This window comes from Lissotriton helveticus, chromosome 2_1, assembly GCF_964261635.1.
Source record: "Lissotriton helveticus chromosome 2_1, aLisHel1.1, whole genome shotgun sequence".
NCBI classification, from domain to species: Eukaryota; Metazoa; Chordata; class Amphibia; order Caudata; family Salamandridae; genus Lissotriton; species Lissotriton helveticus.
Genome location: NC_136059.1, coordinates 1,193,645,962 through 1,194,222,677, shown reverse-complemented (window position 1 = coordinate 1,194,222,677; position 576,716 = coordinate 1,193,645,962). Strand labels below are relative to the sequence as shown.

At 44.6% G+C, this 576,716-nt stretch overlaps 2 protein-coding genes across 2 annotated transcripts in view; both read right to left on the bottom strand.

Moving 5' to 3' along the window:
- LOC144819673 (NACHT, LRR and PYD domains-containing protein 12-like) overlaps window positions 1-28,331 on the bottom strand; it is a 778,723-nt gene extending 750,392 nt beyond the window's left edge. The window contains exon 1 of the mRNA XM_078677475.1: window positions 28,066-28,331. Coding sequence (XP_078533601.1) covers window positions 28,066-28,139 — 74 coding nt within the window. The 5' untranslated portion in view covers window positions 28,140-28,331. The remainder of the gene's footprint in view (window positions 1-28,065) is intronic.
- A 235,732-nt stretch (window positions 28,332-264,063) lies between these two features.
- SLC39A8 (solute carrier family 39 member 8) lies at window positions 264,064-528,284 on the bottom strand. Its single transcript, XM_078677474.1, has 9 exons — window positions 528,164-528,284; window positions 526,446-526,885; window positions 452,060-452,225; window positions 423,365-423,534; window positions 421,580-421,702; window positions 418,401-418,565; window positions 321,315-321,522; window positions 319,398-319,582; window positions 264,064-264,863 (listed from the first exon to the last, which is right to left on the bottom strand). The coding sequence occupies exons 2-9, from the start codon at window positions 526,677-526,679 to the stop codon at window positions 264,714-264,716; spliced, it is 1,401 nt and encodes a 466-aa protein (XP_078533600.1). The 5' UTR covers window positions 526,680-526,885; window positions 528,164-528,284; the 3' UTR covers window positions 264,064-264,713.
- Window positions 528,285-576,716: the final 48,432 nt, after the last annotated feature.

Genomic DNA, 576,716 nt, shown 5'->3' with positions numbered 1-576,716 from the left:
CATTAGTTAAAATGTCAGAAGACAAACGAGTGAAACTTAAACTGTACATACAATACCTCCAGTGGTATGTTCTTCGTATACTTATTTATACTGATGTGCAAATAGACTTTCAAGGCAGCAAACAACAGAGAAAGATGTTGCTGGAGCCCAGCCCAGGTCCAGTGCCAGGGCACTGGTGGCACCCAGCAAAGGGCACCATGGGTGACGACCTGCCTTTTCCATGCCTAAAGACGGTCCCATCACAAACAACACTTAGAAACGGTTTGCTCCAACAATGCCCTGTTTAAATCAATTTACAGTTGTGCGCTTTGTGTATTGTGCAATTAATATGCTCCGCACAACAGAATGCACATCAAGTCATAGTAACTCAAGCTCGAGGAAAATGCATAGAGCACCGCGTAATGTGAAACCGGCTTAATGTAAATACTAGTTAACGATCCTACCGTGAAAATCCAACCTGAATACAATTGCGTTCTATCACTGGCCCTAGTCTGCCTTTCTGGGAAATCCATCGAAATCATTCCATTTCATTTGATTGTTTGTCTTTTCTCTCTTTCAATAAAGGAAATACAATGAAGTCGTTTTGCTATTGTGGGGTCTTAAAAGCTCTTTAAAGAAATCACTCGAGTAACAAAAACCGACATCATCCCCTTCACCCCAGTAAGCACATAACGTCAATCTAAAAATCGTGCCTCCCAGTTACTGCGAAGTCTATTCAGCACCTGGTGTTCACATGATTGCAGGGAGTGGGAACCCCCTTCTACCACTGACTTTTACTGCAGAAAGAGTGAACCGGTTGACTCGTTGCACCTTTACAAATATCATTGCATTCCACCTGGAAAATATTTTCTATTCTGATAGTGTCTAAGTCATTAACAATAAATAAAGCGATCCACACGCTAACACCCAGTGATAATATTATTCCAGTCAATACCCCACCAACGCGCATTGTTTATCGGTTGGTCTGGTAACACGATTGTTTGAAAACGGGCGTGCACTACAATCCGTACACCATTTTTTTTTTAAAACACGTGATGTAGCTTACAAAATGCTTAGGAGCAGATTTATGATGGGAATACGCCACGTTTGCGTCACGCAACTGAGGCGTAAACGTGGCGCATCCCTACGACCCATTTACAACGTGACGCATCTAGGCAGATGCGTCACGTTGTAAAGCCCTGCGCCACTTGTGGGCGTTCCGGCGCAGGGTGGGCGTTCCGGGGCAGGTGCGCCTCGCAAAAGTGGCTGAGTGAAATCTATAAGATTTCACTCAGTCACTTTCAGGCCAATGCTGCGTCAAAACCCTTCGCCTGCTTGAAGCAGGCGTAGGTCTTGACGCAGCATTGTATAGATGAGGCACCCCCGAGCCTTGCTGGAGCTGCGTCGCGCTTGCGACGCAACTCCAGCAATGCGCCACCTTTACGGCACAGATGCGTCACGCATCTGTGCCGTTTTTGCCCCATGGTGCGCCGCATTGTAAATGCGGCGCACCATGGGTGGCGGAGCAGCGGCGCAAGATAACTGGCGCATCCCTGGGGATGCGCCAGTTATCATAAATCTTACTCTTTACGCGACACACAAAACAAACAATAATGAGAGTAATAACTTATTTGAAATTAAGGTGCACCCTGCACAAGTCTTAAGAAAATGGCAATGATCAGAAGAAAATATATACCAAATGCACCGTAAAACAATACTTAGGTTGTAGAAATAGTGAAGAATCATATATTGTGTGTCTAATTGTCTGACAGTTCATTTTCGTATAATTCTAAACCACCCTTTGCAACTAAGTAATTAATACGAATTTATATGTGAAATGTATAGCTGTCATGCATTACTAAGCTTTATTTGCAAACTAAAATTATTCATCTGCAGAATCTAAAGGTGTTCTGGTCTCAAACATGTTTTCTATTATTCTCAGTGTGTAATGCATAACTGTGCAAAGAACACTTGGTGCAAAACTATCATATTAATAAGAAAGCTGAAACTTTGCTGACGTGATCTTTATATGTGAAAAAACTCAAATATTCTAAAATAACAATTGTATTTCAATGTATGCACATATGGTACACGTATGTTTTCAAATACAGTAATAGACTATAATCGATAATTTATGACATTGGCTGCCTTAACAAATGAATTTTTGAAATTATACATGCTTATGTTTAAATGTATGCATGTTTATTAATTATTCTAGATATCTTTAAAATGCATTTACCTTAACGTTATATTCAAGGCCTATGTATTCTCATGATGTCTGCAAAAAAGTATTTAATTACAGCTTTTGCTTATGTAGCATTCTTATGTGTTAACACGAGGACATGATGGGCAGAGCGCTGAAGCTTCTCAGACACTCACCCCAAGTCACATATCTGGCCTGAATCCATCATCGGTCTTTAGCTCACTTCGCCATCTCAGTTCAGACCCAGCTATATGCTAATCAGTCTTGACCCTGTGCCTCATGGGAAGAGTCCAGCCCGAACTGCCAAGCCAGGTTTCCCTGAACCGGAAACAAGCATCCTGGAACCGGTTTTGGGGTAACACGCCTCATCAGCCAGGCTAGCTTGAAACCTGTGGCAAAGCGAGCAAGGGACCCACGTCTGGGCATACCCAGCCAACATAGGGCGTACAAAGCAAACACAAGGAGATGATCGACGGAGTGCTGAAGCTTTTCAGATACTCACCCCCCAGTCACATATATGGGTTCATTCTTGAATGTTCCCATGAGAAGCTAGGAGAGTTGATACATATTATAATATTGATGCTTTCTTGAGAACTGGACTACAGCAACTATCACACAGGAAGCTTCAGCAATGAATAGGCTTTTGTGGACTAATCTGCGTGCCTTGTGACAATCATTCCCCATTCTTGGTGTGGAATAACTTCTAGTTGTTGCCATCTTGCACCTTGTGAGTGGAAAATCACCTCAGGGATGACAGATGATGATGTGACACAGTGGGTGTCACCTCCGGACTGATGACCTATAATACCAATTTTTCCTTGAAGCAGTGGTCAATACCCTTTCCTTGCCCTGGTCCTGGACATGGTCCTGGTCACCAGCATTGTTGTTGCTGTTCAAACGCTGACCCCATGCTTACGCTGAGAGAACTTTGCAGACCTTTTCCCTGCCTTGGTGATGACAGGAACCCCTTCTTAGTGAACTTTCCTTTGCCTACTTTGCTGAACCACAGCTTTCTAATGCCCTGCTAAACTTCTCCTTTGAGACCGTTCTTCCTAGGCTCTTTCATGAGCTGCCCTGTTATATGGACTTTGAGCACTCTTGCTCCTTAGACTCTGTTTAATGTGTAGTTTTATACCATACTTGTAATTGATTTAATTGAGACTCTTGACAGAACTTTATAAAATGCTTATTATTGCATGTTTCCTTGTCACTACTTATTATAAATCTAATTGAAACACTTTAATGTCTGAGTCTCTTAAATTTCAGGAGTGCTCTTTCCACAGGGACTGTGCTTGGCTTTCATAGATGGCTAATGTACAGCAGAGGTAGACATAAATTGTTCACCAAACATCAGGTTTTGGTGGTGCTTTTCTGTATTAAGGTAGCAGAGTTGTCAGTCTGTGCAATTTTAATCTGTTTGGATTTCATCAGGAGATTAGAACTTCCTATTGCACTTATATACCTTTACAGTATGATCCTGAGGGTCATATATCTAAATGGGATTACTAATCCGTAAACTGGCTGACAATTCCAGGTCCTCATTGGGTAGCCAATGACCAACCACCCTAAATCTCCTTTAACCCTCAATGTGATTAGCAAGATCCATCGGAGGACCAAGTATAGAAGAAACTGAGTACTGTATTGATAAGAAGTAGATAAAGTAAAAGAGAAAAAAAATTCAATTGTGGGCCCGGTAACCGCTGGATTAAATCTGGTAGCACGTTGGTTAGTTTTATCCATTGACGACAGGGATTTAGGGTGTCCTATCTAGAAATTTCTTTGGCCCAGTCAAGCCTAAATACATTATGGTTCGACCGAAGGATGGAAGTACCAGCTGAGCTGAAACGACTTGTAGCAGCAAAGAAGAGTGAGTATTAATAGGGATGTGCATTACAATTGCTTATGCTTAGCTTAGAATGTAGTGTTTTGAAATGACTGTGTGATGTCATGCGAAGTTAAAAACGTCTACGTCAATGTGTGAATGTGGCGCTTAATGCAGAAGAACTGAAGTGGTTATCGGGTTTGCCTGAAACAATATCTAGTGTGGCGGAATATCTCGACTATACACTGGGGATGTGTTTCTCATCATCCACAGGAAACAGAGAGAAGTATAAATTCAAGGATGCATACATATATATACAGAGTCACATCATAATATGAACACATAGCAATTCCTGTACATCATTATATTGATTTTCCAGACTGATATTTTCTGTTTTTTTCTTTTTTAACTCTGATTATTACTTCTCAACAAACAGTTGTCATCCAGTCTTGTTCCATTAGGCTGTGCCGACGGGCATTTCAGTAAAAGACCATAGGATATGGTCACACCTTGTTCAGGGCGCTTCAGGGAAGGTAAAAGGGGGCAGCAGAAAAGGGGACTATACATCCATAGGAGTAGCTAAAAATAACATAATGCGTCCATGAGTATTAATTTTAAAGGTTTTTATGCCACATTGCTAGATACAATTTAGTACTACTGTGGCGCAAGAGCAGTCCTCAAAGTTTTATTTTTTTTAGGGAGGGGAGGCGTGCAGAGTGTGGAACTTGAGAGAGTCTACAGTCACCTATAAACGATGTGAAAAAATGGAGAAAAATGATTCAAAGTGAATCAGAAAATAAAGAAAAGCTTTGTTCCTGGAGAGGCCCCAAGAGATACCGTGGGAGAACAACAGAAGCAAGATTATTATCTTTTGCCTGTTGTAAGCACGTAAAGCGAGTGTCCAAGTGTCAAACGAGGAGTACCTTCTAAAGCCCTTGATGTGGGTTAGATAGTAGGATATTCTTGAATAGAGAGAGGGTAGATACCTGGACATAAGAGTATGGTAGGCAGAAGACACATGAAGAAATCATAACAACGTGGCTTCAAGCTGCGTTGGCCCCAATGCAGATTCAAGAATCTAATAAGAATAAACATTTAAAAAATGCCTACTAAAGTGAAATGACAAAAAAATAAATCTATAATAATTTGGGGGGGATACGAAACATTAGTCAGATTCTGTAAATACCTAAAGTGAAGGAACTGGAGGGACAACTCCACCAGGACCTTAATACGAATAAAGCAGCCAGGTAGGTATCCAAGAAACATCTCAGAGGTACAGACTCCAAATGGGGATAAGATAAATCACACAGCGTAAGCAGGATTAATTCTATGGAGGGAAAAAGTGAGAGGACGGAGAATTAAAGGAAAGAATCAAACTGGTATTAATTCCTAGAGAGGGGCCACTGGAGATATGTATGGATATATGAAGAGAAATTCCCATTCTAAGTGTCTAGATAAATAAGTATTAGATATAGAGCTTGGATGTGGAGCCGGGGCATAGATCTGAAATAGAGAGAAGTCATGATTGAGATTCAGAGCAGATTAAAATACTGAATCCTTACCTGATGGTAGGAAGTCAAAAGTCCAGCGTCACAGGTCTTCATCCTGCCGTAAAACTGTCATCAGCATGGTGCGAGTGATTCACCATTAAGTCCCTCAGATGCGGAAGCAGGGTGAGATAACCTCAGTAACTGGAAGGGGAAGGGGTCTCAGGACTTCATGTGAAAGCCGAGTGGTGAATTCAAGGCTAAACTGGGGGCCATCTTGAAATGGAAGTCCTTGTTGGGCAAACACAGTTGAAAGGACCAAGGGGTTCCCCCAAAGGGTCCCCATGTGTCCAGGAGTAAAAAAAAGGGAAATAATCTGTTATATGACCAAATAGTAATCCAAAAAAAGGAATCATGGAGAGTCAAAGAGTAACTCCATCGAAAAGAGGACCAACTTTGTAGCCATCTTAAGGAGGGAAACGCACATTTTTCTGGCATAGTAACGAATAACACTCCGGGATGGAGGTAACTGTTTTAGAATGATAAAGTACAAACGCCTTCAGCCAAAAGGGAGGGTTGTCTGTATATCTTAATAGTGGGACATGAGAAAACTCATGGGTTTTCCGTGTCAAACCCCATGGAAGACGGGACTACAATGGGAGCCATCTTGAAATGGAGAACAAATTGTTAATCTGAACAAGTGGAAGGGAGACATCCAAGAGTGAAAAAAGTTGCAAGGCAAAAATGTGCATAAAGATTAAAAATGTAATGAAAGGAAACCAACTACTGGAACAATCCTATAGAAAGGTTCAGATGCCACAGAGTGCAGGCTAGTTTCAGTATTTCATAATGCATTTTCCAAGAGGGCGTATTCGTTCGAACCCTTTTTTGGGGTGTTGATAGAAAATATCTAGAACACTTCTCGTTTCTTGTGAATACCAACAGTGACCTTACCTGTCTGGGGAGAGATTTTTTCAATGATGGTCCATTACAGACTCTTTTCTGAGTGCCTCAACTCCATCCAATGTTGAACCGGGGGGCTGCACACTTTTCTGTACGGATGTTGGATTTGTGTTCCCCTATCCTGGTCCTGCATTCCTCTTTCGCCAAAATAACCCAATCCACATGGGCAGATGATAAAATAGATGATACTGGATGAATGGCAATTTGTAATGTCTTTGAAGTGGATAGTTCTGGTATTGATTTTGATAGTCTGCTACAGTCGCTTAGGCGCAGGCTTGACACATGCCACATTTGTGGTTGCCTCTGACATGATCCTCGCCAGTGATAGACTTTGACAGAAACAGTTTTTTTCCAGTTGTTTTGGCTCTGACCAATAGATTGCGCTAGTTGTTGTTTCTTCGAAAAGCAAATAGTGGTCGAACAGGCCTGTTTTTATCACTGTTGATGTTCATAAGGTGCCATTGGGTGTTGAAAGTAAAGTTGGTCTAAACTTTCCATCTAGATTAGAGTGGTTAGTAACACACACCAGTTTCTCTTCAGTCTGTTTATTCCTAAAGGTAAACATGCTCTCTCTATTATAGTATCGAGCCATCTTTAAAGAGTCTTTTATCAATTTTCTGGGTATCCCCTCGTAGGCAATTTTACTTTAAGAGGCTCTGCCTGCACTAAAAAGTTCTTTATGGTTGTACAAATTCTGCGCAAGCACAGGAATGGCTGAACGGTATGCCCTGTTTTCGGCACCAAGGGTGAAAGCTGCTGAAGTGGAGGAGAGCTTTTCTGGCAGAGGGTTTCATGTATAAAGACACTTGGAGTTGTTGATTCTGATGTTCTACCAACACATCCAGAAATTCCACTTTGCTTTTGCTTATATTGGCATTAAATTTCAGATTAACATCACACGCATTTATCCATTGTTCAAATTCCATGAGGTTTTCCTCAGTTCCTCTCCAGATAAAAAAGATGTTGTCTATGAAGCGTGATCAATAGAGGACATTTTCAAAGAAGGAAGGAACCTCGTTGTGTATGTGTTTTGTCTCGAAATTGCCCATGTATAGGCATGCTATACAAGGTGCACATGCGGCCCCCATACTAACACCCATGATTTGATAATACAAATCCCCGTCAAATTTGAAGAAATTTTCGTTGAGGATTATGTCCAGACATTCAAGGAGAAAATCGTTTGTCGCCATTGTCTTCCTTCTGTAGGACTTCACGGATCACTCTAAGAGCACCACCTTGAGGGATATTTGTATACAGGGCTTCCAGGTGCATATTTACCAGGAATTCACTTCTGTCATTAAAAGGAAGGTTTCTATTTTAGAAATGAAATGGCCAGTGTCCTCCACGTATGACTGGAGTTCGTGTACAATGGGTTTCAAGAACACATCAATGTATTTTGAGAGGGGTTCGGTAGCTGCCCCCATGGTAGATATTATTGGTCTTAGTGGGGGATTAAATACATATTTGTGTGTCTTAGGCACTTCGTATATGATGGGGATACGTGTGTGGACAGGGGTAAGGAACTCAGCCTCTTTGTCGCAAATGACTCTGATGGAGTTAGCCTGTTTAACTAATTTGTGTATCCTCATTTTTAGTTTGGTTTCTGGGTCTCCTCTTATCCTCTAGTAATGTGTTTGGGATCCCAACATTTCCCCAATTTTGTTTTTGTATAGTACCCCTCCCCTATCACAGGGTCTTATGGTGATATTGTCATTGGCTTTAAGTTGTTTTAGGGCCAAGTTCTCTTCCTTGAAATGTTGTACGGAGGTCTAGGGACAAATCCTGTGGCTTGTTGTATTTTGGAGATAACAGCCTTTTTAAATATCTCCACTTCCGGTCCGAGTTGGTCTAGTTTCGGTGTGAAGCTGGGCGGAGGTTTAAGAGCTGAGATGTTAAGATCCGGGTTGATTTCTCTAGTCATAAAGAATTTCTTTAATCATATTCTGCAAAAAATGCAAGCAAGTCCTTTATGAGTTCAAATCTACTAATGGTAGTGGAGGGAACAAGCGATAAGTCTTTAGTAAGGAGAGCTTGTGTGTTGGAATCAAAATCTTGTGTAGATAAGTTGAATACAGGAATGTTAATTAACTTTTCCAATATTGTTGACTCCTGGTTTGAACATATTCTTGTGGTTGATCAGGATCCTGGTAAAAACCTCTCTGTTGGTTCCGGAATCTCGGGTGTTAGACCTGGCACCCTTGGTGTAGGCATCCCCTGCATTTTTGCCTTTGCCTCCTGCATTTTACTGTGTAATGGTTTTCGTTTTTGCTGGTCTAGATGCTTGGGCACTTTGCCATTGCTGCCAGTGCCCCCTTTGTAAATTGTTTATATGGATTGGTGTTTCCATGATCGGTTTATTTGGTTTACTGTTAAGTCCCTAGTACAGTGCACTGTGGGTGCTCAGGGCCTGTAAACCAAATGCTGCTAGTGGGCTCGCACCAATGATTGTGCCACCCACACAAGCAGCTTTGCAACAAGGTCTTGGGCCTGCCATTGCAGTACCTGTGTGCAGTCTAGTACTGCCATTTCTACCTGGCGAGTGCACCCACTTGCCAGGCCCTAACCTTACCTTTTCTTACATGTGAGTCACCCCTAAGGTAGGCCCAAGGTACCCCTGCTTTGATATCTGTGCCCAGTTATCTGAGCTACTAAAAAACAATATGCTGCTAAAAGGTCTGATCCTAAATGTTAGACTTGGCATCTTTGGTGTGGTTTCCCCTGACTTTTTGCCTCTACTTCATGTGTTTTTGATGCTGTGCTGGATTTAGATTTTGCTGGCTTAGATGCTGTGGGCACTTTGCCACTGCTGATCAGTGTCAAAGTACAAGTGCTCCCTTTATAAATTGTTATTACAATTGGGTCTCCCTGATTGGCATATTTGATTAACTGGTGAGCCCCTAGTAAAGTGCACTGAGTGTGCCAGGGCCTGTAAATCAAATGCTACTAGTGGGCCTGCAGCACTGATTGTGCCACCCCATGAGTAGCTCTGAAAAGGTAACTCCGGCCTGCCACTGCAGTGCCTGTGCACAGTTGTTAACTGCCATGTCGAATTTGCAAGTGCACCCACTTGCCAGGCCCTAACCTTCCCTTTTTCTACATGTAAGCCACCCCTATAGTAGGTCCAAGGTACCCCACTGGGCAGGGTGCAGTGAATGTGAAAGGTAGGACATGCCCTGATGTGTGTGGCATGTCCTGATAGTGAAATACTGCCAATTTTGCTTTTCACTATTGTAAGGCTATCTGTTCCCATAGGATAGAATGGGGAGTTTGTCATAACATCTTCTAAATATAACTTCCCACTGGGATAAGATGGAGAAATAAAGTTTAGGCTCTCTGAACTCAGAATTTAATAACATATCTTTTAGTAAAGATGGTTTTTAAATTGTCAGTTTGAAAATGCACTTTTAGAAACTAGGCATGTTCTAGTTTAGCCATTCTGGGTGCCTCTTTTTGTTTCTGTATTGACTGTCTGTTTTTGGAGTGACAGGGGCTGGGGATGTACATTCACTGTAGACAGCCAGTGGGGGGATTGAGGTGTGCCTGGCCCTTCCTGGATGATTTAGACCCAGGTTGAATAGACCCTGGCTGAATTTAGAGTAGCGGGAGGAGATTTCCTTGTACCTGAATAGGGCCTGTCTCCCTTGCACAATGCTGTCTCCATCCCCTGCAGTCATACTACACCAGTGAGGACAGAACTGGTTTGGACTGGGCTCAGAGACCCTTGCACAAAGAGAACAAAGACATTTTGGGGTATAAGTATTATACCTGAAACCCCAGAACTTTAGACTACTTCTGGAATCAAGAGGAACCTTTACCAAGGAGAAGAGCTGGAGAAATTGAAGGAGAATTACTGCCCCTTTGTTGTGTGCCGTCTGGGGTTGGCCTGCAGTAGCTGTTTCTGCCATGGAAAGGAGAGGACTTTTCTGTGTGCTGTGTCCCCCTGCTTGAAGATTTTCAAGGGCTTGAGTAGAGCTTGCCTCCTGTTTTGAAATCTCAGGGACACAAGGCTCCAACCCGGGCAGCGCTGCTCGACGCCTCCACATCGATCGCCAACACATCGATCGCCAACACATCCTGGATTTCCACGCATCATACCTGTCCGGCACGTTTTTCTGATGCATCACCTGCAGATCGGAGTCGCCTCAGAATCGACGCACCGCTTTTCCCTTACAGACGGACCCAACGCACCTCCTGCATGCTGTAGAACAATCGCTTTGCACCCCCAAGGTCTCAGGAAATTACGCATCTCTTTGTTTTTTGATGCCTCCCATCGCTGTGGCTGTTAGGCCGTGTGAATTTTGTTGCAACTACAGGTACTTTGCAAGAAATCACGCATCTGTAGTATTCTATGGACCCAGTTGCCTAAAAGATTTTTAAAGTCATTTTATTAATACCTTTATGTTTGATTTTTGCCATTTTGGCCTTGTTGAGGTTACATAAAGATACTTACTTTTTCTAAACTGGTGTTGTGTTCATTTGTGGTGTTATCACTGAATTACTGTGTGTTTTGAGTACAAATGCTTTACACATTGCCTTTGGGATAGGCCTGTCTGCTTGTACCAAGCTGCCCAGGGGGTGAGCAGGGGCTATCTAAGGTGTGTATTCCCCTTACCCTGACTAGAAGCAAAGGTCCCTATTTAAACAAAGGTACCTACCTCTGCCAACTAGAGACCCGCCATTTCTAACACTAAGAACTCGTATGTGTAGGAGTGTTTGCTGTTGCTACAATAGTATGAGTTGTTTTGCTTATAATTCTGAATTTACCTCATGTTATATAATGTTATAAAGTTTTCTAAAGCACTCAGATTACTCCAGCTGGAGTTTCCCGACGCTAGGATTACTGTATGATAGGAACAAGGGGGTGCAGAGAGCAATGTAAACAGCCAAGTTTTCAAACTTTTTCTGAAGATGGCCTCCACTGGTTCTGATCTCAAATGCAAAGGAAGAGGGTTCCAGAGCCTGGAGACATGAGAGCTGACATAACAGCCATCTAACCAGGCTTTCCTAACCCTCAGGATCACTGCAAGAGCAGTGCCAGATGATCTGAGGTGACAGCCCATGACTAAGGTTTCACCAGGAGGAACAGATATCGAAGTCCTCTATTGTTGAAGATTTTATGACACATGCACATAGCCTTAAAAAAGATACACGTTTTCAAAGGGAGCCAGTAAAGCTGTGATAGAGCCGGGGCACATCTGCTCATCTTGAAGGCTTTATGAGAAGATGCGCAGCTGCATTTGTACTCTGTGCAGCTTCTGGATTCTCCTGTTAGTAACATTGATATACAGGCTGTTACAATAATCCAGCATTGAATTTACCAGAGCCTGCACAACTGCCTTCCTGGCAGTTGTACCTACATGAGAAGATCCTAAGCCTACACAAAATCCTAAAGCTTCCTCAACTACTAGTAAAAATCTTAGAGCACTAGAAGGCATGGATTGGCAGTTCGGGCTGGACTGTTCCCATGAGGCACAGGGTAAGACTGATTTGCATATGGCCATGTCTGAACTGGGGTGGCAGAGTGGGCTAAAGAACGGTGATGGATTAAACCCAGATCTTTTGACTGGGTGTGAGTGTTTGATTGGTTCAGATGCTCCGTCCATCACCACCCCCTTTTGTACCGCTTTGGCCGCCATAAGTGTGGCAGGGTATGCTCAGACGTGAGTCCCTTGCTCACTTTGCCATTGGATTCAAGCAAGCTGGGCAGAAGACGGCTGTAATGCCAGAAACCGGTCCTCGGAAGCTTGTTTCAGGTCCAGGGAAGGCATGGCTTGGCAGTTCGGGCTGGACTGTTCCCATGAGGCACAGGGTTAGACTGATTTGGATATGGCCATGTCTGTACTGGGGTGGCAGAGTGGGCTAAAGAACGGTGATGGATTAAACCCAGATCTTTTGACTGGGTGTGAGTGTTTGATTGTTTCAGATGCTCCGTCCATCACCACCCCCTTTCGTACCATAAAGTTTTCTAAAGCACTCAGATTACTCCAGCTGGAGTGTCCCGACGCTAGGATTGCTGTATGATAGGAACAAGGGGGTGCAGAGAGCAATGTAAACAGCCAAGTTTTCAAACTTTTTCTGAAGATGGCCTCCACTGGTTCTGATCTCAAATGCAAAGGAAGAGGGTTCCAGAGCCTGGAGACATGAGAGCTGACATAACAGCCATCTAACCAGGCTTTCCTAACCCTCAGGATCACTGCAAGAGCAGTGCCGGATAAACTGAGGTGACAGCCCATGACTAAGGTTTCACCAGGAAGAACAGATATCGAAGTCCTCTATTGTTGAAGATTTTATGACACATGCACATAGCCTTAAAAAAGATACACTTTTTCAAAGGGAGCCAGTGAAGTTGTGATAGAGCCGGGGCACATCTGCTCATCTTGAAGGCTTTATAGGAAGATGCGCAGCTGCATTTGTACTCTGTGCAGCTTCTGGATTCTCTTGTTAGTAACATTGATATACAGGCTGTTACAATAATCCAGCATTGAATTTACCAGAGCCTGCACAACTGCCTTCCTGGCAGTTGTACCTACATTAGAAGATCCTAAGCCTACACACCATCCTAAAGCTTCCTCAACTACTAGTAAAAATCTTAGAGCACTAGATGCTAAACATATACACTTAGATGCTCCAGAGGGAGATATTTGCTGAATCTATATACAAAGCTGTTGTATGAGTATGTTGACACTATGGATGTTAGGGATTGCTACGTGTGTATGCAATTACCTGCATGAGTTACAGGAGGAATTACGTACCATTATATTCCTTTGATGTACAGAATTTCTTGTAGTTTATTGACAAGTTCATTTTATGGAACAGATCACCTTCAATATTATTATTCGAATTATGATCTGGTCTTTTGAGAGATTCCTGTTTTGAAGCATTTAAATTGTCATTCTGAAGTCAAAACAGTTGATGTAATGGGACATTTCTTTACACCAACGCTGTCACTAGACATGGCTCATGTACACTGACACAGTCTAACCTGTACTTTGCAGAGAATACATTCTTAGATTCAGTATAAGATAGGCAGAGATATATTCTAACTAAAGCTGCAAATCATTCAAAAGTGTCACCTTAGGCACAACAACCAGAAGAACATAGAATAGTGGGAAACATGGCTGCCCCATCTTTAGATGTATTTACAACAAGGAGTGGTGATGGACAGAGTCTCTGAATTAAGCAGAGTACTCTCACCCAGTCAAGAGATCAGGGCTAGATCCAACACCGTTTTTTAGCTCATTGCACCATCCCAGTTTCAGAACCTGGCTGTATGCAAATTAGTCTGTCCCTGGCCCAGTGCATCATAGGAACAGGGCAGACCAGACTACAAAAGCCAATTCTTACACTGGGAAGGAAACAAGGTGTTGGATCTAGCCCTGATCTCTTGACTGGGTGAGAGTATTCTGCTTAATTCAGAGACTCTGTCCCTCACCACCCCTTGTTGTAAATAATTTTGTCCACCCTAAGCGTGGAAGGGTATAGTCAGACATGAGTCCCTTGCTCATTGCACCATCAGGATTCAAGCAAGCCGGGCGGAAGACGGCTGTAATGCCAGAAACCGGAAAAAATCCCGGAAGCTTGTTTCCTTCCCAGTGTAAGAATTGGCTTTTGTAGTTTGGTTTGCCCTGTTCCCATCATGCACTGGGACAGGAACAGACTAATTTGCATACAGCCAGGTTCTGAAACTGGGATGGTGCAATGAGCTAAAAAACGGTGTTGGATCTAGCCCTGATCTCTTGACTGGGTGAGAGTATTCTGCTTAATTCAGAGACTCTGTCCCTCACCACCCCTTGTTGTAAACCATCTTTAGATGGGCAACATAAAAGGAAACTATGCATATTCGTGAGAAGATCTAATATTGACACAAATTTTGTGGATACCAGTGAATGTGGCTATACTTTCGAAGTTCGAAGACATTGGGAACGGTATTTAGGAGGAGTGAATCCTGTCTTTCCTGGAGTATATTATTTGTGGGAAAAATGCCATTTATAGATTACCGAAACAATGTAATGGAATTTGTTAGATGGGAATAGTTTTTCCAAAACAAATTGATGAATCAACAAAAGAGCAGTGCCATTGCAAGAGAAAACGTAGGAGCCATTTTTGGTGCTTTAATACCATCTGTAGGAGTGATACTAAACTCTCACAAGCTTAGAAAGTTCCTACTGTATATGACAAACCAGCTACTAGTACAGCTGGAGGATTTGTAGCCAGGGATACTGAAATGGTTGCGATTCGTTACATGGTTTTTCAGAATAGACTTGCTCTAGATGTCCTTCTTGTGAAAGAGGACGGAGTCTGTTGGATCTTAAAGGTTCAACAATGTTGCACCGATATACTGGCACAAGAGTAAGGAATTAAAGGATTTCATTAAAAATATTACTGATCTAGTCAAAGACCTGAGATGTTTAAAAGCTGATGGTAATCTAGGGAGTGGAGTTATGGGAAAAATCACGAGAGTCCTTGTGGTAATTGCTTTGTGAATATTGCTGGTGTTTGTAACTATCACAATTTGCAGATGAGCACAAAGGTAAAGGGGAAAGAAAAGAAAGAGAGCAGATGTAGAATTGGAGGATAGGCAGAGTCAAAACTATGATGAAATGAAGCTCTGGATGTTTTCAGAAGTAAAATGATGAAGACAACTAAACTGTGGTCAGTGATATCTGATAAGAAATTGATGTCATGGTTTGATTTGCCATCAAAGGGCAGACTGACACAACTTAGAAAGTGCTCACTCTTTACATGACACATTAACCAATAATTAGAGTAATAACCCACATGAAATGAATTTGCACCTTGCACACATATTAAGAAAAGGACAATGATCATGAGAAAATATATACTCAATGCACCCGAAAAGAGAGCTTAGGTTCTCGATATAGTGAATAATCTTGTATTGTGTTCTAATTGTCTAAAATAGCATCTTCTTTTAGTTCTAAAGCATCCTTTACAATTAAGTAATCAATAGGATTTTATATGTGAAAGTTATTACTGTGATGTATTACTAAGCTTTATTTGCGAACTACAATTATTCAGAGACCATTTTCATTTACTCTCTGTGTAATGCATAATTAAGTAATGAAAACTTTGTGCAAAACTAAAAATTAATAGCACGAGAGCTGAAACTTTCCTGACATGATCTTTAACCTAAAACGATAAATTTATTTCAATCTATGCACATATGGTACACATTTATGTTTTCCAATGCAGTAATAGATTATACTTGTTACTGAACATTCTTATGAGACAAATTATGACACTGACTGCCTTAACAAATGTATAAATTAAATTATACATACTTATGGCTAAATGTATACATGTTTATTAATTATGCTATATAACTTTAAAATGCATTTTACCTAATGTTATATTCTAGGTCTGTGTTTTCTCATGATTTCTGCTAAAAAGTATTTAATTACACAGCGGGTGTTGGATTAATGTATGATAATTAAATATTACTTTACATTTTTTTTCACTGAAAAAAGCAAAGGTTAAAGTAACGTTATAGTTAGATGAAATGTTCAGTGATAATGTAAAGTTATAATTATCTCAGGTAACTATAACTCATGCCCTACGGTAACTATAACTCGTGCCCTCATCAAGCACTGCTAATTACTCTACATATTGCTTTACTCATGACATCTTTGACATCATTGATAATATCACTGTGCATGGAAGGGGCGTGAGTTATAGGGCCACATGTATCAACATTAGGAATAATAATTACCTAACTGAGATTTTCTGTGAATCGCAATTTGGTAATATCTATTCCTAATGTAGTTAGCGATTCCTAGGGGTCACAAATTGACCTACCTCATTAATATTAATGAGGTAGGCTAAAATTTGCAACCCCCTAAGAGTCGCTAAAATCACGGGGATGGTGGCCTGCTAGGGTCAGCAGACCACCATGTCTGTGATTGCTTTTAAATAAAACCAAGTGGCAGCTAAGCTGTGGATCATCAGGTGTGAAACAGGCCAACACAGCTTGTCTCCTGGTGTGAATACCTCTTTGGTTGAAGTGAGGTCCCAAAAAGTTGCTTTCGTTCTTTCAGGAGGTCTTTACATGTGCATAGTAGGTGCAGCATGTCCTCTGATGCTGTGCCACATAGACGGCAGATGGAGTCCGCTTGGACCTTCAGCCAATATGGAAAGTGCTTTGTGCAAGGTAGCAGGCCTACTCGGTATTTCAAAAATTGGGTTTTGATAGTTTTAGCATACCCCAAGGCTAAAAAAGTTTGAGCAGCAGGGGTGGAGTAGGTATTCAGGGTCATCCAGCTGTGAGTGTTTTTTATTAGGGAAGCTTTATTCTCGATCCATGATAGGAGTTTGACTGATTTCCATGCTAGCTTTTTAAATGTACAGTTGTTGGTAGGTGTTTCCCAGAACAGAGTTAACCCTGTGTTAATCAGACTAGTCTGAAGATAGTTTGCGGCAGGTGATGAAGCTTGCCGTTGTAGTTCTAACCGCAAGTGGCGATTAAGAGTTCCTGATGCAGATTTCTGGACTTTGTCCCAGAAAAATATATATGCTCCTTGCCTGACCAGAATCGGTTTTGTACGCTGGACTCCAGCCTGATCTGGGCTGGCAAGGTGTGTTTAGGCAGGCCAAAAATAATTTGGTACGTTGTTATGACTATGCTATCCAATAATTTGGAGTCCCTACACCTCTGTGGTTCGCTACCCTAGGCTACTGTTGGTAGGAGTTTTGCCCGTATGACTTGAGCTAAGGGGAGTAATGAAGGGTGACTCAGTTTTGATTTGAGATTCAGGGAGGTCCAACAAGCGGTGCCAAGAAAAAAGGTGTTGTCTCCATTCATTTTTCCATTAAAAAAATTTAACAGTCCTACCGCAAAAACTGCTAAACGGAATTACACCAAATTTGGCAGAAAGCTAGCCCTTGGTCCAGAAAGCATACTTTTCGTGATTTGGTTTCAATCCTGCCAATAGTGTTAGAGAAATTACGGTTCATAAATGTATATTTCATGTCACAGAGGATCCAAGGACCCAACCGATCTTAAGATAAGACCTGATTGGCTGTCACTACACCAACAAAGATGTGGCTGCAGTCAAAATGCTTTATTCGATTAGTTAAAATCATAAAAGACAAAAATTGTGGCTGCAGTCATTTAAGGACTCAGGGAGTCAGTCCCCTGTCATGTGTGTGAAGAAGTAAAAAAGAATATATAGGGGCAAGGTGGGAATACCCTGCACCCGTAGACCTGATGAGAGGGGGATACGATGCAGGAAGTGGGGAGTCAAATTCGTAGTACAAAAAAGCATAACACCAGAAGTATATTGTTAACCTCATTTCTTTATATTTTGGTTTCTCCAATATCATTATGATTAAGTTACAATAAATTCATCTGTATAATTAGATTACATTTCATCCAACATTCCGTTGAAAAGACAAGTATACAAAGTTGAATATTTAGAAATCCAACATAGTTACAAAAGTCATATCTCTGAAATGGGCAATACAAAATGAAAGCATTGAAGTTGCCAACGTGTGTATCGTGGAGTACTGTCTCCACTTCTTCAGGGCAAGAACTGCAACAATAATCTCAAGAAAAGCATATAGTGTACGATCCAGAAAATCCCCAAACCAGTTCTGTAGCTGCACAAAAAACTTTTTTGTTGCACAAGAACTCCCAATTCAACGTATTGTCTTCTCAGCCATGCGTGAAAAATAATCCACAAGAGTCAATGCAAGACAGCAAAAAATCTATAGTACAGAGACAGAAAACCATGCATGGCCATTGGCCATCCAACTAAGCTATGTGTTTCACATTTATCCAATTTCAGCAACCGCATTTCCTTCTCAAGTTAACATGCAGCAATACTACAGCACTTTGGACATAAACCTCCTTCAGACAAACCAATCTTTGGGACACCCCCCTGCTCTCTCCCAACCCTACCCCACCAGGACCATGATCTTTTTTTTCGGCTCTGTGGATCCACAGAGAATCCGCGGCGCAGGGAAAAAAAAACACTACAGATTTTTTAGTTTCTGTTCCCCAAGGTAGGCCAGGGGGAGAGGGGCATGAGGGACAATTTTGTTAATCAGGAGAGGGGCGTGTGGCACTCACTTTCTAAGAATTAGTGAGGGCAGGAGGACCCATCTCCTCGGTCCGTGTATAAAGTTTAGGGGAGGATGCATCCGGCCCCTCCCCTAGTTAGCCCATTAGAACCTCTTAGATGACCCCATCCCTCAGAGGCAAGAATTAGATTTTGGGCTGGAAGGTGCACAGCCTCCCACCCGGCCCACCTCCCACAGTCCGGTGGCCTCTATGGCTCCTCCAAAAATATTTTAGAAAAGGGATAAAAGAATAATAAATGAAGCCACTTATTGCAATGCGCTTGTCAATAGACTTCTTACATTACGTTAAAAAAACTGAAAACACACCAAAAAAATGAAGGTTAAAATAACTTTATAGTTTGGAATTCTAATATCTTACTTAAAATTTTTAAAAATGTAGAAATTCACTGAAAAAAACAAAGCTAAAGCGACGTTAAAGTTAGGCAAAAATGTAATTTAAAACATACCATTTTAAACTAGCAAAACCTCTTGCATTCACAAGTTATAATTCTCTCACGTAACTATAGCTTGTGCCCTAAAGTAACTATAACTTGTGTCCCCGTCATGCACTGCTAATTACCTTACATATCACATCACTCATGACATGTTCAATGACCTCTTTAGTAACATTACGGCAATATTTGAAATTACATAACAGAGCACAACAATGTGCATGGCAGTGAAGCAACAAGGGGATTGATAGCATGTATCTGCACCTTAACCATAATCCTCAGTGCAGAGCGACTCAGCCTGGAGTGGAGTGATCCACCTACAAAGCAAAGAGGAAACTAGGGAATGCGCAGTGTGTCGGCAAGACCATTCCCAGTCTCCTATCTTAAGAGGTGGTCATCTTGAAGAGATACAAAGATGGCACATAGGTCTCAGTGGTTGAGAAGTGTTGTGTATAAGCACCATTCCATAAAGACACTACTTCTCAATTAACCTTGTTTTCCAGCATTTTCATGTAACGTAGTCCCCATTACGGCTTATCATAAGAGTTCCCAATCGATAGTCCCACTCAGAACTTGTAAGCTGTTCCCGTAGTTCTTGTTGCGCATGGTGGTGTATTGTTTATTGCAGAACCACTTACTACTATACAAAGATTATCTTTCGACATTGGATGACTTTAAACCTTGAGGGATGTAACAAACCCTATGATTTTCTATTATAAGGGGTAAGCATATAATCAGGGTAAGAGAGAGGAATGGTTATGATTCATGGGCTGCAACCTGTTTCAACATTTGTCTACACACTCGGACTTATATTACAAGGAAAAGGGAAGCAGGTGTCTGTGAATGGCTGTGGGAAATTCTTAGTGTATAAAAAGAATAATGGAGACTCATATTTAAATGTGGTGAGATCATACGTTGATTTTGTTCCTTGTTTTCTCTCGTTAGTCCCAAGCTACTGCACTGATTAGCACCCCTCTCCAAGAATGTCTGAGGTATCTCTTTGTTTTTTTTCCCAGGAGGCTGCCTTTCCCTATTGGTAGGATTTATTTGGGAGTTCTTAGAGGTGAGAAGGAAACTGCTACATGTTTTTCTTTGGCGCCCCTGCAATGAATGTTCAGACACCCATAAGGCAAAACTGGATGATGATGGTATTTATATAGTGCTTTCGAGACGCCTTGGGAGGCCTACAGTAATTATTCTCACACTCACTGTGCCCCAGAACACTACTTGCACGTCACTGATGATGCACAAGGTTGAAACTGTTTCCTTTCAGAGGAAACTGGTCTTGCAGCTCCCACTTCACTGTTCCTATTGGAGCAGTATGATAGATGATATGCATATGGTTGGTCCATGTTTACAAGGGCACGGTGAGCAAAAGTACTACTGGAATATTACCCTCAGTTCAAGCATTTCGAACATCCCACTAATTATTACTCGTATTGTATCTCACACACAACTCTGCAAGTGCAACGCAGAAGGGATTAGATTATTTTGCATTTTAGTGTGGTGGACTGCTGTCCGCATCACGGCACTAAAATGCATTATTCACTTATTGCTAACTCCTAGCTGAGTGACGAGGCATAGTGGGGCCTCTGCGGGATAGTGTTACTCAAATTGCCACACATTTGGCTGGAGAATGTCACTCACACACAAACTGAAACCATAGAAATGTCAGACATAAGCATAAGCAATCTGAAAACTTAGCTGCTATACACATGTTGACTATTCTGCATGGTCAAGAGGGATTTGGGAGCAGACAACCACCGGGAGGTCAGCTGCCTGGGCAGATTGGGAGGGTGGTGCATCCCATGAGCTGTCATTTTGTGTTTGGGTTACTTTTGCAGCCCGGTATAGCCCAAAGTATAACTAGCAAAACATTGGGCTCCCTGTCACAATTTTAGGTTCAGGTGACCTGGTGGCTGGTGACAGGGAGCTATTAGGCATTTTTCTGTGTGGTAGTTTAGATCAGCTCTGCCGTTAGTAATTGATTCTACTCACTGCGGAAATAAAATGTCTGGCGTTGAGTAAAGTGGAACAAAGGATTTGGTTGTTGAAAGAAGCGGCCACCTCGAGGTCAGAGGCGAGGCAGCAATGTCGGTGGCCCACCCAGCACAGCAGGTGTTGACTTGTGTGGCCACAGTGGTGGTGGCTTGTTCTACGCCAAAAAAATGGAAGGCTGAGGCAGAGTCCATGGTGCAGGTAAGTTCGAGGGGACTCTCCGTGTTCAGACGAGCATCCCCTCGTGGGAAAGGGAGGAGTAGGGCTTGTGCGGTCGGTAGCGCAGCTGTGTACTGGGGCGTCATTACGCCCCAACCAAACGCACTGTGAAAGATGCCACAATGGCGATCAATAATTTCTCATAAACCACATTTTTCTGGTTTTATCCATTCTTTTACTCCTCTTTTTCTATCTTAAATTTTAGTCCTTACACAAAATCATGCACCATTTTCCAATTTGCCACAGCACAGCAGTCCTGTCTTTTTTTTTACAGGGTCAGTGCAACTTTCTGGACTTGGCAGAGCTGGGTGCTGCTCACATAAACCGCAAGAGATGGTTGGGCCCTGCACAGATCGCCTGATGTCATCACGGGATCTAAACAAGGTAGACGCAAGAAGGTCCGGTACGACCTCGTCTGCCCCTCTGGTGGGTAGGTCTTGAGCAGCTTTTGGTGATCGCTGCATGGTGGACAGGAGAGTAGCGCCGTCAGAGCAGCGGGGTGGGGCTCTTTCAGCCTGGGGTGTTGCACAGAACCCTACTACCCACAGGGCAATATCGATTTGGCAGCAGGATGTGGGTGAGGGCCCCAGTTGGGGCAATGTGGTGGCAAAACTCGGGGCCACAATGTTGGACTATGATGCTGAAAGCCTAGAGGAAGGCGAGCTGAAGGATGAGGAGTCCAGAAGCAGGCGGAAGGGATCCGCAAATGTTATGTCCAGTGTGTTTTAGACAAGAGCAGGAGAGTAGACAACTGGGACTTTGGAGGCGCAGAGACCTCTGGCAAGGCGACAAGCAGCAGTACGGGCACCGTCTTTGGAGCCAGGTAAGTGGCCATTACAGTGGGGGAAATATTGGTTTCCACAAGAGTGGATGCAGGGCAGGACAGGGGTGCGGCTGCGTAAGGGAGAATATGTCATTGATATGGGTGTGGGAACTGACAAAAAGCAGGAAGGTTTGCAGGGAACACAAGGGGGCGGAGGAGAAGGAAGCATTGAGTGGGGGGAGTCAGGATGTGTGGGGGTCACAGGAGAAGGGAGAAAAGAAAGAACCCCTGGATAGCAAAGGTATTAAGGTAAAGAGATGACCTTTTATGGGGGTTTCTAAGACGTTGAAAGTGCATTTAATGTTAACCATGAAGGAACAAATATGGAAAAGAGAGTATGTTGAAACGCTCAAATTGGTGCATAGGGAGCTGCGCTCCAAAGAAGGTTCGAAGGAGGTGGCATATGAGCTAGCCAAGTGCCCAAAAGTTCCCGACGATTGAAAATTGGACTGATGCATTCTTTAATCTACACCAGTGTCTACTGTGAAAAGTATCCAGATCACTACATGGTCATGTTTAAGTACATGGAAGTTATCTGGAAAGCACACATTACGGGGGAGGTTATGCTTGGGTCCAGGACAAGGAGGAATTTAGAGTGAGATTAGCGTGGGTCCCTGAGGAGTAGTGAGGGGAGTTGGACTCTGATTTGTGGCAGCACACCATGGGGCAAGTGGTTTGCCGATCATGTCCTGGCCCTTTGAAGGGTGTCCCACCCAGGGAGGTGTGGCTGCCACTGGCAAAACCCAGTCTGGGGCAAGGGATACCTGCAGGGACTTTAATAATGGGATGAGCGCTCAGGAATATTGTACATTTCACCAAGAGTGCGCCGGGTGCGCCAGTAGGTAACCCATCATAAACTGTTTCGGAGTGGAAGGGGTCCAGCAGGGACAGGAATCCGGCCAATGGCAGCACGGGTCACAACAGCAGCAGCATTTTGCAGGCAGCCGAGGGGAAGTGGGCCCCAGACATCTAGTCCAAGAGGCTCATACTCTGGTTAAGCTGGACAGGTTGGAGTACTTGTTGGGTTTCTACGGGCGAGAGGAGGAAGCAGAGATTCTGGGGAATGGGTTCAGATGAGGTTGTCGTTTGGGTTGTAAGGGTCCGAGGGTGTGCCTGTGGGCAGATAATTTGAGGTCAGCAAAAGAGCACAAGCTAGTGGTCCATGACAAATGGGAGAAAGAAATTTTGAAGGGTAGGATGGCAGGCCCCTTTTATGATTGGGCAATGGAGGATTTGATTATTTCTCTAATATGGTTAGTGCCCAAAAAGGAGCAGGGGCGGTTTCACCTCATCCAGCACTTGTCAAGGCCACAGGGGTCAAAAGTGAACGATTTTATTGTGGAAGTAGCAGCTGTGTCATATTTTTCCATAGATGTGGCCATGTCGCTGATTGTGACGGCGGGCCCTGGAGCACTAATGGCAAAATGTGACTTGAAGTTAGCTTTTAAGCTGTTTCCGGTGCATCCTGAGGACTTTCACCTCTTGGGGATACAATTTGAAGGATGCTGGTATGTGGATAAGGTGTTACCAATAGGTAGCTCCAGAAATTGTGCTCACTTTGTGAATATTCCAGCTCTTTCGTGCAGTGGTTGTTTACTTGGCAGACAGGACATTAGTTGGTAATCCACCACCTGGACGTTTTCTTTTTTGTGGGGGGGATCGGGTTTGGCAGACTGACAGCAATTGCTGGCAAGGCTCCAGGAGCTCCTGGATGTCTTGGAGGTGCCTTTAGCACCAGATAAAACTATGGGTTTACAAAGGGTGACATCCTCTCTCAGAATTTGAGATTGAATCAGGACACGGTTGCCACAGGAGGAAAAAGAGATGCTAAGCCTTTTGGAATGCATGCTCGCAAAAGAGAAGGAGAAAGTGCGAGAGGTACAAGTGGCCACCTGAATTTTGCTTATAGGGTGGTAAGGGCAGGTAGGACTTTTTGCAGAAGAGTAGGTCTTGCCCTGTCAGGTCTTTCAGTACCTCATCATCATGTAAGGCTCTCAGCAGGGGTAAAAGAGGATCTAAGGATGTGGTGTTTCATCTTGAACTCTTTCAATGGGATTCCACTAGCGAGACAGGATGACCATAATTTTGATGTACTGATATTCTCTGATGCAGCTGGGGGAGTTGGTTTTGGCCTTTTTTAGCAGGGAAGGTGGTGCATTGAGACATGGTGGTAGCAGTGGGTCAATGCGGGCAGAAGTATTGCCTTGTTGGCGCTTAGTGGTAGCGGTGACCTTGTGAGGTGCAGAGTTGGCACACAAGAAGGTCCTCTTCCAGTAGGGGTCGGTGGTGGGAGTAGCTGTCGGGCGGTGACGTGGGGGAGGGGAGTAGTAATCTATGGATTACGGAGGATTACATGTAAGTAAACAAATAAATAAATAAAAAGAATTTCGTTGCATGCACTGCATCGCATTTGTGGATGCAGTGCAAGCAACGAAATTAGTTTTATTTATTTATATGTTTACTTACCTGTAATCCTCCGTAATCCATAGATTACTACCTCCCACCCTGCCCCTCCCCTCCCCACGTCACCGCACTCCCACCACCGACCGCTACTGTCCTCTTCAGAGTGGATACTGTCTGTAGTCGAGGTGGTGAGCAGGCAGTCAGCCAGGGATGCGCAGGTTCCTAAATTGCTGCAGGTGTTTGTTTTGGGCTGTTTGCACCACAATATTTCTTTCAGAGCACAGCAAATGCCAGATGTGGACAATGACATTGTGAATGCTTTGTCTCGTTCACAGTGGGGGAGATTCCCTGGGTTGGCCAGGGATGCCAACAGAGACACGACACCCATGCCAGAGCAGTTATGATTGGTAGGCAAAACAGGACGTGGTCGTAGGGTCGCTCACAGAGCCCACAAGGTGAGCTTACGGACAGGCATGGGTGGAATTCTTCGCTTTGGGTGTGCAGTGTAAGGAGGAGGGTTAGTTGAGGGCAGAGGATGTGATTCAGTTTATACTGGATCTAATTGAAAAAGGTCTGACTTGAGTTACAATTACAGGAAAACTGGCAGGAGTGGCTTTCATGGGCAAACTATTGAAGGGTTACACTCCTTTAGCGGGGGAGTTGGGTTGCAGGATGCTGGAAGGCTGGGCTAGGGAAATGGAGAGTAGGGGGTGGACGAGAAGACTGATAACTTGGCAGTTATTGTGTACAGTACTGGGGCAGCTGCCACGGGTGTGCTACAAGGAATAAGAGTGTTGCTTAAATTCAGTAATTATGTTGTGGATGTTCTTAGGTGCATTTCAGGTGTCATAATTTTTGGGAGGAAGGGGCCAGGAAGGGGTGCTGCGGGAGGATATTACCCAAAGTAGGGATAGATGGGAGGTATGGCTTCATCGGTCCATGACAGACCAAAGGACACAGGCTAAGAAGGTAGTCAGGCAATGCCCAGTGAAGTGGGGGTTCTTTGAGCAGCATGCTGTGGGGACAGAGCAGGTTTGGTTTTCAGACACAGATCAGAGAAAAAGTCCTGATCTGTGTTGCCAAAAGCTCTTGTCATATTGGGGCTGCCTCCTGCTGATTTTGGAACCCATTTGTTCTGCATTAGCGCAGTGACAGAAGCAGGGGAATTGGGCTGGAAGTGTGACGAAATTATGCGCTTGGGGTGTTGGTCGTCAGATTGCTAATGGTGCTAAGTGAGGGTATTGGAGGAGGAAACAGGGACCAGGAGGCAAGTACTTTTGTAGCCTTACTGTTGTTTTTTCTCCTTCCAGGTTCCATGACAGGTCCAGTAGCAGACGATGTAGCCATATGGATGATGGGGCACGTTTTCATCAAGTGGGTGGAGGTGCAAGCCCATCAGAGAACTTTAGATGCATTTTTGGGTCTGAATAAACGTTTGTTTCCAATTAGATAGAAGAGTAAAGGGGAAATGCGTTGGAGGAAGCTGTTACAGTGCCTAAACGGCATGATCGAGGGAGGTAGGTGTCAAGATGTGTTGATCATATACACTCAGATGAAAATGACCTGGTGCGGAAAAAGAGTGTGGAGAGCAATGAAAAATGACTTGCTAGAAATTAAGGATTGGTCTGGTTGCTTTGTCTTATGGACATGGTTTATCATGATGAGGTTTCCGAATGGGCCGACAAAACCTGCCACAATTGACAGAGCACGCGGAAAAGTCAATCGGGAGATGGCCCGTTTAAGCAGGGAGGCTGGCCTGGGTAGAATTTGCAATTCTGACATCAAATTTGAGAATAATGAGTTTTTTCGAGGTGACGGGGTGTAGTAGTAACATGTATGTTCTTTATATTCATTCAGGGAGCGCCTGTCCATTGCTCCGTGTTCTATGATATTGTGTGTATTTACAAGTGGCCCTTTCCGCTCTTTGAGAGGTGAGTAAGAAATTCCAGGTCAGTTACTTTCTGAGCTGGAGTCCTGAGTAACCGGTCATAGCGTGCTGTGGGTAGTGTTGAAGGAATAAACTTCTTTCCTTAAGCACTGTTTGTCCACCTTTCACCCTTTTCTACATATTGGCGACGAGCGGAACACGTGCTATATTCAGTCATCGCCCACCACCTTTATGGGTTTTTGGACACCGGTTGCTGTGTTTCTGAGACCTGGCTGGCAGATCGCTGCGCTTTACAGACGCTTTTGTGCGCTTCTGAAGGCTTTCCAGGGGCATTTCGGGGCACAGTGCAAAGAGTGCTCCTGTGGACCCTGTGTTTTGGGGCAGTTGTGCAAGTCTTTGGGACAGCCGTGCAAGTCTTTGGGACAGCCGTGCAAGACTTTGAGACAGCTGCAGGAGTCTTTGGGTCAGAGGCGCAAGCCTTTCACCAGCGCGAGGCTTGTCCCAACTGGGTGCGCCCATATGTCAGTGCGCTGTTTCGTGCAGAGCAGGTCCTGACATCATCTGACGTCCAACTAGACGGCTATATTGGTGCACCATGGGTGGAACCGACATTGTACTTTGCAGGTGAGCGAATGCAGTCAGAGTTACCATCTACTTCAGGCTCGCTTTGGCATCTGCATCATCAAACAGAAGTCAGGTTGACGCCCGTGAGGGCAAAGTGCTTACCAAGTTTAAGGAATCAGTAATGTACTGATTTTTGCAAACACAATGATATTGTTTTCAATGTAACTTTATTCTTTCTTTTATTTGTTTATTTAAGGGAGAAGGTGATGTAGTAGTGTCATTTATGTTCTTTATATTCATTCAGAGCGTGCCTGTCGCATGCTCCCTGTTGTATGATAATGTGTGTAGTTACAAGTGGCTCTCGCAGCTCCTTGAGCGGTGAGTCAAAATTCCAGGTCATTTACTTTCAGAGCCGTAGCTCTGACCAGCCTGTCACAGCGCGTCATGGGCGTTGTTGAAGTAATTCATCTTTCCATAAGCACTGTTTCTCTTTTCACCCTTTTCTACTCAGGATGCACTTATCGCATGTAAGTATGGATTTATATTTGTTGGCATTGAGAGAGGCTTTGTCCAGGATTCTGAATGTTAGGGAATTAAGTTTCTATGCAAGGAGCCAATGAGAAGCATGAAGGGGGCAGAAAAAGTGACTGGTCTCCCTTCTTCTGGAAGATGGTATCTCAAAACTTTGCAGGACTTGTCAGAAGTTTAGTTGCCAGTTGGCATACCATGGCCAAAGGGAGAGTAGGCAGGTAGTTCAAGGTTCATTTTAGGACGTTTGGTTGCTTAGGGGTTCAGACATGCAGTCATAGGCTGTAGGAGAAATACACACTTTTAAATGTAGATATGCACTACAGTTTAAGGAGAAAGATGCTAGATGGGCTTGTGGGTGCCGTAGGGGTGAGGGACAACGGTTAGTTACATTTAATGTCTAGCAAGGTTTAGTTTTGTAAGGCGGTTGCCAGGCAAGTTTTTGACGTGCACATGTTGCAATAAAATTGCATATTTCACACAACAAAGTGGTCTGTGTTATGTGCTGCAACCCCATCTCCCAACATCATCTGGGCGTCTCATCCCAATATATTGTTCAATCCCACTTATAGTAGGCATGTTTTTCCTTGAAATTCAATGCGCATGTGGCCCACAACAAGCACGCCAGCCACACCCTCTTAGTGATTGTAGTCTCTCTTACCCGTCAGGTGGCTCCCACTGGAAAGCACCATCCTTCTCCGCGCTGCTGTCAACAGCTCCCCCGCTCGGCTCCATGTCATACCGACGGACGTCGACGCAGACAGGGTGGTCTTGAACACGAGTGGGCACAGTGCATACCGGCGTCTCCTTGGCGCGCAGTGGCCCACCTGTGTAAACAAAATCACTGCCCCTCACTCCCCCCGGGTCTCGCGCCTCGGGTCAAGGAGCGTTACCTCCTCTATCTGCCGTCCAAGCTCTGGATAAAATACGGAAGCCGGCGGAGGCGCGGGCGTGCTTTCACGTTGTGGTGATGATGTGACAGGAATAGCGTAGTCGCTCTTCGAAAACGAAAGCGGCGATACAGGAGAGAAGCTGCTTGCAAGGTAGCTCGGGTGGCGCTGGAGATGAGTTTATCGCTCTGCCCCAGGCACCTAGCGGTGCAGCCCAGTGTGTCCAGGACAGCAGACTCGCATGTCGGTGTTGCTCTGTGCCATTAATTACATTTACATATTTTATACAGATATTCTCGCCGTTTTCCGATGTTGTTGAAGTTCCTATTCATCTCTTCTTCAAAATGACGTCCCATGAATTCATTTTATTGTGGAGTTTTAAGCAGCACGTGCAACATCGGTTTGGTGTCGACAACAGCAGCATAGGGTTGCAGGCAAAAATATAAAAGCAGATTGGGGCAACATAAGCGTAGCATCAAATACAAATTAAAGTTTGGATGCAAATTATGGAGCCAAATAAATGCAAGTATCAATCAAGGAATCTTATGTTTGAGTGTCAGTGTGAGCTCCTTAACACTGTAAGACAAAGATCAGCTTTTCAAATGTTACCTTGGTTCTCCTTTCCACTCGCCTTCTGAATCTTGCCCTGTTGTCAGAGATATTAAAGTGACCGAAAGAGGATGCACACTTTTTTTTTATTTCAATTCCCCTTTATTGCGACTTTGAACTAAGAAGCCACCCCTAGGATAGTACAACAATATAAGAAAATATATTCAACTAATCATAAAAGCAATAAAGAGCCCCGTTCGGACATTAGTTCCCTACCAACAAAAGTAAGGTGAAATTGAACCGTATGTAACCGCGTGCAATAAAGCGAAACCAAGTAACTCGATGTAGCTTGTATGTAGCAATTTGCAGATGTAAGAAGAGACATTTGGCAATTGCAGTAAGTAATCAACCACAAATTGGCACAGTTGAAATAGAATCATCTTTGTATACTAATATAAAGTAGTCTCATAAAAAAGAAACAGCTGGGAAAAAGAAAACAAACATTAGAAGGAAAGAGTAAACAATAGAAGAAGGAAGTGGAAGACATGAAAGAGGAAACTGTCTAGCTAGATAGTGGTATATACATAATGTTATAAAGAGAACCTTATGGAGGCAGGGAAATTATAGGTGAGGAGTCTGTGCAATAAATCTGTCTCGTGGACCCCAAATATTTCTAGCTGAACCATTAGAGACCACCTTAGGACCATGCAAGCAATGTGCGCTACGGATGTAAGTGACCCATGCCCACCATGTGTGAAATGTAATATGATTGGCAGATTTCCAGTCCATTAAGATCTAATACAGGGTTTAAATGCCCACAAGTTTTTTTTCGAAGTAGCTAAGATGAGGAGGAGAAAAGAACAGAACAACTTGTTAGAAATGGGATTTCTGGTTGGCTAGTGTATGCACCTAAGCCAAGCAGAACCTACAACTCTAGTCAGGGTAAGGGAGTTACACACCCAAGATAATCCCTGCTCACACCCTTGGTAGCTTGGAAGAGCAGTCAGGCTTATCCCAGAGGCAATGTGTAAAGCGTTTATACAACACACACACACCAGAGACACACTTCACATACCATAAAAGAGACTCCACACCAGGTTATATAAAAATATCACGTATATTGAACATAAACACATAGACCACGATCACATAAATCACAATCACTTTGCCGACTAGGCAAGGGTCACCACCATTAGAGCATGACAGGAAATATTTTTAGGTTGCATATGTCACAAAACCCCTCCACTTCACATAGTAGGTAGATTCAGAAAAATTACACTTGTTTCTCTGTTTTCAGAAAGGGAATAAAGCAAACGTTATCACAATCATCCAGCAATATGATGCATTTGAGGAAAATACAGAGTTGTCAAATTCATATGCTCCCTCACCAGTGGACCTTGGGCACAGCGTTTCTGTGCTTCGATTGCCCTGTAGGTTATCGGGCTGCCTGCCCCTGTATGACACCGAGTGCGGCCGTTGAGGGAGGAAAAGGGCTGAGCGGGACCTCCTTCAAGGATTCCTTCCCAACTGGCTAAATGCAGCTAACAGAACAAGTACCCCCAATGAGACCACAATGCAGGGGGAAAAACAGAACTCATGAGCCACTTGTCTGGCCACGGCGGACAAACAACTGCCTCACAGTGCGCTTTTTCTTGTTTCCAGAGGTGTGAGGCGCCACTCTTTTGTTGATGTGTGGAGGCACGTTGGACCGGTGCGGCTGATACAGCAAAGGCGAGGTTGCATATGGCTGGGTTTGAACTGAGATGCCAGTAGGTAGTTATAGTAGGGACCTAGGGCCCGATGTAGGTAATTCTTATTTACCACTTCTTAAATACCGAATTTTACCGATTCGGTATTTAAGAAGTGGTAAATATGAAGGGGGGAGATGTAGGTATTTCCAGATGTGTAAATACCGAATCTGTAAGATTCGGTATTTACCGAATCTGGAAATACCGAATCGGTATTTCCTATTGATTCCTATGGGCTGTGAAGCCCATAGGAATCAATGGTCAATACCGATTCTGTAATTACAGAATCGGTAAATACCGATTTTAGCAAGGGTGCAGGGGGTGTCACTTTGACACACTCTGGCACCCCAAAAATAGGCATGTGCGCCATGTGGCACACAGACATGCCCTAAGGGCATGTCTGTCTGTCACATGGCTAGGTGTGCATGCACACATGTGCATGCACACCTGAAATCGGTATTTTAACACCCAATTGATTGGGTGTTAAAATACCGATTTTGTAGGGCCTTTGGGACTCTGAAGAGTCCCACCTACATCTGAGATTTACCGAATCGGTAAAAATACCGATTCGGTATTTTACAGAATCGGTAAATTTACTGATTCGGTAAATTTACTGATTCTGTAAAAATAAGTCCCTACATACCAATTCTTCAATACCGGTCTGTAACGGCCGAACATACCGATTTTCGGCCGTTACCGACCGACCTACATCTGGCCCCTAGTTTCCATAGGAAGAGCATTTGTTGTTTTGGTAATAACTTTGGAGCCCTTTGACGAATCTTCAGAAAACTTTCAAAACCAGTTTGCCGCTCACTTGAGCTGCTGTATGGAAAGTTTCGGGGTGATTTGTCAAATGGGGGCTGAGAAAACGGGTTGTCCCAAAACACGTTTTCCCCATGCACTTTACCATATGGATTTTGAACCCGACTACAACCCGAACCGCTGAACAGAATTACACCAAATTTGGCAAAAATCTAGATCTTTGTCCAGAAAGAGTGTTTTTATGTAATTTGATGTGAATCTGTTCAGCAGTGTTGGAGTTATTAAAGAAAAAATATTTAAGCATATTTTAATAGAGCCTCTGCGGATCCAACACGTCTCAGAATGAGATCTGATTGGCTGCCACCACTTCAACCAGGAAGTAGTGGTTGTCATTTGGGGTTCAGACTCACCGAGTCCCAAGAAAAAACATTAAAGAAAATACAAGGGAAAGGGTAGGAATACCCTGACCCCTCAGGCTTGAGGTTGGGATCCTACAGGGATCCAGCTGGGGGCTAAACGAGTATTTTTTTATTAAAAAAATCCCACAAATCCACAGAGGATCCGCAGATCTGTGAGAACATTTAAAAAACAAACAGTTGCTGTTTCCTGTGCTTGGTTTTACTAGTCCCCCAGAAGGGGCAGGTCACGGGGGAATTCATTATGAAATAATGGGAAGGAAGGCACACGCGGCCCCCTCCCAGGAAGATTTTGGCCCCCGAGATCCCATCACCTAGGGCCTGGCCGATGTATAAAATGGGGAGGGGGGCCTTAGCAAAAACGGGAAAGGGCTGTGTGCCCCCCCAAGGGGGCAGTGTTCGGCCCCGGGAATCCCACACCCCATGGTACGGCCTTGCTTTAAATAGTGAGGGGGGCATGCGGCCCTCCTCCTGGATCCATTAATGGCCCTTGGGGACCCGGACGGCTCCTGTAGTGTCTCGGGGGGGGGGCCACTGTGGGACATAGCGGTTTCCCTGCCCGTGCTGGCACTGGCAGGGAGACCTGTGTTTGATCTCGCTTGACAAGAGCAATTTTAATGCTCCCGCCAAGTGAGATCAAACATTAAGTTAACTCCCAGAGGGCAGGAGCATGAAAAATGCTCCAGGCTGCTGGCAGCGGGCTTTTCATCTGTTTCCTTGCCGGCACTGAAAAGGGCAAGGAAAAAGATGAAAATATTGCTCCTTCCTGCAGGGAGCAGCATTTCTAACTGCTCCCTGCAGGCAGGAGCAATGCCAGCTCCCGTTGTGTGCAGGGAGCCAGCTAGGGCCATGGAGGGCTTGGGTTACCCCTGCAGCACCCTACAAGGATGCACAGGGGGCCTTGGGCTGGCTCCAGGGCACACACCCTTTATTAGCTAAGCCCCAGGGCATGGGCTCCCGTGGCTGAAATAGGCCCGGGTGGAGTGGCTGCGTGCCCCTCTCTATAATATGGCCAGGCCACCAAAAATGGTGTCCCCGGGGCTGAGATTGACTCTGGTGAGGAGAGCTTCATGACCCCCTCCATAAATCCAGCAGTGGACCATGGGCTCCCCAGGACCAAAAGTGGCCCAGGGAGAAGGGTCCGTACCCCATCCCCACAAAAATGTATTGGGTCCAGAGGGGAGGGGCTACGTCCCACTCTCCCGAGTTGGCTGCCTTTGGGGAGTTGGACACAGGGCCTGGCTACAGGCTAGGCCCTGCGGCCAACCCCCCACGAGCATGGCCAAAGGCCATGAGTCACGTGGGGTAGGCTGCATGCGGTGGATGACTGCAGAGCCTGGTTGAAGGCCAACCCTCCAATGTGCACAGACAAAGGCTGTGAGCAGCGGCGGTTGGATTAACCTATGTTGATTAAATATTACTTCACAAAAGAATAAACCTAGAAATTCACTGAAAAAACAAAGGTTACTTGGACGTTATACTTAGTTGCCATGCACTGTTAATTATTCCACATAAGTCATGACATCTTCTGTGACATCATTGATAATATCACCGTAACATTTCCAATAAAATAATTGATATGAAAATTGTGCATGGTGGGGAGCAAGTTATAGTTACTTTAGGGGGCACGAATTTTAGTTTTTTCAGATAAGCATAACTATAACAGCTGAACTTCTATGGTTTTGTGTGTCTAAAATATGAACCTTTGTTTTTTTTAGTAAATTTCTACGGTTGATTTAATTCTATTTCCTAATTATAGCATCCCTGTAACCTTTGTTTTTCCAGTGAATATATATATAAATATCAAATCACCATAGGTTAGTTAGAAAAATTAAACTTCAAATATGTACCACACTCTTAACATTAATGGGAAGGATGATGCTATTTTGTGTTGCTACCACATCACATCAATGAGTTATAACCAGCAAAATGCAAAGTTGTGGTCTGTGTGGAGACGTTTCAGTAGGACAGCAAAGGGAAACAGAGGCTTTAAAAAGGATTAAAAATCTTTTTTTTTTTTTAATTACATAATGTGTGCCAGTTTGGACAAAAACACGTTGCCATGCTTTCAATATAATAATTTGCAGAAAAAAACTACCAGGCTCGTGGGAGGGCCAAACACTTTCCTTCAACATCGTATTTCACATAAAAACTAAATATGAGTCAGCGCTTGATTACTCAAAATGCTGTCACGCTATGATGTTCTGAGAATGGAAAGCATGTAATAAAAGAGAGAGGGAAAGGGTTCGACGGAAAACGAAAAATAAAAGGAAGAATCAAGAGGGATCATGTAAAAGACAGAAGGATATTAAAGAGAGAGGGGAAAAACAAGAAGTAATAAAGAGAGCGCCAGAGTGAAAACAGAGTGAGAGGGGCAGGGAAAGAGAGGGGGGACAGAAAAAGATAGTGAAAAAGTGTGGGAGAGAGAGAAAGATGAAGAGAGACCACTTACCAACTGTAATTGCATTAAAGGTATTTTCGTGCGGTGTATTCCTAGAGGAGGGAGCGCCTAATGCGGAGCAGGAAATATCAGTACTTTATGACATTGTAATAGTATTTACCCTATGGCTTCTAATTACATTAATAATAACAGGTATTACTTTAACATGAAAATATTAACTTGTCCAACTGCTGGATCACAAAAGGTTGTGACACCAGCCAGGCCTCAAATTTGTGCCCCTCCGGGTGCTGACATGTCTCTACTGCACTCTTCTAGTTCTCTCAGTTATCTTTACAGGTTGTACGACCTTCCCGTGGCTTTAGGAGTGTAGCCAAGTTTGAAAAGAGATCTTACAAATAAGATTGGATGTGTTTTCATGTAGCTGAAAATGCCATACAAAGTTTGTTAATAAAACTGCTTCATGCTCGTCTTGTAAAGAGAACGTTCTCTTAAACATCCTTCGGCAAATTGATTATATTTAACTGTAAGTGCTGGTCAGTGGCTATGTAGACAATTAAAATCATTGCAAGACGTGGCAATCTGAAAAAAATCTGCGCACCTGCCTGCCCCACACAGCCCGCAGAACTAAATCATCCAAATTCCAGCCCGGGGCAGAGCCTTCCTTACCTTAACCGCTCTCCGGACATAAATTAAGTTCACACAGACTACAGTAGCCTTTGCAAAATGAAATCACACTTCTACTATGCCTGTTTGGGACCCGACAACAGGACTTACCCATGGACTCCCTGACTTCTTGGTCTCAATCAAACCAAGGTCTAGCCTATTTGGCGCTTTTGCCTAGAATAAGATGCAGTTTGTAGAATCTGTAAATTTGGCTATTATTATGTGTAAGGCTGGCGCCCGCGGGCCACTACTAGGCCAGGGCAGGCACTACAGTAGGGCATAATGGAATCTTGTGGAGCCATCGCCGGAGCTATCACAACGGTGACCGAGGTCACACCACCAGGCTCAAAATCATAAAAACAGCGTTGGTATGGCAATGGAATGCAACTTACGGTTTACTCTTAGTAGTGTGTCGGGCACTGCCTTATTAACTTGATATGGCATAGCTGCGCAGGCCTGGTGGCTAGTGCCTCTGCTAATCAACGCCATCGGGATGACTATGACTCGCGGGTGGGGTGCGGCTGCGCGGGTCTGCGTGCCAAGGCGTCACGTGGCAATCTGTAAAAAATGTGTGCACGCTGCCTGCTGCACACAGCCCTGCAGAACCAAGTCCATCCAGATTCCAGCCTCATCAGTGTCCCTACTCCCGCCCACCACCAGCAACACTGAACCAAGGGCCGCGACCGCCATCGTATGATATGAATATTGGCTTAGGCAGCTCTCGCAGCCGCAACACTTCACAGTGACTCAGTCAAGAGACAATACCAACACTCTGCACAATAAAGCAGTCATGCTGAGACTTATCATCAATGCCAGTTGTGACGTGCAGATGCCATCATGTGTAGACCCGGCCCTTATAAGTAAGTGCCGGTGTTAAGCACTGGAAAGCACCGGCACAAATTAAGCACTGTCTGTATATGGACAGGCTCAACTCCTTTGATGAGTCCAATGTCCCTCCCTTCCGATCTCACTATATCTCTAAGATCCATGGGTAACTTTTCACTTGTCATCATAGGGAACAGCTCAACTGTTTGATTGGCCAATTTAAAAGCAACATCTTCTTCATGAGTTTGGAACTCCACACCCTCTGGGGTGCCATAAATGGTGCAATTCAACTTACACAACAGATCCCAACCCAACAAACTCACAGGACTCAAATCACATGACACAAATTGGCGATTCTCCTCAAAATACCCTATTTTTACATGTATATCCTCGGTTATGGGGTTTGTCACTTGTTTATTTGCAACTCCTACAACTGGGATTCTCTTTCCCCTGAAGGGTAGGCTTGGAACTTCCAGTGCAGAGGGTTGCTCCAGTATCAACTAGAAATGATATGTGGTGGACATTTACCTCACCATCCATAAACGGACTATTCTGGTCTACCTCAAAGACAGTGCAAAGCACACAATCTTCCTCTCAGGCACCACCAGGCAGACTGATCTGAGCTAAAATGATCAATCATATCAAATATGGTATAATGCTGGAAAGGATTGCTATTCTGGAAAGCATTCTGATTCATATTTGGAACTTACTTTGAAGTGAATCTAGGGCCATTGGCGGCTTGTTGTGGCATTGGGCGTGGTGGAACGTGCATCACTGGAGTTTGGTTTCTGCACATTTTGTGACTGCAAGGGGTAATTATTCTGAGGCTGTGCAAACCCTGTATTTTGATCCTGATTGGCATTAAGAGATCATTCTCACTTCCTATACCACACCTCCTTTTGAAATTGTGACAGGAGTTGGATTTCTTCAAAGTAACTGCATCAATCCCAGTACTCTGGTCAATTGGGACACCACAACCTCTACCTTGTGGCTGTAATCCACCTCTACCTTGCATCACAGGAGCTCCCTGCTGATACACGCTTTGCATAGGAACATTTCCAATAAAAGGCTAACTCTGACCTCCTCTCTGAGCAGCCTTCATTTGCTCCACCATCAATTTCTTCTTCAATTTCTTCTTCTGCATTTCAATTTCTTCATTACAGTACTTTGCATATCTCATAATCTCATCAACCGATTTTTTCTGCCAACAAATCAAATGCTCCTGAATCATCATGCTAACTTCAGGTCTCAGTCCCGTCACAAACCTGGACACAAAATGTCCCATATCCTCAGCCTCCTTCTTCTCCAGCTGACTGTACTGCTTAAATGCCTGCAGCAATCTTTCATAATATGCATGAGTCGACTCTTTAGGTTCTTGGGTCATCCTGTCAATCTTAACCCAGCCAAAATCTTGAGGCAATACCTTTGCTTTCAACCACGTCCTCACCTGGTTATACTTTCTCAATACTGTGGGTAACGGACTGTTTGTCAATGAATCTCTTACTGGCTTCTACTTGTGCCATTATGTGGCTATTTAACATCCTGTCCACAAATCACTTGGAACTACAATATCAAACAAGGTATTCAGATCAGTCCACAAAACTGCTTAACTTGTTTGTACTATTCTACAGCCATCTCTTTCAATCTTGGGAAGTCATTTGTGAATGACACATTATTACTCCTACTCCAAGGCACATGGACATAACCTCTGCTGGGTACTTCCCATAAGGGGAAACTTGTAGTATCCACGCCTTCTTCTACCAGAGGAGGCAGTTCTCCCATAGATCTTTTTCAACCGTTCCTTTCTGCCTATTTACCTTCAAACGCATCTTGCACACTCCAAATCCGAATGTTTTTAATCAATTCTCGAATCCGAAATTTTGTTCCTGATATTCTCATTCACTCTATGTCCTTATCACTAAAAACAGAGTTGGTGCTTTTCTGTTAGGCTTTACTCGGATCCAGATCTACCTCATATAACTGAGCTGATTCAGATAATTTATCAGAGACTTGCCTCATCCATCTGGTAACATCCTTATTCATAAACAAAAGTTAATTTTCTCAATGAGTATCTAATTGAGCCAATTCAAGACCTCCATTTCTCATTTAGTCTAAATCTTGTTTTAATTTACCTGCATCCACCAAGTTTACCCTCAATGAAGACTGAATCGTACCTTGATTCAATTTGAGCTCCCACTTTCATTCAGAGTGGCATTGAGAACCTTCAACCATTCATTATTTATTGAGCGCTAAGGATAGGCTGCACTCCAGAGGCTTTAGCTACTGCCCTTTCTATGGGTATGTTACTATATGCATTTAGGGGTGGCTCCCAGGTTAGCATACCCATCTCTAGCAATCCCGGGAATTACCTTATAGGTCCAAATCCTGTTTGGGTCATCGTTGAGTCTGCACTCACACCACAAGGCGTAGTCGCATTAACTGGAATTAAAGGAGCACATCCTCCCGCATTCGAACTTGTAGAGCATTCTCTGGGGCCTTTAGCTTGGCAAAGATAGCCAAATTGTGTGTTACATTTCTTGCAGAACTAGGGGGCTTATTGATGACAGGCTTGGGTTGCCGCAGCATCACTTATTTTGAAGCTCCGGTGGCGCAAGCCTCTCAATCATATCTGTGAGGTGAAGCAGAACCACCCTGCCTGGCTTTGCATAGCCTTATAGATATGAAGTGAAACAAAGGAGCTCAAGTCACTGCGTTGCCTTACTCTGCGTCAAGGAGGCGCCCCATAGCCTTGGCGGTGGGTGTTCACATGTAATACCCATGGATTTTGATACTGCCCCAGATTTACTTAACCACTTAAACCTGGGGCAGCACCAAAACCGTATGCCTTCGCACAGCAGGTGTAACAAAGAGAAATACGTTTATTTCTCCTTGTTTTTCCCCTTTCCATGTGTGCTGCATTCTGCACACACAGAAAGAGAAAAACACGTTTTAGGATTATTTTTGTGCAGGAAGGTGTCCCTTCCTGCACAAAAACAATACTGTTTGCAACAGAAGCACCCTTGCACCATGGTGCAAGGATGCCTACATTGACGCTAGGCATTGAATTGTGCACCAGCACAGAGGGAAAGGACAGGGCAACACTGTATTTCACAAATACGTTGCAGTCCTGCCCTTACACATTAATGTAGGGCAGTGCAGCAAGAGGACAGGCGGTGATGCCCTACGCCAATTCCTCATAAATGAGGTTTATATACAGGAACCACAGGACCAATGGTAACCAGGACAGTGAGAGCATCTGGAGCATTAAGAGCTGTGGAGGTACCAGGGGCACAAATCCCTCAACTCCCTCCCATCTGGGTTTGATTTATATTCACAGGAGGGGCCCTAGTCGCATTAGGGCTCACATTTATTGCTGTGGTAGCCACTCCAGAATTTCCATTGTCATTAGCGGCTCCACCTCCCATTAGTTGGGTTTCATTATACGAAGGTGGGCGTTCTGCCAACAACACATTTAGAAGACTATATCTAGAGTCACTGTTTTCACTTCTCTCATCTGGTTCCTTTGAATTGTCTGTTTTTCTTTCCTTTTTCTCTCCCTCCCTTTCCTAAAATCTTCACTTGTTAATATGAGGAATAATTTGGCACCCTCTATAATGTCAGTTCTCCACTTCCTCTGTTCTGTATCCCACCATTCCTCAGCATACTTACAGAATGTCTTTCTAGCTCTTCCCTGATACCTTTACGTCTCTCTGGCATGAGTTGCCTATTCCCAAGCATTTAGCACTTCAAACTGTGTAGGTCTAGGTTGTGGTTTTATCTGATATAATATCCTCCACAAATTTTCAATGGCTCTGTCATCAAACGCACCATAGCGTGGAAATGGCAGTGCATCTTCTTTATCTGTGATCTTGTGCTATTGTTTGGGCCAAATACATATGTGAAGCCCTACATTTTTTGCCATATAGTGTCCTGGAGTATCTTCGGGTGGTGCCTCTTCTCCCTCTCTAACCGGTATTGTTTCATCATCCCTCAACAAATCTCGTATAACTTTAAAAATTCCATTTTCCAGCAAAACATCAATAGTCACAAATAGCATTTTGTTTCAGAGTTGGAAATAATAGTTTACCCACAGTTCTCATTCAGAGCCAACGACCAACACCAGTGTGGCACTCTATGATGTAGACAACCAACAAAATCTGGTGACCAGTATATGATTTTCAGTCCTCTTGCCAATACATGAGTAAATCTAAATTAACTAAACTAAGCCTGAACTTAGTAGCATTAACTGGGGAAACCCTAATTAGTCCAATAAAGCGGGATGTATCAGCATAGCAAATTCAGGAGTACTGCATAGCATAAAAAGAAATATAACAGAGGTCTGTACTCCTCTGAGTCTAAAAGGAATCTGCCTAAAGCTAAAGCATGACCACTAATTAAAACTCCACAGACCATTTAAGAATCCCACATCATGTGTCCCAGTACTTTTCCACCTCCTCACAGTAGAACTTAGCAACCTTATTCAACATCCATGGTATGAACAGCAGGACATCCTTGGATTCCTCCCGTCTCTAGATATGACATGTATAGGTGTCCTCCCTTGGTTCGTTAGCACCTCTCATCCTTACCAAACATTATTCTCCCAAGCCTCACTATCTCTCACAAACAATGTCAAATTGTGAGATCAAATGAACACACCTGCAAACAGGAAGAAATCATTGCAACCCGAGCAAACTTTCACGTTGAAGGTTAAACATTAGAGTCCAAATGCTTAAGGCCTTTGGTCAAGCAAGCATAGCATACACTTCAATACACATTTAAATGCATGATTATGGATACATATACAGTTATAAATATATGCAGGATACTATTCAAATGAATACGTGAGTATATGTAGAGTTAACAAAATTACTCAAACTACACAAATGCAGATATATATAAAAACTGCAATTTGGTATCACTATAAGAAAAACATTAGTATTCACACTCACTCATGTAAATGTCTGATTATTACAGCAAATGCACCTTCAGTATTCCTGTCAAGTGCACTACTTTATGTTAATGATACTAAAGCACACAAATATATGGTATTACATGCACTTATATGTGGCATAGTCGAGATGTGAAAGGGTGGAGACAAAATTACGCTACTCCAAAACCAAGTACTCCGGTTTAGCACTTGACGGCCATCGATAATGAGGATGGCTGTCCAGGGCATACTCAAGCAGGTGGTGTGTGCTAAACACTCAGAACAAAGCAAAACAGCACAATATCGATTAATACATTAACTTTCAGTCAGTGCATTACTTTTAATTATAAAAAAGTGAAATACATTATTTTACAGTCAGTGCATTACGTTTACTTATAAGAAGTGAAATACATTATTACACATAAAGTTACTAACACACATAAAATATGGATTCACAAATAAAACCAGAACTTTCTAGTTCCTCTTTAGCCAGACATCAGAGTTCTAACATTATTATAACACCAACACAATCAACCATAGACTTTCCTGTAACATGTATTGCCACTGTCATTCAATGGAGGTTTCCCGATTGTTTCAGATTTGTGACCTTCCCACACAGTCTGTGGCCCTCGACAGACAAAAGTGCAAGACACAATCTCTGGGCCTGATTCACAAAGGTCAAATTACACTAATGTGTATGTTTACTACTTTTAGGTATTCAAATACTACATGTAGAGTTTTTCAACTCTGCAGTCCCTATACGAAGTCTCATCTATTTTTCACACTAGTACCCATTCATATCTTCACCTCATCTTTTCTGATCAATTTCGCACCATTTCCACAATGATATTCTTGTCTGGGCACTTTGCTATTTTGCTGCATGGTGTGTACGCCCACAGGACTCTGCAGAGTTTGAAGTAAAAGAAAGCCCCATACGCCTTTACATGCTGTACCGCTCTTTTTAGAGTCACCCTAAATTTCTCTGCCATTCCACTGGTGTAGGAGTGGAGAATTTGTATCCTACATAGGGTACCTGTTAGGAGTGCAATGTAATCGTCTGTAGAATGCACTCACATAAGATTCAATGTTGCAAGAGAATTAGATGTAGAAGAAGATGTAAATCGACTAACATGGTTTTGGGAAAGTAAATGTATTCCCTTGCAGGGCTTAGTACTTATCCCGTACAATGTGTACTTACCATTGTAATCAATGTAACTTGTTTTAGGTCCCATTAGTTAATGCATTTCAATGATGTGTTAATAACAACTGTTTTCTTAGGTTAATGGTTTTTATACAAAAATGTGTATTAAGTAGTTGGCTGATGTAGTTGCTAGCCTACATTGTATGGGGAATTTATTAACTTAGCTTGATTCATAGGCCTCAATTTGTACTACACTTGAAGTGTCTTCATTTCTGACAGTATTGTTAAAAATCATATGTGAAATTTGCAGAATGTTTCTGTCTCACATTTGCCTTGCAGGTGGACAAAGTACTAGAGGAAAGTAGGGGTATTGTTTCATTAGGCAAGGTTGAAGAATGAAGGAGTTACAGTTAGCTTGGTCCCAGGAGATAAGGTGGAGGGAGGTGTTTTCACATGGGAGACGGCGACACAACCAATAACGAGCTGTTACAGTAGGACGTGTGCGTGGAGCAGGTCGTGAAGGAAGCAGACATCATAGAAGAGTTCATGGCTGAGCCCATTGTACAGCTTGTGAGACGAAAAGCATTATGGGGCATTTGATGAATACAACTTTATGTATATGATGCCTTATAGAGAGGGACAGTCACCCCATTCCCGCCCGATCTCCTGACAGAGAGCATCTGCACGCAGATGTGCTTTCTTTCCTTTGCTTGTGGCTTCATGCCCCAGATCTATATAATGGCAAAGTGACTTCTTAGAAATGCTTTGCCCACTGACATTGTTCCTCTCTAATGTTCTTTGCTTGTGCCTTAATTTAGGGATGCCACTTTAGAGCTAGAGTAGGGATAGTTAGAATTAAATGTTGCACATAGAAGAAGTGCTTATGCAAGGAGATTTGAGCTTTTGTTTCCTCATCTCATGCATAATTGTAATTGAGCTTCTTGTTCTTTTCGTGCTCCATCGAGTGAACATTTTCAGGAGGTTTGGTGTTCTTTTATTTCTCTTGTATTTCTAAACTTTCATGCTAAGGTTTGTGTATGTCCAACTATTCTTGAATTTGAAATAAAACTGACTAACCTTCAATTGGTTGTTGATTTGGGTTCTTATGTAACCGTTTGTGTTACAGTTTACGTCCAGTGATTTATGAGCGTATCTTCCCTCTATGTTTTCATGCTGCTAAAAAGAACCATCGAGGATCTGACATTAGATTGAATTGAAAAGATGGGCCCAGACTCCTTCAAGGGCGTAGGAGTGGTGATCTTCCTGTATTTGAAAGCTGTGTATTTTCCAAACTTGAAGAATTTTGTTTTGACGGTGGCTGGGATGTCTAGGGTGGAAAAGATGTTTTGAAGTCTTCCAAGGCTGGAATCAATTTCTCTGCACCTGCCGATGTGATTTCTCACCGAGTTGGAAATCTTGAGTAATCATTCATCATCAGAAGAAACTTTCTAGATAGTAGCAGGCCAAAGCCGTCCAGGGCAGCTACTTACCATATTCCTCTCATCAGTTGTAACATTTATAGTGCGGCTTGCTATGACATCATGGAAGCGTTTGTTTCTTTGTGTCCAGCTGAGGAAAACATACTCTCTCTTGTAGTGCTTTTTTCATGGCCACTGCATCTCCGTTGCTTTCGTGGTTGACGTGAAACAGTTGCTACCATAGTTGAAAAGGTATTACAAGGTGAGTGTCCCTCATTATGTCTCCATTCACAGCTATAGTCAAAGTCACTGAATTAGTTAGCAGGAAAGGACCACATTATACAGGAGACTGACCAAATTTTGCGGAAAGAAAAGGCAAATTATGCAGTAACATGCAGAACATTTTGTGAAACTCTTAGTTCATTATTTTGACATTCTTACACATGATAACACTGTCTGGGCAAAAATTTCACCTCATTAGTACCAGTTTAACAATCAAATACAGAAATAAGCAACTGAAAAATGACCAGTCCCTTTTTGTGACAGGCCTTACACTTCACAGATACATATGTTGCAATGTTTTTAGCAGGGCACAAGTCCTAAAAAAATAAGTGGGGGGACGCTGACACCGGAAGTGACGTCACAACAGGAAGTGACGTCACGAAAGGTGGCTCGCACCATCGGGCTTATTGCCTCCCCTCGCTCACCCCGTAGATGCTGCTTGGCACACCATGGAAGTACATGAATATGTAAGGAGTGCCCTGGCAGAGCTTTTGAATACATTTAATTGAAAATGATGCTCTAAAATGTAGAATTTTATCCCATTTCATCAAAATGTTCGAGCCAGGGATGGATGGAGAGAACATCCCCTATCCCACACAGCCTCCTTAAAACCTCCTTAGAAGGCGTCAGACACCTTCCTTACTTCAATAGATTCGTGACAAGTATTTCACCTCACTGCTTTCAAAGATGACCAAGCCGATTACCCATACACTGCATCGCAGGTGAAGATGAAAGCTGACTCGCAGTGTAAACTTTGTTCCCACATTCCTTGAAAATGGAGGCGATCGAGCGAGGCAGTCGGTGGTTAGCTGTCACAGGCCAGGCTGGAGCTGCAGGTGCTCTGAGAAGGTGACAAAGCCTCATTCACAAGCAAATGGTCTTTTAAAGACCTGCGAAGTACTGGGGGGGGCTATGAACGAGCCCGGGAAATGTCTCACCCCTAGCTGACACATATGACGGGGGGAGGAAGGGGTGGCTGAAGCTCTTTGTGCTTGATGCCAATAGCAAATTATCCGTCTCGGCCTTCCAGTCATGGACACTGCAGAGGGCAGCCGCATACCTTTGATAGGTAGCGCATTCGCGCGCTACATAGGATTGACAGCCAGCCCTGTAGTGTGAAGCCTGCATGGCGCGTTTCTGTTAAAACTTACACTTTCTTCCAAAGACCCGGGGGTGAGGCGCCCACGGGGACTGGAGCGGCGATCCGAGGAGGGGGCGATGGCAACAGACTCCTTCACAAGGGGGTTGAGTGGATTCAGGCCCGGTAAAAACCCATCATATTTTTATCAGATATATATCGTAAACCAGGTGCAAATGCGCATTTTATATTGTGGCACTTTCTGAACCACGCAGCCTGCCGCACGTGCTGCACCCCCAACCAACACCTCTCTGTTCTCTCTCCCGCGGTATGGGCGCAGTCATCCCGGGTCCATTGTTGGCTACATTGAGGAGTCGCCACCTTTGCAAGATGTACGGGTAAGTATCATCGTAAGTTAGGGGCGGCCGTGCGGCCAAGTAACTCTCCATCTTACATGGTCCAGCTTTTGAGCAGGGGGGACGGCGTCCACCCTGTAAAATAAGTGGGGGGACGCCGTCCACCCCGTGGACCCCCGACTCGAGCCCTGGTTTTTAGCAACCTTTGATCCATTTGAGATAGAACCTTTTTTCTTAAGATCTGCAAATTATGCAGCAGATGATGAATTATGTGGCGAATGTGGCAACTTCATAACTATGCCGAAAACGCAGCAGCCGCCAAATTGCATAATTCCAGTGGCCCAAGCTATAGTTAATTGCTCATGGATCCAGGTTTTTGGCATCTGTCATATGCCTCCATCCCTGTGTCATAAACAGATGCTTGACAAACTAGGGGGTATATCAACAAGGGCATTATTGCTGCTTTAGCGGCACTTTTTTGCGGCTAAAGCGGCGATATTCATATTGCCCTATAAACAAGACGGTGCTAACATGCATTAGCCCATGTTAGCTGCCGATTTCCCAACGCCTGGGATCTCAGCGATAAACATCACTAATGAGATGCAAAGTAGGCGTGGCCGGGTAAGCATCATGGGAAATTATCGCTAAGGCAACTTCAGGATATCACCAAAGAGCCTTAGCGAAAATAATCATCGCGCTAACTATGGCTTAACTCAGCAATTTAACGTCTGTTAAATTCCTGACTAAGGCATACCTAACATGGGAGGTGAATTATGGTGATACGACCACAGGGTCTTATCACCAAGGCTATCTACATTTTGTGTGCAACATCGCTGGTTTTCCAGCGATGTTGCCCCATTTCCCGGAATATCACTGGAATATTATCACCCCGGAGTAACGCGTTGTTGATAACGAGCTAATCGGCCGATAAATTACAGCGATAGACGGTGAAAAATATAAAAGCACTAAGCGCGCTTTGCGATATTTATCGCCGTCTGTTGCTGATATGCCCTCACATTGTGTCATCAGTTTCAATTACTACTATGATGCAGCCCAACAACATAGCTCGGTGTGTACTCATCATATATGGACTAACATTGGTCCACTATCTCTTGTGGGCGGCAAGAGATGTAATCTGCAAGGCTATGGTTTTTCGCTGGTTTGCGAATGAGTAAACAAATTTTTGAAGTCGAAACCCATCTCTCGATTATCACAGGCATTTTTGCTTAGGAGTTTAAAAAGATCATGAGTGTGCTTGATGATTTGTGACAATTGTAAAGTATTTGTGGTTTAATTAGAAATGATTGCTCACAACCAGGCTTTTCTACTCTGGCTGAAATTAGGCCTCTGAACATCTGATTGACTCCTGTTGGCATATGAAATGAAATGTCTGCTAGTATTGCTCTTAGGCCCACTAGGCTGTCATCTAAGGTGAGCTCAGTGTCACAAGTGGGGTCAAAATAGGGCATATTTTCTGCACTGGAGACCTCTTGTTTTATTGCTTTGAAAGATATCTTGCAGTCTGACGATGATGGAGCGGGATAGAAAACAGAATTCTGTTTAAACTCGCAAAGTCACATTTTCCATAACATGAATAATAAAATTAATGATTTGTGATGTGTTGTGCTAATTCAATCTAGATTAAACTTTACACATGGGGGGACTAACATATGTGCTCATAAACGTGCATAAGTGTTGCATCTTTTGTTCGTGCAAAATAATAAAATAATTTGTTGTTTTTGTTTTTGTCATTACTAATTGCAGCAAACCTAAAAGAGGCATGTGCTTATTTTTGCTTTCCTTGTCTATGTGGTGTCATTTCTACTATTCTAGGTGCACATAAGGTTTCATGGATTTTATGAAGACTGGTAGATATAAAATGCTGCTTTAATTGTTTGCAATTGCTAGGTAACATTAGACTAATTGGGAGGGTTAATCATTTAGAGAATGAAGGGTGGTTACATAATCAACATTATTTCTTACATTAATACTTTTCTTGTGTTTGTTTTATACTAGAAAATTAAGTTGCCTGCTTTTGGGCCTAGTTTGCTCGAGTTTGCTAAAAGCTGAATTTTACTTCTACAAGAATCACGAGATGCCCATTTTGAAAAAGTGTTCACTAAAGCTGCATTCACTGAGCAAATCTGACGCGTTGTCATCATTTTGTCGGACGTGGCCAAGGTCAGAAACCGGTAGAAAAGAACAATTTGTCAGCTCTAACTTGGCATCCGCGGAAGTGTAATGGACGCAGCGAGAACAGTGATTTACAATTGTTGCAAATCAAGGAAGCTCCAGATCACGTTTGGAAAAGACAATGGTCCTAAAGAAATGTGACCTAATGGAAGTTTTGAAATGTGGGTGACATGTCACTTGTCACTCTTAGCCAATGGGACGTCGTAGTTTTTCAGAAAACTTTCCTTTACTTAGATTAGCTAGCATAGAAAAGTATAAAAAAGTCATGCCCTTAGGGATGGGCTGGCTGCTGCTTTCTGACTTTCCGATGAGGGTGAAGTGCTGCTGGACTTTGCGTGGAGCACGTAAGAATCCTCAAAGAACTTTACTATATTTTCCTTTTATTTAGCTTAGCTAGGGACTTAGGTTTTAGAAATGTTAAACTTTTAATTCTCACTCAAATTATGATTCTTTTGCTTAAAACTGTATTCTTCTCATGAATCTTTTCAAACATGCTTACTTTAATGCTAATAAAATTGCATTTATAAAACTATATTTTGAAATATCATAAATTAGTTAATAAAATCTTACTTTTGACAAACAAGCTGGTCTTGATTATTCAGAAGTGCAGGTTGCTATTAGCTAGATGCCATCGCCAAATGGTGGTCAATTAAATAATTAGAATTCATTCAAATGATATTTTTACTGTAGAATGTATATAGATATATATAATTTGTAAATAAAGTATATTTAGGTTTAAGCATGGGCGTAAAATCCGCTCCGCTCGCGGATTTTTCGGATTTTCGGCAAATCCGCAATCCGCGAACGCTCGCGAATTTGTCGAAAATCCGTGAATCCGCTCGCGGCGGATTTTTTGCTTGGTTGCGGCGCGCGGCGTGGTGCACGGCGTTCACTTTCCGTCATTTAGCGTTTGCCGAGTTGTTTTTCTTTGCGAGTGACGCGCCATTTTAGATCTTGCTGCGTGTTCCCGCGGGAGTTTGGCGCCCGCGAATACGTACTCGAGGCTTGCCACCTTGCACAGCACACCTCGCGAGAGTTCGCAATTGCGAACACGTAGTTGCGGCGGAAAGGAACAATCTCGCACTTGCGAAATAGAGATTTTGCAATTTCGCACAAGAAAATCACCAGCAAACAGGATAAACCTTCAGAAAATTATGATTTTTATCAGAATCACTCCTCAGGTTGACATTTGCATGGCCTTTTTTTTGCAAGGAGTCCATTTTGGGGGGGGGGAGGAAGGAAGTGCCCCACAGTCTCCAACTTCCTGTTCCTGTCCAGCAGGCTCCTCCCAGTGCTTTGTCCATCTCCTGGTCACTTTCATTTGGATCTGGAGCTGGAAGGATTACTTTTTGTGGGTGCTGCTGGATATTTGGATTTGAGGCCTTTTTGACTGTCTTTGGATCACTTTTGGATTAGAAATCAACTTTCACAAGTAAGTTTGTTTGGGGCATTACAGTTGCTGCAAGTAAAATTTTGGAACTTTTTCAGAACATTAAATAAATTATATTGTGGGTAGCCACAGTATCCAGTAGGACCAGGGTTGGTTAGGGGTGCATGATACAACTGTTTTGTTGAATTTAAACACCATTTAGGCCATGGATGGGCTGGGATTGTGCTGATTTTTGTCCTTTTTTTGGGCCTGCTGGTGGGGCCCTTTGCCCAGGGGTGGTGAGTGTTGCATGGGCCTAGTCTTTCTGTGGGGTGTCTTCTTAAATTTAAACATAATTGAGGCCATGGATGGGCTGGGATTATGCTTATTTTATTGTTTTTTGTCGTTTTTGGGGGGCTGCTGGTGTGGCCTTTTGCCCAGGGGTGGTGGTGCATGGACTGAGTGTGCCTGTGGTGTGGTCTCACTCTCTTTAATGTAAACATCATGGATGGCATTGGATTGTGGTGATTTCTGGCTGTTTTTCTGTTTTTTGGGGGTGTACTGTTGATGTGGACTGGCCATGTGGGTGGTGGTGGTGGCCATCTTGAGTGCTGGCTGGTACAGGCAACATGTGCCTGGGGTGTAAGGGGCCATTTTGAGGAGAGGCAGTGTCTGAGGCCTGCACTTATTTTGCCTACTTTTCATCCATTATGCCCAGGGGTAGTGAGTGTTGCATGGGCCTAGTGTTTCTGAGGGGTGTCTTCTTGAATTTAAACACCATTGAGGCCATGGATGGGCTGGGATTGTGCTGATTTTATTGTTTTTGTCGTTTTTTTGGGCCTGCTGGTGGGGCCCTTTGCCCAGGGGTGGTGAGTGTTGCATGGGCCTAGTCTTTCTGTGGGGTGTCTTCTTGAATTTAAACATAATAGAGGCCATGGATGGGCTGGGATTGTGCTTATTTTATTGTTTTTTGTCGTTTTTGGGGGGCTGCTGGTGTGGCCTTTTGCCCAGGGGTGGTGGTGCATGGACTGAGTGTGCCTGTGGTGTGGTCTCACTCTCTTTAATGTAAACATCATGGATGGCATTGGATTGTGGTGATTTCTGGCTGTTTTTCTGTTTTTTGGGGGTGTACTGTTGATGTGGACTGGTCATGTGGGTGGTGGTGGTGGCCATCTTGAGTGCTGGCTGCTACAGGCAACATGTGCTTGGGGTGTAAGGGGCCATTTTGAGGAGAGGCAGTGTCTGAGGCCTGCACTTATTTTGCCTACTTTTCATCCATTATGCCCAGGGGTAGTGAGTGTTGCATGGGCCTAGTGTGTTTCTGAGGGGTGTCTTCTTGAATTTAAACACCATTGAGGCCATGGATGGGCTGGGATTGTGCTGATTTTATTGTTTTTTGTCGTTTTTTTGGGCCTGCTGGTGGGGCCCTTTGCCCAGGGGTGGTGAGTGTTGCATGGGCCTAGTCTTTCTGTGGGGTGTCTTCTTGAATTTAAACATAATAGAGGCCATGGATGGGCTGGGATTGTGCTTATTTTATTGTTTTTTGTCGTTTTTGGGGGGCTGCTGGTGTGGCCTTTTGCCCAGGGGTGGTGGTGCATGGACTGAGTGTGCCTGTGGTGTGGTCTCACTCTCTTTAATGTAAACATCATGGATGGCATTGGATTGTGGTGATTTCTGGCTGTTTTTCTGTTTTTTGGGGGTGTACTGTTGATGTGGACTGGTCATGTGGGTGGTGGTGGTGGCCATCTTGAGTGCTGGCTGCTACAGGCAACATGTGCTTGGGGTGTAAGAAGGGGCCATTTTGAGGAGAGGCAGTGTCTGAGGCCTGCACTTATTTTGCCTACTTTTCATCCATTATGCCCAGGGGTAGTGAGTGTTGCATGGGCCTAGTGTTTCTGAGGGGTGTCTTCTTGAATTTAAACACCATTGAGGCCATGGATGGGCTGGGATTGTGCTGATTTTATTGTTTTTTGTCGTTTTTTTGGGCCTGCTGGTGGGGCCCTTTGCCCAGGGGTGGTGAGTGTTGCATGGGCCTAGTCTTTCTGTGGGGTGTCTTCTTGAATTTAAACATAATTGAGGCCATGGATGGGCTGGGATTGGGCTTATTTTATTGTTTTTGTCGTTTTTGGGGGGCTGCTGGTGTGGCCTTTTGCCCAGGGGTGGTGGGTGGTGCATGGACTGAGTGTGCCTGTGGTGTGGTCTCACTCTCTTTAATGTAAACATCATGGATGGTGTTGGATTGTTGTGATTTCTGGCAGTTTTTCTGTTTTTTGGGGGTGTACTGTTGATGTGGACTGGCCATGTGGGTGGTGGTGGTGGCCATCTTGAGTTCTGGCTGCTACAGGCAACATGTGCCTGGGGTGTAAGGGGCCATTTTGAGGAGAGGCAGTGTCTGAGGCCTGCACTTATTTTGCCTACTTTTCATCCATTATGCCCAGGGGTAGTGAGTGTTGCATGGGCCTAGTGTTTCTGAGGGGTGTCTTCTTGAATTTAAACACCATTGAGGCCATGGATGGGCTGGGATTGTGCTGATTTTATTGTTTTTTGTCGTTTTTTTGGGCCTGCTGGTGGGGCCCTTTGCCCAGGGGTGGTGAGTGTTGCATGGGCCTAGTCTTTCTGTGGGGTGTCTTCTTGAATTTAAACATAATTGAGGCCATGGATGGGCTGGGATTGGGCTTATTTTATTGTTTTTTGTCGTTTTTGGGGGGCTGCTGGTGTGGCCTTTTGCCCAGGGGTGGTGGGTGGTGCATGGACTGAGTGTGCCTGTGGTGTGGTCTCACTCTCTTTAATGTAAACATCATGGATGGCGTTGGATTGTGGTGATTTCTGGCTGTTTTTCTGTTTTTTGGGGGTGTACTGTTGATGTGGACTGGCCATGTGGGTGGTGGTGGTGGCCATCTTGAGTGCTGGCTGGTACAGGCAACATGTGCCTGGGGTGTAAGGGGCCATTTTGAGGAGAGGCAGTGTCTGAGGCCTGCACTTATTTTGCCTACTTTTCATCCATTATGCCCAGGGGTAGTGAGTGTTGCATACTTGCATGTCCGTAGTCTTTCTGTGGGGTGTCTTCAATGTAAACATCAAGGATGGCATGGGATTGTGCTCATTTTTCTGTGTTTTGTCGAATTTTTGGGGTGTATAACTGAACTGATGTTCCTCTGTCTTCCATTGCTTTTAGGTGCACAAGAAGACTCAAGAGAACCACCAGTGCCAGGAAGAAGTCCTGCAGCGGTGTGTGCAGCATAACGTCACGCGACGTCACGTCTGGACACAGAACCCTCTGCAACTCGTGCAACTGCTGCCTGCTGACCTGCTCTGAAGAGGATGGCCCCAAAAAAAGTAACCCGTAGCTCCTCTAGCAAGAAAGGTGCCAGTAAGGAGCAGAAGAAGCAAGTTACCAAGGAGACTGGTGTGCCGCCCGCCCCTTTTTTTGGGAGTAAAAAAAAAAGTATGCCTGCAGCAGCAGCAGCGGGATCTGCTGGGGACCAAGCTGGCAGCACCCCCCCGCTCCATTGGGCTCAGTGCCACCACCACCACCACGCCAACTTAAGTCCAAGCCCTTGAGTGCTGCAGAGGCAGCCAGTATAGTTCTTCAATCACCATCGACCAGTGATGTTGGCTCATCGCAAGAAAGCAGCAGCAATGTCCCTCAATCAACACAGGTTGTTGTAGCTCATCTGACGAGTGTTGAACAACCACAGCCGCAACAACAATCACATGTGCAAGTACAAGCCCAAGTACATGTGGAAGGAGAGGCAGCGCAAGGAGATGCGCAAGCAGAGGTGCATGGAGGGTCACAAGTGCCCACAATAGTTGTTCCTCCCGAAGTAGGGGCACATCAGGAAATCGACAATCAAGGCGAGGTATCATTTGAGGAAGCCACTCCTCCTGATGATCCTTCATTGTCTTCCACAACCCTAGCAAGGAAGAGATCAAGGGTGGTGTCTACATCCTCTTCAAGCACACCTCCTTCTGATGATACGGATCAAACTTGGGAACCAGCACCACAGCCTTCTGAGAGTGAGGCACACCATGATCCAACAAAGGTACTTAAGCGTAAAAGGAAGCTCGTCCAAAGTCTCAGAGTTATGGAGTGTGATGAGGCTCAACAAGAAGTGGCGGATACTGCTGCTGATGAAGACTCTGCCAACGACGACCCAGTCATCATAAAGGTCACTGCAGCCCCAGCGGGCATGCAGCAAACAGACATTTTGACCCTAGCCCGAAGAGCTGCTGCGCGTGATGATGATGATGATGTTGTCGATGAGGAGGCAGTGGAAACACCACAATCTTTGGAGTTAAGTAGTACACCAACTCGTCCCGCTTCCATATTTCTTTCTGGCAAGAAGAGACCTCCGTCAACCTCGACCTTAATTAGTGGCGGTGAAAGTGGAAAACGTACAAAAGTTGGGCAATCCAGATCCTCCACTTCATCTGGCATTAGCTTCATGACCACCACCACCAGTATCGCCGCCTCCTCCAGGTCCCACAGACACTTCAAGTCCCCAGTTTGGGACTTCTTTACTGTTTGTCCCAAAAATCCAAAGTTTGCCATTTGTACCCTTTGTAAGCTTGCAGTTAGTCGTGGTAAGTCAGGTACCAACTATGGTACCGGCGGCCAGAGTGGTCATCTTGAGAGAAAGCACGCTGTCAAATGGTTTGCGCACCTAGATGCGATCAAGAAAGGCCAAAATCAAGGAAACGTTGATGTTTCATCTGATGATGACGAGCAGGAAGAAGACGTGTCAAACACTTCCCTTACACCCAGTACCCCTGTCAGCAGCACACCCAATGTGAGGCACACTAAGAGTGTTGGAGCGAGTGAGACACCAACGCACAAAAGTTCACCAGCGAGCAAAATTGGGTCAACGAAGTCATTATCAGCCCGTAAATGCTTGGTCCAGGGCAACATTAGAACAATGCTTACTTCAGACGTGCCATATGAACGCAACCACCCACTGACGCGTCTGTATAACACTGAGCTGGCTAAAATGCTAGCTGTGGACCTTCTACCTTTTTCTTTTGTAGAAGCGGTAGGTTTTCTTGAATTAGTTGCAACGCTCTGCCCTAAATGGAAGGTTCCGAGCCGGTTCTATTTTGCCAGAGTTGCGGTTCCAGCACTACATGAAGATGTGCTGCAGGCGATTGGGGCAGCTTTGCAGAAGAGTGCTGTTCACACAATACATCTGACAACAGACATGTGGACCAGTGGCCCAGGCGATGATTACATGTGCATCACTGCACACTGGGTCTCTTTTTCAGGTGTTAAAGCAAAGCTAAACGCAGGTGTTGACCCGGACCAAGTTTTCAAAGCTGCTCGGAAACATGCAACACTAGCCATGTTTGGCTTGGAGAAAAGTCACACAGCAGAAAACCTTTTGGAAGAGTTTGACAAAAAGGACTTGACAATGCTATCCCCCCTAAAACGCAAGATTGGTTATGTTTCCACGGATAATGGCGCCAATGTAGTTAAGGCCATGTTCATTGGTGACCATGTTAGAGTGCCGTGTTTGGCGCACTGTATCAACCTGGTAGTTCAAAAATTCTTGAGTGATAAAGAGAGTCCAGCGTTCGAGATAATGGCCACCTGCCGCAAAATGTGCAACCATTTCAGCCATTCTTTTAAGGCCCGGAAGCATCTGCGGAGACTGCTACTTCAACGTAGAATGCCAGTGAAAGCACTCATCCAGGAGGTGGCAACACGTTGGAACTCAACCTTCTACATGCTTGAGCGTCTGTATGAGCAGTATACGGTACTCGATCACTATTTCTTGACAGAGGCTACATCTCAGAAGGAGGACCTGCGGATGAGTAAGGCGCAATGGGACATAGTTAAAAGCCTGACAGACATGCTTCGTCCTTTTGAGTTCTTCACGCGTGCAGTCAGCCAGGAGGACTGTAATTTGGGAAAAGCTATCCCATTGTTGTGCATACTGGAGCACCAACTGATGGCGGTTTCTTCTGAGTTTGAAAAAGATGAAAAAAAAAAACCCATTTCATTTTGTCTGAGAAATTATTACATCGCCTACGTGGTGATGAACGTCTTCAAAACATCAACTCAGATCAGCATTACATTTGTGCTACTATTCTGGATCCACGCTACAAAAAGGCGCTGGCAGACAACGCATTCTTTCCTTTCGCTGATGCAGATGTTCAAAAGTACAAACATTGGTTAGCCTGGTCAGCCAAGAGGTTTGAAAAAGAACGGCAGGTTATTGAAGGAGAAGCCAGTACATCAGCATCAGCATCAGCAGGCCATCCGCAGTCACAAGAATCCACTTCTGCACCTGTGGCTGGGGCACAAGTGACCTCTCAGCCGTTAAAGACACCGGCAACTGGATCATCTGCACCACACACAATGACAACACTAACAGTGGCTGGGGAGGAGGATTGGCTAAGTTTGATGGGGTATGGTTCTCGAAAAAATGTCACAGGCACAGCAAAAAGTAAGCAAAGTGGAGGAACAGTTGATGACCTTGAGTCGATGGTGCAGGACTATCTGAATGACTCAACAGAGGTCTTCCTTAATGATGAGCCATTGCAGTATTGGCATGGCAAAAAACAATTGTGGCCACAGCTCTTCAACCTGGCTATAAACTATTTGTCTTGCCCACTCGCAAGTGTGTCTTCTGAACGTGTTTTCAGTGCTGCTGGTGGCATTGTAACTCCCAAACGGAGCCGCCTCTCGCCCAAAAATGTGGAGCGGCTGACAATGATCAAGATGAATCAGCACCTCATACCACCAGATTACAAAGTACGAGAAAGCACGCCGCATGAAGACGAGGAGGACAGCAACGTAGATGAGGGGATTTTTTCTCTGTTCGGTGCCACTGACCTCATCCAGCCTGAATTCGCAGAGTATGATGACGAAATCTTGTTCTTATTCCCTGACACAGAGCCCTGAAAATGAGACAATCAATCAAGAACTTTCTTTTTCGTCCTTATTCACTTTTATTCCTGTGTGCTTTGTGTCTCTCTTTCTTTGTTTTGCACAGTTAATGTAATTCAAACTTTAATCACCTAATCCCAAAAACAAGACCATCATCAGAACTGTCTTCACTTGTTTGCTTATTGATTTGAAGGTGCCGCAGTCTACATTCCTCAGGTTCACAAGTTCTGAAGAACATGCTCCTCTATCCTCCTCCTCCAGACTGCGATTTCCCTCCAAGCAGAGTGCTGGATTACGCCCAATGAAGAAAGACTCAGCACTTGTGGGGGTGTTGTACTTCTTTGCGGGTGAGTTGACGGATTTGGGCCCATTGCTGTGAAGCTCTAATAATGGACAAAAGTGTTTTGGACCAAATATGAGGTGGAAATTTCTTGCCGTTTTTGCTGACTTGCTTGCCTTTGAGGTGCTCTTTGGCGGGGTTCCGGGGGTTTGTGTGTAATTTTTGGTGTCTGTCGAAGCACTGCTGCGACAGTCTAATCTTGATTGCATTTGCTTTTCAGGAAATCCGTGGTGGAAAACAGGAGTTATGATGATTGATGATGATGACCTAGCTGAACAGCACCGCATTTGGAACGAAGGCCGAGAGATATTGTAAGTATCAGATTTAGCTTTTTCGCTGTTTGGGGGTGTTGTCGGGTGGTTTTTTGCGGGTGGGTTGGCGGGTCTTGCCTGGGGCATTCCTGGGAAGGTCTAATACCGGATAGAAGTGTTTTGGACAAAATCCATAAGGAACAGCCTTTTTTTTGCTATTTCTTCTGACATCTTGCTCAATGTAGCGTTTTGGGGGGCTTCCTGCTGTTCGTGGGTGGGTTGCGTCCGGGGTCTCTGTCGAAGCACTGCTGCGACAGTCTAATCTTGATTGCATTTGCTTTTCAGGAAATCCGTGGTGGAAAACAGGAGTTATGATGATTGATGATGATGACCTAGCTGAACAGCGCCGCATTTGGAACGAAGGCCGAGGGATATTGTAAGTATGAGATTTAGCTTTTTCGCTGTTTGGGGGTGTTGTCGGGTGGTTTTTTGCGGGTGGGTTGGCGGGTCTTGCCTGGGGCATTCCTGGGAAGGTCTAATACCGGATAGAAGTGTTTTGGACAAAATCCATAAGGAACAGCCTTTTTTTTGCCATTTCTTCAGACATCTTGCTCAATGTAGCGTTTTGGGGGGCTTCCTGCTTTTCGTGGGTGGGTTGCGGCCGGGGTCTCTGTCGAAGCACTGCTGCGACAGTCTAATCTTGATTGCATTTGCTTTTCAGGAAATCCGTGGTGGAAAACAGGAGTTATGATGATTGATGATGATGACGACCTAGCTGCACAGCGCCGCGTTTGGACCGAAGGCCGAGAGACATTGTAAGTATGAGATTTAGCTTTTTCGCTGTTTGGGGGTGTTGTGTCGAGTGTTTTTTTGCGGGTGGGTTGGCGGGTCTTGCCTGGGGCATTCCTGGGAAGGTCTAATACCGGCTAGAAGTTTGTTGGACAAAATCCATAAGGAAACACCAGTTTTGGCACTTTTTGTAAGTTAGGGTTCGTTAGGGTTAGCCCTAGCAGCAGGATTGCATGTGTTTAGGGGGGTTCTATTGCAACGCGGTTCTGTTGTTGTAGAGCACTGTTGGAGCGATGCTGGCTATGGATACTTTTGCTTGCTTGCAAGTGGTTTGAATACAATCCACGGTCTGTATTTGGGCCTACTGTTACTTTCAAAGTACGTTTTGTAACCATTTTTCTGCTAGGCATCGTTTTTGGAGATATGATTGGGGTTCTTCTACATTTTTGCGACTGGCTTTAGTAAGGGTCTTGGTGGGAGCATTGCTGGGAAGGTCAAATTTTGTTCTAAAACACAGTAGTACACCCACCTTGAGGGGAAAGATCCGCTATAATATTTTGGCCATACTTATTGATCCTTAAAAAGGTGACTCAGACAGAGCACGCAATTTCAAAAATATTGTACTGTCTATTAGGGAAATCAAAGTGTCACTTTTTGAACCACACAGCGTACATACCTTTTATTTATTTATCAGTGGTATTGTAATAGCACTTCCTGTTTTCCGTTCAATAATTACAGGCCGGGTTTCAGTCAACATCCGCCAGGCAGGCAGTGGACATGGTGTCTCTTCTGTCAGTGGTCACCACATTGATGGACGAAGCGTCAGCTGGAATGGAGGAGTGCCGCCAATAAGAGGAATTGTTTGCTGCATGCAACTTACTTACCAATTTCAACAGGACAACTCCAACAACATACGCAATACAGATACAGTATCCATTGTTGTCTTTTATTCTATGAGTGTGACTGCATGTGCTTACCTTTAGTTTGTAACCAAAGATTGTCTGTATCTTCAATTATTGTTTGTCCATGCTCTGCTTTTTTTTTCTTCTCTCAACAAAACCTACCCAAAAAGAAACCCCCATTCCCATCCATTTTACAAACCCTAACCCTCTTCCCCCGGGCTGTGTTGTTTTGCTTGATGTCTGACTAAAATGACATCAATAATTCCACACACTTGCTGGGGAGGATAAGGTCATAGCAGCAACAGGCTGGTGAAGGAATACGAGGATATCTTCTAGACTTACTCAGCTTCAGTACTATATCTTCTAGTAGTAGTAGCCAATGTCAAATAAATTCAACGCAAGTACTAGTTATACTTGCAAGCAAATACTTTACCATTTGTTAGGCTACATTATGGCACTGTTCTAGTGTACTGTCACCTGCTATTTTCTCGATCGTACCGTAACCGTTGTAATGCTACAGTAAGGAGGACAAACAAGGTTTCGTTTTCTTTTTTTCCATAGGCATGCAACTGCCACTGTGTCACACCACTAGTACCACCGCAATGAGGAAATGTCACCCGCCCAGGATTGACAACGTTAATCCCCATTTCATCTGGAGCCAGCCCTGGGCCTAGCCCTAATTTCTAACACAAATTACAGGTAAGATAAGCGTTTGGTGGGAGGTAGTATAATGGAGTATTATTTCGGAGTAGACAAGAGATTGACGGTTGTACTACTAAAGTCCTACGACTGTTCAGGAAAACAAAGTTACTGTTACACCCCCGCCCCCCACCCACCAGACTGAAAAGCAGTAAAAAACAGGTATGGTCAGATAAAGTTGAAAAATATATTTATTTAGCCCTAACAAAATAATCTCCCTCACCCACCCTAACCCCAACGATTGTCTCTGAAACGTCCCAAAACGATCCCAACTCCCAAATCCCACCCCCCAAAAGTCTATAAAAAAAGGGCAAGGGACACTCCACTACTGGAGGGTGCTGGTGCTGGTGCATGATGCGGCATGGGCATCATACTCCTTGCGGAGGGTGGCAAGCTCGGAGCGGAGGCCCTTAACCAAGTTCTTATACCTCAGGACCTCCTGCTCCAGGTTGGACATGCGGACTCGTAGGCGGCGTTGGCGTTCCTTGCAGCTCCTGTGGGGGGCAGCTGGTATTTCGGTTGCTTGGCGGTGGCGGTCGTCTTTCTTAGCCCGGCTCGGTCCCGCTGGCTTAGTCACGGAGGAGGATGCAGTGGTCACAGTCGAGGATGTTGCCCCGCTCGACTGCGTGTCCTCCTCCTCCTCCAGGGCCACCAGCCGCCGATACTCGGCGACTGTGGCCTCCAGCCTCCGTTACCGGGCCAATCTAGCCTGCTCCCTCCTTGTTGTTGATTTGGAAGGAGCAACTATATGAAGAAAGAAAGACATAGTCTGTAACCAATGCTCCTTATTAATAACACAAAGTGATTGAGCCGAAAGTTGGGTCACAGAGTACAAGTAGCAAATTGAAAGCACAGTACATAACTATTGAGGACAGTATCTATGTAACCTCCCACTTCTGCATCCTTGCTCTAACAGTAGTGGTAGTTTAATGAACTAATTCTACGACCACTATGGACTTCCATTACAGTCGACTATGACAGTACACCAGTCTTATTCTTCTTCTTCTCTCTTGTTTAGGGAAATGGGTACGTTATCTTATGCAAGCCGGCAGAATGACATGGACACAGCACAGTGAAGTTGCACCCGAGAAAAAAAGTTGCACACCATGATGAGTGAGACAGACTTGCGTTACTGTACCGGTCCAGTACATGCAGGTGGTGAAGCTATTACTTTTCTATTACGGGTGGCACTGAGAATACTCTGTTACAAGGGCTACTGCTTAATTAATTTACCTTTCACCCTACAGTGCAAATGAGTACTAGAAAAGGAAACTGAAGAAGCTAACTAATTTGATTATCTATCACTTCACATGGGACGTATTTAATGACAGATGAGATGACTTTAGGTGCTTTGCTTAATATTGAGTGAACAGTGATACACCCACACATGAATGACGTACTACAAGTAAACTAAAGTTATTAAGAGAGGTACGGAGTGTCCACCGTAATAACCAGATATATGCTGTGAATGCAAACGCAATACAAAGTACTGCTACTATTCATGGTAGTATTGGACACATTTACAATTTCTTTTCCTTGCCTTCCCTGCACTGGGACGGACGTGCGGGTGCGGTGGTACATGCTCTTCAAGGTAACACTTACTTCACCTGGCGACCATCTACTCTCTCTAGATACACATGTGCTATCTAAGAGTCAGAGAATACCATGCTCCAGGCATCCATTCAGTCAAAGTATACGCACACATACAGTTTCTGTTTCACCCACCCAGGCTGCTGTCCTTCCACCCATCCTTGCTTCATCATTGACCCAGCCATGCACCATACCATATTCCTTCCTTCCCAGCCACCTCTGGGTCCAAGCAAACACATATCGTTCTTCTTTGCCAGCCATCATACAAGTTCGCGTCCCACTTACTTACACCCTTCTTTCGCTTTTCGTTCATCCCATCCATCACGTTCGTCTAAGAACTTATTGGGATTCTTCTCACCAAAAACTTCACAGCTAAGTCGAAGTACATTTCGAGGAGGCTACTACCTGGTTGATTTGTAATTGTAATACACCCGTGCAGAAAGCACACTATGCAGTCTTCAATCTCAATAAGTAAGGAATATATAGCTTACCTGTTTCCGCCACCACCGTTTGATCCCCCACAGGAACGGCCGCCAGCTCTTCTACCGCCGCCTCCTCCCCAGAGGCCTCCGAGTCCTGGTCCAACACAGCCACCTCCGCGCTGGCCCCGTCACCAGATGTTACACCTACAAAGTACATTTAAGAATGTTAGAATACACCACTCACTACTATATAATATTTGGTCTAGGAGAAATGTTAAAAAAACAGAATACAATGTAATAATTTGTGACTGTCTACTCCATAGTAAAAATGTCCCATTTTCCAGGGAAGGCTGTTGTCTTGCTGCACTTTTATGCACAACTGATGAATGCTTGCTTTTGATTTTTAACACGCACCACTTTTTCTCCTAACAGACAGAAGCTTGACTCCTGAGTCCTAAGAACACGACCAGGATCAAGTTCAAACTAGGTGAGAGTTCGGCTCGACCACAAGAAATGTGTCCAATTAATCGTCAGCACTAACCACTTTTCCGTTTACAGTTAAATAGTTTTATGACAAAGTAGATTTTAATAAATGTGTTTACTTTTAATAAAGCTTTTAAACTTAAATAGACTCTGTGGTTTTTGTTCCTCTAGACTAGAGTGGATGAGCTAAAGGTTTTGGAATTTTTGCAAGCATGAGTGCCTCTGACACTTCTTGACTGTGCTGTGACTCCGTACTACTCTCTTGTCCTGCGTACGATAATCTAGAGATCATTGGGGATCTATAATCGGTGACTTCGGGAGCTGAATGACTCTGCCACACTATCTAGTCAGTAAGGATACAGTGCATAGAGGTATTGCTGAATATAATGGGAGTCCAATGGAATTGCCAAATGTCCAATCTTAGTTAGCTACACAGACAGACTAATAAGAATAGTCTAGTAATACCACAGGGAGTCATATTCGAGGCAGGATAAGAATTTATATCCAGTCTACAAGAAGATCAAAGACGATTTAGAAAAAATCGAATGAGGAACGCTAGGAAAAAATAGGTACTGTTTATTAAAATGTAAACTTACTGGGGCCAGCAAAGGAGCCCTCGCCTGCCCGATCCTGGCCTGCATCCTCAGCACCCTCCTCCTGTGTCCTCTTGCCCTTGGGGGGAGCTGATGTACAACATGAAAGAAAGAAAAACCAGAAAACATGGATGAGATTTTTCAACCAAATCAAACATTTCAAAAGAACAATAACAACATATTTTGGAAAAATAGCAAATAGATAGACAACTATTCCACGGGATCTATCTCATGTGGTATACTACGTTATTCGTATTGCCTGATTTGCGGAACGTTGACTTAGAAAGTTCCTATGTAACTCAATAAACAGACTACTAAAGAGGTTTGCCTAGGCCTGGCACTGCAGGCAGCAGTGCGCAACACGTGACAGACAAAGTCCATCCTGCTTGCAGATCAGTGAATACTCAAACTATCAATCCACCCGCCACCACCGCCACTATTTCTTCTTATAGCCATGTGACTGTCTAAAGGAAGGACTGGACTTCAGTCTGTTGGGGCTGATTTAGAAGTCCCTTGCGGAAGTTGCGGCTGATTTTCCTCCATTGTTGCGTGCCTTTTCTGACGCAGCGGCAGAACAAAAGACTCGCCATGGTGTTGGTGCGGCGTATATATAAAAAAAAAAAACACATATGGGCATATGGGCGATGCATCACGTTGTAAAGCCCTGCGCCATCAGGGGGCGTTCCGGCGCAAGGGAGGGCGTACCTGCGCAGGAACGAATCCTAAAAGTGGCTGAGGGAAATCTACAAGATGTCAATCAGTCACTTTTAGGACAATGATGCATGACTCAAACCCTGCGCGCTTGAAGCCGACGTACGGCTTGATGCAGCATTGGGGAGATAGGGTACCCCAGAGCATTGCTGGAGCTGCGCCATCGTTGGCACGCAACTCCAGCAATGCGCTGCCTTTACGGCACAGATGCGTAAGGCTTCTGTGACGTTTTGGGCCAATGGGTGGTGGTGGCATGGCACACAATTACTGCCGCATCCCTGCTACTTTGCAGGGATGCGCCGGTAATTGAAAATATGACCCTTACTGTCTAGCATTACGCAGTTCTTTTCTTTACAGTACACTCATACATAATTTCTCAGGCCAATGAAATGCTTCTGAACACAACATACAAAACAAAGAAGCATAGTAGCAAGCAAGGCTACTGAGAAGGAGAGCAGTGCACCTGAAATGCATAGAAGATTTTGAAATATAATTTACCTCAATGTAATCGGCAGCATTATTGCTCTTGGTAAAGAACAAAGATTTGCAAATAACAGAGCAGGATAAAACAGAGTAGTAAATGTACTACTACTACTACTCACCAAGCCCGGGGACCTCTACGCCGAGCGCGTCCAGCAAGTCCCGCTCCCGGTCCATGACATCGGTCCAGCGGTGGGTGGCCTGGTTATATGTGCGCCGGACCCCAGAGATCTTGTACATGGCCCGGCACACCTTCTCCCACCGCTTGCGACGCTCCCGGATGCCATAGCCGGTCGCGATCTTGCCGCCTCCCAGGATCGTCTTGGGGAGGCGGCGCTGGACGTGGAAGATCAGTGCCGCCACTTCCTCCGCGCTGAAGATCTCCCTCGGGACCACTTGCTCCCCCCTTAAACGCCCGCACGGGAGCCGGGCACGGGGTGCGGGACCCTTCCCCTTCTCAGGGTGCTTCCCGGCTCCCTTTACCATGGTCTGGGCAGAAATAAACTTAAATGATAAAGAAGAAATAGAATAGTGAAGAAGAAAAGAAAAGAGTTTAAAAAAGTAGTTTAAAAGTAACTAAAAGCTGCAGAAAACACAAAAATATAGAGCTAGAAAAATAGAGGGATAGATAATAAGTAAAATTAGATCAAAAAAACTTCAAACAAGCAAAGGATGGCAGAGATTGAGAGAGGATAGAGAAAGCATGCCCAGAACCATAGCAATGAATGAGAAACAAGATGGCCGCGCCCGTTCACGACCGCGTGGGTAAGTTCGCGCGAGATTTTCCTTGCGAGTACGCGCGAAATTGTACTAGCGAGCAGCACACTTTGCGAGATTACACATAGCGGGCGGAAACGGAATTACGTCACGCCAACAAGATGGCCGCGCCCGTGTACGACCGATAGGGTAACTTGGCAAACGTATAGCTAGAAGCGCCTCGCGAACACGCGCAAGATCACGCGAACATACACGTCGCAACAAAAACAATTTTGTATTCGCACGTATTCGCGGCTTCCGAAATCGATCTCGCACGGATTCGCGCCCCAAAAAACGCGCGAAATTGCAGAAAAAACGATTTTAGCTAAACTGAAAGCAATGAGCAGGTGCAAAAGTTCAAACTTAACATTAGTAACATTCAAGGTAGTGCTTCCTGATGGGCCCCTCCAGAGTTTGCAACTATTCTATGACCCTGCTATGACCCAAACAGCAGGCTCATAGAATAGCACCATAAAGGTCCTGTGAAAAAAAAAATTCACTGCAACAAAAAGCAAATTACAGATAAGGAAGGAAGCAGGTGCCAGCCAGACTGGAACTTTCAAAATTACTGACACATTAATGAAACACAAATTAATTGATGGCAGTTGAAGAAGGGCAGGTGTGCTTGCTTTTTTCAACCACCATAATCTACAGTGATAAATAAAGCTAATAGGTGCCAGTGAGGATGTACTAGAGGGTGGCATGGGTGTCCCAGAGGGTGGCAGTGGTGAAACAGAGGGTGCTGTGAACCTGTGATGATAAACCAGACGTAGAAACAACATAGTCGCGGCCGTTGCGAGCCGAAAAGTAAGTTCGCAATTGCGAACTTGTCCCAAAATCGGCGCGAACACGCGCCAACACAAAAAACGGAAAAATCCGCAAATCCGCTAGAGTTCGCGGATCTTCGCGGATTGCGAATCCGTAAATACGCAAGTTCGCGGATTGCCAATCCGCAAAATCCGCCCATGCTTACACCTGATTCAGTAGGCCCAAATATGTCATGTTAGTAAATGGGTCCATGAGTTAGTGTAGAAATTTATTTTGTAGGTTATAGAGTTGGGTAGCGTTGCTTACGGCATATTTTCTATAGGCCGCTGGATCAATTCTCTGGTAGCAGAAATTGATGGTTGCTAAGGGTAACCAAAGTAATATGTTAGTTGCTAAGAGCTACTAAGGTGTTATGGTATGGAAATAGGATCGATGTTTTAACACATGTTGAGTTTGTTTTTCGTACTATCTGTAAGCTATACCGGTATAGATTGTGTGACGAGAAGTTAGTCACGCAAGTCATCTGTTCTGTTTGCAGTGATATTGCCGAGTATCACAAGTGGTATCGCCGTGTACCACAGGTGTTGTCGCCGTGCAACACAGTGTTAGGGCTAGGTGTGAATCTTGTATAGTGAGGATTGCCTAGGAAATTAGAACAGCATGAGAATAGGGACAAAGCGCCTTCCATAAAACTCACTGTGATAAGAGTATTAGGTATATTCGAGCTTGAGTGAAGGGTAGAGTAATGTCGGTACATGATTACCTATAAACAGGTTAGAGTCCTGTAAGGGTACATGTTTTATATCTATAAACAGGTTAGAGTCCTGTACGGATAACGTCGTTATTTTGCTAACGGTGCATGATTTCTATAAACAGGTGAGAGTCCTGTACGGATTTCATGTGTGTTTGAATTTAGGGAATTTTCCGTGTGAAAGTGCGAGTTTGATTTGTAATTTATGTTCAAGTGGAACTTTCGAACTGTCACTTCGCGGTGCGTTCAGAGGAAAACGAGTTCATAATTTTACGTGTTAGAAGGGTAGGGTAAGAGTTGCTCTACTGACAATTGAAAATTATCCTTAGTGAGAATAGTGCCGACTATTCCGAAGTGTGGATACTTGTATGTGTGAAAACTATCCTAAATAGTGAAACAAACAGATGAGTCCTTATTGTCATTGTTTAAAGAATTAATTTACACTGAAAAGCGTTCTTAAAATGGCGTTGTGAAAAGATTTTGTGAAGGAGGGGTAAACGCTAGGAGTGAGAAACGAGAAACCGCAGCTGCTGTGTACGTCACAGAGCCGCGCTGGGATTGGGTGACCTACGTCACAAGTTGTACTCTGATTGGTTCTTGAGTCTCTGACGACCAGTAAGCTGATTGGTCCTTCAGAAAAACTCCATTTTTATTAGTTGAGCAAAAAAGTGACGTAGCTCAACTGTCATTGGATTGTTGGTGTGTTTCGCGCACGGATTGGTTGCTTTTGCGGAACATTACGGAAATATTTTACGAACGAATTTGTGAATAATTTTTAACTCTTAAAAATGAGTTATCATTTTAAACATGTTGAGAAAAAGCCAACATTGTTTCAGAAACTTAAAAATTTAATTTCGCCTGACAAGAAAATAGAAACGCGAGGTGGTAAATTACTTCATAAGTACAAAACACCTGCAGCGTACATGGAAGGTGAATATGGATATCATACTGTTTTATGGTTTGATAGCTGGAAACGCTATACAAAGAATGATGGCGTTCTGACTTGGCCTGATGATGGTTCATTTAATGTAAAGGTTCTGAGAAATTTGCGAGAGAAAATGAATGCTCTTAGTCCAAAACCGAGACCAACTCAATTTGAAGCTTTAGTTGAGTGGGAGGATGAGATGTATCAGTTACAAAGGGAAGCTAGCGGAATTAAAAGACCTTCTAAAACTCCAGTTTGGAGAAGAGAAACTCATGAAGACAGGTTGCGAATGTGGAGACAGGGAAACATGAGCGAAGGATTGTATTTAATTCAAGAAATGGTTTTGGGTACTCCCAATGGGAAAGCTAATGAAAAAAGAAATAGTGCTCCTTTAGAAAGCGAATCTGAAGATGCAGTTATGGAAGAAATATACACTACAGCTAGAAAGAATCAGCCTTTGAGACCTCCTAGATCATGGTCTACTCCGGTGGTTTCTACAGAAACTTCCCCGAGTGCACCTCCAATTAACGAAACTCCAAAACTTTATCCAAATAATTGTGAAATTATTGAAACTCCAAGAAGACCAGAATTTGATAATATTCGGAATGAAGGTAGACATTTTTCAATGACTCCAAGGGCAAGGGAAGCTCCAAAAGAATATACAAGAGAAACCAGAAATGTTGAGGCTGTTGATTCATCTGAATATTTAAGATCTAAGGAAGAATTAATTCGACAAATAACAAAAGGCATGGAAGCTGTGACAGTTCCAGTAACAATTGGTCCTGTTAATCCTATTTTTGAGCAAAGAGAAACAAATAAGACAGGGTTAACTATTCCTTTAAATGCAGAAATTCAGAAAGTTGCTGAAAAATTTTATTCAGATATATCTGAAATAAACTCTTCAAGATCGAGAATGCCAGATTTAACTTTTAATGAGGATTTATCTCCTAAAACACCGATGGGTGCAGAATCTGATGTAGGGAGTCCTGAAGTCAGGGTGAACACACCGAAGCTTGATGTGGCTAAATTGAAAGCAAATATTGAGGAATTAATAATAGGAACCATTGGTCCTGATAGTTTAAATTACTATCGAGATGATGAACTACTGTTCATTTGTAAAAGTATTCAGTGGAAAACGAAGAATAAATATGATCAGTTAGAAGAACTAGCAGCTGAACTTGAAATTGATGTGAGTAAACAAAAGAATTTTGCAAAACATTACAGATTAGACTTTTCAGAAAATGACATTGAGAGTTTGAACTCAATGGGAAGAATACTGCACATAAAAGATTTGATCGTTTACATTAAAAAACTGGGAGAACTGAATAAGTGGAGAGTGAAATGGACGAAAAAGAAGGAAGAGGAGAAATTGGAAAAACTGTCAAAACAATTTCCAATGAGAGAGATTGCAGGGGGAGGATATGTTCATGTCCCATGGTCAAGACAAGACATACTACTGTTCACAAATGATTTTCCGAAATTAAGGGAGAAGCCAGTAGAATGGTATAGACAAGTAGATAGGTTTATCAAAGTCTCAAAAGTTTTATGGATTGATCTGGATGGATTTTTCGACATTGTCGTTCCATCAGATCTTTGGACAGAATGCAAAATATCAATAAGTTGGCCAAAAACAGAACCTGAACGAAACAAAGAAACAGGTGCTCCAAATCCTCTTGTAATGGATTTTTACGAAAAAGTAATTTACTGGTTGAAAAATAAAATTCCACCCAAAGAAGTTGATTGGGTTAAAATAGAAAGGACAAGTCAGGAAACAAAAGAATCAGTTCATTCTTTTTACGAGAGGTTACTGTTAATTTTTAAACAATACAGCGGCTATGAAAAGCTGGATGAAAAGGACATGAGTCATTTTGTCTATAGATTTGTTTATGGCCTGAAACCTGAAATTGCAGACATGATCAGAAATAGCATTGTTGGATGGCAAGCACTTTCTGTTGATGATATATTGAGAAAGGCTAAGTATTGTAGCGATGAGTTAGAAGTGAGACAAAAGAAGCTCAAAGAAAAAGCCATGTGGGCTCAGGTAAAAGTGGCTGAGCAACAAATTGCCAGCATAGGTAACAAGAACACAAATTTTGTTCAAACTGGGAATACGAACCAGATACAAGGAAAGTTTAAAGGTAATAATTTTGAATGAAAATTTAGTCCAAAAATTGAAGAGTTGAAACAAAGATTACCTTGTTTTAATTGTGGCGAAATTGGGCACTGGAGAGACGAGTGTCCTAAACCTCCTAAAAATTTAAAGAATCCATTATTAAATCCACAGATGCAGAATGATGTTGACCTGCAGCAACAGCTACAGATGCAACAGGGGTTAAACGAGTTAAACATTCAGCGACAGTTGCAGCAACAGGTGAATAACCGTCAGAATCAATTGCCACAGCCACCATTTCCGAATTGTGGGGGAGTTCAAAAATATAATTCTGGTGTGGGATTTCAAGGAAATGAACAGGTAATAAAACCACAAAAGCAGCAAAGGGTGCAAATGCAAAATGCTTCACAACAATTTTTGTTAACAGAAAGCCAAGATAGTGATTCTGATGATTATTGCTGACGGTGCCCGAGAGAGGAGGAAGAGTGTGTTGTTGGAGCCACTCTTGAGGTTGACCAGTCTGGTCCATTTGTAAATGGGAAAGTTAATGATGTAGACATCACTTTTCTAGTGGACACTGGTGCTACCCGTTCTACTGTTAGATCAGTGGAAATTGAAAACCTACCTCTCTCTGGGGATACTATCCAAGTTGTTGGAGTAAGCAATCAACAAATTAAAACTGATTTGACCGATCCAGTTCCAGTTGAAATTGGAAATTTCAAAGACAAACACAGGTTTGTGGTTTGTAACAGTAGTCCAGTGAATTTATTGGGCAGAGACATACTGTGTAAAATGAATTGTAGAATATATTGTTCTCCTGATGGGGTTGAGTTACAAACAATGGAAGAAGATGGTTTGTACAGAATGACAATGATGATGATAGAAACAGAAGAAACAAAATTGTTTCCTGCATTTGAAAAGAAAGATTTGCCTGAAGAGCTCAAGGAAACAGTGAAATCTGAAATATGGGATTTTACTGGGAATGAGATGGGTCTGATGAAAAATGTCGATCCAGTCAAAATTGCTTTGAAGCAGGGAATAGAATTTCCTAACATACCACAATACAAAATGAAAGCAGAAACAATCGAGGGTATTATACCTGTGATTGAAAAATTTATCAAACAAGGTGTTTTAAAGGAAATGGAGAGTAGTCCTTGTAATTCACCGATTATGGGAATTAAAAAGTCAAATGGAACATATAGGATTGTACAAGATTTGAGAAAGGTTAATCAGATTGTTGTTCCATGTTGCCCTGTGGTTCCAAATCCAGCAGTTATTTTGTATCAGATTCCACATGATGCGGAATGGTACACTGTCATTGATCTTTGCAATGCATTCTTTACTGTTCCCTTACATCCAGACAGTCATGAAATCTTCGCTTTCAGATTCCAAGGTAGGACTCTCGGATGGTGTAGAATCCCTCAGGGCTATACAGAAAGTCCTTCAATATTTAATGAGTTGTTAAAAAGATCTTTGGAAAACCTAGATTTACCTGGTAGGTCTACGTTGGTACAGTATATCGACGATTTGTTGATAGCTGCTAAGACAAGAGAAAATTGTGTGACAGACACAATAATACTGTTGAATCATCTTGCAGATGAGGGACATAAAGTATCTCCAGCAAAATTACAGTTTTGCAAACAAGAAGTGAAATATCTTGGTCACAGAATTGCAATGGGAAAAAGGCAAGTAACAGTTGAGAGAATTAAAATGATTCAGGCAATGCAACCTCCAAGAACACAGAGACAGGTCAGAATGTTCTTGGGAATGGTTGGTTACTGTCGACAATGGATACGTGGATTTTCAGTAATTGCGAAACCATTACAGAGATTGACAAAATCTGATGTAAAGGATCCAATTATTCTCAATGAAGCTGAGATGGAATCCTTTGAGGACTTGAAGAGGAGTTTATGTCAAGCTCCTGCTTTGGGTATGCCGAATTATGAGAACGATTTTGAGCTGTATTGCAGTGAGAGAGAAGGATGTGCATTGTCTGTGTTGATTCAGAGACATGGGAATCTAAAGAAACCTATTGCATACTTTTCTGCAGTTCTTGATCCTATTGCAAAGGCATTACCCGGTTGTTTGAAAGCAGTTGCAGCTACAAGTGTCAGTCTGGAACAAAGTGAGGGAATCATTATGGGATTTCCTGTGAAGGTTTTTGTACCTCATTCAGTTGAAATATTACTGACAAGAGGTAAAACTCAGCATTTGACAAGTAGCAGATTGACAAAATATGAGAAAATCATATTAGGAGCAGATAATGTTTCGATTTCAAGATGTTTAAATCTGAATCCTTCTACATTACTGCCTGATTCTGAAATTATCGATGATAATGAAATAGAACATGAGTGTTTGGATGTTATGGAATTTTGCACCAAACCAAGGCAGGACATTAAAGATGTACCTTTATCTGAATCAGATGTTGTCTACTTTGTGGATGGCTCCTGTCTGAGGACAGAGGGAGGTGTTTTAAAAGCATCATATTCTGTCTGTACAGTTGCAGATGTTGAAGAAGCATCATGTCTTGAAGGAATTCGTTCAGCACAGGTGGCTGAATTAATTGCTTTGATTCGTGCATGTGAAATATCAAAAGATATAAGAGTTACCATCATTACTGATAGTCAGTATGGGTATGGAGTTGTGCATGATTATGGCCAACTCTGGTCTCAGAGAGGCTATATGACATCAGCAGGGTCGCCAATTAAAAATGCAGTTTTCATTAAAAGATTAATTGAAGCAATACAGTTGCCGAAAGAAATCGCAATTGTAAAGTGTGCTGCGCACACTAAAGGAGTGGATTATATCTCAAAAGGCAATGCCTATGCAGATGAAACAGCAAAGTACTGCGCAAGAAAAGGTTGTGCATACAATCGGGAAAAGAGTAAAGAATCTGATTCAAATTCATTAATGCTAACAACAGTTGTAGAAACATGGCATGAGATTAGAGATTTACAAAATGAAGCAGATGATGAGGAAAAGGATCTGTGGTTAAGATCAGATTGTAGACCACGTGATGAAGATGGAGTATGGGTTTACAAAGATGGTAGAGTAGTCTTACCAAATTGCTTGATTGCTGACATGGCCAGATTATATCATGGTCCGGCTCATCTTGGAAGAGATTCTATGATCAGACTTTTCCGAGAGACTTGGTTCAATACTAAATTTAGAACAATTGCAGAATCTTTTTGTCAAAGGTGTTTATCATGCCAACAAATGAATCCAAACAGAAAATCAGTGGTGGGGACAGGAGTAATTGGTCGAGAAGGTGGTCCTTTTACCAGGTTACAAATGGATTTCATTGAAATGCCCTTACACAATTGCTTAAAATATGTTCTTGTGATTGTTTGTTTATTTTCAAGATGGGTAGAAGCATTTCCTACACGACATTGTGATTCAATTACAGTAGCAAAACTGCTGCTCAGAGAAATTATCCCAAGGTACGGCTTTCCAGTCACTATTGAGAGTGATGGAGGAAGTCATTTTGATAACAAATTGATGAAATTAATATGTGAAGCTTTGAGCATTGAGCAGAAGATACACTGTGCATACAGACCAGAGGCATCTGGGGTAGTAGAACAGATTAATGGAACAATTAAAAACAGAATTGGAAAAATGTGTCTTGAAACAGGTGTAAAGTGGACAGATGCTCTTCCACTTGTTCTAATGTCATTGAGAAGTACACCAGATAAAAAGACAGGTTTGAGTCCTCATGAAATTTTGATGGGAAGAGTTATGAGGCAAGCTTTTGTACCTGTAGGCAAACTGTTGAGCATAAATGACAGTGCTATTTTGGATTACTGTAAAAGGTTATCTGATATAGTGACTTCTGTATCTAATCAGGTGGGAACTGAAGCACAATCAAATGAAAAAGTTTTGACACATGATCTGAGGCCTGGTGATTGGGTCAGAACAAAAGTACATCGGAGAAGAAATTGTCTGGCTCCTAGATGGCAGAAGCCTAGGCAAATAATTCTGATCACTACTAATGCAGTGAAATGCAAGGGATTGAAACGTTGGATTCATCCTAGTCATACTATTCCAGTACCAACTCCTGAGAGTTCTGATGTTGAAAGTGATACTACAGATGATTCTGATTCTGAAGTAGAAGGTGAAACAAATCCAGATTCTGAAGATCGACAAGAAGGTCGACATCTGGAACCTGTGCCTGTGAATGGAAAACTGACAAGAAAAGACTTGGAAATTATTGAAATAGATTCTGAAGGTGAAGAGAATCTGCTAAAAGGAGAGATAACTGAGGATTCAGTTAGTTCTGTTGGAAACAGAGAAGCGGAACAGAAAGAAGTTTCAGACCAGGAGAGTATCGAAAAGCAGAAGTCAAACTCTGGAGTAAGGAACGGAAATCCAAAATCTGGGAAGTTGGAGGTAATTGAAGAAGAAGACGAAGACGAATTACCAAGTACCAGTATTGGAAAACAAAGAGGTGTTCCTGAAGGAGTGAAACTGCCGAATAGAGAAGTTCCTGAGTCGATTGAAATTTCAGACTACGAAACTGAAGAAAGTGACGTGGATGGTGAAAGTGAAAGCAAAAGGAAAAGGGCTTGGAAGTCAGAATCAAATGCTTCTGAACCAAGAAAGAAATTTGTGAGAAAAGCAGACTACTGGCCTGGTGGAAGATTGAGAGTCAGGTTGATCAAGAAACCAAAAGAGCAAGTTGAAGAAATCAGTAGTCAAAAAAGTCCTGGAAAAGAAGTTGGAGTTGGAAGGAAAATTGAAGTAGTGTCGAGAAAAGGAAAAAGGATAATAAGACCAAACCAGAAATACAAGTCTCCTGAGTGGACTTATTTAGTAATTCCACCTGTCATTAACATTTATGATAGTAGTCAAGAAGAAGATGAAATCGAGGAAATTAGTGACAATGATTAAAGTACATACTTGTTAATTTTGCAAAAGGCTGAAGAAATCTTGTTAGATGACATAAGGTCGAAGAAAAACTGTTTAGTTGAAGAAAACTTAATTGTGACATAAGGTCGAAGAAATCTGTTTAGGGTTTTAAAAAAAAAAAACAAAAAAAAAATTATTATTTTAAAAGGGGGGGTATAAATAATTAGTTTTTTTAAAAATAAATTTTTGTTTTTCTTTTGAGGCAAAACTAAACTAACCAAAAATGCCTTATATTAAGGAGAGCACTTCAAGGTGTTCTGTTTTCAAAAGATGCTGTAAGATGACTCTGGTGTGTCTGCTCATTTTAATTCTGCTCTGGTTAGTTTTAGCTGTGATTATCCCTTTAGAGATGAACAGAGAATTACACAAAGTTAACAAGACAAGTAAAGCTTCAGTTAGTCAAATTAAACATAGTGCATCTGCAAAAGTTATTAATCATCAACCTAGCATTCATCAAGATAAATCTATTAGTGATTTTTCCAGCAATACATTCACAAAGCTTTTGAGTGAATATGTCAAAGTAATGGACGCAAAGGATTGTTATGTGTGTGTAAAGTTACCTGCTTCTGTTTCTGAGGGAGTGACATACAATATGCTTCCTCTTACATATGGTGTTACATGTAGTGTGTTAACTAGCTTATTTTATCAAACTGGACGCTTAGAATATTATTATTCAGATTTTGACGAGATTTTTGCGAATATAAAAATTGAGGGTGCTTTAAATAAGCATAAGAAAGCTAAACAGATGAGGGAATTTTTCCTTGTTACTAATGAACTCACTTATGAGTATGCTTACAAGAATAATCTAACCTGCAAATTAAGTGCTGAGGGAAAGAAATTTTTGAACCTGGTTGAGGAAAGGAGAGCAATTTATAAAAGAAATGAAGTAGTCAAGCAGACTAAGTCCAGGTTCTGGCAGAAAGAAGATGAGAAGTTAAATGGCAAAATGCTTGAAAATGTTGCAATTCACATAGACAAACCAGTTAGTGGAAAGCTTTGCATTAGAAGAGATAATACACTTTTTGATAATTACTTTGTAGGTGCAAGTAACTGTGAAGATACTTACCAGATTTTGGGAGGTTGGGGATTCAAAGGTGGAAAAGATCCAATCTTTCCTGGGATTTATTTTGTTTGTGGTGACAAGGCCTACTACAACCTTCCAGACCATTGGTATGGAACTTGTTATGTGGGAATTGTTTTTCCTAAAGTGTTTCATGTTGACAGAGATTCAGAAGGATTGTTCAAAATTCATAATTATGAAAATAGAGTCAAAAGAGAAACTTTCACAGAAGTTTTGGGAGACTCTTTTCAAGCAGTGATACCTTTTGTTGGTATAACCCTAAATGCAGGGAGAATCAGAAAATTGTCCACAATTGTTGACAGATTATCAACAGACACAGCTGATGGATTCCAATTAGTGAATGTTGAGGTAATTGCAATCAGATCCATGGTGATTCAAGATCGCCTTGCTTTAGACATACTCCTAGCAAAAGAGGGAGGAGTCTGTGGAATTTTGCATGTGCAACATTGTTGCACATATATACCTGATGAAAGTAAGAACATTGAGATGTACATTAAGAACATTACACAAATGCATTCAGAGATAATTCCCTTAGAAGAAGATGATTTTACAGAAAAACTTTCAAAAAGATTTCAAGCAATTAAAAATTGGTTCCATGACATTGGAAGTTCAATTCTTGGCAAGATTTTGGCACCTTTGATTATAATAATATTCATTTTTATTTTGACAAAAATTGGTTGTTTGCTGCATAAAAGAAAGAAACAAATGAAAGAAAAAAGAAGGATTTATAAACTCAAAAAGGAAGAAGAAAGGGAGATTGAGTTACAGGAGTTGCACAGAGAACGCTATGCCAATTCCGAGGATTTTGCAGACACAGGTTTTTAGGATTTACTGACTCAAATGAATTTGAATCATTTTCTCGGAAGTTTAAATTACCAAAATTTGGGTGGTGGTGTGGTGATTTGTTAATCACCAGATGAGGGAGTTGATGGAGCGGGATAGAAAACAGAATTCTGTTTAAACTCGCAAAGTCACATTTTCCATAACATGAATAATAAAATTAATGATTTGTGATGTGTTGTGCTAATTCAATCTAGATTAAACTTTACACATGGGGGGACTAACATATGTGCTCATAAACGTGCATAAGTGTTGCATCTTTTGTTCGTGCAAAATAATAAAATAATTTGTTGTTTTTGTTTTTGTCATTACTAATTGCAGCAAACCTAAAAGAGGCATGTGCTTATTTTTGCTTTCCTTGTCTATGTGGTGTCATTTCTACTATTCTAGGTGCACATAAGGTTTCATGGATTTTATGAAGACTGGTAGATATAAAATGCTGCTTTAATTGTTTGCAATTGCTAGGTAACATTAGACTAATTGGGAGGGTTAATCATTTAGAGAATGAAGGGTGGTTACAGAATCAACATTATTTCTTACATTAATACTTTTCTTGTGTTTGTTTTATACTAGAAAATTAAGTTGCCTGCTTTTGGGCCTAGTTTGCTCGAGTTTGCTAAAAGCTGAATTTTACTTCTACAAGAATCACGAGATGCCCATTTTGAAAAAGTGTTCACTAAAGCTGCATTCACTGAGCAAATCTGACGCGTTGTCATCATTTTGTCGGACGTGGCCAAGGTCAGAAACCGGTAGAAAAGAACAATTTGTCAGCTCTAACTTGGCATCCGCGGAAGTGTAATGGACGCAGCGAGAACAGTGATTTACAATTGTTGCAAATCAAGGAAGCTCCAGATCACGTTTGGAAAAGACAATGGTCCTAAAGAAATGTGACCTAATGGAAGTTTTGAAATGTGGGTGACATGTCACTTGTCACTCTTAGCCAATGGGACGTCGTAGTTTTTCAGAAAACTTTCCTTTACTTAGATTAGCTAGCATAGAAAAGTATAAAAAAGTCATGCCCTTAGGGATGGGCTGGCTGCTGCTTTCTGACTTTCCGATGAGGGTGAAGTGCTGCTGGACTTTGCGTGGAGCACGTAAGAATCCTCAAAGAACTTTACTATATTTTCCTTTTATTTAGCTTAGCTAGGGACTTAGGTTTTAGAAATGTTAAACTTTTAATTCTCACTCAAATTATGATTCTTTTGCTTAAAACTGTATTCTTCTCATGAATCTTTTCAAACATGCTTACTTTAATGCTAATAAAATTGCATTTATAAAACTATATTTTGAAATATCATAAATTAGTTAATAAAATCTTACTTTTGACAAACAAGCTGGTCTTGATTATTCAGAAGTGCAGGTTGCTATTAGCTAGATGCCATCGCCAAATGGTGGTCAATTAAATAATTAGAATTCATTCAAATGATATTTTTACTGTAGAATGTATATAGATATATATAATTTGTAAATAAAGTATATTTAGGTTTAATCTGACCACCTGATTCAGTAGGCCCAAATATGTCATGTTAGTAAATGGGTCCATGAGTTAGTGTAGAAATTTATTTTGTAGGTTATAGAGTTGGGTAGCGTTGCTTATGGCATATTTTCTATAGGCCGCTGGATCAATTCTCTGGTAGCAGAAATTGATGGTTGCTAAGGGTAACCAAAGTAATATGTTAGTTGCTAAGAGCTACTAAGGTGTTATGGTATGGAAATAGGATCGATGTTTTAACACATGTTGAGTTTGTTTTTCGTACTATCTGTAAGCTATACCGGTATAGATTGTGTGACGAGAAGTTAGTCACGCAAGTCATCTGTTCTGTTTGCAGTGATATTGCCGAGTATCACAAGTGGTATCGCCGTGTACCACAGGTGTTGTCGCCGTGCAACACAGTGTTAGGGCTAGGTGTGAATCTTGTATAGTGAGGATTGCCTAGGAAATTAGAACAGCATGAGAATAGGGACAAAGCGCCTTCCATAAAACTCACTGTGATAAGAGTATTAGGTATATTCGAGCTTGAGTGAAGGGTAGAGTAATGTCGGTACATGATTACCTATAAACAGGTTAGAGTCCTGTAAGGGTACATGTTTTATATCTATAAACAGGTTAGAGTCCTGTACGGATAACGTCGTTATTTTGCTAACGGTGCATGATTTCTATAAACAGGTGAGAGTCCTGTACGGATTTCATGTGTGTTTGAATTTAGGGAATTTTCCGTGTGAAAGTGCGAGTTTGATTTGTAATTTATGTTCAAGTGGAACTTTCGAACTGTCACTTCGCGGTGCGTTCAGAGGAAAACGAGTTCATAATTTTACGTGTTAGAAGGGTAGGGTAAGAGTTGCTCTACTGACAATTGAAAATTATCCTTAGTGAGAATAGCGCCGACTATTCCGAAGTGTGGATACTTGTATGTGTGAAAACTATCCTAAATAGTGAAACAAACAGATGAGTCCTTATTGTCATTGTTTAAAGAATTAATTTACACTGAAAAGCGTTCTTAAAATGGCGTTGTGAAAAGATTTTGTGAAGGAGGGGTAAACGCTAGGAGTGAGAAACGAGAAACCGCAGCTGCTGTGTACGTCACAGAGCCGCGCTGGGATTGGGTGACCTACGTCACAAGTTGTACTCTGATTGGTTCTTGAGTCTCTGACGACCAGTAAGCTGATTGGTCCTTCAGAAAAACTCCATTTTTATTAGTTGAGCAAAAAAGTGACGTAGCTCAACTGTCATTGGATTGTTGGTGTGTTTCGCGCACGGATTGGTTGCTTTTGCGGAACATTACGGAAATATTTTACGAACAAATTTGTGAATAATTTTTAACTCTTAAAAATGAGTTATCATTTTAAACATGTTGAGAAAAAGCCAACATTGTTTCAGAAACTTAAAAATGTAATTTCGCCTGACAAGAAAATAGAAACGCGAGGTGGTAAATTACTTCATAAGTACAAAACACCTGCAGCGTACATGGAAGGTGAATATGGATATCATACTGTTTTATGGTTTGATAGCTGGAAACGCTATACAAAGAATGATGGCGTTCTGACTTGGCCTGATGATGGTTCATTTAATGTAAAGGTTCTGAGAAATTTGCGAGAGAAAATGAATGCTCTTAGTCCAAAACCGAGACCAACTCAATTTGAAGCTTTAGTTGAGTGGGAGGATGAGATGTATCAGTTACAAAGGGAAGCTAGCGGAATTAAAAGACCTTCTAAAACTCCAGTTTGGAGAAGAGAAACTCATGAAGACAGGTTGCGAATGTGGAGACAGGGAAACATGAGCGAAGGATTGTATTTAATTCAAGAAATGGTTTTGGGTACTCCCAATGGGAAAGCTAATGAAAAAAGAAATAGTGCTCCTTTAGAAAGCGAATCTGAAGATGCAGTTATGGAAGAAATATACACTACAGCTAGAAAGAATCAGCCTTTGAGACCTCCTAGATCATGGTCTACTCCGGTGGTTTCTACAGAAACTTCACCGAGTGCACCTCCAATTAACGAAACTCCAAAACTTTATCCAAATAATTGTGAAATTATTGAAACTCCAAGAAGACCAGAATTTGATAATATTCGGAATGAAGGTAGACATTTTTCAATGACTCCAAGGGCAAGGGAAGCTCCAAAAGAATATACAAGAGAAACCAGAAATGTTGAGGCTGTTGATTCATCTGAATATTTAAGATCTAAGGAAGAATTAATTCGACAAATAACAAAAGTCATGGAAGCTGTGACAGTTCCAGTAACAATTGGTCCTGTTCAGCCTATTTTTGAGCAAAGAGAAACAAATAAGACAGGGTTAACTATTCCTTTAAATGCAGAAATTCAGAAAGTTGCTGAAAAATTTTATTCAGATATATCTGAAATAAACTCTTCAAGATCGAGAATGCCAGATTTAACTTTTAATGAGGATTTATCTCCTAAAACACCGATGGGTGCAGAATCTGATGTAGGGAGTCCTGAAGTCAGGGTGAACACACCGAAGCTTGATGTGGGTAAATTAAAAGCAAATATTGAGGAATTAATAATAGGAACCATTGGTCCTGATAGTTTAAATTACTATCGAGATGATGAACTACTGTTCATTTGTAAAAGTATTCAGTGGAAAACGAAGAATAAATATGATCAGTTAGAAGAACTAGCAGCTGAACTTGAAATTGATGTGAGTAAACAAAAGAATTTTGCAAAACATTACAGATTAGACTTTTCAGAAAATGACATTGAGAGTTTGAACTCAATGGGAAGAATACTGCACATAAAAGATTTGATCGTTTACATTAAAAACTGGGAGAACTGAATAAGTAGAGAGTGAAATGGACGAAAAAGAAGGAAGAGGAGAAATTGGAAAAACTGTCAAAACAATTTCCAATGAGAGAGATTGCAGGGGGAGGATATGTTCATGTCCCATGGTCAAGACAAGACATACTACTGTTCACAAATGATTTTCCGAAATTAAGGGAGAAGCCAGTAGAATGGTATAGACAAGTAGATAGGTTTATCAAAGTCTCAAAAGTTTTATGGATTGATCTGGATGGATTTTTCGACATTGTCGTTCCATCAGATCTTTGGACAGAATGCAAAATATCAATAAGTTGGCCAAAAACAGAACCTGAACGAAACAAAGAAACAGGTGCTCCAAATCCTCTTGTAATGGATTTTTACGAAAAAGTAATTTACTGGTTGAAAAATAAAATTCCACCCAAAGAAGTTGATTGGGTTAAAATAGAAAGGACAAGTCAGGAAACAAAAGAATCAGTTCATTCTTTTTACGAGAGGTTACTGTTAATTTTTAAACAATACAGCGGCTATGAAAAGCTGGATGAAAAGGACATGAGTCATTTTGTCTATAGATTTGTTTATGGCCTGAAACCTGAAATTGCAGACATGATCAGAAATAGCATTGTTGGATGGCAAGCACTTTCTGTTGATGATATATTGAGAAAGGCTAAGTATTGTAGCGATGAGTTAGAAGTGAGACAAAAGAAGCTCAAAGAAAAAGCCATGTGGGCTCAGGTAAAAGTGGCTGAGCAACAAATTGCCAGCATAGGTAACAAGAACACAAATTTTGTTCAAACTGGGAATACGAACCAGATACAAGGAAAGTTTAAAGGTAATAATTTTGAATGAAAATTTAGTCCAAAAATTGAAGAGTTGAAACAAAGATTACCTTGTTTTAATTGTGGCGAAATTGGGCATTGGAGAGACGAGTGTCCTAAACCTCCTAAAAATTTAAAGAATCCATTATTAAATCCACAGATGCAGAATGATGTTGACCTGCAGCAACAGCTACAGATGCAACAGGGGTTAAACGAGTTAAACATTCAGCGACAGTTGCAGCAACAGGTGAATAACCATCAGAATCAATTGCCACAGCCACCATTTCCGAATTGTGGGGGAGTTCAAAAATATAATTCTGGTGTGGGATTTCAAGGAAATGAACAGGTAATAAAACCACAAAAGCAGCAAAGGGTGCAAATGCAAAATGCTTCACAACAATTTTTGTTAACAGAAAGCCAAGATAGTGATTCTGATGATTATTGCTGACGGTGCCCGAGAGAGGAGTAAGAGTGTGTTGTTGGAGCCACTCTTGAGGTTGACCAGTCTGGTCCATTTGTAAATGGGAAAGTTAATGATGTAGACATCACTTTTCTAGTGGACACTGGTGCTACCCGTTCTACTGTTAGATCAGTGGAAATTGAAAACCTACCTCTCTCTGGGGATACTATCCAAGTTGTTGGAGTAAGCAATCAACAAATTAAAACTGATTTGACCGATCCAGTTCCAGTTGAAATTGGAAATTTCAAAGACAAACACAGGTTTGTGGTTTGTAACAGTAGTCCAGTGAATTTATTGGGCAGAGACATACTGTGTAAAATGAATTGTAGAATATATTGTTCTCCTGATGGGGTTGAGTTACAAACAATGGAAGAAGATGGTTTGTACAGAATGACAATGATGATGATAGAAACAGAAGAAACAAAATTGTTTCCTGCATTTGAAAAGAAAGATTTGCCTGAAGAGCTCAAGGAAACAGTGAAATCTGAAATATGGGATTTTACTGGGAATGAGATGGGTCTGATGAAAAATGTCGATCCAGTCAAAATTGCTTTGAAGCAGGGAATAGAATTTCCTAACATACCACAATACAAAATGAAAGCAGAAACAATCGAGGGTATTATACCTGTGATTGAAAAATTTATCAAACAAGGTGTTTTAAAGGAAATGGAGAGTAGTCCTTGTAATTCACCGATTATGGGAATTAAAAAGTCAAATGGAACATATAGGATTATTATTTTTTTTTTCTTTAATCCTCATTTGCCGTCTTGCCGCCCCTTCTTCTCTCTAATCCACCTCTGGGCTATTATTATCTCTTGTGCTGGATTTAGAGTAATGGGGCATAGACACCACATATTCTGGGCCTGGCATTCCTCTAAGCTATCCTTCTTCCCAGCCTGACCCAAGATGTGTGTCCTCCACCAACTCTCTTTATCGTACTGGGGTGGTTTCAAGCTCCAGCGAGACAGGCACGGGCTTAATCATTGGACTTTAACATAAAATTAATTTTAACCAAACTTTTGCAGGAAGGGTAACCAAAATCCTCTGTTTCTTTTAGAGCGATCTAGCATATCAAGCTTTGCCATGTACCTCATGGCTAAAACCCAATCTAATAAAGTGGGACTAAGTGGTGAGACCCACAATTTACATATCTCTCGGCGTGCCAACAACATAGCGTAAAAAATAAGTCTGACATTATTATTCAAAAAACTATTTTGTAAATCAATTCTCCCAGTAATAATTAATTCAGGGCTTACCTCAATGGGTTGATTCAAAGTTTTGGAGAGGGAATTACTCACGTCTAACCAGAAATTCTTGATAATTGGGCAAGATACAAACATGTGTAGGTCGTCAACATTTGGAGCTTTGCATTTTGGACATCCAACAATCCCTCCATCTTTAAATTTAGAAAGCCTGTATGGAGACCAGTATGCCCTGTGGATAGTAAACAAGAGATTTCGCCTCAGATTTGCCGGTTTAACAATTTTATATAGCATGCACATAGTTACTTGCCATTGGTCTTCTGTGGCGATCCTTGGCAAGCTTTCCTTCCACAGGGTCTCTGGCAAATCAAATGTTCCATCCTCCAAGTCTAGTATTCGCCAATACCAAAAAGCTACTTCCTTCTCGAATGCCCCCATCTCCAACTTTGATTCAAACTCATTTTCCACTCCAATCTTTACTTCCAAGTGGCTTGCCCAACTTTGAATCTGTAAGTATTTATATTTAGAGAAGACTGAGCCCCACTTTTGTCGGCAACTACCCCAAGAAATTAAATTGCCATCTTGAAACAAGTCCTTCCACCTTTGCAAATCAGGTTCCTTTTTCAAACTTAAAGCAAGCAGATCTCGTGTCCAAGAGGGGGCTCCAGGAGAATCCCATATCGGAGCACTATGGCTAAAATACGAGAGATTAGATACTTTTCTGATCTTATACCATGTCTCCGCCAGGTCTCTCAACGTCTTGAGTTTCACCTTTTTAAAAAACTTAGGGTCTCCAAACTTATACAAAAAACCAAACTCATGATAACCTGATCTCTTCAGCATTATCGCAAAAAGGCCTCCAATCTGAGAGTTAACAGGGGTACCCAACAGCATCCTGCAATTTTTTAAACAGAAAGCCCATGCATATATTCGTACGTCTGAAGCCGCCAGTCCTCCTTTTTCGACTTTCCTCCTGATTTTCCTCCACGAAATTCGAGATGATTTTGATGCCCATATAAATGATGTTATCATACTTTGTAACTTCGCCAGCCATTCCTTTTTGAAGGCCAGCGGAATAGTCTCGAATAAAAAGGTAATCTTAGGTACAATCACCATCTTAACAAGATTAGATCTTCCATATATTGACAGGGGTAAATTCATCCAGCCTTTTAATGTCTCACCAACCTCTTTCCTCACCCTATCATAATTAGTTTTGGCCATATCTTCGATTTTCTGAGTAATCCTAACTCCCAAGTACCTCATCTCTTTTGTTGTTTTAACATCTTCAGTATCAAGATTCCAAGTCATTATTTCGGTTTTGTCTTGATTTAACTGATATCCAGAAATCCTACCGAACTCCTTTGTCGTATTCACTAAATTTTCCAAAGTTCCAACTAAATCAGTAGAATAAACAATAATGTCGTCCGCATAAAGTCCAAGTTTCTTGGACCAATCCATCACAACAAAGGGGGGTATCTCTACTGAAGCTCTAATTTTGCATGCAAGAGGCTCTATATATATGTTAAAAAGCAACGGTGACAAGGGGCATCCTTGTCGGGTGCCCCGCATTACTCTGATAGGAAGCGTAAGGGTTCCATTTACTAGTACTCTTGATGTGGGTGCACGATATAGAGAAAAAATAGATTGTGTGAACTTGTCCCCTAAATTAAGATGGTGCAAAAGGGATTTTAAATATACAAAATTAACTCGATCAAAAGCCTTGGCAGCATCTAACGCAATGACTGCCAAGGGATAATCATAATTAGAGGCTACATCAATCATACCTATCAGTGAAAAAGTAAGATCTTTTAAGTACCTCTTCTTGATAAAACCTCTTTGATCTTCATGAATCAATTTATGAATAATTTTGCCTAGCCTATCAGCTAAGATTTTGGAAAAAAATTTGTAGTCGCAATTTAAAAGTGAAATCGGCCTATACGCATCCATACTTTTTGGAGATTTCCCTGGTTTTAATATTAAAACAATAGTAGCTTCGTTCCATGAGCTTGGGATTGCCACTTCTCCTCTAAAGATTTTATTATACAAAAGACACAAAGTGGGAGCCACCGTATTTCCTAAAGCTTTATAAACTTCTGCAGGTAGACCGTCTGGTCCAGGTGCTTTCCCTCTTTTGCCTTCCTTGATAACTTTCATCAACTCTTCCTGAGTTATTTCCCTATTTAATTCCAACATATCCTCATTTGCAAGCGGTGGGATTAAGGGCAACCAGGAATCAATCTCAAGCTGATCTGGACAAAGATCCTCTGTATAAACATCTGCAAAGTATTGCTGAAACGCTTCTACAATCTGTTTACTTTCTGCAATAACTTGATCTGTCCTTGGTTTCTTGATCTCCTTAATTTGATTCCGTATAGCATCTTTCTTGGCTTTCCACGCTAGTAGCTTACCACACCCCTCTCCATATGAGAAGTGTGCCAACTGACTGGCCTCCCATCTCTCCTTAACTCTTTGTGTGAGTGTTGCAGTAAGTTGAATTCTTAAATCTAAAAGTTTTTTCTCGCATGACCCATCTAGGATGGTAACTCCCTGCGAGATTCGACTAAGTTCAGCCTCTCGGATCTCTTTTTCTAGATTAGAAACTTGACTATAATATACTCTACGTTTTTTTGCACCTAGAGCTCCCATTCTACCTCTCATAAAAGCTTTGCATGTTTCCCACACTATGTCTTCCCTAGCCGATCCCAGGTTAATCTCCAAAAAAGTTTGTATCTCTTCTTTAAGACTCTCTAAGATTTCAGAATCCGCTAAAATTGTGCGATCTAATCTCCAAACCGAGGTCGTATCTTCTGGTTTCAGGCTTAAATTTAGACCCACAGCAGAGTGATCTGATAAATGTGCCCCTATATGTTCTACACTGATAACTTGCTCTTTGATCCTAATATCTGTCAGGAAAAAATCAATCCTTGAATTATGATTATATTTCTTATTATAGAACGTGAATCCTGGCTGATTTGCTGCTTTAAGTCGCCAAATATCACACAGCCCTAACTGAGCCATAAGTGACTTCACTTTAGCAGTCATTTTACTGTTCACTATTGCCCTGGGATTACCAGTTCTATCCAGCTTAGCATCTAATACTGTGTTAAAATCTCCTGCCATAACAATTTTGCCTGAGAAGTCCAATAGTTCAACTTCTATTTTCTCTAAGGTTGTAGGATCGTCAGTATTTGGGCCATAGTAACCGACTACTACTAGCATTTCTCCCGGCAATCGTAGCTTACATATCACCCATCTCCCTCTGCTATCTACTAAACTGTTTTCAACTACTATATCAGAACCTCGTCTAATTAAAATAGCCACTCCCTTTGTAACCAAGTCTTGCGATGTGTAGATAGCCTTCCCAATCCATTTTTGAGTAGTGAATATATCCTTACATTCCTTTTGTGTTAAGTGTGTTTCCTGCAAAATAATGATCTGTGCTGGCGAATCTTCTAAGTATTTCAAAATTAGTAGTCTCCTTGATTTAACTCGGAGCCCGTTAACATTCCAAGTGAGGAACCTTAGCTCCTTTTTATTAGCCCTGCTCATGATATTTATCATATAGTAACAAAATTTCCCTACTGATTAGGACACAGCAAGATAGCTCATGAGGAATATTTTCTTTTTTTCTCCCTGACCCTGTTCCCTCCCCTCCCCTCCCCACACTCTCAGTTCCCTCCCCGGAAAACCCAACCATTACTCCCATGGCCCAGGCCAGTGGACGTCTCAGTGGTGATGTCACTTTTAAATATATATATTTTTTCTTTCTTTTTTTTGGTCAGGTTTCTGTTTCTAAGCTATTACTATGCTACTTGGGTAACATCCAAAAAAGCATCAACTTCCTCGACTGTACGAAATGTATACATTTTGTTGTGCCACATAACTTTTAGGAAGGCGGGAAATTTTAGCTGAGCTGTGGCTCCTACCTCCCTTAAGGGTGTCAGCCGTTTTCCCATCTCCCATTGCCTATTAGCTGTAGCTGGAGATAGATCCGACCTAATATCCACTGATACTCCATCTATCAAAATAGACTTTTTCTTTAAAGCAAGTTGCAAAATTTTTTCCTTCAATGAGTATGTTGCAAAGTTAATTAGAATTTTTCTTGGCTTAACCCGATCTGGATTTAGCCTGAAGGGATCGCGATGTACTCGCTGAATGTCTCGGGCCAACCACTCCTCAGTTTCATCTAATGACAACTCTTTCTTTAGCATTTGCACAACAAAAGTCTTTATGTCTGTTCCCTCTTTCCCTTCTGGAAGTTTAAGAATTTTAAGGTTGTTTCGCCTTTGCATGTTTTCCAATCTTTCTACCCTCTCATCTAGTTCTCTATCCTGAGAGTATAATGTCTCTATCTCCTTGCGGTTGTCCAACACTCTTCCGTGCACCGTTTTTAATTTGTTGATCTTGTCCTCTAACAAAGTGCATGTAGCGTTAATACGCTCTTGATTTTTTTTAGAGGCTTCAAAACCTAAATGAATGTCTTGCTCCAATTTCCTTAAAAGTTCTATTACGGACAGATCTGCTGAGGCATACTTCTCATGCTGTGTAGGACTAATTTCCTCTGGAGAACTTTTTTCCCCATTAACTGACGATTCATCTCCTTTTATAGGTATATCGATTCCTACATTCTCTTGCAATTCAGTAGGAACCACAGTTGGACTCCCCACTGCCGATTCTGGTGTATTAGTTTGAAGTATCTGTTTAGTAAGAGACTGTGCTGGGTCTATATCAAGGCTAACGGCCTTTTCTACCTCCATCTCTGTGTTTAGAACCTGAAAAGGATTAGGGGATAAGAGGGTTGACCAATCCTGATCAGCCGTCTCTACTACCTCTTCAACCCTAAGATGGGGCTGGAGCTGGGGGGAGGAACCCGGTTTCAAAACCAAAACCTTAGGGACAGGTTTAAAGTAAGAACTAAGTGAGGGGGTTATAGAGGGGGTTATAGAGGCCTTTAATCCAGCTTTTTCTTTTTTTTGTCTCTTTCTTCTCTCTTTCTTTGAGGGTGAAAACGTGGGGTTAAGCAATATCTCTGTTTTTGCCGCCTCGTTTTTATGACCCTTCTTGCACTCGACTGAAGAAGAGAATGGACCTCCTTGTAAATTATCAGAATTGTCAGAGTTGTTCCCTTCCAACAGACCACCCTGTCTCCCCGGTCTGTTACTCCTCAACTGGTATCTAGTTATTTTCTTTCCCACTTTCAGCCCCCTGCTTACTTACTCCACGCCAAAATCTGCTCCTTCGGTCCGATTGCTACCACACAGCTGCGGAGGGCTGGACGTGAGGGTCCCCACTCCTTGACCCCTGCCGCCACTGGACGGTGTTCCAATTTTTGCCAGCACTCTTCTCCCTCTGCTGACTCCAACCGCTGCTCTCTGCCAGCTCCCCACCGGTAGATGGCGTGACTCCGCCCCCTCACTCTCAGCGGACTGTAGAGCTGAGCTCTCCGCCATCCGTTGTGGATCCCCTGAATCGAGCCGACAGATGGCCTCCAAGATAGACCGGTAGCTCGCCGTAGTGCCCGCTATATATTGCTCTCCACTTCAGGTATGAGTTTCTTTCCCCCGCTATGCCGCCATTAACTGCAGCTTACGGCTTGCGGACCGAGATTGCCGCTCCGTTCCGCTCCGCTGCTCTCTATAGCGCAGCGGTGATCCCACAGCTCTTAGCTCTCAATGCCGCTGTGACCCCACAGGTCTCACTCTCCGCTCTGCCCAAGTCCATAGAAAGATTGTAGAAACCGCCAAACCACTCGGCAGCAGTATTACAGACAACCTGACATCACCACTCCTCGGACGTCCGCGACCCGCTTCCTAGCCGGCCGCCATGTTTTCCCCACCTTATAGGATTGTACAAGATTTGAGAAAGGTTAATCAGATTGTTGTTCCATGTTGCCCTGTGGTTCCAAATCCAGCAGTTATTTTGTATCAGATTCCACATGATGCGGAATGGTACACTGTCATTGATCTTTGCAATGCATTCTTTACTGTTCCCTTACATCCAGACAGTCATGAAATCTTCGCTTTCAGATTCCAAGGTAGGACTCTCGGATGGTGTAGAATCCCTCAGGGCTATACAGAAAGTCCTTCAATATTTAATGAGTTGTTAAAAAGATCTTTGGAAAACGTAGATTTACCTGGTAGGTCTACGTTGGTACAGTATATCGACGATTTGTTGATAGCTGCTAAGACAAGAGAAAATTGTGTGACAGACACAATAATACTGTTGAATCATCTTGCAGATGAGGGACATAAAGTATCTCCAGCAAAATTACAGTTTTGCAAACAAGAAGTGAAATATCTTGGTCACAGAATTGCAATGGGAAAAAGGCAAGTAACAGTTGAGAGAATTAAAATGATTCAGGCAATGCAACCTCCAAGAACACAGAGACAGGTCAGAATGTTCTTGGGAATGGTTGGTTACTGTCGACAATGGATAAGTGGATTTTCAGTAATTGCAAAACCATTACAGAGATTGACAAAATCTGATGTAAAGGATCCAATTATTCTCAATGAAGCTGAGATGGAATCCTTTGAGGACTTGAAGAGGAGTTTATGTCAAGCTCCTGCTTTGGGTATGCCGAATTATGAGAAAGATTTTGAGCTGTATTGCAGTGAGAGAGAAGGATGTGCATTGTCTGTGTTGATTCAGAGACATGGGAATCTAAAGAAACCTATTGCATACTTTTCTGCAGTTCTTGATCCTATTGCAAAGGCATTACCCGGTTGTTTGAAAGCAGTTGCAGCTACAAGTGTCAGTCTGGAACAAAGTGAGGGAATCATTATGGGATTTCCTGTGAAGGTTTTTGTACCTCATTCAGTTGAAATATTACTGACAAGAGGTAAAACTCAGCATTTGACAAGTAGCAGATTGACAAAATATGAGAAAATCATATTAGGAGCAGATAATGTTTCGATTTCAAGATGTTTAAATCTGAATCCTTCTACATTACTGCCTGATTCTGAAATTATCGATGATAATGAAATAGAACATGAGTGTTTGGATGTTATGGAATTTTGCACCAAACCAAGGCAGGACATTAAAGATGTACCTTTATCTGAATCAGATGTTGTCTACTTTATGGATGGCTCCTGTCTGAGGACAGAGGGAGGTGTTTTAAAAGCATCATATTCTGTCTGTACAGTTGCAGATGTTGAAGAAGCATCATGTCTTGAAGGAATTCGTTCAGCACAGGTGGCTGAATTAATTGCTTTGATTCGTGCATGTGAAATATCAAAAGATATAAGAGTTACCATCATTACTGATAGTCAGTATGGGTATGGAGTTGTGCATGATTATGGACAACTCTGGTCTCAGAGAGGCTATATGACATCAGCAGGGTCGCCAATTAAAAATGCAGTTTTCATTAAAAGATTAATTGAAGCAATACAGTTGCCGAAAGAAATCGCAATTGTAAAGTGTGCTGCGCACACTAAAGGAGTGGATTATATCTCAAAAGGCAATGCCTATGCAGATGAAACAGCAAAGTACTGCGCAAGAAAAGGTTGTGCATACAATCGGGAAAAGAGTAAAGAATCTGATTCAAATTCATTAATGCTAACAACAGTTGTAGAAACATGGCATGAGATTAGAGATTTACAAAATGAAGCAGATGATGAGGAAAAGGATCTGTGGTTAAGATCAGATTGTAGACCACGTGATGAAGATGGAGTATGGGTTTACAAAGATGGTAGAGTAGTCTTACCAAATTGCTTGATTGCTGACATGGCCAGATTATATCATGGTCCGGCTCATCTTGGAAGAGATTCTATGATCAGACTTTTCCGAGAGACTTGGTTCAATACTAAATTTAGAACAATTGCAGAATCTTTTTGTCAAAGGTGTTTATCATGCCAACAAATGAATCCAAACAGAAAATCAGTGGTGGGGACAGGAGTAATTGGTCGAGAAGGTGGTCCTTTTACCAGGTTACAAATGGATTTCATTGAAATGCCCTTACACAATTGCTTAAAATATGTTCTTGTGATTGTTTGTTTATTTTCAAGATGGGTAGAAGCATTTCCTACACGACATTGTGATTCAATTACAGTAGCAAAACTGCTGCTCAGAGAAATTATCCCAAGGTACGGCTTTCCAGTCACTATTGAGAGTGATGGAGGAAGTCATTTTGATAACAAATTGATGAAATTAATATGTGAAGCTTTGAGCATTGAGCAGAAGATACACTGTGCATACAGACCAGAGGCATCTGGGGTAGTAGAACAGATTAATGGAACAATTAAAAACAGAATTGGAAAAATGTGTCTTGAAACAGGTGTAAAGTGGACAGATGCTCTTCCACTTGTTCTAATGTCATTGAGAAGTACACCAGATAAAAAGACAGGTTTGAGTCCTCATGAAATTTTGATGGGAAGAGTTATGAGGCAAGCTTTTGTACCTGTAGGCAAACTGTTGAGCATAAATGACAGTGCTATTTTGGATTACTGTAAAAGGTTATCTGATATAGTGACTTCTGTATCTAATCAGGTGGGAACTGAAGCACAATCAAATGAAAAAGTTTTGACACATGATCTGAGGCCTGGTGATTGGGTCAGAACAAAAGTACATCGGAGAAGAAATTGTCTGGCTCCTAGATGGCAGAAGCCTAGGCAAATAATTCTGATCACTACTAATGCAGTGAAATGCAAGGGATTGAAACGTTGGATTCATCCTAGTCATACTATTCCAGTACCAACTCCTGAGAGTTCTGATGTTGAAAGTGATACTACAGATGATTCTGATTCTGAAGTAGAAGGTGAAACAAATCCAGATTCTGAAGATCGACAAGAAGGTCGACATCTGGAACCTGTGCCTGTGAATGGAAAACTGACAAGAAAAGACTTGGAAATTATTGAAATAGATTCTGAAGGTGAAGAGAATCTGCTAAAAGGAGAGATAACTGAGGATTCAGTTAGTTCTGTTGGAAACAGAGAAGCGGAACAGAAAGAAGTTTCAGACCAGGAGAGTATCGAAAAGCAGAAGTCAAACTCTGGAGTAAGGAACGGAAATCCAAAATCTGGGAAGTTGGAGGTAATTGAAGAAGAAGACGAAGACGAATTACCAAGTACCAGTATTGGAAAACAAAGAGGTGTTCCTGAAGGAGTGAAACTGCCGAATAGAGAAGTTCCTGAGTCGATTGAAATTTCAGACTACGAAACTGAAGAAAGTGACGTGGATGGTGAAAGTGAAAGCAAAAGGAAAAAGGCTTGGAAGTCAGAATCAAATGCTTCTGAACCAAGAAAGAAATTTGTGAGAAAAGCAGACTACTGGCCTGGTGGAAGATTGAGAGTCAGGTTGATCAAGAAACCAAAAGAGCAAGTTGAAGAAATCAGTAGTCAAAAAAGTCCTGGAAAAGAAGTTGGAGTTGGAAGGAAAATTGAAGTAGTGTCGAGAAAAGGAAAAAGGATAATAAGACCAAACCAGAAATACAAGTCTCCTGAGTGGACTTATTTAGTAATTCCACCTGTCATTAACATTTATGATAGTAGTCAAGAAGAAGATGAAATCGAGGAAATTAGTGACAATGATTAAAGTACATACTTGTTAATTTGGCAAAAGGCTGAAGAAATCTTGTTAGATGACATAAGGTCGAAGAAAAACTGTTTAGTTGAAGAAAACTTAATTGTGACATAAGGTCGAAGAAATCTTGTTTAGGGTTTAAAAAAAAAAAAAAAATATATTATTTTAAAAGGGGGGGTATAAATAATTAGTTTTTTTTAAAATAAATTTTTGTTTTTCTTTTGAGGCAAAACTAAACTAACCAAAAATGCCTTATATTAAGGAGAGCACTTCAAGGTGTTCTGTTTTCAAAAGATGCTGTAAGATGACTCTGGTGTGTCTGCTCATTTTAATTCTGCTCTGGTTAGTTTTAGCTGTGATTATCCCTTTAGAGATGAACAGAGAATTACACAAAGTTAACAAGACAAGTAAAGCTTCAGTTAGTCAAATTAAACATAGTGCATCTGCAAAAGTTATTAATCATCAACCTAGCATTCATCAAGATAAATCTATTAGTGATTTTTCCAGCAATACATTCACAAAGCTTTTGAGTGAATATGTCAAAGTAATGGCCGCAAAGGATTGTTATGTATGTGTAAAGTTACCTGCTTCTGTTTCTGAGGGAGTGACATACAATATGCTTCCTCTTACATATGGTGTTACATGTAGTGTGTTAACTAGCTTATTTTATCAAACTGGACGCTTAGAATATTATTATTCAGATTTTGACGAGATTTTTGCGAATATAAAAATTGAGGGTGCTTTAAATAAGCATAAGAAAGCTAAACAGATGAGGGAATTTTTCCTTGTTACTAATGAACTCACTTATGAGTATGCTTACAAGAATAATCTAACCTGCAAATTAAGTGCTGAGGGAAAGAAATTTTTGAACCTGGTTGAGGAAAGGAGAGCAATTTATAAAAGAAATGAAGTAGTCAAGCAGACTAAGTCCAGGTTCTGGCAGAAAGAAGATGAGAAGTTAAATGGCAAAATGCTTGAAAATGTTGCAATTCACATAGACAAACCAGTTAGTGGAAAGCTTTGCATTAGAAGAGATAATACACTTTTTGATATTTACTTTGTAGGTGCAAGTAACTGTGAAGATACTTACCAGATTTTGGGAGGTTGGGGATTCAAAGGTGGAAAAGATCCAATCTTTCCTGGGATTTATTTTGTTTGTGGTGACAAGGCCTACTACAACCTTCCAGACCATTGGTATGGAACTTGTTATGTGGGAATTGTTTTTCCTAAAGTGTTTCATGTTGACAGAGATTCAGAAGGATTGTTCAAAATTCATAATTATGAAAATAGAGTCAAAAGAGAAACTTTCACAGAAGTTTTGGGAGACTTTTTTCAAGCAGTGATACCTTTTGTTGGTATAACCCTAAATGCAGGGAGAATCAGAAAATTGTCCACAATTGTTGACAGATTATCAACAGACACAGCTGATGGATTCCAATTAGTGAATGTTGAGGTAATTGCAATCAGATCCATGGTGATTCAAGATCGCCTTGCTTTAGACATACTCCTAGCAAAAGAGGGAGGAGTCTGTGGCATTTTGCATGTGCAACATTGTTGCACATATATACCTGATGAAAGTAAGAACATTGAGATGTACATTAAGAACATTACACAAATGCATTCAGAGATAATTCCCTTAGAAGAAGATGATTTTACAGAAAAACTTTCAAAAAGATTTCAAGCAATTAAAAATTGGTTCCATGACATTGGAAGTTCAATTCTTGGCAAGATTTTGGCACCTTTGATTATAATAATATTCATTTTTATTTTGACAAAAATTGGTTGTTTGCTGCATAAAAGAAAGAAACAAATGAAAGAAAAAAGAAGGATTTATAAACTCAAAAAGGAAGAAGAAAGGGAGATTGAGTTACAGGAGTTGCACAGAGAACGCTATGCCAATTCCGAGGATTTTGCAGACACAGGTTTTTAGGATTTACTGACTCAAATGAATTTGAATCATTTTCTCGGAAGTTTAAATTACCAAAATTTGGGTGGTGGTGTGGTGATTTGTTAATCACCAGATGAGGGAGTTGATGGAGCGGGATAGAAAACAGAATTCTGTTTAAACTCGCAAAGTCACATTTTCCATAACATGAATAATAAAATTAATGATTTGTGATGTGTTGTGCTAATTCAATCTAGATTAAACTTTACACATGGGGGGACTAACATATGTGCTCATAAACGTGCATAAGTGTTGCATCTTTTGTTCGTGCAAAATAATAAAATAATTTGTTGTTTTTGTTTTTGTCATTACTAATTGCAGCAAACCTAAAAGAGGCATGTGCTTATTTTTGCTTTCCTTGTCTATGTGGTGTCATTTCTACTATTCTAGGTGCACATAAGGTTTCATGGATTTTATGAAGACTGGTAGATATAAAATGCTGCTTTAATTGTTTGCAATTGCTAGGTAACATTAGACTAATTGGGAGGGTTAATCATTTAGAGAATGAAGGGTGGTTACAGAATCAACATTATTTCTTACATTAATACTTTTCTTGTGTTTGTTTTATACTAGAAAATTAAGTTGCCTGCTTTTGGGCCTAGTTTGCTCGAGTTTGCTAAAAGCTGAATTTTACTTCTACAAGAATCACGAGATGCCCATTTTGAAAAAGTGTTCACTAAAGCTGCATTCACTGAGCAAATCTGACGTGTGTCATCATTTTGTCGGACGTGGCCAAGGTCAGAAACCGGTAGAAAAGAACAATTTGTCAGCTCTAACTTGGCATCCGCGGAAGTGTAATGGACGCAGCGAGAACAGTGATTTACAATTGTTGCAAATCAAGGAAGCTCCAGATCACGTTTGGAAAAGACAATGGTCCTAAAGAAATGTGACCTAATGGAAGTTTTGAAATGTAGGTGACATGTCACTTGTCACTCTTAGCCAATGGGACGTCGTAGTGTTTCAGAAAACTTTCCTTTACTTAGATTAGCTAGCATAGAAAAGTATAAAAAAGTCATGCCCTTAGGGATGGGCTGGCTGCTGCTTTCTGACTTTCCGATGAGGGTGAAGTGCTGCTGGACTTTGCGTGGAGCACGTAAGAATCCTCAAAGAACTTTACTATATTTTCCTTTTATTTAGCTTAGCTAGGGACTTAGGTTTTAGAAATGTTAAACTTTTAATTCTCACTCAAATTATGATTCTTTTGCTTAAAACTGTATTCTTCTCATGAATCTTTTCAAACATGCTTACTTTAATGCTAATAAAATTGCATTTATAAAACTATATTTTGAAATATCATAAATTAGTTAATAAAATCTTACTTTTGACAAACAAGCTGGTCTTGATTATTCAGAAGTGCAGGTTGCTATTAGCTAGATGCCATCGCCAAATGGTGGTCAATTAAATAATTAGAATTCATTCAAATGATATTTTTACTGTAGAATGTATATAGATATATATAATTTGTAAATAAAGTATATTTAGGTTTAATCTGACCACCTGATTCAGTAGGCCCAAATATGTCATGTTAGTAAATGGGTCCATGAGTTAGTGTAGAAATTTATTTTGTAGGTTATAGAGTTGGGTAGCGTTGCTTATGGCATATTTTCTATAGGCCGCTGGATCAATTCTCTGGTAGCAGAAATTGATGGTTGCTAAGGGTAACCAAAGTAATATGTTAGTTGCTAAGAGCTACTAAGGTGTTATGGTATGGAAATAGGATCGATGTTTTAACACATGTTGAGTTTGTTTTTCGTACTATCTGTAAGCTATACCGGTATAGATTGTGTGACGAGAAGTTAGTCACGCAAGTCATCTGTTCTGTTTGCAGTGATATTGCCGAGTATCACAAGTGGTATCGCCGTGTACCACAGGTGTTGTCGCCGTGCAACACAGTGTTAGGGCTAGGTGTGAATCTTGTATAGTGAGGATTGCCTAGGAAATTAGAACAGCATGAGAATAGGGACAAAGCGCCTTCCATAAAACTCACTGTGATAAGAGTATTAGGTATATTCGAGCTTGAGTGAAGGGTAGAGTAATGTCGGTACATGATTACCTATAAACAGGTTAGAGTCCTGTAAGGGTACATGTTTTATATCTATAAACAGGTTAGAGTCCTGTACGGATAACGTCGTTATTTTGCTAACGGTGCATGATTTCTATAAACAGGTGAGAGTCCTGTACGGATTTCATGTGTGTTTGAATTTAGGGAATTTTCCGTGTGAAAGTGCGAGTTTGATTTGTAATTTATGTTCAAGTGGAACTTTCGAACTGTCACTTCGCGGTGCGTTCAGAGGAAAACGAGTTCATAATTTTACGTGTTAGAAGGGTAGGGTAAGAGTTGCTCTACTGACAATTGAAAATTATCCTTAGTGAGAATAGCGCCGACTATTCCGAAGTGTGGATACTTGTATGTGTGAAAACTATCCTAAATAGTGAAACAAACAGATGAGTCCTTATTGTCATTGTTTAAAGAATTAATTTACACTGAAAAGCGTTCTTAAAATGGCGTTGTGAAAAGATTTTGTGAAGGAGGGGTAAACGCTAGGAGTGAGAAACGAGAAACCGCAGCTGCTGTGTACGTCACAGAGCCGCGCTGGGATTGGGTGACCTACGTCACAAGTTGTACTCTGATTGGTTCTTGAGTCTCTGACGACCAGTAAGCTGATTGGTCCTTCAGAAAAACTCCATTTTTATTAGTTGAGCAAAAAAGTGACGTAGCTCAACTGTCATTGGATTGTTGGTGTGTTTCGCGCACGGATTGGTTGCTTTTGCGGAACATTACGGAAATATTTTACGAACGAATTTGTGAATAATTTTTAACTCTTAAAAATTAGTTATCATTTTAAACATGTTGAGAAAAAGCCAACATTGTTTCAGAAACTTAAAATTTTTTTTTCGCCTGACAAGAAAATAGAAACGCGAGGTGGTAAATTACTTCATAAGTACAAAACACCTGCAGCGTACATGGAAGGTGAATATGGATATCATACTGTTTTATGGTTTGATAGCTGGAAACGCTATACAAAGAATGATGGCGTTCTGACTTGGCCTGATGATGGTTCATTTAATGTAAAGGTTCTGAGAAATTTGCGAGAGAAAATGAATGCTCTTAGTCCAAAACCGAGACCAACTCAATTTGAAGCTTTAGTTGAGTGGGAGGATGAGATGTATCAGTTACAAAGGGAAGCTAGCGGAATTAAAAGACCTTCTAAAACTCCAGTTTGGAGAAGAGAAACTCATGAAGACAGGTTGCGAATGTGGAGACAGGGAAACATGAGCGAAGGATTGTATTTAATTCAAGAAATGGTTTTGGGTACTCCCAATGGGAAAGCTAATGAAAAAAGAAATAGTGCTCCTTTAGAAAGCGAATCTGAAGATGCAGTTATGGAAGAAATATACACTACAGCTAGAAAGAATCAGCCTTTGAGACCTCCTAGATCATGGTCTACTCCGGTGGTTTCTACAGAAACTTCACCGAGTGCACCTCCAATTAACGAAACTCCAAAACTTTATCCAAATAATTGTGAAATTATTGAAACTCCAAGAAGACCAGAATTTGATAATATTCGGAATGAAGGTAGACATTTTTCAATGACTCCAAGGGCAAGGGAAGCTCCAAAAGAATATACAAGAGAAACCAGAAATGTTGAGGCTGTTGATTCATCTGAATATTTAAGATCTAAGGAAGAATTAATTCGACAAATAACAAAAGGCATGGAAGCTGTGACAGTTCCAGTAACAATTGGTCCTGTTCAGCCTATTTTTGAGCAAAGAGAAACAAATAAGACAGGGTTAACTATTCCTTTAAATGCAGAAATTCAGAAAGTTGCTGAAAATTTTTATTCAGATATATCTGAAATAAACTCTTCAAGATCGAGAATGCCAGATTTAACTTTTAATGAGGATTTATCTCCTAAAACACCGATGGGTGCAGAATCTGATGTAGGGAGTCCTGAAGTCAGGGTGAACACACCGAAGATTGATGTGGCTAAATTAAAAGCAAATATTGAGGAATTAATAATAGGAACCATTGGTCCTGATAGTTTAAATTACTATCGAGATGATGAACTACTGTTCATTTGTAAAAGTATTCAGTGGAAAACGAAGAATAAATATGATCAGTTAGAAGAACTAGCAGCTGAACTTGAAATTGATGTGAGTAAACAAAAGAATTTTGCAAAACATTACAGATTAGACTTTTCAGAAAATGACATTGAGAGTTTGAACTCAATGGGAAGAATACTGCACATAAAAGATTTGATCGTTTACATTAAAAAACTGGGAGAACTGAATAAGTGGAGAGTGAAATGGACGAAAAAGAAGGAAGAGGAGAAATTGGAAAAACTGTCAAAACAATTTCCAATGAGAGAGATTGCAGGGGGAGGATATGTTCATGTCCCATGGTCAAGACAAGACATACTACTGTTCACAAATGATTTTCCGAAATTAAGGGAGAAGCCAGTAGAATGGTATAGACAAGTAGATAGGTTTATCAAAGTCTCAAAAGTTTTATGGATTGATCTGGATGGATTTTTCGACATTGTCGTTCCATCAGATCTTTGGACAGAATGCAAAATATCAATAAGTTGGCCAAAAACAGAACCTGAACGAAACAAAGAAACAGGTGCTCCAAATCCTCTTGTAATGGATTTTTACGAAAAAGTAATTTACTGGTTGAAAAATAAAATTCCACCCAAAGAAGTTGATTGGGTTAAAATAGAAAGGACAAGTCAGGAAACAAAAGAATCAGTTCATTCTTTTTACGAGAGGTTACTGTTAATTTTTAAACAATACAGCGGCTATGAAAAGCTGGATGAAAAGGACATGAGTCATTTTGTCTATAGATTTGTTTATGGCCTGAAACCTGAAATTGCAGACATGATCAGAAATAGCATTGTTGGATGGCAAGCACTTTCTGTTGATGATATATTGAGAAAGGCTAAGTATTGTAGCGATGAGTTAGAAGTGAGACAAAAGAAGCTCAAAGAAAAAGCCATGTGGGCTCAGGTAAAAGTGGCTGAGCAACAAATTGCCAGCATAGGTAACAAGAACACAAATTTTGTTCAAACTGGGAATACGAACCAGATACAAGGAAAGTTTAAAGGTAATAATTTTGAATGAAAATTTAGTCCAAAAATTGAAGAGTTGAAACAAAGATTACCTTGTTTTAATTGTGGCGAAATTGGGCATTGGAGAGACGAGTGTCCTAAACCTCCTAAAAATCTAAAGAATCCATTATTAAATCCACAGATGCAGAATGATGTTGACCTGCAGCAACAGCTACAGATGCAACAGGGGTTAAACGAGTTAAACATTCAGCGACAGTTGCAGCAACAGGTGAATAACCGTCAGAATCAATTGCCACAGCCACCATTTCCGAATTGTGGGGGAGTTCAAAAATATAATTCTGGTGTGGGATTTCAAGGAAATGAACAGGTAATAAAACCACAAAAGCAGCAAAGGGTGCAAATGCAAAATGCTTCACAACAATTTTTGTTAACAGAAAGCCAAGATAGTGATTCTGATGATTATTGCTGACGGTGCCCGAGAGAGGAGGAAGAGTGTGTTGTTGGAGCCACTCTTGAGGTTGACCAGTCTGGTCCATTTGTAAATGGGAAAGTTAATGATGTAGACATCACTTTTCTAGTGGACACTGGTGCTACCCGTTCTACTGTTAGATCAGTGGAAATTGAAAACCTACCTCTCTCTGGGGATACTATCCAAGTTGTTGGAGTAAGCAATCAACAAATTAAAACTGATTTGACCGATCCAGTTCCAGTTGAAATTGGAAATTTCAAAGACAAACACAGGTTTGTGGTTTGTAACAGTAGTCCAGTGAATTTATTGGGCAGAGACATACTGTGTAAAATGAATTGTAGAATATATTGTTCTCCTGATGGGGTTGAGTTACAAACAATGGAAGAAGATGGTTTGTACAGAATGACAATGATGATGATAGAAACAGAAGAAACAAAATTGTTTCCTGCATTTGAAAAGAAAGATTTGCCTGAAGAGCTCAAGAAACAGTGAAATCTGAAATTTGGGATTTTACTGGGAATGAGATGGGTCTGATGAAAAATGTCGATCCCGTCAAAATTGCTTTGAAGCAGGGAATAGAATTTCCTAACATACCACAATACAAAATGAAAGCAGAAACAATCGAGGGTATTATACCTGTGATTGAAAAATTTATCAAACAAGGTGTTTTAAAGGAAATGGAGAGTAGTCCTTGTAATTCACCGATTATGGGAATTAAAAAGTCAAATGGAACATATAGGATTGTACAAGATTTGAGAAAGGTTAATCAGATTGTTGTTCCATGTTGCCCTGTGGTTCCAAATCCAGCAGTTATTTTGTATCAGATTCCACATGATGCGGAATGGTACACTGTCATTGATCTTTGCAATGCATTCTTTACTGTTCCCTTACATCCAGACAGTCATGAAATCTTCGCTTTCAGATTCCAAGGTAGGACTCTCGGATGGTGTAGAATCCCTCAGGGCTATACAGAAAGTCCTTCAATATTTAATGAGTTGTTAAAAAGATCTTTGAAAAACCTAGATTTACCTGGTAGGTCTACGTTGGTACAGTATATCGACGATTTGTTGATAGCTGCTAAGACAAGAGAAAATTGTGTGACAGACACAATAATACTGTTGAATCATCTTGCAGATGAGGGACATAAAGTATCTCCAGCAAAATTACAGTTTTGCAAACAAGAAGTGAAATATCTTGGTCACAGAATTGCAATGGGAAAAAGGCAAGTAACAGTTGAGAGAATTAAAATGATTCAGGCAATGCAACCTCCAAGAACACAGAGACAGGTCAGAATGTTCTTGGGAATGGTTGGGTCCTGTCGACAATGGATAAGTGGATTTTCAGTAATTGCGAAACCATTACAGAGATTGACAAAATCTGATGTAAAGGATCCAATTATTCTCAATGAAGCTGAGATGGAATCCTTTGAGGACTTGAAGAGGAGTTTATGTCAAGCTCCTGCTTTGGGTATGCCGAATTATGAGAAAGATTTTGAGCTGTATTGCAGTGAGAGAGAAGGATGTGCATTGTCTGTGTTGATTCAGAGACATGGGAATCTAAAGAAACCTATTGCATACTTTTCTGCAGTTCTTGATCCTATTGCAAAGGCATTACCCGGTTGTTTGAAAGCAGTTGCAGCTACAAGTGTCAGTCTGGAACAAAGTGAGGGAATCATTATGGGATTTCCTGTGAAGGTTTTTGTACCTCATTCAGTTGAAATATTACTGACAAGAGGTAAAACTCAGCATTTGACAAGTAGCAGATTGACAAAATATGAGAAAATCATATTAGGAGCAGATAATGTTTCGATTTCAAGATGTTTAAATCTGAATCCTTCTACATTACTGCCTGATTCTGAAATTATCGATGATAATGAAATAGAACATGAGTGTTTGGATGTTATGGAATTTTGCACCAAACCAAGGCAGGACATTAAAGATGTACCTTTATCTGAATCAGATGTTGTCTACTTTGTGGATGGCTCCTGTCTGAGGACAGAGGGAGGTGTTTTAAAAGCATCATATTCTGTCTGTACAGTTGCAGATGTTGAAGAAGCATCATGTCTTGAAGGAATTCGTTCAGCACAGGTGGCTGAATTAATTGCTTTGATTCGTGCATGTGAAATATCAAAAGATATAAGAGTTACCATCATTACTGATAGTCAGTATGGGTATGGAGTTGTGCATGATTATGGACAACTCTGGTCTCAGAGAGGCTATATGACATCAGCAGGGTCGCCAATTAAAAATGCAGTTTTCATTAAAAGATTAATTGAAGCAATACAGTTGCCGAAAGAAATCGCAATTGTAAAGTGTGCTGCGCACACTAAAGGAGTGGATTATATCTCAAAAGGCAATGCCTATGCAGATGAAACAGCAAAGTACTGCGCAAGAAAAGGTTGTGCATACAATCGGGAAAAGAGTAAAGAATCTGATTCAAATTCATTAATGCTAACAACAGTTGTAGAAACATGGCATGAGATTAGAGATTTACAAAATGAAGCAGATGATGAGGAAAAGGATCTGTGGTTAAGATCAGATTGTAGACCACGTGATGAAGATGGAGTATGGGTTTACAAAGATGGTAGAGTAGTCTTACCAAATTGCTTGATTGCTGACATGGCCAGATTATATCATGGTCCGGCTCATCTTGGAAGAGATTCTATGATCAGACTTTTCCGAGAGACTTGGTTCAATACTAAATTTAGAACAATTGCAGAATCTTTTTGTCAAAGGTGTTTATCATGCCAACAAATGAATCCAAACAGAAAATCAGTGGTGGGGACAGGAGTAATTGGTCGAGAAGGTGGTCCTTTTACCAGGTTACAAATGGATTTCATTGAAATGCCCTTACACAATTGCTTAAAATATGTTCTTGTGATTGTTTGTTTATTTTCAAGATGGGTAGAAGCATTTCCTACACGACATTGTGATTCAATTACAGTAGCAAAACTGCTGCTCAGAGAAATTATCCCAAGGTACGGCTTTCCAGTCACTATTGAGAGTGATGGAGGAAGTCATTTTGATAACAAATTGATGAAATTAATATGTGAAGCTTTGAGCATTGAGCAGAAGATACACTGTGCATACAGACCAGAGGCATCTGGGGTAGTAGAACAGATTAATGGAACAATTAAAAACAGAATTGGAAAAATGTGTCTTGAAACAGGTGTAAAGTGGACAGATGCTCTTCCACTTGTTCTAATGTCATTGAGAAGTACACCAGATAAAAAGACAGGTTTGAGTCCTCATGAAATTTTGATGGGAAGAGTTATGAGGCAAGCTTTTGTACCTGTAGGCAAACTGTTGAGCATAAATGACAGTGCTATTTTGGATTACTGTAAAAGGTTATCTGATATAGTGACTTCTGTATCTAATCAGGTGGGAACTGAAGCACAATCAAATGAAAAAGTTTTGACACATGATCTGAGGCCTGGTGATTGGGTCAGAACAAAAGTACATCGGAGAAGAAATTGTCTGGCTCCTAGATGGCAGAAGCCTAGGCAAATAATTCTGATCACTACTAATGCAGTGAAATGCAAGGGATTGAAACGTTGGATTCATCCTAGTCATACTATTCCAGTACCAACTCCTGAGAGTTCTGATGTTGAAAGTGATACTACAGATGATTCTGATTCTGAAGTAGAAGGTGAAACAAATCCAGATTCTGAAGATCGACAAGAAGGTCGACATCTGGAACCTGTGCCTGTGAATGGAAAACTGACAAGAAAAGACTTGGAAATTATTGAAATAGATTCTGAAGGTGAAGAGAATCTGCTAAAAGGAGAGATAACTGAGGATTCAGTTAGTTCTGTTGGAAACAGAGAAGCGGAACAGAAAGAAGTTTCAGACCAGGAGAGTATCGAAAAGCAGAAGTCAAACTCTGGAGTAAGGAACGGAAATCCAAAATCTGGGAAGTTGGAGGTAATTGAAGAAGAAGACGAAGACGAATTACCAAGTACCAGTATTGGAAAACAAAGAGGTGTTCCTGAAGGAGTGAAACTGCCGAATAGAGAAGTTCCTGAGTCGATTGAAATTTCAGACTACGAAACTGAAGAAAGTGACGTGGATGGTGAAAGTGAAAGCAAAAGGAAAAGGGCTTGGAAGTCAGAATCAAATGCTTCTGAACCAAGAAAGAAATTTGTGAGAAAAGCAGACTACTGGCCTGGTGGAAGATTGAGAGTCAGGTTGATCAAGAAACCAAAAGAGCAAGTTGAAGAAATCAGTAGTCAAAAAAGTCCTGGAAAAGAAGTTGGAGTTGGAAGGAAAATTGAAGTAGTGTCGAGAAAAGGAAAAAGGATAATAAGACCAAACCAGAAATACAAGTCTCCTGAGTGGACTTATTTAGTAATTCCACCTGTCATTAACATTTATGATAGTAGTCAAGAAGAAGATGAAATCGAGGAAATTAGTGACAATGATTAAAGTACATACTTGTTAATTTGGCAAAAGGCTGAAGAAATCTTGTTAGATGACATAAGGTCGAAGAAAAACTGTTTAGTTGAAGAAAACTTAATTGTGACATAAGGTCGAAGAAATCTTGTTTAGGGTTTAAAAAAAAAATAAAAAAAAATTATTATTTTAAAAGGGGGGGTATAAATAATTAGTTTTTTTTAAAATAAATTTTTGTTTTTCTTTTGAGGCAAAACTAAACTAACCAAAAATGCCTTATATTAAGGAGAGCACTTCAAGGTGTTCTGTTTTCAAAAGATGCTGTAAGATGACTCTGGTGTGTCTGCTCATTTTAATTCTGCTCTGGTTAGTTTTAGCTGTGATTATCCCTTTAGAGATGAACAGAGAATTACACAAAGTTAACAAGACAAGTAAAGCTTCAGTTAGTCAAATTAAACATAGTGCATCTGCAAAAGTTATTAATCATCAACCTAGCATTCATCAAGATAAATCTATTAGTGATTTTTCCAGCAATACATTCACAAAGCTTTTGAGTGAATATGTCAAAGTAATGGACGCAAAGGATTGTTATGTGTGTGTAAAGTTACCTGCTTCTGTTTCTGAGGGAGTGACATACAATATGCTTCCTCTTACATATGGTGTTACATGTAGTGTGTTAACTAGCTTATTTTATCAAACTGGACGCTTAGAATATTATTATTCAGATTTTGACGAGATTTTTGCGAATATAAAAATTGAGGGTGCTTTAAATAAGCATAAGAAAGCTAAACAGATGAGGGAATTTTTCCTTGTTACTAATGAACTCACTTATGAGTATGCTTACAAGAATAATCTAACCTGCAAATTACGTGCTGAGGGAAAGAAATTTTTGAACCTGGTTGAGGAAAGGAGAGCAATTTATAAAAGAAATGAAGTAGTCAAGCAGACTAAGTCCAGGTTCTGGCAGAAAGAAGATGAGAAGTTAAATGGCAAAATGCTTGAAAATGTTGCAATTCACATAGACAAACCAGTTAGTGGAAAGCTTTGCATTAGAAGAGATAATACACTTTTTGATAATTACTTTGTAGGTGCAAGTAACTGTGAAGATACTTACCAGATTTTGGGAGGTTGGGGATTCAAAGGTGGAAAAGATCCAATCTTTCCTGGGATTTATTTTGTTTGTGGTGACAAGGCCTACTACAACCTTCCAGACCATTGGTATGGAACTTGTTATGTGGGAATTGTTTTTCCTAAAGTGTTTCATGTTGACAGAGATTCAGAAGGATTGTTCAAAATTCATAATTATGAAAATAGAGTCAAAAGAGAAACTTTCACAGAAGTTTTGGGAGACTTTTTTCAAGCAGTGATACCTTTTGTTGGTATAACCCTAAATGCAGGGAGAATCAGAAAATTGTCCACAATTGTTGACAGATTATCAACAGACACAGCTGATGGATTCCAATTAGTGAATGTTGAGGTAATTGCAATCAGATCCATGGTGATTCAAGATCGCCTTGCTTTAGACATACTCCTAGCAAAAGAGGGAGGAGTCTGTGGCATTTTGCATGTGCAACATTGTTGCACATATATACCTGATGAAAGTAAGAACATTGAGATGTACATTAAGAACATTACACAAATGCATTCAGAGATAATTCCCTTAGAAGAAGATGATTTTACAGAAAAACTTTCAAAAAGATTTCAAGCAATTAAAAATTGGTTCCATGACATTGGAAGTTCAATTCTTGGCAAGATTTTGGCACCTTTGATTATAATAATATTCATTTTTATTTTGACAAAAATTGGTTGTTTGCTGCATAAAAGAAAGAAACAAATTAAAGAAAAAAGAAGGATTTATAAACTCAAAAAGGAAGAAGAAAGGGAGATTGAGTTACAGGAGTTGCACAGAGAACGCTATGCCAATTCCGAGGATTTTGCAGACACAGGTTTTTAGGATTTACTGACTCAAATGAATTTGAATCATTTTCTCGGAAGTTTAAATTACCAAAATTTGGGTGGTGGTGTGGTGATTTGTTAATCACCAGATGAGGGAGTTGATGGAGCGGGATAGAAAACAGAATTCTGTTTAAACTCGCAAAGTCACATTTTCCATAACATGAATAATAAAATTAATGATTTGTGATGTGTTGTGCTAATTCAATCTAGATTAAACTTTACACATGGGGGGACTAACATATGTGCTCATAAACGTGCATAAGTGTTGCATCTTTTGTTCGTGCAAAATAATAAAATAATTTGTTGTTTTTGTTTTTGTCATTACTAATTGCAGCAAACCTAAAAGAGGCATGTGCTTATTTTTGCTTTCCTTGTCTATGTGGTGTCATTTCTACTATTCTAGGTGCACATAAGGTTTCATGGATTTTATGAAGACTGGTAGATATAAAATGCTGCTTTAATTGTTTGCAATTGCTAGGTAACATTAGACTAATTGGGAGGGTTAATCATTTAGAGAATGAAGGGTGGTTACAGAATCAACATTATTTCTTACATTAATACTTTTCTTGTGTTTGTTTTATACTAGAAAATTAAGTTGCCTGCTTTTGGGCCTAGTTTGCTCGAGTTTGCTAAAAGCTGAATTTTACTTCTACAAGAATCACGAGATGCCCATTTTGAAAAAGTGTTCACTAAAGCTGCATTCACTGAGCAAATCTGACGCGTTGTCATCATTTTGTCGGACGTGGCCAAGGTCAGAAACCGGTAGAAAAGAACAATTTGTCAGCTCTAACTTGGCATCCGCGGAAGTGTAATGGACGCAGCGAGAACAGTGATTTACAATTGTTGCAAATCAAGGAAGCTCCAGATCACGTTTGGAAAAGACAATGGTCCTAAAGAAATGTGACCTAATGGAAGTTTTGAAATGTGGGTGACATGTCACTTGTCACTCTTAGCCAATGGGACGTCGTAGTTTTTCAGAAAACTTTCCTTTACTTAGATTAGCTAGCATAGAAAAGTATAAAAAAGTCATGCCCTTAGGGATGGGCTGGCTGCTGCTTTCTGACTTTCCGATGAGGGTGAAGTGCTGCTGGACTTTGCGTGGAGCACGTAAGAATCCTCAAAGAACTTTACTATATTTTCCTTTTATTTAGCTTAGCTAGGGACTTAGGTTTTAGAAATGTTAAACTTTTAATTCTCACTCAAATTATGATTCTTTTGCTTAAAACTGTATTCTTCTCATGAATCTTTTCAAACATGCTTACTTTAATGCTAATAAAATTGCATTTATAAAACTATATTTTGAAATATCATAAATTAGTTAATAAAATCTTACTTTTGACAAACAAGCTGGTCTTGATTATTCAGAAGTGCAGGTTGCTATTAGCTAGATGCCATCGCCAAATGGTGGTCAATTAAATAATTAGAATTCATTCAAATGATATTTTTACTGTAGAATGTATATAGATATATATAATTTGTAAATAAAGTATATTTAGGTTTAATCTGACCACCTGATGCAGTAGGCCCAAATATGTCATGTTAGTAAATGGGTCCATGAGTTAGTGTAGAAATTTATTTTGTAGGTTATAGAGTTGGGTAGCGTTGCTTATGGCATATTTTCTATAGGCCGCTGGATCAACGACAACACATAATCATGTCCTTGATTGGCTAGTTCACTTGGGGGTATATTTACAAGGGGATAGCGCCGCCAGAACGTCACTTTTAGGACGTCTGGTGGTGCTATGCTCTTCTCCAAATTTACAGAGCAGGGTTAAGTCACTTTTTGTGGCTTAACACCACTTTCTAAATATGGTCCCTTTACACGTATCACTTAGCATGGAAAGGGCGTGCAATGACTGTTGCTGTTGGTGCTTTTTGGCGCTGCCCCAAATTTACAAGAATGTGTAAATCTAAGGCAGGGCCAAAAACTAACACCATGCAAGAGCAGGCATTAGAATGGTGAAACGAGGAGAAATACTTTTATTTCTCCTTGTTTTTGCTTTTTCTATGCGTGCTGCATTCTGCAGCACACATAAAAGAGGAAAACGTCATTAACAATTGTTTATGTGCAGGGAGGTGTCCCTTCCTGCACATAAAAAATCATTAAATAATAACAAATTGCTACTTTTATACAAATCACCATTATGGATTTGTCATTCCCTGCAACGCAGGGACCCTGGCACTATGGTGAAAGGGTGCCTTTGTTGGTGCTAGGGAGCTAATTTTCGTGCCAGCACTAGGGAAAAAACAGGGGTGCGCCGTATTGTTGTAAATACGGTGCATACTTGAGTTTTAGAAATGTCAGAGCGCGGTGCTGCCAAATTTGGAGCAGCTCCGCGCTCCGACATTTTGTTGTAAATATGCCGCCTGATGTGCTCACTGTGGCATGCTCTAGGAGATACCTAGCAAGTAGATGGCCATGGCAAGTGAAATTGGAGTAAGCTCATGTTCTTCGTAGGCAGCATCTTTACCAGTGCTGCAACTTCAGTTAAGTCAGTCTGCGTGCTTTTAGTCTAAGACATGGTGGCTATAAAACACTGACATTGTCTAGTCAATCTTCAGCAATTAGAGTGAGACTTGTTTCTTGCAGTGCAGCACATACTCTGTGAAGTGACAGATGACGCTCTTCTTTGGTGGCCACAAGCACCAGAATGCCATGACTATAGTTAAACGAGTTTACTATTGACCAAATGAACTCGCGGTCAGTCGCTAGGAAATGTACAGGTTCAGAAGAGATATCAATGCTGAGTTCTTTGAGATAGAAGGCGCCTACATGGGTGGTGAAGGTGGTGATATACCTTGATGCTTCACCCAGCTCTAGCAGATGATAGCCTGGGTACAGATTCTGATTCGATAAGACATTTGTTCTATTTATATAAATTATCATATCATCAGTGTTTGGCCCGGGGTGCGATTCTATCAATATGCACTAACCTCACAATCCAGATCAAGACCTAGGGATATGAACTTCCACCAGTCTCAGCTACCACTGCAAACCTTACTATAACAATATGTAGGCTGGAAGGAGAGCCGGGGAGTGAGGATGGAAAAAACGAGATAAACTGCATATAGTCACAGTGTTTGTTTGACTAGTTGGGCTTTTTTTGTTTGACTAGTTGGGCTTGGTCTGCATCGTAGCAGCGTTGACTGCTAAAGAAAATAGAAGACTTAGGGTCTCATTTACATGAAGTGACACATCGCTGCACGGCATCAGTGATGTGTCAAAATGGGTTACTAATCGCTACGTCATTTTAAAACACCAAGGATGAGCCATGTTTACTGTGTGGCGCACCACGGAAAAAGATTTGGGCTACATGAAAAAAATGATGCTGCAGCAGACATTATGGCAAAAGTGGAGTATTGGCCGGAAAAGTGTTGTAATGTAGATTTGGGTCACATCACATGACCCAAACCACCTTAGTGTCACTTTTCAGTCCTTGAAATGTGAAAAGGTAGAAATACTGACTCATAATGTTTAACAAATGGCACACTTTACAGAAGGTAGCCATGGAGCGGGGAGAAGAGGGCAGTAGTCAGGACAACAACCCAAACACTAGCCAGGATGTCCAGACAGACTCCCAGGGGAAGAGAAAGTGCAACTTCAGGGAGAAGAATGAGATCCTGTTCACTGAGGCCGCGAACCACCAAATTGAAAAAACGCTGGCACACATCAATCGCTAGATGAAGGAGAAATTGGCCAATAACCTGAAGGCACCAAAGTTGCCTGGGGCAACAGGAGGAGCTGGATGTCTTTTAGGAGATGGTAAAGCAAAACTAAAGGGAATGATGGACAGAGTGTTGAACATTGCAAGCACTCACCCTCAGTCAACTGATCTGGGTTTAATCCATCATCATTCTTTAGCTCACTCCGCCACCCCAGTTCAGACATGGCCATATACAAATCAATCTGACCCTGTGCCTCATGGGAACAGTCCAGCCCGAACTGCCAAGCCATGTCTTCCCTGGACCGGAAACAAGCATCCTGGGACTGGTTTCTGGCTAATCAGTTGTCATCAGCCTGGTTAGCTTGAATTCAGTGGCAAAGTGAGCCAGGGCCCCACCTCTAAGCATACCCTGACAACTTAGGGTGAACAAAGCAAAACCAAAGGGGATGATGGACGCAGTGTTGAACATTGCAAGCACTCACCCCCAGTCAACTGATCTGGGTTTAATCCATCATCATTCTTTAGCTCACTCCGCCACCCCAGTTCAGACATGGCCATATGCAAATCAGTCTGACCATGTGCCTCATGGGAACAGTCCAGCCCGAACTGCCAAGCCAAGTCTTCCGTGGACCGGAAACAAGCATCCTGGGGCCGGTTTCTGGATAATCAGCCGTCATCAGCCTGGCTAGCTTGAATTCAGTGGCAAAGTGAGCCAGGGCCCCACGTCTGGGCATACCCTGCCAACTTAGGGCAAACAAGGCACAACCAAAGGGGATGATGGGCAGAGTGTTGAACATTGCAAGCACTCAACCCCATCAACTGATTTGGGTTTAATCCATCATCGTTCTTTAGCTCACTCCACCACCCCAGTTCAGACATGACCATATGCAAATCAGTATGACCCTGTGCCTCATGGGAACAGTCCAGCCCAAACGGCCAAACCATATCTTCCCTGGACCAGAAACAAGCATCCTGGGACGGGTTTCTGGCTAATCAGCCATCATCTGCCAGGCTAGCTTGAATCCAGTGGCAAAGTGAGCAAGGGATCCATGTCTGGGCATACCCTGCCAACTTAGGGCGAACAAAGCAAAACCAAAGGGGATGATGGACCGAGTGTTGAACATTGCAAGCACTCACCCCCAGTCAACTGATCTGAGTTTAATCCATCATAATTCTTTAGCTCACTCTGCCACCCCAGTTCAGATATGTCCATATGCAAATAGCATTGGGGGGGCAAAAAAGGGATGGATTTAGGCCCAGATCTCTGTACTGGGGTGAACGTATGACATTGTTCTGCATTCTGTCCATCAACTGTTGTTTTTGCATTTGTCACCCCGAGTGGGACGGGTATGCTCAGACGTGAGTCCCGTGCTCTCCTTGCCACTGGAATCAAGCTAGCCTGGCTGATGAGGCCTGAAAGCCCGAAACCGGTCCTAGGATGCTTGTTTCTAGTCCAGGGAGGACCTGGCTTGGCAGTTCGGGCTGGACTGTTTCCAGGGGGCACAGGGTCAAGACTGATTTGCAGATCACTAGGTTCAAACTGGAATGGCATGGTGAGCAAAAAACGATGGATTTAGACACAGATCTCAGTACTGGGGTGAATGTATGACATTGTTTTGCATTCTGTCCATCAACTGTTGTTTTTTGCATTTTAGGAGATGGTGGCAGCTGTAAACCCAGAGGAATTGGTGGCAGGAGTTCTGCGACAAGACAGTTCAGCTCATGAGGAACAACAAGGGCTACAGGGTAAGCCTCAACAAGGGGCAATGTGGGTAAAAAGGTAATGTTGTGCAGTACAGCTAGCTAAGTACCAATGCTTTACTGCGCTTTGTTCAGGGCAAAGGGCAGGTATGTGCATCACATAAATGTAAGTCCCACTGCCCAGTTACATGTTACACACTCACTCTAGCTCCGTCATGTTTCTCCCTTCCATGTCTGAAGTGCACCACCAATCCACGGTCACCTCTGTAAACTGGCACTTGTAGTCGAATGTACAACATGAGTCACCAGAACTACAAGTCCTACAATGCCAATCACAAAACATGGGGCCTCAGTTACAAGAGGCCTGTGCTGCCGGACCCTCACTTATAATGACACTCCGGTGGTGCAGGCCTGCCAATCATATCTATGAGGCGACACTAAGCCACTCTGCACGGCTTTGAATGACCTCATAGGCATGGATTAAGGCAAAGTAATGCAAAACAGTGCCTTGTCTTACTCTAAGTCAAAGTGGTTTTGCATGGCTTTTCAGACATGGGTCTACACTGCAAGCCTCCGTAACATCAAGAAAACTGACGTTCAGGGGTGCACTGGGCTTGTAAATAAGCACCTGGGTGTTGGGATGAATGTAAGTGATGCACACCAGAGGACCATGTGTGTTGAAACAAAAGATGGAGTGTGGCCCTGGTGGGCCTCTGGTAGTGCAGCGCATTGTAGGCACTGATTGAGCACATTCAAACGCCACTGTGTGTGGATGAGTATACATTGCATAGGAAAGAGGTGAGAAGGCATATGTGTGCAGTAAGTTAGCCTGACAAATACACATGCACTGCTGTGTCTGACAGTGTCACACTTGAGTCTTGCTGGGAAGGGATGACATAAAGGAGTCCATTGAAGCACTATATCCTTCATGTGATGTGGCCCTGGATGAAGATGTAGCACGTGGCAGGAAGGAGTCTGGAGACAACTTGTCTCACTTTGCCATTTAAATCAAAGTCAGAGGATGTGAAACAGGGATCAGTAAGGGAATAGGAAGAACTAGTTTGCCACCACAAAGCCCATGAGTCAGGGAGGATAGCAGGCTGAGGTGGATGTGCCCGGTTGTCTAGCTAACCTGGGTAGGTACATGTCATCAATTCCAGCTCTACTACCATATGGGGTTCAGGTTGGCCCAGATCCCTCAGACACAGGCTGGCATTTCAGTCTACTAAATATGGCACGAATATTGTTAGTGTTGTAGGCACATGAGAGTCAATGTAGGATCTGAGTTCCATCAGTATGAGGTAGTGAGTGTGTCCCTGGTAAAAAATAAGAATTGCTAGAATATACATGTGAGGGGGCTGAGTTAAACAATGTGTGATAATCTGAAGATAAACTACTCTTGCAATGATGAAATGAGTGAGCATCAGTGCTAGTAATCTACATAGTTTGACTGGGCCCATCCTCTCAGAGTTCCTACACTGTGCCCACTGTCCACTAATATGGAATCAACTGTGTGTGTAATGAACTCATATGGGTATACACACACTTGGAAAACCATAATAAGAGCATGCATTCACAAATTCCTGCAGTGTATCAAGGTTGGAAGCTGTGTAGAGGTGTGGAGGATATGTGTGAAATACAGAACCCCTGGCCACATGAGTGCACAATATGCATGCAAGACAGCACAATAAGGCAGAGTGTTGTGGTGTACTGTGCAAAAGGCAGACTGCAGGTTGTTAGCAAATTAGTCCCAAGCCACATCACTTTCACAGGAGCGAAGGTCTGAGTACTAATCATAGGGAATGCAGCCTCCCCGGGATTAGGTGCAATGTGCATAACAGTGGTGTCAATACATCCAAATACATGGGTGCATATTTACAAGCCCAGTGCACCGCTGGAACTTCACTTTTTATGATGTTGAGGTCACACACTGGGCTTACCCATATCTACAAGGACACATAAAGCCACCCTTCGTGGCTTTTTATGGCCTTGTAGGTATGTAGTGAGGCAACGCAGTGCAAGTCGCTGCGTTGCCTCACACTACGAAGGGGAGGCGTGCCATGGCTGTTACTGCGGGTGTTCCCACTTAACACCCAAGGCATTTGGCACATTCCCAGATTTACAACAATCTGAAAACCTGGGAATGCGTCAAAAGCTGACGCCTCCCCAGGGGAGGTGTAGGGGAGGTGCAATGAAGAGAAACAACATTATTTCTCCTTGTTTTTCCTCTTTCTATATGTGCTGCATTCAACAGCACACACAGAAAGAGTATATTGCCTCCATATATGTTTTTTGTGCAGGAAGCTCCTCCTGCAAAAAGCAATCATGCCTACAATGCAGACACACTTGCACTATGGTGCAAGGGTACCTGCGCTTGTGCATGGCAGAAATCTGTGTCCTAGCACTGTGGAAAAGGACAGGTATTCATGCCCTTTTCTTTTGACATAGGGCAGCGCGACAGAAGGCTTGCAGCACTGCCCTCCGCTAACAACTTGTAAATTAGGCCCAGAGTGTCAACTTTTTAACTTATGTGAACAACTGACATGAATCACCATCAACATAAATATTTTCAATTCCAGAGAATGTGCCACCAACTCATGGCCAGCTGTATGGCCAGGATGTGGATCCTACTGAGGATGACAGACTGCCAACTCTCGACCAAGACACCCTCCATCAAATCCTGAACTCTATTCAAACAGCATCTCCAGTCGCGGGAAGGGCCGGCAGCATTGGGGGGTCTCCAGATGATCTGCATATCACCCAACAAACACCACCTGCCAGCCTACCCTCAGCCCTGGACTCCGAGGACCCTCAAATAGTCCAGCGGGAGCTGGTAGATGATGGGTGCGGGTGGGGAGGGAGACTGTGCTGGGCATTCTAGAGGGAGTCCGCAGGTGCCTCAGTCTCAATAAGGACACCACAGAGGCTGCAAGAGGCACCATGTCTTGGAGCAGTCCCTGGCTGACATTGCTGGTGTCATGAGGCAGAGGCATGATCAAATGCCCTGACAAAGTGGCACCAGCAAGGTTACCAACCAGCTGGGGGCAATACACAACATCCGGGAGTCCATGGAGCATAGGCAGGGTCGTACATAACAACAATGGGTGCGTACCACTGTGAAGCCGCTGCTGTGCTGGCATACCAGCAGGTATTTCTTAGTGCTTAGTTGCCTTACATGTTGCCGCAGGGAAATGCTGCTGTGAAAAGGGGAGCTACATCTACAGCCTCTGATATGTATGTGCCTCCGTTGGGTCTAGGGTCCTCAACACCACCCCCTCACGGGTGGTATCACACACATCAGAGGACAAAAATGTGGACTGTAGCTGTTTGCAACAAAAATCTGCCTGGTACCATATCTCTGTACCACATGGCCAGTTTATCCAATGACCTGCGCTTATGTCTATGCCAGTGTACCTCTCAACAGGTACTGTCCTCCATTTGCTTTCCCATCTATTGATCTTATCTATGTGGACTTTCTTTCCCAATTGCAATCTCATCTTCCTTCTCACTGAAACACTCCTCTGTTCAACATGTCCCATGGCATGTATCCCCTATGGACTCTGTCTGAACATCCAATGGCTCACAAACTATGTTTGGGTTGTTGCCCCAAGGTTCTGCTACTTGCTCCTTGCTACTTGGTTCTCATGTGAATAAAACTACTTTCCAGATTCAGCATGTTGTATTTCTGGCCATGGTTGGAGTAAGTAGACCATGGTGGATGCTCTAACTCTTAAGACACCACCTAACACCTAAATGAAAATGTGTTTCTGTTACTAAGGGGTAAATATGCACAGTACATGGTAAATCGTTTATGTGATCCTTATCTGCTACTAAACTAGCCCAACGTTACCCAAGGTCACATGTTCGAGGTGCAACAATTGTCAGGCAGTCAATGGTAAGACTGAATGTTGTTTCTGCCCAGGTAAGGGATACTTCCATAACATCCATGCATACTAGCCAGCAAACAACAGTGATGCAACTACAAGATGGTGCTAGGGAGAGTGTGTAAGTGACATCCATCAGTGTGGCACCAAACACATCCTAGATCACTCACAATGGTTTGACTCTATCATCAATACAAAACAGGTATCATCACGTACACACACAGTGCTACGTTAGGGTAATACCTGTTTTGGGCTGTGTGTCCATTCACAGCAAGAGTGCCACTGGGAGTGACCAAATAAATTAGAAGATCCCTTCAGTGACTCCATTGTTAACTTGAAATGATTGACTCCTTAGGTGCTCCACCTAAGCACACGTATACAAACATTGGCAGGAACTCCTACAGCATATGCTTACCCTAACCTAAGCCAATGTCACAACTGGCAATCAGTAACTAAGTAAGCAGTTGTGAAAGTGTAAAATGGAATTTATTTAACACACTACAAATCTTAACATTTAAAAACTACAATCTATACTAATTATACCTATATAAACTATGCCTAAACTAACCTAATCTATCTTACCTACATTATCCTAACTTAACACCAACTTAACCTACCTAACCTTAACTTATCCTAGTCTACACATATATCACAGCAGGCAGGTTAAACATCAACCCCACAACCCATTTACAACACATTTGCACATGAGACTTAAACTACTGCTATACACAAACTACCTAAATATTAAAACCTAAACAAATATATATTTTTTGTATTTTTGCAATTTTTTGTTTTTTTATTACACACACTGACCGCACTTAACAACATACCTACCCATATCCTCACCTAAAAACAGATAAATAGTAAAATGTATAAAAACAACCCTAACCTACAACTATGCTAGCAACTATCCTAACCTATGCTAAAAGTCTACACTATAAAAACAATTAATAAGAACTGCGGAGGGCCTAAAGGTTAGAGAACAGGCTAACATTTTGTGTTCAATACGGTCCACAGTCTGCTGTAAAGTCTTGACCATTTGCATGAGGGTTGCCACTTGCAACTGAAGTCCTATCAATTTCAAATTATTGTCCTGCTAACCCTTCAGCAACTGCTACTCTATCTCTGTTGGTTGTTGTGAGGTGCTGACGATCAGTTATGATGTCACTGCTGGTGGGGCTTTTGAGGGTACTGGAACTGGTCCTGTATCCCCTCCATGGGAATACTCCACTTGACAGCTGCTGCTTGCCCTGTTGGTAGCTTCCTGTCCCTGAGATGGCACCTGCTGCCCTTGGTCTGTCAAACCTGTGCCCCATGTGCCTAAAGGCCTTGGCAATGTGGCATATGTGGCTCTATCTCTCAAGGTAGACCAATATGCCTTTTCCTGCTCTGGGGTCATGCTGTCTAGTTGGAGAGGAAGGACACATGAATCTGACCAAACTTATGTGTCACACATATCAATATTTACATGCATTAATTACTATTATCAGCACAAGTGGCATTGCCTGTCAACAACAATTACATCTAGGTAACATATCATGACCAACCATCATGAGAAGCATGTACTTTCCCTAAGAAAACAATGGCAAATAGCCCAGGTTTTAACTTTGTAGGGACAGGAAATGGAGGTGTCTGGGCTCTTTACCATATACCCATGTGCAAATGAAGACAGATTTGGATCTTCGATGTTGTGCACGCATGGAATGGTACACATAGTCCTTCTAGGTGCTACCTGGGAAACGTCACGCAACATGCAAGAGGGTTAAATCTATGACCACTCACCTATGTGAAATGAGTGATGTGTAGCAAGTACATGTATTGTGCCTCAGCAATGCTTCACTGTTATAGCAAATACACAAAGCCACACATAGCAGCATAGATTGACTCAGTGCCAGGTAGTTGAAACATAGACAGAATGTTTAGCTACCTCCCATATAATATAGAGCTTCTAATTAAAATCAGACAAGAGCATGTGCTCCTTGACATATCCAAAAGTCTGTCCCAATCTTCCTGTATGGATTGTTGCCTAGAAGCACATCAACAAAAATGTATTCTATGTGACGAATGTATACATGCATGTTGTAGAGTGCAGATTTTTTAGTATATTGAGTCGTATGTTTTAGGTAATTGGTCAAAAATTGTTCAATGGCAGGAAACTCCTGGGGACAAAGTATGGGTAACAACAGCATTTGGTGGAATGTGGAATTGCCTGTTTGCTGACAACACAGTGCATGCATGCCTGTGGTACTTTACACATTGCCTTTATGCCTCACCAAACACTACAAACTTCTATAAATGTGTCTATTACAGGCCATTGGAAATATGGCACAGGAGTCAGTCATGTAACAGCATTGCCTTGTATGGAATGGTGACATGCCCCATAATTCACTCATATCTATTCAGTTGCAGTGGTGTAGGATTCATCACAGCCTGTGTGGACCTGTCACACAAACGAGTACCATAAATGACCATGTGTACGCATACAGTAACAATGTGCAGCATACAAGCAGATAGTTCATCCCACGATTCCATTTTCAAATCGAGTTTAATCACAACTTCCTTTGTACCACCCAGTCGCGGCTGGTGCAGGTAAAAGCGGTGGGGTGGAGGCAGGGCGGGTGATGGAGCTGTAGTCAACAGATGACGACGAGTCAAAATTAAAGGGAAAAAAAGAAAAACACTTACCTTGCGCTCACTCCATCGCTGAGTTGGCGATTTGTCAAGCGCAAGGTAAGTGGTTTTCTATTTTTACATTTTTTATTTTCCCTCGTCATTGTCTGTCGACTTCCCCCTCTATCCCCAGCACCACCTTCACCCTGCCCCACTGCTCTTACCTGCACTGGCCGCATCTTGAACCACCATGACATTTTGCCAATCTCTCCTCTGGCACCCGATCTCATATGTAACCAATATGCAGTACTCTGAGGGATGCACTGGTAACCGTGATGCGGGATGACAGTTGCCACATATCATGATCGATGTGGGCTGTGGTATGAACCTAAGGAAGTCAATTGCATAGACAATGGACTTATGCACTCAATGCGATAATTGGGGATAAGTGACTTTCCCACTGGTTTTGTTATCTTGAATAATACATGTTAACTATGCCACCTCACAAATGCATATGCAGCATCTATTTTTATTGTTTAAATTTGTTTATTAGGTTTTTGTTTGCATTTTACAACTAACCTATCAGTGATTATACGGTACAGTAATACATGAACATAGGAACATTGTTCCAAAGAAAGCGCTCAGTGTTCTACCCCCTTCGGCGGTCTTGTGTCCATCAACCACACCTAACTGTGTGATCTATTAGCGTTTACCTCATGATCCCCTACAGGGTCGGTTGTTCACCCCTGAGCAAAGTGAAGACTGTCCGTGGCGAGTGGTCTGCTATTCTCGGCATGGTAGTGACCTCGTGGTGTAGCAACTGGTATGTGGTCGTCGCGGGGAGCGCCGACAGAGTCGGCGCGATCAACAGCTGTATGTGTTGTCGTGACATCGTCATCTATAGGTCTTCCCAATGTACCTGTGGGGGGGGGATACTTCCTCTACACTGAACTTTCTAACTCTTTAAAAAAACTTTAAGGGCAAACTTGGTGGTGTGAGGGGGGAAAGCTTGGGGGGGGAGCGGGGGCGAGTCGCTGCGCTGAAGCGTAGTGTCGGCGCTCCTGGGGTGCATGATATAATATCGTGCGTGGAGTGAGTGTCGTGCGTCAAGTCGCAAGGTTTGCGGGGAGCGGTGTCTGGGTGGTGTCCGTGGCTGTATCATTGAGGTGTGGAGGCTGGTGTGGCTATTCGTGTCTGGGTCTGCGAGGCCGTAGGTGACTCTGGGGGGCGTGATGCCTGTGTAAATTTGTACATTAACTGGATCCAGTCTAGGGATATGGGGTGTTTGCGGTGACCCCTCACTTCCTCCTCCCGGAGTATCTCCTCCTCTGCCTTGCCCCATTTGTGTACCGCGCCTATCCACGCGGCTTCTGGTGGTCCCGTGGGGGACCTCCAATGCATAGCTATTCCCCGTTTTGCCAAAAGAATGGCTAATGAGAGGAAACAATACTGTACTTTCTCGGTCTTCCGCCTGCGGAAAATCCTGAGCGCGCATGCTTCCCATGTGGACATGGTTGTGATGACAGTAACCTCTTCAAGGACTCGATGGACTGTGCTCCAGAATCGTTGGAGTGTCGGACAATCCCAGAATATATGTCTGAAGTCCGCTCCCGGGATGTGACATCGGGGGCACTCAAAGTGTGTATCTGGAAAGAAGCGCTGTAGTCGGTGTGGCGTGAGGTAGGCTCTATGGAGGACGTTGAATTGTATGTTACGGAATCTGGCGTTTCTGGATACTTTTTTTGGGTATTCCAGGGCGGTGCTCCATTCTTTGTCGTGGACCACCCTGCCGATGTCCGTCTCCCACCTCTGGCGTAAGGGTTGGAGGGACGGGAGGAGCAGTGTACGTATCGCCTTATAGAGCCAAGTTATCAGGTGTCGTCCCACTCCCATGTGTAAGATCGCGTGTATCACTGGGTGTGTCGCGGGCTCCCCTGTGTCTGGATTCCAGTGCCTACGACTGCTATCTATTAATTGCCTATGGAGTAAGAATTGTCCGGGGGGGAGATCATATTGCTCCATCATCTGTTCGAATATTTTGAGCTGTCCCTATTCAAACAATGCTTCCACCTCTGTGACTGACAATTCTGTCCAGACTCGAAGTGTTCCCTGTGTGTAATATGTGTCTCCTCGTGGGAAGCCTACCAGTGGGAGCAGGGGTGAGTATGGCGGTTGTGTTTTAGACATACGGTGGATGCACATCATGCAGGTGCGGGCAATGGACATCTGCAGGGGGCGAGTCCGTATAGGTTTAGTGCCCGGCAGCAGCATTCGATGGAGCGCTGGTTGTGACATAGGACCGTCGGTAGTGATGGTTTCTCCCATGTGACGCCCCGCCGTCCAGTAGGAAAGCCATTGGAGTTGGGCCGCCAGGAAGTACGCCTCGAAGGCTGGTGCTTCCAGTCCCCCCTCCGTCGTGGGTAGGTAAAGGGTAGACAATGCTACTCGCCGCCGTCCTCCGCCCCACACCAGCTCCGTGAGGAGGCTGTTCAGTTCTTTAAAGAACGATCGTGGTGGAACCACTGGGAGATTCGCGAAATGGTTTAGTAGTCTGGGGACCATAACCATTTTTGCTAGGGCCACTCGGCCGATAAGTGCCAGCTATAGCGTTTACCAAAAGTTCACTGCTGACCGTAGTCCGGCTAGGACTTTACGATGATTTCCCTCGTATAAGTCCTCAGGGGTGTGGTACAGTCGCACTCCCAAATAGCGGGGAGCCTCTGCATTCCATGCAAGTGACCGGGCACCTATCTGGCCTTCGAATGGGGCCATACGGGAGCTCAGCGGGTACAGTGAGGACTTCCCCCAGTTGACCCTAAGGCCAGAAATGTCCGCGAATTCCTGCAGAGTCGTCCAGATGCGGGTCAGGTCGCTTGTAGCATCCCTAACGTATATTAAGAGGTCGTCTGCGTATAGGGACACGCAGTGCCACATGTGCGCCAGGGAAATTCCCCAGTCTGCACCCTCCTGTCACAGGCGAACTGCTAGGGGTTCAACCGCAAGGGCGAACAGGAGAGGTGACAGCGGGCACCCCTGTCTGGTCCCTCTCTCTACCGCGAACTCCGAGGAAATGTAACTTCCCATCCGGACCCTAGACGTGAGTTGCGTATACAGGAGCCTGGTGTATGCTGTCAGGCACGGGCCAAAGTTGTTCTTCCTGAGGACCTCGAACAGGTATGGCCATAGGAGGGTGTCAAACGCCTTTTCGAGGTCTAATATGAGGCAGGCCGCATTAGGGAACCAATCGCGTGTCGTGTCCTGGACATGGAACAGTCTGCGAAGGTTGTGAGACGTGTTGCAGTTCGGCACAAACCCACTCTGGTCGGGATGGACCAGTTGGGGTGTGACCTGGGCATATCTGTCCACTAGCATTTTACCTAAGATTTTGCAGTCCGCGTTGAGTAGCGTGATCGGTCTGTAGGACGACGGGAGTTTGGGTCCCTGTGTGGTTTCAGAAATGTGACTATTACTGACTCCCTGAGGGATCTTGGCAAGATCCCCGTCTTGAGCGTGTCCTCTAACATAATGGCCAATCGTGGGGTTAGGTGAGTCGAGAATGTACGACAGTATTCGAGGGGGAAGCCATCCATTCCCGGGGCCTTGTTCCTGGCTAGTGTTCCTATCGCCGTTTTAATCTCGGCAGGTCTTATTTTGTGGCCCAGGTCCTTCTGAACATCTGGTGAGATCTGGGGGAGTGGCAGGGCGAGGAAGAAACTGTCTATCGGGTGGAGGTCTCCCTGCCTCGATGCTTGATATATGTGAGAGTAGTATGCGTGGAATACTTGCATGATTGCGAGTTGGGAGGTTTGGAGCCGACCAGACTGATCCTTGATTTCTATGATGGGTTTTAGGTCGGGGTGCTGCCGAGCTAACCATGCTAGAAGTGTTCCCCCCCTGTTGCCCCCCCGGTGTACCCTGGCTGCATAGGCCCGGAAGTAATATTTGCGTAAATCCCTCAATGTTTCCGCGTACTTTGTTTTGACCTCGGCCACTCGCTCCTGGGCCGCCTCGCCGCGGTCGTGCGCTTTTAGCAGAGTTGCTAACGCGCATTCTGCGTCTTGTAGCGTGCGCGCTAGGATCTTACGCACTCTCACCAGCTGTTGTATACAGTGGCCCCTTGCCGTCACTTTATGTGTGTCCCATTCTATGAGCCTGGAGGATGCCGTCCCTGCGTTTAGGGTGAAATGTTCCTGCAGGTGTGCCCCGTGATCGTGTGTGAGTGCCTGGTCCGTGAGGCATTCCAGAGGGAGTTTCAATGTTGGCACTGGGGGGTAGGGTGGTTTCCACCTAAGTGTCAGTACGTGGGCATTGTGGTCGGAAAGCACCCTTCCAAGATAGTCTGTGTGTTGTGCTTTAGTATGCAGAGTTGCCGAGCAAAGGAATCTATCCAGACGTACTCGGAGGTCATGTGGAATGGAATGGAATGAATACAGTTTCGTGGTAGGGCGTAGTGCTCTGCATGTGTCAGTCAATGCCCAGTGTTTCACCCAGGTATTAAAAAGTTCAGTTTGTTTGTAAAGCGGTGAGCGTGCCGGCGGGGGGCGGAAGCGATCGAGGGTCGTGTCCAGGACACAGTTGTAATCCACTCCTAATATCCAGGGGGCATGGGTGTGGTGTGCCAGTATTGTTGTGAGGCGATTCCAAAATACATTCTGTTCTGCATTGGGGGCTTAGATGCTGCCTATCAGAACTGATTGTCCGTCCAACAGCCCCTCCAGTAGCACATAGCTCCCCTCCTTATCCACCACCCTGGTCTGCTCTCTGAACGGGACGCCTGGCCTAACCCATATCGATGTCCCTCTAGAAAATGCAGAATACCCTGTGGCGCATACTATGCCCCTCCATTTTTTCTGTAGGCGTCCAACCTCCGTTGTCATCAAGTGGGTCTCTTGCAAGAGGGCTATATGTGCCTTCTGTCTTTTTAGGTAAGCATAGACAGCGTAGCGCTTACTCGCCGTGTGCAGACCTCTCACATTTAGCGTGATGAATGTGATGTCTGTATTGGGGATTTTTGTCATGTGCGGTAGCTAGTCGTGTAGGTCGGTGCTTCCCCACCTCGCAGTCTATGATCAGAGCCATTCCCGCCCGCACACTCCCTCCACGCAGTTGTATTCGGAGATTCGTTGACCGCTCCCGCTGAGGTATGAGGGGTGAATGGAAGGGGGGGTAAAGGAAGAACAATGTTCGGGAAACAGTCCCAACTAAGGGGACCTATTGCTTGGCACAATAAGTCCAAACCGTACATCTCGTACTGTCTCTAGTTCGTTTGGTTTGGGATGTGGGGCGTCGTCGCTGTCGTAGGCTCGGGGTCGGGCTGCCCGCAGCGTTATGTCTCTGTGAGTGTGCTCGCAGCTGCCATTACCTTCATTGGAGAGTCGCGATGTCCTCCATTGGCCATCCTGTTGGAGTGCCTTGGTCTTACCGCCTTCTGTGTTGATCGCCGTTCAGATGAGCGTGTCCTCCGTCTGCGGAGTCACCAGTGGCGGGGAAGCAGATCCCTCTCTGAAGGTGCGGATGTCGCTCTGATCCTCGTCGTCAGATGTGAAGATGTGGGGGCCACGGCCCTCCTCCAGATCGACGTCTGTCTGCCGGGCTTCCGTCGCCGCCTGTAGGGCCTTCCGTTGATCCGCTATAATCTGTTCCAAGTCTGGGGAGTATCTGGTAGTGGGAGTCCCTGGGCAGTTAAACTGCTTGAGGGTGACTTTCTTGGGACGCAGCCTTCGCCTGTTGGATGAGGAGTGCGATGGAGTAGCTCCCCGCTCTGGCAGGTCCCGGCCGTGGAGGTCTAGCCATTGTCTCGCCTCCGCTGGATCCGAAAAGAAGTGTGTTGAGCCTCCATGAATGATTTTGAGGCGGGCCGGGAATAGGAGGGCGTACTGTATATGGTGCTATCGCAGGGTTTGTTTCACCGCCTGGATGGTGGCGCGTTGGCGTTGCACTGCTTGGGAATAGTCCAGGAACACCATCACGTGTTTGTCTTCCACCCTGAGTGTCTTTGCTTGTCTGGCCGCCCGCAGGATTGTGTCTCTATCTTGGCAGTGTAACAGCTTTAGTAGAAACGGCCTGGGTGGGGAGCCCGCAGGTGGTCGTCGGGTCGGAACTCTATGCACTCTCTCCACTGAGAAGAACGGCGTGAGGTCTTGGGTTCGGGTGAACGTTTTTATCCAAGTTTCGATGTATTGGATGGGGTCTGTCCCCTCCACTCCTTCCGGTAAGGTGAGTAAGCGTATGTTGCTCCGGCGGGAGCGACCTTCCAAATCGTTGACCTTCATTCTAGGAAGTTGACTTTGTCCTGCAGTTCTTTAATGGCTTTCTGGTTTGAGTGGACCTGCGGTTTCAATTCCTGCAATGTTTGACCCTCTTGATGAACCCTATCTGCCAGTTTCCTGTTGTCTTCCCGTAGGAGGGTGATGTCCGAAGCGAGTTCCCCGAATTTGCTTTCCATGGACATCCGGGAGTGTTCAATGGCGGCCAACACTTTGTCCAGCTTGGTTGACATATCTATCTCCTGTAGTGGCCCTCCGGTGCTCGGCTTACCCGAGGGGCCCTGGGAGGGCGAACGCCTCCTGGCCGGGGCCGGCGTCATGGTCACTGTCCGCTGAGGTCTCCCCATTGGTGACGCGGGCAGCCTGGTGGCTCAGTGGGGTCTTCCAGAGACGTCGTGACCTGTCTTTTCTCCCCTCGTGGGTCGTGTCTGTCGTGGCAGTGTCGCCAGTGGAATCACCCGGCTCCGGACGCGTGTCTCCGTTCAGCGGAATCCTCCCCGTCGGACCCCCCCACAGGACTGGCTGGATGTCACCAATTCGGATGAGCCGGAGGTCTAGTCACTGCGCTCTTTCGTGGATCTGTGTCAGAGGAGCTCCAATGCTGGAGGTCGCGGGGGGGGCTCTTAAGGGCCCAGTACTGGGTCAAAGTTATCATCGCGTGGGATGCCTGGTGTTCTCCGGATGGGTCGGGAGGGGTCGTCTCCGTCCAATGTGCACCCCCTCAGTGACGCACCCTCTGCGGCTCCACGATTCTCCGGGGGGGGGGACACCGATGGTCCTCTGTCTACCCGATCTCCAATGGGGGCTGCCGAGGGCTCTAGTGTTGACTGCAGTGTGCGGGGCTGTTCAGATGGCTGCGGGCAGTCAGGGACCGCCCGTACTGAAGGCGTGGGTGAGTCCCCGCACCAGTGATTCTGCTTGTGGCTGTGGTGCTCTCGGGGTGTCTCCTGTGGTCACTGAGAACGTCTCCCCAGTGCCCCGGGCGTCAAATGCCTCATTTTCTGGCCTCCGACAGGGCAAGCTGGATGGCGCCATTTTGGGAGGTCTTGCGCGCCCGTTAGCGCACGACATCACGGGTCCCCATTTGCAGTTCCGCGACCTCGGGGGCGGCAGGGGCGCATTCAGGGATGCTCACGGGGGTGCATTCAGAAGCCCCACTCCTGGGGACCAGTCCTCCCGCCGCCGCCGGTGCCGCGAGTTCCTCAATTCCGTTTGCCCGCCCGGGCGGGCCAGGGGTAGGGAAGGCTCACCCTCGTCCGGATCTCGCCCCTCAAGGTCGCGCAGCCCCCGCCGCCGGGGCGGCAGCACTCACCGGGCTCTCGGGGCAGCTTTCGGAGCATTGCAGGAACCATGGGCAGCAACACCAGGAGGCAGGCATCGGGAGCACGGGTCCTCCGGCCTCAGGTGCTGGGCGCCGCCATTCTAGGTGGACCCCGGCGGCGGCCGCCGCTTGTCATCCTGGGCCCGCTCCAGGAGCGTGGTCATGTTCCGAGGCACCGGAGGTGTCCACGGGGGTCTCTCACCAGAACCGTATGTATTTCATGGCATTATTAGCGATGGTATATATTCGTGTTGTGGGCAGCCAACCGGAGCACTAGAGAGGTGCGTCCGCCATTTGGCTGGCTCGGCCACGCCCCTACATATGCAGTATCTTTACTAGTATAGAATCATGTTTTAGTATGAGGAGCCTGCTCACATGGTCACTCAAGTCCATTGGAGTCCGAACTTTGGCTAGACGCTGTACTACTGGTACATCTATGGAACATCAAACAGTATGCTGTTTGAGCGGCATGAATGTCTGACATGCCTTCAGTCATTTAACCGCATCACTGCGGCGGCTATTCCGCCGCAGCGCTAAGGGGGCGGGGCGGCCGCGCGGTGGCCACATGCTGGTGACGGAACCGCTCCGTCACCAGCTGCGGTTGGGCTGTGCTGATGACGGAGTGGTTCCGTCATGGCCCCGCCCGCTCAATAGAACGCCCAGCGCTGGCGCGGAATCCGCGCCGAGCAGGCGCGGCGGCCGGGCCATGACGGAACCGCTCCGTCATCAGCACAGCGCCACCGCAGCTGATGACGGAGCGGTTCCGTCATCAGCATAGAAAGGGTTAGACTGTACCAATGTTGGTAGGGTAAAGGACAGTAATCTGCAGGCTGTGCTTGGTATGATGTGAACACACAATATGAGGACACATATATTAGTAAAATGTCCATTGTGCACATGTCAACATTCAATGTGCTGTTGTCTATTGGAAGCTTGTTCTGGAATACACGTTACACTCCAACCATACCTATGTACTGCTGAAATTTGGACTTGGGCAAACATACTGTGTCAGGGAATTCACAGACTATACCATGCAACATTTGTGTCACATATTTTGGGTGAGATGTTGACAATTTTGATCCATAGTATGGGTGAGAGACATTACAACTAATTACCATCAGTAGGTTTCGGGGCAGGTGATGGTACATGTGCCACAAGTATCCACACCATAGCTGTTACAACAGTAGTGCAGCATATTAAGAGTCATCAATCATTTGGGTCTGCATACATTGCTAATGATTTCACATGGCAATTTGCTGTCATTTGCAGATGCAACTTTGTCCTACTTCTGTAGTAAATCCACATGTAAGGTGCTGCTTGTTTCCACAGAGTGATGATACCCCTGGCACATCTCACTGCAACCCATTTCAGCAAACACACACAATTCTTACAGATCACAGAAACAATGAGGTGACACTCACCGGTAGCAGTGGGATCTCAAAGTGTCGCCACCTCAAGAATGGTGCATGGGTTTGGTCCACCTACATGACAAAATACATGGTACATAGCTCTGTGAATGCTGAACCTGTACACTGTGTACATATGAAGCACAGTACATTGACTTAAAAAATGCCTGATATTGTCTGTACGTTGGACCTGTAGCATAAGGTACAGTGGGAATGCCCTCATGATGGACATATGTATGCCATGTTGCAGTGTATTCAGATGATAGCAGGCACATCACATATGAAGTACACAGAGTGCAGGCAAGTTATAAGACCAGACTAACTTGCAACATGGTGCAAAGCTTTGGTACCTATGTGAACAGTCTGGTTTGAATGACCACACTCTGCTTAGTATGACAATGCTGGGGCCTTCTCAAATTCATACGTGTACTTTACCATGCTACACCCATCAGACAGTACCCATGCTTGTTTGTCTCCTTCACTTAGCTCCTTACTTTTGACCAGTGCACAGTAAATGAACAATGACCAATCAAAGCCCATACAGGCTCATAAAGGCACAATGATTTTTTATGCAACAGAGACAAATGTGTGACCATTTGCGGGGGAAATAAACACCCTGTTCAACCTGTTGCCTGATGACGTGAGTGTGCTCCCCTGCAACATACATGGCGGGTGACTCACACGGTTCTGAGTCAGTATTGACCTAGCAGACCGGGTGACAATACTCCGTGCACAGTGATGGACGGGCCCCACCTATGGATCTCCCCTGCACTGCACGGTCTATTTTGGGTATTGTAATACCCCTGTGGACAGGTCCCTGTGGCATGATCAATGTATGTCAGGGAGTTAGCCCATATAAAGCCATAGTAACCTATATTCATACCTGGCCCTTCCAGAAACAAAACTGTTAACAGTATTTTGCTACAGCCACACAACTAAAAGCTCATGGTATATAGGAACTAACCGATAACTCTACCAACTTCTATCCCAAGGTGATCCAAGAGATCCTGCTCCCGGCTGACGATATCTGCCCACTGGTGCTTGCATTGGTGGACGGTCCGTTCGACACGAAAGACTCGGCTCATCTGATGATATACCTTCTTCCACCGGTGTCCTCTCTCACAGACTGGGTAGCCTTGGATAACCCTCCTCCACTTCCGATCATGTTTGGCAAGTACTTGACCAACAGCCCCAGCAGGCCCCCAAACTCCTCCTCCGTCAGGTTCTTGGCCCTGCCCCTGCCCAACATCTTCCTACCCTCACTATCCACCCTAAACCCAGCAACACCAGCAACACTGTCCTTCCCCACTACCCCTATAACTATTAACCCTTTTTGAGACAAACACTCCACATTACACTACATAAAACAACACAAAATACAATTACAGGACAAATGTGACAGTTGGGACATGACAGGGACAGCACAAACAACAACAAGAGCAATAAACTACACCAAACTCTCCTGCAAACAGGAAACACCTCCACCAGCCAGCACAGACAGAAAGACAGTAAGTGAAAGTCAAAGGAACTTCACACTTCCTGGTTTGCAGCATGGCTAAGCCATTGCATAATGAATGTGTCACATTTCCGATGAATGCGTCATGTTTCCTACTAAAGTGTTGTTTTTTCTGATGCTCTGCTAGAGAAATAGCCAAGTCGCAAGTTACACTATGCCCACTGCATTGTTTTTGACGGTTTGCCGTTGATGCGTTGCTTCCGTCCGATGTTCTTTCCACTGAAGCATCACGTTTAGTGGTAAAGGGTCACTTTTCCTTCAAAAGCGTCATGTATACTACTAAAAAGTAAACTTTCCAATAAAAGTGTCACCTATCCTACTTAAGTCTCACCTTTCCTACTCAAGAGTCAGGTTTAGCGGTAAAGCGTAAATTTTCCTACAAAAGATTCACATTTACCAATAAAAAGTCACCTTTCCTACTAGATTCTCACTTTTCCTACAAAAGCATCACACTTACTACTAAAAAGTCACCTTTCCTAGAAAAATTTCACCTTTTCTACTAGAGTCTCACCATTCCTAGTCAAGGATGTGTTTTTTACTGACACATTCCTATGGAAATGTGCAAGGCGCATGTGACACACCACATTACAATGCACAGTGCATGGTTTCTGATGCTATGATGTTGATGCCTGGCTTCAGACTTGATTGTAAACTTCTGAGGGCTACTTCTATTTGATTAGATGTGTGTAAGTAGATGTTTTCTGGGACTGTGACATAAACGCAAAGACAAGAAATGATTTCAAACATTTATTGTCATGATGAACCTTTATGACCCGTTGGTTACTGTTCCATTCCCGAACATGTGATCAAGTAAAGAAATGTTGCACATTGTGCGTGCATCTGTGATTGCCAGCAGCAGTGTTTTTGATGTCTCCACCATCGACATCCTCTTCCTCCTCCATCGGGTCCTGCTATTGTAGGTCCGTGTCCCAGAGAACATTAGTCCACACACAAATATAGCGCAGTATTGCACACATCAGTATTATTTTGCCCACAATTGGAGGGGAGTAGAGCAATCTACCCCTGAAATGTCTAGACAGCGGAACCTGGCCTTGAGCAGGCAGAAGGTTTGCTCAACAATATTTTGTGTCCTGCTGAGTGCCTGGTTGTAAGCCTTCTCCGTCTCAGTAAGGAGGCGTGCATATGGGGTCATGACCCATGACTGAATCTCATATCTCTGGTCTGCCGAAAGTGAAAATAAACTGCAAATGTCAATACATTGGCTAACTATTACTGATACATGGCAGGCCATGCTTGTTATGTGAAGTAACATTGTCATACAGCTTTCTAACATTGTTTTAACAATATATGTTAGTCATACGGTTGTTCATAGGTTGACAAATTTCTCTCCCATTACTCTTGCGTTATAGCAAATGTGCGCATGGGCTGATGCACTGTACACTTCTATCTTGACTAACATGTTTATCCTGTAGTTTTATGTGATGTCTATTTGTAGATGCTCCTGACCAGTCTACACTCCCACTACATGTGCGAATTGGCCAATTGTGGATCAAATATTTGGGTAGTTGGTCCTCCCTAGGTAGGTAATGACATAGAAGACATGCCTTTCACTGACATATGCATAGGTCCATGGTAAACCACAGATGGCGGTGGTGGAATACATGACATGCCATAGAGTGGCATGTAGACACCCCCACAACCCTCACGGAACCTCTCCCTTGCACACAGTGATTCTACACAGCATTTGGCCCAGCAATGCATTGCTCTGTACCCTTCCACCATTAAACGGCGGTTAGAACTGGGATTTCTGGTTGGCTAAGGCAAGGGAGTCACACGGCAAGATAACCCCTGCTCACCCCCTTGGTAGTTTGGCACGAGCAGACAGGCTTATCCCAGAGGCAATGTGTAAAGCATTTGCGCACGCACACAACAGCAACAACATCCTAGGCACACCACAAAAGGAACTCCACACAAGGTTATATAAAAATAACTTTTGTATTGTCAAAACACATCAGATAGTAATCACACATGTACATTGTGCCAACCGGCACGGGCAATATTCACAAGTGATTATGTACAAGACAGGGCCACCTGGACCACTGTCAGAATCAGCACTTAGCAGAAATACTGTTAGAAATAGCACTTTGTAGATCATAGAATAATAATCACTTTAGCACACCTGCACTAGAAAGAACAACCACCTAAATATCACCATACATTTAGGGGTATAGGCAAGAACACATTACACATGAATCATCACAACATTCAGAGGTGTAGGGAAGGAAAACACATGATGCATAAACATACATTCAGCGGTGACGGCCCTATAGGGGCGGAGCAGGCTCCCAATAATAGGGGGCCCCTTATCTTGGAGAGATTTATGGGCAATGCATAAGGACTTGAACTTGATCCTTTCCCGTATGGGCAGCCAGTGAAGGGCTTTGAGAGCGGGTTTGGCAGATGCTCTGAGGGGTGTGCCTGTAAGCAGCCTAGCCGCTGAATTCTGCACCCGTTGGAGGGTGTTGATGGTTGATTCTGGGGCGGCCAAAAAGAGGGCATTACTATAGTCTAACCTAGACAGGATTAGCACTTGAATAAGCAGCTTCCTGGACTGCACTGGAAGTAAAGGAAGGATCTTATGAGCTGACCGAAGTAAGCCCACGCAGGTACCCGCGATCTTTTTTGCTTGCATCCTGAAAGAGAGGTCTTGCTCGAGCCACACCCCCAGACTTTTGAGTTTGTTCTTGGGGATGGGGGGAACCCCCAGGCAAGGGGGCCAGATGGAGTTCGGAAGAGATGTTATCTGTCGGCCTAATAGCATGAGCTCTGTTTTTTCCCCATTCAATTTGAGACGAGAACTACTCATCCATGAATGGATTTCTGAGAGGCAGCCATAGAGGTTTTCTGAGCAGTCTTTCTCTTGGGAAAGCGAGACGACAAGTTGGGTGTCGTCTGCATAGGTGTCTATTTTAATCCCAAAGGGAGTGACCACATCCTCCAGTGGGGCCATATATACATTAAACAAAGTGGGGCTCAATGAGGAGCCCTGTGGGACACCACACTGGAGGGGGGTTGGCTTGGAGCGCACACTGCCCTCCCACACTTGGAAGGTTCTATTCTCCAAGAAGGACGTGAACCACCGCAGTGCTGTACCGGCTACCCCCAAATTGGACAGGCGCTGGATTAAGATCTTATGTTCCACCGTGTCAAAGGCTGCACTTAGATCCAGGAGGATCACCAACCCTGATCCTCCCGAATCCAAGATGCATCTTGCCTCTTCTGCCACAGCTTTCAAGGCCGACTCAGTGCCTTGCCCTGTGCGGAAACCTGTTTGAGAGTAACGAAGTAACCTATAGGTTTCCAAGAAGGACGAGAGCTGCTGATTAGCAATCTTCTCCGCAATCTTACTAAGACCTGGTAGCAACGAGATTGGTCGAAAGTTAGCCATCTCCAGAGGATCAAGTCCTGGTTTCTTTAACAGTGCTTTTACTACAGCCTGCTTCCAACCTGGAGGGATGGATCCCTGTGCAAAAGAGGCATTAATAAGGTCCGAGGCCAAGGGTGAGATGGAAGATGCCACACGTTTAAGCACATGCATAGGCGCAGGGTCATTAGGTGAACCGCTCTTCATGAAGGACAGAACTGCTTGGAAGTCTTCCAATGATACCCGGGTAAAGGAATCCAAAAGGGGACCAGGGGTATAAACAGTTGCTTCAACAAGGTCACCTATTTGACCACTTTGCGGCAGGGTATTTAGAATGTTTTGTATTTTATTTTCAAAGAAGATTGCAAATTGATTGCATCTAGCTTCCGACGCATCCTGCCTCATTGGGGGACACAGGACTTTGAGCAGGTCTTTCACAATTTTATAAGTCTCTCTAGATGAATTAGAGGACATTCTAATTTTCTCCTCAAAAAAAGCGGCTTGGGCCTTTTTTCTAGATAATTTGTAGGTCCTAATGGCAGCTTTGTACTCTACTTTACTATGAACAGCCCAGTCTTTCCTCCATATGCGTTCCAATTTTTTACACATTTTTCTTAGATCTCTAAGTTCTTGAGAATACCATGGTGATTTGTGACCCATGCTCCTCTTCTTTTCCACTCTTTTCCTGGGTAATACTGAGTCTAGGGAACTGTTCAGCCAGTTGGTAAAATTCTTATCCGCCTCCAAAGGGTCGGAATCAGAAGGGGGAGCAGTCTTTTCCAGTCTATCGGTCGAGCTATCGAAAGAGAGCTTGGACCATGCTCTCTCAAAAGTGCGTGGTGCCTGTATCCGGGTACAGACAGTATTGATTTGCCATGCGAACGGCACCAGAAAATGGTCAGACCAGGGTAGAGGACAGGGAGGACGTGATTCTAAATGTAAGATATTCGAGAAAATAGGAGCAAGAAGATGGCTCTTCATATGCGTTGCCTCATTATTTTTAAGATGCAGGTCGAGTGAATTTAATTCCAACTTAAGATCCATTGCCACCTTCTCAGATAAGTCGTCGAAGTGGAGGTTTAAGTCCCCAAGTAAGATGAAGTTAGAGAATGTAGCGGGAAGAGCAAATGTAGTTTCTAAGAGAGATCCTACAAATTGTCCTAGGCTACCCGGCGGGCGATATATAAGGAGACCCGATAGGGATTTATTTGGGGTGATCTGTAGACTAAAATTGATACTTTCGCAGTCTAAAATTCCACCTTCTATAATCCTGCAGGCGAACATGTCCCTATATATTATGGTCAGGCCGCCTCCTTTCCCATGAGATCGATTTTGATACTGTATAAGGAATCCCTGAGGCAGCGCATTAACTATATCAGACTCCGAATTAGGGGACAGCCAAGTTTCTGTAAGGAGCAGAATATCTATTTTGGCGTCCTGGATCAGTAAGTTGATTTCTAGGCAATGCTTAGGTACAGATCTACAGTTTAGCAGTGCCAGGCTAACATACTTCGTGGAGTGGTCGGTGATGCCCTCGTCCAAGGTCAAGATAGCCGATCAATTGCCTTTCGGGAGGGGGTCATCAGGGCTAAATATCAGGTGTTCTGAGGGAGGCCTTCTGGGTCTAAAACGCAACAGTTGTACCCGTGAGAACTTTACACGCTGCTCAAGAAAAACGGCCAAAGTTTCTGGCCCCTGGCCCGTACCGGTCCGGACGGGCCCAGACGGGCTTGCCTCTGGCGCGCCCGCTGCGCGGACGGGAGATGACGTGCATTCTATAGTGTCCGGCCCAAAATCGGCCTGAGCACTGCATCGCTGATCTAATCCTCCCTCAAGATGGCGCCCAAAGTCTGCGCCGGGAGATTAAGGCAGATCGTTAGCTTGAGCCCAAAATCGGCTCCCTAACCCCGTAAAGAATCCCTGGGGGTCAGTTACAGAGATGCGTGATGCACTGAAAGTGCACAATTAAAACAAATATAAAATACAAAAGGTATGTGTTTTAAAATTGTAGCGCGAGCAGTACAAAATCAGCAATTTTACAATGTGAATGCCCTGACTCCCGGCTTCCCGCCTCAGGAGTCCTAGTTCTAAGGTTCTTACACATACACAGAGAGCTCACGCACTTTACACTGTACCACAGTGAAAAAGTGCGCAGAGACCTAAAATCACCAACACCAGGTTACAGAAACAGGCTAGGCAAAAGCAAAAAGTTTCGGGGTGAACCTGCCAAAAAGGGCAAGGTCCAACAACGGCAATCATAGTGGCTTTGTGTGTCCTGACATAGGTGACTTGTCGGTTTGCATGACACATGTACCATGATGCATGGTGCATCTATGAACCACACCCATTTTACTTATGTTCATATCTGCGTCAACAGACACAGTGATGGGTATTATGTCATCCATTACTAACTATTAATGGGTGTGTTAGGTATTTGAGTTGTGCTTCCCTACAAGTAGGTCGTTCCCATATTGTCCATTCTGGAATTGCTCATTTATGATGGATTGCCTGAATATGTATGCATTATGCACACTACCAGGGTATTTGGCCAGCACATTAGTGAACAGCCCTGATGGGCCTTTATGGCCTGCACATTGATGGAGTGGGTATGTTTCCTGTACCGGAAGAGATGGGATGTTGCAGCCTGGGCAACTAGTTGCACATGTCGTCAGTCCATGGCACCCAGCATATGTGGGAACCCAGTGATGACATAAAATACTTGTTTTGTCTCCAGCTGTAGTTTGTCGGTGCTGGGGAAGAGGAGGTGGCAGGGTGTCAGACAGATGATGGAATCCAGGACAGATGGAAGGAATGAGAAGTAGACGGCTGGGAGATTCTGGCCACTCTGGTGACTGTTATCTGGAAGAACCCCAATGCCATCATGTGCAGTGGAGAGATTTTAGTAGACCTACAACTCACCAACATGACAGCAGTGGAGAAGGGCCCTGCTAGGTGCAGTGGCAATATCTGCCCTCTGATGAATGTGAGACTACGAAGGAGACAGCCCCCACACTGCCTGTAGCTTAACATGACTCGGGTTCAAGCCAATCCAAATGAGGGACTGGTAGGGTTTTTACAATTCCCTTTCTTTTGCATGGTTTGAGTGGATACCATAAATAGGGAGTCTTTATACCCTGAATAAGACCTTAGACCGTTTAAGCTTTTTTGTTATAGGTCAAAAACATGCCAGTAACTTATGGATTTAAGATGGCCAGGTCAATCATTGTATTTCATTATATGACCATTTTTTGTGTTTTTAAATAATACCAGGGATACTCACTGAAAAAGGAGATTTTTGGGTATACCCCTAGGTATTTTCAACTATATTTGCTTCAAATAGGACCTGAGCATTTGTCCTGAAACAACATTTCCAAGACCTCCCAGGGCATTTTTCCTCAACTGAGTCCACTGGAGCGGCATTGTTCCTACCCCATTGTAAGAGGTCGCTAGTGATGAAGCATGGCTTGGTACGTTAAGGGTGAGCCAACTTCTCAAATATCTGTTGATGACCTTATCTTCTTAAGTCCGAACTTCAATTCAACTGTAGTGACAAAATTACCAAGTTTTTTTTTAGTGGATCATGTAAGTAGACCTGTCAGAATGTTGGCTGGAGCCTAGGCACAATCAGGTGTAGCAGCTCTACAATGCATTCCATCGTCAGCCAGTAATAGGTGATTACCATTATCCTCCCTGAGTCCTATTAGAGTAGTCCGCTGGTGATAAACGTGCTTCCTTCTCCTGCATTGCCTTTGTGGTGTGAGGAGGTGTATGGGGGGGGGGGAGGATGGTGGTGGTCATCTCCTTGCGACTCCCAGCTGCAAAATGAGCAACTCCATGGTGTAGTTGTGGTTGCCAGACTGTCCTGTCCAGCTTCTCTTTATGTGGCAATTCATCATTACCTACATGTGGGTTTCTCAGGCGCAGGATTTTTGACGTTATCGGACCTCTGCACCAATCAAGCAGCTGCTGCGTCACTTTGGTAAAATCTCACAAATATCCATGCATTAGTTTTACGATGGAAATTATGATGGAACGCGGCTTGCCTTGAATATTTTAAAAAGATACGTGACAAATGCAGTTCCGACACAAGTGTTTTTTTGATGCAAGACTCTAAAAAGTGACACATCCTCTAAGATACGTCATATTTGTAAATATGAAGTACTGATAGCGACGCCAATGCGTCACAAATGTTGACGCATTGGCAGCGGTTCTGACACAAGTGTTTTTTTGATGCAGGACTCCAAAAAGTGACACATCCTCTAAGATACGTCATATTTGTAAATATGAAGTACTGATAGCGACGCCAATGCATCACAAATGTTGACTCATTGGCAGCACAAGCTCCTTGTAATGAGCCCCTTAGTATGGCTATAGTATCGGACCGTTTACAGCCTCATTTCCCATGAGCCGCACGCGGTCTATACTCACCAATTTGTGATGCGTCACACCTCATTTTTCAATCAGCCCCGGCTGATTGCTCCACGAGTACTGCCTGGCCTTAACCAACGCACCAGCCCCACTCTACCGGAGCATGTTAAGAACACTCTTGAACTCAGTCCTGTAGGGTCAAAACACATCAACGATTACATAAAGGAGATCCTAATACCCGTATTGACATTAAATGCACCCAGTACAGAATCGCTTGGTAGCTTGAACTTTGAGTTTTTTCTGGGCTTGGTTTGACCCTCTACTTAGACTGAGCAAGAATATTTACATGAAGTGCAAGGCCGACCTGAATTCAGAAAATTACTCTTTGTCTGGCCTCGAAACCAATAGTGAAAGAATTAGCTCCATATACATAGATACTTCTCAATAATTTTGTTTTCTTTTTGTCTCTGTTATTCAGCACTAATCTACATGTGTGACAACATTTATTCTGTGAAGGGCAACCTTAAATGCCTTACAATGTTTTAACCAAGGCATAATATACTGTAAATACTGATTATACTCTAGGCCATGACTAAGCTGTGTTTCCTGTGTTCACAAGTGATCTATAAATGTATCTATATTTAGTGAAGTGTCTTTCAATAACCTCATAACTGATTAAGGTCCGAATGCCTGATTGCCAGCCACCCAGACAATGCAGTCCGCCCCTTTTTAGGTCTCGTCCTGCGATTGCAGGCCAAAGGCCTGCTGTCGCAGAGCGAGACTATTGCAATCATTCTGCCTTTCAAGGACTGAAAGGGAGAGGACAAGAGACTGGCACGCGCACGCATGAAGCAGCCTGCCGGGATCAGGTCGCGCGCGTCAACACGCGCTCCGATTCCGGCAGGCTCTTCAGTCACCATGGATCACTCTCACGCACGCGCACACATGTAGACACACTCCCGACCCCCCCTCACCAACTCACCGTGCTCTACACACAGACACATGTACACAGACACATGTACACAGACACACGCACACACATCTCCCCACTCACCGGTCTCTTTCTCCGGGTTCCGTGTCTCTCTCTCCCGCACTGGTATCTGCTGGTCTTCACCCGGGCCCCCTCGTCTCTTTCTCCGGGTTCCGTGTCTCTCTCTCCCGCACTGGTATCTGCTGGTCTTCACCCGGGCCCCCTCGTCTCTTTCTCCGGGTTCCGTGTCTCTCTCTCCCGCACTGGTATCTGCTGGTCTTCACCCGGGCCCCCTCCTGGGACCCGGGACTTCAGCTGCCACTTCGTTTTCGCTCCGGGGCTCGCTCCTAAAAACGAAACTTTGGAATGACGCGCATGCGCAGGCAGCCCCCGCCCTCAGTTACAACCCAGTACTGAGCTGCTTTTACTTTCGTAGTCTTCCGTGTTCGCTGCGGTGGCTGCTGTTGTTTGTACTTGTTGGGACAGCGTTGGACTTTTAAATTTGCATTATATCTGAGTATCCTGCGAAGGGCTGTTAAGTTGAGTTCTGCGGCTTTTGAAACGTTTGGCAGCGTGGTTGGTAAGTTTATTTTTGGTAACTTTGGGCTTTTTAAAATGAAATGGTATGTTGTGGGGTTGATATGAAATTTTAGCGCTAAGGATTTACACATAGATTAGTTGGTATGTTTAGCGCATGATTAATTATTTTTAGTTATTGAAAATGTAATCCAACGTATATTTTTGAGCGGTTGCGAAAGTTTAAATGCGTGTAAAACCATTTTTCGAAGACTTAGGAACACGCTTTCAGCCGCTGCCGATTGTGTGCCTGCTGACGCTTCCCTCTTAAGATGGCAAAGATAGTGCCCCTGGGCCATGGGCTCGATGAGAGAGGCAGGCTCGTTCCGTTGTGCTCAGAGACAAGCTCGCCCCGTTGACCCCACAGACAGTCTTGCTGCACAGCACTCTGCTCAAGGGCAGACAATGAAAGAATCGAGGCTCATCAAATGTTCAACAGACAGTGATCCTGGTCACGTACCAAAGATGAAGGGTCCAGGGCCCCGAGAGGGCCGGGGTCTGTCTACAGGCAGCAGGCGCCTACAGGCCACTCAAAACCAAACCCGTGGACACTAGCAGGGTAACCCCAGAATGCACAAAGTGTCACATCTGCAAAAAGACACACAGCTCAGATGCTATGTGTGCGTCCTCTGCGCCATGCATCAGAGTCAAGGAAATAAACATCTCAAACCTGGCGGGCGGCTTCAAGGCACTGTGGCACTTTCTAGGTCGTGCACCAGCCTGTGATCTTGGGGCTATGTATGGAAAAGCAGGGCTATGGAGAGGAGTACTTGCGTGTTCCTGGCATTTAAACAGGGCCCCCTCCGCCCCCCACTTCACCTGGTAAAGCAGCGTGCAGGAGGGTGTAGCTCGCCGACAACGAACATTATATGTCTACAGAAGCTGCCAGAGTCGGAAGCTGAGATTCACAGCCTGCGCCCCGCGTCCTCAGAAGGACGTGCAAATACCCGTCCCCCTTCGCCTCTAGCGCCTCGAGGCTGGTCACTCGGTCATGCAATACACTAACTCTCTCATCTGATGCCAGCCTGCGCCCCTTAACCCAGGAAATAATGGAACCTTTCACCCCAATGTAGGTGTTTGACGTTCACTTCTCTGCACGTCCACCGTGTTGCCTCCTAGACTTGGATGATGCTTTGTAAAGCGCCTGGAAGTTCCTCCTGTCGATCTAGCTCGCGCTACGTCAAACAAGAGGACTAGCAGCGCTGTCACAGGTGAAAGCCTCTCACCAGGACCCCAAAGGAAATAGGACCAGTAATCAGCACAACGCCCAACCCCGGTCAAAGGCCAAGAAACCAGTAGCGATACTCATGGAACCAGGCAGCGCTGTGAGGCTTTATTCTGGCTTGATCTGTGGAGAGTTACTACTTCCAAAGCGTTGTTTGCCAAACCTAGCTAGGATTACTAGGCACTATCCATAGCGCCTACGCTCCTTTACCACTGGTGCCCAGGACAGGTATGGCCCGCCGTCAAGGCACCAGTGGAAATCCCAAAGTGGACCCGGTAAATGTTTAGGGTACCGCCTGGTACCTCAAAGTTATCACACTACAGAATCAGGCAAACATTACAGCCAGTACCTTTAGGAGGGTGAATCAGCACACCAGGAATACTGGGGTGGGGGGGAGGGGGGGTGCCCGCCTAGCGTCTAAAGCTCTGTTGTAGTGCTTGCTCACACTCTACTACTCACTCTACTACTCACTCTCTACTACTCACTCTCTACTACACACTCTCTACTACTCACTCTACTATTCTCTACTACTCACTACTACACACTCTACTACACACTCTGTACTACACAATCACTACTACACACTCCCTACTCTACTACACACTCACTACTATTCTACTACTTACTCTCTACTACTCACTACTACACTCTCTACTACACTCTACTACACTCTCTACTACACTCTACTACACACTCTACTACACACTCACAACTACACACTCACTACTCTACTATTCTCTACTACACACTCTACAACTCACTCTACTACACACTCTACTAAACTCTACTACTCACTACAACACACTCACTACAACACACTCACTACTCTCTACTACACACTCTAGTACACACTCTCTACTACTCACTAGTATTCTCTACTACTCACTCTATACTACACACTACCACACACTCACCACACTATACTAAACACTCTCTACTACACACTCTACTATTCTCACCTCTCTACTACACACTCTACTACACACTCTCTACTACACACTCTCTACTACACACTCTCTACTACACACTCTCTACTGCGCACTCTCTACTGCACACTCTCTACTGCACACTCTCTACTGCACACTCTCTACTGCACACTCTCTACTGCACACTCTCTACTGCACACTCTCTACTGCACACTCTCTACTGCACACTCTCTACTGCACACTCTCTACTGCACACTCTCTACTGCACACTCTCTACTGCACACTCTCTACTGCACACTCTCTACTGCACACTCTCTACTGCACTCTCTACTGCACACTCTCTACTGCACACTCTCTACTGCACACTCTCTACTGCACACTCTCTACTGCACACTCTCTACTGCACACTCTCTACTGCACACTCTCTACTACACACTCTCTACTACACACCCTCTACTACTCTATTTTCTACTACACACTACTAAACATGCACTACTCTACTACACAATCTCTACTACACTCTACTACTCCACTACTCTCTACTACTCTCTTCTACACACTCTGTCTACTACACACTCTGCTACACACTCTACTGCACACTCACTACTAGACACACTGCTCTCTAATACACACTCTCTACTACTCTACTACACACTCTCTACTACTCTACTACACACTCTCTACTACTCTACTACACACTCTCTACTACTCTACTACACACTCTACTGCACACTCTACTGCACACTCACTACTAGACACACTGCTCTCTACTACACACTCTCTACTACACACTCTCTACTACACACTCTCTACTACACACTCTCTACTACTCTACTACACACTCTCTACTACTCTACTACACACTCTACTACACACTCAATACTCTACTACACACCCTCTACTACTCTATTTTCTACTACACACTACTAAACATGCACTACTCTACTACACACTCTACTACTCAATCTCTACTACACTCTACTACTCCACTACTCTCTACTACTCTCTACTACTACTCTCTTCTACACACTCTACTACACACTCTGCTACACACTCTACTGCACACTCACTACTAGACACACTGCTCTCTAATACACACTCTCTACTACTCTAATACACACTCTCTACTACTCTACTACACACTCTCTACTACTCTACTACACACTCTACTACACACTCTACTACACACTCAATACTCTACTACACACCCTCTACTACTCTATTTTCTACTACACACTACTAAACATGCACTACTCTACTACACACTCTACTACTCAATCTCTACTACACTCTACTACTCCACTACTCTCTACTACTCTCTACTACTACTCTCTTCTACACACTCTACTACACACTCTGCTACACACTCTACTGCACACTCACTACTAGACACACTGCTCTCTAATACACACTCTCTACTACTCTAATACACACTCTCTACTACTCTACTACACACTCTCTACTACTCTACTACACACTCTACTACACACTCTACTACACACTCAATACTCTACTACACACCCTCTACTACTCTATTTTCTACTATACACTACTAAACATGCACTACTCTACTACACACTCTACTACTCAATCTCTACTACACTCTACTACTCTACTACTCTCTACTACTACTCTCTTCTACACACTCTACTACACACTCTGCTACACACTCTACTGCACACTCACTACTAGACACACTGCTCTCTAATACACACTCTCTACTACTCTAATACACACTCTCTACTACTCTACTACACACTCTACTACACACTCTACTACACACTCTACTACACACTCTCTACTACACACTCTCTACTACACACTCTCTACTACACACTCACTACTACACACCCACTACTCTCTGCTACACACTCTGCTACACACTCTGCTGCACACTCTGCTGCACACTCTGCTGCACACTCTGCTGCACACTCTGCTGCACACTCTGCTGCACACTCTGCTGCACACTCTGCTGCACACTGCTACACACTCTGCTACACACTCTGCTGCACACTCACTACTAGACACACTGCTCTCTAATACACACTCTCTACTACTCTGCTACACACTCTGCTACACACTCTGCTACACACTCTGCTACACACTCTGCTACACACTCTGCTACACACTCTGCTACACACTCTGCTACACACTCTGCTACACTCTCTGCTACACTCTCTGCTACACTCTCTGCTACACTCTCTGCTACACTCTCTGCTACACTCTCTGCTACACTCTCTGCTACACACTCTGCTACACACTCTGCTGCACACTCACTACTAGACACACTGCTCTCTAATACACACTCTCTACTACTCTACTACACACTCTACTACACACTCACTACTAGACACACTGCTCTCTAATACACACTCTCTACTACTCTACTACACACTCTACTACACACTCTACTACACACTCTACTACACACTCTACTACACACTCTACTACACACTCTACTACACACTCTCTACTACACACTCTCTACTACACACTCTCTACTACACACTCTCTACTACACACCCACCACTACACACTCACTACTCTCTGCTACACACTCTGCTACACACTCTGCTACACACTCTGCTACACACTCTGCTACACACTCTACTACACACTCTACTACACACTCTACTACACACTCTACTACACACTCTACTACACACTCTACTACACACTCTACTACACACTCTACTACACACTCTACTACACACACTCTACTACACACTCTACTACACACACTACTACTACACACTCTCTACTACACACTCTCTACTACACACTCACTACTACACACTCTTCTACTACACACTCTCTACTACACACTCACTACTACACACTCACTACTACACACTCACTACTACACACTCTCTACTACACACTCTCTACTACACACTCACTACTACACACTCACTACTACACACTCACTACTACACACCCACCACTACACACTCACTACTCTCTGCTACACACTCTGCTACACACTCTGCTACACACTCTGCTACACACTCTGCTACACACTCTGCTACACACTCTGCTACACACTCTACTACACACTCTACTACACACTCTACTACACACTCTACTACACACTCTACTACACACTCTCTACTACACACTCTCTACTACACACCCACCACTCTCTGCTACACACTCTCTACTACACTCTCTACTACACACACTCTACTACACTCTCTACTACACACTCTACTACACTCTCACTACTACACACCCACCACTACACACTCACTACTCTCTGCTACACACTCTACTACACACACTCTACTACACACTCTCTACTACACACTCTCTACTACACACTCTACTACACACTCTACTACACACTCTACTACACACTACTACACACTCTACTACACACTCTACTACACACTCTACTACACACTCTACTACACACTCTACTACACACTCTACTACACACTCTCTACTACACACTCTACTACACACTCTACTACACACTCTCTACTACACACTCTACTACACACTCTCTACTACACACCCACCACTACACACTCACTACTCTCTGCTACACACTCTACTACACACTCTACTACACACTCTACTACACACACTCTACTACACACACTCTACTACACACTCTACTACACACTCTACTACACTCTCTACTACACACTCTCTACTACACACTCTCTACTACACACTCTCTACTACACACTCTCTACTACACACCCACCACTACACACTCACTACTCTCTGCTACACACTCTGCTACACACTCTACTACACACTCTACTACACACTCTACTACACACTCTACTACACACTCTACTACACATCTACTACACACTCTACTACACACTCTACTACACACTCTACTACACACTCTACTACACACTCTACTACACACTCTACTACACACTCTACTACACACACTACTACACACTCTACTACACACACTCTACTACACACACTCTACTACACACACTCTACTACACACACTCTACTACACACACTCTACTACACACACTCTACTACACACACTCTACTACACACACTCTACTACACACACTCTACTACACACACTCTACTACACACACTCTACTACACACACTCTACTACACACTCTACTACACACTCTACTACACACTCTACACTCTCTGCTACACACCCACCACTACACACTCTACTACACACTCTACTACACACACTCTACTACACACACTCTACTACACACACTCTACTACACACACTCTACTACACACACTCTACTACACACACTCTACTACACACACTCTACTACACACACTCTACTACACACACTCTACTACACACACTCTACTACACACACTCTACTACACACACTCTACTACACACACTCTACTACACACACTCTACCACACACTCTACTACACACACTCTACTACACACACTCTACTACACACTCTACTACACACTCTACTACACACTCTACTACACACTCTACTACACACTCTACTACACACTCTACTACACACTCTACTACACACTCTACTACACACTCTACTACACACTCTACTACACACTCTACTACACACTCTACTACACACTCTCTACTACACACTCTCTACTACACACTCTCTACTACACACTCTCTACTACACACTCTACTACACACTCTACTACACACTCTACTACACACTCTACTACACACTCTACTACACACTCTACTACACACTCTCTACTACACACTCTCTACTACACACTCTCTACTACACACTCTCTACTACACACTCTCTACTACACACTCTCTACTACACACTCTACTACTCTCTACTGCACACTCTACTACACACTCTACTACACACTCTACTACACACTCTACTACACACTCTACTACACACTCTACTACACACTCTACTACACACTTTCTACTACACACTTTCTACTACACACTCTCTACTACTCTACTACACTCTCTACTATTCTCTACTACTCACTCTATACTACACACTACCACACTCACCACTCTCTACTACACACTATACTACACACTCTCTACTACACACTCTACTACACACTCACTACTACACACTCACTACTACACACTCACTACTACACACTCACTACTACACACTCACTACCACACTCACTACCACACTCACTACCACACTCACTACCACACTCACTACCACACTCACTACCACACTCACTACCACACTCACTACCACACTCACTACCACACTCACTACCACACTCACTACCACACTCACTACCACACTCTCTACTACACACTACTACTCACTCTCTACTACACTCTCTACTACTCACTCTACTACTCTCTACTGCACACCCACCACTACACTCACTACTCTCTGCTACACACTCTACTACACACTCTCTACTACACACTTTCTACTACAAACTCTCTACTACTCTACTACACTCTCTACTACTCACTCTACTATTCTCTACTACTCACTCTATACTACACACTACCACACACTCACCACTCTACTACACACTATACTAAACACTCTCTACTACACACTCTACTACTCTCTACTACACTCACCACTCTCTACTACACACTCTACTACACACTCTCTACTACACACGCACTACTTAGTACTACACACTCTACTATTCACTCTACTACTCACTCTACTACACACTCTATACTGCATACTCTCTACTACACACTCTCTCTTAGTCTGTACTACACACGCTCTACTTCAGGCAGCAATAAAAACGTCATGATAACTTGTGATTAATGTTCCTGGTAGAGAGAGATCAGAGGTTTGTCTAGTAGCAGGTTTGACTCACCATAAAGTAGTGCAGAGGGTTAATCTGCTGCAAAGAACAGATCGGTGTTTGGGTGGATATCTGAGCGGATTCGTAAAGCCAGCCTTTACCAGCACTATAAAGCAAATGAAATGTATGTGAGAGAGGTTTTAAGGGAAGATGAGGTCCACTTTTTACACGGTGGTAATGATGGAATCAGAGGAGGAGGTGGGGGAAGAGGGATGCGGGGGTGTCCAAAAAGTATGTCACACCGGGCAGCACCACTGCTAAAGCTGGCCCTGTTTCTAGCTCAAGCGGCACCGACACCCATAGCTCAAGCGGCACCGACACCCATAGTCTAAAGATAATACCTCTGCCTTAAGTGAAGTACTCTGGTACCCAAGGATGACTAGCAAACAATATTATTCACAACGTTGCTTACTATTCAGCAACATTTCACAGTTTGCAAATCATCTTTATACACCAATTCAGAGTTTGCTAACAAATTAATGCAACACATTGTCATATACAATACCATAGCTCAAACTTTAATGCTGCGAGACCTATTGCATTGTAAATGCTTGTTATATATGATGTACATTCTGACAATCTACGTATTTGCAATTCTGTATTCCGAAATTTCACTCAATATTTTTCCTGAATTGAAATATAATTAGAACTGATATACGCTCTGAGTTATTACATATAGTTTGTTTAAGAGCGCTGCCTTCAATATTATATGATAACATTATGTGGCTTTGATTATATTCAATTTAACTGGTTGATAACTGTAATATGATAAGCATTCTTTAATACCACAGGGTTCTCCTACATAACCATCAATCATATATTCCTTCAAATTAATACCCTGATACCAAATATTTTCAAATAAACACATAAAGTGTTTAACCAACTCCTTGTGCAGAAAGAGTACAAGTGCAACATTCAAATCCTAATCCTAAGAGATGACTCAATGGGTAAACAAAAAAAGTGCCAAAACAAGAGCTTCTAGTTCTAATAGGTGATTGCTTGTATAAACTAGCAAAGTGCAAAATAATGGACGACTTCTTGAGAAAAAGTGCAAGTCTATATCCTTATACGCTAGGGGGCAGATTAACAAGGCCCTTGTGCCACTATTGCGTCACTTTCCCCCTGTTAAAAATGACGCAAAAGTGGCGCAAGGGGCTTGTAAATCTGCCCCTAGGTTTTTTGTCTGAGTTCAGAGATATTTTTCATCAACTTCCAATAGAACTAGGTTGTGAGGATTGCAAGCTTCTAAGTAGCATGTCTTGCTGCAGCAATTATGTGTCATGTCTGCCTAGCTAGGATGATATGGTTGACATGGAACTTATACTCTTAAGTATTCAAGATGTCACTGCCATTTGCATAAGGTCCGAATGCCTGATTGCCAGCCACCCAGACAATGCAGTCCGCCCCTTTTTATATATGATGTACATTCTGACAATCTACGTATTTGCAATTCTGTATTCCGAAATTTCACTCAATATTTTTCCTGAATTGAAATATAATTAGAACTGATACACACTCTGAGTTATTACATATAGTTTGTTTAAGAGCGCTGCCTTCAATATTATATGATAACATTATGTGGCTTTGATTATATTCAATTTAACTGGTTGATAACTGTAATATGATAAGCATTCTTTAATACCACAGGGTTCTCCTACATAACCATCAATCATATATTCCTTCAAATTAATACCCTGATACCAAATATTTTCAAATAAACACATAAAGTGTTTAACCAACTCCTTGTGCAGAAAGAGTACAAGTGCAACATTCAAATCCTAATCCTAAGAGATGACTCAATGGGTAAACAAAAAAAGTGCCAAAACAAGAGCTTCTAGTTCTAATAGGTGATTGCTTGTATAAACTAGCAAAGTGCAAAATAATGGACGACTTCTTGAGAAAAAGTGCAAGTCTATATCCTTATACGCTAGGGGGCAGATTAACAAGGCCCTTGTGCCACTATTGCGTCACTTTCCCCCTGTTAAAAATGACGCAAAAGTGGCGCAAGGGGCTTGTAAATCTGCCCCTAGGTTTTTTGTCTGAGTTCAGAGATATTTTTCATCAACTTCCAATAGAACTAGGTTGTGAGGATTGCAAGCTTCTAAGTAGCATGTCTTGCTGCAGCAATTATGTGTCATGTCTGCCTAGCTAGGATGATATGGTTGACATGGAACTTGGGGCCAGATGTAGGTCGGTCGGTAACGGCCGAAAATCGGTATTTTCGGCCGTTACCGACCGGAAAATCAGATTTGGTATGTAGGGCCCAGAATTTTACAGATTCGGTAAATTTACCGATCGGTAAATTTACCGAATCTGTAAAATACCGAATCGGTATTTATACCTATTCGGTATTTTTGATATTTAGGTGGGACTCTTCTGAGTCCCACAACGCTTACCGGTTCTGTATTTTACCATCAAATATATTTGATGGTAAAATACCGATTCAGGTGTGCATGCACATGTGTGCATGCACACCTGTGCCATATGACAGGCAGACCTGCCCTTAGGGCAGGTATGCCTGCCACATGGCCCCCGAATCTTTTTTGGGAGTGCTACAGGGTGTCAAAGTGACACCCCCTGCACCCTTGTCAAAATCTGTATTTACCGATTCGGTAAATACCGACCGGTAATGCCCCATTCATTCCCATGGGCTTCAAAGCCCATAGGAATGAATGGGCCATTACCGGTCGGTATTTACCGAATCGGTAAATACAGATTTTTACCGATTCGGTAGCAGGAACATCTGGATGTTCCTACATCTCAACCCCTTAGATTTACCGATTTTTAATTACCGAATCGGTATGATTCGGTAATTAAAAATCGGTAAATCTATTTTACCTACATTGGGCCCTAATACTCTTAAGTATTCAAGATGTCACTGCCATTTGCAAAACTAATGAGAGCCCTTTACTCCACGGTACCCATATTTATTAATTATTATTATTATTATTATTATTATTATTAATTTAATTTTATTCAGCGCAACAGCTACCCGAAGGTTTCCCGGCGCTAAGAACACTGAAGATATATAAGAAATTAAATAGAAAAGGGACACAATCTATTGGTTAAAAAGCCATGTTTTTAAGTTCTTGCGAAACTTCTGGTGCTGAGGTTCGATGCGCAATGAAAGAGGCATTGAGTTCCAGAGTACTGGGGCCAAATAGGAAAAGGAACGTCCTCCCATTCTTGTTCTTTTAATCCTCGGGATTTGATAGGTGTGTTGATTAGCCCAACGAAGGGATCTTGACGGGTGGTATTGATGCACGAGCGCCTGAAGATAATATGGTGCCACTCCTGCATTAATCCTATGCATGTAGCAGAGAGTTTTGAATTTAATGCGGTTATCAATCTTCAACCAATGCAAGTCACGTAACGCAGCTGAGGCAGATGTTCTAGCTGGGAGATTACAAAGCAGTCTGGCAGCAGCATTTTAGATTACCTGTAACCTGTGTAATACTTCCCTTCCCACTCCAAGATATAGAACGTTACCGTAATCAAGCCTGGATGTAATGAGAGCTTGGACTACCGTTCTTTGGGTGGGCAAAGGGAGCATCCACAGGATATTTTTCAGCCACTTCAGTATAGCAAAGCAGACAGAGGCTACCTTGCCGGCTTGTTGTCTCATATTTAATTGATCATCAATTATGAAGCCAAGATTCCGGGCTGATTGCACAGGAATTGGAAGTGGTCCCATTTGGGTGGGCCAATGTTGGGGGCCCCATAAGGTTTTATTTTTTCCAAAGAGCAAAAGCTCGGTTTTATCACCATTTAATTTGAGTTTGTTATTGTGCATCCAGTCTGCAATGTTTAACAACCCAGCTCTCAGAGAAGAGGTGTTACTGTTTGGATTGGTTGAGAGAGAGAGTAGATAAGCTGGGTATCGTTGGCGTAAGAATACACCGTGAGCCCTGCTTGTTCTGCAATGACAGCTAAAGGGCTGACATAAATATTAAAAAGCAGAGGGCTCAATATTGAGCCCTGAGGCACTCCACACTGAAACCCTCGAACCTCAGATTTGGAAGAGGCAGAGAACACCTGGAAAGTCCTATTAGTCAGAAAACTGGATAGCCATTTTAAGGCTGAGCCAGTGACACCACATGATTGAAGAGTGTTCAGGAGGATATGGTGGGAAACAGTGTCAAACGCGGCACTTAAATCAAGAAGAATAAGTTCCACGGTTTCACCTCTATCAACTTGTCGGCGGATATTATCCGTAACTCCCAATAGTGTGGACTCCGTAGAGAAGCCTGCACGGAATCCAGACTGGGAGGTATGCAGGAGATTATGTGACTCAATAAATGTAGTAAGCTGGGCATTTATGTGCTTCTCCAAAATTTTAGAAAAAGTTGGTAGAAGAGAGATCGGACGGAGATTAGATGGGGTATCCGGGTCCAGGTTCGTTTTTTTCAGTAATGGCATAACCATGGCATGCTTCCATGTATCTGGTACTTCAGCCTCCAAAATAGAAGAGTTCAGTAGTTGCATAATTAAGTTTTTATTCGATGTGCTTAAAATTTGGAGCACTGAAGGAGGAAGCAAATCATTTGGAGAGCCAGATTTTACGCTACTCAGGATTTTATAAAAGGAAATAATATCCATTTGAGTCCAACAGTCTAAAACAGTATTGTTATTTGAGGCCGACATATTCCTGGGGATCAGTTGTTTAGAAGAAGATGAAACAACTGATGCCTGTTTTGCGAAGTCAGTATAGATAGTACTGATCTTTTCCACAAAAAAATCAGCTAGATCATTACAGTTTTTAGTGTCCAGGCATGGAGGTTTAGGCTGACATGCTGCCCCAGAAAGCTCTTTAACTACTTTAAAAAGTGCTTTTGAACAGTTTTGAGCTTCCTGAATAGTCCGATTTGCATGTTCTGCCCGGGCATTTCGGCAAAGAAGATGATAATTTTTCAGAGCAGACCTATATTGTAGTTTAATTTTAGGATCATATAGTTTCCGCCATTGTCTCTCTAAATTTTTACATTTTGTTTTTTCACTTTTAGGGGCCTCAGAAAACCATGGAGCAGGGGTATAGTGATTGTTAATTTTCCTTTTAACAAGAGGGAGACATAGGTCAATAGAGGAGTTGAGCCAAGAGAGCATAGTCGCTTCTTCTTTTAAGTTAGTAATTGAGTCAACTGGTTTAGTTTCCTCAAGAAGTGAATTGAATTTTATTGCATCCAAATTTTTCCAATTCCTGCCCTGTGCCTGCCCCGATAGAGGAATATTTCGTTTCTGCTGCTGTTTAATTTTAAATTCGATCAAGTAGTGGTCGGACCAAAGAACCGGGATGGCTGGTTTACACAGGACAGTGTCTATATTAGAGAAAATTGGATCTAGTAGGTTTCCTGCCTTATGGGTGGGACCTGAATTATGAAGAATCATATTTAGGGCTGCTAAATCCGCTATAAAATTAGCATTAATTGGTTGAGACATCGTTTAGATGAAGATTCAAATCACCCACCAATATAAAATTGGTGGCTTCAAGCAAAAGTGGAGAAATAAGATCTGGAAAGGATGCAGCCCAGGCACTGGCTGGACCTGGAGGGCGATAAAGTAGTACACCAGAAAGAGTAAAATTGGGAGAAAGGTATATTTAAAAAAAGCCCGCTTCGCAATCGGAATAAGCCAGATTGCTCCATTTGCATTTGTATTGACTCTTGTAAATGACTGCAATTACACCTCCCTCCTTGCCCACCCTGTTCTTTCCCAAAAGGGTGTAATTAGGTGGGAGGGCACTGGCAATATCAGGACCTGAGCCATCATTTAACCACGTTTCCATGAGGAAGATGGCATCAGGTAAAAAACCTGATAATAGATCGTAAATGTCGTTCCTGTGCTTCACAAGTGACCGACAGTTAAGACTAAAAAAGATATATTCTGAGTGTTTGTTGTTATTTTTGATTACACTGGTCTTAGTGGGGTTACAAGGTACAGAGGGAAAACTACACTCATGACAAAAAAAGGCTCAACATCACAGTTTAAATATGCAGAGGCAGTACAGGTATTGTGACGAAGAGATAGAAGCATCTTACGTGTATATTTGAGTAGACCATCTGATCCTTGGACAGGGGGTAAGGCCCCTAGCCCCGTCCCGCCTCTTAATCCTTCTTGTCTTCACCAAGGTGTTTAGAGGAGCGCGTCCACCTGACGCGCGTGGCGTCTGTGCAGTCAGAGCCTGCACTCTGAGTACCTCACCATCATGTTTTGCTCCTGAAGATGGGCAGGTGCAGGAGATTCGGGTAGCACATCTCAGAGCAGTACTGGCGGACAGAAGTAAGGGTTGCCATGGGTCTATGCAAATTCTGACTTTTCCTTTCTCTTTTTTGGGTTTTACCACTATGTGTTACACCAATGGCGTGGAGCCATTTAAGACTTTAATAATTTGAGCTATCAGCACTTTGGTTCCTCAAAAGCTTCCTGCGGGTGAAAGGTGATGCCCTAATGTACCTGGCGCACAGATTGAATAGCCTCATTTATATGTAGCATCACTTGGTGGTCCCTAAGTTTGGCCAGACCACTAAACGGTCTTGCATGTAGTTGATAAATATGAGACCCATCTGTATAGCAGTCTCAACAGTTAGCAGACAGGAGGCAGGCATTTTCCCTTTTTAATACATACATCACTGCTGATGTTTCATAAGTCATTACGTCCATAATTTGTGTGTCTTTTGCTTTTTTGCGCTAAGTGCGCCGAGTATGCCCAGATGTGGGTCCCGGGCTCACTGTGCCTCTGGACTCAAGCTAGCGTGGCTGATGAGGGGTGATACCCAGAAACCGGTCCCAGGATGCATGTTTCTGGTTCAGGAAGGACTGGGTTGGCAAATTGGGCTGGACTGTTCCAGTGAGGCGTAGAGTCAAGACTGATTTGCATATGGCTGGGTCTAAACTTGGATGGTGAGCAAAAGAACAATGGATTTTTACCCAGATCTCTCGACTGGGGTGAATCTTTGATTTGTTCAGCATTCCGTCCAACATTTGTGTATCTTTTGCTTTCTCGCCTTAAGTGTACCGGGTATGCCCAGTCGTGGGTCCCGGGCTCACTGTGCCACTGGATTCAAGCTAGGCTGGCTGATGAGGGATGATATCCTGAAATAATGCAAAGTTTTTACTGTTAGGGTGTGTGCTATAAATAATACACTAAGGTGCAAACTCAGCTCGCATTGCTGACAGTATTTCCAAAATAAGAACATCTACATTTGTCAAGTGTTCCACCTTTGTGGGTATTGCTAATTTTCCGAGAATGCTCTTTAATTACATGCAAATACATAAAAGTACTTGTGGAGATAAAAGTAATCTCCCATGTGTTTTCTCCACAAGGAAATGATTTGCTTGTGGGAAAAAACCTTTCCATAAACCCCTGCAAAGTTTGGAAGTGTTCCATTTCCTTTCCCACCCTGAAAAGGGTTCCCCTTGCCTGTTGAAAATCTCTAACAATTTCAAGGAAAGGTCAGGAGAAGTTTCAAAATGGCCACAACTTGGTGTTTTGTAGCGTTCACAAGCTTTCAAGGCTGAAGACTTTACTCCTCTGTTATGTGTTTGTATGGTGTGTGCTCTGTGAGATCCTCAAACATCCCATTGTGCCAAAGTTACTGAGCTCTGACAACGGACCGCAGACTAAACCTTCAGTAGCACTCTCCATGGGTATATCAAATCTAGCCTTCGGAGCTTAGCTTCCACAATACAATTGTCTTCTACCATTCTGTGCTCACCACCATTGCTTAGGTTTCTTAGGCTGCACTTTCCCTATGCCATATGCGAAGCCCAATCTACACAGGATGCATGCGGAATGTCTTTACCTGGACATGAGGCATCAGTAGTCAGCAAGGCACAAGTCCCAAGAAAAATAGTAGGGGAACTTTTCAGCTTAAGCAATGAGCGCCACATAAAGTGATGGCAGCGGAAGTGATGTCATGTAATGTAATGTAAGTAGCATTTCTATAGCGCGGCTGCCACCCAACGTGTTTCCCGGCGCTGAGATTACCTGAAAAAGGACACAATGCTTAACTGAAATTCATGAGAGCCAGGCCGAGGGGACTGAAATATTATTCTCTTGGAAAAAGTCTGGTTTTCAATTCCTTTCTGAGGGCAGCAGAGTGTTAATTTGTCTGAGCTCGATTGACAGTGCATTCCAAAGTTTGGAAGCTACAAGACTGAATGATCTGCCGCCCAATCGAGCTTTGTTAAAATGTGGATTACATATCAAGTTGGCTGAAGAAGAACGAAGATTTCTAGCTGGGGAATACCAGAGGAATTTCCTCTGTAAAAGCTTAGGCTCCATTTTATGTACTGATATTTAAACAAAACAGAGTGCCTTGAACTGAACTCTCTGCGCGATGGGCAATCAGTGAAGATCTTTTAGAGCAAGCGAGGCAGAGGCTCTGCATTGTCTGTTTAATGCAAGAGTAGCTGCGATTACTTCTATGCTTTGCAGCTTTTTTAGCAAGGAGACTGGGGCTCCCAAGAGTAGGGCATTACAGTAATCTAATCTGCTCATAATAATACTCCTTACCACTTGGGGTCTAACTAGAGATGGTAGGTAAAAATTGGAGTATTTTTCAAAGAGCTCGGAGAAGAGATAAGCAAGTGCTCACTGTTTTATTCACTTCGGAGTCCAGACGTAGGTTACTATCTAGTAGTACTCCTAGATTAAGGGCTGTTTTAACAGGCAGCGGGGGATTATTTGCAGGGACTGGGCAGAAATCTGCTGGCAGTGAACGGGAAGCTTTACTTGCTGCACAACATAATACTTCTGTTTTAGCGCCATTGAATTGCGAAGAATTATCTCTAGCCAGCCTGCTGTTTCCCGCATACAACTATGACAGTTTTCCAAGGAGACTACATTGTTGCCCTCAAATGAGAAGACAAGCTGGGTGTCCTCTGCATAATTTATAACTTCAATGCCAAAGGATTTTATAAAGGAGATAAGTGGGCGCAGATAAAATTTTTAAAGGATTGGATTTATAGCCGAACCCTGCAGAACTATATGCTTTACGGGGCTATTCTGAGAGAGAAATGGCGTTATGGCCACTGCCTAGTGCCTGTTTAGTAGATAGGACTGTAGTCCAATGCCTTGCCCACAATACCATTCTACTTGAGTCTCTTGATCAAGATCTTATGGTTGACCATGTTGAATGCGGCTGACATATCTAGTAACACTAGTATGGCTGTTTGGCCATTGTCAGCCCGCATTCTAAGGTCATCAAGGACTGTCACCAAGGCAGTTTCGGTGCAATGTCCCGGGCGGAACCCAAATTGAACTTCATCTAGAAGATAGTTTTCTTGTGCATATTTTGAGAGGGACTTACTTGCTACTCTTTCTAGGATCTTTATCGAGTAAGGTAGCAGGGAAATAGGTCTATAATTAGAGGGACATTGAGGATCTGGCGTAGCTTTCTCTAATAAAGGAGACACAACTGCCTTTTGCCAGCAGTTTGGGACTGTGCCATTAGTCAGAGACTGGCAGCAGATTCGGTAGAGATAGGGGAAGACCTCCATTCCAAACCCTTTCCACATCTTATGTGGAAGCGGGTCCAAGGGAGAACCTGAGGGGATGTCAGCTGCAATTATATTGAACTTTTCTTGTGAAGGGACCTGGAAGGACTCCAGAGTTGTCATAATTTCAGCAAGGGAGCCTTCCTCAAAGGCAAAAGCAACAATAAACTTAATTTAACTTAAAGTAATGAAAAATGAAGTAGTGATGTCTGAGTTTTTCAAAACTGTTTCTGAAGCTCACTTAGATTATACCATAAAGCAGAATTCGTGGGGACGTACTTGTCTGCATACGATTAAATATCTTCAGATTTGTGAGTTCGAAAGTTGCCTCTAACGGGTGTACCACTTTTAAAAAGAGTTGCACAGGCTTGTCAGGCACACTGAGACTGGCACTTTGGCAATGCCTGCTGTGCTAGTACAACACTGAATAGTTAAATACAAAATTTCCCTTTGGAAAAACTTAAATATAATTTTTAAGAACTATTGTAGGGGGCTTGGTTCTTTGTATGAATTTGTATTAATTGTATCAATTAGCACTATTTTAGTGATATTTATGTATTTGTTATGGTGTTATTCAAATAAATGTATTGCAACTCATTGTGATTCGATTTATTAAACTTGTGCATAAGCATTTTCACATCCTGAGTAGAGCGCTTCTATTATGTGTGTGGATGTGAATTAGGGTCCAGGTATGAAGGTGTATGATTGACTTGGGCACAAAGAGCTACAATAGTTCTTAAAAATTATATTTAAGTTGTTCCAAAGGAAAATGTTGTATTTAACTATTCAGTTACTAGGTGCTCCGTCCCTTTGGACTTGAAGAGCCCCTCTCCTTGGTTTCAAGGTTTTCAGTACAACTAGTATAACACTGCCTTTAAAAGCAGGAGTGCATTTACTAAAGCTATGGGCAACAATTTGTCTCTAGTGCAGTCTTTTACAAAAGCAATATTTGATGGTAAAGGCAAGTGGAAAGCCAGACTAAGCCCATGCTGTGCTCGGCTCTTAAGTTCTTATGAAACTGTAATACAAAATATACTGTTAGCACCCGTTTTTGCACTCCCTACAATAACACAAAAGTACCTTTTTTTCAAAACGATTTGCAAGGATTTTGATATAGTAAGAAAACCGAGAGCTGGTGAACATAAAGGTTTCCACATTCTAATATGAACATGAGAATAAAGTCAAAGCTATAAGTTGAGAAACAACAATCTATCTATCGTGGAAGAGAAAGTTACTTCAATTTTTATTGGATATCCTTCCTCTGGGATGATGTATACAAAATTCGGATTAAAAATCTTTTTTTTATTTTTTATTACATAATGTGTGCCAGTTTGGACAAAAACACGTTGCCATGCTTTCAATATAATAATTTGCAGAAAAAAACTACCAGGCTCGTGGGAGGGCCAAACACTTTCCTTCAACATCGTATTTCACATAAAAACTAAATATGAGTCAGCGCTTGATTACTCAAAATGCTGTCACGCTATGATGTTCTGAGAATGGAAAGCATGTAATAAAAGAGAGAGGGAAAGGGTTCGACGGAAAAATAAAAATAAAAGGAAAAATCAAGAGGGATCATGTAAAAGACAGAAGGATATTAAAGAGAGAGGGGAAAAACAAGAAGTAATAAAGAGAGAGCCAGAGTGAAAACAGAGTGAGAGGGGCAGGGAAAGAGAGGGGGGGACAGAAAAAGATAGTGAAAAAGTGTGGGAGAGAGAGAAAGATGAAGAGAGACCACTTACCAACTGTAATTGCATTAAAGGTATTTTCGTGCGGTGTATTCCTAGAGGAGGGAGCGCCTAATGCGGAGCAGGAAATATCAGTACTTTATGACATTGTAATAGTATTTACCCTATGGCTTCTAATTACATTAATAATAACAGGTATTACTTTAACATGAAAATATTAACTTGTCCAACTGCTGGATCACAAAAGGTTGTGACACCAGCCAGGCCTCAAATTTGTGCCCCTCCGGGTGCTGACATGTCTCTACTGCACTCTTCTAGTTCTCTCAGTTATCTTTACAGGTTGTACGACCTTCCCGTGGCTTTAGGAGTGTAGCCAAGTTTGAAAAGAGATCTTACAAATAAGACTGGATGTGTTTTCATGTAGCTGAAAATGCCATACAAAGTTTGTTAATAAAACTGCTTCATGCTCGTCTTGTAAAGAGAACGTTCTCTTAAACATCCTTCGGCAAATTGATTATATTTAACTGTAAGTGCTGGTCAGTGGCTATGTAGACAATTAAAATCATTGCAAGACGTAGCAATCTGAAAAAAATCTGCGCACCTGCCTGCCCCACACAGCCCGCAGAACTAAATCATCCAAATTCCAGCCCGGGGCAGAGCCTTCCTTACCTTAACCGCTCTCCAGACATAAATTAAGTTCACACAGACTACAGTAGCCTTTGCAAAATGAAATCACACTTCTACTATGCCTGTTTGGGACCCGACAACAGGACTTACCCATGGACTCCCTGACTTCTTGGTCTCAATCAAACCAAGGTCTAGCCTATTTGGCGCTTTTGCCTAGAATAAGATGCAGTTTGTAGAATCTGTAAATTTGGCTATTATTATGTGTAAGGCTGGCGCCCGCGGGCCGCTACTAGGCCAGGGCAGGCACTACAGTAGGGCATAATGGAATCTTGTGGAGCCATCGCCGGAGCTATCACAACGGTGACCGACGTCACACCACCAGGCTCAAAATCATAAAAACAGCGTTGGTATGGCAATGGAATGCAACTTACGGTTTACTCTTAGTAGTGTGTCGGGCACTGCCTTATTAACTTGATATGGCATAGCTGCGCAGGCCTGGTGGCTAGTGCCTCTGCTAATCAACGCCATCGGGATGACTATGACTCGCGGGTGGGGTGCGGCTGCGCGGGCCTGCGTGCCACGGCGTCACGTGGCAATCTGTAAAAAATGTGTGCACGCTGCCTGCTGCACACAGCCCTGCAGAACCAAGTCCATCCAGATTCCAGCCTCATCAGTGTCCCTACTCCCGCCCACCACCAGCAACACTAAACCAAGGGCCGCGACCGCCATCGTATGATATGAATATTGGCTTAGGCAGCTCTCGCAGCCGCAACACTTCACAGTGACTCAGTCAAGAGACAATACCAACACTCTGCACAATAAAGCAGTCATGCTGAGACTTATCATCAATGCCAGTTGTGACGAGCAGATGCCATCATGTGTAGACCCGGCCCTTATAAGTAAGTGCCGGTGTTAAGCACTGGAAAGCACCGGCACAAATTAAGCACTGTCTGTATATGGACAGGCTCAACTCCTTTGATGAGTCCAATGTCCTTCCCTTCCGATCTCACTATATCTCTAAGATCCATGGGTAACTCTTCACTTGTCATCATAGGGAACAGCTCAACTGTTTGATTGGCCAATTTAAAAGCAACATCTTCTTCATGAGTTTGGAACTCCACACCCTCTGGGGTGCCATAAATGGTGCAATTCAACTTACACAACAGATCCCAACCCAACAAACTCACAGGACTCAAATCACATGACACAAATTGGCGATTCTCCTCAAAATACCCTATTTTTACATGTATATCCTAGGTTATGGGGTTTGTCACTTGTTTATTTGCAACTCCTACAACTGGGATTCTCTTTCCCCTGAAGGGTAGGCTTGGAACTTCCAGTGCAGAGGGTTGCTCCAGTATCAACTAGAAATGATATGTGGTGGACATTTACCTCACCATCCATAAACTGACTATTCTGGTCTACCTCAAAGACAGTGCAAAGCACACAATCTTCCTCTCAGGCACCACCAGGCAGACTAATCTGAACTAAAATTATCAATCATATCAAATATGGTATAATGCTGGAAAGGATTGCTATTCTGGAAAGCATTCTGATTCATATTTGGAACTTACTTTGAAGTGAATCTAGGGCCATTGGCGGCTTGTTGTGGCATTGGGCGTGGTGGAACGTGCATCACTGGAGTTTGGTTTCTGCACATTTTGTGACTGCAAGGGGTAATTATTCTGAGGCTGTGCAAACCCTGTATTTTGATCCTGATTGGCATTAAGAGATCATTCTCACTTCCTATACCACACCTCCTTTTGAAATTGTGACAGGAGTTGGATTTCTTCAAAGTAACTGCATCAATCCCAGTACTCTGGTCAATTGGGACACCACAACCTCTACCTTGTGGCTGTAATCCACCTCTACCTTGCATCACAGGAGCTCCCTGCTGATACACGCTTTGCATAGGAACATTTCCAATGAAAGGCTAACTCTGACCTCCTCTCTGAGCAGCCTTCATTTGCTCCACCATCAATTTCTTCTTCAATTTCTTCTTCTGCATTTCAATTTCTTCATTACAGTACTTTGCATATCTCATAATCTCATCAACCGATTTTTCCTGCCAACAAATCAAATGCTCCTGAATCATCATGCTAACTTCAGGTCTCAGTCCCGTCACAAACCTGGACACAAAATGTCCCATATCCTCAGGCTCCTTCTTCTCCAGCTGACTGTACTGCTTAAATGCCTGCAGCAATCTTTCATAATATGCATGAGTCGACTCTTTAGGTTCTTGGGTCATCCTGTCAATCTTAACCCAGCCAAAATCTTGAGGCAATACCTTTGCTTTCAACCACGTCCTCACCTGGTTATACTTTCTCAATACTGTGGGTAACGGACTGTTTGTCAATGAATCTCTTACTGGCTTCTACTTGTGCCATTATGTGGCTATTTAACATCCTGTCCACAAATCACTTGGAACTACAATATCAAACAAGGTATTCAGATCAGTCCACAAAACTGCTTAACTTGTTTGTACTATTCTACAGGCATCTCTTTCAATCTTGGGAAGTCATTTGTGAATGACACATTATCACTCCTACTGCAAGGCACATGGACATAACCTCTGCTGGGTACTTCCCATAAGGGGAAACTTGTAGTATCCACGCCTTCTTCTACCAGAGGAGGCAGTTCTCCCATAGATCTTTTTCAACCGTTCCTTTCTGCCTATTTACCTTCAAACGCATCTTGCACACTCCAAATCCGAATGTTTTTAATCAATTCTCGAATCCGAAATTTCGTTCCTGATATTCTCATTCACTCTATGTCCTTATCACTAAAAACAGAGTTGGTGGCTTTTCTGTTAGGCTTTACTCGGATCCAGATCTACCTCATATAACTGAGCTGATTCCGATAATTTATCAGAGACTTGCCTCATCCATCTGGTAACATCCTTATTCATAAACAAAAGTTAATTTTCTCAATGAGTATCTAATTGAGCCAATTCAAGACCTCCATTTATCATTTAGTCTAAATCTTGTTTTAATTTACCTGCATCCACCAAGTTTACCCTCAATGAAGACTGAATCGTACCTTGATTCAATTTGAGCTCCCACATTCATTCAGAGTGGCATTGAGAACCTTCAACCATTCATTATTTATTGAGCGCTAATGATAGGCTGCACTCCAGAGGCTTTAGCTACTGCCCTTTCTATGGGTATGTTACTATATGCATTTAGGGGTGGCTCCCAGGTTAGCATACCCATCTCTAGCAATCCCGGGAATTACCTTATAGGTCCAAATCCTGTTTGGGTCATCGTTGAGTCTGCACTCACACCACAAGGCGTAGTCGCATTAACTGGAATTAAAGGAGCACATCCTCCCGCATTCTAACTTGTAGAGCATTCTCTGGGGCCTTTAGCTTGGCAAAGATAGCCAAATTGTGTGTTACATTTCTTGCAGAACTAGGGGGCTTATTGATGACAGGCTTGGGTTGCCGCAGCATCACTTATTTTGAAGCTCCGGTGGCGCAAGCCTCTCAATCATATCTGTGAGGTGAAGCAGAACCACCCTGCCTGACTTTGCATAGCCTTATAGATATGCAGTGAAACAAAGGAGCTCAAGTCACTGCGCTGCCTTACTCTGCGTCAAGGAGGCGCCCCATAGCCTTGGCGGTGGGTGTTCACATGTAATACCCATGGATTTTGATACTGCCCCAGATTTACTTAACCACTTAAACCTGGGGCAGCGCCAAAACCGTATGCCTTCGCACAGCAGGTGTAACAAAGAGAAATATGTTTATTTCTCCTTGTTTTTCCCCTTTCCACGTGTGCTGCATTCTGCACACACAGAAAGAGAAAAACACGTCTTAGGATTATTTTTGTGCAGGAAGGTGTCCCTTCCTGCACAAAAACAATACTGTTTGCAACAGAAGCACCCTTGCACCATGGTGCAAGGATGCCTACATTGACGCTAGGCATTGAATTGTGCACCAGCACAGAGGGAAAGGACAGGGCAACACTGTATTTCACAAATACGTTGCAGTCCTGCCCTTACACATTAATGTAGGGCAGTGCAGCAAGAGGACAGGCGGTGCTGCCCTACGCCAATTCCTCATAAATGAGGTTTATATACAGGAACCACAGGACCAATGGTAACCAGGACAGTGAGAGCATCTGGAGCATTAAGAGCTGTGGAGGTACCAGGGGCACAAATCCCTCAACTCCCTCCCATCTGGGTTTGATTTATATTCACAGGAGGGGCTCTAGTCGCATTAGGGCTCACATTTATTGCTGTGGTAGCCACTCCAGAATTTCCATTGTCATTAGCGGCTCCACCTCCCATTAGTTGGGTTTCATTATACGAAGGTGGGCGTTCTGCCAACAACACATTTAGAAGACTATATCTAGAGTCACTGTTTTCACTTCTCTCATCTGGTTCCTTTGAATTGTCTGGTTTTCTTTCCTTTTTCACTCCCTCCCTTTCCTAAAATCTTCACTTGTTAATATGAGGAATAATTTGGCACCCTCTATAATGTCAGTTCTCCACTTCCTCTGTTCTGTATCCCACCACCCCTCAGCATACTTACAGAATGTCTTTCTAGCTCTTCCCTGATACCTTTACGTCTCTCTGGCATGAGTTGCCTATTCCCAAGCATTTAGCACTTCAAACTGTGTAGGTCTAGGTTGTGGTTTTATCTGATATAATATCCTCCTCAAATTTTCAATGGCTCTGTCATCAAACGCACCATAGCGTGGAAATGGCAGTGCATCTTCTTTATCTGTGATCTTGTGCTATTGTTTGGGCCAAATACATATGTGAAGCCCTACATTTTTTGCCATATAGTGTCCTGGAGTATCTTCGGGTGGTGCCTCTTCTCCCTCTCTAACCGGTATTGTTTCATCGCCCCTCAACAAATCTCGTATAACTTTAAAAATTCCATTTTCCAGCAAAACATCAATAGTCACAAATAGAATTTTGTTTCAGAGTTGGAAATAATAGTTTACCCACAGTTCTCATTCAGAGCCAACGACCAACACCAGTGTGGCACTCTATGATGTAGACAACCAACAAAATCTGGTGACCAGTATATGATTTTCAGTCCTCTTGCCTATACATGAGTAAATCTAAATTAACTAAACTAAGCCTGAACTTAGTAGCATTAACTGGGGAAACCCTAATTAGTCCAATAAAGCGGGATGTATCAGCAAAGCAAATTCAGGAGTACTGCATAGCATAAAAAGAAATATAACAGAGGTCTGTACTCCTCTGAGTCTAAAAGGAATCTGCCTAAAGCTAAAGCATGACCACTAATTAAAACTCCACAGACCATTTAAGAATCCCACATCATGTGTCCCAGTACTTTTCCACCTCCTCACAGTAGAACTTAGCAACCTTATTCAACATCCATGGTATGAACAGCAGGACATCCTTGGATTCCTCCCGTCTCTAGATATGACATGTATAGGTGTCCTCCCTTGGTTCGTTAGCACCTCTCATCCTTACCAAACATTATTCTCCCAAGCCTCACTATCTCTCACAAACAATGTCAAATTGTGAGATCAAATGAACACACCTGCAAAGAGGAAGAAATCATTGCAACCCGAGCAAACTTTCACGTTGAAGGTTAAACATTAGAGTCCAAATGCTTAAGGCCTTTGGTCAAGCAAGCATAGCATACACTTCAATACACATTTAAATGCATGATTATGGATATATATACAGTTATAAATATATGCAGGATACTATTCAAATGAATACGTGAGTATATGTAGAGTTAACAAAATTACTCAAACTACACAAATGCAGATATATATAAAAACTGCAATTTGGTATCACTATAAGAAAAACATTAGTATTCACACTCACTCATGTAAATGTCTGATTATTACAGCAAATGCACCTTCAGTATTCCTGTCAAGTGCACTACTTTATGTTAATGATACTAAAGCACACAAATATATGGTATTACATGCACTTATATGTGGCATAGTCGAGATGTGAAAGGGTGGTGACAAAATTACGCTACTCCAAAACCAAGTACTCCCGTTTAGCACTTGACGGCCATCGATAATGAGGATGGCTGTCCAGGGCATACTCAAGCAGGTGGTGTGTGCTAAACACTCAGAACAAAGCAAAACAGCACAATATCGATTAATACATTAACTTTCAGTCAGTGCATTACTTTTAATTATAAAAAGTGAAATACATTATTTTACAGTCAGTGCATTACGTTTACTTATAAGAAGTGAAATACATTATTACACATAAAGTTACTAACACACATAAAATATGGATTCACAAATAAAACCAGAACTTTCTAGTTCCTCTTTAGCCAGACATCAGAGTTCTAACATTATTATAACACCAACACAATCAACCATTGACTTTCCTGTAACATGTATTGCCACTGTCATTCAATGGAGGTTTCCCGATTGTTTCAGATTTGTGACCTTCCCACACAGTCTGTGGCCCTCGACAGACAAAAGTGCAAAACACAATCTCTGGGCCTGATTCACAAAGGTCAAATTACACTAATGTGTATGTTTACTACTTTTAGGTATTCAAATACTACATGTAGAGTTTTTCAACTCTGCAGTCCCTATACGAAGTCTCATCTATTTTTCACACTAGTACCCATTCATATCTTCACCTCATCTTTTCTGATCAATTTCGCACCATTTCCACAATGATATTCTTGTCTGGGCACTTTGCTATTTTGCTGCATGGTGTGTACGCCCACAGGACTCTGCAGAGTTTGAAGTAAAAGAAAGCCCCATACGCCTTTACATGCTGTACCGCTCTTTTTAGAGTCACCCTAAATTTCTCTGCCATTCCACTGGTGTAGGAGTGGAGAATTCGTATCCTACATAGGGTACCTGTTAGGAGTGCAATGTAATCGTCTGTAGAATGCACTCACATAAGATTCAATGTTGCAAGAGAATTAGATGTAGAAGAAAATGTAAATCGACTAACATGGTTTTGGGAAAGTAAATGTATTCCCTTGCAGGGCTTAGTACTTATCCCGTACAATGTGTACTTACCATTGTAATCAATGTAACTTGTTTTAGGTCCCATTAGTTAATGCATTTCAATGATGTGTTAATAACAACTGTTTTCTTAGGTTAATGGTTTTTATACAAAAATGTGTATTAAGTAGTTGGCTGATGTAGTTGCTAGCCTATATTGTATGGGGAATTTATTAACTTAGCTTGATTCATAGGCCTCAATTTGTACTACACTTGAAGTGTCTTCATTTCTGACAGTATTGTTAAAAATCATATGTGAAATTTGCAGAATGTTTCTGTCTCACATTTGCCTTGCAGGTGGACAAAGTACTAGAGGAAAGTAGGGGTATTGTTTCATTAGGCAAGGTTGCAGAATGAAGGAGTTACAGTTAGCTTGGTCCCAGGAGATAAGGTGGAGGGAGGTGTTTTCACATGGGAGACGGCGACACGACCAATAACGAGCTGTTACAGTAGGACGTGTGCGTGGAGCAGGTCGTGAAGGAAGCAGACATCATAGAAGAGTTCATGGCTGAGCCCATTGTACAGCTTGTGAGACGAAAAGCATTATGGGGCATTTGATGAATACAACTTTATGTATATGATGCCTTATAGAGAGGGACAGTCACCCCATTCCCGCCCGATCTCCTGACAGAGAGCATCTGCACGCAGATGTGCTTTCTTTCCTTTGCTTGTGGCTTCATGCCCCAGATCTATATAATGGCAAAGTGACTTCTTAGAAATGCTTTGCCCACTGACATTGTTCCTCTCTAATGTTCTCTGCTTGTGCCTTAATTTAGGGATGCCACTTTAGAGCTAGAGTAGGGATAGTTAGAATTAAATGTTGCACATAGAAGAAGTGCTTATGCAAGGAGATTTGAGCTTTTGTTTCCTCATCTCATGCATAATTGTAATTGAGCTTCTTGTTCTTTTCGTGCTCCATCGAGTGAACATTTTCAGGAGGTTTGGTGTTCTTTTATTTCTCTTGTATTTCTAAACTCTCATGCTAAGGTTTGTGTATGTCCAACTATTCTTGAATTTGAAATAAAACTGACTAACCTTCAATTGGTTCTTGATTTGGGTTCTTATGTAACCGTTTGTGTTACAGTTTACGTCCAGTAATTTATGAGCGTATCTTCCCTCTATGTTTTCATGCTGCTAAAAAGAACCATCGAGGATCTGACATTAGATTGAATTGAAAAGATGGGCCCAGACTCCTTCAAGGGCGTAAGAGTGGTGATCTTCCTGTATTTGAAAGCTGTGTATTTTCCAAACTTGAAGAATTTTGTTTTGACGGTGGCTGGGATGTCTAGGGTGGAAAAGATGTTTTGAAGTCTTCCAAGGCTGGAATCAATTTCTCTGCACCTGCCGATGTGATTTCTCACCGAGTTGGAAATCTTGAGTAATCATTCATCATCAGAAGAAACTTTCTAGATAGTAGCAGGCCAAAGCCGTCCAGGGCAGCAACTTACCATATTCCTCTCATCAGTTCTAACATTTATAGTGCGGCTTGCTATGACATCATGGAAGCGTTTGTTTCTTTGTGTCCAGCTGAGGAAAACACACTCTCTCTTGTAGTGCTTTTTTCATGGCCACTGCATCTCCGTTGCTTTCGTGGTTGACGTGAAACAGTTGCTACCATAGTTGAAAAGGTATTACAAGGTGAGTGTCCCTCATTATGTCTCCATTCGCCGGGGATCACTGAAATAGTATCGACTGCCAAAATATCGACTACCCAAAATATCGAGGAAAAAATATCTACAGCCAAAATATCGAGTTTGTATGTACAAACAGGTAAGTACAAAAATATCGAGTACAAAATATCGTTTACAAAAATATAGTTGTACAAAATATCGACTTTAATAAAAACAATGTTTAATTACATTAATATAAAAAATTAATTACTAAAATATAATTAACAATACTTAAAATAACTTTTAATAATTAAATAATTAATGAAAATAAAAAAATATTTTTTTAATCATATTTCTTAAAACATATATATATATAGTAACAAAATTTAATTAAATAATAGCCAATATTATTAACGTACAAATACAAAAGAGTAAAAATTACTATTCCCACTCCAGTGGGTGCAACAGTAGGGAAAGCGTTGGATAGCGTAGGGGTTAAAATTACTATTCCCACTGCAAAGAGTGCAACAGTGGATATATGACGTTACAACGCAACTTTTACAACGCACTACCATTACAACGTAAGTATTGGTAAGTATATAATAATTTTTTTAATTTAAATTATTTAAAATTATTTTAATATAATTTAATTTAATTTAATTTCATTAAATTAAATTAATGTAAATGTAATTTTACTTTATTTTTACACTGTACCCCTGTCCCCCAAAAACCTGAACCCTAAAAAAAACCTTTACCCAAAAACCCAAAACTGACCCTGAACCCTAAAAATACCCCTTTACCCAAAAACTAAAAACTGACCCTGAACCCTAAAAATACCCCTTTACCCAAAAACTAAAAACTGACCCTGAACCCTAAAAATACCCCTTTACCCAAAAACTAACAAGCATTTACAATGCAATAGGTCTCCCAGCTTTAAACTTTGAGCTATTGGCATTGTATATTACAATGTGTTACATTAACTTGTTATCAAACTCTGAATTGTTGTATAAAGATGATTTGCAAACTGTCAAATGTTGCTGAATAGTAAGCAACGTTGTGAATAATATTGTTTGCTAGTCATCCTTGGGTACCAGAGTACTTCACTTGAGGCAGCTCACTACTCTGCACTCACTACTCTGCACTCACTACTCTGCACTCACTGCTCACTACTCTGCACTCACTACTCACTACTCTGCACTCACTACTCACTACTCTGCACTCACTACTCACTACTCTGCACTCACTACTCACTACTCTGCACTCACTACTCTGCACTCACTACTCTGCACTCACTACTCACTACTCACTACTCTGCACTCACTGCTCACTACTCTGCACTCACTACTCACTACTCTGCACTCACTACTCACTAAACTGCACTCACTACTCACTACTATAAAATGACGTTTTATTGTGGCGGGCACATAACCCCTCATTAAGACACTACACATTTTATTCGGCACAACATGGGTCCTTCTCTAGGATAGACCATTTCTTCGCCCGCAATGATAAGGTAGGAGATTTTCTTCATTCCAAGCACATGGCACGGGGGATTTCGGATCACTTTCCAGTGTGGGTCACTCTCAGAGGCCCGGTTATTACTGTAACCCTCACGGCGTATAAGACACCAGTATTGCCTTCACTGTATATGCACTAAAAAAATTCTCTAATAAAAGTTTCTGAAATAAAAAAAAAGAGATGCATTCCAGAGGATAGACCCTTGGCGTCTCCGAGACTCTGCAATTGGGGAAAAGCTTCGAGAGGGATCAGAGCTATATTTTAAAGAGAACAAGGGGTCTGTAGAGTCATATATTACAATGTGGGAGGCCTACAAGACAGTATTGAGGGGGCTTGCTTAGGCGCTGATTGGACCGCAGAAAAAGGAGGAATCCCTGCAGATTCGACAATTAGAACAGGAAATTAGCCGTATGGAGGAGGGGCAGTGCAATAGCCTCATGTACGGAATTGTGCCATAGGCTGGCATTGACACAGCGTGACCCCAGGGCCCTGGCAGATGACGAGGTGCGGACGTATGCGCTGGCTATGCAACATCGCGTATATGACGTGGGGACAAGGCACTGAAGCTCCTGGCGTGGCTGGCATGCCACGATAGAGGCAGATCGTGGGTGGCGGAGGTGTGTGATGCGTCTGCGTCGCTCCAGTCTACAAGCATGGATTTAGCAGAGGCCTTTGCCTCGCACTTTGAGCGGGTTTATGCTCCTGTATGCACTAGGTCGGAAGAGGACTGTGAAGAATTTCTGCAAGATTTTGCCCTACTCATGTTGTCCCTAGAGGCGTGCGAACGTCTCAAAGCCAATCGAATGGAGGAAGAGCTTGGCAACGCTATGGGCTCCCGCAAATCCAGGAAAGCATTGGTAGAGATTTATAAAACGCAGGCCTCGATCGTAATGTCTCCACTCCGAGAGATGCTGATGGAGGCGGGCGAAACAGGGCGCCTTCCGCCGGATCAGAAGGCAGCGACAATTATCATGATCCATAAAGATGGAAAGCCATCCGATCATTGTAGTTCTTACCGTCCCATTTCCTTCATTAACGTGGAAGCGAAGGTCCTCGCCAAGGCCTTGGCGGACAGATTGGTGTCCGTCATTGCAGAGCTGGCACACGTGGACCAATCGGGGTCCACGCCCAGTAGAAGTACCCTACACAATCTACGGAGACTCTATGGGGTGTTGCACATGACTGATGGTACTGAGACCCAACAGACGGTATTGATGGTGCTAGACACGTCAGTGGCCTTTCATAGTATCGAGTGGCCCGATCTGTTTATGGTCTCCAAAGGCTGGGGTTCAGTCCCAATTTTTGTGGTGGGTTTGACTCTTGTATGAGATGCCCACGGCCCGAGTGCGTGTGAACGGGGTACTATCTAGATCCTTCCAATTGCGTAGAGGCACCAGGCAGGGTTGCCCCCTGTCCCCACTCCTGTTTGCTCTGGCATTGGAGCCGTTGGCGCACTGGATCCGGTGGGATCCCATGATCTGGTGTATAGAGGCGCCGGGGGGATGGGAGGAGCGTATTTCCCATTACGCCGATGATATTGTATTGTATCTTGCACGACCGTACTACTCAATAGCACGAGTACTGCATATCTTCAAACTATTCGGTAGCTATTCCGGCTATAATATTCAAAGTCCGTGATTTTTCCATTGTCGGGTCTCCCTCCCAGGGTTCCCACGCGGTTTTTGACCCCGGTGGCATCAGAGGGCTTTAAATATTTGGGTGTCTATGTCACGGGGGATAAGAAGGTGATCCTAGACAGGATTCTTGGACCCCAAATAAATCGCCTGGGAGCGGATGTAAGTCATTGGCACACCCTCCCACTCTCCCTTATGGGTAGGGCGGCTTTATTTAAAATTATGACATTACCAAGGCTCCTCTATATCCTTCAAACACTCCATATCCTGTCCCTTCGACTGTTACGGTAAGTGTGCCACCAATACGGTTACCCATTCTCACTTTCTGTCCAAGTCTTAACGGACAACACAAAAAGAGAAGAGAAAGCTGAAAGGACTGGTGGCAGGGGGGCTGACACTACTTGTCATACAATATCCTGTAGAAAGACCTAGGGGTTTCGGGGAGCAGAATGATCTGTCACTAGTAGAGTGGGTAATAAAGAGCAGGGTGTGACACCTGGCAGTTGGTATGGGACAGGACTGGCGCGTCTTCATCAAAGCCGGAGTCCTACCACCACCCCTCCGAAACTCTCATGTTGGAGAACATTCCTGGGAAGTGAAGAGAGATCGGGGCATTAAACTCTGCTCAAAATCAGCCATTATTTCATAGAGGTTGGCTAAATACAAACATTCACTGGAAGAATTCAGAGTATAGGAATTGGTGGGCAGCACAAAAACACAATTTCAAAAAGATTACGGCTCATAGGGTGTAAGAGCACCATCCCGGGTAAAGCCAGACTATTTAGGACCTCGAAGTGCTGCAAGAGGAGTAGACATTATAGACTATGAGTTTGTGCAGACCTTGAACATTGATCCTTCTTCACCTCTCAGCATGTGTTTAACATGTTCAACCACAGCATTCTTCTAGATCTGTTCTCATCACACTGTGATGTTGGTGGGACAGCTCTTCATTGGTACAGCTCCTGCCTCTCCGATAGGCAGCACCGGGTAAAACTGTCTTCCGTCCAAACCCCATTGACGAGCATCACAGGTAGTCTCACTAGGGTCTATATGTCCACATTCTATTTCATTGAGCTTCCAAAACACTCCCCACCAGTACGATGTGATATGAAGGATTCAGAGCATTGCGCGTGCAAGGTAACCTCACTTGTAACTCACCACCTGTTCCCCTCCACCTGCAGCCAGACGTTCCAAGGTTAAGGAAAGCCCTGAAGCGTCTCTTGGTCACGTAGGCCTTTGGAGTGCATTAAAGCGGACTGTGCACTGAAGTACTCAACTGCTGACCGAATGTACCATCTTTGAGGATGCTTTGTTCCCTCGCTTCCCCTCCTCATACCTTGCCAAGCACTCTGACTCGGTCTGCGGCCAGCAGCAGCACTATTAAAACAAAATAAATAAACACTCCACAAAATGTCAGCTCCTACTAATGTAAAAGTATTTTTTTTTGGTGCCAAAGCTCTCCAAAGGAATGCTCTGTCATAAAACAGAAGCCACTTACACACACCGGAAGCCATTCATTAAAAGCATATTTTATCCATTACAATGGAAGTGGGCGTGCTTAGCAGCCTGCTCAAAGGAGTGTTAACAGACATCCGTTCTGATGTCCTGGCTTACGGCCTTTTTGCCTTGCTCACAAAGGCTCACACAAACCGAACAGTTTTATTGCAGCAGGTACAGGTAGTGGCATGCACTTCTGAACTGATTTCTCTGGTTTGTTGTCTTTTCGTGGTTCCGCAAAAGTAGGCACTAAATGTCTGAAATATGACAGCCTGTGGTCGCCCAAAAACAAGCTCAGCACAGACCATTAAAATCGAATTTCCCTTCCACATTAGAATAAATCCACACGTGATTTACTGCTCTTAATAATGTTCATCAAAGCAGCCACGCGGATTCTGCCATGTTCACTAACGTTAGCAGAATAATTTATATCAGATGTTCTTTCTGCAGTCTTACAAAGCAGTAAAACTCGCTACCCGCGGCTTTGGCTTAGATTACTTAAACCCTGCACATAAACATAGGACGTTGAGAGACATATTCATCATAAACCCACAATAACAGAAGGTAAGCTGCGAATGTACATTGAATGCATAAAATATTTCAGGCAGATTAGGCTTCGTCAAAGCACAAGGCGTAACACTATCACACGGAGTCCTGTTTCAGTCAGAAAAGGCATATAAAGCCACAGAAAATAAGTATCACAAATCTCCAAGGCAGGATCAGCACTCTTAGTCAAAACATAAATAAAACAGCAGTGCATTGAGCCTGAAAACCAGTGTTTCCTGCTGTTCCTCTCCAATATCTTTTTACCTTTAGAGCAGCAAGTTAAATGCGACGCCGTCCCTTTAATCCATGCTCGAGGACGTGGGTCCCACGTGGAGCACGAGGAGTGGAGGGGAAGTCAGGCACGGTCGCCTGTGACGGGGGCGGGGCCACGTCCAGACCGGAAGAGGAGGCAGGCGGAGTCGATGCGTCTCGCGGCCCGGGGCTCCTGTGAGCGGTGTGGAGACCCGGGGCCGCGCTAGCAGGAGGTTGGGCGCCGCGTGCTGAGAGAAGAGTCCCCGACATTGCCCAGGTAAGTTTCAAAAGGCTGGGGGGGCTTGGTGCACTTGTGTGTGTGTGTGTGCGTGTATGCTCGTGTGTGTATGCGACGGCGACGGTGACGGCGGGGGAGGCGGGAGGGGGGGCCTCGGTGCACTTGTGTGTGTGCGCGCGTATGTGTCGGGGGAGGTGTGTCTCTGTATGTATGTATGTATGTATGTGCGTGCGTGCGTGGGTGCTCGTGTGTGTGTCTGTGTCTGTGTGAATGCGCATGCGTGTGGGAACTTCCCAGGAGACAGCAGCTGGCCACAGCGCTCGTTCGCGTGCGCGTGGCCAGCTCTAATCGCCTCCTCGGAGACAAAATGCGCGCGGCCAGTACTGTCTCCTGGGGAGCACAGTCAGTGACAAAAGATCTCCTGGCGGACACAGCGCTGACGCGCTGTTAAACGCCAGGAGACCTAAAAACTGACCCTGAACCCTAAAAATACCCCTTTACCGAAAAACTAAAAACTGACCCTGAACCCTAAAAATACCCCTTTACCCAAAAACTAAAAACTGACCCTGAACCCTAAAAATACCCCTTTAATTTAACATAATTAGCAATTAATCAATTAAATTAAATTAATTACCAATTACATTTTAATTAATTAAGAAATATTTTTTAATTAACAATTAATTAAATATTACTACCAATTAATACATTTACATATTTAATTAATTATAATTAAATTACTTCCCACCCTATTCCCCTATAAACCCACAACCCGCTACAGGAAATAAATTATTTTAATTTACATAATTAGCAATTAATTAATTAAATAAAATTAATTACCAATTACATTTTAATTAATTAACAAATATTTTTTAATTAACAATTAATTAAATATTACTACCAATTATTAAATTTACATATTTAATTAATTATAATTAAATTACTTCCCACCCTATTCCCCTATAAACCCACAACCCGCTACAGGAAATAAATTATTTAAATTTACACAATTAGCAATTGATCAATTAAATTAAATTAATTACCAATTAAATTTTAAATAATTAAAAAATATTATTTAATTACCAATTAATTAAATATTACTACCAATTAATACATTTACATATTTAATTAATTATAATTAAATTACTTCCCACCCTATTCCCCTATAAACCCACAACCCGCTACAGGAAATACATTATTTTAATTTACATAATTAGCAATTAATCAATTAAATTAAATTAATTACCAATTAAATTTTAAAAATGTAACATATATTATTTAATTACCAATTAATTAATTATTACTACCAATTAATACATTTACATATTTAATTAATTATAATTAAATTACTTCCCACCCTATTCCCCTATAAACCCACAACCCACTACAGAATAAAATTACACTATAATTTAAAAAAAATCATTAATTAAAAATAATTATAACATAAAATGACACTTTTCACACATATTATAACATAAAAACACTATAAATAATTAAATATTATTTAAAAAACGATATTTTTTACTATCTAGATTATATACTTGGATATTTTCACTTTCTATATTATTTACAGTCGATATTACTTCACTTACCTTAAAAACGATATTTTGGCTGTCGATATTCTGTCCTGTCGATATTTTGTCCAAACGATATTTAAAACTCGATATTCTGTCCAAACGATATTTTGGAGTCGATATTATGTCTGTGCACCATTCACAGCTATAGTCAAAGTCACTGAATTAGTTAGCAGGAAAGGACCACATTATACAGGAGACTGACCAAATTTTGCGGAAAGAAAAGGCAAATTATGCAGTAACATGCAGAACATTTTGTGAAACTCTTAGTTCATTATTTTGACATTCTTACACATGATAACACTGTCTGGGCAAAAATTTCACCTCATTAGTACCAGTTTAACAACCAAATACAGAAATAAGCAACTGAAAAATGACCAGTCCATTTTTGTGACAGGCCTTACACTTCACAGATACATATGTTGCAATGTTTTTAGCAGGGCACAAGTCCTAAAAAAATAAGTGGGGGGACGCTGACACCGGAAGTGACGTCACAACAGGAAGTGACGTCACGAAAGGTGGCTCGCACCATCGGGCTTATTGCCTCCCCTCGCTCACCCCGTAGATGCTGCTTGGCACACCATGGAAGTACATGAATATGTAAGGAGTGCCCTGGCAGAGCTTTTGAATACATTTAATTGAAAATGATGCTCTAAAATGTAGAATTTTATCCCATTTCATCAAAATGTTCGAGCCAGGGATGGATGGAGAGAACATCCCCTATCCCACACAGCCTCCTTAAAACCTCCTTAGAAGGCGTCAGACACCTTCCTTACTTCAATAGATTCGTGACAAGTATTTCACCTCACTGCTTTCAAAGATGACCAAGCCGATTACCCATACACTGCATCACAGGTGAAGACGAAAGCTGACTCGCAGTGTAAACTTTGTTCCCACATTCCTTGAAAATGGAGGCGATCGAGCGAGGCAGTCGGTGGTTAGCTGTCACAGGCCAGGCTGGAGCTGCAGGTGCTCTGAGAAGGTGACAAAGCCTCATTCACAAGCAAATGGTCTTTTAAAGACCTGCGAAGTACTGGGGGGGGGCTATGAACGAGCCCGGGAAATGTCTCACCCCTAGCTGACACATATGACGGGGGGAGGAAGGGGTGGCTGAAGCTCTTTGTGCTTGATGCCAATAGCAAATTATCCGTCTCGGCCTTCCAGTCATGGACACTGCAGAGGGCAGCCGCATACCTTTGATAGGTAGCGCATTAGCGCGCTACATAGGATTGACAGCCAGCCCTGTAGTGTGAAGCCTGCATGGCGCATTTCTGTTAAAACTTACACTTTCTTCCAAAGACCCGGGGGTGAGGCGCCCACGGGGACTGGAGCGGCGATCCGAGGAGGGGGCGGCGGCAACAGACTCCTTCACAAGGGGGTTAGGAGTGGATTCAGGCCCGGTAAAAACCCATCATATTTTTATCAGATATATATCGTAAACCAGGTGCAAATGCGCATTTTATATTGTGGCACTTTCTGAACCACGCAGCCTGCCGCACGTGCTGCACCCCCAACCAACACCTCTCTGTTCTCTCTCCCGCGGTATGGGCGCAGTCATCCCGGGTCCATTGTTGGCTACATTTAGGAGTCGCCACCTTTGCAAGATGGACGGGTAAGTATCATCGTAAGTTAGGGGCGGCCGTGCGGCCAAGTAACTCTCCATCTTACATGGTCCAGCTTTTGAGCAGGGGGGACGGCGTCCACCCTGTAAAATAAGTGGGGGGACGCCGTCCACCCGCGTGGTCCCCCGACTCGAGCCCTGGTTTTTAGCAACCTTTGATCCATTTGAGATAGAACCTTTTTTCTTAAGATCTGCAAATTATGCAGCAGATGATGAATTATGTGGCGAATGTGGCAACTTCATAACTATTCCGAAAACGCAGCAGCCGCCAAATTGCATAATTCCAGTGGCCTAAGCTATAGTTAATTGTTCATGGATCCAGGTTTTTGGCATCTGTCATATGCCTCCATCCCTGTGTCATAAACAGATGCTTGACAAACTAGGGGGTATATCAACAAGGGCATTATTGCTGCTTTAGCGGCACTTTTTGCGGCTAAAGCGGCGATATTCCTATCGCCCTATAAACAAGGCGGTGCTAACATGCATTAGCCCATGTTAGCTGCCGATTTCCCAACGCCTGGGATCTCAGCGATAAACATCACTAATGAGATGCAAAGTAGGCGTGGCCGGGTAAGCATCATGGGAAATTATCGCTAAGGCAACTTCAGGATATCACCAAAGAGCCTTAGCGAAAATAATCATCGCGCTAACTATGGCTTAACTCAGCAATTTAACGTCTGTTAAATTCCTGACTTAGGCATACCTAACATGGGAGGTGAATTATGGTGATACGACCACAGGGTCTTATCACCAAGGCTATCTACGTTTTGTGTGCAACATCGCTGGTTTTCCAGCGATGTTGCCCCATTTCCCGGAATATCACTGGAATATTATCACCCCGGAATAACGCGTTGTTGATAACGAGCTAATCGGCCGATAAATTACAGCGATAGACGGTGAAAAATATAAAAGCACTAAGCGCGCTTTGCGATATTTATCGCCGTCTGTTGCTGATATGCCCTTACATTGTGTCATCAGTTTCAATTACTACTATGATGCAGCCCAACAACATAGCTCGGTGTGTACTCATCATATATGGACTAACATTGGTCCACTATCTCTTGTGGGCGGCAAGAGATGTAATCTGCCAGGCTATGGTTTTTCGCTGGTTTGCGAATGAGTAAACAAATTTTTGAAGTCGAAACCCCATCTCTCGATTATCACAGGCATTTTTGCTTAGGAGTTTAAAAAGATCATGAGTGTGCTTGATGATTTGTGACAATTGTAAAGTATTTGTGGTTTAATTAGAAATGATTGCTCACAACCAGGCTTTTCTACTCTGGCTGAAATTAGGCCTCTGAACATCTGATGGACTCCTGTTGGCATATGAAATGATACGTCTGCTAGTATTGCTCTTAGGCCCACTAGGCTGTCATCTAAGGTGAGCTCAGTGTCACAAGTGGGGTCAAAATACAGCATATTTTCTGCACTGGAGACCTCTTGTTTTATTGCTTTGAAAGATATCTTGCAGTCTGACGACAACACATAATCATGTCCTTGATTGGCTAGTTCACTTGGGGGTATATTTACAAGGGGATAGCGCCGCCAGAACGTCACTTTTAGGACGTCTGGTGGTGCTATGCTCTTCTCCAAATTTACAGAGCGGGGTTAAGTCACTTTTTGTGGCTTAATACCACTTTCTAAATATGGTCCCTTTACACGTATCACTTAGCATGGAAAGAGCGTGCAATGGATGTTGCTGTTGGTGCTTTATGGCGTTGCCCCAAATTTACAAGAATGTGTAAATCTAAGGCAGGGCCAAAAACTAACACCATGCAAGAGCAGGCATTAGAATGGTGAAACGAGGAGAAATACTTTTATTTCTCCTCGTTTTTGCTTTTTCTATGCGTGCTGCATTCTGCAGCACACATAAAAGAGAAAAACGTCATTAACAATTGTTTATGTGCAGGGAGGTGACCCTTCCTGCACATAATTTTTATGTAGGGGTATATACCCAGGCAGACTTACAGTACAAGAAAATGGCTATTCAGAAAAACATATTATATAAATTGTATAAATATTAATAATAAAATTAGTGCAATGGACTGAAATGATATCAACAAAGATGATTTTAATTCCAATAAAAACATATAGATTTGTATACACAATATAAGCGATAAAAACTATTGATTCCTTGTGTGACCTCTCTTTTAACACATCTTATAAAATCATAGCAATTTAATTTAAAAAAGTTTTGTTCCTTATTTTTAAGTCTCTGGTTATGAACAATAGGGCTGTGTGTGTCAACGCGTTTCGACAAGGTCTTTTGTCTTCATCAGGACAGATGAATATTCAGCCACTTTTTCTAGACAAAACAAAACAATATTTTTAAATGACATAAAATTAACAGTGCATTGCCTCTTTTTTATACTTCAAAAAAATCTTTCATTTGATGAAAACATATTTTTCTCTTAGCCAGACTTGTATTCTCACACGAATCTTTTCGAATAAAAAGAGTTGGAAAACATACATATCTTATAACTCTTGATGTAAATAGTAATGATGTAAATAGTTCACAATCCATCTTTATATTCAAGATAACGAAACATTACTGAATATACATACATGTAGATGTTAAAATAAATAGTTGGCGTAACATTTTGGCGTTTTTGTATGAACAGGATATCTGTATCCGTATTCATAAAGTTTATACTGCATTAAAAGAAAGCATTTTATTTTCAGTTCCTCTTGGATTCATCCAGAATTTTATAGATTCTTTTTGTGTTGACCGGCCTATAAAATAAGATTTCACTTACAAGCTATGTTTCGACTGTGAAATGCTTATTTTCCAGAAAAAAAGTTTCTGTAAGACATTTTATGCAAGAGACAGGGATTATTTAAAGTAAATACAACTTGAATTTTTTACTGTTTGTTCTTTCTGGATCTAGGGGTCAGGAGAAGGTACATTTTAATCAAAGAGACGATGAAAGAGACTTTCCTTAACTTGTCATTATAGAACTTTTGTTTACTATTATTCTTACCTAAAACAAAGTTTGAAACAGTTGTTCGGAGTTGATGGAGGGAGTAAGGCACCTTTCCTTTTTATATCTGGAATAGGTATGTGATATCTGTTTTAAAAAAAGAATAAGGTCTGTAACTTTCTATAATGACTCAAACACGTTTCTTAAAAACGTTTCTTAAAACGTTTTTGAGTTTTCCTATTTTATCATTAGCGATTCTGTAGGTGCATCTTCTTACCTGTTTTAACAATGTTCACTGCTTCCATCTTACTTCTACCTGCATTTATTTCTCATCGGCTATTTTTAAAAAAAAAGATTTTAGAGAAAAGGGAAACGTCAAGCGCTCTCCGACATTCTCGTCCACACAATGCGTTGTAATTGCTAGAGCTGGTCGTCTGTTTAAATAGAGAGAATACATAAATTGGTACCGATTGATATTCTGGGCTTACGAAAGTTTAAAATTGCTTCCCTTCTCTATTATTTACCCATATCCAGTGATGATTTCCAAAGAAAAACGGGCAGGAAAACAGCAATGTCGGGTGATGAGTCGTATCAAGATCAGGTGTCGGGTGTAAACGGGCTTTATCTGGAAATTGCCTTCGTTATAGGCATACAATCTCTGGTCAGTTCTAAAATACAAAGTTAAACTATATTGTCAATAGCAGTTCTTTTTCAAGATATTATGTACTTTTTCTTGCTTAAAGCTTAAGTTTTTAATACCTAGATATCGCTTGCTGAAGAGATCAGGATTACTGCCGACTCTTCGCGCTTTTTTTCTTTTTTTCCTTTCCCTTCTCTCTATCTTCGTAGTTAAGATGGCGCTGTTCAAATCGAATGTTCGTTTGAGGTACAACCACCGCTAGATATAATAAGTATACGAGGAAACAAAATGGTATATTAAGAATAGGGCTTTTAAACACGTGGGGGAAAGCTTCGCAAAGTTCAATTTAAATAATGCGAAGTACGTGCGGAGTTTTGTCGGGCTCTTACCGTTGTAGCATTCAAGGAGCTCGAAGCGTCTCTGCTTCCCTCAGTGGGTTGTGTAGAAAAGGAGAATTACGCGGAGTCCTTTCTCTACTGCTATTTATTTCTTGAATAAGCTCCACCCACATCTTAAAGCGATATTCTTGTTTAAGTGGTTACGGGTTGGGTATCCGTCTCTTGAATGGAGTACGCCCATATTCAGAGCCCGACAAAACTCCGCACGTACTTCGCATTATTTAAATTGAACTTTGCGAAGCTTTCCCCCACGTGTTTAAAAGCCCTATTCTTAATATACCATTTTGTTTCCTCGTATACTTATTATATCTAGCGGCGGTTGTACCTCAAACGAACATTCGATTTGAACAGCGCCATCTTAACTACGAAGATAGAGAGAAGGGAAAGGAAAAAAAGAAAAAAAGCGCGAACAGTCGGCAGTAATCCTGATCTCTTCAGCAAGCGATATCTAGGTATAAAAAACTTAAACTTTAAGCAAGAAAAAGTACATAATATCTTGTAAAAGAACTGCGTTTGACAATATAGTTTAACTTTGTATTTTAGAACTGACCAGAGATTGTATGCCTATAACGAAGGCAATTTCCAGATAAAGCCCGTTTACACCCGACACCTGATCTTGATACGACTCATCACCCGACATTGCTGTTTTCCTGCCCGTTTTTCTTTGGAAATCATCACTGGATACGGGTAAATAATAGAGAAGGGAAGCAATTTTAAACTTTCGTAAGCCCAGAATATCAATCGGTACCAATTTATGTATTCTCTCTATTTAAACAGACGACCAGCTCTAGCAATTACAACGCATTGTGTGGACGAGAATGTCGGAGAGCGCTTGACGTTTCCCTTTTCTCTAAAATCTTTTTTTTTTTTAAATAGCCGATGAGAAATAAATGCAGGTAGAAGTAAGATGGAAGCAGTGAACATTGTTAAAACAGGTAAGAAGATGCACCTACAGAATCGCTAATGATAAAATAGGAAAACTCAAAAACGTTTTAAGAAACGTTTTTAAGAAACGTGTTTGAGTCATTATAGAAAGTTACAGACCTTATTCTTTTTTTAAAACAGATATCACATACCTATTCCAGATATAAAAAGGAAAGGTGCCTTACTCCCTCCATCAACTCCGAACAACTGTTTCAAACTTTGTTTTAGGTAAGAATAATAGTAAACAAAAGTTCTATAATGACAAGTTAAGGAAAGTCTCTTTCATCGTCTCTTTGATTAAAATGTACCTTCTCCTGACCGCAAGATCCAGAAAGAACAAACAGTAAAAAATTCAAGTTGTATTTACTTTAAATAATCCCTGTCTCTTGCATAAAATGTCTTACTGAAACTTTTTTTCTGGAAAATAAGCATTTCACAGTCGAAACATAGCTTGTTAGTGAAATCTTATTTTATAGGCCGGTCAACACAAAAAGAATCTATAAAATTCTGGATGAATCCAAGAGGAACTGAAAATAAAATGCTTTCTTTTAATGCAGTATAAACTTTATGAATACGGATACAGATATCCTGTTCATACAAAAACGCCAAAATGTTACGCCAACTATTTATTTTAACATCTACATGTATGTATATTCAGTAATGTTTCGTTATCTTGAATATAAAGATGGATTGTGAACTATTTACATCATTACTATTTACATCAAGAGTTATAAGATATGTATGTTTTCCAACTCTTTTTATTCGAAAAGATTCGTGTGAGAATACAAGTCTGGCTAAGAGAAAAATATGTTTTCATCAAATGAAAGATTTTTTTGAAGTATAAAAAAGAGGCAATGCACTGTTAATTTTATGTCATTTAAAAATATTGTTTTGTTTTGTCTAGAAAAAGTGGCTGAATATTCATCTGTCCTGATGAAGACAAAAGACCTTGTCGAAACGCGTTGACACACACAGCCCTATTCTTCATAACCAGAGACTTAAAAATAAGGAACAAAACTTTTTTAAATTAAATTGCTATGATTTCATAAGATGTGTTAAAAGAGAGGTCACACAAGGAATCAATAGTTTTTATCGCTTATATTGTGTATACAAATCTATATGTTTTATTGGAATTAAAATCATCTTTGTTGATATCATTTCAGTCCATTGCACTAATTTTATTATTAATATTTATACAATTTATATAATATGTTTTTCTGAATAGCCATTTTCTTGTACTGTAAGTCTGCCTGGGTATATACCCCTACATAAAAATTGTTTTCCCTGACCCAGGAGTCCTATCCCTATCAGGGGGTCCTTGATACCTACAAAACCTTCCTGCACATAAAAAATCATTAAATAATAACAAATTGCTACTTTTATACAAATCACCATTATGGATTTGTCATTCCCTGCAACGCAGGGACCCTGGCACTATGGTGAAAGGGTGCCTTTGTTGGTGCTAGGGAGCTAATTTTCGTGCCAGCACTAGGGAAAAAACAGGGGTGCGCCGTATTGTTGTAAATACGGTGCATACTTGAGTTTTAGAAATGTCAGAGCGCGGTGCTGCCAAATTTGGAGCAGCTCCGCGCTCCGACATTTTGTTGTAAATATGCCGCCTGGTGTGCTCACTGTGGCATGCTCTAGGAGCTACCTAGCAAGTAGATGGCCATGGCAAGTGAAATTGGAGTAAGCTCATGTTCTTCGTAGGCAGCATCTTTACCAGTGCTGCAACTTCAGTTAAGTCAGTCTGCGTGCTTTTAGTCTAAGACATGGTGGCTATAAAACACTGACATTGTCTAGTCAATCTTCAGCAATTAGAGTGAGACTTGTTTCTTGCAGTGCAGCACATACTCTGTGAAGTGACAGATGACGCTATTCTTTGGTGGCCACAAGCACCAGAATGCCATGACTATAGTTAAACGAGTTTACTATTGACCAAATGAACTCGCGGACAGTCGCTAGGAAATGTACAGGTTCAGAAGAGATATCAATGCTGAGTTGTTTAAGATAGAAGGCGCCTACATGGGTGGTGAAGGTGGTGATATACCTTGATGCTTCACCCAGCTCTAGCAGATGATAGCCTGGGTACAGATTCTGATTCGATAAGACATTTGTTCTATTTATATAAATTATCATATCATCAGTGTTTGGCCCGGGGTGCGATTCTATCAATATGCACTAACCTCACAATCCAGATCAAGACCTAGGGATATGAACTTCCACCAGTCTCAGATACCACTGCAAACCTTACTATAACAATATGTAGGCTGGAAGTAGAACCGGGGAGTGAGGATGGAAAAAACGAGATAAACTGCATATAGTCACAGTGTTTGTTTGACTAGTTGGGCTTTTTTTGTTTGACTAGTTGGGCTTGGTCTGCATCGTAGCAGCGTTGACTGCTAAAGAAAATAGAAGACTTAGGGTCTCATTTACATGAAGTGACACATCGCTGCACGGCATCAGTGATGTGTCAAAATGGGTTACTAATCGCTACGTCATTTTAAAACACCAAGGATGAGCCATGTTTACTGTGTGGCGCACCACGGAAAAAGATTTGGGCTACATGAAAAAAATGATGCTGCAGCAGACATTATGGCACATTGAAAAGTGGAGTATTGGCCGGAAAAGTGTTGTAATGTAGATTTGGGTCACATCACATGACCCAAACCACCTTAGTGTCACTTTTCAGTCCTTGAAATGTGAAAAGGTAGAAATACTGACTCATAATGTTTAACAAATGGCACACTTTACAGAAGGTAGCCATGGAGCGGGGAGAAGAGGGCAGTAGTCAGGACAACAACCCAAACACTAGCCAGGATGTCCAGACAGACTCCCAGGGGAAGAGAAAGTGCAACTTCAGGGAGAAGAATGAGATCCTGTTCACTGAGGCGGCGAACCACCAAATTGAAAAAACGCTGGCACACATCAATCGCTAGATGAAGGAGAAACTGGCCAATAACCTGAAGGCACCAAAGTTGCCTGGGGCAACAGGAGGAGCTGGATGTCTTTTAGGAGATGGTAAAGCAAAACTAAAGGGAATGATGGACAGAGTGTTGAACATTGCAAGCACTCACCCTCAGTCAACTGATCTGGGTTTAATCCATCATCATTCTTTAGCTCACTCCGCCACCCCAGTTCAGACATGGCCATATACAAATCAATCTGACCCAGTGCCTCATGGGAACAGTCCAGCCCGAACTGCCAAGCCATGTCTTCCCTGGACCGGAAACAAGCATCCTGGGACTGGTTTCTGGCTAATCAGTTGTCATAAGCCTGGCTAGCTTGAATTCAGTGGCAAAGTGAGCCAGGGCCCCACCTCTAAGCATACCCTGACAACTTAGGGTGAACAAAGCAAAACCAAAGGGGATGATGGACGCAGTGTTGAACATTGCAAGCACCCACCCCCAGTCAACTGATCTGGGTTTAATCAATCATCATTCTTTAGCTCACTCCGCCACCCCAGTTCAGACATGGCCATATGCAAATCAGTCTGACCATGTGCCTCATGGGAACAGTCCAGCCCGAACTGCCGAGCCAAGTCTTCCGTGGACCGGAAACAAGCATCCTAGGGCCGGTTTCTGGATAATCAGCCGTCATCAGGCCTGGCTAGCTTGAATTCAGTGGCAAAGTGAGCCAGGGCCCCACGTCTGGGCATACCCTGCCAACTTAGGGCAAACAAAGCACAACCAAAGGGGATGATGGGCAGAGTGTTGAACATTGCAAGCACTCAACCCCAGTCAACTGATTTGGGTTTAATCCATCATCGTTCTTTAGCTCACTCCACCACCCCAGTTCAGACATGACCATATGCAAATCAGTATGACCCTGTGCCTCATGGGAACAGTCCAGCCCAAACGGCCAAACCATATCTTCCCTGGACCAGAAACAAGCATCCTGGGACGGGTTTTTGGCTAATCAGCCATCATCAGCCAGGCTAGCTTGAATCCAGTGGCAAAGGGAGCAAGGGATCCATGTCTGGGCATACCCTGCCAACTTAGGGCGAACAAAGCAAAACCGAAGGGGATGATGGACCGAGTGTTGAACATTGCAAGCACTCACCCCCAGTCAACTGATCTGAGTTTAATCCATCATAATTCTTTAGCTCACTCTGCCACCCCAGTTCAGATATGGCCATATGCAAATCAGTCTGACGATGTGCCTCATGGGAACAGTTCAGCCCGAACTGCCAAGCCATGTCTTCCCTGGACCGGAAACAAGCATGCTGGGACCAGTTTCTGGCTAATCAGCCGTCATCAGCCAGGCTAGCTTGAATCCAGTGGCAAAGTAAGCAAGGGACCCACGTCTGGGCATACACTGCCAACTTACGGCGAACAAAGCAAAACCGGTCCTAGAATGCTTGTTTCTAGTCCAGGGAGGACCAGGCTCGGCAGTTCGGGCTGGACTGTTCCCATGGGGCACATGGTCAAGACTGATTTGCATATGGCTGATTTCAAACTGGAATAGCATTGGGGGCAAAAAAGGGATGGATTTAGGCCCAGATCTCTGTACTGGGGTGAACGTATGACATTGTTCTGCATTCTGTCCATCAACTGTTGTTTTTGCATTTGCAACCCCGAGTGGGACGGGTATGCTCAGACGTGAGTCCCGTGCTCTCCTTGCCACTGGAATCAAGCTATCCTGGCTGATGAGGATGCTTGTTTCTAGTCCAGGGAGGACCTGGCTTGGCAGTTCAGGCTGGACTGTTTCCAGGGGGCACAGGGTCAAGACTGATTTACAGATCACTAGGTTCAAACTGGAATGGCATGGTGAGCAAAAAACGATGGATTTAGACACAGATCTCAGTACTGGGGTGAATGTATGACATTGTTTTGCATTCTGTCCATCAACTGTTGTTTTTTGCGTTTTAGGAGATGGTGGCAGCTGTAAACCCAGAGGAATTGGTGGCAGGAGTTCTGCGACAAGACAGTTCAGCTCATGAGGAACAACAAGGGCTATAGGGTAAGCCTCAACAAGGGGCAATGTGGGTAAAAAGGTAATGTTGTGCAGTACAGCTAGCTAAGTACCAATGCTTTACTGCGCTTTGTTCAGGGCAAAGGGCAGGTATGTGCATCACATAAATGTAAGTCCCACTGCCCAGTTACATGTTACACACTCACTCTAGCTCCGTCATGTTTCTCCCTTCCATGTCTGAAGTGCACCACCAATCCACGGTCACCTCTGTAAACTGGCACTTGTAGTCGAATGTACAACATGAGTCACCAGAACTACAAGTCCTACAATGCCAATCACAAAACATGGGGCCTCAGTTACAAGAGGCCTGTGCTGCCGGACCCTCACTTATAATGACACTCCGGTGGTGCAGGCCTGCCAATCATATCTATGAGGCGACACTAAGCCACTCTGCACGGCTTTGAATGACCTCATAGGCATGGATTAAGGCAAAGTAATGCAAAACATTGCCTTGTCTTACTCTAAGTCAAAGTGGTTTTGCATGGCTTTTCAGACATGGGTCTACACTGCAAGCCTCCGTAACATCAAGAAAAGTGACGTTCAGGGGTGCACTGGGCTTGTAAATAAGCACCTGGGTGTTGGGATGAATGTAAGTGATGCACACCAGAGGACCATGTGTGTTGAAACAAAAGATGGAGTGTGGCCCTGGTGGGCCTCTGGTAGTGCAGCGCATTTTAGGCACTGATTGAGCACATTCAAACGCCACTGTGTGTGGATGAGTATACATTGCATAGGAAAGAGGTGAGAAGGCATATGTGTGCAGCAAGTTAGCCTGACAAATACACATGCACTGCTGTGTCTGACAGTGTCACACTTGAGTCTTGCTGGGAAGGGATGACATAGAGGAGTCCATTGAGGCACTATATCCTTCATGTGATGTGGCCCTGGATGAAGATGTAGCACGTGGCAGGAAGGAGTCTGGAGACAACTTGTCTCACTTTGCCATTTAAATCAAAGTCAGAGGATGTGAAACAGGGATCAGTAAAGGAATAGGAAGAACTAGTTTGCCACCACAAAGCCCATGAGTCAGGGAGGATAGCAGGCTGAGGTGGATGTGCCCGGTTGTCTAGCTAACCTGGGTAGGTACATGTCATCAATTCCAGCTCTACTACCATATGGGGTTCAGGTTGGCCCAGATCCCTCAGACACAGGCTGGCATTTCAGTCTACTAAATATGGCACGAATATTGTTAGTGTTGTAGGCACATGAGAGTCAATGTAGGATCTGAGTTCCATCAGTATGAGGTAGTGAGTGTGTCGCTGGTAAAAAATAAGAATTGCTAGAATATACATGTGAGGGGGCTGAGTTAAACAATGTGTGATAATCTGAAGATAAACTACTCTTGCAATGATGAAATGAGTGAGCATCAGTGCTAGTAATCTACATAGTTTGACTGGGCCCATCCTCTCAGAGTTCCTACACTGTGCCCACTGTCCACTAATATGGAATCAACTGTGTGTGTAATGAACTCATATGGGTATACACACACTTGGAAAACCATAATAAGAGCATGCATTCACAAATTCCTGCAGTGTATCAAGGTTGGAAGCTGTGTAGAGGTGTGGAGGATATGTGTGAAATACAGAACCCCTGGCCACATGAGTGCACAATATGCATGCAAGACAGCACAATAAGGCAGAGTGTTGTGGTGTACTGTGCAAAAGGCAGACTGCAGGTTGTTAGCAAATTAGTCCCAAGCCACATCACTTTCACAGGAGCGAAGGTCTGAGTACTAATCATAGGGAATGCAGCCTCCCCGGGATTAGGTGCAATGTGCATAACAGTGGTGTCAATACATCCAAATACATGGGTGCATATTTACAAGCCCAGTGCACCGCTGGAACTTCACTTTTTATGATGTTGAGGTCACACACTGGGCTTACCCATATCTACAAGGACACATAAAGCCACCCTTCGTGGCTTTTTATGGCCTTGTAGGTATGTAGTGAGGCAACGCAGTGCAAGTCGCTGCGTTGCCTCACACTACGAAGGGGAAACATGCCATGGCTGTTACTGCGGGTGTTCCCACTTAACACCCAAGGCATTTGGCACATTCCCAGATTTACAACAATCTGAAAACCTGGGAATGCGTCAAAAGCTGACGCCTCCCCAGGGGAGGTGTAGGGGAGGTGCAATGAAGAGAAACAACATTATTTCTCCTTGTTTTTCCTCTTTCTATATGTGCTGCATTCAACAGCACACACAGAAAGAGTATGTTGCCTCCATATATGTTTTTTTGTGCAGGAAGCTCCTCCTGCAAAAAGCAATCATGCCTACAATGCAGACACACTTGCACTATGGTGCAAGGGTACCTGCACTTGTGCATGGCAGAAATCTGTGTCCTAGCACTGTGGAAAAGGACAGGTATTCATGCCCTTTTCTTTTGACATAGGGCAGCGCGACAGAAGGCTTGCAGCACTGCCCTCCGCCAACAACTTATAAATTAGGCCCAGAGTGTCAACCTTTTAACTTATGTGAACAACTGACATGAATCACCATCAACATAAATATTTTCAATTCCAGAGAATGTGCCACCAACTCATGACCAGCTGTTTGGCCAGGATGTGGATCCTACTGAGGTTGACAGACTGCCAACCCTCGACCAAGATACCCTCCATCAAATCCTGAACTCTATTCAAACAGCATCTCCGGTCGCGGGAAGGGCCGGCAGCATTGGGGGGTCTCCAGATGATCTGCATATCACCCAACAAACACCACCTGCCAGCCTACCCTCAGCCCTGGACTCCGAGGACCCTCAAATAGTTCAGCGGGAGCTGGTAGATGATGGGTGCGGGTGGGGAGGGAGACTGTGCTGGGCATTCTAGAGGGAGTCCGCAGGTGCCTCAGTCTCAATAAGGACACCACAGAGGCTGCAAGAGGCACCATGTCTTGGAGCAGTCCCTGGCTGACATTGCTGGTGTCATGAGGCAGAGGCATGATCAAATGCCCTGACAAAGTGGCACCAGCAAGGTTGCCAACCAGCTGGGGCAATACACAACATCCGGGAGTCCATGGAGCATAGGCAGGGTCGTACATAACAACAATGGGTGCGTACCACTGTGAAGCCGCTGCTGTGCTGGCATACCAGCAGGTCCTTCTTAGTGCTTAGTTGCCTTACATGCTGCCGCAGGGAAATGCTGCTGTGAACAGGGGAGCAACATCTACAGCCTCTGATATGTATGTGCCTCCGTTGGGTCTAGGGTCCTCAACACCACCCCCTCACGGGTGGTATCACACACATCAGAGGACAAAAATGTGGACTGTAGCTGTTTGCAACAAAAATCTGCCTGGTACCATATCTCTGTACCACATGGCCAGTTTATCCAATGACCTGCGCTTATGTCTATGCCAGTGTACCTCTCAACAGGTACTGTCCTCCATTTGCTTTCCCATCTATTGATCTTATCTATGTGGACTTTCTTTCCCAATTGCAATCTCATCTTCCTTCTCACTGTAACACTCCTCTGTTCAACATGTCCCATGGCATGTATCCCCTATGGACTCTGTCTGAACATCCAATGGCTCACAAACTATGTTTGGGTTGTTGCCCCAAGGTTCTGCTACTTGCTCCTTGCTACTTGGTTCTCATGTGAATAAAACTACTTTCCAGATTCAGCATGTTGTATTTCTGGCCATGATTGGAGTAAGTAGACCATGGTGGATGCTCTAACTCTTAAGACACCACCTAACACCTAAATGAAAATGTGTTTCTGTTACTAAGGGGTAAATATGCACAGTACATGGTAAATCGTTTATGTGATCCTTATCTGCTACTAAACTAGCCCAACGTTACCCAAGGTCACATGTTCGAGGTGCAACAATTGTCAGGCAGTCAATGGTAAGACTGAATGTTGTTTCTGCCCAGGTAAGGGATACTTCCATAACATCCATGCATACTAGCCAGCAAACAACAGTGATGCAACTACAAGATGGTGCTAGGGAGAGTGTGTAAGTGACATCCATCAGTGTGGCACCAAACACATCCTATATCACTCACAATGGTTTGACTCTATCATCAATACAAAACATGTATCATCACGTACACACACAGTGCTACGTTAGGGTAATACCTGTTTTGGGCTGTGTGTCCATTCACAGCAAGAGTGCCACTGGGAGTGACCAAATAAATTAGAAGATCCCTTCAGTGACTCCATTGTTAACTTGAAATGATTGACTCCTTAGGTGCTCCACCTAAGCACACGTATACAAACATTGGCAGGAACTCCTACAGCATATGCTTACCCTAACCTAAGCCAATGTCACAACTGGCAATCAGTAACTAAGTAAGCAGTTGTGAAAGTGTAAAATGGAATTTATTTAACACACTACAAATCTTAACATTTAAAAACTACAATCTATACTAATTATACCTATATAAACTATGCCTAAACTAACCTAATCTATCTTACCTACATTATCCTAACTTAACACCAACTTAACCTACCTAACCTTAACTTATCTTAGTCTACACATATATCACAGCAGGCAGGTTAAACATCAACCCCACAACCCATTTACAACACATTTGCACATGAGACTTAAACTACTGCTATACACAAACTACCTAAATATTAAAACCTAAACAAATATATATTTTTTGTATTTTTGCAATTTATTGTTTTTTATAACACACACTGACCGCACTTAACAACATACCTACCCATATCCTCACCTAAAAACAGATAAATAGTAAAATTTATAAAAACAACCCTAACCTACAACTATGCTAGCAACTATCATAACCTATGCTAAAAGTCTACACTATAAAAACAATTAATAAGAACTGCGGAGGGCCTAAAGGTTAGAGAACAGGCTAACAATTTGTGTTCAATACGGTCCACAGTCTGCTGTAAAGTCTTGACCATTTGCATGAGGGTTGCCACTTGCAACTGAAGTCCTATCAATTTCAAATTATTGTCCTGCTAACCCTTCAGCAACTGCTACTCTATCTCTGTTGGTTGTTGTGAGGTGCTGACGATCAGTTATGATGTCACTGCTGGTGGGGCTTTTGAGGGTACTGGAACTGGTCCTGTATCCCCTCCATGGGAATACTCCACTTGACAGCTGCTGCTTGCCCTGTTGGTATCTTCCTGTCCCTGAGGTGGCACCTGCTGCCCCTGGTCTGTCAAACCTGTGCCCCATGTGCCTAAAGGCCTTGGCAATGTGGCATATGTGGCTCTATCTCTCAAGGTAGACCAATATGCCTTTTCCTGCTCTGGGGTCATGCTGTCTAGTTGGAGAGGAAGGACACATGAATCTGACCAAACTTATGTGTCACACATATCAATATTTACATGCATTAATTACTATTATCAGCACAAGTGGCATTGCCTGTCAACAACAATTACATCTAGGTAACATATCATGACCAACCATCATGAGAAGCATGTACTTTCCCTAAGAAAACAATGGCAAATAGCCCAGGTTTTAACTTTGTAGGGACAGGAAATGGAGGTGTCTGGGCTCTTTACCATATACCCATGTGCAAATGAAGACAGATTTGGATCTTCGATGTTGTGCACACATGGAATGGTACACATAGTCCTTCTAGATGCTCCCTGGGAAACGTCACGCAACATGCAAGAGGGTAAAATCTATGACCACTCACCTATGTGAAATGAGTGATGTGTAGCAAGTACATGTATTGTGCCTCAGCAATGCTTCACTGTTATAGCAAATACACAAAGCCACACATAGCAGCATAGATTGACTCAGTGCCAGGTAGTTGAAACATAGACAGAATGTTTAGCTACCTCCCATATAATATAGAGCTTCTAATTAAAATCAGACAAGAGCATGTGCTCCTTGACATATCCAAAAGTCTGTCCCAATCTTCCTGTATGGATTGTTGCCTAGAAGCACATCAACAAAAATGTATTCCATGTGACGAATGTATACATGCATGTTGTAGAGTGCAGATTTTTTAGTATATTGAGTCGTATCTTTCAGGCAATTGGTCAAAAATTGTTCAATGGCAGGAAAATCCTGGGGACAAAGTATGGGTAACAACAGCATTTGGTGGAATGTGGAATTGCCTGTTTGCTGACAACACAGTGCATGCATGCCTGTGGTACTTTACACATTGCCTTTATGCCTCACAAAACACTACAAACTTCTAAAAATGTGTCTATTACAGGCCATTGGAAATATGGGACAGGAGTCAGTCATGTAACAGCATTGCCTTGTATGGAATGGTGACATGCCCCATAATTCACTCATATCTATTCAGCTGCAGTGGTGTAGGATTCATCACAGCCTGTGTGGACCTGTCACACAAAAGAGTACCATAAATTACCATGTGTACGCATACAGTAGCAATCTGCAGCATACAAGCAGATAGTTCATCCCACGATTCCATTTTCAAATCGAGTTAAATCACAACTTCCTTTGTACCACCCAGTCGCGGCTGGTGCAGGTAAAAGCGGTGGGGTGGAGGCAGGGCGGTGATGGAGCTGTAGTCAACAGATGACGACGAGTCAAAATTAAAGGGAAAAAAAGAAAAACACTTACCTTGCGCTCACTCCATCGCTGAGTTGGCGATTTGTCAATTGCAAGGTAAGTGGTTTTACATTTTTTATTTTCCCTCGTCATTGTCTGTCGACTTCCCCCTCTATCCCCAGCACCACCTTCGCCCTGCCCCACTGCTCTTACCTGCACTGGCCGCATCTTGAACCACCATGACATTTTGCCAATCTCTCCTCTGGCACCCGATCTCATATGTAACCAATATGCAGTACTCTGAGGGATGCACTGGTAACCGTGATGCGGGATGACAGTTGCCACATATCATGATCGATGTGGGCTGTGGTATGAACCTAAGGAAGTCAATTGCATAGACAATGGACTTATGCACTCAATGCGATAATTGGGGATAAGTGACTTTCCCACTGGTTTTGTTATCTTGAATAATACATGTTAACTATGCCACCTCACAAATGCATATGCAGCATCTATTTTTATTGTTTAAATTTGTTTATTAGGTTTTTGTTTGCATTTTACAACTAACCTAGCAGTGATTATACGGTACAGTAATACATGAACATAGGTACATTGTTCCAAAGAAAGCGCTCAGTGTTCTACCCCCTTCGGCGGTCTTGTGTCCATCAACCACACCTAACTGTGTGATCTATTAGCGTTTACCTCATGATCCCCTACAGGGTCGGTTGTTCACCCCTGAGCAAAGTGAAGACTGTCCGTGGCGAGTGGTCTGCTATTCTCGGCATGGTAGTGACCTTGTGGTGTAGCAACTGGTATGTGGTCGTCGCGGGGAGCGCCGACAGAGTTGGCGCGATCAACAGCTGTATGTGTTGTCGTGACATCGTCATCTATAGGTCTTCCCAATGTACCTGTGGGGGGGGGGGATACTTCCTCCACACTGAACTTTCTAACTCTTTAAAAACACTTTAAGGGCAAACTTGGTGGTGTGAGGGGGGAAAGGCTTGGGGGGGAGCGGGGGGCGAGTCGTTGCGCTGAAGCGTAGTGTCGGCGCTCCTGGGGTGCATGATATAATATCGTGCGTGGAGTGAGTGTCGTGCGTCAAGTCGCAAGGGTTGCAGGGAGTGGTGTCTGGGTGGTGTCCGTGGCTGTATCATTGAGGTGTGGAGGCTGGTGTGGCTATTCGTGTCTGGGTCTGCGAGGCCGTAGGTGACTCTGGGGGGCGTGATGCCTGTGTAAATTTGTACATTAACTGGATCCAGTCTAGGGATAGGGGGTGTTTGCGGTGACCCCTCACTTCCTCCTCCCGGAGTATCTCCTCCTCTGCCTTGCCCCATTTGTGTACCGCGCCTATCCACGCGGCTTCTGGTGGTCCCGTGGGGGACCTCCAATGCATAGCTATTCCCCGTTTTGCCAAAAGAATGGCTAATGAGAGGAAACAATACTGTACTTTCTCGGTCTTCCGCCTGCGGAAAATCCCGAGCGCGCATGCTTCCCATGTGGACATGGTTGTGATGACAGTAACCTCTTCAAGGACTCGATGGACTGTGCTCCAGAATCGTTGGAGTGTGGGACAATCCCAGAACATATGTCTGAAGTCCGCTCCCGGGATGTGACATCGGGGGCACTCAAAGTGTGTATCTGGAAAGAAGCGCTGTAGTCCGTGTGGCGTGAGGTAGGCTCAATGGAGGACGTTGAATTGTATGTTACGGAATCTGGCGTTTCTTGATACTTTTTTTGGGTATTCCAGGACGGTGCTCCATTCTTTGTCGTGGACCACCCTGCCGATGTCCGTCTCCCACCTCTGGCGTAAGGGTTGGAGGGACGGGAGGAGCAGTGTACGTATCGCCTTATAGAGCTTAAGTTATCAGGTGTCGTCCCACTCCCATGTGTAAGATCGCGTGTATCGCTGGGTGTATCGCGGGCTCCCCTGTGTCTGGATTCCAGTGCCTACGACTGCTATCTATTAATTGCCTATGGAGTAAGAATTGTCCGGGGGGGAGATCATATTGCTCCATCATCTGTTCGAATGTTTTGAGCTGTCCCTCTTCAAACAATGCTTCCACCTCTGTGACTGACAATTCTGTCCAGACTCAAAGTGTTCCCTGTGTGTAATATGTGTCTCCTCGTGGGAAGCCTACCAGTGGGAGCAGGGGTGAGTATGGCGGTTGTGTTTTGGACATACGGTGGATGCACATCATGCAGGTGCGGGCGTTGGACATCTGCAGGGGGCGAGTCCGTATAGGTTTTGTGCCCGGCAGCAGCATTCAATGGAGCGCTGGTTGTGACATAGGACCGTCGGTAGTGATGGTTTCTCCCATGTGACGCCCCGCCGTCCAGTAGGAAAGCCATTGGAGTTGGGCCGCCAGGAAGTACGCCTCGAAGGCTGGTGCTTCCAGTCCCCCCTCCGTGGTGGGTAGGTAAAGGGTAGACAATGCTACTCGCCGCCGTCCTCCGCCCCACACCAGCTCTGTGAGGAGGCTGTTCAGTTCTTTAAAGAACGATCGTGGTGGAAAACACTGGGAGATTCGCGAAATGGTTTAGTAGTCTGGGGACCATAACCATTTTTGCTAGGGCCACTCGGCCGAAAAGTGCCAGCTATAGCGTTTTCCAAAAGTTCACTGCTGACCGTAGTCCGGCTAGGACTTTACGATGATTTCCCTCGTATAAGTCCTCAGGGGTGTGGTACAGTCACACTCCCAAATAGCGGGGAGCCTCTGCTTTCCATGCAAGTGACCGGGCGCCTATCTGGCCTTCGAATGGGGCCATACGGGAGCTCAGCGGGTACAGTGAGGACTTCCCCCAGTTGACCCTAAGGCCAGAAATGTCAGCGAATTCCTCCAGCGTCGTCCAGATGCGGGTCAGGTCGCTTGTAGCATCCCTAACGTATATTAAGAGGTCGTCTGCGTATAGGGACACGCAGTGCCACATGTGCGCCAGGGAAATTCCCCAGTCTGCACCCTCCTGTCACAGGCGAACTGCTAGGGGTTCAACCGCAAGGGCGAACAGGAGAGGTGACAGCGGGCACCCCTGTCTGGTCCCTCTCTCTACCGCGAACTCCGAGGAAATGTAACTTCCCATCCGGACCCTAGACGTGAGTTGCGTATACAGGAGCCTGGTGTATGCTGTCAGGCGCGGGCCAAAGTTGTTCTTCCTGAGGACCTCGAACAGGTATGGCCATAGGAGGGTGTCAAACGCCTTTTCGAGGTCTAATATGAGGCAGGCCGCATTAGGGAACCAATCGCGTGTCGTGTCCTGGACATGGAACAGTCTGCGAAGGTTGTGAGACGTGTTGCGGTTTGGCACAAACCCACTCTGGTCGGGATGGACCAGTTGGGGTGTGACCTGGGCATATCTGTCTGCTAGCATTTTACCTAAGATTTTGCAGTCCGCGTTGAGTAGCGTGATCGGTCTGTAGGACGACGGGAGTTTGGGTCCCTGTGTGGTTTCAGAAATGTGACTATTACTGACTCCCTGAGGGATCTTGGCAAGATCCCCGTCTTGAGCGTGTCCTCAAACATAATGGCCAATTGTGGGGTTAGGTGAGTCGAGAATGTACGACAGTATTCGAGGGGGAAGTTATCCATTCCCGGGGCCTTGTTCCTGGCTAGTGTTCCTATCGCCGTTTTAATCTCGGCAGGTCTTATTTTGTGGCCCAGGTCCTTCTGAACGTCTTGTGAGATCTAGGGGAGTGGCAGGGCGAGGAAGAAACTGTCTATCGGGTGGAGGTCTCCCTGCCTCGATGCTTGATATATGTGAGAGTAGTATGCGTGGAATACTTGCATGATTGCGAGTTGGGAGGTTTGGAGCCGACCAGACTGATCCTTGATTTCTATGATGGGTTTTAGGTCGGGGTCCTGCCGAGCTAACCATGCTAGAAGTGTTCCCCCCTGTTGCCCCCCCGGTGTACCCTGGCTGCATAGGCCCGGAAGTTATATTTGCGTAAATCCCTCAATGTTTCCGCATACTTTGTTTTGGCCTCGGCCACTCGCTCCTGGGCCGCCTCGCCGCGGTCGTGTGCTTTTAGCAGAGTTGCTAACGCGCATTCTGCGTCTTGTAGAGTGCGCGCTAGGATCTTACGCACTCTCACCAGCTGTTGTATACAGTGGCCCCTTTCCGTCACTTTATGTGTGTCCCATTCTATGAGCCTGGAGGATGCCGTCCCTGCGTTTAGGGTGAAATGTTCCTGCAGGTGTGCCCCGTGATCGTGTGTGAGTGCCTGGTCCGTGAGGCATTCCAGAGGGAGTTTCCATGTTGGCACTGGGGGGTAGGGTGGTTTCCACCTAAGTGTCAGTACGTGGGCATTGTGGTCGGAGAGTACCCTTCCAAGATAGTCTGTGTGTTGTGCTTTAGTATGCAGAGTTGCCGAGCAAAGGAATCTATCCAGACGTACTCGGAGGTCATGTGGAATGGAATGGAATGAATACAGTTTCGTGGTAGGGTGTAGTGCTCTCCATGTGTCAGTCAATGCCCAGTGTTTCACCCAGGTATTAAAAAGTTCAGTTTGTTTGTAAAGCGGTGAGCGTGCCGGCGGGGGGCGGAAGCGATCGAGGGTCGTGTCCAGGACACAGTTGTAATCCACTCCTAATATCCAGGGGGCATGGGTGTGGTGTGCCAGTATTGTTGTGAGGCGATTCCAAAATACATTCTGTTCTGCATTAGGGGCTTAGATGCTGCCTATCAGAACTGATTGTCCGTCCAACAGCCCCTCCAGTAGCACATAGCTCCCCTCCTTATCCACCACCCTGGTCTGCTCTCTGAACGGGACGCCTGGCCTAACCCATATCGTTGTCCCTCTAGAAAATGCAGAATACCCTGTGGCGCATACTATGCCCCTCCATTTTTTTCTGTAGGCGTCCAACCTCCGTTGTCGTCAAGTGGGTCTCTCTCTTGCAAGAGGGCTATATGTGCCTTCTGTCTTTTTAGGTAAGCATAGACAGCGTATCGCTTACTCGCCGTGTGCAGACCTCTCACATTTAGCGTGATGAATGTGATGTCTGTATTGGGGATTTTTGTCATGTGCGGTAGCTAGTCGTGTAGGTCGGTGCTTCCCCACCTCGCAGTCTATGATCAGAGCCATTCCCGTCCGCACACTCCCTCCACGCAGTTGTATTCGGAGATTCGTTGACCGCTCCCGCTGAGGTATGAGGGGTGAATGGAAGGGGGGGTAAAGGAAGAACAATGTTCGGGAAACAGTCCCAACTAAGGGGACCTATTGCTTGGCACAATAAGTCCAAACCGTACATCTCGTACTGTCTCTAGTTCGTTTGGTTTGGGATGTGGGGCGGCGTCGCTGTCGTAGGCTCGGGGTCGGGCTGCCCGCAGCGTTATGTCTCTGTGAGTGTGCTCGCAGCTGCCATTACCTTCATTGGAGAGTCGTGATGTCCTCCATTGGCCATCCTGTTGGAGTGCCTTGGTCTTACCGCCTTCTGTGTTGATCGCCGTTCAGATGAGCGTGTCCTCCGTCTGCGGAGTCACCAGTGGCGGGGAAGCAGATCCCTCTCTGAAGGTGCGGATGTCGCTCTGATCCTCGTCGTCAGATGTGAAGATGTGGGGGCCACGGCCCTCCTCCAGATCGACGTCTGTCTGCCGGGCTTCCGTCGCCGCCTGTAGGGCCTTCCGTCGATCCGCTATAATCTGTTCCAAGTCTGGGGAGTATCTGGTAGTGGGAGTCCCTGGGCAGTTAAACTGCTTGAGGGTGACTTTCTTGGAACGCAGCCTTCGCCTGTTGGATGAGGAGTGCGATGGAGTAGCTCCCCGCTCTGGCAGGTCCCGGCCGTGGAGGTCTAGCCATTGTCTCGCCTCCGCTGGATCCGAAAAGAAGTGTGTTGAGCCTCCATAAATGATTTTGAGGCGGGCCGGGAATAGGAGGGCGTACTGTATATGGTGCTGTCGCAGGGTTTGTTTCACCGCCTGGAAGGTGGCGCGTTGGCGTTGCACTGCTTGGGAATAGTCCAGGAACACCATCACGTGTTTGTCTTCCACCCTGAGTGTCTTTGCTTGTCTGGCCGCCCGCAGGATTGTGTCTCTATCTTGGCAGTGTAACAGCTTTAGTAGAAACGGCCTGGGTGGGGAGCCCGCAGGTGGTCGTCGGGCCGGAACTCTATGCACTCTCTCCACTGAGAAGAACGGCGTGAGGTCTTGGGTTCGGGTGAACGTTTTTATCCAAGTTTCGATGTATTGGATGGGGTCTGTCCCCTCCACTCCTTCCGGTAAGTTGAGTAAGCGTATGTTGCTCCGGCGGGAGTGACCTTCCAAATCGTTGACCTTCATTCTAGGAAGTTGACTTTGTCCTGCAGTTCTTTAATGGCTTTCTGGTTTGAGTGGACCTGCGGTTTCAATTCCTGCAATGTTTGACCCTCTTGATGAACCCTATCTGCCAGTTTCCTGTTGTCTTCCCGTAGGAGGGTGATGTCCGAAGCGAGTTCCCCGAATTTGCTTTCCATGGACATCCAGGAGTGTTCAATGGCGGCCAACACTTTGTCCAGCTTGGTTGACATATCTATCTCCTGTGGTGGCCCTCCGGTGCTCGGCTTACCCAAGGGGCCCTGGGAGGGCGAACGCCTCCGGGCCGGGGCCGGCATCATGGTCACTGTCCGCTGAGGTCTCCCCATTGGTGACGCGGGCAGCCTGGTGGCTCAGTGGGGTCTTCCAGAGACGTCGTGACCTGTCTTTTCTCCCCTCGTGGGTCGTGTCTGTCGTGGCAGTGTCGCCAGTGGAATCACCCGGCTCCGGACGCGTGTCTCCGTTCAGCGGAATCCTCCCCGTCGGACCCCCCCACAGGACTGGCTGGATGTCACCAATTCGGATGAGCCGGAGGTCTAGTCACTGCGCTCTTTCGTGGATCTGTGTCAGCGGAGCTCCAATGCTGGAGGTCGCGGGGGGGGGGCTCTTAAGGGCCCAGTACTGGGTCAAAGTTATCATCGCGGGGGATGCCTGGTGTTCTCCGGATGGGTCAGGAGGGGTCGTCTCCGTCCAATGTGCACCCCCTCAGTGACGCACCCTCTGCGGCTCCACGATTCTCCGGGGGGGACGACACCGATGGTCCTCTGTCTCCCCGATCTCCAATGGGGGCTGCCGAGGGCTCTAGTGTTGACTGCAGTGTGCGGGGCTGTTCAGATGGCTGCGGGCAGTCAGGGACCGCCCGTACTGAAGGCGTGGGTGAGTCCCCGCACCAGTGCTTCTGCTTGTGGCTGTGGTGCTCTCGGGGTGTCTCCTGTGGTCACTGAGAACGTCTCCCCAGTGCCCCGGGCGTCAAATGCCTCATTTTCTGGCCCCCCGACAGGGCAAGCTGGATGGCGCCATTTTGGGAGGTCTTGCGCGCCCATTAGCGCACGACATCACAGGTCCCCATTTGCAGTTCCGCGACCTCGGGGGCGGCAGGGGCGCGTTCAGGGATGCTCACGGGGGTGCATTCAGAAGCCCCACTCCTGGGGACCAGTCCTCCCGCCGCCGCCGGTGCCGCGAGTTCCTCAATTCCGTTTGCCCGCCCGGGAGGGCCAGGGGTAGGGAAGGCTCACCCTCGTCCGGATCTCGCCCCTCAAGGTTACGCAGCCCCCGCCGCTGGGGCGGCAGCACTCACCGGGCTCTCGGGGCAGCTCTCGGAGCGTAGCAGGAACCATGGGCAGCAACACCAGGAGGCAGGCATCGGGAGCACGGGTCCTCCGGCCTCAGGTGCTGGGCGCCGCCATTCTAGGTGGACCCCGGCGGCGGCCGCCGCTCGTCATCCTGGGCCCGCACCAGGAGCGTGGTCATGTTCCGAGGCACCGGAGGTGTCCACGGGGGTCTCTCACCAGAACCGTATGTATTTCATGACATTATTAGCGATGGTATATATTCGTGTTGTGGGCAGCCAACCGGAGCACTAGAGAGGTGCGTCCGCCATCTTGGCTGGCTCGGCCACGCCCCTACATATGCAGCATCTATACTAGTATAGAATCATGTTTTAGTATGAGGAGCCTGCTCACATGGTCACTCAAGTCCATTGGAGTCCGAACTTTGGCTAGACGCAGTACTACTGGTACATCTATGGATCATCAAACAGTATGCTGTTTGAGCGGCATGAATGTCTGACAAGCCTTCAGTCATTTAACCGCATCACTGCGGCGGCTATTCCGCCGCAGCGCTAAGGGGGGGGGGCGGCCGCGCGGTGGCCACATGCTGGTGACGGAACCGCTCCGTCACCTGCCGCGGTTGGGCTGTGCTGATGACGGAGTGGTTCCGTCATGGCCCCGCCCGCTCAATAGAACGCCCAGCGCAGGCGCTGCGGCCGGGCCATGACGGAACCGCTCCGTCATCAGCACAGCGCCACCGCAGCTGATGACGGAGCGGTTCCGTCATCAGCATAGAAAGGGTTAGACTGTACCAATGTTGGTAGGGTAAAGGACAGTAATCTGCAGGCTGTGCTTGGTATGATGTGAACACACAATATGAGGACACATATATTAGTAAAATGTCCATTGTGCACATGTCAACATTCAATGTGCTGTTGTCTATTGGAAGCTTGTTCTGGAATACACGTTACACTCCAACCATACCTATGTACTGCTGAAATTTGGACTTGGGCAAACATACTGTGTCAGGGAATTCACAGACTATACCATGCAACATTTGTGTCACATATTTTGTGTGAGATGTTGACAATTTTGATCCATAGTATGGGTGAGAGACATTACAACTAATTACCATCAGTAGGTTTCGGGGCAGGTGATGGTACATGTGCCACAAGTATCCACACCATAGCTGTTACAACAGTAGCGCAGCATATTAAGAGTCATCAATCATTTGGGTCTGCATACATTGCTAATGATTCCACATGGCAATTTGCTGTCATTTGCACATGCAACTTTGTCCTACTTTTGTAGTAAATCCACATGTAAGGTGCTGCTTGTTTCCACAGAGTGATGATACCCCTGGCACATCTCACTGCAACCCATTTCAGCAAACACACACAATTCTTACAGATCACAGAAACAATGAGGTGACACTCACCGGTAGCAGTGGGATCTCAAAGTGTCGCCACCTCAAGTATGGTGCATGGGTTTGGTCCACCTACATGACAAAATACATGGTACATAGCTCTGTGAATGCTGAACATGTACACTGTGTACATATGAAGCACAGTACATTGACTTAAAAAATGCCTGGTATTGTCTGTACGTTGGACCTGTAGCATAAGGTACAGTGGGAATGCCCTCATGATGGACATATGTATGCCATGTTGCAGTGTATTCAGATGATAGCAGGCACATCACATATGAAGTACACAGAGTGCAGGCAAGTTATAAGACCAGACTAACTTGCAACATGGTGCAAGGCTTTGATACCTATGTGAACAGTCTGGTTTGAATGACCACACTCTGCTTAGTAGGACAATGCTGGGGCCTTCTCAAATTCATACGTGTACTTTACCATGCTACACCCATCAGACAGTACCCATGCTTGTTTGTCTCCTTCACTTAGCTCCTTACTTTTGACCAGTGCACAGTAAATGAACAATGACCAATCAAAGCCCATACAGGCTCATAAAGGCACAATGATTTTTTATGCAACAGAGACAAATGTGTGACCATTTGCGGGGGAAATAAACACCCTGTTCAACCTGTTGCCTGATGACGTGAGTGTGCTCCCCTGCAACATACATGGCGGGTGACTCACACGGTTCTGAGTCAGTATTGACCTAGCAGACCGGGTGACAATACTCCGTGCACAGTGATGGATGGGCCCCACCTATGGACCTCCCCTGCACTGCACGGTCTATTTTGGGTATTGTAATACCCCTGTGGACAGGTCCCTGTGGCATGATCAATGTATGTCAGGGAGTTAGCCCATATAAAGCCATAGTAACCTATATTCATACCTGGCCCTTCCAGAACCAAAACTGTTAACAGTATTTTGCTACAGCCACACAACTAAAAGCTCATGGTATATAGGAACTAACTGATAACTCTACCAACTTCTATCCCAAGGTGATCCAAGAGATCCTGCTCCCGGCTGACGATATCTGCCCACTGGTGCTTGCATTGGTGGACGGTCCGTTCGACACGAAAGACTTGGCTCATCTGATGATATACCTTCTTCCACCGGTGTCCTCTCTCACAGACTGGGTAGCCTTGGATAACCCTCCTCCACTTCCGATCATGTTTGGCAAGTACTTGACCAACAGCCCCAGCAGGCCCCCAAACTCCTCCTCCGTCAGGTTCTTGGCCCTGCCCCTGCCCAACATCTTCCTACCTTCACTATCCACCCTAAACCCAGCAACAACAGCAACACTGTCCTTCCCCACTACCCCTATAACTATTAACCCTTTTTGAGACAAACACTCCACATTACACTACAAAAAACAACACAAAATACAATTACAGGACAAATGTGACAGTTGGGACATGACAGGGACAGCACAAACAACAACAAGAGCAATAAACTACACCAAACTCTCCTGCAAACAGGAAACACCTCCACCAGCCAGCACAGACAGAAAGACAGTAAGTGAAAGTCAAAGGAACTTCACACTTCCTGGTTTGCAGCATGGCTAAGCCATTGCATAATGAATGTGTCACATTTCCGATGAATGCGTCATGTTTCCTACTAAAGTGTTGCTTTTTCTGATGCTCTGCTAGAGAAATAAGTAAGTCGCAAGTTACACTATGCCCACTGCATTGTTTTTGATGGTTTGCCGTTGATGCGTTGCTTCCGTCCGATGTTCTTTCCACTGAAGCATCACGTTTAGTTGTAAAGGGTCACTTTTCCTTCAAAAGCGTCATGTATACTACTAAAAAGTAAATTTTCCAATAAAAGTGTCACCTATCCTACTTAAGTCTCACCTTTCCTACTCAAGAGTCAGGTTTAGCGGTAAAGCGTAAATTTTCCTACAAAAGATTCACATTTACCAATAAAAAGTCACCTTTCCTACTAGATTCTCACTTTTCCTACAAAAGCATCACACTTACTACTAAAAAGTCACCTTTCCTAGAAAAATGTCACCTTTTCTACTAGAGTCTCACCATTCCTAGTCAAGGATGTGTTTTTTACTGACACATTCCTATGGAAATGTGCAAGGCGCATGTGACACACCACATTACAATGCACAGTGCATGGTTTCTGATGCTATGATGTTGATGCCTGGCTTCAGACTTGATTGTAAACTTCTGAGGGCTACTTCTATTTGATTAGATGTGTGTAAGTAGATGTTTTCTGGGACTGTGACATAAACGCAAAGACAAGAAATGATTTCAAACATTTATTGTCATGATGAACCTTTATGACCCGTTGGTTACTGTTCCATTCCCGAACATGTGATCAAGTAAAGAAATGTTGCACATTGTGCGTGCATCTGTGATTGCCAGCAGCAGTGTTTTTGATGTCTCCACCATCGACATCCTCTTCCTCCTCCATCGGGTCCTGCTATTGTAGGTCCGTGTCCCAGAGAACATTAGTCCACACACAAATATAGCGCAGTATTGCACACATCAGTATTATTTTGCCCACAATTGGAGGGGAGTAGAGCAATCTACCCCCTGAAATGTCTAGACAGCGGAACCTGGCCTTGAGCAGGCAGAAGGTTTGCTCAACAATATTTTGTGTCCTGCTGAGTGCCTGGTTGTAAGCCTTCTCCGTCTCAGTAAGGAGGCGTGCATATGGGGTCATGACCCATGACTGAATCTCATATCTCTGGTCTGCCGAAAGTGAAAATAAACTGCAAATGTCAATACATTGGCTAATTACTACTGATACATGGCAGGCCATGCTTGTTATGTGAAGTAACATTGTCATACAGCTTTCTAACATTGTTTTAACAATATATGTTAGTCATACGGTTGTTCATAGGTTGACAAATTTCTCTCCCATTACTCTTGTGTTATAGCAAATGTGCGCATGGGCTGATGCACTGTACACTTCTATCTTGACTAACATGTTTATCCTGTAGTTTTATGTGATGTCTATTTGTAGATGCTCCTGACCAGTCTACACTCCCACTACATGTGTGAATTGGCCAATTGTGGATCAAATATTTGGGTAGTTGGTCCTCCCTAGGTAGGTAATGACATAGAAGACATGCCTTTCACTGACATATGCATAGGTCCATGGTAAACCACAGATGGTGGTGGTGGAATACATGACATGCCATAGAGTGGCATGTAGACACCCCCACAACCCTCACGGAACCTCTCCCTTGCACACAGTGATTCTACACAGCATTTGGCCCAGCAATGCATTGCTCTGTACCCTTCCACCATTAAACTGCGGTTAGAACTGGGATTTCTGGTTGGCTAAGGCAAGGGAGTCACACGGCAAGATAACCCCTGCTCACCCCCTTGGTAGTTTGGCACGAGCAGACAGGCTTATCCCAGAGGCAATGTGTAAAGCATTTGCGCACGCACACAACAGCAACAACATCCTAGGCACACCACAAAAGGAACTCCACACAAGGTTATATAAAAATAACTTTTGTATTGTCAAAACACATCAGATAGTAATCACACATGTACATTGTGCCAACCGGCACGGGCAATATTCACAAGTGATTATGTACAAGACAGGGCCACCTGGACCACTGTCAGAATCAGCACTTAGCAGAAATACTGTTAGAAATAGCACTTTGTAGATCATAGAATAATAATCACTTTAGCACACCTGCACTAGAAAGAACAACCACCTAAATATCACCATACATTTAGGGGTATAGGCAAGAACACATTACACATGAATCATCACAACATTCAGAGGTGTAGGGAAGGAAAACACATGATGCATAAACATACATTCAGCGGTGACGGCCCTATAGGGGCGGAGCAGGCTCCCAATAATAGGGGGCCCCTTATCTTGGAGAGATTTATGGGCAATGCATAAGGACTTGAACTTGATCCTTTCCCGTATGGGCAGCCAGTGAAGGGCTTTGAGAGCGGGTTGGCAGATGCTCTGAGGGGTGTGCCTGTAAGCAGCCTAGCCGCTGAATTCTGCCCGCGTTGGAGGGTGTTGATGGTTGATTCTGGGGCGGCCAAAAAGAGGGCATTACTATAGTCTAACCTAGACAGGATTAGCCCTTGAATAAGCAGCTTCCTGGACTGCGCTGGAAGTAAAGGAAGGATCTGACCGAAGTAAGCCCACGCAGTTACCCGCGATCTTTTTTGCTTGCATCCTGAAAGAGAGGTCTTGCTCGAGCCACACCCCCAGACTTTTGAGTTTGTTCTTGGGGATGGGGGGAACCCCCAGGCAAGGGGGCCAGATGGAGTTCGGAAGAGATGTTATCTGTCGGCCTAATAGCATGAGCTCTGTTTTTTCCCCATTCAATTTGAGACGAGAACTACTCATCCATTAATGGATTTCTGAGAGGCAGCCATAGAGGTTTTCTGAGCAGTCTTTCCTTTGGGAAAGCGAGACGACAAGTTGGGTGTCGTCTGCATAGGTGTCTATTTTAATCCCAAAGGGAGTGACCACATCCTCCAGTGGGGCCATATATACATTAAACAAAGTGGGGCTCAATGAGGAGCCCTGTGGGACACCACACTGGAGGGGGGTTGGCTTGGAGCGCGCACTGCCCTCCCACACTTGGAAGGTTCTATTCTCCAAGAAGGACATGAACCACCGCAGTGCTGTACCGGCTACCCCCAAATTGGACAGGCGCTGGATTAAGATCTTATGTTCCACCGTGTCAAAGGCTGCACTTAGATCCAGGAGGATCACCAACCCTGATCCTCCCGAATCCAAGATGCATCTTGCCTCTTCTGCCACAGCTTTCAAGGCGGACTCAGTGCCTTGCCCTGGGCGGAAACCTGTTTGAGAGTAACTAAGTAACCTATAGGTTTCCAAGAAGGACGAGAGCTGCTGATTAGCAATCTTCTCCGCGATCTTACTAAGACCTGGTAGCAACGAGATTGGTCGAAAGTTAGCCATCTCCAGAGGATCAAGCCTTGGTTTCTTTAACAGTGCTTTTACTACAGCCTGCTTCCAACCTGGAGGGATGGATCCCTGTCCAAAAGAGGCATTAATAAGGTCCGAGGCCCAGGGTGAGATGGAAGATGCCACACGTTTAAGCACATGCATAGGCGCAGGGTCATTAGGTGAACCGCTCTTCATGGAGGACAGAACTGCTTGGAAGTCTTCCAATGATACCCGGGTAAAGGAATCCAAAAGGGGACCAGGGGTATAAACAGTTGCTTCAACAAGGTCACCTATTTGACCACTTTGCGGCAGGGTATTTAGAATGTTTTGTATTTTATTTTCAAAGAAGATTGCAAATTGATTGCATCTAGCTTCCGACGCATCCTGCCTCATTGGGGGACACAGGACTTTGAGCAGGTCTTTCACAATTTTATAAGTCTCTCTAGATGAATTAGAGGACATTCTAATTTTCTCCTCAAAAAAAGCGGCTTGGGCCTTTTTTCTAGATAATTTGTAGGTCCTAATGGCAGCTTTGTACTCTACTTTACTATGAACAGCCCAGTCTTTCCTCCATATGCGTTCCAATTTTTTACACATTTTTCTTAGATCTCTAAGTTCTTGAGAATACCATGGTGATTTGTGACCCATGCTCCTCTTCTTTTCCACTCTTTTCCTGGGTAATACTGAGTCTAGGGAACTGTTCAGCCAGTTGGTAAAATTCTTATCCGCCTCCAAAGGGTCGGAATCAGAAGGGGGAGCAGTCTTTTCCAGTCTATCGGTCGAGCTATCGAAAGAGAGCTTGGACCATGCTCTCTCAAAAGTGCGTGGTGCCTGCATCCGGGCACAGTCAGTATTGATTTGCCATGCGAACGGCACCAGAAAATGGTCAGACCAGGGTAGAGGACAGGGAGGACGTGATTCTAAATGTAAGATATTCGAGAAAATAGGAGCAAGAAGATGGCTCTTCATATGCGTTGCCTCATTATTTTTAAGATGCAGGTCGAGTGAATTTAATTCCAACTTAAGATCCATTGCCACCTTCTCAGATAAGTCGTCGAAGTGGAGGTTTAAGTCCCCAAGTAAGATGAAGTTAGAGAATGTAGCGGGAAAAGCAAATGTAGTTTGTAAGAGAGATCCTACAAATTGTCCTAGGCTACCCGCCGAGCGATATATAAGGAGACCCGTTAGGGATTTATTTGGGGTGATCTGTAGACTAAAATTGATACTTTCGCAGTCTAAAATTCCACCTTCTATAATCCTGCAGGCGAACCTGTCCCTATATATTATGGTCAGGCCGCCTCCTTTCCCATGAGATCGATTTTGATACTGTATAAGGAATCCCTGAGGCAGCGCATTAACTATATCAGACTCCGAATTAGGGGACAGCCAAGTTTCTGTAAGGAGCAGAATATCTATTTTGGCGTCCTGGATCAGTAAGTTGATTTCTAGGCAATGCTTAGGTACAGATCTACAGTTTAGCAGTGCCAGGCTAACATACTTCGTGGAGTGGTCGGTGATGCCCTCGTCCAAGGTCAAGATAGCCGATCGATTGCCTTTCGGGAGGGGGTCATCAGGGCTAAATATCAGGTGTTCTGAGGGAGGCCTTCTGGGTCTAAAACGCAACAGTTGTTCCCGTGAGAACTTTACACGCTGCTCAAGAAAAACGGCCAAAGTTTCTGGCCCCTGGCCCGTACCAGTCCGGACGGGCCCAGACGGGCTTGCCTCTGGCGCGCCCGCTGCGCGGACAGGAGATGACGTGCATTCTATAGTGTCCGGCCCAAAATCGGCCTGAGCACTGCACCGCTGACCTAATCCTCCCTCAAGATGGCGCCCGAAGTCTGCACCGGGAGATTAAGGCAGATCGTTAGCTTGAGCCCAAAATCGGCTCCCTAACCTCGTAAAGAATCCCTGGGGGTCAGTTACAGAGATGCGTGATGCACTGAAAGTGCACAATTAAAACAAATATAAAATACAAAAGGTATGTGTTTTAAAATTGTAGCGCGAGCAGTACAAAATCAGCAATTTTACAATGTGAATGCCCTGACTCCCGGCTTCCCGCCTCAGGAGTCCTAGTTCTAAGGTTCTTACACATACACAGAGAGCTCACGCACTTTACACTGTACCACAGTGAAAAAGTGCGCAGAGACCTAAAATCACCAACACCAGGTTACAGAAACAGGCTAGGCAAAAGCAAAAAGTTTCGGGGTGAACCTGCCAAAAAGGGCCAGGTCCAACAACGGCAATCATAGTGGCTTTGTGTGTCCTGACATAGGTGACTTGTCGGTTTGCATGACACATGTACGATGATGCATTGTGCATCTATGAACCACACCCATTTTACTTATGTTCATATCTGCGTCAACAGACACAGTGATGGGTATTATGTCATCCATTACTAACTATTAATGGGTGTGTTAGGTATTTGAGTTGTGCTTCCCTACAAGTAGGTCGTTCCCATATTGTCCATTCTGGAATTGCTCATTTATGATGGATTGCCTGAATATGTATGCATTATGCACACTACCAGGGTATTTGGCCAAAACATTAGTGAACAGCCCTGATGGGCCTTTATGGCCTGTACATTGATGGAGTGGGTATGTTTCCTGTACCGGAAGGGATGGGATGTTGCAGCCTGGGCAACTAGTTGCACATGTCGTCAGTCCATGGCACCCAGCATATGTGGGAACCCAGTGATGACATAAAATACTTGTTTTGTCTCCAGCTGTAGTTTGTGGGTGTTGGGGAAGAGGAGGTTGCAGAGTGTCAGACAGATGATGGAATCCAGGACAGATGGAAGGAATGAGAAGTAGACGGCTGGGAGATTCTGGCCACTCTGGTGACTGTTATCTGGAAGAACCCCAATGCCATCATGTGCAGTGGAGAGATTTTAGTAGACCTACAACTCACCAACATGACAGCAGTGGAGAAGGGCCCTGCTAGGTGCAGTGGCAATATCTGCCCTCTGATGAATGTGAGACTACGAAGGAGACAGCCCCCACACTGCCTGTAGCTTAACATGACTCGGGTTCAAGCCAATCCAAATGAGGGACTGGTAGGGTTTTTACAATTCCCTTTCTTTTGCATGGTTTGAGTGGATACCATAAATAGGGAGTCTTTATACCCTGAATAAGACCTTAGACCGTTTAAGCTTTTTTGTTATAGGTCAAAAACATGCCAGTAACTTATGGATTTAAGATGGTCAGGTCAATCATTGTATTTCATCATATGACCATTTTTTGTGTTTTTAAATAATACCAGGGATACTCACTGAAAAAGGAGATTTTGGGGTATACCCCTAGGTATTTTCAACTATATTTGCTTCAAATAGGACCTGAGCATTTGTCCTGAAACAACATTTATAAGACCTCCCAGGGCATTTTTCCTCAACTGAGTCCACTGGAGCGGCATTGTTCCTACCCCATTGTAAGAGGTCGCTAGTGATGAAGCATGGCTTGGTACGTTAAGGGTGAGCCAACTTCTCAAATATCTGTTGATGACCTTATCTTCTTAAGTCCGAACTTCAATTCAACTGTAGGGACAAAATTACCAAGTTTTTTTTAGAGGATCATGTAAGTAGACCTGTCAGAATGTTGGCTGGAGCCTAGGCACAATCAGGTGTAGCAGCTCTACAATGCATTCCATCCTCAGCCAGTAATAGGTGATTACCATTATCCTCCCAGAGTCCTATTAGAGTAGTCCGCTGGTGATAAACGTGCTTCCTTCTCCTGCATTGCCTTTGTGGTGTGAGGAGGTGTATGGGGGGGGGGGGGGGGGGGAGGATGGTGGTGGTCATCTCCTTGCGACTCCCAGCTGCAAAATGAGCAACTCCATGGTGTAGTTGTGGTTGCCAGACTGTCCTGTCCAGCTTCTCTTTATGTGGCAATGCATCATTACCTACATGTGGGTTTCTCAGGCGCAGGATTTTTGACGTTATCGGACCTCTGCACCAATCAAGCAGCTGCTGCGTCACTTTGGTAAAATCTCACAAATATCCATGCATTAGTTTTACGATGGAAATTATGATGGAACGCGGCTTGCCTTGAATATTTTAAAAAGATACGTGACAAATGCAGTTCCGACACAAGTGTTTTTTTGATGCAAGACTCCAAAAAGTGACACATCCTCTAAGATACGTCATATTTGTAAATATGAAGTACTGATAGCGACGCCAATGCGTCACAAATGTTGACGCATTGGCAGCGGTTCTGACACAAGTGTTTTTTTGATGCAGGACTCCAAAAAGTGACACATCCTCTAAGATACGTCATATTTGTAAATATGAAATACTGATAGCGACGCCAATGCATCACAAATGTTGACTCATTGGCAGCGCAAGCTCCTTGTAAATGAGCCCCTTAGTATGGCTATAGTATCGGACCGTTTACAGCCTCATTTCCCATGAGCCGCACGCGGTCTGTACTCACCAATTTGTGATGCGTCACACCTCATTTTTCAATCAGCCCCGGCTGATTGCTCCACGAGTACTGCCTGACCTTAACCAACGCACCAGCCCCACTCTACCGGAGCATGTTAAGAACACTCTTGAACTCAGTCCTGTAGGGTCAAAACACATCAACGATTACATAAACTGGTGACCACCCCCACCCACCTCGCCGGACACACTCTCGACGCCGTCTTCTCATCCAGCAAAGACGTCACCGTCAGCCACGCAACAGGACTCCACTGGACGGACCACAGCTGCGTCCACTTCACCTTCAGAAGAACGACGATCCACCACCTCCAGCAACAGGTTGCTCGAAGAAGCTGGAACAAGATCACAGCCGACCAGCTCACCGCCTCCCTGAGCCAGCACCCCCCCGCCAACTCAGCGAACCCCAGCCAGGCCGCCGACAACCTCACGAGATGGATCAACGACTGCGCGAACGAACTCGCCCCTCTGAGAACCCCACCCAGCAGATCCTGCAGCAGAAAAACACCATGGTTCACCGACGAACTCAAGAGCTCCAAGAAGAACTGTCGAGCCCTCGAGAAAGCCTGGAGAAGGGAGCCAACCACGGACAACATGACCACCCTCAAGCTCGCCACCCGGAAACACCACCAACTGATCCGCGCCACCAAGAAAAATGCATACAAGGACCGACTGGACAACAACGCACACAACTGCAAGGAACTCTTCAACATCGTGAAAGAGCTCTCCAACCCCAGCGCCGGAAACAACGACATCACCCCATCGCAAGACCTCTGCAACTCCCTCGCGTCCTACTTCCACAACAAGATCACGGACATACACGACAGCTTCAACAACCAACCAACGCAAGCCACAACCGCAACGACGCCACCCACCACCACCCTCCGCACCTGGACCCCGATCAACACCGAAGACACCATCCGCACCATGAACTCCATCCACTCCGGATCTCCGACTGACCCCTGCCCTCACCACATCTTCAACAAGGCCGACGCTGTCCTCGCACCCCACCTGCGGGACATCATCAACACCTCCTTCGACTCCGCCACCTTCCCTGAGAGCTGGAAGCACGCCGAACTCAGCGCCCTCCTCAAGAAACCTACAGCAAACCCCACCGACCTCAAGAACTACCGCCCCATCTCGCTCCTCCCGTTCCCGGCCAAAGTCATCGAGAAGACCGTCAACAAACAGCTGGCCGCCTTCCTCGAGACGAATGGATCCCTCGACCCCTCACAGTCCGGATTCCGAGCGAACCACAGCACCGAGACCGCCCTCATCGCCGCCACCGACGACCTTCGAACCCTGATGGACAACGGAGAAACAGCGGCCCTCATCCTCCTGGACCTCTCCGCAGCTTTCGACACGGTCTGCCACCGCACCCTAGTACAGCGCCTCAGCAACATCGGAATCCAGGAGAAGGCACTGGAATGGATCACCTCCTTCCTCGACGGAAGAACACAAAGAGTCCGCCTACCACCGTACAAGTCAGAGGCCACCAAAGTCATCTGCGGCGTCCCTCAAGGATCCTCACTGAGCCCCACCCTCTTCAACGTCTACATGAGCCCACTCGCGGCCATCGTACGCAAACACAACCTGAACATCATCTCCTACGCCGACGACACCCAGCTGATCCTCTCCCTGACCAACGACCCCGACACCGCCAGAGCCAACCTGCACGAAGGGATGAGAGACGTAGCCGAATGGATGACGACCAGCCGCCTGAAACTGAACTCAGACAAGACGGAGGTCCTCATCCTGGGCTCCACGCCCTCCGCCTGGGACGACTCCTGGTGGCCCCCCGCCCTGGGCACCGCACCCAAACCGACGGACCACGCACGCAACCTGGGCTTCATACTGGACTCCTCCCTCTCCATGACCAGACAAGTCAACACCGTCTCCTCGTCATGCTTCAACATCCTGCGCATGCTACGTAAGATCTTCCGGTGGATCCCCACCGAGACGAGGAAGACGGTCACCCAGGCCCTCGTCACCAGCCGACTGGACTACGGCAACGCCCTCTACGCCGGAACCACCGCCAAACTCCAGAAGAGACTCCAGCGGATCCAGAACGCCTCGGCGAGACTCATCCTCGACATCCCCCGACGCAGCCACATCTCCGGACACCTGAGAGATCTGCACTGGCTCCCGGTCAACAAGAGAATCACCTTCCGGCTCCTCACCCACGCGCACAAAGCCCTACACGACCAAGGCCCGAGCTACCTCAACAACCGGATCAACTTCTACACTCCCAAGCGCCTCCTCAGATCCACCAACCACGCCCTCGCCGCCGTCCCCCGCATCCGAAGAGCGACAACAGGAGGAAGATCCTTCTCCTACCTGGCCGCCAAGACCTGGAACTCACTTCCGACCAATCTGCGCCTGACCCAAGACCACCTCTCCTTCAGGAAGAAGCTCAAGACCTGGCTGTTCGAGCAGTAGCGGCACCCCCCCCCCCCTCCCAGCGCCTTGAGACCCTACGGGTGAGTAGTGCGCTCTACAAGTGACCTGATTGATTGATTGATAAAGGAGATCCTAATACCCGTATTGACATTAAATGCACCCAGTACAGAATCGCTTGGTTGCTTGAACTTTGAATTTTTTCTGGGCTTGGTTTGACCCTCGACTTAGACTGAGCAAGAATATTTACATGAAGTGCAAGGCCGACCTGAATTCAGAAAATTACTCTTCGTCTGGCCTCGAAAACAATAGTGAAAGAATTAGCTCCATATACATAGATACTTCTCAATAATTTTGTTTTCTTTTTGTCTCTGTTATTCAGCACTAATCTACATGTGTGACAACATTTATTCTGTGAAGGGCAACCTTAAATGCCTTACAATGTTTTAACCACGGCATAATATACTGTAAATACTGATTATACTCTAGGCCATGACTAAGCTGTGTTTCCTGTGTTCACAAGTGATCTATAAATGTATCTATATTTAGTGAAGTGTCTTTCAATAACCTCATAACTGATTAAGGTCCGAATGCCTGATTGCCAGCCACCCAGACAATGCAGTCCGCCCCTTTTTTATATATGATGTACATTCTGACAATCTACGTATTTGCAATTCTATATTCCGAAATTTCACTCAATATTTTTCCTGAATTGAAATATAATTAGAACTTATATACACTCTGAGTTATTACATATAGTTTGTTTAAGAGCGCTGCCTTCAATATTATATGATAACATTATGTGGCTTTGATTATATTCAATTTAACTGGTTGATAACTGTAATATGATAAGCATTCTTTAATACCACAGGGTTCTCCTACATAACCATCAATCATATATTCCTTCAAATTAATACCCTGATACCAAATATTTTCAAATAAACACATAAAGTGTTTAACCAACTCCTTGTGCAGAAAGAGTACAAGTGCAACATTCAAATCCTAATCTTAAGAGATGACTCAATGGGTAAACAAAAAAAGTGCCAAAACAAGAGCTTCTAGTTCTAATAGGTCATTGCTTGTATAAACTAGCAAAGTGCAAAATAATGGACGACTTCTTGAGAAAAAGTGCAAGTCTATATCCTTATACGCTAGGGGGCAGATTAACAAGGCCCTTGTGCCACTATTGCGTCACTTTCCCCCTGTTAAAAATGACGCAAAAGTGGCGCAAGGGGCTTGTAAATCTGCCCCTAGGTTTTTTGTCTGAGTTCAGAGATATTTTACATCAACTTCCAATAGAACTAGGTTGTGAGGATTGCAAGCTTCTAAGTAGCATGTCTTGCTGCAGCAATTATGTGTCATGTCTGCCTAGCTAGGATGCTATGGTTGACATGGAACTTATACTCTTAAGTATTCAAGATGTCACTGCCATTTGCAAAACTAATGAGAGCCCTTTACTCCACGGTACCCATATTTATTAATTATTATTATTATTATTATTATTATTAATTTAATTTTATACAGCGCAACAGCTACCCGAAGGTTTCCCGGCGCTAAGAACACTGAAGATATATAAGAAATTAAATAGAAAAGGGGCACAATCTATTGGTTAAAAAGCCATGTTTTTAAGTTCTTGCGAAACTTCTGGTGCTGAGGTTCGATGCGCAATGAAAGAGGCATTGAGTTCCAGAGTACTGGGGCCAAATAGGAAAAGGAACGTCCTCCCATTCTTGTTCTTTTAATCCTCGGGATTTGATAGGTGTGTTGATTAGCCGAACGAAGGGATCTTGACGGGTGGTATTGATGCACGAGCGCCTGAAGATAATATGGTGCCACTCCTGCATTAATCCTATGCATGTAGCAGAGAGTTTTGAATTTAATGCGGTATCAATCTTCAACCAATGCAAGTCGCGTAGCGCAGCTGAGGCAGATGTTCTAGCTGGGAGATTACAAAGCAGTCTGGCAGCAGCATTTTGGATTACCTGTAACCTGTGTAATACTTCCCTTCCCACTCCAAGATATAGAACGTTACCGTAATCAAGCCCGGATGTAATGAGAGCTTGGACTACCGTTCTTTGGGTGGGCAAAGGGAGCATCCACAGGATTTTTTTTCAGCAACTTCAGTATAGCAAAGCAGACAGAGGCTACCTTGCCGGCTTGTGGTCTCATATTTAATTGATCATCAATTATGAAGCCAAGATTCCGGGCTGATTGTACAGGAATTGGAAGTGGTCCCATTTGGGTGGGCCAATGTTGGGGGCCCCATAAGGTTTTATTTTTTCCAAAGAGCAAAAGCTCGGTTTTATCACCATTTAATTTGAGTTTGTTATTGTGCATCCAGTCTGCAATGTTTAACAACCCAGCTCTCAGAGAAGAGGTGTTACTGTTTGGATTGGTTGAGAGAGAGAGTAGATAAGCTGGGTATCGTCGGCGTAAGAATACACCGTGAGTCCTGCTTGTTCTGCAATGACAGCTAAAGGGCTGACATAAATATTAAAAAGCAGAGGGCTCAATATTGAGCCCTGAGGCACTCCACACTGAAACCCTCGAACCTCAGATTTGGAAGAGGCAGAGAACACCTGGAAAGTCCTATTAGTCAGAAAACTGGATAGCCATTTTAAGGCTGAGCCAGTGACACCACATGATTGAAGAGTGTTCAGGAGGATATGGTGGGAAACAGTGTCAAACGCGGCACTTAAATCAAGAAGAATAAGTGCCACGGTTTCACCTCTATCAACTTGTCGGCGGATATTATCCGTAACTCCCAATAGTGTGGACTCCGTAGAGAAGCCTGCACGGAATCCAGACTGGGAGGTATGCAGGAGATTATGTGACTCAATAAATGTAGTAAGCTGGGCATTTATGTGCTTCTCCAAAATTTTAGAAAAAGTTGGTAGAAGAGAGATCGGACGGAAATTAGATGGGGTATCCGGGTCCAGGTTCGTTTTTTTCAGTAATGGCATAACCATGGCATGCTTCCATGTATCTGGTACTTCAGCCTCCAAAATAGAAGAGTTCAGTAGTTGCATAATTAAGTTTTTATTCGATGTGCTTAAAATTTGGAGCACTGAAGGAGGAAGCAAATCATTTGGAGAGCCAGATTTTATGCTACTCAGGATTTTACAAAAGGAAATAATATCCATTTGAGTCCAACAGTCTAAAACAGTATTGTTATTTGAGGCCGACATATTCCTGGGGATCAGTTGTTTAGAAGAAGATGAAACAACTGATGCCTGTTTTGCGAAGTCAGTATAGATAGTACTGATCTTTTCCACAAAAAAAAACAGCTAGATCATTACAGTTTTTAGTGTCCAGGCATGGAGGTTTAGGCTGACATGCTGCTCCAGAAAGCTCTTTAACTACTTTAAAAAGTGCTTTTGAACAGTTTTGAGCTTCCTGAATAGTCCGATTTGCATGTTCTGCCCGGGCATTTCGGCACAGAAGATGATAATTTTTCAGAGCAGACCTATACTGTAGTTTAATTTTAGGATCATATAGTTTCCGCCATTGTCTCTCTAAATTTTTACATTTTGTTTTTTCATTTTTAAGGGCCTCAGAAAACCATGGAGCAGGGGTATAGTGATTGTTAATTTTCCTTTTAACAAGAGGGAGACATAGGTCAATAGAGGAGTTGAGCCAAGAGAGCATAGTCGCTTCTTCTTTCAAGTTAGTAATTGAGTCAACTGGTTTAGTTTCCTCAAGAAGTGAATTGAATTTTATTGCATCCAAATTTTTCCAATTCCTGCCCTGTGCCTGCCCCGATAGAGGAATATTTCGTTTCTGCTGCTGTTTAATTTTAAATTCGATCAAGTAGTGGTCGAACCAAAGAACCGGGATGGCTGGTTTACACAGGACAGTGTCTATATTAGAGAAAATTGGATCTAGTAGGTTTCCTGCCTTATGGGTGGGACCTGAATTATGAAGAATCATGTTTAGGGCTGCTAAATCCGCTATAAAATTAGCATTAATTGGTTGAGACATCGTTATTATTTGTTATTGCGGGTTTATATCGCGCCAAATCACCTGCAGGTCTCAGGGCGCTTTTACCTCATGACATAATAACCAAGGTACTGAGAAGGGTAGAGGAAGGGACAGGATTTACGCTAGGTTGTGTGCTGTTCTGAAAAGGTTGGTTTTCAGGGCTTTCCTGAAACGGAGTAGGTTACCCTCCTTACGGAGTGCCTCAGGCAGGGCGTTCCATAGGTTCGGTAGCACGACCGAAAAAGATCTCCCTCCCATTGTAGCCAGTTTGAAACGTGGGCAAACAAGGAGTTGGGCGTCTGAAGACCTAAGGTTTCTTTCCGGTCTCTATACCTCAATCCGTTCCTTGATGTAGGCCGGAGCCTGCCCATAGATGGCTTTATGGGCTATACAGAGGCTTTTAAAGGTGGACCTCTGCCCGATTGGCAGCCAGTGTAGACTCTTTAATAATGGGGAGGCATGCGCTCTCCTCGGGAGATTAAAAATGAGCCTGGCGGCATCGTTTAGGACTACTTGGAGTCTGTTAATTAGCGTCTTTGGCAGACCTAAGTAGAGCGCATTTCCATAGTCGAGTCTTGACACTATGGTGGCAGAAACCACTGTGCGAAGCATCGGCTCGGAGAGGAGAGGAACTAGTTTGCGCAGCTGTCTTAAAAGACCAGTACAGGTACCGACTACAGTGGAAACCTGGTTGGTCATTGAAAGAGCACTGTCTAACTTAATGCCAAGACTTTTGACTGTAGTGACTGGCTGTGGAGTTGGGCCCAGCTCCTGGGGCCAGAACATGTCACTCCAGGAGGAGCACTTGGATGGTACTATCAGCACCTCTGTTTTTTCCGGGTTAATTTTTAGCTGATTAGTAGCCATCCAGTGAACTGTGTATCTAAGTATGTCCTGGGCGTGTGACTGGGCTTGTACGGTGTCATCTATGCCCAACAGCAGCTGTGTGTCGTCGGCATAGTTGAACACCCGACAGCCCATCTCCGCTAGTGTGTTAATCAGAGGCTGCAGATATAGGTTAAACAGGAGTGGGGATAGCGCTGAGCCCTGGGGGACACCACAGGTCAGACCTCCCACTCCTGATATGCTATCTCCCATCTGGATTCTCTGGGTTCTCCCAGATAAGAAAGATTCCAGCCACCGAAGAGCTGGGCCCTGAATCCCAACCCCAGCCAGCCTGTCCAGTAGAAAGGTATGGCTGACAGTATCGAACGCCGCTGATAGGTCTAACAAAATCAGGGCGCTCGGTCTCTTACTGTCAGCCATCCTTCTGAGCTCGTCCAGCACCGAGAGCATGACAAGCTCGGTGCTGTGATGTGCGCGGAAACCTGCCTGCCTCTCATGGAGTAGATGGTTGGACTCCAGGAAGCTAGACAGAGATTTAAGCACATGTTGCTCAAGAACTTTGGACAGGAAAGGCAGCTGAGATATGGGCCTATAGTTTTTTAAGGCGTTGGGATCTGCCCCCACTTTCTTTAGCAACGGTCTTACACGAGCTTCTTTGAAGCTAGTGGGGAGCCTGCCCGTGCTCAAGGATTTATTCAGTGTGGCTAGGATATGGTCCTCTAACATAGGTCGTGCCAAGCAGAAAATACTAGGAGGGCAGGGATCTGCTGGGGAACCTGACTTTGTCTTCCTCATCAGCGATTCGAGGGTTAGTGAGTCCATAAGGGGAAATGATTCTAGGCAGCTGGCAGCAGGGTTTAGGATAGCCTGTTGCTCGATGAGGCCATGCCCCATATTTTTTATTTCGAGCATAATGGCATCTACTTTATCCAGAAAATATTTCTGGAAAGTATCACAGTTTATGCTGCTGTTTATATCCTGAGCTTTTTTAGTTAATTCCTTCAGGATTTTGAACGTTTCCTTTTGAACATTGGTCGCCCTATTTATACGAATCTCATAAAATGAGGCTTTAGTTTCCTGGGTGGATTTTTTATAGCTGCGAAGCGCCTTCTTATATTGTTCACAGGAGTCTATATCCTTATTTTTCCTCCAGTTTCTCTCCACGTTACGCAGAGCCTTCCTTTGATCTCTCAAGGCGGGTGTGAACCATGGGGCTCCCTTTATTCCACTATTTTTTGTTTGGAGTTTCTCGGGTACTAACTGATCGATGGCTGTTACTAAATAGTCCATCATGTCGTTTAAATGAAGATTCAAATCACCCACCAATATAAAATTGGTGGCTTCAAGCAAAAGTGGAGAAATAAGATCTGGAAAGGATGCAGCCCAGGCACTGGCTGGACCTGGAGGGCGATAAAGTAGTACACCAGAAAGAGCAAAATTGGGAGAAAGGTATATTTAAAAAAAGCCCGCTTCGCAATCGGAATAAGCCAGATTGCTCCATTTGCATTTGTATTGACTCTTGTAAATGACTGCAATTACACCTCCCTCCTTGTCCACCCTGTTCTTTCCCAAAAGGGTGTAGTTAGGTGGGAGGGCACTGGCAATATCAGGACCTGAGCCATCATTTAACCACGTTTCCGTGAGGAAGATGGCATCAGGTAAAAAACCTGATAATAGATCGTAAATGTCGTTCCTGTGCTTCACAAGTGACCGACAGTTAAGACTAAAAAAGATATATTCTGAGTGTTTGTTGTTATTTTTGATTACACTGGTCTTAGTGGGGTTACAAGGTACAGAGGGAAAACTACACTCATGACAAAAAAAAGGCTCGACATCACAGTTTAAATATGCAGAGGCAGTACAGGTATTGTGACGAAGAGATAGAAGCGTCTTACGTGTATATTTGAGTAGACCATCTGATCCTTGGACAGGGGGTAAGGCCCCTAGCCCCGTCCCGCCCCGTAATCCTTCTTGTCTTCACCAAGGTGTTTAGAGGAGCGCGTCCACCTGACGCGCGTGGCGTCTGTGCAGTCAGAGCCTGCACTCTGAGTACCTCACCATCATGTTTTGCTCCTGAAGATGGGCATGTGCAGGAGATTCGGGTAGCACATCTCAGAGCAGTACTGGCGGACAGAAGTAAGGGTTGCCATGGGTCTATGCAAATTCTGACTTTTCCTTTCTCACATCTAACTGTGAGCAGTGCCAGTTGATGATGTGCGTGAAGCCAATAGAGTAAGTGGGTGGACCCAGTTGAGGAAGTTGTTGGAGCAGGGGAAAAGTAGGTGTGGCCTCTGACAAACATTTGAGCACCTGGACTTCATATATTACAAATTAAGCACTGTATAAAGCTTAATGTTGAGTACCAAAGACCCTGCAGTATAATCTGACCCCTGAAACGATTTCTGGAATTACTCCAGTAATCGAGACAATGATCTAACAAGGTATTTTGAAGAAGATTATCGGAAGCCCATGTAATTCACCCATTCTGGTTTTACAGAAGCCTAGAGGTGAGTACCGCATAGTTCAAAATCTCCAAAAGATAAACAATATTGTAGTTCATTGTAGTCCTGTGGTACTGAATCCTGCTGTGGTTTTGTTTCAGATTCTATGTGAGGCTGAGTGGTTTAGTGTCAGTGATCTTTGTCAGGCCTTTTTCTCTATACCGTTGCATGAGCAAAGTCAATTCCGGTTCGCATTTTGGTTCGGTAGTCATGTTTTGGCATGGTGCCTTGTGCCACAAGGGTAAATGAGAGGCCATTTTCAACCAGATCCTTAAAAAGAACCTGGAGTCCTTCGTTATGCCCTGTAACTCTGTCCTGGTGCTGTATATTGACGACCTGTTGATTTTGTCAAACACTCAAGAAGCTCGCAAGACTGATACTAATACTCTGTTTAACCACTTGGCTGAGAATGGATATAAGGTGTCCCTCAATAGGTTGCAATACTGTTTGAGAGCAGTCCCGTATCTCGAACATCACATTGAGAAAGGAGTCAGGAAGGTGTTGCAGGAAAGAATGACAGCGATTAAGCAAATGAAGCCACCAACAAAACAGAAAGAAGGCCAGATGTTTTTGGGAATGGTGGGCTACTGTCACTAGTGGATACCCAATTTTTCCGTAGTTGCTAAACCTTTACAGAGGCTGAAACAAAAGGATGTGTCGGATCCGGTAATCTGGAATAACAATTGTTTGGTTGCCTTCCTAGAGTTGAGAGAAAGTCTCTGCATGCCACTGCATTTGGAATGCTTGATTACACTAAAGCATTTTCACTTTTCTGCAGTAAGAGGGAGGACTACGCTCTCAGTGCTTACACAGATGCATGGAAGTGCCAGTAGCCCTGTTGCTTATTTTTCTGCTTTCCTTGATCCAGTAACTGCAGTGTTGCCCAGGTGTCTCAAAACCATGGCACTACTCATGTAGGGAGAAATGCCACTGTCAGATTGTTTAAACAGACCTGGTTTAATCCTAGGTTTAGATTGATAGCTGAAGCATTGTATCACATATATGATGTGTGTCAACAGAACAATGAAGGGAAAAGAACTGCAGTAACATTGAGCCACATAGGACGATTAGGTGTTCGCTTCGACCAGATGAAGTTGGATTTAATTGAAATGCCTGTGTGCAATGGTTTGGGATATGTCTTGGTTGTTGTGTGCATCTTTTTACACTGAATGAGGTATACCCGACCAGGAGGAATGACAGTCTCACAGTAGCAAAGTTGCTTTTGAGGGAATTAATACCCTGGTTAAGCTTTCTGACTTCTCTGGAATCAGACCAGGGAATCGAATCTTGAGAATGTTGTGTGCAGCTTTACAAGTTGAACAGAGACTGTATTGCAGCTATGGATCTGAGGCTTCTTGTCTCTTGGAACAGATCAATGGAACATTGAAATCCAGGCTTGCAAAAGTGTGTGCTTCTACATCTCTGAGGTGGCATGATGCTTTGGCTACATCTCTGAGGTGGCATGATGCTTTGGCTCTTGTGTTGATGAGTCTTTGCAACATACTTGATATGAGATCATCATGGGAAGAGCTATGAGAAGAGCTATGAGACTGCCAGCTGTACCTGCAAATGTGTAAATGTAAATGTGTTGGACTTGTAAAGCGCACAGCTGGCCGTAAGCGTCCCGGCGCTTGCTTAGGGAACCCGTCCTGGTATTCCCCTGTGAGAAACCCCGGCAGGGTGTCCACAAGGTGAAAGCCAGGCATCCCGCCGCGAGGGGCCGTAATGGGCTTTTAAACATTACCAATGACATGATACTTGATTACTGCAAAGGTCTGGCTGTTGTGGTGCGTTCTGAATTTCAGCAAGGGAGCCTTACTCAAAGGCAAAAGCAACAATAAACTTAATTTAACTTAAAGTAATGAAAAATGAAGTAGTGATGTCTGAGTTTTTCAAAACTGTTTCTGAAGCTCACTTAGATTATACCATAAAGCAGAATGCGTGGGGACGTACTTGTCTGCATACGATTAAATATCTTCAGATTTGTGAGTTCGAAAGTTGCCTCTAACGGGTGTACCACTTTTAAAAAGAGTTGCACAGGCTTGTCAGGCACACTGAGACTGGCACTTTGGCAATGCCTGCTGTGCTAGTACAACACTGAATAGTTAAATACAAAATTTCCCTTTGGAAAAACTTAAATATAATTTTTAATCCGAATTTTGTATACATCATCCCAGAGGAAGGATATCCATAAAAAATTGAAGTAGCTTTCTCTTCCACGATAGATAGATTGTTGTTTCTCAACTTATAGCTTTGACTTTATTCTCATGTTCATATTAGAATGTGGAAACCTTTATGTTCACCAGCTCTCGGTTTTCTTACTATATCAAAATCCTTGCAAATCGTTTTGAAAAAAAGGTACTTTTGTGTTATTGTAGGGAGTGCAAAAACGGGTGCTAACAGTATATTTTGTATTACAGTTTCATAAGAACTTAAGAGCCGAGCACAGCATGGGCTTAGTCTGGCTTTCCACTTGCCTTTACCATCAAATATTGCTTTTGTAAAAGACTGCACTAGAGACAAATTGTTGCCCATAGCTTTAGTAAATGCACTCCTGCTTTTAAAGGCAGTGTTATACTAGTTGTACTGAAAACCTTGAAACCAAGGAGAGGGGCTCTTCAAGTCCAAAGGGACGGAGCACCTAGTAACTGAATAGTTAAATACAACAGCCGCTGGAGGCGTCGGGACCCGGACCGGAATTACAAAAAAAGTAAAAGCCTGATTGATGGTGATTACTTAGGCCCCGGCCCGGTTCTGCGACCTCAGCTCAGTGGATTTCCTGAGTGAGAGCAGCATGGTCTTGGACTGCCGGCCACCTCCCCCCTTGAACACTGACTGAATTACCCAACTCAACCAGTCAACACATGGGGGTCTTTGGAAGTCAAGGGGGGGTACGGGGCCCCCCCCCTGGCCGTATTTATTAAAATATAAAAACAAATCAAAAATTTTAATCAAATAAATATTTCTGATAATTATTAAAATGCACACTTTTCAGAATATTAGATTGACATCCGTTTCGACATGGTATGATGGGCTAACCTTAACAAATAGCTAATACAGCGTGTCTCCTAACGTAATCTAATCATCCTGAAAATTAAACTGCATTCTAATATTTCCAATACTTAATAACTTTTTAATAACTTTAATAAAGGCCTAGGGCAAGGTCGCCAACCGGTGTCAGATCCTTTTACAGCTGCGCTCTCGCGTTGAAGATGCGCATGCGCAACCCAGGGCACGTTACACCCACGTGCGCTCCCCGAACTCCATTTAACCATAACAGGAGGGCCCAGACACTCGCGCACCTTAATGACGTCATAGTGTTGTGAGGGGTGGCTACCAGCCTGAGGAAAGCGTAAACTCCCTCCCCCGCACCCTTTAAATTAATGGAGACCATCTCCTGCCCCTGAAGTTCTGAGAGAGACCAAATGGCCCCTCCCGCGGGCGGCCCCTTTCGTGAATGGGTCCGCCCCCCCCGTAAGGACCTTAAAATGCTGCTCACCGATTAATGACCTTACCGCCAGACACACATAATAAATACGACAATGCTATTCTAAAAGGAAAAAAGGCCTAAGGATAAAATTGTTAACACACAGCAAAGCATAACATCACATATATAATTACTCCTGTAAGCGGGAAAAAAGGGGCCTAAGGAAAGAATTGGTTAAAATCACGGCACTGCACCAACGTTTAAATTCTGTACTTCCTTCCAGTATACAGGAAATTCCAGGCCTACTGGATCAAGTCCCCCTTACATCTATGTTCCGGCACATTGACAAAACCTGATACTCACCATTTACCAAGCCCCAAGGTCTGCTAAATAAGGGATGGAGGGTGGGGAAAATTAAACGGCCCCACGGTGGGGCGAGGAGCGAGCCCGGGGAGCGCGGGCACAAAGAGGCCGCTTCCCGCGCTCCCCAGGCTCTTAACCCCTTCGCCGCCGCGACCCCGCCCCCTCGCCCCGGAAGCACACCAGTACTTCCGGGGCGAGGGGGCGAGGAACGCGGCCCCGAAGGGGACGGGTTGTGGGAGGGACCGGGCCCCGCCATGCTTGCGTGGGGGCCTATTGGCCCCCCCTTGTATCATGGTCTTGGACTGCCGGCCACCTCCCCCCTTGAACACTGACTGAATTACCCAACTCAACCAGTCAACACATGGGGGTCTTTGGAAGTCAAGGGGGGGTACGGGGCCCCCCCCCTGGCCGTATTTATTAAAATATAAAAACAAATCAAAAATTTTAATCAAATAAATATTTCTGATAATTATTAAAATGCACACTTTTCAGAATATTCGATTGACATCCGTTTCGACATGGTATGATGGGCTAACCTTAACAAATAGCTAATACAGCGTGTCTCCTAACGTAATCTAATCATCCTGAAAATTAAACTGCATTCTAATATTTCCAATACTTAATAACTTTTTAATAACTTTAATAAAGGCCTAGGGCAAGGTCGCCAACCGGTGTCAGATCCTTTTACAGCTGCGCTCTCGCGTTGAAGATGCGCATGCGCAACCCAGGGCACGTTACACCCACGTGCGCTCCCCGAACTCCATTTAACCATAACAGGAGGGCCCAGACACTCGCGCACCTTAATGACGTCATAGTGTTGTGAGGGGTGGCTACCAGCCTGAGGAAAGCGTAAACTCCCTCCCCCGCACCCTTTAAATTAATGGAGACCATCTCCTGCCCCTGAAGTTCTGAGAGAGACCAAATGGCCCCTCCCGCGGGCGGCCCCTTTCGTGAATGGGTCCGCCCCCCCCGTAAGGACCTTAAAATGCTGCTCACCGATTAATGACCTTACCGCCACAGGCCAGGTAGTTAACCGACTATCTGGCCCCCCCCCAAACCGCCTACACTGAAAGGTCATAACTTCCTAATCCAAAAACCCTCTACCCCTGCTATTTAATTCCCTATCCCTAGGGCATCCCCGACTCTGTCCACTGGACCCCCCACCCTGTGAGTAGAGCCTCTAATAAACGTCAACCCCTCATTATCAACCGACTGTTAGTCTACTTGGTCCTGCGATGACCCCCTGTGGGATATTCTGCGATTAATGTGTATGAAATAGTTTCTCAAACCAAGTGTTGATCCTCTTTATCGAGTGATTCTTCACCGAGTGACTCCTTGCACTCGCCTAGTCCCCCCCCCCCCTTTTACGTGCAGCCTGGGGGAAACTGAGCCCCCCCTATGGTGCCGTCTGTGTCCTATCACCGTTACCCCATGTCCTAACATGAATGAGGGTGTGGGGGGCACGCCTCTCGAGGCTCCCTGCAGATGCTATGACCGGGGGTATCCTGGTACTAACATTCTACCCTTCCCACTGGTATACTGTACAGTCTGCTAACCATCCACACCCAGCCATTACGCCTGGAAAGTGTTAAGTGCATGATACTACTTTTACCATGGAAGTCCCCACTTCCTGAACCGGGGAAACGAGGCGTTGCATAGGCCTATCCTTCCTGGGGTTGCCGAGGCTAGGACTGCATACCCTTGTGTACTGTCCCTTCTCTACCGTTGTCACTTACCAATTGGTGATCTATGCATATCTGACACTGGTGGCCCTGCGTGCACAGGCGCCGTTACTGAAGGTATACATTTTTCTGTGACGGCAAGTACTGCCATTTTTTTTGTGAAGCCACATCCTGCTACGTTACTGCCGCCAGCCCCATATAAGGGCTTACACACCGAAACAATCAACTCTGTGTTGGCACCTCCTGCGTTTTTTAATCGCTCGACCATCACACTTGCGTTGTTGTTTGCCATCCTCTACCTGACGTCAGCATCCCTTGGGCTGTCCACCTGTAGCAGCTTTGTGATGCGGAGCACTCCAGATATCCACCATGGACCCGGCCATACATAAATGGAAAAGATAAACACAAACCATTAGTGTTTCTGGCGATAACTGCAGTACATGTGCTAGTCTTACATTGCCATCCCTTGCCACGTTTGAGATACGATTAGCGTCAGATGCCTACTCCTAAACCCTTCCGACTACGTGTTGAGCATAGCCTCAGTTTGTGTCCCCTGTAGCGTGACTGTATTAGTGTTATGAAGAGTACCCTGAAAAAATGGCCTTCATTAACAAATACTACCCAGTGTGTAGTGTATTGCCACAAAGCATGGAGTCCCCAGTGCATACCATAATGCCCTCATGACTCCTTAACGATGATTAGGATAACAGTTAAAAAGGGACAGTCCGTTTGTATTGGCACCCACCCAATCACAACTTGATGAGATATACGTGTTCAAAGTATCGAACCCCTTGCGCCTGACTGTTGGCTTGGATCGTGGCTGACAGTGGTAACGCGTAATATAACTAAGGGGCAACCATAACCTATATGTATTATTCTCATGATCCCAGACTGAGCATCATTTCCCTAACAAGTTGCAAGTAGCAGGTGGCCCCCCCCTGCCACCCATGATTGTCCAATCGATTGATAGTACACCGCCACCTATTGTAAAACATGATGCACCATTAGTTTCAACAGATCAGGAGTTAATGTGTTACCGTTCATCAACCCATTCAGCCTCCCCCAGTTCAGCCTTGTTCATCTGCAAATCTGTCTGACCCACCTGCCCATATAAGAGCACCAGCAGTATCAGAGATGGGATTTAGGTATGGTCACGACCCTCCTCTTTAGATCCACTCTACTCTAGTGAGTTTTTTGCGTGCTCTACGTCCTCTGAGGAAATTACCTGAAACTAACAGGTCTACTATGGAACGGCAATTTCCTGGCTGATCCAGAACCAGAACTAGTATTGTCAATATTCCCGATATATAGCCTCGTAAGGGAGCTAGAGGGGTGTGTTTAGAACAAATAGATATATTTGTTATACACCTGTTCTCTTTTCACTTACTCATTCCTGATCTTATAGGCTGGTAAAACGAGCTGCTCAACATTCCTTCAAGACTTAGGCTGAAGGCTGCTCCCCCTCAGCTACCACTAGGATAGCTTGTCTAATAAGGTTGACTTTAACCTACCATCAATGAAGGGTCGTTTGGGCTGGTGCAATGCCCCCCTAAAGTAGTGAACAGCACCTCAGATGTTGATTACCTTCACAATCGCTAGCAAACATTAGTCATACCAGCAAAATAAATCTGTGGGGTGCAATATTAGGCCTCAAAAATTCATACAGATGGTTGGTAACTAATCCAGAATCAAGGACTATCAGAGACTTGCGCAGGGAAGTTATTTTTGATTTGTGCAGAGCACTATTTGATTTCAAAACAACATCTATGTTATTTGTACCATTGATGGGTCAGTTGCCAAGCACTAAGGCTTCACGTCCATTATAATCCGGCTTTCATTGTTTTGACTACTTAAGCACACAGCTAAATAATATCACAAAGAGGTAAATCTACATTTTCACGCTGATGCGCACACTGTATTTACTCGCTGATGTGCACAGCTTATGCAAGAGTCGCTAATGTGCACAGCTTATTTATTGAATACAAGTTACTCGGCCTCATCTTTACACGTTACTCACGGGGAGGACCCCAAGAGAGGTCATTAGCATAGAAAAGTTTCCACAATTGTTTTAACTATCAATCCCGTTACCACTCCCGGCACGCATTAAGCTTTGGTTTTCGGTAAAAGTCCATCCAAGCCACCTGACATAATTAAAAGGACAACCCCTTACATGTACTGTACTCATTAAATCCCTCAGAGAGGTACACTCTGTCCCTACCCAAGGAAGCACCCAGTTTATGTGTACACGAGACCTGCCCTCTACGGAAACAACACAAACTTTTAGGGACAAGCAATAAAGTGCTGCATGAATTATGCTATAAAAGAAACAGACACATCTGGATAGTTCTCAAGTTTAGCTGGAATACAGCTCCCATATAGAGCACTCTCAACATCAGTGGCACACTAGATTTGTTCAACTCGTTAGTGCCCTCAGAGAAGTATAGCTCCCTCCCTACCCAAGGGGGCACCCAGTTCAAGTCCAAACAAAACCTATCCAGAGGTAAAGTGCTGCATAAAGCAGCAGAGAAATCTTGGCTCAATATTAGGGACCTTTGTATTACCATGGGAGCATAGCAGACTGCAGCACTCACACTCGAATAGTGTACCAGGTCTTCCAACTGGGTAGAGCTAGTTAGATCCCACAGTGCTAAATTTGTAAAGTAGAAAATTGGGCCTGAGTCCTCCTCGGGCGGCCACGACAGTTAGCCTCACCCAGTGCCCCTGCCAGCTCTGGGCTTGACATTACTAACACACCTACTAAATAAATGCTTGTAAGATTGTGCAATGATAACATCATCAAGTGAGTGCACTGCAGTATTACAACGTACATCCACCTTTATGTGTAGAGTAACTAAATGAAAGAAACACTCTACTTGGTACCTTGACATATTTTGTAAGTAGCTCGAAATGCACCCCTCCCTCCTTGCTCTGGACACTGGGGCACTGCGCGGAGAAGGTGGGTGGCGGTATTCCTTAAAAACCCCTATCTGTTCACATAAATAAGGTCACATCCTGTAGACCGCGTGGAGCGCGCCAAGCATTGCGCATAAAAACTGGGAGTGTGTCTCTCAACGGGGTGTGACCAATGTAATTACGGGCCTGGTTTAAAGTAACGTCAGCTAACATCTGTTTTTTGTTGTTTCGGTCATTGCATCCAGAAATATGATACAACAACGAGTAACATCATACCTACCAGGTTTCCGATGGTTGTTAGTCGTATACGATAAATACGCAGCAACTATGGCTCGTATATAACAGTGCAAAATTTACTCCATTTACAGCCCTGGTGACACCACGACGATGTTTCCAAAAGAGAAGGGAAAATCCATAGAGAAAATGACTCTCTTTACAGGAGTTCCCTCCTCTACAACGCTTCTACGGGCATGACGACATGCCATAACATCTCCCCTAGTGAGCAGTGAGAGCACACATACACTGAAATGCCTGCCATCCCCGCAATCCGGAAAAACAAGCACCTGTGCCAGGGCTCAAAACAGAGCCCGATATATTTCTCCAGAATACATGAGTTTATGACCTGCTGGTAATTGTAGATCCCTGTTGCAAAAGCAGCATCAGTCAAGACAGCAATATCACCCCATGATGAATTCCTGCCTTTCTGTACCTGAAAGAACTTCAGTGTGAATGAATTTGGAGCATTAGGTCCATTTTTGTCCAGTTCCAGGCAGTAAGCAATGTCTCCAGGCCATCTTCCTGACAGCTACATAAGGAACACTTGCGCTTACCCATCTAAATCATACCTTCATGCAAAGCCCTGCTCTGTATTGGCATCTATTCTACAACGGGACTTGCACCTGACACCAATCTCCTGCGTGTTTGCACTCTTTGCGATTAGAATTATTTGTTATAAATATATTGAACAAATTACCTTATGCACTCGAATGCAGCGCCGGCAGGAATCAAAAACTGTCTGACACCGCTGTTGAAAGCACCCAGCCCTCTAGGCTACCACCGAGCGCTAATCTACAGTGTTACACCTCTGCCCCGGCAACATCAAAACTTGTACTTTCATTTAATACTTTCTGCTATTTTGACTTCTCTTTCAACGCTGCCTCCTCTGGTGAAAGAAAGGGTAACTCTCGTGTTCTACACCCTTGCAGTGTTAGTCGCGTTTCTTCAACCTCTAATAGTGAGTTGGTTATTGGGTTATGATATTGTATGTGCTTATTTGCGCTAGTCGATTAAGGGACCAACCTCTCATAAGCTTTCTGTACTTGCAGATGGCCATTTCACTGCTAGTAACTGCAGCTACGTGAACATCACTGTTAAGATCTGATAGGTACAGAACTAGCTACCAATCATGTATAATGTCTCCCTAATCACGAGCTTGCTTTTGGATCAGAAACCATGAGTTACCCAGTAAACTGCGATCATGAAGGGAGCACATTTAGAAGTGGTACGATGTATATCTCACCCAGTGATTGCAAGGTGCGATAAAGTCTGCAATCCCCATTACATTTCTGCCAGGTTAATCCTGCCGGTATTATCTAGGTGAACTATTTCGGATAAGTATGGGTATATTAAGATTTTGGTGTGCTAAGCACACAATTCATAAATGACGCCCCTATTTCACCCACGGGTAAACCTTAGCGATGCCTTCTCTGCACGAAAAGGGCACCAGCATTGTAACTATCCTCACGTTTTATACCCCGGAAACAACGCGTGCCATGGCATAACATTCCCCCAACAGCACATATCAGCGCCCTGCCCCCAAACTGCAAGATACATTGTGCCCGTGCCAAGCAACTTAACTTTAAATTGTCAAAGTTGTTCCTTTATCTCCGAGCCCGGCTCCTCGACGACGACGCTGCTCGTTCTCCCTGAGACCGGATGCTTGAAATCGACATTCGCCAGCAGCTCCAGGCAATTCCACCCTTGCAGCCCGGTTCCACCGATCCCTTGCTCCACGAGAAATGCCTCGAAAACCTGCTGCTCACAAGTTGCTCTTGACGCCAGGTCACCGCTGCGCACCCTGAAAGAAAAAGGACAGAAAATTAAACGGCCCCACGGTGGGGCGAGGAGCGAGCCCGGGGAGCGCGGGCACAAAGAGGCCGCTTCCCGCGCTCCCCAGGCTCTTAACCCCTTCGCCGCCGCGACCCCGCCCCCTCGCCCCGGAAGCACACCAGTACTTCCGGGGCGAGGGGGCGAGGAACGCGGCCCCGAAGGGGACGGGTTGTGGGAGGGACCGGGCCCCGCCATGCTTGCGTGGGGGCCTATTGGCCCCCCCTTGTATTGCAGTGCTCACAACATAAATCCTAAATAAATCCACTGCGCTGCGGTCGCGAAACCGGGCCGAGCCTAAAAGTAGTAATGGAATCTGAGAGTCAGCCAGCCAGGACTCATTAAGAAAGCCTAAGGTGGATTGAATGAGTTGCTGACGCGCCAGTCACGCTGGCCTTAAAGATCATTCAATAGTAAGTAGACAGTTGTTTACCAGCCATTTGCTACCCCAGACTGTTAGTGTTAACACAAATTAAATCACCAATGCCTAGGAGCACGCGATCAGGGCGCAGCTGCAGCTGCTTGCTGTCTGTGTCACTCAGTGCTCCATCACCGAGATACAGGTGGGTGGGCCCGTGACTAACTGTTGTGCTGAGGCCTATCACATGATCCCTTTTGTTGGGCCGGGTGACGTCAGTCGTGTCACAGAGAGTGGCCCGAGTCCTGATATGGTGTTCTCCAGATTGATTTGGCTGTCAATCTCAGTGCTCTGTTTTTTGTCTGCCTGCCCAACTGCGACAACACTAGGCACCAGTGTGTTGGGGGCTCACACATCCTGTTTGGGCCAAGTCTCAGACCCACGAGTGAGTGCTGGTATACACATTTGCAGAATTACTGCTAATCCGAAGCACTGTTACACGGCTTAATGTACTGGACTGTCCAGTAAAACAAGATGGCCAGTCATAACTCTTTCCACCTCTATTTGCGTGAATGTTTCAAGAACTGCTTGTTTCTGTAGTTGTCAGTCTCGTATCTCTAAAAAGACAGACGCTACCTTTATCTACCACAATGGCATTGGATGTTTTGACCATGCGTCAGTACTCAAACATCCGATCCATAAGTTTAACATTGATGACAGAAGCGAACATGTAACACACAGAGCCAGGTTATCTATCGTATTCAAAAACATTTCTTTGTTTCGGTTACTACTTTAACAGAAGAATTGGCTGGCTGATGGAAACGACTGAAGGTGTAAAACATGGCAAGATTATAGCGTGGAAGGTGGCTATCTTCGGCGCTTGCTCCTCTTGGGTACTTGTGTATGCAGAATGCTACAGGGAGAAAACGTGAGGTAGACTGCATGTTGGATGGGAGGGTACATTGAAATTAGAGTTAAGCGGGTTTCGGTACACATTTGTGACAACCATTGCGAAGAGAAGAGCTTAACTGCAGCCCCAGTCGCCCTGAGCAAAAAACAATTCTTTGTAGGCCCTGGGCTCTTGCATGTGGCCTGTCATTTGCTGCTGGGCCAATGTGCTCCGCATTTAATTAAAATGATTGTTGCGCTGCTCAAATGAAAGATTGGGAGCCCGGTTAACACTGCTAGTAGCATTTATGTTTCTACAATAACTAAACCTCCCAGTGATCGCATTCATGTTTTGAACTGATTCACACATATATTCATCAGCAGACACACAGAGGAAATTACGCTTCTTACTTCTTGTGACTGGGCAAACATAAATCATCTCCTGTGTAAGCAGGATATGTACCGCACACTCCAACATCTTTATTTGTTTCAACCTCTTTCTTACTGCTATATATTATACCAGGGCTAATTGTTTGCTTTTGAATGAAATATATCCAGTGTATATCTATTTGTATAACTATTTTGCTCCTTGATGGTGTTGGAAGGCCCAATTGTGGAATGATTTTTGCCAGCTGATGCAAAGTGGTGTCTCACATGCACCACCATTTGGGCCACGTTTGATGCTTTTAGTAACAACCTGACGCTTCATAATACTGACAATATTCAGAGAATGCATATATGCTTGTAGGTGTAACTACCTGGGCCCATCAAAAGACAATATGCCAGGCGCTTTGCAGTAATATTATGATCTTCTTAAAGTTTCTCTTTGGTGAAATGGGTGTAATTTCTGATATTTATATGCTTCCATCATCTTTATTACTTGACTTAAGCTTGCGAGAAAGTGTCACTCATAGTCGTTGAAATGTCACTCATAGTTACACTGAAATGATGAAAATGTCACACATAGCAATCTAAAACCTTGGCAGCTATGGTAACCATGCTTAGGGCGGACAGCGGAGGCTCGGTAATACCTCCATGACTGGACATGTAATATTTTAAATTCTTCTTGGTTCAAGTTCAGGCCAATCTCTGTCAAGTCAAACAGAAATCATGCATCATGCACTTTCCAGTGCTTAGAAACACAGTGAGCATTATCGGTACTGTTGAGATTATCTTTGATGATTGACCACCCGCATGTATATTTCTTGACTTTGCCCACATAGCAGTCCGGTTCGATTCTTGTTTTTCTACATTTTCTTGTGCGTATTGCTTTGAACATACCAATAGATACCAACATTTATAGGCACACACCATATCATACTGATGAGTTTATCTTGTTTTTGCCATTTTTGTTTTTCACATGTTTGCTTGGAGGGGACTGTCTCCTCTAATAAGATATTGTATCCCTTTGAAAGTGTGATTTCTAACCGTGTGTTCTATTCTGCATTTTTGTTGGGATAATCATTAGCTTGAAAAATGGCTCAGCTCTTGCCAGTGTATAAATGTTTGTAATAAATTCCCAATATTGCAACTGAGCTTTGCTAAGAGCTGGGAAAATCTGCTGCCACGGTTCAGTGACCCAGATGAATGCATCGTCTTGCATTGCTACCGACCAGTTTGCGAATACATTTTATAAGTATCAGGGTACAGAGTCTACTTTGGTCTGGTTTCTATGCCATAGTTTTTCCACTCTTTGTGCTCAATGAAAACCTGTTACAGTAACTTTAGCGTCTCTGGCAGAAACCCTCAGGTTTTGTTATTACCTATTGTTCAGTTCGGTGATAGCATAGTGTCCTCTTGGAATATAGTGGTATGCTCTCCAAAGAGCTTTGAGAATATAAACTATTCTTCGTTGGTAAAATTGAAAATTCACGCCGTCAGGGTCTTGTTTCACATGCAGTCATTGCTTTCTATTACCCATTCTCTGAACAGAGCCATGCCCATTTGAACTCTTTAGAGTTGGTCAAATTAATCTCTACTGAAACACCTTAAATTAAAGTAATCTAAACCATAATCAGAGGGAACTTGTGCCCACATGCTCAAACAACATGCTCTCATTTGTTTTTTAATAGTCTGTCTGTGAGGCCAGTGACATGATCTTTATAAAGGTTTGCACCAGGGTGAACTTGGCAACGCAGCGCAGGAGCTCATTTTGGGCGAATGAAGGCCGGCCTCGTTGGAAATCCGCAGCTTAAGCACAGATTCCTGCCGCAGACGCTCAACACACTGAGCTATCTCACTTTACTAGTAAAATGATTGGACGCGTTTTACAGCATGTTTATGTCTGTAATATGATGACAGTTCACAGCAGAATGGTGTGGGGCCCACTGGCTGAGACCGGACTGTCTGCATATCGGGGTTGTGAAGATGGCCGTAGAGACTGTGTCTTCAAGATAGCACTAGACGGGCCACTTGACTCCTAAAACCCCCCCTACACCCCATACCCTCACTGGACAAACACGGGCACTCTGCAAATTGAACCACAAGCAACGGCAAATTAGCATTTTTTGCTCCCAAATAAACAACATTATGGCTTCTTTTGAATTAAACTCCCATTGGGAGTCTATAGTAAAAGGGGTTGTACATGTTTCAGATCGCCCTGCACCTTACACGGCCTTACTGTGGGGTTTTAGTAAGGCATTTCAGTCCAAAATCCTCATCCTTTTCACCAAAGAGTGCCTCTTTTTATCTCTTGTGGACTCCAGGCACATCCACAGATGCATGCTATCCTCTGAGTTCGAGGCTGCCAATAGGAAGCTACCGGCGACTGTTCGGGGAAGTGGTGGCTGCACTGGCTGGCCTGGCCTCCTGGCTCTAGGGTATGAGGTCAGACTTGGAGCAGGACACAGCATCGTATTCGCGCATTCTAATGAGGCTTGGGCTTGGATTGTTGCCATACTGTACTCACTACTAACTGAAAACTGGCAACTAGCTTGGACTCCATTAAAGTCATTTGGGGATGCTTTCCTGCTGAGTCAGGACTGTGTTTCTTTCCAGGTGTTCACATTCACCCTATTTGCATTTCTAAATGTAGAATCACCAACTAAAGCTGCCATAGCAATACATATATGCTGTAGCTTCTCCCTCTGGTCACATCCCTACACACAAACAATCCATAGCAGCCACTTCTCTATTTCCTCAATCAACTATGTAGGCCTTGTGCACTACTTAGCTGAAAAAAAATAAACTATCAGATTTTTGTTATCACTGCTCTGCACTACATAGGGACTAATGAAGTAATTTATGGCTGTCAGTCAGAGCATCCAGTGTGGTTAGCGCTTCCCCAGGCTCACTGCGCAGATTAAAAGCACAGTATAGGCGACCACTCACACCCTCAGATTACAGGGAACTGACTGTGCTCATAAGTACAAACGGCCTGTAGGATAACATTCTGAGCCCGGGCTGAGCTGAACACAGAACCACTCTTTTCCAAATAGACTACAGGCTAGATGGCTGCTTTCAAAGCAGGATGGGCTCCCATGACCTGCACATAGCCGCATATCCCAATTACAGTTGTGACCCCCTGTAGTTTGGAGCTGATTTAAACATCTTCCAGTCCAACCCTGCCTGAGCTCCAAATCTATATCTGTGCATAACCAAGAGCCAAAGCACGTCATTTTTATGATGAGAATTGTAGGTTTGAGTTGAGTTGTCGATGGAATGTTGCCTAACTGGAAAAGGGAAAGCGAGAATGAATGTGTTTATTTTTGGAATTTAGAATGGGGAGGGAATTTGGAGTGAGTGGCAATTGAAAGTCAGTTGGAAGATAGCCTCTCACCCTGCACCAATTTCTTCCTGTTTTAAATTTTGAAGTACTGAAGGGATGCCAAAGGCAAGTCTGTCTGCGCCCATCCGTGTCTGTACAGTACTCAGAACCTGGGACTGATCACCAGGCAAGCGGCACACACGGCAGATACAGCTGAAGTTGTTTTGTGAGGGCAAAGGAAGCAGAGTCCATTATCCGCACTTTGAATGGGGCCTGAGAAGTGAGAACAAAAATGGAGCAAAATGCCAATAACACAATTTCTTATTGCATTACCAAAATATAGCGCTTTAAAACCTTGTTGGTGGTGCGGGTGCTCAAGGCACCCGCGTTCACGCCAAGCAGGCCACAAGGAGAACTGCTCTAGTTGTAGTTTTAAGGGCATATGTTTGATGACCTTAATTAAATGTGATGATGTGTCTTGCTTGAGTCACACTCATGCTTTGAAGATGTGCTCAGAGTAAACACCAGTTAGTCTGTTTTTAAACACTGGGGTCTGACTGTTTAGGAACACATATTTACCCAGTTACCTCCATAAAGACATCCTGCGTGCCTCCCTCTCTGTGTTAGAGGCTGGTCTGTTTGTGTGATCTGTGTTGTCTCTCTAGTAACATACTATGCATTGATTTGTCAAGACGTGATTTTACTCCGTTTAACTTCGTTTACTCCCTCTTTTTTAAATTCTTCCTTAATATTGATTTCACACGTTCTTTCTTCGATATACTCTGTTGTATGCATATACAGTTATTTCCATGCTATGTATTCTACGGAGTCAGTCAGCCTGTCTTTCTGTCTGTCTGTCCGTCTGTCTATCTACATTTAAATGTAAATGTTAGTGTCTATCCACATTTAAAGTTACATTTTATTGGTGGTGCTGGAGTCTCTTCATCTGTTTGTCTATCTTCCTACATGACTACCTACCTAATCCATCTATCCATCAAGCCACCCATCCATACCTCAATACATCCACCCATCTGTCCCTTGTACCATTGCGTCTACCCTTCCATTTATCTCTGTCCATCTCCTCCTCTCTAGGCCACATTGGTGGGCAGACAATGGCCTCCCCTTGTGGTCTTTTGAGCCCTCTCACTCACTGTGGGTGTGACCCCGAACGTGGAATTAGCCGCTGGCTGGTAGGTGTCTGTCAGCCACAGTGCGGCCGGCCCGGTCTGTGGGTGGAGGCCGGCCCGCCGGGAGCTGGCCCATTGCTCACGGTGCTGAAGGCTTTGTGGGGTATTTCTGGTGGAGCGCATGGACTTTGGGAAATCCCGGGCTGTCGCTGCAGCTCCTCTGTGAGGGGGGGGCCCGTCTCAAATTTACCCTGTGACATTGTGGCTAATTTTCAGAGCAGGCAAGTGGTGCACAATGTCAGCAATCAGAGCCCCTGCTCAATAGGGCATCAAATTGGCACGACTCATACAGGGTGTACACAACACAAAACATATCAATCCATTGTAATTGGTAAATCAGTTGTGAAGTCACTTCACAACTGATTTACCAATTACCATGGATGGCTCGATATGTAAAGTCCCATGCAGCCTGGTGAGTGTGAAATTAAATTCATGTTTGATCTGCTTTATTACAGCAAAATAGGCCATTTTTGTTGGCTCTTAGGGCTCAGTGAACTTTACCACCACTAACCAATGCTAAAGTGCTTGTGCTCTTTCCTTTAAATATAGTAAAATTGGCTAACACCCAATGGGCAAATTTAATTTACTTATAAGTCCCTAGAAATGTGGCTCTACATGTTCCCAGGGATTGTAAATTAAATGCTGCTAGTGGGCGTGCAACACTTAATGTGCTACCCACGTAAGTAGCCTATTTAAACATGTGTCAAGGTCAGGGCCTGTCATTGCAGTCTGCCTGTGCAGTTGTAAAACTGCCATTTTGACCTGGCAAAAGGAACCTTTTGCCAGGTCTAAAAATATTCCCTTTTACTACATACGTCACCAGGACGTCACCACTAGTGCAAGCCCTTTCCATAAGGCAGAGTGCTGCGTGCAGTGTATTTAAATGGTTTGGCATATACTTTTAAGTTGTATATGTCCCGGAATAGGCATGGCTGAATTGCTACCCTTGTTATTTGTGTAATTATTGAATTTTTCAAAATCCCATGACTTCATTGATGTACAGGCTACATTGATGGCAGCACCCACACTCTAAAAAGTGTTCCAGTGCCACTAGCCTGGGTGCCTTTGTGTGAATTGTTCATGCTTTCTGGCTAGGGTGCCATGTGAGACATTTCCATGCCTTCTGGCAACCTCGGTGCTTATGTATGCCGTTTCCATGCTTTCTGGGCTTGGTGCTTATGTGTGCTATTTCCATAGTTTCTGGCCTCAGTGACCTGGAGGCTCTTAGGAATGTCTGTGATTTATAACTGGGTATCCTGGTGCTCCATAAGGTAATCCTTTACTATGCTTTAAAAGTTAATACAATCTAATATGTAAAGAAAAATGTGTTGAAAAATGCTTTGTTTTGGCCTTTTCGGTCTCCAGTATTTTCTTGGGGGGACACCCCCCCAAACTCTCCCTAGTGGTGGTTGCTCACTGCACTTGCTTGCTACACACCATGTGGGGTCTGGTCTCACTTTTACTTTGTTCTGTCCGATTCACTACTTGTGTCTATTTTTGGTGATCTATGAAAGAATGACTATGGGTACATATGACTGGGTGGGTAACCTGGTGCTCTTTAAGGTCACCATGTACTATTTACTGTGCTTTGAATGTTTATACGTGCTGTAAAATTCACCATTTTGGTCTGTCTTTTTCTAAAAATTTCGTGGGGGGAGAACCCCCCCAAACCCCCCTAGTAGTGGTCGGGCTCGCCCGCTGCGCGCGCTCGCTACACGCCGGACGGGGGCTGGTCTCTCAAAATTTGCCAGGGCTGCTTTCAGTTCCCAGTCCGGCCCCGCTCCAGCCCAGTCCCAAGACCCCTGCAGACAGTGCCTCACCTGCGGGCGCTGGGCGGCAGATACATTGGGAAATAATTAAAGAAGTGCCTCCAGGTTCTGATACTCCAGCCTCTCTCTCTCTGGAGTAGTTAGTGGCCGTGGCCTCCTCTCTCTGCCTCGCAGTCACGCGCAGCAGACCTCACCCTAAAGGTGAATGTTTACCGCCACGGTGAAATGACATCACTGCGCGCTGCGTGCAGGCAGCCAATCAGCTAGTGGCAATGCGTGCCGGTGGATTTTTTTAATAATAAATGTAGTCCTCCTGGCAGTGGCTAGAAATAACATTTTGGTGACATAACATGCAGCATCATGGACACGGACGGCACCAGCAGCTGCTGCATTTTATGCAGAGAAATGTGCTTGTTTGCTCGTCGGTCACGTCGCCCTCACCGTCCAAATCGGCCTCTGCAACAAAACCGGCCCCCTATCAGAAAACCGGCCCCCACACCATCCAGCCGACCGGGGGATTGCCCGGTGCCCGGCATTGTCAGTCCGGGCCTGAACATTTTCCTTTGGAACAACTTAAATATAATTTTTAAGAACTATTGTAGCTCTTTGTGCCCAAGTCAATCATACACCTTCATACCTGGACCCTAATTCACATCCACACATAATAGAAGCGCTCTACTCAGGATGTGAAAATGCTTATGCACAAGTTTAATAAATCGAATCACAATGAGTTGCAATTAAAATACATTTATTTGAATAACACCATAACAAATACATAAATATCACTAAAATAGTGCTAATTGATACAATTAATACAAATTCATACAAAGAACCAAGCCACCTACAATAGAACTTCTGTGTTTCATCAGATTAAATCCTAAACAGCCCCATCTCATCAGGAGCAGTGGAATGACCTTAGTCCTGTTAACTGGGTCTTGGTGAAGAAATAAGTGAGAAAGAGCTGTCTGGAACACCGCTGGTGTCACCCTTTCCTGGTGATTCAGGTCACAACTGCTGTGAAGAGCGGAGGTCTCCCCAACTGGGTGCATGCTGCCCACACTTGCTGCCCACACTTGCTGAGTTCCGTGTCCCCTTGTTGATGTAACAGCACCTCTCCCAGAAGTGCTGGTGGTGGTTGAGAGATCAAAGGAGCAGGTTAGTCAAGCTGCGGGGGCCAGAAACAACCTAAAACAGCACTTGTTCGGTCAGAAGGGGGTCTTGGGAAGTCGCTAACTGGAGACGAAGAAGGAGGGTCTCGTCCTACGGTAATGACTGAGTCAGACTCAGACCCTGACGAAGGGCCTAGTGCAGTTAAAACCATGAGTGGCAGCAGGAAAACCTTGGCAAAAAAGGCTTGAGGTAGGGGGAATTAATCAACGAAGAGAAGTTGTGCTCCAGATTATTCTGGAGGGCAATGAGTATTCTGATTTGAGTGACGGAGGAGGAAAACGGATTGCTCTCAGAAAATCAAAACAAGCTAGAGTACACTGTCGGAGGTACTCATCCCCTGAATGGATTTACTTTGCCATGCATGACAGAGAGAGAGTTTTGGGAATACTGGGAAAATTGTGCAGATCCAGTTAAACTATTTGAACTGAACGTTTGTTTGAACTACAATTTGAATTAAATTATCATCAAAATGACAGAGACATTTTATTCTGGATGAGATTATCAGTGGCATTAAACTGTGCATTTATTAGAAACATTTATATAGATTGGTAGGAGAAGAAAGAAGAGTACAGAGCCCCGAGTCAGCTAAAGGAGCATAAGGTTGTCCTTTAGAAGAACACGGAGTAGGGCTAAGGAAGACTCACAACGACCTTTTACATAATCTTATTGCAAATTATTTTGACTTTGGTTTTGCCATTTGTGCAGGTGGAAATCGACAGAACAGACCCAGGTTCTGCTTAATTCTACCCAATGGTCTGGGTTTTAGGGAGGAAGGTAGTCAATCTTAATATTATTAACATAGGCACACAATATGAGGGACACAAATAGTTGTTGTTTAAGTACTAATCATTTTGCTTGTAGGATTATATCCGTCTACATCTAATTCAGTAGAGTCTAAAAGGCTCATTTGCAAGCCCCTTGAGCCACCGGTTCATCACTTTCTAGCACATTAAGTGATGTGATGGCGGTGCAAGGGGCTTGTTAATAAGCCCCTATGGCTGCAATTATTCCCAAACCCTCACACCCTAGCTTTAATAGCTTGTATTCATTGGATGAGACAGAGTTACACGTAAATACATCTAGAGGTAATTATTCTGCAAATGCAATTTTAAACTGATTTATGAGTATATTGACACTATGGGTACCAGGGGTTGCTATATTTAGACACAATTGCCTGCATCAGCTGCAGAGAGTATCAATTATCACCATATTCCTTTGACTTATGGAGTTACCTGTAGTATTTGATGAGCCTTAACTATGGAAGGAAATATTTTGAATATTATTTTTCCAATCAGGATTTAGTTTTTTCAGACGTTCCCTTACTTGAGCACCAAAATTGTCGCATTGAACCCAATACTAAGTTTCCTGAAATTAACACATGTTCTTTAAACCCATTACGACCATAGACACTGCCTTTGCTCACAGACAAAAGTTGACTTGCCTTCTAACAGAGGTTGATAAAACATGTCTACATTTAGTTAAAGACAGGAGGAGAAGTGTGGAATCTAGATCAAACACAGGCAAGAACATTAAGAATGAACATAAGTAGGGGGCGTGGCTTGGCCGAGCAGCAAGATGGTCACCTTCTAAAGGGGCTCTGCCGACTGGGCAAATTATCCTGCACCATCCTTGATACAACGGAGGGCTTACACATCCTGCCCTACTGCGTTCGACCGGGCGCAAGACGAGGAACATGCTCATACCTTTTTGGGGCTGCAAGGTGATTCAGAACGGTGGCTACGAGTATCGCAGAGTGGGGAGCCCTCGCGGCTGTGACGCGACCGGGCGGTGGTCTCTGTTGCATGGCCTTCCACTCCTGTGTGGGTCCGGCTGACCGCTGCACAGATTGCTGTGGCTGCCTCGCAGCTGTGACTACCCACAACCTTCCTGCAGCCACTAGAAGAGTGCGTTGGAAGGGTCAGAGTAGCTGCACAGGACACTGTAGCGCGCCGCCGATCCGTGCTGACGCTGAGAGGCCTGTACGGAGGCCGGCATGGTCCTTGATGGCTGCGGGTACTGACGCATCCCTGAGGAGCATCCAGCTGGACTGTACCCGCTGCTGAGGTCCCGCCTGCCCCCGGGGCTGAGGTGTGAATCGGGGAGATACACGCCGAGAGAGAGCTGCAAGTGTGCTGGCAGCTGCAGTCATGGTGCCTTGCAAAGTGAGGGCCATTCTGTACGATGTGGGCGCTCCAGTGATAAAGTGGTTGAGGTTGGAGGAATAGCCCTGACACCACGTGAGTAGGCTATTGGGCCCTAATTCTTCTATTCTGGATGCTGGCTAGCATGGGCTCTGCCGCCTGTGGTGGTCGCCGTAAAGTTATCCCTGGGAGTCACAGGGTACGCTTCTGCTCCGTGCTCGGTTGGGATTAGATAGGCCCCGGGACACAGTGCTGTAGGCGGCGAGGCGAGAGCGGTGGAGGTGCCGGATTGTGTGGAATATGACTCCCTAGGTGCTGCTGGGTTCCGTCACCCCTGGGGTTGCTGCGCTCCAGTCCCCCTTCCCTGGCATTATTCTGGAAGCCGCGTCTTAACCCCCTGAGTGTTGTTCGGCCCGTCAATAGGCCTAGGGACTGACTGGCACGGCGGATACCTTGGCCCCTCTTCTGCGATTGTGAGTTCTCGTGACTTTGACACCACAGCGCTTCAGTGTGCAACATTTCAATCGGATCCACCAACTGCACACACCCTGAGCCATGGGGAAAAATTACACCAAACAGTCAAAACGACCTTTTGAGAACAAGTGCCTAACCCGTGCTAGCAATGCAGGTTCTAGGCCAGAAGGGGAACCCTCCTAAACAGGCGACAAACAGGATGAAGACCTGCACGCCATAGTGCTGGAGGTCCGCTCTAACCTCAGATCCATGGACACCAAACTCGATGCTCTAACAGCAGGGCTTGACACGGTAAAGCGCCAAGGGTAGGCAGACAAAATATCGAAATTAAAATATCGATATACAATAATATCGATGTTTTAATATCGATGGTATAGTATATCGATGTGCCATAATATCGACAGACAGAATATCGAGATTAAGGTATGTATGTTAGTAATATCGAAATTTTGTTGTTTAGTGTTATGTATTTTATTATGTTGTTTATATGTTTGCTAAATATGTTTAGAAATGTATGTTTGAAAATTAGTAATTATGTTAACATTTTGCGTTTTAGTATTAGAGCGGGTTGTGGGTTTATAGGGGAATAGGGTGGGAAGTAATTTAATAATAATTAAATAATTAATATATATTTTTAAATATGTTTTAATTAATAATTAATTTGTAATTAATTGAAACTAATTCGTTAATTACATTAATTAGATTTAATGTGGTAATATATTTAATTTAGTGTTATTGTTAATTAATAGTTAATTGGTAATTAATTAATGTTAATTAGTTAATTAAATTAATTAGATGTAATGTGCTAAGATATATAATTTATTGTTAATTATTAATTAATTGGTAATTAATTAATGTTAATTAGTTAATTACATTAATTAGATTTATTGTGCTAATATATTTAATTTAGTGTTATTGTTAATTAATAATTAATTTGTAATGAAATAATATTAAGTAGTAAATTAAATTAATTAGAGTTAATATGTTAATATTTTAAATTTATTAATTTTTGATATTGTTAATTAATAATTAATTGGTAATTAATAATTATTAAGTGATTAAATGATTTCATTTATTTATGTGTAGTGGGTTGTGTGTTTATAGGGAAACAACCATTACAACGCAACTTTTACAACGCCTACCATTACAACGAAACTTTTACAACGCAAAAACTATTACAACGCATGCATTTACAACACATGTTTTTACTACACAGATACCTTTACAACGCATACCATTACAACGTAAGTATTGGTAAGTATATAATTATATTTAAAATGTTATAGTTTTGGGTTTTTGGGTCAAGGGGTATTTTTAGGGTTCAGGGTCAGTTTTTAGTTTTTGGGTAAAGGGGTATTTTTAGGGTTCAGGGTCAGTTTTTAGTTTTTGGGTAAAGGGGTATTTTTAGGGTTCAGGGTCAGTTTTTAGTTTTTGGGTAAAGGGGTATTTTTAGGGCACAGGGTCAGTTTTTAGTTTTTGGGTAAAGGGGTATTTTTAGGGTTCAGGGTCAGTTTTTGGTTTTTGGGTAAAGGGGTATTTTTAGGGTTCAGGGTCAGTTTTTAGTTTTTGGGTAAAGGGGTATTTTTAGGGTTCAGGGTCAGTTTTTAGTTTTTGGGTAAAGGGGTATTTTTAGGGTTCAGGGTCAGTTTTTAGTTTTTGGGTAAAGGGGTATTTTTAGGGTTCAGGGTCAGTTTTTAGTTTTTGGGTAAAGGGGTATTTTTAGGGCACAGGGTCAGTTTTTAGTTTTTGGGTAAAGGGGTATTTTTAGGGCTCAGGGTCAGTTTTTGTTTTTTGGGTAAAGGGGTATTTTTAGGGTTCAGGGTCAGTTTTTAGTTTTTGGGTAAAGGGGTATTTTTAGGCTTCAGGGTCAGTTTTTAGTTTTTGGGTAAAGGGGTATTTTTAGGGTTCAGGGTCAGTTTTTAGTTTTTTGGTAAAGGGGTATTTTTAGGGTTCAGGGTCAGTTTTGGGTTTTTGGGGTACAGGGGTACAGTGTAAAAATTAAAGTAAAATTAAATTTAAATTAAATTAATTAAATTAAATTAAATTAAATTAAATTATATTATAGTAATTTTAATTAATTTACATAAAAAAATTATTATATACTTACCAATACTTACGCTGTAATGGTATGCGTTGTAAAAGTATCTGCGTTGTAAAAACATGCGTTAATATTTGTAAAATTATATGTATTTTTAAATTAATTTTAAATTATTATTAATACATTTAAAAAAACGATATTTTTAATTTCGATATTTTTATACAACGATATTATTTTTTCGATATTTTTGTACTTACCATTATGTAGATATAATATCGATATTTTTGATTTCGATATTTTTCTGTCGATATTTTTGTATGTAGATATTCTGTCTGTCGATATTATGTCATACATTCAGCGCCAAGCTAACACTCACGAATCCTGATTGGACGCACTCGAAAACCGCACAGAAGAAGCCCACGAGTACCAAGTTGACTCTAAAGAGCACCTCCTTAATATGGAAAGACTTCTCACAGTAATAAAAGCAAACAAGCATTGGCATAGCCAATAGGTCTTGCCTTTGGGACATTATAAGTGTTTAGCCATGCAACAGTTGATGTTGCACCGATATTGTGCTGCATAATTAAATACTTATAACGTTCCAAAGGTGAGACATATTGGCTATGCCAATGCTTGTTTATTTTGTAGCAGATTTACATAGCATAACTTGGGAGAGATTAAGTGATTTGGCCAGAATCACAGTTTGTTGTTCTGCTGAGACTTAAACCAGGATCCCCAGATCTCAAGTCAGCAGCTCTGGCCACTGTGCCACATCCTGTCCACTCCCGTAATGCTTGCTTAAGTTGTTAACACAGTCCGGGCATTGACTGCAGCTCATCAGTACCCATTTAACACCCAATAAGCAACATAAATGTGGACAGCCTTGCTTTGCTGAGTGCTGCAAACTGTGGCGTAGTTGGGTGAAGTGTCAAATTGTAGTTCACCTCCTAAGTCCGTACCTTAGCTGTTACCTGCATCTCAACTCCCATCGATTGGCTCCCAAAATATCTCATGAGGCTCTCTGAGCTCTCGTGTAGCCTTACTTCAAAGTGGCACCAACTTTCAAAACTTGACCTCAATACTTAGGGTGACGCTCTGCATCAAAGTACACCCCAGCACTCTTGAACCTTGAAGCCCTTGGAACACAATCCACACACAAACCTCACTATCAGTGGGCACATCACACTTGCTGCCATCTGAGGTCCCTGTCACCGCATGCACACCACGGTCCTCACTGGCTCTCATTATGCGCGCAGACAACCGACTGTGGTCCCTCATACTTTACGGTCATGGCTGGCTGCTATTCCAATAAACCCCAAGTTGCTTTATTTACTCAGATCCCCGATTTCGCCTCGACACCCCACACTCCACACTCTGATACATCGCGCTTGCCCCCTTCTCTCCTAGTGCCTGTACCAATGGCTCTCCACACACACCGTGATGCCACCGTCACTCTCACAAATACACCAAGAAATACAGTCCTCACAGGGTCTCATTATGCGCCCACATAACCGACCGTGGTCACTCACATTTTACAATCACGGCTGGCTGCTTTTTGTAATGATGTCATGTGGCGTGAGCCCATCTACTTGTTGACGCACTGCATTCCACTTCACCCCACTGGCATCCTTTGTCACCCCATCCCCAACATTCCTAAACTGGCGGTTACTGTTGAGATTGTATGGCAGTTGCCGATTAGCCAGCACCTCACTAGGACGTGCCTGGGGCTTTACCTAAGTAAACTTCTTTCTTCTATACTTACGGTTACGCGTCTTCTCTACCAAGTGGTGACGAGCAGAGCTCAGCCCCAGTCACCTTTCAAAGGAACAAACCCACTTAAAGAGCAGGTATATTATTGGATTGTCGAGCCATGGAAGAACAAAGAAATTAAATTGAAAACGCCTGGTTCATTACCTCTATGCCTCGGGAGAAGCTGTTTCGCTGTGGAGTTTCGCTGTGGAGTTCTGCTGACATTCGATTCCGGTCAGCTAATGGATTTGAGGTGAGCGGTATGCAGGAGCAAGGTGCCGGGTTGACTGTCTGAAGATTATGAAAACAGTTGCGACCGTACTTCATTGAACAGTCGGGTGTGTATGCAGTGCATCCCGCCCAACCTACTCTAAAAAGAAACAAGGGATGACAAACGTGGGCATCCATCACTGGTTGGTTGGCTCTATGCAAAATTAATAAATACGTTGCTTATTTATTCTTGAGCTAGGGCGAGTGCTTTTATTCTAGCTTCTCTTCCACGGACCATCATGCTTGTAATGTAAGCTAAGGCATACTCGCTCCTCATCGTTCATCTCCATGGCACTGGTCATCGGAACGACCAATAACTTGGTGAACCTGATTCAGGTTCTGGTGCTCATGAAAGCGCTCTAATGCCTTAAGGGTCAGGTACTCGCTATAGAAAACCACAAAGGGCAGACATGCTATAAAAGAGCAGTCAATGTGGCAGCAGGGTGCCTTTTGTGCCATTGCCACATAACAAACGGAATATCCTTGCCAGAAAAAGCCAAACTGTCACTCTCTTTTTTTTGGGTGTATATTTATATAGCACAAACTCGACCCGAAGGTTTTAGAGCTCCTTACATGAGCACCGTATTTACATTACACATTCAGGCAGGGGGAGATTAAGTGATTTGCCCAGAATCACACGCCCCGAGGCTCGAACCCTGGTTTCCTGCACCAAATTCGGCAGTCTAGCCGACGGACCACATCCTGTCACCACTCTGTATCACGCATGGCTTTCACACCAAGCCTGGACCACAAACGCAAAAGCAGCTGCCAAAAGGAAGTGAACCGACTGTTACTTAATCCGAACACTGCCCCATAACGTGGCCAGAATTGGGCATCACTCGTTAATTGAAGGAGGAAGGAAGGCTGCCGTGCCCAGACGAAGGGTTGTGCGGACTGGAAAGCCAACCATGTTTCGGAGTTCTGTGTGACGAACTAGGATTGGTCTAGATGCCACCGAATGCGCCAGTCCTGAGTTCCTTTACATATTAGGCGTACTTTTATCCCTCAAACTATGTTCTGTCATTGGATTGTTTATTTTGCGATCTCGCTGTGTCTAGATTATGGATTAATCACAGACACCAGTCAAACGATCCGCTGCAGACGACGGACTGTAACGCCCGGTGCTTGTAAGTCGTAGACAGGTGGTCATCTTATTTTGCGTGCCTCTGTCAATAACAACAAGCGCCCATCAGCAGGGGAGGGGGCCTACACGATTCCCTTGCGGGAGCATGCGACCATATGGCACCACCATATAGAGCTGCGCGCTCCCGCAAGGAAATCACCAGAAGTGCACGCGTTGCCATTGCAAACAATGCAACGAGTGCACGTCTTTGCAGGGAAAGCTGTGTCGATGTCTACAGGTCTCTCTCCTATGCAGCGCATGCGCGCTGCGTAGGCAAGACCTAAAAACAAAGACTTAGAAGCGCGGTCTCAGCGCAACAACCAGTCCATAGCTGGCATCCCGGGAACCACAGCCATCCCCAAAATGGAGCCCTATGTCGAGACTTTGCTTTGCGATCTCTTCCCAATAGTTCTCTCTGCAGTCTTTTTGATTGAACGCGCACATCGCTCGCTTGGCCTCAAACCGCCCGTAGGTGGTACACCTAGGCCCATTATAGCGTGTTTACTAAACAACAGTGACAGGGACTCAGTCTTAAAGGCAGCTAGAGAACATGGCCCTATTACTCACCAGAGCAACAATATATCTATATTCCCAGACTTCGCCCCCATGGTACAGGCTGCACGGAAAGAATTCCTGCCTGCAAAACACCTTCTCCAACAAGCTGAGAGCCCCTATGCAATACTTTATCTTGCAAAGATGAAGATATCTCACAATGGCCAAACACACTTCTTCACTGACGCCAAATCGGCACTTAAATTCGCTAAACATATCTGGCCAGGGCAGACAACCCCCGAACGCCTATGCAAGCTGAGGTGAGGGATAGATTCAGTGACAATGATTGATTATGGGACTGTACCACAAGGACACAAGCTGTTGCGCCTTTAGTCCACTTCTCCTGTTGTTGAATTTTTGCTATGTACCGGCAACCTAGGCCCTACCAGTAGAACAATTATTGCTTGTTGTTTGCGTCCTACACTTGCCCTCCCGTGTTGATATGTACTCCCGGCCACCCTGCCTCTTGTGCAGGGCAGTATGCTGGTAACATATGCCCCCACAGGGAGACCTCCCAGGGCTTATAATGTTGGTGTTTGGTTTGGGTATGTTTGGGAGCGGGAGGCAGGGGGCTCTCAACCTAATTGGGGGGTTGGAGTGGGAAGGGGGAGGGGGTATGATTTTATGGATGCTTAGTTTAATGTTTGTAATCATTTTAAGGTCACTCTGTCCATTTCTATGAGTCACAGCTCCTATCACTGTCTGCGACAAATAGGTTCCAAGTGCGATGCCATATTTAATTGAACCTACAGACCGCTCACCTCAAGCATGCGGTCCCCGCTCTGCGCCACACCTCTTGTCCAATGACCGAAGTATTGTTTCTCACCTGGAACATACGTGGTCTGAACAACCACAGAAAGGCGAGGCTCACACATGCCTACTTGATCAGACACAAAATTGATATTTGTTTCCTTCAAGAAACGCATCTCATGCACGCCGTATGTCTCAAGTTACACAATAGGTATTGTGGGGGATCCACTCAGCCATGTAGTCCAACTACGCCCGAGGCACTGCAATCCTGATCCGCCGTAATGTTGACTGGACTACAATTGACTCATGTTGACCCTGAGGGTCGGTATGTACTGCTAAAAGGCACAGTACACACAACACCACTGACCCTAGCGGCTGTCTATGGCCCTAATATTAATGACCCCGCCCTCTTTGAAACCATATGGTCCACAATGACTCTTTTTGGGGAAGATACCATCATTTGGGGGGGTGACTTCAATGCAGTCATGCAGGACTCATTGGACCTGGTAGGGACCCCTAGGCAGTTACACCCCAAAACTACTGAAGTATTAAATTCCATAGCGAAAGACTATGGCCTAATAGATATTTGGCGCTCATGGCACCCAGACACTCGTGAGGGCACATGCATTTCCTCTTGTCACAACGCCTGGTCCCGGTTGAATTTCTGGCTAGTCATACAGGATGTAGCCTCCTGGACCACAAGCAACAAACACACACCGCGCGAGCTGTCCAATTACTCTCCAGCCCAGCTTATCTGGACTGTACCATCAACTAACCTGCAAGCCTTCAGTTGGCGATTGCCACTGCATGCCCTGCAAGACACTGTATTTCGAGAGGAGGTCCGAAAGGACCGTAAACTCTGTGGATTCCCCCTCAATGCTTTGGAAAGCCTTCAAAGCTGTCATATGTGGGGTTTGTATCTCTAAGCAGTCGGAGGTGTTAAAATCCATCGGCTCTACCCTGGAACAAAGAGAGAAGGAAATACAACAGGCGGAGACGTTATACTACCAAAAGCTGCACCTCGCTACTATTCGTTGGAAAATCTCAGAATAAGATGACGAAGCGTTCCGCGTATCTAATTTCCTGGGTAAACATGCCAGAGCCCGCAGGTACAGGGAGGGGATCGCCCGGGCAAGGCATAAGGCTACACACTCAAGCAACAACGCACTTCTGCCTAGATCACTGAGCTCTTGGAGGATGACTCCAGCCCTGTAACGCGGGCAATCTGCCAAATTAGACAGAATGAGGAGATTCTACGAATCTCTCTATACCGCGACCCAAGACAGCCCCCACTCGGAGCTGCAGACTTATCTGGACTCCATCGAATTGGTCTGGTTGAGTAACGCCCACCACGAATATTTAGATGTGCCATTCACCAAAGAGGACATTGTCCAGGTCATTAACGGCTTACCTGGGGTCAAAGCGCCTGGCCTAGATGGCCTATCAGCTTCCTTCTATAAAGCTACTGAACTCGCTCCTTACCTACTAGAAGTGTACCAAGAATCGCTCGGAATAGGCCACCTCCCCCGGAGGATGCGCGAAGCGGTGATTGTGACAATCCTGAAGCCAGATAAACCAACAAATATTTGCAACACTTACTACCCGCTTTCCCTTATTAACATGGATGTGAAAATACTGGCCAAACTGAATGCCAATAGAGTACAGCCGCTTCTACCCATCAGCACTAGACCGGACCAGTCCGGCTTCATTCCCGGGAGATCCACCTCACCTAATCTACGATTTTATTTTTCCATTCCAATTCAATTAGACCCCAACCTCCCCATGCTCTCTTCTTTTTTAGATGCCACAAAGGCATTTTATTCTCGTCAGTGGCCATTCCATTTCACCATACTCCCATACTCCCCCAGAATGGCATACGTCCAAACTTCCTGAAGCTTATTAATTTGCTTTACACTAACCCGACCTCCAGACTCAAACTTAATGACTTGCTTTCTGAACCGTTCCCCGTGGTCCGTGGCACTTGGCAGGGGTGCCCCTTGTCCCCTTATTATTTGCGATAGCTATGGAACCTCTCGCAGCCAGGATGCGCCAAAACACCACACAGCCAGGCGACTAGGCCTCACAGACAGAGACTTGATCATCTAAATGTATGCAGACGACATCACACTATACGTCCGCGAGCCTGAAACAAACCTCAACCCGGTGCTGCACGAAGTTCTCCTTTTCGGAAGCATGTCAGGCATACAGGTTAATTGGTCCAAATCGACCTTCCTCGCCTTAACACCTGCTCCAATTGTATTGGACCTCGATTTTTCACTCACCTGGGCGGATACAACGGTCAAATACCTGGGGGTATGGCTCTCTCTGGAGCTACAAGAGATCTGGCACCTGAATTATGGTTGTCTTATTACCTGGCTGGAAAGCAGAATTTCCATTTGGGCTGAACTGCCGCTGTTGCTTGCTGGTAGGTTAGCAATCGCTAAAATGATTATTCTGCCTAAGTTCTTGTACCTCTTTGCCAACATTCCCCTTCCTCTCACGCAGGCCTTTTTCAGACGTCTGCACTCCTTTTTAATCTCTCTGTCTGGGCGGGTAAACAACCATGGATCACCTGGAAAGTCCTGACACTGCCTTTGCCACAGGGTGGTCTTGGGGCACCGGACTTTGAACTCTATGCTCTAAGTGCTCAGGCTCAATACCTTCACTATTGGGTCTACCCCGTTCTGTTTCAACCACACGTTGCAGTGGAAAAGGATGTTGCTTTCCCTGCACCGCTACCAGCTGTTATTTACCACACCTAGAAATGGCCCAACACGGAAATCAATACAGTGGAAACTCTAGGATGGGCATGGGAGGGACTTTGACGCCGTGCAAGACTCCCACTACTATATGCCCCATCCATGCCACTAGCCCACCACCCTAGCTGCCCCCCAATGCAGGACACTGGCTCTATCCAAAGAGCACACCGGATGGGGCAATCCACTTTTGCTGACCTGTATCCTTATAGGGAATTCCTATCTCGGCCACAAAACGTAGACGGCGCACACACCCCCCTCCTGTGATTGTTGCTTTACCACCAATTCAAAGCGAATTGTCGGCAAATACACAGTTCATTCCCCGCTTCACCCTCACCCTCACCCCTGCTCTAGCTGATTACCCGCATTTACAACATCTCACAACAGTCTACCCCGATTACGACACCCAATGCGCTGGCGCAATGGTCCTCAAACCTTAACTCTCCACCTACTGACAAACAATGGGCTTTCTGCTGTGCCCAACTTAAACGCCTCTTTCCAAATTACAAGCTGCGGTTAATACATTTCAAATACCTGCACAGGTTATACCGTACACCAATGCAACTACATAAAATAGGCTTGCGTCCGGATGCCACATGTTGGCGATGTACGGACGCACAAGCTTCCTTCCTGCACTTGCATTGCTCTACGGTCCCATCTCACTGTTTTGGGAAGGGTGTTTGATATTATTCACGAAGTGACAGTCTTCCAACACGCCCGAACCCCCCTCACAGCCCTCCTTGGTCATGTGGCTGACGCTCCTCCCGGCGCTGGACGACTGTCAGCCATGATGCTCCTCCTGGCCAAACGCTGCATCACAATACACTGGAGATCACCAAACGCTAAAATGTCAACATGTAGATAAGAGACATTACCTACTGCCAGGAGATGCTCTCAGCGTACTGGGATCCGTTGCCCAATGCAACACAACCCAAAGAGATTTGGGCCCGTTCATCACATGGGCCGCTGCACGTGCCGAAGCAACAGCTCATACTCCACCAACGCACCTATCTCTATAACCTGATCCACACACAGTAAATACACTTCCTGCCTCCAGTTCTACTGTTTTCTAGATACAGGGTCATTGCTCCAACGCGCCATGTCTTGCATGCCTAAGCACTTGACCTCTATATTGCCATACACAGTGAATATTATAGCCCTCCTACCCTATGGGCCTCAAATCATATCTCCTCTGCCTGAAAGTACTTTGTGTATGTAATGTAATATTTGCCCTAATTGACCATTCTTGTTGTAATTTGTCCCTGCCATCCAGATACTTGAATGTACTCATTTTGTCTCTATAATTGCATAAGCTATGACCGCAGTGTGACCTGTCTGTTACTTTTGTGTTACGCCTTAAAATGATAAATAAAAGACATAAAGGAAAATTGTGTATATTTATGTAGAGATCTTCATTTGGCAACCATTTTGTGGGAAAAAGTGAGTGCAAGCATATTTTTGTAGTTAGGAGAAATTGGAATTTATTTTTGATGGTTGATGATCTTGCTATTCCTGTAGTCTACTATATTTGTGAAGGACATGCTTATTCATGTTGCCCAGAGAATGGTATGGTACTTGTTACCTAGGTGTAGCTTTTCAAAAGATTTATCAGTGGAACATCTCAATCACCCTGTGTGGGAAACACATTTCAGGTCTAAGTAGATGCTGGAGAAGTATTGGTAGATATTTTTGGTGTGATGATCCAATCTGTGGGTGTGATTTTGAATGACCTCAAGATTAGAAAGTTGTCCAATATAGTGGCTAAGTTGGTTACTAGGACTAGAGGAGTTTTATTAGTTGTGGATACTAAAATGGTAGTGAGTAGGTCTATGGTTTTGCATATTAGACTTGCGTTAGACATCCTTCATGCAAAGGAGGTTGGTGTTGTTGGATGTTAAAGGTCTAGCAAAGCTGCACCTACATTCATTACAAGAGTAAAGACTTACAAAAGTATATTAAGAACATTTCAAGTCTGAAGGGAGAGTTGAGAAAGTTGAAAGCGACAGGTGCTTGGGTAGCTATTGGGAATGAATTTGCTTAAGTGGGCAGATGGTTTGGAAGCTTGAGAAGAGGAATTTTGGATGCTATTTTGAAACTTCCTATGATAATTTGATAATATTCCTAGATGTGATATTTAAGGGATTTACGTGCATGAAAGTCAAACTGGGAATGAAGAGGAAGAAAGCAGATGTAGAGCTAGACGATGGACAGAGTAAATACTATGGCGACACGAAACGCCTGGAAGAATCTATGAGGACAATGGTAAAGATCATGAGGTTTTAGATGGTCCATCTGATAAGATCTAGATCTTAAATTGTGATTGCTTGATTTGCCATCAGAGGGGGGACTGGAGCAGTGTAATTTTGGCTCCACTCTTTCACGTCTTGACTATGCCATAAATACATGCATGTGGTACCATATATTTGTTTGCTTTAATACCACCGACCTAAAGTGGTGCACTTGACCTGAATAGTGAAGGGCCATTTGCTGTATAATTGAAAAATGTCCATGAGTGCCTTGCAACTAGCCAAACAAGGTCTGACAACTTGTACACCTAGCGCAGAGACTAGGTTATATGCAAAACCTGTGACAGGTAGGGGCAAGCCAGATAGCCATTTAATTTTCAATGTAAGGTAAACATTTGGAGTTGCTCAATCAATACTGATTGCTTACAACTCTATGTGTAATACAGCTTCAAGGAAACCAGTATCCCAAAAGGTGCACAGTCACCTTGCTTACCTTGAAAATGGAAGGCAGCCTGGAATGCCTACTGGGACTTAACACTTCATACTAGATATCCGCCCTTCATTTAGGCGGCGCTTCTCCTTTGTGAAGGTTTTTGTAGTGGTCATCCTCCTGGAAAGTGATTTATTAAGGTGTTACTCCTCCTAGCCCATGGACTATCCTGCTGCATGTTGCCTGATCCAGGGAAGGAGTACCCAGAAAAAATATTTTTTCTTGATTGAAGGCGGTATGAATTAAAAGCCAGATTCATCACATGCTTACTATTGCTGATAGATGGTGGAGGAAGAGAAGAGAGAGAAGTGCGGTGGACATTCTCGGAAAAGGTGACATCCACTTTCTGGCTATCACTGTCTCTTTGGAGAACCTTACAAACCTAGACATACATACATCAGGGTGTTGGGGGGCATATTGCACTTGCCCACTGCATGCAAGCAATGTGCATAATTCACAGTCAGGGGGAGCAGTGGGCCCAGTTATAACATTCTGCAAAGAATTTACCATGGAATGCCAGTATAAAACCACCCACTTCCGGGTGCAGTTAAAGCAAGCCTTTCCAAAGCCAATAGGTCACAATTATAAGACCAATTGGCTTTGCCAATGATATTTAGCCATGCTGTTCAGCAGAGTGCGGCATGGCTAATTTATTTTAAAAAACATAGTGTGCAGCTGCTGCTCCATTTTGTAAACGAGCGCCAACATTTGTAAGCAGCTAAAAAATGAGACCGGCATTTTTAAAATTGTATTTACCATACCAAGCTGAAATGGTAAATAAAAGGTTTTTAAAAAGCGCAATGATGCAACCACCGGATCATTTCTTGGCACGTGCCAACACGCATGTACGCACCTACAAAATGACGCAAGCGTTGGTTTAAATTTACCAATCCATCTTAGATAGTAGCCCCAAGGTGATTATTAAAAAATGTTGGCACAAAGTTTTTTTTTTTTAAAGGTGAGAGTGGGCTCGGGCAGAGATTGGCTGCAGATGATCAAACAAGGAGAGTTGGGAGAAGGGCCTGGGTGGCAGAAGACAACATGCAATGCTGGGTGTGGGAGAGAAGGATACAGCAAGATGACAATGTGGGGCGCTGGGTGGATGGAGAGAAAGGTACAAGAGATATTAATGTGGAGCGCTGTATGGGGTAGAGGACACAGCAAGATAGAACATCAAGTAGTGCTGGGTGTGGCGGAGGAGGGAGACAGTTGTAAAACACATGCACTCTAATGGAGTGTTTTTGGAAAAAGAAAAAATGAATTACCGGTAAGTGAACACCGGTGTAAGCATAGAAGACAGCCAAACGAGAGGTGGTAAACAAGCCATGTTCCAAAGGAGGTCTGAGATGGATGGCTAAAACAAATAAAGACACCTAGACTTCTTCGCCAAAGCGCCGGGACACTCCTGCTGGAGTAGCCGTTGCGCTATAGAAGAACCCAAATAACATAACAAATAACATAACATAATGGAAGGCAAGCAAATGAGAGCGACAAAACAAAAAGGCAACAGAAAGCAATGGGCAGAGTTGGTTTCTAGTTCAGCTATTGACATTTCCCAATAAGTCCTTCACAACGCTGCCTTGCAGGCTTCAACCGAGAAGGGGCTATAATTCATGACTATCATTCAGCTGCATCCAACTGTTAGTCATGTCATGGCCTGGTCTTGGGGATAGTAGTGATACAGTGAGATTTTGGAAGTCATAATACATGACCCATTTAAAAGTAGAGAACACGAAAAAGTTAACATTTTATATTTCACATGACAGATAGCGATACATGAAACAGAGACAAGTGTAGGAGAAACACCGTAAAAGTGTGCTTTAAAATGTGAGATGAAAAAAACATATGTAGAGTAATATTAATGCATATAAAGGAAGTTGTTCTAACAACACTTATGCTTATCAATGGAGTTTATGCAAAAATGAAGTGTATTGGTGCTTTTTTACTAATAGGCACCAGTTAGAAAAGTCAGTGCAAAAAACTTGTGAACTTGTGAAGAATTGTGGTAGTAGGATATTCCTAATGTTAGACATTTCAATGTAACAATATTTGGTGAAAATGAATACCTTTTTATGTGAATTGATTTAAATTCATTACAACAAAGGTAGAGTTAAAAACTAATTTCATTTAACTATGCATTACTAACTTAAAGCCCTTCTTTTCTAGATGCTTTTTCTCTGGTATTGACCTTTCCCCTGAGTTAATACAAAGGATTGTTCTTTGCAAAATGTAATGTAACTTGTTTGTTCTGTAAACTAGTCCTTTAATATATTTAATTTCTTTTCCAAATGTTCACAGTGAAATGTCCCTGTGGGAATAGAATTGTAGCTATGACAGTAAGTTGCAACTTTGTATTTCTTTTTAGCAAGGCCTGTGTGGACTTGCAAAGTTTCATTTCTCATGACAAGCATGGAAAACTAGCTTAGGTGACATGATGTGGCCATAAGCCATGTGATAGTCTTCCGATGGTGGTCTGATGCTGTGCTACTAGGACTTTACCAAAGAACTTATAATAGACGAAACCCCAAAGGAGGGGCAACCCACATATCTCTTATATCTCTGTCAACACACTCTGCTCAAAGACTTTCTCTTTGAGACGCTTTACGAAGCATATTACATTGCATTACGGACTTGGATGTGATTCGATTTTTGAACTCTTGCTAACTTTCGACTCCTTGGTCTATGCAACAGTCGGTGGCATATGGACTGAGCTTTTATGCTAAACCTTTTTTAAATCATAAAATTATGCTAATGGACTCACCCTTAATGGACTCTAATTAAATGACTCAGCCTTGATGGACTCTAATTAAATCCTTTCCATCCCCTTAGAAATTGAGCTGTTAGGTTACAAACAAACATTCTCAGTGCTTAATTTGTAAAATTTGAAGTGCAAGTGCTCAAATGTTTGTTGTAGGCCACGCCTACTTTTCTCTGGCTCCACCCACTCCCTCTACTGGCTCCACCCACTTACTCTATTAGCCATGACTGTCATAACCCACAGTTAGAGGTTCTAATTTCCTGTATGTGTGGTCACAGGTTTAAATCCTGGCAGGTCCCCTCGCCTTTCATCTTTCTGATGTCGATAAAATGAGTACTATTGAGTTAGGTAACTATAACGATCAATTGTTCAGCTCAAAGATACCCTTGGGTGAACGTGCGCTTTACAAGTTCTTATGTATACTTTATGTTATGATTTGCAGTATAATTTCCATTCTTCTCATTTTGACAGGCTAATCCATACTAATATTATAAAGAGAGAGCCCAAACCTTTGAGGCGGGTAATCTCAGTAACCACAGCACAAATCACAACACCCAATACAGCGTTGGAAAGGGCAGTTGCAGCAGAAGGATATAGGCTAAGCAGACCGCCACGATAATTTTCTTTTTTTCTTTTTTTTTTTTTGCAGAGTTTTATATAGCGCGAACTTGAACCGAACTGAATCAGGTATCAGAGCGCTTTACATAGCACCAGTTACGTTACATGAGGACACACATTCATTTTTGTTAGGCACGGGGAGATTAAGTGATTTGCCCAGAATCACAGGATGTTTGGCGTTGTTACCAAGACTCAAACCCAGATCCCCAGGTTCGAGGTCGAGCGCCTTAGCCGTTAAGCCAACTCTTCTATACATTTAAAAGGCAAAAGAACCGTGCCAGCAAAGTAGTCGCTTGTGGGCGTGTCTGCGTTATGCTGTGGGCGTGGGCTGAGGGCGTGACTAACGCTGGGGGCGTGTGGTACGCTCATCACATCGTGGGCTGTGGGCGTGTGCTGAGGGCGTGACAAATGCTGGGGGCGTGTGTCCGCCCTTCATACCATGTGAGTTGTACATACAAGCGCCAATTACGTTGCTGCGCAGCATCAAGGGGCACGCTGGGGGCGTGAGAAACACTGGGGGGTGTCCGGCCTTCATGCCATGTGAACGCAATTGCGCCGCATCAAGTGGCACGCTGGGGGCGTGTGCTACGTTCCGCCATTCATGCCATGTGGGTCGTACATTAATCAGAAGATCGTCTGCTGTGGCCGTGTGCTGGGGGTGTGACAAACGTGTTCACCTGGAGGCCTGGTAAGTAACATTACTGCAGCCTCTCCTGCGCGCTATTACTGAACTCTCTCATTCAACGAAATTACAAGCGCCTGCTACCATCAACCAGGGCTCTAGCCGGGCTCAGGCGGCATATCAGTACACTAATTACACGCGCCTGATAACATCAACCAGGGCTGCAGCTGGGCCTCAAGCGGGGGAACACGCACCCGGTAACATCAAACAGGACTGCATCTGGGCCTCAAGCGGGGGAACACGCAAATGAGCGTTTCTGCGGGGACAATTAGTGCAGCCTCTCCTACTCGTTGTCACTCAACTCTCTCATTAAACGGATTTACCCGCGGCTGATAACTCTCTCATTCAACGACATTACACGCGCCTGCTAACATCAACCAGGGCTGTAGCCGGGCTCAGGCGGCGGATCACTACACCAATTACACACGCCTGCTAACATCAAACAGGGCTGCAGCTGGACCTTCTCCGTCCCTATTGTAATGAAACAAAAATTTTTTGCTACCGCGAGATTTTAAAATAAATTGCCCTTGCCAAATACACACATCACACACATTCTATTTCATACCCGGACAACGTCGGGACGGGCTGCAAGTCCTGAGATAAAATAACAAGTAACAAGGTGCATAACAACAGTGTGCCATGGCGTGGTACTAGGAGGGTACTGGGCATCCCAAAAAAAGTTACAATCCTTTGCCAGGTTTAAGATGGTGCTTCCTTCTCTTCGCCAGTGCGCAACAGAATCAAGTCATTTAACCTTTATGCCTGACATGCATCTCATGTGACCAAGCCAAGGTATTCTATGGAATAATGGTACATATAACATATTGAGTAACCGTCAACTTGCTATTCCAGCCTGGGCATTATTGACAACAGCACCAAGCATTATGGGACTACTAGTTTACTACTTATGGTCTACAAGACTGTGCGTGATGAGGCCAGGGGCGGGGTTAGAAGCTGAAGTAATCCTAAACCCACGAGAGCAGAGTTCAGTTTAGCTACCTACTTTTAATTTTACTTACGGCTTAGTTGTGTTGCCATCCCCGAGAGCACAGAACGGGCATTCCAGGACCACGAGAGTGAGACACTGTCAGATGAGCCCGATTATTGCCAGCCAGCCTGCACAGATTTATTTAGATTAGTACTCTGAAGCAGGGGAGGATACATTCAATCAATCAAACAATCAATACACTTGTAGAGCGCACTACTCACCCGTAGGGTCTCAAGGCGCTAGGAGGGGGGGTGCCTTTACTGCTCGAACAGCCAGGTCTTAAGCTTCTTCCTGAAGGAGAGGTGGTTCTGGGTCAGGCGTAGGTTGGTCGGGAGGGAGTTCCAGGTCTTGGCGGCCAGGTAGGAGAAGGACCTTCCTCCTGTTGTCGCTCTTCGGATGCGGGGGACGGCGGCGAGGGCGTGGCTGGTTGATCTGAGGTGTCGCTTGGGGGTGTAGAAGTTGATTCGGTTGTTGAGGTAGCTCGGTCCTTGGTCGTGTAGGGCTTTGTGTGCGTGGGTGAGGAGGCGGAAGGTGATTCTTTTGTTGACGGGGAGCCAGTGCAGGTCTCTCAGGTGCCCGGAGATGTGGCTGTTTCGTGGGATGTCGAGGATGAGTCTGGCTGAGGCGTTCTGGATCCGCTGGAGTCTCTTCTGGAGCTTGGCAGTGGTTCCGGCGTAGAGGGCGTTGCCGTAGTCCAGTCGGCTGGTGACGAGGGCCTGGGTGACAGTCTTCCTGGTCTCGGTGGGGATCCACCAGAAGATCTTCCGTAGCATGCGCAGGATGTTGAAGCATGACGAGGAGACGGCGTTGACTTGTCTGGTCATGGAGAGGGAGGAGTCCAGGATGAAGCCCAGGTTGCGTGCGTGGTCCGTCGGTTTGGGTGCGGTGCCCAGGGCGGGGGGCCACCAGGAGTCGTCCCAGGCGGAGGGCGAGGAGCCCAGGATGAGGACCTCCGTCTTGTCTGAGTTCAGTTTCAGGCGGCTGGTCGTCATCCACTCGGCTACGTCCTTCATCCCTTCGTGCAGGTTGGCTCTGGCGGCGGCGGGGTCGTTGGTCAGGGAGAGGATCAGTTGGGTGTCGTCGACGTAGGAGATTATGTTGAGGTTATGTTGGCGTGCGATGGCCGCGAGGGGGCTCATGTAGACGTTGAAGAGGGTGGGACTCAACGAGGATCCTTGAGGGACGCCGCAGATGACTTCGGTGGCCTCTGACTTGTACGGTGGTAGGCGGACTCTCTGTGTTCTTCCGTCGAGGAAGGAGGTGATCCATTCCAGTGCCTTCTCCTGGATTCCGATGTTGCCAAGGCGCTGTACTAGGGTGCGGTGGCAGACAGTGTCGAATGCCGGGGAGAGGTCCAGGAGGATGAGGGCCGCTGTTTCTCCGTTGTCCATCAGGGTTCGGATGTCATCGGTGGCGGCGATGAGGGCGGTCTCCGTGCTGTGGTTGGCTCGGAAGCCAGACTGGGAGGGGTCGAGGGATCCATTCGTCTCGAGGAAGGCGGCCAGCTGTTTGTTGACGGTCTTTTCGATGACTTTGGCCGGGAACGGGAGGAGCGAGATGGGACGGTAATTCTTGAGTTCGGTGGGGTCCGCTGTAGGTTTCTTGAGTAGAGCGCTGAGTTCGGCGTGCTTCCAGCTCTCCGGGAAGGTGGCGGTGTCGAAGGAGGTGTTGATAATGTCCCGCAGGTGGGGTGCGATGACGACGTCGGCCTTGTTGAAGACGTGGTGAGGGCAGGGGTCGGTTGGAGATCCGGAGTGGATGGAGTTCATCGTGCAGATGGTGTCTTCGGTGTTGATCGGGGTCCAGGCGCGGAGGGTGGTGGTGGGTGGCGTTGCTGCGGTTGTGACGTGCGTCGGTTGGATGCTGATGCTGTTGTGTATGTCCGCGATCTTGTTGTGGAAGTAGGAGGCGAGGGAGTTGCAGAGGTCTTGCGATGGGGTGATGTCGTTGTTTCCGGCGTTGGGGTTGGAGAGCTCTTTCACGATGTTGAAGAGTTCCTTGCAGTTGTGTGCGTTGTTGTCCAGACGGTCCTTGTATGCAGTTTTCTTGGTGGCGCGGATCAGTTGGTGGTGTTTCCGGGTGGCGAGCTTGAGGGTGGACATGTTGTTCATTGTTGGTTCCCTTCTCCATACTTTCTCGAGGGCTCGGCAGTTCTTCTTGGAGCTCTTGAGTTCGTCTGTGAACCATGGGGTTTTTCTGCTGCCGGGTCTGCTGGGCGGGGTCCTCAGAGGGGCGAGTTCGTCCGCGCAGTTGCTGATCCACTTCGTGAGGTTGTCGGCGGCCTGGCTGGGGTTCGTTGAGCCGGCCGGAGGGTGCTGGCTCAGGGAGGCGGTGAGCTGGTCGGCTGTGATCTTGTTCCAGCTTCTTCGGGCAACCTGTTGCTGGTGGTGGTGGATCGTCGTTCTTTTGAAGTTGAAGTGGACGCAGCTGTGGTCCGTCCAGTGGAGTCCTGTTGCGTGGCTGAAGGCGATGTCTTTGCTGGATGAGAAGACGGCGTCGAGTGTGTGTCCGGCGAGGTGGGTGGGGGTGGACACCAGCTGCTTGAGTCCGAGGTTGGCAAGGTTGTCGAGCAGGGTGATGGTGTTGCGGTCGCTGTTGTTCTCCAGGTGGAAGTTGAGGTCCCCGAGGAGGATGTAGTCGGCGGAGGGGAGGGCATGCGGGCTGATGAAGTCGGCGATGTCCTCGCTGAATCGTGTGCGTGGTCCCGGGGGTCGGTAGATCAGGGTGCCTCTGAGGGTGGTCTTCGGGTCGGTGTGGATCTGGAAGTGCAGGTGTTCGGCAGTGGTTAGGGTGTCGTCGGTGTTGGTCGTGATGCGGATGGTGTCCCTGTGGATGATGGCGATGCCTCCTCCCGTCTGGTTGGCGGTGCGGTCCCTCCGGATGATCTTGTAGCCTTCTGGGATGGCGATGGCGATGTCGGGCGCTGAGGAGGCGTTCATCCAGGTCTCCGTGAGGAAGGCGATGTCAGGGGCTGTGGTGTCGAGGAGGTTCCAGAGTTCGATGGCGTGTCTGTGGACGGAGCGGGTGTTGAGCAGGATGCACTTGAGGTGATTGCTGCTGGTGTTCGGCCTGGCGGGTGCTGGTGCAGGGCAAGTCCGGACGCAGGAGAACTTGCAGGCGTGGCAGCTGAAGGGTCCGTGGGTGTGCTTCGGGGTGGCTCGGTGGCATCCCGGGATGCCGCTGGTGTTGAGTGCGAAGAGTTCGGCGGCGTTGTAGGTTCGTCGGGTCGGCCTTCGTCGGTGGGGGACAGGGTTCCTGGCACTGGGCGCGGTCCAGGCGCGGACGGGCGCAGACGGGCTTACCTTTGGCGCGCCTTCGGCGCACAATCGGCGCGCCCGCTGCGCGTCAACGCTGCGCGTTCGCACGGTCGCCATATATGGCCAAGTGCGCGGGGGGGCGGAGCAGCTGGGAGGCGGGAGCGGGGAGGGTACAGAATGAAGAAAGGGGCGGGGTAAGCGGTGGAGGCGGGAAGCGGGGAGCGGGGAGGGATGAGACGGGGGCGGCTGAAGGAACAGGCAACCAGGCAACAATGGGGGAGAAAATCACAGAATAACAGCAAATATTACAAAACAAAGCACAATATTAACAGGCACAGAAACAGAGGGAAGGAAGCGAGCGGAGACCACGCCGCTCGATGTCAGGGGGCGTGGTCACGCGGCGGAGCCGGGGCAGCGAGGCAGAAGGCGGGAAAGGCACTCGCAGCAGCTGGTGGCCGTGCGGCGCGGGGGTGTCCTAGAATTAGGTCACACTCACCTGCGTCGCACGGTCGCCATATATGGCCAAGTGCACGGGGGCGGAGCAGCTGGGAGGCGGGAGCGGGGAGGGTACAGAATGAAGAAAGGGGCGGGGTAAGCGGTGGAGGCGGGAAGCGGGGAGCGGGGAGGGATGAGACGGGGGCGGCTGAAGGAACAGGCAACCAGGCAACAATGGGGGAGAAAATCACAGAATAACAGCAAATATTACAAAACAAAGCACAATATTAACAGGCACAGAAACAGAGGGAAGGAAGCGAGCGGAGACCACGCCGCTCGATGTCAGGGGGCGTGGTCACGCGGCGGAGCCGGGGCAGCGAGGCAGAAGGCGGGAAAGGCACTCGCAGCAGCTGGTGGCCGTGCGGCGCGGGGGTGTCCTAGAATTAGGGGCCGGACGGGCAGGGCCTTTAACTTAACCCCTGCCGGGCCCGCCCCTATCGTGTTATAACTAAGTGTACAGCCGGCGCCAGCTACTAGGCTAGGGCAGGCCAGGTCAGGCACTGCAATGAGTGCATCTGCACAATCAATATTCATGATCATCGAATTTTGTGGAGCCGGAGCTACCGTCGCACTGTGGTCATTTAGCCAGGTTATATCCTTTTCTATCCTCAAAACTGACACAGCGCAATAACTAAATACCGAAGTGTGAACTGGAAAAAAATACACAATAAATGTGGTTTGCAAAAATAACTTTACGCCTGATCAGCCTTTCAAGTCAACACATGGTACTGAACAGTATTATTAGCTGAAATGCATGACTTCCGAATTCCGATGACCGTTACGCCTCCACGTCGCTCCCAAAAAAAAAAGTGTTAGTTTGGCATGGTGATTATGGCATGTTATTGCCAATGCATCGATCATGACCACTGGCTACTACTTAACTCAGTACTTAATTAATTTACCCTGTACTCATGGTGGCCGGCCAGGACACAAACTGCACTGACTGGTTCCGTTAAGCGGGCCTGCTGCTGCTTCTAGTAACTGTTGAACGGATGACTTGCTGTGGGGTGTGCGCATGCTGGGGCGTGGCAATTTAAAAAAAAATCTGCACATGCTGCCTGCTGCCGCACAGCCCCTGAACCAGCAGAACCAAAATCCAGCCCAGTGAATCAGTGTCCCGCGGACCACCCACCGGGCACCGGCAACACTGAACTAAGGTCCGCCATCAATAAACATTTAATGATTCATGAATTTAACTGGCTGCTCTGGCCTCAGCTCAGTCTTACAGCCTCAAGGCCTGCAACACTGCTACTGACCGGGACACTCACTCAAGACTGAAGATGGTCACGAGAACAACATTCTGCACCTGCACTGAGGTAAACTGAATTAAATACATCATTGCAACCAATATCCAATATGTGACCACCACGTACAGCAGATGGGTGTAGAGTGTAGACCGGGCCCTGATAAGAAAGTGCCGGTGCTAAGCACCGGCACAAATTAAGCAAATGATCCTTCTGCCTATTGGCTATTGTTGATTTGAACATCTCCATACATTTTTGGCACTGTTATTAAAGCTGTTATATTTCTAACTGAGTTTCAAAAGCAATTGCTGATTATGATGAATTTTGCATCTCTAATACAATAGTTCATTTATTCTGAATCTGCCTGAGTCTATTATTGAGTCATGTTGATTTGTCATTTGATTGTTATTAATCATTTAAATGCATTGTAGAAAGAATCTGCAAGCCCTGACAGAACATCAGGTGTTGCTTCTCCTATTCTGTGTAGCAACTGCAGAGTAATTGGTTATTAGAACATTGGAATGTTGGGAGCTCCCTTGAAAACAATGGAGGGCTCCGGGCTTATAATGGCTGGTATAAGCCCGGAGCTCCAACATTTCAATGTTTCTTTGTTCACAGCTCTGGCTGTGAACAAAGGCTTACGGGAGCCTGAGGGGATTCCAATCCCCTCATGCTCCCATAAGGCTTTGTTCTTTTGTGTAAGAGCATTCTTCCCTCTAGAGGCAGAATGTTCTAATAGCCTTATAGCCCTTCGTAGCTGGGCTATACCGGCTATTAAAGTCCCTCTCCCTTGTTAAAGGCCCTCGCCATTGTCTCGGGCCTTTAACGCTGGAGAGGGCCTTTAATAGCTGGAGGCTATAGTATAATTCTTACTCGTCTTAATGTCTACAGGCCATTGGGACTTCCAGTTGCTATTCTTTATATTTACAGTATGGCCTTGAGAGTGGTGTGTCTAAATTTGATTTCTAACCCGTTAGTTGGCTGGTCCTCACTGGACAGCTAACAGTGAGTTTAGTCATCTTAGTTCCCACCCCTATGATCAGTGGGTAAAGATTCATCAGAGTATCATTGCCTTTGTGGTAAATGAATTCGAATTGATCATCTAATCAAAAAAGGGCCCAGTACGGTTGGAGAAGTAAATGAGTGTAGATTAAGAAACTAGAAGTATTTCCTAAGGACGCTTCTGCTGGATCCGTAGTCACTCACGTTGATCCGGGTGTCACTTTGGGCGACACCCCTCCAGTCCAGCAAAGTCTAGCACGCTGCTGAGGATCCACACAAAACCATGTACAGCACTTGCCATGGGACTTCAGACATAGATCACCTGTGCACATACAAAGTCCCTGAGAATGATAACGAGCAGCACCGAAAATTGATATGACGCAAACAGGGATGTAGCTTGGTCATTAAGATTGGGGAGGGGTGTGAGCATCAGATTTCCTAACAAGCATGCTAGCATATAATATTAAAATAGATTATAAGACCAGCAGGGTGCATGAGAGGGGCCTAACGAGTAGTGGAAAGGGAGAATAATGTGGATTGGTAGGGGCACTAAGTGAGAGAAAACACAATATTTTGTAAAATAACCAATATTTTTAAGGAATTTCAGAACAGAGGGAGAGTATGTGTGCATGTAAAATTTCCTGGTGAAATCCGACAGACAACTCACCATACCCGACTATTTATCAGGAACCACATTTATTAGAGGGGGTGTAACACCCCAAACACCCCCCTCCATAAGATACGCCCCTAGGTGCAAAAGGCTGTCGTTCTTACACTTTGCAAACACAAAGCATTTTATTTAAAGGCGCAGAAACATAGACGGTATGTATGTATTGAAGGCTATACAGGACACCACAATTTACACGTTTAATAAAACAAAAGTTCAACTCGAGTTTTTATTGCATATAAATTAATTTTGTTCATAATAAAAGCATAATACCATATCTAGCAATGTTTAAAAACACGGTCTTATTAGCAGTTAGTGGTTATCATCTGAGTTTCAACATCAGTTCTGAAATATTAACATGTGCAAATATAAACCCCCCTAAAACCATGTAACAAAAGTCTTGAACATCTATGTGCGTCTTTGATTGTATTGTAATAACATGCCATTCTGTGGCTTGAACCTTTCCTAAATCATGTGTGTATTTTGCCGTGAGCTCATTCTTATGATAACCTAAAAATCATATGGAATGAAGGTGCCAGAGCTGCCTTTGTATTAAAATATAATATATTGTAGCACCAACTGCTCACTATAACACTGTACAGGTAATGCGCGGTGCAGTCAATAAATATAACATCAAGAAAATACATTTCACTTTTTCTTTTCGTAACACTGCAGCGTTTGGACTACTTCATAGACTTGATTTGAGTCCTAAGAACCAACGTTCATTTTCATTAAATTCAGCAAATTGAAAAAATATATATTTCAAAGTCAAAAGTGATTTATGCTGGAAGTTAATTTGTGGTGTTCGAGAGTTCTTCAGTCTTGATGGAATGGACTCCTAGAGAGGCGTAACCCGTCACTCTAAATCAATTTCTCCTGCATAGAGGGTGATCAGCAATATGATCGCAAACCCTGTTAAAAGTCCAGCATTCTGGATGACGAAGTACAAGAAATCTGTTTTCCTTCCAGTTATCTTTTCTTTTAGCATCTCGTTCATTTCCGGGAACTGGAAGATTAAACAAGAACAGAATCATTATTAGCGATCTGCTGCCATCATGTGGATGAAAAGGGCAAAACGTACACATATCTTTTTAAGTCTGGTGAGAAGATGCTTGGGTGACATACACAACAAAAAAAATTAAAGCAAGCAATGGTAATCCCAATAGGTCTGGTTTATAAACAAAAGTGCTTTTTGTGTCATTGATGGGTTTAGGGTCTCCATAAGTCATCATAATTGCGCTTTGTCACTCATCTTTGAACTCATGCATCGCCTCATCCATCCACTGACTCGTTCTTGATAATGATAAATGATAATGATAATTACGCACTTCCTTGTATAGTGCACGACTACCTGGAGGCATCTCGGCGCTTTCACGAAGACCGCTGAGGAACCCGTCCTGGCCTTTCCCTGTGAGGTGCCCACTCCTGGGCACCCCCAAGGTGAAGCCAGGCATCCTAGCACTGTTGGGGCCATTGTGGAGATTAAGCAAGCTATTGCCCTGAGTTGCAGAGTGGGACTCATGATTAGGATAGACACCGAGGCGAGAATTATCAGGTCCGAGGAAATTGAGCCCGAGACCCGCCGAGGCGGCAATTGAACCCTGGTCCCGGGCCAGACTTCTGCATCAGGGTCTGCCGCTCTAACCATTGAGTCACACTTCTCCATTCTTGCAGTCACCCTGACACAACTATAACTATATAAAACTTTATCAAAAATAAATAAATAAATAAAACACACACAATCAGAAACATATGTAAGATAAATGGAAATCAATACAAGTAGAAAAAGCATATGTGTGCAATAACGAAACTAAACGTAGAAGCGGGTGTCCGTCATGCAAGGGTAGTCTATTGTTATACATTTTCAGGCCACATTTAGAACCAAAGTGTTGGCCATTTTGGAAAGCAAAACAATGATACACTATGGTCAACAGCATTGATTAATGGTCTCCTGGTTTAAAGAATGTGGCCACGTGGGATGTGATGCACTATCGCCTTATACCATCTACTAAAGGCCCGTTCCCACGTTAAAAGCCCTAGCCGAAGGCGAGGGACATTATCAAGGGACAAGGACTTTAATACCCGGTATAGCCCTGCTACAAAGGGCTATAAGGCTATTAGAACATTCTGCCACTAGAGGGCAGAATGTTCTAACAAATAAAACAAAGGCCTCTCGAAGCTCGAGGGGATTTAAATCCCCTCGAGCTGCGAGAGGCTTTTGTAAAACATTGGAATGTTGCTCTGCGGGCCTTTACCAACCCGTATTAGCATGCAGATTAAATGAGCAGCAAGCAAATAATTTGTTAGCATTAACTGGGGAGCTGTAGTATCGTCTTGAGAAACATTAAAATAAAAAGGGAAGAAGCAAAGGGATTAAAGAAGAATTATAATATTTGAATGTTGAGAGCTCCATTGAAGAAAATTTGAATATTCTAATAGCTCTTCTGCCTTGTGCTATACCGGTTGTTAAAGGCCCTCTACCTCATTATAAGCTTAACCGGTATAGACCTCAGCAGCGGGGTATAAGGCTATATTGTAAAGGGAGAAATTTGAAAACTAAAGGACTGGCCAACCATTCTGACACTGGAGCACAATTATTATTAGGTAGATGTACACATGTATATCTTTTTATTTTGACAATAACTTTGGTACCACTTGACGAATCTCCATGGAATTTTCACTGAACTTGTTTAAGCTGCTGTGGTAAAAGTTTTGGGGTGATCCGTCTAGCAGCGGATGAGAAAAAGGGGGGGGCCCAAAATGTGTTTTCCCCATGTTAAGTCTGAGGGGATTTTTCATTATTTGAACACGAATACAGACCGAATTGCTGAACAGAATAACACCAAATTTGGCAGAAAGCTAGATGTTGGTCCAGAAAGCGTGCTTTTTGTGATTTGGTGTAATTCCGTTCAGTAGTTTTTGGGATATCTATCATTTACAAATATATATATATCTGGAGAACCGAGTCCTTGCAGTTAACTCGCGAATCATACTAAAATGTGATTGGCTGCCAACACTTCAACCAGGAAGTGTTGGCAGCCATATAAGGGCATGGCTTGAAGCCGATTCCCCGAAAAGAAGTTGGAAAAAAGAAAAGAGGGCAGGGTAGGACTATCCTGACCCCCCCAATATGGTGGAGGGCCTGGTGATGAAAAGATTTTTTTTTGCAGCGGATCTGTGAAACCGCGGCAATTTTTTTTTTTGAAAAGCAAGCACGTTCCCCTGGGGCTGCCACTTCCCCAGGGCACACTGTTTGTTTATATTAAGTAATGCGGGGGAGGCCGTAGGACCTCCACTGCTGCCCAGTGGACCGCCACCTCCATGGGGCACAAACTTATTTTAAAAAAGAGGGGCACACATGCAATCGCTAAGGGGGTCTGTTGCAGACACCCAGCCCCAAGGACCACCAATACCCTGAGAAAATGTGATCAAAGGAGAGGGGCTGCGCTGCCCCTTCCAGGAGCCCTAGATGTCCCTGTAGACCGCCACCCCCAGGACTGGCTCCAGCAATGCCCTGGGGTTCCCACCCCCAGGGCATTGCAGTTTGCTATGGCATGTGTTATATGGCATATGCAGTTTGCTATAGCTCCGCTTTGAGCAAGCAAGAGCATTTTGCTCTCGCTTGCTCAAAGCAAACCACTTTGCATGTTACACACAGGGAGCTGCTTGTCAGCAGTTCCCCGTGTGTAAAAAGCAATGCTGTCTCCCACAGGAGAAGGGGAGCTGGCTGGGACCGCAGGGGCCTTCAGGCTCCCCCCGCAGTCCCCAACAGAGAGGCCTGGACCAGGCGATGGGGACCCTAGGGCCTAAAATGGCCCGGGAGGAGAGCTACTCGGCCCCCTTTCCTTTGAATTATTGGAAAAATTAAATAAAGGCCGGGCCCCGGGGGGTAGATTCCCCGGGGCCGAAATCAACCAGAAAGGGGGGCCACATGGCACCCCTCTCATTTTTGTTATAAAAAAGTGAAAAAAGGGTCAGGCCCTGTGAGGTGGGCTCCCCGGGGAGCAAAATTAACCAGAGAAGGGGACCATACAGCACCCTTCCTAAAAAAGAAAACAAAATGCCTACAACTCGCCGGAGGCCCCGCCTCCTTTTTCATCTATTCTACAAATGCGCCTTGGGGCGCGCTCCTGGTTGGGGGGTGTAGTTCTCTTCGCTGCTGAGTGTACTTAGGGGCCAAAGAGATCTCCTGTTACCTTCAGGAAGCCCCACACAGCAGGATTGCTGAGAGGTAGTCAGAGTATACCCCTTTCTCCACACTCTGCAAACGTGCCTCCTGGTGCACTACTCGTTGGGGAGAAGAAGTCTACTTTAGTCCTGAGCAAGGTGATGCTACTACCTACTATTTGGGACTTGCTGGAGGGTACAGGAGGGGAAGTTGCCCCCCAAGGACCCTCAAAAGCCAAGGGGACTTCATTCCCTGACTAGTAGTGCGCCAGGAGGTGCGTTTGCAGAGAGGTGGAGAAAGGAGACCTGGCCTTCTATCAGGTCTCAGCAATCATGCTATGTGGGACTTACTGGAGGTAATAGGAGAGATAGTTGACCTCCAAGGATGTCCTTGGGGGACAACTACACTCCCTGTTCTCTCCAATAAGTCCCACACAGAGGGATTGCTAAGTGGTCTTTGAAGGCCACGTCCCCTTTCTCCACTATTCTGCAAGCCCGGCTTGTGGTGCACTACTTGCTGGGGGGTGAAGCCCACTTTACTCTTGAGGGACAAAAAGCCCTCTTGGCACCTTCTGTAAGTCCTACACAACGGGATTCCTGAGAGCTGTTCGAAGGCCTATACCCCTTTCTCCACCACTATGCAAACGGTGAACAGTCTAAATATCGATTTTTTTATTTCGACCTGCAAGAATATCAAGTTGGAAATATCGTAGGGACATATCATTGAAATCAAGAATATCGACGACCAGAATATCTACCTGAATGTAAGAAATATCGTTTTTGTTAATATATCGAAGTTAGTAATATCAATAGCAAAAATATCGATATTAATATTAGTGGTATGCATTTTATTATGTATTTTATGTGTTTGTGTTTATCTATTTTGTTATTATTGTACTAGTTTTAGAATATATGTATTACATTTTTAGAAGTTAGTAATATTTATTTTTAGTAAATTATGCGTTTTAGTACCGTAGTGGGTTGTAGGTTTATAGGGGAATAAGGTGGGTAGTAATTTAATTATAGTAAATTAATTTAAAACAATTAGGAATTAGTAATTATTTTTAAATACATTTTGCGTTTTAGTTCTGAAGCGGGTTGTGGATTTATGGGGAATAGGGTGGAAAGTACTTTAATTGTAATGAAGTAATTATTTATTTTTATTTATTGGTACTGGTAATTAATTTTATGTTAAATAATTATTAATTGGTCATTATTTTTTATTCATTGGTAATTCATTTTTATTAATTGATTAATTGGAAATTATAATAAGTGTATTAATTTATTATTGAAGTGTGTTTTGAGGTTATAGGGCAACAGGGTGGCAAGTAAATTCATTGTAATTAATTATTTATTTTATTGTTGAGTATTGATAATTGATGTATTGTTAATTAATTATTCATTGGTAACAACTTTTTAATAATTAATATTTTGGGGGGAATTAATGTATTGTTCATTCATTAATAATTGGTAATTAAATCTGATTAATTATAATTGATTGGTATGTATCAATAATGTATTGTTAAATAATTATTAATTGCTAAAAAAAATATAATTATTGTTTTTTGGTTTTGAAAATTAATTATTTTTTATTCGGTCATTAATTTTTTATGATCATTATTTAATTGTATTTATCATCAATTTAATTGTTAATTAATTATTAATTGGTAATTATTTTTAAGTAAATATTTATTGGTATTGTTAATTAATTTATTGTTATTTAATCATTAAATTATTATTTATTTAAAAAAATGTTTTTTAATTATTAGTAAGTTATTCTAACCCCTACGCTGTCCAACACTTTCCCTACTTTTGCACTCTCTGGAGTTGGAATAATAATTTAACCCCTACGCTATCCAACACTTTCCCTACTGTTGCACCCTCTGGGTTCGGAATAGTACTTTTTACCCCTACGCTATCCAACACTTTTCCCACTGTTGCACTCTCTGCAGTTGGAATAGTAATTTTAACCCCTACGCTATCCAACACTTTCCCTACTGTTGCACCCTCTGGAGTTGGAATAGTAATGTTAACCCCAACGCTATCCAACGCTTTCCCTACTGTTGCACTCTTTGGAGTTGAATTAGTAGTTTTAACCCCTACGCTATCCAACACTTTCCCTACTGTTGCACCTTCTGGAGTTGGAATAGTAAGTATTACCCCCGTGGTATCCAACACTTTCCCTACTGTTGCACTCTCTGGAATTGGATTAGTAATTTTAACCCCAACGCTATCCAACACTTTCCCTACTGTTGCACCCTCTGGAATTGGAATAGTAATTTTAACCCCTACACTATCCAACACTTTCCCTACTGTTGCACGCTCTGGAGTTGGAATAGTAATTTTAACCCCAACGCTATCCAACACTTTCCCTACTGCTGCACCTTCTGGAGTTGGAATAGTAAGTATTACCCCTGTGGTATCCAATACTTTCCCTACTTTTGGACTCTCTGGAGTTGGAATAGTAATTTTAACCCCTATGCTATCCAACACTTTCCCTACTTTTGGACACTCTGGAGTTGGAATAGTAATTTTTACCCCTACGCTATCCAATATTTACTGTTTTAGTTAATGTAATGTATAATTTATTTTAATTTGTATTTTAATTTGTTGTATATAGTTTTGATATTTTTATTTATATTATTGTTGTTTGTGTATGCATGTATTTATAATATATAACATGTTTTTAACAATGTATAAGTTATTATAATAATTAACTGTAAATAATATTAAGTAAGTATATATATTATATTTTATATGTATATGTTTTTTTACATTATATGTATTCTTTATCATTTTAAACATATATTTACCTATGTTTATTTAAAATATATGTATTATTTATTTTATTTCAAACAATATTTTTAAAAATGATATTTTTGACAATGATATTTTTTCTTTCGATATTTTTATACTTACAATGATGTAGATCGGATTTCGATATTTTTTACATCGATATTCTGCGTCCGATATTTTTGACGTCGATATTTTGGCGTCGAAATTTTGTCAGTAATTCTCTGCAAACATGACTACTAGTTAAAACACCATAGAAAGTCACTGAAAAAAACAAAGGTCATAGGGACGTTCTAGTTAGGAATTAGCATTTAAAACACCTTAGAAATTCACAGAAAAAAACAAAACGTTGCAAAGACATTATAGTTAGCCTCAGGTTTCAGTCGCACAAAACCCGAGAAATTCAGCAGTTATAGTTATCTTGCACACCCGCAATGCAATGCTTATGATCTCACATATTACATCACTCATGACATCACTGATTACATCACTGATGATATCTCAAATGACATCACTGATGACATCATGTGGTGACTCTGGGTGTTTTTACAAAGTATATGAGTGTTAAATGTATAAACGAAGGTGTATTGGTGAATCAGTGGGTGTGTGAATGTCTGTATGGATGATTCAGTTGGTGCATGACTGACCATATAATTGAGTGATTCGGTGTCTCAGTGAATGTTTGTGTGAGGGTCTGGTTATGTGAATGTCTATATCTGTCAGTTGGTGTCTAAATGGCTGTATAGGTCTTTGAGTGGATATGTGAGTGGCTGTACGGGAGATTGATTGATTGTTTTGAGTACCTCTATGGGTGTCTGTGTATGTCGGTGAAAGGGTGTGTGACTGCCTGTGTGTGAGGGGCTTTATGGGTAAGTGAGTATGTGTATGGCTGTGCTGGTGAGTGAGTGTAAGTGTCAGTGGTATATGGGCGAGTAATTGGGTATGTGAAAAGCAGTTTAGGTGAGTGATGTGGTATATGAGTGACTATATGCGTGAATGAGTAAATGTGAGAGTGGCTATATGGGTGAGTATGTGCTTCTGTCAGTGACTGTTTAGGTAAGGGAATATGTGTCAGCATTTGTATGAGTAAATAAGTGGGTGTGTGTATAAGTGTATGGGTGAGTAAGTGGCAGATTGACTAGTATAGGCGAGTGTCTAGGTGTGTGAGTAGCTCTATAGGAGTGGGTGTGTAAAAGGTTCTGTGAGGTATGAGTGGGTGCATCAGTGATTCTGTGGATGATGTCATTTGAGATGTCATGAGTGATGTAACTGACCATGTCATGAGTGATGTAATTAATGAGGTCATAAGCAGTGCATTGTGGGGGCGTGAGTTATAGTTAGCTCAGCTAACTATAACTGCTGAATTTCACTGGTTTTGTACGAGTGAAACCTGAGGCTAACTATAACGTCTCTGTAACCTTTGTTTGTTTCAATATATATATATATGCATACATATATATATATATATATATATATATATATATATATATATATATATATATATATATATATATATATATGAATCCACAAATGTCCGCCAGTCTCCCAGCCACACACAGCGGCGGGCTCGAGTGAGGAGGCGATCCTCGTAATACTGGAAAAACAACTTATAAATCACAAAGTTGACTCGAGCCCAGGTCCTTTATAGCGTGTTATTTATTCACACACGGAATGCCAAACAACACCCGACGCGTTTCGGTGCAGCCGCACCTTGGTCACGGGTAACGGTGTTTACAGACAATTGCATTTTTAAAGTCAGAAAATATAAACATAAACGTAGGACTACCCGTCCTCACACCAGTGTTAGTTTAACCACAGTTATGGCGGCCATATTTGAATGTGTAATCGGACACAGATAAGCTATACATTATACAATATGTACAAAAATGTATAAGGATCGCAGAGATTAATGTAACTTTAAATTGTTACAATTCGTTCTAAGGTTAAACTCTTATATCAAATCAAACAAGTTTTACCAAACGTTTCTCAAGATTGAGCCCAAGTGGGCGAATGTACCCCAGCTCAGATACATAACACAAAGCAATTCCGCCCCAGTGGGCATGACTGCATCATACCAGTCAGTAATCTCAATGTCCTGGAACTTCAACTGTTTAGTTGATTTCCAAAGGTTTTCAAAATAAACAAATGTATAGTCCTGTGATTCCATCCAATTAAGTCAAATCGGCAGCAACCAGTGGTATTACGTAATCCATGGGTGGCGACACATATGTCTCCTACAAACATAAAAAAGATATACATAATCACTTTAAAATATTATTGGGATTACTGACTGGTATGATGCAGTCATGCCCACTGGGGCGGAATTGCTTTGTGTTATGTATCTGAGCTGGGGTACATTCGCCCACTTGGGCTCAATCTTGAGAAACGTTTGGTAAAACTTGTTTGATTTGATATAAGAGTTTAACCTTAGAACGAATTGTAACAATTTAAAGTTACATTAATCTCTGCGATCCTTATACATTTTTGTACATATTGTATAATGTATAGCTTATCTGTGTCCGATTACACATTCAAATATGGCCGCCATAACTGTGGTTAAACTAACACTGGTGTGAGGACGGGTAGTCCTACGTTTATGTTTATATTTTCTGACTTTAAAAATGCAATTGTCTGTAAACACCGTTACCCGTGACCAAGGTGCGGCTGCACCGAAACGCGTCGGGTGTTGTTTGGCATTCCGTGTGTGAATAAATAACACGCTATAAAGGACCTGGGCTCGAGTCAACTTTGTGATTTATAAGTTGTTTTTCCAATATATATATATATATATATATATATATATATATATAAATAACACAGCCCAACAAGCAAAAAACACCAATTTTTTAATAGAAATGCAAAAAGCATTGGAACAACGGCAACTACAACAACAACCAACAAGGGGCAGGGGCAGGGGCAGAGGACGACCACAAGGAAGGGTAGGAAAACCAGAAGAGGACAGAGAGGCAAGAAACGAGGCAAAAGAGAACCCATGGTCTACAGCGAGACTCAGACAACCACGACGCTAATGGACCAATGCCTAGATTCACAAGAACTAAATATAATCAACCTCTCTTCAAGAACCCTCACACAATTGGAACAAGCCACTCTAAAGAAAGGACTAAACTTCTGCCCAACTGCCCACATAAACATTGCTGAGACCCGTGTAGACCTGTATAAATACACAAGAAAACTAAAACTGGCCAAAATCTATGCAGAAAAAACCACCAATAGAGAAATACAATTAAAACAAACATCAAACATCAATTTAAATGCAGAAGATGCCATGGCACTCTCCGCTTTAATGACAATGGGAACCACGACAATCTCACAAGAAGAACAAGAACTAATTGCAATGGAAGACACAATTGAACAAGAGGGCGCCAATGAAAGTGGTTTCAAACAAAAATCAAATTATAATCCCATATTACCACCTGGCAATAAGATCGACATATTTCAGGAGTTAGTAATTGAAGAACTATATAAAATCCAACCAAACCAAACCAAAAATAACCTGACTCAGAAAGAAAAAACAATCATAAAGGAGTTATCAGAGGACAAGAAAATTGAGATAAAACCGGCAGACAAGGGCGGGAACATTGTTCTCATCAACAAAACAGACTACGTAGACGAAGCCCAACGTCAATTAATGGATATAAACTGTTACAAACTCCTGAAACAAGATCCAACAACAGAACTACAAGAAAAAATCATGCAACTACTTGACAAGTGGACAACAACAGGCTTAATAAGTGAGGATGAAAAAAGATATATGACAAACAAATTTCCAACATTCCCCACATTTTACTGCCTACCAAAGGTTCACAAAGACAGCCAAAAACCACCAGGAAGGCCAATTGTGTCAGCCAACAACTCTCTACTAGAGGGGATTTCAAACTATATTGACCTTTTCTTAGCACCCCTCGTAAGAGAATTACCATCGTTCATAAAAGACACTACAGATCTCCTAAAACAATTAGAAAAAATAATCTGGAAACCTACTTTCAAACTCATCACCATGGATGTGACATCATTATACACAAACATTGAACATCATATTGGCATAAAAGCATGCAAATATTACCTGGGGAAAAGAAACATAAGATACAGAGAACACAATGAAATGTTGAACCAAATGATCCATCTGTGTCTATATAATAACAACTTTCTGTTCAACAAAAAAATATACCAACAAACACGTGGATGTGCCATGGGCTTTTCCTTTTCACCCAATTATGCCAATCTAACAATGGGGTGGTATGAACAGAATGAAGCTTGGAAAACGGAACACTATGCATGGAAAAAGGAAACGATCCTCTGGCTGAGGTTCATAGATGATCTCTTGATAATCTGGGACGGAGAACAAACAGACTTTGAACAATACTTTGAAAGGTTGAACAATACCCCCACAAATCTTAAATTCACCTACGAAACAAGCAGTGAAAGTGTAGTATTCCTGGATACAAAGATCTATATCGAAAATAACCATCTGGAAACTACATTACACAGGAAGAAAACTGCCACCAACTCCATCCTACATGGACAAAGTTTCCACGAAGAAAAACTGAAGCGAAACATCCCATACGGAGAATTTCTTCGATTAAAAAGAAACTGTTCAAAACCATCTGAGTTCCAAAGACATAGCATACAGGCCTCAAACAGATTCGTCAAAAGAAAATATCGACCCGTTACTGTGGCAAAATGTCTCAAAAGAGTGATTGAAAAAGAAAGAAATCAAATTCTACACGGAACAAAAACAACAAAAATAGAAGAGAAAATCAGACTAATCACATCCTACAGTGCAGAAAGAGAACTAGTAACAAAGGCAATCAAAAAACATTGGGGTATTCTACGCTCAGATCAGACTTTGGCCAAAATCATCGGAGAGCATCCTAATGTCACCTATCGACGAGCTAAAAACCTGGGCGATCAATTGGTCCACAGTCATTTTAAAAACATCCCAAACATTACTTGGTTGCACCGCCAAGGATTCTGGCCCTGCAAACAATGCAAGGTCTGCAGAATAGCCTCACCAACGAAAGAAATTGAAATGTTTGGAGGAAAGAAATGGAAAATCAAACTTCACCTCACGTTCAAAAGCACGTTTGTCGTATACATGGTAACATGTCCATGTGCAAAAAGCTATATTGGAAGCACAATCTTTGAGGCCAAAAAACGTATACTGGAACATACACGAGCAGTAACCCATGAAGACCAATCCAACGCCATTGCCAAACATATGAGCCAATACCACGACAACAACTGGGAAACCCTCAGATACTGCGCTATTGACCAACAGGCAGTTTCAGAAAGAGGTGGAAACCGGAGGAAAGCACTAAGGCAAAAGGAATCCAAACACATCATGGCCTTCAGAACTCTAGAACCAAGAGGACTCAATCAAACGGAAGAACTGCACGTACATTTGTGAAAAGACTAATAGTAGAAAAACCCATTATATAATTGCTCAATAAGAACTGTACCCTAACCACAAAGAATCAACTCACCAGAGAGATGTAAAAATGAAACCATCAGAATGACAAAGTGAAACAATAGTCACCAAAGACGCTGAAATCATACATTACTATCACTGTATGAACTAATCTACCGCAATTCCTTACGCTAAACAACTGAAATGTTATTTTCTTTATAAAATTGCACCTTAACACTGATCACATGTAAAAACTACGTTTCCCACAATGCTTTTGCATTTCACCTGTTTTTTCACTGTGCACTAAACATAAAAGATGGCTCGTGTTAAGAGCTCAACACCCGTGACCAAGCCTTCGGCTGAAGGCGAAACGCGTTGGGTTTTTGACGAGAAAGCAAAAATAAAGCTGTTGGTCTAAAAACTACTCTGCCTGAGTGAGTGCCTCCTTACTAACCGGTGCTGAGCCGGTTAACTGGATGCATATATATATATATATATATATATATATATATATATATATATATATATATATATTACCTACTGGCGATAGCCAGTAGGTATATATAGTTAGGATTTTTTCTCTATGGGATTTCTGAAAATTCTATGTCTAATAACTTTGGCGTTTGTGGACGGAATTGGCTGAAATGTTCAGGAAAATGGCACATTTTGTTTCTGAGCAGCCCCTGAAAATATGGGGGGGTTTCGTCAAGGGGGGGCCAAGAAAAAAGGGGGTCCCTAAACGCGTTTTTCCCATTCATTTTTCCATAGGGCGGTTGGACTCACTTTTAGCTCGAACGGCTGAATGGATTTACATGAAACTTGGCAAAATTGTAGATATGGTTTGCCCGATGTGCCTTTGCTAGGTCTCAATATATGTGCTCCAGTGGATTTTGATAAATTAACGTTCAAAAATATATATATATATCTGTAACAGCGCTCCAGTTAGCGCACCGGTGCGCGTACCTGACGCGTAACGGAACTTCGCGAAGCGAAGCTGATTGGCTCTCCGGAGTCTGTCAACATTCTAAACAGTCCGGAGCGGCAAAAAAAAAAAAATGTTTTGCGATTTTTCGCCGTAGAGGCGCGTCCCGGTACGCGAACCGGGCAGCTCACCGGGCAGCTAACCGGGAAGCTAACCGATAGCGTAATGGGAGTCCGCCATCTTGTGTTTTGGATGAATTTAGACACAAGATGGAGGATAAAGAATGTTGGAAAAGGGTATAAGGGGGCACGGGAGACATATCCTGACCCCCTAGGTTTTCTAAGGGTGGCTGAGGAGGCTCATATATGTCGAAAAAGAAAAAAAAAATGAATTTTTCGCGAGGTTAGCTGCCGGTACGCGAACCGGGTAGCGAACCGGGAAGCGGACCGGGTCGCAGCACCAAATTGAGCTAACGGGAAGCTACCCGGTGCGCGAACCGGTAGCGAAACAAAACAAAAAATTAAAAAAAAATATATACATAAAAAATTGTATTAAAAACATATAAAATATATTTTTCGATTTAAAGAAGAATACATTATAAAGCTTTTGATATTTGCTATTAAAAAAACATTGAAATTCACTGAAAAAACCATAGGTTATAGACCATATATAGTTAGGAATTAGCATTTACAAAACCTTGAAAATTCACTGAAAAAACCATAGGTTATACACCATATATAGTTAGGAATTAGCATTTACAAAACCTTATTTTACTCACACAAAACCATTGAAATTCGCATATATAGTTAGTTGCATTAACTATATATCGCGCACCCGCAATCCACTGCTGATCATGTCACATATTACATCATTCATGACATGGTCAGTGACATCACTGATGACATCTCAAATGACATCACTGATGACATCACTGATGAAATCTCAAATGACATCACTGATGACATCACTGATGACATCTCAAATGACATCACTGATGACATCCCAAATGACATCACTGATGACATCACTGATGACATCTCAAATGACATCACTGATGACATCACTGATGACATCTCATTTGACATTACTGATCACATCACTGATGACATCATTCATGTGATAATACGATGAACCTCTTCAGACTCTAATATAACCTTAGATACACTCAGTGTAAACAGACACTCACAGACTGTCACTCATCCATGGAGTTACTCACACACCTAGTCAGTCATGCAAAGAATCAATCACACCTCCATTTCCTCAACTATACAGTTATACACACCTTACTTATTCAAACATATACTAACACATATTTACTCTCTTATACAATCCCTGATACAAGTTCACAATGATCCATACAGCCACTCACACATTCACTGGCTCTTATGCACAGTTATTTATATATGTCAACTCTCACATGTACTGTGTTTTACATATGTACTTACTTTGACATGTAGCACTGAGATATCCATTCACTCACCAATACACTCATGCACACAGTCAACCGCCCATACAGCTGTTTCCACATGCACTTTTGAACCCATACATCTAGTGAATCAACTGCTCACACATCTATGCAGAGTCATACACCTCCCAGCCACCCACACACACACTCAGTCTCCCATACAAATAATTGGGCAACCAATCAATAACCCATATAGTTACTCATATAGCTACTGATCAACACATGCAGCAGTTTACAGAACAACAGACATAATGATGCACAAATTAAGACAGTTTAGTCACTAACCCATGCACTCAGTGAGACACATTTAATCACTCACTCATACAGTCAGTCATGCACCTACTAAATCCTTCATCCAGACACTTATACATCCACTCATTCTTCAATATGTAAGACATATTTTAACTTTACAGAAACATACAGACACTGGATGTTGTTATCAGTGATGTTATTTGAGATGTCATCAGTGATGTCATCAGTGATGTCACTGACCATGTCATGAATGATGTAATATGTGACATGATCAGCAGTGGATTGCGGGTGCGCGATATATAGTTAGTGCAACTAACTATATATGCGAATTTCAATGGTTTTGTGTGAGTAAAATAAGGTTTTGTAAATGCTAATTCCTAACTATATATGGTGTATAACCTATGTTTTTTTTCAGTGAATATATATATATATATATATATATATATATATATATATATATATATATATATATATATATATATATATATATATATATATATATATATATATATATGTATATATATATATATATTCACTGAAAAAACCATAGGTTATAGACCATATATAGTTAGGAATTAGCATTTGAAAAACCTTATTTTACTCACACAAAACCATTGAAATTCCATATATAGTTAGTTGCACTAACTATATATCGCGCACCCGCAATCCACTGCTGATCATGTCACATATTACATCATTCATGACATGGTCAGTGACATCACTGATGACATCACTGATGACATCTCAAATGACATCACTGATGACATCACTGATGACATCATCCAGTGACTGTGTGTTTCTGTAAAGTTTAAATATGTTTTAGATATTGAAGAATGAGTAGATGTATAACTGTCTGGACGAAGGATTTAGTAGGTGCATGACTGAATGTATGAGTGAGTGATTAAATGTGTCTCACTGAGTGCATGGGTTAGTGACTAAACTGTCTTAATTTGTGCATCATTATGTCTGTTGTTCTGTAAACTACTGCATGTGTTGATCAGTAGCTATATGATTAACTATATGGGTTATTGATTGATTATCCAAGTATTTGTATGGGAGACTGAGTGTGTGTGTGGCTGGCTGGGAGGTTTGTGACTCTGTTCAGATCAATGTGTACTTGTATCAATGATTGTATAAGAAAGTAAGTATGTGTTACTATATGTTTGAAAATGTAAGGTGCTCTATGTTTAACTGTATAGACAAGAAAATGGAAGTGTGATTGATTCTTTACAGGACTGACTAGGTGTGTGAGTAACTCCATGGATGAGTGGCAGAGTGTGAGTGACTGTATAGGTGTATGAGTGCATATGATAGTGTTGTAAAGATGAGTGATTGTATGTATGAATGATTGTATGGGTGAATGAGTGAATGTGTGTGTAGACGTAGGAATCAGTGAGTACGTATGTAGTAACTAGTATTGGTGTGTCAATGGTTTCAAAAATTATACTCTGTATTTAACACTGGGTGAAACAGAGGTTATATTAAAATGTGAGGAGATGCATTGTATTGTCACATGAATGATATAATCAGTGATGTGGTCATTGATGTCAAATGAGATGTCATCAGTGATGTCATCAGTGATGTCATTTGAGATGTCATCAGTGATGTCATCAGTGATGTCACTGACCATGTCATGAATGATGTAATATGTGACATGACCAGCAGTGGATTGCGGGTGCGCGATATATAGTTAGTGCAACTAACTATATATGGAATTTCAATGGTTTTGTGTGAGTAAAATAAGGTTTTTCAAATGCTAATTCCTAACTATATATGGTCTATAACCTATGGTTTTTTCAGTGAATTTTCAAGGTTTTGTAAATGCTAATTCCTAACTATATATGGTCTATAACCTATGGTTTTTTCAGTGAATTTCAATGGTTTTTTAATACCAAATATCATAAGCTGTCGAATGTCAAGTACGTGGTAAGTGAAAACATTTTCGTGTTTATGCACACTGATCTGCTTTGAATGGTGCCCCCCCCCCCTCATTTCTATTAGGAGTACTCTCTCTTTGCAGATAGTGAAAGGTAGTTAACGCAGGCCTTTGCCCCCGTTGTAATCCGTCGTGCCTGCTTCTCTCTCCATTTGATTGATTGTTATCCAAGTATTTACTGTTTTAGAATTAGTTCTCTTTGGTTCATTCTCTATTTACAAACAAACACAGAGTCGCAATACTCTGTTTAGTCTTTGCAGATAACGAAAAATCGTGTAAAAAAAAAGAAAAAGAATCGAGCAAAATCAGTAGGCCACTAATGGGATCTCTTTTTGACCTTGCTAAAATAGAAACATTAGGAACAACCCCTCATGACAAATACAAAACTAGTGAGATGAACTGAACTCCACACAATGATGGCTGCAAAACAGCTCGGCTCCGCCACCCACCCCGCCCAAAATAACGATAAAGAGCGGCTGCCATGATTGGTTGCGGAATGGCCACAACGGAGCTACGAAATGGTGCTGCTCTCATGCTAACCCCAGCTTCGGTCTGAAACATCCAGAAACACTGTAGACTACCAATTCGATCAGTTCCGGTAGCGCCCCAATGTAACCCGGTAGAGAAGAACTAGCCCTCCCCTCTTTGACTGATGGTTCTTGTTGCCTGTCCCTTCTGTTGTCATTTAACAGAACTATTTAGCCTGCTGAAAGGGGTTGTGTTCCGACCGCTGGTTGGTGGAGACATTTTGACTATATTCTGGACCTGCGTTGTCGCGTAATGCGTCATATGACGCGCCGCGTTAGCGCATCCGGAAGTCATCCGGGGCGCGCAGCGCGTAACGTAAGCATAACAAGTCATGTGACTTGTTAATAAAACTTTTCATTGGTTCATTTTACTTTTCTTATTCTAATGATGAAAGGCTTGGTCATATGACCTAAAAATTACGCTTTTAATTACTTCCGAACATTATTTTCTCTTAAATAGATGTTATAATGTTCCAGGCTAATGTACTTTCCCGGAAATTTTACAACTGTCCTGCAAGTAAAATATATTCTTTTTTCGAGAAAAAGAGCGTTTCTTCGTCCCATGACGGAGCCGATGAGCAAAAGAGGGTCGACCTGCTGTCTTAGTCGCCGATACGCCTGAATATGAGATTCTTATCGATCACTTTATGTTGCAGGAATAGAAAACACAACAGCCCTTGACCATTTATCTTTACTGCGTTCCTTCGTATTATACCTTTTACCCTTCATGTAATTGGTCTGCTTTATTTCACTTGCCTTTTAATGATTCTAAAACAGTGACTATTATTAAAAACTTTACCAATGTATACACTACTACCATGTTTTCTTTTAAAAACCTTTATTGTGAAAATTTCATTATACAAATACGAGCCTATAACCACGTGGGCCTGCCACGGAGCAAACTGTAATCGTATATGATGAATAGACATTTACACTGTAGAGGAACGTAACGGGCGGGCCATTAGGTTGCAAAAACTAAGGTGTCTAACAGTTACGGAATCGGTGGACGTACATTTTATAATTAAAATACGACAGGGCCAGTTACAATAAAATTATCTAGATATACATTTGCGGGCAAGTACCATGGGTGACGTTAATTCGAATTTTCAACAGTACAGTAATCAATAACACATCAGAACTTAATATCAATAGGGATGTCGAAATATTCAATCAATTCTCGTCCCCGCCCGCCATGTGCTTCAAAACTGCATACGTATCTCGTGATTTCAAGGTTCTGCAACCAGTACACAACAAGGAGTTACGAGTCCCATTCATTCCAGCGCCATTTTGGGCGAGGACGGGCAGGTCCAGGATATAGTCAAAATGTCTCTACCAACCATCGACTATGATGATGTTCATATGCTGTATTTATTAGAGTAACACTCATCTGCCCACATGAAATTAATTTACCACAATCTAAACATGTCATTTTAATCTTTCCAAAGTTCTTCTAAATATTTGGGACCGTTTCCCTTGCCTCTGAAGCTCTCAGTGCCACTTCTTTGATGAATGTACTAGCAGGTCAGGGGTTCTCCTCCAAATCTCTCTTTTATGCAGCACTATAATTAATTGGTGCCACCTCTCCATATGACGATGCATGGTATAGTTACCACAACTATATTTTTTTTCGGTTCCTCTGGAGAGTTCATCGTGGCAGATGAAGCGTGTAACATACCGGGCATTTACCTTTTTTTGCATGTACAGGAAAGGAAAAAAAAATCGAGCGTCCGAGTTCTAAGGTGTCCCAGGACAATTTTAGTGGACCAGGCCCAAATCCAAAGAACAGGCCGCCATTTTGAGAGTCCTTTTGCAGCCGCCTGTCGCTGTAGCATCAAGAGCAGCCGAAACTCAGCTGAATGGCAACTGAAACGGTAAATGGGCGCCACACTACATTTCAGCATTGTAGGATGACCACACCAGTACAGCAACTTGCTAGACATCACCTCGGTGCCATCCGGATCTCGGCGCCCCACTGCAGATGAAGTGCCTCTCAACTATGAAACCACCACGGTGACATCCGGATCTTGGCGCGTTGTGCTGCCTTCGGCCTATTCGCACATCGGTCCGCTACTGACGCCATCTCACAGGCTAATGGGGTGACCCACGCCGAGTTTCAGCATTGTAGGATGACCACACCAACTTGCTAGACATCACCTCGGTGCCATCCGAATCTTGGCATCTCAACGCCTAGTGGTATCTTCCATACAGAAAATATTGTTACGCTGCCTTTGGCCCCATTCGCACATCAGTCCGCAACTTAGACATCACCTCGATGCCATCCGGATCTTGGCATCTCAGCGCCTTGTGGTGTCAGTCAGAAAATATTGTTGCGCTGCCTTTGGCCCCATTCGCACATCAGTCCGCTACTGACACCATCTCACAGGCCAATAGGGCGCCCCACGCCGACTTTTACCATTGTACGATGGCCACACCAGTGGCACAACTTGCTAGACATCACCTCGGTGCCATCCGAATCTTGGCATCTCAACGCCTAGTGGTATCTTCCATACAGAAAATCTTGTTACGCTACCTTTGGCCCCATTCGCACATCGGTCCGCAACTTAGACATCACCTCGGTGCCATCCGGATCTTGGCATCTCAGCGCCTTGTGGTGTCTTCTACTCCGAAAATATAGTAGAAAATATTGTTGCGCTGCCTTTGGCCCCATTCACACATCAGTCCGCTACTGACACCATCTCAGAGGCCAACAGGGCGCCCCACGCCGACTTTTACCATTGTACGATGACCACACCAGTGCCACAACTTGCTAGACACCACCTCGGTGCCATCCAGATCTTGGCATCTCAGCGCCTTGTGGTGTCTTCAAATCAGAAAATATTGTTGCGCTGCCTTTGGCCCCATTCGCACATCGGTCCGCTACTGACGCCATCTCACAGGCCAACGGGGCGCCCCACGCCGACTTTCAGCATTGTAGGATGGCCACACCAGTGCGGCAACTTACTAGACACCACCTCGGTGCCATCCGGATCTTGGCGCGTTGTGCTGCCTTCGGCCTATTCGCACATCGGTCCGCTACTGACGCAAACTCACAGGCCAACGGGGCGCCCCACGCCGACTTTCAGCATTGTTGGATGGCCACACCAGTGCGGCAACTTACTAGACACCACCTCGGTGCCATCCGGATCTTGGCACGTTGTGCTGCCTTCGGCCTATTCGCACATCGGTCCGCTACTGACGCACACTCACAGGCCAACGGGGCGCCCCACGCCGACTTTCAGCATTGTTAGATAGCCACACCAGTGCGGCAACTTACTAGACACCACCTCGGTGCCATCCGGATCTTGGCGCGTTGTGCTGCCTTCGGCCTATTCGCACATCGGTCCGCTACTGACGCAAACTCACAGGCCAACGGGGCGCCCCACGCCGACTTTCAGCATTGTAGGATGGCCACACCAGTGCTGCAACTTGCTGGACACCACCTCGGTGCCATCCGGATCTTGGCGCGTTGTGTTGCCTTCGGCCTATTCGCACATCGGTCCGCTACTGACGCCGCCTCACATGCCAACGTATTTTCTCCGCATTTTACACCCTATGCCGCATAACAGGTCATGTGACTTGTTTATAAAACTTTTCATTGGTTCATTTTACTTTTGGTTTCCTAATGATGGAAGGCTTGATCATGTGACCTAAAAACAACACTTTTCATAGGATGAAAACTTTTTTTTTTCCCAAACGATGAAAGCCCCACCTTGTTTCTGGATGTTTCAGACTGAAGCTGGCGTCAGCATGAAAGCACCACCATCTCGTAGCTCAGTCGTGGTCATTCCGCGAGCAATCATGGCAGCCGCTCCCCACCAGAAGCCTGCAGGAGTCGGAGCCCCCAAAACTTTTGATGAATTCTCAAGGCGGAGGGGACGCTTTCGAGAATGGGGTCCAAGACCTAGCAGACAAGCGTCCGATTTCCAAGGTGTCCCAGGGCCATTTCAGTGGACCAGGCCCAAAAAGGAAACAGCCTGCCGCCATTTTGAGAGTCCTGTGACAGCCGCCTATCGCTGCACCGCAAGAGTGGGCGCAACTCAGCTGAATTGCGGCTTTTGACACAGTGGACCAAAAACGGACAGAATGGCAACTGAAACGGTAAAGGGGCGCCCCACTACAACAGATGACACTCCACCTGGAGAGGCCCGTTCACGCCGCCTCCCCCGGGGCGCTCCACGCCGTTATTCGGAGCAGCATTGTAGGATACCAAAACCAGTGCGGCAACTTACTGGACATCACCTTGGTGCCATCGTTCTGCTGCCTTGGAACTATTCGCGCAACAGTTTGCTACTGATGACCCACCCCCCGCGACGCCCCATGCCGTTATTTGCTGGGTGGCAACTTACTAGACATCACTTTCGTGTCATCTAGATTTCGGCGCGTTCTGCTGCCTTGGAACTATTCGCACAACAGTTTGCTACTGATGACCCACCCCCCGCGACGCCCCACGCCGGAAATCTGGACGTTGTGCTGCGTTGGGACTATTCGCACAGCCGACCGCTACTTCGTTTTTTTTCCCTAAAAATGTTTATATGTTATTACTATTTTTGTTTTCTTGTATATATTTATAAATTATTAAAGTTTTATAATCTTACTACTTTGTCGGAGTGCTATATATTTTTAATGTGACACATAATTGTAAAAACTTTGATGTACAAACAGTCATCCCTGGAATCTTCCGCTTCAGGCTCGGTCCCCTCCCCAATCACAATACAGGATGGTTTTCAGATAATAGCAACGCTTCTGCTGTGACGGATCTCATCGAGTGTGGGCCTTGATCTACTATAACTCCTTTGAAGAGGGGTGATTCTTTACAGCTGTGGCCATAAACTACATCTGCAGGGCTAGCTGATACCCTAGGACCAGCCTGGACAATCGGACACAGAGGAAAAGGAGTGTCAGAGGGTGCGGTAGTGAATAGGGCGAACGGGAGGTGTCGGGCGGGCACAGGGTGTGATTCTCAGGGAACAGCAGCGCAGATGGGGGAGGTTTATTACCCATGCATAAGACAGAGAGCGGGGGTGACCACTGCCTGGGGGAGATGCTTGCGAGGGTGGGGAGCCATGCTAAGGATCGACAGCGTGCACAGAGTGGGTCTGGTCAAGGCATCTAAAATGGCTGCCGTGCACGACAAAAGTGTGGCATTTGAAAAAAGACAAGATGGCGCAGACAATGTTTTTCAACACTTCCTGATTTCCTTCGAATCGAACGTTAACAGACGTTGGGGCATATTACCAAAGTTAAGCGATATTTATCCCTAACGATGCTTAGCAACGATTTTTTTACCGTCAGAAATTATCGCAGATAAACCTTGCTATTATCAAGGTTTATCGGAAATACGATAAAAAACGACCGCAATGCATTAATATCGCTGAAAACTCAGCGATATTCATGCATTACCGAGCTAATGCTCTTAGCCATGTTATCCACCTCCCATTGGATAACATGGCTAAGAACTGCTCAGGGCAGGTGGTAGCTTTTGGAGATATTCGCCCTTATCTCGAATATTTCCAAAAGTTGATAATAGGAGATAGCGATGTTAGCGACTGTTTCCAGTCGCTAACATCTTGGCATGCCCACTTTGCATGTCATTAGTGATAAATATCACTCACATGCAAAGTGGGGCCCAAGATGGTCGCTATCTTCTACTAGCCGTCGCTAACTGGTGTTAGCAACAGCTAGGTAATACACATATAATTTTATCTCCGCGAAGCGGAGCGCTGTTACAGATATATATCTTGTTTCTGAACGTTAATTTCTCAAAATGCACTGAAGCACATATATTGAGACCTAGCAAAGGCACATCGGGCTACCAGTCCCTACAATTTTGCCAAGTTTCGTGCAAATCCATTCAGCTGTTCGATCCTACCGAGAGACAAGATGGCGGCCGCTACGGACTGTTTGGAATGTTTACAGACACCGGAGAGCCAATCAGCTTCGCTTCGCAAAGCTCCGTAACGCGAAAAGTACGCGAAGCGGTGCGCTGTTACAGATATATACCTTTTTTTGAACGTTAATTTCTCAAAATCCACTGGAGCACATATATTGAGATCTAGCAAAGGCACATCGGGCTACCAGTCCCTACAATTTTGCCAAGTTTCGTGCAAATCCATTCAGCTGTTCGATTATTATTATTTTTATTTTTTTTTGCCCCGCGGGGCCCTTTTAAAACCTCCACATCAAACCTAGGGGGTGAGCGACAATGTACTATGCCCCCTTATGGTCATTTGCCCCTTCGCTTTGGCCTCCTCTTGTCTCTCGATCCTACCGAGAGACAAGATGGCGGCCGCTACGGACTGTTTGGAATGTTGACAGACGCCGGAGAACCAATCAGCTTCGCTTCACAAAGCTCCGTTGCGCGAAAAGTACGCGTAGCGGAGCGCTGCCCGGTCCGCTGTTACAGATATATATCTTTTTTTATACGTTAATTTCTCAAAATCCACTGTAGCACATATATTGAGACCTACAAAAGGCACATCGGGCTACCAGTCCCTACAATTTTGCCAAGTTTCGTGCAAATCCATTCAGCCGTTCGGGCTAAAAGTGAGGCCAACCGCCCTATGGAAAACTCAATGTTAAAAACACGTTTTGGGACCCCCCTTTTTTCTCGGCCCCCCCTTGACGAACCCCCCCAAATTTTCAAGGGCTACTCAGAAACAAAATGTGCCATTTTCCTGAAAATTTCAGCCAATTCCGTCCACAAACGCCAAAGTTATTAGACATAGAATTTTCAAAAATCCCATAGAGAAAAAATCCTAACTATATATACCTACTGGCGACCGCCAGTAGGTAATATATATATGTATATATATATATATATATATATATGTATTCACTAAAAAAACAAATGTTACAGGGACATTATGGTTAGGTTCAGATTTTACACACAGAAAACCCTACAAATTCAGCAGCAGTTATACTTATTTCAAGTAACTATACCTCATGACCTAAGGTAACTATAACTTGCAACCCCGCTATGCACAGCTTTCTCATCAAGAATTTCACTGCAAATGCTGCAGTGATTTTATCCATGATGACATAGATGATGTCATGAGTAATGTAATATGTAGGATAATTGGGAGTGCATGGTGAGGGTGAATGTTAGTGTTACCTTACGGTTACCTTACGGTTACAGTTACCTTACAAGTTATAGTTACTTGAGATAACTATAAATTCTGAATTTCTATGGTTTTGGTGGAAAATCTGAAACAAGCTATAACGTCCCAGTAACCTTTGGTTTTTAGTGACTTTTTCAAGGCTTTTTTCATTCTAATTCCTAACTATAACACCCCTGCAGCAACCTTTGTTTTGTTTTCAATATATATTACCAGTTATAGTTAGGTCTGCTTTTCCACAGACTGAGAGTTTTTAAGTTTGCTAATAACTTTGGACCCGTTTGAGGAATCTTTACGAAACTATCCCCCCAAAAAATTCATACACCTCAGCTCCTTCCTGGAATGTTTCGGGGTGATCCATTTGGTGGGGGCAGAGAAAACTGGGGTCCCAAAGTGCAAAACCCCCATGCTTTTCCATAGACTTCTTTAGACAAGGCTATAGCAAAAACTACTGAACAGTATGATACCAAATTCGGCAGGAGGCTAGATCTTGGTCCGCAGATTGTGCTTTTTGGGAATTGGTGTAAATCTGTGCAGTAGTTTTTGAGATATGAAGGGGGAAAAAATTGTATATTTTGGCAGTTTGGCTCGAAGAGTCCTGCGGGTGTCCTGCGAGAGCACAAAATAAAAAATGGAGGACTATGATTGGTCAAGAGGCCAATTTTTCCTCTGACCCTTCATGCTCTCATGGGAGCCTCTCTGCTGGAGTGTTAGAAATGAAATGGTCGCCATTACTGTTTACTGTGAAAAATTGGTGGTTCTGTGGAAATTAAGTAAAAAAGCTATACAAGGGGGTAGACGAAAGGCATGCTGTTCCCTTAAATTTAGAGAGGAGGTGTCTAAGGGATAACTACTGTGAAGATAATAAATGTATATTGTTTTTAACTAAATTTTATGAACTTGTGGGACTCTTACGTTATCGTGAATAGTAAAAAGGAGTAGATGAGTTTCAATACAAGGAAAAGGAAAGCATCTTGTGGTCCTTGCTTTTGAAAGGAAGTGGTAAGAGATAAGTACTGTGATAATTAAAAGGTTATATCTTTTTTATTCAAATGTTACAATCTCGCAAGACTCTCGCAATATCATTTAAAAGTAGGAAGCAGTAGGTGATGTTGGAATATACTCAGCTATGCACATTTGTTACTGTATGAAGGAGTCTTACTGGTGATGGTGTTTGTCAGACTGTACTATTTATACTCATTGGTTTGAGAAGAGTTGTGAGTAGAGTTAAGGCTCATCAGAACATCCTACTATGCACAACCATCATCTAGGAAAGAGGTCTGAAAGGAGAGCCCAGTCCCTCCCCTTACCCTACTATGCACACCTATCATTACAGAGAGAGGTCTCAGCAGAGAGACCAGTCCCTCCACACACCCTACTATGTGCACCTATCATCTGAGGGAGAGGTCTGAAAGGAAAGGAAAGTCCCTCCCCACACCCTACTATGCACACCCGCCATCTGATCGAGAGGTCTGAAATGAGATGCCAGTCCCTCCACACACCCTACTACGCACATGACAGGGGGATGGGTTGCATTTCCGTATGGTAAATAAGTATTACTTTATGTTAAAAAAAGACCATTGAAATTCACTGAAAAAAACAAAGGTTAAAGTAATGTTACACCTAGGTGTGATAAAAAAATCTGTTTTTGTTTTAAAAAAAGCTTAGCTATCGACTGAAAAAAATGAAAGCTTAAAGTAACGTTATAGTTAGGTGAATTTCTCAGGGACAACATTAACATTTTTAACTAAAAACAACTCAGAAATTAACCGGTTATAGTTAGCAGCACTAACTATAACCTGCATTCCTGTCATGCACTGCTTATGACCTCACAGATGACATCACTCTTGACATAGTCTATGACACCATTTGTGATATCACTGATGACATCTCAAATGTCATCATTGATGTCTTCACTGAGGACATCATGCAATGAGTGTGCAAGTTTGTTTGACAATTTGCATAGTGGCCAGTAACTACCATATTACGTTTCTACATAACTTTGTACAGCTTGGGTATAGCTAATAGGTGTACGTGTTTACAGAACGCATGTGCTTCTAATGCACCATAGTTGTGTTGAGGTATTGAAGACTTAATATATGTTTGATTTCAAGAGTAACTCTGTGTGCACCAACAGTTTACTTGTATTCATTATGCTACACACAACTTTTTGGTTCTGAATAAAACGTTTCCAACATGAGAAAGATTCTACGTAGTAGATATTAACATTTGCAAGCACCCTTGAGTTATTAGAGAGAATTGTGTCACCATTATAATTTAAATTTAACATGGAAGAGTGGGCACACCAGGTACTAACTGTGGTATGTGTGCTTGTTTTTGTTTAGAAGAAGGGCAATATGCACATTTTTCACCTCATTATGAAGGGTGCAGGTAGTATGATCTTTAGCACCTTCAGAGCTTTGTTATTTTTAGCAAATAGTGTCTTTTTTGACAGCTGTGGCATAGAATGTACACTGTTCTTAGTAGATTATTTTGAATACCCTGTGGTGCATTCCTCTTGAGATTTGCACTGCTCGCAAACAGTGTGGTATAGAATGAACTCCCTTCAAAGAGTAAACACTGTTTACAGTACTCATTTCCCTACTGATATGAACTTTATTTCCTAATGTAGGTTTGGTGTATGTCACAGGTTTGAGACAGATAAAAGTTGCCCTGTCACAATGAGGGTTTCCCAATTAATCTGTGGTTGATACTTATTGTGAACTATACTACGTATAACTTTTTCCCCGGCCGTCCGACGTCACAGTGGGCATGTGCGTTGGACGGCCAGGGGCCATCCGAAATACGCACGCTTCTTTTTTTCCGCACCGCGTCGGAATGTCCCCTGTGGCGAAGCGGATAAAGACAAAGCAATTTATACAGCAATATGCGGGAAAATTAAGCTTGGGTGATGTAATCTGTGATGCCATCAATGATGCCATTTGAGATGTCATCTGGGATGTCATTAATGATTTGAGAGAACATGTCATGATTGATGTTATGACATTAGGTCTAAACTTAGAGTTCAGGTCTAAAGTTAGACTTCAGGTCTAAAGTTACTCTTCAGGTCTAAATTTACCTTTGTGAATCAGGCCCTGTGTCTTCTAATGAAATCTATGTGATTCTGTCACAAAATACCTATCTGGAGGCATTAATACAAAGTAATAGTAAACTACCCATAAGTGCCTGTTGACTTTAACATATGCTTTTCACAATCAATACATAAGGCCTTTATAGTAACTTTTCATTATAAACAATCAGGCCTTTAACCTTTATCGTTGACCTAATGCATTGCTAACAAGCTTCAAGACAACTATCAAGTATACCAGAATAAAATCACAAATATCTACAAAGCAATATAAAATCCCTACAAAGATAAGCCCATTAAGGATTCCCACAGTGCAAATTATCTGTCACCATTGTTTGTTCGGTTCGGTCACCAATGCCTAAAAACCCTTGCTTTAGCACAATGAAATAAAATTCCACTCTTTAGCCTGTTGTCTTTGACAGCATGTTTTCTACAATGAGTAACTAAGGCTTTGTCATGACTTTTCATTATAAACAGATCACACCAATGTACACAAGGAATGTGACATAATGTTTCATAAAAACCTATAAGGCCTCTAGCCTTTACAAGAGGCTTGATATTATATACAACATGGGTCTATTGAAGTACACATAAGATGGCAACCATCAGACATGCAGTAATAAAATTGCAGATATATACAAATTTCCAGTCTATAAAACAATGTACAACGCCTCTCAATAGGGCCTAACAAGAACCGTCACAATAAAATTCTGTTCCCAGAGTTTGTCAGAGTGAGTGACCAACACTCAACCCCTTCCCTACTATAGTAAGTTGTTAGTATACATTTAAACAAATACTTTTCTACAGCCTGTAAGAAAATGTGATAATAATCCACTGTTAGGGACCTATTTATCATATGCTTTTTACAATAAATAAGTCAGGCCTACTCCCTTTGTAATAAAAGTGATTGTTTGATGTTTAATTTGGAGCACTGTTTTTAAAGGAGTGGGCTTTTGGAAAATGGTGCAGTGGTGACTGTGAGTGTAATGTTGGCAATTTAGTGGAAGTATTGATAAATAAATATACCAAAACTGGTGTATAGTGAGAAAGGAACACTGTAATTAACAATAAATGACTTGAGATGTATAGTATCAGTTGATGTAACCCTACTATACATAGGGACTATCAGTCACTGGGAAGTGCGAGTGTCTAACAGTTTCTATTTCTGGGGCACTATTTTATTTGTTGTGTGTACATGTACAAAGGTCAAATGCAGTCACTCAAAGCGAAAGTATCTAGTGGCTGGAGTGGGCTATCGGTTGATTTATATCTTCTGTTGGGTTGGGTGGGGTATAATTTGAGTGACATGTCAACAGAACAATGGTGAGAGTGTTTATTGGAAGCCCCTTACATGTTTGTCTTTTTGTATAATTTTTTTATGTAACACATGAGGCTGGCAAGACAGCTAAAGCTGTCTTTAGACAGACCTAAAGAACTACAAGGTAGGTTTGACCACTTCTTTATCTCCGTCCATCTCCTAATCTGTTGTATAAATACACCGGCAACATCACAAAGATCTCAGCAAGGTAGAATTTAACAAGCTTTACAAATCAACTAGTCCTTAATCAGCAAACAACGGCAATCCAGAAAGTATAACTTGAATACTAATGGCATAAATCATAGTCTAGGAAGAACAAATAAGAGAGATAGGACCGTGAACAGGCCGTCCTTGTCCCTTGGTAAGTATAGAAAAACAACTTGGACGGACCAATCTAAATGGTTATCCAACACTGCAGTGCCTGGCACCACAAGGGTTTGTTAAAAGATCCCTCAAACACCAATCTAGTTGGTATCTTGCATCATCATCGGGTTCCCAGCTAAGTAGCCGAATGCTACTCAGCTGTGCTGCGGAACCTGGTTACAGTGGAGCTGGTTTTTTGTTTTTTGTTAATGTGATGAAGTGGTGTAATATAAAAATACCTCTAGGGTTCTAACTGATAATTACTTTATTCCCAGTGGCCCGGGGTATATTTAAAAACAATGAGTGGATAATGTTTTAAGACTAGTGATTGGGTCTTCATTATCCCTGGTCTACATGTTTCAGCCCTTTGCAAGATTTAATAGGCTTTCTTCAGGACCTCTCTCACAAAAACTGAAAGGTAAAAGTGAAAAAAGTGAGTGGTAAAACGTTTAAACCACGTGTATACGCATTTCAAGCACACACGCTAAGGTGTGCTGTATATGCTTTGTTGGCTAACCGTAATTTGGGTCCACTGATGGGCATGTACCTGTAAAAGAAAGCGAGACAATACAACACAGTACAACACATGACACATGAAATATGCAAACCGGAATACATTATATGCCATATCCGTGAATCTCTTCATATACCATCACAGTGGTTGCTAAAACACTTAGGCCGATTCCGATCGGAAGGGCTCCTAACGATGGTCGGAGCCCTTCCGACCGAACCGGAACGTGTCGCCCGGATTCCTTTTTGACCAAGCCATTCTGATGGGCTCGGTCGGAAAGGAATCCAACTCGGATTTCCGGATTGCAGACTACAGGCTCGGAGACCCCGTCTGCCGCCCGGAAATCCCTCACTACTCCTCGGTACTCTTTGCGACCGAGGGAGTACGATGGCAGTTTTTCACTGCCTTTTCGTGCTTGTTTTTCTGGCACGAAAAGGCAGTCGTAAACTGTCTTTGGGGGCCCCAGTAGGGCCCCCATGGGTGCAAAGCTGCCGAATGGTGGCCTGGGGGGCACCGATGCTGCCCCTCTGTAGATCCCTGCACCCGGTGGCAGGCACTTTGGGGTGCCGGCCACAGGGATGAACTACACCCCTGCTTTTGACAATGCAGGCATGCATTCCGCTCGGAATGCATGTTTGCATTGTGAAGTATTTGAGTGCGACCAAACCCTGTTCGGTCACATCATACTAGCAGGGCCGTAACCGACGACAGCAGGTCGGTCGGTTACGGCTCCTGACTGATGTCGGACGGACCTGAGTCCGTCCGACATCGGAATAGGCCCCTCAGTGTCAGGTATACGTGTAGGGCCATTCATACATATGTCATGCACTGGTTATTTTCAGTACTTACCATGAACTTGACAAATCAGAAGCTCTTACAGCTGCGTCCACTTCAGCTTCAGAAGAACCACGACCCACCACCACCCGCAGCATGTTCCTCACAGGAGCTGGAGCAAGATCACCGCCGAGCAGCTCACCACCTCCCTCAGTCAGAACCCTCCCCCCAGCACAACGGACCCCAACGAAGCAGCCCGCAACTTCACGCAGTGGCTGACCGCCTGCGCCGCCGACCTCGCGCCACTGAAGAACCCTCCCAGCAGACCCAGAAGCAAGAAAGCCTCCTGGTTCACCGACGAACTCAAGGACTCCAAGAAGAACTGCCGCACCCTCGAGAAAGCCTGGCTCCTCGACCAGACCACAGACAACATGACCGCCCTCAAACAAGCCACCCGCAAGCACCACCAGCTTATCCGCACCACCAAGAAGAAATCACTGAAGGAACGACTGGACAACAACGCCCACGACAGCAAGGAACTCTTCAGCATCGTCAAGGAGTTCTCCAACCCCAGCACCGGCAACAATGACATCACTCCTTCACAAGATCTCTGCGACTCTCTCGCCTCGTTCTTCCACCGCAAGATCGCCGACATCCACAACAGCTTCGGCGCACCATCCACGCACCCAACCGTCGAACCAACGCCCCCCCACTGCCACCCTCCGCACCTGGACCACGGTGACCACCGAAGACACAGCCCGCATGATGAACACCATCCACTCCGGATCTCCAACCGACCCCTGCCCCCACCACGTCTTCAACAAGGCCGACTCCACCATCGCACCCCAACTCCGGAACATCATCAACACCTCCTTCAACACCGCCACCTTCCCGGAGAGCTGGAAGCATGCCGAGCTCAGCGCCCTACTAAAGAAACCAACAGCGGACCCCAACAACCTCAGGAACTTCCACCCCATCTTGCTCCTCCCTTTTCCTGCCAAAGTCATAGAGAAGACCGTCAACAGACAGCTTGCCGCCTTCCTTGAGACGAACGGATCCCTTGACCCCTCGCAGTCCGGTTTCCGAGCCAACCACAGCACCGAGACCGCCCTCATCGCAGCCACCGACGACATCAGAACCATGCTCGACAACGGGGAAACAGCGGCCCTCATCCTCCTGGACCTCTCTGCAGCGTTCGACACTGTCTGCCACCGCACCCTAGTTCAACGCCTCAGCAACATCTGTATCCAAGAGAAGGCACTGGAGTGGATCATCTCGTTCCTCGCCGGAAGAACTCAGAGAGTCCGCCTCCCCCGTTTCAATCCGAGGCCACCGAAGTCATCTGCGGCGTACCGCAAGGATCATCACTCAGCCCCACCCTCTTCAACGTCTACATGAGACCTCTTGCAGCCATCGCACGCCAACACAACCTCAACATCATCTCCTACGCCGACGACACCCAACTGATCCTCTCCCTCACCAGAGACCCCGCCACCACCAGAACTAGCCTACACGAAGGGATGAAAGACATCGCCGAATGGATGAAGAGCAGCCACCTGAAACTGAACTCAGACAAGACAGAAGTCCTCATCCTGGAACCATCGCCCTCCACCTGGGACGACTCCTGGTGGCGCCCCGCCCTGGGCACCACTCCCAAGCCAACTGACCACGCACGCAACCTAGGCTTCATCCTGGACTCCTCCCTCTCGATGACCAGACAAGTCAACACCATCTCCTCATCATGCTCCAACACCCTCCGCATGCTCCGCAAGATCTTCCGATGGATCCCGACCGAAACCAGGAAGACGGTCACCCAGGCACTCGTCACCAGCCGACTGGACTATGGAAACACCCTCTACGCCGGAACCACAGCCAAGCTACAGAAAAGACTCCAACGCATCCAGAACGCCTCCGCCCGACTCATCCTGGACATCCCCCGACGCAGCCACATCTCCGGCCACCTGAGGGACCTGCACTGGCTCCCCGTCAGCAAGAGGATCACGTTCAGGTTCCTCACCCACGCGCACAAGTCTCTCCACGACCTAGGCTCCAAGTACCTCAACGACTGCCTGACCTTCTACACGCCCACCCGCCAGCTACGTTCTACAAGCCTCGCCCTCGCCGCCATACCACGCATCCGAAGAGCCACCGCCGGAGGAAGATCCTTCTCCTACCTAGCGGCCAAGACATGGAACTCCCTCCCCATCCACCTTCGGCTGACCCAGGACCATCTCGCCTTCAGGAGACAACTCAAGACCTGGCTGTTCGAGCAATAGCGGACCCTTTTCCCCCAAGCGGCTTGAGACCCTTCCGGGTGAGTAGTGCGCTATACAAATGTTATGATTGATTGATTGATTGATTACAAACACTCCACAATCGCATCCACAACATTGCAAAACTACCACTATGTTTTACTATTTTGGTTAGCCTTAAAGCACAGAGGGGCATAGTTACAAAAAACATTATCAGAGAGCAGTGCTACGTCAAATTTGGCAATGCCACGATATGCCATTTTCTAAACGCAGGGAAGCACCGTATTCACAAGAATACGGTGCACCCCTCAGTTTCTCCTAGCTCTGGCGCAGAACAAACTGCCTAGTGTCAGTGCACACACTCTTCTGTAATGTTGCAAAGGTGCAGGGGCGATTGGGAAACCTTCCTGCACATAAACAACCAATAATGGTGACTTGCTCTTTCTATGTGTGCTGCAAAATGCAGCACACATATAAAGAGGAAAAAACGAGGAGAAATTATTAATTTCTCCTCATATCCCCATTCTAAGACCAGGTATTATGTGGACTTCGTTTTTTCCGCTTCTTCAGTCGTGTAAATCTGGGGCAGTGGAGTCTAAAAGCAATAGGTGTTGCGGTGGAACGCCCACTGCAACACCCACTGCACGCCCCTTTGCCACAGTGGACTGCCGTGGAAAGGGGCATATTTACAAGGTAAGCCATGTTAAGTGGACTAGGGCCACCTTGTAAATGAGGGGAAGGCTGCAATGCCACCGGAGCATACAAAATAGTGACGATTCAGTGGCGAAAGGGGCTTGTAAATATTCCCCTCTTTGGCTTTGGCTTTGGCTATAAAAAAACTCCTTGTGGTTGACAGAGAAAGTCCCCAAGTCAGTTGACACACAGAATAGACCCCTTTCTTCTAAAGAACCCCAATTAGGCACTCTATTTCGGGCCACCTTTTGACCAATTTAAAATTGACTGCACCCTAGCATAATACTAGATGAAGTAGTATAGTATCACCTACAAGAAAATGCTGAATAACATCAACTGCTGCATGACTTCCAGAAATTAAGTCAACCTACAAGAGGGATGGAGTTAGCTCTGACTGAGAGCTTCTCATCATGCCTGACGAATACCAACAGGTTGCACTGATTTCCTGACCTCTCAGCAGCTTATGTCACGATCAACAATTGCAAAAAGAACAATGGATGAACAGAATGCAGAACAATGTGATACATTCACCCCAGTACAGAGATCTGGGTCTAAATCCATAGTTTTTTTTCTCACATTCCATTCCAGTTTGGACCCAGCCATATGCAAATCAGTCTTTACCCTGCGCCCAATGGGAACAGTCCAGCCCGAACTGCCAGGCCAGGTCCTCCCTGGACTGGAAACAAGCATCCTAGGACCGGTTTCGGGCTTTCAGTCCTCATCAGCCAGGATAGCTTGACACCAGTGGCATGGAGAGCACAGGACCCACGCCTGGGCATACCCGTCCCCCTCAGGGTGACAAATGCAAAAAGAACAATTGATGATGTGACAGTGGTCGAAGTGGGGAAAAAAAGTAGGGGAACTGTGGGCGGAGAATCAGAGGGCTGGAATAACCTGAGGATTGGATCAGTTGGCGGAGTTAGAGGTGTGGCCAGGATGCGCAAAACATCCCAATCTTTAGTTTTTGTGTGGCATTTCACTGACCAGTTACAGCTTATTATGTTATGTAATTCAACCAATGGATACACATGATTATTTAACAAATAATATGAGCTATTGACATTAGAAACATACTCCACTTTGGGAATTTATTTTAATCACAGAATGTCCCAAAAATGCTTAAAAGTGGAAGCACGAGCCATTTGTTTCAGAGCCATGGAGTTTCTGTCGTCAGCAATATACACAGAGACAATTAATTTTACGTGTGTAAATGACTGTATAGGAAATGTTACATAAGACAAAGGACTACAAGGTGTAGGAGTCACATGATAACCATACTAGTAGACAGTATAGTTTAATAGTGATTGGCCTGGAGAAACACAAACTCAGAATTTAAAACTAATACCATGATTCGGGGTTCTCTTTAAAAATCATTATTGATTTGTATAAAAAATAACACTTTTTGCAACATTAGGATAATCAAAGGCTTAGGGAAAAAAACATAACGCTCTAGTTTATACCTTGCAGTTTGTATGCAGCTCTTAGATGAAAGTTAATAGCTCACTGTTCTTTGTTAGGATTTTAACTTATAAACTGCAAGCAGCAAAAGGATCTCACTGACAAAAGCAGTAACCCACTGACCTATTTACAATATGTGCCCTTTGTGATGGGCCTGGTACATTTTCTTTGCAGCAGGCACATTAACCCTCTGTGCTATCTTTCCATGAGTCAAAACTTCCACTAGACAAATCTCCGATCTCGCTCTAGGAAGAAGTTTATACATCAGAGTTATCATGACGTTTTTATTATTGCCAAAAATAGCTGGCGGCCACGAAAGAGGCAGCAAGTGCTTTTAAAACCATAATATACGACGCCCCCACTCAAAGTCAGCGCCCGTTGTGGTCACACCAGTCGCACCGCCCTAGAGCCAGCTCGTCTCAGGGGTCCTGTGACCTCAGTGACAGAGTCACTGTTGCTCTAGGGTCTGCTACTTCGTAGGCCTGCCCGCAAGACTGGAGGTGAACTTCAGTATGGATTGTGGTGGGCAAGCCTTCAAGGTGAACCCACACTTGCCACTGCTAGGGTCCACCTGCTGGTGCTAACACACCAGGGCTTTTCTGGTTCCTTCTAAGGTCTGGCATGGGAATGTGCTCCCTCAGGAAAATGGTCTGGGGGACTGTTCATGAAGGCTGACCCTGGTTCCCCAGTTCTAAATTTGGCAGCTCTGCCCCCAGTTCTACATCTGCTCCCTCACTGAACACCATACTGCCCCACTGAGAGAAACTCATACTGCCTTCAGCTACAATCCAATTTGACCTGCTATAAATAACTGGATGCGACTCAATTCAAATTACACACTAGGCAAGAGCAATATGCTGCCTAAAAAAAAGGTAACAACATCCTGGAAAAAGCAAACACTCATAAGGAATGAAAGATTTAATAAAGCATGTAAAATGTAAGCAGGAACATGGTGAACTTAACGCTTTTACAGTCATTATTCAGAAATCAAGTATTTTTGCCTGAAAAGTTAAGGACATAACTACAGGGCCCAGAAAGGACCCATTTCAATGTCCACTGCTTATATGCTTACAAAACGTAAGCAGTATGGTTTCAAAAGACCACATTTGTGAACACAAAGCCGCCGTACACATTTCGTTTTCCAATCCACCCATCAACCAGGTATTGCAGTACCTCCAGGCAGGGCCGGTCCTAGGATTTTCGGGGCCCTGGGCAAAAGGGAATGTGGGAGACCCCTGAAATCTACATAAGTGACACCTACTGATCTCAGGGAAGCTGCTTTGTGCAGACTCCACTTGGGCCGCAGCTCCTCTTCTCAGCCACCCCAAGCAACTCTTGCACAGCCCATTTCGAACTGAAGGTGTGAGAATTACTTGGGGGCTGAGTTAAACCTGTGTGGGTTAAAGTGCTGACAATGGGTGCCCTGCCGAGTCTCTGAACTGGCTGCCTGAGAGGTGTACCCTACCCTAGGCCTTCCCACACCATCCCTTAGAGGCCCCAGGAGGGGGGGCCCCTTCTCATGAACCCGGTTGTGAAGCATTTCTTTCACTCTGATCGGCAGACATACACGAGGACTAGTGGGGTGTTAATTGCCATTGTCGGGGGGGGGCCCATCCGGCAGGCAGAGTGCCAGGCCCTGGGCAGCTGCCCACACTGCCCAAGCCTAGCGCCGGCCCTGCCTCCAGGTAGGAGGTACTGGAGGAAAACAATGCTGTTCAAAGAAAGACAAGAACACAAAAGTATCGCTTTACTGGCAAACTCTGTAAAGTGGCGCTAATGTGTTGGGGTTTGAAAAACATTATCTGGCTACTTTAAGAACACTCCATCTTGCTTTATTTAATTATTTTTCAGAGTTTGAACATTTTATTTCCGAGGCTACACTTTGGAATAGAAAAATGTCAAAACGGCATTTCCAGCAAAAGTGGTTTTCCTTTTTTGCATCCATTTCACAGGGGTACAAATGGACGACAGGAAGAGATGGTGAGAACCATTTCCTGATTCATGATTTTCGGAAAAGTGAGGAGTTAGACAGAACGAGAGGGAATAGGAGTAAGAAAGAGGGGGCAGCTGCCAGCGGCAGAGCAGAAGCGGACACCTTCCTTTTCTTGCCTGGGCAGGAAGTAAGAGACACAGACCTTTTCCTTCTGTGCTCCCCGCCCGTCCACGAACAGAATATTTCTGATGTCCAGGGACGCATGTTCATAATAAAAAAGTAGGGGAACGGAATCTACAGAATTAAAGAAGTAGGGGCACGCCGTGCCCTGCCGTTCCCACCCACTTCGACCATGGATTCAAGACAGCCTGGCTGATGAGGGTTATGAACCCCAAACTGGTCCCATGATGCTTGTTTCCGGCCCAGGGAAGACATGGCTTGCCAGTTCGGGCTGGACTATTCCCATGAGGCACAGGGTTAGGCTGATTTGCACATGGCCATGTCTGAACTGGGTGACGGAGTGAGCTAAAGAATGATGATGAATTAAACCCAGATCAGTTGACTGGGGGTGAGTGCTTGCAATGTTCATCACTCCGTCCATCATCCCCTTTGGTTTTGCTAAGTTCGCCCTAAGTTGGCAGGGTATGCCGAGACGTGGGTCCCTTGCTCACTTTGCCACTGGATTCAAGACAGCCTGGCTGATGAGGGTTATGAACCCCAAACCGGTCCCATGATGCTTGTTTCCGGTCCAGGGCAGACATGGCTTGCCAGTTCGGGCTGGACTGTTCCCATGAGGCACAGGGTCAGACTGATTTGCATATGGTCATGTCTGAACTGGAGTGGTGGAGTGAGCTAAAGAATGATGATGGATTAAACTCAGATCAGTTGACTGGGGGTGGGTGCTTGCAATGTTCAACACTCCATCCATCATTCCCTTTGGTTTTGCTAAGTTCGCCCTAAGTTAGCAGGGTATGCCGAGACGTGGGTCTCTTGCTCACTTTGCCACTGGATTCAAGATAGCCTGGCTGATGAGGGTTATGAACCCGAAACCGGTCCCAGGATGCTTGTTTCCCTTCCAGGGAAGACATGGCTTGGCAGTTCGGGCTGCACTGTTCCCATGAGGGTCAGGGTAAGACTGATTTGCACATGGCCATGTCTGAACTGGGGTGGCAGAGTGAGCTAAAGAATGATGATGGATTAAACCCAGTTCAGTTTATAGGGGGTTAGTGCTTGCAATGTTCAACACTCCATCCATCAACCTCTTTGGTTTTGCTAAGTTCGCCAAAGTTGTCAGGGTTTGCCCAGACGTTGGTCCCTTGCTCACTTTGCCACTGGATTCAAGATAGCCTGGCTGATGAGGGTTATGAACCCGAAATCGGTCCCATGTTGCTTGTTTCCGGTCCAGGGAAGACATGGCTTGCCAGTTCGGGCTGGACTGTTCCCATGAGGGTCAGGGTAAGACTGATTTGCACATGGCTATGTCTGAACTAGAGTGGCGGAGTGAGCTAAAGAATGATGATGGATTAAACCCAGATCTGTTGACTGGGGGTGAGTGCTTGCAATGTTCAACACTCCGTCCTTCATCCCCTTTGGTTTTGCTAAGTTCGCCCTAAGTTGGCAGGGTATGCCCAGATGTGGGTCCCTTGCTCACTTTGCCACTGGATTCAAGATAGCCTGGCTGATGAGGGTTATGAACACGAAACCGGTCCCAGGGTGCTTGTTTCCGGTCCAGGGAAGACATGGCTTGGCAGTTCGGGCTGGACTGTTCCCATGAGGCATAGGGTCAGACTGATTTGCATATGGCGATGTCTGAAGTAGGGTGGCAGAGTGAGCTAAAGAATGATGATGGATCAACAATGGCACGAGGTTGTCAAAACTTAAAGAGGTGTTCAGGACAACCAACTGTGCACAAAATTAGATCAATTCATTTAATCTGGTTTCAAAGTCCATAAGTTTGCATGGGTTCTTAAGAATCATACTGTTGTGGTACACTGTGTGGTGCACCTTACGGCTCCATCTTCTCCCCATTAGTTTATTTGCTACAAGTGCCGCAGTTGCATCTACTGGAGCAACATAAAATCTACTTTGAGGTGTATGCCAACTAAATTGGCATAGAAAAAAACTTTGTCCCAATCCACTATTACCAAATGCGTAGTTCATATCTAACAATGGATTGGAAAAAGCTTTCTCTATCCAAACAAAGCAAAAATGGAAGCCTCACTCTATGGAGGACTATGCTTCAGCTTTTTTCCTTTTAACTGCCCCTAGTTTAGGGTCAGTTCCTGCTACCACTCAGAAAACCAAGAACAGAGGTATCATATTTGTATCATCCCTCTCATGCACCCCACTTATCTACAAAGGCATAATTGGAGGGGGAGGTCGGCATGCAAATTGACATGCTACTAAATGCTTATGGCTCTTCTGCAAACTTTTTTAGATCAGGCTAACAAGCTACTTTGTGATTTGATGATTAAAAGATTGTAAAGTGGCCTTTAAATGCCTAACAAAATAATGGAGTGGACCAGCTCCAAGGGCTCCAAAACCAAGCTGCCAAGATGTGCTGATTTTATGAAAGTATGATCATCCGAAACCAGCTCTGAGACCACTCCAGTGAATCCCAGGTTTTAATGGGATCCATTTTTTTGTACTTTTCTTTTTATTGATGACATAGTTGATACATTACAATCGTTATTGCAAATCATTATACAGAGCAATACATTTACAGTGAGTCATGCTTTATCTCCTTCTAATTCTAGCGTCTTCTATCAGGTAATACTGTTCCTATCTTGTTTTGCTCATTCCGTGATCGAAGTGAAGTGATGGGTCACCTGCGGAGGCTCACAAATGTTCCCTCTATACTCATTCCATTTTCCCCATATTTGAGACCACTTTTTGGGACAACCCCTTGATTCATATATTGTCCTCTACATTAGCATGCACCAATCTATATTTCTCTTCCATGCAGTAATTGTTGGTGTTTCTTGTGCTTTCCACATTCTGGCAATGTTACGCTTAGCAACTATCATTCCCAGTGTCACTCAGGTTCTCTCTTTACTATTTAGGTCTGTGGGCCCCCAGATATTTAGAAGGCATAATCCTATCTTGGGTTCTATCTTCAATCCCAGCACCTCCCCAAACATTGGATCACTGCTGTCCAATATTGTCTAATGTGAACACATTCCCTGATAGTATGGATGAATGTGCCCTCCTGGCCACACCGCCTCCCATACTCCACTTGGAGTCCTCGCTGTAACACATTTTCACAAGAGCTGGACCTGATAAATATATTCTATGTAGCACTTTGAGTTGTACCAGCCTTAGTCTAGAGGAGATCACAATTTCTCTGGGGGAAGCTAAGGCTTCCTGCCATTCATCGTCCTCCAAGCCCGCATTATCTTTTTCCCAATGTTTGCGGAGTTGAAGGAGGGAGTCAGGCATGTTATTGATTGATTTCTCGTACATCGTGGAAATAGCTTTGTTGGGCATGTATTCTTCATGGATTCTGTCTTTGAGTGGGGAAGCCTCATGGAGCTACTCACCCCTTGGATTAGCAGCCCGCAGGGCGTGTCTTATCTGCAAGTGTCTAAAATTCTCTGTATCTGCCAGTTCAAATTCTTTTTGTAACTGTGTGAAAGGAATCACATCTTCTTTTTCCCATAGGTCCCCATCCTGGGAGATTCCTATCATGTCCCAACGATCGAAGCCTTGGTGCTTCTCAGGGCGTCAAATTTCCCTGTGTCCCACAGGGGGATAGCTTGCGTTATTTTTCCTGCACATCCCATGCTTTTCTTAACTGTGTGCCATACCTGGACTGCATGTTCAGTTAGGTCTTTTAATTGCAGTTTTGCAGGTTTGGAATAGAGTGCTCTGGAATAATTTCCATCTGAAAGAAGCCACCTATCCATTTTGTATCCCGGGTCGTTTTGGGGCATATATATATATTGATTAATAGCTGCTAGTTGTACTGCTCAGTAACACTTTCTAACATCTGGGAGTCCTATGCCACCATCATACCACTGCCTTGTTGGTTTTTGGGGTCGCTATACAGGGTAGTTTCCCCTCCCATAGGAGCTACCTCTGTTCCACAGTCAATGTGGCAGGGACATCATTTTGAATAGTGCGGCACGGCCCAATAATGTCAGTGGAAGAGACTTACAATGTCTAACATCACTCCTAAGCCGCTGTAATGGGGTCAAAAGGTTTATCTCATAATACAATACCGGGTCCTTGGTGACATATATGCCCAGGTATTTGAATCCCTTACATGCCTCTGTCATCACGTATCCTTTGGGTAGGGGAGAACTCACCCCTCAAAACGTAGATAATTGACTTAGACCAATTTATAGGGTATCACGAATACTTCCCAAAATTGGCGAAGATGTAGAGCACTCTGTTTATTGAGGCTCCCGGTGACACCAGATATAACAGTATATCGTCGGCGTATAGGGAGATTCGGTCCTCCCAACACTTCGACCACTTGAGTCCCCTCATGATTGGATCCTTCCATATCAGCAGTGCCAACGGTTCCAACATTAGTGCGAAGAGCAACGAGGATAGTGGACAGCCCTGCCTGGTTCCCCTTTCAAGGGCAGTGGGATACATTTTAAATCTCTCTGCAAAAGTTAGTCCGACATTACATTCATATGCAAACGTATGGTTTGCGCCCAGGCATCTGATTCCAAAAACGCAATTTAAATGGGTAGATATATGGTGGCTACCCTCAGAGAGTCTCGAGCCCCAAATGCAATGCCCTGGGCAACCTACTGAGGGCAGAGCCAATCTACCTTCAATTCAGTAAACTTTTTAAAATTAAACTTTTCAAGAAATGCTTCGTAAGCTAAATTTCACTTTGTAGAGTACTCAAATATTTAGCTTTATCATGGTGCTAGGAAATGATGTGCCTGATGTTCTCTTTCCATGACCCGAATCAAAAAATATCAGATGACAGTGATCACCTCACCCTGCTGGACTTTAAAGTCACCCACATACCTTATTACAAATTTGCAATGTTGCTTTCTATATCTGTGTAAGTTAGAACTCTGTCATCACACAATGAAAATTACAGCTCCACAAATAAATAAATACATAAATACATATATTATTTTTTTTGTAGATTTTATATTGTTCAGAGGAAAAGATTAATTCTCACACTTTTTGGTAAATATAATTTTAGATAATGTCGGCCAGTATTATATTTTATCCAAATGGTTGATGTTTCCTTGGTATGTTACTCTTTGGCGTCATTTCTATGGTCATCTCCAGAGTAGGAGACCCCAAATAGACTGCGTTGCAAGGAACTAGAGTCAAGTTTTTTTTTCTTACGACCTTATATGATGAATTGACTTAATATGCATTCTATTATGAAGGATTTAGTATTTTGAAAAAATAAGTAATTATGTGAAAGGCTTTTTAGTTTATGATACAAATAATAACTTATTATATGATGTTTTCTTGTATGATATCTTTGTTTGCCTGTTTTAAACTCTGATTAAATAAAGCGTAATGTAATATGAATTTTTTGTACTTAATATGCTGTGTTCTGACTGACTAAATAAATAAACATTTTCAAGTTAAAGCATGAACGGGTTAAAGGTTTACTCAAAACCAATCAAACAAAATGTTCAGCACAGTAAATTTGAAAAAAAATAAGTGATGCATTTCACACAACACTTGTTCAGGTCGCTCTGATAAAGTGTGATTCACAAACAGTTACTTATAAGTCAGGAATGTATGTTCTGTAATTATACATCTACTATGCCCATTGATTGCAAACTAATTGTGTACAAAAATCCTCTCTGTGTGTAGTCCTGCATATTATGTGCCTGACGGAGGATCCATATGTTTGTGCCTGCTGGAAAGGTACATTTGCTCATTCATATTTTTATATTTTATCTCTCCAGCGGGAAAATATCTCTATGTTGGAAGAGCTTGTCCACCTCACTTACATTCAATAAGGGATAGAATCCTTCCCTTTACGTTCCTGAAAATGCACTCACTTGCACCATTGGAATTGGTAGTTAAATGTATTTACTGATGGATGGTGAAACATCACATCAGACACATGGGTCTTCCAAACTGTCCAATGGGACTGCACCCTCCCATTTCTACCTAACCAACCACACCTTCCAACCCCATCACCACGTTTAATTGAGAACCACGTGTCCATTTTGCAGCAGGAAGTGCTGGCTCTTTCGGCCAATGTAGCTTTAGAGAGGGTTTCAGCCTTGAAAATAGGAAGTGGATGTTACTCCAGCTACCTCCTTGTGCTGAAGAAGGCCAGTGGCCTTTGTCCTATTTTAGATCTCTGCTCTCTCAACATCTTCCTGCGGTTTCTGCGGAAGGACAAATTCAATATGTTCACTCTGGCCAAGGTTTTATCTGCCCTGAATTCTAGAGACTGGATGGTAGTGTTGGAACTGCAGGACCCTTATTTCTGTATTCCCATCCTGCATGCCTGCATGCATTGTAGATGGTTCAGAGTGGGCCATGAGCATTTTCATTTTGCAGTGTGCCCTTTAGCCTCACCAGTGCCCCAAAGGTGTTCACCAAAGTCATGGCACCCGTCCCAGCGCACCTTCTGAGGTCGGTGTGCCAGTCTTTCCCTACTGAGGCTACTAGGACTTGGCTTCCTGAATTCTGCTAGTCAAACACGCCACAAAACACATGCTGTTCCGAGCAGTGGGATCTGAAGTCCCAGTGGGCACTAGGGGAACCTATGAGATTCCATCCTAGTTTCAGAAAAGCCTGCAAAAGATCAACAGTGGGAGCTTCTAGACCGTGACTGGACAGACTCCTTCCTCCCTTTTCCCCACCTAAGCTGACAGTGGTGATAGATGCATCACTACTGGACTAGCAACGCCATCTATGAGAGGTGGATATCAGAGCACTCAGGTCTCCAGCAGAAATCCTACTCCAAATCAGTTGGTTGAAGTTATGGGCAAGCCACTTGCCATTGAAGGCCCTTCTACCAACTATCAAAGGAAGGCTGGCATAGGGCCTCATAAGCAACACCACCACAAACAAAACCACTGCAAAAACAAGGGTGGACTGGGATCTTTAGACCTGTGTTAAGAGGCTCTGCGCCTCTAGAAGTGGCTGACTCACCAGGGCAGTTCTCTAGTCATGACCCACTTGTCTGGGGATGGTGGATAAACTCAGCTGCCGAAGCCTAGCACACCCTGAATAGCAGTTACATCCAGAGGTGGCACAGGAGGTTTACCCTCGCAATGGGGAGAACTCTCTCTCAATCTTTTCGCTACCACAAAGAACATGCAAAGTTGGTGTTTTTTTTAACCTGAGTTCCCAAGACGGCTCTCTCTTGGAGACGCATTCCACCTAGAGTGGAGGTTTGGACTCCTGTATGCCTGCCTGCCTCTAACTCTCCTGGCTAGACTTCTGAAGAAGATCAAGACAGAGTGGTCCTAAATCATCCTAGTGGTGCTTCACTGGAGCTGGAGGGTGTGGTACCCAGAACCTCTGAGCATGAACATCCATCCTTTAATCAAGCAGACAATTTGGGAGGATCTAGTGTCTCAGCAACAGGGCAGGGCGCTGCACCAGGGACTTTGCAATCTGCACCTCATGTGTGAAGATTGAGAGGTGGCGGGCAGTTTCCTTTGATCTTACTTTTGAGGTCATTGATGTTATTCTGGCAGCCAGGTGTCCATCTATAAAAAGTCAGTGTACTCCAGGTACTGGGACATGTTTGTGGGTTTGTATGCCACCAGCCAGATAGACTCACTTCATGTAAAACTGTCTGAGTGTTGTTTGTTTTGTTGTTGGTCCAGCAAGGACTTGTGTTAGGCACTGTTAAAGGCTATTTGCTGACATCTTTGGCTGTTTTAGGGTTGAGGGATCAGACTTTGTTTAATTCACTTGTGATGAGGTTCATCAAAGGTTTTCAGAATTTGTTTCCATCAAAGACCTTTGTGATGCCACAGTGAGACTTAACTCTAATCCTTACCTTAATCGTGTGCACCCCTTTTGAGCCGATGCACAGTTGACATCTGTGCCTTTTGACATTAAAAACAGTCTTTTTAATTGCCATAAAATAAGCTTGACATGTGAGGGAGCTTCAGACACTCTAAATCCACCTGACTTACACATAATTTTTTTCTGACAAGCTGGTTTTGAGGACACATGCTGCACTGTTGCCCAAAGTCGAAGTACCATTTGAGGTTGGGTAGGCTATTACCCTTCTGGTAGTCTTTGCCCTGACTTATCCCTCAAAAGAGAAGGAGAAATGACATTGCCTGAATTTAAAGTAAGCCCTCTTGGTCCACTGTGGTCCCTGTTCCCATCTTTAAGAAGGGGGACAGCGACAATCCACAATGTTATAGACCAATATCATTGCTGGGTTCAACTATTAAAGTCCTGGGGATGGTGATGTTAAATAGGCTAAGTGATTAGGCAGAAGAGAACAACATCCTAAGTGATGTTCAGTATGGTATTAGAGCTGGGAGGTCCACCTAAGACCAATGCCTAAATCTCGATCTAATTATTAATAAATATACAGTGGCTCTGTCTGAATTTATACACTTAGGGCCAGATGTAGGTAATTCATATTTACCACCTCTTAAATACCGAATTTTACCGATTCGGTATTTAAGAAGTGGTAAATATGAAGGGGGGAGATGTAGGTATTTCCAGATGTGGAAATACCGAATCGGTATTTCCTATTGATTCCTATGGGCTGTGAAGCCCATAGGAATCAATGGGCAATACCGATTCTGTAATTACAGAATCGGTAAATACCGATTTTAGCAAGGGTGCAGGGGGTGTCACTTTGACACCCTCTGGCACCCCTGTTTTAGGCTTGTGTGCCATGTGGCACACATACATGCCCTAAGGGCATGTATGTATGCCACATGGCACAGGTGTACATGCACAGATGTGCATGTACACCTGCATCGGTATTTTACCATGCAATTATATTGCATGGTAAAATACCGATTTTCAAAGCCCTGTGTCAATGTGCAACTTGGCACCTACATACCGAAAATGCATTTTCGGTAATTTTACCGACCGGTATATTTACCGATTCGGTAAAATTACCGAAAATGCCTGTTTTTTCCCCCCTACATCTCAAAATCCAATTACCGGTCGGTAACGGCCGATTTCGGCCGTTACCGACCGGTAATTGGCCACCTACATCTGGCCCTTAGACTTCATGGATTTGACATCTGCCTTTGACAGGGTGAATCGAGTGAAACTGTGGACTCTGCTGTGTGAGATGGAGATTGATCCTAGTATTGTGGCCCTATTGGCTAACCTGCACTCAGAGACCCATGCCTCGGTTCGCTTTTCTCAGGACGCCGCCTGTACGGATGTATGACGTTAGAACGCATACATTGACAACGCGTACCTTTACAACACGTTCGTAACACCGAAAGTTGTTACCACGCATTGCGCTGGGGGGCGCATAATTGATTAATTTAATTTACTATTCCAACACCAGTCCCCGTGGATAGTAGGGAAGGTGTTGGGATAGTAAATTAAATCATTTACTATCCTTGAGCGCCCCCCAGTGCAGTGCGTGATAACAACTTTCGTTGTTACGCCCGCGTTGTAAAGGTATTCCGTGGTAATGCTTGCGTTCTAAATGCTGCATACCCGCCTGTACTCGCTCATCCAGACCTGCTCGGGTGTGCGTCAAGGATATATTCTGGCTCCATTTTTATTTGCTCTGTATGTAAATGGGCTTGAGTCCACGCTGTTATCAGTTGCAGCGGATTGCATCAAGGCTGGTGACAGATATCTTCCAGTGTTATTATACACGGATGACGCAGTTCTTATGGCACGGATCGCTCAGGGGCTGGACTTACTTCTGGCCAGTTACGTGGCATTCCTGGATAATCTTGATCTGGCGGTACATTTTCAAAGTCATACATGATGGTAGTGAGCCCTAAATCAAATAGGGGCAAGAATTTTAAGGTGACTAATTCTACCCTGGGCAAAGTGAAGGCATTCCCCTATTTGGCGGTTTTATTTGATGTAAATAATTGTTGGAAACTATTGGCGAAGGCGAAGAGAGCTGAGTTTTTAAAAACTATGGTGGCGTTTTTTAGCTTTGCACATAGGGTTGGCTCTGGGGTGCTAAGGGGTCTGCTAAATATTTACCAGGCTGTGTATTTTCTCAGTTACGATATGGTAGTGAGGTCTGGGGGTAAGCTAAGCTGTATCGTATCCAAGCAGCCAAAAATAATTTTCTTCTCACATTGGTTCAGGTTACAAACTCTACCCCAGCTTTCTCTGTTCAGGCAGAGCTTGGGCTTGACCAAGTGTTGGATTTGTTATCCCTGAGTCTGCCACTGTGTTGGATGAAGATTTGGCAAAGGGCAGAATTGTCTTTAAACCAACTGATCCTAGTGGACTGCCTGGTCCTTGATCGGGCCCATAGTATACCAAAGTTGGCTCATGTTAAAGCTGCTTTTAACCATATAGGATGGCCAGATATTTTTGATGACCCCACCACCCTTTCAAAGTTGAATGTGGGGGGTGTTAAAAGGTTGTTCTTGTAACACTTATATCTGGAGAGAGAGCACCTAGAGCTTCAGATTTAGGCTCAACCAATTGCGTCGCCTTTTGGCATCCCCGTCTGGGGGGGGGCAGGGCCTGAGGCAAGGACATCATGCGGCTGTGACAATATGTCTCGGCAGATTTTGCTGCACTCCACTATGTTTTTTTCCTATTATAGCTGGCAGAGGAAGCACTTTTTTGCTCTGCTATTGAGCTCTTTGAATTTTAATCAAGTCAGGCCAGCCTTGTTGTATCTCCAGAAGCTCCCAACTGATCATGTTACTCTTGCAGTTTTTTTCTCTTTATGAGCAGCCTTGGCGTCCAGAAGAACTAGACTTGATTAATCACCCCTATTTATTCATTGCGTAATTTACTCTTTGTTTTTAATGCTATGAATTTGTAAAGTGAATTTCTTATTTTGTATACCTCTATGGTGATTTTATCAGCTGAAAAAAGATTTTACTGATTGACTGAGCAGGTGATCATATCCATAGAAAGGACTAATGGAATCCATGTTTGCAATGACAATGGCAATTTGACATTCGTACCAACTCCTTTTTAAGTCTTTTTTGTATGTTTGTATGTTTTTAACATCTTAATATATCATATATATAATAAAATAGATTACATAGTGATCATTCTTTTTAATGTCTCATCAATGGTGCCTAGGCAAATTATTTAGGAAATTCTCTGATCGAAAGAATGAATTAGCCAAAAGAATAATAGTTTCACTGTAAAACTACATGTGGGTAATTGGAGCGCTTGGCAGACCGATGAGTGAGGTTTTTGTAATCTTGTTATTAATTTTGCTCTATGCACTGACACTTTTTGAAACAGATGACTAACATTGTATTGTACTTTCATGATCTATGTCCAGGCTCTTGTAACCATGCTACTAACTTTGTATTATGCACTGACACTTTTTGGAAAAAGATGATGAGTAATATTGTACTCTACTTTTATGATCTATGTTTTATTTAGATTGAATAAAGTGATTGATTGATACAAGTGAGCCCTCATATTTTATATTGATCGTACCAAAAATCACTGAGTGGACGAGCAGCTTTTTGTCGGTTTTTAATGGGCAAAGAAGTGGAACCAGTGCAGAAAACAATTATCTCTAAATAGATAGTACTCTGCATTCATATCTGCTATATTTGAGCTAAAAAGGTGCCCTTCAATGGGTTGTGGGCTCATTTCACTTGAGCTAAGTCTGCTACTTCCGCATTGGCATGCGGAGTGCCTGTCCTGGCTATCTGTCTGGCTGCTATGTGGGCATCAATCCACACATTCATGAAGCACTACTGTCTTGACAGTTAAGTCTTCAGGGATGGGCATTTTGCCCATTTGGTCCTGCAAGACTTTTTTGGTATGAGCCATTCCACATACCTACCACCAGGGGAGGTAGGACTTTAGTAACGCTCTTTGTGATGGATATTCTATTTAACTGCAGACTCCTCACCCCACCCAACCCTCCCACCAGCCTCCCCTGTTCTGTGGAATGGTCTATTTTGACAGCTGAAAAGGTCCCAAAATACTGAACTGTACACTGGTCAAGCCAAATTACCGAAGGGCTCCGCATCTGAGGGCACCGCAATTCTTCAAAAATAACTGATGTCAATACGCCTGGGTGGAGTTTACATGCGGCCCAGCTAGAACGTGTGTGGAGCTTTACAACACTACCTGCCAACAGTCAGGAGTACTGCTTTTGAGTTCCCAGAGCTAGTCTGACACCACCGAAAATATTCATAAGGTGAGGAATCTTCCGATAAAGTATCCACTAGAAAGAGCATTAACAAAGATAAAAACTTTTGTCTTCAAGGTGGTAAATGCAATAGACAAGGCGGGGAAATTAGTGTTTGTTGATGTTGCATGCATTTCGCATGGTCCTGCTTCCTGCCCACTACACCTAAAGTGAGTGCTGCAGGCAATATGCCCTACACATACATTGTCTGCTGTGGTGTGGGTGAAGCAGTGTATTGATCCTGATACTGTGAATCACAGAATCTGCACTTGCAGATTACATTTTCCCACCTAAATAAGAATTAGATGCTAAAAAATAATTGGGAATAAGGCATCAAACGAAGACCATGAGCTTCTTTAACATACACCGGTGAGAGCAAATGTATAAGCAGGCCGCCAACAGAAGTAATGATGCTTTGATCACTTCACTTATAGGTTTCTTATTCATTGCTGGAGTGCTATCCTGACGTTGTAGCCTGGGTACACTTTACAGGCACTGACAATCTGAACCAGTCTCGAGTCATCACTATACGGGTAGGATTTGTAATTGTCAACCTTGAGTGTGATGCACTTTGGGCAGCACAAAAAGGCAAATGGTGGAATGTTTGCCTTAATCTCAACCTCTGGTAATTATTCGGGTTCCCATTTCACTGCATAATTTTAAACTTCTATGCTAATGAGGCCTAACATGGCCACACATTGTCTAGAGTTACTTGCGTTCTTTTTCGGAAGGGACCCTGCATAGGGGTTCAAACTGATTAATCTTATCGAAGTAGGGTCACTTCTGATTTGCATATGGTTGGCCTCTGGAAAAACAACAATATGGATTGTGCCTAGTGGTCGAAGTGGGCAGAAACGGCAGGGCACGGCGTGCCCCTACTACTTTAATTCTGTAGATCCCATTCCCCTACTTTTTTATTATGAACATGCGTCCCTGGACGTCAGAAATATTCTTTTCATGGACGGGCGGGGAGCAGAGAAGGAAAAGGTCTCTGTCTCTTCCTGCCCAGACAAGACAAGGAAGGTGTGCGCTTCTGCTCTGCCGCTGGCAGCTGCCCCCTCTTTCTTACTCCTATTCCCTCTCGTTCTGTCTAACTCCTTCTCACTTTTCCGAAAATCATGAATCAAGAAATGGTTGTCACCGTCTATTCCTGTCGTCCATTTGTACCCCTGTGAAATGGATGCAAAAAAGAAAACCACTTTTGCTGGAAATGCCGTTTTGACATTTTTCTATTCCAAAGTGCAGCCTCGGATATAAAATGTTCAAACTCTGAAAAATAATTAAATAAAGCAAGATAGAGTGTTCTTAAAGTGACCAGATAATTTTTTTCAAACCCCAACACATTAGCGCTACTTTACAGAGTTTGCCAGTAAAGCGCTACTTTTGTGTTCTTGTCTTTCTTTGAACAGCATTGTTTTCCTCCAGTACCTCCTACCTGGAGGCAGGGCCGGCGCTAGGTATGGGCACTGTGGGCAGCTGCCCAGGGCCTGGCACTCTGCCTGCCAGGATGGGGCCCCCCACAATGGCAATTAACACCCCACTAGTCCTCGTGTATGTCTGCTGATCAGAGTGAAAGAAATGCTTCACAAACGGGCTCATGGGAGGGGCCCCCCGAGGGCCCCCCCTCCTGGGGCCTCTAAGGGATGGTGTGGAAAGGCCTAGGGGAGGGTACACCTCTCAGGCAGCCAGTTCAGAGACTCGGCAGAGAGCCCATTGTCAGCACTTTAGCCCACACAGGTTTAACTCAGCCCCCAAGCAATTCTCACACCTTCAGTTCGAAATGGGCTGTACAAGAGTTGCTTGGGGTGGCTGAGAAGAGGAGCTGCGGCCTAAGTGGAGTCTGCACAAAGCAGCTTCCCCAAGATCAGAAGGTGTCACTTATGTAAATTTCAGGGGCCTCCCACATTCCATTTTGCCCAGGGCCCCGAAAATCCTAGGACCGGCCCTGCCTGGAGGTACTGCAATACCTGGTTGATGGGTGGATTGGAAAACGAAATGTGTACGACGGCTTTGTGTTCACAAATGTGGTCTTTTGAAACCATACTGCTTACGTTTTGTAAGCATATAAGCAGTGGACATTGAAATGGGTCCTTTCTGGGCCCTGTAGTTATGTCCTTAACTTTTCAGGCAAAAATGCTTGTTGATTTCTGAATAATGGTACAAAAGGGGGTGGTGATGGACGGAGCATCTGAACCAATCAAACACTCACACCCAGTCAAAAGATCTGGGTTTGATCCATCACCGTTCTTTAGCCCACTCTGCCACCCCAGTTCAGACATGGCTATATGCAAATCAGTCTGACCCTGTGCCTCATGGGAACAGTCCAGCCCGAACTGCCAAGCCATGCCTTCCCTGGACCGGAAACAAGCTTCCGAGGACCGGTTTCTGGCATTCCAGCCGTCTTCAGCCCGGCTAGCTTGAATCCAGTGGCAAAGTGAGCAAGGGACTCACGTCTGAGCATACCCTGCCACACTTATGGCGGGCAGAAACCGGTACACGGAAGCTTGTTTCCGAGCCGGGCTGAAGGCGGCTGGACTGCCAGAAACAGGTCCTCGGAAGCTTGTTTCCGGTCCAGGGAAGGCATGGCTTGGCAGTTCGGGCTGGACTGTTCCCATGAGGCACAGGGTCAGACTGATTTGCATATAGCCATGTCTGAACTGGTGTGGCAGAGTGGGCTAAAGAACGGTGGTGGATCAAACCCAGATCTTTTGACTGGGTGTGAGTGTTTGATTGGTTCAGATGCTCCGTCCATCACCACCCCCTTTTGTACCGCTTTTGGCCGCCATGAGTGTGGCAGGGTATGCTCAGACGTGAGTCCCTTGCTCACTTTGCCAATGGATTCAAGCAAGCCGGGCTGAAGACGGCTGGAATGCCAGAAACCGGTCCTCGGAAGCTTGTTTCCGGTCCAGGGAAGGCATGGCTTGGCAGTTCGGGCTGGACTGTTCCCATGAGGCACAGGGTCAGACTGATTTGCATATAGCCATGTCTGAACTGGGGTGGCAGAGTGGGCTAAAGAACGGTGATGGATCAAACCCAGATCTTTTGACTGGGTGTGAGTGTTTGATTGGTTCAGATGCTCCATCCATCACCACCCCCTTTTGTACCGATTTCTGAATAATGGCTGTAAAAGCGTTAAGTTCACCATGTTCCTGCTTACATTTTACATGCTTTATTAAATCTTTCAATCCTTATGAGTGTTTGCTTTTTCCAGGATGGTGTTACCTTTTCTTTTAGGCAGCATATTCCTCTTGCCTAGTGTGTAATTGGAATGGAGTCGCATCCAGTTATTTATAGCAGGTCAAATTGGATTGTAGTTGAAGGCAGTATGAGTTTCTCTCAGTGGTGCAGTATGGTGTTCAGTGAGGGAGCAGATGTAGCACTGGGGGCAGAGATGCTAAATTTAGAACTGGGGAACCAGGTTCAGCCTTCATGAACAGTCCCCCAGACCACTCTCCTGAGGGAGCACATTCCCATGCCAGACCTTAGAAGGCACCAGAAAAGCCCTGGTGTGTTAGCACCAGCAGGTGGACCGTAGCAGTGGCAAGTGTGGGTTCACCTTGAAGGCTTGCCCACCACAATCCATACTGAAGTTCACCTCCAGTCTTGTGGGCAGGCCTACGAAGTAGCAGACCCTAGAGCAACAGTGACTCTGTCACTGAAGTCACAGGACCCCTGAGAAGAGCTGGCTCTACGGCGGTGGGACTGGTGTGACCGCAACGGGCGCTGACTTTGAGTGGGGGCTTCGTATATTATGGTTTTAAAAGCACTTGCTGCCTCCTTCCTGGCTGCCAGCTATTTTCGGCAATAATAAAAATGTCATGATAACTCTGATGAATAAACTTCTTCCTAGAGCGAGATCGGATATTTGTCTAGTGGAAGTTTTGACTCATGGAAAGATAGCGCAGAGGGTTAATGTGCCTGCTGCAAAGAAAATGTACCAGGCCCATCACAAAGTGCACATATTGTAAATAGGTCGGTGGGTTACTGCTTTTGTCAGTGAGATCCTTTTGCTACTTGCAGTTTATAAGTTAAAATCCTAACAAAGAACAGTGAGCTATTAACTTTCATCTAAGAGCTGCATACAAACTGCAAGGTATAAACTAGAGCGTTATGGTTTTTTCTCTAAGCCTTTGATTATCCTAATGTTGCAAAAAGTGTTATTTTTGATACAAATCAATAATGATTTTTAAAGAGAACCCCCAATCATGGTATTAAGTTTTAAATTCTGAGTTTGTGTTTCTCCAGGCCAATCACTATTAAAGTATACTGTCTACTAGTATGGTTATCATGTGACTCCTACACCTTGTAGTCCTTTGTCTTATGTAACATTTGCTGTACAGTCATTTACACACGTAAAATTGATTGTTTCTGTGTATATTGCTGACGACAGAAACTCCATGGCTCGGAAAGAAATGGTCGTGCTTCCACTTTTAAGCATTTTGGGGACATTCTGTGATTAAAATAAATTCACAAAGTGGAATATGTTTCTAATGTCAATAGCTCATATTAATCGTTGAATAATCATGTGTATCCATTGGTTGAATTACATAACATAATAGGCTGTAACTGGTCAGTGAAATGCAACACAAATACTAAAGATTGGGATGTTTTGCGCATCCTGGCCACACCTCTAACTCCGCCCACTGATCCAATCCTCAGGTTATTCCCGCCATCTGATTCTCCGCCCACAGTTCCCCTACTTTTTTTCCACACTTCGACCACTGATTGTGCCCCGAATAATTAATCACCAGTGCCTGAGATTAAGTCGATCATTCCACGCTCCTGTTTTCTATTTTTTTCCCCTATCTACTCTGGGATCACGTCATACTTGAAGAAAGTTGTTAGTTAAAAAATAAGTAAACTACCTGACTAACTCTGAAACATTTGAATTGATCCATAACCTAGTAGAACATATTCTTAATGAATACTGAAATATATTCTGTAACCCTCTTCTAGCATATCACTCTCAGACGGAAGGTTAGAAAGTTTAAAAAAAATATATACTTGAGTGATTATTATATTCTTGCTCCAATAAAAACATTCCTTGTTTTCGCTATTTCTTCCTACATACATCTTCTGAATTTCAAAGTGAATGTTTTGCTTCACCCCTATAAGTATGACAGCACCGTGCAGCTGAAGCACAAGTGTTGGAAGAGCATTACAACACGTATTCTAATGTCCCTAAACACTACTACTTTGTTGGTATTCACAACTTTTGCATTGCTCACCGCTGACCATTCGCCCCATGCTTCTCGTTTTACAACAATATTTCTCTCGGAACACCCAGTTCTTCACATTTGCTTGGACATTACTCACAGCCTACTTTCGAATCAATAGCACAATTCTTACCAGATACATTTAAAGACATGGGCAAAGTGGGCAGTTGCACAGGGCTAATGGGAAATGAGTTTTCTCTCATGTTCTCTCTATGTAAACACTGTCTATCCTATTTCTCCATCTAAACTTTTCTCTCTTTCTGCATACCCCTACCTTTCATTCGGTTTCTTGCTCTTTATCATTTTAAAGATTTTTGGGAACTAAAAATTACATATTTCAACTTTTTTGTGTGACTGTGCTAAATTTTAACATACAATTTAGTATTGTTTGGCATCATGGAGGCTTGAATGTAGCTGGAAATGGGTAACAAAATTCAAATTTATTCTGAACAGGGCCCCCCAAATTTGTTTTGTCCTGTGTCCCCAAAATCCTTAAAATGACACCAATTCTTACTTAAATTACTCAGGAGAAATTAGCCATATTTCGGGTTTCTCTTGAACCATTTAAACGCTTCTGGATGTATAAAGTATTTGTAATTTTTGCATTTTGCAAGAGACAAATCACAATTAGTCGTGGGGGAAACGCTTTGTGGATCAAACACTGTTCGTATGTGTGACTTTTATCTGAAAAGGTCCTTGACATTGAGACCGTGGGCTTCCTTGAAGATAATTGACGTATTGCACGTTTCTAAGCTTACCTTTGTGTGCACAAATGAACTGATGATGGACTCCACTCACATGCAGCAGTGGGCACTCAACACTGTCCAAATCATGATGAAAAGAACAAAATGTATTTCTCAGCTATCACGGTTCATTGATACAAATACATTATCTAATCGACCACGAAACAGCTTGCCCTATATTTAATTTATTTGTAATATATCAAAAATGTAATGTTCGCAAGTCTTTCCGTCAACTATGGTTAAAACATCCTTATACCAGAAACTGCTGTGCAATAGGATACCGTCCAAATATGTATTCTGAAGAATTCGAAAAGTTTCTCTTACCATGTCAGCCAGGGATATATAAAGGAACATGCCCCCAGCCAGGCCAAAGATAATGTTAGGCTCAAAGTTGTTGCCCACTACTATTCCCAAGATCAGTCCGATGTAGCAGGAGCACGACGACAGAAAGTTGAAGAATAAAGCCTGCGGGATGCTCATCCCTGCGTTGATCAAGATTGCAAAGTCTCCTGCAAAAAAAGACAAATACATTTTATTTTACAATATTTTCATCTTCGAATAAAGAAAACAGTTATGCTCACAGTGTGAATGTTAGATATTTTGCTAATTTTAGTAGTATTTATACTACCAATATTTCGCAGTGTCTGTGTGTATACTCCGATGCTAGGCCCAGTGTAGAGTCTATTGCAATTATAATCTTTTTTTTTTAATTTTGATTATTCTAATCTAAAGGATTGATTTAAAGCAGGGTGGTAATGGGACATACGCAGAAAGATATATTCAGGAGCTGCACACACCCTCCTCTTTGCTCGCCAGCCCTCTTAAGAAGGAGTGGAAGAGTGCCGTTCCATTCGTATCCCTTCCCTATGTATATAGGGATAACTCTAATCACTAGTATATGCAGTAGACCTTTGTACTATCTACCATTCCTATGTCACTCTTAGAGTATATCCATTCGTATCCCTTCCTTGAGTGCTCCTCCTTGTGTGACTATAACTTGTACATTTGCAATTTTTTTCTATTTGTATCTTCAATGCAACGCACGTAATCCTGAGTCCTTATGTATCGCAACTGGTTCTTAAGTAAAGCACTCTGACACCTTCGGGTGATGTTCGCGCTATATAAAATCGCATTAAATAAAATAAAAAATAAAAATAAAGGAATGTCAAGAAGGCAATGTAAATAAAAATGGCGTCTGAATGGTTGTCCAATATAGGCTGGCCAGTCCACCAACATTTATGGTGGTGCCTCCCTCATCTGTGAAAGGTCGCAATAGAAGCAATAGCTATCCTGCATGAAGCCGCATATAAATAAATGTGCCTGACATGTTGGGAGAAGTACCCAGAATATCACTTGCGATGCAAGTACTGGGAATATATCCACATGTTGGGGGAACATTTCATGTACCCACATGTGGTAGTAGAAGTCTCAACATGCAGCACAGGCAAGGTGGAATTGCCACCACACACTTTCTTCCTGCGAAGACGGAAATAGTCATGGTGGAGTAAACGACTATGGGGAGGAAGCCCCAGCACCTTAGAATACTGCCTCTATATATGACAGACATTGTTTAGTCGGTGTGGCAGGGATGTTACATCTGGCTCATCAGTAGGACGACACTGCGCCATACACAACTTAAAATGAACCCCACATTTTTTGTTTGGATCTTCACCTTCTGACATCTGCCTACATGTTGTATGGTGAGCTCTGGTTTTTTTTGCTCACTCTAATATTATTTTTTAATTATTCTTCTGGCAAGCACAGCTGATGAAGGACTAAGATCCCAAAGGTATCAGGTCACCAAGCAACTGACAGCCTCTAACCAGGAGTATTTCACCACAAGAATTAGCATAGTGAAACACAAGTTATTCCGCACATACATTGAATTGAAAGGATTGTATGGTCAGGCTGAGCAATTCTAAATAATATAAAAAATATGAAGAAATCCAGCAATAAAAGACTGATCTCAAAATAGTAATCATTTAATCATTGGACTATTCTTGTATGTGTATTTACACTGCAAGATTAGCACAAACTATGTTGGGCTAAGCATGTGTTCTGCAGTATTATATTGAGAAGTAGGAATGAAAAATAATTGGTCTCCTACTTGTGTGGATTCCCCAGCTCTCTTTTATAATACAGCACAAATGTCAAATAGGCAATGACTTGCATAGTAATATGCTACATCCATCCAAAATTAACTTAATACTGTTTGCTAATAAATGTTTGAACTGATCTTACCGAATTCATGAGGCAGCTCTTCGCATAAGATTGCAATAGAGGTACTCAGACCCTGCATAAGAGACACAGTGAATGAGGCGCCAATCGCCAGTCCATCAATAAAGTTATGCACGGCATCACTCAAGGTGATCATCCAAGCAATGGTCCCGATGTCTGACAATGGCCTCCATCTTAGACAGCCGCAGTAGGTTTGTGGTGCATTTTCATCCTGCAATAAAGCATACACATATTATCAATTTTAGTACACATCGGAGTGAATTGATTATCCTTAGTTTAATTTTTTTATTGGCTGTTTAGTTGTGCAGCTTGATTAAATGCAAATGCTAATTTATGGGGTTATTTGGTTTCTTTGTTTAAAATGAAATGTGATACACACACACATGATCTTATCTTATATATTTTTTTTAAAGTCAGAAATTCACAGAAAATAATTAAATGGTAAAATGAAGTTATAGTTAGGTGTTGAAATAAGACAAAAACTAATGTGTAAAAAAGAAAAAAAACACTGAAATCCATCCGCTGTAGTTTACTGGGCAACTATAATGTCCATCCCCGCCATGCACAGCTTAAAACCTCACATATTAACATCACTCATAACATGATTAATGACAACTCAAATGACATAATTGAGGACATTCCTGATTAGTAGTAAGCTAAGGTCCAGAATGCAAATTTCCATGTTGTTCTGTGCAGGGTGGGGAGAATTTGAGTGCTTGAAAAAAGAAGCGTTTTTCCATTTCAGTTCCCACTGGATACTTTGCGGGTGCCTACAGCAAAGAACCTCTGGAAGGACTTACACCAAACTTGCCATGAAAGTCGAACTTTATGCACACATGGTGTTTCGTAGGTTTGGTGTAAATCTGTTTAGGTATCCAAGCCCAGGGCATTCCAGGGGTCCCTGAGAGGAGTGGAAAACAGTAATAATAGATGGAAAAGAATACATTTGTCACAATAAATTGTGATTTTAAAGACAATTGAGATTATGCGGGCACCATTCTACTCTTTGAATAAAAGCACAATTGTTTGTAGAAAATCAGGATTTTACAGAAAATTTGATCAGGGTGATAAACCATAGGAATTCTATTTAGTTTCCTAGTGATTTAATGTCACTGAACAGCAAGTGATAAAAGACTTCCATCTGAAATTTATCAAGACAATTTTTGTTAAGTTTATTGCCCCGTACATGGCTGTATTCAGTTCTAAGAGATTTGCTTATATCTATCTTTTAAGTGCAGTAGACATTTTTTTTAGCAACTGATGTCTTTTATCGAGGTAATCATCATGTAGCCTTGACTGACATTAGTATATTGATGTTTGGCCACTTCTGCCTCCTCCATCAAAAATGTTAATGATTCCATATATTGACTGAAGAACATGGCTGCCAAGATCAATCCCTGTGGAGCACCACAAGGAACTAGCCCTAAAGTTGACATGGATCTTCTTATCCTGATCACGTGCTTACAAGTAGGCAGGAAACCATCTCAACATCACTCCACTAAAATAGGTAAGTCTTTGGGGCCTGGGTGAGACTACCATGATAGACAATTATACCTAATATAAGCAATAAATCAAGAAGGAGGAGGAGACATGCAGGCCCATCATCCAAAATGCATTGGCTATCTCAGTGGATTTTGTAAGTGGTTTTTTCTGTGCTGCATCTACTTTGGAAACCAGATTGGGGCAAAAAGCCTGCTTTGTTCAAAAAGATTATCTAGTTGGATGTCAACACATTTCTGAATAACCTTTCCAAGCCATGTTCATTTGTGACAGGTAAATAGTTGGCCATAATATTAGGATTAGCTTGTGTTTTTTTGTGCAATGGAGTCGTTTGATTAATTTTTTGTGTATCTGGAAACCCACTCTTTGAGAAGACATTGAGTGACTCAAATCAAATGAAAGTATCTCAGTGTTATTCTTTTTAAAATACTATTGGTGTTTCAAACAAGTGTTCAAGTCAAAAACAGTAACAAAAGCAATAAATTGTTGCAAAGGAAGAAATGTAGCAGGTGGTGAGGAGCCTATGTCTAAAATAGAGCTGCTAATTATTAAGATCTTGGTATAGAATAATTAGAGGAATTGATTGCATTTGTGCTTAAATTGGGCACATTTTGTGGTTCATATTTGTTGTTCCCATTAAGTGTAATTCATTCGGACAACATTCTCTCAAAATGTATAGAGTAACTAGCTTACCCGTCGCGCATTGCTGCGATCTCCGAAGAAAGGAAATTCAAGGAAACTCGTTATGATAACATTCAATTTACATTGTGTCATTTTTATTGAAACTTATTCATTTTAATATGGAAAACATTTTAAAGTGTCGTTTTAATTCTCTTCATTTATTTGAGTCGTTGTGGATACAGGATTTTTTGTTTTTCCGTCTGGTGCGTACATCAGTATTCGAAAGATTATGAGGGCCCTGAGGGGCCGATATTTAAAAAATGTTTATGCCAGAAACCTTCGCCGGAGTGTACTCAACAACTTCCCAAAGTTTCATGGCGATCGCATGAATGGTGTTTTAATTCTATTTCTTTATTCGAGTGCTTGTGGATACCCGATTTGTTGTTTTTCCGTCTGGTGCGTACAATTCGAAAGATTATTAGGGCCCTGGGGGGCTGATATTTAAAAAAAATTTATGCCAGAAACCTTCGTGGGAGTGTACTCAACACTTTCCCAAAGTTTCATGCCGATCGGATGAATGGTGTTTTAATTCTATTTATTTATTCGAGTGCTTGTGGATACACGATTTGTTGTTTTCCGTCTGGTGCGTACAATTCGAAAGATTATGTGGGCCCTGGGGATATTTTAAAAAATGTTATGCCAGAAACCTTCGCGGGAGTGTACTCAACAACTTCCCAAAGTGTCATGGTGATCGGATGAATGGTGTAGTAATTCATAAAGGACAAACAGACAGACAGACAGACAGACATACATTCGTTTTTATATATATAGATAGATTAATCTTGCATACATTGAGCTAAGGCTTCTGCAATTTCATGTCTATATTTCCTTTTCAAATTTTGGAGAATGGCTAGAGATCTGGATGTATTCTTTGATATAAATACTCTTTCCAGTTGTCAGAGATCTTTTCTTTATGGAAAACAACATCTGAGTTTTCAGGAATACTAATGTTTTTTAATTGGTGCAATTAGATCTTTCTTATTTAACACTGCTGATGACAGTGGATTTAAAAACTGAAGATATTGTGAGGGTCAAGGTTAAGTCAATGACTTGTTTGAATGTTCTTTCTCAGGAAAATGTAGAGGGACAATTGTGTTGAATGGGAATGGGTCATATCTGAACATTCATGGATCTAATATGGAGATCCAACCATTCTACTTCTATTGAGATTTGAAAATGGACTGGTTATCATCATGAATAAATACATTCAAAGACTTTCCATTAGCATGAATGGGCTTTATAGTGGATTTTAAGTCTTGAAGTTGAAGTGATTTAATAGTTTCCTTTTAGACAGGTTGTTTAATTCAGTTTAAAATCCTCTAATATAAAGCTGGTGACACTCTGGAATTTGCTTTCTGTGATTTAGTGTCAAACTGCTCAGTGATTTTGAGAAATTAAGGTATAAAATAATTTGTATATCTGGACTGTTGGGTTTGAGGGACTCTTGCGAGAGTCCCTTAAACTCAATTTTTAAAAATTGAGTGTTCTGATTGGCCCATTGAGCTTCTTTCCCCATGGGCCAGTTCACTCCAGAGGGAGTCAGACTCATGCAGGAGCGAGCGATCTGACAGGCTGCCAACAACATGAGAAAAATGTTGCTGGCAGCCATTACAGGACTCAGGGACTTAGGGCCAGATGTAGGTAGCCCAATACCGTTCGGAAACGGCCAAAAATACCGATTTTCGACCGTTTCCGACCGGTATTGGGCTATGGAGATGTAGGGGCTGAAAAGACGTACATATTCGGTAATTTTACCGAATCGGTAATTTTACCGAATCGGTAAAATTACAGAATCAGTAAATTTACCGATTCTGTAAATTTGACCGATTCGGTAAATTTACCATTCGGTAAAATTACCGAATATGTATTTTGAGATGTAGGTAGCATTTCTAGCAGTGCTACAGGGCCTTTAGAATTCGGTATTTACCATGCAATACAATTGCATGGTAAATTACAAATTCTTGTGTACATGCACATCTGTGCATGTACACCTGTGCCATGTGGTTCACAGACATGCCCTAAGGGCATGTATGTGTGCCACATGGCGCACAAGCCAGTTACAGGGGTGCAACAGGGTGTCAAAGTGACACCCTGTCCCCCTTAGCAATTCGGTATTTTTACCAATTCGGTAAATACCAAATCCGTATTTGCTATTGAATCCTATGGGCTTCAAGGCCCATAGGATTCAATTGCAAATACCGATTCGGTATTTACCGAATCTGTAAATACCGAATCTTACCGATTCGGTAAAAAATACCGATTTTTTACCTACATCTAATTTACCGATTCATAAATACCGAATCGGTAAAATTCGGTATTTATGAATCGGTAAATGAGATTTACCTACATCTGGCCCTTAGTCCTCTGTCCTGAAGTTTAAAAGGAAAATGATATAAGGGGGCATGGTAGGTATACCCTGCCCCCAAGGATCTGTGGGAGGAACGCAGATGGATACCCCCACCCCACAAGCCTAAATTTGTGTAAAAAATTGCCAATTTTTGCAGTGATCCTGCGGGACTTTGTCATAAAAATATAAATTAAAATAGTGAACTCCATTTTTTAAAAATATTTTTGGGGAGGGGGCATGAGTAGGGCCCCCCACCTCAAGCCCATTTTGGGCCCCAGGGACCCCATTCACTGGGGCCGCGTATGTCATTTAAGGAGAGCGGGTCGGCTTCCCAGAGCCTAACTAGTCCCAAGGGACCCCATCCCTTGGGCCAAGTAATTACATTAGGAGAAGAGGCACACAGCCCTAATCCCATCCCCAAAGGCTAAAATGTAAATAAAACGGGAGGGGTGCTGCATGGCCCCCTTCTCAAGCCTCAAAAAGGCCCCATTACCCCATCCCATGGGGCCCTGATAGTACTTAAAAGGAAGGGTGGTCACATGGTCCCCCTCCCTGGGCCTAAAAAATGCTTCGGGCCGTCTCAGTGATTATGTTCTGGGAAGCCCAACCCTGGGACACAGTAGTTTCCCTGTCCACAGTAGTGCAGGCAGGGAGACATGTGTTTGCTCCCAGCCGGTGAGAGTTTTAAACATCCACCCGCCGGCTGGAAGCAGACTCCTGTGGGCAGAGAAAAAGAACACATATTGCTCCCACCCCGAGGGAGCAAGTAGAAAACAGCTACTCCCTCCGGATGGGAGAAATGCTGGCTGAATGATGGGTGCCCCGGTGGGCACTGGGGCACCTATAATTTGGAAATGTCTCTGGGGATGAGGTCGACAGGGCCAAAATAGGCTCAGGGAGGGAAAACAGCATGGGTATGAGAGCCTGAATACGTAAAACACCATTCAACTCTACAAAGGAAGATACAGTGTGCTCATGAGTTAGTGATATGCTATGAATTTTATTGGTAATTTAGCATCAGCAAAACCTGATACATTTTGGCATCCGCCTTCCTCATGGGTTCTGGCATTTCGGCACCAGTCTTCATCATGGGCGGATGAACCCATGATAGAAGCGGATGACGAAATGTGCAGGGTTTTGCCAATGCTGAATTAACAATAAAATTCACATAACATCACCAACTCGGGAGTGCGCTGCATCTTCCTTTGTGGAGTCGAGTGGCTTTTAATATATATTGCCACTGTGTAGTTATAGTTAGTTCTGTTCAGAGTTTCCACAGGAAAGGCATTGTTTGTTTCTTTAATAACTTTGGTGTAGTTTGATGAATCTGCAAGAACCTTTGGATCCTCTGTCGTGAATTTCACACTAATCCATTGTAGGAAATTAGATTATTGATTGAAGGGAGTGAAACCCTACTTTACCAACAACTACAATCCTTGCCAGGGTGAATCACAAAAGTCACTAAATTAACCAGTCTGGCTGTTTGAAAGTTAGCAATTTTAGAGGGCCTGGAGCTCCCGTCTTAATGTCCATTTCCAGACTCTAAATGTGATTTAGGGTCTGAATCTTTGACATTTTTGTTGGTTTTCTGCTTGCTTTTTAAGTGCCCACTCGTCTGCTCAGCACATCCACCAGAAATCACTCGGCCACAGCAGGAGCAACTTCAAATCTGAGAGCCCCACAACACAGGCAATGGAAGGGAGCAGAGGTTCACAACTGGATGTCAGCCACAATTATATGTGTATCAAATGGTTACCAAGGGCCCCAAGCCTATAATTCTCTTATCAGTACCACCTAATTCCTGAGATATGCCTAGGCCCCTTCCCAGGGATCGCTTGCTAAACCAGAGCGCTCGCTTTGACGTAAACTGAAGAGCCTGGCTCTCTCCTCCAGTGTGTCCCACCAAGCTCACAGGAATGCAGCAATCCACAAATCTGTCTACAGGGATTCCTCTACCTCCTCATGATGCTTCAGTCAGCCTTGGGTTTCCCAAAATGGAACCCAAAATCTTCCATGTATTATACTATTCACAGGCACACATACACCCAGCACATGCATACAACAGACATGCACTGCACAGCAGTGGCAGCTCCTCCAGCATCACCCCACTGCTTTCAAGCAGTGTGAGAAGCAAAAACCTAAAATGATAACTTTCAGTTATTATCATTTTATGTTTTGCTGCTTTGCGTGTGGGTGAGTGTGGTCTGCTCTTGGAGCAGATGAGTGGAGGAATGACTGCAATGACTGCAGTGTGCAATGACTGCAGTGTGCAGTGACTGTTTGGTGAGCCATCTCTGGCCGCCCAAACCAGTCATGCGGACTCTCGCCGTTCTCCATGCAGGCTCCATTACAGCCTGCATGGAGAACATGCCCACCCCTCCAGCCCCTGACTGAGCGTTGTGTCAGACCAATCCCAACACTGCATTGCAGCGTTGTGATTTGCTTAGGGGAGGGAGCCTGGCTGCCTACTTCCTTTTCCTGAAGTCGGAGGAAGAAGAGCAGGAGCAGAGACGCAGGACCCGGCGTCAAGGTAAGCTATTTTATTTTTATTTTGCTCACTCCCTCCCGCAATCACAAACCCCCAACCTCTCCCCCATGTGACCCCCTGCCACCCGCTTGTGGTGTTGTACACCGCTCACACCTGCCCCGCCAGCCATGCCGCTGCCACTGCTGCACAGCCTTACGTAATAACTTGATGTAGGGCAACGGTTGGTTAAGCACAACAGCAGAACTTTACATGAGTGAGTCTGTAGGCCTCACTCTAATAACAGGTAAAAAGGCCTGTTTACTTCTACTGATCACGACATGGTATGCTGCCACCACCGCACTTTTGCTGTTTGACTCCTGGCAAAGGCAGAAGCCTTTCACCAATAAGAGGGCAGCTCTTTTGATAGTCCTCCTAGTCCAATAAGACTGCAATCCATGAGACAGGCACGTCATAGCGCACACGCATGATCCATGTTCGCCCATGCCAACGAAAAATCAGCAGCAGGGATCCAGACATCATTCCAGCTGGGGCACTCAGGGCAGGGCTGCAAGTCCGACTTTTCTGTCCCAGCAGATGACATCTCAAATTAGATCAATGATGACATCACTAATGATATCTCATATGACATCATCTTTGACAATACTATTCACATTACTCCATAAGCCTTAATTTTGAAAAAGAAGATTGTTGGTAAAGGCCTTAAAATCATATAAGCATAGAAATGCTGTGTGTACATTTATGTGACAATAGGATGGAAATAGCAAAAGCCTTAAATGGAAGTGTGATTGTGCATTTTAAAGGTTATTTGGTGCACCATTAACAAAGCAGTAAATTTTGGGGTTGCAAGTAATCCTTGATGTAAAACAATGTCAGTGAATATGTGTGTCTGTGTGTGTGTGTGTGTATATGTAATATAGATAGATAGAAAGAAAGGCATACACTTTACATCCAACAGAACAATTGCCTCACACACGAGAGATGAACACTGCAATGCTTCGAACAAAAGAATGCTAAGGTGATGAGGGTTTTCACCTACATGTTGTCGCTGCACAAAAGCAGTGCGCATGTGCCTGAGCGTGTCTGTGTCGCTGTGTATCCATTTCTGCCTCAGTGTGTGTTGCAATATTTTGCCCTGGTGCTTTTGTAGTGCGAAATATTTATACAGACTAGTATATATTCGCCAAACCTGTGATTGTTTTTCAAAAGAAATAGGCACTGGGCCATGCTCCAGCTGACAGAAAAGACAGAAACAAAAGTATTCGATAATATATATGGTAGTGTAGGAGAACATGTGAACACACACGTTGACGCAGACTTACACAATCATGTTCACGTGCGCAACCACATCAAAGTATTACAGTATTTTATATAGGGCACACACATGTTGAATAGTCACTACCCTGAAACAAATGTCTCGCCTGAGTGCCAGAACACGCCAAATCTGCAATATAGAATATACTCTTGCTGCAAACTCCATTCTTGAAAAGTAAGCGTTTTCGTGGAAAAAAAGAGAAAATATAGATCACTGTGGGATGATAACATGAAAGCACCAGGTGGGTCGATACTCCTACAAGGTAAAAAAAGGAGATTTTTTCATGGAAACTGTGGCAGTGACTAACACGAGGTGCGGTAAGACTGATAACAGTAATCATGTTTCCTAATGAGCCCATAATCACTCTGGAGAAGTGACAGGGAGGTGGGGAGATTAGGCAAAGGTGCTGGGCTCAGGATTTTCAAATTTATCAGCGGTAGAAAACCCATAATCCTTCGCGATGCATTTCAGTAAAGAACTGTACAACACATTCTAAAGTAAAAGTAATTATTGGGCTCCTCTTTTATGCAACTTTTTCACTAGAGAGCCTTTTGCAGGAACAACCTCTTTGACTGAGTACGATTTTATTTTGATGGCATTTTAGAGGATCAACAGGCTAAACATTGTTTGTGTACAAGTTGTACATGCCATCTAAAGGTTCAGTGGTGATAGATGTGGTGGGTCAGTCCCTAATCTTTGAAAAAAGGTGCCACCGGAACTTGATTTTTGGAACAGATTTATTTTCCACCAAAAGGCTCTCATCGAGAGCAAGAGAGAGAAAGGGAGAAAGGAAAAGGAACAAGCATTTACAATGCAATGGTTTCGCCTTTGGAAAAGTTAGAGCTATTGGCATTTTAACCCCTTCCATGGGCGTGTGCGGAGGACGGCCGGGGGCCGTCCGAACCACGCCCACGCCGTAAATCACCCACACCGCGGCGGAATTTTCGCCGCGGTCAAGGGGTTAAATGACAAAATTTGTATTTATGTGTTGGTTTTGAAAACAGATAAATAAATGGCATTGTCATTTACATTGCCATTAGCTTAATCTCTCGCAAATGTGAGACCTATTGTACCCTACGGACGAGCTCAGCAGACAGCAATTACTCACGAACAAAAATCATGCAAAAAATAATGACAGGGACAGCGGGAGGGGGGACGCATAGCTGCCAAGGTTTCAGATTGCCATGTCTGACATTTTCAGAATTTCGATACAAAAGGGGATGATGGACGGAGCGTTTGAGCAAATCAAACACTCACCCCCAGTCAACTGATCTGGGTTTAATTCATCACCATTCTTTAGCCCACTCAGCCACCCTATTTCAGACATGGCTATATGCAAATCAGTCTGATCCTGTGCCTCATGGGAACAGTCCAGCCCGAACTGCCAAGCCATGTCTTCCATGGACCGGAAACAAGCATCCTGGGACCGGTTTCGGATTCATAATCCTCATCAGCCAGGCTATCTTGAATCCAGTGGCCAAGTGAGCAAGGGACTCACGTCTGAGCATACCCTGCCACACTTAGGGCGAACAAAGCGATACAAAAGGGGATGATGGACGGAGCGTTTGAGCAAATCAAACACTCACCCCCAGTCAACTGATCTGGGTTTAATCCATCACCATTCTTTAGCCCACTCAGCCACCCCATTTCAGACATGGCTATATGCAAATCAGTCTGACCCTGTGCCTCATGGGAACAGTCCAGCCTGAACTGCCAAGCCATGTCTTCCATGGACCGGAAACAAGCATCCTGGGACCGGTTTCGGATTCATAATCCTCATCAGCCAGGCTATCTTGAATCCAGTGGCCAAGTGAGCAAGGGACTCACGTCTGAGCATACCCTGCCACACTTAGGGCGAACAAAGCGATACAAAAGGGGATGATGGACGGAGCGTTTGAGCAAATCAAACACTCACCCCCAGTCAACTGATCTGGGTTTAATCCATCACCATTCTTTAGCCCACTCAGCCACCCCATTTCAGACATGGCTATATGCAAATCAGTCTGACCCTGTGCCTCATGGGAACAGTCCAGCCCGAACTGCCAAGCCATGTCTTCCATGGATCGGAAACAAGCATCCTGGGACCGGTTTCGGAAGCATAATCCTCATCAGCCAGGCTATCTTGAATCCAGTGGCCAAGTGAGCAAGGGACTCACGTCTGAGCATACCCTGCCACACTTAGGGCGAACAAAGCGATACAAAAGGGGATGATGGACGGAGCGTTTGAGCAAATCAAACACTCACCCCCAGTGAACTGATCTGGGTTTAATCCATCACCATTCTTTAGCCCACTCAGCCACCCCATTTCAGACATGGCTATATGCAAATCAGTCTGACCCTGTACCTCATGGGAACAGTCCAGCCCGAACTGCCAAGCCATGTCTTCCATGGACCGGAAACAAGCATCCTGGGACCGGTTTCGGATTCATAATCCTCATCAGCCAGGCTATCTTGAATCCAGTGGCCAAGTGAGCAAGGGACTCACGTCTGAGCATACCCTGCCACACTTAGGGCAAACAAAGCGATACAAAAGGGGATGATGGACGGAGCGTTTGAGATAATCAAACACTCACCCCCATTCAACTGATCTGGGTTTAATCCATCACCGTTCTTTAGCCCACTCAGCCACCCCATTTCAGACATGGCTATATGCAAATCAGTCTGACCCTGTGCCTCATGGGAACAGTCCAGCCCGAACTGCCAAGCCATGTCTTCCATGGACCGGAAACAAGCATCCTGGGACCGGTTTCAGATTCATAATCCTCATCAGCCAGGCTATCTTGAATCCAGTGGCCAAGTGAGCAAGGGGCTCACGTCTGAGCATACCCTGCCACACTTAGGGCGAACAAAGCGATACAAAAGGGGATGATAGAAGGAGCATTTGAGCAAATCAAACACTCACCCCCAGTCAACTGATCTGGGTTTAATCCATCACCATTCTTTAGCCCACTCAGCCACCCCATTTTAGACATGGCTATATGCAAATCAGTCTGACCCTGTGCCTCATGGGAACAGTCCAGCCCGAACTGCCAAGCCATGTCTTCCATGGACCGGAAACAAGCATCCTGGGACTGGATTCGGATTCATAATCCTCATCAGCCAGGCTATCTTGAATCCAGTGGCCAAGTGAGCAAGGGACTTATGTCTGAGCATACCCTGCCACACTTAGGGCGAACATAGTGATACAAAAGAGGATGATGGACGGACCGTTTGAGCAAATCAAACACTCACCCCCAGTCAACTTATCTGGGTTTAATCCATCACCATTCTTTAGCCCACTCAGCCACCCCATTTCAGACATGGCTATATGCAAATCAGTCTGACCCTGTGCCTCATGGGAACAGTCCAGCCCGAACTGCCAAGCCATATCTTCCATGGACCGAAAACAAGCATCCTGGGACCGGTTTCGGATTCATAATCCTCATCAGCCAGGCTATCTTGAATCCAGTGGCCAAGTGAGCAAGGGACTCACGTCTGAGCATACCCTGCCACACTTAGGGCGAACAAAGCAATACAAAAGGGGATGATGGAAGGAGCGTTTGAGCAAATCAAACACTCACCCCCAGTCAACTGATCTGGGTTTAATCCATCACCATTCTTTAGCCTACTCAGCCACCCCATTTCAGACATGGCTATATGCAAATCAGTCCGACCCTGTGCCTCATGGGAACAGTCCAGCCCGAACTGCCAAGCCATGTCTTCCATGGACCGGAAACAAGCATCCTGGGACCGGTTTCGGATTCATAATCCTCATCAGCCAGGCTATCTTGAATCCAGTGGCCAAGTGAGCAAGGGACTCACGTCTGAACATACCCTGCCACACTTAGGGCGAACAAAGCGATACAAAAGGGGATGATGGACGGAGCGTTTGAGCAAATCAAACACTCACCCCCAGTGAACTGATCTGGGTTTAATCCATCACCATTCTTTAGCCCACTCAGCCACCCCATTTCAGACATGGCTATATGCAAATCAGTCCGACCCTGTGCCTCATGGGAACAGTCCAGCCCGAACTGCCAAGCCATGTCTTCCATGGACCGGAAACAAGCATCCTGGGACCGGTTTCGGATTCATAATCCTCATCAGCCAGGCTGTCTTGAATCCAGTGGCCAAGTGAGCAAGGGACTCACGTCTGAGCATACCCTGCCACACTTAGGGCGAACAAAGCGATACAAAAGGGGATGATGGACGGAGCGTTTGAGAAAATCAAACACTCACCCCCAGTCAACTGATCTGGGTTTAATCCATCACCATTCTTTAGCCCACTCAGCCACCCCATTTCAGACATGGCTATATGCAAATAAGTCTAACCCTGTGCCTCATGGGAACAGTCCAGCCCGAACTGCCAAGCCATGTCTTCCATGGACCGGAAACAAGCATCCTGGGACCGGTTTCGGATTCATAATCCTCATCAGCCAGGCTATCTTAAATCCAGTGGCCAAGTGAGCAAGGGACTCACGTCTGAGCATACCCTGCCACACTTAGGGCAAACAAAGCGATACAAAAGGGGATGATGGACGGAGCGTTTGAGCAAATCAAACACTCACCCCCAGTCAACTGATCTGGGTTTAATCCATCACCATTCTTTAGCCCACTCAGCCACCCCATTGCAGACATGGCTATATGCAAATCAGTCTGACCCTGTGCCTCATGGGAACAGTCCAGCCCGAACTGCCAAGCCATGTCTTCCATGGACCGGAAACAAGCATCCTGGGACCGGTTTCGGATTCATAATCCTCATCAGCCAGGCTATCTTGAATCCAGTGGCCAAGTGAGCAAGGGACTCACGTCTGAGCATACCCTGCCACACTTAGGGCGAACAAAGCGATACAAGAGGGGATGATGGACGGAGCGTTTGAGAAAATCAAACACTCACCCCCAGTCAACTGATCTGGGTTTAATCCATCACCATTCTTTAGCCCACTCAGCCACCCCATTTCAGACATGGCTATATGCAAATAAGTCTAACCCTGTGCCTCATGGGAACAGTCCAGCCCGAACTGCCAAGCCATGTCTTCCATGGACCGGAAACAAGCATCCTGGGACCGGTTTCGGATTCATAATCCTCATCAGCCAGGCTATCTTGAATCCAGTGGCCAAGTGAGCAAGGGACTCACGTCTGAGCATACCCTGCCACACTTAGGGCAAACAAAGCGATACAAAAGGGGATGATGGACGGAGCGTTTGAGCAAATCAAACACTCACCCCCAGTCAACTGATCTGGGTTTAATCCATCACCATTCTTTAGCCCACTCAGCCACCCCATTGCAGACATGGCTATATGCAAATCAGTCTGACCCTGTGCCTCATGGGAACAGTCCAGCCCGAACTGCCAAGCCATGTCTTCCATGGACCGGAAACAAGCATTCTGGGACCGGTTTCGGATTCATAATCCTCATCAGCCAGGCTATCTTGAATCCAGTGGCCAAGTGAGCAAGGGACTCACGTCTGAGCATACCCTGCCACACTTAGGGCAAACAAAGCGATACAAAAGGGGATGATGGACGGAGCGTTTGAGATAATCAAACACTCACCCCCATTCAACTGATCTGGGTTTAATCCATCACCATTCTTTAGCCCACTCAGCCACCCCATTGCAGACATGGCTATATGCAAATCAGTCTGACCCTGTGCCTCATGGGAACAGTCCAGCCCGAACTGCCAAGCCATGTCTTCCATGGACCGGAAACAAGCATCCTGGGACCGGTTTCGGATTCATAATCCTCATCAGCCAGGCTATCTTGAATCCAGTGGCCAAGTGAGCAAGGGACTCACGTCTGAGCATACCCTGCCACACTTAGGGCGAACAAAGCGATACAAAAGGGGATGATGGACGGAGCGTTTGAGAAAATCAAACACTCACCCCCAGTCAACTGATCTGGGTTTAATCCATCACCATTCTTTAGCCCACTCAGCCACCCCATTTCAGACATGGCTATATGCAAATAAGTCTAACCCTGTGCCTCATGGGAACAGTCCAGCCCGAACTGCCAAGCCATGTCTTCCATGGACCGGAAACAAGCATCCTGGGACCGGTTTCGGATTCATAATCCTCATCAGCCAGGCTATCTTGAATCCAGTGGCCAAATGAGCAAGGGACTCACGTCTGAGCATACCCTGCCACACTTAGGGCGAACAAAGCGATACAAAAGGGGATGATGGACGGAGCGTTTGAGAAAATCAAACACTCACCCCCAGTCAACTGATCTGGGTTTAATCCATCACCATTCTTTAGCCCACTCAGCCACCCCATTTCAGACATGGCTATATGCAAATCAGTCTAACCCTGTGCCTCATGGGAACAGTCCAGCCCGAACTGCCAAGCCATGTCTTCCATGGACCGGAAACAAGCATCCTGGGACCGGTTTCGGATTCATAATCCTCATCAGCCAGGCTATCTTGAATCCAGTGGCCAAGTGAGCAAGGGACTCACGTCTGAGCATACCCTGCCACACTTAGGGCAAACAAAGCAATACAAAAGGGGATGATGGACGGAGCGTTTGAGATAATCAAACACTCACCCCCATTCAACTGATCTGGGTTTAATCCATCACCATTCTTTAGCCCATTCAGCCACCCCATTTCAGACATGGCTATATGCAAATCAGTCTGACCCTGTGCCTCATGGGAACAGTCCAGCCCGAACTGCCAAGCCATGTCTTCCATGGACCGGAAACAAGCATCCTGGGACCGGTTTCAGATTCATAATCCTCATCAGCCAGGCTATCTTGAATCCAGTGGCCAAGTGAGCAAGGGGCTCACGTCTGAGCATACCCTGCCACACTTAGGGCGAACAAAGCGATACAAAAGGGGATGATGGACGGAGCATTTGAGCAAATCAAACACTCACCCCCAGTCAACTGATCTGGGTTTAATCCATCACCATTCTTTAGCCCACTCAGCCACCCCATTTTAGACATGGCTATATGCAAATCAGTCTGACCCTGTGCCTCATGGGAACAGTCCAGCCCGAACTGCCAAGCCATGTCTTCCATGGACCGGAAACAAGCATCCTGGGACTGGATTCGGATTCATAATCCTCATCAGCCAGGCTATCTTGAATCCAGTGACCAAGTGAGCAAGGGACTCATGTCTGAGCATACCCTGCCACACTTAGGGCGAACATAGTGATACAAAAGAGGATGATGGACGGACCGTTTGAGCAAATCAAACACTCACCCCCAGTCAACTGATCCGGGTTTAATCCATCACCATTCTTTAGCCCACTCAGCCTCCCCATTTCAGGTATGGCTATATGCAAATCAGTCTGACCCTGTGCCTCATGGGAACAGTCCAGCCCAAACTGCCAAGCCATGTCTTCCATGGACCGGAAACAAGCATTCCTGGGACCGGTTTCGGATTCATAATCCTCATCAGCCAGGCTATCTTGAATCCAGTGGCCAAGTGAGCAAGGGACTCACGTCTGAGCATACCCTGCCACACTTAGGGCGAACAAAGCGATACAAAAGGGGATGATGGACGGAGCGTTTGAGCAAATCAAACACTCACCCCCAGTCAACTGATCTGGGTTTAATCCATCACCATTCTTTAGCCCACTCAGCCACCCCATTTCAGACATGGCTATATGCAAATCAGTCTGACCCTGTGCCTCATGGGAACAGTCCAGCCCGAACTGCCAAGCCATGTCTTCCATGGACCGAAAACAAGCATCCTGGGACCGGTTTCGGATTCATAATCCTCATCAGCCAGGCTATCTTGAATCCAGTGGCCAAGTGAGCAAGGGACTCACGTCTGAGCATACCCTGCCACACTTAGGGCGAACAAAGCAATACAAAAGGGGATGATGGACGGAGCGTTTGAGAAAATCAAACACTCACCCCCAGTCAACTGATCTGGGTTTAATCCATCACCATTCTTTAGCCTACTCAGCCACCCCATTTCAGACATGGCTATATGCAAATCAGTCTGACCCTGTGCCTCATGGGAACAGTCCAGCCCAAACTGCCACGCCATGTCTTCCATGGACCGGAAACAAGCATTCCTGGGACCGGTTTCGGATTCATAATCCTCATCAGCCAGGCTATCTTGAATCCAGTGGCCAAGTGAGCAAGGGACTCACGTCTGAGCATACCCTGCCACACTTAGGGCGAACAAAGCGATACAAAAGGGGATGATGGACGGAGCGTTTGAGCAAATCAAACACTCACCCCCAGTCAACTGATCTGGGTTTAATCCATCACCATTCTTTAGCCCACTCAGCCACCCCATTTCAGACATGGCTATATGCAAATCAGTCTGACCCTGTGCCTCATGGGAACAGTCCAGCCCGAACTGCCAAGCCATGTCTTCCATGGACCGAAAACAAGCATCCTGGGACCGGTTTCGGATTCATAATCCTCATCAGCCAGGCTATCTTGAATCCAGTGGCCAAGTGAGCAAGGGACTCACGTCTGAGCATACCCTGCCACACTTAGGGCGAACAAAGCAATACAAAAGGGGATGATGGACGGAGCGTTTGAGAAAATCAAACACTCACCACCAGTCAACTGATCTGGGTTTAATCCATCACCATTCTTTAGCCTACTCAGCCACCCCATTTCAGACATGGCTATATGCAAATCAGTCCGACCCTGTGCATCATGGGAACAGTCCAGCCCGAACTGCCAAGCCATGTCTTCCATGGACCGGAAACAAGCATCCTGGGACCGGTTTCGGATTCATAATCCTCATCAGCCAGGCTATCTTGAATCCAGTGGCCAAGTGAGCAAGGGACTCACGTCTGAGCATACCCTGCCACACTTAGGGCGAACAAAGCGATACAAAAGGGGATTATGGACGGAGCGTTTGAGCAAATCAAACACTCACCCCCAGTGAACTGATCTGGGTTTAATCCATCACCATTCTTTAGCCCACTCAGCCACCCCATTTCAGACATGGCTATATGCAAATCAGTCCGACCCTGTGCCTCATGGGAACAGTCCAGCCCGAACTGCCAAGCCATGTCTTCCATGGACCGGAAACAAGCATCCTGGGACCGGTTTCGGATTCATAATCCTCATCAGCCAGGCTATCTTGAATCCAGTGGCCAAATGAGCAAGGGACTCACGTCTGAGCATACCCTGCCACACTTAGGGCGAACAAAGCGATACAAAAGGGGATGATGGACGGAGCGTTTGAGCAAATCAAACACTCACCCCCAGTCAACTGATCTGGGTTTAATCCATCACCATTCTTTAGCCCACTCAGCCACCCCATTTCAGACATGGCTATATGCAAATCAGTCTAACCCTGTGCCTCATGGGAACAGTCCAGCCCGAACTGCCAAGCCATGTCTTCCATGGACCGGAAACAAGCATCCTGGGACCGGTTTCGGATTCATAATCCTCATCAGCCAGGCTATCTTGAATCCAGTGGCCAAGTGAGCAAGGGACTCACGTCTGAGCATACCCTGCCACACTTAGGGCAAACAAAGCAATACAAAAGGGGATGATGGACGGAGCGTTTGAGATAATCAAACACTCACCCCCATTCAACTGATCTGGGTTTAATCCATCACCATTCTTTAGCCCACTCAGCCACCCCATTTCAGACATGGCTATATGCAAATCAGTCTGACCCTGTGCCTCATGGGAACAGTCCAGCCCGAACTGCCAAGCCATGTCTTCCATGGACCGGAAACAAGCATCCTGGGACCGGTTTCAGATTCATAATCCTCATCAGCCAGGCTATCTTGAATCCAGTGGCCAAGTGAGCAAGGGGCTCACGTCTGAGCATACCCTGCCACACTTAGGGCGAACAAAGCGATACAAAAGGGGATGATGGACGGAGCATTTGAGCAAATCAAACACTCACCCCCAGTCAACTGATCTGGGTTTAATCCATCACCATTCTTTAGCCCACTCAGCCACCCCATTTTAGACATGGCTATATGCAAATCAGTCTGACCCTGTGCCTCATGGGAACAGTCCAGCCCGAACTGCCAAGCCATGTCTTCCATGGACCGGAAACAAGCATCCTGGGACTGGATTCGGATTCATAATCCTCATCAGCCAGGCTATCTTGAATCCAGTGGCCAAGTGAGCAAGGGACTCATGTCTGAGCATACCCTGCCACACTTAGGGCGAACATAGTGATACAAAAGAGGATGATGGACGGACCGTTTGAGCAAATCAAACACTCACCCCCAGTCAACTGATCCGGGTTTAATCCATCACCATTCTTTAGCCCACTCAGCCACCCCATTTCAGACATGGCTATATGCAAATCAGTCTGACCCTGTGCCTCATGGGAACAGTCCAGCCCAAACTGCCAAGCCATGTCTTCCATGGACCGGAAACAAGCATTCCTGGGACCGGTTTCGGATTCATAATCCTCATCAGCCAGGCTATCTTGAATCCAGTGGCCAAGTGAGCAAGGGACTCACGTCTGAGCATACCCTGCCACACTTAGGGCGAACAAAGCGATACAAAAGGGGATGATGGACGGAGCGTTTGAGCAAATCAAACACTCACCCCCAGTCAACTGATCTGGGGTTAATCCATCACCATTCTTTAGCCCACTCAGCCACCCCATTTCAGACATGGCTATATGCAAATCAGTCTGACCCTGTGCCTCATGGGAACAGTCCAGCCCGAACTGCCAAGCCATGTCTTCCATGGACCGAAAACAAGCATCCTGGGACCGGTTTCGGATTCATAATCCTCATCAGCCAGGCTATCTTGAATCCAGTGGCCAAGTGAGCAAGGGACTCACGTCTGAGCATACCCTGCCACACTTAGGGCGAACAAAGCAATACAAAAGGGGATGATGGACGGAGCGTTTGAGAAAATCAAACACTCACCCCCAGTCAACTGATCTGGGTTTAATCCATCACCATTCTTTAGCCTACTCAGCCACCCCATTTCAGACATGGCTATATGCAAATCAGTCCGACCCTGTGCATCATGGGAACAGTCCAGCCCGAACTGCCAAGCCATGTCTTCCATGGACCGGAAACAAGCATCCTGGGACCGGTTTCGGATTCATAATCCTCATCAGCCAGGCTATCTTGAATCCAGTGGCCAAGTGAGCAAGGGACTCACGTCTGAGCATACCCTGCCACACTATGGGCGAACAAAGCGATACAAAAGGGGATGATGGACGGAGCGTTTGAGCAAATCAAACACTCACCCCCAGTGAACTGATCTGGGTTTAATCCATCACCATTCTTTAGCCCACTCAGCCACCCCATTTCAGACATGGCTATATGCAAATCAGTCCGACCCTGTGCCTCATGGGAACAGTCCAGCCCGAACTGCCAAGCCATGTCTTCCATGGACCGGAAACAAGCATCCTGGGACCGGTTTCGGATTCATAATCCTCATCAGCCAGGCTATCTTGAATCCAGTGGCCAAATGAGCAAGGGACTCACGTCTGAGCATACCCTGCCACACTTAGGGCGAACAAAGCGATACAAAAGGGGATGATGGACGGAGCGTTTGAGAAAATCAAACACTCACCCCCAGTCAACTGATCTGGGTTTAATCCATCACCATTCTTTAGCCCACTCAGCCACCCCATTTCAGACATGGCTATATGCAAATCAGTCTAACCCTGTGCCTCATGGGAACAGTCCAGCCCGAACTGCCAAGCCATGTCTTCCATGGACCGGAAACAAGCATCCTGGGACCGGTTTCGGATTCATAATCCTCATCAGCCAGGCTATCTTGAATCCAGTGGCCAAGTGAGCAAGGGACTCACGTCTGAGCATACCCTGCCACACTTAGGGCGAACAAAGCGATACAAAAGGGGATGATGGACGGAGCGTTTGAGCAAATCAAACACTCACCCCCAGTCAACTGATCTGGGTTTAATCCATCACCATTCTTTAGCCCACTCAGCCACCCCATTTCAGACATGGCTATATGCAAATCAGTCTGACCCTGTGCCTCATGGGAACAGTCCAGCCCGAACTGCCAAGCCAGTCTTTTGACTGGGTGTGAGTGTTTGATTGATTCAGATGCTCCGTCCATCACCAGCCCCTTTTGTACCGCTTTTGGCCGCCATAAGTGTGGCAGGGTATGCTCAGACGTGAGTCCCTTGCTCACTTTGCCACTGGATTCAAGCAAGCCGGGCTGAAGACGGCTGGAATGCCAAAAACCGGTCCTCGGAAGCTTGTTTCCGGTCCAGGGAAGGCATGGCTTGGCAGTTCGGGCTGGACTGTTCCCATGAGTCACAGGGTCAGACTGATTTGCATATAGCCATGTCTGAACTGGGGTGGCAGAGTGGGCTAAAGAACGGTGATGGATTAAACCCAGATCTTTTGACTGGGTGTGAGTGTTTGATTGATTCAGATGCTCCGTCCATCACCACCCCCTTTTGTACCGCTTTTGGCCGCCATAAGTGTGGCAGGGTATGCTCAGATGTGAGTCCCTTGCTCACTTTGCCACTGGATTCAAGCAAGCCGGGCTGAAGACGGCTGGAATGCCAGAAACCGGTCCTCGGAAGCTTGTTTCCGGTCCAGGGAAGGCATGGCTTGGCAGTTCGGGCTGGACTGTTCCCATGAGGCACAGGGTCAGACTGATTTGCATATAGCCATGTCTGACCTGCGGTGGCAGAGTGGGCTAAAGAACGGTGATGGATTAAACCCAGATCTTTTGACTGGGTGTGAGTGTTTGATTGATTCAGATGCTCCGTCCATCACCACTCCCTTTTGTACCGCTTTTGGCCGCCATAAGTTTGGCAGGGTATGCTCAGACGTGAGTCCCTTGCTCACTTTGCCACTGGATTCAAGCAAGCCGGGCTGAAGATGGCTCGAATGCCAGAAACCGGTCCTCGGAAGCATGTTTCCGGTCCAGGGAAGGCATGGCTTGGCAGTTCGGGCTGGACTGTTCCCATGAGGCACAGGGTCAGACTGATTTGCATATAGCCATGTCTGAACTGGGGTGGCAGAGTGGACTAAAGAACGGTGATGGATTAAACCCAGATCTTTTGACTGGTTGTGAGTGTTTGATTGATTCAGATGCTCCGTCCATCACCACCCCCTTTTGTACCATTTTCATAATTTCAGCAAATTTATGAGTGACATTTCAGCGACTATGAGTGACACTTTCTCACGAACAAAAATCATGCAATGAGGACGAGGGAAACTTCAAAATATCAGAAATTACAGCCATTTGAGCAACAAGAAACTCCAAGAAGCTAGTGCTCCCTCCTGTAACCTCATATTAAATGGCAAAATTACAGGAAGCTAAAAATAATGACATTTCAGACATTGACAGCTGAAACGCTTAGCACTGAGAACTTGTTACACTGCATGAGATACATAAATTCACTACATGGAATTCAGTTGTGCACGTTTATTTTAAGGTTAGACTACTGCAGTGCTATATTGTAGGCAGCCTACAGAGATCCCCCCGGCCTTTTGACCAATTTTTAATGAAAAGTCTCACCTTGCTCTGGGAGTGACGGCAAAGGGAGCAGGAGCAGTAGCAGTAGGAAAATGATGACGGACATTAAGCTGCCACAGCCGCTTCCAGAAAGCCAGGGCCATGTGGGCGATTACGGACGAAAGTATGAAACAATCGGACGGTGGCGGCAGACATGAAGCTCTGAGTCCGCAACGTGGGGCGCCCTCACAGCTGCAGTGCACGCGTTGAGGCTACAGCCCGCCAGTCACACAGCGTCTTTCCGTGATCAAGCTCCTTCCGAGGTTCAAGTTGGTGAGGCGCGTACCTAGTCCCCTCACCTCCTCGGCATGATGTTGGAGTAGCCCCAAGGCTTGGTTCAGGCTGGTAGATGGCCATCGTTGGCGCGGTGGACGGGCCGGTCGGGGACGACATGGTGATCGCCGAGAGACACACTGCAGAAGGCAGCACACGTGAAGTCGTCTCCATGTCCCCGCCCGCCGCTTCTGACTCGAGTCTCACTTCCTGCTTCCTGTGTGTAACAGGACTTGGCATGGGCTCCAGGCCGCGCCGCTACACAAACCAGTCAAGAAAAATGCACGAACACTTGAGGGCAGGCCGACCGTCCCGCCGCTGGGTCTTATCCGGGCACACGGACAGCGGGATGGGGACGGGCACACGGACAGCGGGAGGGGGGACGGGCACACGGACAGCGGGAGGGGGCGGGTTAACGGGCACACAGACAGCGGGAGGGGGGCGGGGACGGGCACACAGACAGCGGGAGGGGGAGGGGGACGGGATACCTGCTAGCAACTCTAATCGCGCAGCCCACCCCTGCAAAGCACACGTTGGAAATTAAACCAACATGCCGAGACAAAAAAAATAAATAACATCCGCCCACTGCCGGAATGACGTCACAAAGGGGCGGGATGAGAAAAATTCGACGGAACGCCCACGAATCGCCTCGCACAATGACAGACGCCTCTCTCTTCCAATGGCTAGCCTCCATTTATGGAGCTAGCCAATGGAAGACAGAGGCGGGACAGCCACCACATACTATTCTCAAAAGATTTCGCCTGCGCGAAACGCTGCTGCGCAGCTGTTCGCCAGGCGAAACCTAAAAAGGAAAAGAAAGACAGAAAAAAAATGGTAAAGCGAGAAGGCCTGAATGAAAAAGGACCCGTACGGAAACAAAATGTAGTGTAGGGTAGTGAAAGAAAGAGGCATGAGGTAGAATCAAGAAGAAACATTCTAGTATTCTGCAACCCCAGCGTTGGGCGGAGGCAGTCTTCTAAGAAAACTTTGGGTCATTCCATTTATATTTATACAAACTATGCACTGTGGTGTATGCGCTGCTTGCCTTTATGGAGCTCTAGCGTGTTATAACCAGAGTGACTTATCTGCATGATAGTAGCACACTCCCTAAGCCCTGAGCATCCTGCATATTTCTGTATTTGAAGATCCACTTCTGCTTCTTGTTTGTGCCCCCTCCTAATCTTAAGTACCCCAAGTTAGTGTTATAGAGGGAATAGGGGAACCACGTGTATAAGGGTCTTTAGTTCCCACAAAGTGTTGGGGTGGAGGCCCTGCCCTCAGAGACAGATATCAACCCTACCTAAAGTAGATGCATTGGAAGGAGTGGACTTCTGAAGCCCTGCACATCTTACCTGTTAATGGCCTAGTTGACCATTTTCTGTCAACTGTCTGGCCCCCCTCCTCAGAAAAGGCCCCTAAGAAACTGCAGTGCAGGGAGCCCGACAGTGTGGAAAAGAGACTTTACCCATGCTGCTCAGGAGCTGAAGCCACATCTCCAAAGACTGATATAAATTCCACCTGCGAGCAAGGAGAGCAGGCACAAGAGACCAGGGCAAGGCCCAGTGAAAAGGTGCGCCCACGTCACCTATCAAACATTCAAAGGAAGCTCTGCTGCATATCTCACACTAGCCCTTTGCAGAACTACTCTAAATCTGCATGGAAACTGTCCCTTCCCTTTTTTCTTTCTTTCTTGTTTTGTTAAAATATTTCCATCGGACTTACTATTTTCAAATAACAAGTGGTGGACGTTTCTGGTCATACAGAACAAGAAAAACATACCATCCAGCTTCGCAAGATAACATTGACACCTTCACTCAGGACACATACTTTATTAGCAATCTCACCTTCCTGCAACTCCAATCCATCCAGTACTGGACCAACAAGTGTGTTTCCGTCACAACTAGGCTCAGTCCACAGTTGTTCAACCAAGGCCCATAACTCTAAATGACTGAACTCATCTAAATCTGCTCCAGGAGCTTCAAGTACTAACCAATCAAAATTATTAGCAAGCGCACCTTCCTGCAACTCCAATCCATCCAGTACTGGACCAACAAGTGTGTTTCATTCACAACTAGGCTCAGTCCACAGTTGTACAACCAGGGCCCATAACTCTAAATTACTGGAATCATCTAAATCTGCTCCAGGAGCTTCAAATACTAACCAATCAAAATTATCAAATTGGATTTCCGAGAGTTGGCAGCTGAAGTCCCCTTGATTGTCCCTCCTTCACATTGCTGGCTGGCTGATTGACTCCATTTTCCCTCTCCCCCTAATCTCTCCAGCAGTGACCCTGGATTCACCTTGTAATATATTAAGCCACATGTGCCAGTGCGTACAGAACACTCTCCATTGTATGACGTTACTCTTATCCGTCGGATTGTTACTTAATTTTCTACCCCAGCCCTACTTTATATCACGGCCAAGACTTCTTTACAGTTGAAAGAATATTCTACTGTCTCTTTACCAGCTGTCGTGCAAACAAGGGTGGTAAGAAATGTGACTTTCCTTAAAATTGTTTTGCTGCATCCTGTAGTGAAAGATGGCGGCTCAGAGCTATGGAGGTTACTACACTTAAAGAACTGACTGTAGTGTAGCAAGAGGTGAAGGAAGCCCTCTGGGAGTAACTTTGCCAGCTTTCTCCTTACTGTACCATATCTTGAATGTGATTAAAAATCGGAATAAAATGTACCCAAGAGTGATTCAGAGTAAACAAACATTCCGCACCAGGTACCACCCAAGTGAATTACTATCATAAAGCATAGGGTGCAACACGGATCTAAAATCATGGATATTCCGTGGTGTAGCCTGGGCCTTGTAGTCTAAGTAAATATTCTTAAGCTAAATTCTAAATCCCATGACACCGATGATATCCTGGTTATGAAAGTGACCCATTGGTTCCAAAGCACACGACAGGGCTAGAGCAAAATAAGGAAGTGTATTGATGGAGTGATGAGTTGCTCACCTCACATATCATTACGGTCAATTTAATTAGGTGTTACCTGGTGAATGATCACCCTGCCCTCGGGTGCCATACCATTCCCAAACAAAATGTGAGTATACACTTCAGGTTTACTCCACTTGACACTGAAGTGGTAATTACAGGTATCAACCCAACTGGATTTTCTGATCACTAGTTCAAGGTTTTGCCTATAGAAAGAATCCCCTCCATTCACAATTCTCGGACTAACTTGCTACCAATCAATTCCATTTTTAAAGCTGATTTTCCTTAATTCTCTACAATTGTAGTGGGATCATTTTGCATACAGCAGAAGTTGCTTCTTCCCCTATGACTTAGTGAAACAAGACACTGGTGGTTTGATAGGTGCACCTGTAGTCCTGGTTGCTGAAGTGTTCAGGAGTCATAAGAATGACTATTGCCATGGAAAGTTACTGAGTTGTGGAATAACCTGGATTTAGCAAGATTTGCTATTGCACATTTGCTGCCTAGAGGGGAGTTAGGCCATTGAAGTAAGTGACTGAATCTATTTACATACACAAATGTTTAATTTTAGGACGTAGGGGTCATCCTGTGGTGAGTGTGTGGCAAAAGAAGCATCTTGTACTTGCGACTTAAGAGGGAGTGAAGGCCTTGACATTGATTTACTAAACATATAATACGGCTGTGACAGATAATGGCTCCATGAAAGTGCTGACTCAACGTATTATTAGGACGTTGATAAGCCCTGCAAGTTAACAGTATTAATTGCTTGGTACATAAATGCCTCACATGCTATGAAAAATAACCTTTCGTCTCTGTTGTAAATGTTTCTTTGAATTATCTGGCCTTTGGAATTCCTCGTATGCAAACAAAAACGCAGAAAATTGTCAATCTGCTAATCTCTCAATGGTAGATTTGTCTCTATAACTCAGATAACTTTACTTATCGTGCTGACAGTGCATATAGAACTATTAATACTAGTATGGTTAATATTGGAGCCTTGCCATTGTGAGAGCCATAAATACATTGCAAAGATTAGGCACTGGCCCCTTCTTAGGCACTCTGATGCTTCAGAAGCACTGCACCTCTCGGCTGCTCTACCAGAGTTAAACCTTTTCTACAATTTGCACCAACCTTAAAAGCTGTTAGCTGGTCTGACTTAGATTAGTGGACTGGTGATCCCTAGAAGACCAAACCTGTGCTACCTTTTCAGTAAAAAAAAAATATTACAAACAACATATTGTTCCCGATAACTATTTACCCCTTGAAGAGGAATTACCATTACACTATATAATATCATAACGGATGGGAGGAGGTCAAGCCATAAAAAACGAAAAAAACTAATGCTTAGGATAAAAGTAGTCAAATGATACAGAGAGGGCATCCCCCATTCCCGGTGCCCTCCATGTAATCCTATGCGTTTCTTGTTACCCAGGCCCAACAGACGATGGAATAGGTCAAATTAAATAAATAGATAAAACCTATTCCGTCGTCTGTCGACTTCCCCCCACCCCGCTCCACCGCATTTATCTGCACCAGCCGTGACTGGGGAGACCATGGCCAACCGAGTAAATAAAGGCCAATCTCCTTCACGGATTTGCCAACTAACATTTTTTCAAAAGATGATTTTAAAACACTTCCACATAGGCCATGCACAGTTTGGAGGAGGGTTGGAGCCTTTGCACTGCATGTGTAGTTGTATTTAAAAATAATAATGATCTGGCCAGTAGCCCATAATCATGCTTAGTCAGTGACCAGCTTCTAGAAGTCTCAACAATTTCTACTGATGCAAGAGCTGCTGTGACCAGGTACGTGACATGAAGCAGAGCGTGCCACAAAGTTGCATTTTCTATTCATTAAGATTGTTAAATAGTGTCACAGTGACTGCTGGAGTAAGTCATCTTCCTGAGTCACTGTCTCAGACATGGTAGTCATAATCTGTTTCACCTTATGTTCTAAAAGAACAACAGTTAAGTGTCTTCCCTCAAAATTGATATTCTCATTTCTTAAGTGGAGTCCTGGGCCCTGGCATCATGTTAGAGGAAGTCAAGAGAAGCTGAAAATTGTTCCAAAGAGGGTCAGTACGTGGAAGATCTTTCTCAATCCAGCATGCGTCCATGCCCAGCTTCCCACAGGAACACTGCGACAGTGACTGCGCTGCATTGTTGGAGCGATTACGCAAGTTTCCATTAGGTAGTGCATGTAGTGTCCTCTGCCTACCTAAGGGGAGCCAAATTTACTGCATGAGATGCGGAGCCTTTAGGTAATTAAAAGTTATATATCTCTTCACATAGTTAGAACACACTCCCTGGACATCACATGCCTTATACGTTCTATGCAGTAAAATATGCCATTTACAGTGCTAGGAAATGTCTAAACGTGGTAGAAAGTGCTATTATAACAAGCATTAGCAATGCAATAGGTCTCGCATTAACGAGTGTTTAAGCTATTGTCATTTACAATGGCAATAGCTTAAACTCTTGGAAATGCAAGAGCTATTTCACTTCAAAGAAGCGACCGCCATTGTCCGGGGCTGCTTGGAAGTGAAAGCGCACATGGTGAGGAAAGCACATTGTGCCTGCAGGAGGAGAAACTCATTAAAGAAAATAGTGCGTACGGACTAAAATAAGACACACTGTGTTGCAACAGAAGTAAAAGGGCCAGTCGCCATGGGAGGTTACAAATGAAGACAAGGCGGTACCAGGGAGGGACTAACAAGCCTAATAACGACTCGGAAGCCAGTGTTTACAAAGGACAATGACACAAGCTAATTAAAAATATGGGAGGAAAGTGGACGGGGCTTCAAAGCCATACTCCAATACTGCCTGCCTCGCAGCAGCGCATGCACTGCCCAGGCTCGACCTAAAAACAAATTGTGGAAGTTGGAATACCTGATTGAGGGAAGCCAAAAGAACCTATAAAATCGTGTACACTCTGGATAGGCTGCGGTAATGCCTCAGTCTCGTCCACTGATCACGCAAGCTTATGGAAAGAATAAACCAAAGTTTGAGCCCACCCTGTAAACAAAAGAACTTGACGGAGTCTTTCACCCAAACTGACCTTCATTCTGCTTGTATTTTTACTAGGAAAAGACCATCCTGTTTAAAATGATGCCTTGGGTCCACACTACAGAAGGGTACAAAATTCCACATCTGGTTAGACAGAATCGTGATTTGTTGGATTTCACGATCCTAGATAAACGTATGACGGTGTAAATATGTCATTATGGCAGGGTTTCTACCATTGTAAATTCAGGGTTAGGTGCAGTGCAGTAGGTATTCAGGTTTGCTCACCCTGAATAAGTAGGTGTACAACCAAAAACCTGTGCGTTTTTGGGAGTTAACCTGCATGTATTTTTACACCCTGGAACGTGTGTTTATAAGATAACACCCTTGTATGTTATGACATTGTAGGGGAATGGGTTTCGCTACATGGTAACATATTTACCCTGTGGACAAAAAAAAGGGTAATTGTGCAGGAGCATAATACTGCACGAACGCAAGTGGTTTTGCAAGTAGTTGAAAATCTGTGTGAGCAAATACTGTGATTCTGCACACTACTGGAACTCTACTACTATAAGATTTCCAGGAGTATGCTGGGATTCTTTATGAAGATGATACAAGTCAGCAACCTCTGCCAAACATATGGAAATAGATAAAACACCAACTTTGTGAAAGGAGTACATGCTGAAGGGGCATGATCATTTAATAATCTTATGCATTGCTTTTAAAAGCGAGAAGTTGCAATAAATTGTGACTCGTACGCCATACATCCAAAAGCATTGAATCTAAAGGGTTTCCTGGAAGGTTCGGGTACTACGGTTAATCACAACTAGGAAGTAACTAATGGAAAATGTACATTTATTTGAAGATATTTGCAGTGAGAACCACGTTAACAAGAAACACTACTGTACAATGTAAATCAAGGCGGTTCATAATTACTGATCGGTTGGTGGATGCATTCATGGTTGATGTGGAATTGTAATCGCGAGTGGAACAGATATGATTATACTTAAACTACAGGTCAACGAGTGTGAAAGACTTGTTGTGCTGTTGAGATTTCTCTTGAATGAAGCTTCCTGAGCTACAAGGTAATCCTTGAGACTTTTAGTGAATTATTATGGAGAGATTACAGCTCTCAGGCACAGGTGGAAGGTGTTCTGATGTAGGGGGCCAGCACTGTGAAAGCTCAGAAGGAGGACACTGTTCAAAGGGGTTGGACAGCAGCCGGGAGGTGCTCGAATGTTGAGTACGGGGCATGAGCAGAAGTGTAGAAAAGGAATGCTCTTGGCAGGGTAGGAAGCTGGCTGGTGTGAGAAGCCTTGGAACTCGAAGAGTGCCCTGTAGAAAGTGCCCTCAACCTCTGGTGACAATGTGTGTTTGGGGTGGTTGCAGAAGACTGCAGAAGCGTGCTTCATGAAGTTGATAGCTTTGTCCAGAGGGGGATGAATACGGCAAGAGGTTCATGATGACCCTACTGCAGTATTCTAGCTCATTAGGAAAGAGAGAGCAGATCAGGGTGGAGGTGGAGTAGGAGTGGAGGTGTAAGTAACTAAACGTACATAATTTAAAGCTATGAATGTTATCAAAACTTAATGTAGCGCAGCCAATCACCCCCACAGGGGTATCTCGGGGCTGAAGCACAGTCTCAGAGGAAAAAGAAAAGAAGAAATATGATCAAAAGAGCCTGGTTTTAAGTAGCTTTTTGAAGCAGACAATATCAGAGCAGACGCGAATGTAAGGCTCCTGTTCCAATGAAAAGGACCCAGGTAAGAGAAGGACCGACCGCCATGTCTGGCTGTGTGAATACGGTGTGGGCAGAGCGAGAACTGATCCTTATATCAGGGCCGGCCCAAGGCATGTGCAAACTGTGCACCTGCACAGGGCCGCCAAACCCCAGGGGCCGCCACGACGAGGATCCGTTTGTGGCACTGGCGGCCCCCTGGCAGGATTTGGCGGCCTCCGGCTCCGACCCCGGCTAGCAATGGCAGCGGCCAGCGGCCGGCGGCCAGCGCCGTTGTAGTTTACCTGCTGGTAGTAGTTTCACTTTCCAGTTTCCCAGAGTCAGGCAGCCAGCAGTTTGGGTCCCAGGGCCTTCAATCTCTTAGCATTACCTCCTCGTCCTGTCTTCCTCGCCACAGTATTATACATATTATACATATGAGCCTCCGGCTCCACACAGAACTCCAAGTAAATTAAAAGAGCAGCGCTCTAGTCTCCCCTCCCTCCTCCAATAGGGCCCCAGAGGCTTCATCCAATCCTATAAAAGGATACAGAACAACCAGCCCAGCCTGTTCTTTTTTTCTGCACTTCTCCGAGTGCTTTGACTTCCCTGCTGGTCAGGTGAGTGGGGCTGGGTTCCTGCTTTAGCGGTTCCCCTTGTCCTATGGTATCTAGTTGGGGGATGTTAGTGATATGCCTTATGTTAATTTTTACATTGTCGCCTTCGTTTTGTTAAGTTTTGTTTCCCCCTTCTATTGCCTAGCTGCCTCGTGTCCTGCTTCAGCGGACTTGCGTGGTTTAGTTTACCGGCTGGTTTGATCTGTTTTGGGATCTTCTCTTCATAAGCGGGACGCTTGTGTTCTTGAGGCCGTTTTTCGTTTTTGCCATTCCTTCCCGGCCGCGCGTCCTGCTGAGCGGACGTTGCACGGCCGGGTGCGGGTTCTCAGGGAGCCGGGGGCGTCCGTGGTGATATTTGCGGTCTGCGGCCTTACCTGATGCCGGTCTCCGCGCCGGCGGGCGTTTTTCTGCCTCTTCGTTTCCTGCTGAGCGGGAGGCGCATTTGGGGTTGATTGGGCTTGGCGCGCTGCGGTCGGGGCCTCTTCCTACTGCGGCGCGCGGCTCTTCCGGATGCTTTATTGCCTTCGGCTTCGGTCCGGGTGGAGTTTGTTCCGTTGCCTAGCAACCTGGGGTCCTACTTTACCTGGCTGTTCTTCGTGATGCCTGTGTTTGTTTACTTTCACTTGGCTGTCGGTCATGGATTCTTCTAACGTGGGTGATCCTGATCCTTTGGACGTGCCTTCCGGTTCGGGGGTGCATGTTCCCTCTATGGAAATTTTGCAGCGGATGATAAATACTGCTGTTTCTGCTGCTTTGCAGGGTCATGTTCCTGTCCCTCCTCCAAAGAAGGCGAGGGTTGATGGCGCTACTGCTGATGCTGATTCTGATAGTGAGGAGGAGGTTGATGTCAGGGGTCGCTTTGTGCAAGGTGCCGACCTGAAGGAGGTACTGGGCCACATTCGCGAAAACTTGGTGTTCCCTGCTTCTGTGATGCCTCTGGAAGACGATCTGTTCTCGCAATATCGTCGTCCCGAGCCTGATTCTTTGCCTCTCCATTCCTCTGTCTTGAAGGTCCTGGAGAATGAATGGAAGGATGTTGACAAAGGTTCTTTTCCTCGTTTCTTGAGTAAGAGGTACCCTCTTCAGGATTTTGCGGTGAAGTACCCTGCCTCCGTGAAGGTTGACTCCTTGTTGGCGAGCATGTCTTCACATGGGTCCGTTGTCTCGGAGGACTCTTCTCCTGCTGACCCGGTTGACCGTAAGGTGGATGGTGCTGTGAAACGCACTTTTGCGGCTGCCAATTTTTCTATTAGAGCTGCGGCCTATTCATCTTACACTATCCAGTCCTTGCTCAAGGATTTTCAGTCTCTGTCGGAGTTGTTAGACCAGGGGGAGGATGTTTCTTCTACCCTGGCGATGATGGAGCAGCAGGTTCGTCTGCTGTCTGATGTCTCCTTTGATTCGCTGGGGGCTGCTGCTTCTGCGGCCGGATCCTCTGTGGCTGCGAGGCGTCAGTTGTGGCTCCGTTCCTGGAAGGCTGATGCTGCACAGAAGAACTTGCTCATGAAGATCCCTTTTTCTGGGGTTAAACTTTTTGGTTCATCTCTTGACGACATGGTGAAGAAGACGGCGGAGGACCGTAAACTGCTTGCCCCTGACCGTCCTGGCAGGTTCCGTGCCTTTGGTTCCCAGCGGTCTTTTGGTTCCTCGAAGAGGGGTCGGGCTGGTCAGCCCTTTCGTGGACGGGGGCGTGGCCGGGGTGCTCCCTCCTTTGATAAGTCCCGGTTCTCCGGCGCTTCTGCCTCCTCCGCTCCTGCTTCCAAATCGTGACTGGATCGCTCCTGGGGTAGGTCCGGTTGGGGGTCGACTCTCTTGCTTCCTGGACTCTTGGCGCGAGACTGTGTCGGACAAATGGGTGCTTCAGGTGATCTCAGAGGGTTTGCGCATTGGATTTGCCCGGACGCCCCCAGACTGTTTCAGGGCCACTCCTTGTCCCAGGGATCCTGTGAAACGGTTGGCGCTTTTGGACGGCATTGCTTCCCTGGTGGTCAAGAGGGCGATCGTTCCGGTGCCCGGCGACCAATTGGGAAGAGGGGTGTACTCGATTCTTTTCCTGGTGTCCAAGCGCACAGGGGATCTTCGTCCGGTGATGGACCTGAAGTGGGTGAATACTTTCATCCCTCACCATGGGTTCAAGATGGTTTCCCTTCCTTTGATCCTTCCTCTGATATCTCAGGGGGATTTCCTTGCATCGTTAGACCTGAAGGATGCTTACCTGCATGTTCCTCTTCATCCGGACTTTCAGAAGTTTTTCCGGTTTTGTGTACAGGGTCGTCATTACCAATTCCAGGTATTGCCTTTTGGGCTCTGCTCTGCTCCCCGGATCTTTACTAAGATTCTGGCTCCTCTTGTTGGACATTTGCATGGAGAAGGGGTTAGTGTTTTTCCTTATCTGGACGACATTCTAATTTCTGCTTCTTCTCTTCCTAAGGCGGAGTTGCATGTCCAGAAGGTGTGCCATGTCCTGACGCATCATGGGTTCCTCGTGAATGTGCCGAAGTCCTCCCTGGTTCCTGCACAAGAGTTGACTTTCATTGGGGCTCTGTTCAAGACTCTGTTGGGGAGGGTGTTCCTGCCCCCTCCCCGTGTTTTGTCCCTGATGTCTGCTGTTCGTTCCCTGTTGGTGGGGGTTTCTCATCCTGTGAGCCTGTGGTTGCGTGTTCAGGGTCTGATGTCGGCCTCATTGTTGACGGTGCCGTGGGCTCGCCTCCATATGTACCCGGTGGTGTCCCACATTTTGTCGCATTGGGACCCCTGTTCCCTCGATATGGATGTTCTGGTTCCTATGTCAGAGGAGGTTCGGGTGGTCCTGGGTTGGTGGTTGGACGAGGGTCATCTGTCCAAGGGCCGCCCTTTTCTGATTGTGCCCTCCCGCGTGGTCACTACCGATGCCAGCCTGCTGGGATGGGGTGCTACTCTGGGGGTTTCGACGACTCAAGGGATTTGGCCTCAGTCGGTTTTGTCATGTTCCTCCAACTACAAGGAACTGAAGGCCGTCCTTCTGGGTCTGTTGGAATTCTCGGGTCTTGTTCGGGGTCACCACGTGCAGATCCGGACGGACAATCAGGTTGTGATGTCTTATGTGAACCATCAAGGGGGGTGCAAGGTGCGCTCCCTCAGTTGCCTGGCTCGTCGGATTGGTTCTTGGGCGGAGATGCATCTGGAGTCTCTGTCTGCCATCTACCTGCCGGGTGCGGAGAACACTGTGGCGGATTGTCTGAGCCGGGTGTTTCCTTCCATGGGTTCCTTGTCTCTCACGAAGTGGGTGTTCAGGAGGTTGCAGATGATGTTTGGTTGTCCGATTGTGGACCTGTTTGCGTCCCGGGACAATGCCCAGACCCGTTGTTTTTGCACGATTATGCCTTGCCGGGACGCCTGGAGGGTGGACGCCCTTTCGTTCCCTTGGCCGGAGGGTCTGCTGTATGCGTTTCCCCCTGTTCCCCTGCTTCCTGCGGTGTTACAGAAGATCAGGAGGGAGGGGTCGCTGGTGCTTCTGATTGCGCCTTGTTGGAAGCGTCGCCCTTGGTTTCCCCTTCTGAGGGAGTTGGCTGTGTCTCCAGGTTGGCCCTTGCCGTTCGTGCCGTATCCTCTGATGGGTCCTCTTCTTCCTCTGCCTGTGTTCCGTTCCCTGGGTCTGCGGGCCTGGCTCTTGAGAGGGAGTCTCTGATGCGTGGGGGTTGTTCGGTGGCTGTGGCTGGTGTCATTCAACAGTCCCGGAGGCCTTCTACGCTTAAGTCTTACGCCAAGCATTGGGATCATTTTGCTTCTTGGTGTGTTGATCGTGGGCTGCCGTTGGATGCTTTGGATCCGGCTCGCATTCTGGACTTTCTGAACGATGGGTTTGTGTTGGGATTGGCCATTTCGACCCTTCGGGCTCAGTGGGCCGCCATTCGGGCATTTCATGTACTGCCTTTGGTTTCCATTTCTCCGTTGGTTGCTCGGCTTTTTAAGGCTCTTTCTTTCCAGCGGCCACGTCCTATCATGTGTCCTCCTCCTTGGGACCTTCCTTTGGTTTTGCGTTCCTTACAGTTGGCTCCTTTCGAGCCTTTGGAGTCTGTGGACCTGAAGTTTTTGACTCTCAAGGTGGTGTTTCTGGTGGCGATTGCCTCTGCCAGGCGTATGGGGGAGTTGGGTGCTTTCCTTCGTTCTGCCCCGTTTTTGTTGGTTTTGGCGGACCGGGTGGTCTTGCGCCCTCATCCCACTTTTGTTCCTAAAGTGGATTCTTTTTTTCACCGGTCTGCCGAGGTGGTTCTTCCGGTTTTGTGTCCTGATCCCTCCTCGGCTGAGGAGTCGCTTTTGCACCTCTTAGATGTTAGGCGTGCCTTGCTGATTTACATTTCTCGCACTTCTGCCTTCTGTAAGGTTGACTGCTTGTTTGTGAATTATGGTTTGTCGCGTCAGGGTATGAAGCCCTCCCTGTCCACGATCAGTCGGTGGATCAAGGAAGCCATTCTCTTGGCTTATGCTTCGGTGTCTGAGGTTCCATCCCTTCCTGTTCAGGGTCGTTCCACCAGGTCGGTGGCTGTTTCCTGGGCTTCTTTCAAAGGGGTGTCTATGGAGGATGTTTGTAGGGCTGCTACGTGGTCCTCTCCGCATACCTTTATGTCCCATTACCGCCTCCAGATTGGGGGTGGGGGTTCTGTTTCGTTTGCCTCCTCTGTTTTGACTGCTGGGGTTCCTTAAGAGGTTGTCCATTTTGGGTTGTTATGCCTCTGTATATTAAAAATATGTTTTCGCTGCACTGATGGTGTGGTCTGTTTTCCTTACATGAAGCTGATTGCTTTGGTATCGGCTCATATGTATAATACTGTGGCGAGGAAGACAGGACGAGGAGGTAATGCCCCGGTTACTTACCGGTAATCTTCATTACTCCGAGTCCATGTCTTCCTCGCCACAGTATAGTTTCCCTTCCCTCCCGGCCCTGGTGGTGGCTTCATGTCGGCGGCTTGGTTTTTCAGGCTGGGCTGGTTGTTCTGTATCCTTTTATAGGATTGGATGAAGCCTCTGGGGCCCTATTGGAGGAGGGAGGGGAGACTAGAGCGCTGCTCTTTTAATTTACTTGGAGTTCTGTGTGGAGCCGGAGGCTCATATGTATAATATGTATAATACTGTGGCGAGGAAGACATGGACTCGGAGTAATGAAGATTACCGGTAAGTAACCGGGGCAATACCAATGACGTGACGGCCCTGGGACAGCCCCCGCGGCGCCGCTGCCTGTGCGCAGTGCGCAAGCAACTCACTGCACGTGCACCTGCTGCTAACGTCATGCGGCGTCACGCCCGGTCACGAGTGGTGGTCTGGACTGGTCAGGTCACGAGACGAGAGAGTGCATGCGTGCGTGAGTCGTCACAGGATCGAGAATAAAGAAAGAAGAAGTGTTCATTATAACGCGCCACCACCGACGATCTCACAGAGAACACCTCTGTGTCCGACTACTCCGGTTCGTTCCCCGACCCTATTTGGAACTGAGCAGGTCTCAGCGAGCGGACGACAGCGGACTTGCACCACTGCACACTGCAGGTATATAGACTGACACATTGCACCGGGGCAAACGCCTTTTGCGTCGTGTTCGTTGCTTCTGTAACAGGGGAAGAGGAAATAAAGTTTGCTCCAGTACATTCCACATGATTATTTTTGCACCGGGGCAAAACAGAGACCATTTCACGCTGCTCTGTTGTTACTGAGTCTACATAAAAAGAAATAGAGCTTTTAAAATAGGCTATTGAACTAGGCACGTGCCTGTTGTTTTATGCATCACATCCTGCGGTTGTTTAGTTGGATAAAAAGTGTTGGGCATGTGGCGACAATAATTATTAATAGTCAGTGTCACTTAAATTGATATTGGACCTTTCCCAAGACATTTGACCTATGCTCTCGTTGCATACTTCATGGTGTGCCATGCACTTCACACATAATCACAATATGTCCAATGCCCCACCTTGTCACAATGAACACAGCACAATCCCGACCTTTACTTTTCATTGCTATTTGTTGATATCTTAAAAACGTAATGGAATAATTGAACGTGGGCTCGTGTGTTGCATTTATGAACAGTAATGTACCAGAACACCATGATAGCAGCTCAACCGAGAAAGCGTAAAACGCACAGTAAATATAGGCGTGCATTAGAATCAAACCTCCCCTTCAAAATGACTCTACAATACGTAAATTAAATTGAATTCCATGTTAATTACTTGCAAGAAATGGAAATCGTTATGGGAATTGTAAGACCTGTTCATTACAATAACATTTTGCAAGCCAAATATGTTACAGATGGTTGAGAGAGTAATGACTTGGATATATATTTAAATGGCAGTAAAATAGTCTTTTAAAAACAAAACTAGTTTGAAGCAAAACAAATGTTTCATTTCATATTACAAAAGCACATTAAATAATGTAACATTTATTTAGGGACTAGGTTATTTTCGTGCCCCGAGGACTGAGTGCCTGCTGCTGACGACAGGGCCTCCACGTACTGGTCAATCATCTAACGACTTTTCTGGACGTATTATTAAAACACCTTCCTGAGCTCCACCCCGTCCGGGCCCCCTCTTCCGGGGCCCCCACCTACGCTCCCTGCACAGGGCCACCATGAGCCTAGAGCCGGCCCTGCTTATATCTCAAATTTCTTGTAGGTCGATAAATTGAGAGTTTGTTTTGGAGATCAGTCGATCCCTTTCCTATCACATCCTTTGCTGTGGTCCCCTCCCTTGCCGTGGACGGGATGGAGTTTGCTAATATCATTTTGGGTGACCTGTACTGCGGGTGAGGGAGTTAGGATGTTAGATGAAAGGGATATGGGAAAAGGTTTTGTTGTGTTGTGGATACAGCTGATGTGCAATGAAGCACTATAAAAATCACGGTGTGGTGATAACATTCAGGCGTTCAGAAACCACCTTATCTTAGTTAGGAAGCTGGCAGTGCTACCTCGTTCTCCTTCCCTACGTCTCCAGAAAGCTGCCGCCAGACACCGGGTAACGTGTGCACACCGCAGGTGAATCCTCTTCACTGCCGCTTTCCTTGCTGCACCAGGCATTGTTTACGTGCACAAAATGTCACAGCGACACATTCGTAAAGCGCCTCCTCCCGGCGTTAGAGCCCTTCGGTGACATCATGCGCGCAGTTTTACTGCACGCCTTGCAAGTTGCTTCGAGTCGTTCAAAATTTGGAGTGATTCATGGCCCAACTACCTTCACTTTTTGCCACCTACAGCAGCAGTTCGGGCTCGTCAGCTTTTCTTGCCTTGACCATATAATTTTATTGCCTGCTAAATGTGCACTTGTTGAGGAATTCCGGAGGCCCTTCAAGGTGAGAAGTGCAGCTGTAAATGGCTAGGTAAATATGTAAATCCTTTACAGCTTTGCTCAGAGGCGTTGGCGCGGGCACAAAAGGGTTGCCTGTTTTCACTTTGACACGAGCCCATGACACCCGCGGCTCACACGTCGGCACCTTGGCAAAGCCAGGATTAGCTCGCCTGGTTGTTTGTCTGCACTGGATGAAGTGCGCATCAGCACATCAGAACACCTGGCTGCACGGTCAGCAAGGAGTGGATTGACCACAAGGGCTGAGAAAGCTGTCGCCGGGCCACGAATGACGGGGTGCACACGTCACGGGAGAGCCTTAATTCGCCTTAATTCTTCACATTCCCCTACTTAAGACTCCGAGAGCCGTCGTTTGAGCGCATTCGTCACCGAGGCCTGATGACAGACTCCCTGCCTCAGGATCTTTGGAGGAAAAAACCCTGTCTAGGGCACAGCATGCTTTTTGTTTACAAAATGGTAGAATCGCTTGGTTTCTACAGACTGTCACGTATGTACCAGATTGGTCGTAGAGTTCTTCGAGGCCTAAGACAGGTCCAGGGACTCGCAGTTAAGACTGATAAGCAAAGTCTAAACGTGCAATTTTGAATGTAGTCCTTAATTAGCGTTTTCCATATATCGTATTCTAACAGGCAGAGGAACCTCTGTTGCATATGGTCCAGTTGAACCCATCACATGCGCACATGATTCTTAGATGTTCAGGCCTGATTTATGATATTGCATTGAGACTGTATCGAGTCTTCTCTGCTTATGAAATGTAGCATGTAGATTTATCGAAAAAAGATTTATGAACTTTTGGAATTTACCCTATTTTTGAACTTGGAAAATCATTTTCTCTCCCCCTGACTGCTTTGTTTATCCTTATGCCTATGCTATGCTTTCGTAACTCATGTAACTACGCTCCAGCAACTGATGTAACTGTGTAACTATGTTCTGAAACAATGTTCTTCTTCATGTAAAGCGCTCTGATACCTCCGGGTCTAGCCAGCGCTATATAAAAATGTTCAAATAAATAAATGTAACCTGTGGGCAGATGTGTTCACAGCCTCCTATGTTCAACCAGGATTGAGGTACATATACTGTGGCTTGTAGTAAAATTGACCGGACAAACTTAAGGCACTTGTGACTTTAGGGAAACAATTTTTTAATGAATTTTCTGTTCAATTAACATCAATTTACACTTATCATATTTGACTAGACAGGCAAACCTATGTCACACACCCCACCCATCTGCTAAGTGTTTTTGTACTTTTTCATTTAAAAACAAAATGTAGGGCACTCTGCCGACATTCACACTCTCTGGCAGTTTCCGTGGCAACTATGGTCTCTACCTGTTCTAGTTGTTGCCCCATATCTTGTGATGGAAGTGGCATACCTACCCCTCTCTTTCAGAGTGAGCGCTGGTGAACCATGTTAACACTGACACAGAGGGCTGTCAATTTCTCAAAGTAGTGACAGCGGTCTTCGTCGTCTTCACTCCCACTTAAAGGAGTATGTCTTGCATGACTACACAGTACACACACTGTGGACTACGTGAAATCGAGACACTTTTTAAACTGTTCTATACATGTTTCACACAAGACCTAGTGTAAAACATATATCTGAACTCTATCACGTAAACTCCAAATCAACAGACCTGTTCCTTTTCCCAAATATTGTCATCACGTGTTCCTAAACCGTGTAACGGGAAAAATAAGACAATACACTTTACACCTGGGTTTCAGGGCCTGGAAAAAGACTCAGTTAACCCATGAGATGGATAATTTAGATATTTGAATATCCTTCTTTAAAGTTTCCTTTAATAACAAGTTAAGATAGTCTCCATTTTTAGAGTGGAGGTTTTCCCTTCAGGTACTTCAACAATATGTACTTTGAAAGCCTCCGTCTATTTCCCAGTGCCTCTTTTTTCTGTTTGACTACCTTCATCTGTTCTCCTTAATCCAGTACTCTAGAAGCTGTAACATCACATGTCTAATATCCATCCAGACACTCTCTGCTGCTTGGTGAGCTGAAGAGAGTAGTGTATCTTTCCCTTAGTCTTGCCTGTTGGTATTCTTCGGCTTCTGAGCATTCGAAAGTTGTTTGCCACAATCTGACTTGATAGGGAATACTTATCTACACTGGATCCCTCATACTTACTTGTCAACAAGTTCATACAGCAGACATCTATTCTCGTTTGCTTCAGCAGTTGGAAAGGTTCTACTAACATTTGCCTTACATTATGTGGGGAAACTGCACGTGATGTCTAGGGTTCTAGGACATTTCACTATGGGTTATTCATGAATGCTTGCTTTACACCAGTGTCTGGCCCACTGTGCTTTACCCACTAACATGCTTTCGCAGCTGCTCACCTTTTATGTGCCTGTTTTCTTGCTCAGGTACCTTGGATTTAGTTAAAAACTATAGGTCGCAAAACAAAAGGATTTCTTGTCCTGGTCTCTGGAGACCACCTCAATTTTGTGTTTTTTTTCAATAGGTGAGGAAGTCCCTAATGGCCACTTTTCTTTTTTTCACGCTTCTCAAGCATCTTTTTTTAACCGCCTGCACCTGCAGTGGTGAGTAGGTAGTGAAATGGTCACCGGGCGACGTGCACAATAAAAGGCCTCCATACCAATGCCTGTCATTGCTTACTGTGGTTATGTTTAATTTTTTTCTGTTTAAGTGTAGTTCCCTCTGTTGGACTTCTTTAAGACATCATACTTAATGAGAAGGTGCGTTCATATTCCTTGCTTGATCATTCAATCTTACATCAGAATTTCATAAAACTCCTAAGTCATTTTGTTGTCTTTCACAGATGAATAAACTCTCTCTTCACCATTATCTACAAGGGTACACTACATCTTCTTGACCAAAATACTGGAAATACGTATTATGTCTCTATTGCTGCTTCTTCATTCTTACTTCTACTTCGGCTTTTGACTTTCTTCTCTTTGCAAATGTAATTGTGTATTCAGTAATATTCATAGTATTTTCAGTTGCACGTGTGTTTGTGATATTTTCAGCTGAGTTCTCATGGTCTAAATTTATGTTCATCAGTGACAACGTGTCTCGTTTTTGTGCCTCTTAAAACACCCTCATAAGTATATCCCTCTATCTTTTGACTCACCAACATTGCTGTCTGTCCACTAGGTGACAATTCACCATGACAGACATTAAAGATTGGCTCCTGTTTCTCTGCTGGCAGTGGAATCTTCAATATTCAGTTCTGTTTATGAATGAGAGGCAAAGCGCTTCTCTAACAGCGTCAACACTTCTCAATACGCTGGTGGTCTGGTGCATCAGGATTTTACATCATGGAGAGGTACACCTAAGGGACATGATTAGGCTTGGCGAGGCGTGTCATAACTGGAGGGCCAACTGCTGCAGTGTTCATGCAGTCACAATATTGTAGCGTGCTCATTTGGTGGAAAGGAGCAGTCAGACCCAGGTCCTTGTCTTCAGCTTTATCCTTCCAGGTGTACTGGACTATTGTCTAACACAGTACGGTATCAGTGCACAGGTAGACTGCTGCAGGAGGGACCTTCAATACATTGGCTATAGCATTTGCAAATCCTACATTTTAACTAGACATCCAAAAACCCTACTTCATTTGGCTACAGTGTGACTCTGTAGGAAACACAACAATCCCAGGAAGTGCAGTCTATGGGGTGCAGCAGTGCAGGGCTTTATTCATCTGGTTTATATATGTCCCCTTTTAAAATCTAGTCAAGTTTTATTGTTGAAAAAAGTTTTTAATGTTAGAAGCATTCGTTCTTGTTGAACAGCCATAATTAAGAGTCTTGACCCAACTGATCCTCATCTCTACGGCAAATTGATGACATCTTTGATGTTTTATGAAAAAAGTAATGAGGTCTGAGGAAAAAACAGCACTCAGTGAAGCAACTTTTTTTAACTTAAATATCAGGAGTCATCATCTGTTTAATCTACTATATTATTCGGTTGATGTGATTAAGGTCTGTATTATATATGACATCTTACTGGTTGGATTATATTTATAATGGCATAGTAGCAATTCAGAGTAATTGATCGCGTTTGTGCCCACAGCAATCACAAATTGACAAGTCAAATGCACTATTAATGACTTCGAATATTGATAGCCATATCTTTTTAAGGTAACATTTTAACAATTTTATTGAAATGTTATGTTTTTTTTACTTAAATAATAAAGTATTGTATTGATTGATTGATTGACTCTGTAGTACATTATTGTAAGTCTGTGGTGCTTTACTGAATTCGCACTGTAGGTGAAACACAAAGAAAATATGAAAGCCACTTTCCAAGTGTTCAAAAAGATCTTGAGTGCAAACATCTTAACATGTCAATATTTGCACTCCGTTAATGTACCTTCGTATTTTTCTAAGTCACCCCTTCGTGAGATTCGGGCTGTGAAATACCACACTGGACCAAGGTAAGTAATCTGCTGACTAGAAGGTAGACCAAAGCCTCCCCCAGAGAAAGAGGTTTGGAGTAGGAATCTTGCTGACAAGCCGAGGCATGCTCTTGCTCATAGAGACAAAAGGGTGCAGCCAGACTCATTCACACCAGGGGCTCCTTAAAAAAGTTTTGAAGAGAAAGAACCAATCTGCATTGTCAGTTAGAAGGAGGAATTACAGGCTCTGGGAGAGCTGTGACTGACCAAAGCGTGATTTCATAGAAGTGGGGCGACCAGTCGTCCCAAGCATATGCACAGCTCATTGATTGCCATCTTGGCAAGAATGTTTCCAATTATTTTTCATCATTTTTAGGTCTCGCGACCTATCAATGCGCGCAAGCGCATTGAGCGGAGCGAGAATTCATGTCCTCAAAATCCTCGTCAAACCAAGGGCTTCTTGCTGCGGTTTTCTTTAAGTTCACGTGAATCACGTGACCAAACAAGCACGCGCATCAGCCTCCCTCCCTCCTAATTGCATTTTTTTTAACGGCCGTACAGCACATCAAAGGGCTTCGCCCAGCGTGCGCTCTGCGGCTTCTCCTCCCCTAATTAATCATGGCTGTTTGGCCGTACTTTCAGTTTCCCGGCCGCTCTGCATTATCAGGTACGTGTTGGTGACGCATTATTTCACTTTGTCTCCGTGCGAGCATTTATTTAATGTTATCCTCTCGTTCATTAGGTCCTATCTCTTGTTTTAGTTGTGGCAACCATGTTTTGAAAACTTCCCACTGTCCCATCGTTTTTAACCCCCCTACCCTCACATTGTTGCTTTAAATTCCTCTTATCCTCCCACTGTTGCTTTCAGTTCTCTCCCAGCCTCCCGTCATTGCTTTCAATTCGCCCCCACCCTCCCATGTTGCTTTTAATTTCCAAATGCCACCTAGAAAGAAGAAGCGTGCAGCAGAGGCAAAGGTGTATTCTTGAATCACACTGCATGGCCACGTATGTAGTGATTGTATTCAATCCATAGCAGCACATGGTCCAGGATAGTGTGCTGCGTGGCTAAGCAGTTATGAAGTGCCAAAAGCGAGACCTATTGGTTATGCCAATGCTTGTTTCTTCATGCTTTCAACCTTGTAATCACTTGTAATCCCACTTTTCTCATACTTCCATTCGAATCCACTCGCTCCGTGTGTATGCTTATTTTCAAGTTTCTACTGTTCAAGCCGCGCCAATCCGGACCTTTGTGCGAGAACATGAAATGAAGCATGAATTCATTCAAGGCAGTGTTTATTTGATGGACATAACCCAATGCATTTCGGGCTCAACGCCCTTCTTCGAGGGTCACTGCCATTATCCGTATTAAAATCTCATCGCGTTGTCTTCCACCCAAAATCGTGTGCGTCCCGTCATTCCTAGCGCTGTTTAACTCCTTATTCTTGCCTCCCTATTGGTTCTTTGATTTTTGAAAAAAATACAGTTTTGCTAATCCCCCACCTGTCCGGATGGGCGCGGCTTGAACAGTAGAAACTTGAAAATAAGTATACACACGGAGCGAGTGGATTCGAATGGAAGTATGAGAAAAGTGGGATTACAAGTGATTACAAGGTTGAAAGCATGAAGAAAAAATGATGAAAAATAATTGGAAACATTCTTGCCAAGATGGCAATCAATGAGCTGTGCATATGCTTGGGACAACTGGTCGCCCCACTTCTATTGAAATAGTACCCCAGTGCCGACAGGCTAGGCACTCAGCAATTTTGCACGCAATCCAGAACAAAATGGAATTATATTTGATTACATTTGAAGATGAAAAAAGAAAGGTGTGCATCCTGTATCTCTTTAAAAATGTATCAAAGCTTGATTTCGCCATCTTGGAAAATCCCAGTGTGCAGTCGGGAGGTGAATCTAGGGTGAAGGAATGACATAGCATCTTTGGACCTTCTTGGGTTCTCCACCTATACACTTAAACCACTGCACAAGGGGAGACCTCTAAGAAGCTCTGGAAACTATGGAGAAAAGAGAATGAACCAGCCTGATGTTGAACCCACCAGGTCTGTCCTTCAAAGACGTCTGTTGGACTCTTGTCTTTAGTGTCACCAGCGCTGGCCGTCACACTACCTTTGGAGAATAGTAGAGGATGGACCGGCTGAGGACCCTGAAGGAGAGGATCCCTTGGAACTTCTGTGGACTTGTCCTGTGGCGGGTAACCCTGAAGGGGGAACCTCCTGACAGAGAGGCAACCTCCAATGGGCCAGGAGTCTTTGGGCCAGAGGGATACTGGCAGGAATGTGTTTACATGGAGTAGTATTTCTCACTTTAGTGGGCTTTGCAGTGGCATTATTCACTTCATTTATATATGGGGGGTGTGCATGTGATGATTAGCTACTTGGGGTCAATTTTACTAAATCCTTTGCCATGATGTGTGGTTCAAAGAATGTAAAAATCCGCAATTTCAAGGTGAGGGATTCTAACATAGAGAAAGTTGATAACTTCAATTATTTGGGTAACCTTTTTAATAAAAAACTGAATTGGGAACCGTTGTTGCTAACCCGAGTTCAAAAGGTTTCACAGTCAATTGAAGCTCTCTTTCGCTTTGCTAGTAAGTTAGGACAACGACGCATTGCTGAAATGATATCTTTGTATCAAGCCAAAAGCGTTTCTGCTATGACCTATGGTGCTGCTGTTTGGGGGTCACAGAATTGTGAAAAAATACAGATTATGGAGAATAAATTCTTAAAACGTTTATTATGCGTTTATTTATTTATTTATTTATTATTTATTAAGCAACTTGTATTGCGCAGACTAAACCCGAAGGTATCAAGGCGCCTATCAAAATCAATAAACAGAAAATACAGAATGCCACTAGGGGTATGCAAGTGTGAAAAGATGAGTTTTAAGCGCAGATCTAAAGGTTTGCAGAGAGGGGCTAGATTTTACTCCAAGAGGGAGGGCATTCCACCACTTGGGTGCCAGAAAGGAAAAGGCCTTACCTCCCCATCTTGCTTTTCTGACACGAGGTACAGAGAGGAGGAGTTTGTGTCCGGAACGAAGATTCCTACTAGGGTTGTGCCAAGAAAGAATGGATCCCATACTTGTAAGGCTGGGTTTGGCAAGAGCTTTATACACCAGGCACATGGATTTGAAAAGGATCCGATATTCAACGGGGAGCCAGTGCAGTTGTTTTCGGGCTTCGGTGGCAGAGGCACGCTTTGGTAGGTCAAGAGCAAATCTCGCTGCCGCGTTCTGGACCACCTGCAAGCGCTGTAGGTGACTCTTGTTCAGCCCTGCATACAGTGCATTGCAGTAGTCCAGTCGCGAGCCCAGAAAAGCGACAGCAAGTTGCTTTCTTGCCTGAGGTGACAGGAAATGCCTGATTTTCCTCAGTGTGTGGATAATCCCCCAGCAGGTCGAAACAGTCCTGTTGACCTGTTGGCACATACTGAGGTTGGGGTCGATCATAACTCCCAAATTTTTTGCTGACAAGGTGGGCTCGGGACATGCACCCAGCGAATTCGGCCACCACTCCGTCGACCAGATCGATTCCTTTCCTCCAAAAACCATCACCTCCGTCTTCTCCCCATTCAGCTTTAGTGAATTGTGGATCATCCACTGGCCAACTGCCTCCATGCAGGATCTAAAGTTAGCGGCAGTTGACGTAGCTGGCTGGGAGAGAGAGACTAGGATCTGGGTGTCGTCCGCATAGGAAACCACCTCCATCCCAAAAGATCTAATAAGTCTGGCAAGGGGGGTCACGTAGATATTGAAAAGGGTAGGGCTAAGCGCTGACCCTTGGGGGACCCCACATTGCACAGACAGGGATGGAGATAGGAATGAGCCCAGCATTATCCTTTGTTCTCTATGGTCGAGAAAAGAGGAAAGAAGTCCCAGAGCAGACCCGCGGACCCCAATTTCCCTTAGGCGAGATGTTAATACCGCAGGAGAAAGGGTATCGAAGGCCGCAGTGAGGTCTAAAAGGATCAGGAGGGAGGTCTGACCCTCATCAACTCTGGTGCGGATGGTATCCAGCACTATGGTGAGGGCAGACTCGGTACTATGTTCCCTCCTGAACCCATGCTGGGAAAGATCCAAACAACCCGAGCTCTCCACAAATGCAGCCAGATGTTTATTTAAATAGACTTCGAGCATCTTAGCGGGAGCCGGGAGCAGTGAAATGGGGCGAAAGTTCTTTAACACCCCGGGGTCCAGAGAAGGCTTTTTAAGCAAAGGTTTTACAACAGCATTTTTCCACTGTTGGGGAAAAATGCCTTCCTTCATCGCTCTGTTCATGATGTCAACCAGAGGAGGAAGGAGAGATTCTCTGCACTGCTTGAGGATCTTTAGCGGGCAAATATCCAGCGGAGAACCAGATTTGGTTTTATCAAGCAGGATTTCAAGATCCTGACAGGAAAGAGGAGGAAAGGAAATCAATTCCTGATGTGGAGAGGATACCGCAACACTGGGTTCGGGGAGGGCAGGCAACAGGGGGACGGCGGTCAGGGATTTTTGGACCTCCAAAGTAGCATAGATGTCAGCGATTTTAGACTGAAAAAAGGCAGCTATCTTTTTGCACAAATCCTGGGAAGCAACCACAGGATCCGGTGTCTGAAGTGTCGTAAGGGAATCGACGATCCTGAAGAGTTCTCTAGGAGATGACAATGAGGAGGTGAGTGCCGTGAAGTATTCCTGCTTGGTCTTGATAACTTCAAGTTTATAGTTTTTAAGCAAGACCCTATGGGCTTCTCTGTCCTTAGAGGCCCAGCTAGAGTGCCATAAGCGCTCCTGCCTTCTTACTTCCTGTCTCCGAAGCCGGAGCTGTTCGGAGAACCAGGGAGCGGAAGGTCTTTTCCTCGCAGAATAGCAGGACCTTGCGGGAGCAAGTTCCTCCATGGCTTCAGCAATGGTATTTTCAAATAAAGAGACCGCAGTAGAGGTATCTGCCTCCCGAGGAATGGACAACCTAGTTGTCCATGGGAGGAAGGAGTCTTCCCTGATCTTTTTAAGGTTCCTTCGTACTTCCTTGGTGCTCGAGGCCCTTCTAATATAGCCCCGTGTGGGATACAACAGACTGAAGGGGACGGCCAGATGGTCCGACCAGGAGAGATGAAAGGGGCTAGCAACTGTCAACCTAGGATCGTTGGAGAAAATGCCATCGAGCGTGTGCCCCGCTCGGTGGGTGGGACCGTTCACCAGCTGGGTGAGTCCGCAGGCTGACATTATTTCTACCAGGGAGATCGTGTCGTGAGCCTCCAATAGCTCAAGGTGAAAATTAAAATCACCTAAGATGGTCAGATTTTGTAGGCCAAAATAGGGTTCCAGAACCTGCATCAATTTCAACCCGAAGCCTGCTCTTGGGCCAGGAGGGCGGTATATCAAGATTCCATTGAATGCTGGGTTAGCAGAATCAGAGAGGGAAAAGTATAAGACCTGAAATGTGTCCTTAGGACCTGAAAGCGGTATAGTGCGACAATGAAATTTGTCCCGATATAGAATGGCCAGTCCACCGCCAACACGGCCTGATCTGTCCAATCGAGTAAGGCAGTAGCCCTCAGGGACCGCTTCAACCAGATCAGGACCGGAAGAGTCTTTAGCCCAGGTCTCCGTAATAAAGACCCAGGAAGGTGTCTTATCTAGGACCAATTCCTTGAATACGACGTTATTTTTTATAAGCGAGCGAGCGTTGAGAAGGAGACAGGACTCGCTAGGGTTTTTAGGTGTTGGTAAAGAACAAGCTTCCGGAGGGACAGAGGCAGGAGGGAGTAGAGGCTCAGCCGCCTCAGTCGAGAAGCACGTGCAGCTGGGACATGTCAGAAAAACCTCAGGTCTATAGCGATGAGAACAAGGGGCAGGAGCGGGCTTCAGCCGCAACATCTCACCTACAGGGTATTTCAGGACAGGGGCGCCTGTATAGTGGAGGCCAGTAGTCCAGCCGTCCAGCCCGTCCTCAGCGCGGACGGGCGCAGACGGGCTGGACTCTGGCGTGACTCCGGCGGGCATCCGGCGCATCCGCTGCCGCGTTCGCTGCGCGGAGCCGCTAAGTACTCTTTAATAGAGACTAGAGCGCGAGGTCGCGCCTACCCTCAATATGGCCGCCAAACAGCCCTCGCCTCCCCGGGACCAGCTCTCAGCGTCAATACTCAGCTGAGAGCGGCCCAGGAGGTGGAGGGGGTGAAAAAACAAATGTGCAGATAAGATCCGCTTTTACAAAAGCAGAGACAGGTAAAATACACGCGTTACACAAGACGCGATAAAAATGCACGAGGCGCTCTGAAAATAGGTCACAGGTCAAATAGCACAGAGAATAGGAGAGAAGAACCTCCGGCTTCCGCCTCAGAGGGTGAAAAGCGATCGTTTGCTAATCTCTATCTAAGCCCCCTTTATAGAGACTAGAGCGCGAGGTCGCGCCTACCCTCAATATGGCCGCCAAACAGCCCTCGCCTCCCCGGGACCAGCTCTCAGCGTCAATACTCAGCTGAGAGCGGCCCAGGAGGTGGAGGGGGTGAAAAAACAAATGTGCAGATAAGATCCGCTTTTACAAAAGCAGAGACAGGTAAAATACACGCGTTACACAAGACGCGATAAAAATGCACGAGGCGCTCTGAAAATAGGTCACAGGTCAAATAGCACAGAGAATAGGAGAGAAGAACCTCCGGCTTCCGCCTCAGAGGGTGAAAAGCGATCCTTCGGGTACTTCAAACTCTTTCTGTCATGGTGAGGTTGGAATTGAGTTTGTACGTGATACTATTCATATTGCACCCTTAGTACTATGGTTTAAAGTTTGGCAATCTGATGATTTGAAACTGACGAAAGATATCCTTTTAGATTGTCTCAAACTTGAGCATTATGGGGAAATCCCTTGGCTCCGATATGTCAGAGATACTTTTGATAAAATTGGGTTAGACATTATGTTTAAAAATCCTGACATTCTGAAAAAGGACTCTAAGGGAATCATAAAAAAAGCGTATAGCCAAAAATTGGGATCCTTGAAAATGAATGAACAGGTACTACGTGTTCAGGGAAGATTAGTGCGCCCATTTTATTTAACATACATCCTGAATACGCAAGGGCGTTTCTATCTTACTAGGTTTCGTCTCGGAACCTTACACTTCCTTTTTGCTTTTCCAAAAGCAGGGGGGTTGGAAGGTGACGTTACCTTGTTGTCCCTGTAATAATAAGGTGTCACAAAATACTCTGCACCTTATTTTATTTTGTACTTTGTATAAAGACCCAAGAAATTCTTTCATCAGACCATTATTACTATCCCTTTGAACGTCTTATTATAAAGAAGGTTATGAATTTTTGTTATCATTGTCAACTGATAAGATCTGTAATGCTGTATTAAGTTTTATTAGATCAGCTCTTGCAATCAGAAACCGTTATTGATTTTATTTGTGTAAATCAGAATTATGTAATAATGTATTATGATGTTTCTTTAAGACTACATAGAAATGTATTGTGATTTTATTGTTGGTTTATTTCTAAAAATGATGTATACTTTTATGATTTCCTTCGAGGAATCGAAATAAAGTTATTTGAACCGAACCGATTAGCTACTTGCTCTGTATTTTAAAATGTTTGTTCTTATGTATGAACATTATGGAGCAACTTTTTTTTTTTTTTTTGCTCGAGCTGAGTGAGCAATAGCTTTTCTCACAGTTTTTTCCACTTGCTTTCGCTGGCCTATTCTACTGCATCTGTCCAGCACGTGTTTAGGAACAGCTCACCATCCCAAGTTCGTCCCTTCCTGAGGAAGACCCTGGGTAGGTTCCTGGCTTGCAGGTGAGTCTGTATCTTATCTATGATACAAAGCCTTCACGTGCTATTCTCAGGTTTTCTGCAATAACTGGAGGGACTGAGTGCTATAACTTCAAAATGCTGTTTTAACATGCATCTGAGGGGACCTGGAAAAGTCCAGATCTGATTTGCTTGTGTGGTTGGGATTCAGTCTTAGAAATGGCGTCCAGTGTCTAAGCTGCCTGTTGCACCTGGTTGTCCAACCTATTCTGGATTTTTGTACCGTTTATGGCGCATTAGAAGTCGCAAGCCTTCAGAGGGTGGGTGCAGCTTGCAGCCTACATGGTCATATCCATATAGAGATTTAGATTTATTTGCTTCTGAAGTGTTTAATGCAGATTAATATCAAGTACAGAAGACTTGGGTCCTGCCTGTTCTTCTGCAGCACAGTGTGTGTGCTGTGCATTACTTCAGGGGGCTGCCCCTCTCTTTGAAACATAATCTGATTCATTGCAACGTTATAGGTCTTCCTCGTCCCAGTCATTACAATATAAGGCGGTACCGCATAGCTTCCAGCAGTCCGGCCTCAGAGAATAGGGACTATGGGTCTTGTCTACTACCCTTTTCCCTGATTTAACACGGCCTTAAGGGTGTCTTGGGCAGACCCTCCAGGATATTGCGATTTTGCGATTTGCAAAAAAATCTCGAAATCGGCAGTTTTGTAAAAATGCCGCGATTTTTACAAAACTGCCCGCGAAATCCGGCACTTTCTATTGGCTCCATGGCTCTCATCACTACGGAGCCAATAGAAAGGGTCAGGGGTCAGGTCAAAGGGTCTCTCTCATCCCGTGCGCCTGCATTACCCCCCTCACCTGCTCCTGCTGCTCCTCTGGCAGCTGCCTCCCTCCCAGGATTTTGCATCGCGGGGCTGGCTCTCCTCCTCTCGTCGGCTCTCGTCTGGTCTCGGTAAGCAGGGTGGGTCAAGCAAGGGTAAAGCAAGTTGAAGTCAGAGTTTGCCTCGGGTCCCACCGCGTGCCCTGTGTGCGGCGGGCCCGGGGTCACATTCTGTTGGGGCCCGCCGCAAATGGGGCACACGGCGGGCCCCGGGGGCCATATTTAAAAAAAAATGTTTTGCCTCGGGTCCCGCCGCGTGCCCTGTGTGCGGCGGGCCCCGGGGGCCAGATAAAAAAAAAAATTGTTTTGCCTCGGGTCCCGCCGCGTGCCCTGTGTGCGGCGGGCCCGGGGCCACATTCTGTGGGGGCCCGCCGCACATGGAGCACGCGGCGGGCCCCGGGGGGGCATATTTGTAAAAAGAATTGTTTTGCCTCGGGTCCCGCCGCGTGCCCTGTGTGCGGCGGGCCCGGGGCCACATTCTGTGGGGGCCCGCCGCACATGGGCCACGCGGCGGGCCCCGGGGGCCATATTTAAAAAAAAATGTTTGACTCGGGTCCCGCCGCGTGCCCTGTGTGCGGCGGGCCCGGGGCCACATTCTGTGGGGGCCCGCCGCACATGGGGCACGCGGCGGGCCCCGGGGGCCATATTTAAAAAAAATGTGTTTTGCCTCGGGTCCCGCCGCGTGCCCTGTGTGCGGCGGGCCCGGGGCCACATTCTGTGGGGGCCCGCCGCACATGGGGCACGCGGCGGGCCCCGGGGGCCATATTTAAAAAAAAAAATGTTTTGCCTCGGGTCCCGCCACGTGCCCTGTGTGCGGCGGGCCCGGGGCCACATTCTGTGGGGGCCCGCCGCACATGGGGCACGCGGCGGGCCCCGGGGGCCATATTTAAAAAAAAATAGTTTTGCCTCGGGTCCCGCCGCGTGCCCTGTGTGCGGCGGGCCTGGGGCCAGATTCTGTGGGGGCCCGCCGCACATGGGGCTCGCGGCGGGCCCCGGGGGCCATATTTTTAAAAAAAGTTGTTTTGCCTCGGGTCCCGCCACGTGCCCTGTGTGCGGCGGGCCCGGGGCCACATTCTGATGGGGGCCCGCCGCACATGGGGCACGCGACGGGCCCCGGGGGCCATATTAAAAAAAAATGTGTTTTGCCTCGGGTCCCGCCGCGTGCCCTGTGTGCGGCGGGCCCGGGGCCACATACTGTGGGGGCCCGCCGCACATGGGGCACGCGGCGGGCCCCGGGGGCCATATTTTAAAAAAAATAGTTTTGCCTCGGGTCCCGCCACGTGCCCTGTGTGCGGCGGGCCCGGGGCCACATTCTGTGGGGGCCCGCCGCACATGGGGCACGCGGCGGGCCCGGGGGGGGCATATTTGTAAAAAGAATTGTTTTGCCTCGGGTCCCGCCGCGTGCCCTGTGTGCGGCGGGCCCGGGGCCACATTCTGTGGGGGCCCGCCGCACATGGGGCAAGCGGCGGGCCCCGGGGGGCCCACATTGCATTCCTTGGGGCCCAAAGTCCATTTTTCTTTCACTTTCCGGTGCTTTTTGTCACAGGGTTGCCCACAGATTAATTTATTAATTCATATTTTAGCTGTGCAGGTTTTATCAGCATTATTTCTCCACCACTTTCAACTGTAGATGTTAGGTGGATTGATTTTGAAGCACTTGACTTGTATTTACCACATCTTGAAATGTGCTACATGATCTTGGTATGTTTTCTCTAATTTGTGCAGGTTTTGCAATGTACTCTGGGTGTGCATTCGTTTCTACTGACTACAAATTTAAATTGATTTGATATATATATTTCAATTGCTGTCTAAAATATCTGGGCCATGCAGTGAAAGGCATGGGAGGCTATCTATAGAAATTGGTGAAAATCTGGAAGTAGCTGTGACTTGATATTCCAGGTCCTGCATAAGAAATTGTATTGTAAACTGATGGGCAAGCTGTGCCAAAATTATTGTTCTGAATTTGGACCTTATGTACAGAATCTTGACCCTTTGTCATGAATTTTTACTTGCACTGTACTGAATTTTTTTCCTGAATCTTGACCCTTTGTCATGAATTTTTACTTGCACTGTACTGAATTTTTGTCCTGAATCTTGACCCTTTGTCATGATTTTTTACTTGCACTGTACTGAATTTTTGTCCTGAATCTTGACCCTTTGGCATGAATTTTTACTTGCACTGTACTGAATTTTTGTCCTGAATCTTGACCCTTTGGCATGAATTGTTACTTGCCATTGGGCCAGGTGCCGCAGCGCACTGGTAAGTTTGGGGTTCTGAGTACCTGTGGGGAATTTCATAATTGTTTGTTTTGGTATTGGGCAATTGTTGTGTTCTCTGTGGGGAAAGGAACTGCAGTTTCACGAGCCATTGGCCCAGGTGCCGCAGCGCACTGGTAAATTTGGGGTTCTGGGCACCTGGTGAGTTTCCTAACTCTTTATTTTGGTTCTTTTGCAGAGCATCACAGGGAAGAATCTGCTGTTGCAAGAGGCAATTGGGCCAGCTGCCGCAGCGCACTGGTAAGTTTGGGGTTCTGAGCACCTGTGGGGAATTTCATAATTGTTTGTTTTGGTTTTGGGCAATTGTTGTGTTCTCTGTGGGGAAAGGAACTGCAGTTTCACGAGCCATTGGCCCAGGTGCCGCAGCGCACTGGTAAGTTTGGGGTTCTGGGCACCTGGTGAGTTTCCTAACTCTTTATTTTGGTTCTTTTGCAGAGCATCACAGGGAAGAATCTGCTGTTGCAAGAGGCAATTGGGCCAGCTGCCGCAGCGCACTGGTAAGTTTGGGGTTCTGAGCACCTGTGGGGAATTTCATAATTGTTTGTTTTGGTTTTGGGCAATTCTTTCACTTTCTTTGCACGTGGCTGACCGGGCACGTTTTGGTCCAATTTGTCTGTCTGTTTGCTCAACGCCGTTCGGGGACTGGCATTTACCATTGCAGTTATGGCCCAACAAGTTTGTCACTTTACTTGTGCTTCAGGGTTGCATGCATTTCTTATCATTGAGCACCGGCGCTTTCTGAACTTCCCATTCAACAATTGCCTTTCCCCCCTTTGAGATGCATTTAGTAATACCAACTATCTTTGTAGGTGAGTTAACTGACTGCGCCACAACAAGAAAAGCAGAATGGAGAAGTTTCTGCAGCCTGCAAAGGGTGTGAAGCACAGATCACATCTGCCCACCCAGATAACCGCAGCAGATCGGGCCAGAGACTACAGCACCGTGATGCACGCTGACGGTGGGGTGCTGTTTTGCAGTGTGTGCAATGTGGCGGTGGGCCACATCCGGAAACACACTGTGGATATGCATGTGCGGTCCCAAAAACACTTGAAGCGCTGTTCAGATGATCCTGACCTTCAATCCTCGCCAAAACGTGCACGCCAGATGACTGTAAACTCGCTATTCACAAAGAGTACTGATGCCGGTGCCGCAAACCATGAAATGATAAGTGAGTGGGTTAACGTCTGCACCGCTGTGAACCTTCCGGTGAGCAAAACCGACCACCCTGTGTTGCGCGAGTTCCTACACGAGCGAGTACGGAATGGTGGAGCGATACCTGGGAGTCATCAGCTGCAAGACCGTTATCTCCCAGAGAGATATATAAGTGCCAAGAACGAGCTGAAAGAGCTATTGAAAGATCAGAAGATCAGTGTCATCTTTGATGAAACACCAGATGTCGAAGGGCGGTGTGTTTTAAAGTGCTAGTTGCAGTAGTCTCTCCGCAGGGTGCCCGTCAGATCCATACCCACCTGGTGGACACAGTCTTCCTATCACAGTGCAACCATGGGACTGTAGCGCAAGCTGTTGTAAAGGTGCTCACAGAGTACAGCATAGACTTCCAGAACGTTATTTCCTTTAACACTGACAATGCGGCATACATGCTCAAGGCCTACAACACGGTGTTGAGGAATCTGTATACAAACGCCATACACATCACCTGCTTGGCACACATCATGAATCTTGTTGGAGAGTCATTTAGGAAGCCTTTTTGGAGCTAAATGCTTTCCTTCTGTACTTCTCCCGCATTTTTTACATGGCCGGTAGCAGAAAGAGAAGGTACCTGCACCATCTTGCTGAGAACCATGGGATGAAAGCACGGGTGGCACCTGACCCTTGCAGTACCCGCTGGAATTCTTGGTTTGCAGCTGTCCAGTACCACTGCAAGCACTTTGAGGCCTATGCTGGGTTTGTGGAGTCTGAGATGCACCTCAGCAAGTCGCCCCCAGATTCCCTTGAAAATCTACAGAAGATTTTGCACAGCGACCAAAGGGAGTGCATTAAAGTCCAATTGGACATTGTATCAGAAAAATGCCAAACCATTTTAAACCTGATGGAGTTATTCCAGAGTCAGACACCAGTGACCATGAAGGTATATGATTATTTGGAGGACCTCCACATGAACCTAACCAACAATTCAGTCCTCACTGTGGAGTCACTGCAGCCATTTCGGGGAGGCAGGCTACAAAACGCAATGTGCTTCCGGGAGCGCAGCGGACGGGCGCAGCGGGCGCGACGAAGGCGCGCCGGAGTCGCGCCAGAGTTAAGCCCGTCTGCGCCCGTCCGCGGCCAGCCGGGGCTAGGGGCACGGGACGCTGTCGGTTATACCACCTATACCCCGTCTCAGCTTTGCCTCTTATGGTCCCCCGGCTGTTTAAATTTCACCACGACCACTACCCTACAACATCTTGGCTTATACTGTTCCCCCCCATCCCACCCCCCTAGTTTTGCATCCTTTTTTGTTTCATCTGCCTCCATACCCGTTCCTGCTCCCTCGTCACTCCTTGCCCCTCCTACTCAACAACCTTTCACCTCGGCTACCCTTCTTAACACCAGGTCCGCTGTAAATCATCAATATGAGCTATTTGATTATCTTGATACCAACAAACCAGACCTCCTGTTTTTAACGGAGACCTGGTTCAAGACCGACTCCCTCCCCAATGTGCTTGCCGCCTTGCCATCTACCTATTCCGCCATTCGTGCGGATCGCTCTGACGGCAAACGGGGAGGTGGGGTGGCGCTAATAGCCCGCACGGACATCACTTTTCATATCCTCCCCTCCCCCCCCATCGCTGACGTTGACCTTCTTGTAGCTCGTTCAACCTCCCAGCAAGCCCCTTTTACTTTTGTCCTCATATACCGCCCCCCCCAGCTCACTCCCTCGTTCCTTCCTGAGATTCAGACTCTGCTGGCCACTCTGGTAGTAAATTACTCCTCTGTTCTTGTCCTTGGGGATCTTAATTTCTGGCCCTCCGACCCGGCCGAAAGCCCCCAGTCCAAGGAATTCACTAGCCTCATGGAAAATTTGAATTTTGTACAGCTTATCCACAGTCCCACCCACCAACATGGCCACACGTTAGACCAAATTTGGACACTAAACATTCCATCCACTCTGCCCACCATTTTACCCTGCCCTTGGTCAGATCATTTCACTATCACCTTCTCCCTTGGTTTATCACTCCCGATCAAGCCCCCCCTTCCTAAAAATACCTGGGTTCGGAAATGGGGCAAGGTCAGTATGCCCTCCCTCTGCTCGGCCCTGGCCACGACTTGCCCGGTCCTTACTGGCCTGACAGTTGGCCTTCAACTTGCCGCGATTAACAACTGGCTTACGAGGGCTTGAGATGAACTCGCCCCCTTCAGGCGCCTTTCAGTAAAAAGGGCCCACGCAGCCAACCGCTGGTTCACCCCCGATCTGAAAGAGAAAAAACTTGCTGCTAGAAGGGCTGAAAGAGTCTGGCGTAGAACTTACGATCCTGCCTTAAAAACCATCTATTTGGCCACTCTGCATACCTATAAAAAGACCATTCTGGAAGCTAAGGCTGAATATTACACCCACCGGATACTGGTTGCGGAGTCTCAATCGAAAGAAATCTTCTCCACTGTTCACGAGCTTGCCTCCTCCACCAGAGTCACGTCCACCACTCCCCCGTCCCAACTCCTCTGTGACTCGCTCAATGAGTTTTTTATAGATAAAGTTAAAAAGATTAAACATAACATTCCCCTCCCCTCCCCCACTTTCATGGATCCTTCTCCCCCCCCCCCTCTGCTAAACTGTCCAGCTTCCCACTCCTTACCACTGACACCCTTGTTCCCCTGCTTCAACGGGTCAAATCAGGCTCGCCTCAGGATTTTGCCCCCGCTAACATACTCAGGGAAATCTATTCAGTCTGCCCTTCCCCTCCCTTGACCCTCCTTAATGATTCCCTTATCCATGGTCACGTTCCTATTTCACATAAATCGGCGGTTGTCATCCCCATTTTGAAAAAGTTGGACGCCGATCCCCTCTCCACTTCCAATTACCGTCCTATTTCACTTCTCCCCTACCTTGCTAAGGTACTCGAAACTCACATCACCTCCACGCTGAGTACTCACATTGAGACAAATCACTGCCTTTCCCCCTGTCAAGCTGGTTTCCGCCCCCTGCACTCTACCGAAAAGGTGGTCATTTCAGTCATGGACAAGCTGCGTGACGGAATCGACATCAACCGTCCGCAAGCTCTGATTCTCCTTGACCTATCCGCCGCTTTTGACACGGTGAACCACACCATTCTTCTTAACCGTGTCAGGGCGGCGGGGGTTGAGGGCCTAGCCTTCCGTTGGCTGCAGTCCTTCCTGGCTGAGAGAACACAGAGTGTCCATTTGGCTGATTTTGCAGCAGCCACCCGCAAGGTAGAGTGCGGGGTCCCCCAAGGCTCATCACTTTCCCCTCTTTTGTTTAACCTTTATATTTTCCCTCTCATTTTTAATTATGCGGATGATCTCCAGTTAATCTTCAATCTATCCCATTCATCTGCATCCGCTTTGAATGTTCAAACCACCATGACCCTTATCCAAGATTGGATGAACTGCAGCCACCTCAAACTCAATCCGGACAAGACTGAACTGGTCTTGACCGGAGGTGGCTGCAGTCCCTGGTCTCCCTCCTTTTGGCCCCCTTCCCTTGGTGTCCCTCCACTCCCGGTTCCTAAAGTGAAGACCCTGGGTATCTTTCTTAACCCCCAGCTCTCGGTTCTCCCTCAAGTTAACTCTGTGGTCTCCTCATCCTTCTTCTCCCTTAGAGTGATTAGGAAGGTCTCCCGCTTCTTTTCCCCCCCTGCCTTAAAAATCATCATGATGGCCATGGTGTTATCTCGGATAGACTATGGCAACATAGTCTATAACGGAGCCCCTGCATATATGATCCACCGTCTGCAACTGGTGCAGAACCAGGCGGCCCGTCTGATCCATGGCCTTCCCAGATATCATCGGGTCACCCCACTACTCAAGACCCTGCATTGGCTCCCGATAAGAGAGCGCGCCCTGTTTAAGCTCGGCTGTCTTACTTATCAAGCCAGAGCGGGCACTGCTCCTAAATTCATCTGCTCTCTTATCAAACCTTATTGCCCAGGCAGAGAACTCCGCTCGGCTCACTTGGCCCTTCTTACCATCCCTCGCTTTAAAAAGCAGAGGTCGGGCGGAGTGAGATTCGCTGTCCTGGCCCCAACGTTTTGGAACTCCCTCCCAATCGCTCTACGCACCTCCCTTTCGTATTCCCTGTTCCGTAAAAATCTTAAAACTTTCCTGTTCACTCAAGCCTTCCCCTAAATCCGTTGCCGCTGCCATCCACTGATCTTTCACTAGCGCCATGAAACCGTTGGGTAAGCGTGCGCTGTACAAATGTTTTTAAATTCAAATTCAAATTTCTACAGACCACTGCAGGGGCAAAATTAAGTCTGGCACAGAAAAAAAGGATAACCGCCCAGCTTAATGACGCTTTTGAACATTCACCAGAAAAGGTGGGCAAATACATGGGGGAGGCCCAGCCAGGCATACAATTCTTGAAACAAGTGCGCATTTTTAATCCTGCGCGACTCTGCATCCTGCCTAATGAGAAGAGTGCCTACTCAGCCATCCCTGGTTTGAGCGAAGTTCCCGATCAGGAGCTTCGCCTCTACTTTGAAAATGTAGGCCCAGAAGCAGTGCAGGTAACTGTTTCTGGAGTGATTGACACTGACCTCTTTTGGCGTGGGCTGGCTGACCGCATTCCAGCTCTTTCCCAACTTGCAGCTGTATTCAAGGACTGTGTGACCAGTTCTGCAGATGCTGAAAGGAGCAACAGCATCTACAAAATTATTCTCTCATCCAGACGACGGTCCCTTTCAGAGCAATCGATCCGGGCATTATTGTTTTTACATTATAACCAGCAGCACAATACTGGTCTAGATTTGGAGTGCTCGGAAGAACTGGACGTACATGGTCAAGATTAACATGCCTTTTAACCAAAACAAATGTGCTGAATTGTAAATAAACAAAATGTACATAGCTCCATGTTGTAAAATAACTCAAACAATAAGATATCTGTGTTTGTTGTAAAAAAAAAACCAAAATAAAATGCCGCTAAATGCCGCTAAATTTCCATTTTTGTGCCGCTAAATTTTCATTTTTGTGCCGCTAAATTTGCCAATCCATGCCGCTATATTCTGGGGGGTCTGTTGGGGCAAAAAACAGCACGGAATTACTAACAATTTTGTAGTGATCACACCTAGGCAGGTAAGTGTGGAGACACTATGTTTAATGTCTGTTCATCTCAGTTGCTTCCAGGAATAACAGTAACTGTCCCCCAGTATTGAAAGATACACATTCCGTAACCATAACAGTGACATCATGGAATTACAGGGAAAGACTAGAAAGGCTACTACAGTTGCCCTCTTTTTCGAGGCAATCTTAAGTCAGACCCTCTTTGTCCTTTCTCAGTTTTCTGTGACAACAGCACAGCTGATTATCACTTATTTAACTCATACGTTGAATATAATTATTGGCGTAATTAAAAGCCAATCACGAATACCAAGACCAGCTGTTACCCTTTGTAAATGATACACCTAGATTTTGAGTCAACTGCCAGTCTTTGTGGCATAGATTAGTTTCTGTCGCAAGGAATTCATTGTAAGCAAAAATGTACAGCAAGTGCACGCATTTAGAAAACCATTAGAGGGTTCATTGTCTCATTAATGATAAGAGAACATAGTCTATAAGCAGCACCTCCTGGAAGGACGCGAGGTACGCCATATGATATGCAATAAAACCGAAGGCGATAACGTTCATGTGAAGCTCAGAGAGGTAAAGATATACCATCAAACTACGCGCCTTTAGGTGTCGAAAAAATATAGAAATGGGTAATACCGCGTTGCTAAAGAAACGGAGTGATTTTCAGAGGTGATGCAAAGCTGCACAGGTTCCTGAATGTATTTTGCTGCATTATTGGCCTCTAATTTGCCTTTTTTGTGTTCGTTTTTTCTCTACTTTCTGTGTACTTTGACTTCACTGCAATCTAAAAAAAATGTGGGGTAAAAAATGTGTGGTATAGGCATGCAGAGTATTTCCCTGTGTTGTTCCAGCATACAACCATGTACTGGCACAAGAAGACTTTGAAATAATGCTTATAGGGCCCTTTAACCCCTTCCATGCTCATGACGAGCTGAGCTCGTCATGAGTTGCGCCGCTCGCATGCTCATGACGAGCTCAGCTCGTCATGTAACGCGGCTTTTAAAAAAAAGCCGCACAGCGCGAAAAAAGCCGCCGCATGCATGCGGTTAAGTTACAGAACAGATAATTTTGTACTTGTAAAACAACACTAATCTCTACATGGACTGACTCCCCCTATTGTGGGAGCCCTAGCATTTCGCATGATTCTCAGCTAAACAGTTAACAGCATGTAGGGTCATAAATCCAAGTCACGCTTTCATCAGCTCTGGCTCTGGACATCTGTAGTCCCTAATTCGCTAGAGGTTTGTCTGTGAGAAATACATCCCCAGAGACTATCAGGGGGCACTTGCCATCACCATAGAATCACAGACAATAAGAATATTTTAAGACAGTTTCTTAACCTGGGGTCCGTGGACCTCTGTGGGTTTGCAGTGCCTACTAAGGGGGTGAGCAACTGTTTTGAATTTTAAGTAATATTTGAAGAATAACAGAGTATGAATACTTAAAAAAGCAAAATGGAAAATGTTAAAATTCACTGTAAAAGGAATTTGAAAGTGAAAGCTAAAAATTATGTTGGTATTATTAGCGGGAGCAGCGCAAATACAGCAAACAGAATCTATTATAGATGAATGTCAGCCTCAATTGAAGCACTGGTACACGCTGACAAAAAGACTGCATGCATTAGCAGGAAAAATGCAAGTGAAAAGGTAAACGGTACCATATTACTAATTTGTTTAGAAATTAAAACGAATTGTAAAAAATACTAAAAATTCCATTAAAATAAAAAATTTGCTTTTTGTATGTTTTTTGATTTGTGAATATTACTCCGGTATTTCATAATGTGTATATTTGTTTGATGTTAATATGTTTCTCTACTTTTATGCATTGGTTTGACGTCCAAATCGTAAAAATTGCTTAGTGTGGGGGCCTTGGCTTCCAGCTGTGATTCAGTGGGGGACTACAGAAATCAAAAGCCTGTTTGCAGTATGCCATTTGCCATGGAACTGAATTATATCTTTGTTAGAAATGGTGTCTTTAGTTAGGAGTAGTTCCCACACCGTCCAAGTAGGGACCCTCACTCTAGTCAGGATAAGTAAGGTACATGTTAAGAATAACCTGTGCTCACCCGCTTGGTAGCTTGGCAAGAGCAAATAGGCTTATCTCCTGAGGCAATGTGTAAGGTATTTTCACACACCGTAACACAGTGTCAACACCACAAAAGTACTACACATCAGTTTAGAAAAATATGAGTAGAACAAGACCAACACGTCAAAAATAATCCAACATACACAAATCGAAATACAAACTTTCGAAGATTAAATCCAGTATAACTTTTAGAAAAGCAATAGCTCAAACAAAGCTATCTGATCAAGCATGGCGCTGACACCTCCACATAGTCAGTCCAACCTCAAGGAGTGAGAACCGGCGTCAGGGGTCATGCCTACCTCGGTACAGTACCTTGTAGGCGGCGGATATCAAATATGTTGCAAGATGCAGGGGAGGTAAGGCATCGGGAGGCAAGTGCGGCATTGGTTCCTGACTTCTATGCAGGTCTTTGGCACATCGGCACTCGAGGACAGTGCATTGCATGAAGGAGGTGAGGCATCACTGAAGCAAGTGAGGCATTGGTTCCAGGCGGCAGTGCAGAGTCATGGAGTCATTGACACCTTGGGAGGTTACGGGGTGCAGGTGAATTGATGCGGTGGTTGCAGAGATTCCTCGGTTCCTTACTGCTGTGCGGAGTCATGGTTGAAGTAGGAGGTCAAGCTGAAAGGCTCCTTTTTTGCAGCATTAAGGTCGAACCACTGGGCCACAGCTGTGGCACTGGAGTCTGAGCAGTGCATCACGGACGTCATTGGAACAGTGCTCAATACTCCTGCACTGGCGGTTCTATGGAGATGCTTCATCGTCGTCAGATCCTGCATTGTATGTCGTTGTGGCTTGCGGGGATCACGGCTTCGGTGCAGCATTGGGGTTGCCGACAGGCCCCGGTTTCAAAGTCGCTCAAGGCTGATGTCTTCTTGTAGCACAGACACTCCCTTCCAAGGACCCATGAACTGGATTTGGCACCACTTGCCAAGTAGGACTCCCAGCAAAGGAGCCCAAGTGCCATGGGTGAAGTATTTGATGGCCCTGATACTTCCAGCAGGAAGCAAGCTCAACTCAAGCCCTTGGAGGACGTTTAGAAATCAGGGTGTAGAGAGCAACGTCCAGTCCTTTCACTCCCAGGACAGAAGCAGCAGGCCAACACCGTAAAGCAAACAGCAAAGAGGCAGTCCCTCCTGGCAGAGTGCCCTCAGTACAGAAGTCTTCCATGTATATGGTGTCAGAGGTCCTGTACTTATGCCCACTTCGGTCTTTGAAGTAAAGAGACTTCAGAGAAAGGTATTTTTGCTGAATAAGACTCTCCCCAGCCTTGCCCTGGCTCCAGACACATTACATGGGGTTGTGACTTCTTTGTATGGGGGACAGGCACAGCCCTATTCAGGTGCAAATGTTAGATCCTCCCACCACTCTAGCTCAGGGAGGCTCATCAGCCTGGTCACACCTCAGCTCCTTTTGTGTGTGACTGTCTAGAGTGCATTCTCAAAGCCCAACTGTCATCCAACCTAGACGTGTATCCTAAGGACAGGCAGATACACCGAATGGTTAAGTAAGAAAATGTCAGCTTTCTAAAAGTGGCATTTTCAGACCTGCAATTTAAAAACCAACTTCACTAAAAGATGTTTTTTTTTTATTTGAGTCCAGAGACACCAAACTCAAATGTTCTATCTGCTCCCGATTGGCAGATACACTTGTACGATGTTACAAGGCATCTCCAATGCTAACCTATGGGAGACAGGCTTAACCTATGGGAGACAGGCCTTACTGTAGTGAAAACAAATGCAGCAGTTTTTCACTATCAGGGCATGTAAAACTCACAAGTCCATGTCCCAACTTTTAAATACAGTGCACCCTGCCCACGGGGCTACATAGGGCGCACCTTAAGGGTGCCATACATTTAATAAAAGGGAAGGTTTGGGCCTGACAAGTAGGTGGACTTGCCAGGTCGATATGGCAGTTTAAAACTGCACAAACAGGTGCTGCAGTGGCAGCCCTGACACATGTTTGAAGGGCTACTCATGTGGGTGGCACAATCCATGCTGTAGCCCCATGAGTAGCATTTGATTTACAGGCCTTGGGCACATGCAGTGTACTTTACTAGGAGCTTACTAGTCAATCAAATATGCCAATCATGGCACAATCAAATATCATTATATTTTAGACACAGAGCACATGCACTTTACCACTGGTCAGCATTGGTAAAGTGCCAAGAGTCCTAGAGCCAGCAAAAAAAAAGTTCAGCACACAGTCAAAAACAGGAGGTCAGTAGCAAAAAAAAGCTGGGGAAACCATGGTAAAAGATGCCAGGTCCAACAATCTGGCAAAACAGATGCTCTTGAACTCTAGTTGTTAGCCCCAAAGTTCAGGTGCTGCACAATATAAACTAGCTTGTAAGACAAGTATTCAAATCCGCCTTTTAACTTGACGCAGTTCTGTGCACTATCACGAGAGAAGGAATTAGAACATGGGCAGTAAAATAGATCATTTATAACTCAGCTGAGGTGCTCCATGATAGGGAAAAAAGCCTGCTGTTGCAAAGGGATGAGGAAAGGTGGTAAACAAACCTGTGAGCTAATAACGTGTCTGCGCTCATCTGATGAACTCATTGATCTTCCTGCTGCTATGTACTGCTGAGAGGGCATGCTGCCTAGAGGAGGAAGTTTGTCTGAAAACAGACAACAGACTATGACTGCCCTGCCCAACCCTAAAGATTACCTTGTGATAAAGATAATCTGTGCGCAGCTCTCTATTTCACTGCAAGCGAGAAGCCACCAGCATTTGTGGCATCTGCACAGTAAGAAAGGAATGCTCATGAAGTCTCCTAATGATGGCTAACTTTGAATGGGTCTGCATTTGGCGCTTCCATTCCCTTCGATTGAAAGCATATGCTGCTGCAGACTTCCAGTGCTCTCCATCTGTTCCTCATGCTGGCAGCTACTGATTGTGAACGATATGCAAACAACATGTTCGACTTGGCCATCTTGGCAGGGCTATCTCTAACCTTTTGCTTTGGTATTTGGACAAAATATCGAGTTGTAAATATCGGGAGACAGAAATATCGAAAAAATAATATTGTGATACAAAAATATTGTGATGCAGAAAAATCGTCAAGAATATTGTTTTTTTTCAGGCAAGTAATATTGTTGCTAAGAATATTCTTGTTGTTCATATCCTATTTAATAATATAGTTGTAATCAAAATAATTTTAAAATTATTTTAATGTGTTTTCGTTCACATATTAATTTTATGTGGTCCGACTGTATAATTGTTGTTTATAGTTTGAACTTTTAAGTGATTTAGAATGTTTAACTCAATTGCTAATTGTAATTTAAAGTGTTGTAGCAGGTTGTTACATTGCACCTGAATTTGGTAAAATCGTTAATTGTTTTTCATTGTTTTAATATATATATTTTATGTTAAGTAATAAAGTTTATATTGGAAGTTTTATATTTTTTCTAAATTAACAGGGTTATTTAAATATGTAATGTATTCGAAGTGAGGTAGTTTACCTACTGTTGCTTAGTCTGGGATTAGTACGTTTAACCCCGCTGAAGTTCAGCGCTTTCCCTACTGTTGCAGACTGGAATGGGAAAAGCAAACCTAGTCACTCAGAAGTCCAACACTTTCCTTATTGTTGCACAGACTGGAGTGGGAATAGTAAATTTAACTCCTCCGAAGTCCTGTGTTTTTCCTATTGTTGTCAGACTGGAGTGGGAATAGTACATTTAGCCCCTCTGAAGTCCTAGGCTTTCCCTACTGTTGTGCTGTTTGGAGTGGGAATAATATATTTAACCCTTTTTAAGTCTTACACTTTCTATACTGTTTGCATAAACGGGAGTAGGAATAGTATATCTATTATTCCCAGACTCTACTGCATTTCCTAATATTAGTTAAATATATTTATTATTATTTGTTTATAATTTGAATGTTATAGTATTTGTTTATATTTTTATTTGTTTTACATATTTTATTATATATATATATATATATATATATCCATACTAATATTATAAAGAGAGAGCCCACACCTTTGAGGCGGGTAATCTCAGTAACCACAGCACCAATCACAACACCCAATACAGCGTTGGAAAGGGCAGTTGCAGCAGAAGGACATAGGCTATGCAGACGGCCACCATATACATTTAAAAGGAAAAAGAACCTTGCCAGCAAAGTAGTCCCTTGTTGGCGTGTCTGCTTAATTGTTAGACAGTCGCCGCTGGCCCTCAAGCGGGGGCATATGCGACTGAGCGTGTCTGCAGGGACAATTACTGCAGCCTCTCATGCGCGCTGTTACTAAACTATCACATTAAACCAAATTACACGCGCCTGCTAACATCAGCCAGGGCTGTAGCCGGGCTCAGGCGGCGGATCACTACACTAATTACATGCGCCTGCTAACATGAACCAGGGCTGCAGCTGGGCCTCCAGCAGGGGGACATACACCTGATAAAATCAACCAGGGCTGCAGCCGGGCCTCAAGCGGAGGAACACGCGAATGCCCGTATCTGAATACACACATTACACACATTCTATTTCATACCCGGACAACGTCGGGACGGGCTGCTAGTATATATATATATATATATATATATATATATATATATATATATCCACCATCTGAGTTACCCCATTTTGAAGAGCCAGCAACCAGGAAGGTAAAATGTATCGTTTTATTTTGCAGGATAACAGCGCAGTACAGAGAGAACAAAGTCCAAATTCATTTCCCAGCCTGACGCGTTTCATGCTTCTGCAGCATTTCTTCAGAGGCTCCTTTGCACACTGAGTGAAGCATTGGCAGCTTAAATCATTAACACCTGGCTCCGTGGGCGTTGACTCTCACCGAGCCTGCTGGTGTTTGTAGTCCCGTTATTATTGCTTCAGTGAGCTGCTTACACACAGTGTTAAATGTTCAAAAAATAAAACCACAGTGGGCTTGGAAGTTGTGCCACTGTCTCTGCGCTGCAAGTAACACCTGCAACACGACCTTCCTGCCCTTCACGCTGCTCGCAATGTGACTGCAGCGCGGTCCACTTCCATGTGGCAGGGCTCTTCACGACTTGGATCGGCCGTTTACAAATCCACCATCTGAGTTACCCCATTTTGAAGAGCCAGCAACCAGGAAGGTAAAATGTATCGTTATTTTGCAGGATAACAGCGCAGTACAGACAGAACAAAGTCCAAATTCATTTCTCAGCCTGACGCGTTTCATGCTTCTGCAGCATTTCTTCAGAGGCTCCTTTGCACACTGAGTGAAGCATTGGCAGCTTAAATCATTAACACCTGGCTCCGTGGGCGTTGACTCTCACCGAGCCTGCTGGTGTTTGTAGTCCCGTTATTATTGCTTCAGTGAGCTGCTTACACACAGTGTTAAATGTTCAAAAAATAAAACCACAGTGGGCTTGGAAGTTGTGCCACTGTCTCTGCGCTGCAAGTAACACCTGCAACACGACCTTCCTGCCCTTCACGCTGCTCGCAATGTGACTGCAGCGCGGTCCACTTCCATGTGGCAGGGCTCTTCACGACCGGGATCGGCCGTTTACAAATCCACCATCTGAGTTACCCCATTTTGAAGAGCCAGCAACCAGGAAGGTAAAATTTATCGTTTCATTTTGCAGGATAACAGCGCAGTACAGACAGAACAAAGTCCAAATTCATTTCCCAGCCTGACGCGTTTCATGCTTCTGCAGCATTTCTTCAGAGGCTCCTTTGCACACTGAGTGAAGCATTGGCAGCTTAAATCATTAACACCTGGCTCCGTGGGCGTTGACTCTCACCGAGCCTGCTGGTGTTTGTAGTCCCGTTATTATTGCTTCAGTGAGCTGCTTACACACAGTGTTAAATGTTCAAAAAATAAAACCACAGTGGGCTTGGAAGTTGTGCCACTGTCTCTGCGCTGCAAGTAACACCTGCAACACGACCTTCCTGCCCTTCACGCTGCTCGCAATGTGACTGCAGCGCGGTCCACTTCCATGTGGCAGGGCTCTTCACGACCGGGATCGGCCGTTTACAAATCCACCATCTGAGTTACCCCATTTTGAAGAGCCAGCAACCAGGAAGGTAAAATTTATCGTTTCATTTTGCAGGATAACAGCGCAGTACAGACAGAACAAAGTCCAAATTCATTTCCCAGCCTGACGCGTTTCATGCTTCTGCAGCATTTCTTCAGAGGCTCCTTTGCACACTGAGTGAAGCATTGGCAGCTTAAATCATTAACACCTGGCTCCGTGGGCGTTGACTCTCACCGAGCCTGCTGGTGTTTGTAGTCCCGTTATTATTGCTTCAGTGAGCTGCTTACACACAGTGTTAAATGTTCAAAAAATAAAACCACAGTGGGCTTGGAAGTTGTGCTGCAGAAGCATGAAACGCGTCAGGCTGGGAAATGAATTTGGACTTTGTTCTGTCTGTACTGCGCTGTTATCCTGCAAAATAACGATAAATTTTACCTTCCTGGTTGCTGGCTCTTCAAAATGGGGTAACTCAGATGGTGGATTTGTAAACGGCCGATCCCGGTCGTGAAGAGCCCTGCCACATGGAAGTGGACCGCGCTGCAGTCACATTGCGAGCAGCGTGAAGGGCAGGAAGGTCGTGTTGTAGGTGTTACTTGCAGCGCAGAGACAGTGGCACAACTTCCAAGCCCACTGTGGTTTTATTTTTTGAACATTTAACACTGTGTGTAAGCAGCTCACTGAAGCAATAATAACGGGACTACAAACACCAGCAGGGTCGGTGAGAGTCAACGCCCACGGAGCCAGGTGTTAATGATTTAAGCTGCCAATGCTTCACTCAGTGTGCAAAGGAGCCTCTGAAGAAATGCTGCAGAAGCATGAAACGCGTCAGGCTGGGAAATGAATTTGGACTTTTTTCTGTCTGTACTGCGCTGTTATCCTGCAAAATAACGATACATTTTACCTTCCTGGTTGCTGGCTCTTCAAAATGGGGTAACTCAGATGGTGGATTTGTAAACGGCCGATCCCGGTCGTGAAGAGCCCTGCCACATGGAAGTGGACCGCGCTGCAGTCACATTGCGAGCAGCGTGAAGGGCAGGAAGGTCGTGTTGCAGGTGTTACTTGCAGCGCAGAGACAGTGGCACAACTTCCAAGCCCACTGTGGTTTTATTTTTTGAACATTTAACACTGTGTGTAAGCAGCTCACTGAAGCAATAATAACGGGACTACAAACACCAGCAGGCTCGGTGAGAGTCAACGCCCACGGAGCCAGGTGTTAATGATTTAAGCTGCCAATGCTTCACTCAGTGTGCAAAGGAGCCTCTGAAGAAATGCTGCAGAAGCATGAAACGCGTCAGGCTGGGAAATGAATTTGGACTTTGTTCTGTCTGTACTGCGCTGTTATCCTGCAAAATAACGATAAATTTTACCTTCCTGGTTGCTGGCTCTTCAAAATGGGGTAACTCAGATGGTGGATTTGTAAACGGCCGATCCCGGTCGTGAAGAGCCCTGCCACATGGAAGTGGACCGCGCTGCAGTCACATTGCGAGCAGCGTGAAGGGCAGGAAGGTCGTGTTGCAGGTGTTACTTGCAGCGCAGAGACAGTGGCACAACTTCCAAGCCCACTGTGGTTTTATTTTTTGAACATTTAACACTGTGTGTAAGCAGCTCACTGAAGCAATAATAACGGGACTACAAACACCAGCAGGCTCGGTGAGAGTCAACGCCCACGGAGCCAGGTGTTAATGATTTAAGCTGCCAATGCTTCACTCAGTGTGCAAAGGAGCCTCTGAAGAAATGCTGCAGAAGCATGAAACGCTTCAGGCTGGGAAATGAATTTGGACTTTGTTCTGTCTGTACTGCGCTGTTATCCTGCAAAATAACGATAAATTTTACCTTCCTGGTTGCTGGCTCTTCAAAATGGGGTAACTCAGATGGTGGATTTGTAAACGGCCGATCCCGGTCGTGAAGAGCCCTGCCACATGGAAGTGGACCGCGCTGCAGTCACATTGCGAGCAGCGTGAAGGGCAGGAAGGTCGTGTTGCAGGTGTTACTTGCAGCGCAGAGACAGTGGCACAACTTCCAAGCCCACTGTGGTTTAATTTTTTTGAACATTTAACACTGTGTGTAAGCAGCTCACTGAAGCAATAATAACGGGACTACAAACACCAGCAGGCTCGGTGAGAGTCAACGCCCACGGAGCCAGGTGTTAATGATTTAAGCTGCCAATGCTTCACTCAGTGTGCAAAGGAGCCTCTGAAGAAATGCTGCAGAAGCATGAAACGCGTCAGGCTGGGAAATGAATTTGGACTTTGTTCTGTCTGTACTGCGCTGTTATCCTGCAAAATAACGATAAATGTTACCTTCCTGGTTGCTGGCTTTTCAAAATGGGGTAACTCAGATGGTGGATTTGTAAACGGCCGATCCCGGTCGTGAAGAGCCCTGCCACATGGAAGTGGACCGCGCTGCAGTCACATTGCGAGCAGCGTGAAGGGCAGGAAGGTCGTGTTGCAGGTGTTACTTGCAGCGCAGAGACAGTGGCACAACTTCCAAGCCCACTGTGGTTTTATTTTTTGAACATTTAACACTGTGTGTAAGCAGCTCACTGAAGCAATAATAACGGGACTACAAACACCAGCAGGCTCGGTGAGAGTCAACGCCCACGGAGCCAGGTGTTAATGATTTAAGCTGCCAATGCTTCACTCAGTGTGCAAAGGAGCCTCTGAAGAAATGCTGCAGAAGCATGAAACGCGTCAGGCTGGGAAATGAATTTGGACTTTGTTCTGTCTGTACTGCGCTGTTATCCTGCAAAATAACGATAAATTTTACCTTCCTGGTTGCTGGCTCTTCAAAATGGGGTAACTCAGATGGTGGATTTGTAAACGGCCGATCCCGGTCGTGAAGAGCCCTGCCACATGGAAGTGGACCGCGCTGCAGTCACATTGCGAGCAGCGTGAAGGGCAGGAAGGTCGTGTTGCAGGTGTTACTTGCAGCGCAGAGACAGTGGCACAACTTCCAAGCCCACTGTGGTTTTATTTTTTGAACATTTAACACTGTGTGTAAGCAGCTCACTGAAGCAATAATAACAGGACTACAAACACCAGCAGGCTCGGTGAGAGTCAACGCCCACGGAGCCAGGTGTTAATGATTTAAGCTGCCAATGCTTCACTCAGTGTGCAAAGGAGCCTCTGAAGAAATGCTGCAGAAGCATGAAACGCGTCAGGCTGGGAAATGAATTTGGACTTTGTTCTGTCTGTACTGCGCTGTTATCCTGCAAAATAACGATAAATTTTACGTTCCTGGTTGCTGGCTCTTCAAAATGGGGTAACTCAGATGGTGGATTTGTAAACGGCCGATCCCGGTCGTGAAGAGCCCTGCCACATGGAAGTGGACCGCGCTGCAGTCACATTGCGAGCAGCGTGAAGGGCAGGAAGGTCGTGTTGCAGGTGTTACTTGCAGCGCAGAGACAGTGGCACAACTTCCAAGCCCACTGTGGTTTTATTTTTTTGAACATTTAACACTGTGTGTAAGCAGCTCACTGAAGCAATAATAACGGGACTACAAACACCAGCAGGCTCGGTGAGAGTCAACGCCCACGGAGCCAGGTGTTAATGAGTTAAGCTGCCAATGCTTCACTCAGTGTGCAAAGGAGCCTCTGAAGAAATGCTGCAGAAGCATGAAACGCGTCAGGCTGGGAAATGAATTTGGACTTTGTTCTGTCTGTACTGCGCTGTTATCCTGCAAAATAACGATAAATTTTACCTTACTGGTTGCTGGCTCTTCAAAATGGGGTAACTCAGATGGTGGATGTGTAAACGGCCGATCCAAGTCGTGAAGAGCCCTGCCACATGGAAGTGGACCGCGCTGCAGTCACATTGCGAGCAGCGTGAAGGGCAGGAAGGTCGTGTTGCAGGTGTTACTTGCAGCGCAGAGACAGTGGCACAACTTCCAAGCCCACTGTGGTTTTATTTTTTGAACATTTAACACTGTGTGTAAGCAGCTCACTGAAGCAATAATAACGGGACTACAAACACCAGCAGGCTCGGTGAGAGTCAACGCCCACGGAGCCAGGTGTTAATGATTTAAGCTGCCAATGCTTCACTCAGTGTGCAAAGGAGCCTCTGAAGAAATGCTGCAGAAGCATGAAACGCGTCAGGCTGGGAAATGAATTTGGACTTTGTTCTGTCTGTACTGCGCTGTTATCCTGCAAAATAACGATAAATTTTACCTTCCTGGTTGCTGGCTCTTCAAAATGGGGTAACTCAGATGGTGGATTTGTAAACGGCCGATCCCGGTCGTGAAGAGCCCTGCCACATGGAAGTGGACCGCGCTGCAGTCACATTGCGAGCAGCGTGAAGGGCAGGAAGGTCGTGTTGCAGGTGTTACTTGCAGCGCAGAGACAGTGGCACAACTTCCAAGCCCACTGTGGTTTTATTTTTTGAACATTTAACACTGTGTGTAAGCAGCTCACTGAAGCAATAATAACGGGACTACAAACACCAGCAGGCTCGGTGAGAGTCAACGCCCACGGAGCCAGGTGTTAATGATTTAAGCTGCCAATGCTTCACTCAGTGTGCAAAGGAGCCTCTGAAGAAATGCTGCAGAAGCATGAAACGCGTCAGGCTGGGAAATGAATTTGGACTTTGTTCTGTCTGTACTGCGCTGTTATCCTGCAAAATAACGATAAATTTTACCTTCCTGGTTGCTGGCTCTTCAAAATGGGGTAACTCAGATGGTGGATTTGTAAACGGCCGATCCCGGTCGTGAAGAGCCCTGCCACATGGAAGTGGACCGCGCTGCAGTCACATTGCGAGCAGCGTGAAGGGCAGGAAGGTCGTGTTGCAGGTGTTACTTGCAGCGCAGAGACAGTGGCACAACTTCCAAGCCCACTGTGGTTTTATTTTTTGAACATTTAACACTGTGTGTAAGCAGCTCACTGAAGCAATAATAACGGGACTACAAACACCAGCAGGCTCGGTGAGAGTCAACGCCCACGGAGCCAGGTGTTAATGATTTAAGCTGCCAATGCTTCACTCAGTGCGCAAAGGAGCCTCTGAAGAAATGCTGCAGAAGCATGAAACGCGTCAGGCTGGGAAATTAATTTGGACTTTGTTCTGTCTGTACTGCGCTGTTATCCTGCAAAATAACGATACATTTTACCTTCCTGGTTGCTGGCTCTTCAAAATGGGGTAACTCAGGGGGGGCGTGGCTACGCAAGCAGAGATGGCGGTCGCAGCTTGCTAGAGCTCCCGCCAGCCCGCCATTAATCCGACTATTTATCCTGGTCCCTGGCCCCGAAACCCACAACCTAAGCGGGGCGATTGTGGCCAGGAGCGCCGGGGACCCTCCGTTGTGCCCAGCGGTGGTCCGCGTTCCAGAACCGGACTGGGCTGCGAGGCGAGAGGTGCGGCCTGGAGGGCTGAGGAGCAGCCGGGGCCTCGATTTTGGAGCTCCCCGGCCGGGGAGCCGTGCAGTGAGTCGCCTGGCCTAGTGGCGGCCGATACGTTCAGCAATCCGGGGCACCGAGGACGCGAAAGGATTGCACAGGATTCCTCTTCCAGGGCCCAGCTGCTTCGGGAGGAGACACAGGGGCGGCAGACGACCAGAGGCAGCCGAGACGGCCTGGCGGCCCAGGCGCAGCCGGGACCTCGATTTTCGCGGCCCCGCGTCTACCAGGGGCCTGCGGTCTCGGAGGGGGTCGGACGCCTTGGTGATCCCGCCCGGCGGTGGATGACCCGGGACACAATTGATCGGTGACTGGCGGCAACAGTGAGTAGTGGCCCTCCCCATACCCCCCCCCGGACCAGGGGAGGCACCGGCGCTGTGGCGCGGGATACACTATCCACCTTTCAAGGGGAGGGTTGCTGGTCGTGAGAGACCCTGCTTATTGGCGATCATTGAGGCCTGCCCCGCTCTAGACTTGATATTGGGCCGTACCAGAGTGAACCCTCCAAGACCCACCCGGGGGCCAGAGCCAGGCCATTGCTTTCTCCCCCCCCCCGCCCCCTCCCATTATATTGGATAGACTTCAACGGGGGCGGTCGGAGTCCCACACATTCAGTTTCGTCTTGGGGCCCTTATAACCTCGGCAGTCATGACCAGAGGAGGCGGCGGCCCCACCAAGCAAGTGACAATCGATAAATTTACGGGGCCCGGTGGGGGCCCTGGACCGTCGGGGGGTGCTCTGCCTGGAGGGGGGCCGGACAATGCAGCCCTTATGGCGGCCATCACCCAGTCAAGGGACATGCTAGACGCCAAGATTGGGGCAGTTGGCGCGGATGTGACCCTGTTGCACCAGGACCTGAGAAATGCCGTGGCGCGAGTCACCGAGACCGAATCCAGGGTATCAGTGGTGGAGGACGACGTGAATACCCTTAAAAAGAAAATGGCGGAGATGGAATCTGCGCAACGAAACACAGCGCTCCGTGTGGAAGATGCCGAAGGGCGGGCACGCCGCAATAACCTCCTCTTTATTGGCTTTCCGGAGCGCTGTGACAAAAGCAACATGGAACAATTCCTCACACAGTGGCTGGAGTCCTGGATGCCCCCAGGGACGCTATCTGCTTGCTTCGTTATTGAAAGAGCGCACCGCGCCTTGACGCAAAGGCCACCTGAGGGCGAGCGGCCTAGGGCGGTAATCGCTAGACTGCTGAATTACCACGACAGGGACGCCATACTGAGGGAAGCTAGAACCAAAGAAGCCCTCCTTTATGAAAACAGTAAGATCATGATTTTCCCTGATTATACTAAACTTGTGCAACAGCAGCGTCGTTCTTTCTTGGCCGCCAAGGCAAAGTTGAGAGGCCTTAAGCTCCAATATTCCCTGTTGTACCCGGCGCGCCTGAGGGTGATCTTCCAATCACAGACACTGTTTTTTGATACGCCGGAGGACCTTTTCAAATGGACAGATGAAACGGTGCGGCTCAGGCCGAATTCTCAACCAGGGCTCAATCCAGGCTCTCCTGAGGGGTCACCACGGGCGCAGAGACACCGGATGACGAAGAATGGTCGTAACAAACGCTCCAACTCGCGCAGGCGCGCGGCCTCGGTCGATGGCACACAGAACAGTGGTAGAACCGAGGATTCGGAACAATCTGGGACAGATCACTGAGGACTCCGGGGCCTCGGCTCCCCTGTTCTACTGTTACTGCTGTGAATTCTGGTTGGGCTCACCGGGTCGCCTGAGACCCATTGATTACCTGGCTGTGTTGCTGCCCTGGGACAGTACTGCTTCTGTCTCCTGATCGTGGATAGAGTTGTGGGGTGGGGGGTCGGGGACTACGTGATAGGGGCTACCACTCTCCCATTAGAGAGAGGGACACTGAGGGAGGGGGGTGACTTTACTGTTCTTTTTTGGGGATGTTGGGATCCATTGGTATGGGTGGGCCCGGGCCCTACGTTTTGGTCTCGAGACCACCCATATCGCGACAGGTACTTCATAGTTCATTGAGGTATAGGGCGGGGGGAGGCGGGATGTGGGCGGTCGGGGATGTGGCCGCTGAGTTGGGGTTGGGGACTGTTTGGGGTTGTGGGACTGAGGGGTTGGTGGGCTTCTTCTTTTTTGGGGTAGACAGTAGTATGCATGTGTGTGTCGCAATAATGTCCCATGTGGTGTGCGGTGGGTGGCGCGGGAATGGAGGGCTCATATGGTGGATCTTAATGGACCATGGCTGAATCGACTCATCGCCGCCCTGAAGACTCTATGCGGGTGGTTACGTGGAATGTCAGGGGTTTATTAGACAAAATTAAACGCGGGGCTGTGTTACGCTGGGGGAAGAAAGAAGCTGCAGATGTGCTTTTGCTTCAAGAAACTCACATGATGGGCACAAAGACTCTGGGCCTGCAGAGGTTTGGTTATCAACAGGTTTTCCATGCGGGATTTTCTAGGGGGTCCAGGGGGGTGGCCATATTGATTCACCACAGGGTGGCATACGTCCATGAGAAGCAGTGGGTGGATCCACAGGGTCGCTACCTGTTTGTTAAGGGCATGGTGGGCACGGAATCTGTGGTATTTGGCAGTGTTTACGCCCCCCCCCCCTACAGTGGGCCCTGGCCGAGAGGTTGTTTGCAGTGTGGGAGGACATTTCCGGATCGCTGGCAGTGATTGGGGGTGATTGGAATGATGTGATGGATGTATGTGTAGATCGCCGAAGGCGCCTAGAGGAGACCGCGATCCCCCCCCCTTCCCCTCCACCCACCAGATTGCATGCATTGAGTGAGGGGTTGGGCTGGGTAGATACTTGGCGACATATGCACCCTGCAGCCCGAGAATATACTTATGTTTCAGCTGTCCACGGCTTGTTCTCGAGGCTTGATTGTGTGTTTGTGCCTAGGGAATGTTTGTATAGGGTGAAGGGCGCTGACATCTTGCCGAGGGGCCTATCTGACCACTCCCCCGTCTCAGTTAGAGTGGAACTCCTCCGGAGAAGACAGCCGTTTAGATGGAGGATGTCCTCGTGGCATCTCCTACAACCGGCCTATACTAAGCACCTGCGAAAAACCATTGACCATTACTGGCGAGAAAACCTGGTGGAGGGTGCTGATGTAGGAGTGGTGTGGGAGGCTATGAAGCCTACCATACGGGGGGTGGATATCGCATGGTGCTCGGCGGCCCGTCAGAGGCGTCGAGAGCAGACTACCGAGGCGGCTGCGCGAGTGGCGACCCTGGAGCGGGAAAGCCGCGAGGGAGATGGTGAAGTCGGGATGCGGCTGCTTCTGCAGGCACAGCAATCATATGCGTCCCTCTTGATGGATGAAGCCAAACAGGCATGGCTGGCCACCAGGAGTCGGGTGTACCAATGGGGGGACAAATCATGTTCAATGCTCCATAGACTGTGCCAACACAACTTCCAACCCCTCATACTGCCAGGTCTCACGAATGGCGATGGGGAGGTCCTGACCGACCCAAACGAATTGGCGGCGAGCTTCGCCACATACTATACAGCCCAATACGCTCCTCGCGACCAGTTGTCTGAAGGCGACTTAGCTCGTTTTCTCGCAGAATTGCCGCCTGTGCCGGTTTCAGACGAGACCAAGACGGCCCTGGATGCCCCCCTCACAGCCGAAGAGCTGGGAGACGCGCTGGGGCAACTCAATGCCGGTAAGGCCCCTGGCCCAAATGGGTACCCGTGCGAATTTTTCAAAAAATTTCATGTGCAGCTCGGATCTCATTATCGCCGGGTGCTTGAGGAGGCACGGGCACGGAGGATATTGCCCCCGGACTGGCGCCATGCGGAAATAGTGGTCTTTTTGAAGCCGGGCAGACCCCCAGATAGCCATGACTCGTATAGACCCATATCATTAATTAATGTTGAAGCCAAGGTTTTGGCCAAGGCCCTGGCGAACCGCCTGGCTCCGCATATTTCGGACTTGGTCCATTCGGACCAAGCAGGTTTTATGCCCCACAGGGCAACGCGACATAATATCCGACGCGCCCAGGCGGCGATCGACGCGGTTGGGGTCTTGGGGGACCAGGCGGCGTTGTTGCTGGCCGACATCAACAAGGCCTTCGACTCTGTTAGCTGGTCGTACCTATTTGCATTACTGCGCTGTCTTAACCTAGGCCCAGTCTTCTTGTCATACATCGAACTCCTTTATACTGACATCACAGCCTCGGTGCGGGTCGCCGGGGCGGTGTCGGAAATGTTCCCCATTGGCCGTGGGACCAGACAGGGATGCCCTCTCTCCCCCTATTTATTTGCACTGGCCATGGAACCTCTAGCTGCCAGAGTGCGCCAAGATGCGCTGATTCGGGGCTTTCAGTGGAATGCCACCCTGTCGGATAGGATTGCGTTATACGCGGACGATGTCCTCTTCTTCCTTACCGACTTGCAGCGCTCGGGCCCGCGTGTCCTAGAGGTTATGCAACTATTTGGGGAGGCTTCAGGCTTATATCTGAACCTACATAAATCCACGTTGTGGGTACTGGAAGGGGGCACGGTGACGGATCCCTGGACTTCGGGGTTGCGAGTGGCTACGACCGGTCTGAAGTACCTTGGAGTATTTCTTTCGGACTCGGCGGACACTGCCTGGGAACGTAATCTAATGCCCGTCTGGGAGCGGGTACAGACGGATGTCAAGACTTGGTCTCGGATGCCCCTGTCAATCTTTGGCCGATCCGCTATTTTCAAGATGGTGGCGCTACCGCGCCTCCTATACCAACTACAGAATCATCCGTATCCTATCCCGCCTCAATGGTTTAAGCAGGTCAACTCAGTGTTGGGCCGCTTTCTTTGGGCTGGGGGTGCCGCCAGAGTGGCACTGCGTACGTGTTTTTTGTCCACCTATTGTGGGGGCTTAGCCACATCAGATTTACAGTCGTATTATCAAGCCGCGCATCTTCTCATTCTGAATGAATGGTGGTATGGTGACGGTGGAGATCCAGCCTATGCCCTGGAACGTGCTTTGATGGGCGATAACTCGCTCCACACCATCCTCTACTCACCCCGACTGCGTCGCTTGCTGCCGAGGGTTACTCGACTTGTCTTTGCAGTGTGGCGACAGGCCTTACGTCGCATGGGCTGGTGGGGCAGACTGACCGCGGAAACGCCCTTGTGGCATAACGGCATGCTGCCCGAACTGTCTAAGTTATCAGGCTTCGATGGCTGGGACGCAATCGGTATCTCGCAGCTGGGCCATGTGATGTCCGGAACGGCGCTCAAGTCTTTCCAGGCTCTTAGTACTGAATTCGATATGCCCCAATCTCAGTTTTTCCAATATCTACAATTCCGGCATGCACTGATGCCCAGTCTTGCCAACCTTGACTCACTCCCAGAATTTAGCCCAATTGAGGCGAAGGTCTTTATGGGTGACCTTGGGGATAAAAAAGTTTCACGCATCTACCAGACAATGGTCACCCATTGCTCCTCCACCCTTCTTCCACTGAAGACGGCCTGGGAGGCTGATATCGGTCAACTAGATGAAGATGATTGGCGAGAGGCCTTGGAATCCCCGAGGGGAGCAGCTATTGCAATACGGTTTCGACTCATACAATTTAAAATTCTTCATAGAGCCTACTATACACGTGAGCGCCTGTGGAAGGCAGGACTGATTGAGTCCCCGGAGTGTCTGCGATGTGGGGTGGAGATGGGTACGTTGCTCCACACAGTATGGTCGTGCCCCAGACTGATTGGCTTCTGGAGGGGTGTGTGGGGCTGCTTGTCGGAGGTGCTGGGCTGGACCCTCCCCCGTACTCACCGTCTGGGCCTACTGCACATATTGGAGGGGGTTGGTGGCAATGTCTACAAGAGACACCTGCTCCTTCTGGGGCTAGTGGTAGCCAAAAGAGACCTAGCCCGAGCATGGAAAGATGTGCGGCCCCCCCCCCTGAGTGCATGGAAGGCTGGCATGGACTTCTGCATGGGTCTGGAGAGACCGATCTTTGAAGCACGGGGTTGCCCCCGTAAGCATTTTAAGGTATGGAGTAGGTGGGCGGACTACAGGGGCTTGACACTGGACCCCCCAGCGGAACAGGAGGAAGACCTTTAGCCCCATGTGGCCCGGTGACCCCGTTTCCCACACACGCAATTGCCACATCAGGACTTTGCATTGGCGCAGTACGTACACACATGCATGGGGTTAGGGTGGGTTCCAGGGAGGGTTCTGGGAGTTGGGTGAGTAAGTAACCGAAAAGATAAAGAAGGGGAAAATGTTTATTTGTATCCTTGAGTTACACTGGTTCCTCGACTGGACACTCAGTCCTATTTCATGATTGTATCGGTATGTTGGTGGTACCATCCTGACTGTGGGGTACCACTCTATTTCATATGCTCATCTTTATCAATAAAATTGTTGTGAAAAAAAAATGGGGTAACTCAGATGGTGGATTTGTAAACGGCCGATCCAAGTCGTGAAGAGCCCTGCCACATGGAAGTGGACCGCGCTGCAGTCACATTGCGAGCAGCGTGAAGGGCAGGAAGGTCGTGTTGCAGGTGTTACTTGCAGCGCAGAGACAGTGGCACAACTTCCAAGCCCACTGTGGTTTTATTTTTTGAACATTTAACACTGTGTGTAAGCAGCTCACTGAAGCAATAATAACGGGACTACAAACACCAGCAGGCTCGGTGAGAGTCAACGCCCACGGAGCCAGGTGTTAATGATTTAAGCTGCCAATGCTTCACTCAGTGTGCAAAGGAGCCTCTGAAGAAATGCTGCAGAAGCATGAAACGCGTCAGGCTGGGAAATGAATTTGGACTTTGTTCTGTCTGTACTGCGCTGTTATCCTGCAAAATAACGATAAATTTTACCTTCCTGGTTGCTGGCTCTTCAAAATGGGGTAACTCAGATGGTGGATTTGTAAACGGCCGATCCCGGTTGTGAAGAGCCCTGCCACATGGAAGTGGACCGGGCTGCAGTCACATTGCGAGCAGCGTGAAGGGCAGGAAGGTCGTGTTGCAGGTGTTACTTGCAGCGCAGAGACAGTGGCACAACTTCCAAGCCCACTGTGGTTTTATTTTTTGAACATTTAACACTGTGTGTAAGCAGCTCACTGAAGCAATAATAACGGGACTACAAACACCAGCAGGCTCGGTGAGAGTCAACGCCCACGGAGCCAGGTGTTAATGATTTAAGCTGCCAATGCTTCACTCAGTGTGCAAAGGAGCCTCTGAAGAAATGCTGCAGAAGCATGAAACGTGTCAGGCTGGGAAATGAATTTGGACTTTGTTCTGTCTGTACTGCGCTGTTATCCTGCAAAATAACGATAAATTTTACCTTCCTGGTTGCTGGCTCTTCAAAATGGGGTAACTCAGATGGTGGATTTGTAAACGGCCGATCCCGGTCGTGAAGAGCCCTGCCACATGGAAGTGGACCGCGCTGCAGTCACATTGCGAGCAGCGTGAAGGGCAGGAAGGTCGTGTTGCAGGTGTTACTTGCAGCGCAGAGACAGTGGCATAACTTCCAAGCCCACTGTGGTTTTATTTTTTGAACATTTAACACTGTGTGTAAGCAGCTCACTGAAGCAATAATAACGGGACTACAAACACCAGCAGGCTCGGTGAGAGTCAACGCCCACGGAGCCAGGTGTTAATGATTTAAGCTGCCAATGCTTCAATCAGTGTGCAAAGGAGCCTCTGAAGAAATGCTGCAGAAGCATGAAACGCATCAGGCTGGGAAATGAATTTGGACTTTGTTCTGTCTGTACTGCGCTGTTATCCTGCAAAATAACGATAAATTTTACCTTCCTGGTTGCTGGCTCTTCAAAATGGGGTAACTCAGATGGTGGATTTGTAAACGGCCGATCCCGGTCGTGAAGAGCCCTGCCACATGGAAGTGGACCGCGCTGCAGTCACATTGCGAGCAGCGTGAAGGGCAGGAAGGTCGTGTTGCAGGTGTTACTTGCAGCGCAGAGACAGTGGCACAACTTCCAAGCCCACTGTGGTTTTATTTTTTGAACATTTAACACTGTGTGTAAGCAGCTCACTGAAGCAATAATAACGGGACTACAAACACCAGCAGGCTCGGTGAGAGTCAACGCCCACGGAGCCAGGTGTTAATGATTTAAGCTGCCAATGCTTCACTCAGTGTGCAAAGGAGCCTCTGAAGAAATGCTGCAGAAGCATGAAACGCGTCAGGCTGGGAAATGAATTTGGACTTTGTTCTGTCTGTACTGCGCTGTTATCCTGCAAAATAACGATAAATTTTACCTTCCTGGTTGCTGGCTCTTCAAAATGGGGTAACTCAGATGGTGGATTTGTAAACGGCCGATCCCGGTCGTGAAGAGCCCTGCCACATGGAAGTGGACCGCGCTGCAGTCACATTGCGAGCAGCGTGAAGGGCAGGAAGGTCGTGTTGCAGGTGTTACTTGCAGCGCAGAGACAGTGGCACAACTTCCAAGCCCACTGTGGTTTTATTTTTTGAACATTTAACACTGTGTGTAAGCAGCTCACTGAAGCAATAATAACGGGACTACAAACACCAGCAGGCTCGGTGAGAGTCAACGCCCACGGAGCCAGGTGTTAATGATTTAAGCTGCCAATGCTTCACTCAGTGTGCAAAGGAGCCTCTGAAGAAATGCTGCAGAAGCATGAAACGCATCAGGCTGGGAAATGAATTTGGACTTTGTTCTGTCTGTACTGCGCTGTTATCCTGCAAAATAACGATAAATTTTTCCTTCCTGGTTGCTGGCTCTTCAAAATAGGGTAACTCAGATGGTGGATTTGTAAACGGCCGATCCCGGTCGTGAAGAGCCCTGCCACATGGAAGTGGACCGCGCTGCAGTCACATTGCGAGCAGCGTGAAGGGCAGGAAGGTCGTGTTGCAGGTGTTACTTGCAGCGCAGAGACAGTGGCACAACTTCCAAGCCCACTGTGGTTTTATTTTTTGAACATTTAACACTGTGTGTAAGCAGCTCACTGAAGCAATAATAACGGGACTACAAACACCAGCAGGCTCGGTGAGAGTCAACGCCCACGGAGCCAGGTGTTAATGATTTAAGCTGCCAATGCTTCACTCAGTGTGCAAAGGAGCCTCTGAAGAAATGCTGCAGAAGCATGAAACGCGTCAGGCTGGGAAATGAATTTGGACTGCCTCTCGCCGTGAGGATTCCTGCTCGCATTTGTTTCCTGACGCTACAGGAGTAGCTCACCGCCTAATCTTGCTCCAGCCCCTGGGGAAGAGGACCCACACCATCTGCGTGGCTGCAGAGGAGGCGCGAGGCGCGGCTCCGGGACTGCGAGGCTCAGCGTTAGTCACATCAGCTGTTGCCTCTTCCCGTGGAGCCGCGCCCCCTCCCAGTGCCCCGCCCCCATCAGGACTGCTCTTAACCTCTCGCGGCCCCGCTGCGCGGGTGCCGCTCGCAGTGAGGATTCCTGCTCGCATTTGTTTCCTGACGCTACAGGAGTAGCTCACCGCCTAATCTTGCTCCAGCCCCTGGGGAAGAGGACCCACACCATCTGCGTGGCCGCAGAGGAGGCGCGAGGCGCGGCTCCGGGACTGCGAGGCTCAGCGTTAGTCACATCAGCTGTTGCCTCTTCCCGTGGAGCCGCGCCCCCTCCCAGTGCCCCGCCCCCATCAGGACTGCTCTTAACCTCTCGCGGCCCCGCGGCGCGGGTGCCGCTCGCAGTGAGGATTCCTGCTCGCATTTGTTTCCTGACGCTACAGGAGTAGCTCACCGCCTAATCTTGCTCCAGCCCCTGGGGAAGAGGACCCACACCATCTGCGTGGCCGCAGAGGAGGCGCGAGGCGCGGCTCCGGGACTGCGAGGCTCAGCGTTAGTCACATCAGCTGTTGCCTCTTCCCGTGGAGCCGCGCCCCCTCCCAGTGCCCCGCCCCCATCAGGACTGCTCTTAACCTCTCGCGGCCCCGCTGCGCGGGTGCCGCTCGCAGTGAGGATTCCTGCTCGCATTTGTTTCCTGACGCTACAGGAGTAGCTCACCGCCTAATCTTGCTCCAGCCCCTGGGGAAGAGGACCCACACCATCTGCGTGGCCGCAGAGGAGGCGCGAGGCGCGGCTCCGGGACTGCGAGGCTCAGCGTTAGTCACATCAGCTGTTGCATCTTCCCGTGGAGCCGCGCCCCCTCCCAGTGCCCCGCCCCCATCAGGACTGCTCTTAACCTCTCGCGGCCCCGCTGCGCGGGTGCCGCTCGCAGTGAGGATTCCTGCTCGCATTTGTTTCCTGACGCTACAGGAGTAGCTCACCGCCTAATCTTGCTCCAGCCCCTGGGGAAGAGGACCCACACCATCTGCGTGGCCGCAGAGGAGGCGCGAGGCGCGGCTCCGGGACTGCGAGGCTCAGCGTTAGTCACATCAGCTGTTGCCTCTTCCCGTGGAGCCGCGCCCCCTCCCAGTGCCCCGCCCCCATCAGGACTGCTCTTAACCTCTCGCGGCCCCGCTGCGCGGGTGCCGCTCGCAGTGAGGATTCCTGCTCGCATTTGTTTCCTGACGCTACAGGAGTAGCTCACCGCCTAATCTTGCTCCAGCCCCTGGGGAAGAGGACCCACACCATCTGCGTGGCCGCAGAGGAGGCGCGAGGCGCGGCTCCGGGACTGCGAGGCTCAGCGTTAGTTACATCAGCTGTTGCCTCTTCCCGTGGAGCCGCGCCCCCTCCCAGTGCCCCGCCCCCATCAGGACTGCTCTTAACCTCTCGCGGCCCCGCTGCGCGGGTGCCGCTCGCAGTGAGGATTCCTGCTCGCATTTGTTTCCTGACGCTACAGGAGTAGCTCACCGCCTAATCTTGCTCCAGCCCCTGGGGAAGAGGACCCACACCATCTGCGTGGCCGCAGAGGAGGCGCGAGGCGCGGCTCCGGGACTGCGAGGCTCAGCGTTAGTCACATCAGCTGTTGCCTCTTCCCGTGGAGCCGCGCCCCCTCCCAGTGCCTCGCCCCCTTTCAACCCGCAGTCTTCATAACCAGGACCACAAACGCGCATCGCGGGACGCGCGCGGGTCGGAGCCCGGGGCGAAGCCCGGGCCAAGGGCGGGCCCGTTGTTGCCCGTTAGTGCCCGGTAGAGACCGGACCGGGCCACTCCTCTTTCATCTTTGAACCCGCATTCAGGTAATCACCATGCCAGCAAAAACAAGAAGTTCCACCAAGCCCAAATCCAAACACGCTCAAGAAGTAGCTCAAGTAACAGGCCCCATCGATTTATTCATCACACGGGTCAACGAGACAATAAATCAGAGTATAGCCCTGATGGAAAAGAGAGTATCACTTGATCTTATGAGTGCTAATGCGAAGCGCTCCTCTCTAGGCGCTATTGCAAATGTCACCAGCCCGATTCAACTAAACACGCAAAATTGTTCTCTTCCGGTGTCTCTGTCAGTACCAGACATAAACTTAGTTCCGTCGGTAGTAAACCTTTCTGTTACACAGTCCGAATCAGACCTCTCCATCATGTTTGATGATTTGGAAACAACCCCTGACCTAGCTATCTGTCATACACAAGGGGATGCCCAATCATCCGGTAACCAGTTTCAACAAGGGGAAAGGGAAGGAGCAATTCTTCACATGCATTCAGCAACCATCGAAGAAGTTCCAACTAATGCTCCTCGTCTAGAACAGGCGTTAACTCTCGGTAACCCTACAGTGTCTCCTACCTTACCATTATCCTTAGTAACTAATCAGCCTCATAAGGCAGTTTCCAATGATCATTTAGAAAATCAATGCAAAACCTGTAGAGTCACCTCACAAGTTCTCACTACAATAAAAGATTTGTTATTCCAACACCTAAAGCCCATTCAATTGAGTATTAGGAATCTCGAAGCTCAGCTTACCATCATCTCGGCTACCATCCTAGACTCAAACACCCGTATAGTAACAAAGGGTCAGCATAACATGTCACAGCCACCTAAAAAACAGCCACAAGCAAACACACAGAAAACAGTTAATCACACAAACCTTCCGACATTAGCACAGAAAAAATATCCACAAAACACTTCATTACTTACATCTGTTACCAAAACGCATCAACTCCAGAAAGAGAAACCTCCGGCTATAATACCTAAGCAAACAGTAAACGCAGATTCAGACATGATAGATACCCCAGATCCAGCGACAAACACTGATAGTAATAGCGCCAGCTCAGGAAAAAGGTCCGAAGTCCCCCTACCTAAATCACTGCCCCCTCAAACGACCCCGAAAACCATACCCAAAAAACCTACAGTAGTCAGACGTCCTGCTCACTTGCCTCCGGAAGCCACTCCTTACACAATAGTTCTCACAGGTGTACCAGAGCTAACAGATGACACGACCGAAACTGCATGGTCTCTTAAAAACAAAGCCATGCAGTGGTTAAGCATCAATAGGCCTCTCGAATCACATTTATCTGGAGGGATCACAACAGCCCGTAGGGTAGTCTGGATTGGTAAAACAACAAAGACAACCCGCGGAGACTGCATTATTGTAACGTGCAGAGACCCCTCAACAGTGGAGTACATCTGTGCCTGGCCCCAGCTTGATAAAAAAGGGGGGATTGACGCTCGTCATCTCTCCTTCTTTTATCCGCCAGCAAAACACCAACGTAACCCCATACCCTGGTCATGGCACGAGACGCCCAAAGAACCATGGAACCAGGAGCCATGGTACCAAGTGCCATGGAGACACTCGGAACACTCATATGACTATGTAGGAAGGGGTGGACCGAGAGAAATGCCCAGAGAACGTCAGAGGCCCTACTGGCAAGAAAGACCCTTCCAAACATATGAAGGATGGCAGGGCTTCCCAACACAAAACCGTTTCGATTCCCTGGAAATGGTCGATTGACCATTCAAGGACACAGTTAGACATCCTAAAATCGATGTCACATTGCAATTTCTGAATTTTAATCACTACTCAACATTCCAAGAGTCATCGCTAGGGAGCTATGAAATCATATCGCAGGAACATCACAATATTTCCCTTACCAAAACTGGAAAACCTCCCCATATCAGTCAGGGATTACCTAATGTCTCACAAGAGGCCCTAACTACCATCTGCTCAACAGAACCTGTCAATAACACGGGACTCTGTCTACAGCAACTGGTAGCTTTTAATAAGAACCCAAAAAAAACTTCACACACCGTCACGGAACCCTCAACCCTGACTTTGGCCATTGCTTATTGGAATGTCGCAGGCCTCATTACAAAAATAACCTCATCTATGTGGCTTGACACAGCAAAAAGCCACCAAATTCTGTGCCTACAAGAGACTTGGTGCATAACTCCCCTGCATATAGCGGGCTATAAAACCTTTTTCACTCAAGCAGTACCTAGTAGGATGGGCAGACCAAAAGGCGGGCTTACGACCTTTATTTCAAATACCCTACCACTTACAGTGAAATTGTTAAAGGAAACACCTTTCTTTCAAATCTTACAAATCACTCAGTTAACAACAATGAAAGGTGACCTATACATATATATTAACTACTATAACAATTCAGGTAATGTGGAATGCTGCTCACACCTAGATGAACTAGTTGCATACTTACTCTTATTTCAAAAAACACACAATAAAGTAACAATTTATTTCATCTGGGGTGGAGACTTTAATCTCACGCTGTGTCCAAAGCATAAAAATGGGAACTGTGGGCTTCATAACGAACATGGAAACCCCATCCCTCACTTTGAGCACACGCCAGGGGGCAATAAGCTAAATGAAATCCTCTATACCCTGGACCTTGACTTTGTTAACGAACTAGTCAACCCGGAGCAGGCCTTCGCACCCACCTTTCATGGGCGAGGCTTCATGTCAACCATCGACTATATTTTAGCTTCAAACTCTTGTAGAGGGCAAATAAGTGATTATAAAATTGGGACCAACCCAATCAGCGACCACTATCCACACAGTATGGAAATCAACATGAAACAAGCTGGGGTACCCTCTTTAAAGGCCAGTTCTTTAGACCAACAATCGCTTGCCATGAAGAAGCTGAATGGGTATGCAATTAAATGGACAAAGATCGATCCGGAGGAGATGACGCAGAGGCTCCTTGCAAAAACACAACCCTGGCTAGCCAACTGCCTGTCCCCCGAGGCATCCCCAGTATCAATAGTCACCTCTTTCCAAAACATCCAGGAAGTAATAAGGGATGAGCTATTCATTAACTCAAAAAACAAGCGAAAACTCCCTACCTCGAGATGGTTCGACACCGCATGCCGGAAGGCACTTACGTCTCTCAAAGAATCCTTACGACAGCAACCGAGAGACCCTCAAAAAATCTCCAAATTAAGGAAAATTTACAACAGTGCCCGGAAAAACCGTAAAAAACAGATAAAGCACGATCTATGGCTTCGACTACATGATAGCGCACTAAGGAAAGACAGTATTGTTTTTTGGCAGACCATAAGATCACCTCTCCTGGCCAACATCAGTGACCCTGACCATCTTGATGTGGCAATAACCGAGGATGCCTGGGTCTCCCATTTTTCTAAAATCTTCGGTATATCATCGGATGCCACACCAACAACCCAAGCACAGGAAGTTGAACGAGAAAAGACCAACATCTATCCAATCAACCTACGCTTTACCCTAAACGAGGTAAGAAAGGCGATCAAGGCTTCGAAACCAGGCAAGGCCCCTGGCCCAGACGGGGTCCCTATGGATTTGTTCCTACATGATGTCGACTATTGGTCGAAAATAATCACATGCGTCATGGCTGCAGTCGTTTCAATCGGTCTCTTCCCCTCGTGGTCAACATCGACACTATTGCCCATCTTTAAAAAAGGGGACCGAAATGACCCAGCGTGCTATAGGCCGATCTCCCTTCTGGACTCCATGGGCAAGATTGCAGGCCGAATACTCCTGGACCGATTACAATCTTGGGCCCGGGAGAAAAATGTCATCACAGACCTGCAATATGGCTTCCAGAAGGGGCTCGGAACGGTCGAACAGGCCCTAAATCTTGTCCTTCTGGCAGGAAAGTACGCACGCGCTAAAGGAGGTAACATCTTCCTGGTCTATGTAGACCTAAGCGCGGCGTTCGACTGCGTACAGCACCCAAAGCTATGGCAGATTCTAGAACTTCTTGGAGTGGACCCACCTATATTAGCCTTTTTAAGAGAGTTATATACTAACGCAGAAGGCCGAGTCCGATTTGGCATTGGCGGTGAACTATCACGACCCTTTAAAATCTCAAGAGGTGTAAGACAGGGATGTGTACTGGCTCCCTTCCTGTTCAACCTATACACAAATGGGCTTGAACAGGCCATGCTGGAAGGGAGCCAGGACCTCCCACAGATCGAACATCGCCCGATACCTATTCTCTTGTATGCCGACGACTCGGTCATTCTGGCACGGACTCCAAATCAACTCCAACGGCAACTAAACAAATATGTGACCTTTATGGATTCCCTAGGACTTAAAGTCAACATTAAAAAAACCTTTACAATGAACATCGGTCCAAGGCAAAGAGTCTTCAAGCCCATACTTATCAACAACAGCGTACTTGAAAAAACATCGGTGTATCCGTATCTGGGCATTCTAGTGGATGACACAATGACTTGGCGCAAGGCAGTGGAAGCCAGAAACCTTAACTTCCGCCGTGCCATATCAGCACTAATTACCTTTTCAAGGAAATTGGGCAAACCGGCTCCTGCGGAATTGATAACTATATATCACGCGAAATGCCACAGTGTGGCTACATATGGAGCAGGTATCTGGGGCTATGGATGTATTGACCAACTCCAGGTCTCTGAAAATGCTTTTATTAAATACGTCCTAGCCCTTCCTCAAAGCTCCCCGACCCTAGCCTCACACCGGGAACTTGGTATGGAGTACATTACTGACACCATACGATGCCAGCCTATTCTACTCTGGCAGCGCATATGGTGTAACCCTGAAAGTCATATCACCCGGTCCCTCATCACAGACTGTCTTGGCCTAGCGTACTGGCGGAAAATTCCGTGGCTCGTCTACATTCACAAATTCTTCGTAGATATGGACTGTGAGCACTATTTTCTAGAACCACCCTCTATCGAAGACATCTCGAAGAGTCAGCTGAAGCAGACATGTATGAGCCATCTAAGGGAACTTCGTAATCAAGCAGAGATTACCAAAACACAAAACGAAAAAATTCGTATTCTCCAGTCAGGGAAACTCATTCAGCCCTACCTGACATACTTTCTATCGAATCATGAAAAATTCTTAATCACAAGATTCCGGTTTGACCTTTTTTATCGTTTGGTCTCATTTCCGGAAACGAATAACTGGTCCCGGAATTTAATGAGGTGTCCTTGTGAGGGAGTTTCTGAACAATCCACGATCCATGTCGCTCTTTTTTGCAAATACTACAGTCTAGCAAGAAAAACATGGATTCTTCCTATTTTACGATCCAGCGGAATAAGACATTCACACCTAGCACTTTCCCACTTACAATCTCCGAAATCCCCACATGAAGCGAAACTGATAGCTATTTTTCTTAAAACAGTAATATCAATCCGTCGAAAATCCTTTAGCTAAAACCTGTATATTCTCACTTTTACAGAAACAGCATTATCATTATTTTGAAACTCCTTTTCTCATAGTGATTTAAGTTTTGAGATTCTATGTATGACGCTTATAATTATTTTAATTTCATGTTTAAAAATCACCTTTTCTTCTTTTAAAATAATGTACTTTTATGATTATATATATCTATAATCGAATAAAGTTGATGAAATGAAATGAATTTGGACTTTGTTCTGTCTGTACTGCGCTGTTATCCTGCAAAATAACGATAAATTTTACCTTCCTGGTTGCTGGCTCTTCAAAATGGGGTAACTCAGATGGTGGATTTGTAAACGGCCGATCCCGGTCGTGAAGAGCCCTGCCACATGGAAGTGGACCGCGCTGCAGTCACATTGCGAGCAGCGTGAAGGGCAGGAAGGTCGTGTTGCAGGTGTTACTTGCAGCGCAGAGACAGTGGCATAACTTCCAAGCCCACTGTGGTTTTATTTTTTGAACATTTAACACTGTGTGTAAGCAGCTCACTGAAGCAATAATAACGGGACTACAAACACCAGCAGGCTCGGTGAGAGTCAACGCCCATGGAGCCAGGTGTTAATGATTTAAGCTGCCAATGCTTCAATCAGTGTGCAAAGGAGCCTCTGAAGAAATGCTGCAGAAGCATGAAACGCGTCAGGCTGGGAAATGAATTTGGACTTTGTTCTGTCTGTACTGCGCTGTTATCCTTCCTGCAAAATAACGATAAATTTTACCTTCCTGGTTGCTGGCTCTTCAAAATGGGGTAACTCAGATGGTGGATTTGTAAACGGCCGATCCCGGTCGTGAAGAGCCCTCCCACATGGAAGTGGACCGCGCTGCAGTCACATTGCGAGCAGCGTGAAGGGCAGGAAGGTCGTGTTGCAGGTGTTACTTGCAGCGCAGAGACAGTGGCACAACTTCCAAGCCCACTGTGGTTTTATTTTTTGAACATTTAACACTGTGTGTAAGCAGCTCAGTGAAGCAATAATAACGGGACTACAAACACCAGCAGGCTCGGTGAGAGTCAACGCCCACGGAGCCAGGTGTTAATGATTTAAGCTGCCAATGCTTCACTCAGTGTGCAAAGGAGCCTCTGAAGAAATGCTGCAGAAGCATGAAACGCGTCAGGCTGGGAAATGAATTTGGACTTTGTTCTGTCTGTACTGCGCTGTTATCCTGCAAAATAACGATAAATTTTACCTTCCTGGTTGCTGGCTCTTCAAAATGGGGTAACTCAGATGGTGGATTTGTAAACGGCCGATCCCGGTCGTGAAGAGCCCTGCCACATGGAAGTGGACCGCGCTGCAGTCACATTGCGAGCAGCGTGAAGGGCAGGAAGGTCGTGTTGCAGGTGTTACTTGCAGCGCAGAGACAGTGGCACAACTTCCAAGCCCACTGTGGTTTTATTTTTTGAACATTTAACACTGTGTGTAAGCAGCTCACTGAAGCAATAATAACGGGACTACAAACACCAGCAGGCTCGGTGAGAGTCAACGCCCACGGAGCCAGGTGTTAATGATTTAAGCTGCCAATGCTTCACTCAGTGTGCAAAGAAGCCTCTGAAGAAATGCTGCAGAAGCATGAAACGCGTCAGGCTGGGAAATGAATTTGGACTTTGTTCTGTCTGTACTGCGCTGTTATCCTGCAAAATAACGATACATTTTACCTTCCTGGTTGCTGGCTCTTCAAAATGGGGTAACTCAGATGGTGGATTTGTAAACGGCCGATCCCGGTCGTGAAGAGCCCTGCCACATGGAAGTGGACCGCGCTGCAGTCACATTGCGAGCAGCGTGAAGGGCAGGAAGGTCGTGTTGCAGGTGTTACTTGCAGCGCAGAGACAGTGGCACAACTTCCAAGCCCACTGTGGTTTTATTTTTTGAACATTTAACACTGTGTGTAAGCAGCTCACTGAAGCAATAATAACGGGACTACAAACACCAGCAGGCTCGGTGAGAGTCAACGCCCACGGAGCCAGGTGTTAATGATTTAAGCTGCCAATGCTTCACTCAGTGTGCAAAGGAGCCTCTGAAGAAATGCTGCAGAAGCATGAAACGCGTCAGGCTGGGAAATGAATTTGGACTTTGTTCTGTCTGTACTGCGCTGTTATCCTGCAAAATAACGATAAATTTTACCTTCCTGGTTGCTGGCTCTTCAAAATGGGGTAACTCAGATGGTGGATTTGTAAACGGCCGATCCCGGTCGTGAAGAGCCCTGCCACATGGAAGTGGACCGCGCTGCAGTCACATTGCGAGCAGCGTGAAGGGCAGGAAGGTCGTGTTGCAGGTGTTACTTGCAGCGCAGAGACAGTGGCATAACTTCCAAGCCCACTGTGGTTTTATTTTTTGAACATTTAACACTGTGTGTAAGCAGCTCACTGAAGCAATAATAACGGGACTACAAACACCAGCAGGCTCGGTGAGAGTCAACGCCCACGGAGCCAGGTGTTAATGATTTAAGCTGCCAATGCTTCACTCAGTGTGCAAAGGAGCCTCTGAAGAAATGCTGCAGAAGCATGAAACGCGTCAGGCTGGGAAATGAATTTGGAGTTTGTTCTGTCTGTACTGCGCTGTTATCCTGCAAAATAACGATAAATTTTACCTTCCTGGTTGCTGGCTCTTCAAAATGGGGTAACTCAGATGGTGGATTTGTAAACGGCCGATCCCGGTCGTGAAGAGCCCTGCCACATGGAAGTGGACCGCGCTGCAGTCACATTGCGAGCAGCGTGAAGGGCAGGAAGGTCGTGTTGCAGGTGTTACTTGCAGCGCAGAGACAGTGGCACAACTTCCAAGCCCACTGTGGTTTTATTTTTTGAACATTTAACACTGTGTGTAAGCAGCTCACTGAAGCAATAATAACGGGACTACAAACACCAGCAGGCTCGGTGAGAGTCAACGCCCACGGAGCCAGGTGTTAATGATTTAAGCTGCCAATCCTTCACTCAGTGTGCAAAGGAGCCTCTGAAGAAATGCTGCAGAAGCATGAAACGCGTCAGGCTGGGAAATGAATTTGGACTTTGTTCTGTCTGTACTGCGCTGTTATCCTGCAAAATAACGATACATTTTACCTTCCTGGTTGCTGGCTCTTCAAAATGGGGTAACTCAGATGGTGGATTTGTAAACGGCCGATCCCGGTCGTGAAGAGCCCTGCCACATGGAAGTGGACCGGCCTGCAGTCACATTGCGAGCAGCGTGAAGGGCAGGAAGGTCGTGTTGCAGGTGTTACTTGCAGCGCAGAGACAGTGGCACAACTTCCAAGCCCACTGTGGTTTTATTTTTTGAACATTTAACACTGTGTGTAAGCAGCTCACTGAAGCAATAATAACGGGACTACAAACACCAGCAGGCTCGGTGAGAGTCAACGCCCACGGAGCCAGGTGTTAATGATTTAAGCTGCCAATGCTTCACTCAGTGTGCAAAGGAGCCTCTGAAGAAATGCTGCAGAAGCATGAAACGCGTCAGGCTGGGAAATGAATTTGGACTTTGTTCTGTCTGTACTGCGCTGTTATCCTGCAAAATACCGATAAATTTTACCTTCCTGGTTGCTGGCTCTTCAAAATGGGGTAACTCAGATGGTGGATTTGTAAACGGCCGATCCCGGTCGTGAAGAGCCCTGCCACATGGAAGTGGACCGCGCTGCAGTCACATTGCGAGCAGCGTGAAGGGCAGGAAGGTCGTGTTGCAGGTGTTACTTGCAGCGCAGAGACAGTGGCACAACTTCCAAGCCCACTGTGGTTTTATTTTTTGAACATTTAACACTGTGTGTAAGCAGCTCACTGAAGCAATAATAACGGGACTACAAACACCAGCAGGCTCGGTGAGAGTCAACGCCCACGGAGCCAGGTGTTAATGATTTAAGCTGCCAATGCTTCACTCAGTGTGCAAAGGATCCTCTGAAGAAATGCTGCAGAAGCATGAAACGCGTCAGGCTGGGAAATGAATTTGGACTTTGTTCTGTCTGTACTGCGCTGTTATCCTGCAAAATAACGATAAATTTTACCTTCCTGGTTGCTGGCTCTTCAAAATGGGGTAACTCAGATGGTGGATTTGTAAACGGCCGATCCCGGTCGTGAAGAGCCCTGCCACATGGAAGTGGACCGGCCTGCAGTCACATTGCGAGCAGCGTGAAGGGCAGGAAGGTCGTGTTGCAGGTGTTACTTGCAGCGCAGAGACAGTGGCACAACTTCCAAGCCCACTGTGGTTTTATTTTTTGAACATTTAACACTGTGTGTAAGCAGCTCACTGAAGCAATAATAACGGGACTACAAACACCAGCAGGCTCGGTGAGAGTCAACGCCCACGGAGCCAGGTGTTAATGATTTAAGCTGCCAATGCTTCACTCAGTGTGCAAAGGAGCCTCTGAAGAAATGCTGCAGAAGCATGAAACGCGTCAGGCTGGGAAATGAATTTGGACTTTGTTCTGTCTGTACTGCGCTGTTATCCTGCAAAATAACGATAAATTTTACCTTCCCTGTTGCTGGCTCTTCAAAATGGGGTAACTCAGATGGTGGAGAGCCCTGCCACATGGAAGTGGACCGCGCTGCAGTCACATTGCGAGCAGCGTGAAGGGCAGGAAGGTCGTGTTGCAGTTGTTACTTGCAGCGCAGAGACAGTGGCACAACTTCCAAGCCCACTGTGGTTTTATTTTTTGAACATTTATCACTGTGTGTAAGCAGCTCACTGAAGCAATAATAACGGGACTACAAACACCAGCAGGCTCGGTGAGAGTCAACGCCCACGGAGCCAGGTGTTAATGATTTAAGCTGCCAATGCTTCACTCAGTGTGCAAAGGAGCCTCTGAAGAAATGCTGCAGAAGCATGAAACGCGTCAGGCTGGGAAATGAATTTGGACTTTGTTCTGTCTGTACTGCGCTGTTATCCTGCAAAATAACGATACATTTTACCTTCCTGGTTGCTGGCTCTTCAAAATGGGGTAACTCAGATGGTGGATTTGTAAACGGCCGATCCCGGTCGTGAAGAGCCCTGCCACATGGAAGTGGACCGCGCTGCAGTCACATTGCGAGCAGCGTGAAGGGCAGGAAGGTCGTGTTGCAGGTGTTACTTGCAGCGCAGAGACAGTGGCACAACTTCCAAGCCCACTGTGGTTTTATTTTTTGAACATTTAACACTGTGTGTAAGCAGCTCACTGAAGCAATAATAACGGGACTACAAACACCAGCAGGCTCGGTGAGAGTCAACGCCCACGGAGCCAGGTGTTAATGATTTAAGCTGCCAATGCTTCACTCAGTGTGCAAAGGAGCCTCTGAAGAAATGCTGCAGAAGCATGAAACGCGTCAGGCTGGGAAATGAATTTGGACTTTGTTCTGTCTGTACTGCGCTGTTATCCTGCAAAATAACGATAAATTTTACCTTCCCTGTTGCTGGCTCTTCAAAATGGGGTAACTCAGATGGTGGAGAGCCCTGCCACATGGAAGTGGACCGCGCTGCAGTCACATTGCGAGCAGCGTGAAGGGCAGGAAGGTCGTGTTGCAGGTGTTACTTGCAGCGCAGAGACAGTGGCACAACTTCCAAGCCCACTGTGGTTTTATTTTTTGAACATTTAACACTGTGTGTAAGCAGCTCACTGAAGCAATAATAACGGGACTACAAACACCAGCAGGCTCGGTGAGAGTCAACGCCCACGGAGCCAGGTGTTAATGATTTAAGCTGCCAATGCTTCACTCAGTGTGCAAAGGAGCCTCTGAAGAAATGCTGCAGAAGCATGAAGCGCGTCAGGCTGGGAAATGAATTTGGACTTTGTTCTGTCTGTACTGCGCTGTTATCCTGCAAAATAACGATACATTTTACCTTCCTGGTTGCTGGCTCTTCAAAATGGGGTAACTCAGATGGTGGATATATATATATATATATATATATATATATATATATATATACATATATATATATATATATATATATATATATATATATATATATATATATATATATATATATGATTCAAAAACCGGGGTAGGTTACTGGGATCTGGTTCCCGTGGTCAGGTGGCGTGTAAATCTCGGCAAGGTGTGAGCAAGGCACTTCGGTGTTGAAACGCGTAGCGTTATTTTGGTAAATAAACGCCTATAGCTGTACGTCTTCCGAGTGCGTGTGGTGCTTATCTGGCAAAACTCGAAAGAAAAAAATATATATATATATATATATATATAAGTTATAGGATTACCCCATGCGCCTCAGATAATCATCCAGCACTCTCCGGTAGGGTAAAGAGTCCTTTTATTTATTTATAAAGAATGACAATACATCGACGCGTTTCGGGAGTCGAACTCCCTTGTTATATATAATAATATTATATATATTGTATTAAGGCAGATCCAGTCCTTCTCACTCAGGCAGCAGGGCATCAGTCCTTCTTGCAGTAGAGTAGCACAGCAGTCCTTCTGAGCCTTTCACAGGGCCCAATGTGTACTGAGGGTCCTATTTTTATACGTTCAATTGGGCCTTCTCTGGGGCCGCTCTAAGAATTTGTAACTCACTCCCACCCGCCATCAGAAGACTTCCCTCTCTGGCACGCTTCAAAAAAGAGGCCAAAACTTTCCAAATGGGCAAATTCTTTCCCTAACGCTGGCATTACATTCACCTCAGTGACCTTGTTCCACCCAATATTACAGCATTATCCCTGGTCCTTCCGGATGATACCTACATGACATTGAGACTCCTTTTTTTGTTTTATGTATCTACTTGTTTTATCCTATACGTATCCTGGGATTGAAGCTGCCTGGTTTTTTTTGTTTTGTTTTTTGTATAATGTATCCTCCTATATTTATCCCAACTGTATCCACCCCTCCTAAGTCCTTTGTTTACCACATGTCAATCTTGTAAAGCGCTCTGATACCCTCACGGGTCTGGTTCGCGCTCTATAAAACTCTAAATAAATAAATACAAATAATATAACTGGTGCCTTCTTTGAAGTAGGAGAAGTTTCTTCTGCCCTACCCCTACAGAGCTGTCTGGAATTTCCTACCTCCCTGCCCTGGCCATCTTGTCTGAGAGCGAAAAAGGCTATTGTTAAACCCTTTGCAATGTGTAAGTGGGGTAGGTGGCAGCTCCGCCTCCCATATCAAGTGAGAGGAGGCCCATCATGCCAATGCTTAAACCCCCTTTATCTAACTGACTGGGAGTAATACACAAAGACCAACTGCAAGCTACACCTATTCATGTGATCCAGGATACAGGCCGCAGGCTCCAAATGGTTAGGACAAGAGAATGCCAACTTTCGAAAAGTGGCCTTTTTAGAATTACCCCATTCCTAAAGAGGGCTTTGCAAATTGTGGGGAGACCTGTATCTAATCCTATTTTTGGTCCACCCACAAAGCAGATTTTGATTGAAACAAACACAAAAATCAGCCCTGCAGGCAAACAAAAATGCAGGGCCACTTTCCCTGTTTGAAATCGTGAAACTGCTCATGTTTGAGTTGCATGTGCTTTCGTGGACCACATAACAGCCCAGAGAGGCACAGGATGTTCCTCACTATTCTGAAATCAATTTGTACATCTTTATTTAAAGGGCGAAAGGTATAGCAATGTTGATTCAGTGAGTCAGAATGTGGAGTTAGGGCCAGATGAAATAAGCCTTTTTTAACGGCTGCAAATGCTGTATTCTGGCATGTTATTGATCACTTTTTAGAAGTCAGTAAAGGTTTTCCGACTCCTAAATTGGGATTGCAGGTGGCTACTGATTTAGTATCTGAAAGGAACCTGTTGTAGGCATCAAATGGAAATTGTTTCTAATATATCTGTATCTTTGCAACCAAAATATGATTGTGGAACACTGATATTTTACCTACACCTCTAAGGAAGTGGCAAACCATTTAATGCTTCTTCTCCTTTGTAAATGTAAAAAAAAGGTTTGCTAAAATGTAGGCAGTGGTACATGGGACCACAGTGAACTCTTAAATAAAGTAAATATAAGTAAACTTTGCTTGATTACAACCTTTGGGTAATACAAAAACAAGGCACGGATATTTACAAAGCTTAGGCCATTATAGAATATACATAAAAGGGGAGATCTCAGTGCATATTCTAAAAAACTACCTCAGTGACAACCGGGGCACTTTAAAAACTACGTAAATTATACCTTCCTTCAACAGTCACGGACAAGGAGGGTACCTGAGTTGTGATGATGCTGATATTGTCTACGTCCATGCTGCTGCTCGCCCGCGTAACAGCTGGATTTGCATAATAGGTGATTCCATTCTTCACTTTTGCTGCTTCGTGTTCACTCTTGGTTTTCGGTTTGGCAAGCTGGTCGATGTCCATGTGGCTATGGGGATCCTAAAAAAAATGCTAAATATTAATAAAAACATTTTTTCAAATTGGGCTTTTGTTCTGTAACAACAGTACAAAAAACACACGTGTGTTCATTGATTTCTTATCACCAGTTGCGTCACACCACAACTAGAGCTTCAGCAGACCATATGCGATCACAGGAATGTAGCTGCAAACACACTACATCCATGTACATTCCCCCCTCAAGGGAAAGTAAGAGGACTTTTCCATCTAAATCACAACAAGGTTTATGGCGGTATTCATAAAAGGTTTAAAACATCCTTTAATGTCGCTTAAATATGAATTGTGCAAACATATTTCAGCAGTTAACTTATATTATTACAAACTTGGGGCCTGATGTCCTATTATTCCAGTCACAAAAAATAGTTGCTCTTTGAGCACCCACTTGTGCTGTTTTTTTTAATTTTTCCAAGTTTTCCATTTTTAAAAACTTCAAGGGCAGAGAGGCATTGGTCCTTAGGACCTTAGGACCACTGCCTACGTCGCCCCGCACCCCCTCCTCCCCCCCCCCCGAGGCTCCCAACACAATTCCCAAGGGGAAAGGGGCTGTACAGCATCCCTTCCTCTTTGCAAATCCGTTTCCACCCCAACCCAGGCATCAGTAACTCATCAATGGTTCGAGATTCCAGTCATAAACAATTGATTGATACAATCCTTTCTGAATCGCAAAAATGAGGGAGAAGCCTCTTTCATGCCTCTTCCTATTTCTGGTTCAGAAAGGTTTGCAATATTCCTCTTATGAGTCAGTTTTCCGATTTCTAAAAAGGAGTTTGTGCATACAGCAAAGGCCTTTTGTGGTCCCCTACATTGTGATTTTGTGAATCACAGGGTTTGTAATTGCAAAATGGCTTTTTATATCAGACTTGAGATGTGGCTTTTAGTAAGTGGAAAGTCACACAATTGAAGACATGGGGCAGTTGAAACACAGGAGATTGCTACCATGCAATATGAGACATTAGTTGCCCATGGAAGACAAGCTGTATTCAGGCCTGGATGGAATATATTTGACTGGGGTCTGACCTCAGGCACTGGGCTCCGTGTCACTTTATTGTTGCCTGTCGTTGGGAACCAACTGTACTCTTCCACTTTTTAGTAACTTCACTACTTTTGGCTATTTACAGAATCCGAGTGTAATTTACTCAAAGGTGTAAGAGTAAATTACATTTGTAAATTACTCAAAAGTGTAAGTAACCTTTGTAAATAACCCCACCGTTTGTGAATAGTTGTCAGACCCTTTAATTTGGTGGAGACATGTAAGGTACACTTTTAGAGAAATTGACACGTAGATTTTGTGAATAGCCAAAAACGTACTCAAAGAGTATCCTTTGTGTATCTGGTCAATGGTATCCTTGTCAGTTCTCTCGCTGTACTCATAGTCTGCCCTTGGGTTCTATCTTACACCTATGGCCTATTCAAACACAATTATGGAAACGTAGCCAGATTCATGAGCAGTCTGTTATAGGCATGCCACTATTTGAAACTGTGCCCAAGGCCAGAACACTAGTTCCCACCCATTCAAAGGCTTGATCATTGTTATTATTAAAAAGGTGTACAAAGAGTGATCGCTGTGCATGAGGAGAGCTGTCTTGGTGTTATTTATGTTGTTATTTATTGCTGTTTCTTTTGTATTATAATGTTTCACTGTATTTCTTGTGTAAATTGTTTATTTTTGTATGGTCTCTTTCATTCCTTCATTGTGCTGCTTTTGGAGCTCTAGATCCTTTTGCTTGTGGATCATTGAGAACAGTTGCTGGAGTGAGAGGATCAAGACAGGATGTTTTCTTGTATGCTGTATATTTGGTGTTTCAACTTGGAATCAACTATACTTATTTACGAATTTTGTTGCTATTACGTATTTTTTACATGGAAATTGTAAAGGTTTTAATTAACCAAACAATACAAATATTAACTACCTATACTTATTTACTTTGGATTCTGACTTTACAAGAGCCTTCCCTGCTAAGTATTGTACAGGTTTTTCAAGTCGGTAGAGCAAAAAAAAGTTCCCCTGCCTGTTTTTTTTACCTCAACCGCCTTCCTGCGGGGACTACGAGCACACTGTGCACAACAGGTAAACAGGGCTGCAATGTGTACGCTGGACAGTAATTCTGATGGCTAAAGTTGGGGTAGCCCCTTCATAAGAACTCAACCTCCTTGTGGTGCACTTGCCCTCATGATATCTTCAGCAGCAATAAAAAAAGAAGCTGGTGATGTGCCTGGTAACTGCGAAATCTTGGACGAAAGAGCAGTTAGACAAAAGGCCAGGATCTCCGTGAAGCCAGGGGGTGTGTCCTAATCCCACACGCTGTCTATTAAAACATGTTTGGATACCACCTTTCTTAACAGCTTCCAAACATTTGCATTTTATGCTGCACGGGTGGTTCCGGTACCTGCATCCTAAATTTAGGTGCAGTGTAATGCCCAGGAGCGGCCCGTGCAGGTTAGAGCGGTGGGGCAGGTTGGGGAACGCGACAGACGACAAGGGAAAATAAAATTAATATTTAATTTTCCCTCATTGTCTGTCAAGTCTCCCCCGCCCCGACGCCTCACCGCTCTTACCTGCATGGGCCGCTCCTGGTAATGCCCCTACAGAGGCTCTTTCAACCAATGGCCTTGTAGAAAGTGTGAACAGTGGGCTATCAAAGGTAAGGCAGTTGGATTTTCAGACAATGTATGTCTGATTAGAAAACTGCTTGGAAACTGGGTTGGTGTGACATTATTATACAAAAGTTGGCTGAAGTCAGGTCAATCCCACTTATTTTGCTGAAAAAAGTTCTATTAGTGACTGTCATTTACATTTTAGAAATCAGAAACATCATCTCGCATCCTTAGATTTCATACTGTAAAAAAAGGCATGCATCTGCCAGATGACCATTCTAATGCATGCACAGTATATCTCAGAAAGTATTATCAAGAAGCCGAATTAAAACATCTTTCGCCTGCCAACAAGAAACAAGTACACATAATCGAAATTACGAGAAAGTGCAAGAGAACTGTACCTGTCCGTAGGCGTTCAATATCATTTTCAGTATCCTTTCAATGAAGAAAAGAATGTAAAATCCCCCAAACACAGATACTGCTTTATCGATGTAATTATCTTCTTTGGGATCGAATCCCAGGGCCTGCAAGAGAACGCATTGTGGGTCAGGTTAGTTATATCCGAGGAAAGAAGCGCATTGGCTAGGTTTCTGTGTTGATGCCCACAGGAGATAAACAACAAAGCTTGCTTGTCTCCTTAGTGAATTCTGCTCTGGTACCGCTCGAAATTTGGCAAAGTGGACCCATTCAGAGCCACATTAATGGATTTTATTTTGTAAGGCAAAGGGAGCCGGCCGTTTACAGCCTCCCTCTCTCTGCCATCCAAGAACTGTTTTTGAATGGTGCCCTGGTGCCAGGGGGTACATTCCTGTATCAGGAAGTCATTACAGGTCAGAAGTGTTGTGCTCCAGTATTGAGAGTCACAGCAGCCACAATTTGTTTTCCCCGTGTGCCCAGCTCGGTCAGACCATTTTATAAGGATAGGTGGTTAATACTCTCCGTTAAGGACTAGTCGGGAATGATATTAACCCTTTGTTGCCATACCTCTTTCAAGCACAATACGTACAATTAGCACATGCATTATGTAGAATTGTTTAATTAGGATAATATACATGACACTACAGGGTGATGGTTAAGTATAGAGAGTATATGTGGGATCACCAACTGCAGTTATTTATATGTGCAATAAATCTATATGTTTGAATCTACGATGTCTCTTGGGCTTCAAATGACCAGACATCAAAATGCTGAGGGCATGTTAGCCAACTAGGTTGACAGAATCCAATGTGTGAGTGGCATCGGCTCTCAGCTAAAGCTTTCTCGCATCAGATCACTGAAAGGATAGTTGGGAGGGGTGATACGATTAGCACATGTTGTTCTAATAGCATTATTTACAAAGGAGACGAGCAATAACTTTATTGTCACTAACCTCTATATGAGTCCTTGGCCGCGGCTCATCTGCACGAGTCATGTTACAGTCAATAGCTAATGTTATTGGCCATCTTGGTGGGCTGTGACACTATATATACTAAAGGAGTCAGGTAAGATTGCTGTAGTCCTTTTCTACCTAATGGAGGCAAACATGCACTTGCTGAAGACCAGGAAACATCTAATATCTTTCAGGCTTGGTAACTGCGGATGGCTGACTTTTCTATTATAGTGAAATACGAAGATGGAAAGAGTGGTTACAAAGCTGGCTACAGCACAGATCGGGTACAGGCCAGTGACAGCTCATCCGCTGTGGTGGAGGAGCTTCACCCCACCACGCTGAAAAAGGGAAAAAATACAATGATAATAAAACCAATTTGATAATAAAAAAAATGATAATATACCCGCCAAGCATATTGGGGCCTCTGACTGCCAAGCCACCTCCAGGGAATGGCGGTTCCCTGGCGGCGGTCCCAGGGCGGTCCCACAGCCCAAGTCGTAATGGGATGGTCAGACTGCTGGTGCGGCGGTGGCTGGACCACCACCATCGCGTCACCAAGGGTGTGGCGGAACGAGGACCGCCAGACTTGGAATTTGGCCCATTGTTTTTTACATAGCTTGGTTTGCAAATGATGAGCAGATCTAACCACAATTTCAGTAATGTAACAGTGATTTAAATGGAAAAGCTGTGGACCTTCAGAACATGCTTCTGTACATACAAGGGGAGCATCCTCTATCTCCAGACGGCATATTATCCGATAATATAAAGATTACATTCAAAATATTCATAATTATTTGAAAAAAAATAAGTTCACTACCTCTGGTATAAGCTGGAAAATTGCATTTGACAATAGAGTCCCAATGGCCAAGCCAACGAAATAGGTCAACACTTTGGGGAAATATGGCTTCTTTAGCACAGGAGTGATGAACAGCCCGAAGAGTGAGGGCAGACTGATGAGAGTCACGGAGAGGAACCCGAACCCCCACACTGTGCACAAAGAGAAAACCACAGGTCAGCCAAAAGAATACATTTTTTTCACTTGAATCTGTAAAAAGCAGTAAGAGACAGAATAGGTCCCTGAAGAATCATTAAAACATTTGATGACATGTTATAAAATATAATACACTTGTCCAGATTGATGTTCTTAATATAAAGATTATAATCCTGTATATTTGTATGGTACAGAACACGCTGTAAACTGCAAGCAATTGTTGATGCACAAACAAAAATCTGCAATTACCCCCAGGTCCCTTATGTCCTGGTCCCATTCATGAAAATATGGAGATAACCATCTCCCGACAGAAAAAAACGATCAAAAGAATGCTGGGACACTAACCCCGCCCCTCCCACCGGGAGCACATAAGGGGTACTTACCCAGCAGACTCCCTGTTCTTTTTTCTGTCTGTCGACAGTTTGGTTTGGATGCTGGTGCTGCTCCTGCTCCTGCTGGGCTGGGGTGGCGTGCACTTCTTCGATTCTCCCCCCGCCTGGCTGCCTGGCTTCGCGGGCGGGGGGGGGGGGTTTCCTTGGTCTGCCACCTGGCCTGCTGGGCTTGCTGGGTGTCTGGCTTGTTTCTGGCTGGGGAATCCTGTTGGCCGGCCCTTTGCGGCTGGTGCGCCGCCTCCCGAGGGTTATTTCCGGGTCGCTGTGCGAGTCTTCCTGTGGCCTGGCTGGGTGGAAGACACGCTGCGCTTTCTCTCCCTGGGATTTCCGATGCTGGATGGTTGGAGTGGGGGCCTCGTTCCTGGGGGTGTTTCGGCCCCCGCTCTGGGTGAGTCCCGCGTAGTGGTGTTTTTTTTACTCGCTCTGCCTGTCTTTGTCCTGCTGCCTGCCTTGTTTTTCTCCCCATGCAGCTCGGACGTGTGTTCCTCTGCCTCCGGTTCTATCCCTGTCGGGTGGCTGGGGTTCCTGTGCCTCACTCCGCTGGGGTGGCGAGAGGCCGTCTCCCGCTGGTTTACAGGCCTGTTTTGACCCTCCTTTGCCCGCCTCTCTGGCTGCGCTGGCTGGTTGTGGCTTCAGGGCTGGTGTGGCGGCTTTGCTGTTTGGGTGCCCGTTTTCCCGGGGCCTTGCTCCTTCATGACTTGGGCTCGGCTTTCTGTCTCAGCGGCCCCCTGCTCCCAAAAGCCTCCCGGTAGAGGGTCTGGCGCAGCCCATCAGCAGCTTGCGGCGGCTCCCCTGCCTTTGCTGGGGGGTCCTCTGTCCTGTCTTGGGGCGGAGGTTTTCTTCGTTTTCGAGGGTTCTCTCACCTGGTGCGGGCTTCTCGCGGCTCTCTGTCTTCGCGCCAGCTGTTGGAGGGGTTTGCTCAGTGCTGCTGCTCCCCCGTCACGAGGGGTTATTGCATTTGGTCTCCGCTGTTGCTGGTCGCTCGCCCTGATGTGTGCTGCGATTGGGTTGGGCCCCATTTGCGTTTCTTTGCAGCACATGCTTCTCTTCTTTGGGTGTCCTCCCTCGTGGGGGGGGGTCTCCTCCTGTTGTGGTGCTTGTTCCTGTCTTCGGGGACTTGTCTTGTGCTGCTATGGGTGCTGGCTGCTGCTGTGGCATTCTGTGTGTCGGGGCCTCGGCTCTTACATGGAGTTGGGTGTCTGTCGTGCACTTTCGGGCTTCACTATGGCACTGGCGATGGGCGCTCTTAGATGTGTGTGGGTGCAGGGTTGGTCTCTGCCCTGGTGGTTCGATGGCTCCATTGCTGTTTTTGCTTTGGTGCCTTTGTTTTGGCCACTTTGTAGTTTGTGCTTGACATTGGTCTGGGGAGCCGGGACTTGGACCCGGGGCTTCCTGGGTGGCTTTCCTGCTCTTTGCTGGTGCTGCACTTGCGGCGTGTCCTCCTGTGCAGCTGTCCCTGGTTGTTCTCCCCGCCTTTGCTTTGGGCGTCTCTCGTGTTTCTGCCTTGCTGGAGGGTGTGCTGAGTCTCCATGTGCTCCCTGGCGATGGTGGCTCCCACTTTTGCTCCGTTTCGCCCTTCGGGGCTTCTTGGGTGCTGTGTGTGCTGGCCTGGAGGTTTGCGCTTTTGGTGCGGTCTCGCTTGGTTCCCTGGTTGTGTTTTGCGACTCTGGTCCTGGTTTCTGCCTTCATGGTGCTTTTTTTTGTCTGGGGTGCTGTTGCTTGGTGGGTTTGCACTGCGATCTTCTCCTTGTGCTTCGGGGCTGTGGTTGTCTTCTCGGCTCTGGCGTTGCCTTCTTGGCTGCCTGGGGATCTCTGTCGGGTGGGGGCCTTGTCTTTGGTGGTGCCCCTTCCTGCCCTCCGGGTTTTGGGGGCTGTTGTCTTCTTGCTCCCATGGGTGCTCTGTGCTTCCCCGTTTCTGGGTTTCTCACTCCTGGCCTGGCCTGGCCTTGGCCTTGCCTGTGTCTTTGGGTTGCTGCTCTCGGCTCCCATGCCTCGGGGGGTTTCTGCCTTTGCTGAATTGTAGGGCCTGTGGCGGTGGTGCCTGGTTGTTTCAGGCTTCCTGCTGCTGTACTGCCTCTCCTGGTCCTTTTCCGTGTTGCCTTGCCTGCACTTCTGCGTTATGCTTGTGGTTGCGCTTGTTTGTGCTGCTGGTTGCCCGGTTCGCCCTTTGGCCCTGTCGTTGGGGCTTGGTGCGGGTGCTCCTTGGCCTTGCCCTGGGCCGGGTGTTGCGGTCCTGGCTTCCGTGGGTTGTTGCCTTTGGCCTTTCCTCCCTGCTGTTGGCTTCTCTCCCCGTTGAGGTCTCCCGCTCGGCTTCCGGTTGGGCTTGTTCCCTCCCCGGGCTCCTCTGGCTCTGTGTTGCTGGTCGGACATCCTTTCGGGGTCTGTCTCCCTTGTGCCGGTGTGCTTGGGTTGCGCTGGTCGCTCCTCTCTGGTCCTCGCTGCTGCGTGGTGTTCTGGGTGGCTCGCCTGCTCTGGTGCCTTGGTGGAGTTTGGCTTCCCCTGGGGTGTCTTGGGTTGGCTTCTTCGCCTTCTGGCTGGGCTTCTGACTGTATCATTTCCTCCCTGCTTCTTCGGGTCTTGTCTGGGGTCCGTGTAGCTGCCGGGTGGGCCTTGTTTGCTGCCTGGTTGGATTCCCCTAGTGCGGTTGGGGTCTGCTGGGTCTCTTTGGCCTGAGGGGTGTTTTCTCTGGCTTGGCTCGCTGCGGTGGGGCGGGTGTTGTCCCTTCCCTTTCTGGTGGTCCTTTTGCCGGTGTTGTGCCTCCGCTTTCCCTGTTATCCTATTCCGGGGGCCGTGTTTCGGTCTTCCTGGTCTGCGGGCTTGCGGTTGCTTCTGCTCCCTGTTGGCTCCTGTTCTTGGCTGGTCTACGGGGCGCCCTGCTTGGGTTTGCCTGGTTGCGTTTTTCTGCTGTTCTGGCCTGCCTGTTTGGGCCTGGCGCTTCTTGGCGGGTCCTTTGCCTGCCTGTGGGGGGGGCTGGTCCCTCTGCTTTCGGGTTCCGATCCCTTGTGCGTGGGGTGTGTTCCTGCCGTTCTGGCGTTTTGGTTCTGTTTCTGGCTCTGGCTCCTGTTTTCCTGCTTACCTCCTCGTGGGTTTCGTTTGGGCACTGCCGAGGCTGTTTGCTCTGGGGCCTGTGCTCTGCTGGGGCCTTCCTTTCCTTTGTGCCTTCCCACGTTTTGGGTTTTGGCCTTCGGGTCCTTCGGGTCCTGCGGGTTGCTTGGCCTTGGCTTCCGGGGTTTGTTTTGGGTTGCCATTTTTGCCCTATGGGGTTCGTCCCCTGCGCGTGCCCTGCCTTGGTTTGTGCTGGGCTTCCTCGCTGGTTTCAGTTTGCTTCTGTGTTCCCTCTCCCCTGTTGGGCTGTGGTTCCGTGCTGTATTGTTTGGCCCTGTCCCGCTCCTGTGGGTGCTCTGGGGGTTGTTGGCCCTCGGTCTCGCTGCCCTCTGTGGGCTCCTGGAGCTTGCCTGTTGCTGGGCTTCGGGTGCTTGCTGGCCGTCTTGGCTTCTCCTCCTGCTGGGCTTGAGGGGTTCCTTGAGGTTGCTTCCTGGCCCTCTGCTTTGGCTGTTTGGGGTCTTCTTTGCCTGCCCTTTTTTGGTTGGGCTTGGCTGTGGTTGCTGTTGGCCCCTTTGGGTTCCCTTGCTTGGTCTTGGGTTCGCTGGGTCTTTTGTCTGTGTGGTTGCTCCCCTCCTCTGTTGTTCGGGGTGTGCCTTCTTCAGGCTGGTGCTTCCTGCTCCGGTTTCCTCCGGTTGGCTGGGGCTGTGTTTTGGGGTTCCTGTGGTTCCTCCTGTTCCCCTTCCTCCTTGGTGTTCCGGGTCTCTTAGTCCTGGGTGGTTGCCCTTGTAGTTTTTTGCTGCTCGGGTTTCCTGGGGGTGATGGGTCCCTTGTGGCCTTGGGGTTTGCCTCTTTCCTGTCCGTGGGCTCTGTCTCGCCTTCCGGGTTGGTTGCTGGTGGTCTGGATGCTGTTGCTGGCTCTTTCTGGTCGGCCTGCTCCTCTTTGGGGGTTTCCAGGGGTGTTTTCCTCTGGTCGCTCTATATTCGTGTCTGGTGCTTCCCTTCTCCTCAGGTTTGGTCCTTCCCTTGGTGGCCTTCTCGGCTCCCTCTTTCGAGGGGCCGCCTTTGTTGTTCTTGGCTGGGTCTTGGCGTTCCTCTGACCCTCTGGGTCCTTGGGTGTTTCTTTTCTTTCCGGGGCCGGGTTTTGTCTGGCTTGGGCTCTCTGTGCCTGGGTTTGGCTTTGGTTGCCCGGTTCTGGCTTCCTGGCCTAGTGGTTCTTGGCCTGTTCTTCTTTGGGTGGCCTCCTCCCGGATTTTTCTCCTTGCCACTGTTGGCTGGTGTGTCCGTCCTCTCCCCTTCTCTGGTTGGCGGTGGGGTGTTCCTGCTTGGCCTGGTTGCCCCCTGTGGTGGTGGTTCTGGTCCTCTGGTTGCTCCTCCGTTGTTTTGGTTGGGTGCTTCCTGGTTTGGTGGGGCTCCTCCTTGTCGGGGGCCCTGCTTGGGATTTCCCCGGTTCTGCCTCTTGCTTCCTGCGGTTGCTGCCTTGGGGTGTTTCCTGAGTTGGCTTCTGTTTGGTTTTGGAAGGCCGGCTTTTCTGCTTTGGTATTCTCCATATTTTCATGAATGGGACGAGGACATAAGGGACCTGGGGGTAATCCTCTATTACTTACCGGTAATCTTCATTACTCCGGGTCCCGTTGTCCTCGTTGTCCTTGGTTGTTCAGGGAGTCTGCTGGGTAAGTACCCCTTATGTACTCCCGGTGGGAGGGGCGGGGTTAGTGTCCCAGCATTCTTTTGATCGTTTTTTACTGTCGGAGATGGTTATCTCCATATTTTCATGAATGGGACGAGGACAACGGGACCCGGAGTAATGAAGATTACCGGTAAGTAATAGTGCATTATTGTGTAACTAAACTGGTGCTTTGCGATGAATTATTGTGTAACTAAACTGGTGCTTTGCGATTATCAAACGTATAACATTTACAAAAAATACATTTTAAATCTACAACAATGATTTTCAAGTCTCATCTTTCCACGCAACACACAGAGCTGTGGTGTTTCGTTTATCAAGTAAACATGGATATTTGTAAATTGTGAGCTCAAAGCTCCTCAGGGAAGTGCCTGTTGATTTCCTTACTAATAAGAAAGATTCGCCTCAAAGAAATTGCACGACCTTTCGAATTACACAGTTTGACCTGTAGGAAAACAGACTAAGGTCACACAAAAATGATTGCCCAACATGCTTGCCCTCATCCCTAAGTTTAACCCACTGTTCACCGGCTTCTTTGGTTTCAATGGTAAAAATAAACGCACAATTGAATAACGTTTTAAGTATTAAACTATGAAGCAGTAGGCTGCGCTTATGAACTCATTTTAAAGGTATCTAGCAAAATGTTTTCAGTTTTCAGCATGTATGCTAACATAGTTAGAGTGCTGTGCACTCCATGGAATTTGATGAGAATTTGCAAAATCACCAGGGGTAGAAAAGATAAGCTTCAGCCTTTTTGGTGCCCATTTATTATTATTATTATTTAATTCTTGTACAGCGCATGGCTACCCAGAGGGTTTGCCAGCGCTAAGTGGCGGCCAGGACACCTTAGGAAGAGAGCTCAAAATAACCAGGTCTTCATCTTCTTCTGAGAGGTGAGCAGAGAGGTGCAGCATCGCAGGGATTCCAGAAGCGGGTTCCATAGCTTTGGTCCCAAAAGAGGGAAGGAGTGACCGCCCAGCCCGGTGCGCCTGACTCTAGGAACTTTAACCCGTTTACCGCGGCGGCAATTCTGCTGCGGTGCGGGCGTTCTATTGCGTGGGCCGGGCCGCGTCGGCCAACGGACATGCGTAGCACTACTGAGGTAGAGCTCGCGACGGCCGTTGGCCGATGGGCGCACTTAAGGGGTTAAACAGAGATGAATTGCTGGAATGTAGAGTAGGGCTGTGGTAGGGAGAGGCAAGGTTTTGCAAGTACTGAGGTCTGGAGTGGGAGTATATTTTGTGCATATAGCAGAGTGCCTTGAAAGTGATACGCTTCTCAACTGTGAGTCAGTGGAGGTCATCAAGAAGGCCGGACGGAGAGGAGTGTTTAGGAAAGCCGGAACAGGAGCCTGGCAGCAGAATTCTGAACCACTTGGAGGCGCCTGATCACGGACTTGTCTGCTCTTAGATATAAGATGCTACCATAATCTAACCTGGACAGAATCAGAGCATGGAGGACGGTTCTTTGAGAAGCGAAGGAAAGTATCCACAGGATCTTTCTAAGCCACCTCATTGCAAAACGCGACGAAGACACACGGGAATGACTTGACACCACGCCCCGGACCTTGATAGCAGAGGGGGGGGGTGTATAAATGAGGGTAGAGGTATAAATGATTAAAGCGGGTATTGCCAGTGCGCCCCTGGTGAAGGTAAATCTGCTCATCAGTAGGTTGCTCATTCCAGAAGAATGGAGGTGGTGCACAAAGAATCCCTAGATCTGCTCCTGGGATGCAAAGGGAAACATCAAATGTCTGGTCTGAAAGATGAGAGTTCACAGGGTCATCCGTTCAAAGGTTACCAGTGCGACCAGATAGGCTGCAGTTATGACTCCCATAAGGCGAGGTGAGGCAGTAGGCCTACAGTGCCTCAAGTTATAAGGAAAGGACCCTCAGAGAAAATATTATTTTGCCATGAGAGTCACTGGGCCTCTCCTGTCTCTAAGGATCCTTTTATATACTCACTGGCAATTGGTCTCCTTCCACTGACGCCGCAACGGTACCAGGGACCCTAGTACAAGAAAATGGTATCCTAACCACACTGAATGCTATTTAGGTAGTAAAATACAGCAATAATTAGAGTTGAGTGGGCCTCTTAGGACTCTGGTGCCACTGCAGCTGCTGCGCCACTCATAACTCAGTGCTTAATTTGAGCCGGTGGTTTCTGGTGCTCTGCTCCTGTGCTTAATTGTCAACGCCAGTGCCTGTGACAGTTTTCCACAAGGTGGCGCTGTCTGGCCGATTTAGAGGTGACCATATCAAAAGGCAATTATTAAATTAATATATAAATTAAAAATTACTATTACCTGCCGCTCAAGCCATTTTTACTAGTTGTGTTATTACTATCACTGGCAGCATAGCAGGAGCAATGAGTGGTGCAAATTGCTGTGGCCTCCTGATGAGAGCCCTGGCACTTATGTTTTTTTACAAATTAAGCACTGTACTACGCAGAGTATAGTATACCTACTCTGGTTCACCAGTAAATGCAGTTATACCATAATTTCCCAGTCTTGGGTCATGTGTCATCAAATGCCACTTTAGGGAAAGGTATGTCCAGGCATGTACAAAAGATTGGCGTAAATCTACAAATGCATATTTAGTTTAGAAAATACTGCTGGCTGACTGCTTACTAATACATTTATCAGCGTTTGTGAAGTAGCATTCTTATGAAAATACTATTGTTTTCCTTAACCTGGCTAAGACTCCTAAGATATCTAATCAAGTGAACCTCTTCATTAAAAAGATGGCAGGGGAGGCCAACCAGACGTCCTAGAGAACAGCCAGATCACGGGGGAGGTAGAACAGAGCTGCACTTGGGGGAGGGCGAGATTATAGTTTATGAAATTAAACCACAGCACCCGCAGAACAAAGGAGCACACTCTGTACGGAAAGAGATGGAACAAGGAGATACACCATCAAAGAGCAACAAATATTAAGCCGCATTACATAAACCGCGCTAAACACAACAATAAAGTAACAGTCGCACGTTTGTGTGTTAATTTTACAACAAATGTAGCAGGAGATACAAGGAATTTATCATTCTGAACATCACTTCACCGAAGAAGCAATGACAAAGCGAATAAGTTGAGCTTTTGCGTTGTGTGTATACACATACGGAAAGGCACCAATGTACACAGAGGCAACATACATACAAACAACAATGCACACACAGAGCACACTTGAAGGGTCCCATGCACAGGCAGACAACACGCTCAAATTCACCACTGTGGGACCAAAATTTGCAAAAGTGGTAAACCTATATCTCAACAGGCTGTTCATGTAATAATGACCACCACAGGCACGTCAGCGAAGGTCCAGTCTCATATATGGGATAAAGTAGCCCCCGCAGTACCTTGAAAAGATACTCCAAGTCACTGAGGAGTTCAGTGATGGCCATATAGAGGATAAAGGACAAAGGCAGAGTTCCCTTATAAGGTCATGGAATTCCAAAGGGGCGTGCAGGATCCTTATAATATTATTTCCAGGGGTATTTTATTCCTTATAATACTTGGGCACTCCATCATCTTAACGACAAACCATTTTTAAATCCTTGATGCATTGCTCTTTCGTGTGAAAGAGAAAGCATGTTTGCAACATGAAGAAAAAAAGTAGAATCTCTAGTGTAAAATTAAACAGATCAAAAAAGCAGTTGGAGATTTGTTTCTAAAGATAATAGAATCAGTTTAATACAAGTCAGATTTAAAAAAAAGAAAAGCACTGTAGCTCAGAATTTGTAGAAAGATGCAGAGACTTTCTATATTTTCTATAATTACCTAAGGCATGTTTTTTCACCATTAATATGTCATTGCAGTTGAGCAGCTATGTCATATTTTGTATTACAGGTGACTAGGTGCATCACAAGACGTCTGTGATAAGGAAATTAGAGACGAGTTTTTATTCAGGGATTAAAGGGAACCCATGTATAATAAGGAATTCAAGTTAGTAATACTGCCACCTACGCCATCAGGCACCACAGGCATGGTTCCATGAATCAGTTAGAAAAAAACGACCTACTATCAGGCATTGCACATATGTTCTTTCTTCTTGTAAGAGTTTTCCACCGTTCTGGTATTTGCAGGTATCATCAGATTACTTTCATAAGGTGCTGCAGCGTTTGGAATACTTTGCCATATCAGGCGTGAGTTGTTCACTGAACACTAGTATTTTTTCTCTGCATTCTTGTAGTCCTACCTTTATCATGGAATAGTTAAACTAGAAGTACCAGATAGAGCTGATTTTCTGTCACGACAGAAATAAACAAAAAACATACAAACCAAGCGTCTATTTTGTGGCCACAATACTCATTGTTCCACCTCTTATCTGATTGCACTTATAACACGCACTGGACTTAGACAACTTTGATCAGCTGAGGCTGCACGCGTGTTATCAGCAGCAAGGAGTGAACTAGGATTAAAGCATGAAGAAACAGCAGGGTTACCAGTCTGATCTCCAGCCACAGTGTCATCAGCAGGCAAAAAGACCTAATAAAAAATACTCTAAGACGCAGATATTTTTCATAAAAAGTACTGACAAATTCAGGCCCGTCTGAAATTTATATGTTAGCAGTATCATAAGAGAGGTGATAACATTGCCTTACTGAACAATACATGGATGAAATTGGAAAAACCTATATTAATATGATGGTCAGCAAACCACCCACTAAACCAGGGTTCTCCAAAGTCGGTCCTGAGGGCCGGATCATTGCCAGATTTTTAAGATAACTAAATTTATCTAAATGGTAAATGCTAAAAATCTGGCCTGGAACCGTCCCTCCATGGCAGACTTTGGAGAACCCTGCTGACCAAACCAATAAGTCAGGAGGATACAATGATTGGAGAAGCCAGGTAAGCACTGAGATACTTGCCTTTCTTGGTAGCTCCACGGGTGAAGAACCTTGCATATTGGACGTGGTGGCCGCTCCTAGGTACACCCTTGTGGGAAGAGTGGTGGGCCCCTGCTGGGCCGAGAAATGCACCAGAGGGGGAAGGGCACCGATGGAATCCCAGGAAGGAGCGCCTATCTGGAATACTTATACTTCCAGCAGGGGGAAAGCCTGACCAGGAGTCATGAAAAGATGCTGCCTGAATGAGCAGACATCAGGTCTCCTTGCAGTGTGACAGTCAACTGCGAGGGGAGTTTCACCAAGGGTCCACCATGAGCCCCGCTTTCATTTGTTAAGTGTGACAACTGTTGGTACATTCTAGTAACTACGGCTACAATGGGAAATGATACAAAAGGGGGTGGTGATGGACGGAGCATCTGAACCAATCAAACACTCACACCCAGTCAAAAGATCTGGGTTTGATCCCTCACCGTTCTTTAGCCCACTCTGCCACCCCAATTCAGACATGGCTATATGCAAATCAGTCTGACCCTGTGCCTCATGGGAACAGTCCAGCCCGAACTGCCAAGCCATGCCTTCCCTGGACCGGAAACAAGCTTCCGAGGACCGGTTTCTGGCATTCCAGCCATCTTCAGCCCGGCTTGCTTGAATCCAGTGGCAAAGTGAGCAAGGGACTCACGTCTGAGCATACCCTGCCACACTTATGGCGGCCAAAGAGGTACAAAAGGGGGTGGTGATGGACGGAGCATCTGAACCAATCAAACACTCACACTCAGTCAAAAGATCTGGGTTTGATCCATCACCATTCTTTAGCCCACTCTGCCACTCCAGTTCAGACATGGCTATATGCAAATCAGTCTGACCCCGTTCCTCATGGGAACAGTCCAGCCCGAACTGCCAAGCCATGCCTTCCCTGGACCGGAAACAAGCTTCCGAGGACCGGTTTCTGGCATTCCAGCCGTCTTCAGCCCGGCTTGCTTGAGTCCAGTTGCAAAGTGAGCAAGGGACTCACGTCTGAGCATACCCTGCCACACTTATGGCGGCCAAAGCGGTACAAAAGGGGGTGGTGATGGACGGAGCATCTTACCAATCAAACTCTCACACCCAGTCAAAAGATCTGGGTTTGATCCATCACCGTTCTTTAGCCCACTCTGCCACCCCAGTTCAGACATGGCTATATGCAAATCAGTCTGACCCGATGCCTCATAGGAACAGTCCAGCCCGAACTGCCAAGCCATGCCTTCCCTGGACCGGAAACAAACTTCCGAGGACCGGTTTCTGGCATTCCAGCCGTCTTCAGCCCAGCTTGCTTGAATCCAGTGGCAAAGTGAGCAAGGGACTCGCGTCTGAGCATACCCTGCCACACTTATGGCGGCCAAAGCGGTACAAAAGGGGGTGGTGATGGAGGGAGCATCTGAACCAATCAAACTCTCACACCCAGTCAAAAGATCTGGGTTTGATCCATCACCGTTCTTTAGCCCACTCTGCCACCCCAGTTCAGACATGGCTATATGCAAATCAGTCTGACCCTGTGCCTCATGGGAACAGTCCAGCCCGAACTGCCAAGCCATGCCTTCCCTGGACCGGAAACAAGCTTCCGAGGACCGGTTTCTGGCATTCCAGCCATCTTCAGCCCGGCTTGCTTGAATCCAGTGGCAAAGTGAGCAAGGGACTCACGTCTGAGCATACCCTGCCACACTTATGGCGGCAAAAGCGATACAAAAGGGGGTGGTGATGGACGGAGCATCTGAACCAATCAAACACTCACACCCAGTCAAAAGATCTGGGTTTGATCCATCACCGTTCTTTAGCCCACTCTGCCACCCCAGTTCAGACATGGCTATATGCAAATCAGTCTGACCCTGTGCCTCATGGGAACAGTCCAGCCCGAACTGCCAAGCCATGCCTTCCTTGGACCGGAAACAAGCTTCCGAGGACCGGTTTCTGGCATTCCAGCCGTCTTCTGTCCGGCTTGCTTGAATCCAGTGGCAAAGTGAGCAAGGGACTCACGTCTGAGCATACCCTGCCACACTTTTGGCGGCCAAAGCGGTACAAAAGGGGGTGGTGATGGACCACCCCCTTTTGTACCGTAATGGGAAATGAGGCCTAGAGACAACAAACAGAGGAATGCCAGAGATAAGGAAAAAATTCCTTAGCTCAAGACCATTATTATTATTGCAGTTTATAGAGCGCGCGGCTACCTCCAACGGAAGTGTCCCGGCGCTAGCAGCGGATAGGAGGAGGGGACCATCAAGATCTAGGACCCTAAAGGAGTCAATGCAAGATGGCCGGGGGCCCCAAGGAATACACTTGTTTAAGGAGAGGCAGTGAGAGCCCTACAAAGTAGCATGACAGGATCTGACTCACATGCTATACAGCTCTCACATTGCACCCCTAATAATTGTGCAGCAATTCAAAGCCTGAAGTGGCATGAGGAACTAAAATCATAATATATACGTTATTATGTAACACTATGAGAAAGCCTAATAGTTTCCGCATATAACTGGATTATTCTAGTTTGGAAATTGTGTGTCCACGCCTGCATGATCAACATGATTCAGAAAAGGGGGTGGTGATGAACAGAGTGTCTGAATTAAGCAGACCACTCTTACCCAGTCCAAAGATCAGGGCTTGATCCATCACCGTTATTTAGCTCACTGCCCCATCCCAGCTCAGAACCTGGCTATATGCAAATTAGTCTGTCCCTGGCCCAGTGCATCATGGGAACAGGGCAGACCAAACTACCAATCCAATTCTTCACCAGAAAGGAGACAAGCTTCCGGGGACCGGTTTCTGCCATTTCAGGCGTCGTCGGCCCGGCTTGCTTGAATCCTGATGGAGCAGTGAGCAAGGGACTCATGTCCGAGTATACCCTTCCACGCTTATGGTGGACAAAATGATTCAGAAAAGGGGGTGGTGATGAACAGAGTGTCTGAATTAAGCAGACCACTCTTACCCAGTCCAAAGATCAGGGCTTGATCCATCACCGTTATTTAGCTCACTGCCCCATCCCAGCTCAGAACCTGGCTATATGCAAATTAGTCTGTCCCTGGCCCAGTGCATCATGGGAACAGGGCAGACCAAACTACCAAGCCAATTGGTTTGCCCTGTGCCCATCATGCACTGGGACAGGAACAGACTAATTTGCATATAGCCAAGTTCTGAACTGGGATGGTGCAGTGAGCTAAAAAACGTGTTGGATCTAGCCCTGATCTCTTGACTGGATGAGAGTATTCTGCTTAATTCAGAAACTCTGTCCATCACCACCCCTTGTTGTTAAATATTTTGTCCACCCTAAGCGTGGAAGGGTATACTCAGATGTGAGTCCCTTGCTCATTGCACCATCAGGATTCAAGCAAGCTGGGCCGACGACGGCTGAAATGCCAGAAACCGGTCCCCGGAAGCTTGTTTCCTTCCCAGTGTAAGAATTGGCTTGGTAGTTTGGTTTGCCCTGTTCCCATCATGCACTGGGACAGGAACAGACTAATTTGCATATAGCCAGGTTCTGAACTGGGATGGTGCAGTGAGCTAAAAAACGGTGTTGGATCTAGCCCGGATCTCTTGACTGGGTGAGAGTATTCTGCTTAATTCAGAAACTCTGTCCATCACCACCCCTTGTTGTTAAATATTTTGTCCACCCTAAGCGTGGAAGGGTATACTCAGATGTGAGTCCCTTGCTCATTGCACCATCAGGATTCAAGCAAGCCGGGCCGACGACGGCTGAAATGCCAGAAACCGGTCCCCGGAAGCTTGTTTCCTTCCCAGTGTAAGAATTGGCTTGGTAGTTTGGTTTGCCCTGTTCCCATCATGCACTGGGACAGGAACAGACTAATTTGCATATAGCCAGGTTCTGAACTGGGATGGTGCAGTGAGCTACAAAACGGTGTTGGATCTAGCCCTGATCTCTTGACTGGGTGAGAGTATTCTGCTTAATTCAGAAACTCTGTCCATCACCACCCCTTGTTGTTAAATATTTTGTCCACCCTAAGCGTGGAAGGGTATACTCAGATGTGAGTCCCTTGCTCATTGCACCATCAGGATTCAAGCAAGCCGGGCCGACGACGGCTGAAATGCCAGAAACCGGTCCCCGGAAGCTTGTTTCCTTCCCAGTGTAAGAATTGGCTTGGTAGTTTGGTTTGCCCTGTTCCCATCATGCACTGGGACAGGAACAGACTAATTTGCATATAGCCAGGTTCTGAACTGGGATGGTGCAGTGAGCTAAAAAACGGTGTTGGATCTAGCCCTGATCTCTTGACTGGGTGAGAGTATTCTGCTTAATTCAGAAACTCTGTCCATCACCACCCCTTGTTGTTATGCATGATCAACATAGCAACATTATTCAGGGGCAAGGAATCCCAGTAGGGTGACCAACCGTCCGTAAATTTCACGGACAGTCCGTAATTTTGGCCGTCTGTCCGTTGTCCGTGAAGGATTCTTTAACGGATGCCATTTGTCCATCATTTTAGCCAGGCACCGGTCGCCCTACCCTAAAGCCGGCACAGCTTGCCCTCCCCTCCCTTCTTGACTCCGAGGGCAGGACCAAAGCTCAGGTACCCCGCAGCATTGGAGAGGCAAAGCGGGATGGCACCCCTCACACCTCCAGCCCTCGATGAGCTGTTAAGAGGTGCTTCGAAGGTGACTGAGAGGGAGGGGCTGCAGCTTCAGGAGCAGAAGCATCTATTCAGATGCAAATAGCCCTGAATGCCCCATGTCTCTGCAATTTAGAGGAGGCCTCACACATTCCCTTTCTGTGCAGGGCCCCAAACACCCTAGACTTGGCCAGATTACACCCCTGATTACACCGAGGCAGCACATGGTTCTCTTCACAGAGCTCAATTACTGTCACTAAATTGTAAGCAAACCTCGGTTCTTCAAACATGCAGTCTATATTGTAATAAAAGAAAGAAAAGGCACAATCGCACCCACACCGGTTAACAAAGTATGGAGGACAATCAGGTAAATCAGTTCTCTTGGAGTATCTCCTGTAAGTACTGTACATCAAAGTGGAGGATGGCATTTTGGACAGAGAGCCTGTCTTCTCCTTGTCTTGTGCAGGAAGGGGTGAGTAGCCCAAGATGATACTAGAATACTGCATGCCCACCCCTGTGCCCACCCTGGTGGATCCTGTTCCCCCTCCTGTGATGGCTCCTGTACCCCTCCCCCGCCTGTGATGGCTCCTGTCCCCCCCTGTGTTGGCTCCTGCCCTAGGCCGCTGTGGTGGCTCCTGTCCACCCCCTCTCCCCCCCTCCTCCCGCCTGTGATGGCTCCTGTCTCCCCCTGCGGTGGATCATGTCTCCGCCCTGGGTGGCTTCTGTCCCAGTCCTGGAATGGCTCCTGTAGCGAGGGTGAAGTTCTTGATGGGCCTCTTCTCAAAAGGGCTCAGCTCAAAATTAATATGGAAAGGTGGGCGAGTAAGTAAGTGAAGGGATGGCTGGATGGATTAGTGAAAGGGTGAATGGATGAATTAAAGGGTGAATGAATGGATAATGAGGATGGATGGATGGATGGATGGATTGATGGATGGATGGATGAGTGAGGGGAAGGGTGGATGGGAGAAAATGTAAATAGCTGGATGTATGGGTGGACGGGTAGCTGGATGATGGATGAGGGGAAAGATGGATGAGCGGAAGGATGGATGGATGAGGGGAAGGATGGATGGAGGAGAAGGATGGATGAGGGGAAGGATGGATGATGAATGAAAGGAAGGATGGATGAGGGGAAGGATGGGTGGATGAGGGGAAGGAAGGATGGATGGATGAGGGGAAGGAAGGATGGATGGATGAGGGGAAGGATGGATGAGGGGAAGGATGGATGGATGAGGGGATGGATGTAGGGGAAGGATGGATGGATGGATGGATGGGTGTGTGAAAGGATGAATGGATGATGAGGGGATGGATGGATGGATGATGAGGGGAAGGATGGATGGATGATGAGGGGAAGGATGGATGGATGGATGGTGAGGAGATGGATGGATGGATGATGAGGGGAAGGATGGATGGATGATGAGGGGAAGGATGGATGGATGGATGGTGAGGAGATGGATGGATGGATGATGAGGGAAGGATGGATGGGTGGGTGAAAGGATGGATGGATGATGAGGGGATGGATGGATGGATGATGAGGGGAAGGATGGATGGATGATGAGGGGAAGGATGGATGGATGGATGGTGAGGAGATGTATGGATGGATGATGAGGGGAAGGATGGATGGATGATGAGGGGAAGGATGGATGGATGGATGGTGAGGAGATGGATGGATGGATGATGAGGGAAGGATGGATGGGTGGGTGAAAGGATGGATGGATGATGAGAAGGATGGATGGATGGATGAAAGAGGGGGTGGGTGAACGTATGGATGGATGATGAGGGGGAGGATGGATGGTTGGATGATGAGGGGGAGGATGGATGGATGAAAGGGGGGTGGGTGAACGTATGGATGGATGATGAGGGGGAGGATGGATGGATGGTGAGGGGATGGATGGATGGATGATGAGGGGATGGATGGATGATGAGGGGGAGGATGGATGGATGATGAGGGGGAGGATGGATGGATGATGAGGGGATGGATGGATGGATTATGAGGGAAAGGATGGATGGATGATGAGGGAGAGGATGGATGGATGATGAGGGGGTGGGTGAACAGATGGATGGCTGATGAGAGGGAGGATGGATGGATGGTGAGGGGATGGGTGGATGATGAGGGGAAGGATGGATGGATGATGAGGGAGTGGGTGAACGGATGGATGGATGATGAGGGGAAGGATGGATGGATGGTGAGGGGATGGATGGATGTATGATGACGGGTGGGTGAAAGGATGGATGGATAGATAATGAGGGGAAGGATGGATGGATGATGAGGGGAAGGATGGATGGATGATGAGGGGATGGATGGATAGATGATGAGGGGGAGGATGGATGGATGGTGAGGGGATGCATTGATGGATCATGAGGGGAAGGATGGATGGATGATGAGGGGGAGGATGGATGGATGATGAGGGGGTGGGTGAACAGATGGATGAATGATGAGGGGGAGGATGGATGGATGGTGAGGGGATGGATGGATGATGCGGGGAAGGATGGATGATGAGGGGTGGGTGAACGGATGGATGGATGGATGATGAGGGGAAGGATGGATGGGTGATGAGGGGAAGGATGGATGGATGGATGGTGAGGAGATGGATGGATGGATGATGAGGGGTGGGTGAAAGGATGGATGGATGGATGATGAGGGGAAGGATGGATGGATGATGAGGGGAAGGATGGATGGATGATGAGGGGATGGATGGATGGATGATGAAGGGAAGGATGGATGGATGATGAGGGGAAGGATGGATGGATGATGAGTGGGTGGGTGAAAGGATGGATGGATGGAGAGTGGGTGGGTGAAAGGATGGATGGATGGATGAGTGGGTGGGTGAATGGTGGGTGGGTGAAAGGATGGATGGGTGGTTGGGTGGGTGGATTGTGGGTGGGTGAAAGGATGGATGAGTGGATGGGTGGGTGGATGGTGGGTGGGTGAAAGGATGGATGAGTGGATGGGTGGGTGGATGGTGGGTGGGTGGATGGTTGGGTGGATTATGGGTGGGTGGGTGGATGAGTGAAATGATGGATGGATTGATAAGTGCAAGGGTTAATGAATGGACGTATGAGTGTAAGGGTGGATGTAAGGATGGATGAGTGAGTGAAAGGAAGGGTAGATGGACAAAAGGATGAATAGATGTGTGAAGGAGTGAAATGATAGATGGATGAGTGATAGGGTCAATGGATGGATTCATGAGTAGATGGATGGATGGGTGGGTGGATGGATGGATGGAAGGAAGGTTGGCTAAGTGAAAAGGTCGATGGAGAGAGAGAAAGGGAGGATGGATGGATGACTAAAAGAGTGGATGGGTGGAAGGATGAGTAAGTGAAAGGATGGCTGGATTGGTGAAAGGGTAAATGGCTGGATGGATGAGTGAATGGATGGATGGGATGAAGAGTGGATGGATAAGTGTACAGATGGATAGGGTGAAAGGGTGGATGGATGGATAATGGATGACTGAAAGGATGGATGAAGGGATGGATGAGTGAAATGATAGATGGAAGGATACATGATGGATAGGTTTGCAAATGGTTGAATATGTTTGAAAATGGCTGGGCTTACTTATATACTATTGCGCGAACTCTGATGTGTCTGTAAAACTTACCTACTGTCCTGAAGTTTTGTCCTGAATTTTGACCTCCTGTCCTGAATTTGTGTCCTGAATTTTGACCCTTTGTCCTGAATTTTTACACTCATCGTCCTGAATTTGCACCAATGCCAGTTGGTCACCCTAAATCCCATCACTGGGATCCCATTTGAAAACAAAGGCGGGCAGGGCTGCCATCTCACCCTAGGACCCCACCTTTCCTTCGGGATTTGCAACTATCCCTCTAAAGAAACTGGAGCTATTCAAACTCTTCCCCACCTTCTAATTCCCCTTCCGTGCAAACTTCCGCCTGAACATTACAACACAACCATCTTCCTTGTGCTATGAAAAGAAAATCAGACGCTTCGCGTTCTACACAGAGCCTGCTTAAATATTCCGCGTCTGCAGATTTACGGGTGTGACGCAACAGAAATATTTAGGCACGCGGCCAGCAACACATTATAAGACAGGTGAAAGAAAACAACACATAATGCCTGCTGTAGAGATAATGCGTCTGCGGCCCAGAGCAATAACTGTAGAGCAATACGGGGCAGTTATAACTTTCCTTGGCTTCTACAAGCCAGGGTGATTTCAGCAGTGCCAAGACAAGCAGCAGCATTTCGACCTGACCTCGCTGTTCTTAGAATAATATAATTTATTGGGGCACTTAAGCCGAGTAGGCAGTGCCACGGTGCACGTCTGACAGCTCATGGAACATGTCCCAGTCTTACATCGAGGTTTGCCTCTTCACTGAGGTATGAAGCTTTCTCCCCATGGTCTGCTGTGGTGCCCTTCACTGCAGTGACAAGAGGGAGCCGCCATTGAAATCGGAGGGTATTATAAGGCAGGATTAAGTGAGCATATATCCGAATTACTGACCTTTACGTAGTTCATTACGTTTCCTGCTTTCCCTTCTCTTGAGCGTATCTAGAAGAGTATTTTGCGTATGTAGTGTGCTCATGTGTGACATTTCCCTGTCTCATGTGTGACACCTTGAGTGACACTTTATCATAAACTAACGTGACTGGTCTCAAAGGTAATTTGCACATGTGAGTAATTTATATGTGTAATTTACTCTTACACTTTTGGGAAATTTTACTACTTTTTACTATTTCCAAAAATGGAGAGTAAAGTTGCTAAAAAAAAACTGACTTACAGATCTCTGCCCCCTGAAAAAGGAGAAGCCACATTTATGAGTGTAAGTTACTACTACCAAACAATCATTGGAAATGCAATAGGGCTCGCATTAGGAAAGTTTGAGCTATTGGTCTTATAAATGAATTTTTTTTTAGTTATGTGTTATTTTTTAAAATAGCTAAATTAATAGCTTTCTCATTTACAATGCCAATAGTTATAACTTTCTCAAATGTGACACCTATAGCATTTGTAATGCAACATGTTTTGTATTTACATGACTTAGATGTATTGATATTACAAATAACATTGGCTTTTAATTTTTTTTAATTAAATTAATACTTAAATAATTTATTTAATTTGTAATGGCAATCAAAAGACATAATAAAATAAAAAACTCAGCACAACGTAACATGGAGCTATCAAGACAAAGAAAATTGCCGCTTTTTATCTACGATCCACAAGAAATAATTTATCAGATATATGCAGAGGTAGGCCTAAGTGCCTTGGACATGACGAAGAACATTTTGAACACATTACTAAATTGGGAGGTTAACCAGAGTAAAGCAAATATGAATCCGAGTGATGTAATCACATTTCCGGGGGTCAGCAATCCCACAGGTTGTGTATTGCAGCACTGCTTACTTGGAGATAGAGAAGAAGCGGGTACACTAGTAAAAGAATGGCACTGCAATCAGCCACTCTAAAAATAACAAACGCCGGGACTGTGTTGCAAACATCAGAGCCATGAAACGGCTTAATCGTTTTCACCAAATAATAAATATAAAAGCATGGACCAATTTGTTGTGTGATTGAAATTAAGCCAAGTGTGACATCCAGTGAATTTACCAAGGGAAGAAGGGATGGAGTGATAGCACCAGGCCGTGAAGAAGCAGGAAAACAAGAGAACGAAAGAGGGAGAAAATTCGGACTAAATCAGAAGAAATTCAGTTTTAAATAAATTTAGTCTTAAAAACCTATTGGACAACCACTTAAACAAGACCTCAGCATTGCTGTGGTGGGGAGGGGGGGCGGGGAGAAGCAAGAAGGGAAGAATAGGGGAGAGTAAGGGTGACAAGACGCACGGGGAGCAGCAGCCTTTGATGTGCCGGCCGGCCGTGGACAGTGAATAATTAGGGGAGGAGAAATGCCAGAGCGCACGCTGGGGGAAGCTTGTGGGAGGGAGGCTGTCATTTCCACAACGATGGAGGGAATTCAATGGTCTAGCGCCTTGAACTCAAGAATTTAGAAAATATTTTATTAGGGCAGAATAGTGCGGCACTTACACTGTCGTCGAGACACTGCAGGGGTAGTGGAAATATGGTGTTCATGAAGACACTGAGGGAGGGCTCGGTGAAGTGACGTCCTAATGTCGACACTGCATAGATAGAGGAGGTACTGTCCTAGCACTAACGCCGCAGGGCTAGGGGAGGCGCTAACCCAATGCAGAAGGTGTGGGGCAGGGCATAGGGAAGTGGTTTTCTAATGCAGACACTACGGGGGAGTGGGGGTAGGCTGTTGTTCGATTTCTAGCACTGCAGGTCACGGGTGGGGTGACTTGCTCTGCTCTCTGTCTCGCCCCACTCTCCACGCGAGGACTCCCCGTCACTGTCAGACGCTAGGCAACGCTGGCTGACATTTGCCGCATGATTTTACCCCAAGGCAGGCAGCCCGAAATTGCCTCTGCCGTGCGTTTTAATAAGCAACTGTCTCAACGGCAATCGAAGCACCATCCACAAGCTGAGCATGTGACCCAAAGCGCGTGTAAGCACTTCATCGACCGGACGTGGAATCATAGCGCTTCAGGGAAACACCAGTGGAATGAATGCGCTATAAATTATGTAATGCACTTGCAAAAATAAAGTAATCATGTGCGTGAATGGCGCCAGAAAGCGTAAGATGAAAAAAAATTCATTTTAACAACACAAATCTCTATTCTTAAGAGGCATTAGAGCTTTGGTTCTTAACCTGGGCTCTACATGCCCCTAGGCGTCCACGACGCGTACTCAGGGGGCCCACAATTGATTAGACTATTATACACTGTTTGCAGATTAATAAAGTATTTATACATAAAAAAGGACATGTTAAAACGCTCTGTAATGTGCCAGAATTTGAAATGAGAGGCTAAAAATTAAGTTGGCATGGTTAGCCTGATTTGTGGGAACAGAGCAAGTACAGCAAAGAGAATTTAGTTTGAACGACTACAAGCCTCAACTGACGCACTGGTATGCACCAAGAAAGAAGCCCTCGGCATTGCTGTGGTGGGGAGGGGGGGCGGGGAGAGGCAAGAAGGGAAGAATAGGGGAGAGTAAGGGTGACGAGACGCACGGGGAGCAGCAGCCTTTGATGTGCCGGTCGGCCGTGGGCAGTGAATAATTAGGGGAGGAGCGCACGCTGGGGGAAGCTTGTGGGAGGGAGGCTGGTGGCTTTGATGCGTGCACGCGCTTTTTTCACGGGCACAGCATCAAATCGCCCGTTTGGTTAAGCTCTAGTTAAGCCCCAATATGTCTCGACATCTGCAATGCTTGCGCATTGGCAGAGGTCGAGCCCTACAAAGAAACAGTAGTGAGTCTAGCACTACACACGGCCAACCACCAAACTGCATCACCTTTCCATTGAAAATAATTAATATAAGGGCTTAAACAAAAACTCATAAGCAATAATGTTACATTAAAGCAAACTAGTTAAAATAAGTAAGAATATAAATACATATAATTTAATGTGAAAAAAAATCTGCAACGCTGCGCCAGAGTACCCCTCAATCCCATAGGGCACATTGTACCTTTCAAAATAGCATGTCTTCCTCGTTATTTATATGTCCAAGGAAATTTTCCTTACCCTATCCCCCGCAGGTAGTTCCACTCCTTGGCCTCCAAACTTACAAACTTTGTATGGGCCGGTGGACGTCATAGGGTGTCCTTTCATTCAGGATACAAGTCACCCTTCGATGGTGGAATGGGCGGCCCACGGTTACCCTTGTCATTGCCGTCCTGCACACCGGTGGCTCTTCTCTGCTGCAGGGCGACCTTACGTTTCATCTGTTGGGACCATCGTCTGACTGGTATGACTCCTCTGTGGCGGGGTACATGGCTCCAGCATCTTTATGCCCTAGAGGGTTTCGTTCAGTGAGGCCAAATTGGCATCTCATATTTACAGGATGTATATAAAGGAGAAAACTTAATGTCCATCCAAGAGCTAAATGATCTGTACAAATTAGTCAACTCACAGTTCTTCCGCTTTCTTCAGCTGCGTCACGCCTTGTGATCAAACATTCCACCAAACACTCCACTTCCAGAATACAATCCCCTCGAGGCTTAGATCTTCCTAGTGCACCTGGAGAAAGGAGCCATCTCTTCGATCTATTCATCTCTGGTCATTCATGCCTCTGACGGCTTCAGATTGCTCAGACCGAAATGGGTGACCTGGGTGGGAGACCTTGATGAGGATGACTGGAGGGAGGCTTGCCTCACACTTTGCGAACTGGGAATTTCTTCACGGATACGCATGATACAAATAAATTATCTTCATGCTACTTACCTCTCTCCTCGCTGCCTGGAACAAATATCACCCTATGACCCGGCTGCTTGCATGGGATGTGCGCTCGCTGCCACAGATTTTTTCCACATGGTCTGGGACTGTTCGGCGCAGCATTCCTTCTGGGACGGGGTGGGTCAGGAGCTTTTGATGGTTCTTGGGCGCAAACTTGCATTGGTCCAGCGCAATGCTCTGTTGGGGCTGGTGAGGAGTTGGGGGCCCTTGGGCCAAGTGAACTTACCTTGGCGGAGCCTGCCTGGTGGCCAAAAGAGATGTGGCCAACGCATGGAAGCAGCCAACGCCCCCCTTGATCTCGTGTTGGTGCAGGGGGTAGATTGGTGTGCGCAACAAGAAAAGCCTGTTTATGCTGCTTGTGGGTGTCCCACAAGCATGAAAGGGTGTGGGGGAAACGGTGTTATTCCATACACAGCCCCTGTTATCTGCGCTGATAAATGTACTTGCTGTAACGTCACAATAAAATCATAATACAGTTAGTTATTAAGAAAATATAGTTAAATTAGATTTCAATAATTCTATAAGGTGAGTTTTATTTAGTTTAATATAGTTGTAATTCAAAATCGAGGTAATAGTGCTATAGCATTGTCATGTTCCTGAACATTTAAAATAAATATATACAATTATTAACATTAATATATAACATTAACATATTTTTACTAATTTATTATAAAGGTTTATAAACATTTTCCCTACACTTGTGGGTGAATGTTCTTGCATTTTTTGGGTCAAACCAGAGGCTGTACTGACTCACTTGTGCATCTTTTAGGATGATGAGAGGTCCATTGCACTACGGAAGTGTATGTGTGTAAGATAATTGGTGGTATTGAGTGCTGTTGGTTGAGGTGATAGCCAAATATTGCCATATCTGGGTTGGGTTAGTGGCATGGAAGGATTTAAATTGTAATTGGTTTTGTTGCATAACAGTGCATGGTGTGCCCTGGTGAAGAGTGCTGTTGTGAGCACACCGATGCCCGCTGATATTGCATATTTGCGCTGTGTAGGATGAGTGTGTGAACTTCTGTCCTTAGAGTAATGTTGGATGTTATGTGAGTGGCGTGTGATTAGAAGAGTTTTCTGTGCTGTTTACGTATGAACTGCCCATTGTCCCAGGTGTCTATGGCAACCAATCAATGGCCTCCCGATGGCAAAGATGATATTGAGTTGGGGACATACAAGTCAAGGACAGGCCAACATGGCGTGTGAGTGATTGCTTGGAGCTCCTTAAAACAAATCCGCTGTTTTCAATCACCATCGACTTCTGTCACTCACAGGGAGAAAGGTAGGAGATTAGGCAGGTTGAAAGATAAGCTAGTCATGAAAACATATTCAAATACATTTTTAAATGTTTACTGATACACAACTAATGTGCATATCTTATTGATCGGCGGGATTTCTCTGACTAATCTATACAGAGACTAAACGATGCACAATATTATCAGTGCTTTAAGGGCAGTCTGAGACCAAGGTTCAAACTGGGAGATGCGTCACTGCAGTTAACAATCATTAAAGTATGTTACATGGCACAGCCGCCGTGCAGGATTCATTGCATTTCGTCCTTGGTCTAAAGAACTAACTCCATGCCTCCCTGTTGACACTGAAAACTAGAGTGGCAGTTGTACTGATTTTTTGTGATGTGAGCACCTCCATTATTATTCAATCACTTTTACCATGGATGCTATGCAACTGTGGCATCGTACCGCCTTCCCCTCACTACTGAATGGAAGCTGATTGCAACTCAAGACTGACAAAGGATAAAAAACATGCAAGCCTCCTACGTGGTAAACATTCAGGAAAACAGAAGTACAATCGTAGTTTTACTGCTAGCACACTTCTTAGCCAGAAGTAAAAATCAGGTATCCTCAAAGGTGTTCACTAACAGTAATTAACCACACATGGTACTGAATGGTGTCTTGAGGAGAGACCAGAGGTCACAAATAATAAATAATGCCCCCTGACCTCAACGAGGTGCTATAGATCTATGTTTCAATCTTTAATGATCCCAGAAATGGTGTTAATGAAGTACTAAGGGCTATATGTTCCACGTTAGTGATGAAAAGCTGGTGACAAGAGTGAAACCCAAAAACCTGGTAATACCGCATTCTCATATAACCATTCTGCAAAAAAAGGCTCTATAGCAAAAAGTGAATATGGAAACCTACAGCAGTTCCATGACATTAAATCCACTGACTCTAGAGACTTATTTAATCAGTTTCATCCAGTCTTCTTTGGTGTTAAGGCCTTTACTCACCGTGTCCAAGATGGATATGTACCACTGTTCCCTATTTTTGCGTTTTAATTCCAGGTCACCTCCTCTTTTGCTTCCTTTTATATTTTCAAAAATGAACCATCTAAAATCAATAAAGCCGTACCTGCTGCTTCGAAATGATAAACTAAGGGGGCATTTTGTTTGTTGTTCTTAAGTGCTGATTTGTGTTCAGGTAGGGGCACTCTCAATCCGCAATCTGTCTCGCCCACACAGCCAAAGCCACAGGGAAATATAATCAGGTGGACAATATTGCTGCTTCTAGAGTTGTTGAGGCCTTTGGCTGCTAGAGTAACAAGCTTTCTGAATGACAAATATGCATGTCTTGTTGTTATGGCTCTCTCAATATAATGTTTTAACATTGTATGTGCAATATATTTTTTATTAAATATTTGAGATCACATGAATTTTATATAATTGTACAATTGTTTTTAATATATATTTTATTAAACAGACTTTATAGAATTGCCTTTTGGGTCCTTTTAAGACTGGCAGTGAGTAGTATACGATTGTGAAGACAGTGGAGTGTGATTTATCTGATTGGTGACTCCTACTAGAGACCCTTCTCTTTTGATACATTGTTGTATAAGGAGCCCTGTTTCTTGGAGTAGTGGGGTCACTCTCCTGTTTTCTGAGTCAATCTTGAGGTGTACTTTTCTAATTGGTTAGTAACTCTTTTCCACTTATTTCCTGCAACACGTGTGATTATTGACAGTTAATAATTATCATCTTTTCATATTATTTTTAAGGGTATAGTGCATGCTGCAAAAAATTATGAATTAAAAACTAGATTCCTTTTTTACACAATTTTCCTGCATGGAGTGTGGGGAGTTTGGATCACAGGGGCCCCACTACCATGAAAATAATGTTTATATTTCTCCATTCTTCACTAAGAATTCAAATGGGACATTGGTCGGTTATGGACTTCACTTTAGGTTAGGCATCTTTTATCCTGGAATCAGCCTTCCACTTTCAATCTAATTTTAATTTTCTTGTTTTTTAAAAGGAATGTAATGATTGGCTTCCTTGGAAGTGTGCCATTGTTCAGCAATGAAAATGATTCAAAGCCATGGGGAATTTGATAACTGCATGAGCACTGTGGTGAGGCCTTGTGCCACGAGGCAGTTGCTTCTGGGCTGTCTAAAGATGTTTCTAATACACATTTCTCCCTTTAACAATGGCACGTGTTCCCCTCAGGAATTATTTTGTTATACTATGCAGTGAGTGGAGAGGTATTGCCTCACTCAGCTGGTTATTTCGTTTTGCATTTAAAAACTGTTTGTGCATAGTTCTCTATACATCACACCCTTTTCATACAGTCGCTTAAAAGTTTTGTAATGTTATCAATTACTCTAGCATCTTTTAAATATTTCTATCATGATGGGCCTGCACCACAGTCTAGATTGCTGATTAAATATAACGAGCACCCCAGGGAGGATGCACCCAACCCTTGGGCAAACTGAATCTAAAATCAGCATAGAATATAGAGGTACAAATCATTAGGAGAGAGCTCTCAATACAGAATACTGGATCTCTCATCCGAAGGGGGTGGATTGCTCTTTACTCCGCCCTTGTGTAAACTAGGGTCCTAAATTCGAATCACTTAGTGAGGTGTCAGGCAAAGAGAAAACTGGTCCTCATTAGCAGCTGTGATGCTACTTTCCTTAGACTTACTCATCACAAGCTCTTGTGTAGTTCTGATTTTATGATGAGTGAATCCTTTGGGGGTTTATCAACCAGGGGTGGGCCATTCATCCTTTCAGGTTTCCTAAACCGGGTGGGTGATCCTTCCACTGTATTTGCCACACATGGGGTGCTTTGCTAATTTTAGGCCTTACCCTCTGCTAATTAGGGCATAGGTTACTAGCCACGTGCAGAGGGTTAGGCCTAACACCTAATTGCTGCCCTACAATTCATTTAAAACATACAAGATGATGGACGGAATGTTGCACAATGTCAAAACATTCACCCCCAGTCACAGATCTGGGTTTAATCCATCGTTATTTTGCTCACCAAGCTACCCCAGTTCAGACATGGCCATATGCAAATCAGTCTTGACCCTGTGCCTCATGGGAACAGTCCAGACCGAACTGCCAAGCCATGTCTTCCCTGGACCGGAATCAAGCATCCTAGGACCGGTTTCTGGCTATCAGCCTTAATCAGCCAGGATAGCTTGACTTCAGTGGCATAGTGAGCATGGGACCCACGTCTGGGCATACCCTTCCCACATAGGGTGAACAGCAAAACACACAAGCTGATGGACGGAATGTTGCACAATGGCAAAACATTGCCAACCCGAGTGGGACGGGTATGCTCAGACGTGATTCCTGTGCTCTCCATGCCACTGGAATCAAGCTATCCTAGCTGGTGAGGGCTGAAAGCCCGAAACCGGTCCTAGGATTCTTGTTTCCAGTCCAGGGAGGACCTGGCTTGGCAGTTCAGGCTGGATTGTTCACATGGGGCACAGGGTCAAGACTGATTTGCCTATGGCTGGGTTCAAACTGGAATGGCATGGTGAGCAAAAAAAACTATGGATTTAGGCCCAGATCTCTGTACTGGGGTGAATGTATGACATTGTTCTGCATTCTGTCCATCAACTGTTGTTTTTGCTACAATTCATTTAGGCAGTATGCTTTTTCCAATGTAACAACTTTATTCAGATTTCACCCACCGTCACCACATTTGGATGTACTCTTTAATTGCAAGGCAAGGGGTTTGGATTGTTGTTTAGTGGCCACCAAAGTTGGCCATTTCTTCTGAACATTAACGTCTATTGACGCTAGACACGTTTGCTTGTATCTTGATTTGTTGTCGCAGTTCTAAACTTATATAGTTACAGCTTTTTAAAACAATTAATTTTAGATATGTTTACTGCAGCTTTTTAAAGACTGTGCTAAAGGCATATCACTTTGCATGTTTTTTTAAAAATTAGCTATCAGTAAATCTGTCAGTGCAGCCAATAATGTTGCTATCTACCCCATATATTCCTGTACGGCTCTTCAACGGATATACAAGAAGTCCCTTGTTTTTTGATCCACATATAGTCACAAAGGTGATGACTAATACACAGGTGGTGGGAAGCAATGGGATTAGGGAAAATATTGCAGTTTGGATAAGGCAAGAACCGTATCGTGGTGAATATTGAATATCAAGTTGTGGTTACGGTTTGCTCTAGCTGCGAACCTTCTTCGAAACAACACATCTTACTACTGTAAAAGTGGGACCACTGCCAATCTATTTGGTAAGTCAATGCAAATGTCATTAAAATAATAATATTACCAACATTTCTATATTTGTTTTTACCATATTCCATTACACATCACGGATGCATTTTTCAATAAAACCTAACTCTGCTATTTGCAGCGGAGTACTCATTATTCTCTTGTAAAATTGAAACAGATCAACACACCCAAGATGAGTGCCAGCAGACATCAATCACTTACCTTCTGCGGAACTTGGCCTGGTTTTGTTTTTGAGCTCTGCTTGACCACAAGGATGAAAAGAAATTTGCTGCAGAATTGCAGGGCAAATCGATGTGAAATTGGATGCAGTCAGCTGGCTCCCATTCTGCATGTCATAGATGGAAAAGATTTGTTCTCCGGACAAACACTGGGGAGAGAAATAAGTCATCACCTTTTCAACAAACTTGTATAAAAATTGACAACAACTTACACAGGTTAAGTACAACCGTTAGCTAATGTAAGGTGATTAGAAACACAATCATATCAATAATAATAGTTTGTGGAACTAACAACGAAAGCTGTTCTGTGAAACGCTGAATACATATGTAAGTCAAACAATACCTAACTAGAATACTTGTAAAACTAAGGGCCAGATTTAGAGTTCGGTGTATGTGTACTACGTCATAAACATGGTGGACATCTTGCCCCCCTAATTACAAGTGCATTATATCCTAATGTACTTGCAGTAAGGTGGATGGGATATCCGTCATGTTTGTGACGGAGTAATAGTCCACCAAACTCTACAGCAGGCCTTAAATGAATGTGAGTCTTTTTGGTGTCTCCTAACTGGAAGGGTTCACCAGCGAAAGAGCAGACCTCAGTCATTTAGTAATAGTATTTAGGAAAAATCTGATTCCAAATAAAAATTTACTTTGGGCTATAAATAAATAGAATATATCCATCAGCCAAATGAGTTACTTTAATAGTTCAGTTGGCCATTTCATAACCTGTTTTGTTTGGTAATGTGCTGACCAAACTTCATTATAATTTGTACTGCGAACTAAGCATAGTACAACATTTTCTGCTCCCTGCTTTAAATATGATTTTATCTTTATATTTGCTTCAAGTCCTCACAATTGACACGTTTGGCTAGACACAACAGTCATTTTGAGTTGAGATATTTCTGAACATCTACAGTGGAAAATAAGATTCCAGCTTATTCTTTCCACAGAGCACACACCCTCTTTTGTTATCAAACCGTGCATACAACCCCGGACGGACCCACAACTGCTTCAAGGCCGCCCCGAAACGCACACCCGGTCCCTTCACCTGCCGGAGCTGCAGCTACACCAGCCACAGAGCCGACGAGCCAAGAAAGACCTCAACCACCTCCGATGCATACTACTGAACACTCGCTCCGCACGGCAACACGCCGTCGAGCTCTGGGACCTGCTCAACACAACCTCTCCGGACGTCGCCTTCCTGACAGAGACCTGGTTGACCAACTCCTCCGCACCCGACATCGCCATAGCCATCCCAGACGGCTACAAGATCAACCGCAGAGACCGCACCAACGAAGTCGGAGGAGGAATCGCCACTGTCCACAGGAACAGCATCAGGGTCTCGACTAGCACCGATGACGCGCTCAGCACCGCTGAACACATGCATTTCCATATCCACATAGACCCCCACTCCACCCTCAGAGGCACCCTTGTCTACCGACCCCCCGGACCCCACCCCCAGTTCAGCGACTCCATCGCTGACTTCATCAGCACGCACGCCCTGACCTCCACCGACTACATCCTCCTCGGAGACCTGAACTTTCACCTTGAGAACAATAACGACAACAACTTCACAACCCTGATCGATAACCTCGTCAACCTCGGACTGAGACAACTCGTCACAACATCCACTCTGCCAGCCACACGCTCGACCCCATCTTCTCCTCAAGCCCGCACGTCTCCGTCAGCCAAACCACCGAACTCCTCTCGACCGACCACCACTGCATCCACTTCACCTTCCAAAAACCCACCACACACCACCGCACCCAACAGATCCCCCGCCGCCGCTGGAGCAAAATCACCGAAGACCAACTACATGCAAACCTCGCTCTCAGCCCACCCACCGAACCCTCCAACAACAAGGTCGCTGCCCACAACCTCAGACGCTGGATCGAGGACTGCGCCACCTCCCTCGCCCTGCTGAAGAAACCCCCCCCACATAGACACCAGCAAGAGGGCCAGCTGGTTCACCGCAGAACTCCTAGATTCCAAGCAAGCCTGCCGGAAACTAGAGAACTAATGACACAGTGAACAAACTCCGGACAGCCACGCAGCACACAAGGACGCCGTCCGCAACCACCACCACCTCATCAGGGCTGCCAAGAAGACCTCCTTCAAAGACCGCCTCGACAACAATGCACACGACAGCAAGGAGCTATTCAACATCGTGAAAGAACTCTCCAACCCCAGCTCCAACACCAACGACATCCCGCCGTCACAAGCCCTGTGCGACTCCCTCGCCACCTTCTTCCACCGCAAGATAGCAGACATCACGACAGCTTCAACACCCAGACAGCCCCAACAGACAGCAACACAACAGATCCTCCGCACTCCATCAACCACGTCCTCTTGCTAGCCTGGACCAGCGTTAGCATCGATGACACTATCAAGACCATGAGCACAATCCACTACGGCTCTCCGTCAGACCCATTCCCCCACCAAGTCTTCAACAGTGCAAGCAGCTCCATCGCACCTCACCTACGCAACGTCATCAATCTCTCCCTTGAGACCGCGACCTTCCCAGAGAGCTGGAAACACGCCGAGATCAACGCCCTACTCAAAAAACCCAAGGCAGACCCAAGAGACCTCAAGAACTTCCGACCCATCTCTCTGCTCCCCTTCCCGGCCAAGGTCATCGAGAAAATTGTTAACAGACAGCTAACCCGATACCTCGAAGAGAACAGAATCCTGGACCCTTCCCAGTCAGGGTTCCACAGCTACCACAGCACAGAGACTGCCCCCATTTACGTGGATACTGCAGCACTCATCCTCCTAGACCTCTCCGCCGCCTTCGACACCATCTGCCACCGCACACTACACGCACGCCTCCACGCCGCAGGGATCCGAGACAAGGCTCTGGAATGGACCACCTCCTTCCTCTCCGGCAGAACCCAGAGCGTCCGCCTTCCCCCGTTCCTTTCTGAAGCTTCCTAGATTATCTGCGGCGTACCCCAAGGATCCTCCCTCAGCCCGACACTGTTCAACATTTACATGGCCCCGCTTGCACACGTCGCCTGACAGCACAACCTCAACATAATATCCTACACCAACGACACTCAACTGATCCTCTCCCTCACCAAGGACCCCATCACCGCCAAAGCCAACATCCATGAAGGAATAAAGGCCGTCGCCGACTGGATGAAGATCAGCCGTCTGAAGCTGAACTCGGACAAGACGGAGGTCCTCATCCTCGGCTCCAACCCGTCAGCCTGGGACGACTTCTGGTGGCCAACGGCACTGGGGGCAGCCCCGAACCCCACCGACCCTGCAAGCAACCTGGGAATCATCCTCGACTCAACGCTCTCAATGACCAAGCAAGTCAACGCCGTCTCCTCCTCCTCCTTCAACACCCTCCGCATGCTCCGCAAGATCTACAGATGGATCCCGACAGATACAAGAAAGACAGTCACCCAGGCCCTTGTCAGCAGCAGACTCGACTACGGAAACACCCTCTACGCAGGAGCCCCGACCAAGCTCATCAATCGGCTACAACACTTCCAAAATGCCTCGGCACGACTGATCCTCGATATACCACGACACGGCCACATCACCCCCCACCTGAGAAACCTGCACTGGCTCCCCGTCAACAAGAGGATATCCTTTAAGCTCCTCATACACGCACACAAGGCACTCCACAAGACCGGCCCAGCCTACCTCAACAGACGGCTCTCCTTCTACACCCCCAACTGCCAGCTAAGCTCCGCCGACCTCTCACTCGCCACCGTCCCGCGCATCCGAAGAACAACCACCGGCGTGAGATCCTTCTCCCACCTCGCCGCCAAGACATGGAACACCCTCCAACTGAGCCTACGACTGACCCAAGACCTGCTGACCTTCAGGAGGACCTAAAGACCTGGCTGTTCAAACAGTAGTGACCCCGACCTCTCCCCTCAGCACCTTGAGACCCTCGCGGGTATGTAGTGCGCTTAACAAATGACTGTTTGATACAGATCAGCAGAGACATGAAGGGCCAGATTTACAACCGTTTTTTGAGGTCGCAAAGGGGTTTTAGGCCTGTTTGCAACCGCAATAAACAGATGCATAATATACTACCCCTATTTTCCGAGTCGCTAATCTATTAGCGACTCGTAAAATAGGGTGAGCGACTCGCTATTAGGAAGGGGCGTGCCAAGGGCGTCCCTTCCTAATAGAGAGTGCAAATGCCATGTATGAGTGTTTTGCGACTGCATTTGCAGTCTTAAAAAACTCCCTTTTTACCACCTACTTCAAGTAGGTGGTTAACCATTCGCAAAAGGGAAGGGGTCCCAAGGGGACCCCTTCCCCTTTGTGAATTGGTGCACAAATATTTTTCAAGAGCAGGACCACTGCCTGCCCTTAAAAAATGAAACTGAAAAGTTTCATTTTTCTTTTTTAAATGCATCCTGTTTTCCTTTAAGGAAAACAGGCTGCATTTTAAAAATCTGCTATGTTGACAAAGCAGTCCCAGACATGGTGGTCTGCTGTCCCCAGCAGGCCACCATCCCTGGGAGTGCTAGCCATTCTCAATGGGGTCGCAAATTGCGATAGCCTCATTAATATTCATGAGGCATGCAATGTGCTACCCTATTGGGAATCGCAAACAGTGTTCCTCGCGCTCGTCAACATCAAGTTTGCAAGCAAGCAAAATTCACCTGCCGGTGAGATTTTTCCTCATTTGTGTTCCTCAACGTCAGGTGCGCCAGCTAGGGAAATCAACCTTCTGTTGAGATTTCTCAATGCGGGCAGTCGGATTTCTCAATGCGGTTGGCCGTGTATTCTCGCGACAGCTTGTGTTGAGAAACCGTCCGTTCGCGTTGAGAAAGCTGCCACTTGAGGTGAATATCTACTCGAGAAGCAAAAAGGAAGCAGTGCCTGCTTGCGCCCGCTTGCGTTTTCATGGTGCCATTCTCGATAATTTCACAGGGTGGACAAACACCCGGGGCTGAAAATTACAGCAAATGACAGAGTTTTTTTGCACTTCACGGAGTTCGGAGTAGCAGAACGCCGCTAACTCCACCCAGGTTTAATATATACACATACATACATCCCCCCACTCTTTTACCCCTCCTCAAAGACAGAAAGGCTCAGCCGCCATTTCACACATCACTACAACTTGTTTAGCCCTCTGCCCCGGAAAGCACACCCTACATTCTGTTCATCAACTTTACACTGGAAGAATCCAAAAGCCAGCTGGGTTCCATCACATTTACCCTCTCTCAATCTGGCAGGGGCAGCCGCATTTGAGGTTTGCCTTTACTCTTCTGTCTTCTTGTCAAGACTCAACTTTGTAAGCCATGTCATCGATAGGTCAATAGTGTGGACAGGTAAGCCGCTGTGTCCTGGGTGGGCACCCCGGGACATAGCTAGTGAGCGTATCTGGAAGATGGGGTCCCCAGGGACATTAATGGCTCATGAAGGGGGGCTGTGGCCCCCTTCCTTTTATGTAGTTTAGGGGTCCAGGCCTTTAGATTCTCAGAGAGGGGGACCGCATGGCTTAAAAAATTCAAGGGGGCTTGGAGATAGGGTCCCCGGGGTCGAATATGGCTTGGGGAGGGAAGCCGTCAGGCCCTGGGGAATGGGCTCTTTAGGCTGAAATCGGCCTGGTGATAGGGGCCACGCACACCCCCACTCCCCAAAAATGAATGCGTCATCCTCCTGGGTGCTGGCCCGCCTCGGGGTGGGGAAGCTTAAAATAGAAGCGCGGGAGACCAGGCTTCTTTTTTCTAAACGTTTGCCATGAACTCACCGATCCTCTGCAAATTTTAACCACAAGTTTTTAATAACTAAGGGGTCAGGGTATTCCTAGCCTGCCCCCTTGTGTCTTTTTGAATGTTTTTTAGGACTCAGGACTGTATCCCAGGTCCTAATATGGCTGTCACCACGTCCTGGTTGAAATGCTGGCAGCCAATCAGATCTCACTTTGAGATTTGTTGGCTCTGCGATCCTCCACAGTTTGAAATATACAATTTTTTTAACTTTAATTTCTCAAAAAGAAATTAACAGATTAACACCAAAACACAAAAGCACTCTTTCTGGAGATCTACCTTTCTGTCAAATCTGGTGTAAATACATTCAGCGGTTTGGGCTATAGCAGTGTCTACAGTTCCTATGGAAAAATGAATAAGGAAAACCCATTTTGGAATACTTTCCCTTTTTATCCACCACGCTTGATGGATCACCCAAACAATTGCCATGAACATACTAGTGAAAAAGTAGCATTTCTTTCTAAAGTTTTGTGAAGATGCATCAAACAGCAGAAAAGTTAATTAGCAACAAAAATAATGACTTTCCTATGGAAACCCAATCCTATATGTATTATATATATATATATATATATATATATATATATATATATATATATATATATATATATATATATTCATTGAAAAAACCATAGGTTTCACACATGTTATAGTTAACTGGACATTTCACTCATACAAAACCTTTGAAATTCCCCCATTATAGTTAGTTCAGCTAACTATAACTCGCGCGCCCGCAATGCACTGCTGATGACGTCACATATTACATCACTCATGACATGGTCAGTGACATCACTCATGACATCACTGATGACATCTCAAATGAAATTACTGATGACATCACTGATGACATCATCCAGTGAATGTGTGTCTTTCTGAAAATAAATATTTTTTATATATGTATATCTAAAGGTCGATGGAAGAATAAATAATTAAATAAGTGTCTAAATGGATGTTTTTTTGTAAAATTGATTGGTTAACTGACTTATTAAGTGTATCTTAGTGAATACATATATTAGTGAGTAATGTTTAGATGTTTAAATATATGTATCAGTGTCTCACTTTGTGTATAAGTGGCTGCATGGGTTGGTGAGTAGCTACATGAGTGTGTATATGGGTTATTAGTTGTTTTTTTGAGTATCAGTATGAGTGTCTGTATGGTTGGTGGGAGGTATTACTTAGCACATAGATGCATGAATGACTGACTCACTGTTTGTATGTGTTTTGAAGACAGCATGTGTGCCAGGACTGTATGGGTGGATAAGTGTGTGTATGGGTGTGTTACTGAGTGAATGACTGTCTCAATAGTATCTTTATGAGTAACTCCATATGTTTTAATCTAGTATATGTGAGCATTGATGTATATAAGTGAGTATATGTGAGAGTGAGAGATTGGAAGAGTCCTGTTTAAATAAGTATGTGTTTCTATAAGTGATTGTTTAAGAGAGTTAGTATGTGTAAGTTTCCGTAGAAGTAAGTGTGGTAGTGTGTGTATAGCTGTATATGCAAATAAATGGATGTTTGATAGTTTATTTGCATGTGTGAGTATGTGTGTGAGTAACTCTATGGATGACTGTAGGTGTGTAACAGGATGTATAGGTGTATCAGTACATATGATGAGTGAGTACATGTATGAGTGACTATATAGAACTGTTAGTGAATGAGTGGATGTGTATATAGATGGTGGAATTACTGAATAGGTTGTTGTAACTGGTATTGGTATCTCCATTTTTTTTTAAATTTTAGTTTCTATTTTTGAATGTGTGTATCAAAGGTTATATTACGCTGAGAGGAGGTCTGCCACTCTTTCATAAGGATGATATCATCAGTGATGTCATCAGTGATGTCACTGACCATGTCATGAGTGATGTAATATGTGACGTCATCAGCAGTGCATTGCGGGCGCGCGAGTTATAGTTAGCTGAACTAACTATAACGGGGGAATTTCAAAGGTTTTGTATGAGTGAAATGTCCAGCTAACTATAACATGTGTTAACCTATGGATTTTTCAATGAATTTGCAAGGATTTTTAAATGCTAATTCCTAACTATAACGTGTGTGAAACCTATGGTTTTTTCAGTGAATTTGCAAGGTTTTTTAAGTGCTAATTCATAACTATAACGTGTGTGAAACCTATGGTTTTTTCAGTGAATTTCAAAGGTTTTGTAAATGATAATTATTAAATGTATTAATTGTTATATTTTTTTAGACCGGTTTACTACATTATTTTAAACTATTTATTTTTAGATATTTTATTTTTTAAATTACATTACATTTTTTTATTATAAATTGAAAAAATATGTTTTTAAAAATATTTAAATTGAAATATATATTTTTTTAATTTAATATTTTTTTAATTTATATATATTTTATATAGCAGGCAATGATATTCTATGGAAGGAAATTCAAGTTACTGGTAAGTACAGGTAAATTTACTTTTCAGGAATAGTAGTGAGCTAGATTGGGGAATTAATTCCTGAGGTCCCCTGTGAGCCAACTAGCCCACCAGGTACCTCCAGTATGCGCCAGGCAGCTGTGTTGCCGAGAGGTGTTCAAAGGGCACGCCCCCTTTTTACAACACTCTGCAACACAGCTCCGTGGCGCTTACTGGAGATACCTGTTGGACTAGTTGCCCCCTAGAAGACCTCTGGATTGAACAGGAATTAATTCCCCAACTTAAAACGCGCCTCAGGGCATGTTTGCACTCACATCACCTCAAGCCCCGCCCCCTACCTTCACCACTGTGCTAACGCGCCCTGTAGAGTGTTCTAAGTTGGGGGATTAAGTTTCCTTACATACTGGGGGTCCCTGGGGGCCAACTAGCCAACCGGGAACCTGTGTGTATAGCCCTATATGCAAATAAATGGATGTTTGATAGTTTGAGTATGTGTGTGAGTAACTCTATGGATGACTGTCGGTGTGTAACAGGATGTATAGGTGTATCAGTACATATGATGAGTGAGTACATGTATGAGTGACTATATGGAACTGTTAGTGAATGAGTGGATATGTATATAGATGGTGGAATTACTGAATAGGTCGTTGTAACTGGTATTGGTATCTCCATTTTTTTTAAAATTTTAGTTTCTATTTTTGAATGTGTGTATCAAAGGTTATATTACGCTGAGAGGAGGTCTGCCACTCTTTCATAAGGATGATATCATCAGTGATGTCATCAGTGATGTCACTGACCATGTCATGAGTGATGTAATATGTGACGTCATCAGCAGTGCATTGCGGGCGCGCGAGTTATAGTTAGCTGAACTAACTATAACGGGGGAATTTCAAAGGTTTTGTATGAGTGAAATGTCCAGCTAACTATAACATGTGTTAACCTACGGATTTTTCAATGAATTTGCAAGGATTTTTAAATGCTAATTCCTAACTATAACGTGTGTGAAACCTATGGTTTTTTCAGTGAATTTGCAAGGTTTTTTAAGTGCTAATTCATAACTATAACGTGTGTGAAACCTATGGTTTTTTCAGTGAATTTCAAAGGTTTTGTAAATGATAATTATTAAATGTATTAATTGTTATATTTTTTTATACCGGTTTACTACATTATTTTAAACTATTTATTTTTAGATATTTTATTTTTTAAATTACATTACATTTTTTTATTATAAATTGAAAAAATATGTTTTTAAAAATATTTAAATTGAAATATATATTTTTTTAATTTAATATTTTTTTAATTTATATATATTTTATATAGCAGGCAATGATATTCTATGGAAGGAAATTCAAGTTACTGGTAAGTACAGGTAAATTTACTTTTCAGGAATAGTAGTGAGCTAGATTGGGGAATTAATTCCTGAGGTCCCCTGTGAGCCAACTAGCCCACCAGGTACCTCCAGTATGCGCCAGGCAGCTGTGTTGCCGAGAGGTGTTCAAAGGGCACGCCCCCTTTTTACAACACTCTGCAACACAGCTCCGTGGCGCTTACTGGAGATACCTGTTGGACTAGTTGCCCCCTAGAAGACCTCTGGATTGAACAGGAATTAATTCCCCAACTTAAAACGCGCCTCAGGGCATGTTTGCACTCACATCACCTCAAGCCCCGCCCCCTACCTTCACCACTGTGCTAACGCGCCCTGTAGAGTGTTCTAAGTTGGGGGATTAAGTTTCCTTACATACTGGGGGTCCCTGGGGGCCAACTAGCCAACCGGGAACCTGTGTGTATAGCCCTATATGCAAATAAATGGATGTTTGATAGTTTGAGTATGTGTGTGAGTAACTCTATGGATGACTGTCGGTGTGTAACAGGATGTATAGGTGTATCAGTACATATGATGAGTGAGTACATGTATGAGTGACTATATGGAACTGTTAGTGAATGAGTGGATATGTATATAGATGGTGGAATTACTGAATAGGTCGTTGTAACTGGTATTGGTATCTCCATTTTTTTGAAAATTTTAGTTTCTATTTTTGAATGTGTGTATCAAAGGTTATATTACGCTGAGAGGAGGTCTGCCACTCTTTCACAAGGATGATGTCATCAGTGATGGCATCAGTGATGTCATTTGAGATGTCATCAGTGATGTCATCAGTGATGTCACTGACCATGTCATGAGTGATGTAATATGTGACGTCATCAGCAGTGCATTGCGGGCGCGCGAGTTATAGTTAGCTGAACTAACTATAACGGGGGAATTTCAAAGGTTTTGTATGAGTGAAATGTCCAGCTATTATAACATGTGTTAACCTATGGTTTTTTCAATGAATTTGCAAGGTTTTTTAAATGCTAATTCCTAACTATAACGTGTGTGAAACCTATGGTTTTTTCAGTGAATTTGCAAGGTTTTTTAAATGCTAATTCCTAACTATAACGTGTGTGAAACCTGTTTTTTTCAGTGAATTTCAAAGGTTTTGTAAATGATAATTATTAAAGGTATTAATTGTTATTTTTTTTATACCGATTTACTACATTATTTTAAACTATTTATTTTTAGATATTTTATTTTTTAAATTACATTACATATTTTTACTATAAATTGAAAAAATATGTTTTTAAAAATATTTAAATTGAAATATATTTTTTTATTTAATTTTTTTAATTTATATATATTTTATATAGCAGGCAATGGTATTCTATGGAAGGAAATTCAAGTTACTGGTAAGTACAGGTAAATTTACTTTTCAGGAATAGTAGTGAGCTAGATTGGGGAATTAATTCCTCTTCAATCCTGAGGTCCCCTGTGAGCCAACTAGCCCACCAGGTACCTCCAGTATGCACCAGGCAGCTGTGTTGCAGAGGGGTGTTCAAAGGGCACGCCCCCTTTTTACAACACTCTGCAACACAGCTCCGTGGCGCTTACTGGAGATACCCGTTGGACTAGTTGCCCCCTAGGGGACCTTTGGATTGAACAGGAATTAATTCCCCAACTTAAAACGCGCCTCAGGGCATGTTTGCACTCACATCACCTCAAGCCCCGCCCCCTACCTTCACCACTGTGCTAACGCGCCCTGTAGAGTGTTCTAAGTTGGGGGATTAAGTTCCCTTACATACTGGGGGTCCCTGGGGGCCAACTAGCCAACCGGGAACCTGTGTGTATAGCCGTATATGCAAATAAATGGATGTTTGATAGTTTATTTGCATGTGTGAGTATGTGTGTGAGTAACTTTATGGATGACTGTCGGTGTGTAACAGGATGTATAGGTGTATCAGTACATATGATGAGTGAGTACATGTATGAGTGACTATATGGAACTGTTAGTGAATGAGTGGATATGTATATAGATGGTGGAATTACTGAATAGGTCGTTGTAACTGGTATTGGTATCTCCATTTTTTTGAAAATTTTAGTTTCTATTTTTGAATGTGTGTATCAAAGGTTATATTACGCTGAGAGGAGGTCTGCCACTCTTTCACAAGGATGATGTCATCAGTGATGTCATCAGTGATGTCATTTGAGATGTCATCAGTGATGTCACTGACCATGTCATGAGTGATGTATTATGTGACGTCATCAGCAGTGCATTGCGGGCGCGCGAGTTATAGTTAGCTGAACTAACTATAACGGGGGAATTTCAAAGGTTTTGTATGAGTGAAATGTCCAGCTATTATAACATGTGTTAACCTATGGTTTTTTCAATGAATTTGCAAGGTTTTTTAAATTCTAATTCCTAACTATACCGTGTGTGAAACCTATGGTTTTTTCAGTGAATTTGCAAGGTTTTTTAAATGCTAATTCCTAACTATAACGTGTGTGAAACCTATGGTTTTTTCAGTGAATTTCAAAGGTTTTGTAAATGATAATTATTAAAGGTATTAATTGTTATTTTTTTATACCGATTTACTACATTATTTTAAACTATTTATTTTTAGATATTTTATTTTTTAAATTACATTACATATTTTTACTATAAATTGAAAAAATATGTTTTTAAAAATATTTAAATTGAAATATATTTTTTTTAATTTAATTTTTTTTAATTTATATATATTTTATATAGCAGGCAATGATATTCTATGGAAGGAAATTCAAGTTACTGGTAAGTACAGGTAAATTTACATTTCAGGAATAGTAGTGAGCTAGATTGGGGAATTAATTCCTCATCAATCCTGAGGTCCCCTGTGAGCCAACTAGCCCACCAGGTACCTCCAGTATGCACCAGGCAGCTGTGTTGCAGAGAGGTGTTCAAAGGGCACGCCCCCTTTTTACAACACTCTGCAACACAGCTCCGTGGCGCTTACTGGAGATACCTGTTGGACTAGTTGGCCCCTAGGGGACCTCTGGATTGAACAGGAATTAATTCCCCAACTTAAAACGCGCCTCAGGGCATGTTTGCACTCACATCACCTCAAGCCCCGCCCCCTACCTTCACGTGGAGAAGTGTGGCTCACCGGTTAGAAGCGGCAGACCCTGAAGCAGAGGTCGGCCCGGGACCTGGGTTCAATTCCCGATGCGGCAGGGTCTTGGGTCAATATCCGCGGACTCGATAATTCTCGCTTAGGTGCCTACGCTAACCATGGGTCCCACTCTGCAACTCTGGGCAATAGCTTGCTTAATCTCCACAACGGCCCCAGCAACGCCGGGGATGCCTGGCTTCACCTTGGGGTGCCCTCTCACAGGGAAAGCCAGGATGGGTTCCCCAGCGGTATATAGCGCCAGGACGCCACGTAACGAGGTAACAGTGCGCTTTACAAGTATACATACATACATACATACACTGTGCTAACGCGCCCTGTAGAGTGTTCTAAGTTGGGGGATTAAGTTCCCTTACATACTGGGGGTCCCTGGGGGCCAACTAGCCAACCGGGAACCTCCAGTATACTCCAGGAGGCTACGTTGCAGAGAGGTGTAATGAGGCCACACCCCTTTTTACACCTCTCTGCAACGCAGTCGCCTGGCGCGTTTGCAGAGGGGGAACCAATTCCCCTTGGAACCTCCAGTATGCGCCAGGGGGCTGCGTTGCTTTGCCCCAGGGGTTGGCGGTCCCCGGGGTAGTGTGGGGGGGGTTGGGCCCCCCCACACTTCTTTTTCACTATGCCCCTGGGATTTCGTCCCCCCAGGGGGTAATTTGAAAAAAAGCAGACCGGGTTTCTTGAAAAAAAAATTGGGGCCTTGGGGGTCCGTGTGGGACCACCTGAGCAGGCCTAAGGGGTCAGGGTGTTTCTACCCTGCCCCCTTTTTGCATTTTACACGTTTGTTTTTCTGCTTTCTTGTGCCTTGGTCTACCGAGCACAAGATGGCTGCCAACACTTCCTGGTTTGGAGTGTTGAAAGCCAATGAGCATGCAGCTCGTGTTCGGAACGGTACGCGTACCGTACGCATACTCCAAGATTTTTGTCAAAAAATATAATAATTTGGGGGGCCTTGGGGGTCCTTGTGGTACCCCCTGAGCAGGCCTAGGGAGTGAGGGTGCTTCTACCCTGCCCCCTTTTTGAGTTCTAAACGTTTGTTTTTCTGCTTTCTTGTGCCTCAGTCTACTGAGGCACAAGATGGCTGCCAACAATATCTGGTTAGGAGTGTTGACAGACAGTTGACAGCCAATCAACATGCAGCTCGTGCTCGGGAAGGTACGCGTACCGTAAGCGTACCGTACGCGTACGGTACACGCGCCTAGATGTATACATTTTTTTTCTTTTGATTTTCTCAGGAACTACTGGAGGGATTTACACCATTTGAGCAAAAGTGTGATCTGTGAATCAGACTCTACCATTCTGCCAAATTTCTTGTAATTCCGTTCAGCAGTTCGGGCTGTAGCCGTGTCTAATCGTCCTTAGAAAATAACACGGGAAAAACACGTTTTGGGACCCCCCTTTTTTCTCAGCCCCCACTTGACGAATCCCCCCAAAACTTTCAGGGAAGGAGCGGAGCGGAGCGGGCCATCTTCTTTGAGAAATTCGCGAAGATTCATCAACCGGCGCGAAAGTTATTCCCAATAGAATGTTGCGAATTTCCTATGGAAACTAGGTCCTAACTATAACTATCTACTGGCGACCGCCAGTAGGTTATATATATATATATAAACCACCAGGGCCAGAAAGCATTGCTTCAGGTGTTACACCTGTGTATCAAAGTCAAAGTCAAAAATAGCTTTATTCGATTTGCTAAAAACAATCATAAAAGCACAGACATTTTAAAAATACATTAAAAAAGAGCATTTTAAAAGAAAACAGGGCTCGACAAATCCGAAAAATGGTACTAGTCCTGCAGGTCTAGTACCATGGAAAATCCCCTCGACCTGACTGCAACCCACTTGACCTCCGTCTCTGAAAACGGAGCAAAAGTGACAAGATAATAAGATTTAAAGGCATCTTTATTGCTCATTCCCTGTGGGAGCAATAAAAATGCCTTTAAATCGTGTTATCTTGTCACTTTTGCTCTGTTTTCAAAGACAGAGGACAAAAGTTAGTTTGACTTCCTACTCTCCAGAAAGGGCGAGTAGGACCTAAAAATAGCTAGTCCTCACCCATTCTCCCTCGCAAATGCGAGCGGGTGAGTGGATTTGTCGAGCCCTGGAAAAGATAAAAAATATCAGTTGCATCTTCTGGGCAGTTAATTCATTGTTTTCCTAGATCTAGTTACAGACTTTAAAAAAGATAGAACAAGGCGCATAATTAGTTCGTCTTCAAGCATTTGTAGTTTCATCAAGGCAGCCCTACAGTATCTCAGATCCCAGTGCTTTAGCAATGGAAGAAGGAATCTCTTTCTTGGAACAGAGAAAAATTTACAAAATAGTGTCGTGTGCAAAGTTGAATGTTTTGACACATTATCACAGTGACATAAGTCCATTTCTCCCGACCAACAGTTTTGAACCGGAAAAGTTATCATTCTAAAGAAAGAATTCCCCCTAAATCTAGTCAATAACATGCGCCCATAACAACTTTGCACCTTGATCAGGTATTGCTGTAAACCCTGATCTTGGCGGATTAAGAAATTGTCCATCTCTGATTTTGTACTTTTCTCAGCCAGCCAACGCCTGTTCTCAAGAAACTGCATACATATATGTTTTAGTTTTTTCCTAGGGACTGGAACTAAACCTTCAGGAGTGTCAAAATAGTCTGAATGTCCGATATCTGTAAGGAATCTTTTCAAGTAGCTAAGCCAAGGGATCTTTTTGACACCCTGTAATTCTAGACAATCCGTTATCACATCCCTGTTTAGATCCGTTTCCTCAGTTGACCACACTTTGTGCCACAACAAGATGGGATCAACTTTGATTTTATCGGAGACATAATCTATACCAAGTTCTTGGTGGCAAACAAAAGTTGCAGTAGTCGGGGGGACTGCTAGTAAATAGCGGAGACATTTATTTTCTCCCCGCTGAATTAATTTAGAATCAGTTATGCCCCAAATGCCTGCGCCATAGGTCGCGGTGGACACGCTTTTTGCTCTAAATATATCCAGAAGGACTGAGATTAGGCGTCCACCTAGTTTGTTGGCAAAAGATCTCACTGCTCCAGCTGCTCTTGTAAATTGCATGTTCCTCGCCTCCATTGCAGAGGTCCACGTTCCCTTTTTATCGAAATTGATTCCCAGATATGAGAACGTCTCTGACTTGGCTAATTTTTCGCCTGAAAGGAAGATATTACATTTCAGGGACTTCCTAATAGCACAGGACATGGTGAAAGTTTTACTTATATTTATTTTAAGACCTCTCTCACACATGTAGTCAGAAAATCTAATCACTGCTCTTTGTAGACCAATTTGAGTTCTCGCCATAATGACTGCATCATCTGCATAAAGAAGTATCGTTACTGGGGATTTTTTAATTCTAGGATAGTCAAACTGCTCTTCCGTGAGGTGGGATGCAACACTGTTAATATAAAAATTAAAAAGAAAGGACGCTAATATACATCCCTGTCTGACTCTCTTTTGAATGTCGAACTTGGCAGTACATTCGCCCTTTGTTCCATGCCTCACTCTAGCCCCAGCACCCCTATATAATTCTTTTATAAAGACTATCATGTCAGATTCTATACCTAGTTGTGCTAGTGTAGTCCATAGTTTCTCATGGTTCAGGCAGTCAAAGGCCAAACTTAGGTCCACGAAGCATTTGAACAAGTTTCCCTTTTTGGCCATGATGTATTTAGAAGCAATTAGTGCTAAATTCAAACCTTGTTCTGTAGTACCTAGTCCGGCCCTAAACCCATATTGGAAATGTGAGAGCACACCATTTTCTTCCGCCCATGATTGTAGTCTATTAAGTAGGACTCTCCCCGCGACCTTCATTAGTGAATCCAACAGGGATATAGGTCTGTAGCATTTAGGATCACTGCGGTCACCTTTTTTAAAAATAGGAATAACAATGGCCTCCTGCCAAGTGTTAAAAAAGCCGTTCCTGTTGGTACTGTTTAAGACATTTGTTAAAAGAGGGGCCCATAATTCTAGATTTACTTTGTATACATCTATTGGTACCCCATCTGGTCCCGGTGCTTTCCCAGCGGCACTTTTTGTAATGGCCTCTCGCACCTCAGCCAGAGAAAACTTGACACTTAGTGGAAAAGTTTTTTGAGCATCATCCTGCGTTCCAACTATCTCTTTGCTATTCTCATGTACATTTGAGGTGTCTTTCTTGTACAGCTCAGTGAAGTAAGTAACCCATGCACTCTCTGTGATGGCTATTTCTACAGTATTTGATGTTATATCTGTGAAGAATGGTGCGTTCACAGCCTTCCAAAATCCTGTGTTATCCTTTAACACACGTGCTTTGTGTAAGGCCTGCCATGCTTCTTCTTTTAACTCTTTCTTTCGTTTTTTTACTGCCTGATGATAGGCTGTTCTAGCTATTTGATTCCGTGGGGAGCCTTTTAAGGATGCGATTAAGTGCGCATGAGTTTTGCTGCACTCGCTATTAAACCATTTTTTCACCACGACTTTATCTGATCTTTGTGGCCCTTTAAGAAGATTTTGGATTTCTTCAGTTATTTTCAGGAAGGCCTCACATAGCTCAGAGTCTTCCGTGTTATCTCAAAGACAAGTGGCAAACTCGCTATACCTATTATTAATAAGGCTTACGAAAAAGGCTGTTGGTTCTATTTTATTCCACTTCAGGGTGTAGCCATTTTTCGTTGCCAAAATCAATTTGTAGTTATATAGGTTTTCAACCAGTATATTTAATTTGTCCCCATCTTCCACGAGGTGTAGGGAAATTGTACATGGGTAATGATCACCAAAGCTACCTCACTTAGGCTGTATTCTTGAATACGGCTCGAATGCCGCTTGGATATTAAGACAAAGTCTATAATAGTTTGAAAGCCCCTCCCAATAAAGGTTGGCTCAAAAGGGACTGGAATGGGGCATAACTCATTTATGAACCCCAGATCTAATTCAAAGATTAGATTATTAAAAAAGTTACCCAGGAAGGTATGAGAAAAGTGTGTGCTGCCATCCTCTCTGTTAGAACCTATTCCACAGATATTCAGGTGGCTGTATGGACATAAGGAGGCTTCAGGTGTTACACCTGTGTGTAATTACTGTGGGTATTTACTGGTGCTTGCAGCTTGCCGCCATGTCACATGGTCTGCCACTGAAGAGGGCGTTGGCCCGAAAAGCGTCTGGCAGGAAAAGGACTATGTTCGCGGCTCGCGCCCTTGCGTTGGCATTAATTCCTACCTGTAAGTGCATCCCACCCAGGGGCAACTCTTTCTTCCATTTGTTAGCGGCCAGCCCGGTCGCGGGTTTGCACTACCGCGGAAAAACTGCGGGTCAACAGCTACCTCATTTGGGCAGCTTACTGTGGTACGGGAGGTGCCTTTTACTTGCGGGGTGGTTGTGGGGACATTGGCAATCCTTTTAATACTTTTTTGCATGTGAATGGCGGTGGCGACCCACTTGGGTTCTACTAAACCACCAGTCCCAGAAAGAATTGCTTCAGGCGTTACACCTGTGTATAATTACTGTGGGTATTTACTGGTGCTTGCAGCTTGCCGTCATGTCACATGGTCTGCCACTGAAGAGGGCGTTGGCCCGAAACGCGCCTGGCAGGAAAAGGACTGTGTTCGTGGCTCGCGCCCATGCGTTGGCATTAATTCCTACCTGTAAGTGCATCCCACCCAGGGGCAACTCTTTCTTTTATATATATATAAAAAGACGGACCGGACCGTGAGCAAAGCCGGGAAGGCTGAAACGCGTTGGTTGGGATCTGTGCGAATAAATCAAGTTAAATAACTTTCACTCCGGGTTGCTGTGCATTTTTTGTATGCAAAATATTACCTACTGGCGGTCGCCAGTAGGTATATATAGTTAGGATTTTTTCCCTATGGGATTTTTGAAAATTCTATGTCTAATAACTTTGGCGTTTGTAGACGGAATTGGCTGAAATTTTCAGGAAAATGGAACATTTTGTTTCTGAGCAGCCCCTGAAAATTTGGGGGGGTTTCGTCAAGGGGGGGCCGAGAAAAAAGGGGGGTCCCAAAACGTGTTTTTAACATTGAGTTTTCCATAGGGCGGTTGGCCTCACTTTTAGCCCGAACGGCTGAATGGATTTGCACGAAACTTGGCAAAATTGTAGGGACTGGTAGCCCGATGTGCCTTTTGTAGGTCTCAATATATGTGCTACAGTGGATTTTGAGAAATTAACGTTCAAAAAAAGATATATATCTAGAGCCGCGCCTGGAGCGCTCCCCGGTACGCGTACCGGGGAGCGCTCCAGGCGCGCCACGCCACTTGCGCACGGCAAGCTGATTGGTTCTCGGGTGTCTGTAAACATTCGAAACAGTCTGCAGCGGCCGCCATCTTGTGTCTCGGTAGGATTGAGACGCAAAAATCAAAGGGGGAAATGAGCAAGAGGGGGCAGGGTACACACCCCCTGACCCCCTAGGTTTCATGTGGGGGCCATAAAAGGCTCCCGCGGGTGAAAAAAAAAATTTAAAAAAAATTCGATTTTCGCGGGGGTGAGCGCCCGGTACGCGCACCGGGGAGCGTACGGGGGAGCGTACCATGGAGATTAAAAATGACAGACTTTTAAAAAAATAAAGCTTCTTTTTAAAAATTGGAGGTAGTTCTGAAAAGAACTTTTTTTTTGATTTTGTTGTTTTATATATTTTTTTTGTTTTTGTTGTTTTATATTTTTTTAGACTTTTTAAAACAATTTTATATTTTTTTTGGATTTTTTTCAAGGGAAAAACAAAAACAAGGATTCCAAAACTGCTCAACAGGAGCAAAAAAATTTGAAAATTTAGGGACTGGAAGAGCAGCGGTGTTGCTGTTTCTTTAGGGCAATCAGTTCAACACTCTGCTCCCCATAGCAGAGCAGTTCGTCACACTCTGTGCACAAAAATTTGATGCCCGCAAACACCGGCTGAATGTTAGGGACCATTCTTCCACGGGGTGGTCCCGAAGGTGTTGCTCCACCAGTGGAGGTGCTGCCGCCATCTGTGGGTACATTCCGTGCCAGCTCTCTGACACTCTCCCTGGCAAAGTTGTTAGGGTGTCTTCTTTTCACATGCCGGATCAAATTAGCATTCCCAAAACTATATTTTTTCAGAGGATTGCCTCTGGATAAACTACTCCCACATATTTTGCATGTTACTTTGGGAGCGTTGACTTTTTTCTGTCCTTCTGGGATTTCGTAAAATTTCCAGATGAAATGGGTTTTTTCTTTTGCTGAGGAGGGTCCTCATCTAAAAATCCCTCTGAATCACTGCTGGATGACTCTCTTGCAGCCATTGCTGGAGATCAGAAAAGTAGGAGATAGAGTAGACACAACAGCTCTTGCTCTCTCCAAGTACAAAGCAATAGTGAGAGAAATGGGTGGGTTTCACACAATTTGGAAAAAAAAAAGTTCTGAACCAATGAAAAGTGTTATTTTAAAGTCACATGGTTTGACGCGCTTACGCTACGCGCCCCGGGGCGCGTCCCGGGCGTGTATCGTAAGCGCATCGGGGTGCTTACGTTGCGCGATCGTATGCGCTTCCGGGTGCGCTTACGCGGTGCGTCATAAGACGCATCTCGCGGCTACGCGATACGTGTCTTATGACTCAAGGCGTGGCGGCTACGCGATACGTCACGATGTTGTTTTCGTTCTCGGCAATAGCGCTTCCGGGACGCGCATTAGTACGCGCCCCGGGGCGCGCCGCAAGATTGCGCTTACCCGTGCGTTCACCTGTCCGCGCCCCGGGAGCGCACTAAAAATAATATTAAAAAAAAATAAAAAAATTATAAAATATAAAATTAGATTTAAAAGGTATTATTTTTATAAAGATTTGCTATTAAAAAACCTATGAAATTCACTGAAAAAACCATAGGTTATAGACCATATATAGTTAGGAATTAGCATTTAAAAAACCTTGAAAATTCACTGAAAAAACCATAGGTTATAGACCATATATAGTTAGGAATTAGCATTTAAAAAACCTTATTTTACTCACACAAAACCATTGAAATTCCATATATAGTTAGTTGTACTAACTATATATCGCGCACCCGCAATCCACTGCTGATGATGTCACATATTACATCATTCATGACATGGTCAGTGACATCACTGATGACATCACTGATGACATCTCAAATGACATCACTGATGACATCTCATTTGACATTACTCATGACATCATTCATGTGATGATACGATGAACCTCTTCAGACTCTAATATAACCGTAGATACACTCAGTGTAAACAGACACTCACAGACTGTCACTCATCCATGGAGTTACTCACACAACTAATCAGTCTTGCAAAGAATCAATCACACCTCCATTTGCTCAACTATATCGTTAAACACACCTTACTTATTGAAACATATAATAACACATATTTACTCTGTTATACAATCCCTGATACAAGTTCACAATAATCCATACAGCCACTCACACATTCACTGGCTCTTATGCACAGTTATTTATATATGTCAACTACCACATGTACTGTGTTTTACATATGTACTTACTTTGACATGTAGCACTGAGATATCCATTCACTCACCAATACACTCATGCACACAGTAAACCGCCCATACAGCTGTTTCCACATGCACTTTTGAACCCATACATCTAGTGAATCAACTGCTCACACATCTATGCACAGAGTCATACACCTCCCAGCCACCCACACACACACTCAGTCTCCCATACAAATACTTGGCCAACTAATCAATAACCCATATAGTTAGTCATATAGCTAATGATCAACACATGCATCAGATTACAAAACAACAGACACAATGGTGCACAATTTAAAACAGTTTAGTCACTAACCCATGCACTCAGTGAGACACATTTAATCACTCACTTATACAGTCAGTCATGCACCTACTAAATACATCATCCAGACACTTATACATCCACTCATTCTTCAATATATAAGACATATTTTAACTTTACAGAAACATACAGTCACTGGATGTTGTCATCAGTGATGTCATCAGTGATGTCATTTGAGATGTCATCAGTGATGTCATCAGTGATGTCACTGACCATGTCATGAATGATGTAATATGTGACATCATCAGCAGTGGATTGCGGGTGCGGGATATATAGTTAGTACAACTAACTATATATGGAATTTCAATGGTTTTGTGTGAGTAAAATAAGGTTTTTTAAATGCTAATTCCTAACTATATATGGTCTATAACCTATGGTTTTTTCAGTGAATATATATATATATTACTCCCATTCCTGCTACAAAAGTAGAAGAACAGGACCGACACAGCACGGAATGTCATGACACTTATTTATTCAAACAAACGGTTTGCCAAGTAACACGTTTCAGACGCTAAACTGGCCTTTTTCAAAATTATATATATATATATATATATATTTATATTCATATTTGTTTGCGTGTCCGAGCCTCTTGCAACGGCGGGCACTTGGCGGGGTCGCAACCCCCGTAATGTAAACACTCCTCCTGGTACACAATCCTCTTGGCGAGAAAAACCAGAGCCGAGGCCACAGTCTGTGCTCAATGTGTTTATTGGCAACAAGAGAACACCCAACGCGTTGCACTTCCCTTTACAATGTATTCACATACTACAAGATGGCTGCCACAATATGCATTGGTTCTCAAGACTTACTTTGAATAGTTCATTTTTTATGTTATATCAGGATATGTATTGAGGTTTCACCTTTAAATCTTTGTGTGATCAAGACTGTTCGCAGTCGAAAGGCATAACAGGACTGAAAAAAACCTGCACTGCACAGAGACTAGCCTGAGTCTGTGCTCTTCTTCGACTATTTTGTGTTGTATTAACTATGAAGTCACAGCTAGGGGTGGGACAGTAACATTTGTGATTGAAGAACACAAATTATATAGAACTGAGGTATTCTATTCATGGGTTAAATTTGCAGATGCACGCACAAATAAATTTCATTCTCACACTGAAGATGACACAACAGAGGAATACTTGAAGTTCCGTTCACCTACCAGGAGCACATAAACTGGTTTAAAGGTGCTCTTCCACATACAAGAGATATAATAAGATTCGGTCTGCTCGGCTGGTCCTAACGACTTACACACTGCATCCAGACATTGATACAATGCTACACTAAGAAATAATAAAACTTTACAGAAACCTGACACAGTTCATGATGTGAACATTCACACTTCAGCCAACAAGTGCTACACCAGCAGGACACATTCAGGGATCTACAACAAAAATAACTCCACAATCGCAACACACAGTTATGGGTAAAATGCCCACTGGATGTGAGCAAATGCCATTCTGGATAGCTCCGAAAATAACACAGCTAGAGACAGTATTTCCACACACAAGCCCTCAAAACACAGAATGCTGACAATCTGCTTGGCAATGGGGATAGCTCCCCAGATAGAGGATTGTACCTCTTGGGGTACAGTTTTTGCTGCCATATATACCAGAACTCATGGTATTCCTTCAATAGCAGTAATACCAGAATGAGTATGGAGCAGAACCTGCTCTGAATTTAGGAATGAAATTGATAGTACATTTTGTCCAGGTATCAACTATTATATTAGCAAACATAAAAGGGGAGGCAGCAGCAGTGGAAATACGCCAACGACTGAGGGATTTCACTGATTTACAACAGGAGCATGAATTTCCTAAAATTATCAAAGATACCTATGCCGAATTAGGTAGAGATAGTTTGGGAGCTAGAGCAACAAAACCTCAACTCATGGGTGGTCCTGAAAAGGATAATACCAAGCATGCACCTGATTTTCCCAATAAGAAATAGGACAATAAAAAACAAAAGAATAGAGAGAATAGATCACAATCGAGCAGTGGATCTCCTCAACAAGAGACCTCCGAAAGGAAGTACAACCTTAGAAATTGTGATAACATTAGAAAACCTGACAGGTATCAGGACACTAATACACGTTCCTCTCGTTCCTTTCAGGCTTCATCAAAAAGCTCTGAGAGGGAAGAACGGTCAGAACACAGACAAGAAGAACAGACAAAGTCCAGAGACACACAGCGTTCTTCGGACTATAATATCAAAAAAGAAGATAAATAAAAATAAAAATCTCAATTTAAAAAGAAGGTAGCAGGTCTTAAAGTTAGACATGCCCAGAATTCTGAAGACTCAACTTCTGGACGGGGAATGGGCTCTGACAATGCTAGACAGCGCAGCAGAAGTAACTCTAGCTCACCAGAACCTGATGGAATTTCTGGTGATAGCGGAGTTGAATGAGCACATCATGGTGGAAACACCTGATACAAGGAAAAGTGTCACAAGACTGCTGGGAGGGAAAGTCCTTCCAAGCTGACTGGCACACTTAATTGGAACCCCCGGAAGTTTCTTAACAGAGATCTACAAATTCACAAAGGTATATTAGTTCATTCAACACTTCTTTTTTTCAAATTGTAGAGTTTCATTAACTCCAAATGACATTTTGGGTCAGGAGGGGCCCTTCGAAAAGTGAATGTCGAGTGAGCGAGGAAGTGATACCAAACTAACGTGATTCATTAACGTAACCCCTGATGAAGGGCCTCTCGCGACCCGAAATGCATTGGGTTATACATATCAGTGGATGATTATATGATATTGTCACATGGAATACAAATTAGATTACTGACAGATTGATGTCATTGGAGTGAATAAAACTCTACAATTTGAAAAAAGAAGTGTTGAATGAACTATTATACCATTGGAAATTTGCAGATCTACGTTAAGAAACTTTTGGGTTTCCAATTAAGTGTGCCAGTCAGCTTGGATGGACTTTCCCTCCCAGCAATCTTGTGATATTAAAGTTGGTGCCAGTGGACACGGCGCATTGACAAGGACGCACACAGATAAAATAGACTACCGATGATTACTTGATTAAATTTTGAGTGCACAGTGGCAACATTGCACAAGGGTAAGTGTCCCACATCGGTTACATGAGATAACACTCCAAATAGAGGGGGTAAAAACCAGGAAAATTAACGGTCTCTTTTGGGAGAACCTGACTTTTGGGCTATGACATCTTTTTGGCAGAGAAAGATTGGCTGCCTAAGATTGTTATGGAGTGCACAAAGGGAGAAACAGTCATTTTCCTGGCTTTTACTGACCTCGTTCCAATATACTTAAAACATACATATGCGCATGAGTGGGTGTTAGCACTTGCTCCAGCATTATATTCCAACCATGTAGGGTGGGATGCTGAGTCACCTCACCATGTAATCCCAGTAAAAACTACTCTAACTCCACAGAGACAATATCCTATTAAACAAGAAGCCAAGAAACAGGTCAGGGAGATCTTAGATCAACTTGAATATCAAGGTGTAATATAAACTTGCACCTCACTAATGAATGATTCTTTGTTTCCTGTAATGAAACCTGATAATTCATATTGTCTAGTCGTACACTACATATATCTGAACACATGCACAAAGACATTAGCAGTACAGAAAGCACACAGTGCTGCATTATTGAATAACATTGTACAGAAAAAATATAAAACAACACTAGATATCTCAAATGGATTTTTTTTACAAAAAGATAGAGCCTGAGAGCAGATATTTGATAGCATTCTCAGCACTCAGTTCTCAGAGTCACTTCTGTTGACTCCCCCAAGGGTATAGGCATAGACCTGGGTAGCTCTCAGCAAGGGTAACTGAGTTAGTTCAAAATTTGGATAGGGAGGCATTGTTCTTTTGTATTATATTTATCTAACGGATGATGATTTTTTTTATTGTCTTTATTCGATCTTCCATAGGCAGATCATAAAAGACACACACAATAAAAATAAACAAACTATAAAGTGTACACACATGTTAAAAAGCAACGACCACATATTTCTTTTAATGATATATTTCATTGTGCAAAGTTATGGAAATTCGAGTAATAGTCCATAAAATAAAGTTCCAGGTGCCTCAAATCAGGCGTAAAAACATGTAAATTACAAAATGTAAAATGTGGGTTTACTTGTAAAGCGCACTGCCACCCTACTCAGGGTATCCTGGCACTGTATACCGCTGTGGAACCCTTCCTGGTTTTCCCTGTAAGATGCCCCCTACTGGGCACCCCCAAGGTAGAACCAGGCATCCCAGTGCCACTGGGGCCGTTGTGGAGGTTAAGCAAGCTATTGCCCAGAGTTGCAGAGTGGGACCCATGATTAGAGTAGGCACCAATGCGAGAATTGTCGAGTCCGCGGACATTGAGCCCGATACCCTGCTGCATCGGGAATTGAACCCTGGTCCCGGGCCAGACCTCTGCATCAGGGTCTGCCACCTCTAACCAGTGAGCCACACTTCTCCTACAAACGACCACATCCTTTCAAGAGAAATCGATATGTTGGTTTGCACTGAATAAAGTGACAGCGCAGAAGTTTTTATTCCAGAGGCATCATAGCTAGAGTAAGTGCCTAGTGAATACAATGTGAGAGCAGCAATATACACATTAAAAATGCAAGGTCAATGATTATGTTTAAAAGAGAATATGGAGGATTGTATCAAAACAGCAAACTCCTTCTTTTAGCTAAAGTGCACTTAAAAAAACTAGCAACTGCATAGCAAACATTACAATCGTTAAGTTGCAATAAATAGAAAAGGGTGGCTCTGCACTTGGAGAATTTATGCTTGCGCAGTAACGGCGACAAAAACTTCCTAGTGAACGGCAGATAAAATTGACAAACAAAATGTAAAATGGTTCGGCTAGATTGCTCATCACATGGAGAAATAGAGAAATAGCAATAGTATCTGAGGAGTACTGGCCTAAGGGAAATCATATTAACCAGCGAAAGGAACCTAGCCTAAATCTTGCCAACAGTGATCTTTCATAAATGTTGGTCACGTATAGTAAATACAGGGCAATTGTTGGCGCCGCTTGAATAATACAGTAATCTCTGACTGAAGGTTTAGCCATTTCCATTAGTTCCCTAGTGGCTTCTTTGTGCTTAAGAAAACTGTCCCATATCCAATTCGTTTGTCTTTTTTTGGATGGACTCAGGATGCTCGAACAGAGTGGCACAGCCAAGAGCCAAGAAGCAACTTTTAATATGGAATGTCCAGACCATGAGCACAGGTTAAGCAGTCTCTAATGACTGTCCGTTTGAATTTGACTTCTTTGTTGGACCAAATTGAACCCCAGAGAGCCAGGGGGCACCATTGATGGTATCTTGGACATATTACATACCTAGCTGCCTAGCTCCAGGAGTAGGGAGGTGTGTGGGGAAGAAAGAGGAACGCCTAATAGCCCGCGACAGAATCTGTTCTCCCATATCTGCATCACATGTACATCCCTGCAACCCCAGATACCCATTCTATATGTTAAAATCTGCAAGCATTTCCGGTTGTATATCTCTAGTATAGGGGCAATAGGCTTTTTACCATAGACATAGCAAGCGAGGAAGTAGTACAGACTGTTCGAGTATATTGGGATATTCTATTTTTGATACATGTTAGCCAAGTACATCCTTCATCAAACTCCAGGCCTAAGTAGGGAAAGGAACTAACCCTATCTAGGGTTTTGCCATAAAATGTTATGGGAAAGGGTTTTGGTATTTCTTGGGCCACATATCATAGTGAATGTTTTCTTAAAATTTGGCTCCAGGCCAAGGTCCTTCATGAAACTGGCGTAACTAATAATAAGGTTTTTTATGGCCATTGGCCGTCCTTGCCAGGAGGACCACATCATCAGCCTATAAGAGTGTGGGCACAACCCTTTTCTCCACATACGTAATGTCCGCCCCAACAGATATCAATGTTTTCTCCAGGTCATTCGTATAGAGGAGAAAAAGGATTGGGGCAAGAACGCAACCTTGGCGGACCCCGCGCTTGATGTTGAAGGGTTCAGTGCATTCGCCTGCACTCCCAAACCTAACTGAAGCTGTGAGGTCGTGGTGAAGAAGCCTTAAAAATGTAACCAGCCCCACATCGACACCCATGCTCTCTAGGATGGCCCACAGTTTTGATCTGGAGATGTAGTCAAAGGCGCTTGACAGGTCCATAAAGTGGAAACTCCCTAGGAGTATTTGTATTTTGCCACAATAAGATTGAGATTGAGGACTGTTCAATAGTCACCAGACCCTTTGTAACCCCATACTGACTAGGCTCTAGAATACCATTAATATTAATCTAGTCAAGTAAACGGTCCAGAACTACTCTCCCAATGATTTTTGGTGTGGAGTCTAAGAGGGATATCGGGCGATAACGTTTACCCACATGCATGCTTCCTTTTTGAAAAGATGGGACAATTATTTGATGAACGTCACAACCTGGGCATGCCCTGGCAGAGTTGAATACCGAGGAAAAAATCAAGTGGAATACCATCCGGTCCCGGAGCCTTCTTACATCTACTGTGTACAACTGCTTTAAAAACCTCATCTTCTTTAAAAACAAGGATTGAACACAGTGGAATCATCGGCACGGAAGCATCATCAGCCTTGCTGTTGATAGAGTACAATCCAGAGAAATGCAACAACCAAGCCTCGGCCGAGATATGAGCGGTTACTTTTTCTTGGGGTGATATGGGAGATACAACAGCCCGCACAGCTTTCCAGAAAGCTTGTGGGTCTTTAGACTGGCAGGCACCAACAATGGACTCCCATTTCTCCTCCTTCATGCCCAATTTCCTTCTCTTGATTGGTTGCTGATATATCTTCCTACTAGCTATAATGGCACTCTGATCTCTGGGAGTTTGCTTTAAGGCCCTACGTAAAGAATCATTAGCTGCTCTACATGCTTTGTCAAACCATGATTTGGTATGACAACGTGGTTGAGTAATGGGTCTAGAGAGCATCGCTTTTATCCTCAACAGATGATTTGAAAAATGTGTTAAAATGAGAGCCGGATTGCAAGGATCATTGAAGGATCATTTGACTAGGGTGAGCAACATAATTTTGAGGTTCGCCTCTGAGGGCTATAAATTCAACTTAAAACAAAATCAAAAATAGACTACTTCAATGTCCTATTTTTGGGATTTTTGAAACCAAGTGAAGGGAAAAGCCTAGCAGCTAACTTTTTAGAAAGGTGTGCGCTGCTCCAACCTCCAAAAACTCTAAAAAAAAATTACAATCCATATTGGGATTCCTACATTTTGGAAGAACATACATTTTGGATTATGAAGAAAAAGTAAAACCTTTCAACGATTTAATCAGACCTTATTTTTCAATTAGACATTGGACACAGGAACACACAGGTACACTTCGTTCCTTACAAGCTGACATGATAGCTTCAAAACACCTACACACACATGTAAAAACCACAAATTTGGTGATCCGTGTAATCACAGGTCAATCAGGGTACATTTACCAAACATTCAATGAAGGCAAAACAGTTTCGGTCGCATACAAATCACACTTGCACACAAACGCTATAATGTGTTTTGCTTCAACATTGAAAATGACCATAGCAGTACAGACAGCTGTAGCGAGAGAAAGAGCACTGGCTCAGGGAAAATGAATACTAGTAGTAACTCCGGTACCGGCCTTAGAGGCTGTTACAAAGGCAAGCGTTCCAAATTGCAAAGCTTTACATCCGAGATGGATACAATGGCCTAATTCTCTCACTGCAACAGATGTAGACTACAAATTTGATTCTACAGTAAAAATGCAAGGATTTCTGCAAAGCGAACAAGACTATCCTCTCCCACATGAAATTATGCCTCTAGATCAGTATGAATACATTATTCACACTGACGGTTCTGCTCAGCCTACCTTAGGTAGTAAACTGCAATACAGCGCAGCTTCTGCAATTGAAAAGGGACGTTTGCAGGACGGCAAGTTCCATCCTAGCAGCACAAAGACGCAGGAGATTGCACAGCTGGCAGAATTAAAATCACTATTACAGGCACTAATACAAACTGATCGAGAATTTCCCACACTTATAGTGTGCGATTCGTTTTACTGTGTCCAGTCGTACAATGAATACCTTCACTATTGGATTCATAATGGGTTTAAAGACTCAAAAGATTGCACATTAAAGCGCAAAATGCTTTGGGAACAAGCGGCAAAGTTGAAAAAAGACTTGCAGAGAGTTCACGTGATACACACGGTGAGTCATCAACGTGATGGCGTTCACAATGAAGGGAATTCATTGGCTGATGAAGCTGCAAAGGGAGCAGAAACGAACTGCCGCTGATGCTGCATTCACTCATTCTAGTACGAGAATGGATGGACAGATGATGCACACTGATTGGCCCCACCCTTTGACGAGCTGTGAAAGGGTGGGGTAGATGTTACCAAAGAGAATTGAAATCGATTTTTAGCTGTGGAGAACTTCCATTTTTCAAGAGATACTGACTGCGCGGACTCGATTTAACCCCTTCCATGCTGCCGTCGGCCATTGGCCGATGGCAGCACTACCTCACTGGTGCTGCCGTCGGCCAATGGCCGACGCGGCCCCGCCTGTTTTGCGGAAGTGCAGCACTTCCGCAAAATCGCGGCCGCATGGAAGGTGTTAAAGTGTCTGCTTCCCGCGCTGCTTTCAATCTTCTTCCAGTGATCCTCACACCGACCTCCTCAAGTCTGTTCCCAGTGGTGAGAAATTTCCGTCCGCAGGCCCACACACTTCACATGCACACCTTGAGTATGATTTACCGTGCACTGCAAACTGCTAAACCCTGAGTGGTGCCGCATTCCAGGCCCATCAGGAGAGCGAGATTGTGAGAATCAAGAAGGCCGAGGGCTTCCGGTGATTGACTGGGGTGGTGTGCACAGCAAGGAGCGGTCTGAAATGGGTTACCCCACCTCGTCACAGAGAAGAAACATATTTCCGTTTAAGAATCCCTTAGGGCAAAGGAAATCTTTACAGGAGTGTGCCTCGAACCAGGAGGGTCATGACAGCCCCAATACTTTGAGTTCACATAACCATCTTAGGAGTGATACCATCACCAAAGCAACCTGCAGACTGTGCCAAAATGTGGCCAAGATACAAAAACAGGGGTCCGTGGAGGGTCCGTTTAATGGTCAACTATCAACTTTGGAGCACACAAAGAAGTAGGAAACAGTGGTATCTGTAAATTTAGGTACAGGATCCTCAAACCTTAAAAATTTGTTCTATATACTTGAAGGTAAACAAGAGAATAGGAACACACCATTTCAGCCTGACTCCTGTTTAGGCTAGAAGAGATATATATGCACTCAACAGACCTTCGACCGTTAAAAATAGTGAAGATATATAATCAAGGGCCTTCAAAGGGATAAAACAAGAAGATATAAATATTCACTGGTAAAGAAAATCCTGAAGAAGGCATTTGCCGAAACGCGTTGGTGGTATTCCTCAAATCACTACCAGTGTTTTATATATATATATATATATGACTGTAATTGTATTGCAAATAGTGTCCTGCAACATAGAATGTGACAAGTGCAATATACTGTATAACCATTCATCTCTTACAAGTTTGTGGTACATCAACACAAACTCACTTCAGGTGACATCATAATGGATATCAAAATGTGGTTCTAACCAGTGTCATATATGTTGTAATGTGTATTTATTTATGAAATGAAGCAAATCATGTATAAATTGAATTTATTTAAATATATATATATATATTTTTTTTTTTTTCTGTCTACAAAAAAATACTAAAAGATCAATAAAATAAAATATATTTTTCTAATTTAGTTGTGATAGTGTGTATTATGTGGCTGTATGTCTAGAGTTGACGCTCTACTTTATTACTAATCAGCACTGAGCCCGGTGCTACAGTCTTTTCTAAGTAGTTGATTACCCTGTTAGGGTTTTATCCTTTTTTCAGGAGCCCCGTGCGTTTCCCATAACAGATAATGGTAGCTGTCATTGTTTCACGCAAAAAAGCACATCCTTACCGAAAAGCTTTTCACTCAAGTACTCCTTCAAGTTAGATGCAATAACATTTCTGTATGCTCAAATTACAGGAGTAGAGGATAGAGTAATACCAAACATGGATCGCATGTTAGGTTTAATTCTAGCTGCACACAAGGGCCTGGGATCTGCACACACAGGGGCTACTGCAACTGTTTTACTACTAAAACAACGCTATTGGTGACCAGGTCTAACCAAGCATACGAAAGCATTTGAACTTAAGTGCAACATCTGTCAGCAGATGAAGGGTTCTACTGTAGCACGCCCACCACAAACACCATTAACGATATCGGACAGACCTCTCGTTTGTGTCTATTTGGACCACTGCGGCCCCTTACAATCAGACAGGACTTGCAAGTACATCTTGGTGGCAGTGGATTCATGTTCTAGATTCCTGTGGGTTTGGCCTCAGCCCCCGGCTGATGCTCAAACTGTTATAAAAGATTTGCGAGTCTTCATATGGACATACGCAGTTGGCACATTACAATCTGACCGTGGGCCCGTGTTTAGTTCTAGGGCTTACAAAGATGCCATGGAAAGTCTGGGAGTTGCATTGCAGTACTCCTCTCTGTACCATCCCAAGAGAAATTTGGTCATGGAGAGGAAAAATCGGGACTTAAAGCCATCTTTAACAGCAAGAGTATTATTTTTGGGTGGTAGTTGGCTCAGTCACCTATATGGGGTCCAGAGGGCACTAAATAATATTCAGAGAAATTCCCTAGGAGTTATCACCCCTTACGAGGTCCTATTTGGGACGAGAATGTGGGTACCTGATTGCGATTATTAAAGCACAGTGGCGGATAAAAAACCTTTTGATATTGATAAACTTTTGGCTGTTTTACAGGATCTTAATGAATTTGGGGCACTACAAAGCAACATGCAAGTAAAACGCACCACCACTGGGGAAGTGAAATCAGTAAATGCAAGACCTGCCTGGATCCCACAAGTCGGGGAGCTAGTCAGAGAAAAAACTGTGGCCAAGAAAGAATTTGGGCCATCATACAGAAAGCCTGCAACTGTCCTGACTGTCGAAAGAACAAGACCAGTACATTTTCCGCCTCTTGCCTGCAAAAAAGAGAAGAGATTTGTCTAAATTGATCTGATCAAACCACACTATGTGGCCGATCCTGAATAGCAGGCCACATGGGCTCCTAGGTAGCCGCAGCTCTCCTCTCGCTACCATACAGGAAGTTCAGACAGAAAGACATAACATTGAAAGAGTCTACAATACGAAGTAATGGAGTTACCAACAAAGAAATGGAACTCGTGCCTATTGAAACGGAACAACAAACTTCAAGTGAAATGCAAATATCAATTTGGCCTAACACCGACATCTACATCAATATGCCTCTACAAGAGACAACTGCCAGTTCATCAAAACCTGCTGAGCTACTAAAGGTAGATCTAACTGCATCTGGCTACTTCATCGATTTCAACACTTCTTCTCTGAATCCAAGTAAACCTGAGTCACCGCCAGCTCCAGTTTCCTGCAAAAAACAACTTAATTATTTTTAAATTTTTCTGAAAAAGACATAACTTGTTTCACCATGGCTACAGCTCTGGATAATAACAGGAATACTGTTTCTACTATTTTGGAAAGGTTTAGTGATGTATTTTCCTTGAATGTGAATGGAAACTATCTCCCAGAATGCTCAACTGTATCAATTGTGAACTTGGTGCTGAAACCACATACGTCATCTCATTGTGAACAAAGAAACCTGTCCTATGTGAACATTACAGCTGTTCCAATTCCTGACGGAATAGAGTGGGACAGGATTTCGTATGATGTATTTGTTCCCACAGAATACCACATGTATTTAACATTTCTTTAAATGATATTATCGCCTCAAGTACATATTTTGACAATTGGGATTTTGACACTGTGAATAATATGTTGCCTGATTTAGAGCTATCTGCAGCATTTTCAACAAATGAAATGTTTGATGACTCTTATGATTTCAACAAAATGCACTGTTATCAACACTGTGGTCCTCATTTTTTGCGTAAAACAAGTGCATCACGTAATGTTTTCACATACCACCGATGGGAACATTTCCCAACACCACCGAAAGGTAGTTCACAAACGTTTACACAAAAGTTAGCTTTTTTTCTGGTTTTAATACATCAGATACAAGCACATGCTTGCACCATCATCTGCAAAGAAAAGTAGGCTCACCAACACAAAACAGATGTATTCTGCGTCCTTTATTGCCCAACTGTCTGAGCAGGGTTTCGGCTTATGGAAAGACACTTTTGACATTAAAACAGTCTGGGGAACTAAATGGCAGGTTCAGGGAACCGAGGCACTATTTAGAGCATGCCTCATACCACAACAAATTATTTTCCTGAACAACACTATGCAACAGATTTCCTGTTTTGGGTTAGCCAAGATTAAGGACTTGAACATACCTCGCATTCACACTTCGAGCACTGGCAAAATTACACAGACAATGGTGAGGGTACATTAGATGACATTATGCTGGGTATTTCATACAATTCAACAGACCTCAATTGGAAGGGATGGTTGGTTTGGCCTATCAACACAAATAGGTGTCAGTCAAGATTCAGGGGTACCACTGAAGGGTTTAGTATCCACAGACCTGACTTACACTATGTACAACAAGAACATCCAGGGTTGGTGACATCATACAGTGTTGGGAACCCTGGAATGGCCTTATTTATTTGCGGTACTCACAAAATTTGACCTAGGCCCAGAGTTCCTTCGCCTAGTGCGCCTTCTCTGTACTGACCCCACTGTGAGAATCAAGCTAGGCCCATATATCTCGGACTCCCTCCCCGTGCAGAGAGGCACGTGCTAGGGGTGTCCCCTGTCCCCGCTCCTGTTCGTGCTCGCAATAGAGCCGCTGGCGGAAGCATTACGCACCCAGCTTACAGATGGGGTACCCCTGGGAGATGCTACCCACCAGGTGTTGCTCTATGCAGACGACCTCCTCATTTATCCTAGGGATATTGCCTGTGTCCCTGCACTTTCTGGACTGAAAGTAAACACGGGTAAATATTGCCTTTATCCCTTCAAAGAGGGGCTCTGCGATCCAGGACTCGCTATAGGTGACAACCTGGTGCGTTGGACTCCCGAAACCTTCGCTACCTGGGAATCCAAATCTATCGTCAATCGCAAGATTTATATGATGGGAATCTTGGTAGAGCAGTAACATCCATCAGATCACAGATGTGCTTCTGGAGCACGCTGCCATTGGCCGTGACAGACAGGATAGGACTCGCTAAAATGGTGGTCCTCCGGCTGCTCCTATGCTACTTTACCAACTTACCCATGTATGTCCCTGCCTCCTTCTTCACTCCCTTTGAGAGACAACTTAGGAATTTCATCAGGGTAATGCTAGACACAGGATGACACTGAAAAAGCTGTACCTGCCCACGGATCAAGGTGGACTGGCACTGGGTGTCTGAGTGGGTGTATGAGTGTTAGAGTGGATCTGTGAGTGGGTGTATGAGTGTCTCAATGGGTCTATGAGTGAAAGCATATGTCTCTGAGTTGGGGAGTGAGTGGGTGAATGCATGAGGGTCTGAGTGGGTCCGTGACTGGGAAGGCGAGTGTCTGGATGAGTCTGTGAGTGGATGCATGAGTCTGAGTGGGTAAGAAAGTGGGTGTGGGTATTTCTGAGAGAGTGTGTGAGTCTCTGAGTGTATGAGTGAGTGACTGAGTGCGTACGTCTCTGAGAGAGTCTATTATGAGTGTCTCAGTGGGTCTGTCAGTGGGTGTGTGAGTGTCTCAGTGGGTCTGTGAGTACATAAGTGAGTGTGTGAGTAGGTCTGGAAGTCAGTGCATGAGTCTCTGAGTGGGTTAGTACATGGGTACTTGACTCTCAGTGATTCTGTAAGTGGGTGCATGAGTAGTTGCGTGGGTCTGTAAGTGGGTGCATATGGGCCCAGGTGGGTTTGTATGTGGATGTAAGAGTCTCTAAGTGGGTATGAGACTGTGTGCATGAGTCTATGACTGGGTCTCTAAGTAGGTGCGTGAGTCTCTGAGTGGGTCTGTACATGGGTGCGTCACTCTCCGAGTGAGTCTGTAAGTGGGTGCATGAGTACCTGTATGGGTATGTGAGTGTGTGCATGAGTATCTGAGTGGGTATGTGACTGGATGTATAAGTGTGTGAGTGGTATGTGAATGGGTGTATAAGTGAATGAGTGAGTTTGTGAGTGAGTACATGAGTCTGTGACAGTGGCCGGCAGTGTGTAAAAATATATATATATTTTTATATTTTCACTAATATTACCGGTGAAGTCGCGATGTCCTCACGATGGTACATGGGGGCCCTGCTGGTGATCGCGGTGCCATCGTGAATATCATTAGTGATTGAAAAAATCTATTTTGGACACATAACTTGTGTCACTAACAACCCCATTTCTCAAACATGGGGTCAAAGTATCTCCACCCTGACCCTTTATGTTAGCTTTCACAAAGGTTTTCCGCCCCAGGAACCATTACCCAAATGATAAAATGGCAGCAGCATTCCCTGCTCTGCGAAATCATCATGAAAAATCCACGACTATAATGAAGCCGCAGCAAAATACCACGGTCAGAGATATCACTATATTGTTCTGCTTTAATTTCTCAAAAACTGCTTAACAGATTTGCATCAAATAACAAAAACCGTCTGCGTAACAACATCTACCTTTCTGCCAAATTTGGTGTAATTTCGTCCAGTGGGTTGGACTGTAGGTTCGACAACACGTTCCTATGGGAATTAACATTACAAATGCACACTTATTTGTGCCCCGATTTCTCGGTACACACTGCACAGATCAACCCCAAACTTTCCATGACACACAGAACCTACTTTGACAGTGACACGCTGAATCTGCTCACCTCAAACATCTGTTTTTCTAGCAAAGTTTTTAAGAATAGGATTAGCACAGCACTGTCCACGCCGAGCTAGAAAGAGCCAAAGCCTTTTGCCATTTATACAGCAAAATCTGTAGGCATAGCATTAGCACAACTTCGCCATGTGTTCACCTCGCACGTGTCCACAGGCACTTCATATCCCAAATTCCGTCCTCTGGAGGCCCAAATCATGATGGCTTATCTAGGGAAAGGTGGGATATCGAGGATCTACCGCTCATTGATCAACAATAGCCTAATCACACTTGAATCATCCAGACACCGTTTGGAAGCATGGGTGGACCCGCTGGAGGACGACGACTGGTGTGACGCCTTGATAGCCCCCAAAACCATTACCATTTCAGCAAGGCTCTGCATGGTCCAACTGTACTATCATACCTCTTCCCCAGTCGCCTTCACCATGCGGGATTGCTGGCCACCCCCTCTTTCACGCGTTGTGGGTAAGAACCAGCAAACTTCTACCACATGGTATGGATTGTCCCCATCTGGGATACACTGGTATCTGAACTGTCCGACGTTCTGTGCTGGGAAGTTCAAAGCAGTCCCTTGCACCTGCTCCTGGGGGGTATGGACAGCCTAGATGGGTCTCAGGCAGATAAGCTCTTCTTAGGCACTGACGTTATGGTGGCTAAACGAGACATTGAAGAACCCCACTCAACCTAACGTAGTCAAATGGCGTAAAGGCGTAGACTGGTGTGCAGCACAGGAAATGCCACTGTATGAAGCAAAGGGATGTCCAGCCAAATATGGTAGAGTGTGGGGAAAATGGCTGGGTCAGGTCTGGTAGAGGAGCCTTTTACCACTGTATGAGACAACCTGGACTGGAGCAGGCCACAGTGTATTCTGTATACATTTAAATGTGATGCAAAGTTATTGTATCATAGGTGGGAAGAATTGATCAGTGCTGTATTTGTCCTGCGAATAAAACTCAATCAAGTTGGTTATTAAAAAAAAAAGCATAGGATTAGCAAAGTGCTATCCATGCAGAGCTGTAAAATGACAAAAGCCTTTTAACACTCCAGGCACAGTATTAAGAGCTTTGGATTGGCAAAATACCATCCAAGTCAGCCTGCAATACATATAAGCAAACCTTGACATGTGTTTAGCACTCATTGGAGCTCTTCAGAGAGGTATAGCTTTGTCCAGACACAAGTCAGCACCCAGTATAGGTGAAAACAATACCCTTTCAGACTTAGAGTGCCTAATAAATTATGCAAAAAGGAAACAGAGGACTCTGGGTAGTTCCCAAATTTAGGTGGAGAGCAGTTCCTTTATAGAGCACCCTGCAACACCAGCGGCACTCTGAATCTGCTCACCTCAAATGTCTGTTTTTCTACCAAAGTTTTTAAGAATAGGATTAGCACATAATATATGTATCATGCAAGCCGTTCATCTATTATTCACTGCTCCAGAGGCACACCCCATAATTCTCTGCGAGGGCTTTTTACTTATATTGTTGGAGCCTGGTGGCCATTTTTGTAATGGTGTGAGGGCTGCAGGGAGAGCAGCAGCCCACCAGCAACATTACAGAAAACAGTAAGTCTCCTGGGGCATTGAATTCATAACCCAGGAGAGCTTATCATATTTTTAAGGCACTCTGGGCAGTAGCTCTATGCTCTTCAACTGAAGGGAAGGGACACCTTGTTGTGCGTTATATGGCTGTACTTTAGCCTAAAAGTGTTTATATAAAAGACTCTAAGACGTGTTTGGAAAAAAAAGCTTTATTAAAAATATTTAAGGCAATATCTTTTACTAAACATTGCAATGCATAAATATATCATGTACTCTTTAGATCAGTGTTTCCCAAACTGTGGTCCGCGGACCCCCAGGGGTGGATGTACGTTAGTACAACGCGATCTTTTAGATTGCGGTACTTTACAACGCTGCCTTTACAACGCAAGTCGTTACAACGACTTGCTTTGGTGTGCGTGGATTGTGGATTATTATAATTTTATATTCTAACACCAGCCCACGAAACAGTAGGGAAGGTGTTGGAATATAAAATTACAATATTCCTTATACACCACGCCATCCAGCACAAGTCGTAATAACGACTTACGTTGTAATGGCACCGTTGTAAAGGTACTCCGGTGTAAACACCGCGTTGTGAACGATGTTCCCCCCCAGGGGTCCATGGCACAATCCCAGGGGGTCCCCAAGGTCAGCAGTTTGAAAAACACTGCAAAGTTCCTGGTAAAATTAGCAGTTTTCGAGCAACAATAAAAGTGTCATGAAAATGCCAGTGATTAATGTATCTGCTGGAGAGAGTTGAGAGTTTTGTCCAGCTTTGACTTATCTAATGTAGCACAGAGGGTTAATATGCCTACTTCAAAGAACGTGTATCATGCATTTTAAAAAACATTATTTTATATGCATAGGTCAGTGGGTTACTGCTTTTGATACTGAGATTCTTTTGTTACTGAGCAATTCATAAGGGACAATCGTAATCTAGCACAGTGACCTATAAATTCTCCTCAAAGAGCTGCTTGCAAACTGCATGGTACAAGTTAGTGACTTATGTTTTCTTCCCAGTCTATAATTATCCGTATGCTGCTAAAAAGGTTTATTTAGATGGAAATACATTTTTATTGTTAAAGTTAATGCTAACCACTGTGTTAAGTTCTGAATCCCGAGTTTGTGTTTCACCAGACCAAGCACTCTTTAAAAATGACTAGCAGTATGAATGGCATGTGAATCCTACACCTTGTAGTCCCATTTGCCTTATGTAACCTTTTCTATACATTAATTTTCACGTATGATTCATTTTCTCTATATGCGTGTGATGTAAAGTGCTTTGACATCCTACAATGGTAAAAGAGATGCTATAAAACAAATGAAATACATGTGACAGATGGGCTATGGTGAGATGAGGCCCTGTTGGAGGGTGATAATAAGGGAATCATTTAAGAACCCCAACAAAGATTGTTGTATCCTGGTGCATAGTTAGGTCTTCATTTACTATTCTTTAAAAGCGAATACAATTCATTATAAAATGATAACTGTTTTGTAAACTGCACCTTTGTTTCCTACATTTGTTGGTGGGCGAGCCTCCCAAAGTCCCCTTTGTGGTGGTCAGGCTCACTCACTGCACTTGGTGTGCACCATACAGGGACTGGTCTGAGAACATTTGCCAGGGCTGCTTTGCGTTTCCAGGCTGGCCCTGGCAGGAGCAGGAGCCTCGTACTGCGAAATAAAAGCAACCATTCAAAAGTTAGTCTTGGAGATGCAGCACCAACCTTCCCATTAAAATGTTTCATTTTTTTGCAATTTCTTTCAATATAAAATACAAATGGGATATTTACTATAGAATTGGCGGAGCATGTCGTTAGCCTCCTTGGCTTAACGACATGCTCTGCCACTTCAGAAACGCAGGGCTGCACCATATTTACAAGAATATTGTGTAGCCCTGCATTTCCCCCTGCACTGGTGCTGCACTGGTGCTACACTTAGCAGTGTAGTGCCAATGCAGGCATCCTTGCACCATAGTGCAAGGGTGTCTGTGTGCGACTTCCTCCACATGAACAATTTTGAAATGCTGTTTTTTCACTTCTATGCGTGCTGCCTAATACAGCACACGTGGAAATTACAAAACATTTTTTTTTAAACAAAGATTGTTTATGTGCCCGAAGTGTCACCTTCCTGAACATAAACAATCCAAGGCGTTTTGCTTTTTCTATGGGAAAAAGCAATATTGAGGAGAAATAACGTATTTCTCCTTGTTTCCCCAAGTTAAGACCAGGTTTTCCATGGTCTTAATCTTGTGCTGCCTCCTATTTACGTTGCCCTTGTAAATAGAGGGCAGTGTCAAAATCAATGGGTGTTGGGGTGGAACACCCACTGCAACTCCCACTGCCCACCCCTTTCATGCTAAGCATTGCGTGAAAGGGGGGCTTATTTACAAGGCACCGCTAAGTCACATTAAGTGGCTTAAAGCTGCTGTGTACATAAGGCGAAGCCCCTTTCACCACGGGAACATCATAAATATTGATGTTCCCATGGTGATAGGGGCTTGTAAATATGCCCCTAAAACCCTTAGTAATTCGAGTATATGTTTTGTGTGCACACGTGTGTTTAATTTTGTCGAATTACTTTTATAATGTTTTAAAATGAAATCCTACAAATTGCTTGGGGGTCCCCGGCTTCCTGGGTTGACTCAATGGGGGTCCTCCAGAGTCAAAAGTTTGGGAATCACTGCTTTAGATTATAAGTGGTGACTTTTTGATAATAAACAATAGGTCTGCTTTATAAATGTTGATGTGCCGATCCCTTGATATAGCCAATAGGCCAACTTTTTTATATTATGCTATTCTGACCCTCTGAAAAAGTCAGTACGTCTGGTTTACTGAAAATGAAATCCTTAATATTATCACATCACATTGTAAGCTACCAAGACCAGGCATGTGCACTGCAGGAGGTAGGGTGATTATGGAAGGAGTTTGCGTGGGTATTGAGACAAAATATTGACACAGAAATATCGACAGCAAGAATATCATGGTCAAGAATATCGAATCTAAGGTAAGAAATATCGTTTAAATATAGAAGCCCTTAATATTGTTTGCAAAGATATAGTTGTTTAAAATATCGATTTTTTTAAATTAGTGTTATGTATTTTAGTTTATATTTTAAATGTATGTGATGTATGTTTTTTTGTATAAGTATTGTTGATGTTTTTTAATATATGTGTTACACTTTTAGTAGTTATCAATTTTATTGTAATTAAATTTAGTTCCGTAACGGGTTGTGGGTTTATGGGGGAATAGGGTGGGAAGTAATTTAATTATAATAAATTAATGATTATTTTTTATTTATTAATATTTATTTACTTGAGATTTTATAGTGTTAATTATGGGAAGTAATTTATTTGTAATTAATTATTAATGTATTGTTATTTAATATTAATTAATCAATTGATCATTAATTATGGTAATTATGTAAAAAATGTAGGTGTGGGTTGTGGAATCTATAGAGGTAAAGGGTAGGGAGTAATTTATTTTTAATTAATGAATTATTAGGTATTCATTTATATTAATTAATTGATTAAAGATTAATCATGTGAGAGAGGCTGCCGGCTTCGGAGAGTCCTCCGCCCTAGCGAGCAAGTATAATTTGTGTGGGGGATGGGTTAAGCACTCTGCTAAGTTTGGGGGGCGGGCGGTTTGAAGTCCGTGTAGCAGGGGGGGAGGGAGGGGGGGAGTTAAGGGAGGGGTTGATTTCAAGGTTTTTTGACTGTTTGACTCATGGGGGTTGGATGAGGCACAATGACACCGACGCATCGGACGGCGCACAGACGGTTCAGGGGTCCCACTACATAACGCAAACGCATCTTCCACTACAGAATGGAAATGGCACACGAGATACAGGCTGATTCCCTGAGTGGGGACCTTCGCACAGGGCCGGTAACGCCTCTACAATTGATGTCTTGGAATGTGCGGGGATTGGGAGACAAGATTAAGCGGGGACTAGTCCTTCAGGGTATTCGAAGGGTGGGGCCTGCTTTAGTTCTTCTTCAGGAGACACACCTGGTGGGCGCAGCTAGTCGAGCACTAGATAGACGGGCTTATCATATGATAGTGCACTCAGAGTTCACCACAGGGTCACGTGGAACGGGTATATTGATGCGAAGGTCATCCCCGTTCATACTGCAAACTACTAAAACGAATGACCAAGGCCGCTTTGCGGCAGCACATGGACAATGGGAGGGCAGACCACTGACCATAGTGTCAGTCTACATTCCACCAGCACTCTATACGGTTGCCTTTCCTGACCTGGGGAAATTCCTGCTGGAGCTTCCGGAAGGGGATCTTATTATAGGAGGTGACTTTAACGCAGTTGCACATAACATGCAAGACAGGTTCCCGGTCCGTACGCAGACCTCGGGTCCCTCCCGCTTCAGTGAGTTTCTAGAGGCACAGGGGCTACTCGACGTCTGGAGGCAGCTATACCCTGAGGACCGGCAATACACCTACTACTCCGCTGTCCATAATAGTTTGTCTCGTATCGACTATTTCCTTGCCTTGGGCGACGGCCTCCTCACCATAGGTGACATGCAGATTAGACCAAGGGGCATCTCGGAACATTCTCCGCTCACATTAACTTTGTCATGCCCGGAAAGGGCTCGTAAAAGAATATACCCTATTTTTCCAGGTTATCTCCAGATTCCGTCCATACGCAAGGAATTGAAAAAACCCAGTATTATTTTGCGGCAAACGCGGCCTCGGTAACATCGCCTACGACCTTGTGGGAAGCCTACAAGACAGTGCTGAGAGGACGGCCATCACGACCATTTCGGGATATAAACGTACACAAAAGAGAGAACTGCTAGACCTAGAGTTAGAACTTAATAGAGCAAATGTGGCCCTTATGGCAGACCCGACAGCAGACACGCTGCACGCACTTTGGCTCAGTCAGCAGCTCCATGACGACCACCTCAGACGAAGAACGGTCGAAAACATTGCGGCAACAGCACACAGAGTCTATGACATTGTGGATAAAGCGAGTAAGCTCCTGGCCTGGCTGGACAAAAAGAAGGGAGGTAATAGGAATATTCTGCAGTTACGGGATTCTGAGGGGACACTACACACGCGCCCATCAATGATAACAGAAACCCTAGCTGACCACTACCAGAAAGTATACACCCCCGGGATTGAAATAACACAGGACAACAGTTTTGTGTCACGCTTGCACACTAAATTAACTTGTGTTCAATCTGTTGTTGCGTGCTCTAGGGTGTACTCTCCGTCATGGAGAACTGATATATGCAAGAATAGCGTGACCCTTGATTGGGTGACGTCCCCCAGTCGCAGCTAAATCCCAATGGAAGGGTTGTAAAGTTCTTCACTGTTTGGAAACGTGAATCTTCTAAACCAAATCCAAAACTTTCATGTTCCAAAATTCTTTATTTTTTATCATCGTATTATTTTCATATCTTCAATCGGTTTAGAAGATTCACAAGTTAATTTAGTGTGCAAGCGTGACACAAAACTGTTGTCATTAACTTTTCCTGATCCACACGCTTGGCACCTACAGTAGAGATGCAATACGATGAGATTTTGAACATTACAGATCAGCGAGTTGAAACATTTGCCTTTTCAACAGATGAGGCAACCCGCATTTATTCTTTGATCCATGAGGATACATCAGAGACTACATCACATCGTAATAAGGAACAAAACGCCAGACAATTACTTAATCTTTCAAAAAGGGCGATCAATCAGAGACTACATGCGAGCACATTGGTAAAATACCATCGAGCGCTTCGAATCCCAAGGGGCTTGAGGATTGCCCTCAAGCCTTCGTTATGTAAGAACTCAGTGAAGTTTAAAGAAAAGTGGTTCGCTATCCTGAACAAGTGTTCTTTAGACCTCATCCTCCTTATAATAGAGAAATTATCTGTCATTTTAGAAGAGTTACAGAAAGAGATAGAAACAGTAACTGAAGAATTGACAAAGAGTACGCCACCAGAAGATTGGGCAAAGATCTTGGAGGACATTAATGTCCAATTAACTAAACACACCCAGGAGGTTAATGATAGGAAAATTAGGAAACTACGAAGAGACACGGTTGATTACAAACTTGGGGAGGTATGTACCTGGGCAGAGGTATATGCCCGCCGTAGACAAAGCAAACCTTACACACAGAGCACAGATACATCCTCAACAGATAGTGATCAACCCTCGAGACCAAAGACTACCGGAAGACCCCGGCAACAACAGCAAACAGGAGTTGAACAACACTCGGAAAGTGCAGGAGTTCGTCAAAACCTAACACAACAACAAAGAAGAGAGGAGCCTTTTTTAGAGGAGGGCCAAGGAGAAAAAGAAGACCCAGAAGGGGCAAGGGGAAAAGAAAAGGATCCACCAAATACCCGGAGTGTAGCGGCAGAGAAAAAGAAGGACAAACCCAAGAAGAACATGAGTTAAAAAACTTGGTCATCAACATCTCCGATGTTGAAATGGACGGCATTTCCATTGAGGTATTACAGAAAGGTATGTCTTTTGTTCCAACCACAGAAACGGATAGACTTGAACTAGAAGTTAGTTTTTACAAACTAATGAGGAAACTACGTCTTAGGCACTTCTTTGACAACATTGTCACTGATAAGAGTGACAGAAAAGAGGATCAATTATTGGGATTATCTCCACGTAGCACTTATGTAGCACCAATGTCACATAAAACATTGGACACGTTCGAGAACCTAGTGAGACTAGAGTTATCCAAGCTGAGTTTCAAGAAAAAATCCCGACGACACAACCTCACACAGAAACAAATTGATGCTCTTCGGAAAATAGCGAATAATCCACACATCATATGTCAGAAAGCTGACAAAGGAGGTGCCATAGTGATAATGAACATTTCACATTATGAACAAGAAGTGGATAAACATCTAGGGGACACACAAGTCTATTTACCTTTGGACCACAATCCAACTGAACAATTCTCGAAAACTTTGGAAAGCATTATCGATAAAGCATACAATGATGGGGTAATCAATGAAAGAACAAAGAAATTTCTGATCACGAGCTACCCCAGAAGCCCAACAATACACATGTTACCTAAAATACACAAGGACCTTATGAACCCTCCTTTTCGACCCATAGTGTCGACGGTTGGAAGCATGCATCAATCCATAGGGCAACTATTGGATAGACATTTGCAGCCTTGTGTGATGAGGATGAAAACATTTGTGAAGGACACGACCCATTTTTTGGAGAAACTGGAAACAGTCAAAATAGCAAAGTATGAACAGATACTATTATGCAGCATGGATGTCAAATCTTTATATATATCCATACCTCACCAAGATGGGATAGAAGCCATTGAACACGCACTATGGAATACAGAACTTGATCTGAATTTTAAAGTTTTCCTAATGGAATTATTGTATTTTACTCTTCCACAGTTACTTCAAATGGAAAGATCAATACTATTTACAACAAACCGGGACTGCCATGGGAAATTCGGCAGCTCCCGTATATGCGAATTTGTACATGGAACGATTTGAAACAGAACACATACTAACTCAGGAACCATGGAAGTCCCACACCAAACTCATACTGAGATACATAGATGATATGTTTATCATATGGACCGGCACAGAAATAAAACTTAAGGAAGCTATCATGGAACTCAACACACGTGATGAACGTATTCAATTCACATCGGAGATTAATGAGACTAAGATTACATTCTTAGATGTGGAGATCTACAGAGAAGATTCTCGTTTTGAGACTGATATCTATCGGAAATCAACAGATCGTAACAATCTGTTACATCACAACAGCTTCCATCAAAACTCTTTAAAGATGCATTTGCCGTACTCTCAAATGTTAAGAGTCAAAGGATTGTATCAACACCTGAGAAATCTGAAATCAGAATTAAAGAGATGGAACTAAGATTCAGAGATAGAGGATATCCTCAAAATATACTGGATGACGCCAAACTGAGATGTGCTCAGAAAAATAGGAAGGATTTGCTAACACAAACTACAAAAAAGGAAAACACAAGAGTGGTGATTGTGTCAAAATATTCAACCAAAAGCAAAGCATTCAAAAATATCATCAGAAAACACTGGATGATACTATCTCAAGAAACTGATTTCAACAACATTTTCAGCGAGATGCCTTTATTCGCCTATCAAAGGGCGAAGAATTTGGGAAGCATGATCAAACCCAAGGAGGTGAAAACAAATGAAACCTTTCATGGCACATTGCCATGCTATAACTGCAGTCACTGCAACAGCATCATTAGAGGGAATACCATCACCCACCCCAGCAAAGGATATAAGATCAAACTACATGTATCAGCCACTTGTGATTCGATGAACGTCATTTACCTGTTGAAATGTCCCTGTGGACAAGGTTATGTGGGAAAGACGGAGAGAAAAATGAAAACTAGATTAAATGAGCACAAATCGAATATCCGCAAGAAACAGACAAAATCCACAGTTGCAGCTCATTTTTGTGAGGCTTCCCATAACATCAGTCAATTGAGGTTTACTATTTTGGAAATTGTGGCAAAACGAGAAGGTGTGGATAACAATAAGAACATGTTACAACGAGAGAATTTTCGGATTTTTAGATTGGAAACTTTGAAACCGACTGGAATGAACGATCGTACAGAATTTAGTTGTTACCTATAATGACTACTATGACATACTTAATCAAAGAGTGTTTGCATGTTTATTTCTCATTGCTCCCTAGTTGAATGTTTACATTTAATTACGTTCCTCTGTAACACATCTTATGTAGTTTCGATCTCACACACAGCATGCCCTTTTACATTCATTTTCACTTTCGTTTACCCCTTTCCAAGATGGCGGCCAGGGACCTCCAGAGTGAAGTCCGCTTTTACTGTCCATTAACTCTATGGCGATTTAGTATCACCCGACACGCTAACCCTGTGATCAGCGTTCTCCCTAACTGGTGGTTATGAACGTTCGGAACTCTTGGCTCCACGAGTAAGCACACGGGATTTACCTTTATTATTTTCGGTGAGTGGGTGCACGCGTTATGCAAGTATTAGTTTGCATTTTATCGACCTTGATTTAATCACGGGATCCACGTGGAGTTTTAGTTTAACCCTTGTCACTACGGGTGATTGATTTTCATGGCATGTGATGTAATCATTTTCTGGCGTTTTTAGTATAAAATTTTTTCCTCCTTCTCAATTTAGGGTGTTACCAGGCTTTCTTACACGAGCACACATTGTTTCCAACTAACCCATTCGAAACAACGTGGTTTTCTTTCTTTTACTATTTCACCCGATCACAGTTTTGTTTCACAAAACAGACGTACCGCGTGCATCTAATGATTGCGTGTGTACCTATGAAACTAGTAATAATTTGACCATATATGTACCCTGATGTATCCTTATACGTGATTACATTTCTTTGATTTGTAGAACCCAGTCCCTGATGAAGGCTAACCATTAGCCGAAATGCATTGGAGAATTAATTATTGGGTATAAGGCTGGATGCCATTGATTTGTTTTTGAACCGATTGAAGATATGAAAATAATACGATGATAAAAAATAAAGAATTTTGGAACATGAAAGTTTTGGATTTGGTTTAGAAGATTCACGTTTCCAAACAGTGAAGAACTTTACAACCCTTCCATTGGGATTTAGCTGTGACTGGGGGACGTCACCCAATCAAGGGTCACGCTATTCTTGCATATATCAGTACTCCATGACGGAGAGTACACCCTAGAGCACGCAACAACAGATTGAACACAAGTTAATTTAGTGTGCAAGCGTGACACAAAACAGTTTAAGATACTACACAGGGTCTACTTGACGAGGGTCACTTTACACAAACTGCACAGAGCTGACCACCCATACTGTCTCAGGGGCTGCGGGGAGGAGGGCACACTGTTACATACACTTTGGGAATGTCCGACTATTTCAGAATACTGGCGACAGGTACTGCGTACCATGTCCCAAACTCTAGAGATGTCCATTACACCTGATCCACGCTCATGCCTACTGAATATATGGGGTCTGAATGACATGACACGTCAGGGGCAACAGTGGGCCACTGTGGGCATCATGGTAGCCAAGCGAGATATAGCGCAAAAATGGGGGGCGGCGGATGCACCAACATTGGCGCAATAGTGCAGGAATATGGATATGCTTCTAGTGGTTGAACGAGCAGTGTATAAAATGAGAGCTAACCCTCGCAAGTGGAATAAGATCTGGATGCCCTGGAATGGTTACAGGGGAGACCTGTGTGAACCTCTATCAGAGAACGACATAGACAGCTCGGAGGATGAGGAAGAAGTAAGCTAACTAATTCACTATTTAGATACCCATAACAGATGCAAGGGAAAGACAGGCTAACCTGCGAGTTCTTCTAAGGAACCCCGGGGAATAGTTGATTGCCTGAGCGAGCGTGCTGATGTGGGAGAAGGGAAACATAAATGAAAAAATATCAGCTGATCATTGAACCTAATGAGTCATGTTTAGTTCTAGTTATAACATGTAAAAGTGAAACGGAATTTGATTCGTCAAGAAATTGATACTAAGCTCTCTGCTGCAATGTTAATAAATCGCTGCCGGACCAAAGGTTGTCGGCTGAATAGCTGTGTATTGTATGTGATGAAATATCGCAAAGTATTGCAGCCGGCCTCCGGGTTGTAGGCAATTGCTGTGTACAATGAGCAACCGTTAATAAAAGTCTTACACCCAAAAAAAAAAAAAAAAAAAGATTAATCATGGAAATTGTGTAACTAATTCTAGTTGTGAGGTTTATAGGGGTAAAGGGTGGGAAGTAATTTCTGTTTAAATATTGAATAATTTGTTGTTAATTAATATTAATCAATTAACTGAAAACTAGATATGGAAATTGTGTAATTTATTTTAGGTGTGGGTTGTGGGGTTTATCAGGGTACAGAGTGGGAAGTAATTTATGCTTAATTAATTAATGATTAATTGATCATTAATATTAATTAATTAATTGAGATTTAATTAGGATAATTGTTTATGTTTTTTGTGTGTGGGTTTTCTTTTATAGGGGTAATGGTTAGGGTGTAAATTAATTTTACTTACTTTATAATTAGTTGTTAATTACTATTCGTATTTTAATTCAAAATATGTTTTAATTGTGTAATTCATTTTTCTACAGTTTCATTTTAGCTGTGAGTTGTGGGGGTTATAGTGGTAAAGTGTGGGAAGTTTCTAAATTTTTATGAGTTTTATTTTGTGTTATTTTATTAATAGTATTTCTTTAATTGGTAATTAATTATGTTAATTATAGAATTTCTTTTTAAAATTTAGATATGGGTTGCGGATTGTGTGGTGGCATAGGGTAGGAAATAAAAAAAAAATTATGTAATAATTAATGTTTTTGTTCCTAAATAATTTCTAATATAGAATATATTATTTGTAAGTATTTGTCTTATATATTTAACATTATATTATTTTTTTAATATTAAATATATTTCTATTCATATGTTTTTTATTTATTTAGTTTTTAAAATATTTTTGTTGTTAATATTTTGTTTGTTTTTAATTTCCAACTGATCAGAGTTAGAATATTAATTGTTACCCCTCTGCAATCCAACACTTTCCCTACTGTTGCACTGATTTGAGTGGGAATAGTAAATGTTATCCCACCACTATCCAACACTTTCCCTACTGTTGCACTCACTGGACAGAGAACAGTAATTTGTACCCCTCCGCTATCCAACACTTTCCCTACTGTTACAATTATTGAAGTGGGAATAGTAATTTCTACTCCTCCACTATCCAACACTTTCCCTACTGTTGCACTCATTGGACAGAGAACAGTAATTGTTACAATTAAGGGTGGGCGGCCAGCTACGCTCCGTGCACAGAGTGCGCGTAGTGCCGTCTCCTACGCATTTTGCGTAGCGGGCGTAGCCAGGTGGCACTACGCGCGCTCCGCAGACGGTGCGTAGTTGGCCCGTTGAATCTCATTATCATTCTCGATTCCAGCCTTCTGAGTTTTTGTGTTCGATTACCTCCTCGTTCATTTAGAAGAACTGTCACCAGTCCTGAGTATTTAATGTCCATCTACGTCTTTCCTCTGTGCGTGTTCATGTGTTTAGCGATAGCGTATGTATGGTCGGCATTTTGTATCGCCCTAGTGTGTTCCCGTATACGTTTCTTCAACGGACAAACAGTACTTCCTATATATTGTTTCCCGCAGAAACACTGCAGAATGTATACCACATAGGTTGATTCACAGGTTATCGTTTCTTTTATTTCAAAGATTTTTTCATTCGCGTCTTCTAAGGTTTTTATATTTTTGCCAATTCTGCAGGATTTGCATGTTGTGCATTTCGTGAAGACCTTGGATCTTGACTGAAGCCATGATTCTGGTTTATTTTCTTCAAAGTGGCTTCCTTCTAGATAGTCTGATAGGTTTGTCACTCTTCTATATGACACCAGCGGTCGAACTCCGATGGTACTGCCTATGTCCGGGTCTTTCTTTAACACATTCCAATATTTGGATTTTATAGCTTTTCTTGCTGTAGGTAAGTATTAATCGCTGCTGATCTTCATTGGATTGTGTATCTTTCTTTTTTATGTTCTCGCTGCTTTTGCCTTGATCTCTTTCTTTTTGCTCTTTTTTATGTTTGAGGATGAAAGCTGAGTCCATGTAACAGACTGTTGGTTGCTGTCTTTTTATCCTATGCACCGTTGTGTGCATTTGCATTTTTGCAGAGTTGTAGCCATGTGTGATCTGTAGTAAACCTGGAAGTATCTGGAGGTGAAGAGAATAGGGATATTTACCCACCTCTTCTGGATCACTATATCTGATGGGTTCCAAGGTGGAAGCTTCAGAGAACATCAGCAACTTTCACATTTTATGGCGAATGTCTTCACACCTGGGAGCAGCACATGAACCGCACATCGTCCTGTTATGTTATGTTATGTTATGTTAATAACTATTTCTAGAGCGCACGTACACCCGTGGGTTTCATGGCGCTATTTGTAAGGAAAACGAAGCACAAACTCTAAGCGTAGGCCTGCTTGAATAGCCACGTTTTCAAGAGCTTCCTAAACGCCAAAAGATCATTACAGTGCCTAATGGGTGGCGGGAGGGAGTTCCAGAAGGTGGCAGCCAGGTAGTGAAAGCAACTACCTCCTAGACGTTTCTTTCTAAATGGGGGAACGGTTGCTAGGCCAAGGTGTGCAGAGCGTAGGTTGCGCGGTGGTTTATAGTTGGTGATCAGGTTTCTGATGAATTTGGGGCCATTGCCATGCAATGCCTTAAAAGTAGTACATCCCACTTTGAAGGCGATCCTTTGGGTCACTGGCAACCAGTGGAGTTTTTCCAACCCAGCTCTAACTGATTGCCACTTGGGTTGCTTCCAGATAAGTCTGGCCGCCTGGTTCTGGACCATCTGAAGACGTTTCAGCAGACCTGCTGGAAGGCCCAGATAGAGGCCATTTGAGAAGTCCAGGCAGGAAAGTATAAGGGCTATAACTACTCGGATGAGTGCTGAGTGTGTTAATAAATTAGCTATTTTTCTGATTTGTCTGAGTTGGAAGAAGCTGGAAGATACGACAGCTCCTACCTGTCATTTAAGAGAAAGATCTGCGCTAATAGTGATCCCTAGGCTTTTGACCGAGTGGGTCTTAGCGGGAGGAGATCCCATGTCGAGTGGCCAGAAGTGTCGACCCCAGCTCAATTCACTTTTCCCGAGCAAGACAAGTTCTGTCTTGCCCGGGTTAAGTTTGAGGTGGTTAAAGTTCATCCATCTCTGAATATGTGACATGGTTACCTGAAATTCGGCACAATTACTTTGTGTTGTGCACTATAAAGGATTATTGGTTGTAAATTGATGATGTTTGCAGTGGTAGAAGTGGGCGGGATCGGAAGGGCACAGCGTGCCCCTATACTTTTAAAAATAATTTCAAAAGAGCATACCGGAACGGCAAGAATAGTCCCACTTAAAAACAATAACTTTTTCTTTCAGCTTCCAGGGGCGGCTCGCAGTTCTCTGTTGAACTCCAAAGGCTGCAGCAGCCCTTCCCTGAGCGCCACACACTGATGGCGGGCCCTGCAGCAGCCCCTCCCTGAGCTCTCACAGACTGTGGGCAGGCCCTGCAGCAATCCGTCCCTGAGCTCTCATAGACTGAGGGCAGGCCCATTGTCATTCCGATTGAGGCTGATTATCCCCTTTCGAATGACAAAGCGCCGCCTTCTGCCTTTAGCACATCATGCTGAGTTAGTGATTACAGAGGAGCTTCCCCAGACAGAGTACCGTGGGGAACTTGCCACCATGTGAAATTTGTCAATGTTATACACAGAGTGAGCTGGGCAGGAGTAATGAAGGGACAGAAGAGGAGACAAGAAAGGAGAGGTGATGGGGTGGGAGAGGTGACCGTGCAGGAGAAATAATGGGCAGGAGAAGTAACGGAGCAGGAGAAGTGACAGGGCAGGAGAAGTGAAGGGGCAGGTAAAAGTGACAGGGAAGGAGAGGCAACAGGGATGGAGAGGTGACGGGGCAGGAGAGGTGACGGGGCAGGAGAGGTGACGGGGCAGAAGAGGTGCCAGGGCAGGAGAAGTGAAGGGCAGGAGAGGTGACGGGGCAGGAGAGGTGACACTACACTGTACCACTACCCTGCACAACCCCGGACACTACCCGAAATCCTAAAACACTACCCTACACTACACTAGCACCACAACACTACCCTAAACCCTAAAACACTACACCCAGCACAACCCCCGACCTCCAGTCCGGTCCCTACACTCAAACACTACCCTGCACGACCCCCAGCACTACCCTAAAACACGACCCTACACTACACAAATACCACAACACTACCCTAAATCACTACCCCCACCACGACCCTCCCCCTACCCCCAGTCCGGTCCCCACACTTAAACACTACCCTGCACGCCCCCCCAGCACTATCCTAAACCCTAAAACACTACCTCCAGCACGACACCCAGTCCGGTCCCTACACTCAAACACTACCCTGCACAACCCCCCAGCACTACCCTAAACACTACCCTACACTACACAAACACCACAACACTACCCTAAACCCTAAAACACTACCACCAGCACGACCTCCAGTTCGGTCCCCACACTCCAACATTACCCTGTATGACCCCCGAGCACTATACCCTAAAACCTGAAACACTACCCTATACTACACTAAACACCACAACACTATCCTAAAACTCTACCCCAGCACGACCCTCCCCAACCACCAGTCCGGTCCCTACACTCAATCAATACCCTGCACGATCCCCTAGCACTACCCTAAACCTTAAAACACTACCCTACACTACACAAACACCACAATAGTATAATAAATAAGGCATGAAAATAGTGTAATAAATAAGGCACCGATCTACCATTCAGCATGCAGCTTGAATAGAATGTTAATAGTAGTCTGTTTAAAGTCCAGTAGTATTCAAATTGTTTGCATTCACTAAATGTTCTGCATTGTAAATGAAGACTATGCGATTACAAATAAGTATGTGCTTAGTATTCTTTTAGTATTCAAGAAGTACCACTCACATATCAGTAGTCTTCTTGCACTAGCCTTCTCCAAAAGAACACTATTGAATACTAAAATAGGCATAAAATTGTCTTTGAATGCTATAAAAAGACAGGTTAACCACTAAATGTAGTATTCAACTTCGATGAGGGACCCCACAGGTAAAAGAGGTCCTGGGGGCTGTAAATGTCCCCAATCTCACTGACTGTGTATGGTTCGTAATAAAAGAAGCTATCCAATTCAGGGCGGGACCCCTGAGGCCGGCCTGCTCGACACGGTTCATCACTATGTTATAATCAACCGTGTCAAACGCAGCCGGCAGATGAAGAAGCACCAGGGCCTGGTGGATGCCCTTGTCCGCGTTAGATCTTAAAGTATCCTGAACTCCCAGAATCACAGTTTCAGTTGAGTGAGATGGCCGAAAACCTGCTTGGTTCGGCTCTAAGTACTCAGCGTTTTCAATGAAGTTAGATAGACATCTAGACACGTGAGCCTCGAGTAGTTTAGACAAAAAATGGAGGAGGGAGATGGGCCTGTAATTGGTCGGATCCAAGGGGTCTGCTCCGGGTTTTTTCACTAGTGGGATCACCGTGGCATTCTTGACATTTTCAGGAACCTTGCCTTGTAAAAGTGATTCATTTAAAAATGAAAGGATGCTTAGTGGGAAGGCTGAGCAGACCTCCTTCAAAATATGTGGTGGGCATCTATCGTTGGGTCAACCGGATTTGACGGTCAGAAGGGAGCATTTGGAGTCAGTGTATGGCCTGTTGCCACAGGAGCCAAGATGTGTATGTGCACTCTCAAATAAACAAAATATGGCTGGAAATCTGAATATGTTGGGAAGACAGACAAACCAGGAATGTATGTGTTGCATAACTTGGAAGCAGACGCAAGACTGGTTGAACTGTTGCTTAAGGCTGAGGCTGACTAGGCCAATGAGTGTGTGTTACTAAAATAAGATCATATTGAGCTGATCTCCTGATGGCTGCGAGGGATACAATAGGGTACCAGAAAGTAATTTTGCTGTGAAGCAGACTAGGTGATAAGTAGTAACCGTATTTCCATAGGTGTTGTAAAGATTCTTTGTTGAACTGGGAAGTGACTGACAAAGCCAACGTCTACTCTGCATGGTACCCTGAAATAGAACTGAACCTGGCACTTGGAAAAGTGGAGGGCCCACCTATTGAATTTGAAAGGCACAGACAAACTAAAGACCCTACCTGGCATGAGGGTGCGAACCAAGGGCACACCGTCGAAAGAAATTCTGTCAAGTTTGGAAGCCATGAACTTTGTCCGCTCACACAAGGCTATTGACATTCATCCAGCCCTGTGGCCTTACGGAAGGCAAGAGGCACCAAACACACAAAAAGCAACGGTTGGGATGCTTACAAATAGTCTAAACCACAGCCAACTTCTCGGGGTAGCCGTCCAACCCATAATTGTTGCGTTCTCTGCCTCTCTATACAGAGGTCCACATTATATAGATCATTACTGGCCCTGATCCTCATGTAAACGGTCCATCCCGAACTGCCTGGAGAGGCCTCTCACTTCTTGGAAAGTGTTTGTCGATTCCAACCAACATCTGATTTAGAGGAACATAGTAATTTTAATGTACAGCTAGGTAGTGAACTACTCAGTTCCAGGTATGATTTGGTGGGGAATTGCCTATTTTCCATGGAAAGAAATATGCGGTTCAACTAAGTATGATTTATAGGGGCCATAGATTTCCTCGGTTCCTAGAAATTATGTGTGTATTTGGTAGGTTTTAAATTGATACGGTTCACTCACACTGCCATTAATCGGAACACGGTGCTACTCCCCTCCCCATGAGGTATTACTAAGCTCAATCTATGTGAGATGTACCCGGAATGTAGAGTTTCTCCAATCATTAGAAAAAATATTTGTATGGCCCACTCAACTGAAAATACCACGGAACATAACATTACTCTGTTTCCAAAGAAAGTTTCTGGCATTTCCATCCATGTACAATGTCTTGGAACCTGGATAGTTACTCTGCTACAACAAAGTAGCCTCAGCGGCCTAGTCAATTGCAGCAAGGACACATGTCTTCAGCTCAAACAAGTTTTTTGCATCAGTCACAACAAGAACCTTCTACTTGGTCATCTTTTCACCCTGTGCAGAGGACATTGCTATAATCTCATGAAGACATCAATGATATGGACTCAGTAAAGCTTGAATTGGTTCTACTATACAAGACTAAGCATTCCCATCATATAGAATTCAAGCCTGTTTCGTCCATCTCAGGCAGGAATATACCAGTAGTCACTTGGGGTAATCCAACCGTGGCAACCCAGGTATGGCAAAAGAGGGAGAGTTTCTCTAAATGGGTCATTAAAATAGGAAGGCCAGAGTCTTACCTGAGCCCTCCTTTCCTTTGCAGAGACCACCATCAAATAGGTCAACACCAGTAAGAGGTATATTAGAGGGCACACTAGGTCCAACAGACCAACAAATACAATGAAATGCACTGTAAATCTTAAGCATTCAGCATATCAATACACCTCCCTTCAATCACAGTAGGGTCCTACTTCAGGAGATGTGTGGGAGGTATGAACTCAAAACCAAGAGGGCCCTATCCATGAACACCATCCTCTAAAACTGTGTTCCTGGAAAGTGAATGGCCTTAGGAGTAAGGTGGGTGAGAACGACTTTACTACCTATCTTCGAAACGTTGATATCCTGCTACTGCAGGAAACTAAGCCGCAAACTCCAACCCACTTACTGGATTTAAGGAAATCTATCTTGAATTGAATTGAATTGAAAGGCGTTTTATATTGCGCTACTTAGCCCAAAGGGCGTCAAGGCGCCTAATCCAAATACCTGTCTCATGCCCGGTGAGAGCTTGCTAATAGGCCTCCTTAAAATACCAAGTTTTTAAGGCCTTTTTAAAGAGGAACAAAGACGGTTGCACCTTAATCTCAGCAGGCAGGGAATTCCACAATCGAGGAGCCACATTAAAAAATGCCCTTCCTCCCCATCTGACCTTCCTGATACGGGGAATGCATAGAAGATTCATGTGGGAGGAGCGAAGGTTCCTGCTGGGAGTATAAAAAGTTAGCAAGGAGCCTAAGGCATCCGAGGGGCCCGCCAGTAAGGCACCGAAAACCAGACAAAGAATTTTGAACGAAATTCTAAACTGGATCGGAAGCCAATGGAGGTCCTTCCTGGCTAGCATGGCAGAGGAAGAGAAGGGAATGTCCAGAACAAATCTGGCAGCCGCGTTCTGCACACTCTGCAGGCGTTGGATAAGGGCCTTGTTGATATTTACATACAAAGCGTTGCAATAATCTAGCCGGGAGGCGACCAGCGCGACCACGGTCTGTTTCCGAGCCGGAGAGGACAGGTAGTGAGCGATTCTTCTGAGAATCCTAATAACTCCCCAGCATGTGGCCACAGTTCTATTAACCTGGATGTTCATAGACAACGAAGTGTCCATAAAAACACCAAGGTTCCTGGCTGAGTGCACAGGAGTCGGACAGGCTCCCAATGAGGGGGGCCACCACTCACTGGACCACACATCCCGGTTATTGCCAAAGATCAGCACCTCGGTTTTATCACCGTTTAGCTTTAATGAATTTTGAATCATCCATTCAGAAACTGCTTGCATGCAGTTCCTGAAGCTGAATGCAACGGTGCCGACCGAATGAGCCAGGGACACCATGATCTGAGTATCATCTGCATATGATACCACCTCCATCCCCTGCGATTTAACTAACCTAGCAAGTGGGGCCACATAGATGTTGAACAGGGTCGGGCTTAACGCCGACCCTTGCGGCACCCCACATTGCACTGGTTTGGCAGGGGAGAGGAACTCTCCAAGCTTGACCTCTGCTCTCTTAGAGCCAGAAACGAGGACAGGAGGCCAAGCGCTGGGCCCTGTACCCCTATCTCCCTCAGACGAGCTGTTAAAGTCGAGGGAGACAGGGTATCAAATGCAGCCGTCAGATCAAGTAGGACCAGCAATGTGGTCTGTCCCTGGTCCACCTTAGCTCGAATGTTATTCATCACCACCGTGAGTGCTGACTCAGTACTGTGGAGTTTCCTGAACCCATGTTGGGACTGGTCCAGGAACCCAGAGGAGTCAAGAAAGGTATTTAGATGTAAATTGAGGTGGGATTCCAACATTTTAGCCGGAGCTGGCAACAAGGAAATGGGTCTAAAATTTTTGAGTGTTTTCGGGTCCAGGGTGGGCTTTTTAAGTAGGGGCTTAACTATAGCCTTTTTCCAGGCTAATGGGAAGATTCCCTGAAGTATCGCACCATTCATCACCTCCAATAATGGAGGTAGCAAGGTGGCCCTACACTCCTTCAGCACCTTCAGTGGACAGGGATCCAACGGAGAACCAGATTTAGTTTTATTCAGTAAAGAATCCAAATCTTCAATATTAAGAGATGGAAAGACTGAAAGAGTCTTAAGTGGATCTCTAGTCCAGGAATCTAGGCTGGTATAGGATGGGCTAGGGCTAGCAACTAACGTCCTTCTTAAAGTAACTAAAACAAAACAGGTAAGAAGAGCCACAGGTGTTCTTTCTATATATACTTTCTATAAATACTTGAACCCACCTTCAGTGGTCACATATATCCACCTGGGATTACCTTCGACTAAATATGTCAAACTCTCAGTCATTTCCACAACACAAAATCATTTTAGCCTCTTTATTTGCAATTTATACATTCATCCGGGTCACAGGAGCAAAGATGGAAAAACTGAGCCATTGATAGCTCTACTTAAATCTCTACAATATACTATTTCGCAAGCACGCCTGGTACTATCATGGGATTTTAATATGCACGTACCGCAAAGTAGTCCACCATCACCTCAAGAGTGTTAAATACATTTGATTCAAACACTGCCAGCAGTAATTTCAACTTACAGCGAAACCAACCAACATGGAAAATCATGCATTGCGGCTCTGGAAAATATTGGTTGTTACACTCTAAATGGCTGTCTTCCCCAGGACCAACTGGCAGTTTTTACTAGGCTATTACATAAAACCAATGTTATTCTGGACTATACCTTGGGAGACTCTGAGTTGTTTTCAAGGATCACCCGCTATGACATAACAGCTAGACGAGAGAGCGATCAACTTCCTCAGCATGTGGAGTTACTGCCATGCCTACCAAGGGCCCTTCATACGAATGACTTGCTAACATCATCCAGGGCCTTTAATTTAAAATGTCTTACATGGGCAGGGCCTGCTGTGGAGGCAATTATGGATTTCCTGGGTACATGCATGTCCTCAGTACTATCTAATCCTACACAACATCAAACGTTGTCTTTGGCCATGGCTCTTATCTCAGCAAAACTCACTCCAAGTACTAACAACACTCATATGAGGGCAGTCTGGTTTACTACATCACTACTTCTGAAAACAAGCATTTGCAATGCAATAGGTCTCGCATTTATGAAAGTTTAAGCTATTGGCACTGTAATTTATAAATGCGAGACCTATTGCATTGCAAATGCTTGTTTAGGACTTGTGCCCTGGCAGGATTACATACATTGCACCAATGCTAGTTCAGTTTTGAACCAGCACTTCTGCGATACTATGTTACACTCGTACTGACGTAGTTTTGTGCTGACATTTGCAGCACATCAACGTGTTAAATAAAAAGACATTTGCACTGACTAACATGAAAGAGACGTCCATGCGACGGTGCCCGATTGCTCTCGCACCAGCGCAATATATATAACGTAGCACCTAGGGTCTAGCTTCTGTGCACCAAGGCAAGCTTGCAGACCAATCCAGCAAACTATAGATTGATTGCTCTTACTGATGTTGAAGCAAAGATCTGCGCCTCTAATCTTTTAGTTGAGTTGGAAGTCTGGGTTTCTTCTGCAAATATCATCCTGAAAATGCACACAGGCTTCAGGGCAGGCATGAATAAATGACTAACCTCTTAGCCTCCTCGTTGAAAAGTACAAAGCCAAAAGCTCAAAAATCTACATCTGATTTGTGGATCGGAAAGCAGCATTTGACAAGGTACCGAGGGACTGTCTTTGGGCTAAAATGGACAGCTGGAGAGTACCACCAAAGCTACTAGAGGCCATGATCAATCTGTACTCAGATACTTGGGACCAAGTTGAAATCAGTAATGGCCATTAAACGGTGTGCGTGCAAGTCCCCATGCCAATTTAAAATGTACATGGTCAGTCTTGGCAGTCAACTATCGGAAGTGGCAAGCGATCCTCCTAACTAGCAGATGAACCACTCAGATGTCTCCAATATGCTGATTACATTGTTCTACTAAACCAAACCCTGATTGGCCTACAGCGTTTAATTACCCACTTGGTACAATGCACCCAAATGTTAAGGATGGTATTAAATAATAACAACATAAAAGTGATATGCTTTTCAACCAACTCCAGGTGCAACCATCCTAGTTTCAAGTGGAAAGATGCCGGAAAACCCTTAGACCTGGTTAAAATATACAACTATTTATGTGCCGTAATAGATGCCCAATTAGTATTCAGAGAGCACCTAAACCAAAGAAGAGCCCTTGTTAACAAACTATGGTGTGCATTTAAACTACTGCAAAAAACGATTGGTAGCACATCACAGCACTATCTGCTAGAGGTAATTAGGGCAACGTTCCTCCCATCACTCACATACGGTTCCGAATTGTTAAAGGGGAGTGATGCAACAACAATAAATCAGCTTGAATCGACCCTGTATAAACGCATCTTCTGGCTTCCGCTATATATATTCCAATCACAGGTGAGACTGGAATTTGCCCTGTTCCATCAAAACCCGGTCAAACAGGCACTGTTATCAAACTTTGTTGGAAGCTTAGAGAAGCTCCACAGGCTTCACTGGCCACATCGTGTTGGTCAGAAATGAGGAGGCAGCCTAATCAAAAAATTGTGGTCAGTGGTCCTTCAGCAGGCCTTAAACAACTGAAATCTAGATAATGCAGGAATTCAAAACTGAACTTCATTGCCTTCAAAAAGATCACCAACAAGGCTGCTAAGCTACAATGTTGGACCATTGATAAGACAGAGTTTGCCCAGAAAAGGCATGCATGGACAGTTCTGCACTCCTATACTTCTTGGAGCCCACAACCACATTCAACATTCCATATTGGGAGCTTGTCCATCAAAAACCTGGTACCACTTGGAAGCAGTCTTGGCCGGATCTTCTATGTGAAATATCAATGGAAGAATAGAGAGTGACACCTCATCCGGTCAAGGCGCTAAAAGGTGAATTATAAATATACGAGAGGAGAGAGAGGAGCGCAATAGACCTGACAGTCATGGTCCTCGATTGAGCGAATGCTGCCCTGAATCAAAAAAGGGAGATCTATCCAAATCGGAAAGCATTAGCCTAACATAGATCGATGAAGAAAAAGTGCAAGAAGGAACTCAAACATTGTTATCCTTCCCCTTGATATAAAAAGGATATGTATAAACGATGAACCCCATGAATTTTGCTGTCCTGAAGAAGGTGTTAAAATATCAGTGAAAGAACACCGAAACGCGTCGACGCACAGATAAATAGAACCCAACAGAACCCCAACCAGATAGCAGATATACCTTGATTTTGGATACTGTGATCTTTATCTCTTTTTGTGAAAATTGTATGAGGATATTGGGTTAGGATAATACAGTAGTAGGGAATACTTTTCAGCTACATGTTGGAGGGGTTGTTTCCTGGTTTTTATGATTTATTATGCATTTTGAAACTGTGGTTATTGAATGGTCATAACTTTAAAAAAAAAATTGTCTTTTTAATATTGTATATTTTTTTGTAACACTGCAATTAATTTGTTCAAATTTGATAAAATTATATATGTTTTTAATGATGCCTTTCAGACAGTGCTCTGAATTTTAACTTAAGAAGAATTACCTTAATAAAACACGAAGAGTGTAAACGTCATATTTTTGTGTGGGCTTGATATATAATGAAAACTGTGTTGCTTCAATGATTGATGTGCATGAGAGATAAGCATCTGGAGAAAAGTGTATGTAGTCCAGGGATTTCCCTTTGAGTTAAACGGATCTTCTATGTGGCCATAGCCAAGGATGGAATATGTAATACCCAGCTTTGAGGGACCTTCAGATTAGTCCTGCCGCCCTGCAGTGATGGCTCTCTTGAACGGTCACAGTATTCAGCTTCCTTGCAAGGCCACCAGGCTTATGCTTCAAGTAAAATGGCAGCTCACACAGCAAACACTGGCCCTTTCAATTAAAATGTATGATTGTCCCCAGCGAGTAGCAACCTTGGTCGCTTTACAAATATTACGAATTCTATGAAGCTACTATTAAATGTAAATAATTGATTTCAACTTAATTCACAGTCGCTCATTTTGCTGTGTTCTTTTATACGTTTTAATGAAGTTACTGTCATTATTTATCATATGCTAGATGGTAAATTGTATTAATGCTTGTGTTTATTGCAATGATTTTTATTAATTGGCAATATCGAATGTATTTACCTACTCACTGGTAGGAACCTCCATGGCTTTCTGTGGTTCTAGTTGTTAGTGCAGACTGCTTCTCAAAGTTACTTATGTCCTAAAGACAGGTTAGGGAGCCTAGGTTATTTTTTGATGGGAGCAGGCCCCTAAATTTAGCTCTAGTCTTGGGTGATAATGTTAGCAAATGCATGCCCATTACCTTCCCACTATTGATTGGAAAGAGATGGCATAGAACTCTTTACCACAAGTGCATTTTTCTCACTGCATTCATCAACTTAGTCGGCCCAGCCCAACATCAGCCTTACATGCAGCAGCGGTTTCTTCCTGAGGGTAGAAGAGCATCGCCGCCCCACCTGCTGCGAGCCAAGCGTAGCAAATGTGAAAAATAAAATGCCAATGAAATGAACTTGCCCCTGAGATGAGGGAAATGAAGGGCGTGTCCTCTGATACTGATAGCCAGCATTGACGACTGGGGCAGAGGTAGGCATGACACTTCAAAGTGCGCATGTCAGTTTGGCTGTCTGTCTTGCGAAGCCCAGCCTGACATGCGCACTTTGAAGCTCTCCTACCCAAAATATCTTAAACAGCTGGATGGAGAGCAAGCACAGGCCTCCAGGGCCTGAAGGAGCTTCCATCCAACCCGCTCCATCCAATCCTGGTGCTTCTTTCATGCAGGTTAACAGCATGAGAGCAACATCTGGATTGGTTAGGGAAGCCTCTGGATTGGTAAGGGGAGCTCTTCGACCCCCCCACAGATGGCGGAAGAGCTCCGAGAAAGTAGTGCGCCCCGTGGGAAGGTACCAATAATCTAATGTTATTTATTTAAAATGTCAATGTAAAGCAGGTGAGTGTAGGGATTTTGTTTATTTTTATGTTGCATGATGCTTGTTGTTTCATTTTGGGCTTTTGGAGGGAGGGGTTGTTTTATTTTGGTTTTTGGTAAGCAGTGGGACACTTTGTTCGCCCAGCACATTCAAAGTTGAACTGCTGCCCCAGGCTATATGTGCATACATTGAAGAGTTTGTTTATACTACGAGCCTCATGCTCTTCCCTAAACAATTGGTTTGTACAGCCCTGAAATCGGACACATGGGTACCGGAATTACGGGACAATGGAACAGTGGTTTTGCACCCACTCTGTGGACAACTTGGAGTCCAAAGTGAGAGTTTGAGTGTTTCATGTTATGATACACAGATGCTACTCGGCTTAAAGTGCATAAATTGATGCAGAGTAATTTGTGGTATCTAAACTTACTCACTGATTATTTCCCAAAATACTTCAACTAAAAATCACACAATAAATAAGATAAGGGCCGCCCACAGGTCATGTAAATGTGAGGTGAGTTTACACAAGGAGTTTCTGCTTTCAGTAGAACAGGACTACAAACAATGAGCTCGTGATATTTGTGCACATTGTATATAAGTAAAGTCCTTGATAGGAAAGCGCCTTCCGGGAGGATGGCTGCACCCCAGAGTACGATGTCTGTACGACTTTTGAACTTTCAGGTGATGTAGCTTTCTTCTGCAACATGAATACTTAGCGGAAAAAGCCTTTCGAAAGAAAAAAAGCAACACCAGTTTTACAGTCGTGCTTGTTATTTGTTTATTTAACTGTAAGCCACCTTTGTAGAAACAGTGAGTCACTTTGTATCTTTGTATTGTATCGATAGGCTTTTAGAGCACGTTTTCAAAGGTGCAATGCCAATGTGGCACAGCACCAGGAAAATGAGGTGAACTAAACACACGCCTGCCGCAGCATGGCATCTGTATTGGCGAATCCCGACTGCGGTGGCAGCATTCCGTAGTCTAAAACGGCTGGTCAAGTTGTGAATTTTGCAGGTGCTTAATTTGCACGTGGGAGACACTGCACTCATTTTGGGAGGCTTTTTCATCTTCAATCTTTGGCTCGCAGCGAGACGGGGCAAATAAGGCAGAAAAAAAGGAGGACGCAGATGGGAAAACTGTTACAATGAGAGAAAGCGGGGGTGAAAAAGAGGCCTCAAGAGTGTGAGAGAGAGAGGGAGGCAGGGAGGGAATACTGTTTGTGTTCGGGCACCCCAACATTCGGTAGCGCCACCAGGAGGCTCCTAAGAAACCTCTAATGTGTCAGTCATTATTTATGCATTTGGTGAAGCAGTGAATAATTATTTGGGGCAAACTAAATCGTGTGTACCATGCACTTAAATGGCTTCAGTCCTGCTCAGCATGCCAGCCAGGTTGAGGACACTACCACCCACCAGGAAGAATGCTGTTGCCTCTATGGAGTAAAACATGCTCTCGTTTGGAAGAGACACATACTGGTGCAGGGTCATTAGCATGCTTCAGTAGGAAGAAACTCAAAACAGGTACATAATGTCCATAGGCGTTAGGTGGACTTAATTCTGCATGCATTACTCACGCCCTCACACTTGTTGCATTTCCCAATGTTCTTTAAAATATTTAAGTAAATAGAGGAAAAATCACTTTACCACTGATGCATGTCAATGGGGAGTTGGAATATACTCTATGATGGGCCTCAAGAACCTACTGGGGGAGCTGAAACTCATCATATGTGTGCATAATGCCATTCAACGGGGACCTGGATAAAGACTACAGTGAGCTCATTACATGTTTTTAGCAAGGTACAACAATTTCATATAATTATAGCGCATTACAGTGGGAGGTCACAGGAGGCCCCTGGAGCCTTATGACTTTTAAGTGGAGTCGTTGTATGGTCACGGGGTGCTGTAATGTCCGTGATGAAGATTACACACCCAGTGTCTACGAAGGTCTTTGTGCATATTGCATTCTAGCCTGATGCTTTCTCAACCTCAGAAAGCAAGTCACTGCTTTTGATTATGCTAAGTTCTTTCTGTATCTGTTCCTATTTATACTTAAGGTGCACCAATACCTTTTGGTACAGAAGCGGCTACATCAAATTGTCAATTAGTTTATAAATAAGTAAATAATATATTTTGAGAGGGAGCTGGGGCAGGTTCCATTTCAATCTGGAGTTGGAGCCTATCAGACGAAGCTCCTTTAAATATTAATTGCTGCAGCAGGATTCATTATGAGTAAAAACACTTGAATGATATGCTACCATTTCAAACAGGAATTGGAGCCAGATGGTAGGCTCCTTAATAAATAGATTATCCTATGAAGGATCTCCTCACACTGCCCCTGGCTTATGTTAATAAACCACCCAATATGGTATTCCCCAGACCCATTGTGTACCCCGCTCCCTTGGGTAATTCATTTACTATCCCGTCTTACAATAGTTTCACACCGCTTGAGCAGGAAGACTGAGTCCATTGCATGACACTCCTGATGGGCATAAGGTCTAATGCAACCCAAGCTAAAGGGAAAGAGCCCACGTTAGAAACTAAGGGACGGCTGTACTTAAGTAGGGTTCGCCCAGTCTCTAGCATTCATGATAAATTGAAAAAGATGGACGGGGTGGCAGTCCTACCAGCACTTTCTCAGTATGATGCAAACACTTTCATCACTACATAAGTAATTGACTCTGCTATTCTGCCTGTGGACTTATCAATACAAACCTGATCTGCAACACCTATCATCTCACAGAATGTCGCATCTGTGGCAGATCTTGACGGCCTATTTTGGAATGTGGCTGGTTTGATGAAACGATCTTATAAATGTGATCGTCACATTGTTTGTCTACAAGAGAATTGGGAATGCAATTCGATGCACATTGATGGGTTTGTCTCAGTTTCAGCCCCTGCTTACTCTAGAATGACTCATCTTGAGTTCAAGTGCATTAGACAGTCGGATTTTTAAAACCAACCTCGATTCACCACATCCTCAGAGCATATGTGTGTAGCTTGAGTCAAAGAGAATCTTTATTATTAACATTTTTTATCATAATATTTTTAATCATTCCAATACAGAAATAATAGACTCCCTAGATCGAGCTCTCAGCAAGAATCTGAATAACCTAAAAGGGGATTTAAAGGTAATCTGGGGGAGATTTTAACTGCAGGCGTTGTCCTATTTCTAGAACCTCTGTCTGGGGTGCACTGGGATGTGATAATGGGGATTATTTCCACTTTCAGCACAGCACTTGTGGTGACACTCTTAATTCAATGCTAAGAAAACATTCTCTTTTACTTTCACTTGAGTTCACTGCTGCACCAATACACAAACAAATTACAATAACTGGCAAAGGATCTGGCAGCTTAATTGATTTATTGTCTTTTCAGAGCAGTATAGATATATGCTGACTTCACGATTATTGATAATTGTCTGAGTGACCATAATCCTATGGCTTGTTCTCTGACTGTGCGTTATGTACAATCCTCTCCAGCATTTTCTATTTTACCAATTGAAGCCAACCATAATAGGGGTATGTATCGTAAATGGATAACGGTGGACCAAAAGCACCTCCTAGCCGACGTTGTAGCCGTAAAAGGGAAACAGTTGATGGTGTGCTTGGCAGATGAAATAGCTCATTTGTGTATTCTGAAGGAATGGAATGAGATCTGCAGTACTGTATCTGATTTACTAATGCCTGTGAATACCGGCAGGGACTCCCCCACTCATAAGTGGTTTGATGGGGCCTTTCCACAGGTGCATAGAAATCTTATTCTTGTCCTGAAGCGGTTGAACAGGGAGCTAGGGGAAGTAAACTTATGTAGATGGAACTATAAACAGACTATAAGTAAAAGGGAGTCCGCTATAAGGCGGGATAAACGGGAACAGCTTCATGTGGCCAGCTCAAAGAATGACAACCATCTCTTTTGGAAAACGATAAATGTCCATTTTTTGGGGGAGAAAGCCACAATACAACTCTGTATTTCACTATCCCACAATTTAAGTGGGTGGAGTACTTTTCCAAAGTCTATGACACTAGCACTGCTCCAGACAGTCATCTTGATCTTATAGTGGACAATCATCAATGAGACACCTTGGAGTTCGCACTGATTAACTTAGAGGAGGGTAGAGCTGCAATAAAATGCAGTGCAAGAAATATGGCCCCTGGTCCGGATGGGTTATCAATTGATCTTTTCTGCGATAACGTTGATTTATGGGCACCTCAAATGGCTAATGTACTAAGGAGCGCAGTAACCATAGGCCCACTCAACGTTATTTTTGCAGACAATATTTATATATCATGACATTTTAGACACAATATTTTGGTATGATGATATTTTGGTTTCGATATTTTGTCTGCATACCATTGCTAAATCACACTATAATCTGTGGAGGCGCTCCGAAGAACCTGAAATCCCATTTTATTAATGGTGCTAAACTTTTATGTGTTCCATCCTTTGCGTACCTGGTGGTACCTTTGGACTGTAAATGTACCTGGACACAGCTTATGAAGATTAGGAAACCCCAGTTTGACAAAATGACAGAGGCAACCATTAGATTTGCGGGCAAGTTATGCTCTAAGCCCCTGGATGTAATGGTTAATATCTATAAGGCACACTCACTATTGTTCTGTCTGTATTTATAGTGCAGGAATATGGGGAAACACCAACACTTCGCACCTGCAGACCAGTGAGAATCCGATTTTGAGGAGATTATTATCTGTTCCCACTAATGTGTCTGCTTACGCTTCTCATGCAGAATTCGGCCTACCATACATAGAGCTCAGCGTTGTTAGCACAACTTATGCTGTGGCACTCTATCTTGTCCAAGGAAGAAACTCTCCTTATTCAGGATGTAATCACTAACTGCTTACAGCTTGATTATGTTCGTCGCATACTGTGGCTAAGGTATATTAAGGAACAATTTGGTGCTTGGGAGGCCTGAATACTTTCATAGACAACGCAATATTACCTTTTTACTCAAAAAACATCTAAAAGCCGAATTTCTCTCCATGAAGGGAACTTCAAGGTCTTAGTAAAAAAAAGCGTAGTTGACCATCAATTGCCAGTAACAAGAGATCGTATAGAGCCCTACCTTTAGACTCTACCACGTAACCATCTGCGATTTTATCTGCTTAGATATAGACTTAATATAGCTCACCTTTTAGTCTTTTATCCCAGGCATTAATATAGTGACACTGGCTGTTGTGCTGTAACTAATACTTACTGCTGGATTTTAGGCTTAGAAAAGGAGATCATAATAGACAACGGTAACTGAGCGCCATCTCCATCAGAAGGGGCTGGGAGTGAATAGAATGGTTCAGAATTGGCCAGCAGTGGGTCGGAACAGGCTCAATAGGGCATACCATGAGGGAACCATCCCCAGGCCTCGGGTTTTGAAACTATGTATGATTGGAAGCTGACTGCTTTTTTTTCCATTGTGTGAACTGCTGTGATAGGTCTCTCACTGCCCACATGCCGACAATGTGCACCCATTGTAGCCAGGTCTGGTGGGTCAGTGGACTAACGCAGCCACTGCAGGGGCCTGTGTTCGACCTCATGGTCACAGGTTCAAACACCGGCCGGTCCACTCAGCCTTTCATCCATTTGAGGTCAATAAAATGAGTACCATTGAGTTGGGTAACAACAAACATCTGTTATTCAGCGCTAGGACACCCTTGGGTAATCGTGCACTTTACAAATACACCTGTTATGTTATTGCAAAATAAAAATAAAGGTTATTAAAAAAAACTGCGCGCAATCACCTGTTTTACATCTACCTACAATGGCATGTAGAAGAATAAAGAGGGCACTGAATAGGGTGTACAATCTGCAGTGATATGAATTGATTGCAAAATGTCGCTGGAGAGCTGAGATATATCTGTGTGCAATAAGACATCCTACTTATTATTTTCATAAAATTCACCTTTTTATCTCTCAATAAATGCCTCATCAACACAGATTATCAGAAAGAGGCTAGTGAATGGGCTCTCTACGCCACTGTGTACCACATATCTCACTGAATCATTAACAGTTGCTCAGAGAATAAAATGTAATGTTTGTGTGAATTTGTATCAAAGTCAAATGTATTCCAAAGGACAATAAAAAGAAAACATTCCGTGGAAGAAGTATCAAAATGTTTCACATTACATGCATGTCTTAGAATACACTGGTTCAGTGAAAACTTTCACATATATTTGAAATATATATGCACAACGAAAATATTCAACCTGTATTTAAAAAAAATTACAATTATTGTGGCATGTGAGGAAAGAGGATATGATGTTATGGCGACCATCTATTATTCAGTTATTATATAGGCACTGTCAGTAACTACAGCAAACAAATGATGGACGGAATGCTGACAATGCAAACATTCTCCCTCAGTCAAAAGATCTGGGTTGAATCCATCGTTCTTTTGCCCACTACGCCACCCCAGTTTGGATCCAGTGTTGTGCTCTCCATGCCACTGGATTTTGCAACTGTCGGTAACTATGCATTTTTATGCAGGATGATTTGTTTAGTTAAGGATGTGTAATGCAGTTGGCGTGGCAATATTAAAAATACATCCTCTTTCTCATGTAGGAAGCTACATTGTTTTTAAAAATGGGTTTAGGCACAAATGTAGGTAGACACGTAGCTGAAGTTGGTAATCTCAAGATAGGAAAGGCAGCTATAAACTTGACGTAGACTATTTATTATATCATACTTTCTAGGAATTTTCAAGAGACTGCCAAATGATCAAAGTGCATATTTATATTGAAGCTTAGATACTGGTACTATGGAACACATACTCTTGTGCTGACCTATTTAACTGATGGCTCATAAGATATTTTAAGACACGTATCTATTAAAGAACATAACTGGTTAGTAAAAAATCCACTTCCTTTTGTCATGAAAATTAGGTACTTTTGTTTGCCTTTTAGGAAAAAATACCTTTGTGTTTTTAATAGAGGTGGTGTAATATTGAATTAAATGTACACCCATTAAACTGCAAAGTTTGCTTTCATTATTTTTGCAATTAAGTCAATAAATTCTCATGAATCCTAGAAAAACTTTAGGGTTCAGATTTTATGCAGTACCCGTCCTCTAACTTGATGTATACACAACACATGGTTGTGAAAGTTTAGAACAATATATTCACTTAACTACAACAAGCTGCTGAATGCTGGACTTTCCAGACAAGAAAGGAGTTGTGATTCAGTGGGGATTGGAGAGTTAAACTGTCCCCACCGTGCCTTGTGACGCACCAGACTGGAGACCCAAACTCCCAATTTTAGAATTGATCACCTCTAGCTGAATCAAACAGCCTTACAGCAAGCCACTCCGCCCTCTGAGAAGACCATCGAACAAAGAGAAAGCTAACCCAACATGGAACCAACCACCTTGTGCCAATTTCACTGCTCCATGTGTTTTAGGTGACCTGATAAGCCGTTGTTCTGACTCATCGCTATACCCCAGACATAGTGCACTTGTACCTAGCTTGGCAGAGCAGGGGAGTAAAGTAATGTAACTAAGTTCCATGTAATATTCCTCTGAGGAAAATGATGTCCTCCTCTGGAAAAAAAATGGCTGCCTAACCCTCACTTCTACATCTCAGATAATACATTTGTTAACACCACACACTACAATGGATCAGTGCAGTTCAGCACCACTGATTGCTTGGGCCACCCAACAAGCCCACTGCAAAGAACAGCCACCATTTGACTCAAAACTTAATTTACCTTCTCTCCGACTTACGATTTTCTCAGGTGCAAAAGTGCATCTTACCTACAGAATCCCCTTATCTGACCCACCACAAATCAACTCAACGGGCCAATCACAAAGAATCTCACAGGCAATGATCCATCCGCTTTGGAGACAATAATCTTAAATTTTAAAATATGAGAAATGAAAATGTTTGCCTCAGACCTCAACCAATAATAGACCACTGCTCCATAACTCCAATGTAATCAGAAGCCTTAATGCACAGCTCAGGAAGATTGTACGTGTGCAACGGTGTCGGTACTGGGACCAATTCGCAAGGATTCTGCTATGGCTTACTATTGGCTTACTGCTTAATTGTATGATTAAGTCAGGAGTACTTCTTGCATACTCCTGAACTTTGGTTGAAAGTCAGGAGTACCACAAGAGAAAGTATCATCTACTCACGACAACGTTTTTATGAATCTGACCCATTGTGTGCAAAATATTTGGAGAAGGCTAGATTCTTTAAAGTATGTACTTAATACTAAAACACCTTATGTGGGACTTCTAAGACCTGGTAGTAAAATTCTTGAAAAATGCAATACCTTGTCTGTAGCTCGCATTTTCTTGTCACAATAAACATGTACACTGTAGATTAGTTATACTTCACATGTGGCAAAGAGGGCAGAGGACATACTCTATCTCATAAGACATCTCAGTAGCACTCTTAGGTATGGATGCTCATCTTCATCTACGACTCACTAGAGCCCAGTTCTGATTCTTCGCTAAACCATTACATCAGGCTGTGATTGGGATCAAAACCCCAGCCTTTACTTGTGTCTGTGTTTCGGCTGAAAACATCCAAACATTGTTTGTATTAACATTTCACTCAAACAATCCCCATGGCATCATAGACCAGCAACATCTTTTTCCTCCATGGCCTTTCCAATACTGTGCATGCCTCCCTAGAGCCACGAAATCCTTTCTTCACAATACAAAACCACTCTGACCGCAACATCTGTCAACCATCCTGTAGCACTTCCTTGTTCATCAGTGGAATTCTCATGTTTATTTATTTACTTATTTAATGTGATTTTATATACCGCAAACATTACCCACCCACCAAACCCTGAAGATAGTCAGAGGATTTGATATTTTAGAACCTACCACCTCACATTTGTATCTAATTCAACAAAGTCTCAAATGCCTCAGCAAATATTTAATGTTTTTGCCTAAAGTTATGTATGTGAGCACTACTATACCGGCATCGCGTTACCACATCGAACTCAGGTAAGACAGTTCGGTCTGCAATATTTGCCAACCTGCAGCGCAGTAGTCAACAAATTACCTTTGTGGCGAGTATCTTCACCATGAGCATCTGCACCTAGCCAGAGTCCTAGACTTATCCTCTTTATTACATAAGCAAGAAATAAGACATCTATGAAATAACGGTCATCACCCACAGCAGGCTGCCCCGTCGACTCCACGTTTCAAGGATAGCAGAAAACAACATGGCCTTAGGGACAGAAATCTTGTAATAACACTTCAGCTGAGATAGAAATCTGTTACTCTTCCATCACATGCTTCTTCTTACTAACATATGCATGCCTGGGTCCAGAACCCCGAATCCCAAGCATGACACTGAACACTTTCCTCAGAGATCACTCTGTAGGCACGTGTGCGCGCACACACACACACACACATGGCCTTAGTGACAGAAATCTTGTAATAACACGTCAGCTGATATAGAAATGTGCTAGTCTTCCATCACACGTTTAAACATATGCATGCCTGGGTTCAGAGCCCCGCAACCCAAGCATGACACTGAACACTTTCCTCAGAGATCACTCAGTAGGAGCGCGTGTGCACACACACACACACACATGGCCTTAGTGACAGAAATCTTGTAATAACACTTCAGCTGAGATAGAAATGTGCTACTCTTCCATCACACTCTTCTAACATATGCATGTCTGGAGAACCCCGAAACCCAAGCATGACACTGAACACTTTCCTCAGAGATCACTCAGTAGGAGCGCGTGTGCACACACACACACACACATGGCCTTAGTGACAGAAATCTTGTAATAACACGTCAGCTGATATAGAAATGTGCTAGTCTTCCATCACACGTTTAAACATATGCATGCCTGGGTTCAGAGCCCCGCAACCCAAGCATGGCACTGAACACTTTCCTCAGAGATCACTCTGAAAGCGCACACACACATTCAACCGCAATGCATTCTTTCCTCTGCAACAAAATGAAAGTGGCTTAGCTCTACGAGGTCATACAAGTGTTCACAGTGCACTGTACAAATGTCAAGTAAGAACCAGCGCAGCAACAGGATTGTTGCCATCACTTGCCGCCGCGGGCCAAGAATCTTAATCTGTGTTCAAATGCCGGATGCCAGCTATTTGCTCACACTGTGCAGCACAAGCCAGACCCCACACACCTGGGAAATTCCAAATCCCCTGCTGCTTTGTCTCCATGTCAACCATCGAAGACCTTGTGATCTTTCAACTGCACTTTAAAGTAACCCCCAGGGTAGAGGGGCACTGACTTCAAAGTTTCACAACAGGAAAAAAGAAAACATAGCAGCATCAACATGTAAATTCCGCAATAACTATGCTCAAGTAAGTAAGCATCGGTTCTCTGCACTTCCATCTGAAAGTCCTTTAGTTTGATATGCTCGAATCATCAATGTGCCCTGTGAAATTTTGGTTCAAATGTGTGTGTATGGAAACGAAAAAAACCTATTTTTGTTAACTGTGCAATTTACATAAGTGTGGGGGGCTGTTGGCTACTGTATAGCACTACCTCTGTTCCGTAATCATGCCTGGATAGATCTGTCGCCGTTTTAATAAATGAATGAAGGTAAACTCCACTGCTTCTTCCCAGGATTACACCCCCTGTGGCTATTTAAAAGCTCTGCCTTAAACGCCTGTAGCTGACAAGAAAGCACGTGCGCCAAAGCCACTTCAGCGTCCCTCGCGCTCTGTAAACATAATGGACAAATACTGGGGTGTAGCTACTATTTGGTGCATCAGGTGCAGTGGCACCGGGCCCCTAGAGCCCTGATGGGCCAATTGAACAATGTAAATTGCTGTATTTCACAATTTCCATTAAGAAAATGGGGTTTGACCCAGAAAAAAAGTCCAAGGACCTGGGTATCGGATAGTATAAAGTATAAATAGTTCTTTCTACTATCCGTATTTCACAATTTTAACAGCTGTCAAATGGGTCATTCTCCTTGCTGGGACCACCAGGGCCCATGGCATACTTGCACACTACTAGACAAATAAATGCATTTTCTATTAAAATAATATGTATGGGACTTGTCCACCTTAAGAGCGATGAGTTGCTGGGAAGTATATAGGGGGGTAATGTGTTCCTAGAGCCGAGCAAACGGGAGCTATGTAAATTAAAATGCTCTGGGTGTTTAGAATTCCATACAAGTTCTTCGTTTCTCTTAAAGTACTCTTTACTTTCACATTTCGCTGTCATTTACGTTTACTTTTTAACGCGACATTTACTTTTAAGAAGCTCCTCATTTCACCACTATTGGCTATTCTGAGGATGGGAAAGGAGTGATTCCACCTTGTTTCTTTTAAAAGAGCATGCTATGAGAATCTGTGAGAATTTGGAACTCGCTTCCTCCTTCGCTCCGTGCCATCACCTCCATCCAGATCTTCAAAGCGGACCTCAAATCTCTCATAATCAAAAGACACTTTCAGAACTAATTCCCTCCTTCTCAGACCCCGCCAGGAAGTTCTTTAGTCATTGTGAATTTGTCATATATATTTATATTTTTGTTTGTACATTCTGTGCTTGATATTGTGTTCCTTTTGCCTGCGTTGTTTTGATTCTATGGCCTGCTATTTTTCGCCAGGAAGTTCTTTAGTCATTGTAAATTTGTCATATATATTTATATTTTTTCTTGTACATTCTGTGCTTGCTGTGTCTTGATATTGTGTTCCTTTTGCCTGCGTTGTTTTGATTCTATGGCCTGCTATTTTTGGTTGTTCCATTCTTGTAACAGTTCTCTCATGTAATGTAACTGTTTCTATTGTACAGTGCTTTGACACCTTCGGGTAAAGTCCGCGCTTTCTAAAAATGCATTAAATAAATACAATAAATAAATAAATGTAAACAGTTTGTGTATCCGCCCCTCCTCCCTGCCCGGTTCACCTTACCTCATTGTAGTGCAGCTGGTGGTGCGCACTGGCCGCCCGCCGGGTACCCAGGGTGTCCAGCACGGTGCTGAGTCTGGCCGCGGACAGCGCCCCCTGCTGCCCGTAGAGCTGCAGCGAGTCCTGCACGAAGAGCTCCTCCGGCGCCTGCGCGCTGCCACCCGCGCCCTGGCCGCGCGCCACGCTCAGCCCCGCGGCCAGCAGCACCCACCGGTGCAAGGGCAGCCTTCCAGCCATGGGGGCAGCGAGCTGCTTCCCAGCTGCAGAACAACAAGCACACTGACACGGGAAAGACGCGGAGTCCTGGCGAACTCCCCACTGCAAAAGTCAAAACAAACAGGCTGCTTTGGCCTTTAGCCACACTCGGACGTCTGTGGTCGGGGCCGCCGTGGAGTGCGGGACAAGCTTGGTGCTTCCCCGATGCCGGATGTGCCCAAGGGAGACTGCGAAAGACAAGGAAAAGAAGATAAGGGGCGTTAGTTAAGTTGCGACGTCTGCACAATAGTCGATAAAAGGATTCCAAAGGAAATCAGGCCACTCGCCTCGGGCGTGCCGTCTCACTGGCAATCGCTAAATTGCCACTTGTTTGCCTGTGCTCACATACCTATTTTGACAGCACCACCCTGTGTTTTATTGTTTATTTATATTGGAAGAAAGCATGCTTCGGTCCCGATTTTAACTCCTACTTTTGTTTCTGGCATGCTTCGGTCCCCATTTTAACTCCTACTTTTGTTTCTGATGTTTCTGTTTGCTTGTTTCATCTTTGACGTACACTTCAGCAAGTGTACGTTGTTTTTTTTATTGTTAATTGTTGCCCGATTTCAGTTCGTCTTTTCTTGTTCGAGCTTTTCTTTGTCTACCCTCCTTTATTTCTCTCCCTTTTGTGGTTTCTAGTTTTTTTAACTATAACGTGTCTAGTTTTCTTTCCTCCACATCTAATGACGACTTTTATTTTAATAAAATTAAGGTTTTCAATTGTTCTTGTCTTTATTTGACAGTGCTTGTTTCCCTTATATAGATAGATTCTGTTGTTTTCCCGCACCTCCTATTTTCTGTCTACATTGTTTTGCTTAAATTATTATAGATTATGCTTTCTTGCCACTTGGTATACTCCCTGGAGATTTTTCCTTTTCAACCCCCCGTTTTCGCACTCCTGTTCGCGCGCATCTCCCTTCCTAGCATTTTTTATTCTTCCTCCGTCTTTTCTTTTTTGTTTCCGATTTTCATACAATATTAATATTTCTACTTTCCTCTTGTTTTATTCGATACCTATTTCCCTCAGTCACCTTTGTCGTATTTTGTCTTCCTTCATATTTCTCTTTCCTTGTTTTTCTTTGATTTTTGTTTTTGTTTATTTAACTATTCATTCATTTTTACTTTCTTCACTCCATCCTCCCTCTTCTTCCTCAAAACAGTTCTCAATTATTTCCTTCTTATTCCTTTAATTCGTTACATCATTACCCCTTCCTTTCCCTGCTTTCTTAAATTTTAGGTTCCCCATTTTTTTCCCTACAAATCATTCCCTCTTTCTTATCCCGCCTCGTTCCCTTCTTTATTTCCTCCCCCTTCATCTGCTTCCTTCAGTTTTAGGTTTCTTCGTTCCCTATCGTCTGAGTTTTTAGTCTCGCCTTCCCTCCCACTCCACACTTGGGATGTCAGGTGCCTGCCTCCAGATGCAGTAGCAGCAGCAGGTGTGCCCTGCGCGGGGCACTTCAGCTCACCTCTGTCTGGCGCCTCCTGCAGTCTCTGCCTCCTGCTGCGGAGCCCACGGCAGATAAACTCTCGCCGTGGTCACGTGCGGCGCCCGCCGGCTTTTACTGTCTTCTGGTGGTAAGTAACCCGCGCCTCACACCCCCGGGCGCGTCCAAGAGCCCAGAAGAACGCCCAGCTCTCTCCAGTGCGGCGGTGCCCTGCCCACACCCATCCCACGGATTCCTGCATTACGTACACGGTGTAGCCGAGGAGGAGGAGCGGGGAATTGGGACCTGAATTGTGTACAGGCACTGTCTGGCAACACGTGGGGCACCCCCGCATTTTGTTACTGCTCACCGCGTATTAGACAGCTCTTCCCAGGTCGCAGGTCCTAAATGGAAGGGGAAGAAACTTCGAACAACTGCATCACAACTTAGAGGAATGAATCTGAAGAGTTAACAAACACTCTCTTGCAATTGCAACATGCCTTCCTGAATATCTGAGGGATGGAGTGCAGTGTGGGCTCTTAACATTTGAAAAGGTGCAAGGCTGAGGCTGGGTTTGCCTAACAGACTGCCGCTGCGCGCATTTAAAACCTTTTTGAAGCGATTGGCGATTTTGTGTGGCTTGGACGTAGTTACCTAGACGCCAGCCTGTCTGTTCCTGATAGCACTGCCCTGCTGAGTTACAGCGTCTCCTAACACGTGGAAAACCAAATAATCAACTTGGAAATGCCCCAGCGGTTTATTTAGCTACTTTTGGATAACTAAGTATATTAAGTATCCTTCTTTCATCTTGAAACCATCAGGACACCGAGTCTACAATCCTGCACGAGATTTCTCTTCAGAGGGAACTCTCAGTGGATGCTGCCTGTTTGTGGAGCACAGCTTTGTTTACACCTGTTACAATCTAAAAACATTTTGTATGCAATATTTATATAGAACATGGTGAAAGACAGGGTTACAGTCAACAAGCGATAGAAGAGACAGGTGGTTTGTGGACTGAAAATGCATTGTGTTGTAGTGTTCTTTAAAGAGCTGAGTTATCAACTCTTTCCTGTCTTGGAGCAGGTCTGAAGCAGCCCTGATGGATACTGGGATATTATTCCACACCCTGGGTGCATAGATGAAAAAAGCTTGTTGCCTTGTATTTAAGTTTTATGTGTTTTTTGTCTCCATTCTGGTGTATGACTGCAGGAGTGACAAGTGCTTCCAGAGATGGGGAGCTTGTCAGCCAGATAGGCTTGGATGTGAACTGTGATTATTTTGTAAACAGTTCAGATGGTTTTGAGGATGGTTCAGGCCAGCGAGCGATGGCATTGAAGTTACATCAGGATGGTGGTGAACTGATCATATTTTTTCAGGCCCTACGTTAGAAGAGCTTTGGTGTGTAAGACGTCCTTAAGGGACTGTGGTCACTGTGGCATCTGGGAGGACAAGACTCAGGTTGTTACATCATTCAGGTGCAATTACAAGGGCTGGAACTACAGTTATCAAGTTCCTTTCTGGGAGGAACAGGATCACTTCTTTCAATAGAGACAGCTGTTACCAGGCCATCCATGTAGAACACTAAGTGAGGCACAGGCTTATATCTTATCTTGGTGTTTACAATAGTGAAATGGGTTCTCGCCAGAGGCCTTTCCTGGTCCTATCTGACCCACACAAGAAATGCCTTCTGTGTCCGCTCTTCACGGGCCTAAAAGGCTATGCCCATGTCTGTGTCCATCCTTAGCGGGCATTCCAAGACGTGGGATGCCCTGAGAAGTTGCACGAAGAAGATTGAAGGTAGGAAGTGATGTCACTTTCTAAAGTTGTGATGCTGGGAAATTCAGCCATGCAACTTCCTATGGAGATGGATGATAGGGAATTGAGTTCTCTTGTCTGGGTTCTTCTTTTAAAGATGGTTTGACAGGATGCCACTGATGTCACTTCCTGAAAAGGTGGATGCTGGGAAATGCAGTGATGGTACTTCCTGTAGATATGTCCAAAGAATAATGGAGTCCACTTGTCTGGTTTCTTGTTTTAAAGATGGTTTTGCTGGACACCAGTGATGTAATTAGCTGAATAGGTAGAGCCTGGGTTATGTAGTGTTCATTTTTTGATACATTTTTATTTGGCTAGGAAAGCTACCTCCCAACTTGAGCTCACTTTTACATACCCAGAATATTGGGGTGTTTCTTTTCTCTGTACAAATCATCATGACTTTAAAATAGCACCCTAAAAACATTTTCTGCCCCTCACCGGCTCCACATACATTATTGCTACCTTCCAGCTATGTAGATGGATGCACATGCAATGTACCTATGTATCTGTTCAGCATTTATTTGAACTCTGCTTTAACTTACTATAGTCCAGCATGCATATTGGTTAGAAATGTCTATTTTACATATGTTTAGTTCAATGCAAAGCTCTCTGTTCTTGATAACAATGTGACCCATTCTGTTAAAATCTCAGAAATAAATATAAAAATGAATAAACCCTGTCCTACCACAAAGACGACTGCTCAGTACTTTCTAATCTCTCTCAAGGCCCTATTCATTTGCGTACGAACCACAACTTACATCGTTTGGATAAAATCACCAACATGTCTGGGCAGCTTCTCCCTTTATATAATCCAGTTAAAAAAGCTACTCCAAAGAACACCTCCCTCTTTCCCCTGCTCTTCACATGTATTCTTTTACAGGTAAATACAGTTGTTTCCAGATGTTCACTTTTTTGCTTGTTTTGCTGTCCACTTCATAACGGGATGTCCACATAGCCAGGCATGTTTTCTTTCTGCTATATAAGGCACTTGGGGCCTCATTATGATGTCGGTCGGAGTTGCCACACGGTGCGGTTGCAAACTCCTATTTCTCTATGAGAGCTTGTGCGGTGGGCGGAAACCATCTGCAGCACACGCCCCCATTGAGAAATGGGAGTTTGCGTAAATCCCTGCACCATGTGGCAGACACCTCATGGTGCCTGCAACACAGTGCAAGGATTTTCAGGGGCAGCCCACAACCGTAGGACACGGAGGGATGGGTCCTGCTAAAGGTGATTTATTGTGTCGGGAGAGCTGAGTTTAAAGCTCTGGGGGGGATGTTGTGATTTCTACTGCATCGTATGCACACGCTTGAGCAGGCATTGTTCCGGGTCAGCGATCTAGTGGCTGAACCCCGGCTTTGTTTCCAGCTTCTTAAACGCCGGATGACGCGACCGCGCAGTAGACACGCGTTGCAGACGCGTGGAGCGGGCTTGCCTTTGGGGGTCTGGCCCCTGGTACCGGCCGGGACCAATGGCCAGACCCCCTGCATCATTTTCCCAAAATAATCTTTGTTATACTGCTGAGCAGTTGAGACAGCTAAATGGAACACTAGGAGGAAATTGTCCCCATTCCATCTCCCTCAGTGAGTCTACCCCCGGCTGTTGTTATTGTTCGTTCAAGTTTTTGCCCCTCTTCTACCCCCACTCCCGCTCAGAAAGTATATAATATGCTGCTACTAAATTGCAGGTCTCTGCCCCGGCACACTGTGGAGATCTCCCTTCTCATAAAAGATTCCCCCGGGAAATCTCATTCAGAGACTGGAAAGACCGCCAGGCAAGGGCAGTGTTATCGCCATAATTTATAAACATAACCTCACCTGTCACGTGTTCGGCAGTTTAGTAGAAGACTGCGAGAATCTACATTTTTTAATCTGGTTCACTTTCACTCTTTCCCTTTCAGGTACTCTTATCTACCGCCCGCCCGGACCCAATGGCCAATTTTGCAAATCACTATTGGAAGCAGCTGCAAACCTTGCCAGCACTGCGGCAAATCTTACTCTGCTATGAGATTTTAATCGACGACCCTACCTTCCTAGCCACAACTGAACTGTCTCAGGATCTTGCTGCATATCAGCTCTCTCAGACGGTCCTGTTCACGACGCATGTTAAAGGACACCTCCTTGACTTTATATTTTCGAATCGGCAAGATATATCTGGGAAAGAGCCTATTCCCCTACCCTGGTCGGACCAGCCTTTGATCCCATTCTCATGGAACCCTATAAATACGACTCTCCGTACTCGACCTACGTGAGTTTTGTCCCGTCTTTGGACTAAACTCTCTTTAGACAAGTGGGTCTGGGAACTGAAAAGGTCAAAGCCAACCCCGAATATCAATCCGGCTGTCGCCAATGACAGTTTTAACAGCTTGGATAGAGGGAACCCTCGACCAGGTCCTTCCGAAAAAGCTGATTAAGATGAAAGGAGGGCCTAATAAGAGGGCCTGGTATTCCCCTAAACTGCAGGAGTTAAAACAGAATTGTAAAAAATTCAAAAGGAAAGGAAAAGGAAAGGAAAGACTTCTCCCCAGTAAGAAATTGAAATATAGGGAGGCAGTCATAACCTATAAGGCTGAAATTAAAAGGGCTCAGGCCTCTTATTATGAGGAGCGGATTTCCATGGCCTTCAACCCTCCACGGGAAACCTTTCACATTGCGAGAAAACGACTTACAGCCCTCCTGACATTCCAGATGTATCAGACCGTTGATGCAATGAACCCGCAGACTATTTTTATTATAAAATCCAATCCATATACTCCTCCTTCTCCTCTGTTGATAATTACCTTAACCTCCATCGGGAAGATATTGGTCTGCGGATCGGGGACACTCCTTAGAGGTCTTCCCCCTATTAACCAGAAATCATTCCAAGCTATTTCAACATTGGTTAAGAGCGGATCGCCATGTGATCTGGCTCCTCCAAATATTCTGAAGCAGGTAGCTAATATAGTTGTTCCAATCATTATTGACATGATGAATGCCTCGCTCTACAGGGGTATAGTCCCTCCCCAGTGGAAAAGGACTATGGAAAAATCTCTCACTCTCTACTTACCTGCAATCTCATAAACTCCTTCACTCCTCTCAAACTGGCTTTCGACTGCGCCAAGGTACGAAACTGCATTACTATCAGTAGTCGAGGAATCCATAAAGATCCTTGATGCAGGAGGATCCTCTGCTGTGATTCTCTTAGCTTTACAGCTTTCGATACGGTTAACCACCAAATCTTAGTTCACTGACTTAGAGGTCTGGAGGTAACCGGTACAGCCCTGTTGTGACTGCAGTCCATCTTTGAGGAAAGATCTTTCCAGGTGTTTGAGGGTGAGGCTATCTCAAACGTTCTGCCTATTCATTGTGGAGTTCCTCAGGGATCGTCCTTGAGTCCCACTCTTTTTAATGCTTACATGGCTCAGCTGGTGGACATTGTGCTTCCTTTTCGGGTTCACATACTTACCTACGCAGATGACACCCAACTGGTTGTGGCACTTAATCATCCCGACCAGGTGTCCATGGGCCTTCACCCCTTCCTCGAGGAAGTCGCCAATTGGATGAACCTGTCACATTTGAAATTGAATGGCGACTAGACTGAGCTTATGGTTCTTGGAGATAATATCATTTTAAAGCAAGCACTATGTGGTCAGTTTGTATGGGCCCGGCCCCCATTCCAAAGACAGAGATAAAAAGTCTAAGAGTCTGGCTGGACCAGGACCTCAGTTTCAAAGTTCAGCTCAGAAAGGTTGCAGCCTTTTGTTACGGCATCCTTAGGATGATCCGTAAAGTGCTCCCTCTTTTTCCTTTTTGGGCTAGAAAGCTGATGATTCAGGCACTTGTTTTGTCTCGGATTGACTATGGAAATGCCTTATATTTAGGCACGCCTAGTTCACCTATTGAAAAACTTCAAATAGTTCAGAACTGTGCAGCAAGAATGCTCATGGGGATCCCGTCTCGTCAATCTGCGAGGTCCACTTTGTGGTCCCTCCATTGGCTTCCTATTCAGGAGAGAATCCGCTTTAAAGCCCTGTGCATTGCTTACAGGTTGCTTGGCGGGAATGGTCCTCCCAATTAATCTCTCCTTGGTGCGGCCCTATCGGACCAATAGGCAATTGCATTCAGACGAGCTTCTCTAGCAGTTGTTCCCAGGATCAAAAAGGCCAGAAGTGGCAGGCGGCTTTTTCCTATAATGCCGCCAGACTGTGGAATTCGCTCCCTCTGCCCTTGCGGAAGAAACACAACCATTCGGCCTTCTACAAACAGCTAAAGACGTGGCTTTTCACCTTCTGCCTCTATAAACGGTCTCAGCCCTGGGATGCCTTCGGGTAGCTACACGCTTTAGAAATGCTGTTTAGTTAATTCAAAGGTACCCCAAATTCGTTTTTCAACAGCCTTTCCACGTCGTAAAGGCTGACATGGAAAGGCTGTCGGAAATCGACATCATATTCCTGATGGCGGAAACGCCATCCTTAAGGGATTATGAGGTGTTTCTGACTGGCTGACTGGCTCCTTGAGCCTGTCAGAACCGAGTCGGATTGACCTGGCGGTTTACACACTCACCGGCGACATTGTAATTCGGCGGTCGGAATGTAAACCTACCATGTCGGAGGCTTACCAACCGACATCATAATTAGGCCCTGAATGTCCATGAAATCAAATGAGGAGGAATGTTGGACGGGCAGTTGCTCTAGGGCAAGGTATTATCCATTAGACTTTCACATGTTAAACGTTCTCCTGACGCACATATCTCTTCCTATGGTCAGAACCCCACCTCTAAATGCTCATAAGTTGATGTATGTAGAAACAATACTGCTTGCCATTGTCACATCCCCAATCCAAATAAAATGTGCCCCGGTTTGCCAGCCAGGGAGCCCCAGCCTAAATAGACACACCCAGTTACTTCTCAGCAACTTAAAGCTTGTCAATAGCAAACCACTAGCCTGGATGCATATAATCCCGTCTACATCTTAACTAAGGTCCAAAAATTCTTCCCAGTCCTTTAAGGGCAAATAGTTTTCTCCGATTTCCCCTTTACCACACCCTTTACCACATCCACTTGACTGTTTTTTAATTTCTTCAGCTTAATAGCTAATTTATCCTATAGCTCGCTCCTTTCCACTATCTGCACGCCATGCACATTCTATTCCTGTTGATAGTATTATTGTAGAAGTAAGATACAATGCTATGTATTCTGTTATAAGAACATCTTCCCATAAGTTGTCTGTTTGTGACGCTTCCTGAAATTCCTCCTGTAGCGTCACCTCAAAGACCTCACTTGATATTTGGAATTATTTGGCTTCGACCAGCGCAGTCTTCAGTTTAGTAATAGCTAGTGAGAGTTAGGTAATACATGTCTGAATTGTGGGATCTGGTTGGGCCCTGTACTGTTCTGTACAACAACGAACCAGTATTTTGTCAGGCCCTCAATTAGGTACTACAGCAACTGTTTTGGGCCTCCACAGTGTAGTATGCATATGCAGATAATTTGTGAACCTTTGTTTCTGATCGGCGTCTCAAGTTGTGGAGAATAAATAACGGATTTAAGAAAATGGGAACAAGACCATTCTCATGAGGATTCTTCTAGGAAGGTTAAGGTAATGTCCCGTTGATATGTTGATTGTTTACCATTGTGCATCACTTACTAAAGAGAATGAATGTTTCTTTTCCAGTAGAATGTTACCATTCATGCGAAATCCATGTAAGTGAAAAATCTTTGTATATGTTAAGTTGATAAAACAGTGCTCTGTTTAGTGTACAAAAACTGTCACTTGTGAGAGACTGCAGAACATCTGAGATAACCTCCACATGATGAAACGATCTATGTAACTACAAATCGAAGACTTCTCCTGTGTACCTTCTCTCAAATTGCTATCCTTGTTCCTCCATTAAACTCAGTGTAGAGCACAGTGTGGGTGTGTGTGAGATTGTTGATGAAGAAGGAGACTGGTGCTTCCACATCATTCCTGTAGCAACATTGAGATCGACAGGTCAATGGTGACTGAAGTCTGACACTGAGTAGCCAGGGCTGAATTCATATTTTGGACCCAACACCTCTACGTGGAGCACTGGTATCCAAACATAAATTAATGTCTGAAACTTAACTAGCATATGAACGCTTCCCCATATTTCCCTGATTCTCCCTTCCTGTGCATTTCTGTTCCTGTAATATGTTTGTCCAAAACAAGACAATATTACAGGACCACATGCAGGGTCTACACAAGATGTAAACAATGGTATGCAAAGGCCGACACTGACACACATTAAAAATCATATCATATATATATATGAATAAAAAACAACTATGTAAGAGGTATCAGTAACTGATCATGCATAACGTAAACAGATCAAATGGGTCCACCAAGAGGAGTACAGTTTAATGCAGGGTAAGCCGCCGCCTATATATGGTGGTAGGGCGGCTGCATAAGGAGGACAGGGATTTGGTGAGAGGGGGGTTGAAATAATATAAAAGAAAACTGACCTGCCCCTCCGCTCCTGCTGATGCCTCCTCACTGCTCCTCTCTTCGCCGTTGGGCCGGAAGGGGATGGGCCCTCAGAGCACAGCCTCCAACCCAATCCAGATGCTGCTCTCAGAGAGCAGCACCAGGATTGTTCTGAGCAACCTTGTTTGCAGCTCAGACAGTGCATTGGAGCCTGTGCCTTTTCTCAAACCCGGCTGTGTAAATATAAGTGGGCCTGTGTGTTTGCCTGGCCTAGGAGCTATTGCGAGCCGGACGCTCCGACTCGATCCGGCTGTCCGAATCGAGCATCGTACTAGCTCAATCATGAAACGTCTCCATTGCGCGCCACGGTTTGCTTGTGACCGAGTCGTACGGAACGGTTTGGACCCGGAAACGATTCGGACGGAGATTTCGCCTTTGTTCGCATCGTACTGCGATGTCCGGACCCGTGTATGACTCGGACGGAAATTCAGCCTCCGAATCGGATCCGCTAATGCCGAATCCGATTTGGTGCCGAAATCGGAATCGGCCCCTTTATGTTCAATGTACCTTTGGATGCGTATCGCTATACAACAAAAGAGTTTCAGGGAAGCTGATGCATCGGTTCCTTACACGCAAGAATGGTGATGCATTGGTTCCCTACTGCTGCATAGGTGATGGTGAGTAACTCGACAAAATATTGAAAGAAATATTTAGAATGGATAAAATATCGACGTCAAAATAGAATGGACATAATATAGTGGTTAAAAATATCGAAATGCAGGTAAGTAATATCGACTGTCAAAATATCGAAGTACATAACATAGGCATTAAAATATATTAAATTTTTAATAATTTCGAATTTTTTAACGTGTTTTGTATGTTAGTATATGTGTTAAAAGTGTATAATTTTGTTTAATGTATTTTTTTAAAGTAATGAATTGTATGTTATTTAATTTTTGTTTAATTTAATTCCATAGGGGAATAGGGTGGGAAGTAATTTCATTTTACTTAATTAAATATACATTTTTAGGAATTATTAATTATTTGTAATTTTATTTTGCGTTTTAGTTCTGTAGTGGGTTGTGGGTTTATAGGGGAATAGAGTGGGAAGTATTTTAATTGTAATTAAGTAAATATTTATTTTAATTCATTTGTATTGATAATTAATATATTGTTAATTAATTATTAATTGGTTATTATTTTTTATTACTTGATTAATTGATAATTATGTTAATTGTATTAATTTATTATTCAGAGCGGGTTGTGGGTTTATAGGGGAACAGGGTGGGAAGTAATTTAATTGTAATTAAGTATTTATTGAAATCATTATTGTGTATTGATAATTAATTTATTGTTAATTATTAATTGGTATTTTTTTATTACTTGTTACATTTGTGGTAGTGAAAATTAATTGGTTGTTAATTAATTATTAATAGGTAATACATTAAATAATCATTATTGGTATTTATAATTAATAATTATAAAAAAATTGTAATTGATAATTACTTTGAATTGATTTTTATTGGTATTGATAACTGATTTATTTTTATATAAATATTAAATCATTACTTTCCCTACTGTTGCACTCACTGGAGTGGAAATAGTCATTTTTACCCCTGCGCTATCCAACGCTTTCCCTACTGTTTCACTCTCTGGAGTGGGAATAGTAATTTTTACCCACCCGCCATCCAACACTTTCCTTACTGTTGCACTCACTGCAGTGGGAATAGTATTTTTTACCCTCCCGCTATCCAATGCTTTCCCTACTGTTGCACTCTCTGTAGTGGAAATAGTAATTTTTACCCTCCCGCTATCCAACGCTTTCCCTACTGTTGCACTCACTGGAGTGGGAATAGTAATTTTTACCTTCCCGCTATCCAACGCTTTCCCTACTGTTGCACTCACTGGAGTGGGAATAGTACATTTTACCCTCCTGCTATCCCACGCAAAAAAATTGAAGAGTTGTTTATTAATATTACGTTTATATATATATATATATATATATATATATATATATATATATATATATATATATATATATATATATATATATATATAAAAATATATATATATATATATATCTGTGTATTAAAAAATAAAAATGTATGTTTCTTTTTTATAGCTTACTCATTATTTATTAATTTTAAGGTTATTTAAGTATTTTTAAATATGTTTTAGTTAATTATATTTATTATTTCATTAATTTTACATTACTTTTAAGACATTTAAAAAGTTTGATATTTTAACAAACTATATTATTTAAAACAATATTTTGGATTCTATATTTTTGTACTAACCTGTTTGTAGATAGGAATTCGATATTTTGGCATTCTATATTTTGTCCACGATATTTTGGCAGGTCGATATTTTGGCATTCTATATTCTGTCAGTGATCCGGGACGGTGATGCGTCGGTTCTTCTCCATGTGGGGAAGTGATGCGTCCGTTTCTTACTGCGCTTCCGTGGCGATGCGACCAGCAAATGCCGTGATGAGATGAAGATCCGGTGCAATGAAACAAAATGGCGTCTTCTTGATGCAACAACGACGAGGTGATGCGTGCATGCTCGATGGCCATGCGGCGACTCAACAAATCTTCTGAACCACGACAGGCCCTGCGACACGGTTCTCCAGTGATGCGATAGCGTCTGCGTCGAAACTCTTCCCCGTGTTGCGAGGCGCTTTGGCGATGCGATGCGGCAGCAGCGACACCCTTCTTCAGTGATACAACAACAGCAGCTGCGGTGGCGACACGCTTCTCCAGTGATGCGACGGCGTCTGCTGTGAGGGTGACACTCTTCTCCAGTGATGCGAGGCGCTTTGGTGATGCGATGTGACAGCGTCAGCAGCGGCACCCTTCTTTTTTTTTTTTTTTATTGTCCTCATTTGCCAATACCCTAGTGCACGAAATAGCCGCCGACCACCACAGTATGCTTTCGAGTCCTGCCCCCAGATTTTTTTTTTAAACAAGGCACGGACACCGGCGCATAGAAATCTGATTGGCGGAAGAAGGAAACCAATGCACAAGTAAGGGAGACCTGCAACTCTCCATCTAGGCCTTTTACCAGCCTGTTGGACCAAAAGTGTACCTAGAAATCCCTGTCAAACGGTCCATGGAGCAGGAGATGGCATAATCATAGGACCCGGGGAAAAAAAAAAAAAGAAAAAAACCCTGGGTGCTTTAACTCCATTTTACCAAACAGTCCCAAAAAGCTATCCTTATCCTACTACAGGGTCCGGCCATGTCCAACTTGGAGACTTCATACATTGTCGACATCCAGCCCTCGAATGTTGGGGGGGCTGCATCCACCCAGTACCTGCAAATCTGCCTCCTAGCCAGGAGGATAGCATAGAACAACAAGCATTTACAATGCAACGGTTCCGCCTTACAAAAAGTTAGACACGCTTTCAATTTTAGTAGAGGAGACCCCTTGCCTCCCACTGCAGCTGAAGTATTTCAGCGCTGTGAATTAACCCCCTCCTGGGAGAGTTAGGTTTATTTTTTCAGAGAACTTTTAAGGCATCTGCAAAGTGGACTCTGGCCCATGGTCCCAGCCTTTCAAAGGGGGTGGGAGTGAAGGGGAGGTGTGGTGTGAAAGAGTCAGCTCTGTTCTACAGATTTTTGCGCTCATCACTTATATTAATTTTTAACGACAATCTTGTAGTTTATTTGTTAATTTATTTTTAATGTATATTAGACAATTTTCAGACAAAATGTGTTATACTAGGAAGCCATAGCTGGATGGATTAGTGAAAGTATGAATGGATGAGTGAAGGGGGGAATGGAATGATGAGGGAAAGGATGGATATATGAGTGAATGAGTGGAAGGATGGATGAGAGAAAGCGTAAATAAATAGATGTATGTGTGAAACGGTGGATGTATGCGTAAGGGTGGATGGATGAGTGAAAGGATGGATAGATGAGTGAAAGGGTGGATGGATGAGTGAAAGGATGGATAGATGAGTGAAAGGGTGATGGATAATGAGTGAAGGGTGAATGGATAATTAGTGAAAAGATGGATGGATGCATGAGTGGAATGTTGGATTAGAGTAAATTAATTATTTTATTGGTGGAAGAGTAGATGTATGTGTAAAAAAAAGGTGGATGTATTATTGAAATGGTGGATGAATCAATGAAAGGGAGGCTGATGCATCAGTCAGTGGATGGATGAGAGAAATTATGGATGCATTGATGTATTGATAAGTGAAAGGATGAATGAATAGATAGATGGATGAGTGAAAGCGTCGATGTAAGGATGTATGAGTGTGTGAGGAGCGTAGAAAAGACTGTGTGGATGAGTTGTTAATGGATGAATTAATGAGTGGATGAGCAAATGGATGAGTGGGTGGATGGGTGAAGGGCGGATAGAAGGATGGGTGTTTAATTGAAAGGGGAATGGAGAGTTAAATGGAGGATGGATAGATGGATGAGTTATTTGCAGAATGTATGGGCAAATTTGTGCATGGATGAGTGAAAAGAAGAACCTAAAGATGTATTAGTAAAAGAATGCATACTTGAATGAAAGGGAGGATGTATAGCTGGAAGGCTGGATGCGTGGATGGATGTGTGCAATGTTGAATGGGTGAATGGATGAGTGACTGGATGGATGAATGAGTAAGTGAATGGATGGCTGGATGAGTGAAAGTGTAAAGTGTTGGATGTAGTATTGAATGGATGGATGTGTGGAAGAGTGGATGGATCAGTGGAAGAGTGGATGGATGAGTGAAAGGATAGTTTTGGTGAAAGTGTACATAGTTGGATGGATGAGTGAATGGATTGATGGGTGGAAGAGAGGATGTATTAGTGAAAGGATGTATTTTTGTGAACAGATGGATGGATGATGGATGGATGAGTTAAAGAATGTATATATGAGTGAAAGGGATGGTGGAGAGCAGGAAGATAGGATGGATGGATGAGTGAAATATTGAATGGGTGGACGGATGAGTGACTGGGTGGATGTATTACTAAGTGAAAGGATGGCTGAATGGGTGAAAATGTAAATTGTTGGATGGAATATTGAAAGGATAGCTTGTTTGAAAGTGTAAATTGGACCTGAAAAAGAAATAAATAAACATAAGATTGGCACAATAAACAAAATGCCTTACCTCTAACAGCAGCACAGCAGCATATCGGGACCAGTTCGTGCACAGCAGTGCACACAGCTGCACAGAGACACCACGGGCCATATTGGACCTGAAAAAGAAAGAAAGAAACATAAGATTAGCAAAATAAACAAAATGCCTTACCTGCACCAGCAAAACAGCAGCATACATACCAGTCGGAATAACTTCGTGCACAGCAGTGCACACAGCTGCACGGAGACGCCACGGGCCATATTGGACCTGAAAAAGAAAGAAATAAACATAAGATTAGCACAATAAACAAAATGCCTTACCTCTAACAGCAAAACAGCAGCATATCGGGACCAGTTCGTGTACAGCAGTGCACACAGCTGCACAGAGACGCCACGGGCCATATTGGACCTGAAAAAGAAAGAAATAAACATAAGATTAGCACAATAAACAAAATGCCTTACCTGCACCAGCAAAACAGCAGCATACATACCAGTCAGAATAACTTCGTGCACAGAAGTGCACACAGCTGCACGGAGACACCACGGGCCATATTGGACCTGAAAAAGAAAGAAATAAACATAAGATTAGCACAATAAACAAAATGCCTTACCTGCGCCAGCAAAACAGCAGCATACATACCAATCGGAATAACTTCGTGCACAGCAGTGCACACAGCTGCACGGAGACACCACGGGCCATATTGGACCTGAAAAAGAAAGAAATAAACATAAGATTAGCACAATAAACAAAATGCCTTACCTGCACCAGCAAAACAGCAGCATACATACCAGTCGGAATAACTTCGTGCACAGCAGTGCACACAGCTGCACGGAGACGCCACGGGCCATATTGGACCTGAAAAAGAAAGAAATAAACATAAGATTAGCACAATAAACAAAATGCCTTACCTGCACCAGCAAAACAGCAGCATACATACCAGTCGGAACAACTTCGTGCACAGCAGTGCACACAGCTGCACGGAGACGCCACGGGCCAAATTGGACCTGAAAAAGAAATAAATAAACATAAGATTAGCACAATAAACAAAATGCCTTACCTCTAACAGCAAAACAGCAGCATATCGGGACCAGTTCGTGCACAGCAGTGCACACAGCTGCACAGAGACGCCACGGGCCATATTGGACCTGAAAAAGAAAGAAATAAACATAAGATTAGCACAATAAACAAAATGCCTTACCTGCACCAGCAAAACAGCAGCATACATACCAGTCAGAATAACTTCGTGCACAGAAGTGCACACAGCTGCACGGAGACACCACGGGCCATATTGGACCTGAAAAAGAAAGAAATAAACATAAGATTAGCACAATAAACAAAATGCCTTACCTGCGCCAGCAAAACAGCAGCATACATACCAATCGGAATAACTTCGTGCACAGCAGTGCACACAGCTGCACGGAGACACCACGGGCCATATTGGACCTGAAAAAGAAAGAAAGAAACATAAGATTAGCAAAATAAACAAAATGCCTTACCTGCACCAGCAAAACAGCAGCATACATACCAGTCGGAATAACTTCGTGCACAGCAGTGCACACAGCTGCACGGAGACGCCACGGGCCATATTGGACCTGAAAAAGAAAGAAATAAACATAAGATTAGCACAATAAACAAAATGCCTTACCTGCACCAGCAAAACAGCAGCATACATACCAGTCGGAATAACTTCGTGCACAGCAGTGCACACAGCTGCACGGAGACGCCACGGGCCATATTGGACCTGAAAAAGAAAGAAATAAACATAAGATTAGCACAATAAACAAAATGCCTTACCTCTAACAGCAAAACAGCAGCATATCGGGACCAGTTCGTGCACAGCAGTGCACACAGCTGCACAGAGACGCCACGGGCCATATTGGACCTGAAAAAGAAAGAAATAAACATAAGATTAGCACAATAAACAAAATGCCTTACCTGCACCAGCAAAACAGCAGCATACATACCAGTCAGAATAACTTCGTGCACAGAAGTGCACACAGCTGCACGGAGACACCACGGGCCATATTGGACCTGAAAAAGAAAGAAATAAACATAAGATTAGCACAATAAACAAAATGCCTTACCTGCGCCAGCAAAACAGCAGCATACATACCAATCGGAATAACTTCGTGCACAGCAGTGCACACAGCTGCACGGAGACACCACGGGCCATATTGGACCTGAAAAAGAAAGAAATAAACATAAGATTAGCACAATAAACAAAATGGCTTACCTGCACCAGCAAAACAGCAGCATACATACCAGTCGGAATAACTTCGTGCACAGCAGTGCACACAGCTGCACGGAGACGCCACGGGCCATATTGGACCTTAAAAAGAAAGAAATAAACATAAGATTAGCACAATAAACAAAATGCCTTACCTGCACCAGCAAAACAGCAGCATACATACCAGTCGGAACAACTTCGTGCACAGCAGTGCACACAGCTGCACGGAGACGCCACGGGCCAAATTGGACCTGAAAAAGAAATAAATAAACATAAGATTAGCACAATAAACAAAATGCCTTACCTCTAACAGCAAAACAGCAGCATATCGGGACCAGTTCGTGCACAGCAGTGCACACAGCTGCACAGAGACGCCACGGGCCATATTGGACCTGAAAAAGAAAGAAATAAACATAAGATTAGCACAATAAACAAAATGCCTTACCTGCACCAGCAAAACAGCAGCATACATACTAGTCAGAATAACTTCGTGCACAGAAGTGCACACAGCTGCACGGAGACACCACGGGCCATATTGGACCTGAAAAAGAAAGAAATAAACATAAGATTAGCACAATAAACAAAATGCCTTACATGCGCCAGCAAAACAGCAGCATACATACCAATCGGAATAACTTCGTGCACAGCAGTGCACACAGCTGCACGGAGACACCACGGGCCATATTGGACCTGAAAAAGAAAGAAATAAACATAAGATTAGCACAATAAACAAAATGCCTTACCTGCACCAGCAAAACAGCAGCATACATACCAGTCGGAATAACTTCGTGCACAGCAGTGCACACAGCTGCACGGAGACGCCACGGGCCATATTGGACCTGAAAAAGAAAGAAATAAACATAAGATTAGCACAATAAACAAAATGCCTTACCTGCACCAGCAAAACAGCAGCATACATACCAGTCGGAACAACTTCGTGCACAGCAGTGCACACAGCTGCACGGAGACGCCACGGGCCAAATTGGACCTGAAAAAGAAATAAATAAACATAAGATTAGCACAATAAACAAAATGCCTTACCTCTAACAGCAAAACAGCAGCATATCGGGACCAGTTCGTGCACAGCAGTGCACACAGCTGCACGGAGACGCCACGGGCCATATTGGACCTGAAAAACAAAGAAATAAACATAAGATTAGCAAAATAAACAAAATGCCTTACCTGCACCAGCAAAACAGCAGCATACATATGTGGTAAATAAATAATTAAATACCTGTTCTATTTTTGACTAGATATACAATAACAGATAGCTCAATAAATAAGAGTCAAGATACGAGGTAGCTAGAGTTGACAGGCTTTAATTAAGCATAAAGGACAGCAACAGGACAACCTGCACGGGAATAGGATGGCAGCTGCCGGGGGGCAGGATCTGGGCAAGAGTGGCTAGCAACTTTTAATAACAGTGCACAATATTTATAGTTAAACAATAGCATTACAGTTAATACAGTAGGCGTAGCAGTGGGCGGAGTTAGTAGCAGTCGCGAAAGATAAGGCAGTAAGTAGGTGTAACAAGAGGCGTGTACATAGACATGTGATGTAAACGTAACAGAATATGTCATAAATGGGGCGGAAACATGGAGGGGGCTACCTAAGGAGCCGGGACCTCTGACCTAGTGGTGCGCGCAAGTTGGCAATGACGTGTTACTAGGGAAAAACTGGGGGCTATGACTTCTGCGCTAGAAGAAGAGACTAATAGTCTGGAGAGTCAGAGCGACATGTACCTAAGCATATCTAGTATCTGGTGTTTAGAGAACATGTTGATAGAATCCAGAAGTTATCAGGGCAAAGGCTAACAGACACTAAGACTGATGCATGCATTATTCTACACGTAGTGCGTGCTGAGGAATATTAAATGACCATTAATACAGTATTTCTCTTACATGGAGACGTAAAGGCTAGACCATGACTGAAACTATTGATGCAATTCAGTAGCTTAGGAATGCAGAGAAGGAGGGCTGGACTGATAACTAGAATCATAACATACTCTTGGCAGACTGGGAGGCAGAGCCAGGCCGAGCCGGGCACTGCGAGGCATGAAGTAAGTGAAGGGTCAGGGATACAGGTGGGGGCTGTATCGCTCCTTGAGGAGGGTTCAGGAGACAGGAGCTGAATCTGAGTCCGGGCCCTTTTGAGGCCTAGAAACGGGGACAATTCAATGAATTAACGTGCACACTGAAAAACGTGGCAACGTAGCTTTACATAGGCCTGATGTTCGTTGTATTCACGATAACTGGAAACTGGCATACTAGAGATGGACACAACTGTAATTGCGTCTTTAATCGATCAGAGGGGAATACATGCATATCGATCATGCACATATAACATAACATGGGGAACACGTAGGCACATATAACATGGCAAAATTTACTTTTCCACATTCCCTCCTTGTGCCCTACGTTTCCATCAGGAAACATCAATATTCATGATACCATCTATCATTTCATACAGTATCATTTGCTCGTCTCGAATTGTCTTGGAACGGGACTTAGGACTAGGACTGGGAATACAGGATGTAGCACAAATGCCGCAAATCGCAGGGCCACATTGTAAACAGAGGCAGCAACTGAAAATGATCATTACTGCTATACCTAGGAATGACAATACTTTCCATCCCCAGGCAGAAATTATACTCCAGAGCCAACCGGACCATGTCCAGGTGCCTGGATTCTGGTGTAACTGATGGGCAATTTTATGAAGTCTGGTTACAGCTGAATAAACAGACGGCGCGTTATTAGGAATGAAAATGCAGCAACTAGATCCGATGACTCTACATGCTCCTCCTCTATCGGCCAGTATGACGTCAAGAACGAGACGATTTTGGAGTACGACAAATCTCATAGCAGATTGTTCTTCAGTTAAGTTACCTAGAGCAGAAGTAGTCTCATTCACTACTGCTTCAAGAGTTCTGGTTAATCTACGTATTAACTTACTATTCTGGATAGGTCCTATAAAGAAGAAGAAACCTTTATTGAAATCTGTATACTGTTCTAGAGCAGTTTCAGTTTGATCGACAATTGGGGACTCGATCTCCCTTCTATGTCTAATGTGTACTAGATGTGTGTTTCTATGATAATCGGATGGGGCTAGAAAAACTGGTGGCAGTAGGAAGGCAATGTAACAGGTTCCATCCCAATCGAGGGGCAGACGAACATATGCGGTCTGACCACAAACAAAATAAGAATGACGTGAGGCTTTGAAAATAGATTTCCCACTGTCACTATACTCGACAATAGTAGTACAATCACTATGTCCTACATGTGCGGAACCATTCTTTCGGACACATAATTCGCCTTTGACTGGTAGTACTGAAATAGCAGGTAAATCTGGAGTAGTATCAGACTGAACATTCAGGACCATAAAATTCGAAGAATAATTTCCTAAATTATAAACTTCATTTTCTAGATCTAACCCTGTTCTATGGGGGAGACCTTGCTTGTCTGGAAAACATGTACTATTCAGAAGGGACATATCATTTGAGGATGACGTTAACATGGACCATGCTCCACACGAACCATTATGTGAAAACGGATAAGGAAAAAGTGGCAGAACTCCCTTCGGTGTCTGGAAAGGGGGGAGTCGACCACACACCCAACAATTAGTAGCATTGCTGGTCTGGTGTGAATAATGTAACATTCTAATGAACGTGTTATTGCGCATAGCAAGACGATAGGATAACTCGTGAGGAGGCAGATCACTAAATGTGTGCTCTACTGTAATATTAGAAAACTTATTTACATGAGAAATTGGAAAACATAAATGAAATGCATAACTTGTGCAGGTAACCATCAAACTTAGAAACAATAGAAAACTTAGAAAAACGATACATCTGATAGAGTTTCGACTAACTCTCTCACTATGGGGGTCTATCTCATACATGTCAGATACCTGTCTAACCGTTTCACCCGAGGGGGACTTAGACAATTAAACTGGCTGACTTATTTTACTAGACCTGAGCTTCTTTTTATACTCCTGCTGCGGAGTTTCCTCTAACAGGGGAGGCTTGGAATCAAAGTTTGTAGCGGGACAGTCCTTGAGAATAGGGCAGTCTTTAGAATTCTGGCAGTCCAATGTTTTTATGTGACATCCATGGCTATTCTTGACGTGGGACAGGTGCACCCAGCCTTTGCGGCCTTCCAACTTCACGGCCGTGCGGGTGGTCAGAAGGACTAGTTGAGGTTGCTTCCAACGGGGCTCCAGCGGACTTGAACGATCAAAGTTCCTCACAAGTACAAAACATCCTGGAACGATTTCATGCGGTTTCACCTCGGTATTGTCTGGAAATGCGGCGGCAACCTGTGAACGACAAGAGTGTAGGGCAGACATCAAGGAAGCTAGGTAATCTGTCAGCATATTACTTGAAACATCTGTAATACTGCGGGGTCTAGGTGTTCCCCACATGTTTGGGGGGCGGCCGAATACGACCTCATAAGGAGACAGACCTGATCTGGAGTGTGCAACCATTCGCATGAAGAATAAAGCAACTGGCAGGGCAACTAGCCAGTCTACACCTTTCTCTTTACATGTCTTAGCAATACGGATTTTCAGGGTCTGATTGTGTCTCTCTACGAGACCTGCTGCTTCAGGATGGCGCACACAATGAAACTTCCACTGGTACCCTAACAGAAGGGACACATGCTTCATTAACTCAGATGAGAATGGCCGGCCGTTGTCTGAATACACGACCCTAGGAAGTCCATAACGAGGGAAAAATTCACGAACCAACTGCTTGACAGTGGTCGCGGCTGTGTAATCTGGAACTGGATATGCCTCTGTCCACCTGGACAAAGCGCATACAACTACAAGGACATACTTGAAACCTCGACATCGCTCCATCTGAATATAATCCATCTGGAGGACTTCAAAAGGGTGGTCAGGAGGTTGGAATCCACCTTGTTCCACCGGGACACTTTTACCTGGATTGAATTGACAACATATCATACAAGTACGGACTTTCTGCTTGGCTGCAGCTCGTAAATGCTTGTTAAACCAAAGGTTCTGAATACTGTCTAACATGGCTTTTTCTCCTAGATGTGCAGGACTATGTGCGGTATTGATAATGACTTGAACCATAGAGTCGGGGAGAAACCATGTTGCTTTTCCCTTCGTCAACCATCCCTGATCTGTCTGGACCCCTCCTTGTTCGGACCATTTCTTGATTTCATCAGGAGTAGCATGTAACTGGATATCTATGACATCTTGAGTGGGGTCCTTAACTGTCATACATGTAGTCTGTTCTGGAGTGTGTGTCTGTGTCTTGCTAACTGGAATGTCTGGTGTCTGAGCTGTAAGCTTGGCTGTTCGATCTGCTAGATCATTACCTTGGGAAATGATGTCAGTAACTTTCGTATGTGCTTTGCACTTCATGATAGCGATAGCTGTCGGTAAATGTATTGCTTCTAACAGAGCTTGAATGAGGAGACCATGCTGAATCTTGGTTCCATGAGAAGTCATGAAACCTCTCTCCTGCCAGAGCACTCCGAAGTCGTGTACAACTCCGAATGCGTAACGTGAATCTGTATATATGTTCACTTTCAGGTTCTTGGCACGTATGCAGGCTTGGGTCAGAGCAACTAGCTCTGCTGCTTGAGCGGACAGAGTGTCAATACGGTGTGTCTCTATAACTTCAGTGTCAGTAGTCACTGCATACACGGCTACTACCTCTCCTGTACTTGTTCTCATACATGAACCATCCACATAAAGTGTCAGGTCGGGATCTGGTAGTGGAATATCTGTCAGGTCTTGTCTTGGCTTAGTCATAGTGTTAACTACTTCCACACAGTCATGTGTGGCAGGATTTGAAGAAACTGACGGTAACAGTGTAGCAGGATTTAGAACGTTGCAGCGTCTTATTTCTATGTGTGGCTGGAATAGTGTCAATTCATAACCTGTTAAACGTGCAATTGTCAAGTGCTGAGTCTGTGTTCGGTTTAAAAGAACTTCCACGGAATGTGGAACTTGTACTGTCAGGGAGTGTCCTAACACTATAGAATCACTTTGTCTGATAGCTAGTGCTGTGGCTGCAACTGACTTGAGGCACGCAGGCAGAGCCTGGGCCACTGGATCTAATGTGCTCGAAAAATAAGCACAAGGCTTGTATTGTCCTGCTTGATCTTGTGTGAGAACAGATAATGCTGTACCATCACGTTCTGTGACAAAAAGTGTAAAAGGCTTACTGTAGTTCGGTGTAGCTAGAACAGGTGCTTGGCATAAGGCTTTCTTTAATTCATTAAAACTAAGTGTATGTTCAGATGTCCAAGGGAGGACAGTCGATACGGCTGCCTCCTGTGTCGTTAACTGTATCAGTGGCTTAGCTAGAAATGCATACTGAGGAATCCATTGTCTGCAGTAAGAAGTGAGGCCGATAAAAGCTCGTACCTCTTTCTGTGTCTTGGGCTGTGGAAGACTCGCTATTAACTGGATACGGTCTGGTGTCAACTGCCTACCCCACTTGGACAGTAAGTGGCCTAAGTAGATCACTTGCTGGACACAGAATTGAAGCTTCGAAGGGGACACCTTGTGCCCCATCTCGGCTAGAAAATACAGAACTGTAAGTGACGCACGCTCGCAGTCACGTTCAGAACGGGCTGTGATCAGTAGATCATCGACATACTGGAGCAGGGCAGTGTCAGTTGGCATGTGAATATTGTCTAGTTGTCTCTTAAGTGCTTGACTGTAAATACTAGGACTTTCTGTGAAACCTTGAGGAGCTCGTGTGAATTTATAGCTCCTTCCATTTAAACAAAAACCGAAAAGGTACTGGCTATCTAGATGAATCGGAACATTGAAAAATGCGTTCTTGAGGTCTATTACCGTAAAAAATACAGCTTCAGAATCAATAGCTGTCAATAGGGATGAAATATCTGGGACTACTGGATACTGGGGTATGATACATTTATTAAGTTCTCGAAGGTCAATCACTAATCGATATACTGGAAGTGCATTTGGATCAGTACGTTTCATGACTGGAATGATAGGAGAATTACATACATTGGAGTCAGTTTCTACAACCACTCCTTGAGCAATAAGCTCGTCAATAATTTTGGATAAGGCTGTTACAGCCTCAGGTGGCAATCTGTACTGTCTGATTCGTGGCAAGACTACACCTTGCTTGAGGGTCACACGATGGGGTGTGATTTGCATAAAACCTACATCTGTTGGACCTTGCGCCCATAAATGTTGCGGTACATTGGATAATCTTGGATCAAAATCTCGTAATACATAGTGACCTTTAAAGTCACGTAAAAACAAACGTATTCCTTCTGGGGAGCAGCAAATAACTGCACCTAATTCTTTCAATGTCCTAATGCCTAACAAATTTTCTGGACATGATTTCGTAAGTAATAAATCAGTAGTTCGGGACAATGGACCAACTTCTAGAGTAACTGGCTTTGATATCTCGTTTACAATAGGCTTTCCTGAAAATCCAAGGGAAACATTTCTAGAGCCTGAGAGCGGAGCCCCTGGAACCTCGTCATGACTGATAGTAGTCTTACTTGCCCCTGTATCAATCAGAAACTTTCTGTCTTTCCCTAATACTTGACTGTGAACATAGGGACCCTCTTGATCTACAGGTATCTCGATGAGAGGCAAGCCTACCTCCCTCTCTAGGCTGTTTCATGAATACGGCTGGTACTCTGGATACTCGGACTGGGCATACTGGTACATCTGCTGTGTAACATGCTGTGTTGCAGCTATAGGCTGCGGTGCTGGAACTGTCTGTTGTGCATTCTGTGGCTGAGAAGTCTGTGAAACTTGCTCTTGTCTAGGCGGACGTGGTCTTTCTTTAGTCTTACCGGTAGCTATGTTGTGTTTCAGAACTGCACACTCGTTTATAAAATGACCTGGCTGTTTACAATAATTGCATGTCCCTTTAACGGGAGCTGCTGGATGACTGGCTTGATTCGGACCCCTTTTCTGACTGTCTTGTGGAACAGATTGTGCAACTAGTACTTTCATTTTCGTGTCTTTCATACGTCTCCTTTCGTGTTCTTGCTCTTCCCTGATTCTATTCTGGTGATACTGGAGCATCTGCAGCATTTGGGACGGAGTATTAGCTTGCCAGGTACTTTTGACTTTCAAAACTCGATTTTTAACTTGTGGACTTGAATTCTCGACTAGTTTAGTAACAAAAAGATGAGGGTATGACTCGCTACCTGTCTTCAAACCACTGTTGATGATAAAGCATTTCTCAAATCTAGAATAAAAATCACTAGTGTCTTCATCCTGTTTCTGTTTGCATGCTGAGATTGCATCCCAGTCTTCCTTTTTCGTGGCTAATAACCTAGGCAAAACCTGAATCAATAACTCTGGTAATTCTTTACATTTCTCTCCAAGACCGGTACCTGGTACTCGTATCTTATCTTCAGCTTCTAGAACTGCCCAATCTATCTTTTTCTCTCCCACCTCCCATTCTTTTTCTTTGAGTTTTTCATATATGCCCGCAGGCAACAGGACTTTTAGCATTTTAATAATATCTGGATACGTATATTCTCCCATACGGAGCATGTCTTTTAATTCACGGTGGAACCCTGCTGGATCTTTGTCGTGACAGGGAATTAACTTTTTCATCTCTAAGAGTTCCATCTTCGTAATCGGGGTGTAAACAAATACTCGTTGCATTTCACCATCTGGTGTCCTAACTGGGTGTACTTCTCGTAACGGATGCTGTCTATCTATGTAAAACGGTTTACTTTCCGGAGGTGAGACGTGAACAAAATGCGGGTTCAGAAACGTTCTATACTTGTGGCGCTGTTCTAGAATGACACTAATTAAATCGGTACCTAGACCTTTCCATCTATACTGGAGTAACTCGTTCAGAACATCATGTAACGGACCTGGATCAGAATGCTGACCCTCATACAGTGTAATGAGGTGCTGGATCATATACATACCCAGCAGTCGCTGCTCGGCTGGGGGCAATTTCAGAAACATTTGTGCCACTATTTCGTCTGGAAAAGTGGTAGAATCAGTAGTCCATCGGACTGCTGATCGGGCTAGTTCTTGTTCATGCATGGTACTAAGTTCACTATAACCGATACGTGATTTCAGAATGTGATCGGTAGCTTGAAATAGTTGTTCAAGAGAACCTTGTTCTGGTGCTGGAGGATGAAAAACCTTCTTGTGTTCTAGGCGTGAATGTCGGTCTGGAAATCTGATTCTACCTACATACGCTATTCTAGTGGGATTCTCGTCGTCTACCTCTTCAGTAGAAGAGTCGTTTTCCTTCTCGCTTACTTGTGCTTCTTTACGTTTCTCGTGTAACCTTATTATTTCCTTACGGATTTTCTTGTACATACTCTCTATACTACTGAGTGTCTTGTGTCTACCCTCGGCTATATTATCACTCCACCTTGTCAGAACTTTCATTTCGGTCGGATCTTTAGTCGGACAATCTTGTTCCCTTATTAAGCAATTGATTAAAAACTTTAATAGCATGAGCTGGGTCTCAGCTTTCCTGAGAGACATGATTTCGCCAATACTTTCTGGATCATCCCCTGTACGGATGAAACGATATATTCTGTCTAGATCTTCTTTCATATTCGGTAGGGTGTCCAAATACTCGGTCACCCGTCTTACACGCAATGAATATATAACCATATTATCATCGCCTGGGACTGGATCATAACGGCATTCGGTGAGAGCTCGTCTGATTTCTGCAACGGACTGGTATTTGGGCGTACGCTGTAACGCACGTTCATGTAACTCGACTAATGTTACACGTTTGTGTGGCGGCGGGGTACCAGGAGGACCTCCTCCCGCGGCCCCTAAACTGGAATCGTCGACTGATACTCTTCGTGCTGGCAGAGTGATCAATGTAGCGGGTACTTGTAATGTAGGCTGGACCGGGGGTACCGTAACAGGTGCTGTAACAGGTGCCCCGGTGGCTGGAAGAACAGGAATTACATTATTTACTGGAGCTGGCGGAGCAGGATTCGCATATTCTGGGACTGTGTCGTCCAAATAGGACGAGAGAAAAATATCAGCTGCGGTCGGTTTGTGACGTAGCTTAATCGGAACTAATGGCGGCGGAAAATTACATGGTACTTCCGGGGTTGCTTTTGGCAAGCCCTCGGCAAGAAGAGGATACATACCCTTAATGAGGGCATTTCTCTGTCTGTCTGACTGTTCGGCTTTAACTCGTTCACCTATTTCTATTAATTCCCTTTCTTGGGCTCTTTCAGAGGATTCTCTACTTAATTCTGACTTTCTGATTTCTTTCTCTGTTCTCCTGTGAGATTCTTTGCGCCATAACTCGATGGCGTCTTTCTGGGACTGTCTGGCTTTCTTTTTCCATAATGCTTCTTCTACTCGCATGATGCACTCGGCATCCCATGTACCCGATACGGGCCATCTATACTTTTCCTCTAATTCCTTGGTGTACTCCACCCATAAGTCTAGATATAATATGGCACTTATGCCATGCTTATGATACATAAAATGACCTGGACTGTCCCTAGGCGGGACAGGAACTGCTTCTTCGAGCAGACCTTTTCTAGTTTTTAACTGACGTAACTTAGAGAACAGAGGCATGACTAGACTGGAGTCTGGACACAATACAATACACAATGAACACAATAATAACTGCAATACGAATCATTCATACCACGACATTGAAAACACATGGAATAACATTAAGAATAACAGTTCGGACAAAATACTACCTGGAATACTGAAAACAGAATACATGAGTTTCTCGAGAACAGAACTGACTAGAACAGACTAGATGCACTGCTGAAACAGTACGAAACTTACCGGTCCCATAAAGAGACACGTCAGGACCCGCATCCACCTAAGTGGACACTTCGTGTTGGATCTGTGTACCCAAACCCACGGACCAGAGACAAATTAATTGACCCTGTCTAGATACTACCCCAGCAACGGTACTCACCGGGCAGCAAGAACGGAAAGCCTCGGACTGGACTGGACTGCTACGACGACGGACGGACGAACTTCGGACTTCAGTTACAGGTGGGCCTCTGGATACCTCGGACCTTGAACTCTCCGCTTGGGCTCTGGTCGGGACTCGCCGCGTTCCTCCACCGCCTCGTCTGGATGCTGGACCGCAACCTCCGTCTCCTCCGTGGGCCTGAGGGATACTTGAAGCAGAAATATCTGCCACTGCGCAGGATGGTTCCGTCACGACTGCAGAGGATCAGGGGGCCTGCGTGGCTTCTCCGGCGCGTGGGGAAAGGGCAAGTCCCTATTCGGGCGCCATTATGTGGTAAATAAATAATTAAATACCTGTTCTATTTTTGACTAGATATACAATAACAGATAGCTCAATAAATAAGAGTCAAGATACGAGGTAGCTAGAGTTGACAGGCTTTAATTAAGCATAAAGGACAGCAACAGGACAACCTGCACGGGAATAGGATGGCAGCTGCCGGGGGGCAGGATCTGGGCAAGAGTGGCTAGCAACTTTCAATAACAGTGCACAATATTTATAGTTAAACAATAGCATTACAGTTAATACAGTAGGCGTAGCAGTGGGCGGAGTTAGTAGCAGTCGCGAAAGATAAGGCAGTAAGTAGGTGTAACAAGAGGCGTGTACATAGACATGTGATGTAAACGTAACAGAATATGTCATAAATGGGGCGGAAATATGGAGGGGGCTACCTAAGGAGCCGGGACCTCTGACCTAGTGGTGCGCGCAAGTTGGCAATGACGTGTTACTAGGGAAAAACTGGGGGCTATGACTTCTGCGCTAGAAGAAGAGACTAATAGTCTGGAGAGTCAGAGCGACATGTACCTAAGCATATCTAGTATCTGGTGTTTAGAGAACATGTTGATAGAATCCAGAAGTTATCAGGGCAAAGGCTAACAGACACTAAGACTGATGCATGCATTATTCTACACGTAGTGCGTGCTGAGGAATATTAAATGACCATTAATACAGTATTTCTCTTACATGGAGACGTAAAGGCTAGACCATGACTGAAACTATTGATGCAATTCAGTAGCTTAGGAATGCAGAGAAGGAGGGCTGGACTGATAACTAGAATCATAACATACTCTTGGCAGACTGGGAGGCAGAGCCAGGCCGAGCCGGGCACTGCGAGGCATGAAGTAAGTGAAGGGTCAGGGATACAGGTGGGGGCTGTATCGCTCCTTGAGGAGGGTTCAGGAGACAGGAGCTGAATCTGAGTCCGGGCCCTTTTGAGGCCTAGAAACGGGGACAATTCAATGAATTAACGTGCACACTGAAAAACGTGGCAACGTAGCTTTACATAGGCCTGATGTTCGTTGTATTCACGATAACTGGAAACTGGCATACTAGAGATGGACACAACTGTAATTGCGTCTTTAATCGATCAGAGGGGAATACATGCATATCGATCATGCACATATAACATAACATGGGGAACACGTAGGCACATATAACATGGCAAAATTTACTTTTCCACACATACCAGTCGGAATAACTTCGTGCACAGCAGTGCACACAGCTGCACAGAGACGCCACGGGCCATATTGGACCTGAAAAAGAAAGAAATAAACATAAGATTAGCACAATAAACAAAATGCCTTACCTGCACCAGCAAAACGGCAGCATACATACCAGTCGGAATAACTTTGTGCACAGCAGTGCACACAGCTGCACGGAGACGCCACGGGCCATATTGGACCTGAAAAAGAAATAAATAAACATAAGATTAGCACAATAAACAAAATGCCTTACCTCTAACAGCAAAACAGCAGCATATCGGGACCAGTTCGTGCACAGCAGTGCACACAGCTGCACAGAGACGCCACGGGCCATATTGGACCTGAAAAAGAAAGAAATAAACATAAGATTAGCACAATAAACAAAATGCCTTACCTGCACCAGCAAAACAGCAGCATACATACCAGTCGGAATAACTTCGTGCACACAGCTGCACGGAGACGCCACGGGCCATATTGGACCTGAAAAAGAAAGAAATAAACATAAGATTAGCACAATAAACAAAATGTCTTACCTCGAACAGCAAAACAGCAGCATATCGGGACCAGTTCGTGCACAGCAGTGCACACAGCTGCACAGAGACGCCACGGGCCATATTGGACCTGAAAAAGAAAGAAATAAACATAAGATTAGCACAATAAACAAAATTCCTTACCTGCACCAGCAAAACAGCAGCATACATACCAGTCGGAATAACTTCGTGCACAGCAGTGCACACAGCTGCACGGAGACGCCACGGGCCATATTGGACCTGAAAAAGAAATAAATAAACATAAGATTAGCACAATAAACAAAATGCCTTACCTCTAACAGCAAAACAGCAGCATATCGGGACCAGTTCGTGCACAGCAGTTCACAGAGCTACACAGAGACGCCACGGGCCATATTGGACCTGAAAAAGAAAGAAATAAACATAAGATTAGCACAATAAACAAAATGCCTTACCTGCACCAGCAAAACAGCAGCATACATACCAGTCGGAATAACTTCGTGCACAGCAGTGCACACAGCTGCACGGAGACGCCACGGGCCATATTGGACCTGAAAAAGAAAGAAATAAACACAAGATTAGCACAATAAACAAAATGCCTTACCTCTAACAGCAAAACAGCAGCATATCGGGACCAGTTCGTGCACAGCAGTGCACACAGCTGCACAGAGACGCCACGGGCCATATTGGACCTGAAAAAGAAAGAAATAAACATAAGATTAGCACAATAAACAAAATGCCTTACCTCGAACAGCAAAACAGCAGCATATCGGGACCAGTTCGTGCACAGCAGTGCACACAGCTGGACAGAGACGCCACGGGCCATATTGGACCTGAAAAAGAAAGAAATAAACATAAGATTAGCACAATAAACAAAATGCCTTACCTGCACCAGCAAAACAGCAGCATACATACCAGTCGGAATAACTTCGTGCACAGCAGTGCACACAGCTGCACGGAGACGCCACGGGCCATATTGGACCTGAAAAAGAAAGAAATAAACATAAGATTAGCACAATAAACAAAATGCCTTACCTCGAACAGCAAAACAGCAGCATATCGGGACCAGTTCGTGCACAGCAGTGCACACAGCTGCACGGAGACGCCACGGGCCATATTGGACCTGAAAAACAAAGAAATAAACATAAGATTAGCAAAATAAACAAAATGCCTTACCTGCACCAGCAAAACAGCAGCATACATACCAGTCGGAATAACTTCGTGCACAGCAGTGCACACAGCTGCACGGAGACGCCACGGGCCATATTGGACCTGAAAAAGAAAGAAATAAACATAAGATTAGCACAATAAACAAAATGCCTTACCTGCACCAGCAAAACAGCAGCATACATACCAGTCGGAATAACTTTGTGCACAGCAGTGCACACAGCTGCACGGAGACGCCATGGGCCATATTGGACCTGAAAAAGAAAGAAATAAACATAAGATTAGCACAATAAACAAAATGCCTTACCTCTAACAGCAAAACAGCAGCATATCGGGACCAGTTCGTGCACAGCAGTGCACACAGCTGCACAGAGACGCCACGGGCCATATTGGACCTGAAAAAGAAAGAAATAAACATAAGATTAGCACAATAAACAAAATGCCTTACCTGCACCAGCAAAACAGCAGCATACATACCAGTCGGAATAACTTCGTGCACAGCAGTGCACACAGCTGCACGGAGACGCCACGGGCCATATTGGACCTGAAAAAGAAAGAAATAAACATAAGATTAGCACAATAAACAAAATGCCTTACCTCGAACAGCAAAACAGCAGTATATCGGGACCAGTTCGTGCACTGCAGTGCACACAGCTGCACAGAGACGCCACGGGCCATATTGGACCTGAAAAAGAAAGAAATAAACATAAGATTAGCACAATAAACAAAATGACTTACCTGCACCAGCAAAACAGCAGCATACATACCAGTCGGAATACCTTCGTGCACAGCAGTGCACACAGCTGCACGTAGACGCCACGGGCCATATTGGACCTGAAAAAGAAAGAAATAAACATAAGATTAGCACAATAAACAAAATGCCATACCTCGAACAGCAAAACAGCAGCATATCGGGACCAGTTCGTGCACAGCAGTGCACACAGCTGCACAGAGACGCCACGGGCCATATTGGACCTGAAAAAGAAAGAAATAAACATAAGATTAGCACAATAAACAAAATGCCTTACCTGCACCAGCAAAACAGCAGCATACATACCAGTCGGAATAACTTCGTGCACAGCAGTGCACACAGCTGCACGGAGACGCCACGGGCCATATTGGACCTGAAAAAGAAAGAAATAAACATAAGATTAGCACAATAAACAAAATGCCTTACCTCTAACAGCAAAACAGCAGCATATCGGGACCAGTTCGTGCACAGCAGTGCACACAGCTGCACAGAGACGCCACGGGCCATATTGGACCTGAAAAAGAAAGAAATAAACATAAGATTAGCACAATAAACAAAATGCCTTACCTGCACCAGCAAAACAGCAGCATACATACCAGTTGGAATAACTTCGTGCACAGCAGTGCACACAGCTGCACGGAGACGCCACGGGCCATATTGGACCTGAAAAAGAAAGAAATAAACATAAGATTAGCACAATAAACAAAATGCCTTACCTGCACCAGCAAAACAGCAGCATACATACCAGTCGGAATAACTTCGTACACAGCAGTGCACACAGCTGCACAGAGACGCCACGGGCCATATTGGACCTGAAAAAGAAAGAAATAAACATAAGATTAGCACAATAAACAAAATGCCTTACCTGCACCAGCAAAACAGCAGCATACATACCAGTCGGAATAACTTCGTGCACACAGCTGCACGGAGACGCCACGGGCCATATTGGACCTGAAAAAAAAAGAAATAAACATAAGATTAGCACAATAAACAAAATGTCTTACCTCGAACAGCAAAACAGCAGCATATCGGGACCAGTTCGTGCACAGCAGTGCACACAGCTGCACAGAGACGCCACGGGCCATATTGGACCTGAAAAAGAAAGAAATAAACATAAGATTAGCACAATAAACAAAATTCCTTACCTGCACCAGCAAAACAGCAGCATACATACCAGTCGGAATAACTTCGTGCACAGCAGTGCACACAGCTGCACGGAGACGCCACGGGCCATATTGGACCTGAAAAAGAAATAAATAAACATAAGATTAGCACAATAAACAAAATGCCTTACCTCTAACAGCAAAACAGCAGCATATCCGGACCAGTTCGTGCACAGCAGTTCACACAGCTACACAGAGACGCCACGGGCCATATTGGACCTGAAAAAGAAAGAAATAAACATAAGATTAGCACAATAAACAAAATGCCTTACCTCTAACAGCAAAACAGCAGCATATCGGGACCAGTTCGTGCACAGCAGTGCACACAGCTGCACAGAGACGCCACGGGCCATATTGGACCTGAAAAAGAAAGAAATAAACATAAGATTAGCACAATAAACAAAATGCCTTACCTGCACCAGCAAAACAGCAGCATACATACCAGTCGGAATAACTTCGTGCACAGAAGTGCACACAGCTGCACGGAGACACCACGGGCCATATTGGACCTGAAAAAGAAAGAAATAAACATAAGATTAGCACAATAAACAAAATGCCTTACCTGCGCCAGCAAAACAGCAGCATACATACCAATCGGAATAACTTCGTGCACAGCAGTGCACACAGCTGCACGGAGACACCACGGGCCATATTGGACCTGAAAAAGAAAGAAATAAACATAAGATTAGCACAATAAACAAAATGCCTTACCTGCACCAGCAAAACAGCAGCATACATACCAGTCGGAATAACTTCGTGCACAGCAGTGCACACAGCTGCACGGAGACGCCACGGGCCATATTGGACCTGAAAAAGAAAGAAATAAACATAAGATTAGCACAATAAACAAAATGCCTTACCTGCACCAGCAAAACAGCAGCATACATACCAGTCGGAACAACTTCGTGCACAGCAGTGCACACAGCTGCACGGAGACGCCACGGGCCAAATTGGACCTGAAAAAGAAATAAATAAACATAAGATTAGCACAATAAACAAAATGCCTTACCTCTAACAGCAAAACAGCAGCATATCGGGACCAGTTCGTGCACAGCAGTGCACACAGCTGCACGGAGACGCCACAGGCCATATTGGACCTGAAAAACAAAGAAATAAACATAAGATTAGCAAAATAAACAAAATGCCTTACCTGCACCAGCAAAACAGCAGCATACATACCAGTCGGAATAACTTCGTGCACAGCAGTGCACACAGCTGCACGGAGACGCCACGGGCCATATTGGACCTGAAAAAGAAAGAAATAAACATAAGATTAGCACAATAAACAAAATGCCTTACCTGCACCAGCAAAACGGCAGCATACATACCAGTCGGAATAACTTTGTGCACAGCAGTGCACACAGCTGCACGGAGACGCCACGGGCCATATTGGACCTGAAAAAGAAATAAATAAACATAAGATTAGCACAATAAACAAAATGCCTTACCTCTAACAGCAAAACAGCAGCATATCGGGACCAGTTCGTGCACAGCAGTACACACAGCTGCACAGAGACGCCACGGGCCATATTGGACCTGAAAAAGAAAGAAATAAACATAAGATTAGCACAATAAACAAAACGCCTTACCTGCACCAGCAAAACAGCAGCATACATACCAGTCGGAATAACTTCGTGCACACAGCTGCACGGAGACGCCACGGGCCATATTGGACCTGAAAAAGAAAGAAATAAACATAAGATTAGCACAATAAACAAAATGTCTTACCTCGAACAGCAAAACAGCAGCATATCGGGACCAGTTCGTGCACAGCAGTGCACACAGCTGCACAGAGACGCCACGGGCCATATTGGACCTGAAAAAGAAAGAAATAAACATAAGATTAGCACAATAAACAAAATTCCTTACCTGCACCAGCAAAACAGCAGCATACATACCAGTCGGAATAACTTCGTGCACAGCAGTGCACACAGCTGCAGGGAGACGCCACGGGCCATACTGGACCTGAAAAAGAAATAAATAAACATAAGATTAGCACAATAAACAAAATGCCTTACCTCTAACAGCAAAACAGCAGCATATCGGGACCAGTTCGTGCACAGCAGTTCACACAGCTACACAGAGACGCCACGGGCCATATTGGACCTGAAAAAGAAAGAAATAAACATAAGATTAGCACAATAAACAAAATGCCTTACCTGCACCAGCAAAACAGCAGCATACATACCAGTCGGAATAACTTCGTGCACAGCAGTGCACACAGCTGCACGGAGACGCCACGGGCCATATTGGACCTGAAAAAGAAAGAAATAAACACAAGATTAGCACAATAAACAAAATGCCTTACCTCTAACAGCAAAACAGCAGCATATCGGGACCAGTTCGTGCACAGCAGTGCACACAGCTGCACAGAGACGCCACGGGCCATATTGGACCTGAAAAAGAAAGAAATAAACATAAGATTAGCACAATAAACAAAATGCCTTACCTCGAACAGCAAAACAGCAGCATATCGGGACCAGTTCGTGCACAGCAGTGCACACAGCTGCACAGAGACGCCACGGGCCATATTGGACCTGAAAAAGAAAGAAATAAACATAAGATTAGCACAATAAACAAAATGCCTTACCTGCACCAGCAAAACAGCAGCATACATACCAGTCGGAATAACTTCGTGCACAACAGTGCACACAGCTGCACGGAGACGCCACGGGCCATATTGGACCTGAAAAAGAAAGAAATAAACATAAGATTAGCACAATAAACAAAATGCCTTACCTCGAACAGCAAAACAGCAGCATATCGGGACCAGTTCGTGCACAGCAGTGCACACAGCTGCACGGAGACGCCACGGGCCATATTGGACCTGAAAAACAAAGAAATAAACATAAGATTAGCAAAAATAAACAAAATGCCTTACCTGCACCAGCAAAACAGCAGCATACATACCAGTCGGAATAACTTCGTGCACAGCAGTGCACACAGCTGCACGGAGACGCCACGGGCCATATTGGACCTGAAAAAGAAAGAAATAAACATAAGATTAGCACAATAAACAAAATGCCTTACCTCTAACAGCAAAACAGCAGCATATCGGGACCAGTTCGTGCACAGCAGTGCACACAGCTGCACAGAGACGCCACGGGCCATATTGGACCTGAAAAAGAAAGAAATAAACATAAGATTAGCACAATAAACAAAATGCCTTACCTGCACCAGCAAAACAGCAGCATACATACCAGTCGGAATAACTTCGTGCACAGCAGTGCACACAGCTGCACGGAGACGCCACGGGCCATATTGGACCTGAAAAAGAAAGAAATAAACATAAGATTAGCACAATAAACAAAATGCCTTACCTCGAACAGCAAAACAGCAGCATACATACCAGTCGGAATAACTTCGTGCACAGCAGTGCACACAGCTGCACGTAGACGCCACGGGCCATATTGGACCTGAAAAAGAAAGAAATAAACATAAGATTAGCACAATAAACAAAATGCCATACCTCGAACAGCAAAACAGCAGCATATTGGGACCAGTTCGTGCACAGCAGTGCACACAGCTGCACAGAGACGCCACGGGCCATATTGGACCTGAAAAAGAAAGAAATAAACATAAGATTAGCACAATAAACAAAATGCCTTACCTGCACCAGCAAAACAGCAGCATACATACCAGTCGGAATAACTTCGTGCACAGCAGTGCACACAGCTGCACGGAGACGCCACGGGCCATATTGGACCTGAAAAAGAAAGAAATAAACATAAGATTAGCACAATAAACAAAATGCCTTACCTCTAACAGCAAAACAGCAGCATATCGGGACCAGTTCGAGCACAGCAGTGCACACAGCTGCACAGAGACGCCACGGGCCATATTGGACCTGAAAAAGAAAGAAATAAACATAAGATTAGCACAATAAACAAAATGCCTTACCTGCACCAGCAAAACAGCAGCATACATACCAGTTGGAATAACTTCGTACACAGCAGTGCACACAGCTGCACGGAGACGCCACGGGCCATATTGGACCTGAAAAAGAAAGAAATAAACATAAGATTAGCACAATAAACAAAATGCCTTACCTGCACCAGCAAAACAGCAGCATACATACCAGTCGGAATAACTTCGTGCACACAGCTGCACGGAGACGCCACGGGCCATATTGGACCTGAAAAAAAAAGAAATAAACATAAGATTAGCTCAATAAACAAAATGTCTTACCTCGAACAGCAAAACAGCAGCATATCGGGACCAGTTCGTGCACAGCAGTGCACACAGCTGCACAGAGACGCCACGGGCCATATTGGACCTGAAAAAGAAAGAAATAAACATAAGATTAGCACAATAAACAAAATTCCTTACCTGCACCAGCAAAACAGCAGCATACATACCAGTCGGAATAACTTCGTGCACAGCAGTGCACACAGCTGCACGGAGACGCAACGGGCCATATTGGACCTGAAAAAGAAATAAATAAACATAAGATTAGCACAATAAACAAAATGCCTTACCTCTAACAGCAAAACAGCAGCATATCGGGACCAGTTCGTGCACAGCAGTTCACACAGCTACACAGAGACGCCACGGGCCATATTGGACCTGAAAAAGAAAGAAATAAACATAAGATTAGCACAATAAACAAAATGCCTTACCTGCACCAGCAAAACAGCAGCATACATACCAGTCGGAATAACTTCGTGCACAGCAGTGCACACAGCTGCACGGAGACGCCACGGGCCATATTGGACCTGAAAAAGAAAGAAATAAACACAAGATTAGCACAATAAACAAAATGCCTTACCTCTAACAGCAAAACAGCAGCATATCGGGACCAGTTCGTGCACAGCAGTGCACACAGCTGCACAGAGACGCCACGGGCCATATTGGACCTGAAAAAGAAAGAAATAAACATAAGATTAGCATAATAAACAAAATGCCTTACCTCGAACAGCAAAACAGCAGCATATCGGGACCAGTTCGTGCACAGCAGTGCACACAGCTGCACAGAGACGCCACGGGCCATATTGGACCTGAAAAAGAAAGAAATAAACATAAGATTAGCACAATAAACAAAATGCCTTACCTGCACCAGCAAAACAGCAGCATACATACCAGTCGGAATAACTTCGTGCACAGCAGTGCACACAGCTGCACGGAGACGCCACGGGCCATATTGGACCTGAAAAAGAAAGAAATAAACATAAGATTAGCACAATAAACAAAATGCCTTACCTCGAACAGCAAAACAGCAGCATATCGGGACCAGTTCGTGCACAGCAGTGCACACAGCTGCACGGAGACGCCACGGGCCATATTGGACCTGAAAAACAAAGAAATAAACATAAGATTAGCAAAATAAACAAAATGCCTTACCTGCACCAGCAAAACAGCAGCATACATACCAGTCGGAATAACTTCGTGCACAGCAGTGCACACAGCTGCACGGAGACGCCACGGGCCATATTGGACCTGAAAAAGAAAGAAATAAACATAAGATTAGCACAATAAACAAAATGCCTTACCTGCACCAGCAAAACAGCAGCATACATACCAGTCGGAATAACTTCATGCACAGCAGTGCACACAGCTGCACGGAGACGCCACGGGCCATATTGGACCTGAAAAAGAAAGAAATAAACATAAGATTAGCACAATAAACAAAATGCCTTACCTCTAACAGCAAAACAGCAGCATATCGGTACCAGTTCGTGCACAGCAGTGCACACAGCTGCACAGAGACGCCACGGGCCATATTGGACCTGAAAAAGAAAGAAATAAACATAAGATTAGCACAATAAACAAAATGCCTTACCTGCACCAGCAAAACAGCAGCATACATACCAGTCGGAATAACTTCGTGCACAGCAGTGCACACAGCTGCACGGAGACGCCACGGGCCATATTGGACCTGAAAAAGAAAGAAATAAACATAAGATTAGCACAATAAACAAAATGCCTTACCTCGAACAGCAAAACAGCAGCATATCGGGACCAGTTCGTGCACTGCAGTGCACACAGCTGCACAGAGACGCCGCGGGCCATATTGGACCTGAAAAAGAAAGAAATAAACATAAGATTAGCACAATAAACAAAATGCCTTACCTGCACCAGCAAAACAGCAGCATACATACCAGTCGGAATAACTTCGTGCACAGCAGTGCACACAGCTGCAAGTAGACGCCACGGGCCATATTGGACCTGAAAAAGAAAGAAATAAACATAAGATTAGCACAATAAACAAAATGCCTTACCTCTAACAGCAAAACAGCAGCATATCGGGACCAGTTCGTGCACAGCAGTGCACACAGCTGCACAGAGACGCCACGGGCCATATTGGACCTGAAAAAGAAAGAAATAAACATAAGATTAGCACAATAAACAAAATGCCTTACCTGCACCAGCAAAACAGCAGCATACATACCAGTTGGAATAACTTCGTGCACAGCAGTGCACACAGCTGCACGGAGACGCCACGGGCCATATTGGACCTGAAAAAGAAAGAAATAAACATAAGATTAGCACAATAAACAAAATGCCTTACCTGCACCAGCAAAACAGCAGCATACATACCAGTCGGAATAACTTCGTGCACAGCAGTGCACACAGCTGCACGGAGACGCTACGGGCCATATTGGACCTGAAAAAGAAATAAATAAACATAAGATTAGCACAATAAACAAAATGCCTTACCTCTAACAGCAAAACAGCAGCATATCGGGACCAGTTCGTGCACAGCAGTGCACACAGCTGCACAGAGACGCCACGGGCCATATTGGACCTGAAAAAGAAAGAAATAAACATAAGATTAGCACAATAAACAAAATGCCTTACCTGCACCAGCAAAACAGCAGCATACATACCAGTCGGAATAACTTCGTGCACAGCAGTGCACACAGCTGCACGGAGACGCCACGGGCCATATTGGACCTGAAAAAGAAATAAATAAACATAAGATTAGCACAATAAACAAAATGCCTTACCTGCACCAGCAAAACAGCAGCATACATACCAGTCGGAATAACTTCGTGCACAGCAGTGCACACAGCTGCACGGAGACGCCACGGGCCATATTGGACCTGAAAAAGAAAGATTTAAACATAAGATTAGCACAATAAACAAAATGCCTTACCTCTAACAGCAAAACAGCAGCATATCGGGACCAGTTCGTGCACAGCAGTGCACACAGCTGCACAGAGACGCCATGGGCCATATTGGACCTGAAAAAGAAAGTAATAAACATAAGATTAGCACAATAAACAAAATGCCTTACCTGCACCAGCAAAACAGCAGCATACATACCAGTCGGAATAACTTCGTGCACAGCAGTGCACACAGCTGCACGGAGACGCCACGGCCATATTGGACCTGAAAAAGAAATAAATAAACATAAGATTAGCACAATAAACAAAATGCCTTACCTCTAACAGCAAAACAGCAGCATATCGGGACCAGTTCATGCACAGCAGTGCACACAGCTGCACAGAGACGCCACGGGCCATATTGGACCTGAAAAAGAAAGAAATAAACATAAGATTAGCACAATAAACAAAATGCCTTACCTGCACCAGCAAAACAGCAGCATACATACCAGTCGGAATAACTTCGTGCACAGCAGTGCACACAGCTGCACGGAGACGCCACGGGCCATATTGGACCTGAAAAAGAAAGAAATAAACATAAGATTAGCACAATAAACAAAATGCCTTACCTCGAACAGCAAAACAGCAGCATATCGGGACCAGTTCGTGCACAGCAGTGCACACAGCTGCACAGAGACGCCACGGGCCATATTGGAACTGAAAAAGAAAGAAATAAACATAAGATTAGCACAATAAACAAAATGCCTTACCTGCACCAGCAAAACAGCAGCATACATACCAGTCGGAATAACTTCGTGCACAGCAGTGCACACATCTGCACGGAGACGCCACGGGCCATATTGGACCTGAAAAAGAAAGAAATAAACATAAGATTAGCACAATAAACAAAATGCCTTACCTCGAACAGCAAAACAGCAGCATATCGGGACCAGTTCGTGCACAGCAGTGCACACAGCTGCACAGAGACGCCACGGGCCATATTGGACCTGAAAAAGAAAGAAATAAACATAAGATTAGCACAATAAACAAAATGCCTTACCTCGAACAGCAAAACAGCAACATATCGGGACCAGTTCGTGCACAGCAGTGCACACAGCTGCACAGAGACGCCACGGGCCATATTGGACCTGGAAAAGAAAGAAATAAACATAAGATTAGCACAATAAACAAAATGCCTTACCTGCACCAGCAAAACAGCAGCATACATAACATACCAGTCGGAATAACTTCGTGCACAGCAGTGCACACAGCTGCACGGAGACTCCACGGGCCATATTGGACCTGAAAAAGAAAGAAATAAACATAAGATTAGCACAATAAACAAAATGCCTTACCTCTAACAGCAAAACAGCAGCATATCGGGACCAGTTCGTGCACAGCAGTGCACACAGCTGCACAGAGACGCCACGGGCCATATTGGACCTGAAAAAGAAAGAAATAAACATAAGGTTAGCACAATAAACAAAATGCCTTACCTGCACCAGCAAAACAGCAGCATACATACCAGTCGGAATAACTTCGTGCACAGCAGTGCACACAGCTGCACAGAGACGCCACTGGCCATATTGGACCTGAAAAAGAAAGAAACAAACATAAGATTAGCACAATAAACAAAATGCCTTACCTGCACCAGCAAAACAGCAGCATACATACCAGTCGGAATAACTTTGTGCACAGCAGTGCACACAGCTGCACGTAGACGCCACGGGCCATATTGGACCTGAAAAAGAAAGAAATAAACATAAGATTAGCACAATAAACAAAATGCCTTACCTCGAACAGCAAAACAGCAGCATATCGGGACCAGTTTGTGCACAGCAGTGCACATAGCTGCACGGAGACGCCACCGGCCATATTGGACCTGAAAAACACAGAAATAAACATACGATTAGCAAAATAAACACATTAGTAAAGAGTCAGCATTAAACACACATTAGCATTAGCAGTTACTAAAAATAAATAATAAAAAAAAGTCTTACCTCTCATACTCGTAATGAACACAACAAAAACAAAATGCCGTGACGAAAAAAGGGGCGGAGGGCGGGTGACGAAAGCGTGACGAAAAAACGGGCGGGACTTTAAAAAAGGCACGGGAACGCCCCCGATTCGCGTCCGGACGGGCAAAGAGTGACGGACAACAATGTCTGGCAATGGCTAGCCTCCATTTATGGAGCTAGCCAATGGTAGACTAAGGCGGGACATTGCCACATACTGTAGATCATCAGATTTCGCCTGCGCGAACGCTGCTGCGCAGTGGACGCCAGGCGAAACCTAAAAAGGATCTAGCTTGCCCAGTGATACTGTAGTCTATTCCGAAGATAATCAGTGGAAGAGATATGCACAGTGTGGTCTTAAGCATAGAAGATAGAGCGTCCATCACCTTCTCCCAGAAATGACAAATGGCAGGGCAGTCTTTAAACATATGAACGTCCGAAGCCTCGGGTAAATTGCATGTATTACATTTTTTCCCCAGCTGATATTTGGAAAGCCTCTGGGGGGAGAGGTATGCTCGATGTAACGTGAACAGGTGGTTTCTTTTTAGCCATACTGGTTTCACAAGCTTATATAACATATTAAATTAACTCTGCCAGTTTTGCTCCCCCTGGACTCCCATCTCCTCTCCCCAAAGCTTCTCAGGGAGTTTAAAGTCGCCATCTATTTCTTCTAGAATCGCCCAATACCAACATGAGACCTCCTTGCCCCCCCCCTGGCCTTGTAACCAGTAGATTTTCCAGGTTACTGTATTTACCCAGGGGGACCCCCTTCCTAAGTAGTGCCTGGGCCCAGCTGATCAGTTGCAAATACTTAAATCTAGAGAGGCGTGGCCCAACTCTCCCCAGCAGCTCCTCCCAAGATAGCATTGAGCCGCCTGCCACCAACTCTCCCCAAGTCAGCAAACCAGCATCCCTTATAGAACTCGCCAAGCTGTCTTTGAGAAATGGTGGAGTACCAGGGGAGTCCCAAAAGGGTGCCACATTAGAGAAATAGCCGAGCCCCAGCTTTTTTCTAATTATAGACCAGCTTCTAGCCAGTGAATGGAGAATTTTTAATTTCACTTAAAAAAAAATGTTTTGGTCTCCAAACTTAAAGAGAAAGCCTGCAGATGGAAAACCGGAACCCTCCAGCATTGCTCGAAACATCCTACCTCTAGCGTTATCTAGTGGTATCTTTAGCAACATTCTAGAGTAGGATAATTCGAACGCCCAGGCATAGTACTGCAGGTCTGGTAACGTTAACCCTCCTTTTTGTCTCCTCCTCCTCAACTTTTTTCCAAGAAAGACGTGTGGCTCCGTACCTCCAAAATAAAGAATTTATATCTTGTTGGCATTTAGCTATTTGTTTGTTATCGAAGGCCATTGGAATGGAATTAAACTAAAAGGTATATTTTGGCAGGATTGACATTTTAATCAGGTTTGTCCTCCCAAAGATGGTTAAAGGGAGGTGGTTCCATGCCTTAAGCTTTTTACGACACTCGTTATGTACACGCTCTAGATTTTGTGCGGCGATCCTACTGACATCTTGTACAATTCTAATGCCTAGATAGCGCATAGATGTCACGATCTCTCCAAGGAAACTAGTGGTATTCCAAGCCATTATTTCTGTTTTTTCGGAGTTTATCTGATATCCAGAGATCTTTCGAAACTCCTCTGCCCTCTCAATTACAGTGGAGAGGGCCTCGTCTAGACTAGATGTCATTATGAGGATATCGTCCGCATATAGGGCTACCCGCTTCTCCCAACCTCCAAAGCAAAAAGATGTTATATTAGCCTCTTTTCTGAGAATCTGAGCAAAGGGCTCAATGTAGAGATTAAATAGAAGGGGGAAAGCGGGCAGCCCTGCCTAGTACCTCTTGAGATGTTGAAAGGCTCTGTCAGGATATTATTTACAAGAAGCCTGGCTGTCGGGGCTTTATATATAAGAGATACCATGCGGCAAAAAATTTCCGGTAAATTAAATTTCCTCATAACTCCGCCCAGAAAGGCCCAGTTGACCCTATCAAAGGCCGTCGTGGCATCAAGTGTAAAGGCAGCAAGAGGGAGAGAGAAAGTGGTAGCGATGTCGATTGCTCCACCTAGATCTTGAGTGAGGTCTGCTAAATGTCTGCCTTTAATAAAATCCCTCTGGTCGTCATGAATAATTGAACTTGCCACCGCTCCTAGCCTATCGGCCACAATAGCAGCAAAGATTTTGTAGTCGCTATTGAGGAGCGATATCGGGCGATATGACCCACATTTTTTCACATCTTTCCCTGGTTTAGGTATTAGTACCACCGTGGCGTCATTCCAAGAATTAGGGGGATCTCTGCCTCCCAGAAGAATTCCATTAAAGACAGAGGCCAGGACCGGAGCAATCTTGCTGCTTAGGGCCCTGTAGAGTTCACCTGGTAGCCCAACCGGGCCTGCTGCCTTGCCCCGCCTCACATGCCCTAAAGCTCTACTAATCTCCTCCACAGAGATCTCTCTTTCCAAAGTCTTGCTTTGGTCCATTGATAGGTGGGGGGTGAAGGCTTGATTCAGCCAGACTTCCCTCGCTGCCGTGTCCTCACAAATAGCAGCGGCACACTTCTTCATTGATGTGACGACAGCGGCTGCGACTGTGTCACGCTTCTCTATGAGTCGCCCTTCCAGCTCCCTGCGACACGCAGTCTCTCAGAAGGCCCAGCACAACAGTAGGCACTTCAAATTCCCAGCAAGGGAATTCAGGGGAGCTGGTTGGTAAAGTCTGTTATCCCTGAGACTTCTGCAGGAGGCAAGCTCAATTTCCTAGCCCTTGGAGATCCCTTACAAGTTGATGAAAGTAGCACAAAGTTCCTTTCTCCTTTCTTTGGCAGTCAGGCAACCACTGCAGGCCAATCCCCCAAACATCACTCTGCTTAAGTTTCTCTCTGGGTCCTCTCCTCAGCAAAGGTTCTTCTTGTTTCCCAAAGTGATCTAAAGTTCTGGGGTATGGGCCCCCTCTTTTATACACCAACATCCTTTGTCTCTGGTGGCAGAGAGTGTCTGGGCCTAGTCCAAACCAGTTCTGTGCATTCCTGGAGCACTTTGTTGACATGACTCCTTATTTCCTTTGACAGAGTGGGCCAAGGACATCAGACACACCACAGGAGTTGGAGCCAGCATTGTGGAAGGCAGGCACAGCCCTATTCAGCTCCCAGGTGCTCCCCTACCCTCACTTTACATGTAGATGGGTCTATTCAGCCCTGTGCTGACTCATTCTGTCTCCTGGAATCCCCCAGCCCCTGTCACTCAAACTCCAGACAAGGAATACACAACCTAGCAGAGGCAGGCTTGGATAGTTAGGCAAGAAAATACCTACTTTCTAAAAGTGGTATTTTCAAACACAGAATGTTAAAACCAACTTCACTAAAAGATGTATTTTATCATTCTGAGTTCAGGCATACTAAACTCAAATTTCTACCTAGTTCCCTGAGTCAGTTAGGATTATAAGATGATATAATCAAACTGTCCATTCTGGCCTTTGGGGAACATGGAGCCTTGCAATAGTGAAAAACGAAAATGGCTGCAATTCACTATTAGGACATGCCACACACATCAGGGTGTGTCCTACCTTTTACCTACAATGCACTCTGCCCTTGGGCCTACCGTAGGGGTGACTAATATGCAGAAAAAGGAAGGTTTAGGGACTGGCAAGTGTGAGATGGAGTACTTTTCAGCTAAGGCAAGGGCGATGTCAAGCCAGGTTAATTACTCAGCCAAGTCTAAGTGACATCATTACACTCCAGTATTCCTCTTCAAACAAAACCATGATGTCCATTTTATGAGGAAGTAATCTGACATTAAGTAGGCAAACACTCAACAGACAAGCATTATGATGCCCCCTTAAGTGTCATGTCATTCTTCTTTCCCTTAAAGAGCAGATGTTGTTTGGGCAGCCTATTAGTTGAAGTGATATTTAACAGGTACAACTGACAAGTCAGTGTTTTGACAATATCCCTGAAATTGAACGTGCAACTACAACATTTATAACCCTGCAAGGAGACAAGTGCCTCTTTTCTGGAACAGTGTCTTACCTTGTCTTGGGAGGAGGGAAAATGGGCTTAGTGGCTTGCACTGGCTGCTGTCTGGTTGTAGGCAGGCGCAGATGGACTTGCCTTTGGCTCACCTGTGTGGTGTCCACGCCTCTGCAGCCATTAAATGAGCATGAGAGGTAGGCTACAATCTTCCTGCTAAACAACAACTGAAGTGCTGAAGTAAAATGGCATCTCTCAATGTGACCAGGAACAAGAAGAAAAAATATCTACTCCGCCTCCCAGTACACCCAGTTTTTCAAAAGATCTTCCTGCAAAAACAAATTCACATTAACATACAAACTTACCTGTCAAAGTCAATTTTCGCGTATTGGCACCACCAAAGTTAAAATATGAAAGTGCGCCAAACTTTAAATACATCCGCTGTTTACTAGCTGTGCATCCACAATGCATCCACATGCCACAATGAACTCACACATGTCCTAATGCTTGAGGGTCGCTATAACTTAAAGTGATCTGTTGGCCAGTGATTGGCTTACACATTTTTATACTGGTGTTAATCATTGACAAACGCCTGTCTGACTATAACATATAATTGATAGTGGTCTCCCTCATTGTATTTTTGAGTTTCTCTGTGTATCAGGCCTCTAAGAGTTTTCCTGACAGTTGTCCCAAAAATATATGGTAGAAGTCAGCTAGGAGATGGGCACCACATGGGAGTTTACCCCCCTGCATTCTCTGCATAGTGTCCACCGTTTCCTTTTTCCACCCTTCAGCCTCCAACTCTGACTGCTTATTATTTAGTCTAGGGGGAGGAATTCCCTCAGGAAGGCCTTCAAAAGTGAATCCGAATTAGTGTTCCGCCTCTTGTTGAAACAAAAACTATCCTCGCCTTGTACTCCAAACAAGAGAATAGTGGTGTCCAGTGGGAGTTCCACCACAACGTGATTCTGACATTTGTGTGACAGATTTTTTCCAATATGATTGAACCTACACAGAGGACCTCCACTTGTGCCACAGTACCGGTAGAGTCAGCATTCATTTTTTAAGAGAGTGCTCTTGACAACACAGTGAGGTCATGACACTGCACACAAAGGGCTCAGCAATTATTTGAATGGCATACAGTTCTGGAAAAAATTATTTTACTTAGCGTTGATCCTCTTGTCAAAGCCTGTGTTGTCTGGCAAGAATATTGCTTCTCGGAATTACTTACTAAGGGTCTGATTTAGATCTTGGTGGAAGGGATCCCCTGTCACAAACATGATGGATATCCCGTTCACTATATTACATATGCCCTAGAATATAATGTACTTATAATACGGCGGACGGGTTATCATTCACATTTGTGACAGAGTATCTCATCTTCCAAGATCTAAATCACGCCCTAAGGCCTGTGTTCTGGGCACTACTGTCTGAAACTAATAATAAGTTTGCTTTCCAAGCTTATGGGTTATCTTTTAGTGGACTGGGCATTTGGGATGTCAATGGAGTATTGCCATGTGTTATAGGTTTTTGGTGATGGGATATGCTCTCCTTTTCTCCTAATGTCTTGCATGAATTTTGTATGGAAGTCGCAGTTGCTCATCTTTGAGTTGCAACTCATGCAACTCTTCCAGCTTGGTGTCTGTGTTGCTTTTTTTAGTTAGGGGTATGAGCTTCTGGGGCCGTATTATGTACATGACGCACTATCCCTGTTTGCACCACGGTGCACCTTTGAAAAGGTGTGCCATCTTAGGGACATTGCGGTGTATTTCAAAGAATGCGCTGCCCTAGGGTAGCCGCGAATTCGCATTGCCCCCCAGGGCAGCACATGAAAGTGAAATACTGAGGGGCTGCTTCAAAGTCGTGTCATTTTTCACAGTGCAGGCGGCATGCCTCTTACACTTTGTAGAGGGGAGAGAGATCACCTTGCAGGTGGGTGCAGTGATTGACTTCACCCACCTGCAGGGGGATGTGTGGGAGGTCCATGGGACCGCTTTCTGCCCTCCAGAGGACTGCCTTAAGGAGGCGCCTCTACATCCATGTCTATAATGCCGCATTGGCACTGAGACAAAGAGATTCCCTCATTTGCATGGGGCCAAACCCCATGCAATTGAGGCCCTCTTATGATAGTGTTGATGCAACATGTGCGCCACCGCTATCAGTATTCTAGAAAAGGATACACAAGCATCTGCAGCTCCCTCTGTAATCCATTGTGTTCAGGGGCACACAAAGCGGGCGCACACACCCCTTAACTCTGCATTGGCTTGTGGGGGCGTGGCCATGCAAGCGACCAAAATGGCCGCTTGTAGTTGAAGCTCCGTCTTCTGACCCAGCTCTCTGATATTGTCCCCAGGAAAATATGCCGCAACTGCCTCACACTCGACGGCGCTAAAGAGCTGCAGCCGCCCGGTACACTGCAAGCTGAATCTGGGGCTGGGGGTTGCCTCCATCTCCAAGGCCTAGATGTATCAAGCCTTTTGCGATTCGTTAAGGCCGAAATTCGCAGAATTTCGGCCTTTACGAATCGTAAACGGACATTTTGCATCTTTTGGGATGTATGAGAAATTAGCAAAATAAGGAATCGCAAATATTTGCGATTCCTTATTTTGCTATAGCATTTAAGGAATCGCTATTTTTGCGATTCCTTAAATGCAATGTATGTAGCATTTTTACATTGCGAATTATGTTTAAGAATTCGCAAATTAACACCAAATTGTAGTTGATGTTAATTTACGAATTCATTTAAAAATGCACAAATTGACATTTTTTAGGGTGGCATGTGACGCACACACGTGCCCTTAGGGCATGTATGTGCGCCATATGCACACACATGTACATTTCAGGGGTGCAGCAGGGTGTCTTTGAGACACCCCTGCACCCTTGAAATAATTCTCAAATTGCGATTAGCAAATTGCGAATTCGCAATTTGAGAATTCCTTCACAATCATTCCTATGGGCCTCCTGGCCCATAGGAATGCATTGGAAATTATTCCTTAATTGCGAATTCGCAAAATGCGAATTCGCAAATAAGGAATAAAAAGGAATCGCTAAATAAAAGCGATTTTTTACATACATTCCATTTTGCGAATTCTAAATAGCGATTCGCTAAAAATCGCTATTTAAGATTCGCAAAATGGAATCTTTTTTTTTTTTTTTTTTTTTAAAACCTTTATTGTACAAAGAGTGCTCACAAATACGGGCCTACAACCCAACGGGCTGGCCACCACATAGTAGAGGCATAATTTGCAATACGAAGTTGTCCACAGGATATGATAGCAAAACACAGGATCTAAACCAAAGCCATAGAGCAATCAGCAGGGACAGGATATTGGAAGGTTGATTTTTCTTTTATGGGAACGGGGAGTACAGGATCATGATAGGCAGTGAATCAAACAACAAGGGAGGGGCCGTGGTGAGCCGCGATCCGGCGATCATAAAATACAGGATAAAGCCAACACGAAGTAAACATATCAATAAATACAAGCACAATTCGAGTACCACAAGAAGAGGCAATAGCGTTCGCCGTCCAGCGCCCACCCACCACAGCCATAACCCAACTTGAACAAACCTACGCAAAAAGACCCCATCATAAAAGACAGTACGATACGCACCCCAACAAAAGGAAGGAAGCCCCCCATGAGAGAGGGAGGGGAAAGAAGAAAAAGAGAAAAAGAAGGGACTCCTACCCAACCACGCGCCCCCCGGCGACAAAGCAGGAAAACAGAAACCGGTACACGGCATACATTAAAGGTCGATGACAGAGCACATAGCGAACCATAATCACAGTACGACCGGAAGGGCTATGCATCAGAAACACCCCAGGGGGACACATGATGAGACAGGGTCCCGAAAAAGCGAATACTCAAGAGCCATAGAACAAAAAAAGGGAGAGAAAAAGGGGAGGAAAAAGACCCCCCAAAGTGACAGACCCCCCCACCCACCCCTCAAGCCCACCCTGCACCCCTGCAGAAGGCTATGGCCTA

Bases quoted from the DNA above. Each gene is read 5' to 3' on its own strand.
- SLC39A8 (XM_078677474.1), bottom strand. From the start codon at position 526,679: ATGGCTGGAAGGCTGCCCTTGCACCGGTGGGTGCTGCTGGCCGCGGGG. The intron at 321,523-418,400 runs GTACCCTCCTTG...GCTTTATTGCAG, and splicing joins TCAGCATCATCACAACTCAG to GATGAAAATGCACCACAAAC. The intron at 319,583-321,314 runs GTAAGATCAGTT...CTTTTTTTGCAG, and splicing joins AGAGCTGCCTCATGAATTCG to GAGACTTTGCAATCTTGATC.